The sequence below is a fragment of the Chionomys nivalis genome, chromosome 13 (genome assembly GCF_950005125.1).
Source record: "Chionomys nivalis chromosome 13, mChiNiv1.1, whole genome shotgun sequence".
NCBI lineage: Eukaryota > Metazoa > Chordata > Mammalia > Rodentia > Cricetidae > Chionomys > Chionomys nivalis.
Genome location: NC_080098.1, coordinates 54,509,495 through 55,086,210, shown reverse-complemented (window position 1 = coordinate 55,086,210; position 576,716 = coordinate 54,509,495). Strand labels below are relative to the sequence as shown.

Sequence of the window (576,716 nt, the reverse complement as noted above, 5' to 3'; positions counted from 1 at the left end):
GCGCCAGGAAGAAGCTCATTGGTGAACGCAGCCCAGGGGAAAGGTGACTACAGTGGCCTGAGGACCCTTGGAGGCGGAGCGCTGTAAAATGGCAGAGTCCAGTCAGATGAACTTTCTGGACTCTGGCTGTGGGAAGACGATATACATCTAAACTTCTGCATGCACCCCCATGGTTTTGTCATTGGCTTCCAGTCCAGCAAAGTCCCCTGACTTCTGACCCATCAAAGGCCAGCGATGGAAGTGGGGACAGCTGGAGAAACAAAGTCCTGAGTGGTTACTATGTTTTGATGGATGCCCTCCACTCATTAAGATTCGCCTTCTTGCTGCACTGATATTGCCTCTCACCCTTTGGCTGTTAATATAGTCCGAGCGCCCTCTCATTTCTTGACTCCTCTTCCATTTTTCACTTACTATGTCTGCCTTAGCCTCATAATATTGTCTTGAATGAATCTTCCAGGTTCTACAAGGCTAACCTCAAAAACAACGTGGTCACGAAAGCTTTCTTAACTCAATCAACATGCATGCAACATACACACATGAGAAGAAACTGAGTTCTCTTTTCTTTAAATTATGACGGTACTTTGTATATTTCACATTGTTTAGTTTTTGATTTCTGGAAGAGTTATTTTCACGTTTCCAAGTTAATAGATTATCTACAGCCAATTCAAAACTTACTAGGCGCAGCACAGTGTATCTCCCATATTCTGCCCTAAGATTGCATCTTCTCACTACTGTGAGCTATTCTTCCCACAAGGATTTAGAGATTCATCAGGTTAGCCCTGGTCCAGGGCACACACTATAAAAGCCAAGTCTCTAGGAGTTAATTCAGCGTTCGTTCTAATCTTGTTTCTGAAACCCCTCTTTCTCCCTAGTTTGTTTGAATGAAAAAGCAGGGATGTCTCCCTGCATTTTTGACCCTTACCTCCCCTTCCTGCTCTGCACGCTGCATGACTGTCCTGTTTAATAGGTCTTGTTGGGTTTGCGGTGCTGCCTCCCACAGCTCCCTCCGCTGCTCCACATTAACCTGCATTTCCTGGGTAATGGCGCAGTCACCGGCAGCATTAAAGCTCTCCAGTCTGTTCGCCTTGCTTCTTCCTGCTAACCACGCTCACAGTGGGACTTCACTGGAATTAGCCAAGGAGGCACTCAGAGGTGAGGCAGTTTCCACACAAGCAAAACTGAAGGGGTGACAGATCCATTTGGACAGTTCAGGTCCTCAATTTTATTGTCTAAAAAAAAAAAAAGTTACATGAGCCAAAATTGTATGTCAAAACCTGGGGGACTATAGGGGGGTTCTTTTATGTATATCTGAAGGCATTTAGAATCCAAGCACTCAATAAACCCTATTTAAAGGAATTATGTATCAAAGTTACAGAATAATACCGGCTCAGAAAGAATTACATACTGCCTTCATATTCCTATAATCCCAGATAAACACATTCCACTCTTTTGTACCTGAAGTAGAAATACTTGTAAGTATGTGCATGAAACTGCCATTATTATATCAATCACATAAGGTGGGCTATAGGTAGGAAGAGAGACAGATGGGCAATGTCTTGGCAAGCTAAATAAAAGAAATAAATTTTAAGTAATTGAGAAAGTGAAACATCCAGAATTTTAGATTCAAAACTTGAGTATCACAACTTATATATTTAAAACCTAGGTACATATGGAAGAGCTGTATGGTACAATGGCAGAGCTGGGTGTGTTTTAGATGTGGCCCAGTGCAGAAGCATTCAGAGACAGAAGCAGAAGAATCGTGCCGTTCAATGAGGGATAAGACTCCTTGCTCACAGCCAAACCAAGAGGACAGTGATAGCTGAGTAGATGTTTGGGAACCACTGTTCACCTCTTGCAGAGACGTTAAGAATGAAATGGCAATTGGCTCCTTTGAAGTGAAATTGAGTGGGTGATTAGACAAGTAGAGGAAACATAAGCTGCGTAGACCAACTTAGCAGTTTCTTACCAGGTGGTACATGCCCTTTCGTGTGATCTAGTCATTTAACGCCAACCGATTCACCCAAAGAAAAGAACTATATAAACATACAAATGTTTATACTTTAATGTTCATGATAGTTTTATTTTTCACAGTCTAAGATGAGGTAATCCAAATGTGTGTTGGAGAGAGACATGATCCAGCATCACCATACAGGAATCAGAATATAAATACACGAAGAAAGCAAAGAGAAACTGACTTTAGTGATGCCGTTCCATCATACATAAAAGTCCCAAAGCTTCCAACTCATCTATGGCCACACCAAAGAGAGACACAGAATGAGGTGCAGGAGGAGGGATTTCAAGGGACCAAGAGGAAACTCTGGGCACGCTTGGTCACTGTACGGAATTTGGTGTTTGTTTCATGTGTGTAGTTCATTATCTTCTTGGGTGTATCTCAATAAAACTGTGCTACATGGGACCAGGGATTTGGGAGCCAAAGCTTGAATATCATACTATAAAAACCAATACAATAACCAAAGACTTAACAAATACATCAGCGGAGTAGAAGGAAGCCAAGAAACAGTCACACAAAATTATCCATGGGTCTTTGACAATACAATGTGACAATAAGTGCTCTTGAAACAGTCTGACATCTACCTACAAAAATCAATTCAGCTAGCAATCAAACTATACACTTAAATCTTTATAGAAGCTAATTCAGTTTTGCAGATTATTGGAGACATGACTCAGTAAAGTACATTTACTGTTCTTCCAGAAGACCTGAGTTTGATTCCCAGGACTGTGGGAAAACGGAAAGTGTTCACATAAGGCAGATGCGATCATCTGTCCTGTTACAAAAGCACAGACTTTATTAAAATTAATAAAAAGGGAGGAATTGTGGAGGCTGAAAAATGCTGGCCCATTTCCACCTTGTCTGTCAGTCAGAGAGTTTGGAGATTTGGCAAGCATAGTTGCACATCCTAACTCAGGAAGTGATTGTTTGGTTGTTTTGAAATTAAGATAGCTCAGTCTAGTAAGTCCATGCCATCCTGACAGGTGATCATGATATGCAAACATACCTTTGCTCCTTCTTTAGTAACTATGAGGCCACCTAGGGAAGGGCCATCTTCAGAGTAAGTGACCTAGAGCACCTCAGCTACCTAGGCAACAGGATGCTAATGATTTGATGTCTCAGAGTGATAAATCCACTGATTGTGTGAGTTATCCTTTAGTGTCATGTTAATAAAGTCTTTTGTTATCTTCTCCCCCCCCCCCCCCCATTTATGTTGGGTATGAAAGCTGTGGAAAAATTCTAGAGCTGGTTTAAACTCCAAAGCCTTTCCCCAAGGTCATCAGTCTCAAAAATAGACACACGCCCATGTAAAGCAGGATTGGCTACCTTTCTGTACAACGGAGCACAAGGTAGTCAATAAACTTTTTACTTCCTTTCTCATGGTTTCTATTGGCATACCGTAATTATTTCCTTCTTAAGATTTGTGTGTGTGTGTGTGTGTGTGTGTGTGTTTATGAGTGTCTGCTTACATGTATCTATGTGCAACACATGTATTCCCGGTGCCAACAGAGGTCAGAAAACATCACTGAATCTCCTGGAACCTCAGTCACATCATGAAGATGCTGAGATCTGCTTCTGGTTCTCTGCAAAAGTAACAAGTGCACACAATGCCATCTCTGTAGCCGTGTATTTTTTTTATGTGGGCCAACTTTTACTTTACCACCTCCCTACTCAATATGTTTTGGAAGAAACCCATTTGTCTTCATGAATTTTTCATTCTGTCAGATTTCAGCTTTCTTTCCACTACTTATTTTAGGAAATATTTTTAATATTTTTCTCACTTCTGACCCATCTCCCATTCCTGTGCTTTGGGGTCATTTGATGTTAGGAGTTAGAGATAAATATGAGAAGGAATATCACATTGCCATATTCTTTCCTATGTAAGTGGAGCTGTGTCCTCTGTGGTAGATTATTTTCTGGAAAATGTGATCTTGAGTGAACATAAGAATAAATTGTAGAATTGGTGGCTATAAGATACAGCATTTAGAAATAAACTCACATGTCTGTAATCAGTTGATTGGTTTTTTTAACCACAATTTAGAGTGAGTACATCATTTTTAAATGCACTCTTTTCTATTGAAAACATTTTTCTTCATACAATATATTCTGATTACTCTTTTCCCTCTACCAACTCCTCCCAGAGCCTCCCCACCTTTCCACCCACCCAATTCCATGCCCCCCTCTCTCACTCATTTACTTTCTTTATGAAAAAAAGAGATAAACAAAACAAAACAATTTTAAAAAGTTGATTTATAAGAAGTTCTTGTTTCAAGAATTCTTCCCATTGGAAGACATAAACAAATGTCTATCCCCAATTTATATAACACTAGGGACAACCCAAAATATGACTACACCGAAGTCCATCTTGGAGAACCCATAAGTTTACAGAGGTTACTTATCAGCATGGATAAGGAGTTACCTACAGCAGTGTGGGTGACCTCAAAACAGCCACACCAGCAGAAATTTTGACCTCAGTGTGAATGGCAGCTCCCATTACTGCATAGCTGGAGTCCTCCCTGCAGTTACCCTCTCATGGTTCATATTCTCCAGCGCTCCCTGCCCACACCACAAGGCCACTATAATTAGAGCAGAATTATATATGAGCAGCTGAAAGGTGTGGGAGGACGTGGGCAGAATCTCGGGTGAGGTCCAGTAATGTCCCCGTCTCCTTCTATGAAGAAATGTCAATCAACAAGCCCCGTCCTGGGGAGGTCCCTTGCAGGTAGTCACAGCTTTTCAGATGAAGACAACATCCATAGGTGTCAAGACCATGCTCTGGAGAGAGGAAATTGTCTTTTGTAAATGTTGGGGGCGGGGGGTAGAGGCCTTGAGCAGACATTTCTATAGAGAAAAAGTAACGAGAAACAAGTGAAAAACCCTCACCGTCTCTAATCAAAAGCTAAAAAGTGCTGGGCGGTGGTGGTGGTCTCCTTTAATCCCAGCACTCAAGAGGCAGAGGCAGGCAAATCTCTGTGAGTTCAAGGCCAGCCTGGTGGTCTACAGAGTGAGTTCTAGGACAGCCAGGGCTACACAGAAAAACCCTGTATCCAGAAAAAAAAAAGACTAATCTAAACTAAAAAGCAAGTCCACAAAAAGGCAACATTTAATTTACTTTCTCTAATTGATTTTTCACATGATCCCTCCGAAATAGATACTGTGGTTTCAAAGCTAGCAGGAACCTCTTGGAGAGGTAAAGAGAGCAAAGAACTGCTTAACTGATCAAAATATTATTGTTTCCCTAAGTCCCTCCTGATTTACCATCCTTCTAGGAGCACTCTTGGGGGACATAATGCTCTTATGGCAGTGGGTGCTAGTCATAGCAATAAATGTCATTGAGGCAACATCCATAGGCATGCCCAGAGGCAAATGAGAGAGTCAGCTCCGGGCACCACTAAGACCTCTAGAAAAATTCATTCTCACGAGTCAGTTTCTCTACAAGTACTTCTGATATCACGATCTGTACTAGTCAGCATTCTCTTAGGAACAGAATTGGTAGACTGAATTTGTTAGATTGGCTTACAGGATGCCATCTGAGTTGTACAACCATGGCTGTTCACAGGGATTGATGTTTCAGCTGTCTCAATCTGATACTGAAGGTCTGAAGGATTCCTGGAGAGCTGCTGGTCTTCGGTCTACATTGGAATTCCAAAGAAGTTTATTCCAGCATATGAGAATGAACACCATGGTTGTAGCACAGATGAACTTGCTAGCAAGAGTGAGGGCAAGCAGGCAAAAGCAGTTTCCTTTTCCCGTGTTCTTTCATCTGGGCTCCCACCAGAAGATGCTACCCACATTAAAGGTGGGTCTTGCTGCTTCAAATAATCTGACCAAGAAAATCTCTCACTTACAAAAGTGTCCACAAGCTTATGCTTTAGTTGACTCCAAATGTAGTCAAGATGACAATGAAGATTAGCATCACATCTACTGTCTTTGTGTAAAATGCCACCTAACAGAAATCGTTGGTCTGTGAAGTTAGCGACCATGTGTGAAAATAGATGTTAATTCACAAAACACTAGTGAACACCAAGAACAGTCTGCTCAGTAAACTAAGTCAGTGACAAAGACTCATATAAAGGCCAGAAAATGACTCAGAGACACAGAAAGTGGGATGGGGGTGGCTGAAAGCTAAAGGAAAATGAAGATTGAGCTTGGGGAATAAAAAGTTCTGGGAATGGATGGTTACTCAGCGATGTGAACATACTACTTCAGAGCTGTGCGACTGGACATAATTACAATTGTGTTATGCATGTTTTACCACATGAAAGTGTGAATTCATGGAGATATAGTCATACCAAAGAATCTCATTTTCTTTTACATTGCATTGGTAAACTGGGGACTGGAAAATTTTTTCATGAATATTTATCTAAGATTCATCCAAGAATCCAATAAGCTCTCATGATAGACAGAAAATGAAGGCTTGACAATACTGCTCATGGGAGGGTCAATTCTACCTTGGGAAGTAGGTGTCAACTCAAGTCCAGCATCTCTAGGACCCCAAACATAAGCTCCAAACCATTTACAGAGCTCACAGTATCTGTGAGGCTCACTTACTTATACAGAAGGATTAACACCGACCACCTAGTTCCTTTAGCACTGCATCCTCAAGATTCATCCACGTGATGACACAATTTTAGAATGTCCTTCTTTTTAAGGGCCGAGTACTGTGCTGAGTGGCTTCTTCTATTCATGCGTCATTGATCACACACATTTATGTTTTTCCACGCTGTGAGTGCCCTGGAAGCACAGATACGTCCTTGGCACACCAATGTTAATGTCTTGAATAACTATTAAGAGAAGGGCTGCAGGTCATATGGTTGTTCTATTTTTCAGATTTTGAAACCCATTGATGCTGTTTTCATGAATACTTCCCATTAAAAACCAACGGTGCAAACATGTCCAGTTTATCTATAACCTAGCCCAAATTGACTACCTCTTGTCTTTTTTTTAATAGGAACCACCCTGCCATTTTGTGACAGGTGTATGGGGTTGTATCTCCTCATTAGTTTTATTTGCATTTCCTGATGGAGACGGACATTATGCTAAGTGAGATGAGCCAGCTACAGAAAGAAAAATAACACACAACTCTAGTTATATAGAGGTTTCTAAGATCATCAAAGCCACAGAATCAGGGAGTAGGATGGTGGGTGGCCACGACTGGGAAGAGAAGAAAGTGGGGTCAAAAATCATAAAGCTTCAGTCAAGCAAGATTAATACACATGATGCTACATAACGTCATGCAGGTAGCCAACAATACCACATTGTGTGTAAAGCAATGTTGACATAGATCCCTTATTAAGTGTTCTTGTAAGAAAATAAAATGGGGTTGGGGGATGGCTCAGTAAGTAAATCATTTGCATGGCAATCGTGACAACCAGAATTTGTATCCAATGAACCCAGAATCCATGTAAAAAGCCAAGCAAGCACAATAGCAACCTATCATTGAAACACTTCCTCTGAAGATAAAGAATAGTCATAGCCAGAATTGCAGAGTTCTGCCTTTAGGGAGAGACCTCTCCTCAATAAATACAGTAAAGAGCAACTGAGGAAGACACCAGAAGTCAACTTTGGGTCTCCATACATGTGTGCACATGTGCATGCACACACACGCACACACTATGTACCTACACACATGCAGACAGTTGTATACATACCATGCACATGCCATGAAACCCCCACGAAAAGATACTAGGTGAAATCACTAAAATAAAAATATAGGCATGATAAAAAAAAAAGGCCAATGGCAAGTGCAGTGTAAGAGAAGATTCTTAAAGAGCCAAGAAGGGCTTGGATAAGTGAATAATATGTGAGATAAGTTGACTGATGTGAGATGTCCTTTTGTATATGTGTTGCTTCTATTGATTGATGTATAAAGTTGTTTTGACCGATGGCTTAGCAGAGCAAAGCCAGGTGGGAGATATATAGAGAGAGTAGGCACAGTCAGAGAGATGCCCCAAAGGAGTAATATGCCAACACCGGTAAGCCACAGCCTAATGGCAATACACAGATTAATAGACATGGGTTAATTTAAGATGTAAGAGTTAGTTAATAAGAAGCCTGAGCTAATTTGGTCGAACAGTGTTGTAATTAATATAGTTTCTGTGTGATTATTCAGGTCTGGTTGGCCAGGAAACGAAACACAGCCTCCGTCTATGTTGAGTTATAGGGTGCAGGTCCACCTTCAGGACAGAGTGCTTCAGACAGTAATAGGATCCAGGCTATTGGGATTTGGAGTAACAGTGATGCTTAAGTTATGCAATGCCCCACAGGAAATCTGAATGGATCAAGGACTGCCATAACAAGAAACCCTGAGAGTTCAAATAAGAGTGTCCCAAGTTGTTCCATGGAAAGCATCCCTGAAGCAGCTGAAGCTAAAGTCAGTCGGCATCAACTGAGGCACAGCTAACAGTAAAAGCTGGGACCGCTCCAAAAAGCATTAAACAGAGACTCTCTATAGAAGTAGGAAAGAAAGGAATCAATGAGTAATAAGTATTTGAGCAAGAAATGAAATGCTACTACTTCAGAAAGACCAGCTGCATGGAAGCAAAGGATTTGAGGGAAAGGACAGTCTTTTTAAAAGCCATTGCTTTGACTTGAACTAATAGAATAAGCAATGCGTTCTGCTGATTTTGATAAAATAATGTCTCTCAAACAAAATAATCAAAATCAGAGTACAGCATACCTATAGTTAATCCCGGTGTCAAGGAGTGGACACCCAGCTAGTCCCAGGAACTCACTGGCCTGCTAGCCTAACTATGCTGGGAACTTCAGGTTCAATGAGAGACACTGTCTCAAAAATTACAGTGGAGAGTAACAGAGGAAAACACTCAGTATCCTCTTCTGCATGTTTCTGCGTGCTTCTGCATGCATGGACACATGCATTCAGCTATGTAGGCACTCACACACCACACACAAAAATCAACACCCCTTCCCCCCGTGTTCATTCCCTTGAGACACCATTATGTCCTAATGAGATGCACAGCCTCTCAGTGAGAACACTGAGGATCTGTTGTTTCCCACCGTGACCCCAGGGCTGCTGCTGTCCTGTATCACCCAAGAGAGTCAGACTTAAAACTCCAAAATTAGTTTCTACTGAAGACCTATCACCTTCACACAATCATAAATTCAAACGTCAACCAAATAAGCAAAACTCAAGTCAATCCAGTTGGTTGGGGCTGTCTGGACAATGAGATGCATAACCACCCTTAAACTGGTCAGAATAAAATCCCACTAAATATTTAGCCTCTCTAAATTTCTAAATTGTGTTATGTTTTCCAGATCATTTGCTTTAAAAAAGAAAAAGGAGAGCTCACTGTGAGACTCATACGTTGAAGGAAAGTTAAATAAATAATAAACGTTTTTGATACTCTGGAAAAAAAAGTAATAATGAAGATACAGATTTTATCACTGAAGGATTATGGGTATTGTGAAGAAAATGCTCCATCAATGGTGTTAGCCCTGTCTGACAAGACAAAGAGGGATAAGAAGACAAATTTGAGGGGCAAGAGCCAGGGGGAGGGGGACAGATTGATTCACTGTAAATAATGTCCCTGAAAGAATCACAGTCCTGAGTCACTTCAAGAGCAGAAGGGTGACAGGGTGCGCCCTCAACACAAAAGCATGACTCACACAGAGTCACTGTGTTGTCAGAATTACATTTTCCACATCAGCTGAGCTAATAGGCCAGAGTGATGGAAACATTACGACTCGGGCTTTGTAGGAGGTGTTCTACTCGCCCTTTCCAGTGGGAAAACAAAGGCAGTTCTTTGGAATTGGCCCACTACAAGAAACAAACCTGAGGGAAGGATACCTGTTCTGATTCTCCAGACTCTTCCTCATGGAAATATATTTTAAACTGCCCCCATTGGAAGTGGCAATACAGGGTTGTCATCTTTTAAACACCAATAATCATGAGCGAGCATATATGACATCATTACAAGTCATACAGCAGATTTTAAGTGGTGCATTCTTGTGGCTCCGGGTAGATAAATATGACTTCTTCCTATTTGTTTTTTGTTTATTATCTAGAGTGATGATGCCAGGAATTTTAAGTGTCCTGTCCCAGGCATGGAATAAGTAAAGATAGAATAAATAATTATCTGAAAAGGGAGAAAAGAAAGACTTGGAGTGAGGTTAAGGAGCGGATCGCCACTTTCTGTTTTTATTTTACTCCTGAGCAGAGTCACCCCACATCTATCCAGCCCATGGGGCATCCATCTGGAATGTTCTGTTTCTCCCTCAGTACTTTTAAGTCAGTGCCTGCAAAGACTTTCCCAAGAATTAATAGAAGAGAAATCCCTAGTAAGAGAGGAGAATGCAGATTATTTCCCAAGAAACAAGACGGTTTGTGGTGCCTTTAACTAACTGGTGCCAAAAGCAAATGCTCCACCATCCCCTGCCTCTCTCCTCTCCCATGGATCATAGGCTTCCCAAGGCACAACCTTGAATCCCAGAACACAGTCCTATAAATGTGGAAAATGGGAAGACTTCATACAGCTCTTCTCCCTCCCTCTCTCCTTTTCTATTCTTTCCTCCAGCCCTGAGACTTGTATGAGGCACTTCCAGGCAGGATTTCCTCACAAGAGATGGGTCGAGGCAGAGGAGGGACAACAGCATCATTGTTCTTAGACAAAGACACAGAGAAAGACAAGACAGAAGGGTAAGTCACCCAGAGGACAGAACGCAGAACCTCATCTGTAATGCAGGGCCTGGCATCCCAGATGTTACCAAAGCGCCATCCCTCCCTGCAAGAAAAATTGGATTAGTCACCATCCTGTCTCCTAATGGACACACTCTGTGCTCTTTAGAGCTTCATTTACTGGGTTAATAGTGCTTTGCCTGAGTTCCTTTGCTATGGAAAAAAAAAAAAAAACCTGTAAGAAGAAATATTCTGGGTGCAGCCCACAGCCGCTGACACGAGTAATATCGTATTCATCACAGACAGACCTCGTATCTCATTACTACTGAAGAGCTGCCTGGAGGCATCCGAGCCTGGCCAGGCCAGGCCTCTCATGTGGAACGGTTCAGGTATATTGTGAAATGATTTAATGCGATAATAATGTCCACTTTGCGAGATAGATTATGTTTTTTATAGTGGCTGATGGTTAATGAATGATACATTAGCAAACATCACTAAAACATTATGGGAGAATGCAGATGCTGACACGGGGTGCCTTCTCCTGCCACTTCTTGGATTTCTCCCCAAGTGGTCTTGTCACCACCCTCCCCCCACTTCCTTGCCTAAAGACGGAAGGCAGAACTTACAAGAATCAGAAAACTTAATTTATTTTTTTTTTTAAAGAAAGAATCCCAGCTGTGTGGCCCGGCCTCCCGCCTCTCCTCACCAGAAAGAGGCATGAATACTAAAAGACATTCAAACATGACCTGAAATATCTCTTCTTAAATCAAATGAGAATCAATGAAAGTACGAACCTGAACAAATACATTATATGTTGACCTAGTTTATTAGATGAAGCCGTTTACCCTGATTTGATTTATCTGGCAATACACAGCTCAGCTGTGAAATGAAATAAGCCGAGCCCATTCTCCTTATTTACTGTATCATTCTGGCCCTTGCTAGCATCGCCTGGTTAAGGGCTGTCAGCCTTCCCATTACAAATTTCTCGCTGCTACAGTTCCCCAGCTCCACTCCCTGCGGTTGCAAAGCATGGCTGACCCCATCCAGGAGGACAGCCTTGGACTAGATGGGTCTAATTCTGCGGTCGCCTTCGTGGTCTCCACTGCTGAGTCACTAGGCACCCTGCAGGTGCTACCACATTGGTGAAGCTTGTTCACACTTAGTAAAGAGGGTAAGAGACCGCTCTTTACATCCTTCTTCCCCCCTTAGCCTTCATTAAGTGGCCATTTCCATGTGGTCCTCTTCTGACTGCTGGTTATTGTGGAAAACAAATGCCTGCCTGGTTCCCAAGGCCCAACTACCATCATCGGATCTTCATGGACAGACAGGGAATGACGTCATAAAAGACGTGCATTTCACAGAGGATGTGCCTAGAGGAAAGAGGACAGAATATGATCCCCAGATCCAGTGAGGTCACTACAGGAACTCAGAGAAACAAAGGGGTCAGAAGAAGGTGGTTCCATTGATGTTTCATTTAAAAGGTAATGAATCAGTCCCACCAAGCTTACAACCTCACAAAACCTGACATGGGCGAGACCTTCTGGGTGAATTCCCACGTATCTCCAGACTCCAGTTAATGGCACACTGATATCCAGTGCAGAGTAGAAGGGCAGAGAGACTTAGGGAACCAGGGAGGGGCACAAGAGCACCCCCTGTACCCTTGAGAAGTCCCCACTGCTTCAGCCTGGACTCCATGATAGCCCTTGGACTCTATTCAACAGCTGACCCTGAAACCTCAGGGGACTTCCAGGTGACATGGCAGACTGGCTCCATGTCAGGCTGGCCCTGTGCTAAAAATGCTGCTAAAGTTAAAAAAAAAAAAAAACAAAAAAAAAAAAAAAACGAGATTTTAAAAGTTGTGACTATAGGGACCATAAGAATAAGAGGTGGGCTAGGTAAACCAGTTTGGGGACCCTAGCAACACTGGAAGGCTGGTAACTGACATGGCCACCTAGAAGAAACGACCATACTGAGAACATGCAAATGCCTTTGGGTGACATCTTACCCAGGGCTGATGGCACCGTTTAATTGAACTCACTTAGAGAAGTTCCATATGACAGGTACAGCAGGGGGCAGGTGTCACCATCTTAGAAATGGAAAGTCTTCACTATAGTTTGGGTCTAGAATGTTCCCCAAAGGCCCCATGCATTAAATGCTTGTCCTCTGGTCTGTAGCACTATTGTGAGGTAATGGATCCTTAGGGAGTTGTGGCCTAATGGAAGGTAGGTCATTGGGGTAGGGTATATCATTGATGAGGAACGTGAGACAAGTCCCTCCCACAGCCTCCTTTTTCCAGGTTGTCAGGATAGGAGCAACTTTGTTCCACCATGTACCCTATTCTATGCTGTCCTGTATCACCACAGGCCCAAACCAAAAAAGTCAGCCAACCATTGACTGAATACATGAAATAATTAAATTTTTATCCTTAATTTGATTTGTCCCAGATATTTTGTCATTTCAGTAGAAAGAAATAGTCTATGAACAAGCAATGGGACTCCCTTTCCCTACTGTGTTCTTATTGATGGGACAGTAGCAGATATTTTTCAGAATCGATGGAGAAATGCTAGCAATTTAATACATGTATTAAAAGAGTAAGGGAAAATGGGGTATTCATACAAGAAAAACTCAAAACTACAAGAAAGAAAAACTTAAGTACCGTTTACAGTAGGCTTGGCAGTGAACAATAGTCATAAGGGTCAGGGCATGATTCTATGTTCAAACCCATGGGAGGCCTGCCCCTTTCTGGATGGAGGAAGAGGAGGAGTGGGTGGATGGGAAGGGGGATAGATGGGAGTCAGGGGGAGAGAACAGAAAGAAAGAAGGGAGGGGAAACTGTGGTCAGTATGTAAAATAAAGGAAAATATTCATAAGAAAGAGAAAAACGAAATGCAAAGACCTCCTCACCCCTCCCCCCAGAAAAAAGGTCAGGGCATGTAGACACTAGCAGTTAGAATCGCGGTGGGATCCGAGGAAGGTGAAGCGAGAGATGGCGTAAGAAAGGGAAGTCCCTATGCTCAAAACCAGGGACAAGGGGGGTACAATTCTTGTTGGTATTTGAACTAATAATAATGGGAATGTATTTGAAAATGTGGGGGGGTAAGACAAAAAGAGAATGCTTATGTAATCTTATGTAATTAGTTGTGATTCCTCTCTCAGGAATAAAGGGTGTGGAAGGCAGGGAGGAAATGATTAAAGTCAGAATAAGGACACCCCTGCCACAACAGCTGGATCAAATGCTAAGTCTTTCCCTTTTCACGCTCTTTGGAACAATATACAACAACAACAACAACTATGTAGTTAAAAATAAATAAAATTACAGTTCATAAGCAGGCTTCAGCTTCCTCTGATGTGGGATTTCACATTCACATTCCAATGAATATCACTGATGAATTAAAAAAAAAAAACTGCCTTGGCCTGTTGATAGGGCAGAGTAGAACTAGTCAGGGAAAGCTAAGCTGAATGCTGGCAGAAAGAAGGTGGAGTCAGGGAAAAGCCATGTAGCCTTGCAGGAGACAGACGCTGGAACTTTACCTGGTAAACCACAGCCATGTGGTGATACACAGATTACTAGAAATGAGTTAAATTAATATGTAAGAGCAGACCAATAAGAAGCTAAAGCTGATGGGCCAGTGATTTAATTAATACAATTTCTGGGTGGTTATTTTGGTTCTGGCTGGCTGGGATGAACAAGCAGCCTCGTACTACAAATTGGCACTCCAACGTGATCAACTATATCCATGTAAAACCTGAGAAAGTTTGGAAAGATAATCTAGACACAGAAAAACTAAGTTTGACCACATTTTTTTCAGCTGGCAGCATACTGCAGCTCTTTTTAGAGAGGTTTTCCTGATTTAGTGGTAGCAGAAAAAAAAAGCCATGCGGTTTTAAAATGGCAGCTTTCTGGGCCATGTTGCCAGCACAAACTCTGGCTCTTTCAGGAAGCCAAGCATTTAAATGGGGTGCATGACAGCTTTACAGAAGCTCTGTAGTAGAGAGCTGGCCCGTGTCCTCAGTGTCTTTCCTCCTCCACTCTTCTTCCTAGAGGATGAACTTCAGCTTCGCTGCTGGAATTCAGGGAGGCTTCCTGGTAACATCTGAATAAGTCCAGTGGACTGGGGGAGGGAAGGAAGAACAGAGACAGAGAGGGAGAGAGACTAACGTTAAATACTATAGGACTGCCAGCCCACAGCACTCCATCCAACCCACATCTCCATTCGCGGAAGTAAAACGTTCAGAGAACAATACATTATCCTGAGTTTTCTGTGATGTGCAACTAAACCAAATCCCAGTGATCATGGTGCCTTTCCCGTCCCCTCCTGTGCAACCCACACTTAAAAGATTTCACTAGCTGGGTGGTGGTGGTGCACGCCTTTAATCCCAGCACTCAGGAGGCAGAGGTAGGTGGATCTCTGTGAGTTCAAGGTCAGCCTGGTCTACAAGAGTTAGTTTCAAGACAGGCTCCAAAGCTACAGAGAAACCCTGACTCAGAAAACAAACAAAAAACAAACAAACAATTTCTTTGTATTTCATCTTTTCAACTTTCTGGATTAATAACATGACTAAATCCCCATTATGCCTCTTCAAGTAGATTGAACACAACTTTGCAATGTATTAACACTAATGTTTAAATTTCAATAGCAGTGTATTCTCTTCTGAATTTTAAGTTGTAGTAATAAAGTTGATTGTAAAATAGCATGAGAATAACTCTAAGTCCATTTCACCATGCTGTAATCAGTGCTCAAGAGCCCTCGGTAATAAAAGGCCAATAAAAATTGGGACTTAGAGACACTTTCCTTAGAAGGGATATTAGAGGAAACACATCTTTTAATAAAATAATAACAATGATGATGATGGTGGTGGTGATTAAGGAATGTGGTACAACACTACCTACTCTTTAGCCAGGACCCTGGAAGCCTTCTCCTTCACAGAGGAAGCTTTGGTTTAGCTAAGAGAGCTGGATATCCACATAAGATGTTGTTCCCACACAAGAAGGTAGCCTCACAAGGTTCTCACAGAAAGCTATCCCTTACCTCAGCAGTGGTATGAAAAGAGTCACCTTCATTCCTTCTTCAAACCCTAGAGATGTCAGCAGATCTTCCCTTCCCCCAGTGATTCAGGAAAGAGTCTCTTTCTTGCCTTTTCCAAGCAGTAGCCTCCCAGGCTATCCTTGGTTCCTTGCCATCTTTCACCATTTTCAAACCCAGCAATGGAGCATCTTCCTCTTGTGAGGTCGCTTCCATCATACCTAAGGAAGACAAGATGACTTTCTCTTGCCACTATCCTGAACTTGAGCATGTCTGCATCTCTCTTGCCATGTGAGTGGACAGTTAGAGGCTCCAGAAACAAAGTGTCTTTGGGAACCATGGTTCAGTTTGCCATTCCCTCCACAGCACCTGACCCACGAATAAAGATGACTGGAATTCAATAGAATCTACTGCTAAGAACCAAAGCCAATGCCACATGAGACAGGACAGGAAATCATCTTAACCCAGCTCACGCTTCTGACACACAATGTTGGCTGTTGTGAGCAGGGGTGACTTGTAACACAGCCGACTGAAACAAGTGTGCTTGGGTCTGGGTTATTTATTCCATTCTCTACATACAGGTTAGGCTTGTGAGAGAAGCATTTGTCTTTGTGTTGGCTGTCAGACCAAGACTCTCAGAGAACTGCTCCGGCTTCTTCCATCAGAGCTGCTTAAAGAAAAGACACCCAGGGAAGACATTAGAGCTACTACCTTTGAGTAGAATTGGCTTTGAGTAGGTAAAAATACTCCAGAATAGCTTCCCCCTTTTCTCTCTAGACTTTCCACCCCCTGCTTTTCTCCAGATGTCTCCTCAAAACCTGGAGGAAAGATTTGCTTCTTCTCCTCTTTCCAGCCTCCACTTTATGGACAGGAAGGACTTGACCATATACCCACCTGCCCACCAGTCACCCCCACAGTGGTTCTTGCCACCCGTAACCCCACTGATTGTCTTGATGGTCTTTGCCCTTCCTCTTTCACCACGGGAACAAGATGTGCTCTCTGATTTCATTGTTTGGGAGACTGATGCTGATCCCCAAACATACTGTGTTAATAAACGCTCCTAGACAATTGAAAGCACTCAAGGGTCCATTTAAAACTACAAAGGGCTTTCCAGATGAAATGTCGCTTGTTTACTGGGGCTTGACTGGAGACATTTCATTTCCTGGAATGCACACTTCAATTCTTCATGACACAGGCCACTCATTTTGTTAGAAAGACACAAGTCCCTGGGAGTGGAGGAAGAAGGGACATCAGCATGGGAGGATGTCATAGCAGCCTAACTCAAGACATTGTAGGAATCCCAGTGCCCATCACTCTCTGTGCTGGAGCCCAAAACAACCCTCTAGGCCCCTTCAGACTCTCAGGTGATGTTGATTAAGGTCAACTCCTACCAAAGCATTTGCATTCTATTAGGTAGTTTTGGAAAACTCTCTCAAAATGGTGGATATAATAGGACTTGTGGAGGGGCCGAGAATTTGAGCATGGGCATGTGAAAGTACTCTTTGTGGAATGAAGAAGTGGGGATACCCCCACCCCCAACTCAGCACTGCAGACTTATGCAAGATCATGTTGCACATCGTTGGCCCTAAACCCATGTCTTGTTTCAACGCGAAATATTAAAACCAGAGCAAAAAATCATCTTGGTTGGTGACTTTTAGTAACGTCCATCATTATCAAAGGGATCCAGAGTGGGGGACAAGTAACTTCTTGTCGTCTATCTCCTTTAGACTTGCCTCGATTTTTCCTGAAGCAAAATTTTTATTTGCTTGTTTGTGGGGCTTGGAGATTGTTTTTTGGGGGGGGGCAGTGTTATTTATTATTATTTGAGGTGTTTGTTGTTTTTTATTTTAATCAGGGTCTGATTGTGTTGTCCTGGCTGGCCTGGAATGCTCTATATAGACCAGGTTGGCCTCGAACTCAGAGATCTGGATGCTCTTTCTCTCAGTGCTAAAAGTCAGTCACAGAAGAGCTCTACAGGTGGACAACATTAGGATAGCCCTTCATCTTCCTTTCTCTAGGGTTAAGGTATTCATAGGATGTAGGGTTTGTAGTTGCAAAATGGAAAGCTCCTTGAAACTGGGACTAGTTTTGTCCAGCCCTGCAAGGCTAGCATGATGGGTAGAAAATGGAAAATGACTAGCAAGCGTGGAACTACAGCTGTGAGACACACACAGAACAAGACCAGAGAGCACGAAGAAACCAAAGCTGATATGAAAAGAATCAGTAGCAATCGTTAATGATACAAGAGATAAAGTGTCCTAGGCAGAACTTACAAACACTTGCTGAATGAAACTTGAGGCCCAGACCATGGAAGCAGTGGCGACGATTTCAGTAACTCTGTGTTGTTCCTCCAGGATAATGGGCAGCCATTGCAAGATTTAATAAGGAGAAGAAAGCTCACATACCATCAGGTTTGCCACAGGCCTCACTGCCAAATTGTCTGTCTGTTGTGAGAGCGCCAGCTCTACCCTGCACTGGCTCCTGACCAAAATCCCTTTCAGACACGGAGGACCGAGCCACTCCTTCTGCCATCCACACACTGAAATCTGCATGGAAATCAGCCAGTCTTCAGTAACTAGTGGTGGGCACATGTAAGCGATCCCCACACACTTCCACGGCTATTTGAGAGTGCCCTGGAATCTAGTCACACACCCCAGCCATGAGAAAAGGGCTGGCATCTCCCGGAGCCATGTTTACTCAGCTTTCTAGAACTCTCTGATTCTTTTTGTCTTCATCCTTTCGAGGTGTGTCAAACTGATGGAGACATGAGTTCCTAAGCTGTCATTTCTTAAACTGGGAGGCCAGAATCACAGTGTCATCTGGCAACGAATCAGAAAAGCCAGCTTTCTGGTCCTACCCAGACCTATTGAATTAGAACCTCTCGAATGGGGGCTGGGCACTCATGGGATTCTGCCACACAGGGCCCTGGAGCCACGCGAGGGTCTTTCCCCACCTCATCAGACCATGAAAAGTAGCCTGGTGTGGGGGCACAGATCTGTTAAGTCAGAGAAAGGTGGAAGTAAAAAGATCAAGAGTTTGAGGTCAGTCTTGGCTGTTGTAAGAATTTGAGGCCAATCTTGGCTATCTAAGACCCTGTCCGAGAGGGCAATGATGAGAGAAACAAAAACAAAAACAAACAACAACAACAAGAAAAAACCTGACCTCTCAAGTTTAAGAATATTCCAAATCCAGACTCCTCTTTGCCTCTTTGACCCTTTCTGCTTGCGTGTGGGCAGACTTGCTCATTGGTCTCACTCCAAGTCAGATAACCACCCAACTTACCAGCCTTCTCAAGTGACCGAGATTCTGTGTTTAATCTGTTAACAGTAGCCTGTATTCCCCTTGTCCCTTGAACCCGCATTCTCCCTGCCTCTCCCATTCAATGTCAAGTTAGTGATTGCCTCCCCAATGTATCCGCAGATTGCTAAAATGCATCCTGGCCAGTCACGTCATCTCTAGGCAGGAATTGGCCCCAGGGTATCTTCTTCTTCCTTCCCTTCCTCCCTCTTTCCTTTCTTCCTCACTCCTTCCTTTTATCCCTTTTCCTTGGTCCCTTCTGTCTTCCCCGTTCTCCTCTCTTCCTTCCTTCCCTCCCATCTTCCCTCCTCACTTTCCACTTTTTTTTCTACCCCTTCTCGATCCTGTCTTCACCTCTTCCTTTCTTTCTTCTTACTCCGCACCACCTCCCCCACCCTGTCTCGGCTGCCTCCCAACTGGACTGTCCTGAGCAGCTTCCATCCTCGGGCACAGCCCATTCTATGAACTTCCGGAGGAACCCTTGCCATAAATAGAGCTGTACCAATGATTGTGACCAGCCAGGGCCCTCAGCTGTCATTCAGAGCCACTGTGGAGTGTGTTAAGATGCATGCTTCCAGACAAACAGTGGGGGTCCTAACTCCTCCTGCGGACAGTCTTTTAAATATCTGTGGACAATTATCACCACCTTCTCTGGCTTCTTTTCACCAAGCTGTAAATCAAAACCATCGCTCTTCTCTTGGTGTTTTATATGTACATAGCCCCTGTCCTGCTCTTCAGCAACTTGGTTTCTTCATTGTCTCTTTTTAAATGTCTGGCTTAAATCATTGCCAGGACTGAGCATCTACATTGCTCAGCCTCAGTACACCTCCGGTTGTCTCCACACAGCATATTACTTGGGGAAGGGGGCTTTTTCCCCACTAGGGCCAATCATTGTTTGGAGATGCACCAAATTCTTGCCTTAAGATCACCACCATCACCATAGTTTTTAAAGGAACCTTGGAAAATAAACATATACAGTGGTTTTACCCCAAATACTCAGATTTTCAGACTGCGGGAGCCCTCTGAAGGAGGCTGGGGTTTGTGAAACTCTCTGGTTATTCTTTTGATGGACCATCTCTAAGGTACCACTGACCTTGTTTTTTGTTTTGTTTTGTTTTAAGAGAGAGAGAGAAAGAGAGATAAAGGAAGGAAGGAAGGAAGGAAGGAAGGAAGGAAGGAAGGAAGGAAGGAAGGAAAATCTTTGGCACTGAACTGTGAAAATGTTTGTCTCAATTAACCAATTAATTAATTAATCATGCAGACTTTCTTTAACATATAAGGAGGAAATGATTAGACTATTTCCTTTTTGTTCCATATTCCCAGAATTAGAGAGTGTTCCACACCCCATAGTATTTTAATGCATAATTTTAAGTACGAATATAAACAGGTCAACAATAATTATACATTTTACTTCATTCAAGTAGAGTATCATGGGAAAATATCTTTTCAAAGGCTTGAAACTCTTTCGCTAGACGAAAGAGAAAAAGCTACTCTGTGGTTGTTTCCTACAGCTGATCCTTGGAATTTTCACTGGAAATCAGTTTTTTAAATTGTTTTTGTTGAGCTATATATTTTTCTTCACTCCTGTCCCCCCTCCCCTCCCCTTCTACCCTCTCCCAAGGACCCCATGCTCCCGATTTACTCAGGAGGTCTTGTCTTTTTCTAATTTCCATGTAGTTTAGATCCATGTATGTCTCTCTTAGTGTCCTCACTATTGTCTAGGTTCTCTGAAATTGTGAATTGTAGGCTGGTTTTTCTCTGCTTTTTGTCTAAAAGTCACTTAAGAGTGAGTACATATGATATTTGCCTTTCTGAATCTGGGATACCTCATTCAATATGATGTTTTCTAGATCCATTCATTTGCTTGCAAATTTCAAGGTGTCATTATTTTTTTCTGCTGTCTAGTACTCCATTGTGAAAATGTACCACATTTTCCTTATCCATTTTTCAGTCAAGGGGAATTTATGTTGTTTCCAGGTTCTGGCTATGACAAATAAAGCTGATATGGACATAGTTGAGCACATGTCCTTGTGGTGTGATTGAGCATTCTTTGGGTATATACCCAAAAGTGGTCTTGACCTCCTGAAACTGAGAAGCGTCTGTAAAGCAAAGGACACAGTCAACAAGACAAAACAGTAGCCTACAGAATGGGAAGAGATCTTTACCAACTCCACATCGGGCAGAGGGCTGATTTCCAAAATATACAAAGAACGCAAGAAATTGGTCATCAAAAGAACAAATAATCCAATAAAAAATGGGGGTGGGTACAGACCTAAACTTTCAACAGATGAATCTAAAATGCTGAAAGACACTTAAGGAAATGCTCAACATCCTTAGCCATCAGAGAAATGCAAAACAAAACAGCTCTGAGATTCCATCCTACACCTGTAGGAATGGCCAAGATCAAGAACACTGATGACAACTTATGCTGGAGAGGTTGTGGGGTAAAGAGAACACTTCTGCATTGTTGGTGGGAGTGCAAACCAGTACAGCTACTTTGGATATTAGTATGGCAATTTCTGAGAAAATTTGGAAATCATTTTTAAAAATATATCCATAACATAGAGGCCCATTTCCCACCTCTTTTCTTACCCAAAACAACCATATATCCTAAAGGAGGCATAAAAGAATACTAAAATGTGGAAGGCCAGGTGGTGGTGGCATGCACCTTTAATCCCAGTACTCGGGAGGCAGAGGCAGGTGGATCACTCTGAGTTCAAGGCCAGCCTGGTCTACAGAAAAAGTTCCAGGACTGGCTCCATAGCTACTGGTAAACCCTGTCTCAAAACAAAGGGGAAAAAAAGGTCATAAAAGGTGGAAAAGAATGACAGTTCTGTGATTTGGGGCTTCAGAATGAGAGACATCAAGAGTGAGCAACAGAGTATCTTAATCCCTACTCAATAGGACCAGGGACCCCATCGAGCTCTGGCTGCATTCAAGTAACAGAAGACATCTGAGACATCCCCTGGTTCTCCACCAGAATAAGCAGGAGTTGGTCAACAGAAAAAAACACCACTCTGGACCTTACAGAGTGGCGGGATTCAGCATCCCGGAGACCCGCCAACATTCAGTGACATACATCAGGGTGATATTGAAGGAATGATGCCTGCTCTATGGATCCCTCTTTAAATCACTTCTCCAAAAGCAGGTACTGTTACAAATCTGATGGCATGGTAAGAGCAAAACTTATTTTACAACGTAAGTTTTCTAAGAAAATTCCACTCCATATTTAATCAAGAGTTCCACATTGTTTAAACCTCAAGGTTCATCAGCTAATGGCTGAAAATGTTGACATAGTAGTAACTGATCATGAGCTATTTGTGCACATCATTTGGGGATAATGGGGTTCGGGGGCTGGGCTTCAGTCTCACCCTAAACAATTGACCAGCCTTTCAGAAGATGCCTGCCATGAATTCATCTATATATCGCTCCCCAAACCACAAACTCAGAGAGAGCTGTCAACAAAACAAGCCACTTGCCTTTCCATTCATTGGTTTTAGTAGCAATGGGGAAGGATGCTGCTAAACCACTTTCAGACTCAAAATACAGCCTATCCACCCTTTTCCCATTCCCATTTATCCTTTTGCAAATTATTCTTTTCTTTTAAGAAAAAAAAAGGGGGGCTCTTATTGATAATCAGTTTTCCGTGAAGGTGCATGTTCAGAGCGCCTGACGCTTGTAAGTAGTGCGTTTCCAATCTGATCAGGCTTGTTTTGTCTGGCAAATGAATTATGTAAACCTTATCCACCAGAAACTGTTTCAAGTCAATTAATTGTTGTAATTACTTAAGATTTCTTTTTAATGAATATGGCTCTCCAGGGATTCGGTGATATCCTGTCATCTGTAGGACCTGATAAATGAAATGTGATTTGTGGCTCGCTGCAAACTGAACCCTCGTACATGGGCAATGTCTGCAGCCTGTGTGCTCGTTAAAAGGAAGCGATGCCCTTGATGGAAGCAGGGACATTCATTACGGATGGTTCCCAGTTAGCTTGGCAGTGGAGGCACAAATGGGCTGCACGCACCCTTCCCACTCTCCTTCTCCCTTCGGTCCCTCTGGAAAGGAATTAACCAAGCCCGTGACCTCAGCGAAGCCACACATCGTATCACTCTCGGTCTCATCGTTCGGTCTCTCATCTCCACTAGATTCAATAAATTGAGGTCCCAGGCAGCTATTTGGGATGGTACTGGAAGGTAATACAAAAAAATGAAGGATTCGTTTTTCAATCTTTCTCCTCTTGCTCTCCCTCTCCTTCTTCCCGACTTGCATCCCACCCTCTCCCCCTCACCATTTTAAGGGGTCATCTCTCTAGGAGTTGACAAAACCTTGCTGCTTTCATAGACGCCTCATTTCCAGATGTTTAGTAAACTACATCGCATTTGTACATGAAGAAATCTGAAATAACACTGCAGTGTTCTGTAAAACAACATCCCAGTCTTCTGAAATATAAACATATCTACCCTAGCAGACCTAGCTCTGTATAAAGCAAATTTCTTGACAAATCATTCTTCTTCTGTGATATTATTTTTACCCAGTAGATCAGACAGCCCAGGTCAACAAAATAGTGTGTTTTATGTGGGACACTTCCACATCATGGACAGTATAATCATGAAAAGGCTTCTAGTCACCGTTTTCAGGGAATTAAAAGAAACATTAACAGATCCACAAAAATATAACAGAATCTTCCTTATCGATGCAAATATCTAAGTCACTGCAATAAATGATTTGACCTTTGAAATCTATCACTTTTGTCGAAATTTTTTACTAGATCATGAGAAAGTGGTTATGATGCATACCTATGAGACTTACCAACTAGAATTATTCTGCAAAATAGCCCACTGGGACTAAAGTAGTGCTTGTTGAATGAAAAAAATTAAAATTCTATCTCCTTATCCATTTCTCTACAAATTCAGTGCCTCTGAACTCAGTTTGCTGCATCATAGATAAGAAAAAACACTGATTTTCAAAACTGTAAGACTTTTCATACTATAATTTTCATCATCCTAATGTCCTAAGTCTAGAAAAATTTAGGAATATACAAAGTTTTGAAATTCAGAAATATATTAAGGGACTTATTCAGTAGGTAAATATTTTTCGGTGGCTGATAAATACCTAAGCCTTTGGGGACGACAGACATGGCACAGTGATCAAGAGGACTCCCTGATCTTCCAGAGGATATGAGTTTGGCTCCCAGCAGCCACGTCAGGCAGCTCACAATTAATTACCTTTACCTCCAGCTCTGGGAGATTCAACACCTCAGGCTTCCAAGGGCACCTGTACTCATGGGCACATAGCCACATGCGAACACATACTTAAAAATAATAAAAATAAATCTTCGAAAAAGACAGAGAGAGAGGCGATTGGTTAGACCTTTTGGTCACATGGTCTACCATCATGTTGCTAGGTCATTGGATGGCCATTTACCATATGCTAAGCACTGTTCTCCTCAGTCCTTGCCCGACAGAGTCACTGAGTACTCCCTTTGAATAGATTGAGCAGTGAAATAGACCAGAGGGCCTGAAATACTCAGCTTTGGTTTATTCTCTCTGTAACAGGAGCTCCCAGATGCCAGAATCTGATCTCTGCTAATTCACATGCGACACACTGATGTACCACCTGTGCTGTTACTTCCTACATGTACCAGAAGAGTTCCACTGGGTTCTGGTCCTGAGGCCGACACCACATAGCTAGGTGGCATCTTGCAGATGATAGAAATGGTTTAACTCCTCTTCCCTTAGCTGCAAAATCAAACAGTACTTTTGATGATGGTGACCTTGGTAGTGGTGGTGGTACATTCCCCTTGGAATTGGTGTTGAATAAAAAGCATAACTGATTTACTGTCTCTTAAGCACTTTGTACTTGGAAGCAGTAAGCGGTCGGTAAGTTGTTCCTGCTGGGTTACCATCATCTTCATCATTGCAGTCACTCAGCATCTTAGTTAGGGTTTTCATTGATGTGGAGAAAAACCATGACCATGGTAATTCTACAGTTTCACAGGTTTAGTCCATTCTTATGGTGGGGAGCATGGTGGCATGCAGACAGATGCGGTGCTGGATCTAAGAGTCCTACGTCTTGCAGGCAACAGGAAACCAACTGACTGTCACACCGAGGGAAGTTTGAGCAAAACAGACCACAAAGCTCACCCACATAGTGACACACTTCCTCCAACAAGGCCACACCTCCTAATAGTGCCACTCCCTTTGGGGGCCATTTTCTTCCAAACTGCCATAGTTCAATATCATTGTTTGAATTTCCTGATGACAAAATGGCACAGAGAAATGAAAGACTATGCCCAAGGATAAGTGGCTGGAAATATAACCAAATTTTGAAACATGTTTCTTTACCCAAACTAAAAAGGACTTCTTAAACAATCCGCTGTGTGGACTTCCCCAGCACAGCCAGGGCAGACCAGGCCCACTCACCATCTTCTTCCTCCATCACCACCAGGAACCAGATGCATACACTGGAGTGTGGGTGCTGAGCATACACCAGAGGCACCAGATGCATACACTGGAGTGTGGGGTGCTGAGCATACACCAGAGGCACCAGATGCATACACTGGAGTGTGGGGTGCTGAGCGTACACCAGAGGCACCAGATGCATACACTGGAGTGTGGGGTGCTGAGCGTACACCAGAGGCACCAGATGCATACACTGGAGTGTGGGGTGCTGAGCGTACACCAGAGGCACCAGATGCATACACTGGAGTGTGGGGTGCTGAGCGTACACCAGAGGCACCAGATGCATACACTGGAGTGTGGGGTGCTGAGCGTACACCACAGGCACTGGATTCAATACTAGTGGAGTTAGAACAAGTCTTTTACTACAAGTATTCGCAGAAGGGCATAGAAGTGTTGAGCAATAAGCCCTAATAATTAATAAAATATCTGTTACTGTAGATAAGTCACTTTTTTAATGGTGAAATTGGTACTCACACTGATTAAATAACTTGTCTAAAGCCAAGTAGAACATAATTAAACAAAGCTTTCTGTTTTCCCCAAATCTTGTCACCTAAAACCTCTTCAAAAGCACAATGGGATTCCTCATTCCAACTATCTTCTCTCTCATGAAAAGCCCTTGTGACTGACAGCACCTATCTGTTGTACATGAAAGCCCAGTTCCCTGTCTTTTCATTTCACTGTAAGTAGTCCTTTTATATTTTTTAATGATTTATTTAGTTTACATGTATGAGTTTTTGCCTGCGTGTATGTATGAGCACCCGTGTCTGGTGCCTGCGAAGGTCAGGTGAGCATCAGAGGCCCTGGGACTAGAGTTAAGGGTGACTGTGAACCTCATTGTGGGTGCTGGAAACAACATGCAGGCTCTTGCAAGAACAGCCAGAGTTCTCAACTGCTAAACTGTCTCTCCAGTCTCTCGAGTGCTTCTTTCCTGGGATGTCTAGTCTCTGTCTGTCTCTGTTCCTCTCTGTCTCACTCAGTGTCTCTCTCTGTCTCTCTCATTTTTAGACACATTTAAAACTGTCTTTTCAAACTCAGAGTATTCTTGTTGCAATTTTCATTCAAATTTTATGAAGTGTAACATAAAACTATTCTACTTCCATATTTTATACTCAGTTTCTCCATTCAAGTAGATTGGCTTTCTTCTAATTTATCAACTTTTATCTTTTTAAAAAAAAATTATTCCATTTAGATAGATACTGAAGATTTCTGGCTAAATTTTTTTCTATAAGTTATTAGATCCATTAGTTAAAAGATACATTTCCACTAAATTTTCCTACCAGCAATTGCTAATAGAAAGTTTGATTTGCTCTTTTCTAATGCTATTTTAATCAATAAGACAAATCTTCAGTTGTTCATCCAAATATGCCCTTTCCCCTTTCTTTTACATAGGATGCTCAGACTTGTACATAGGATGCTCAGACTTGTGCATAGGATGCTCAGACTTGCCAGCCGACTTTGCCACTGCCTACAGCCAAGAGATTCTGATGAGATATGTGTAGACCTCAGCCACCTACACAACAGTCTGGGTTTCTGTACTAGAACACAGACTTGAGAAAATTTCTCTTTAACCACAAAGTAAGTAAGCAGGCCAGAGTTACGGTTAGCAAATTATGGTTGGGAGCCAAATCTGGCCTGAGACTTGGTTTTGTATGGTCCATGATATAAGAATGATTTTATATTTTTAAATTGATATTTTTATTTTAAAAAGGATGAATGAATGGAAGAAACAAAGGAGGGACAAGAAAGAGGAAAACATGAGAAATGCCAAAGGTAGAATATTTACTGTCTGACCCATTACAGAAAATGTTTACCCAGCTGTGTTCTAGAGGGAAATGGATGACAGAGGGAATCTGAAGCTAAGTCACCACACAGAGCAGAGAGTTCTAGAATTCCTCACTACTGATCTCTGAATTGTCCTAGAAAATAAAATAAATTTCTTCTGTTTTAATCTGTTGTATTCAAGGTCTCATCAATGAAAGCGCCATTAATCACAAACTCAAATAACATTTTAGTTTTTCATTTGCTCTCTTGCAATTTCTGTGTAGAAATCTGTGTTATATGTAGGCAATAGCAACCTTTTCTGCCTCTCAGAAACAAAACAAAAAAAAAACCACCTCTCTCAGCCTTCTCAAGTCTTATGTACTATCTGTACTATCTGGATCTTTCTGAACATTGCATATTACTAGGAAACATCCTTTAGTTCTTGGTTCTAATGATGACTCAACTCCTCTTTATCTTGTGAACTTTAGATTGTAGATTGTTTCATTTTTCAAGTTTTGACATCAGTGATTTCATTTTTAGGAAAAAATTTAAAAAATCTATTCACATTTAAAAATCGTGCAACATAGAAAAAGCAGTACTGTGAGAGATTTGTACACTGCAAAGATCTGTCACTGGTATTAGTTTAATAAATGCTGATTGGCCAGTAGCCAGGCAGGAAGTATAGGCAGGGCAACCAGACTAGGAGAATTCTGGGAAGAGGAAAGGTAGAGATGCAGTCACCAGCCAGATGCAAAGGAAGCAAGATAAGAATGCCTCACTGAGAAAAGGTACCAAGTCATATGGTTAAACACAGACAAGAACTATGGGTTGATTTAAGTTATAAGAGCTAGTTAATAATAAGCCTGTGCTAGTAGACCAAACAGTTTATAATTAATATAAGCCTATGTGTGTTTGTTTGCGACTGACCAGCTGTGGACCAGGTGGGACAGAAACTTCTGTCTACAAAACAATGATTTGAAACTCTGAGAGATGTCTGTGGAGGTCACTGAGGACGTGAGGAGTGTGAGTCATTTATTTATTATTTATTTATTGTGGAGTCACCTAAGAAGGGAGTCGTAGTTAAGGGATTTCTCAGATCATATTGGTCTGTGAACATGTCTGTGAGGAACTGTCTTGATTGTTACTTGATGTAGAGGGCCAAGCCTACTGTGGGCTGCACCATTCCCTAGGCGGGTGGTCCTGGGTCATATAAGAAAGCCATATCATATAAATAATTTTGTAAAATTGGTTTTGATTTCTTCCATGATTATATTCAAATATCTACTTCTTGAGTTATGTATGATAGTTCATGTTTTCTTTGTTTATTTTGTTTTAGTGTTTAGATTGTTCAGATAAATTTATGTACATTCTATTTAAAGTATTTGACTTCCATAATATTTGATGAAATAATTCTTTCTTAAACTATTTCTTTATCTTCCTTTATTTCATTTTTCCTGTTGTTCAAATCTTCTAGAATTTTTAACTTTTTAAATTTTTGTTTTTGGTTAAATATAGTTATATCATTTCACCTCTTCTTTTCCCTATAATCCCTCCTGTAGCCCCCTCAAAGTTATGGATTTTGTTCCTACACACACACACACACACACACACACACATGCTGCCACCTGAGTCTGTTTAGTGTTATTTACATGTATATGTTTCTAGGGCTGACCACTTGGTATTAGAATACCATTTAAGGGGCTCATCCCTGGGGAAGACTAAATCCCCCTCCCTCAGTTGTCCTCAATTGCTCCTGGCTCTTCATCTAAGAGTGGAGCCCCATCAGATTCCATCCATACATTTTGAGATGTCAACTGGTATTGAAATTATTCAAAAAGCATACTTTTGAATTTATTATTATTATTCCATTTGTTTTCTAGACAATGTATTTTGTATATTCCTATATAATATACAATTATAATTAAAGTGCTAGGTTAGAGATGTGCCACCACACCTGGCTCTACTTGGCTATCTTATTGAGCATCTTAATTCCTGTTGTTTATACTTCTATGTAATCAAAATTTTTATGCTACTGATTTGCTTCTGGGCATTATTAGTCACATTCCCTAGAGGGTTTGAGATAGAGTGGTCTTCTTTATTTTAAAATAATGTTTTATAGTTTTGGTTTCCCTGAAAGCAAATCTTAGACAAGTGCCCGTGTGTAGAATATCATCCAAGATGTGTGTAAATGAGCCTCCTGCCTCCTAATCCCAAGTGCTTCAATTACAGATGTATACCAGCATGCCCAATGACTTCCATAACATTTTAACATAGAGATTCGAAGCTGTAAATTTCTGATATTTATGCCAGCTGTTGATAAATTTTCTGATGTCTCTGTGATTTGACTTTTGCAATACTTAGAAGTCTGTTGACTCATTTTCAAATATTTAGTATTTTTATTAAGACCTTTTTGTTTTTGTTTTTTTGAGCCAGGGTTTCTCTGTGTCTTGGAACTTGTTCTATAGACAAGGCTGGCCTTGAACTCACAGAAATCCACCTTTCTCTGACTCCTGATTGCTTAAATTAAAGGCATGTGCCACCACTGCCTTTAAAATAAAAATAAAAATTTTGCTTTATTTTAAACAAAATTCATCATAATCAGAGAACATTCTAGAAAATTTGTAATATCAATCTTTGAAAGTTTCTTAACATTCATACAATACAACTTAGGTTAACCTTCATGTTACAGTATCAACCATACCAGGTTCACTGAGAATAATGTACATATTGAGTTGTTGAGTATGTTAGTCTATGAGCATAATATAGTTCAAAATGACCAGTAAGGGTTCTCCATGACTTGTTAATATTTTTGTTGGATTATATATAAATTGCATGCTGAGAGAGGCCTACATCAGTCTCAAGCTTCTGTGGAAACAACAGGTTCTTTCCTTTTCATCATTATGGAAAGGGTTTATCCCTCACACCACTGTTTTTCTTGAAACTGTATCTGATGTGAATTCCATCCTTTTCATATGGTTACTGTTTGCATGGTACTTTTCCTTTTGTTCTGTGTCTTTATGTTGGAAGCACATTTCTCCAGTAATGCATAGCTAGGTCTAACTGTCCACTCTGACCATCGTTGCCTTTCACTGGTATTTAGTCCTCCAATATTAACCACATTATGTGCCTCTATATGCTCTCAATTGGCAGGTTTTACTCTTGGTTTGTTACTTGCCCTCTTTTGATTTTAGTTCCCTGGTCTTCTTTCCTTGCCTTATTTTAGATTGTCAAGTATCTTTTCAATTTTTTTTTTAATTTACCAGATTTTTAGCTCTACTGCTCTGCATAGTTTAAGTGTGTTGAATCCTGGTTATAATCCAGGTTATAATATGCACCTTCATTGCCATTATTTTGCAATCCTCGCTGTTCTCCTTCCTATCTTCTGTACCATAGTTTACATGTGCATTACATCTAGATACTACACATTTCACCCAGAGGAAAATTATGTAATTACTACAAACAGACCTATGTAGTTTCAAAGAAAATTTTAAAAATTATTTCATATTTACCTGTGTATTTACCATCTTTAATGCCTTTCATTCCTTCCCCAAAATAGACATTTCCATCTGGTCTGACTTACTTTCCATCAAAAGATTTTCATTAGTGTCGCTAGTGAATTGCTGCTGTTGACAAAATCTCTTGATTGTTTTTATTTTGAAAATGTTTTTCTTTGCCCTTGTTTATATGGAACAAATTTAATAAATATAGAATTTGATGCTGACAGTTGTTCGTTTTTTCAAAACTCTAAAGAAGTTGCTCCATTCCCTTTTGGTCTCCCTGGTTTCTTCTGAGAAATCAGTGACTATACTAAATCTGTTTCTCTTGCCTACAAAGTGTCTTTCCCTGCTATTTTATAGATTTTCTTGTTCCATCATGTCTACTTCAAACTGCTTTTCTTCTCATTCCTCTCTTTTTTTATGAGAATCAGATTATAACTATCTTCCAGGCATTGGTGCTCACCATAGCTTCATATAGTTTTACCAAAGTTTCTCTCAAAATCGCTGTATCTTTTGTCACTCGCTCCTCTATCAAATCTAGGACACTGTCAAAAGCATGCAGCAAAGTTTAAATTTTTATGTATTGTATCTTTACATATACAATTCCTTTGAATGTTTTTTAATGGCTCATGCTTCTCTGGTGAGATTTCGTTTATAATCATTCATTTGAAATCTCTTTTCCTTTGTATGAACAATAATTACAGTGTCTGTATTGAAAACATTGTTTGATTGAACAATCTGGGTCATTCTGAGACCACTTTTATTGGCTTCTTGCTTGCTTGAGTATGAATCACGTTTTCCCACTTCTGCATGGGTGTGGCAGCTTGAGACTGTATCCTAAAGATTAGAACTGCTATATTGTCAAATCTATAGATTCTGTTTATCCCTAAAATGTAGTTGTTAAGCAAGTAACCAGTTGTCTAAAGCCTCTTCACTGTGGTTGGGTTGCTTGACGTCCCCCTCCACATGAGCTGTTTAGGGTTATTCAGGATGGTTCCTTGTGTAGATTTTTGAGTTTCTCCTCTTCCTTAGTGCTATCCATCCTGGGACTTAACCATCTCAGTTTCCAGCTGCGAAAGAATGGTTTCTGAACTCAAAAAGATGATGAGTTCCTAAGTTTTAGCAACTTCATACATGTAATGAGCGGGTTTTTCTCCTAAGCTAAACTATTATAAATATGAAATTGGTTCCATCTTTTGGTTTAGCTTTTAATGGTTTTATAGCATTTCTTGAGGATATTGTCCAACTCATCAGTTATGATGGTGAGCATTTCACAAACTTAAGAACGTAAGTGATATCAAAATACATTATCCAAGGAAAGCTTCACCGCCTTACATGAATATTGCCCAAAGCAACCAAATAGGCCTCTCAATATAGCACATCCTGCTTTTAAATGATACAGCTGTTATCTAAAATTAAATGAAATTTAATTTCTATGATTGTCAAACTCTTTCTACTTTGAGCCCTATATAAAATAAAAGAATTTCAACACTTTTGCTTGAAACAAAAGTGCATCTTCCTGTGGGCATCTTACAAACTGCCAGGGGCTGCTGGCAGTCTGAAAGGCACAGGGGAAAGCTCAGCTGTCTGTTTGGACCTCAAATGGACCTTTCGTATTTCTTCCTCATGAAAATCTCCTTTGCATTATCTGTAGTTCTTTGGTCTCTTTTGGCCTTCATCTCAGACAAATGTTCCAGCCTTAGTTCTGAGAGAACTTCCCAGACATTGATAATAAGAACTGAAATTTTTTTCATAGACCTAATCCAACTTGGAGGCACTGACGCTGAGTTCAAACCTTCCCAGCATGTGTGACAGGAAGCGATCACTTTGTCTTGGTGACCCCTACCGTGACCTCTCCCTCTGACACTGTTAAGCTTCTTTCTTCTTATTTAACTATGGGTACACCACCCTGGCAGGTGCCCTCCAACAACCAGTTCTAATAATTCAAGTTCTCCGTCTCAATTACACTCTGGGTTCCCTGATTATACCCATACTTTTTTTTTTTTGAGCAATTCATTTTCTCTAGCTACTCTCTCATTCTGAATGGATGCTTAGTGCTCTTCCCTGACATCTTAGGTAATTCATAATGAATAAATGATATATAGGCAGGTGATAGACAAATAGAGACATAGATATAAAGAGATAGGTAATATATATATACATAGGTAGAAAATAAATGCATAACTGGTAGCTAAATATAGAGATACATAAGTAAATACAGAGATACAGAGAGATACATAAATGATAGTGAGAGGTGACAGATATAGATAGATAGATAGATAGATAGATAGATAGATAGATAGATAGATAGACAGACAAACACACATATACATAGAAAGAGAGAGACAAAGAGATACAGAAATTAGATGATAGAGACACAGAAACGGATAAAGGGAGACTTGGAGATAACATATGATAGTGCGAGAGATGATAAATGACCATGTACAGTGCATGTTTTACCTGCTCATCTTCATGTATGTATGCGCAGTGTTTCTACAGCCCACTGAGTAGGACATTGACTTGGTGTACAACATTGAAACAGGTTAACAAGAGAGTTCTGTGTCTATACAGAAAGAACGGTTGCATCTAAAGATTACCCTACATATCACCACCAAGACAGGCATTAAATTCACATTTCTCTCTCCAGCCTCTGGACCAAGACTTGTTGGCATTCAACTGTGTCTTCAAACCATGTTCCTTCTAAATGTTCCAAATACCCAGTGCCTGTTTCCCGCCTTGCCTGCCTTCCACAGGCTTTGATCCATAGCTCCAATACTACAAATGCTTCCTTCTGAATACTTCCAATGCCTCCTCTTTCAAAACCTTTTCTGTTGTCCCTTTCTTCTTTCAAAAAGTATATATATTAAGTAATGAAGTCAGCCTCCATGCTCGGCCTCTCCCTCAGACACTGCTAAACCCTTCTCATTTGGGCACTCTGCCCCTTTGACATCCAGCATCCTCATCCTCTTACTCTTTTATGATCTGTTGTTGCTTGGATGTTACTCTTCATACATACTAAAATCTCACACACTAACCGGTTGTGTAGGCCATTCTGGCAAAAACTCTTATGAGCAATGCATAGCAGAGAGAAGGTGTGGAAATGAGATCCCCCTTTTAGCCAGTCATTTCTTGGTAAGAGTCCTCATTGTCAATCAACAGCGAGGCTGTGTGGCTAGCCACATCTACGAAACTTGGTAGGCGGCCGCGCTTCGCCACAATGGCTGCCGGCTGCCCTGAGAGAGGTAGGTGACTGTTCCCCACCCCAGCTCCAGCACTCCCTCAAGCTGTTCGTGAGGAATAAAAGTCATCAGAATTGGGAGGAAAATAAAAACCATTTCCCAAAAGTGCAGGGGCCTGTGAAAACGAGCCGGCACTAATCATCAGGAGTGTAAACTTTTTATTTCCCAGTTAATAAGCACCACCTGTGTTTCTCAAAATCTCTGATGATGCCTGCTTTTGCGTCTCATGTGGAATAGCAAATGATGTCGGAAGGGACTCTACTGGGGACATGTGGATTATTAACGCTCTCTAAAAATGCCCCCACACGACTGATGGCACCCCCATTGCCCCCTGTCTATCTCCCACTCGACACTTCCTTCTTTAATTTTTTTATTGAAATGATATAATATAAAAAATCATCGGCTGCCTATAAATCAACTGTCTGTGACATGTTTGGGGGAAAAGGAAAACATCAAGATTGCCAATAACAGTCACTCAGTCTCATAAAACTTGTAATCAACTTCCAAGCCAAGGCGTAAAGTGTAATATATTGCTGCAAACCTATAACAATAATAAACTATTTGAATTGCACCTCCACACTTGCAGTCGTTAATATCAAATACACATGGAAAAATTTTGACAGTCATTCATTTTAATGGGCATCTGTTTGCTTTCAGGTGGTGTCATCTGGCGTTACGGGATAGAGCCTCGTCAGGAGGGTACAGGGACAAAGAAGGAGAGGTGGGGAAGAGAAAAGAGAGCGGGAGAGAGGCCGGAAGTGAGAGGGGACAGGGAGAGACAGACAGGTTAAGCTCGGAAACTACAGTGAGGAGTCAATCGAAGGAAAATTCTAAACGCAGTTTATTTATTTATTTTTGTCAGCTCGGATTTATTTATTTTTGTCAGCTCAGACAAGTCTTTAAGAGGCAAATTCTTAATCTGATTGTTATTATAGAAATCACCTCAAAGCAGTGGTTTAAACACTAATAACAATTTGTGCCTGGGTCTGGAAAATATCCCTCATGTTTAGGGTTGTACTGGAAAGATCTCTCTCTTCTACCTCTCTCTCCTCTCCTCTCCTCTCCTCTCCTCTCCTCTCCTCTCCTCTCCTCTCCTCTGCCTCTCCTCTCCTCCTCCTCCTCCCCCTCTTCTTCTTCTTCTTCTTCTTCTTCTTCTTCTTCTTCTTCTTCTTCTTCTTCTTCTTCTTCTTCTTCTTCTTCTTCTCTCTCTGTCTCTCTCTCTCTCTCCTCTCTTTCTTCTCTCTCTCCTGCCCCTCTCTCTTCCCTGTTATTCCCACATGGTGAGTGAAATCTCAAACTCAGAGGAGTCACTCTGTTCAAGAGCAGGAGGGACTGAATTACCTTTTATGACCTCACCTCACACATCACACTTCCTCTGTGGTCCTCAGTCACGCATAGTGAGAGGACAAACAGTCTCAGCCTCCTACTGATCTTGCTAAGACTGATTCTGATGGAGCACAGACAAGCATGTGGGAGATATCCTTAAAACATACAGCATGAGACTTCCAGGGCCCTCTCACATATCATAATACAGTAAATAGAATTCTTGGTTGTTGGTGCAGAAAAATGCCGCAAAGCTGATCACACGGGGTTTCCAAAAACTTTAGTGATAGTGCTGAAGTCAGTGATGGCAGAGTCAGGCAAAGTGAAGCTAATTAGAAAAGGTTTCTTACTACCTTTAGCGGCAGAAGACAATGGAAAAGGTCTCAGAAGTTTCGCTACTCAAAACATAGTTTGTAAACCCGCATCACCCACCAGGGAAGCCGTCCATGGGTCATTGATATAAGGCTGGGTAGAAGCTGACCTATAGAACATTCCACGAAGAGGTGGAGGAAATAGAAGCTGTCCAAGTTAATTAGAAAGTTGGTTTGGTTTTGTCTCAAAGTCACATGAACAAATTAAACATGGAATCATCCAGTTTAGCCCAAGTCAGACTACCTCAAAGCAGAAATTTGAAGACCAAACCACCAAGAAACACAAATCGTGCTCACTGCACTTTGTTTCCTGAAAGTAGAATTGGCTAACAACTTCAACCCTCTCAAATCCGCTACACTTGACCAAGAGGTCTAATTATTTTATAGCACCTTATTATGCTTCACTATAAAACCCCAAATGCCACCTTGAGTCCTCCTTGCTTATACGAAACTGTATCTACCTGAAGAAGGCAGTGCTTGTCCCCGCTGGCATTGTTGACTGGACTTATTCTGCATGCTTTTGTCTTTAACAGGAAAATCATGTCAGTAGACTTTGTGCCGGGTTTTTTTTGTTTGTTTTGTTTTGTTTTTGTTTTTGTTTTTTTCCTTTTTCAAGGCAGTGTCATTAGTTGAGAGTTCAGGCTGCAAACCCTCACAACACGTTCATCCATGACAAACCATGAAGACTGGAAAAGAAACACATTGCTGCCCACCCGGAAAAGGAGCCTCTGTAAGAGCACAAGGGAGCCCCCACCTTGAGCAGTCAGTTTCAAACACAGGAGCAGATATGATCAAAACAGACCCCACTCAAGCCGATGCTATCAACTCTCACATGCAACTGTTTCCTAACTACACCAAACATTTCTTAGAAAGAAAGGCTTTTAGTAACCATGTTTTGCTGGGGGATGGGGGTGTCACACATGCAAAAACCCTTTTAGAGTGTTCATGTCCCTTCCACGGGTCGGAAAGAAGCTTTCTAAATCCAGGTGTCCGGTGGACCTTGAGCGAGATGAAGCTTTTCATATGGGAAGAAAAACAAACCAATGTTTAGTACCCCAAAAACACAAAGCTGATTCCAACCTGGTGGTGTGTTTACACAGGAGGGACCATTAAAGATCTCCTTGGAGGCAGGTGGAGTAGATTTCATTTCTGCTCTTACAGGTTACGGTAATAGCTGCACCACAAGAAACGGCATTTCCCCTTTCACATCAAGTTATGCTAAGTGAGGACATTAGATGAGTGACTTCACATGAGCTCGGAAATTATAGAAATGGATTATTTAGCAAAACCCACTGCTGAGTTAAGCTACCTGAGTTTTAATTCACAAGAGTTGAATGCAGACACGGGGCACTTTGGTACAAGGTGACCTGTTACTGCTTTGGCTCAGAAATGCATGCTCACTCAAAAAACAAAAATCCTTAATGAGAGCAACATCTCTACATAGTAGTAACTTGCAAAGATATATTGGGGCAAATGAAGTAGTTCTTTCCGTTTTGAGACAATAAGTCATAATTTAAAAAAATTATTAAAGAATCTAAAACTTAGTATTCAAACCATTAACCAGCTCCTAGACAGACCCTCAGCTGCTTATCCATCTGAAATGTAACCTTGCCACACTGTGTGCCCTGTCCCTTCCAGTGCCCACAGAGCCAACTAGGAGAAACCAGGACCTTGAAGGGGAGGTCATCCATCCCTCAGGCCAAAGTTATTTCTCTCACATGACTTTGCAGAAGATTATTGATATCAAAGGCAAGGAGTGTTTCCTTGCCTAAGCCTTCATGAACTAGGTAAAGAAAATCTTGAAGCAATTCTGATTTCACACAAACACACATGTTGGCTCAGAGGAAAATATTAATATGTTCAAAGTCGCTGTTGCCACTTAATACGGGAAACAAAGGAAGGATGAAGATGTGACCAGGGATGTTCCAGCATTGCCAGCATGTGCATCCCGAGTCCAGGGCTCAGTATTCTGTCTCCAGGTGCAGAACTCCCTCGGAGTGCATGAGAGTTGGTCATGCAGGTTCGTTTCCAGTACCTGCCACAGTTTGAAGCCGCCACAGTTCTGGCCTGGAGGAGAAGTTCTCGTTCCTTGCAGCAAGATAATGTTTTAAAAAGCTGACTTTTAAACCTCTTGCTGAATTTTTTAATGGATTAAATTCATCATGTCACCAGCTGCTGTGCCGCTAATAGAGCCATAAAACACTGTATTAAAGGATTACCCATGCAAAATTTCCTCCGGTGCTAATGTGAATTTTAATACTTTTAACATTTAGTTGAGATGGGAATGTCCAAGAACAGCTTGTTCAATAGGTTGTTCTATAAAATTAAGTTCGTCGTCTCATCAGAAATGCCAGGACTCCATTAAGCTAAAATTTTACAGAGAGGCTAAGATGATTCACTGTGCAGTGTGTGAAAGGAGGGAGCCAACATCTGCCCCTGCACTGATGCTGTTTAAAAAGCAAAGAAAGATAGAACAGAAGAGAAAATGCAAAACTGCCGTGAAGCTCGTAAGTTCACAGAAACTGGGTTCCACAGAGAAAAATGCTAACTTTGAATACGTAAGAAGCCAGTTGCCACCGCAAGGAAACTCCTTGATCATTGAAAACTCCTAAACATACGTCCCCATGAATGCCATGTGTCAGAGAAGAAAGGCTTTAAGAGCTGATCACACACAATCATGTAGATATTGCACTTGGCATAACACAAGTGTGAGCCAGGAAAAAAGATGGAAGATGCAGCTGGCTGGTCCTGGGTACAACCGTCATAGGAAGGAAGGCTGGAGATGGTGAAGTTCACCCTCTCTGCCCTATAGGGGGCGATGCTGAGACTCTGAGACCCTCCAGCCTACCCAAGGTCGCACAACTAATGGAAACAGATCTGAGAATAGAACTCAGGTCTCCTGACACCAGACAAGGGATCAGGTGCCTACCTTACCCATCTATAAATACATACTCATTGATTTTGTCCGTATGAAACAGCTTCCATATTAAACAACAACAAAGAATCGATAGGCACACGGTGAAAAGATGAGGGTCCTCCCATGAGAGGTCTACAAATAGAATAACAAATCTATATGTATCGAGCATTGTTTCTGAAAGAGTTCTGGACCAAACCATCCTCCGAATATTCAACTTGAGGTTTTTATACTCTGGGTTTCGTGTCCTCTTCAGCTCCTAAGCCCTTCATATCCTGATTGTGGTTCTTACCTGTGCATGTAAAATGTGACAGCATTTCGCTGTGTCCCAAAGAAACTGAGCCGTAAATGAGGTTGTAAATTCGATGCAGACTTTCCTTGAATGCTGTTCAGTAATCGTTCTAAATGCAATCATTGCAGGAGGCTCCGAATTCTCATCACAATTAGAGTGGACATTAGAATGTGTCCTGCGCCTTATTTGAAAACACTAGCCAGGGACGATCAGTTTTAATGGAAATTCTCCAAGGCTCTTTACCAAGGCTGAATTTTGTCTGCAGCTCCATATTTTGTACTCTGTATGTATTACTGCTCTGAGAGCCTGTCATTTCTTATCAGAATGAGAAAGGCTAAAGAGATAATATTTCAATAACATACTGGCCTGATCATAAAATAACTCAATGGAAATGTGTAAGTGCCTCGGGCAGCCCGGCAGGGTACCCAGAAGTCAGACAATTTCTATTCTAGGTTCTTTTTTTTTTTTTTTATGGTTACATTTTCTGTTATATCAGACATCCCCTCAAGTCTTAGTTACGCCTTATTCAAAAGGGAGAGCCACTGTATAAAGACCTACAAAACTTATTATGATACATTACAGTAAAGAAATAAAAGTAGCTACCGCAGTAGCATATTGATAAGGACAAGCTTGCCACATTAATTGACCTTTTTCTCATCTCGCCTACCGGGGCTGAGGCCTGAGTTCCTCAGTTGCTAGGCAACTGGGGTCACCATTTTCAGGTCTTAAATGCACAACCTCATCAGTAAAAAGATTCGGGCTTCAGAGAGAAAGCAGATCCCTGGCAGCAGAAAGATGCATGGTGCAACACAGAATAAGGTTTGCTTTGTTTTTTTTTTTTGTTTGTTTGTTTGTTTTGTTTTGCTTTGTTTAATCACACTAAAAGCTCAGACAGAGAAACTTTGACTTTTGCAAAAGATTTTGATTCCAATGATTAGACTCTATGGATGAAATATCCAGCCAGGCTTTTCTTTGATAAATACCCCGACATAGGTCTCAGGATCGGGGCTGTGGATGCACCTGTGATCAAACCCTCATGCCCAACATGCTTGTTAAAAGCACAGAGGGATCTAGGGAAACGGTTTTGGAAGCTGATTTGAAGGTGAGGGTTTGGGGGCTTTTTTTTTATTTTTTATTTTTTTTTTAGCATTCTGCTCACAAACAGTACTGCATTCTGCCATGCTTAGTGACAGTGCTGCCAGCAGCTCACCAGCCCCTAAAGGTCAGCTGCAAGAGAATTCATTCACTCCCCTTCCCCCACCACCAAGTCAACACTTCCTTTAAACTTTAATAAAGGGCATCGGAAGGAACCTATTTCTCAACCGAAATAAATGGAGCATCCCTATGTAATTGCATCAGACTCTATTACATAGGTATGTATTTAGCTTCCATTGCATAATCCTAAGAGCATGTCAATTGTGGCAACTTTTTAACACAAAAATTGGCAGATTCAATTAACTGTCAGGTGTAAGGGAGAGGTTTTATATTTCTCATTTCTTAGTCTTGGTATCTTAACCTTCACAAAGAACCACTCTTTCTATTGCACTTCGTATCAGCACTCAGAAACTACAAGACTATTTGAGGAAGGGACTATCATTTTTAACCTCTAGGGTTTTATTTGAGTTGCTGATTTGGAGGGGAGAGGGCACAGTGTGTGTGTGTGTGTGTGTGTGTGTGTGTGTGTGTGTGTTGATTCTGAAGTACAGATGAATATGGTGTGTGTGCATTAACTCTAAACTACAGATTAATGTGGTGTGTATTGATTCTGAAGTACAGATGAATATAGTGTGTGCATGTGTGCATGTGTGTGTGTTGACTCTGAACTACAGATAAATATGGGGTGTGTCTTGATTCTAAAATACAGATAAATATGGTGTGGGTGTGTATGCACATGCATGCATGTGTGCATGTGTGTGTGCATTGATTCTAAACTACAAATGAATGATTTGAAATCCAAACTTTAACGAGATAAATAGAAGGTTCCCTGGCTTCCTTCCCTCTGAGCACTGTGTAAGTTCTTATAGATCGTCGGCTGATGACAGCCTGGCTACTCCACAGACGTCCCAGTGCATATAAATAGCAATGAGACCGCCAGTGGCCAAGCCATGTGCCTGGAGACTGTGGCTGTCAGATAACTCTAATGATTTCTTCAGCCCTTCAGGGTGAAAAATTTACTTCATACTTTTTTTTGTCTAATATTGGCCATTTTCCTTTCCCTGAAGATAACTGTCATTTTTAGCTATGTCTGCCACCTTTTCCAAGTTGCTGGTCTGAAAAGAACATACAAATGAGGCAGCTGGACAGATGCAGGCCTTGGCGCGCCAAGCTGACAAAGGCTGCATTCAAGCCTGAGAGAGCAAGCAGGGTAGAACCTGCAGCCAAGAATCCACCTCCGAGTCACATGTGTGTGCCTGTCACTTGCAGATTTAGTTTTGCACATATGGGGCATGACTTCCTGAGACTCAAAGGTTACAGAGGGCAGAAATGGGAAAACCCAGGTTCCCCCAGAACAGCCTCTTGGTTTCAAGCAGACATTCTGGGCAAGTGGGTACCATTCCAAGAACTGAGCAAAAAAATTAGGGGTGTGGGGGCTGGTCTCCACAGAGATGGAACCAAAGCTCAGAGGGGCTCTAATACAATGAAATGGAGTCACTGTAACTGTTGAATCGAATATTTTTTAATTAAACCTGTGCTTCTTGTGTCTTTCCACTGAGCTTCCTAGCAATTCTCTTTCTTAGTAGACTGTATTCTATGAAATTAATCCAGAATGAATTGAGATTTGGTTTTAAACTTTATTTCAACTGGACCTTGAGAAGAATTGTCTCAATCTGAGATCAGCGTTCCTAACTCACAGAAATTTCTGGTTAAAGGTATATAGATCAGACCTCTACATGTAGATCTTTACAGTCTGGGTCGTAGGAGCACACTGAGGATCGAAGAAAGCCGTTCAACTCCAAATCTGTTCGCCTTCAATGCTGCAGCGTTTGCCCTAGATTCTTCCTCTAACTCCATCTTTCAGAAGCCAGCCAGGCATGCTAGACTGCACGTGGGTTCACCCCAGGCCGATTTTCTGAAAACAGCAGCTGAGGCTCCAAGAGGGGGACAAATTGAGTCAAGCGGGATGTTGGGCAGAAATGAAAAGAGCGCCCACCACACAGGTTTGTGACCTCTGTACCTCAGCTGCCCCCATGAAGTAACATCTCCCAAATCCCCTCAGGGAGGGGTCCTGAATTCTTCCAGAAGCTGCCTTACTGTGACCTAGCTGATCTAAAATGCTTCCAAGAGCAGCTGGGATTTGTCCTTCCTTGGGCTTTATTTCAGAGCTTTTCTCTGCCTTCTGTCTCTTTGCTCTGCACCTCAGAAATGATGGCTTCTGCTTGGGTTTGTTTCATGAAGGGTATCAGGAGGAGGCTGGAAAGCAAGGAGAAACCAAGCATTCATCTCGCTATACTGTAGGGGGCATCTCCTGCTACACCGGCCCCTGCCCATGGTTCTGGGAGCCTTACAGTCGCCCTGTGGCTTTAGACACGTAGAATGGGCTAGTTTCTGAGGTCTAGCAATGCCATCTTCCCACATCATTTTGGTTCTTGCTAAACTCGGTGTCTCATGCCCTCTCTCCTAAGCTCTTCTGCCACCCACATATTCAAGCCTCTAAAGCCCAAATGGTCATTGTTCTTTCACTGTCTGGCCGATATTCTTAAGGGTGACAGATCTAGTTGTCTGGGCAGCTAAGCCTGGGAAATGTATTTCTGTAGTAGATCATATCTGAATCACCTATGACAGTCAGCTAGCTGCCCACTGGACTGGAGGGTCTACAGACAACCCAAATCACGTCTTGTTCATCACCGAGTTCACAACACCTTGTGAATTGTGATTGATTGGAAGTGACTATTATTTCTATATTTGTGACAGGAAAGGGATTATTTTACTTGAATATTTTAGCTTTAAAAAGGTATCATGCTCACTGTGAGAAGTAAGGCTAAGGGCATGGGAATTGTTGTCTCTCTGGCTTTTTGACTAATTTTTTTCAGCAATGCAATGAAGTCCAAGAAACTTAATTTTCCAATTAGACTCACCTTCAGCAACAAAAAGAAGAAAGAAAGAAAAAAAGAAAAATACTTTCAATAGAATTCCTTGCTGACACCTAAATTTAGCTGGTCAACGTTTACCTGAGCAAAGTGTAGTTACTTGTAGGCGGTAAATTATCACATCATAAAACTGTCTAGTGGGATTCTAGCTGTTTGAGGTGTTAAATTCCCATGTCACCTTCAAAGAAAACGACTTTTGACTTTCACTTCTTAGAAGGCAGGTACTAACACAGGCAGGACTAGCCTGAGGCAAAACTGAACGTTGGGGAGGTGGTGAGTTATCTGCCTCTCCCTTTACCACAGGTCCCCTTTCACCTCTCTCTGGAACTCTGTTGTTCTGATGTTTGCCATGTCCCAGCACCCGGCCTGTACTTAACATCGTTCATCTACACTGAGCAGCATGCGGCCGTGGGGTTTAGAAACATGTCCCTCTCTGAATTTGTACATTTTCATGGGAATCAGTGACATCAGATGCTTCTCAAATGTTAGCAATCATTAGAATCACTTGAAAGACTATCAGAACTCAGACATCTGGGTATGACCCCAAATTCCCTCTAGGGAGCTCTGGGTGGAGCCTCCCTACTTGTACCTTTTTAACAAGTTCTGAGATGATGATGGTGATGGTGATGATGATGGTGATGATGATGGTGATGATGATGGTGATGATGATGGTGATGGTGATGGTGGTAATGGTGAGGATGATGACTATGACATATAGGGGCCATCCTGTGGAAGAACTGAATGAGCAGTTTATATACCCACTAGGTTTCCTGAGGCAGATGCAGATGGTTCCAGAAGCCTCACTGTGGTAACCTCCAAAATGGAATCTTCAGCTAAAACTGTCTCTGTTGTCGGGCTCCCTCATCTTTCAGGGCAGCTCCATCTTCAGAGCCAGAGCTGAGACAGACAATGCACATGACAATGACAGGCTGTCGGACTTGGGACTCTGAATAAAACTTCAGTGCAGACACAAAGCTTATACATCCCTTTCAGTTACAAAATAAAGTCTTTGCTCATAGGCTGCCTTGCAAAGGAGTCGTGGCTTGACCGCCTGTCTGTGCAGACCATTGTGCGGGTTCCTTGAGTCTGACTGGTCAACTTGACCATGGGTGTCACGCTTGCCATTTTACCCCCAACTTCAACTTATTCTTCTCACTAGGCAAAAATCTACCCCTCCAAAAAAAATGAGGAAAAGGAATTAGATCCAATCTTCTAAACTTGCCTGGTTGACGAATACATGTTACAGTCTCTACTTGCCACAAGAAAATGATGTGTGGCTTAGCAGTTAGCTCGATTTGTTTAACAAACAGTTCAGAGTGCTGGACATCAGGGCTAGGAAGACGAAGAGGCATGAGTGTTCATGATCAATGGGAACCATGGCCAAGTAGCAGCTCTGTCTGCAAATAAAATGTCACATGTGGCCCCAAGCTTCAAGAAGGAGTATATATACTCTATCTGATTAACATGATTCCCATCATACCATGATTCCCTGGTGGCTCTATGAAGGATTAAGTGTGCCCAGAAGCTTTATTTCATATATGTGTGTGTGTGTGTGTGTGTGTGTGTGTGTATGAATATGTATGTATGTGTGTGTAAAACACATCAATCCTCTTCCTCCTCGACATTTTCTACCCTGTCCCAGACTAAGACCAAGAGTTACACTTTGCAAGACAAGGAGTTAGGAGTGGGCCCCAGAGTCCCTGGCGAATGTCTTGGTAAGAACCTGGAAGAACCACACATACTGCCTACATTCATAGGACACATGGGGAGTGTTCTTAACAGGGGCAATGCTAAGAGCCAGGTTGCAGGGTACGGAAACGTGACTTTAGGCTCACGGAACTGTAACACGTTAGCTGCAGGGTACAAAAACGTGGCTTTAGGCTCACGGAACTATGATAACACTGTTCAGGTGTGCTGCCGACTGCCTGGACGACTGAACAAGCTGCTTAGAGATCTCTGACAATTCCTTTACCTGTACTATATGCACAGTGATGCCAGACTCCCAGAAGGCTTACAAAAAGTAGACAGGGTAGGCATAAGGAGAACTTGGTGCTGAGACAGCACATGGTAGGCCTGTAAGTGTTCCACCCTCTGCTCTCACCTCCCAGAGCTGGAAGGTGAAGACAGATATTTAGAAAGGAACTTTCCCAGAAGGGTGTTCAGGATGAATGCTATACCCAACAGTTAAAATCAAGGTCAGTGGAAGCACCTGTTGTTCACAGCCGCTACCTCACGGGGTCAAATGGAAACTGGTACCAGGAATCCTACAGGTACTTGCTGATTTCTGTCTGCCTCCTCTTAACTCTAACTGAGGAAATTTCCAGGAAAGCCTCATGCATTGGATTTTCCAAGGGAACAAAGCTGCGGTCCCCTAATCTGGTGCTGCTTTGGTAAATTACCCTTCCTGGACAGCAGCCCCAAGTGCACCTACATTCTCCTGTGTTTATGAGCATTGGGGCATCCTCATTCCCAGCCACAAGATCATGCACCACCAAATTCCTATTGTTCCTGTGTAATGAACAGAAGTGTACCAGAGTAGAACATCTAGTAACAAAAACGTAAAAATGCTTTTTTTTTTTTAAGAATTCTGTCAGAAAGATCAGGGAAAGCCATGTCGGTCAAACTCGGTATGCATGTGAAGGGCTCTTTTGAACTTTTTACCTTTTGATCTGCAACTCACAAGATCTCATTAAAAGTATACTATTTAGCTTAAACTTCCAACGCTTACCATTTCCCCCAGGGCCCTGGGGCCCAGGACAGTGCAAAGCAGTTCACATGAGCTTACGCCATGACAACATGTCATAAAGTATCTGCCTGGAGATTGCTGCTAAGGCATGCCATGGAAGGGGGGAGCTCTCTGCACATACACTTCAGACAGCACTACAAGGTGAGGTCAGACCGTGTCTGCCAATAAAGTGCATCCTAATTGCTCAGGAATGCTCAGCCTGACACACGGGGCAATCAATCTCAGTAGACGAGCCAGAGACACCTGGCTCCCAGAGCTGAATGCCTGAGGTTGATTGCCTAGTTCTCCGTCCTCGAGCAATCTTTGGAGGAAAAGACAGAACTGAAGTTATGAGAGCAACCCCTGATTTTCAGCTGAGCTTCCCTTGGAGAACTGAAAGTGGCCAGTGCTGTAGAAATAAATCAAACAGTTGCAAATGCGGGTCTAACGCATGGGTGCAATCATCGCCCCCATTTTTATTGCACTTCATAGAGCGTCCTGCACACGACTTTGTATGTCACTCTATGAAGAACAGGATGCAAAACCTTCAGGGCACAGGCCTGCTCTACTTTGATTAAGAAACAGCAAGTTGAGGCAAAAAATTGAATACCTTATAATGCTAGTGCACTTTTAAGAGTGGAGTCTTTCCCAAGTCCCACTGCTGTGCCTTTGTATATGCGTCACCCCTGTTTACTTCCATGATGGTTTTGACTGGGAGAGACATCCAAAAGGTAAGAAGTGAGTAGGACTCAATATGATAAAATGTTTGGGGGCAGGGCTCAGAATAACCTGTGAGTTAATAAAGTAGAAAATCCAGATGTCATATTTCCTCTCTGTGGTCCTGTTGACTTGCAACCCCACACAGCGTTAGACATCATCTCCCAACTTGAAGTAGGAAGGTGCAGGGAGAAGGTAAGGTACCAGTCATGGTGCTCCAGAGGGGCAAAACTAAAAGGATGGACTAATGGATAGGTGATGATAGATGGGAGGGAGGTATAGATAGATAGATAGATAGATAGATAGATAGATAGATAGATAGATAGATAGATAGATAGATGCTAGATAGATAGATCGATGACAGATAGATGATAGATAAATTGATAGACGATAGATAGATAGATAGATAAATAGATAGATAGATAGATAGATAGATAGATAGATAGATAGATAGATAGATAGATAGATCGATGACAGATAGATGATAGATAAATTGATAGACGATAGATAGATAGATAGATAGATAGATAGATAGATAGATAGATAGATAGATAGATAGATAGATGATAGATAGATAGATGATAGATAGATCGAATAACAAGGTCTCTAAGTTCAGCATGTTGTCCAATAACACCAGCCCTCACAGTAACAGGAGTTGTCTCTGGGTAAAGGAAGAAAAAAAAGAAAGAAAGAAAACTTCACAGTAAATTAAGTACAATTAGCAGAGCAAACATCAGCTCTCTCAGCCCAGGAATGAAGCAATCAGTCAGCCTTCATTCTCAGCACCCATTATGATGGGAAACATTTCTCAAACCAGTGATCTTTGGAGCTAACGTCATGATGAGCACCTTCCTAAATTAGGGCATCCTCATTAAGAAGTACCATAACCATATTCAACTGCAGCTTCTGCTAAGAAGTGGGGGTGATAAAGCTTCCCGAGAGGCAGCAGCTTTTTGATTCTTTTGATCCCCACAATAAAGACAGCTAAGTCTGTTCCAACACTTTGACAAGCTACACTCCTTTTTAATGTTCCTCTAAGCAAAAAGCATTTTTTTTTTTTGGATGATGGCCATAAAGAGCTAGAAGGGGTCTCTGGAGCTGCTCTTCCATTTAATAAATGAGAAACCAGAAGTCAGACTATGGCAGATAATCGCTCATGCCACAGAGCTAGTGAGTCACATAACTGGCTTAGCATACAACACATAGTCAGAGATAGACCCCTGTGGGACAAGGACCTGCCAACTCATCCCTGGTTTTGCCAACTCCAGAGTTACTGACAGGGACTCAGAGTCCAGGGAACCAACCTTACTGAATCCTTGCTCAGACCTCTGTTAGGTCTCAAACCCAGGACAAAGGACTAACAGTGGTCCCTATTATCATATCAAAGTGGATGCTGGCTTCCAGGTTCTCCCAACATCCCTCAGTCCCTACCCATTACAGGGTCATGACAGCAGGTGAAATATGGAGTCGGTTTTTTTTTTTCAGTGATCACAATCCAGGTGGCATCATTAATGCTCCCATCTGTCTTCTTTGGAGACTTAAGGGTTGCCACTCAGAGCTGATATTGATGTCTATAATGGCAAGCTTTCTCATTAAACATTTTAAATGCCATATTCAGCAGATCTCTGAAGTGTTTGAAGACCATTATGTAACAAGTATACCTAATTTTAAACAAACCTTATTTGTTTTTAGTTACTTGCTTTAGGCTTAACCTTGAAAACACATTAACAAAGTTAGCAATGAAAAAGAGGCTAGACATATATCTTCAAGTTAGTTGTTAACCTGAATAGACATTAGGAATTTATAAACCTTATTTATTAGACATACTTTATTTATCAAATATATGTTGTTACCCACTTAAATTTTCTAGAAGCCTGGTGTTGAACACAGCTGTCAAAGACATAAGTAGTTACATGTAAGTCTCTAAATCAACTTTTGTTAATTTAAATAAACCTCTATAACCTTAGGAATTTATCATACAAAAATCCATACCAATCCAAAATCATTTAGAGACCTGCTGTTGTTTCCTTAGTCTGAAAGGGAAACACAATGACAAACAGAGAGTGCAGTAGAACTAAGAAGTTCTGTAATTGTTATTTTAGTTGCTTTATACCACGTGATCATCTTACTCAATATGGTAGTGAAGTCACATGGCATGGACTCTTTAACTCTAGTAAATATGGCTGCCAGCTACATGTTTGCCTCCATCCTAATGAGGTCATCATCTAAGATGGAAGCAACACTATCTTAAAACATCTATTTCCCAGTAGATCCACTTTTGAAACAAGAATTGAGTCCAAGTTACACACACAATAGGAATTGAATCACATATAATATGCTATAGCAAATTAAGGTTACCTAACTTTTAGATTAAGCTAACTTTTGAGACAGATTTTACAGATTTTTTTTAACCACACCCAATGAACTTACATCTGGCTCCCAGAGTTTCTGAAGGCTGGAAACCTGAGATAAGTGTGTCCTCCAGATTGGTTTCTCCTGAGAAAGAATCAGTTTCGTTCTTCTTCCACTTCTGGGGAGATGGTGGCATTCTTCAGCATGCCTCCTTGACTTCTAGGCATAGCACCCTGATCCCTGACATGCTCACAGGTGTTTTCCCACAGGTGTTCAATTAAGGCTTACCCTAATGACCTCATTTGAACTAATTGCATTTGCAGTATGACCCCCCCTAATCCCCCCTATACGAGATGATACTCTGAAGTTCTGGTGATGAAGACTTCATTGACTAAATAGGTAAGTACTATTCATCCCTTAAACATAATAGGGAAAACTACATATATCTTTGAACCCACTTGTGAGTCCAGTTTATAGACCACACATGAGACATTTAAGGACTATTATGCCCCCTCACTCTGGCACCATTGATAACACCTATTCTGTTTTGATGAGAAATACAAGCTGTCCCTGATTTATGATGGCTTGATTTATAATTTTTCCAATTATAAATCAATTGTGTGATACCAAAGTAAGAGGCAGTCATCAGAAACTGCTCGTGGAGTTTTTAACTTGAATCTTTTCTTGAGCAGATGATAGGGGCCTCACCCTTTCCATCAGTGCTTGGCGGCAGCAGTGTGCAGACCACTGTCATTCCCATGAGCACAAAGGGAAACAGTGCACAGTCTACAGGATCCTGGCGTCTAAGGCAGAATGCTCAGTAGGTTAAGCGGAATTAACTTAACATGTCTTAAATTCATAGTGGATAATCCTATTATAAGTTAAGGGACAGGGACATTTCAGAAGGACCCTCTTCTGCCTTTTGCTCTTTTCTCTGAATGTGTCCTTCCTGTTCTTGATGGTTCACCAAATAATGGCTGTTAGGCTTTGTTCTCAGCTACCATGCTTAGGACTGATCTCTGGGGAGGCTTTGGGGTCCCTTTAGTAAGCTATTCCGCAAGCAGCTTGCCAACCTTCCTAGCTAGAAGTGTCGCTAAGGTGTTGAAGTCTCTAGCCCCTCCCATCAGGGCGCTTGTCCTCTCTCCCTGTCCACATTAGTGTCTGGTCTTCTCTGTCTACATCAACTCAGTGAGGAGCCTTGGTCACCAGTGTGGTAAAGAAAAGCTCAGGGGCCAGGTGTGGTGGTCCAGAATCCCAGCCATAGGAAGGCATACTCAGCAGTGCTGTAAAAGCAAGCTCTTGAGCTAGGGCTGTAAGAAGGACCTGTCATAACACACATGATGGCCATGCCATGGTCCACATGGAAAATCACCTCTGGACTTGAGAAAGGCAAAGATAACTGCAACAATTGATGCCCTGACAGCTAATGTGGTCTCCTAAACCAAGCACATGCTGAATGAGCAGAGCATTGCTTTAAGTTCTTACATGGAAACCAGAATTTCAAAAAATAAAATGAACCAGGACCCGACAGAGATGAAAATGTTTCTGGTGTCTTACTAGATGTCCTGTCGGAAGTCTAAAGCTGGACATGACATCATTTTTAAACACCGTTCTTGATGGTTTCAGAATACAGCTCAAACTCATTGGTAGGAATCAATGGCAAAGACGTGTGGATTCGCAAAAGCTATAAAGCACTTGGTCGGAAAGAATATATTTTAACTTTAAATATTATATTTTAATTTCTGAAATGGATAATGGTATCTGTGAATGTTACTTACAGTAATAAAATATACCTCTTCAAGGAGGAGAGAATTTGTATTTAAAGAAATATTGAAAAGACTCGAGTTAGAACAGGCCTGGCCACTCAGTTGTGCTGATCCATTCGGAACCACCAGATGGCACAGCACTGCCTATTTTTACACCATTTCATTTGAGGAAAAATAAAGGTCATTTGACCTCAGTTTATTGTCCATTTTATTCACCAAAACAAATTTAGCAGTGTGAGAACAAGAATATACAAGAATGCCTTTCTTGTTTTTAATAAGCTCTCACTATCCTTTTAATATTAGCATTTCTTCTACCCTGTCGTTAAGTTTTGACAAGACAGCAATGAGCAGAAATAGTGAGAAAAACAGTCCATTTGGTTATTCCTGATATGAAGAAGAGGTGACTGATGAGATAATTTTACCTTACATAATTATCAAATAAGGATTACCTCTATTTAATATTCTACTCCTGTATTTTGTTTGCATAGAATACATGACTAAAAATTCATACAAATGATTGCCACAATGAATTTGACAGAATCCAAAAAAACTTATATATGACATAATTGGAATTTAGAAGGTTGAAGAAATTTTTTTAGTAGGTTTTATCTTACTATTTTACCTATGACTTTACAGACAAAAAAAATCAAAATCAACCCAATTTTAACATATTTGACAGAAATTCTCCACTTACCCTCTGGTAGACTGTGCTGACACAGTAGAAACTAGATTTTGATTTTATCCTTCTGGGAAGGATGACCTCTTTGTTTCTTTTTTGGATTAGTGGGGTGCATCAAACCCATTTTGGATATGCCCCAGTTGACTAAGTACCAGAAATCCATAATGCTGCTCTCTTCGCACGGAACCTTCAACATCTGTTGGCCAAATGAGTGCTCAAACGGCAGGCTTGCTCCCTCTACCTCTAAAGCCACAAGCAAAATTAAATGAACCCCCACCCAAATTCTGCCACCTCGCCGTGCCATCTTGAGCCAGTTGTTTAAATCCTTTCTCCCTTCTTTTTATCAAATGAAACAGAGTGGAATTTCTCTAAGATTCAGCTAGACTCTCTTTTGTGTTTGAACTTAATGCCATGAGGCAGAGTGACTTATTTCAAGGTGACTGACAGCACAGGAGATGCTAGGGGAAAGGTCATGATATGACGATCAATTCCAGTGAGCTGACAGCTTGGGCTTCTGTCCATCTTCCCTGTTAGAAGAGTCAAGAGCTCTAAGCACACAGAAAGGCCTCTCAATTTCACTTTGCTTCAGAATAAAAAAGCTCTGGCTGTTTTTCAACCACCTACCTGCCGGTTCCTTCTCTCCCTTACAGAGAATCTTCAATGGCATAGAGTATAACGGATTCCAACTCCTAGAACTCATAACTTAAGCTTCCAGTGATAGAAAAAACAAACAACAAAGAAAGGGACTTGTTGAACAGAGACAGTCAACAGGGGTGGTGGGAGGAAAATAAGAGAATAATGAGGAGACCGAATCTCACAGCTCATTATACAAGGATAATATTGTGAAAGAATAAAAATAAAGTAATAAAAATAAAAGAAAGAATGAGAACTGTGGCTTTAGACATAGTCTCAGGCTGGTGAGATGTCTCAATAGATAAAACGCTTACCACCAAACCTGATGATCTGAAATCAATCTTGAATGTCACAGAGTGAAAGGAGAAACCTGACTCCTACACATGCATATACAAAAGAAATTAATAAATAGATATTTTAAAGAAGTACAATCCTGACTCACATAACAACATCCTAGTCAACAAGGGCCTGGCGATGATTAACATCGCTGTTCTTCTGTAAGAACTTAAGAAATGCTGAGCTGTTTGCAGAGTGACAAAATCACCCCCTGACACATTTCTCAGAGTGCATCTTCATCCATAATTGATGCTGGACTCTGTGTGGTATGCCTGTTTAAGTTGGTCCTGAACATTCTAGACTCCATTTCTCACGGCCTGTGAGAGTGGAGGGGGAGCCTGAGCTACCTCTCTGTTTTGGAAGTTTTGTCTCTCTGATGCTGAAGCTGCAATACAGAAACTTCTGAATTCCTCCAATTTAGGAACAACTCTGTCCATAATGTGCTGTCTGCAGAGTTCTCAATGAGTGAACAGTTTTCCTATTTTTGTTACCTTTACCTTTTCTTAACAAGCTAATTGCTGCACTGCTTTGCAAACAGACTGAAGAAGCACACTTAATGTGCTCAGGTAATAGAGGAAGTTGTCTTTTTAATGGACAGAGGCTTTTGCCTCTTTGTTTACACTTTTAACTGTCTTGTGAAAAGGGCATCCATGAGGGATGGGTCCTTAATTAAGACTTTAAAATGAGGGCAATAGATATATTTTATTGATTATAATATCTTCTTTATTAGAAGGACAACAGACTACTAGATAACTGGTCATGAAATATTCATTAGAAAGAATAGATGATGGAAATAGTCTCATGGTTGGTAGGAATCATTTTTTTCTCAGGAATTCTCTCCTGAAGGAAGTCACGTGGCCCCAGTCACATCGTTCCTAAGGAAACAATAGCTGCTCTCCTACTAAGCACTCATCCAGCGACAAGTCACAAGTCCTCTCCTCACCAACACTTGAGCTTCATAAGGAAAGTCGCGTTTGACTAGAGGCAGTAGAATGCCCAAGGTGTCTCTGGTAGGTCCACCTCTGCCTTCAGAACCAGACTCACCCACAGCAGAGCGTCTAAGCAGGCAGGTCAGCTTTGCACAGGAAGAATCTGTGCCCATCGAACAACACAAGGCAACAAGATGTCTCTCTGCTGCGGGCACCTGTCTTGTAACTACCCAGAGCCTTCTAGAACTTCGGATTGACCTTTGCACTTCTTACTAATTTTATGTATGTCTCGTGCACTTTAGCTTGCTCCCCAAAATTAGCAAGGACACAGTTTTAGATAAATTCAGCAGAAAGAGCAGAAAACAAACCGAAAACGCTACTGTAACTATTGAAAATAGCTTCATGCAGCACTTCCTTGGAGAATTCTCAGCCTGATCTCATTTTGCTGGAAAGGTCCCTGAAAGACAGGAAAACAATCTCACTCATATATGCACAATCAGTAGAAGTGTGCTTGTGTGTGTGCATGTGTGTGTGGGGGTCTGTATGTGTGTGTACATCTGCATGTATGCATGCGTGCATGTGTGTGTGTGTGTGTGTGATGTTCAGTTATTTCCAGTAGGTTGTACCTCATAACTACCACCCAATAGTACATCACATTAGTGACCAAACCTGGGCTACGTGGATCTGTGAAGGACAAGCCAATCAACTCCATAGGCTGTGGGTAGGAGATTCTCTACTGTGACCCCTTTATCGTACCATTTTCTCAGTGTCAAAGTCAGGGGAGCACACAGGCAGTGACCCCAGAAACCCAGTGCCAAGGCTAGAGGACAAAGCACCCACCTGCAAGGAATTATGTCAGAAAATCCCCAAAGCGGTCCCTCACAGAAAGAAGAAACTAGATAGGTCATTTCTTTTCTATCAGCCTTCGGGGCAATGGAAGCTGTGGAATCTATATCCTCCCAAAAAGTTTCAAATCATGGGAAAGCTCCCAGATTCTTAAATTATTCATATTAACAACCATAAGGGAAATAATAAGCCTTCAGGAGATGCAGAAGGGCTTCAATTTGGGGGCTATTGCCAGCCCCTGTATCCTTTTAACTCCATTCATGCCACATGACTGAAAGTCTTGTAATACTGCCTTTGATTTACTGAAGGGAAAAAGGCTGATGCTACTGAAAAGACCCATTACTCCTGTGCCTCCTCATGTAGTTCAATGTTAAGTACTCTACAAAGGGAATCCTTAGTGGAATGCAATTCTGTAATTCAATCGAGAGATCTCGGTAATGTCCCAGTCTGCAAGAACATAGCTTAAGGGTTTCGGTTTAGTAGGGAATCTTGCAAACCAGAGATGGAATTACATCCTGCCTTTTCCAGTTTGATGGATGAGTGAATGCTTTGGCAATGGGGTATTAAGCAATTACGGAGATTTTTAAAAGAAATTGAAAGAATTATAAAATTCAGTTTATCTCAGCGAAGGGAAAGGGAAAGGAAGAGAGGGAAAGAGGAGAGGGAAAAAAGAGGGAGGGGGGAGTCTTTTGAGCAGTGAAGATATTGAAGTCAGGCAGTAGGAAGAAATATCAGACTAACTAAAGATATATAGATAGATATAGAATTTAAGGCTCTAAATTCAGAAACAGCACTAGTTTGAAGTCCTGCTCTCCCTGCTTCCGAATTCCTAACTCTGATATTCACTACCTCTATGAAGTGGACAAAAAGTGCCTGACACTGCCAAAAACTGGACTGATGGAAAAGTCAAAAGAGACGAACATTCCTCACAAGCTCACTAATATCAGTACTCACGTGGAAGAAGACAAACACACAGAAACGTGACAGGAGGCGTGTCCCTCAGAACTGATGACAGCCTGGGGACAGCAGGCTGAATTGGGGTTTCTGGATCGTATCTTCAAATCTTATTTGCTGAGCTTGGTTGTCATTTGAATTGCATGTGAGTTTGCAATGAGAACATATTACCAAGTCTTTTCTGAAAGGATACCGTCTTCCCATTGTCAGATATTACACAACTCATTAACAATGTTCCAAGAAAATGGAGCCCCTGTGTGTGTGTGTGTCTGTGTGTGTGTGCACGTCTGTGTCTGCGTATGTGAGTGTTTATCTGTGTGTGTCTGTATATGTAAGTGTGTGTATCTGTGAACGTGAGTATGTATGTGTGTCTGCATTTATACCTGTGTGTGTGTGTCTGTATATGTGAGTTTAAGTGTCCGTAGCTCTAGGTATCTGTGTATGTGTGTGTATCTGTGTGTGTGTGTGTCTGTGCCTCTCTGTGTTTTTATTTGAACCTGAACTATGATGATGTAGACACCCACTAGTAAAATATGAAGAATAGGGGGGAAACTAGCAGAGGTAAAATTCTAGATCAGAGTGCCCAGAACATTGGAAAACCCTCCCCATGAGTCCTGAGCAAACTGGGTGATTCCAGACACACATCCTCCATCACCATGATTGAGCATCAGTGCCACCCACAGCTTTCCCTACTCATCTTCCAGGATTTTCCAGTCCTGCAGATCTTCCTGGTTCACTCAGATTGCTGGTTGTGTTTTGTATAAGCTCAGGAAAAGTAATTTACCTCTGCCCTAAGAAACAGCCTTTATTCAGTTTAAATGGGTGTCGAGGGCAGATGCATTCTGTGCTTGCTTCATGCGCTCAAGGCTGTCTGTCCTTGTACCCTCTGTCTCACTTAAACCAGGAAGAGAAGCAAGAATCTTGGCTCTGGGCTTCTCTGATACTAGCTGCAAACGAGTCACAAGAGGTGTGTGTTTTCCCACACTGAAGTACTTCTGAGCCGCCGTTATTTCCACAGAAAGGTCATGGCTCAAATACTTCAGTTACAATGTACGTACAGCACCAATTACAGCTGAAAGAAGCCTTCAGTATTAAATACTTCATTGGATGCTTACAAAAATCCATCCTTTGCCCCTGTTAAACAAGCAACATCATCCTTACCTTGTAATATCATCAAACTGAGGTTCAGAGAAGTTACGGCATATTCCTTCCCATGATGCCTTTCTGCTTCTCCTCAAGCACCTGCCTCATCCTTCCAGGTCAGAGCTGCCGTCCAGTGTCACGCTTCAGCCACACCTGTATCAAACAATGCAGGGCTCTAGATGCTGCAGAGGTGACAAGAACAAAAGGCAAGTTGATAAGCTTGTCTCAAAGCTGCTTCCATACCTGGGAACTGCAATCCAATTTAATACATAAACTGCAATTTAGGTAGGAGTATATTCTTATGACAGATATTTGAAGCTCTGCTACCCTAGGGCAGGGAGGCTTCAGCCAATCACAGGCTGCTAACTGTGAGGCCTTAATCCTTATAAGGCAAATGCAGATGACAACCTACCAGACCGGTTCTGAATGTCACTTCCTTCTATCTGGAATGCTGCCCAGTTCCAGAACCTTCTTCTTACTCGAAAGAAACTTCTGTTAAATTTATGTCAACATTTCTTCTAGTGTAGATTAAATATATACATGAAAAATAAGATTTACTGAAAAAACAGCTATAGCATTCCAATAATTGTTACAAAATGACAATAATAACTGGTGGGAAACTGTATAATCAATAAAAGCTACAGGACCTGAGAGTTTAAACTGAATAAAAGAGATTTTTTTTCTTAATTTCATCTAACATTTCCTCCACAAATATCTGTTGAGAACATGCTGTGTCAGACACTTCTCCGAAACCCGGGTGCCTTTGGAGACATGAACTGGGGAGGCGCTAATGAATGAACCCCGATATCTTGTTAGGGCCTAGGAGTGATAGACTGGCAAATGATGTCGGGGCTGGAGTCTGGAATGGGGTGCTAAACCATGCATGTGCAATTGGCTTTCTTATGATCCAGCCCTCCCTGCCTTGTCCAGTAATCTGTGTCTTAACTGAATCCCATGTAAATGTTCATAGGACCCTGTATGTGCCCTTCAAGTAAAGAAGTATGTTGGCCTCTCCGCTTTTACCTGGGTCATCTGTTGTAGCACAAAATCTAATTAGTTTTAATAATAAGAACCCTGAGTCAGATATAAGGCAAATGCGAAAGCTCAGAGAAGCCAAGCAGCCCAACCACTAGTTCTTACCTCCACTAAATCCTCGGACCAAATGGATGCTCCTGTCTCTAGAAATCCTCATACTGAATGCCCTGAGATCCTGTCTCCACCTCCCTAGTGCCGGGATTAAAGGTGTGAGCCTCCACAACCCAGCTCTGTGTCTCTTTGGATAGCTTCAATCTTGCACAGCCCAGGGTAGCCTTGAACTCTTGATCTTTTTGCTACATCCTCCCAAATCCTGGGATTAGAGGTGTGTGCCACCACTGCCTGGTCTCTATGGTTAACTAGTGGCTAGCTCCACACTCTGATCTCCAGGCAAGCTTTATTTGTCAGAAACAAACAAAATATTATACACCACAATCTGTCAGACTTTGAGCTATAGTGTTTTGACGTCTGACCTTTTGAGCCACTGAGAACAGTCTCCTCTGAGCAGCCCTGACTCATCTGTCTTCTCAGTCTGTCTACTCCAGGGGGTGTTTATTTTTCTGTCCCGCTGGGGCAGTTTTCCCTACATCCTAACCAAAGCCAGAGAAGGTGACCTATCCAAGAATGTGACCCTGCAGAGACAGTGAACCTAGTTGAAGTGGACAAGGCTGAGAAGGTGGCCCTCACTGAGGTAACTATAGTTGAGAAGGTGACCACAAAGACAGGGTTTGTTCTAAATCATATTTATTCCATTAAAATATGACTTTATGTACATGTTGCTACGTTTAGTGACAGATTTGCTACAGCCTTAGTTCTAGGCTGTGCCATTTTGCTTTCTTTGTCCCTTTCTACTCTGTCAGTAAAACTTGAACCTTTTTCCTTTCTTGGACCAAACACAAAACCTGAAATTAGTGATTCTTGTTCCAGTGGATCTTGACAATCAAATCAGGAATGTTGTATTATGGCAGGGGAAGCTGGCGAAAACCTTGCCATACGTGAAACAAATCTTCGACTTCTGATGCCCATGGCTGAGGGCTATATCTGCATGATCAGAGCCAACTTGTCCTTGTCCCCCCCTGCCCGACCCCTACCCCCAGAAATTGTCCACAGAGACCCGCCTAATATGTTCACACACACAGGCTAGGACAACCAGGACCTGAAAGAGCTCTGCCCAGAGCTCTGGGTAACACAACCAACTCTACATGATTAGGAAGATCTTAGCACACCTCGCCTCCCTGCCCCCCAGAACTAATCTATATGCTAATTTGCACTTCATAATGCCGCCCCACAATATGGTAATTGCTGTAATGTTTTCCAGGGAGAGAGGAGGGGGTAAAAAAGAAATTGAGCTGTGGCTCAATCATTGAAGCCTGCGTATTGGTAAGGCTTCACACAAGAGCGAGCCCATGTCCAAGGTGCACCATGTTGAGAACACAGTGAACTTCAGACAGAACAGGAAATGTTGTCCGAGGCGATGCTGTTTCGCAATGGCCCTCGGTAGCATGGTGTAGGTCTATAGGCTACGCATGCAGTATGTTAAACAGAATAAGGCCACCTCCCCCCACCTGCCAGGGCAGCTGATGTCTGTTTACAAGAGTCTCTGCAGCAGCTGATCTAGTGGGATGGCCATGCCTCCAGGGCTTCTGCCTCCCCAAGCATGAGGGTCCTTTCTTGTTGGCCTGTTTTCCTATGTGCGATCTCCAGTGTTATTAAGATATCAAACACAGGAATGACAACAAGAGCCCTAATTAAACAACAGCCTCACTGTGCGCCCTCAAAGGAACAGGCTGAACCCAAATAAGACGAGTGTGGGACTGGAAAGGGGGGAAAAAAGACAATGGGGGCTTTGAAGCCATGGGGGTTTCAAACAGCAGATTTGCTATGTGTATTTAAAAGGCCAGATGACACCAAGGGCTCCTAAAACTATGCAGAGAAGATCCGGACTCACTGAGTCGAAAGGAGAGAGTCCTGTGGCCAGAACCCACTTGTAATTGAGCTTGAGGATCACTCACGGCAATCAGGGAAGTAATATGCTTCTGAATAATTATGAATAATTAGGCACATTTATGAATAATTACACTGTTAATAACTATCTAACTCATTCCATTTTGAAATTGTAATTCAGTCACTGCAGAGTGGGGAGCCATTCCCTAGTCCTGCTCTGTGCATATTCATGGCCTAATCCTGGATAGCACTGGACTTGCCTGGGGGACAAAGGGACATCCTGGTCCATGAGGACCAGGCTTCTTATCCCCTTGGCTGATGTGAGAGGACTCCAGACAAGCGAGAGAAGCAGAGAGAGAAGGAAATATTTTCTTAAAAGGCCAGAGCTTCGCCGTCTAGTGAGTCTTTTATCAATATGCAAATTTCTTAAAAGTGACGTGAGAAATTCGCTGCTGTTTTCAGTACAATGGTTGAAAAGAAGTCATTGTCTGCAGCTCAGTATAAAGGATGCCCGGATATTTCATCTGAGCAATCTTATGACTGAATCCTCAGCTCCTCACAATCAGAAGCCATGGTTTGAAAACACAGACTTTAAAATGTGTCCCAGGAATTTAAACAAAAATGTGTCTCTTCTTACTGCCCTCTCTCTCTCTCTCTCTCTCTCTCTCTCTCTCTCACACACACACACACACACACACACACCTCGCTTTTTCTCTCCCTTCCCACTCAACCCTTTAGTGCTTCTCGCTTTCTCTTCAAAGCCTAGCAGTGTTCATAACAAAGGTAAACTAATGTTTTCCTGATTCCAAACATAATATGTTTGAAAAATATCAGAAAGAAAATTTAAAAGATAAGTTTAAAATCAATAACATCAATACTGGACATAACCAGCATTAACCAGATGTTCTAAAATGTTAATTTGCAGTTCAGATTTTAGACAAGTTAGAATTTGTATCCTTTTATTTTAATCGTAGTATTATGGAAGAAGTGTTTTCCATTTTAATAAAAAAAAAGCAGCAAAACCCCTCATGTTTCAAAACTGAGAAAATGAAGTTATGGACCACATTTGAGTTTTTAGTCCTCATATAGACACAATCTAGCTACTTTTTATTTCATATCAACGTTCTCCATCATTTAAAAATAAATAATTTTGAAGCTGAACACAGTGGCACAGACTCTAATCTCCTCAGGCAAGAGAGTCACTTGAACCAGGAATTTGAGCCCAACCTGGGCAGTATAACAAGACTCCATCTCATAAGAACTACATGTGGAAAGGGGCTAGGGAGATGGCGCAGGAGGCAATGCCTACTTGTACAGACATGAGTAGGCAATGTGCCTACTTGCATGAGCAAGGGGACCTGAGTTTGGTCCTCAGTACTCATGCAGAAGCCAGGCATGCTGCTCACCTGTAACTCCATTTCTGGTGGGGTGGACACAGGAGGATTGCAGGGGCCTTGTGGACTAGCCAACCTGGCCCAAACTGCAAGCTCTAGGCAGGGGTTCTCAACCTTCCTAATGCTGTGACAGCTCCTCATGTTACAAGAACACCCAACCATAAAATTACTTTTATTACTACTTCATAGCTGTAAGTTTGCTCCTGTTTGGAATCATAATGTAAATATCTGTGTTTTAGGTGAGCCCTGTGAAACGGCCTTTCGACGACACCAAAGGGGTCATGACCCACAGGTTGAGAACCGCTGCTCTAGGGACAGTAAGAGACCCTGACTCAAAAAAATAAGATGAGAAACAACAGGAAGGCACCCAGCATCAACCTCTAGTCTCTATACACATTCACAGATACATACACCACACACACACACACACACACACTACAAACAGCATACACACAAATCATTTGCTAATATCCTAAATGTTTATGGCTGTAGTGTTTAAATGAGAATGACTCCCATAGGATCATCTGTTTGAGTACCTGGGCCCCAGTTGGTGGAACTGTTTGGGAAGGATTAGATGTCATGGCCTTGCCACTGGAGGTCAGCTCTGAGGTTTCAAAAAACTAGCGCCCGTTCCAGTGTGTCTTTTTCTGGCTCCTACTTGCAGATCAAGGTGCAAATTCTCAGACATTCCTGCCGCCATGCCTTTGTTCTACCATCATGGACTTTAAACCACTGAAGCTGTAAGAGCTAAATCAAGTGCTTTATTTTATGAGTTGTCTTGGTCATGGAGTTTTTTCACAGCAATAGAAAAGTAACTGAAGCAATGGCTTCCCCACATCACATCAAAACATACATAATAAGCAGCACCCAGATCCTGGGCACCTTGCATTTCTGATTTTTGCTATTCCATGATATTATTCTGTGAGGAGTCTTCCTTTCTTTATTCTCTCACCACATTGCCTTCACATTCCTTCCTCTTCCCCTTAAGAAAAGACTGACTTGGGCAGTAGGGCCTGTTAAACTAGGGGAACAACCTAGCTAGCCTAGTGCCCAGGAAGCTTAGCATATATAGCCTTCTTAGTGAATATGTTACGGTTTAACTACAAACAACATTTTCTATGCAGAATCAGACATTATAGGAGTCCATCTTGAATCTAGTTGGGGTGGGGGCACTAGTATAGAAATATATTGTCATGGATCTTTTTCTAAGACTTTGCCACAGAGAAATGATATTTTAATGAGCTTCTGAGACAGCCACTTCTGAATGATCCCTAATGGGTCATGTGTATCAGGACTGTGGAGATCTCTGAAACATACATCTTCTGGAACCCACTATTCAGTATTTCGTTATAGTCAATCACGACAGAAAGTTAAGACAAGAAGAGAAGAAGGCAGCAGACTCCACAGCCCTCTGTTGGCCAGGCCACTGACCGTAGATTTCACTGAAAAACAGTGTGACCTCTGAAGAGATGAGAGACATGATCACGGGGATGCTGAGAACAATGAGTTGTGGTACAATATATCAGAACAATGTGAGAGGCAGTGAGGCAGAAGATGAAGAGAGAAATGGGGTAGATAGATGGGTTGGTCGCTATGGTGACACAGAAATCTATGCAGCAATCAATAACTGATAAAAATGTAAAAGATGACGGTCCAGTCAGGAAATAAAATAGATCAACATGAAAACTGTATATGGTAGCACAGGGACCCTTACCATTCTGCCCTTCTCTTCCTCTTCCTTTTCTTCTCCTTTCTTTCTTCTTCTTTCAGTTGTTATTTATTTATTTATTGTTATTATATTCCAATCAAGGTTTCCCCTCCCTCCCCTCTTCCTATTTACTCCCCCCACACACACCCTATCCTCTCCCCACTGTTTCTCTTGAGAGCTGAAAGCAGGGGTTATCTCTGACTGTTGTCTGCTTTGAGGACCTATTCCTTCTACCCAATTGCCTCATCCAGCCTTCATAGAGAAGGAGGTACATAGTCTCAGGGCAACTTTGTATACCGTGGCTGACTGATATCCATGCAGAGGCCTGCCTGTATCTAAAGAGAAACATTCCACCATTCTTATTAAGATTATAATGACTCTGTTTCCTGCCCGTCCACCCATCCTTCCTTGTTTCCCAGAAAATAACATAGCAGGTAAAGGGAAAAACTTGAAGAATTTAAAATTGGTTTTGGGGGATCCAATGGAGAAGACACAGAACACAGAGGACTAGGAGCGACACAGCACAGGGCAGAGCTGCGACACTGGAGAGACTGGAGTGTAACGGAGCTGGCAAGCAGCTTATTGAGTTAAAGCTTCAGCTCAGAGCCCACGTGTATTTACCTAACAGTTTCAAGCATCCAAAGTGAAGAAAGCCCCAGAGTAAATCCTACAAAAAAGTCCTGAGTGGGACTACCTCAGGAATGGGATCTGAGTTACAAGCGCCTGCCAGGATTTCACACATCCCTTTCCGGCTATAAAAAATGACATTTTTAGAAGCTCAGTGCTGAATGGCTGTGACTGACTGAATTCCTTAGTATTTTCTTCTCCTTTTTGATTCTTCCCCATGCTGACTGGAACTCTGCATAGCTCCTGCTCATGTGCATGCTACCTGGTGTCAACCAAGAAGCAGAGAGAAAGAGAGGAAGGAAGGGACCCACAGACATCAAGGAAGCACCCCCAGGAACATTTGTGTGGCCTCCTTCCCCTAACTAGGTTTGACCTCAAAAAGTTTCCACCCCTCCCGCACAGTGTCATTAGAATGTGCATCCATCTTGTTACTGACTTGTTGATTAGGGCCGAGCTTGAGGTCTAAACATCTCTCAATGATTGGATCCCTCTACCTGGGATCACACCTTCAATGTACGAGCTCTTTTTTGCATGCAGGGCATATGGGGACCACCTCATAGCTACACCATAATGGTTAACATTTGAGTCTATAGGCTGGGTAAAGCACATTGCCCTCCCCAAGGTGACAGTCCTAACTTTATCCATAGAAGACTTGAATAGAGCACAAGACACAGAAATTATTCTTTTTATCTGCCAATATTTATCAAGGGATGTGGAACTCCCACTTCCCCAAGATCAGATTGTGGTATAAATCCTTTGGCTTCATACCCTGGAGAAGCACTCTCCTGGCTCTCAGGTCTTTTGACTCAAGACCAGAGACACACTGTTGGCTCTTCATATCACCTGTTAGTCTGCTGAAGTTGCTAAAGCTTTTCAGCTTATAGAATCACATGAGCTAACCATGGCTGGGAGTGGGATGGGTGTGTTTGTTGTTGTGTTTCCAATACCCTGGCTCACCATTTAGACATATATTCTTAAGATTTTTTTTCATTTTTCTGTAATCAAGATTTTTATATGAAATACTGGATTGTAGATGCACCACAGAGGCATAAAATCATCCTTTTGCACAAAATGCTGGATCATAGAGCTTCTACATAGGGGGCATCAGGCATTCCCCTCCATACAGGGTGATGGCACTCCCTTCCATATAGCATGGAAGCACTGACTTCCAAATAAAGTGAATGACAGCATTCCCATCGACATAGGGTGACAGCTGACCTAGTGATGACCCTGATGGAAAGTAGCACTTGAAGGGCCACACATGCAATTCATTTCCTCCTCAGAGGCACTCTAATATCCTTCTCTGATTCCTTTTTATGTCTGAACAGGAAATTCAGAGAGGAAGAAACCTGCTCAGATCACTGAAGGCATGCATAGGATTTGAACTCTGATGCATCCTCTCCCAAGACCTTTCATGAAAGAAAGACTATGTGGTGGTATGAAATGGTCCCCATTGGTACATATCAAAATGCTTAGTCAGCAGGGAGTGGACCTGTTTGAAAGGATTAGAAGGATTAAGGAGTAACCTTGTGGGAAGAGTGTACAAGGTTTCAAAAGTCCATGCCAGGCCCACTCTCCCTGTCTGCTGCCTATGGATCAGGATGTAAAGTCATCAGATACAGCTCTAGCATCATACCTGTATGTATGGTACCATACCCATGCCATGATAATAATGGACTAAGCCTTTAAAACTTTAAGGAAGTCTCCAGCTGAAGACTTTCTTTTAGAAGTGCTTCCTTGGTTATGAATCTCTCTTCACAGCAATAGAACACTAACTAAGACAGGGTATGAGCTTCCACAGACATGTCCAAGTGTGCATAGAACTATGAAAAATAAAGGAGAAATATTATACAGGTGGACAAAGTAGATAGTAGCCTATTCTATAATACAAAATTTTGAATACTAAATCTTTATTGAAAACTTTTCAAAGACAAAAGAACTAAAAGAAAATCAAGTAATAATTCAAATAACACTTAAAGTGGGTGTTTTATGATCTATAAAAATTCTCTATTGAAAAACTATAGCTTTTTCAACTGATATGGGATGAGCAATTTTACTTTCTGTTATAAAATTATAGGAGAGGTGAGCACTGTAATGTAAAGTCTAAATTTCATTTTGCAGTTACTTTTATCTTTCTATTTCCAGAGACATGGGGAAAAATGAATTAAATGTGATAGAATCAGTAAAAGCTTGAGTAATGTCAAATAAAATGCATTATGTGTGGTCGGTGTTTTCATTCATAACGTCTTAGAGATTTTGGTCTGTACCAAAATGATTCTTCTGTCATCGAGTTATTTGACTATTGATTCGTCTTCAAAACTGTTTCGACATGAGTGCCTCTGTAAAAAGGGAGCCTGCTCCCCTGCCTCCTGCCATGGGGACTCTGAGGGTCATGTCTTTGCCTTTTTGCATGATTTATGTTGATCTGAACCTGAAGAATCAATAAATAGTTTCTGAGGCAGAGTTATCCACAGCCCCAAAAGAAAGCCGCCTTTTCAGTTTCTACTCAATCTACAAAATGTATTAGCCTTTGGAATGGCAGGGTCAGGAATGGCTCGTTGATGACAACCAGGAACTTTGTTCAAGTTTGTTTTCAGGGTGCAAAGAAGAATCCCCCAAGTGGCAAGAAGGAGGAGCTTCATTTAGTTCCAAGTTCAACATTGTAAGGGCCCACTTTGAAGGGGCTCTTTCAGATGCTGCTAATGTTGGTGTTAGCTATTTAAGATCTTAAAACTGTAATTTCTCTCTCTCACACACACATGCATGTGCATGTACACACTCACAGATACACACATAGACACAAATACACAGATACACACACACATCACACACTTGATTTCTTGGAATAAAGTTTGTTTCCAGAAACATTATTGCCTCCTCAGAGACCATGTCAGTTGGCACTTCCACTTCAAGGTTGGGAAGGATTTGTAATACGTAGCCTCAGCTGTGCCCAACACACAAGAACCAGAAGGAAAATGTTGGTTTCAGCACAGCAAATATGGAAGAAATGAGAAAGAAAGGAGAGTCTATAGCAGTTCATCCTCTCCACTCCAATAGGGTAGGACTGTCAACAAGGGGGAAAGACTATTATTTCATTCATTGTGCTTTATCTAAGTAAAATAAATGGAAGAATGTAAAGGCGGGGTTAAGGCTTCTCTGCTTTGTACCTTCTCCTGTCCCTGTACATGCTAAGCATGTTCCGCTGATGCTGAAGAGGACACGGAGGCAGGTCATTCCATCGTAATATCAGACATGAACCTCTCTCATTCTGTATGGCACAAGCCCTAGTGAGGGAGAAGAAAGTTAATGACAGAGTGTGTGGCTGAGCACTTTGTCAAGGGGAAATGGAACTTAGGCTGTATGACTCTGATCTCCTGGACTGGTACTAGCGAGTAATAAGCAGAGACAAGGAGACTGTAGACAAATGACTGCAGATTGGTCAGGTCGAAGTTAACCCTGCCGACATGCGGGGTTTGCATTGAGTTGCAAGGCAAGGCCTTTCTTGCATTCTCTGTCACAAGTCTCCAGCTTACAGAGCAAGAGCAGACAGGAGGGCTAGATTTTCTCAAAGGGTGTGCCGTGGTGAGTTCTGCTTCTAAGATAACAGTGCCTCAAGACTCAGCCAGCTTCCAGAGCTACTTGTGGCACAAATCTTCAGAGAGAAATAGCTCTGTGCCTGAAAAGAATAACAATTAGCAGTCCAACCATGGCACTGAACTAACCTGGGACATTACTGAATATATCTAATTACATAAGAATAATTTCATTAGCACCAGCTTTCATTTGAATATGCTGCAAGTGGTCAAAAATTTTTATCTCCTTCCTGGGACTCATCTCTAATGAGATCTCATGACTGAGGTTTACGATGTTTGATAACCGGTAGCTATGAAATCTCAAGCCTAATAAAGACAGTAAGCAACTGGGCAGGCTTCGTGGGGTCTTAATAATCATTAATTACAAATTGCTTTTATAAGCAAGTGCTGCCATTTGCCATGAGAGCACCATCGGACTTCCCAGACAGGATCTAAGATGCCTTCACAGATGTCAGGGCTCATTCTGTTCCCAACTCGTTTCAATCACCCATTCTTTCCAGGGTGGAGATATGTGTGGGATTTGGGAATGCCTAACACACCCCAACTGGCTCTCTCTCACTTCTATTCAGCCACAGTGATCTTTTTCCTGTTCTGGAGGGCTTTCAGTATGATTGTATTAGCTGCTTGTTGCTGCTGTGATGAAACAATATGTCCGAAAGAGAAGTGTGGAAAGAATGGTTTATTCTGGCTTATGGTTCCAAGGGAGAGTCCATATATGGCATCAAGAAACTGAGACAACACACTTTTATCCACACGTGGGAAACAGAAAGTGTGAACCAGAAGTGGGGTAAGGCTATAAACCCTCAAAACCAACACCCAGCAGCACATTTCCTCTAGAAAGCCATTTGTATCCTGAATGTTCCATAACCTCCCAAACAGTGACACCAACCACATAACAAGTTTTCAAATACCTGAGACTGAGAGGGACATGCTGGTCAGACAACTAAAATAATCAAAGATCAGAAGTTAGCTTGCTCCCTTCTCTCTCTTTTATTCCCTCCTTCCTTCCTCCTCACCCCTACCCACTCCCTCAACCCTTACTCCCCCCCAACACACACATAAATTCTCTACTCTTTATATAATTAGAATCTTAATAATAAGGAATCTTACCAAAATGCACATTCTCATTTTTGATAAATCCATTCTCTGGATACCAGGCTAAAGTATCACTTAGCAATAATTACATCATCCTTTGGCACATTCAAGATCAGCCAAGTAATACATGTCAATAGAGTGTAGACCTCACTGTCTCACTGGTATGAAAATAAGTTCCTATAAAAAAGCCTCACCTTGCACAGAGCCTTCCTCGGGTCGAATTAACCAGAACTGCAGTGATGTAACTACAGAGAAGACAAGTCAAAGGCTAGGAGCTCTTACTGCTCCTGCAGAGAACCCGAGTCTGGTTCCCAGCACTCACATCTGGTAGCCCACAACGTCTTGGAACTCCAGCTTCAGAACATGTGACCCCCCTCTGCTCTGTCTGTTACTATAAAATTTCATGAAGCCATCACTACATTGGAATGTGGTATTTGGGGTAAATGATTCTGTATTCCTGGGTCGTGGTCACTCATCTGTCTCCAAAAAACTAACTCTCTTACGTTCTTTGAGGTACGATTTATGTTTTGTGTTGACACTGACCTAGAGAGCTGGTATTAATGCCAAATTTCATGAGTCTTGTGTATCTTGACCCAACTTGTCTTCTTCAAGCCCCTTCTCTGGACACTGCCCCTTTGTGATAAGTGATTATTCTTTACAACTTGAAATCACCACTGAGTCCTCTAATTGCTTAAGCTATCCCCAGACCCAGTATCGAAATATCACTGCCCTGGAGTCAGCAGGAAGAAGGCTGTTGTGACAAATGAAATAAGACCATCAACGAAAACCACAGATGCCTAACGCTTTAGAGAAAGATGGAAGGATAGCTAGGCTTCGAAAATGTCTGGAAGCTGAGATGACAAAGGCAGCCTCGTACCAACCCCACTCCAGCCCCGTGCCACAAAGAGCAGAGAGCATGCTGTCTAGATTGAGTGAGAAGGATATCCCATAAAGAAACCCAGAAAGGGAGGGGGAACTAGATTTGATGTTTCCTGCATCACCTGCGCTGTGATCTTGCCGCCAGTAAGATAATCTCCCCCATAGAGCAGAAGAGCTCCAGGTGAAAGGTTCCCTTCGTTTATAATGTCAGACTCTGGGTCTGCCAGGTAAAAAGCAAATGGTAATCTTATCATTAGAATGCCTGACCCCTTGACCATGCCGTATCTCACAGGAAATGGTAGGAACAGCTCGCGTGTCAGCATGGAACACTTAAAGGTCAGCACACAGAAATGTCCCAGAGCTCACAACTGAATTGCTGACACCTTTTATTATTGCCACTTAAATAAATGATTCAAGGGGCAAGGGAAGGGAGTACCGGCTTAATGTCGAGATTTACATTTAGGATTCTTGGGGCAGTTGTTTCTCAACTATTTCCAAAAAAATAAACTTGCTGAGTTTTGGTGTCAGGGAGCAAACATGGCCATAGAAAGTCTCGTAGCTCACTGTATCTCAGCTTACAGAGTACTCAGTGTTCCACGAAAATGCACCATCATTTTTAATATGATTATGTAAGAATTTCTCCTCCTAGTTTGCTCTTTATTCTGCATAAAAAATATTTTCTGCATTTTTTTCCTCCTCTTGATTTGGCAGGAGAACAAACATCAAGGAAGCTGTTCATCACAACACTTGACCATTGCTATCTGGAAAGTAAGATAGATGATCAGAACTGCAAGGTCATTCTGCCTATTTCTTTATAATCAAAGCATACAAAAGCACTGGGGAGGTAGCTGAGCGAGTAAAGTGCTTCCCAGAAACTACATAAAACCAGGCAAGGTTGTGCATGTTCGCAACCCCAGCATTGTGGGGAGGAGGAAAGCCAGTTAGATTCCTGGAGCTTATTAGTTAGCCGAGTTAGTCAAGCAGTGAGTCCTGGTTCAGTGTGTCTCAAGAAATAATGTGGAGAGTAACTGAGGCGGGCACGCACACTTCTAGCCTCCTTGTGTGCACATGCACTCTTACACACACGTATACTTCATACACACATACAAAAACACTAAAAACCGTTCATTGCAGCTGCTCTGAGTCACCCCAGTTCCTGAAAGTAGCTCCAATATACTCACTGACTCAGTACACTAGAATCCTTTCTTTGTACCTTTGTTGCTCTGTTTGTGGCAAGTAGACATGGTTTTGCTTCTCAGGAAGAGTCCCAGAGCAGATTTCAGCACAGGAACCCCTAAAAAGCCTTCAAGATCCAAAGTCCTCCCTGCAGCTCTAATCCAGGACAGTTGGCTACCTTTCAAACTGTTTACTGGTCAGAAAAACTGTCAAGCCACCCCACAACCTCTTGTTTCATTGAAGACATGCCCCTTTTCAAGCTACCTTATCACAGCCTTGCTTCAGGACCCTTCCTCTGGCCACACTGTTGGAGCCTCAGGCTATGAGATGAAAAAAAAATCATTAGAATGCCAAGGGAAAAAAAATGAGGCTTCTCACTCAGAGGTTGATTTTTTTAAGCTTCAAAGGGCCATAAAACTGGGCTCAAGGCAAGGAAATGTATGCAGAAGGGAAATCTACAAAGAGTCTTAAATATGAAGTTATTAAAAATTGATTTTTAAGGATGCCAATTTTATGTTCTGATTTTATCCTGAAACACCAACTTTCAACAAAGGCAAACACCAGTGCACACTTTCTCCCTGCTGATTCTGAGAACGCAACCAACCTCCAAGAAAACTTTTGTTAGGATGCACTGAATGCTTGTATCCTCCCTCCCCAACTTTATATGTGAGCCTCCCAACTGGCAGTGGGATGGTGTGAGGGGGGTGGGGCTGGGAGATTATAAGCCATGGAGGTGTCAATACCAACTGAAAGAGGCCATAGACCCTGTCTCCCTCCTTCTACTACATGAGAACACAGCAGAAAAGCTCTATCTATGGACCAGAAAGCTGGTACCTGGGTCTTAGACTTCCAGCCTCCGGAACTCTGAAAACTAAATTTATAGCCAGCCTGATAGTGAAGGCCTGCAGGTCCATGAGAGGTTGAGGTAAGATGGTTGCAAATCAAAAGCCTTCTTGGGCAGCATAATGAAGCCTGTCTCATGAGGGATTCCCCTTCGTATGCTGTGAATATGTTTTATTACCATTAATTAATAAACAAGCCGCTTTGGCCTATGGCAGGACAGAATATAGATAGGTGGAGAAACTAAACTGAATGCAGAGAGAAAGAAGGCAAAGTTAGGGAGACACCATGTAGCTGTTGAAAGAAAAAAATAAAAATGTCAGAACCTTACCAGTAAGCCACAGCCTCATGGAGATACACAGATTAATAGAAATGGGCTAACTTAAGATATAGGAGCTAGCTAGAAATATGCCTGAGCAATTGGTCAGTGTTGTAATTAATATAGTTTTTGTGTGATTGTTTGGGTCTGGGTGGCCGGGAAATGAGAAAGCATTCTCTGCTTACAGTCTCGGGTTTGTTTTTGTCATTTTAATGGGAAACAAAGTCTGGAGCTGTAGCTCATTGGCAGTACACTGAGCGTGCCTAGTATGAACTAGGATCCAATATTCCCACTGTAAAAATTAGTTAATTTTGTTGCTTATAAGACTTTCAACCTACTTCATTTTGTGATAGTAACCCAATGTATTATCTCCTAAGATAGTAATGGTCATTTTATAAATGACTCTGCAGAATCTTCAGAGTTTTCCTGAAGGCATGGGTGACCCATGACAGTAGGGGACTGGCCCATCCTCTTGGAAACTGTTGCCCAGCAACAGCATCTAGCAACCACGCTCCTCCTTGCCTGTCACACTCTATCCTGCGGTCTCATGGGGATAGTATTTTGCTGTTGTCAGTTGTGTGGGGAGGTTGTTTTTAGTTTGGTTTGGTTTGGTTTGGTTTGGTTTGGTTTGGTTTGGTTTGGTTTGGTTTGGTTTGGTTTGGTTTTTCGAGACAGAGTTTCACTATGTAGCTCTCGGTGTCCTGGAACTCACTTTGTAGATCAGGCTGTCCTTGAACTGGCAGAGATCCGCCTGCCTCTGCCTCCCAAGAGCTGGGATTAAAGGCGTGCGCCACAATGCCTGGCTTGTGGGTAGAGTGTTTAATCTTCATTTTCAGTGCTTTCAAAACTAATTGGGCTGCTACCACCTCTGTGGTTGCCATGATCACTGAGAACCCTCCACTCTAGCAGCATGTATTTTAACAACACCATCCTATCCCTTCTCAAGTTCTTTCTCCTCCTCCTACTTCTTCCACCTCTTTCTTTCTGTCTATCATTCTCTCCAGACTCTTCTGCCACGTACACAGCACTATGAGATCCATTTGTTCAGAAATATTCTGTTTGTAATTAGCCGTTAGGGAAGACTGACTAACATTCTTCCAAATAACTCCCATCCTACCCTGTCAGTGGATACCAATAGCCTTTGAATGAGATGATTCTTCCACTAACCTACTCAAGATTTTTGGCTGGCCAACTTTGTAGCTGTCCCTCAAATGCCAAGAAATAAGAGATCTAGTTATTCAATGGCACTTGAAGGGCTGGACTCTGATATCAGTGACAATAGTCATGTGGAATGACATGGTCAGGCTGTCATTGGAGCCTGTGTTCCTCTCACCTTACATCCCCATCACTTGGGAGCGGATGATACAAAAAGTTAGGACTTCATTGGGCTGGCCATCCGACTTAGATCCCCTGTCTTTATCTCTCAAGTACTTGGTCTACAGGTGGATCTGTTTCTTTTTAAATATCACAAGGGGTTCCTAAAGAAGTGAGACAGCTGACTATTCCGTCTCTGAGCTCAGGAGTTCCTGCCATCACTAAAAGAGCAATAGCCACAAATAGAAATCACCTGCTTCTGAACATGCCCATACTGAGCAAGGCAGACCCCACTGCCAAAGGAGAAGAAAACAGTGCAGGGAAAATAGGAGTCTCTCACCACTTGTCTGCAAGATGTTAGAATTACTTATTCAAATAATTTCTTCCACAGATTGTGTGTGTGTAATGCATGCATGTGCATGTGTCCATACGTATGTGGGTATACAGCTGAGGGCACCTGTGCCTGTGTACTCACATGCATAAAGATGCCAGAGGCTGATTTATGTTTTTCTTGACATGTGTCCATTCACTTCATTTACTGGAGCAGAGTCTGTGCCGAACCTGAAGTTGACATTTTTAGCCGTCCGACTTAGATCCCCTGTCTTTATCTCTCAAGTACTTGGTCTACAGGTGAACTACCAACCCTCTTTTTTTTTTTATATGTGTGCTGTGAATCCAAATTCCAGTCCTCATGCCTGCAGAATATGATAGTATTAATTATCAGCTTGAGAAAATCTAGAGCCACCTGGAAGCTGGGCTCTGAAAATGCCTGTGGAGGATATCTGGGGTACAGTAATTGAGGTAGGAAGGCCTGTCCGCTGTGGGCGGCACTATTCCCTGGCTAGATCCTGGACTATATAGGTGGAGAAAAGGAGCTGAGCAACAGCATGCATTTGTTTCTGCTTCTTGACTGTAGATATGATGAGAATTGCCTCCAGATCCTGCCAGTGTGACCTACCTGCCAAAATGGACTGTAACCTTGAATTGTTAAATAATTAACTAATTAACTCCAAGTCTCCCATCATGCATTGGTGTTGAATTAATGAAAGAAATCAAAGCACATTTGTCCCCTTGGTATCAATTTAATCAAGAGTGATTGAAGTCTCCACATCCTCCCTCTGTCTTCCATACTCCTGTGTCTTGCTGTATGGATTTGAATTTATGCTTGTCTGAAGGCTGTCTTACAAATCTGTCCCTGTATCCATCTGTGACTGTGTGTGACTGTCCCTAACAAAGGCCTTTGTTCTATATTTAATGAACAGCACAGAAAGAATCACATGGGGAATGATAAAGGGTACTTTACTGAACTCTAACAGCGTTTAATAAGGGGTTAAGTCACAGATGCCAACTGACCCCAATTAACCCAGATAACAAACAGTATTATAAACATCATCATTTATTGATCAATGTTCAATATGTTCAGCATTATCCATAAATAAGTAGTCATAAGTCTTAAGTGACCTGAAGGAGTTGCATACAGTGTCCTTTGCTGGATATTCATTTTATAAGATTGCATTCAGGGCTGGAGAGATGGCTCAGAAGTTAAGAGTACAGACTGCTCTTCTAGAGGGCCTGTGTTCAATTCTCAGCAGCCACATGGTGGTTCACGGCCATTTATAATGAAATCTGGTGTCCTCTTCTGGCATGTGAGCAAGCATGCAGACAGAACACTGCATACATAATAAGTAAATCTTTTTTTAAAAGGGAATATTTAAAAAATTGCTTTCAGCCTCTGTTTTTGTTGCTGTCAGCAAATGATACACACGCATTACTCTGGGTCAGGACACGGATTCCCAGAGCTCCACCTAATGCTTGACTCCCTCTGCATCTGCTCGCATCAGCTGCTGGATGTAGCCTCTCTGGCAATTATGCTAGGCTCTGATCTATGAGTACAGCAGAGTATCATTGGGAATCATTTCATTGACTCTTTCTCCAGTCATATTTGATGCTATCCTAAGTTTCTGGGCTGTCCAGACTCTGGTTCCTGGCCCTCCAGACAGTGTCAGGCATGGGCTTCCTTCTGGGACATGGGGCTCAAGTTTAACCAGTCATTGCTTGGCCTCTCCCACAAATTTTGTGCCGCCTTTACCTCAGTACATCTTCCAGGTAAGACAAATTGTAAGCCGAAGGTTTAGTGGCTGTCTTGGTGTCCCAATCCCTCCACTGGAAGCCTTGCGGGGTTACATTAGATGGCTGGTTCAGGTTCCATATCCCCATTACTCAAGTCTTTACTAGGGTCACCCTCATGGATTTCTGAGAGTTTCCATTGTACTAGGTTTCTACCTCACACCTGAAACGTTCCCCAAGTCCAGTCATCTCTCCTCATATTCTCTCCATCCACCCCCTCCCACAAATCACTTCTGTTCCCATCCCCCAGTCCACCTACAAAATATATTCTATTTCCTCTTTCCAGGGATATCCATATTCCACCACTGTCCTCTTGAGCCCTCCTTGTGCTTAGCCTTTCTGGGTCTGTGGAGTGTAGCATGATCATCCTTTACTTTACAGCTAATGTCCACTTATAAGTGAATAAAAGACAAATGTAATCAATCTTAAGTTTTAAGTGACCTCAAATTATATTACTAACTCTAGGTAGGGAGTCTAGCAAAGTTGCAGCTCCTTAGAAAATAAAAATATTTTCATGATATTACATGTCACAAACTGTGAGTCAAAATGAAAAATTTATCTTTTAAGTTGCTTTTGATAGACTATGGTATCACAGCAACAATTAAAGAAACTAAAGGGTACAACAAGCCCTATAATCCACAGAGCAATTCTCGAGCCCCTCTTTTAAGTATTTAAACACATGCTAGGCGTAAAGGTATGTGCTTGAAACCCCAGCATTCAGAAGACTACAGCAAGAAGATAGGGGTCTCAAGATCTCCATAGGAGGAAACTAAAGATAGATCCTAGGTTGTGAAAGAGAGGTTCAGAAAGACAGGGTTGTTGAGCCGAAAGGCAAAAGATCAAGGTGTTGAGATAGACAGAATGCCCCCACTGACTCTCATACCTGATACACTGGTGTGGAAGCTTGGGAGAGCTGCTGATCCTCTGATCCAATCCCAGCACTAGGGAGGCAGAGGCAGGAGAATCACATTGTCAGAGAGTTGTTCATACTACCACACAACGGTGCCAATAAAGCCACCTTGAATTAAGGAATGGAGTCAGCAATTGACTGATCAGGATTAGCCATAGAGATGCTGGAGGTCTAGGAGGTCTAATAGAGAGGGACAGGAAGAGAGAAGGGGGGGGTTCCAGGGGGATTTCCAGGGGTGGTGCATCAGGAAAACATGGAGAGAGGGTCCTTCAATCGACTCTCAGCTTCTGCTTGGGTTTACCAGATTCTTATCTCAATTTTGAACTCCCGAGTTTTTATTATACTAGAACAATTTTGGTAGGCATTACAGGGTCATCATTAACTGAAAAAGATCCTTGATTCCACAGTAAGATCTGTCAACATCATCAAAGGTATTTGAATTGACAACAAGCCACTGCTAGCGACTCCTTGTAAGAAAGTAGAGGTAGCAGCCAAAAGGCGGAAGACGCCCACTCACTGGAAAAGGGACGGCCTGCACATTAACCTGTCTAGTAAAGCAGTGACGTGGCTTCACAATGTGAGACTTTTCCTTTTCTAATTTCTGATATAATGGAGATACTACCACCCTCATGTGTGTGTCAGAGAGAGAGAAAGAGAGAGAGAGAGAGAGACAGAGAGAGAGAGAGAGAGAGTTCATATGTATATGGAGGTCACAGAGGATTAGTAGCAAATACTTCAATTGTTCTCCATCTTACAGGTGGAGTCAGGGTCCCTCACTGAATCTAGAGCCCATCTGTTGGGCTAGACTGGCTGGCTGCTTCAACCCTGGGACTATTGACACCAGTTTGTTTGCTGCTTGCTTGGGTTCTACTTTTATGGTCATTGCATGAGAGTTTTTTTCTCTTTGTATTTTTTAACCATTCACTAGTTTCATACGTTTATGTAATTAATGTTACCTGCTTGTTTAAAAAAAAAGAGAAAAAGAAAACATGGGTTCTAGGGATCAAACTCAGCCGCTCTTCGTGCTTGCTCGGCTTTTACCAACTGAGCTGTCCCTTAGCCCCACTACTGTCGTCCTCTTTTAAACAGCAAAGTAATTCGATAATGTAAAATGAGCAGAAAATAAATGTCATTTGTTTGCGGGACCAGATAAGCTTTTTTATTAGCACTCCCTTTCCTATCTCTGTGGTGAATGTCATCAAAAGCTCAGGGATAAACTCTCATGAATATTTCCCCTCTGAAGACAGAGGAGGAAAGTGAGATTCCCATTACAGCAAGCCCACCATCTGAAGCTCCATCACTCAGGACTTAGGCACTAACCTCAGCATAGATGACAAAAAAAAAAAAAAAAATGCAGTCAGAGCTCAGAGTTGCTGGGTAAAGAACTTCTGTAGGATTTCATCATCTCTCAATACTGTTTGCGGCTGTCCACATAATGAGTGTGTCTCCATAATTTTCTAGCATTGTTAAAGCACAAGAGTTTATATCATTAAGGTCATTAAACTATGCTATTTGCTGTAGGCTAGCAAAGAGTTTGCTAATCAGTTAAGCTTTTCTTCCCAGTCCTGCAAAGATGTAGGCCTCCTGCTCCGTTTCACAATGTCTTCATCCCTACCTCTTAAAAGCCGGACACCCTTGGCTTCAAATACTTTTAATTGGTGCAGTTTTTCTATATAGACATAATAATACCGTTCGTCTTTGAAAGGGGAAAATACTTTCATCGGAATGAAAAACTGACCCCCAAACACTAGTTTGGCTGTTGTTTTTACACCACCAATTATTTAAAAGGCAACGTTTGACATTTGATCTTCATCCTCTTTGCCATCTGCCCTCTGCCTGAGAGAGAGTGCGGCCCCATAAACACAGTTCACAGGAGCAAATACATTTAGCTCTGTCGGATTCCATTGGTTTCCGGAGTGTTTCAGACATGGAACATAAAAAAAGAGTGACAGTTTCAGAAGCCACTAAAATTTTATACTTGGCTTTGTCACCAGGATTAACACATTTCAGCAAATTCCATAAGAAAGTCCGGTCTCTCTACGTATGCCCATCACAGCCATGAAGGCTCCCCCACATGTCAGCAAGTGTATTGTAAAACCCATAAACAGCAAGTGTATTGTAAAACCTTTTATGACCATTATAAAAATATTTTGACTATTTTACTCAACCACCTCAGTAAGACACCTAATATGAGTTGAGGGAGAGAAACAAAATCCCTTTTTCAACAAGCCTTTCAGAATTAGAGGAAGGCTGAAGAAAAAGAAAGCCAATTTTCTATTAAAATAACATGAGTGTTCAAGCAGAGTGTCCTCTTGCTAATATTTATCTCCAGTGGCAATAATCCAGCATCCAGGTCCAGACTTGCATCACAAAGAGTCCAAGCATTGTACTGTGGTAGAATCTAAGTGATCCAAGTAAGTTGAACTCAGAAAGGCAAATGTTACATGTTTTCTTTCATATGTAGATCCAGGATTTCATACAGGTTCCTAAAATTATACATGTCTGTAGGACATGTCAGTAGGTTGAAGATGGTGGGGGGAGCTCTGACCTGTGATACACAGCTGGCACCAAGAGCCGGTTCATGACATTCGAGAAAGGCAGGTATTGTCTCTACTAGCCATCCAGGAAGCCCAACTACATCCCCTGTGACAACCGGCACAAAAGGCCAGGACTTAATCACCTACCTTTTCTTTTTGCTGCTTCTAACTTTGACTCAGCCTGAGAAAGCCAAATACGTACTTCTCTCCACTGTCTAGAAAGCCCACTCCTCCCTGGCGAGCCCTGCTTCCCCAGCCCACAGCCACCACCTACCTCACTCTAAGCCAGTGGTTCTCAACCTGTGGGTTGTGACCCCTTGAGGATCAGCTCAATTTCACAGGGGTCACCTAAGACCATCGGAAAACACAGATATTTATATTACAATTCACAGGAGTAGCAAAATTAGAGGTATGAAAAAGCAACAAAAATAATTATATGGTTGGTGGCCACCACAGCATGAGAAGCTGTATTAAAAGAGTTCCAGCATTAGGAAGCCAACTGTTCTAAGTCATTTCCAGATGACAATCCCTGTGCTTTAAACAAACAGACTTTTTTTTTCCATTTGGTCCTCCTCTCCACAAGACAAAGATATTCTGTCCCAATAAGTCCAGGCATTTCTCTAAGGACAGTTCTACCCAATAACTAGACCCAAACTTTCTGAGAAATACTCTGGTATCCACCATAGTAAGTCAGCTTAGCCAGGTTGGTGGCACACGCCTTTAATCCCATCACCCAGGAGGCAGAGGCAGACAGAACTCAGTGAGTTCAAGGCCAACCTTGTCTCCAGAGAGAGTTCCAGAACAGCTAGAGTTACACAAAGTAACTATCTCAAAAAAGGAAGAGGAGGCAAATGACTTGGTAACATAGCTTAAAGAAAATGTGGATGACCCTACCAAGACTCTATTTATCTAAAATATAAAACAAAATAAAAGCTTCCCAACCACTTTATGAAAAGATGGTTGAACAAAGGAGCTATCCATCCAGGCTCAGCTCTGCCCCCACCTCGGTCTAGCCATGCTGGTACTATCATCTACTGCCCCAAATACAAGATGAAGCTTCTTCCCTACCAGCATGCCTTTTCCATATTTATAAAAGCCGCTGTTTTTACCTTTCTCATGTGCTGTATGTAAGGAACCCAAAAATTGTACATTGGAGGAGGATTATGTTGTATTTGTTCAGATATTTATACTTACGGAGCCTAAACTCTGAACCTTTAGAGTTTCTGCCTTTAACCTGGAGGGCCTGCTCTAAGCCTTCAGTAAATATTTACCCAACATTCAAAGCTCGGGTGAAATGACACCTCTTCAATCTTCTCCTCACCCCCATTTTCTCCTCACCTCCCCAAGCAACATTATTTGATGCTTCCCTATTTCCAAGACTGAATCTATACGTCTAAAAGCAAACTTGTCATGAGACAGGCATCGCGCTTGCTTCCAGGCCTCTCTCCAGAGGGACTGAAACTCCTGAGGTCTATTTCACATCATGCCTCTAGTCCTGGGCTCCTTGATACACTCAGTCACATAAGGGAGTAACCATTTTGTTTTCCTCTAGTGAGGCTTTGATTCTAATTTTAAAGCCTTGGTGTTCTTGATGAAACAGCCTTGCTATTTCACATGTTCACATGTTTAATGGAATACTCCCCTTTCTCTGGAGTCTGTTTATCCATCCTTCCTGCTTGCCCCACCATGTCCTCTAAGTCACCATGACCTCATTCTAAGCCTAGCCACACGTTTAGTTCCAGAACCGGGCATTCCAGAGAGCTGCAATGAAAAACACAAATGCCGCCCGACTTCAGGATAACCAGCCAGGGATGCTGGGTGTAAGGCACACTCTTCATCTGCCTTGGACAGGCTGCGGAGCTCTCTGGGACAAGCCATGGTGGCTTACAGCTTCTCCCTCAATGCCTGCTGCCACCCTGCATTTAGCTATAATGGCTGCCCTTAAAGCAAGGAGCCAAAAGAACAGTTAGGCACCGGGTTGGGCAGTGAAGCAAGAGGATTAAGGGTGGGAGTGTAAAGGTCACGGAACAGGACCCACTTAGCATTGTATCAGGCCATGGGGCAGCAATGTGGAGAACCCTAATGGCTCTGAAAAATGGCCCAAAGTTTCATGCTGAAGGTGGTGCTACCTTTGTACTTTCTCCCAAGCTCTTTGTTTGGAGCAGCTGTCAAGGGGATTTGCTGAGCAACGCAGGAAGAGGGAGATTTCTAGACTGGGGCAATCAAAGGTGACTGAAGATTGGGTTTTGTAACAGGACCAGATGCTCGGGTGGTGCTTTATTGCATGGAATGAGTCGGAGCTGCCCAGACAATGCAGGGAGCAAAGAGAAAGCAAGTCAGTGTGAGGTGTACATGGTACCCAACACTATGATGTATCGGGGATGTAGATCCATCACCTGGAGATTGTGGTCCTCACAGTGTCAGCTCAGGAGAGATAACGTTATAGCAACCAGAGTTGCTCACTCCAAACAATGAGAACACACAAGTCACCCAGCTAAGCTTCAATTTCAGAAAAACCATGGCATTTCTTAGCATTTTTAAGCCATGCCATACTGGGACACAGCTAATGCTTAAAAACTATGTGTTGCTTGTTGGAATCTGAAACTCAGTTGGGCATCCTGTATTTATCTAGCAACCGTGCAGTAACCGTGTGCTCTTGATTTTCCCCTTTCTCTGTTTCCTCTGCCTTGGCTGCCTACTAACCTCACATGGGAAAGTTCTGAAATGCTGATGCTTAGAGCACATGCCAGGCCAGTGACACAGGGTCCCTGCGCTGGAACTCAGGTTACTTGATCCCTAGTGATGAGAACTACTGTCACACTGTGGGGCTGCAGCCAGGAAGTGGAACCGTAAGAAGACCAGATCATAGCAGGGTTTCCCGAGCTTCATTCATTAGGCTACGGTGTGTGTTTCTCCTGTAGTCAGTCTTACTGTGAAAAACTGAACCACACCCCTCTGGGTAAGTAAGCATTGGCTGAGCCTTGTGATGGCACTGGAGGAACAGGCATGGAAGAGATACAGCTTTGGCCTCAAGAATATCATCCTCGGGTGTGCTGTCATTCATCTTTCCGGGTAGATTCCCCTCCCTCAGAGGAAGAGCTAGATGAGCCAGGATAGAAGGGAACCTGTAGAATGATGTCCCAGTGGGTGAGGACAGCTGAACTACGAGAGAGGTGACACAGTGCAATGGGACTATGAAGGGGGATGAGGGGGAGCGAGTGAGGAAAGGGGAAAAAGGCGGAGGAGAAAAATGTCTCTGCCTCAAACACAAAAATCAATCCAGAGAGTCAATGGCAGAAGGCAGCTAAGACTCTCAGTCAGAAAGAACTCCTGCATCAACCCAAGAGGGTAGACAAAGCACAGGAACTCGCTAGGACCCAAAGGCAAAAAGTGGGAGGAGCTACACAAGAGCTATCAGAAGATACGGTAACCAACGAAAGTCTCTAACGGCAAAGACCTTAGGGAATTTTGAGAAGCGGAACAAGGAGACTAGGAAGATGGTCCCCACACTACAGTGCCTGTCACACGAGCCTGAAGGCCTGCGTTCTGACTCCTAGAGCCCAGAGAAAAAGGCAAGTGTGGTGGCATGTAACTGGAGTGCTGAGAAGGTAGAAAGGGGATTCCAGATGTTCTCTGGCCAGCCAGTCTAGCCAATTGATGAGTTCAAGGTTCAGTGAGAGACATCGTATTGAAAACATGAATGGCCGGGCGGTGGTGGCGCACGCCTTTAATCCCAGCACTTGGGAGGCAGAGGCAGGCGGATCTCTGTGAGTTCGAGACCAGCCTGGTCTACAGAGCTAGTTCCAGGACAAGCTCCAACACCACAGAGAAACCCTGTCTCGAAAAACCAAAAAAAAAAAAAAAAAAAGAAAACATGAATGGAGAGTACGAGAGGAAGATGCCCAATGTCCACGTCTGCACTCAACATGCGTGCACATGCAGTTCCTCTGTTTTATATAAATACACAGCATCACGTATATATTTGACGTGAAATATATGAAACTATGCAGAACTATCCAGAGTAATAAACGTGGCAGATGAGAGGAGGGAGAAAAAGTTGGGGTAGGACAGAGATGTTCAACATGTAAAATGTTATATCACTTGAAAATGTTCTTATATAATACAATTCCATGCACATGAATACATACATGCCTTTTGTATCTGTGTTCAAATGGGTACCCACCCTTACACAGAGTTCCTGACCTGTTGCAGTATGTTCGGCTCAAGCTACATTAAGATGCATTTAAGACAATCTTGGGATTTTGCGTAGCAGCCACTCCCTCCTACGATCTCAAAGGTTCTGATACAGTCGCGACCGCTCCGATGTCCTCTTGTGTTCCAGTGGAAACCTGGACGGAGTTCTCATTTCCATGATCCATTTTGCTAAGTTTAAATGTCATCATCAAGGTTAACATTTTCAGTTCAACAATCCAAACTAAAATTAACCTGGTTTTGATTCACCTTTTTTAACCCCAAATGATGGAGATAAAAATGTTCCCAGGAACCACATTCCCCAGTTTCCCTGTCACAGTGTAAAGGGTAACACTGGAGCCCAGAGAGCAGTCTTGCTTATGGGGTGTCTTGAGCTAGTTGGTGGCTAAGCCAGCACCAGGCTTGTGGCTCCTTATTCCCTTTCCAAAGCTCTTTCTACAGTGAGTGTCTCAGCTTTGGTGTAAATAAATTGAATGAGGCATTTCCTAGGAACAGAGAGAAGAAGAAGACAGCTAAGTGGGTATTGGATTCCTGAAGAAGGTAGAGAGGCGCACAGAGAAAATGAGTAGAGACCCAATTCACAAATCTTGCCTGGGGCTAGACCTTTATACATTTAATATAGTACGATAGTGATAATAGATCCACTCAGTCCTTCTTTCCTTTCCAGGGACCAAATTTGCCTGCTCTTTTCAGTGGTCAGATAGAAATGATATGCAGGATGATGACATTCCATATACATTTTGCCCTTGACGTCCCAGGGCGCATGTTCCTTGAGGGTTAGAATTCTTTAGCTGACTTCGCGTCTACTTCTCTTCCTCACACCAATGACTTGTACCCAAGAGTGTATATCTATTATAATTGCTACCTAAAGAGAATAAGAATTACAGATAAGTAATTTTCTTTTTCTAATCTAACCCCCTGGAGGCATTTTAGCAGCTAATACGGACGATGACAGGCATTCCTGTTATAATTTATACAATTTCATTTTTCTTAATCATGGATTTTGCATCTCTTACGTCACCGCTTAAAATGGAAGCCGAATGTGTGTGTGTGTCTGTCTGATTTTACATGTTTAGTCCCCCTCATAAAGTATTGAAAATGCCCACACAATCATAAGAAATATAGGAAGCATCTTCTCCGAAATGACCTTCTAACTGTAGACGAATCTTCTTGAAGCAGTTTACAGAACATGTGTTTAAACTCTTGAGTGGGATACCCCATCTCAAGTACTTAAGGAAATATGTAGTTCAAATGTGGACCTTTGTAGTTACTTGTCTTCACCGAGAAAGTCCTCATTAGAGAGGCACAGTGTAAACCATCTGTATGCTACAAAACAGGAGAAAAATCCAGCAAATGCCTAAGAGGGGTTGTAATTATGTTTTTTGTTATTGTTATTGCTCTCCAACCTAGCACAGTTCCTGAAACACGAAAACATGTCAGTAAATATTGTTGATTTGCATTAAATTCACTGGTAGATAGTGAAGTGGTACAGGTATTTGCATTAAATTCACTGGTAGATAGTGAAGTGGTACGATATTCTGCTTGCACACTTAATCTCCCCCATCTAACTCCTTCAAATGCACAACTGGGAAGAGGGAAGGGAGGGGAAACTTCAACTGGGATGCAAAAACAAAATAAATAAACAACAGCAACAAGCTCCAGGGCCAGCTTTATCTTCTCCTAGTCTTCACATGAACTCTGACGAATGGTATTCATTCTAGAGCAGTGTGTGCAACGTTTTTGAAAAGCTGCAGTTTCCTTATTAAAAAAAAAAAAAAAGTTTAACATCCAACAACCTGCAATCTGATACATCCCAGAGAAGGAAAAAGAACTCCGTACATCCAGTCACCACAATTCAAAAACAAATTCAGTCTGTCCTCAATTTGTCCCTTTCTGGAGGGAACTTCAGAAACTCAACAGTTTGTTCAGTAAGCACTTTGCTGAATCTTCTGGGTCTTAGTCTGTACTTAGAATTGCATTTTTTTTTCACACTTGAAGAATGGATTGCCATTTAGCCTTCTCTCTAGTCACTGAAAGTTGGGGGTGGAGCTTAGAGAGGATGGGGTTGCCCAATGGTAACCCATCTCTTGAGTTCAAAACCTAGCCCGCTTGCCCTACCCCCCAAAATAAAAGACTTTAGCAAGAGTCAGTTCAGTTCTCAATCCTTTCTGTTTTCTTTCCTGATTAACCTAAAGAGGCATTGTGTCTACAGGTGTCCATTTGTGAAGCACAGACAAGTATGTATCATACTACACACACATTGCAGGATTTACCTGTGGATCTATCAAGGCTGCATGAAATATACTTTAAATGGCTCATGATAAAAATGAAATTACAGGTATGCATAACAAATCCATTATTCTATTCTTTTACATGCCTGGGGTTTGCTATCAGGATCTGATATAAGCAAGGCAAGCACTACACCACTGGGTCCAACCCCTAGATCCTACTTTCCAATTTATGTCAATAGCAACCATTGCTCTTAAATTTGCAAATAGCTAGCATACCTTAAAGTGGTTGCCTTACTTCAGGTATTTCCCTAGCTTTCCGTGAAGACTGTTTGCGTGTCGTCTTGACGTGCATGTGAACCCACAACAGGTCAGGCACCAACTCCCACACTGTATCGTCACTGCTGGGGTTAATGTCAAAGACTCTGCATTTGTGTTGGAATGCTTAGGGTAATGCCTTGTATGTAGTAGTCACTCAGTGAACAAACTAACTGGATTAAGAAGGCAGTTAAAATAAGACTCTAGGGACAGCGAGCAACTGTAGGAGAATAGAAGTAGACTTAAGAATTGTGGTAAAAGGAAAACAATGAGCTTATTGCCTTTCTACCCAGTTTGATCTTTCCCCTATACATTTCTAGAACATGGGGGAAAAGAGAAGGAAGGAGGGTGTGAGAAAGAGCAAGACAAACAAGATTTTTTTTTCCAAACTTTATAGCCTCTTCCTAATAATGGGTTAGTGTTCAAAGCATTTCAACAACACAGTCACTTTGACCCCACTCCCACCCCAGGTCACAGCAAATTGAAACTGGGAAGAGACTTTGCTTGTGCATCAGCCTCTGTGGCTGTTGATGGACAGCTTGCTTCATCCCAGTGACACTGTCTGGGAAAATGATTCCTGCACGTTGGGGTGGCCCAGGGATGATGCAAGTCCTCGGTGACAGAAAACAAGAGAGATGGTTGGAACCCACCTGGAAGGGTCCAGAGATGTTGACCAGGATGGCAGCATGTGCCTGCATGTGTATTTATCTGTTCCTTCTTTTGCTTGCTTGCTCTTTAAAGAGCTGAGGGCCTAGCCTAGTGTGCATGTCCGGTGCAGACTGTGCTCCCAAGCTGAAGGGGCTCCACCCCCAGCCTCCTACACCCTGGATCCACTTTCAAAATCAAAATTATTTTGGATATACCCCGCCCCGCAGAAAATCATAGGATATAAAACATTGCACATTATAGGAAAAAAAAACAAATTCTAAGATTACCTGTCCCTCGTTATCTCTGTAAGGAAGTAACAGTTTGTCCTTAACATCGACTTCTGGTGCTTACCCTGAGTCAAGCTACCCTCTGTCAACATGCATAGTGCAGTCATTGACTCCATAATCTCTCCAAATTTTATCAAGGCATGTTTTCTCTCCATTTCTCAATGTGCTCTTTTGACTAGCAATATGTAAAAAAATGATTACGTTAAATTTTTACCAGATATACATTAACACATTTTTTTCTGCGAGGCAAAACTGATAAATCACACTCCATCCAGTCCAGCTGCGACCGCCTCCGACTTCCTGAGCTGGGGAGGGGAGTGTCAGTGTCTCTCCTGAGCTCCTCACCCCCATTTCCCTAGCCTTTCACTTAAGGCCACAGGACACACTGGAAGAAGCTTGTCCTTAGGATTTAATTGGACCTTTGTTTAAGTACTAGTCTTGCTATCTAGTAGGAAGCATAGCCCTTCATTTTTCTACAGCTCAGCTCCTCCATCTAGACAAAGGGAAAAGCAACACCCATGTGCAGGGGGCGGGGTAGCCAAGGCAGAACGTTGGGAGTCAGATAAAGCAGAATGCACCACATGGGGGCGGGGAACACGAATAAAGGAATCCCAGGCTAGCTCAGGATAGAGTATACTAACTTTTTTTGCTTTGTTGTTATTGTTGTTCTTGTTTTGTTTTAATTAAAAGGGAAACTCAAGAATCACAATGAGGAAACAGGAATGGGGTCCAACATCCAGGTGTGGCAAGCTGGAAGTGGCCAAGTGGGCACTCCCGCGGGCTTTTTGGAACCCAAAGCCACGCCCACCTGGTCCAGCCTCTCAAAGGCCATTGGCTAAAGGAGGTTCCCCATCAGGGAAGAGCCTGGGAGAAAGAGGGGTTTGGGGGCAGGGGAGTGAATAGCAACAGCAAAAACTGAAGAACCTTTGATTTTCTTGCATATTGTTCCAAACCTTCCGTCCTTCCATTTCATACACTGAGGGGTCCCTCCCTGGCCAGGCCCCTGCCTCCTCTCTTTAGCTTTGTTTTCATTTGGTGTTTTGCCTGGAGTAGCCACTCCCTACCCCTAACCTTCTGAAATGCTGTCCGTTCTTCAAGACTCCAGCTCAGTGCCCTTTCTCACACAGCCGCTGCCTCCTGAGGTTAAGCTCTCATTCTGGGAAGCCTTAGACCTCTGTTTTTACCCTTTTTCTAAAACTTCGCATTGGGCTTATGTTCTTTCTAAGTCACATCCTCGCAGGGCTGTCACACTTCAAGTACTTACAACTGTATTTTTGAGTGACTGAATCAATAAACAGGCTATGGGTATTTGTAAAAAAAAATTTCCTGAGGCTAAGCAGTGGTGGCACACGCCTTTAATCCCAGCACTCGGGAGGCAGAGACTGGCGAATCCTTGTGAGTTCAAGGCCAGCCTGGTCTACAAGAGATAGTTCCAGGACAGCTAAGACTGTTACACAGGAAAACTCTGTCTTGAAAAACCAAAACAACAACAATAACAATGATAATAAAATTTTCTGTCAGTGACCAATTAGCAGAGGAGAAGTTTAGGCTCTCGGAAAGAAACCAGAAGCTCTGTTTTCCATTTTACCTATGTGCATAGGAGAACCTACATGTATTTACCAGCAAACTCAGGAAGAATTGTAATGGCTGCCTTCACTATTCCAAACACTTACTTCATAGTTGCTCATTTTCTGGGGAGAAAAGCAAATTAATTTAATTATGTCACTTTCTAGCATTTGACAGCTCTGGGACTTCACGTATGAGAAATCAAAGAAACCAGTGATTTCATTAACTCAGTGGTGGAAAACGTGTCAAAATATCACCTGACTTTGTACACGCTAGTGAATTGACTGCATTTTTCCTCTTAATGTGTTTGGGGTCCTACAGACGGCATATTAAATATAACTAGTGTACCTAGTTTCCCAGTGGTCTCTAGGAATCCTTGAAGTTCTGTTTCAAAGTCATAAAAAAAAAACTGTACTACTTTAAAAATACTCAGTGTCAATTTTTCAAAGTTACGAATGAAAAACAACACTTCTTGACATCGCGCCAAGACTATGAGTGTCTGCAGTGGTCAAAAAGTGGTGGCCAGGGTTAGGGGAGGAAGTGGGATGGGGAATTAGTATTGAATGGGTACCGAGTTTCAGCTTAGGGAGATAGGAAAGACCTGGAGATGGATGATGGAGACAGCTGCACAGATGACGTACTCACTGTCACTAAAACTAGCTGAAAGAAGAGAAGTCATTGAAGAAAATCAAACTTTACATATCTGAACCCCGTTCAAGTTATCAACAATTATAAAAATGTTACACAGATTATGCATTCCTTAAAAGATGAGTGTGTGGTATGTTTCTGTGCACTGTTTCTGGTCACCTGTGATTTGTGTCTAATTCTGTTAAAACAGTGACCTTATCTGCATGTTTTCCTCCTTTGCTCAAACATTTTACTAAACTGTTAACCTGAAGCCAGAGACTCTTAGCCACATGGCTCGGTACCTTTTTTAGCAGGGCAATTCCATCTTCCTTCTTCAGTGTCTGGAAAGGACTGCAGAGGAATAGGCTTCCTCCTTCCTAGAATTCTCCTGTTCTCATTGCCCCGCTTCTACTTCCTGTCTGCTTGTCCTGCCTATACTTCCTGCCTGGTTACTGGCCAATCAGCATTTATTTAAAACATAATTGACAGAACATAGACAATTGTCCAGCACCATAAAACTTGATAGCAAATAGCTCTGAATTATTAAAGTCAGAATGAATTTGCAGACTATTTACTCGTTAGAAACATAAGTTAAGTCACAAGAAGTAAGATCTCAATATCACCAGGCCTTCCTGCAAAGATGGTGCCAAATTATTCAGAAGGAGCCATGACAGAGTAGCAGGTGGGAGTGTGGGGAAAGGAGTTATGAAACTGTGCTCCCTATGATCTCGGCAATGGGCACACAAATCTATACATATGTTGAAATCCGTAGAAATGCTTACGAAATTAGAGTCAATAAAAAGAGCTGGAGAGAAGACTTGGCAGGTAAAGATACTTGCCACCAAGCCCGATAGCCTATTTTTCTTTGATTCACAGAACCTGCCAAGTTGAAGGAAAGAAGGGACCCCTACCAAGTTGAAGGAACAAACAAACTGCTGTCAACTGTCAACGTGTTCTTTGACCCCTACACATGTACTGCAGCTGGCACACACACACAGACACACACACAGACACACACACACTAAATGTTATAAAAAAATACTTTAATGTTTTAAAAGAATCAACAACACTGTCTTTGAACAGCACAGATCTCCGTGTCTTCTTTGCCTATTTCCATCCTCACTCATCCTCCTTCTCGGAATCCACAGCCTATAAGGCCCTCAGCCTGCTATAGTGACACTTGTCTTTCCAGAGCAGGAAAGAGAGCAGCTAACAGTCACCATTGCAGGACAAACACTCCTTGGTATCTTTAAGCAGCTGAGAGCGAATATGCCTTAAATGTGTGATATGCTGTTCCAATCTCGATCTCCCCTACTTCTGCTATTGATCGTTCCCTGGCTTTAGAAGTGTGTACCCAATAAATATTAACCACCAGACACATGCTAGCAGCTCCCTGATACAGAATATGCCTCTTGTCATCTCTCCCTAGGAAATAATCAGACCTACACTTAATATACTTGTAACAATAGCGAAGTGCCTCCGGGATATGATGTGAGAAACAGGAGTCAGAAATCATCTTTGCTGTATTTATTATGCTGTCAGTTATTGTCATGTGATAAAGGCCAGAGAATCTAATCCCTTTCCCTACTGGGATTGGTGTAGCTTGTCTTTTTTTAAAAGAAAAAAATGTAGATTGTAGATTTGAACAGTGCATAGCTGAGCTCTGATGTGGTCTTTTTGTTATTCATATGCAACCTGAGTTTTACCCGGAGAGAAATGAATTTGACCTAAATCAGCTTGCCTTACCTAATATCATTTATTTGGGCTTTCTATCTGCAACAAAATTTGAATACAGCAGATCTGGGTAGATAGTTCAGTTGATAATATGCTTATCGTGCAAGCATGAGGACCTGAGTTCAACCCCCAGCGCCCACATAAAAATGAGAACAAGATAGCATGCACTTGTAATCCCACAGTGACGAGGTAGAGACAGATCATTCCTTGGACTCACTGGTCGGCCAACTGAGCCAAATCAGTGAGTTCCAAGACAGGGAAAGACCCTGTCTCCAAAACTTCCTGATTCACAACTCTCGGGGAGTCTGAGCTCATGATGTCCTCGGGAATATACGGTCTTTGAAGGCTCCAGAAAGAATCCTTCCTTGTCCCTTCAAGTCTGTGGTGGTGACAATGACTCTCCAGGCCTTTTTGGTTTCCAGCTGGGTCCCTGCAAGCTCCACTTCTGCTGTAGTGGCCCTCTCCCTGTAGATCACACACTATTGTATGAAGACACTAGACATACTGCATGAAGATCCCACCCTACTCCTGTATGGCCTCTTCTTAGCTAATTATATCTTTAAGGGTCCCATTTTCAAACAAGGGTACAGTACTAGGTACAAAGGGTTGGGACTTCCAAGTGCCTGTATAGAGACCATAGTTGAAGTCATAACATTAAGTCAGTTGATAATTCTTATTCTTATTTTTACATGACTCTCGTTTTTAGATAGTAATCAAATTTCATGTGTGGTATTTGTGTCTGGTGTGGCCCTGTATCGATGATAAATTAAAGTGGTCGCACTGTTCACCTGATAGCCACAGTGTCCTTCATCTGACCAATACTCTCCCTCGAAGCTCTCTCATGGTCTCTTGATCCTCTTTCTCTGGTCCTTCTTTGACTACTACTGCCTCTCTTTATTCACCCTGGTCTTCACTACAACATGGCTACAAATTTCTGTTTTCCTCTGCATTAATTTATTTTAAACCAATCCCAAATGCCTTTGATGGATGAAGAACTGTGACTGATCTGAATAGCCTATCCTTCTTTGACAAACTATTTCCTGTTTGTAGTGATTTGAATAAGAAGGCCCCCCAAAGGTTCCTATGTTTGAAAACTTGGTCCCTAGTTAGTAAAATTGATTAGGGAGGATTAAAAGATGTGACCTTGTTGGAGGAAGTGTGTCACTTGGGTGGGTCATTAAGGTTACAAAAGCCCACACCATTTCTAATTAACTCTCTGCCTCATACTTACGGATCAATATGCAAGCTCTCAGCTATTGCTCCAGTGCCATATCTGCCAGTCTGCTCCCATGCTCCATGCCATGCCATGATGGTTGCAGATGCACCCTCTGAAACTAAGATCCCCAAATAAACCCTATTTTGTACAAGTTGCTTTGGTCACAGTGTCTCATCTCAGCAATAGAAAAGGAACTGAGACACTATTCTCATCCACTTAACCTGAGTCTCTGGCTCAATCCATCTGCCTGTGCTCTGGTAAGGCCTGCGTTGGATATGACTAGAGTGTATTCATGTGCTATGAGTCTTTTCCTCTATGTGGAATGCTGAGACATGTTCGAACCTTTATGAGGTAGGGCTTAACACAGAGTAATGAGGGCACTTGGGACACTGGGGGCACTGAGGACACTGGCATTAAAAACTACAAGAGCAAGTTGTTATGAAAGAACAGGTCAGGGGCTAGAAAGATGACTCAATAGTTAAGAAGGCCTGCTGCTCTTCCAGAGGATCTGGGTTTAGTGTCCAACACCCAGTCATGTGGCTCACCACCACCTATAACTCCAGATCCAAGGGATCCAACACTCTCTTCTAATCTCCAAGGGTATACACACATGTGACTTACATTTATTCACACACACACACACACACACAAATAAATCTTCTAAATAGATACTTAGTGTGGGAAGTCCTTCTGTATATGTGTTGCTTTTATTGGTTAATGAATAAAGAAGCTGCTTTGGCTTGTGATAGTGCAGAATAGAGCTAGGCGAGAAAACTAAACTGAATGCTGGGAGAAAGAAGGCAGAATCAATGGGAAGCCATGTAGCCACCACAGGAGACAGATGCACTGGAATCTTATCAGTAAGCCACAGCCATGTGGCAATACACAGATTAATAGAAATGGGTTAATTTAAGATAAAAGAGTTAGCCAGAAATATGCTTAAGCTATTGGCCAAACAGTATTGCAATTAATATAGATTTCTGTGTGATTATTTTGGGAGTCTGGGCAGCCAGGAAATGAACAGCAGCCTCCCCAAAGAGATATTTACTTTGGAAAATAAGATTTTAAAAAAAGCTAGGTCTGACTCCTCAAATCTTTCTCAAGCTTCTTTTCACAGCCTCACTCACAGGTGCTTTGGCAATGATGATACCTTAAAGCTTTGGCCAGAAAATCAAAGCAAATAAATGAAATTGCCTTACTTGGACTTTTAGCCTCCAAAATCCAGGGTAAATAAATGCTTTTTCTCTATCATTCATCCATCTTTTGCTATAGTAAATAGAAAGCTGACACATGAAAGCTTGATTGTGGACCTACTATGAGTGATACACCTGCATCATGTCCAGTTTCAGTGGTTTATTTCCCTCTTACTGTGAGCTACTGACTCAAGACTCCAGAGAAGGGGCTGGTGAGATGGTTCAGTGGCTGAGGACTTACTGCTCTTGTGGAGAGCTCAGGGTCTGTTCCTACCACTGACATGGCAGTTCACAACTGCCTGTAACTGCAGTGTAGGTTATCTGACACCTTCTTCTATCCCCTGTGAGCACTGGCACGCATGTGGTGCACATATATTCATGCAGGCTCAAACATATACACATAAGTCAAAAAGATATAAATCTTTTTCTAAAGATTCTATAGGAGTGGAGAAAGCCACTGAAGACAGTGGTCAAAGCATTGGAAATTCAGCATTGATCTACCCACTATTCCTACACACTTTTCCTAGTCTTATGCAGCTACCATGTTAGAGCACTAAACCATTTGTTTAATCACTATGCTTTTCCCTGACTACAAGTAATAAAATGCTGCACCCTCTAAAATAATTTCCTAGCTACTTGCTAAGATTCATCTCTGACATTTCATTAAATATGATCATTTAACTGTACAAGTACAAATGCATTTTTAATTTAGCTTACTGCAGATATTACAGATGTGGGAAAATGAATTCCTGTTGCTGTAGGAAATACATATCATTCACATATGCATGCCACAAAAGAACAAATTATTAAAAATTACTGAAACTTCTATGAAGATTTATATTTAACTTTTGCATTCCCAATCTCTGTGTCACTGTGAAAACATAGCAGCCAGTCTGTCGCCCATGAGTCTGTGAAGAACGTGTGGGTGGTTCCAGAGGGACCTTGATCAATAGCACTTACTCCCCTCTGCCATGGACATGCTGTGGTATTAAAGGCAATGCGAATTGATTTTCAACTGTGGAGTTATGAAGGTAGTATTCTTACCACTAAGCAATTGGTTGTCAGTCTTCTCTATGAAAGAAGAAAGCAATGGACAATGTACCTCTGGTCCTATGTACTATAAATCCAACTGTGGCTTGGGCTGCAGCTTTAATAGAGAAGTGTTAGAATGTAAGCCCACATTCTTAGTGTCTATTGCCATTGGATTTAGAACAACTGAGGAAAGAATGGATTCATTTTTTTTTTGCCATAAGCTATGAAATCAAGAACTTACACGCTGAAAACCAGCAATTATTACCTCCTGTGGTGTCAGGTACTTACACCAAATGTACTTTAGCTGCCTTAAAGAAGCAAACATGTCTACAAAATTCTTTGCAGTGTACTTTAGAGAAGCAAAATATTGAAGGCCTGGAATACTTAGGAGAAAAATCTCTTCTGGGAAAATGAGAGCCTCAACACGTCCATGTATTCAAAATCTAAAAAAAAAAAAAATCAATCAAAATAGGTGATAGTAGTGAAATCAAAATTAAAAGTGAAGGAGGAGAAGCAAGCTTTCTTCTAGCCCATTCTCGTACATGTTTTAGGTCCATGTTTAGAGTTAGATTCAGTGGGAATGATTCCACCCAACTTATCTATGCAGTTTCTAAGTCATGTAATAAGTTTAAGATTTTCAGTGTAGAAGGGACCTTTGAGATAGTCTGGACTAGGTCTGATGTAGATCCTTTCTGTCTCCTAATAGACAAAACGACTTTCTCTTTCCTTTACTAAGATAGGAAAGGGGATGTCTCCAGGGACAGTTGGTAAAATAGAACTGGTGAAAAGTGGGTGCCCCCAAATTCCCAAATACTTCTGAGTGGTACCAGAGATTCTCCTTTTTCTTAGTTCATTGTGTTTTGCCATAATGAAATGCCCAAGAATGGGTAAAATATAAATAAAAGAAATTAATTTGGCTCATAGTTCTGATGGTTGAGATTTCCTGATTGCACCAGGTGTTCAAAATATATGCCAGAAGGTTCACATGGTCTCAGAGAAGAAATAGGAGTCAGATGTTCATAACCAGCCTCATGTTCATAACAAATAACTCTCTCAAGAACTAATTTCCCGAGACCTGCATTGATCCCCTATCGAGAGCAGCCATGATTCAGTCACCTGATCACCGCCCACTAGAGCTCATGTCTTAATGCTTCTCTCTCCTCCACATCACTACACTGAGCACCAATTCTGCCTGTGAGCCTTTGGGGGACAAACCGCATCTAAACCCCAGCATCGCTGCTACTTGATGAAGCACTTAGGCCAGCCAGGAAGAGCTTTAATTTGTGTGCTGCAGGCTTGTAGGACGCTGCCACTTACAAATGTTATGATGTTAGTCCTGTTACAAGCGATGGCACCGAGTGAGGCGTCGGCGTGCCTGGGAGGAAGGCAGCTGATCAGCGGCAGTGAGGGGGAACGCGCCGTCCCAAAGCCATTGGCTTGAAATGAGATTATCTTTACAAAGATTTTTCTTTTAACCACAGCAGCAAACATGTCGTTTTTCAAAAGCAGAACCCATAATCCGCTAAATCAAATAGGTTTTGAATGCAATGTGTCAAAACATTGAGATTCCATTCTATGTCTTCAAGACCGAGGAAAGAGCTAGACTAAGGCGAGTGCTGAATAGCTCTTCTACTATAATAGTTTGGTTTTGAATACTTCTGGTACACAAGTATGCATCCCGACACGTAGGACACAGAGATTTACTCACTGGTCTGTGGCCTCCCAGATCCCATACCTGTCTCTAAGCTTGATGATTAGCATAGCCACCTCTCCAGAGTTCCAAAATAATTGTCTCTTCTCTCCCTCTCTACCAGAGGTTCTCAACCTGTGGGTAATGACCTGTTTGGGGGTCAAACGACCCTTTCATAGGGGTTGCCTAAGGCCACCAGAAAACATGATTATTTACATTACAATTCACAACGGTAGCAAAATTACAGTTATGAAGTAGCAACAAAAATAATTTCATGGTTGGGGATCACAATAACATGAGGATTTGTGTATTAAAGGATCACTGTAGATGAATTTTTCTTTGGGCCACCAGCTCACAAAATATGACACAGAGATTTATTATTAATTTTGAAAGTTCTGTCTATAGCTTAGGCTTGTTCCACTACCTCCTATAACTTACATTAGCCATTTATATTTATCTATACTTTGCTTGTGGCTTTTTACCTCTCTTCCATTCGGCACCTTCTGTTTCCTTTCTATGCCCTCTGATGTCTCTTCCATACCTAGATTCATCCCCACTTCTTTTCTCTCTACCTAGAAGTCCTGCCTAACCTCTTTCTGCCTAGCTAATGGCCATTCAACTCTCTATTAAACCAATCAGAAGATGTCTTGGCAAAGACACATCTTTACAGTACAAAAATATTATTCCACAACATTACCCCATTTTTGTCTAAACAAAAAAGAAAGGCTTTAACTCTAACAGAGTAAAACTATATACACTAAGATTAGTTATCATGTATTGTCTAAACATAAAAGAAAGAAATGAACTATATACAATAAGAACAATTATCAAGTAAGAATTGCATTCATAATGTTCAGTCCATTTGCATTTGGCAAATTCTTGAAAAAAAATTCTTCATTATCTACCCTCTCTTGATGAGTCCAGAGTTTTACACCTAATCTACTTTCTATTATGACTAAGGAAAGCTGTAGCTATAACTATCTAGTCTTCAATTTCATCAAAGACTGGAGAAGGATATAATATTACCTGAGTAAACAGGAATTACAAAACAAGCAACTTCTAAAACTCTAAGAAATTACAAACAAATGGCTGCCTGGACAGTCACCCCAAGGTTCCTCTGCATACTTATAATTTATTGTATTAAGTCAGGATCTCTCTATCTATCCTCTCACCAGCTACTTGTTATGTAGCCCAGGCAGGCCTTGAACCCTTGATCTTTCTGTCTTAACATTAGGAATTCTAACATTACAAGTGAGGGTTGTACAATGCTGTGATAAACACTAGGGTCAAAAAGAACTTGGAGAGAAAAGAGTTTATTCCACCTTACATTTCTACAACACACTTCATCACCAAGGGAAGTCAGGGCAAGAGCCTGGAGGCAGAACATTATGCAAAGGCCCTAGAAGAGTTCCACTTACCCATTGTTTAAACTAAGCTCCTCATTGCTTGCTTTGTCTGTTTTCTTATAGCACCCAGGAAAACCAGACCAAAGATGGCATCGCTTACAGTAAGCTAGGCCCTCCCACATCAATCATCGATCAAGGAAACGCAGCACAGCCTTGTCCACAGGCCAGTTTGGTGAGTACATTTTCTCAGTTGAGGTTCCCTTCTCCCAAATGACTCTAGTTTGTGTCAAGTTGACAGGAAACTAGCCATCACAGATATGGACCACTAAGCCTGGCACAGTTCTCACGTTAATTTTTTTAAAGTACTATATTTAAAGAAAATATTTCAATTATTTTCTATAATCTGAACTCATTTGGTCTCTCCTCCAAAATATACCTTGTTTTTATTTATGTGTGGATTGAGTTCCTTTGCCTTAAATTGCATCTTTCAGTGAGGTAGGACCAATCACATTTTTATGACATTTGGGGTACTACATGGCCTACACAGAGTACCCAGTGGTACTGAAGACATTGTTGACTAGGACAATGATGAGGACCACAGGCTCACAGTAGCTAATGACAAACCCTTCCTCTTCTATAATGTCTGCATCAGAGAGTAGCCGTTTCCTACGACTTTCACATGTCTTTCCTTTCTTGTAATAAATATCGAGTTTCACTGAAAGGCTTTTATCTATGCTTTGTGATGATTTGACAGCATGAAAGAAAATAAGTTTTCCATAGCTGAAGAACTCTTGCTGTATCACAAGGGAACATGTCAAGCAGGATAAAAGAGAAATTGCAGAAGAAAAAAATAGATCATAGTAAGCCTCAGACAACCTCCTCTGAGTCGAAGAACTATTAAATGTAGAAGAAATATAAATCCAAGAAAGTTAAATGGGGCCAAAAGATGTTGGAAACTTGAACGTGTCCAAAGAGATGCTGACGGCAAAGATGTCATCGGATAACAACGTTGATCCTGAAAAGGCAGGTCTAGGCCACCTCCTCCCATCAGCTGACCTGGGGCTGATTACCCATGGCAGATAGCTACAAATAATTGCTCTAGTCATTCCAGTGAGCCCCTTATCTTGTCCTAGCAAAGAAGCAATACATTAGCCGGCTTCAGAGGCCAGGCACCCCAAACCTGACATCTCTAAGAAAGACACCTCTATTCTGACGGAAGCGTTCCTTGAAGTGACTCACTGGCAAAGAGTTCTATAATGGCTTCAAAGCAGGCTATAGACAAGAGTCTCATTAAATGATTTGGGAATTCATCTTTTCAGTTGAGCTGAGATAAGGACCAGTGGGCAGAGGCTGATAACAGCAGAAAAAGGGGAAAGCATGTCACCCAGAATCGTGTTAAGGATTCAGCTCTTGCAGAAAGTAGAGGATAATTATGGCTTTGTGTCGTCAGAACTTTTCATGTCAACAAGAAGCACGGTCTATCTAAATAAGAAACTGTCAGGTCCTGTTAAAATCATAAGAGTTCGGGCCTGCTTTCCAACCTGCACCTTCTCTCCAGATATACCAAGTTATTTTAGAAGGTTAAGCAAAAAGGTGTTTTATTTGGATGCTTACATGTGTGTTTGTTTTAAAGCAACTTTTTAATATTGGAGGAAATTGTCTACAACTTCCCTTAGCGTATGCACATTTTGTCTTCCTGCTCAGATAATATTGACGAAACCCAACCAAGCTGTTCTGAACTTGTACAAGAAATTATCTAAACAGTACATTCAGCGACAAAGAATTTTTACAGGGAGGAAAAGAATAATGGGAAAATCTCTCTAATGTGTGAGACTAGTAATGAAGCAGACGGAGCTAAATTCAAGCCAACCCTTTCACATAGTAACACTGGGCGTCTATCCACCAACATGCAGTCTTTTTCCTGCATAGAATTAAGCAGTTCTTATCAGAGGTACTTGCTTTGTGTCTATTTCTCCATGTAAAGCTAAGATGCTGGTTGGCTAAAATAGTTCCTCCTTTTACTCTTTTAAGTCTTACCTAGTAACTATCACTTAGCTGGTACTGAAGAAATGTTGTAAATGAATTTTTCTCAAAACTCTGAATTATGTAATAGTCATTTTAACTAAAGATACTTCTCTTAATTAATTTTTATTTTTTATACCTACATACCTAAGGTCACTTAAAAATTCTCAGGTAGAAGGAGGTCACGTTGGGAAATTTTTAGGAACCCTGTTGTAAAAAAACTATGCCCACTCACACAGAGCCTGTGCCTTTTTCTCTATGGCACATAGAGATTCTATATGCTTTTGTAGAGAGAAGGACAGTGAGTGAGGAAGGAACAGGATCTCTGTCTTTCTTCTGATCATCTCTGGCTAGAACAAAAGATGCTCTGACCTGTTCTTTGAGTTTGGCCCTTCTCCCTCTTACAGAACCAATCTCTGCTTCCAAAACGTCTGCAGCTCTCTATCAAGATTGACCATTGTTACCAACTTGACTGGATTGAGAAACATCTAGGAAACTGGTCAAGCACATGTCAAGGTGTGCCTGTGTTTCCAGAAATGATGGGCATGTAAGTCAACAACTGAGAAAGCAAGAACTTCTCTGAATGGTACCATCCCAGGGAACATAGAGTAGAAGGAGGAACTGTGTGTGCATGTGCCCTTTACTGTTGATGCTTGTGGACACCAGACTATAGCTCTCAGCCTTTGAATATGGTTACATCAGAAACTCTCCAGAAAGCTCTAGGCCTTCACCTTCTCACTGGAGCCATGGTCTTGGTTCCTCTTGTTCTGAAGTTTCCAAATTTGGGTTTCTACAGCTTCCATCCTGCACACTTCTATTGTGGGAATGTCCAGCCTCCAATCATGAGAACCAAGCCACTAAATCCCCCCTTCTAATTAGAAATGTAAAGGTAAGGATGAAACTCAATTAGAAGAATGCTTTCCTATCATGTACAAGGCCCTGAGTGTGACCCAAGTACCACACAAAGGGTATGGTGGTTCCCACCTGTAGTCTCAGCTCATAGGGTGTTGAGGCAGGAAGATTAGAAGTTCAGGCTCATCCTTGGATATATAATTAAAAATTCTGTCTCAAAAAAATATATAAATGTGTTCTCTTGGTTCTGTACCTGTACAGAACACTGACTAGTACTTGCCCCATTGTTCCTAGTCATGACTAACAATGGTGATCAAGGTTAACATGGTTAACCTTTCTTGATTTGGTCCCAGTTCCATTGACAAGCTCCATCTCTTAATGTATCCACCCCCACCCATATACATTGTACTCTATTTACTAATCTCTCAAAAAGAAAAAAAACTTGCTATTGAGCCCTCTCATATGATGTATGTAGGCCTCAGTTACATGAGGCCTCATTTTGTGTGGTTTTAGGTTCCCAAGGTCAGTATTCGTGCACATTTCCACTCTATCCAGCCGAGGGCCTGAGTCATCCCTCTGTTCAGTTTATCCAAGATGCACCAGTTACCTACATGCTCCTCTCTGAGAAGTCATGTCTGATACCAGATCAACTCATGGAATCACAGAGCTTGTTTTCAAGTAACCCTGTTTCACCTAATAACAATCCTAGAGGACAAAAGTATTGACTCTGGCAATTCAGATACTCCAAGCAAATCGGGAAAACGCTTCCTTTAGACAAAAAGATGGAAGTTTGTGGTTTAAGAGGAGATGACAAAAACCCATGCTGAGGTTTCTGAGGTACATGGGAGATTCTGAAAGGCTGGGAACACATTTCCACAAATTTTATTACAGGATGTTGTCATAATTGTCCTATTTTGAAATTAGTTATTACTGATATTCTTACTAGCTTAATTCACATATTAAGCTTTCTCATAGGTATTTTATAAAGAAAAATGATGTTATGTTTATAATATACACATTACATATCATATGTGAAGATTACATAATGTTTATTATATATTAACATGCATATGTACATAAAATATACACTCATATACCATTATGGTTCAATGCTAACCACAGTTTCATGCTCCACAGGGGCATCTTGCAATGTGTCTCCCATGAGTAAGAAGCATCCACTCCATCCATTGCCTGTACATATATTCCTTCACTCCATCATCAACTCTCAGGCAACTCATTGTTCTTGACTGGCCAACTATTTCCAACACATCTCTCAGGTTGCAACTTGCAATAAACCTCACATAAAACCTTACTCAGGGACCAGAGTTGGGGCTCAACAGACTTGACTTACACACTGACTCTTGGGAAGCATCAATTTTCACCCAGAATCCCCTAACTGCCAGAAAGAGTAAGTTATCTATACTTTTGAGCTTCCATTGTCATAGACATGGTGCTTAAGCCCAGTGCTCCCTGTCTACACTTCACCCTCACTGCCTTTCCCATCACCTGGCTATTTCAGCAGACTCTCCTTTGAAAGCACTGTGGAGAACCAATGGCCCAGAGAAAGCATCTAGGGAGATCCGGAAGGATCTTGGCATTCCAGGAGGATGTTATTCCCCAGCTGGCACCAGAAGGATGCCCAGAAACCATGCAGGACCCAGCATAGTAGGGCATTTCTGTGCAGGGTCCAAAGTGACCAGGAAGACGGGGATGTCTAAGTTCCCACCAGATTCATGAGCATCTCTTTTTGGTGTGTCTTGGGAGAAAGAAGTGGGAGGAAGAGAGAGAATTTGAAATTTTTTAATTGACCCAATTTGTCCAAAAGGGACCATTTTTAAAGAAAAAGAGACCATTATCTTTAGATGTCAGATGTAAGTCTTTCAGAAATCAATGGAAATGGAATTTCTAGAGTAGTGCATGTCCTAGTTAAAAGCAATAAAGACAACTTAAATTTTTTTGCACACCTTCATTAGAATGTATTAAATTGGCCTGATTTTATCAATGAGACAAATTGCTAACTCAATATCTCTGCCAAAATTATTATGTATGAAAATGATAGATATTTGAGGAATCAGTAAATAAAAACCATAAGAAATATTTAACATTCTTAGCTCAGGTTATGGTGGCACATGCCTATAGTCTAACCATTCAGGAGACTGAGGTGTAAGGATTGAAAGTTTAAGACCAGCTAGGCCACATAGTAAGACCCTTTCTCATAGAAGAATTTAAACAAAAAGGACTTGGGAGACAGCTCTGTCTTTAAAGTGTTTGCTGTACAAGCATGAGAAGAACTGCAGATCAATTTAGGGCACTGGTGTAAAAGTGGAGCTGCTGGGTGGTAGGACTGGAGAGAAAGGAAATGTGCAAGCTGACAGATCTCTGGCGCTCACTGGTCAGCTAGCCTCGCTGAATCTGTGACCTTCGGGTTCAGTGAGAGAGCCTGTCTCAAAAAAACAAGGCAGGGAGTGATGGAGAAAGACACTCAACATCAAACTCTACCCTCCACAAACACACATACAAACACACCACACATACAGAGAGAGAGAGACAGAGAGATAGAGTCATAAAGATGGGGAAAGAGAAGAGACAGAAAGAGATGGACAGAGACAGAGAGACAGAAAGACAGGGAGGGACAGAGAGACAGAGAAACAAAGGTTTAAACAAAAAAGAAAACACAAAAAAGAAACACTTAGAATCCCTCAAATGGCAGCTAAATCCCTTCCATTGGGATCAATCCATTTGTTATATTTAGAACAAATCCCCAAAGGATAATATTTATGGAGTAGAAGCGTCTTCATAGTGTAAGTGAAGAGCATTACATAAGGTCATATTACCAACAGTGACTTTAAATCCCACTATGCACAATTATCAAGCCTGTGAATAGTTCACTTCTCCAAGTATTTATAACAAGAATTTCTATCTTTAAGTCATTGGAGTTTAAAACAATCTTTAATACAAGATTAAAATTTCTATGAATAAGGAATATCATCTATAAATACACAACGTAATTTCCTTTCAAAGTTCTTGTTAGCCAAACTGTGGTGGGGCATGCCTTTAATCCCAGCACTCAGAAGGCAGAAGCAGGAAGATCTCTGTGAGTTCGAAGCCAGCCTGGTCTACAGAGCTAGTTCCAGGAGAGTCAGAGCTGTTACACAGAGAAACCCTGTCCCAAACAACAACACCTCCCCCCCAAAAAAAGTCATTGTTATGGTTATATGGGTAAAATATTCCTCCAAAAGACTGGTATATTGAAGACATGATGTCTTGCAGGCAGTGCCCAGGCAGGGGCTTTGAGGAAGTGATATATCATGAGAGCTCTTATTTTATAAATTGATTACATTGATGGATTCAAATTTGAATTGACTACTGAAAGGTAGGAGGTCCTGAGAAGCTTGTCATTAGGAGCGTGCATTTGAAGGTTACATCTTAGTACTGGCCTCTTCCTGTCACTTTTCTGCCTCCTGACCACCATGGGATAAACAGTCCTCTCTTCACATGTTCCTGAAGCTGTGATGGGCTGTCTCTCCTTCAGCCCACAGTAATGGAGCCAACACAGCATAAACAGAAACCGTGAGCAAAAGCAAACCCTCTCTTTCAAGCTGTTTATGCCAGGTATTTGGACACAATGGAGAAAACGGAGACAAATGTGCTAGGATTTTATGGTCCAAACGTTTGTTCTCTTATTCATTAGCTACACGTTAGCTATGGCAAGCTATCAGAGAGAAACAGCATGCAAGGGTTTATTTTGGCTCATGGTTTCAGACAGTCTGGTTCTCAGACACTTTTACTATTGATTTGGGACCCATGGCAAAGCAAAACATCACAGTGGGAGCACGTAGCAGCTCTGTGCTACTTTCTTCCCAAGGACCAGGAAGCCAAGACAGAAATAAGAAAGGACTAGGGTCTTAATATTCTTTTCAGGGGTACATGTCTCATGACCTGACTTCCTATCACCAGACTCCATCTCCATGAAGAGTCCACCATCTCTCAACCCCTGAGCACAATCCCTAACACAGGGCTTTTGAGAGATATTCCAAATTCAAACGACAGCAACATCTCTGTGACCCTGGGCATGGAATTTAGCCATTTGAGTTCAGTGTTTCCTCAGTTGTAAGGTGAGAGAAATAGTTCTCACCTCAAAAGAAATACCTCAAGCATAGCACACACGCTATGATGCTGAAGTCCCCCTTCTGTTTCCACATAGAAGGGAATGGAAGTGGGTTGCTGTCTGTGGACACAATGGCTGTTCCATTCCAACTGCACTGCATTTCCTGGGCTGTTGAAATGCTGTTTCTGCCCAAAGAGCCGTCCTTCACTCCCTTCTGCTTTCATCTCTTCAGCTGTAAAAGGAGCAATAGTGGGCTGTTTCTTCCCCTATGGCTGCTCTACAGTGAAGCACAAAGTCCTAGACCACTCCTAGCTGTGACCCTGAAACTAGAACTACACAGTCCTTCCCCAATACTGCTGGATGCAAGAATGACTGTGTGCAATAGCGCCCTACTCCTTAAACAACAGGAAATGGGACCAGGGGAAGAACACAAACATTCCACGGCAGGTGCTGTATTTTGAATGCTGATGTTCTCGTTGATTAAGCCTCGGCTAAGAGAAAAGTGCTTTTATTTGACCATGGTTCACTGTGAAAAACATCCCTTCCCTACACTTCACATTGAATTAAGATGATGATAATTTAAAAAATAAATGGTTACACAGATAATGTGAACCAAGCCTGAACCATCATAAATATTTGTCACTATTCTTCAGGATGGCAGGCACTGCCTGTTGGCTAGGATGCTGTCAGCCAGTGTTAACAGCAAAAAAGAACAAGAAAACTTCTTTATGAGGTTAAATCAAGAAATCATTTTTCTTTAAAGAAAATGAATCATCAGACACGAGACTATGGACTGTAGCTGATTTGGGTTCCTGTCTCCATTACTTCTCAGATTCTCTAACATATGCCCTGCTCCAGCACAGACATAGCATCCTGCCATCTAACGCACATTTTTAAAATTAAAACAGAAGAGCCATTCTGAGAAATTAAATAGAAGCCTAGCTGTCTGGAGTTAAAGTGACAGCGTTTGCTCTTTCAGAGGCAGATTTTCTCAGACGATAGATGGATAGAAAGTTGGAGATTAGCTAATCAAGTCAGCATCTCAGATGGGTTACTTTCAACCTAGACCAGGGAGGGGGCTTCACTAGTTACTTTTCTTGTTGCTATGTCAAAATAACATGATAGAAGCAGCTTAGGAAAAACAAAAAAGAGTATTGGACTCATGGCTCCACAGAGATTTCAGTCCATCATAGTGAGGCAGGCATGACAGCAGGAGCAATTCCATCTGTGGCGGCAGAGGTGCTGAGGGGGTAGGCTCATCACATCATGGTGAGCCATGAAGGGAGACCCATGTCCGGGATCCACCACTAATGGTCTGCTTCTGCCAAACAAGCTTCACCTGCGAGAGTCTCCAGAGCCTTCACAGGCACAGGTGAGGGGCCAGTCAGAAGATGATCTCATAGGGAACGTTTTAGAGTCAAACCCTAAACGATGGGGTCTTTTGCGCTCTATACTCCACGTACTGAGTTAAAATACCTAGCGTGTCAGAAGGAGGCTATATTCACGGAAGGGTCTTTAAGGGGGAAACTAAGCTAACTCGAGGGACTCGTGTGGACCTTAATCAGAACTGATAGCATCTGTGTAAGAGTTAGGATACAGACACACACAGATGGAAGAGCATGCGAGGGCACGGGGAGGAGATGGCCACCTGTAAGCCCAGGGGAAACTAACACAGCTGGCTCCCTCATCTCGGACTCTCAGCCTCCAGAGTTCTGAATAAATCACAATGCCAATTAAGCCTCCGTCCCTGAATGTGGCACTTTGCTACGCCACCCAAGCTGGCTATCAGAGGGCTAGCATGAGATCAAAGAGACCTCTCTGCAAACCACATAACTAGGGAAAACATAGACTCTGTTAGACTCCATTAGCGAGCCGAGCCAGCAGGACCCTTCTTGGAACAGACTTTAAACACCAAAAGGTTTTTCTGGTCCCTCCGTGACCTGCGACAGACATGGCTTACAGTAGAGATCAAATAAGAGGCAGTAAAATTTCCTATCAAACATTAGTTTCCTGAGTCTTAGCTATTGCCTTCAAATTCCTCACCTACCAAGTGCCCACAGATGCCAGAACTCTGCACCCAGCAACTGACTGGAAATTCTAAATTCACTCAAGACTCTTCTGATAGTCCAAATAGCTGAGGGTCAGGCAAGGGGAAAAGAACTCAGAGGCACTTTCTATTAATCAGTCCTGGTTCTGAGCTCATGGTGCCTAACAAGATGGAGACGGGAAAGCATATAGCAGAGGAAAGGGGGACTGGCAAATCATTAGCCTGACGCTCTCTGTTTGCTAAACACAGATGAGAGATTCATTATTTCAGCCTCCCTCTCCTTAGCAGTATGGGTTTGATTCTCCTCTTGCCTACAGGTAATTCTCCATCAAAATGAAGTCCGTCAGCGAGTCCTCGATTTTATAAACTATACAGGCAGGGGAAGAGATGAGGTCAGGCAACTGTGGGTAGGGAGGAGGTTCTCCTTTCCAGGGCTACAACACTAAGCCCAAGTTGTTGGGGCTTTTTATTTTTTTTAACCTGGATGTGGCTGTATTCGCGGTCCCATAGCGACATCAGCTGGCCAGATCCCCAATAGCAGCCTCTGGGAAGGAAATGACTCAGATGCACTGAAATACCTGCTACAAAATGCACAGGTGTTTCCGTGTCTGTGACAAGTACATGGCAGATGCACAGGTCTTTGTCTTTAGGGGCTACCTCAGTCCTCAAAAATCAGTGATGTTGCTTATGCTTAATTGCTAACCAACCTTTTTCTCCAGGACACTTGTATACCCAGATCTGTCTCCTGGAGTTAAGTCAGGTGGGGGGGGCTCTCCCACATAGCCAGAGGATGCAACTGTGAGAAAGACAGCAAAGCCTGGGGGTTCAGTCTGTGCACAAGAGGTGCAGAAAAAACTAATAAAGTCAAAAATGTCTAATCTCTACTTTAAGGTTCAGGACTATTTGATCTCCAGATCCACAAGCCTCTCCCCTCCCAAAAGGGCCCTAGAGATTCCTTTACAAATGCGGTCAGTTTTGCTTCTGATGTCATACGCTTAGTCTTATAGCTTTCCTTGAAGAGGGTCCCTCAGATTGTACCAGCTTTAGATTTAAAAAAAAAAAAAAAAAAAAAAAAAAAAAAAAAAAAAACTGGGCTCCATACCTGCGGCACGGTGTGGGCTGATGGAGCTATTAGATGGATTTTTTTCCTCAATACTGCACTGGGCACTGTGGAATACATGGAGGGAACAAGTTTCCAGAAATGCCCTGTTCCAAAGGAGCCGCAGCAGCATGCCAAACAACTAGGATTTCATGAATGGCCAAACCGAACAGTTAAGATTATAGACATAGAGGCCGGGCAGTGGTAGCGCATGCCTTTAATCTCAGCACTCGGGAGGCAGAGGCAGGCGGATCTCTGGGAGTTCGAGGCCAGCCTGGTCTACAAGAGCTAGTTCCGGGACAGGCACCAAAGCTACAAAGAAACCCTGTCTTGAAAAACCAAAAAAAAAAAAAAAAAAAAAAAAAGATTATAGACACAGTAACCTGAAACCCAAGTTGCAAAGATAACAGAGGTCATTAAAGAACTGGAAAGCCAGGCATGGTGGTGCATACCTACAATCCCAGCATTCGGGGGTGGCATAGGAAGATCGGGATTTCATGGTCATCTTCATGAAAAATGAAGTTAAGAGGCCAGCCTGAGCTATGAGAAATTGCGTTAAAAATATAAAGTAAAATACACCTATGAAATTACAAGTAATAAGAAAAAAGAAGTATCTAATCAAGGGAAGAATGTGAGTGGAGGCCACAGAATTCTGGGGAAGAGACAATGAACCAGGACAGAGCAACTTTGGGGGAACCAGGCTGCATATTAGGAAGTCGTGAACGCCACTGGGCTAAAAGAGATGTAGATCCAACTATTGAGAACCGGAGAAGCCTCTTGAGAATTTAATCTTGAGTCAGCAATCTCAAATACAAATGATCTCCATGATGACCTGTTACATTGGACACAGTCCCTACCTTTTCTTAATAACCAGCCAGTAGCATCATCAGCATCGCAGTGCTGTGGGAGCCTGATCCGGCGAGGAGAGCTGGACCGTGCTGTGGTCATGCTCTTCAGCCTTAGCAATAGCTCCAGGTATCTAGTGACCAGGGCTACAGTATCAGATCATTAACTCCTCCTACCGAGCAGCAGAGTCGCTCTGCACAGTGACCAGCGGCCCTCAGGAAGGGCCTACAGGTCCTGTCTGCAGACGCTGTGAAGCGCCATTCTAGCTATTTCGAGATGCCCACTCGCCTTATACTGCCTTCCCAACTGCTTTTGGAAAAGCACACGTTTCCCTTCTTTAAATACCTGTGACATGCTAGATTTTTATGAGATTGATTTTTACTGAGGGGTGTGTGTGTGTGTGTGTGTGTGTGTGTTTATGAGCATGAGTGCAGATGTTCATGTAGTCCAGAAGAATGCCAGATCACCTAGAGCTGTTGTGAGCTACCCAGCATGGACACTGGGAACTAAACTTGGGTCCTCTGTAAAAGCAATACATCCTCGCCGGGCGGTGGTGGCGCACGCCTTTAATCCCAGCACTCGGGAGGCAGAGGCAGGCGGATCTCTGTGAGTTCGAGACCAGCCTGGTCTACAAGAGCTAGTTCCAGGACAGGCTCCAAAACCACAGAGAAACCCTGTCTCGAAAAACCAAAAAAAAAAAAAAAAAAAAAAAAAAAAAAAAAAGCAATACATCCTCTTAACCACTGAACCTTCTCTCTGTCCCCAGCCTCTAATATCTATAACACTATGCCCTGCAGGTAAGTAGCTATTAAGGCCTTACATGTCACTATATCAAGATTTTGAAATATTCCCTAAACAATGGAACTGCCTCCTTTAATGGTCCACTGAACGCCTGGGATTCTCAGGGTATACCACAGTTCCCTGTGGATGAATCTAATGCCACATGCAAGTGTCTAAAGTTGAAAGATGCAGCAACTAGTTTTCTAGAACTCTAGTGTGCTGGTTAGTTCTTATCAGCTTGAAAAAGACTATAGTCACCAGGGAAAGGGGAGCCTCAAATCAGATTGGCTTACAGACATTGTCTTAGTTACTATTCTGTTGCTATGAAGAGACACCACAGCCAAGGCAACTCTTGCAAAATAAAGCATTTAATTGGGAGTTTGTTTACATTTGAGAGAGTTAGTCCCCCATGACCATCATAAAGGGAAGCAGACAGACCTAGTGCTAGAGCAGTACCAGAGAGAGAGAGAGAGAGAGACGAGAGACAGAGAGAGAGAAAGAGAGAGAGAGAGAGAGAGAGAGAGAGAGAGAGAGAGACTAGGTAGGCAGCCCTGGTGTGGGGACTTGAAACCTTAAAGCCCACCCCTAGAAACAGACTTCCTACAACAAAGGAAGTCTCCTGCCTACTCCAACAACACACGCCCTAATCCTTCCAAACTCTTCATCCGCTGGGGACTAAGACTGAAAATAAATGAAGCAACGGGTACATTCGCATTCAAAAAACCACGGGCATGTCTGTGAGACATTCTCTTGATTATTAATGCAGGAAGACCAAGCCCACGATTGGCAAAGCCATTCCTGGGAGGGTGGCCATGGGCTGTATAGAAAGAGGGCTGAGCAAACTCTGGGGAGCAAGCCAGTAAGCAGCATTCCTCCGTGGTCTCTGCTTTAGTCCCTGCCTCCAGGTTCCTGCCTGGAGTTCCTGTCCTGACTTCCCTCAGGGATATTCTATTACCTAAACCCTTTCCACTCCAAGATGGTTTTGGCCAGTGTTTCATCGCAGCACCAGTGAAGCAAGCTAGCTCACCTACTGCACAGCCATTGCACACACACAGGTGCATGCTGCTGTGTGGGTTGATGGTCGAGAATAGCTCAAACATAATGAGAACCTGGAAATCTCCGTGCTGTAGCTCTGATAGAAGTGGGCCCATCGATCGTCGGGATCAAGATCACAAAGATATTGAGCAAATGGGGCCAAGAGGAGAGTACAAGCATCCAATGCCGGCAGAGAAGACCAAATGCTCCAAGGGGAGAAGAACTGAAGACATTGCCTTAGGTGCCAGTACTAACACTAACCAAGACTGTGGATGAAACCACAGCATCATCAGAACACCCCTCAGGCCCACAGTGCAGTGATGAAGGCCTTAGTAGATCCATCGCCGGTACTCAGCACACAGTGAGAGAGACAGTGTGGGCTGATCCACCCCGTTCAATCTTGACCTGCCTGACTCTGTTCTCAGTGCTTTGTACATGCAGCTTCACACCCACAGATTCCAGCAACCTCAGACTTAATATATTCAGAAGAAAATGACTGGCTCTGTGCTGAACAAGCCCTTGTCTTGTCATAATTTCTAAGAACAAGATAAAGCAAGCTACGCACGAAGCATTTGTCTGGTACTGGGTGTTCCAAGTCATCTGGAGCTGATTTAAACAGCATGGAAGGGTACACAGAGGTTGTGTGCAAACACTAAACCCTGAGGGGTTTGTGTGTCTGGATTTTAGTTTCTAGGCAGGCGAGATGACTGGAACCGATCCCCCTTGGATAACAGGAGACAAATGTATTAACTTCTTTAGTCCTCGTGACTGTACTATTAGGAAATTAATACCATTTCAGAACTATCCCACTGTACAGGGGGAAAAACTAAGCACACACAGGGGAAGTAACTTGCTTTTGGCTCCACTGCTTATAATCATCAGGAAGAATGTGAAGCAAAATAAGTTAGATGCCAAAAAGTATTTTCTAACAAGCAAATGAATAAAAACGTAATACATAATATATATAATATATATATGTATTTCACTTTATGTCACACTTTTATCCATTGTGTGTTTATATATGTATCTTTTGTTTTCACTACATATATGCATATATGTGTGTGTATATGTATATATACCCATATGTATATACACACAAAGGAACACTACTCAGCAATAAAAAGTAACAAAGTAATGATATGTAGGAGGAGAACATAGGTGAATCTCAAAGAAATTACAGGGAGGGAAAGAAAAAAGATGTGGATTTCATATTATTCTATTTAGATCAGATTCAAGGAAACCTTGATGCACAGTGGCAGAAAGCAGATCACTGATAGCCCGCGGAGGAAAGTGGAGGGTGGGGTAGAGGGTAGAGAAGAAGAGCCTAGGAGTGATGGGTATGTTCATTATCTTGATTGTGGTGATGGCTTCATGGACATATTCATATGTCAAAACACATCAGATTGCACCCTTTAAATGCATGAAATATAGTGGGAGTCATTGGGCTTCAACAAAATATTAGAAAGGTTTTAAAGGCTCCTTAGCATGTGATGGTGTTTTTGAAAGTTTCAGCAGCAGAACCAACTAATAGATGGGGTTTGAAGTCCAAGCAGTGGTTGGTTCCTCTTGGAATACGCAGCTGGACAGATTGCCAAAGGAATGCAAGTATTGCCTCCCATCCAGGCGCTGCTGCCTAGGTGGGGTGGCCTGTTTGTGGAAGAACATTGAGTTGAATGCTTACAATGAATTCGCTTTTCCATGTGCATGCTATCCAGCAATAAACAGATCTTAAAAGCTGGAGAGACGGCTCCGTGGTTGAGAGCACTTGCTGTTCTTACAGAGGACCAAGGTTTGGTTCTCAGCACTTACGTGGTGGCTCACAACCATCTGTAACTCCAGGCCCAGGGAATCCAACATCCTTTTTTGGCCTCCTTGGGTACCAGATACAAACAGGATAGACAGACAGACAGACATGCAGACAGAGCACCTATAACTATAAAATAAAAATAAAGGGAATTTTTTTAAAAAGAAATGGAGATACCTAGTTTTTTTTAAAAAAAAAAAAAACACCACTTGTAAAATTTAGTTATTTTTAAAAGAAAAACCTATTTCCATTGATTGATTAATTTGTGCATGCATGTGCACATGCGTGTGTGTGTGTGTGTGTGGTGTTTTATAGCCAAGTTAGGGGTTGGAGATACGTGCACAGAAGCCTGTTCAATAACTTTCCACCTAATTCTATAGACAGGGTATCTTACTGGAGTAGCTGACAGCTAGTAGGCCCCAGTAAGAGTCCTGCTCTGTCCCCTACCACCCTGGGACTAAAGCCTGGCAGCTGTTTACAAGGGTGCTGGGGATTTGAACTCAGGTGCTCACATTGAACAGCGAGTGTCCTTACCTGCTAAGCCACTTCCCTTTGTGACTGATTATGTTAATGAATCAATGTGCAGTCAATGATTTGATGATTGGAATGGATTGAGTTTCCCTGACTGGCAAGAACAGTTCTGGATAAAATGAATGGAAAGTCTATCTTTTACAAGAGCGTCCCCTTATCCCACAAAGACAAAAAAACACTCTAAATCTCAAATGTCTTTGATTTTTATTTGTTGTGTAATCTGTTTCCTACTCTCCATGAACAGACCCATACACGAAAAACCAATTACAATGTCTCTAATGGTAAGCTCAGAGAGCTCTGGGATAAAGGACTGCTATGGCTTGTATCTGAGATGCCTAAAACTCATGTGTTGAAGGCTTGGTCATCAGTGTAGCAGTGTTCAAGGATGGAGCTTCTGGGAGATGTTAATCTTAAATGCCTGCTTAGTAGAGTTTGGGATCACCTACAATACACACCTCTTTTTAAAGAGAGAGAGAGGACATGAAGTGGGAGATGTGTTGGATAAGGCAACAGAGACAGAGGAGAAAGAGCAGGAGCAAAATGGTTAAGATTCACTGTATTCGTGTAAACTTTTCTCAAAGAATAAAAGGAAATGAGAAAAAAAAGACACAAGAACTAGACATTGGTTTGTTGTCGAGCAGCTGTTTATCATAAACTGCAGTAGAGGGAGTAACTAAGCTAAAATAATGTAGATGTATTAGTTACTTATCTATTGCTGTAATAAAACACCCTGACCAAAGCAACTTATGTAAGTAAGCATTTAATTAGGCTTATGGTTCCAGAGGGTTAGAGTGCATGAAGTTGGAGCAAAAAGAACCTCACATCGTGAACTGAAGCAGGAGGCAGAGAGTGCTCTGGGAACAGCACAAGTCTTTTTGAAACCTCAATCGCACCCCACCCACACACCCAGTGACATACTTTTTCCAACAAGACTGTGCCTCCTAATCCTCTCCAAATAGCCACCAGCTGGGGACCAATTATTCAAATACCTAAGACTTATAGGGAACACCTCACTCACACCATCATAGTAGGTAGTACAAAGAAGCTAGATCTTACTAAGTTTTAAAAAACTATGTTTTATTCCCAAGCTTATCTAATATCTGACAATGTATACATTGAGGAATACTTTCCAGACTTGCCTGTTTCTAATTAGATGGACATCTAATAGAATTTTTCACCAACAAAAGACTTTTTAAAAAATACCCAAACACTAACCAGTGGGAAAAAGTGAAAAGCTGCTCAGCTACAAACCAGAGCCTCAGAATGGAGACAAGGACCACAGTGAATCACACACTGGCCTAGAAACTGAGCCCTAATCAAGGAAGTAGCAACATGGCCTGTATTTCATCATTATATTCTCACAATCAGTGTGCCCTTACCATTTCTGTCTAATTTAAATTTGTATTACATTTAGACATTTATTGTGCATGTGTGTGTGAAGACAAATCTGAGGAAAACTTTCAAGAGTTGATTGTTTCCTTCCACCAAGTGGGTCCTAGGAATCAAACTCCCTCAAGTCATCAGGCTTGGTGGCAAGTGTCTTTACTACTGAGCTATCTCACTAGCCCTCTTCCTAATTTTTAAAATATCACTATAATATAATTAACATGCCAAACCTCACTATTTAAATTGTACATTAAGTTAATCACCACCAACCAAATGAATACACACATCCTCATTGCATGGGTCTTCCTCTGCTGCGGCAGATGTACATTCTGCCTGCCTGAGAAGGCCATTGAAATGTTATCATCCTTCCCATGATGGTTCAGGTATTGGATCAGTCAGGTGCTGCGATAATTAGCCTCATCAGCTATATGAGATTTAGAATCACCATGGAAACAAACTTTTGGGCCCATTTGTGAGGGAGTTTCCAGGTTGGGTGAGTTGAGTTAGGAAGATCTACCATAAATATGGGCAACACTACTCCATTGAGTCGGGAAGACCTACTGCAAATATGGGTAACACTATTCCATGGTCCAGGGTCCTTGCCTGAATAAAAAATAAAAGCTGTGCATCTGCATTCAATGCTTCCTACTTCCTGACTGTGGGTGCAATATGACAAGCCTTGTGTTCCTGCCGCCATGCCTTCCACAGCAAACCAGAAGAGCCAAGTTAAACCCTTCCTTCCTGAAGTTCCTTTTGCTGGGCATTTGGTCACAATGATGAGAAAACAAATACAAATCTCTATCTTCAAAGCAGACAGCTGTTTTCAAGGGCATGAGCAACACTACTACAAAAGATGTTTCTTGTCTATGCTTTGCCTCATGACTTCATCCGAGCTGACCCAGGGCTTGTCTCCAGAGGAGACCGCAAGGGGGATACTTGAAGGACTGAGTTTGTGTTGTTTGCTACCATTTTTAAACACAGATTTCCCTGGCAATAGAATTTTAGGTTCCAACAGAGGCTGGACAGAAAGCTATTGCAAACTTTTCCTCTAAAATCAAGCAAAGGTGGCTAAGGATGCTTCAGAGGTAGAGCCTCAAAGTGAATACGTTTCTTTTAAAGAGTCTTTCACCCATTTGAACAGACAGATCCATAGTACCCTGACCCCAGACCCATTTCGCCATTGCATATGAGAAGAGAGAAGTCCAGACCGCTTGTCACTCTCACTGCAGGTCATCCAACCACAAGACACAGCATTCACGGAAGAGTTTAAAAGGAATGACCCTCAGAGGGCCCCATCTATACCTGGACCTCATTTAAATAATGGATCCCTGGACATTGAGGAGGAGTCTGAAATCAAAATAGGATGCAGCTTCTGGGCATATGCATTCTGCATCTCAGCCCCAGAGGCATTGTTATGGACACACAGTATATACTGAAGCAGATTCCATCCTGCAAAAGTGACTGTAGCAACTATTTTAGCCCTGCATGCCCTTCTAGGGCCTTCTATCTCCCCTCTCCTTGATTCTGAGCGGTCTTGATAAATAGGATATGATAGAAATGTCACTGTGTGACTTTCCAGTCTGGGCCATTTTAGAAGTACATTTTTCAAAGTGTCACTAGACTGTGTAAAGGCTGCAACTCTCTTCTCATGCATTAAGCTTTAAGATTCCTCCAATAATCCCCACCAGAAAAAAAGAAGAAATGTAAAACATAACCATAAGCATTACTTGAAATGAAGCAGAAATGAAAGGAAAGACCACGTTGAAGCCAGATGTGAATACCCATCATTTGTTTAGAACTGCAATCAGATTGGCGATGACAAGTGATCCGTACCTTCATTAGTTCACTAGTTCTACCTTCATTAGCTCAGACATCAAGGATATAACCGAGCTCACTGATAGAATATTATGTAATAAATAGAAAGATGCTTTCACATAATGCTTTCGACAAGAAATAAGAGAGCAATTCTATTGTTGAGAAAACAGTAACAACTATACAAAAGGTAAACAATATATTTGAGTCAACTGTTGATAAAAAGAGAAATTGCCCAGTAGGCAAGGGACATTTAAATAAATAATGGCTAGGTCTGGCTCTCTAGGTGATGGAGAAGCATATACTCAACCAAACAATGATAAATGGCCAAGACAAGATAAAAATGCATTCCTCTGTCACATACAAGCATCTAGAATGGATGCTACAACCTGTAATCACCAATGAGTAGGGGCGCTTTTCTTGCTTTCCTGCTCTGATCCTTTCTAGCTTTCTCCTCATGCTCCACGGTGGTTGGTCTAGTCTACATTTTAGTTAGAAGACAGTGGTTGGTCTAGTCTACATTTTAGTTAGAAGATGGTGGTTGGTCTAGTCTACATTTTAGTTGGAAGAAAAAGAAGTCAGAAAAAGTGGCGTCACTTTCCTTATATAACACTTGAGCCTAAGTCCTGTTAACTGCAGCTTAGCTCCCTAAACAATATGCCCTTTGTTTTTCCAGCTCATGAGTCCATGTAAGAAACAGTGGTTCTATAACTAAGGAGGAAAGGGGAGAGAATGAGAAAGTGGCAAAGCTGGAAACTCCACGTGGGCGGGACCCTCCAAGGGTAGACTCCATGGAGCGTTGGCGACTGGCTCTGAGCATCACGGGAGCTGAGTAGTATTGTCATCCTTTGGCCCAGTTGTGTTTTCTACAAGAATGCTATCAAATATATTTTCCTGGTGAGAGAGACCGCTTCCAAGGGAAGTGCCTTTTCTTTTTGGCCTTCAACTCATTGCAGAGGCAACGAGAAACGACATTCATCGTCTAGCCATGAAGACAAGAGGACTTGCTGTAATGATGCAGCAGGAAAACGGAAATAGTCCAAGCTCTGAAGTTCATGGTTAGAATAGCTGTGAGTTGCTATGGACAGCCTACCAATACGCTTCTTACTATGTAGTAAGAAACTCCCTTGCTGAGACCAGTGTACTTGGGTTTCTGATATAATCAATCAAATACACTCTTGTATGATTGAGCAAACTTTCATAATCCCACTTCCATGCCACATGGACCACTGCAAAATCATTTCCCTACTGCCACTGATTCTGCTCTCCTGTCTCTTCCTCATAACACGTGGCTGCCAGGGTGTTATTTTACGATAAATATCCAACTATTCACAGACCTGCTTATAGCTTTTGTGGGCTCTTTTGTGCATTGGGAATAAAATCTGAAAGTCCTATCATGGTATGGGATGTCATGGACTTTGCAAATCACTCTGAACTCATCTTTCATCGCCTTCCTCTCTGTGAACAAGAGGACAGTTCAGTAAGAAAGAAATCAAAGCCTCCTGTAATTTCTATTAAGAAAGTGGACCTTTAGATCCATTGGCAAATGGATATATACATTTACACACACAGTGAACTATTGCTCAACCACAAAGAAGAGTAAGATCCTATCATTTGCACCAAGATGACTGAACCTGAAGAATACTGCACTAGGGCTGAAGGGACAGCTCAGTGGTTAGGAGCATGGGCTGCCCTGTCAGAGGACCTGGGTTTGATTCCCAACACCCATTTAGCAGCTCACGATCATCTCTAACTTCAGTCCGGGGGATCTAATGCTGTCATCTGGCCTCTGTGGGCAACAGGCTTACATTCAGTGCATGGACATACATGTGGGCAAAACACCTACACACATAAAGTTAAAATAAATTAATCAGTTAAATAAATAAGAACAGCACAGTGCTTGATCACCACATTTATTGCAATATTTCATGCACAGAAAACCAAATCCTGAATGATGTCACTGATGGGCAAAATCTAAAAAAGTTGAACTCACAAAAGTAAAAGGTAAGAATGGGGATCTCTAGGTGCTGAGGAGGGGCAAGGACTACAGTTTGGAGAATAATCATCAAAATATAATTCAAGGTAGGGTTCGGTGAGATATTTTTTGCTTTTCAGTACTTTCAGTATTTGGAATTGAACCTAGGACCTCACACATGCTAGGCGAGAGTTCTATTACTGAGCTACAATACCACTCTGAGGCAAGAAAATTGTAAATTCAAGACTGGTCTGGATGTCATAACAAGTCCCAGACAACCATTCTAACCACACACACGCACACACACCAAGCAAAATAGACAAATAATTTCCAGTGTTAACTTCAGCACAGGAGAGTGAGTGTAGTTGATAATAGCCTAGTATAATTTTGTAAATATCCAACAGAGAAGAGCTTGAAGGCTGTAGACACTGGAATTGATGAAAGTACAAGGAAACAGAATGGTGTATCACTCTGATTTGATCGCTATACATTATAGATGTGTTCTGGAATCGTCATGCTGTATTCTGTACACAGATACAAGCACGTATTAGTTAAAAAGGAAAAGGCAATGATCAATCATTCAAATGGGGAAACTGTCACATTTCTTATGAAATTGAACCATGGAGTATTCTAATACTGTCCAATCCAGAAGTTTCTAAATCAGATTTTAGCTGACCTTCTGTCTGGTCTGTCTGCTTTCTATTTCTTCCTTTATACTCTAGGAATCACAGTTAAGTCTGAGGAAGGTTTTTCCTTCTTGTACCTGATACTTTGGGTACCTGATACCTCTGTGTGCAGGCCTTTTGATAAAGAAAAACTGTTCAGTATTTTATTTTCAAAACTAAAGTATTTAAGAGCCGCAACAGACTAATTACTCATCGGACTTTATTGTGATATTCTCTCTACTTCTCCCTATGCATATACATTTAAGAAAATTTCCATTGTAAGTATTTTTAAGTTATTTATTTTTATTTTTATGTGTACTGCATGCATGCATGCATGTCTGTGTGAGGAAGCCAGATTCCCTGGAACTGAAGTTATAGACAGTTGTGAGCTGCTATGTAGGTGTTGGGAATTGAACCCGGGTCCTCTGGAAGAGCAGTCAGTGCTCTTAACCCCTGAGCTATCTCTCCAGCTTCAACCATAGTCAATAATTTCAAAGAATTTTACATTAACATTTAATGTACAAAAGAGATCACTTTTCAGAGTTTAAAATTTGCCAAGCACCCCTCCAGTATTTTGCTTCCTCTCTGAGAGCCACCACTTCTAAGAAATCTTTGGTGGATGATTTGCAGGTGAGCACGTGAGTTTTGAGGCAGTCACAGCTATCTTCAAGAAAATGATGTTTATCTGGATCCCAAATAGACCCCCTTGTAACTACAAGAGAGAACGAGACCACCGTTAATTCCATAAAAGTATTTTTAGCCTCTTAATCTCATCTGGTGCCTTTTCCAATCATTGCAAGTAAGTTTCTGGTTGTCTGTATCACACCGACATATGCTGCAGATTCTGCTAGACGGGTGCTGAGGGCTATGTTTCCATCCTCTGGGTCTTCAAGACGTGAGCAAACTGTTTAAGCAAAATTAAGATACCTACAGGCAAAACCTGACAAAGCGTTGCACACCGAGCTCCATAATAGATTGAGAATTTTTTAATATCATGACACTCTCCATCTTCACCTACCTGTCAGCTCCACATCACTTGTTATTAATTTAGCACCAGAGGCCGGGCAAGAGCTGCAAGCTAGCAAGCACACACAAATCAGCAGCGGAGGTGGCAAAGCCTCCTCAGAGATTCTTGTTCACAAACTTTATGGGAATTTGAAAAATGCCCCTCACTTTGCAGGATGCTTGATGGGAAGTTAAATAAAGATTGGAAACACAAGTTTCAGTTGCCGTGTTTCAAAGCCGAGCCAGCTTTAAGACACGAGCAGGCAGGTCGTCTGTGGAATTCTGAGCATCCACGCAGGTGCACAGACCTGTCTTTTGGACTCCTATCAGTGTTACTCCTCTTTAATTAAAAGTCCCATTCCCAGCACTAGCTGGTTCTAGGACACAGACATTCAGGTGCTACCGAGCTGGACAAGTGTGACGTGTGGCAAAGAAATGAATCTACTGTGCTGAAACCGGTTTCCACAGGGCTAAGGACCACTTTGGGCCCTGCTATTGCTAAAACACAGATTGTGTCCCCCCAAAAATGTTCATGTATTAAAGAGTGGTACTGCTTGGAGGCAGGATAATTTTTAAGGGTGGAGTCTAAATCAGGTCTGTTGGCACACACCTGTAATCTCAGCATTTAAGGGAGGAGTGGTTTGGTTTTCTCTACCTACCTTGGTGTTGTTAGAAGGTATCAAACTCAGGTCACCAGCCTCCTGAGGCAAGCCTTTTATCCACCAAGTCATCTCACAGGCCCCATGACCTAGAGAATCTTTCATCTTCTAAGAGACTACTTTCTGGGTAACAACCCAAAAATCAGTTTCTTCACCCTTCTCTAAGTGCCAGTCTCCTCTTCTGTAACTATAGATAATAATAATAGTATTGGCTTCCAAGACTGTTCTGAGAATTGATATGTTGATACCATTAGAGTTTGGGATAGAATTCAACAGACAGCAATGATCAATAAATGCTTGGTAACCCTGTGATAACAATGGTGAGGAAGAAGAGGAAGAATGAGAGGATTATAATTGTGATAAGATGATGCAAGGCCATTTCCTGAGTTCAAAGAAGTAGTTTGGGCGATCCCTGAATGAGCAACTTGAGGATTGGTGGAAGGAATGAGCTTTCTTTCGGTAAACTGGTTGCCAACTCCTGGCTTGTAGTTTCCTGAGACACTTTTGTTTGCTCTGCTCTACTCCCCAGGGTAGAGCAGAAAAAAGATTTTGCATTTTGGGTTTCTAAAGTTTGCTCCCAGGCAAGACTAAATCGTATCTGCACGGTTCACCTCTTAATCCACTCAGCATCATCCTGTGTCTTTGCATGTATATCTGTTCATTCAACACATGTCTCATCCAGGGCCCACTCGGCTCCAAACTGGATGCCAGATGTGATGACGGAATGATGAAAAAGATGTTGTCTGTGTCCTTGGAAGTTTATACTCCAGAATCAGAGAGATCACAGACATGTGATCTCAACATCCTTAAGTAAAGGGGTGTACCCCCATGTGTGTAAAGATGTGCTGGTCACGTGGTAATTTGTGACAAGATCTGCTGGCTGACACTTGGAATCACAGCACTTAGGAGGCAGGAGGATTGCCATAAGTGGGAGGTTTGGAATGAGATCTTTTCTCAGCAGAATCTATGGCTGTGGTGGGGAGTGGAAGTTAATGGCAGGGAGGTGGCAGGGAAGTAGAATGGGCTTCCAGTGTCACAGAGCAGCCAGTGAACATATCCTTGACATGTGAGGTCTGCAAGAGAGACTAACACAAACTGCCTGCAGAAAGGTGGTGTTTGTGACATCAAGTCAGTTATATGCTAAGTGTGCTACTGAAATAAGTGCATGCATGCCCCCTCCTTCTAACACGCACTGACTTGGAACTTAGCTGCACTAGAGTGACCTCATGAATTGCTTTTCCTCATTCTGTAGGAGAGGCCCGAAGTTCATTCATGTAACAAGTAAAAAAAAAAAATGATAGTGATGCATTTTAATTTTCCTTTCTCCTTATAAATGTGTAGTTTTAAGTGTATAATGTATCACTTTCATAAAATTTTCTACTTTGAAAAAAAGAAGTTGTGTCAGTCAGCTTTCCATTGCTATACCTGAGATAACCGACTTATAATAAAGAGGGCTGCTTTGGACTCATCATTTTTACCATGGGTTCGATCCTAAGCACTCAGTTTAGGAAAGATGGGTGTGTCTTGTGACGGAGCATGGCCATAGGCTGCCATGACAACACAGAAACCCGAACTCAGCTCTAAGAGAGCAATGACAGAAGCTAATCCTGGTGGACAGAACTACAGATACAGAGGTCCAGAGGCCTGAGAGCACCTAAAGCTTCCAGAAGCCGCAAAAAGACAGGCAGGACTGAGGCAGACCGTGCCAGTCAGGAGATCAAATGAAAAGAAGTAACTGTATAAGCAAGCCGAGTCGCCAGGCAAAGGTCTCTCAGCTAAATTCTAAGAGCTTTGGAAGTTCAGACATCTTTTCCTGCACGAGAAACAGAAAAGTAGGTTGGAGGTTTGGACCTCCTAGATGGAGGGCAGATAGAAAGGGAGTGTGCTGGCTCCAGGGACCCTGAGAAAGCCCAGAAGAATTTGATTTATCCTGTGATGGAAGGTATGCTAACACATCAGCAACAGGTGACAGAGAGGTGTCGATAATGATAGGTATAAACGGAATGGATTTGTTAGCATTCTATTACTATAACAAAAACCTGAGATGGCCTCCTTCTAAAGGGAGGAGGTTGATTGGGCTCACAGTTTTGAAGATTCCAATATGTGGCTTCTTGACCCTGTTTCTTTGGGCCAAAAGGCAGCTCATTGTGTTGGGACTGCATGGCAGAAGAGGCTTGGCTACCTTGCAGGGGGGAAAGATAGACAGACAGACAGACAGACAGACAGACAGACAGACGATAGGTAGGTAGGTCGGTAGATTGGTAGATAGATGGGTAGGCTGGTAGCGAGATAGGTGATATGTAGATATGTAGGTAGAGCGGTAGAGAGGCAGATGATAGGTAAGTAGGTAGGTAGATAGATAGGTGATAGGTAGGTAGATAGGTATATGATAGGTAGATATGTAGGTAGACGTGTGATGGTACATATCAATAGCCCAGCTCTCAAGAGTTTGATGCAAAAAGTCTGCAAATTTGAGGTCAGCCTGCACTGCATAGTGAGACCTATGTCGGGGAGATAAACTGAGTGTGAGGGGGGTTCTTACAATTTTCAAAGGCATTATCCTAAGTTTCCAATGTTCTATAACCCATAGGCCCTAGCTTTTAAAGGCTCTACCACCCCCAGTAGCAGCAGCACCAAGTTGATTAGTTGTTTAAAACCAGAGACACCTAAGGGCTAGTCCAGATCTAGCTATGGAGGTCAATAGTGACCAGGAAGTTGTATGGGCCCAGACACAAATCTAGATTTCCTCAAGACACCGAAACTTGATGGATGGCTGCTTATTCCTGCATCCCCGATGTCTAGAACAGTGCCTGGTACATAGAGATGGTTCCATGAAGAAGAGGAGTAGACACAAGACACGGCAGAAATAGCAGCATGCACAGCACCTGTGTCACCCTCCTGCTATCTGTCCCACATTTGATGTCATTCAGACCCGAACTCTGAAGCCCAGCACAGTCCAAGACAGAAAATAATCTCCTAAGATGGAGTGTTGTCCGATAGGCATCGCTAAGAGCAGTCGGAGAAGGAAACAGTTTCTGGCACACACAGCTCATTTTAACAGACGCCGGGATGACATGCGGAGAGCTGTCATGTCTGCTCCAAAGAGCAAACCATCCAGTTCATGTTCCCCTTGCCAAATTAATTTCATCTGACATCTCTTTTGTATCCTAAGGTATCATGGATTTCAAACTTGACAATGACAAGAGCACTTAGAGCAGTGTTCTGTTTGGCAAATTCAGTCTCTCAGATGATCTTTATTATGAGTAAGGCTATCCTGATAACCCCAAATCAAATAGACAGAGCAGCTAAAAATACACTTATTGATTCTTTTAAATAAAATATAAGCTTGCTTGCTTGCTTGCTTTATTGTGCTTAATACTGAGCAAGGTAGCTTGTGCATCAATTCTCCATTGCAGCAGAGGAAGAAGACGATAGGAAACCAGGGCTCTGTGGCTGTGAGAACCAGGAAACCATATGAAAGTTCAAGATCTTTTGTAGCGGGTCCCAAGTCTGACTGTGTGTTAGAATCGGCTGACCCCTCCTTTTTTTTTTTCTTTTTTCCTGTAGTGATAAAGCCTGGTCCCTCACTACATAAAATAAGGTCAACTCCCCAGCCTGACATGGCATCTGCGGCTTGTCAAACCTCCAGGTGCTTTATGAACAGATCTATTATCTATGTGAGATTGAGCAAATAATTTATTAATGTCATCTTATATAACATTAGTATAGTCAATATTCCATGTCATGGTCCTGTAATTGGAATCTATAGTGTATACACACACACACACACACACACACCTTTTTTGATTGTGTTAGGCACTTCGCTGTCATGATGGATAAACTAATATATGACTATCAACCTTTTTTATTTTACTAGTTCATTGGAGCTAGGAATGAAAATAAATCAGACCCAAGTGAAAAAGGTACACACATTGCAATTAGTTGTTTTCTTCCTTATGACTCTACATATATAGTATGTTTTCCTACTGTTTTTTTTTTTCTTTGAATTTTTTGGGTGAAGGAATCAGATTATCTGGTTGTTTTCCATGACTTAGAATTTGTTGTTTGTATCTACACAGAATCATTCAATATATCTCCCCTTTTGTATTATTTCCTGAAATTTTATTAGATCAAAAGGCTGGGTCAACACAACTGGATGATGTGCAGAGACTCTGGAGTGCTTGTTCCCAAACGGGATGTCTTTATCAAGCCCTCTCCTCAAGGTTCAGGGATCTATGCTGACAAGGAGGAGAAAAGATCAGAAGAGCCAGACATGGAGCTGACTGCGCGGAAATAGTGTCTTCCGGACACTGCAGGACTAAGGCACAGAAGAGCCCACAGAGACTGTGGCAGCAAACACATTCAAGCCGGAGGGGGTCCTGGCACTGGGGGGGGGCAGTGGACACAGTCTCCCTTACACACACACCCCAAGAAGCCATCTGCAGCTGACACCTGCTGGCAAGAGGAAAACCAGCTTTCTCCAACAGAATGTCACTGGATACATCAATCGCACCCCATGCCCAGGAATAGGTGGCCAACACGAAATAAACTATATGGGTTTCTTTTTGTTGTTGGTTTATTTTTCGGAAGGTTTAAGGGGGGGGGTGTTTGGGCTTCTTTTTTCTTTTTTGTCTTACTGATTTTTTCATTATTGGTTTTGATTTTTGTTTTTTTTTGGGGGGGGTGTTATTTTGGTTTTGCTTTAATTTGTTTAAAGAGAGAAAGTACATAAAACTGGGAGGATAGGGAGATGGAAAGAAAATGAGAGGTGTTGGGGGAAGGAGAGAAAATGTAATCAAAATATATTGTATGAAAAATTTTTAATTAATTAATTAAGTCCTGGTCAAATTTAGATTCAGTCAGCAAGATTACTAAACAGGTACTAAACAATGCTAAGACAACTCTCAGGGGCACGTTGTCTTAGGGCTCTCTGAGGCACACAGCTAGCAGAATGAATACATACTGAACCAGAGAAATGTCTCCGAAAGTAAAGGAGTTCACACCAAGTCTTACACCCTGAATTCCATTCTCGGGTCCCACATGGTAGAAGGGAAGAACTGGTTCTTGAACGTTGTTCTCTGACCTCCACACGTGTACCATGGCATCCATAATTCTACACACAAACAGATAGATAAATGTAATAAAAAGCATAACATCAAAAGCAAATATATATATATATATATATATATATATATATTACTGGGGGTATTTATTAAATTGGCATAAACAATACTGCTATCTACAAGTCAGAGACATTGAGATTCCAATAGCTGTTTTGTTTAGTACATGTGTCTGGACGCCTCAGCAGTCCCAGTACGGTGCTCGACAGCCTGGTGGCTTCCCAGAAAGCCACTGGCTTTTAGTCCACATAGGAAAGCTGAAGGAAATTGATTTCCAGTGTTAGCAAAGCAAGGCAACAGCAGCAACAAAGATGTGGTCACCGGAGGGGGTTGGCAGCGAGCAGGGAAAGTAGCACTCTTTCCTCCCTTAGATCTTCTGTCTGGGCTACCTGGAGGTAGTGCAACCCATTCTGTGGGAGAGTCTGCCCCCTCAAGCGATGCTTCTGTAAAGTCCTTTCACAGACTGTTTAGTTAATTGATAACCAGATTTAACCATTGCACTAATCAGTATTGGGTGGGTATCCGTGTATATGCACATAGCGGGTGTGCTCATGCCCATAGATGGACATGCAGAGGCCAGAGGGAGAGACCAGGTGTCTTCTCATCTCGTGCATTTCCTGCCAATATCTAGAAATGGCCAGTCTCCAAAGAGCCCCCCATAACTTCTTGTGGGAAATGTCAGTTGAAACCAAAATTTGGTGGGTTGGGGGTACTCTTTGCCACTACGTTGTGTTTGTTTTGAAACTTTGTTTGTTGTGAATAAACCGAGCAAGCTAAGAAAAACTTCTTATTTTTCTTAAGACAGAAGCATCCTAAGTTCATCTGGATATTTTGATTTAAATTCAGGACAAACGAGTTTGATTTAACCTGACCTATCTGATGCCTGCAATGCCCAAATCCCAACTTCCAATAGTGCTCTATGGCTATTCCTTTGTTTTATCCCACAGCGTATACGTGCAACCCCGTCAGAATAATGCCAACTGCTCTAAAACGGCCAAGAAGCTGGAGACACAACGTCAGCAACAAAAAGGCAGAAGCGTTTTCCATTGAATGTGTTTGCTTTGAGTATCCACGATTAGAAACTTACTGATAATCATATATCAAGTCATTAAAAGAACACCACACTCAGGGATGGAGACGTGGCTCCATGGTTAAGACCCCACCTTGCCCTTCCAGAGAACCTGAGTTCAATTTCCAGCAACAGTATCAGTGGGCTCAGAAACACCTAGAACTCCCTCTCCAGGAGATCTGACGCCCTCTTCTGACCTCTATGGGCACTGCACTCATGTGCACACAACCGCAGACAAGTAATTAAAAATAAAATCTTTTTCAGAGAAAGAATTCCACAGCCTGTGGACATCTCATCAGTCTGATGTACCATGTGTCTTGAATTGCTTTTCTGGAGATTTCTTTCTCAGTTTGGTAAATTTATAATGACATAAAAATGTACTTGCTTCCACAGACAAATTAAAAGAAAGGGTATAGCCACGCAGCCTAGTCCTAGTTCTTGTCTATATTTTATAAATGTTTGGGTATATAATTTGGTTTTAAAATAAATACAGAAATGTGCTTTCATTTGCGGCACACCAAACATCATTAGATGGAGAGTACACCATAAATTCTTTCTTGCCTTGCTTTTTCCACTGATGTATCCTGGAAACCATTATTACCACTATACTGGGGCACTCCTAATTCCTGTTCAGCGGTTCATGCACCCCCAAGGTACCAATGATAAGATGACCTCAGCTAGTCCCTTATTTGGGAATATTTGAGTGTTCACAGGCTTGTTTGCCTAGAGAGGATAGCACTTAATAGTCTCCCATATTCATCCTTTAAATAAAAAAAAAGATTACTAGACAATTCTAGCACAGTTTCCTCACAGGGGCTATATAGTTTTGCTTCCACCTGAAGTACCTGAGAATAACTGCATCATCAGGGCAGCCTACCCGTGCATGCTATCACCTTTGGATTGCCACCCATCTGCTAGGTGACGGAGGGTTGCTTGTGTTGTATCTGGTAACTCTAGATTCAGTCGTTTAGTACCTTTTTATAGCTTTAAGTATAAGTTTTGTGAAATTGCTGTCCATATGTGTACTTGTTTTCCACAGATTTGGTCTGATCTTTTTTCTTTTTTAAGCATCCATTCACACATTACAGATTCCAGACTTTTGCCGGATGGTGGTGGCACATGTCTTTAATCCCAGCACTCGGGAGGCAGAGGCAGAAAAACCAAAAAAAAGAAAAAAGATTCCAGATTTTTATACTAGTATAGATTACCATAGTACCAAGTTTTTCTCCTGATTCCCCCTCTTTTTTTTTTTTTTTTTGTCTTTTGAGACAGGGTTTCTCTATGTGTAGCTCCGGCTGTCCTCGAACTCGCTCTGTAGACCATCTGGCCTCGAACTCAGAGATCCACCTGCCTCTGCCTCCCAAGTGCTGGGATTAAAGGTGTGTGCCAACACCACCCAGCTCTGACCCTTATTTCATGCATGACTTTTTATAGCTACTTAAAACTTCCTTATTTCTGTAAGCTTCTTTATCTGCGGTATGTACGTACAGTGTGTATGTAAGTGTATCGGAGTGCAGAGGTGCAGGCACCACTGGGCACATGTTCTTAAACAAGAACAAACTTGATTATCAGTCATTGCCTTCCACTTTGTCCCAAGCAGGGTCTCCTGTGCACTGCTGCTCACACCAGGCTAGCTAGCCTGCCTGCTTCCAAGGACTCCTTCTTTGTCTTGCATCTGGAAGGAGGTGGGCTGGGATTGCATATTCTGGGAAACCATATCCTGGTTTCTTTGGGTTCTGAAGATACACATTTTGGCCCTCAAGCCTATGCTGCAAACATTTTATCCACTAAGCCACGTCTCCACCCCAGCCTCTATTTTGACACAGTCAGATATAGTAGCCATCTTTATGACTGTGCTTGGATCTGAATTCATGACTCAGAGTTTCCCATGCTATAGATAAAGCCCCTCAAAGTCTTGCCTGGTGCTTGTGAGCTTTCACTTTTTGTACAGGTGAGCTTTTCATACATACACTCGGAGTTTATCAGTGTGAAGCTAGTAAACACTGTTTTGTAAACGTCCACCTCAGGGGCAGAAGAGATGACTCAGCAATAAGAGAACCAACTGCTCTTGCAGAGGACATGAGTTCAATTCCCAGCACCCTTGTCATGCAGCTTACAACTGCCTATAACTTCAGTTCCGGGGGAATCTCAGTCTTTAGCTTCCCAGACACACACACACACACATACATACACTTACACTTACAAATTAAAATAATTTTAAGTCCATTTCAGGCTGGCAAGTAGTGGCACTTACTGTCAAAACTGATAACCTGAGTTTGATGCCCAGAACCCATGTGATGAAAAAAGATAATAGGCTCTTCAGGTTGTCTTCTGACCTCCATACCTGTACTGTGTTACAGGAGTGAACCCCACATATTAATAAATAAATACATAAAAATGCATATGTCTAAAAAGTCCATCTCAAGACTTGGGATATAGCTCAGTGGTAGAGCACATGCCTAGTATAGCCTGGGATTGCTCCTGAGTACCCCACACAAAAAGAAAAAAGAAAAGGCCCTTGTACCTGAATGAAGATTGACATCTATATGGCAGTACTGTTCTTTTATTTAATTCCAATTTTGAAACATTGTGCATTTATACCATTAGTGACATAACCAGTTAGCATGGGTTAAATTTGAGCATGACTTTTGAGATTTTACATTTAGTGTAAGTAGGACCTTCTCTTCTTTACTTCTTACTATTGGTTTGTGAATATTGTTTTTCTGTTTGCTACTTTTATAAATTTTCTTATTGTTTGTGATTTCCCCCTTGATTGACTTTTCAAAATATGAAACTACACAGTCTGTTAACAGGACCAGTTTGGCTTCTTGCTTCAAAACACATGCTTCTAGTGATTATCTACTCCAGTGTAACACAGTGTAACTAAGTGGGAAGCTTGGGACTTAACCAAGGATGCTTCCATTTTTTCCCATTTATCTTAGTTAAGGTTTCTATTGCTATTGAGAGACACCATGACCATGGCTACTCTTATAAAGGAAAATATTTAATTAGGGCTAGTTTGCAGTTCAGACATTTAGTCCATTATCGTGGGAGGCATGAAGGCACACAGGCAGACGTGATGCTGCAGAAGGAATCAGAGAATTTTACACCTGGACCGGCAAGCAGTAGGGAAAGAGAAACACTGGCCCTGGTTTGAGCATCTGAAACCCAAAGCCCATCCCCAGTGATACATTTCCACCAATAATACTACACCTACTCCAACAAGGTCACACCTCCTAATAGTGCCTCTCCCTATGAGCCTATGGGGCCATCTTCATTCAAACCTTGCTTGATCACTAGCCCTCGTCTATATTTTTAACTGAGACTGGTCTATAGTTTTCTTATTTGGAGAACTCTGTGATGGGTTTGGGAATCGATGTTTTATATTTTTAAAACAAATAGCCTAAACTTTTCTTCTGTGTTCTACAATAGTATTACAAACATTGCAATGATTCTGTCAAACTATCAGGACTCCATGCATCTCTTGGGGAAGGTTTCCTCCATGCCGTGCAAAGCAATGCACCTGTCTCAGAACGTAGCTGGGGCCCCGCCCTTTATTAAGACCCGCCCCTTTGCGCAGGCGCACTTGCTGTCCATTCCAGCCAATCGTGGGACACAAGCATGGGGGCCGGACTTCCTGCTCTATCAGTGCCCTAGCAGTTTGGGTTCCGCCCCCGCCAGGAGCTGGGCCAGAAGATGGCGGCGGCCGCGGAGCTAAAGCTGCTGGAGAAATCTCTGGGACTGAGGCCGGGGAATAAGTACAGCGCTCAGGGCGAGCGACAGGTGAGGCGGGGCACCGGTGGGAGAGTGGCGAGTTGACCCGGCGCCTACCGGGACTCGAGAATAGAATCGGCCGGGGCTCGCGAGTGGACGCTGCGCCCCACGTGTGTGCTGGACGGGCCGCAGGGCTCGGTCTGGACGTCCAGATCAGTGTCATCATCCCCCGCCCGGGAGCAGAAAGCCGGTTCGGGAGGCGTGGGCAGAGCCGTGGGTTGAGATCACTCCAGGCGGACCGTAGCCGAGAATGCTCCTTTTATTCAGCGACCACCTTACGTTCAGTCACGGGGATGGGGCGGGGATGCGGCCGGGAACTCGCCCTGCAGGCGAACAGGACAGAGTGATTCCTGGAAGCCTCTTGGCGGAGAGAACAAGGAAGGGGCCTTGCTCATTCTGGGGACACATTGGCTTAGATATGCAGGGTGCAGAGAATTGAAGTTACCCGTTGTGGGTCTGTGAGGCTCCTGGTGAGATGTAAGGATTCCGATTTTTTTAGGGTTTTGGGAATGAGTTGTTAATAACATAATTTGCCCTGGAAAGACTGAACTAGAGGAAGAATGGTAGTGGGAAATACAATTTTAATGTGTATTTTGGGGAGTGGTTTCAGATAACTTGTTCTTGTTTGGGCCCTAATGTTTTTGCATTAGGTACAGGTTAAATTTTTGTCCAAAACGTAGAAGTATTGTGGTGTTTACACTAACTTAAAGTGACACTGGAAAGGTTAAGTCTTTGATAGGCTGCAAAAGCCAGGGGTGATGAGGTTCTCTGTCTTCACCCGTTTCGTTTGCATCAGCCACTACTCCCACGTTTGACTTGGGAAATTTGCCAAGACATGAATATTGCTTTCGAAGATTACTTAGTATGAGGGACAGTCACCAGCAATTAAGAGCCCAACAGAACAAGCATTGAGAAGGAATACTGTGAGGAATGGCCCAGTGGAAGTGGGAGATTGTTTGTTTGGGTTTCCAGGCAGGGTTTCTTTGTGTAGCCCTGGCTGCCCTGGACCTCACTCTAGGCCAAGCTGGCCTTGAACACAAAGAGACCCACCTGCCTCTGCCTCTGGGAGTGTTGCTGTTGAGGTGTGCACCACCACGCCCAGGTCCTAGTTAATACTTCCACCAGGTTTTTTTTTGTTTTGTTTTTTTGGTTTTTCGAGACAGAGTTTCTCTGTGGTTTTGGAGCCTGTCCTGGAACTAGCTCTGTAGACCAGGCTGGTCTCGAACTCACAGAGATCCGCCTGCCTCTGCCTCCCAAGTGCTGGGATTAAAGGCGTGCGCCACCACCGCCCAGCTTCCACCAGGTTTTTAATTTTCCAGATAATCCAAGGTCCTCTTCTGGTCTTCAAGGCACGCTGGTGCACAGACAGATGAGGCAAACAAAACACCCATATACATAAAATAAAAAATTTAAGCTTAAAAGAAAACCAAACAAACAAGCAGTCCTCATTCTTGTGGACTTTATAGCCTATAAAGGGGGAAAGAAACCTGTTTCCTTTGTCTTGTAAGGGTTCCAAAGTTGGTTGTAGGTGACATACTGAGTTTTCAGAGGATGGTGTGTTGGGTCATGGGAAGGTTACATTTCCTACAGTCTCCCCCAAGTAAGTGGTTCCATGAAGAGGTGATGAGCATCACTCCCCAGAAGGAAACTTCTGATTGCTGGCACAAGTAGCTCACGCTGGCTACTCCCTTTTGTGGTTTTAGAACTGCTACAAGGCACAAGCCAGGGTTGCTGAGGCCCTGGTACAGAGAGTCTCCTCAAACATCTATAGGCTTTGCTTAAGTAAGAAACTTTTATGGGGCAGGGGCTGTGGCTCGGAACAGGGAGGGCCCTGGGTTCTATCCCCAACAGCACAAAAATAAATATATAGATTTATTTTACTAAACCAATAAGGTTCTAAATTTCAAGAAGCTGTATAATCTAATCGCCTAAACAGGTATTATTTGATTTATAGATAAGGGCAATCTCTTTTCTTGTTTTTTTTGTTTCGGGGGCAGGGTCTTCCTATGTAGCCCAGGCTGGCCTGAAACTTGTAATCCTCTTGCCTCAGCCTCCCAGGTTGCTGGGATTACAGGCATGGGCCACTGCCTGTGATCAAGTGTGGGGAATTGTGAGTGAAATTAATAAAGTATTGTGGTTTCTGTTTTCTCATGTTGTATGCTCCTGGTTCTGAATTTTGGTAACATTTAGCCAGTATTACTACCAGTTACATCACCCAGCATGCCATTAAATTATAAATCCTATGACTGCTGGTATCCTAACTTTCAGTTATACATAATTTAGTATTCTAGAGCGTTTCTAAAAATTGGGGATTTTAGTGCTTACCTCCAGTTTTCAGTCATGATAGTCTTTATTTATTTATTTAATTTTTTAAGGTTCCAGTTCTGCAAACAAACAACGGTCCCAGTCTAATGGGATTGGCTACCATCGCGACCCATCTAGTCAAGCTAGCCAATAAAGAACACTTGCTGGGGAGCACCCCAGAAGAGAAGGCAATCGTTCAGCAGTGGTTAGAGTACAGGGTCACCCGAGTGGATGGACACTCCAGCAAAGAAGACACCCACACTCTGCTGAAGGTATCTTAACTGTGTCTGTAGGCTGTACTGCAGGAGCCTCAAAGCGGGAGACGTTCCCCTCAGGGTCGTTACTTGGTGGCCTTCTATCCCATTCCCCTTTACACTGAGTGAAATAACTGAGTCCTATGAGGCATCTACACAGAGACCTAGCGGAACAGTGGTTACCAGTGCCTAGAGGAAAGGGAGAGGGGGAGCCATTTAATGGCGGTGCTTTAGTTTTGCATGATAGAAAAGCTCTGGAGATTGGTCTGAGATTAGTTTGAAACTAAACATGCTTATCTATACAGGCTCAGCCTTCCAGCTGCATTCTTAACCATTCTTGAAATGGTTAGGTGGTAAACTTTTATGTTATGAATATAATCCTAATTAAAGTATTAATATATAACAAAGTTTTTGAAATATATACTATTTATATGTATTTATAGGTATGTATATATGTACATATCAAAAACCAATAACAGTTTTCTAGAGATAATCATCTGAGAAATTTTTTATGTTGGGAAAAATTTAACAATAGCATGATTTTTAAATTTTATGTTTATAGTTTGTGTGCACATGAAGGTTGCATGTGCACATGCAGGCAGAGGTCTGGAGCTAACCTCGGGTATCTCCTACTTTCTCCACCTTGTTTGGTTGAGACAGGTTCTCACACTAAACCCAGAGCTCACGGTGGCTAGAGAAAGTTGGCCAGCAAGCTCTGGGGATCCCGCTGTCTCTGCTTCGTCAACACCAGGGTTACAGGCAGGTACTCACCTGCTACTGAGGCATCTCCCTAGCCAGAGTGAGCATGGTTTAGACATGATAAGAACAAAGCACTACACTCTGACATGCTCATAGGTGGCATTTAGAATGTTGCTTCTATTGTTTTGGTTTTCTTTTAGATGATTGGCATCTAATTTGTGATTTCTGTTGTCAATATTTGTCTGTTTCAAAAGCGTCTCCTCACACTGCTCTTTCCCCAGTCAGCCTGCCCCATTCTCCCAAGAGCTGACCACAGCCAACTTAAAGATTACATCCATGAAATTAAGTCCATCCGGGCAGCAGTGGTACACGCCTTTAATCCCAGCACTCAGGAGGCAGGGACAGGTGGATCTCTGTGAGTTCGAGACCACCCTGGTCTACAAGAGCTAGTTCCAGGACAGGCCCCGAAGCTACAGAGAAACCCTGTCTCAAAAACCAAAAAAAAGAAAAAAAAATTAGGTCTGAGTCCTTTTCTTTGGCTAGCCTTCTGAATGTTAAAATTGTATGTCGCAGCAGCTCATTATTACTCTTTTTAAATTAAAGCATTGTTTTTCTTTTTTTAGGATCTTAATTCCTACCTTGAAGACAAAGTCTACCTTGCGGGATTTAACTTTACCTTGGCAGATATCCTTCTGTACTATGGGCTCCATCGCTTTATAGTGAGTATTTAAGGGGTGGTTAGTTTTTATCTGTAATATTCAGAATCACTTTTTTTAAATGTTGTGAGTTTTAGTCAGATTTACATTTTCAACTTATCAAAACAAAGGTTATTTTTAAATAAGGCACTGTGGGCAAAACTCGCCACATAGCCCATTTGTGGAGCTGTGTTCTCTCTTCTGCGCTTGACTCCTGTGTTTTCAGCTTCTGCTCCATCCTTCTGTGGCTATGCCTCTGGCTCTGTCATCATCATGCCCCCGCCGCCCCCATGCCCTGTCTTCTATGCGCCTTCCTACCAAAGCTCGTGAATCAAGTATCTTGGTTGCTAATCCTAAGTTGATGACTCTTGTTTACTTATTGCCATCAAGTCTCACCCCCCTCTGCTTGACTTCAGCCGTATCTTGGCACCTTCAGCTTCTTTGCTGTGCTGTTTACCGCCATGTTAAATATCTTCATTTTTCGTGCACAGAGTACTCTGTTTTAGAAATTACATAAGTATAGGTTGCTAACTCTGATGGCAGGTAGGCTTATGTCGTGACCAGCTCTCCTTCCTTCCAAGTGTCTATAGGTGTTTCTCCCTCTGGCTTCCTTGCTGTAGAGCCTTTCTTCACAGGCTTTCTCCTTGTTCGTTGAATTCTTTCTTCTTCAGCTTCCCTGCTTATAACACCCCAAGCACCCTTCTCCCGTTCCTTTCCTCAGAAGGGCATTCCACAGCCTCACACCTCAGCTCCTCTACCTTGCCAGTCCTTTCTGGGTCAGATCCCAGACTTTTCTTTTTTCTCTCATTCTTTCACATTTATCCTCTAAGTACTTGGTTACTTTCTACATTTCAAATCATGTGTCGTCATCCAAACTTACTGACAACTACAGACGCCCCGTTTTCTTCCACTGTTCTTTACTCTGTTTAAGCGTCAGCTCATTGCTCCTTGCAGTGTTCCAGTGGGCACTATTAACTGAGACACGGCGAGGTCCGTCAGGAATCAAGTAATTGACAGACCAAGTCCCAAACCCAGGCACTTTGTCTCGAGTTCATGCCTTCTTAGATCTTTTTCTCTGCCTTAAAAAAAAAACAACTCTCAGCTCCCCAACACCCTTCTTCCATTGTGGGGGGAAAAACTTCAAAACATTTTCTATGTTCTCCACTTTGTGTATCTAGTCAGGGCCTGGTGTCTCTACTTGCTGGGTCCTCTCACCCCATCTCTTCTTTCCTGGGATCTGGAGTGACTTTTGCCTGTGTATCGGTCAGTTTTATTATCTCTAGTTCATATAAAGAAGATACAAATAAGGTGGGCTGGGATGAGCCTGGTGGCCACTAGGCCAGTCTTTCCTAAGACCAGGCTTTTTCCTCCTCAGTAGTTCAGTAAATCCCAGCAAGTACAGTTTCTCAGCGTGGAAGGGCTTTCTTCTGGCTCTTGTCACTCTTCTGGCTTTGACCCTGTCTCTCTGGCTAAGCTGTAACCCACCTGAGTCTGCTGGCTACTGGGTCTTCCCTGCACATACGTTTGCATTGCCCTCTCCTTTTCATCCTGGTCTTTGGTACCTTCCTCTCCAGTTATTTCTATTTCCTCAGACATCTGTCTCCTCCAACTCTGCCTCCTTGCTTAGGGCTGTCTCGGGCTCCTGAAACATACTGAAGTGTTCCTCTCTGTTTCTGTTTGACCCTCGTGGAGGACTTCCTAAAGCTTGACTTTGTTTTGCTTGTACTATAATTGCTATTGGTAATTTTTGTCACAAACTGCTTACGTCATAAATGTAGAGATTTGTCTCACATCATTCCTGGCACATACAGTCAGGCTTCCATAATACCCAGTAAACTTGAACAATGTATGCTGTCCAAGGGAAAGGATGCATAAATACTTGTGTAGATATATTTGCAATGACCAAGGCAGATCTTTCCTATGGGTCTTAGTGTATAGAGAAGCCCTTTGTAAACCCTAAACCACCGCAGTAAGAAGTGATACAGTTAGATTCTGCCCTCTGCAGTAGCAGGTTCCACATGACCAGACTGAGCCAACCACAGAGCAGAAATACAGAAAAAAATGACGTCTGCACTGAACACGCACAGACTCCCTTGTCTTTACCTCACCACTACATTGTAACATCTGCTTATCCCAGCACTTACTGTTGTATTCAATAGCACCAGCTCCTACAGAAACTAATGAATTGTTTATTGTTAGTTCACCACTTAAGCCATACTTCTCAGTTTGGATTGGCCTAACTTTATTAACAATTATTCCCCAAGTTGGGAATGGCGACACACACCTATAATCCTAGCACTTGGAAGACTGAGGCAGGAAGGTTGCCCCAAGTTCAAGGCTAACCAGAAGTACATAGTGAGATACAGGACAAAGGAGGCTTTCTCAAGTGGGTGCATTATGTTCTGTAACACTGTAATGGCCTAGTTGATAAGCTTAGCTCCCTGCTATCCACTTAAAATTATCAGGAGCCTCCTGTGTTGCCCACTACGCTGTATTTCAGAGAGACATAAAAAGAACATAAGCCATTCTTTTTCTTTTTTCTTTTTCTTTTTTCTTTTTCTTTTTTTTTTTTTTTGCTCATTCGTTTGTTTGTTTGTTTTTGTTTTTTGAGACAGGGTTTCTCTGTAGTTTTAGAGCCTGTCCTGGCTCTTTTAATCCCAGTACTTAGGAGGCAGAGGCGGGCGAATCCCTGTGAGTTCGAGACCAGCCTGGTCTACAAGAGCTAGTTCTACTACAGACACCAAAGCTACATAGAGGAACCCTGTCTTGAAAAACAAACAAACAACAAAAAAAAAGGAGGTAACACAGGGAAAAGACACATGACAGATATGACAGAATGTGATTGTCCTTGGCTAGCCAAAGAAATTGATGTTGTTATGTAGTTTCTGACAGGTAGAATGGCCATATAATTTCTCATCAAGAAGGAGTGTGGCAGCTGTGACAGGATGCTTTTCGCTACTCTGCTGGTGCAGGGAAATATAGTAGTGGGTGAATAGTCCCGGAACTTAGATGGAATGGGACTCATTTATACAAAGCCAGGAATGTTTACATTGGTGTCTTATTTCTTTTCCCCCCTGACTCTCAGCACAGTGGCTTTTACAGATGCAAGCTTATGAGATTAACAGTATTTGGTATTATGTACCATATGTGTTCCTGTTTACATCATTCATCTCCAGTGAAATGTAGTGTTTAGTTACGTCCTTCAGTGCGTTTAGAGTGATTTATTTACATGTGAAGAAAGCATCACTGGAGCTGAAACGTATCAGTCACTGCACCTCTCTTTATTAAGCTCTAGCTTCCATGTGTCTTAGTGGCGTCTTGAACTTAGAATGATGACGTGGCACAACTTAACCTCATTTCAAAAAAAAAGCCTCCAAGGTAAAAAGGATTTGCTGCCAAGGTATCTAAGCATCTCTCCTGGTGGCAGACACAGTCTTTCAGCTTGGGGGCCCCTGACTTGACATGAGCAAAACCGTAACTGCCTTACTTACCCGGGTGTCAAGACAATTACACTTCAGTGGAGTTGTCTGCTTTACACATTTAGCACATATTTTGTGTTATTTGATATTTAATACTGGGAGAAATGTGCGGTGACTATCAGCAAGCTAGTGATTGTCTGCAGAGCTCTAAGGTCTGGTCCTTTAGCGTGGAGCTGTCATGAAGAAGGAAGATTCCTCCTGTCTAATCCACACAAATAGTAAAGTGTGTGAAACTCATGCAGACTAAGTGCGGGTTCTCATTCTCCTCTGCTGGGCTCATGCAGATCATGGGCAGGAACCTGTGCAACATTGCTCTGCCATCACAGCAAACAAAATCATAATTTTATACTGCAAAATGCTGCAGTTATTTAACTGTGAGTCAGGCCTTTGGTTTTCAGGAGGCTTCCAACTGTGTTCCTCAGTTCTGAATATTAAAATCAGAGTTATCCTAATCTTTAGCCTTTTAAACCAGCTGACATTTCCTGTTCTGGAATGTGTGTCTTCTCTCACTGTAGTGACTGTTGAGATTAGCAGTACTATGGTTATCATTCTCAAAGCAACATTGAATAGAATAATTCCTAAATCTCTTTGTTGACCATTGTTTTGGGCTTGTCAGGTCAAAGTGTGTGCCCTTTCCCAGTGCGAGAGCAGGCAAGGTATTCGCAGGAAGAAGGACCTTCTTAAGAATAGGCCTCATAAGCTAGAACTCTGGTGATAGGGTGACACCATGGTGTTAAGTGGCATTTGTTAGTTGGATCTGAGTATACACAGGTGTGAGAAAAGTGACTGCTAGGTATTAAGTTTGGCTTGGCCACCTGCTTTTCCAGCTTTGCTGGGTTAACAGTACACTGATACCTGCCCAATCCTGCATTCCTTCACTTGTGTTTTATGTTGTTGAATCCTTACTCTGTAATCAGCACAGTCCATGAAACAAAACCTTTAACAGTCAAGGAACCTCTGGGTCATCAAATCACACACACACACACACACCGATTGTTTTTGTTGACTGAGGTTTCTGGGACCAGGTTTAACTTAACACATCTTGGCATATTATATTATGCTTTATTAACAGTGCCCGAGTTGTGACTGTTGATTCCAGCTCTAGTACCAACTGCTTTCTTCTGATTCCACTAAGTGACAGTCCCTTATAATCAGACTGTGCCTCAGGATTGTTAGAATCCTCTGTGACGCCATGGCTGGCCCATAAGAGTGTTCTGAGCAGAGATGCATTTGTTCTGAGCACCAGTGGAATATGGGTTCTTGGGGAAAGAAAGGAGAAGGGCAAGAAGTCAGTCTGAAGCAGTCCTGAGAACATAGACTGTCGGAGACAGCCTGGTGCCAGCGGAAGGATAAAGCCTGCACTAAGGCCAGGCTGCAAAGAGTTGGTTTGAATGTTTCCCACATTTCTTAGTGGAAAATAAGTAAACCAGAATGTTATCTGTTTGGCTTTAAGGTTCAAAGTAATTACTAAGTTCCAACATAAACAAAAATGAGTACGTAGGAGAAAGAGCCGCCGGCACCACCAGAGACACACTGTTGTCTAGACCAGTGAGAAGCAGGAAGCAGCTTTTGCATTGTGTTCCCCATGTTAAAAAAAAAAAGTAACTAGGTGGTAGTGATAGAAAGCTGTGCTGTAAATGAAATAGCCCAGGGATGGCATCAGAACCATTTTGTAAACCTGCTTAGTTTGTTGACAGTAAGTTTATGTGAAAAATGTTTTTTAAAAAGCAGCAGAGGTAACATGCCAAGTTTGGTCATCATTTTCTCAGACTCAAACAGAAGGACATTAACAGTGTTCTCTGATCCATTTAGGAAGCCTGTGTATTGCTATTAAAAGCCGGGCAGTGGTGGTGCATGCCCTTTAATCGGGAAGGCAGAAGCAGGTAGATTTCTGTGAATTCAAGGCCAGCCTGGTCTACAGAGTTCCAGGATGGCCAGAGAAACCCTGTCTCGAAAAACCAAAAAGAAGGAGGAGGAGAAGCTATTAGAATAAAATGGTTTTATCCTTAGGTTAGATTATAGTCCTTATTAAAGTGTAGAGTTAGTAAGGGGGAGCATATTTATTTTGATTTATGTCATCAATTGGTATTGTTTTAAATAATGGGCCTAGTAGCAACAAATACTAGTTCTGTATGTTAGCAAATGTTTCACAGTATAGAATATGAAATATGCACCTGGTTCAAAATCTCAGTGCACAAGCTAAAGAGAAATCAGATAATTGTTACTACGTTCGTGTTTAGAAATGTATTATTCTGTATTTTATTGCATCTTGAAAAATAACACGCCATGAGATGGTTAAGTACAGTTTTGGTTTAATGAAATAGAATAAAATTCTAAGAAGTTTATTGTTTATTCTTTCATTTTGCAATCAGTACTGGGAATGGAGCCTAGGCCTGCTAGACAGGCGTGCATTCTGCCACCGAGCTACACCCCTGTCCCTAAACTATTTTAAAACCTTGCTTTTGAGAACTTAGGCAACTCAAAGTATTTTGAGTATAAACTAAGGCCCGCAAGTGTACCTGCTATTTCTATGTTGATGTAGCACATGCTTCTGTTATTTCAGATGTAAAAATCAGGAACATGTGGTACCATAAATCCTCTTGTAATAAAATTAGCCTTCACAGTGAGGTTGTTTGGTAATAGTCATTGCACACTAGTTTGTCCTTCGTCTCCTAGGTCCTGTGACTTGACAGGCACACCCACGTACAGCCTTGGGACATCATATCACTAAAAGTGCCTCCAGACATACAGACCTCTGCCTGGTGTGGGCCTGTGGGGCCAAATTGTTTCTGTGTTTATTTTCTTTGTGTTATAGAGACTTACAAGTTCTTTATAAATGTAGAATTAACCACAGGAGAAGGGGCTGTACCACCCACACATGGGATCATGGCTGCCAGTATTCGTCCTATTTGTCTTCCTCTTACTGAGCAACTTAATTCCAGAATTTGTCTTAGAGAAAAATCTTGACAGCACCTCTGTCTTTGCATCCAGATATTTAAGAGCCTGGAATCCCTGCTGCATCTAGTAGAGCATAGGTCTCTACTGCCCACAGGCTGAGGTGTGTTTAATCAGCTCCTTTCTAAGTCGTGAGCCACTAGATAGCCTTTTCTTGTATTAAACTGTAAGCACTTAAAGTCAAGCAGGCCACTGTCTTCAAGTGGAGTTTTCCCTCTGAAGTTGAAAAGGAAGATAGCGTCTCTGTGTGTATGTGCATGTCTGTGTGTAAAATATGTATATGTATATATACATAAATAATGTGTGTATCCATACTCTTTTCTTTTTATTAAATGATGTTCTTGTTAAATATGTTAGACATCAAAAACTCCTTGTTTTTAAGGCTTGCTTAGAAATCAGATAAAGAAAGAACCTTAGCTTTTTGAAAGCTCTTATATATATATATATATATATATATTGGCTTTTTGAGACAGGGTTCTCTGTGTAACTGCCCTAGCTGTCCTGGAACTAGCTCTGTATCTGCCTCTACCTCCCAAATGCTGGCATTAAAGACGTGTACCACTACCACCACGTGACTTATTTTCTTTTTTCTAATAAAGTGATGAAAAATCCTTTGGGCCTCTAAATTCTATATTAATGTCAATTTTCGTATTTGTGGAAAGCTTGATATTTTCCTAGAAAGCACAACTTGTTTTGAACTGAGCATTAAAATATTAAATGTATTGACTATCAAAATTGCCTGCAGCTTTCACTTCTGTGTAAACACGTTGGCTTTGAAAACGGGGGGATTAGGTGTCAGTCACCTCCCATTGTTGACAGCTCTGCTTGTGTATAGTGAATATTATCTGTTGTTTTCAATCTCCACTTAGGTTGACCTGACGGTTCAGGAAAAGGAGAGCTATCTGAATGTGTCCCGCTGGTTCTGTCACATCCAGCACTACCCCGACATCAGGCAGCAGCTGCCCAGTGTTGTCTTCATCAAGAACAGACTGTATGCTAACTCCCACTAGAAGCCCCTGCTGTGCAGCAGCAAGACTGGACGTGTAATGGGAAATGTATTTTTGACCATGGTACTAACGTAATTAACATGACGTCGTTTCTTTGTTAATGTTGGTAGAAGTTTTAAATAACCTCGTCTGAATGTTTTATTTGTCCCTTAGTTGAAGCTTTGCAATTTTTTAAATGTAAAAATTCAACTGTTATTCAAACAAATCACGATTGGATTACAAATTATCTCGTATTTATAGGTTAAATTTACTAATAAAATTTGGAGATCAGTGGCTCAATCTTAAAAAAAAAAAAGTCACCCTGTCAGTGTTTCACATCTGGCTCTTTCATGTTTTTAAAATTCATTTTCTTCTTAGATATTTATAGTAGTTTATTAAAACTTATGATAAATTATGCTAAGGATTCAGAAAGGGAAGATGGATATTTATTCTCAAAATATTTATGTGAGCTAGTAAATGTGAGTTTAAAAATCAGCTCTGCTTGTTTCTTTCTTTCCGGTAGTCAGCATTTACTGAGGTGACACTAACTTCTGAGCCCCCACCAGGAGGTTAGTTGAAGGCATTCCTTTGAACTAATGACTTCTTCCTCTTGTCAGGCATCTCAAAAGACAATGTGACTTAAGAAACTGGGCCTCAACTATCTCATCAGAGTCTGCCACTGGGACACTGTGAAGATCAGGGACCCTGGGACACTGTTAATCACAGCTCTCTTCATGTAACTCTCACCAGAGTGGTAGTCGTGGGTTATTGAGAGTTAAAGAGCCTGTCTGTCCAAATAAGAGAAACAGAGTTGGGCATTTCATGACCTTGCATGTTCATAACCCAGCCGTGGTCATTAAGGATCACAGATTCAAGGGCAGCCTAGACTACACAGGGAAACGTTGACTTAAAGAAAACGATGAAGGGCTAGGGTGTAACTTAGTGGTGAGTGCTTGCGGAGCACCCCAAGTTCTGTGTTCCGTCCCCAGAGACAGAAGGGAGGGCGAACCTAGGTAGTACTATCCAAAGTTCTAGAGAAAGAGTAAGAAATTTGAAAATATTCAGCACCGATTGAATCTTACTATTGCTGCTAAGCATGAGATTCTGGGCAAAGCAAAAGCCCTGCTTCTAAACATTGCTACAGTGGAAATCAGTCTTTCAACACTTGTGCTTTTGGGGACATCTTAGCTCCAAACCATCAGTGTTCAGTAAAATAAATGTACTTACAATGTCAAAGAGCAAATGAAAGGGTTGCACACTGTAGCAATCGTATTGCAAGGCTAGAGCTCAGTAGAGAAGTGCCATCAGTCCGAATCAGACCGCTCTTGCCCTGTAGTAGCGATGAGACACTGGTTAAGTCCATGCAGCTGATGAAATTCCTCTTCTGGAGTAGAGGTAAGAGTCACTGATCTTGTCTCACTTCAACGGTAATCATAAAAACTGGAAGTCAGTCTCTTCCCACTCCATCCCTGAGACGCCAGCCAGCTCAGCATGTGACTGCATCTGAGATAGGACAGAAGGTGGCAGTGCTTCATCTAATTGTGGAAAAAATAGTCACGTTACTGCCTGTAAAAGCCAGTCTTTGTTTCCTTCAAGGTGTTGTAAAATGTTCCTTATTGTTTGTGCTTGTGCTTCTGAGATGTCCATGAGATACACCTGAAATGTGACCACTCCAGTGTGTTCTGCTCCTTCTGAAAAGTGCGTTTCTCTTTTCCACCAGTTCTGTCTGTAATGCCCAAAGACCTGCTGTGCCGACCATTCAGTGATTGCCCTAGTGTTTTTTAGCACTTGCAATAGATAGGCTTCAAGACTTGGGGGTAACATACAACACATTCTTGCTCTTAGGGAATCTACACCCCGACAGCCTGTGAACAGGCTCCTGAGGGAGAGCACACAAAAATTCTTTTGGGAGCTGCCTGACCCCACCATTCTCTGGAAGTAAATATTAAGTATTGAATATAACTGTCTACTGTGTTCTGGGCCCTGTACTGGAAACTTAATGTTAACTCGTGCTGACTTACAAATCAAGGAGGACAGACTCTGCCACATGAGAAGCAACACTTCAGACCATAGTGGAATAAATGAGAATTACATTACCTTTCAGGATTGGTGACAGCCTGTCCATATTGTTCATTGATGCGTACATGTCTATATTCTACATACAAATTTCAGAAACAGGTAAAGAACTCCAAGTAGGAAAGCATTGCTTTTCAGTCACAAGTTCTTGGGTTAATTCATTAACTAGGATAAATACTAGTTTAAGATAAGAAAGTAATATCAAAAAAGGTCATTTGTTCATAGACAAAGTTACATAAAATTCGTGTATTTTAAGCAAACTTCCCAGCTGAACACTCCTCCAGTTAATGGATTTATCTGCAGACAGAAAAATGGCATAAGGAACCCCAGCTGATAACTGGAGCTATAGATAGTACCAAATTCTACATATGCTATGCTTTTTCCTATATATGCATGTGTTTGATGACAATTATAAATTAGGTACTGTAAGAGACAAATGATAGAGTAACTTTGGACAATTAGGACAATACATTTCTGCCACAGCGGTTAGTCTGACAGCCAGGATAGTTACTAAGCTACTAATGGGTGGGTAAAATATACAATGTGAAAGGTAATTGGCATTAGGGCTGAATTTCATAAAGCTACTCCAAAATCATCACAATATAACATGAAATGTCTATTTCTTGGAATTTCCACTTTAATATTTTTGGTCTACACCTGGTAATGGGTAACTAAAACCAACGTGAAATCTTTCATGGGATGGAACTGCGGTACATGGGAATTTTCCAGTTAGACACTGGTGTCACCTCTTTCTACCTATAATTAGGAGACAGAAACAGACACGGAAGGTTTCCTACAAGGACAAGGCAAGAAGGCGACAGCAGTAGAAAGGATCGCCCACTGCTTGCACATCGTGTCACCGCCCCTTAGAAGCATATCTAATTTAGGAAATCCTTGCTGGAAGTCTGTCCAGAATTGCCTCAAGATATGATGATAAAAATTTAAACAGACCTACAATTAGGAAAGTATTGAACTGCCCTGTAGTGAGCTACACATACATCACTCCAACAGATAAAATACACAAGAGCTGACAAGTAGTCAAATTAGAATCACTGTGAACTGTCCCCTTTTCAGGTATATTTTTTTCTTAACATTTGACATCATTCCTTTAATAATAAAAAAAAGACAAATGTTACATGAACTTTAATATTAATCTAGCTTTGGCAGAGCTGTGGTGATTTAATGGATTAGAGCATTTAGCTTTTTTACTCCAGAGAGCAATATTTCTTCTTTCTCTCCATAATTAGATAATCTGCTGCTACCCATTACCAAGGGCACTAAATTTCAAATTCTCTGTACACCTGAACAGGCTGCTACATATCTGGCCGTCTTAATTTTAGTCTTGATTTATGGAAGCTGAATTACCCAACCCTTCCTGGACCTCTGGGTGAATTTCATTGCGAAAGCAGTGGAGAGAAAAGTTAGCATCATATATCTCTCTTGCCGGGCAGACTTTTCGACACACAAGGGGCTCCACATCCCGCTGTTCCACGTCTTGTATGGTGGATTTATAACACTGTGAAGCTCAGCTCTAGGGTTACACACAAGCATATCGCAGATGAGGTGGGGAATTTGATTTTGCAATAATGATTACTTGTTGCGGAGCCCGGATTCCTGTAGGCTCTGCCTCTATTCCCCAAACTGTGAAACTAATTCTGCTGCTTCTCAACCGAGTCAGACTCATCTCTCATAGAGCAGAGGGAGGCCAGAAGAAGGCAGGTGGAAAGTCAGAATCCAAGACCTGGCCCTTTTTTCTGTTATGTCTCAAGTGTCTCTACTTCCATGATTATTCTGATTTTTAAGATTATTGCTTCCTTGTGAGGGAACAGAAGCCCTGAACCTTTTCCAGCTCGGTGAGTTAATTTGATAGTTCCTTCATGCTGTCGCTTCCACTTCCACAAGGCCAGGTCCCTTAGGGCTTGCCGGTTGGATTATAGATCCCGCAGATTTGGCCTGCCGTGCCTGCTGAGTGTCATCTGTCCCTCCAATCTTGCCATGAATAAAATTTATTCTCCCTCACATCATCTGCTTGAGAAATCTGTGCCTGGCAGGCCTGTCTGTCCATGTTAAGTTTGAACTACAGTAGCCATACAACTAATTTGACAAGGCATGACTTTAAAAAAGAAGGCCCCAAGCTTGCTTTGACCAAGACGAGAAACTTCCAACCCCCAGATTACCAATTCCAAAGTGCAGTCTCGGAATTGGACCGTTCCTGTGGTAAAAGCTATCAATCTGCACAGCCCATGTCTCCTGCTCTTCTTATGTCATAAAGGTCCTTAGAGACTTTAACTTGCCGACTGGCCTCTCCTGTCCTGTTTTCTGCATATGAGCCCCATCTGTTGAATTTAAAGAACTCAGTATAGCAGAGTCCCTTATGCATAGAGGATAAACTCTTACCATAAAAGAGACATTCTGATGCCTCAAGTTGATGCCTGGAACCTTAGGTAGTACATATGTTAGCTTTCCATTCCAGATAGTAAAATCCCTAGGATCACGAGCTGAGAAGATAGATTTACTGTGCTTGATGGTTCTGGGAATTCTAGTCCATGGTCTGCTGGGCGCTTTTCTCCTGTTGCTTTAGCACCTGAGGTGAGGCAGCATATCAAGGCCGAAAGTATGTGAGGAAGTGCTCACCTCATGGCCTGAGTGGCGGGAGGTAAGGGGGAGGAGAACTTCCTTCAAGGATATGCCACCAATGACCTAATGATCCTCCCTAAGTCCCCATATTTTAAAGGTTCCAACACCTCCCAGTAGCACCGAGCTGAGGTCTGAGCCCTTGTTGACACACAGGCATTTGAAGAACATTTGAAAATCCAAACTATAGCAATATCATATAAATATATATGTGTATATATATATACCTTTTATTAAAATCCAAATTATAAGTTAGACCCATTAGTTAATTTTCTGTTGCTGTGATAAAATACCATCATGACCTAGACTTTATTTAAGTTTATGGTATCAGAGGGCTAGAGTCTTCGTGGTGGGAAAGGCATGGCATGAAAACAGGAACAGGAAGCTGGCTGATCACATTTTATCTGCATGCAGGAAGCAGAAAGAGAGCAGGAAGTGGGGTGAGTGTGTAAGTACACACACACAGACACACGCACACCTCTTGCCAACACTTGTCCAAATCAGTGACATACTTCTCCAACAAGGCTACATCTCCTAAAGATGGCATAACCTTCCCAAATGACATCACCAACTGGGAACAAGTGTTCAAATACATGAGCCTATGGGAGCACCTAAATCATCACAGGCATAGGTAAGAAATGAATAACTAAAAATAATTATGAGTGTGTTGTAATTAATTTAAAGCATGAGTTATTTGTCTGTGGGACTTTCAATTTAACACCTTCACTGCAGCTGACTTCGTAATTGACAGTGGGACAGCCACAGACAAAGCAAACACTCTTCAACCCTTGTTACCAAATGCCTGTGGAGTGAGTAACACTTGGTACTCAGCAGTGATTCTCTGATTTTGGATGTACAGAAACCATTTGAGGCTTTTTCAAGTGGATTTTTAGACTCACTCAGATTACAAGATCTAGAGTTGGAGTGCCTGAGAATGTGTGTATCTAAGTGACGACTGTCCTATATAGGCAGAGTTTTTCATTGGGTCTGCCAGCTCCCCAAATAACTACACAGAGATTTATTATTAGTTATAAATGCTTGGCCAATAGATTAGGCTTGTTACTAACTAGTCTTTCAACTTAACCCATATTTCTTATCTGCATTCTACCACGTAGCAGTATCTTTTCTCAGCATGGAATATTCATCTCCTATTTCCTCTGCATCTGGCTTTTGACTCTGCCCTTCTTCTTCCCAGTGTTCTCTCAGTCTGACTCTCCCACCTGACTTTTTCTGCCTAGCTATTGGCCAGTTGACTCTTTATTAAACCAATGAGAGCAAAACATCTTCACAGTGTACAAAAGGATTATTCCACAACGGTCCTGTAAGAACCTCTGTTATACCTATTCCAGCCCAGAGAATTGTCAGCCTTCAAGGTATCCCCCCCCCCGCCATCCCAGAGCTCAAGTCTTCCTCTTTTGGTGTGGCTGAGTCGAGTTTTATTTTTCCCAGCCTTATAGGGATGATTTGGTGGCTTTGTTCCAATGGCACAGCTGTCACAAGAGTTTCCTCACAACTCACGGAGCATCCTCTAAATGCCGTGTCACCAAAAGTTTCTCTCCGGGGAACTAGCAGCATTCAGGTCAGGAAGGTTCAGTATGTGGTCTATGGGATTGCTGCCACCAATGAGCCCGGTGACGCTCGTTCACAGCATGGTGCCTCACACCATGCTGATGTTCACACCGGGCATGCCATATGTGTTTCCTAAGCCAGGAAGTTAATGCATACAAATTTATAGGCTTTTACCCCCAAGACCAAAGATCCTCTCTTCTCGTGTGTACACACATGCACACAGAAATCTAACTAAATGAAGTGTAATTTTGAGGTTTTCAAAAATATGTATAGAAAGCTCCATTAATCCAGATATAAAAAAGACAGTAAAATCCCTTCAGAAGAATGATATAGAATTTCTCTGTTGCGGTTTGGATTTGAAATGTGCCCCCAACACACACACACGTGTGTGTGTATTGAACAATTGGTCCCCAGATGGTGCCACTATTTTGGGAGGTGGTGGAGACTTTAGCAAGTGGGGTCTGGGTGAGGCATGGGGTCACAGAGGTGCACCTGTGAAGAAAGGACATGTCGCCCCGCTCCCTTCCTTTCTTGCTTCAATCTACTGTCTGTCATGATGTGAGCTGCCCTACTGTGTTCTTGAATTAAAAATTTCTGCATAGTGGAAGGTACAGAGGCATATGCTGACCTTGCCCATCCCAGAGATGAGCAAGCATATTCTGGGCAGTTGGGGCAACCAAACTTGTTTATAGAAGTAAAAACAGGGTTTGTTATCTTACATGAACAACAGGCCCCAGTATTCCAGGAAGTATCTACCCTGGGGCAAGTGGGGCCTACAGGTTAGAGACATTTTTGTTTTATAGAACTCATAAGCACAGTAATTTAAACTTAAAACATAACTTTATCCTTCACAGTGCATTATGTAGCATGTTTCTAGAGAGAAGGCAGGAACTGCTGTGGCCGTTCTGACCTTTAGTCTCCTCATCTGAAAATGGAGATGTTCATAAATCAGCCCTCCTTATATTCTGCATTCACAGATCAATCACAGAGAGAAAGTGTTTTTTAAATATATTGTTTATGCATGTATCATATAATTAAGCCTATAATGACAGCATCTGTACTGAGTATTGCCTTTTATCCTATCCTTGTTATTATTCCAGAAATAATAGAGTATTGATGAGAACAGGAAATAGAAACTGGTCAAATAGGGCAGGGATCCCAAAGCAATACTTCTAAAAATGTCCTTGCTGGAGGGTAAGAATGCCGGAGGGGAGCTCTGGTTCCTGGCTCTGTTACCTCTGACCCTTTTCTAGAAGCTGTACGTGAGGGCCCAAATGAAACTGAAACAGCTGGATCACTCAGTTGGGCCAGCTCTACTGACCATCCCATTCCCATTTCATGCTGCATTCCTATTTCTACTATAAATCCTTTCAAACCACCAGACTAACAGCTCAATGTTATCCTATTTCTTGGGACACCTCCTTTTACATAGGAGCTCCCTATCTCCTTCCCTCTCTGCTTTCCTCCCCCTTTCTTTCCTCTGAACCTACAATAAAATTCTCTCGGAAACTCACCTTCCATGGTCCATGGATTTTTCTTTGAATTTGAGAAAGAAGAACCTGGAGGCTACTCTCATTCAAACTAACTGGAAGTCAAAAAGTTTTAAAAGTCAGAGGAAAGAATAAAACTATTTTCTTTTCACATAGAGGAGGGACACTCCTTCAGGCCCATTTAAAGTGAGTTCTGTGCTGAGTCCTTGCTCCATCAGAATAATAAACTGAAAGTCAGTTTCTGCCAGCAAAGCTCCTTTTTCACCACAAAGAAACGCATTCAACTTACACAAAAAGCATATTATAGTGAGTCTTCACAGGTCTTCACCAATCCACAGTCTTAAAGGAAAATGATATTTACAGAGCAGGGAAACACGATTGAATAAGGAAACTTCTTGAAAGCGGAGAGTGTAATGGTAAAACTGCAGTACAGTTCCCAGAGGGACAGCAGTGGGCCACTGTGGGTGGTTTAGGGCAGCAGCAGGTGGGAGACCGCAGCGGGTCATCCAGTCCCAAAGGAGCTGTGGCGAGCGAGAGAGAGACAGAGACGGATAGGCACGCCATGCAGAGTGAGGCTGGATTTTTTTAGTGGATTATGGAAGGGAAGGGGAAAGAGGAGAAGGAGGAAGAAGGGGGATGAGGAGAGAGGCAGAGAGAGAGAGACGGGGAGGGGGGGTGAAGCTACCTTTCAGGAAAGGTAGAAAAGAGAGCTCACAGACTAGAAGTGGAAGGAAGATTTACTTGCCTAAGTGGAAGGGGAGAGGAGTGGGCGGGGCTTGTCTCTTATAGGGACAGGACAGACTATTACACTCCCCCCTCTCTCTCTCTCTCTCTCTCTCTCTCTCTCTCTCTCTCTCTATGTTTTTAAAATAAAAAGGTGGGAGGTTAGGTACAACAGATTAAAGGAATTGGGATGGCGGATTCTCAAGACTGCTTCTTGCTTATTTGTAGGTGTTGTCTTGTGGGGAGGGGGGCAACCTGAGAAAGCTGGGTGCTGGTCAAATCCTGGGGTAGCTGGTCTCTTTGTTCCTGTCTGGTGTTAGTGGTATGGAAATGTCTGGTGTCTCTTATACCTATTTAAAGTATTGGCAGAACAGAGGACAAAGTTAAGTTCCGTGAACAAAAATTTTTAGGACCAGGGAATTGAGAGAGGTGTATCTGGCCTTAAATAGGTGGATCCTTTAATTAGGCTCCCTGGAAGTCACAAGAATTTTTTGGGTTTATTAAAACATAAGTTTTAAATAGCAGCATATTTATATCGGAATGACTGTGACAGATATATTTTTTTAAAGATTTATTTATTAGTGATGTATACAGTGTCCTGTCTGCATGTATCCCGGCCCTCCAGAAGAGGGCACCAGATCTCATTACAGATGGTGGTGAGTCATCATGTGGTTGCTGGAAATTGAATTTAGGACCTCTGGAAGAGCAGCCAGTGCTCTTAACCTCTGAGCCATTTCTCCAGCCCCATGACAGATATTTTTTTACATAATGAAAAGTATCTTTAAGGCTATGAAAGGCAGCATGATAGAGACTATCTTATTGAAATTTGTTTGGTGAGGCTGTCCTTTTAAATGACAAAACCTCCCAGTTATCAAACTGCATCAGGGAAAATAAGTGCCCTTAAAAACTATGCCTTCTACATATTGATTTGAAAGCTGGGAGGCGAAGTTTTGTATTCGTCCTTGCTTTCGGGTTTATTATTCTGCTAATAATCCCCAAATTCCTGCTTCACCTAGTCACCCTCTCCACGTTCCCATACGTCTCACTTCAGGCCTGACAACGATCACTTGCCTCTTCTGGGAATGCATTCCCCCATCCTGTTGTTTATGTTGCTTTCCATTCCTCCTAACGCACTGCCTTAGATCCTTTAGGATGAGCGTTGTTCAGAAGAGAGGAGCAAAAAAAGGGGAGGGAGAGTCATAGCTGAGTCCTTAGAAGCCCTGAATGAACAGGAGGTAAATGCCACTGGGCAGTTATGTATTGCTCATTGTAAAACATGAATATTTGTTGAGAAAATGAACACTACCTAATTTATCAAATATCAGTAGTTAGATGTGTGGCAACTGGATGCTTTTCTCTTCATTTCTAGCCATTCAAGCAGTCAATTCTTTTTAGAGTTACACATATTTTTAGTCTCTTATAACAAATGATTGGAATTTTGTAACTAGGAAAGACACAGCAGGTATTTCTTTCTTCACATGATCACAAGTGAATCTGGTAGGTAACTTGTGAAAATGAGGCATGGTGGCAGAAGGCTGTAGTCCCAGGTAGCAGGAGGATCCTCAGCTCAGCCTAACCCAGGATGCATAATGAGTTCAATTTAGGAAGACCATTACGAAAAATAAAACAAACAACAAAAAAGTCACTTAGCCTCTATGTTGCTTCATTTGTTAAAAATTATGGTCTGTCTCCTCAGGTCGCTAAGATGATCCCACTGTGACAATGCATGTCAAAATGCTTTATAAAACAGTAGCGGCCACTAACAATGTAGTAAATAAGCATATACTACTACGGTTACTCTGCACTCCACCCCTGCCCTAACCAGTGAGTTCTTGCGGGCCTAGGAAGGAATAACAGAGATAGCTGTACTTTTCAGATTTTTCAGATCAATTTTTTGTATTCCGAATATTTTCTATTCAGATTAACTTTCAGATTATTTTTCTGTATTCAGATCACGATCCTAACGCATCATTGCAGCCTCCGCTACACTCTGAGCGCCTTTCCGGAACCCAACGATTCCGACGCCCCTTAATGACGTAACGCCCCTCGGCCCCGCCCCCTCCCGCGCGTGCCAGCTTCTACCGCCCAAAATAGCCTCCTGGTTTGCGCCTGCGCAGCGGCGCCCGCGGGTGGGCGGAGCCGGTCGGTATGAGTGGCGGAGGGACCGAGACTCCCGTGGCGTGCGAGGCCGCCAAGGGCGGCGGCGGCGGCGGCGGCAAGAAGCGGGACTCGCTGGGGACTCCGGGTGTGGCGCACCTCATTATTAAGGGTACGGAGTGGAGGGCGTGCTCTTCCTTGCGGGGTAGGGGAGCGTGCTGAGGCCCGCCCCTCCGGTGCTCCCTGGCTCGCCCGCCGCCCTCAGCCGCCTGGCCTGACCCTGTCTCCGCCCCACGGCCACTTCCCAGCCCTCAAGACCCACCTTAATGCCTCCTGCGAAGGGCGCCCAAGTTGGGAATGGGAACTAGTTTGGGCCCCACACAGTCACGTAGTAGAGTGACCCCTCTGTACCCTCTGCGTCCGGCTCGTGTCAGGGAGAAAGGACAACTCCTGGGAAAACGTCCTGAAACAACGCACCGGTCTGACCTGTCTCCTCGGAGCCTTAGAAGGCTTCGATTTAAATTATTACAGTAACTCAACTAGGTTTAATTCCTAAACTTTAGAAGTCCCTGTCTCCTGAGGAAAGACCTCTTCGGTTGCATTTTCCACTGCTCCCATTAACTCTTCTGCTAGCCCTGTGCATCTCACCAGCTTCAGCTACAGACCTGCACTGCCGGGGGGGGGGGGGGGGGGATGTCTTATCATTGGTGTGGGTGTCCATTTTAATCCCACCGGATCTGTAGACAGCGCCACACCGCTGACTGTGACTCTTTTTCAGGTTGTCTCTGAACTTTAATTTGGAGTCAAGGTCAAGTAGTACTGAACGCGTACTAAGTAAGAATTATTTCTGTGTGCAATCCTAGTGAAGAATTTATTCGTTTTATGACTATTTTTGGCCTACTGTCACTCCACAAATGTTTTTCATCTTACAGAACTTTGTACGCTTTAAACTATACACTCATACCACATCTCTGACAAAAGTCTGTAAATTTGCTCCCGCGCGTCTGTGAACTTGGGCAGCTCCGCTCTGACTATTGGAAACAATGCTACTGGAGACGCGAATATACAAACATCTTTTCTGAGGCCCCCTTGTTCGGTACTTGGGGATATATCTCCAAAAGTGGGATTCCTGGGTCATATGATGATTCTTTACACTTTTTGAGGAGTTGGCATTTTTATATTTGCTACATCATTTTCTGTTCTCCCAACCTTACCACTTGTTATTTTGTCTGTGGCAGTAATCATTCTAATGACTACCCTTGTGGTTTCGCTTTGCATTTCCTATAATGTTTGCTGATAAATGTGCTTATTCTTGTGCACTTACTACCTGTTTTTAGGAAAATGACTTTAATTCCTTTACTGAGTTAAAGTTCTTAAAATGTTCTTGGAAGGCAGATGTGCCGGCCATTATACCATCGACGCTGTTCTGTATGTGTATCCTGAGTGCCCTTGAGCAGGAGTTCACAGATATTTTCTCCCGTTTCTCAGGTTGTCTTTCATTCTGTTGATTGTGTCTTTTGAGAGCAGAAATTTTAAATTTTGAAGTAGTACTGTACTGGAGACCAACCCAAGCTTCCCACATGCTATATACAAAAGCCATACTCCTAGAGGCTACATCACCGATCTCCTTTTCTGTATTCTTAGTTTGACACTGATTCTTACTTCCACATTCAGGACCCAAACACATAGCCCTCCCTTAAGGAATGCTGAGAGAATTGCATATCTGTTTCTTCTCATCCTGCAGCTTTATGGATCATCTGTCAAAACACTTCTCTGTATCTTTGTGAGGAGATATTTATCTAGCTTTCACGTTAGGTTATGAACATGCAGAGATCAAAAGATTATATATTTTAGTAACTTTTTTTGTATGACAAACAGTAAAAGAATATAGTCTGGCTAGAGTTGATTTCTATGGAAATCTGTATTTTACACATACATGATTAAACTAGAAGAATGTATATTTTAATATTTAGGATGCTTACAAACAAAATTATTATAATGGACTTGTTTTGTTATAGTGGCAGCAGGTAGCATTATAACCAACTAGTGACTGTGGTAATGTGTATTTCATGATATGTCCCCCTACCCATAGTTTTCCACAGTTGAGGTTTTAGAAGCGACCGTGAATTTATTTCTGTGTAGAACTCGATTATCTCTGCAGAGTTAAGGTGTGCTCCTGCTATACCAGACTGCAGAAGCAGATGTCTCCAAGCCAGCAAACCTTAACTGCTTCTCAGTCATGCGGAGAGAGACCGGAACTCATGTGTGCTATGAGACTAGCACAGACAGCTTGCTCTGTGAGACACTCACTGGGGAAGAGGTGATTTGGGGACTTCGTGGTGCGTGGTATGCTCTAAGTAGATGTCTCAGGTGCTGTAGGAACACAGCATGCAGGATGTCTCTGAAGCCTGGGAGCAAGCTGGTTAGTGTGAAGGGCAGCATGAAGAATGAGGGCCCGGCAGTTGTAGAAGAAAATTGGCATTATGTGAGATGGGTAGTTGGGATATAGGGTTCCAGGCCGTAGCAACTGTAGGAGCCGCATCAGGATGCCCGAGGCAGCAGGGTGTGTTTAGAAAACTGCAGGTGGTTCAGAATGGAGAACCTTACATGGACTTTGTGGAGCCAAACTCACTGTATGTATCCTGTTGGCCAGTTGTGCTTCAAAGACTCTTGTGTTCTTGAGCTGCAAATAGATGCTCTCTCTTGAGAGGGTATTCTCTGAACAAAGTCTATAAGCTCCTACATTCTCTTGATCTCACGCAGGCAATTAAAACTCTTAGTAGACCAGTGACTCCGAGATCCTAATAAAGAACTCTAATCGCTTCTTGGCCTTTGGCTAAGATCAAGTGAAGAACTCTACGTACTCTGTTGCGTATCATGTTTCTTAGACTTTCTTTTTTTTTTTTTTTTTTTTTGGTTTTTCGAGACAGGGTTTCTCTGTAGCTTTGGAACCTGTCCTGGAACTCCCTTTGTAGACCAGGCTGGCCTCGAACTCACAGAGATTCACCTGCCTCTGCCTCCCGAGTGCTGGGATTAAAGGCGTGCACCACCACCGCCCGGCCATTCTTAGACTTTCTAACTACAGAACTTCCTTCTTTGAAGAAAACTTCAAATAGCTACTTACAGAAACTGTGTGGGTAATAACCTACTGAGATATTGAAACAAAAAATTGTGCTTCTGTTTATATTTTTCTACTTAGATACATCCTAATAAAACTTATAAAACATACAATTGAAATCTGATTCACTTATAAAAATATAGGGAAGCTATTACCAGCTCATGAATGTAGAACATACATATTTTTATTTGGGCATTTAATTTCTCTGGGCATTTTGAAGTGCATGTCTTAAACTAGTTGTTGGTAAGAAGAATGAGTAGACCAGCTTACCCAAACAGTTAAAAGTCAGAACTTTTCTTTCATAGCTATGGCTTTTTCTTATCTAGTGTAAGGTAACGATACTTAAAACCACCCCTTACCACCCACCTTCACAGATAAATCACTAACAGGCCTGCTGGCTGTACTAAGGACATAGCTCCACGGTAGAGCACTCGCAGGAAATGTGCAAAGCCCCAAGTTCAATCCCCAGTACTTAAAAAGCCTCACTTTGCTCTTGGGTAGTCTGTGGGGCCTCTGGCAGTGGGACCAGGATTTATCCCTAGTGCTTGAACTGGCATCCAGGAGCACATTCTGTTTGGAGGGATACCTTGCTCAGTCTAGATATGGGGGGAAGTCTTTGGTCTTGCCTGGAAGTGAAGTGTCAGACTTTGTTGACTCCCCAAGGGAAGCCTTTTCCTTTCTGAAGAGTGAGTGGGGGCTGGTGGTGGGGGAAGATTGGGACTGGAGGAGGGAGAGGGAGTGGAACCAGGGATAGCTATATAAAATGAGAAAAGATTGTATCTAAAAAAAATCTTAAGAAGACCTACCATGCACCTCGCTCTAACTTTCATCATCCTCTTCTCCCTGATGTCAGCCTCTATCTTATATTTGGTGTGTTTCAGGGGAAGAATCATTTTGCATATCTTTAAAGCTTATGTAAATGGATTTAGTTCTTCTGAAGCTTACTTTTGTTAAATATTATATTTGTGAGATTTATCCATGTAATTAGGTGCCAGTCTGGTATATACATTTTTATTCCCTGTTCACAATATTCCATTGTGTGACTATTCAGAGTGTTTTCCTTTTAATTATTCTTATGGTAGTACACATGGCTCTGTAAACATGTATAGCTGTCATGTTCATGTTCATTGGTATAAGTTTTTTTTTCTAGGTGATATATCTCAGCATGGAATTGCTAAGGACATATGTTTTTAGATCTGTTAACTATTGTTAGATGGCTCCCAAAAGTAGTTCTACCAGTTAACACACTGGAAGTGGATGGGATTCCCTCCTGATTCATGGTCTGAACTGGATTTTAACCTGTCTTCACCTGTTGTAGACAAAGGGAAGAGGAAAATAGGCCAGGGGCTGCACAGGCCAATGTGAATTAACTCTCCATTCTGTCTTACCTTTCTAGATCTTGGAGAGATTCATTCAAGGCTTCTGGATCACAGACCAGTTACCCAAGGGGAAATTCGATATTTCGTAAAAGAATTTGAAGTAAGTATCTAACTTACTTTGTTGAAAAGCATTACACTATTGTTAATGGCCTGCTACACCGAAAGGTAATTTCTGAGGTTTAAAACCTGACTTTATTTTATTTTATGTCTTATTAAAATATATGTAGTAAAAATTCTGAAAAGATAAAAGTACTTGTTAAATACAATAACAGACAACAGAAGATGGGGGCCACATTCTGGTACCTACTCTAGACTATTTAATGTTTGTCAATTGTGAGTCTTTTCCCTATGAAACTAGATAATGTGAAAAAAAAAGAACTCTTAGGGATTGATGGGTCTGAATTTCCAGATGCATTTGTTGCATTTTTTTCCTTGATTGGAACAGAAACCGACAAACTGAAACATGAGAACTCTGCTTGCCTCTTCCTTTCTGTTCATACCCACATCAGTGACCAAACCTTCTACACGTGACTTCATCTAGGAATTCCCATTGCTTCTGACTGCTATGCCTGTCTAAGATTCAGTCAGATACAGTTTTGCTCTGTCTCTCCAAGCAATCCAACAACATTGCACTTTTTAACATCCTTTGCCAGCTGCAGGATGACATCCGAACATCCTTCTGTGACCTGCCCCTCCTGTAGCCCCACCACCTGCCTCTCTTCACTTTGCATGGGAAAACGTGCAGTCATGTTTCGTGTTATTCTACATCTGCCCAAGCATTGAGAAGTAATCTCACAGGCTACAGTTAGATCGTGATTCTATGTAAGTTGAAGTTCTATCTTCAGATGAGAATGTCTGAACCTGTCAAAAACAAAATCTCCCAAGAAACCCATAAAAGCGCATCAAGTCTATGTGCTCAGCCCTCCAGATAGAGCTGTAGCACCAGCCAAACATTTTTTGGCCCAGTAGGTCCTGTAACTCAAAGCTGCCTACAAGGTTTTGAAGTTTAAAGACGTGTAGAGGTGATTGTATCTCAGGCCTGTCTGTTACCTGTTTCTCATCACTTTGACCAAACACCTAACAGAAACAACGGAGAGAGGAAAGTTTATTTGGCTTACAGTTTAAGGAAATGCTTCTCAGCCTGGAGGGGGAGGCCTTAGAACAGGTTGAGAAGGTGGGATTCTCCATGCCCAGGAGGAGCAAGAAGCACAGACAGGACAGGAAGCAGGCAAAGTCCGGCTGTAAGCCTCCAGGGGCAGCCTCAGTGAAGAACTTCCTCAGTGACAGCCTACCTTCTGTAGGTTCACAACTTAAAACATTCTGCCAGCCCAGGACTAAGAGTTGAGACACATGAGCGTGTAGGAGACATTTAATACTCAAACAATAATCCCGGGAATAGTTAGCAGTTTTCGACTTATTTATTTTATGTGGAAAAGAACAATGTAGGACACAGAAAACCACTCAAAGGGTGTTATTACTTGTCATGTAAAAACCATTACCAATCCCTACAAACTTGTTATGATACCTCGGTATTACATGACGATGTTTAAAAATATTAACTATTCCATATGGGATGAGGATATAATTATTCTTAAGCCCTGACTGAACTCACTGTGTAGACCAGGCTGGCCTTGAACCCCCAGAAATCTGCATGCCCCTGCCTCCTGAGTGCAAGAATTAAAGGCAGGCACCACCATGCCTGGCCTTAGTTATCCTTTTTTAAAATGTGATACTGTTTGTTTAACTTCAAAAACGTTCTAAGCCTACAAAAACAACAATGTTACAAACCATCTGTGAGGCCAGAATGGGCTTGAATGTTCATTGCTGCAGTGGTTGTTCACCTTGCTGACAATGACAAATTCTACAGTTTGTTTAAAAAGTTTAAAATCTACCACACTTAACTGAAAGAAAAATCCAAACACTTCCTATGCCGACTCACCAACTCCTTCTTCCCTTTCTCCATAATTAATGTCAGCTGAATATTTTGTCACTGTATACAACAAGACATCCTGAAGCTAAAAGGATGCCCACTGCAGCAGCAGCACATCCAGCCTCACAGTACATTCCATGGGCTACGGCAGAAGGCATCTTCACCACAACCTCCACCACAGCCTCCACTACAAGCAAGGAGAATCAGCAGTTTGCTTGGTATCTTGTTCTCTTTACAAACTAAGATATGTGCAGCTCAGGATTTCTATCCTATAACCACGTAGTTAATGCACCTTACAGAAATGCCAGGAACATCTTCAAATGCCTTGTTGCACCAACTACAGTGCAGACAGAGGGGAACCCTAAGTGCCTTTTCATTTTAAGAATATTTGGATGGGCTGGAGAGATGGCTCAGCAGTTAAGAACACTTGCTGTTCTTGGAGAGGACTTGATTCCAGTTCCTAGCACCCATGTCAGCTCCAAAGGATCCTCCTCGGGCACTGTATTGATATGCACAGACACAAACACACACATAATTTAAAACAGAATATAAGAGGAAAATACAAATGTTTGGAGATGTGTATAACTTGGATAGTTTTAGGATGCTCTGGACACTTGTGTAATCCACTGACACTCTGAAAGACAATATGATCATGATAATTTTGTAATAAAACCTAACAAGGGTAATAGACATACCTCAAATAGTTGGTTCTCTACTCTAAGTAGACAAAGAAATGCTTGTTGTTATGTGTGTTTAAAATGCACCTTTTCTCTCCTCTTAATCTTCCTCATCTACCTTTTCCTGGGCAACCTTAGCAGGATCCTTAGCACCATCAAACTTCCCTTTGATTTAGAGTTAGCATCACCCTTCCATCTGTCTTCAGCTTTGTGACCTTGGTGGTGTGTGGTGTATATGTATATGCCCCTTGTGCATGCCTGGTGCTGCAGAGGTCAGAAGAGGGTGCTAAGTCCCCTAGAACTGGAGTTAGGGGTGGTCGTGAACAGCCATATGGATGCTGAGTCAAGAAACTGAGTTTTCTTTGCAGTAGCAATGAGGGCTCTTAACAGCTGAGCCATCACCAACCTCTAGGTTCAGTTGTTAATACTCTAGATAAATAGGGATTATCTAGACCAATTCTCCCCACCTTTCTCCATCCCCCTTTCCCACTGTCTCTTCTTCTGTTTTCCCCCATCTTCTCCCCTCTCCTGTTTTTGTTGTTGTTTTTGTTTTGTTTTGTTTTTTGAAGACTCTCTGTACAACCCACTACATAGGCCACTCTGGCCTGGAACTCATAGAGATCCTCTTGCCTCTGCTCATGAATGCTGAGTTTAAAAGCATATGCCACCCCAACCAGATTGTATCGGTATTCTCTTAAAAACATGTTGGACCTGGTAAGAGGGCTCTACAGGTCAAGTCACCTGCTGCCAAACCTAAGAACTTGAGTTCAATCCCCAGAACCCACATGGTAAAAGAGAAAAGTGCTTCCTGTAAGTTGTTCTCTGACTTCTGCATGTTTGTATGCACACACATGAACACACACACACACACATACACATGAGAAAAGAAAACGTAAAATATTTTGAAAAAGAAAAATTCTAGTAAGTTTTCCACATTGGCCATGATAGATGTGACCATATAGACAGGGCTAAACAAAATATGTCGAGCATTTGTGTAAGTCACATGTCAGGAAATAAAATGTGTATGATAAATAAAACAGACACAGACACACGGTGACCCACCCTCCAGGAAATAAGTCCTGTTTTGAGGAACTTCTCACACAGTGTTCTTTAAAGGACCCAGGAATGGAGTCTTGGCCTTGTTTGGTCTGCTCTTTTTGTCAAACACTCCATCTGTTCCTTTCCCACGATGGCCTCCCATGTTGTTCTTCCAAGGGCTCAGTATAGCACAGACGCTCTGGAGTGCCAGGATCAGGATCTGCTCCTCTCTGTGTCTGCTGTTCCGCATTAGAAGGAAAAGGCTGGGGCTGGGGGCCACTTAGCTGTTGAAAGCTCTAACTGCTCGCAGAGGACCCAGGTTCAGGTTCCAGCACCCACAGGGTGACCCACAGATGTCTCTAACTCTAGTTCTAGGGGACCTAGTACTCTACCAGACACACATGTGATACACATACTAACATATAGGCAAACACTTATACATATGAAGTAAAAATAAATCTAAAAAAAAAAATAAGGCTGCAAACAGTCCAGAGACTTGAGAGTCCAACACCACTTATAGCATGTACACACAGACGGTAATCAGCATGCTGAGAAGCAGCTGTCGTCTCCCAGGGTCCCATCTCTCATGAACCTCATTGCATCTTCTCTTGTAAAATTTTCTCTGCAAAAGAGGGAATAAGTGCCACATGGTGGCAGCATCTCTCAAAATTCCTCAAGTACTGGTGGACTTTGACAAGCTGTTTTCTTCTGTGTGTGAGATCAGTGACAGCCTTTCTCCTGACTTTATAGCCCCCCGAATTCCAGTGAACACGGTGGCCAGAGCTTGGGAAGGCGAGCAGCCTGTGTTAGGGTGCACCTCCACTCCAGCCCTGCAGTGAGGGGCGGCGTGGCAGTTTCCTGGGGAGAGGCTTTGCCCTCTAAGTCACTGTGTTGCTAGCTGTCGATGAGACATCATGGCCTTTCTCATAGAGAAGAGAGAGATGTTAGAGAAAAAGTTTCAGGAGGGGCTTGCAGGGCAGAAAATCCTATGCATATTACTAGAAAGGGCTTGGCATACCCTCTGCCTTCAGTGCGTTAGTAAACAATCACATTAGTAGCAATGTGTTTAGTTACTAGGAACAGATACGTGGAAAACAGGCCTCAGCAAGGGCTTATTTTTCTTGCCTAGTCCTGAGACAGATTTGGAAACTCCAGGACTGGCATGGTGGCTCTATGATGTCAGCTTCTTCCAGCCTCTGTCTCCTTGGCACATTGCCCTTACACTTAAAAGTGGCTTTGGATCCTGAGTCATTGTGTCTGCACGTTGTGTGGTAAAACAGGACAGGCAGGAAGCAGCAGTCAGCCTCTGTCAGGGACATGTAACTACCTCAGATACAGTTGGAGTGTTGTTGGCATGGCAGACAGTGATGCACACGTTTCTTCAGCCCAGTGAAACTGAGTGAGAAACAATCCTTACAGCCAGGAAGCGTGCAGCCGCAGACTCAAGAGTGTTTACAAGAAGGAATTCCTGGAGGTCCAGAGCTGTCCTGCTGCAGTTACAGACAGGCAGAGGGCTCGACAGGAGAGTGCCACAGAAGGGTGACACTGGAGCACAGAAAGAAAAATAGATGTTAAAGGCGGGCAAAGAATTGGAAAATAAAGAGGCCGTCAAAGTGCGACAGAAATGCTGTAATACAGGAATTGAAAGGAATCATGTTGATGGGTTTTGATATGGGATAGTGGCCACGGTGGTATGCTCTGTAATCCCAAAATTTGGAAGAAAGACAGGGTGATTGTTATGAGTTCAAGGCCGCATGGGATGAATAAATAAATTTATTCAAAAATGAATAAATAAACTCAAATGTGAGATAAACTGGTCAAGAAAAATCTCCTTAAAGACAGCACCAACTAGATTTTCATAATGTCCCAGTCTTCAGCCATGCGGGGCCCACTAGTGTTGTGAGTGAAAGGAGTTAATTTACAGTTGTTGGCCTTGTTCCTCTAGGGCCATCAAGTTACATCTCTGGTATAAACACTGTAGTTACTATTGCTAGGCACTGTCATAAGCATGTTACATCAGCACTTGTTATTAATCAACTCAAGGAATTAAGGAATTAATGTATATAGTTTTATGGAAGGTTACATGTCATTTTATTGGTGCTAGGCATTGTTCCAAGAGTTTTTACCCTGGAAATAAGATGCAACTTTGAGAGCACACGTTACTCTAGCTTTTTCCTTTTGTGATTGCTGTTGATAGTGGTCCACATCAAATACATCAGTTTAAAAGTAAGCGCATATTAGATATGAGGGCTCAGTGAAGAGACTATTTACAAGACCTGTGTAAAAGGCAAGCCACTTCCACAGGCCTCGTCATTATTTAGGCATATCCTTGTCATTAGTGGGCTGAGAGGTGCGACTACCAATTCCCTTGATAGAGCTAGGGCTGTACTTCAGTTGGTAGACTGCTTGCCTAGCATGGACTTGGTCCCCAGGACAGCAAAATCCTGTATAATTCAGCACTCAGGAGGCTGCGGCAGAAGGATCGTATGTTTAAGGCCATTCTCAGCTACGAAATAAATTCAAGGCTGTCTTGGACTCCATGACGCCGTTTCTCACAGCAGCAGCAGTAATAACAGTGCCGGCTGTGGTGGTTGCTGCTCATAATTCCAGCCCTTCGGGATGGAGGCAGAAGGACCAGGAGTTTAAAATCAGCAACAGCTTCATAGTGAGTTTGTGACCAGCCTGGATTCTGCGAGTCCCTGTCTCAAGAAACAAAAAAGCAAAGGAGAGAGGAAGGGAGGGAAGGAAAGCTAACCCAGAAAAAAATAGAAAAATAAATAACAACAATTAATTTGCTCCAGAGAGTGATTAACCATCATTTATTTGACCGTATCTCAGGGGGATCCTATTACCCTCAAATTTCCCATGGACTGGGAAGAGCCTGTCCCCTGCCTGGAGCTACAGGTCTCTGCTCTCTTCCCTTACCTTTGTTTCTGCATTGAGAGACTAGTCCTCTGACTGATGATAAAGGAGTTAATTTATATAAGAACTGAAGTATTTCCCCTAAACTTGATTCTTCCCAGTTTCAATACCAGCTGGAAACAGCAGCATTAATAGCATAGTTTTTAACTGCCAGTTTATTCTTCCTCCAATCTTGTCTGTGAGAACATGGAGCAAAACTCAAAACTTGGTCAGCCATGAGAACCAAATTGCCAACTTTAAAATATTGTTTCTTGGGATGGAAAAGTCACTCAGGGGTTAACAGCACCTATTGCTCTTCCACAGGACCTGAATTCAGTTCCCACATTGGGTGGCTCACAAGCTTATCCATAATTCCAGCTCCAGCGGATCCAATGCATTCGTTCTTCTGTCCTCTACAGCTAGGTACACGTGTGTGTATATTTGCAGATATACATACATTTTAAAAACACATAGTTTCCAGCTCAGGGTTGTTTGCTTTTGAAAAGCTGTGGAAATGGTGCACATTCAGTACTAACCATCTTAGGAATATTTTGAATTGAATCTTTTCTGTCCAGTGATCTGAGGTCCAGTTCTTTCTTGCCTGTGGGTAGCAGAGGAAGCAATAGCTTGTGATCGGCTGGAAGATTGTTTGAGGAGACAACCTACACTGCAGTGCGTTGTGTTGCTAAGATGTTTGATGAGTTAGAGGGATTATATACACTTTTACTTAGATTTTCAGTCTTCTGCGGATTTAACAGGAGTTAACCCCAACATAATTTGAAAGTGTCTGAGTCATTCAGAAAGTACCACAAAGGGGAACAAGTAGACATACAGAAAGGTATATATTACATGTGTGCTTCTGAGTCTTGGTAAAGATTTTATTTTTAATTATGAGTTTATATGTGTTTGAACAAATGAGTACAGTTCCTGCAGAGGTCGGAAGAGAGCATCCAGTGCCCTGGAGCTGGAATTACAGGGGTTTGAGCTACCCAATATGAGCCCTAGCAATTGAATTTGGATTCTCTCGGAAGAACAGCAAGTAGTCTTAACCACTGAGATGCTTCTCTAGCCCTTCACTGGGTCTTACTCACGAGTGATAAAAGAAACATCTCTGTATCCTATTCTGTTTTAAAATGAATTTAAAACATATGTGTATATGTGTGTGTGTGTGTGTGTGTGTGTGTGAGAGAGAGAGAGAGAGAGAGAGAGAGAGAGAGAGAGAGAGAGAAACACACTGTCTAGACATATCTGTGCATCCAGGTATATGTATTCTTATACTTAAACCAATGGTTAGATACATTAAATATCTAACATGAAAGTATAAAAAAGGGTACATATAATTTTGAAGCCATGTAAATATTTTGTATATTTTAAAATACTGTCAAAAATCAGTCCCTAAAGCCAGGTTACATATAAAGAAGCTCCTGTGTAGTTCTGAGTGGTGACAGTGTTACTTGGACATTCTTACAGGTAACCCTGAGCACAGTGATTTGGCAGCTGTAGAGATGCATGTCTGTAGTCCCCACACTCAGGAAGCAGAAGCCGGAAGATTACGAGGTCCAGGCCAACCTGGGCTACATAGTAAGGTCTTATCTTAGACAAACAGTGATTTGACTGTACATTTATAGAATAATACACCTTCGGAACAAAAAAAATCCTTTTAAAAACATCTTAGTCTTTAGTAATCTTGTTGGTGTTTTAATTTAAGTCAAAGAAAAGGGAACTGAGTATGTTAGTATTTTAGAAACTGGAAAGAAACAGAATATATGAAAGTAATTTGAATTTGGTCAGTATGATCTCAAGATGTAACTTTTCTTTATATAAAAATTGGGTAATTTCCTAGGCCAGTCAGTCATGGTAGCTCATAGCTGTAAACCCAGCACTTGAGAGGCAGAAACAAGAGAATCCAGAGTTCAGGTCCAACCTGTAATACATACTGAGTTCCAGGCTAGCTTAGGCTACAGAGGTTAAACCCTGTCTCAAAAAGCAAACTTGTCTCCTCTGTGTTAGACATGGTAGCCTACCCCATGGCTGTGAGCAGCCTTCCCCCTCCCAATTTTGTCTCTTAATGCCAGCAGTCTTAGAGAGAAGCACCAGTTGAATGAGGACATGAGGTCGTATCAAAGCAAAGAGCCTGATCAGGAAAGCCAAAGCTCACTGAAGCCACCACAGCTGGCTGAACAAAGCTAGAGTGCTACACTACTCAAGTTTGGAAAGCCCGGGTTCCAACTGAGTGTGCAATGACTGAGAAGCTGTGGGTTAAACCTTTGGGATGTGTGTAAACAAAGTCTCCTTCTGATTGTCCTTAAATGCCAGGGAAATGACTTACCACTGTTGCTGCTCTCAATACCCCTGAGATAGTGTCCCTCTGAGCCCAGGCTGGCCTAGAACTGCAGCTGAGGATGTCTTTGAACAGAATCCTCCTGCCTCTGCCTCCCAAATGCTGTGATCACAGGCATGTGCTGCCATGCCCAGTCCAACTTAATTACTTTTTAAATTGACAAATAAGGGAAGGAAGTTGTGTTTTGGTTTTTTGTTTTGCTTTGCTTTGCTTTTCTTATATGACTTGCCCAGAATACTCAAATTGCTGACAAAAAGCAGTCTTCACTTTCAGTATCCCTGTTAGTAAATGAAGATGTCATGCCACCTCCATCCTGTTGCAAGAGTGGACATCCGCCTTTGAAAACTGCATGCAAACAATCAGACAACCCCTGAATCTGATTGCGCATGTACTTCTAACTGCTGACTTACAGGAAAGGGAACAGACAGCAGAAAATGCTAAATTACACCATGGAGAGTCATTCATTAGAACAGTCTGTGGGAAACTGCAGAACAGATGACTCGCTGTTTCTAGTGAATGCCAAGGAAAATGTGATAGAGGAGAAGGCTGTAGACTGAAAACATATTAACCATCTGCAGCATGTGACTCTTATTTATATTTTGGTTCGAGTAAGCTTGGGTGAAAAGAGCATTTATAGAACAAGGGACTGTGAAAACACCACTATTTAGTGATATTAAAGAGTTGCTGCCTTTGTGTGTGTGAGACTTTTATTGTAGCCTTTATTTTAACTTTTAAGATTATCTTTATTTGTGTGCACCTACATTTATGTATGTGCACCATGTGCATGATAGGTACCCACAGAGATCAGAAGAGGATGTTGCATCTTCTGGAACTGGAATTAGAGATGGTTGTGAACCTCCTTTGATTGCTGAAAACTGAACCTCAATCCTCTGGAAGAGCAGTCAGTGCCCTTAGCCATCTCTCTAGCTCTGTATCTTTTATTCTAAGGAAAGGCATATGTTGAAATGTTTACAGTAAAATGGTATACTATCTAGAGTATGCTTCCCAGTGCCCTGGGGGAGATGTGGTGCATGGAGCTTTAGAGAGGAAATGAGTCAGTCTGAGTTGAGCATTGCTAGGGCTTGGCGATAGTGGGGGGCATTATGTCCTTCTCTCTCAACTTTTGTATGAGTTGTAAGTTATTCGTCATAGAACAATGTGTAAAATATAAAAAACTAGCCACAGCTGCTGCATAAGCTCGCTCAGAACCCAACAAAAGCCTCAGCAATGAAACTAATTTGTTATTTTCTTACAATCAAGCTTAGCAACCTTTTTAGTTAACGTTTTGTTTATATTAATTTTAGATCTACAGAACATTTTCAGAGATACTACAGTGTTCTCATGTATCCCTAGCCCATTTTCTCATTCCAGTGTCTTATTTTACCACATTCATAAAAACTGAGAAACAACACTGGCAAATTGCTATTAAGAAAATCTAGAGTGTACTATCCCTTCATCTTCTTTACTTTGTGACAGTTGCTCAGTCATCCATTTTCTTCCCTGACCACCATGGGTCTAAAGTACTGCCCAGGGTTCTGTAGCATGCCTCCCCACCTGCGATTGTCCCATTTTTTTTTTTTCAATAGACTGGGCTTATGGGCTTGGGCAAAGAAAAGTAGCCTTGCATGACATCACATCCCGCTGCTGCCATTAGAAGGCTTTCACTGCACATGAACCTGCCTTGCTTGGCCGAGGGAGCTCTTGCAGCTTCCTCCACTGTGGAGTGAAGTGCTTCGTTTCCCTGTGCTGTTCTTTGGAAGCACATCACTCAGTCTAGCCCACACTCAAGTCAGGTGGGGAAGGTGGTTAAACTTTCCCCAGTGGGATGCTGAGACCACCCCAGGTTCAGTGATTGATTGAAACTCCCAGGACCTGGCATGAGGCTGTGCTGTCACATCAGAAGCAAGGGAGATGCCTGGGAAATGATTTGAGAGAAACCAGACAGAAGCTTCCAAAAGTCCTCACTCCAGGAGTGCTCCAGGAGAGTACAACTCCTCTGCAGCAGCTATAGCAACACTTAGAAATTATAAATGATCCAAAGCCGCCGAGTGGAGAAGCCCAGTGTTGTCTGGCTGGTTGCACAGACACCTGCTGAGCACGGGCCAAGATGACACATACCCGAGGAAGCAGATACCGGCATTAACCACATTCTCAGTACAAGCACTTTAGGCTCACTGGAGCCCGCTTCCACATCCCAGTGCAGAGACCTGTTCCTAGGCAGGTTGCCAGCCTTGAAGGCCGGCACAGGCCGTCTAAGAACAGCCAGCCTTCACTGCTCATTTTTCTACGTGGTAAAATGTCTGTATATCATTATTTTGACTGCCGCTGCTATTTTGAAGAGAAAAATAAAATATGTAGCACATCATAACAGAAGTGATATGACAATAAGAATGATGAAATGAATATTTAAGTCAGAGCAGGGCTCTTTCTACTGAAATGCGTGGCCATGTAGCTCTTTGGTTGATTCTCTAACATCCCCCTCCACACCCCGTTTCTGAACACTGCTATGAAAACATTACCCCTACTGTAGCTTTCGGAGCCTTTTATAATAAAAATGCCTCCAGGTTTTCACCTCTTCTGTCAGAGAATTAAAAGGCGGCATGTGTGTTCCATAGTAATAATGTACTAGTTACGCAAGCTCATCCGGGGTGGAAGTGCAGGAGTGACTGCTGAGACCTGCAGTATACTACTCATTTACCTTTTCTTAATAGGAAAAACGTGGCCTTCGCGAATTGCGAGTTCTTGAGAACTTGAAGAATATGATCGAGGAAACAAATGAGCGCATGCTTCCCAAATGCAGAGAGACAATGAAGGATGGTCTGGAGGAGACCCTGCAGAAACGTAAGTCCAGCTGCTCCTGCAGCCTTGATCTCAGATGCCCCCATGCCCAAGCATATTCTCCTGAGTGTTGTTGCAGAGGGGAGGAGAGTGTTCTTGACTGGGCCTCACCAGAGGGCAGCCCAGCCACAGACAGTGGTTGCCCAGTGTGGTCATGATGTCGTTGCCATTAGTATCCAAAGGAAGATGTGTGTACAATCATTTCACAAGATGAGCTCTTTAGGACAAGAGAAAATTCATGCTTTTTATCTTAAAAAAATTTAAATTTTCTCTCCAAGAAAATATATGATGACCAGGAAATGAGTTTCCTTTTCAAATGGACTTTGAGAACTTTTGGTTGTTTGCCAGAAAAAACAAAAACAAAATCTCCTACATAAATGTTTGTATTTTATCAGTTTCTGCATTAAACAGAGAAGAGGTAACAGAAGAATAATTGTTAGTGTTTTTTAATATTAGACTTTATCATAAAAGAAACTTGTAGCGGGTGTCTGATGTTAAAATTAGGCTTGCAGAATAACATCAAGGCATTTCCTTAGATGTCTACACTAAGAACTTGCAGCTTGTCCACGGAGAGAGAATGACTGAAGCACAAGATGGAGCCAGCCTGTGAGGGAGGGGGACGAAGCCAACCTAACTGTGAGGGAGGGAACAAAGCCAGCCTGTGAGGGAGACAGTAAAGAGCCCTCAGTTAGCAGTACAGTCTCATGAGGGTCATGTGTACTATGAAGTTGAAAATATCCCAAGATCACATTTGATTTCTTCATGTAAAACAGCAGAAAAAAACTTTAAAAAAAATTGACATTAGGCTTTTTCACACTGTTTGTTCTCTGTTCACACTGCTGCACCGCTAACCGACAAACAAGCATTCTAGGTAGTTTGCTGCAAGAGCGGTGGGGGAGTTCCTCTGCACATGTGTACATGGAGGCCAGGGGTCAGCTCGGGGTCATTCCACCTTGCTTCTTAAGAGAGAATCTCTCACTAGGACCTGGGGCTCTCTGAGTAAGCTAGACTAGCTGACTAGTCTAGTGTCTGCCTCCCCAGTGCTGAGAATACAGGTGTGCCCCACTGTGCCTGGCTTTTCTATGTGGACACTGAGGATCAACCAGTTCTTCATCTTGTGTGTGCTTTACCAGCTGAGCCCTCCCCCTCCCATGGTTACTGTCAGTTGGAATGCTCAGACAGGAATTGAGAAGAACTCTGACACGGGAACTCTAAAGCTGTTGAATAAGACACAGTGAGAAACGATGGGCAGTTGTGTGACTGGTTTTCTCTTTAGACTGAAGTTATTCTGCTCTCGGTCCTTCCTAATGATGTCAGAAAGTTTTACCAGTAATTTAGAATCTGAACCAAAAGTAGGTTTCCTTGACTGGAAGCATCACATCCTAGTGATAAGGGATCTGGCCTCTGAAGTATTCTGGGGCATAATGTTAGTGTGAGAAACTTGACTGTGGCCATGAAGCTCTTCTCCGCTAGCCACGGGTGAAGCTCTTCTCCGCTAGCCACGGGAGAAGCTCTTCTCCACTAGCCACAGGTGAAGCTCTTCTCCGCTGGCCACGGGTGAAGCTCTTCTCCGCTGGCCATGGGAGAAGCTCTTCTCCGCTGGCCACCGGAGAAGCTGTGGTAGAAGGACTCTAGCATTGGGGTTTTCTTAGGCCGAGTTTGCTAAGTCTCGTGGCTCTAATGGAAATAATGTTGTACCTGCAAACTGGATAGTTTTAAAAATTAACCTGGGTCCAGCTGTCATCCCCCTAGCAGAGTTATTTTGTAAAGCTTGATGTTTTAACCCCGTGCTACCATGCTTCTTTTCACTTTTGTAAAATCATTAAAACAAGCTTCCATGTGGAATATTTTCTCATCTAAATAGAGCATCAAGAGTGGTAGGTGTGTACTTCTGTGCCTGTCCTTAGAACCATCTTCATCTCCTGGAACTCATGGTTGAAACCCTACAGATGCAGACCTTGCTCACTTGGGCAGAGTGTCCTAGGGCTGGGTAAGCTCTGTCTGTGCTCATCAGAAACCACAAAAAGGCATAAGAAGGCACCTCCTAAGGGAAGAACATCTAGCCATCCTGTTCTGAAGACACAAGTGTCTGTGTCCTGCTTATCAATTATTTAATAAGCTTCTGAATTTCAGCAGGTTTTCAAGTAAGGACAGGAAGCCTACAGATTCCCTACTCATATAGCCAGACGTGGCCACACTATGGGAATGTTCCCTCACCCATCTCCTCTTCTGAAGCATGATGACTTTATATTATTTAAAAGCAAAAGGTATTATTAATAAGACAAAAAGAAAACCAGGCATGGTGGCTTATACCTGTAACCTTAGCATTTGGGAGCTTGAGACAGGAGAGTTGCTAGAAATTTGAAGCAAGCTTGTGGCACATAGTGAGCCTAATCTAAAAGTCAGACCCTGTTTAAAAAAAGAGAGAGAGACAGAGAGAAAGAAAGGGTGGGAGAGTAAGATAAAAAATTCATTTTCTTTGGTTTTGAGGCCTGAGCCCAGGGTCTCACGTGCTGTGGATGTACTTACTGCTGCTTGTACAACCAGCAAGAAAGCTTTAAATGAAAGGAAGAATGTAATATATTATAGTAAGTAGTTGCATAAATAACATTGCTTCTTAACTGTGGTGAACTTGATTCCAGCTGTCTCCATGTATAGCAGAATGGAGAGTGGCTTGATGAGTGACAGCTGGATGATTAAAGAGAAGAAATTGGGGTTACAGATGAGGGGGACATTTGATAGGAATGGGCTGCATAATTTTCAAGTTAAAGTTTTAAAAATTCATTTACATTTTAACAGATCAAAAAATGAGATTAAAACCAAAGGTAATAACTGAAGACAAATGCTTTTGCAGGACAGGCAGACGTTACTGGAAGCTTGTGCTAGGGAGAGTAATGATGTGAAGCCTTTAGAAGGTGCACCCACGTTCTTCTCCCTGTTTGTGTTGTCTTAGCTATTTGCCTCTCCGGGAAAGATGACAACTGTTCTTGCGTACACTACCCAGTCCCTGTTTGTTTTGATTTTATTTGGTTTTGGTTTAGAGACAGGGCTCTCCCATATAGCCCAAATTGTCCTCAAAACTGTGGCAATCCTCCTGTCCCAGCCTCCTGAGAGCTGGGTTTACCCTTGTGTGCACCATGCCAGGACCCTTTCTTTTTCTGCCTTATTTATTGCATCTGATGCTGCTGCCGAGCTCACGCATTTCTTTAGCTTTGCAGTCTCATTTTCTGTTTCATTGCTTTTTATCATCACATTTGTCTCTTACTAAAACAATGTTCTTTAGGTAGCAAGGCAAACCATAGGGGTGCTGTTGCTTTCCCTGCTGGTTTTAAGAAGAGGCATCTTGCCTTGCTTGTCTCATATTCTGCTCTTTTCTCACTTTCAGTTATATTCCTACAAATTAAAGCAATCTTAAAGTTCTAAAATTTTCTTGAACTTGTTTTCTCAAACTAAATTTTTATAGGTGAGTTGGTTAGGGTGTATTTTGGAGTCTCAGTATTTACTAGAACTTGCTATGTAGCCCAAGCTAGCCTCAGATTCTTTATCCTCTTGCCTACCCTCCTGAGTGCTGGGATTATAGGTTTGGGTCACCACTCCCATCACTAAAATACTAATACTCTTGGGCTTCACTCATTGGAATCTTCACCAGCCTTTGGTTTTGTTTTGCTTTTGAGACAGGATTTGGGTATGTAGCCCAGGGTAGTTTGCACTCATGGTAATCCTTCCTCCTCAACCTCCTGACTTCTGTTGTTACAGGTTATGTCAACTATCCTAATATAATAAAAAAGTGTTTATTATCATTTCTACTTCATTGTTGAAGAAACTAAAATATATAGTGGTTTAATGTTCGTGGCTTCTCCCATGATCACAGGAAGAGCTGCTGTGCAAAACAAGCTCTTCGGACACCAATACTCAAATTTAGCTTCAGGATGCCACTTTGTAAAACATTTCTTCAGGATTTCATACAGCCCAGACTGGCCTTGAACTCCCTGTATAGCTAAGGATGCCCTTGAACTTGTGATCCTCCTGCCTTCACCTCCTGCATGGTAGGACGACCAGCCTGTACGTCATGAGTGCTGCGGATGGGCGGGTGGATCCAGGGCTGTATGTGCTACACTAGCGCTCTGCCAGCTGAGTTCCACCTCCAGGCTTTCGGGATGTGCATCTTCTACTGGGTCATCACTCTCGGGCTTCTTCCTCCAACACAGTTCTCTCCCTCAGTCTACTTCAGCAGTTCTTATTTACAGCCAACTTTAATTTTTTAAAAATATTTGTTTAGTGTGTGTGTATGTGTGTGTGTGTGCATGTGTACCACCAACTTGTATGTGTGTGCACTATGTGTGTGTAGGAGCTTTCAGAGCCAGAAGAGGGCATTGGAACTGGAGTTAAAGGTGATTGTGAGTCATTCTGTTGGTGCTGGGAACCGACCCCAGGTGGTCTATAAGAACAGCAAGTGCACTTAACTGTGGTGCCATCTCCGAGCCCTGTGGCTGACACCACTGGGGTGCCTCTGTGTCTTCTCGGTCATAATCACAGTTTCAGGTGTCTTTTGTATTCCACTCTGTGATGGCATGCTCAGCACGGACCACTCACCTGCATGCCAAACTCCTGTATCCTAGTCTAAGGGCTCAAACAGGCACTTCTGTGTAACGTAACTGGGGCCAGACTTCTCTTCCCAGCTGCATTCTGCTTTCAGAGTTGGCATCACCACTCACCTAGCTAAAAGCCTTGTCCACACCTCCCTCTTACTCCTCCTTTCTCTCTTGCCTGCCTCCTCTTTCCCTTCCACTACCTATCTCTCTAGTCTCTTCACTATTCCCCTCCTTCCTCTGTCCCTTCTTCCTTCCTGCTCTGCCCTTACCTCATGTTTATCATTGCCGATCTCATAGCTTTAAATGTTCTCTGTATGCTAATCAATGTCCTACTTGTTTTCAGCCTGGTCTACAGCCCTCTTCCCTCCCTTGAGAATCCAGAGTCTGTGCTCAGATGTCTGTGAGCATCTCAGTGCAGCCCGTCCACAGCAACCTTCAGACTGGCTCAGCTTTGGGAGTATAAAAGAACATCCTGCCCACCACTCTGGCTGCTCCCACCGTGGTGTAAGCCACTGCCATCCCTCTCATGGGTCCTTCAAGTAGCTTCATGACTCATCTTTGCTTCTCTTTCCTCCCTGTAGGCTGCTCTCCACATAGGATATGTCAGGTTTGGTCATTACTGTGTCAAAATCTTCTCACCTTCTGTAGAATAAAAGTGAAATTCTCTAATAGTCTGGAGGCTTCTGCATTGATCCCCTACTCTTACTTCATACCCTGCCATTTTCTTTTTCTCTTGCTGTGCTCTGGCCATACTGACCTCCTCACTCTTTCTAATATGCCAAGCACACTCCCACCACAGGGCCTTGCACTTCCTGCTCCCCCTAGAACATTCCCTCAGGTTTCCTGCAAGTCTCTGCTCAGACATCAACTGTAAGAGCTTTCTTGGCCTCCCTAACATCACCCATACCCCTCCTTTTGGCATTGCTACACTCTCTGCCTTGCATTTTAATCTATACATCTGCTACCACCTGACATGCTAAATACTTATCTGTGTATTGCCCCATCTTCTGTACTAAAACAGAAATCCATGTGCTCAGGGACTTCCGCCATTGTCTATCACCCAATCAGTGTTTAGCACCTTCTTGCTGATCTCTAATTACCCATTTGAAAACAGTGGCTGAGAGCACAGCTGTCATCTGTTCTAATGCTAGTCTGAGATATTGCTGCTGTGTGGTGTTGAAGCTCACACATAGACATAACGATAACATTTGTTTCCCTCTTATATGAGACAGATTAAGACATTGCTAGCTAAGTGCAGCATAGTAATTCTGTAAGGGTATTAATCTCCTTCAGTAACCTTTTGTAAATTGAAAGCATTTACCCTGTGTAGCAAGTTTGCCAGCCCTGTAGCACAGCATGCAGGAGGCAGGCTAAAGCAAGAGCATCAGGAATTCAAGGTCATCCCTGGCTATATAGTGAGAATGAGGGCGACCTTGGCTACTTGAGACCCTATCTCAGGTGGGGCCACTTGGAAAGTTACTGTTATTTTTCACAAGTCAGTACAGCTTCCTGGCACAGCTAGCCAAAGAGAGTGCTTCCTACTGAAGGGTGTAGCTAGAAACTGATATGAAATGAGGAGAAGCCCCTATGAAATGGGTCTTCTCATGTTCTCACTGACCATGAAGGAAGGGAATGTTTAGAGTAGTCAGGTGGTTGTTTTATTTAGATTTTAGAAAGACAGATTGCATAAGTTTAGAAAAGCCTTTTCTGAGCTTGAGATGGCTCAGTGGGGAAAGACACTTGCTGGCAACCTGAGTTCAATCCCTAGAACCCACATAGTAGTCTCAGAGAAACAGCTACAGAGTTGTCCTTTGGCCTGTCGGGGCTCACATGCCTGCACATATGTACAAAATGAAATTTAAAAAAACAAAGGCCTTTTCTGTTTTGTCTCTAAGTGGCTGGAATGTGAATAACTTCACAGGGAATCAAGTTCTGAACCCAAATGTTCTTTCCAAATATGGAGACAGTTCTGTAGAGGAACAGAGTTGTAGGCTTGTCATGCATCTGAAGGAAGTTTTTAAAGTCTGTGGCAATCCACAGGTAATTGTAGTCTTCACTGCCTCATCAAGGAAACTTCCTACAATAGAGATAGAGACTACCACAGAAAATCACAGCCAATCAAATTGCAGATCTGTAGAGCCTAGTCCCATTGGATACATCTATACAACACTTCTGAACCGAAAGGTCAGGAAACATTGAAGAAAAAGGGGCAGAAAGACTGTAAGAGCCAGGGGATCAGGGAGTTTGCTATGAGACTATGTCTTCTAGTAATGTCAAAAGCTGCACCAGTAATGTCTCATCAGCATGACTGCCTATACATGAACTGAACATGGACACACCAGTAGACATGCCAAAGTTAATGGGGAACAGCCCACAAGGCTTCAACTGTACACAAAGAACAAAGGCAGCTAAGGGACACTGAGAGTGGGAGAAACAGCCTTTCCAGAGAAGAGCACACCAGTTGATTATTCAATACTAAATGGTCAGCCCTGAAAACATACATATAACTAACATTATACATATACAGATTGTGTAGATTATATTTAGGAATATATATGTATGTATGTATCTATCTATATATGGCTATAGATAGATGCCTGTAAAAACAATGGACAAAGAGGCTATGGATTTGGAAGAGAACAAAGGGTGTGTGTGGGAGATTTGGAGGGAGGAAAGGGGAGGGGAGAATGATGTAAGTATAGTCTGGGGGAGGGGCCGTGACAGGGGACAGCAAAAGTGGCATGGTCCACAACTTTTCTTTTAAATTGCACTCAGAGTGTTCCAGAAATACAAAGAATACAGAAAATCAGATTTTTAAGTTCCGTTCATAGAGCCAGGAAGGAAAAAAGACAAACAGGAAATGATAGTACCATACTTAGGAACGATGATATCATACTCACTGCCACAGAAAGAAGGCGGATCTAATCAGCGCCTCTCATTTTGTTTTCATATTTTTTGTTAAGAAAAAAAAACCTGGGAAGCTAATCCTCAGTCCTAAGATGTCACCCGTGATCTAGCAAAGTTTGTTACTAGTCACTGGTGATGCAGCTTCTGAACATGAGGGGAGGTGGAGGTCACAGACTTCTGAAGGAGTCACAGCCCTGCCCTGGCGTGGGCGTGTGTCCTGATCTGATCGGGCCTGGGCACGGGAAGGAAGGCAGACAGTAGGTGGCTTCCAGCTGCAGCAGCTGTAAGAAGGCGACCCTGTAGGGCTGTGCTTCTGCTGAAGGTATTTCACAACTAAAAACACTTTGATTATTGGAAAGGGAGGGCAGCACAGAGAGTAAGGTGCTCAGCCTGCCATCCCTGCTGCTGTGCGAAGAACTGCTCTTTTGTTCTTGTTTGTCCTTCAGAGCCAGGGCCTTTCCTGGCTCTGGAACTCACTCTGTAGACCAGACTGTCCTACAGGTCTCTCATTAAACCTGGGTCTTGGCGTTTTGGCTCGACTGTCTCTGCCCTCAGTACTTGATTCTTATTAATAAAATGTAATATCAGGCATGTTTACTGTGCTTTCTGGTGAATGAACATATCTATCCTCATTTGTAAAATGACACAAGAGACTTGCAGGAAAATTGAGAAGAAAATGTTAAGAATATTTTCCTAACATGAGCTCTCTGCCGACACAAATTCCCAATCAAGCCAAATCAAAACAAGCCAAATTAAGAAATATCCAGGTTTAATGGGAGTTTCTGCGCTCTTGGGTGGCCTCGAGGGGCCGCAAATGCAACCACTGGTAGGAAGAAAAAGAGACCATGTGTTTTGGGAGTTCACTTAAATACTCTTGGGAGTGGTCCTGACCTCCCGCCCCCCCACCCCACCCCCAAAGCGGTTAGGACCTGGCCTGCTGGGATTTGGAGTCCAGAGTGCTAACTCTCAGGGTCAGGGGGCTAGGATAGATGCAAGGGGCTGGGGCCTAAGCTCCCAACTTAACAGAAAAATGTTCCAGGACAGTAGCAGTGAAGAAGCCCTGTGGTGGGAGTATGCTTGGCATATTGAAGAAGAGTGAAGAGGTTGGTGTGGCCAGAACAAATATTTGGTTGCAAAGGCAGGACTTGTAAGATGAGGAGCTGGGGGCAGGGTGTACAGCAAGAGCAGAGCCTGGCATGTTAGCAGGCTCTGCAGTGTGTGTGGAATCAGTGGACAAGCAAAAAGACACACAACCAGTCACGACTGCCCAAGGATTCGAGGAACTCGGGGATTCCTATCAGTCTGGGAGTGGTTTTGTAATATTGTATGACCAGAGTCTTTCCTGAGACCCGCCACATGAGGTGTGGTTTCCACTTGTGCCATCACAACAGCACTCTGAAAATTTTAGATTTGAGAGCATTTTGAATTTATGGGTGCTCACTGTTTATTAGAATTTTGGTTCTTAATGAATGGAAATGATCCTATGTATTTTCAAGCTGAGGAGAGGTGGATGTTGTAGCAGCATCCGGGGTGAGCTACAAGACAGGAAATGCGGGAAGAGGGAGCGGAAAGCTCTGGAGGATGTGCAGCTGTCAAGCCTTGCTTGTGAGAGAACAGCCCCATAAATCAGAACAAAAGGAGGAGCAGAGGGACTCAGACTGTAAAGGCTTAAATTGCCATTGAAACCCCACTGTCTGTTTTATTTCAGTGCAAGCAGCCAACGACTCCATCTGCAGACTCCAACAGAGAGAACAGGAACGAGAAAAGGTAAAAATAGGTAACTTGAGCAAAGAGCATATAATTCTTGACATCTGTTATTTTATTAGCATTTATTTTCAGTCCAAGAGTTCTCTAAGTTCATTTTCTGACATTTCTGATATGCTGACATTTTAAAAAACAACTTAAGGATGGGGCTGGAGAGATGGCTCAGCACTGGCTGCTCTTCCACCAGACTGGCTCACAATTATAGGTAACTCTGGTCCCTGGGGGCCCAGTGCCCTCTTCTGGCCTTCTCGGGCACTGCATTCACATGATGCACAAATACATGTCCACATAAAACAACTCATACGCTAACAACTATACAGGGGGAAAAGATGTAAAGATGGCTAAAACACTAAGATGTGTTGGAAACATGGTGGTGCCATCATCATCTTCTTTTTAAATGTTTATTTGTGTATGTTGAAGGGTATGCAGGCACTTCTCTGGGCATTTGTGCTTCTGGAGGCCAGAGATGGACATCTGGTATCTTCTTCAATTCCTTGTGCCCAGAAAGGGTCTCGTTGATCTTGGGCTCATCAGCTGAATGACAGAATAGTGCTGAGTGAAGTGGAGGCAAGGACTGGAGTGGATATGCCGGGGGGTGGACATATCCTCTAGAAACAGTTAATCCTGTTCTTTACCAGCTGCCACCAGGAGATAAACACTTATTTGTTATGATTAAGGCAATTTATAGACTCAGGGACCCAAAATCCAGGAGTCATAAACCACAAATACTAATAGAAAGTAGGCCAAAGGCTGTGCTATAGTCAAGTTACTGGAGCCTTGTGTGACCTTAGCGAAAGGAATGCTTAGGAAGTCATGGCCGTCCACGCCCAACCTGACTGGCAAGTAAGAATCCAGTTGCTGGTGGGTAGAGGACGGCTGTTAGAGGGTAAGGAAGATGACATAAGGAAAGACAAAAGATGGAAGAAACTAGTGTCCAGCCAAGGTGGACATCCAGGTGACAGCTCTGGGGAGAGTGGAGGGTCCTGAGTCCTGTGCTGCACACTTTGTTACTGGGGCACAGGGGCATTTTTGTTTTTGAGAAACAAAATATCTGGGAGAATTCCGGCTGCACATTTTGTTTGTTTTGAGACAGAATCTAATATATATTACCCAAGCTGGTCCTATGCTTGCTGTGTAGCAAAGGATAGCCTTAAACTCCTGATCTTCCTGCCTGTAGTTCCCACGTTCTGTGGTTTAGACTTCTGCACTGTGCCTGGCTTTAAAAATTAATATTTTTGAATATACTGAAATGCTGTTTCACCAAGAATTAGTATAGAGTCAGTGGGCCTTGCATTTATAAGGAGCTACTCTGATTATTCCCCTCAGATAGTTTAGTAAGTTAGCACTCTTGAAGTAATGAAAGAGGTGCATTTTCACAGACTAGCAGCAAGTGAAAAGTCCTTACATTCTTACTGAGATTTTAATCTAAGTCCTAATTTTTTTCAGTATTATACTTACCTAATTATCAGAGCATTGGAAGTGTATGGCTGCAGGTCCTTAAAGTTGCTTGTTTCATTTTTACTGCCACCCCACTTCCTCATGAAAGTCTGACAAAGCCGAGGTTTTAGTAGATATGTGTACACTCACACACACACACACACACACACACATACACGCACATGCACACTTTTGTCATAAGGGTGAAGCTTAGCTCCTTGGACAGCGAGTGTGTACAGATGAAAAATGACCTCTTTTTGCACTTTCCTGCCTGATGTTAGTTGTTGCCTTGGGTTATCCTGTTGGCCACGTTTTATGTATTTGAAAGGCTCTAAAACAAAGAAAGATGGGAGTAGTAATGGAATAAAATAGGCTGTTGCCATTAATCAGTAATTCTTTTATGTTAAGACAATTTGTGGAATTCTGTGGGAAGTAAATTGATAAGCATCGTTTGTCCAGATCACATTTCCCACAATTGATATCTAAAAGTACATTCAAAAGAACAATATATGCGCATTCTGCAGTTGTCTAGCATGTCTTAAGAACTACCCTAATACAGAGTTGTATTCCGGGCACTGACAGAATAGTGAAATAAATACAGTTGGCTCATGAAATCCACTTGCTCTCACCAGCAGGCCATGGAGAGGTGAGGTGGCCGGGAATGGCTGTCAGAGCGTAAACTTGGTCCGTGTACACACATCCACTTTGGCAGCCCTGGCTAGCCACCCCAGTGAGCTTCTGTTTCATCTCGACCACAGACATTTACTAACTTTAGCTAGCTTCCTTTACGATATTGTCAAGAGAGCAGTGACATTACATGATGCCTCGTTCTTGATTAAATTTGAAAATAACCATTGTTCTTGATAGAATTAGAAAATACAAAGTAACATGAGTACATATTGCTCCATGTAAAATAGCTTTAATAGTTTTTATAGTGATACTTCTTTCTGAAGTCATTTCCTCTGTGCCCATGTAAAGCTTGTGTAAATGCAACATCATGTGTATTACTGACAGATATTCCAAACCTTCCTGATGCAGGATCTCACCAGAACCCCTCAGGCTGGCCTCTGAGTACTAGGATTATAGATAGGTCTTACCTGCCATGTTGGCTTCCAAAAGACCTTCCCAACCTCAGTTGACCTGTTAAGAATTTTCCCTTAGTAGAGTTCCTCAGCCTTGGTGCTGCTGGCACTGTAGACCACAAGCATGATGGGGTCTCCATGGCGCTTTCCTTGGCATTGGCCTTTGCCCTCTAGTTGCCATAGCATCTCTCTTTCATCCTGTGTCCCCATGCCAAACAACTCTTAAAGATGACAAGAACTACTGACTTAAACTAATACATGCAAAAATGTTTCTCCTGTGTGACCAGGCTTTATTCATAGACTTGGTTTTAGATATACATTAGTTTCAGGATCATTTTCTACTTAAATGTCTCTAATGTGGTACTGTCATAAGCCAATTTATTATTACTCTTACTTCCAAGTAGATAAAGATGATATCATTATAGCTATTCACTTTGGCTGCACAGATGTAGCCCACTGACTAATTTTCCAAGCCATGAAACTCAGTACTTGTTAACACTAATTCATCATCTACTCCATGCCTGGCATCCAGCATTCTACTTTCTGTCTTTATGAGTTATATCATAATAAAAGTGTACTCAGGTGGTCCTTGAACTCACTATATAGTTGAGTGTGGTCTCAAACTTGATGTGTAGCAGAGGATGACCTTGAACTTTTTACCTTCTGCTTCTACCTCCTGAGTGTTAGAATTTCAGGTACCTGTCTCCAGTCCAGGTTTGTTTGGTTTTTGTTTGTTTGTTTTGGGGTTTTTTTTTTGTTGTTGTTATTTGGTTTGGATTTTGGTGATGCTGGAGATTAAACCCATGATCTTATGCATGCCAGACAAGCACTCTAACCAACTGAACTATATCCCTAGCTCAAGATGACTTATTTCTTGAGTTGGTTTTCAAGGCTTGTTCACATAATAGTATGCTGCCGAAGTTTTGTCCTTTTAAAGGATGGATGGTTATACAATTATGCATATATAACTATATGTGTATATCCACACACTACATTTGTGTGCATACATGTACACACACTCACACTACACTTGAAGAATCTGTATCTTTCTGTGAACACCTGGGTAAACCCTTGGCTGCCCTAATAATACTGCCATTGACATGGGTAGGTTTACAGTATTATTCATGCCCTTCCCTTTACTTCTTTAAGGCAAATATTCCAAAGTGGAATTCTGAATTATATGGCAATTCTATATCTCTTTTTTGAGACGCAAATCTAATATTAATGTTTAGCTATAATTACCACAAATCTTAAGTTTTTATATTTAAGCACAGTATTTTACGACTTTGGTTGCCTTTAAAAACCTATATTCCATGTTCTTGTCTTTTTTGAAGTATATCATGTTTTAGGTCTATCTTCTATAAAATTGAGTATTATTTAAAATGCAAAAGTTTAGGTGACTGTAGTATTTACCGTAGCAGAAGATGGAGAGGTAAATACTGTGCCATGTTCTATTCCAGATTCCCTGGGGTCCTGTGTTGGAGTGTTCACTCCTCTCTGCCCCTGTGCTATAGTGTTTCCTCCTACCCCATTGACGAACCCCTCCCTCTTCTGGCGCTGTCTCAGACACCAGTGTCTGGTTGGAATGTGTGAAATGTTGGATGCTTATGCCCAGTGTCTTCTGAAAATGGCAGTATTTTTAGCTACACCTTACAGGTTTTTTTTTCTCTAGCTTGCAAGTGTGCACTTACAGAATTGTCAGCACATGAGCATATAGCTAATGTATTTAAAGCAGGAGATTAGGCAGGAGCTAAGTGGAGTGACTTCAGGAACTCCTTGGTAGGAAAGCCACAAAAGATCTTCATTTGGGTTGGGAACTGTCAGTTTTCAACTTAATGGTCACCTGGGCCTTGAGTTCAAGGAATGATCTGACGGATAGCAGAATGCTAGTTGGGTATGTGTATGTCTTTAGTCACAGTATTCTGCACTACAGAACAGAGGTCCTTGGGGCTGGGGAAGTGGTTCAGGATTGAAGAGGCATACCACTTTTGGACTGGGGAGGGTACTCAGTGGTAAGGAGCCCCCCGCCTCCAGAGGACCTGAGTTTAAGTTTCAGCACTCACTTCAGGCAGCTCGGACCTGCTTGTCACTTCAGCTCCAGGAATCCAGCACCTCTTTCTGTCTCCAGGGGACCCACACACACGTAACATCTACTCAGACACACACATACATATAAATATAAATAAATAAAAAATCAAAAAGACAGAACACATATTGCTCTTACAGAGGAGCAGAGTTCAGTTCCCATCATGACACAGTGCCGCTCACAACCTCCTCTACCTCCAGCTCCACTGACTGCACATGCACACACCTTCTTTCCTTTACGACTAGAAATGCTCATCTTTGATCTTTATGCTGGCCTTCCTAAGAATCTTTTCGAGCAGCCATCTGGTCAACAGTGACTACGTCAGGTGCGATGAATTGAACACAAAGGTGGGAGGACTGTGGTTGTGCCCGAGACACCTGTGTTGTCTGAGTTATTACAAAACCCTATGGCTTAAAATTGAAAACTATGGTATTAAAATTAAGAAACACACTTTTAGCTGGCTGGGGGATAAACATTGGTGTGGTATGCTTTTTAGAAGCTTATTGTGACTTATATAATAATATTTATCTTTTATTAAGTTCCTCAGGCACTAAGCTAGGAACTTGGCAGACATTGCCTCCAGTATTCATAAACTTTATTTATGAACACAAAGTATAATTTTCTTCAGTTCTTTAGGCCAAAGAAACTTTTACCTTGCGCAGTGTCTTGATGTTGGTGGTGGGGGATCCTGAATTTTAAATGAAGCTGTCGTGCCTCCTCCCAGGTCTGTATTTCTCTCTGTTGAGCTGCACTGACTTGGATGTTGTCTGGCAGGAGGGCAGCCCAGGCAGCTTCCTTATGGAACACATCAAAAGGCCAGCTAAGCCAGTGATTGCTTTTCAGTTACAAAGAAAGGAGAAAACTGACATCTGAGCATGTGTGTTACTATTCCCTGTATTTATTAAAAAGAAGAATTCAGACTGACAAGGGGGCACACAATAAATAAATCAAGTTGAACAGGTTTCATTTTCATGAAGTGTGTTTATGTTATCTCTTCTTAGTATTTTTTAGACTGTCACGGTTTTTGTAGTTTTGTTTTCTTTTTACAAAAATTTCTTCAAGCTAATGTCATAAACTCCTCCTATTTTGTTCAGTTTTTAGAGAATTCCAACCTGTAAGATTAACAGCTTAAAACAATAAAGTATTAAAATGGTTGTTTAAATTATTTCTCAAATCTCTTGGAGTAGCACCCTCATGTGGCCCTCCCTTTCCACTCTCTACTGCCTGTTCGCATCCTAATGCACCGTGCAGCGTATTTTTAGGGGAACATGGAACTAAAACCACATCTTCAGACTCATTTAATTCCCACTTAAAGACTTCAGGTTCTTGACAACATTGGACAACTTGGCAGAAAACCTATAGCCAGAGCTTTTTTACAGAGGTTAGCAGCCTCTGTAAAACCGCCTTTCCCGAGACCTGGTATGCAGCCCTTGGTAGGAAAGGCATGGGTCTCCGTGACCGTGACTCAGCAGCCCAGCTATTAGATAAGGGACAGTGGAGGGACAAGGGTCTTTCCTTAAGCCTTCGTTCATTTGTCTGAAAATGAGATAGTATGGTTTACAAGAGGCAATTTTAGAAGTGGGTAAGTTTTGCCAAGCGACTAGTTCTGGGGTTCATTTCATAGGCACTGAGAATGTACTGGCCTTTGTAGAGGCCCCAGAAAGTATAAACTGTCAGAAACAGTCACCATTCTTCTAGTAATGGTGCTGTCATTCAAGGTCAAAGTCTGTTCTCTGACACCTTTTTTTCAATTTTTAAAATTTTAAAGTAAAATATAGTTACATCATTTCCTCCAATCCTTCCTAGGCACCCCCTCATTCCCTGTTAAATTCATGGCTTCTTTTTCCGATATATACATGTAAATAAATAAATGCAACCTGCTGGATCTATTGAGTGTTAATAGTTTCAGGGTTGACTGCTTGGTATTGAACAACCAATTAGGGAGCTCATCCTTGGAAAGTCTAATTCTCCTACTCTCAGCTTTTGTTGCCTATAGTTCTTTGTCTGGGGCCGAGGCATCATGAGTTTTTTCCCCTTCCATGTTAGCATGTCAACTGGTATTATCTTGTTTGGGTCTTGTTTAGATAGTCATATTATTGAGATTTCATGTGTGTAGTTTCCTTGTTGTTTCTAGGAGATATAGTTCCACAGCAGACTTTCTGGTCCTCTGACTCTTAACAATTTTCCCACCTCCTCTTCTAAGATGTTCTCTGAGTCTTAAGGTAGAGGTAGTACTGTAGATGTATTAATTGGGGTTGGGTACCCTGTGGTCAGTTGTTCTCTGCATTTTGACCAGTGGTATTCTGTAATAGTTCTCATCTGCTGCAAAGAGAGCTTCTTTGGTCAGGAGTAAGAGCTACACTTGCCTGAGGGCATAAGGATAAGTTAGACTGCTGTTGGTTACAGCCAAGATGTGAGTGCTGCTATTGCACCTTAAGGTTGTCTTCCACGTTAATCATTGATGTGATCCATAGGCATCAGATGCTTTCCTCTTTGGACAGCTTACATAGTACATCAGGGAGACTCAAGTCTCCCAAGTCCTATCTGACATATGTAGCATCTTCAGCAATTCAGATTTACCTTCAAGCTCTGGGAAGCAACTATGGACAACAGCAGTAGCCTGTATTATTTGGGGAATCTCTTGGACCCTTTGGAATTGGTATTCAGGAATCTAGAAGGACTTCATGTTCTGTATAGATTCTGGTGGTTTGTTTCATAGACGGAGTCCAAATCCCTTTTTTTTCTTTTTACAATATTATATCTGTATTTTATGATACTCAAAAGAAAGCAAACCTTTGTAGTTACAGAAATGAACACCATCCTGAAAACAACTTAGATATTTGACATGAGGTGGTGATCACTTTAAAACTAGACTGAACCTTGAGATGTCTTGAAATCTCCTACAGTGACTGCTAACATGTGATTCTTTTTAATGTATCAGAAAATGTAAGACAGAAAATTTAACTTCTTGCAGTGATACTTCAATATGTATTTTTTTAGACTTGATTAAAACTATATGTAGTTGCTAGGCATCGTGGCGCACACCTTTAATCCCAGCACTTGGAGACAGGTAGGTGAGTCTCTGAGTTTGAGGCCAGCCTGGTTTACAAAATGAGCTCTGGGACAACCAGAGATGTTACACAAAAAAAACCCTGTCTCAAAAAACCAAAAACCAAACCAAAACAAACAAACAAAAAAAACTATCTATAGTTAATGAGAACCTTGAAAGAAATAAAAGGGTGAAGATGACTTGAATTTTTGTCATTTATGATGCTAGAAGCCCTGGAGACAGCTGGTGGTGGAGCACCAGCCCAGGGATCTCTAGGCTCTGGGTTCAGATCCCTGGCACCATAAAGACACTGAGCGTTTTAGAAATTCTAGAAATGTGAGTGTCCATGTTCACTTATAATAAGGAAAGTTTCAAATACTTCTAATATCATACATTTATTTATTTATTCATTCGTTCATTCATTTACTTATAAGGCAAGGTCACTCTGTACCCCAGGCTGGTCTTGAACTAAAAGTGACCCTCCAGCCTTAGCCTCCCAAGTGTTGGGATTACAGAGCTCATGCATCTGTTCTTAATGCGTACTGAAACAGTCATGCACTTTTAGCACTGTGACTATCTGCTGCTTGTTACAATAGCTGTCAGGTGACAGCATTCAGTTGTGTCATCTGCATATGTGCAAAAGATGCTATGTGGCTTTCATGCTCTCTTTTCTCAGGTGATTCATGACCACTTGACAGCTAGTGAGAAGCAGCGTCTGCTCCAGTGGGAGGAGTTCCTGAAAGAACAGCCACAGCGCCGAGCTGAAGTGGACGATGAGCACAGAAGAGCCATGGAAAGGCTCAGGGAGCAGTATGCCGCAATGGAGAAGGACCTAGCAAAGTTTTCTACATTTTAAGAATCTGATCTACAGGGACAGATGAATGAGAAGGCACTGGCTTCCCCCAAATCTTTCTACCAACCACAGAGCCTCTTCTGCAAGCTTAGAAAAATACGCAGTGGCACTCCTAGGTCTGAAGAGAGAAACTTCTGGAGCCGGATAAATGTCCACTGGAAGAAGAGTGATTACGTGCCTGAATGTGATCATCTGAAGAAGAGTGAAAACGGAACTGATGCGTAACGAGTCAGATTTGGTCTTTTCGGTGATTAGCTCAGATTGCTGTGTGCACAGTTCTCCAAGAGTCCACTTCATTGTCACCAAGGGTAAAGGGTTTATTATTGTGGATTAAATGGCAGGTGTGACAGCTACCTGTCACAGCATCCTTGGGGAAGGGTCAGAACAGCTCCTCTTGTGACAGAGATGCCATGGTGGGCTTTGAACAACTTACTTGGAGACACCAGATTTTGCAGAACAACACAATACTGTGTGTTTTGCTGGGTGACAAAACACATGCCTTATAGCATTTAATATTTTCATCTTCTAAATTATGCTTAGGAGAAAAATCCCACCAAAATGTATTTTGACATTTAGCCTCTCCAAGGATCATCATCCTGCCCATAGTACCCCCCTCCCATTTTGTGTCCATTTTGCTTTGTGTGGGCTCTTTAAGGAACAGCATCTGTGCATGCTTCAGCTGCTCAGTAGATAGTCAGCAGAGTCCGCATGGAGTCCCTCCAGAACCATGTAAGACTGACTCTGGGCAGACCAGAAATGTCCATCCACGCAGCAGATGATCTGTGTTAGAGGTGAATCCCCTTTGTATTAATGTCCATCCTCTAGCAGGTGTGTCCCAATGGAACACCACTGTCCATCACCACTGTGATCATTACACACTTGCCCTTAATCTAATCCAAGAACCATGTTGAGTTTCATTTGCTATAAATTAAACAGACATGCATGCAGCCAGTGGATTTGAGGTGCGAGTGAGTCTTTCTAGTAGTTTCTGTTGCTCTTCAGTCAAGAAAGGTAAGAAAGAAAATACCTCACTCTCATGATACCAGTGTTTTCACTGCAGAAAATTGACAATGCTTGCCTGTGTGAATGTATGGCCGACTGTGAAAGCTTCATTCTTGGCTCATGCTGAAATGTGATTAAAGCTAATAGAAGAGATGAAATAAGTATTTGAGACTTCTTTCAGTAACACTGAACTTCTGCCAACTTTCTCTGTCTGCTACTGTAGGCCTGACAGGCTCATCAATCATCCTCTGGTCCCTGGGCTGAAAGAGCACTTGCTGACACAGAAGCATGCTAGAATTTTCTTAATTCTCTTTTGGTGGATGGAAAAACATTTCCAAAAATAGCCAACATGTGAAAATGGAAGGGAGGGGCCACAAGTAAAAAACCCCTTTGTATCATAGGCACTCTTTGGAATGTCGTTAGTGACCGCCACAGCATTAATAGCTGCTATCAAATCAGAATTCTGTGTGCGGGTGGGCGTGTGTACTGTGCTCACTCGACACATAACACAGCAAAGGTTTCTGGTGCTTTCCGTGCATCACAGACTAATAAGTACTTTATCTCCTCAATTTGTATACAGCACACATCTTTGTAAGGAGAGCAGACCAAGACGGTGTCTAAGCTTTCTTGTTCCTGCACTCAGTTTCCTCCAGCACTGTTAAGGGTCAGTTGCTTTGCCTTCCTGTTGTCGTGTTCAGTGGTGAACACTTCTCCTCTTCTTCCTCTCCAAGTCAACTTTGTTACATATTTTTATTTAAATAATTCAGTTGCATAATTTACATTTGTGCTATGTTGAACAGAGACACTGTGGTTATGTGTGGCTCACAGGATTCTAACAGTCAAACGAAATAATGTGTTATAATTTTAAACCGTTAGGAAATGGTGATTTGAGTGTAAGTGTTGTAATTAATTTCACCTTGACATGTGACATTTTCTTTTTTGTTCCTAACTGATAGATTTTAAATTTTGTTTTTATTATTGATTCCTCCTATAGTTGATGTCTAATCAGAGAATAGATACATATGCAATTGAATTGTTGAGATTTGTTAGGGTTTGCATTAGTGAAGATACGGTCTGTTTCACAACTGTTCATAGTGCGTGGAAAACGTGCACTTGCAGCCAGGTATCTTAGGCCAGGCCTGTTACGTACAGGACTTCTGTCCCTTTCCTTCTGTGTGACCCTTTAGATTCTGCAGGATGTTAGAATTTCCTTTCCTGTTGGGTTTACTATTTTATCCCTAAAACTAACTATTAATTTTTGTTTTATGTGTTTTGGGGCTTTGTTGCTAAGTACATTCAGCCCCAACTAGATGTGGTTCAAAAACTAACTGGAGTTTTTTTTTTCCTGGTTTTCTTAACTATAAAGTGTAATCCATTTATACTTCTTAAAACTACTAATATATTAGGATTTACTTATATTATTTTAAACTTTTAGCATTTATCTATTGGGGGAGGACAAACCACCACATATGTAGATGTCAAAGGATAACCTATGGGAGTCAGTTCTCCCTTCTGCTGTATGGATTCTGACAACCAAACTCAGCCTTACATTTTATTTTCGTGTTTTGTCCCATCTTTCCTGCTTTTTCACAGCCCTCCATTTTCTTGCCTTGTTTTGGATAGATTGTTTTCCCATGGACTTCTCTTTAGCTTCGAAGTTGAATGCTCAGTTTTTATCTTTCATGCTCACCTGCATTAGTACTCGAAACCTAAATTTCCTGTTCTTCCCCCATTCAACATGAAAGCTCTTAGAGTGTCTGATTTCCTCCTCAACTTAGAAACCTAGAATCTTAGTTCCATCTTGTTTGACTGCCCTCTCAGTTCTGCGCACTGTCTGCCCAGACTTACCCACAGCTTATGTGGAAAGCTGTCAGGGTGCAGTTGCAGGGTGGCAATTATTTTCTTCCTCCTCGTCTTTTCTTGTTACTTCTGAAATGACACCTGTCCATGTGATCAGCACACCTTGGTCCTCCCTGGGTGACTTTCAAGATTCTCCTCTTTCCTAGCACCACCAGTTACTCCCTCACAACACTGCAAGCCCCAGACCATATCCCCTTTACCCCTGTGTATAAAACAAGTTGTAAGTTCTCACCTGTCCTGTACAGGAGCGAGATCTGCTGCCTCTCAATGTCGGCTGATTGGTGCCTGGGGAACCGAGGCATAGAGGAAAGAGTTGAGCCTGCAATACCCACTGTGACCTGCAGCTGCCCTTTTCAGCCCTGGCATGAAGATTTGATCTTTTTGTAGCAAAAGGAAAGAGAAAGAAAAAGACTGAAGTGTGTGTAGGAAGAGACAGAGACCCCAGAACATGTGTTCCTGTTTTGCTCTTTCTAACCCAGTGAGCATAGGGGAAAAGGTCACGTGAGGGTATAGCAAGAAGCAACACTGGCTGTCTGATAGCCAGGAAGAGAGACCTCATCGCAAGTGACTCGATCTTTGATATCATGGCTGCTAGGTCTGAGAAGGGTAGTTTCCTTTGGTTGAGCAAACCACCCTATGACAACCAAAGTAGACTGTAGACTGCCACCATCCATGCCTTTTATTCTTGTCACTCATGTAGGCACGGCTGCTTGAAACCCAGATCCTTCTAGCCAGAAGGGAAGGGACACCTCCAGGACAGCTCTCGTACCAGAGCTCAGTTACCCTGTAGAATTGTGTTGTCTCCCAGATCAGCTCCAGTCGTTTTCATTAACTTCCCATGAACTCAGCTTTGAATAAAGAATTAGATCATTTCTTGTAGAATTTTTTCAGGGTATTCTATAGCCAGAGATCTCTGTGTATGGAAACGGCTAAGGAAGTATGTGACAATTTTGCCACATTAAAATTTCCTACAAAAAGAATATGTTTGTTTCTTTTGATATTTGTGCCAAAGAGTTTCTATTATTTTGCTTCTTATTCATGAACAGATTTGATTGTATCTATTTCTACTGTATTTTTTTGCTATTCATAAGTTAATGAAAGTCAAAATGAGTACAATAGTCTTATTCTAAGTCTCCATAATGGGTTGGTGAAATGGCCCTGCAGCAGGATGCCAGGGCTGCTGACCTGAGTTCAGTCCCCAGGAACATGGTAGAGGGAGAGAACCAACCCCTGCAAGTTGTCCTCTGACCTGCACGCACACACATGTACACGCATGCATACAAAATGAGTAATATGGTTTTTAGTGCAATTTCTTAAACCTGCGTGACTTACCTGAATACATAACCTTAGATGCCTTCAGTTTTTAGGGCTTTATTGTGGTTCGTGAAAAGGCCCAGGCTACTACCATAGGTATGGAGTTCTATATCTAAATTTAACTGGAAACTACTTCAAATATTAGTTCATCCAGAATATATGAACCTTTGTTTGTTTTATTTGCTTGTTTGATTTGAGGGTTTTGTTTTGTTTTTTGAAATGAGGGCTCCTAGAACTCATTGTGCAGCCAAGGGTAGCCTTGAACCTTGTCTTCACCTCCCAGATGCCAAGGTTATACAGATATATACCACCATGCTCCGTTTATGTAGCACCCAGGGCTTCATTCATGCTAGGGAAGCATTGTACTAACTGAACTCCAGCCTCAGTCCCTGAAGCTGTCCTTTCCTAACATGTATGTTTTAGTAGTTTAATCTGTATCCGTTTTGTTCTAGCTGCATTCTGTTTCTGTGATGAAACACTTCAAAAAACAGCTCAGGGAGAAGGGTTTATTTCAGCTCACAGTGCCAGGTGACAGCTCAGGGACAAGGGTTTATTTCAGCTCACAGTGCCAGGTGACAGCCCATCATTTGGAGGAGTCAGAGCAGGCTCTCAAGGACTAGTCACATCACGTCCGCAAGAGCAGAGAGAGAGGAATGTAGCCACACTGCCTGCTTGATTTCCTCATTCATGTAAGTCAGGGCCCAGCTACAAAACCTCACAGACACACTCGGGCAGACCTGGTCCAGACTATTCCACCGTGAACCGCTCCATCAATTCTGGTTGTGGCAAGATAACATTTAAAACTAAGCATACCTTACAGAGGTTTTATAGCTGTCTCATGCATGTTGGCAGTTGATTGACGATGTAGCTCAAGGTCTGGTGGGGACGAGGGTGGGAGAGTTACCACCCTCTGGCTGTCCTTCCTAGGGCTCATGCTACAGACAGTGCTTCTCCAGGACTGCTCCCATGATAGGAAAGCGAAACTCGGCTGCTTACACTTGTGCTCCTTAAACAGGAGGGAAAAGCTTAGGTTTTCAGATGTGATACTTTTCGTGGGGCAGTAAGTCCATAGGAACACTGCATGCTAACATTCTGTCCTTACCAAAACTCAAGGTTCAGGCACTCTATGAAATAGTCAAAACCAGCTCACGGTAAGGAAATAGCAATTGATTTGTATTACGGCTTAGATGACTTCTCAGTGCCTTATGTAATTTGATCTCATTGTATCCTCATAACCAGGAAGTACTCACTTGATCTTTTAAAGGCTCTGAGCTAAGAACAAATACTATATCAGGTAGACTTTAAAATCTGTTTTATGGGTAGATCCCAATTTTTCTTAATAATTTACATAGCTTAATGCAGTATTGTGAAGTTTGTTTTTCTAGAACATTCTACAGTATTAAAGATGTTTACTATTATTCGACCATTCACTGGGTCGTGAGGCTGGAGTTCAGCATAGGATGTCACAGAAGGTGAAAGATATGTTAGTAAGCCCAGTTCGGTCATCCTACAGTGTCTGTGCATACATCAGAACCCCGCTGGCGGTGTGTATAGCCTTGGTTACGAGACAGTTGTTAAAGGCCTGTACATGATTCAGTCACCAAGCGCAGACAGTCCCTCGATCAGATGGCACACGTTCGCTGACAGGAGGAGAGTGTGAGGGATTCCTCACTGGAATGCACGGTCCTATGGCCACCAGGTCCCTCTTCGGCCAACAAGAATAATGTTGTCCATTCCATTTTTAAATTAGAAGGGACAGGGGCTCGAGAGATGGCTCAGTGGGTCAAGGAGCTTGTCACCACACCTGACCACCTAAGATCAATGCCTGGGACCCACGTGATGGAAGGAGAGAACTCAGCTGTCACCAGTTGTCCTCTGACCTCCACATGTGCTCTGTGGCACACGCACACGTGCGCCAAGTAAATAAACAAAGATATAAAAAAAATGAAGAGAGCGTGGATATGCGCTTTGCATCACTCCTTGCTGCCATCCTCTCCCGTTTAAATTTAACAAAAGAACATTCAGTGAGATCAGGCACGCGTAGTTGTCAACCATCAGAGCAAATGTTATCACTATGTAGGACTGAAATTTCACCATAAAGGAAGTCAGTGTGTTTGGCCAGCTAGACTGGGCTTCAGTTTGCTCCACATGGATCCCATTCTTGGTGAACTTGCTCACACTGCTAACATTAACTTCGCTTTTGTTTTCGTTGCGATGCTGGATAATCTAACCTAAGACCTCACACATGCTAGGCAAGTTCTTTACCACTGAACTATATTCCCAGCTCTCAACATAAAATTCTTGAGAAAATTGTCTACAAATAGTAAGATTTAATTATTTTTCCTTAAAGTGGAATTTGTAGAGAATTTGAAAAGAAAAATCATGAAATTCATCATTTAAAAATTTGATGTCATCAGAAGTACCTGTGCAGTCTTTTCAGAGGTGTGTACTAAAGAAATGGATCATGTAGTTACAGTGAAATCATTGTTATAAAATTTAGAAATTCTTCATGCAAAAAGATTTTGTTTAAAAAGTTTTCTGGGGCTGGTGAGATGGCTCAGTGGTTAAGAGCACTGACTGCTCCTCCTGAAGACCCAGGTTCAATTCCCAGCACCCACATGGCAGCTCGCAGCTGTCTATAGCTACAGTTCAAGAGAATCTGACATCATTATACCAATGCACATGAAATAAAGTTAAATAAAGTTTTAGAAAAATTTTTTTAAATAAATAAGTTTTCTGTTACATAATTATTTTTTGAAATTATAATTTAATTATATCATTTCTCCCTTCCCTTCCTTCCATGTATCAATTCTTGCTCTCTTTCGAATTCATGCTGCCTTTTTTTTAATTATTGGGGTGTATGTATGTACGTCTGTATGTGTGTGTGTATTTTTAAATATATAGATACAATCTGCACCGTCTGCATTACATTACTTGTGTGTATGTTTTCAGAACTGACCATTTGGTGTTGGAAAGCCAGTTGGTGTGCTCTTTCCTGGGAAGACTTTCTCCCGTTCTCACCATTCCTTTGTTGCCTAGAGTTTTCTGTGTAGGCTTGGGGCTTTGTGTTCATGTCATCCCTACAACCCCTCTTGATATGTCTATTGGCGTTGTTTATGTTTAGTTTTATTTTGGGCAAAGTCTACTGTGTCACAAACTGTCCTGGAACTTGCTACATAGCTAAGGATGATCTTGAATGTCTGATCCTTCACTCTACCCTTCAAACACCAGAACTGTGGGTGTGAATAACATGCTCAGCCTCTTAAGAAGTTTCAACACCAGAGAATCTGTCTTCCACTAGAATCTGAAATTTATACACTAAGACCAGCAGGTGTCACTGTGATAAAAGATTTATTTCTCTCCTATTAACAAAAGTGTGTAACAAATAATTCATATTCATATAGGTGAATAAAGAGAAAAGTATAGGAACTGATGTGTAATGTAGACGGTTAGGAGTGTTTTTTAAAGTATATTTTTCCCTAATTATTTTCATATCTTTTATTATGTAGTTGATGTCAGTTTTGTTAGAGAAAATGTAAAGGTTAAAAAAAAAACTGTCAATTTTCTCGACTTTATATTAAATTTAATAAAGTTCACATTCTGCAAGGTTCTGGTTTGTGTAACCAAAACTGAATCAAGAACATTATCCATAATGACTTTCACAGACTCTGAGAAACTTTTAATGCTTTCTTTCAAATTAAGGAAGAATTACAATGTCTAAAGCATCATTGAGAGACATAAAAATATAATTGGCGGAATATAAAAATAGGAATTAGAAATCTAGTTGCTAGTGTTTTATTACTCTAATATGGAAGCCAAGGTAGAATTTGATTCATGGTATTCACTGGAGCATGTCAGGATTAAGTTAAAAAAAAATCTAGGCAATAGCTGAATTCTGTCATTAAGGAATTTGCAATTGAATTGAATGCATATCATAATAAAATAGAAAATAAAAAGTACTTAGCATTCCAATGACCAGGATCAAACATGTCGTACATGATTAAAATAAGCAAACACTGTAGGGACTATGCTTGTGAACTGTGATTAGGAAATCATTTGCACTGAAGGTGAGACTTGAATACATGAGGATCTGGGTAATGAAAAGATGGCCGTGAAATTCAATAAGCACTTATGGATTGCCTGTATTCTAGGTATTTTCTTACTCCTAGAGAAAGGTGACTAAATAATGGTTTCTGGAGAGAGAGAGAGAGAGAGAGAGAGAGAGAGAGAGAGAGAGAGAGTCTGGAAATATCCCTGGAAAAGTCAATGTACAAACTTCCTTGATGTTGGTAAGTGGTAGATCAGAAGGGAAAGGGGAAAAACCCTCATGTAGAGTCAGAAGCCTTTTTGCTGCGCATCCACCACTAAATTTGCACATGGACTTTAGCAGCCCCCTCGGCATCATTTCCATCCCCAGTAATCTGTGCTTATCCTGATAGTATGTAATGTGGCTCGGAAGTGTCTCAGGAAGGTGACTCTGTGGACTCAGATGCATGACTGATGGAGGGAACCGCTTGCCTGTGGGCAGATTATTTTAAGATGTGACTGGAATAGCGAGCGATTCCTGATCTAGACAGATGCAGCCTCGGGAGCAGTGTGCACGTACCCGGTGTGCTAATAACGGACAGCTGTGTTTGCTACATGTGCTTGTTGTTGTGTGTGTATCCAGATCTGACCTCACGGACGGCCTGGTTCACTTTTGCTGTCCTCAGACGTGGCGCTGCAGGTGGGAACAGCCCCAGGCCCACTTCAGCAGCAGTCTGGGAGTCTGGTTTGGTTCCTCATTCTCCCACATCTAACCATGTGTTAGCTAAGTTGGCCCTGGCTTCCTAACCTCCACTTTACCCACTCCCCTCCCCCAGTGCTTAGGTATCCCCTCCTAACCAGATTCCTTGCTCCTTGCGTGTTTCCCTCTCTCCATTCTTACACAACAGCATATATCTTGTCAAGGGTACCATTGACTTTCTGAAAACACTCCGGTGGCTTATCCCACAGCGTGCAAACCAAACTCTGAAGTCCCAGCTGTCTCCTTTCTCCTCTCACCTCAAGCCCTCAGTTTCATCAGCCATTCTGGCTTTTCTGGCCTCCCAGGTGCTAGCAACAGTCCCCCTCCCAGCCTTGTTGGCTCTCTCTACAGATGCTCCCTCCCCACAGAGACCTTCTCAGGCCCCAGTCCTCCTGGTTTTATTTAATGTTTTGGTAAATAAAATACAAGCTGTATGAGAAGCTTGTTTGTCTGATCCACTCTGTATTCTCAATGCCTGGGCTATAGTACTTATTGGGTTTCTGGGTGGATGCGTGTGTGCGTGTCAGGTATGTGGGGGCATGTGTGAATGGCTCGGTGGGTTGGTGGATGACGGCTGAGTCTGTAGGGAGGTGAGTAGATGGGCGAGTAAAGAGATGGGTAGACCATGCTGTAACCCAGTGTTCCTCTCTCCTAGACAACTTCACCCCTGCTCCTTTTAAGAGTAATACAAAAGAAGTTAAGCACTTCTCAATATTCTGACTACGTTTTGTAATGGATTTTTAAAAGCATTGAAAGATAATACATTATAGCATTTAAAGATAAACTGGCGAGTGGCAGTTTTAGCCATAGATACTTAAAAGCAACCCTTTCCTTAGTGAGGCAGATAAACCACTTGCTAAACAACACTAACTGCTGCTGGAGGGAAAACAACTTCCGCATAGCAACTGTGTGTTGAAGCCGAATAGAACTATACTGATTCTGTTAAAAACTAGTCTCTAGGAAGAATTCAGTACTTCTCATTTCTTGACAAAACATAGCTCATGGCTCTTGTTGGGAGAATATTTGACTGACATATCATAACTGAGTTAAGACAAAGCTGTCGGGGAACCATGAGAGGTGATGAAGCAGAGTGAGAGTTCAAATCCCAGCTCTGCTCCTTGGTTGAGTGACCACAGACAAATCACTTAATCTCTCTGTGCCTCAGTTTCCTCATTTGTACACTTGAGTTGGCAAAAAGTATCAAGGACGGCCACAAATTTGAAGATGAGATGAGTTAACACGTTTAGGAGGAACTGACAACATAGGTGTGAGAGTTGTTTGCTCAGTAACGATTTTGTCATCACTGTCCTGGGTTCCCGGTGCCCATTTGGGAATTACCTTGCAATAACTATTGAAAGGTTGCTCAGTCACAGCCATCAGAAGTTGAAGCCTGTTGCAGTTCCCCTTGGAGCACTTAGTGGATTAGACTGATTTTCTGTGCTCTTAAAATACACATGAAAGCCAAAGAAAGGCGAGTTTTCTAACTCCTTCGATGGCACACCCACACAGCTGGCCCCACAAATGATGTCACTCTCCAGAAAGATCAGCTAATATATTCCATAGGATCAAAGGGATTTCTTAGGACAAAATGTGTTTTGCTTCTACTTCCCAGGCCAGCTTTTGATTCAGACCCAAATGAGAGAGACGTTTAGCCTTTCAAATAAGTCTCTGCTGAAGCCATTTTGATACCACTTCATTTACCAAATGTTTTTATGATCACATTTAGTAATTTTTTGTGGAATTTCTCATCCCTAAAACAAGTTGTGCTCATACCCTTTCAGAATAATGAGGTTGGTATGTGGTCAGGTTGTCTGGGGCTGTCTTATCTGCAAACCAGATCCCCAAGTCTGAGTCCAGCGTGGTGACTTACTCCTCGCTCCTGGCTTTGCTTTGTTCCAGTGTACTTGGTGTGTCTGGCCGAAACACACCACCTCCCCCGTTCAGAACAATGCTGCACACATCACTTCCTGAAATAATGGAATTGGAAGGCAACTATCTACTCACCAAACAGGCTGAAACAACAGTTCTTGATATTCTCCTCAAATACTTTAACTTCCCCAGGAATCCGGAAAAAATAATTCCATGGGGCAGTGTTATGAATGAAGGCATAGCATTCCAGTCTCCTGACCTGGATCCAGCGACCAGATCCCCAGTCACTGCCTACTTGGCATGATAGATAGGGGTTCTGGTTGTGCTGGTAGTTGAATTTGAGTGTCTGTAACATGAGGGTCTGGGGACCATCCAGAGATGACTTGTAGCTTATTGCATTGGGTTGGATTTATTCTATAACAGTGCTTTTTTTTTTCTAAAGAAAATTCAGGACTTCAGTTTCAAATGCTCTAGATTTAAAAAATAACAATAAAATGTTTTTCAACAGAGAATAGGCATCTCTTTCAGTCAGACAAGTTTTGTGGCAGCATGAGAGGTTTCTTCACCTCTTGGCTTCCTTTATCTCGAATTTGAACTAAAAAGTATCCCTGTTTTTCATTTGTTTGTTTTGGGCTTTTGTTCTTTTGTTTATTTCAAGACAGGGTTTCTCTGTGGCTTTGGAGCCTGTCCTGGAACTTACTCTGTAGACCAGGCTGGTCTCGAACTCAGAGATCTGCCTGCTTCTGCCTCCCAAGTCCTGGGACTGAAGGTGTGCACCACCTTGAGAACTGTCTTCTTTATGATCCTTCACAATCTCTGATGTGGGGTTAGTCCTATCAATTTGATGGCATTTGGAATCACCACGAGGTGTGGGAAATTTCTGGACCTATCTGTGAGGGTTTCTGGATTGAGTTCACTAAAGTGGAAACACACACCCTAAAGGTGTGCATCTGATAAAAAAGAAAACAAACTGAGTACCTACCTCCCTCCCTCCCTCCCTCCCTCCCTCCCTCCCTCCCTCCCTTCCTCACACTCTTGCTCCCTCTCTCTCTCTCTCTCTCTCTCTCTCTCTCTCTCTCTCTCTCTCTCTCTCTCTCTCTCCTCTCTCCCTCCCTCCCTCCCTCCCTCCCTCCCTCCCTCCCTCCCTCCCTCCTGACTATGGCTGTGCTGGTGTCCCCTCACGTTCAGAACACCATCATTTCCCTACTGCTGGTGACTGCACCCCAGAGCTGCGAGCCAAAATCAGGCCTTCTGTCCTTGGTCCCCTTAGGTATTTTGTCACAGCAATGGGAAAGTACTTAATACCGAATCCAAACCTCACCACAGTCATTTCGGTGTCATGGCAATGACGAGACGCTGATAGGGACACGTTGGCTTTTGGAGTTCATCAGAAGGAAAGCAGGCAGAGCAGATATTTCTCCAGGCATGCAGAAAGTTTCCTTCTTTGTGTCTTTAGAAAAGGATGGGGAAAGTCCAAAGACCATTCACCTCCATCCCGGTCTAGTAAGAGGAGTATCCAAACTGCCTAGGCTCCCACAAAGCCAGTACGTGCAGTAGGATCAAAAGCCCATTGCCATTGTTCTTGAGTTCTCAGTAGTCCTCATTGTCTGCTATGTTCAGCGAGTCCGGTTTTATCCCATGCTTTTTCTCACCCAGGCCAGCTGGCCTTGGAGAGTTCCCGATAGAACATCCCCATTGTCTCAGTGTGTGGGTGCCCCCTTCGCGGTCCTGAGATCCTTGCTTGTGCTCTCTCCTTCTGCTCCTGATTTGGACCTTGAGATTTCAGTCCGGTGCTCCAATGTGGGTCTTTGTATCGTCTGATGAAGGTTACTGTTCAGGAGGATACCTATATGTTTTTCTTTGGGTTCACCTTCTTATTTAGCTTCTCTAGGATCACGAATTCTAGGCTCAATGTCCTTTATTTATGGCTAGAAACCAAATATGAGTGAGTACATCCCATGTTCCTCTTTTTGGGTCTGGCTTACTTCACTCGGGATAGTGTTTTCTATTTCCATCCATTTGCATGCAAAATTCAAGAAGTCATTGTTTTTCACTGCTGAGTAGTACTCTAATATGTATATATTCCATACTTTCTTCATGAGTTCAATTCCTGGCAACCACATGGTGGCTCACAACCATCTGTAACGAGGTCTGCTGCCCTCTTCTGGTCTGCAAACACACACAGACAGAATATTGTATACATAATAAATAAATAAATATTTAAAAAAAAAAAAAAGAAAAGGATGGGGACAGTCACCTGCTTTTCAGTACAGCTCTAAAGCTAGTTGAGAACTTCCAGAACATTGCTGTTCAAGCTTCATCTGAACGTTTGATTTTGTGTTGACACATCCTCCACCCCAGCATACAATCCAAAGTATAATACTGTGTGTGTCACCAAAGAGGATCCTAAACAGGAGGAATAGAACCAAGACACTGGTATTGATGAGGGAGTCTGCGTTTTCTCCGAGGAAGCCCGTCTCATCTACTTGGTAGCACGTCCATAAAGCTCTCACGCCGGGAGCTCCATCAGCAACCTGGGCCTCTCCATTCTGATGCCCTGGAATCAACTACCCTGACATTTTCCTCTAGATAGAATATGTAGAGGTACACCATTTAAAATGGTGTCTCTTTTCGATCAGAAATCAATTGTGTGTAAGCCTGGAAGTAATTTTGTGGTTTATATAAGCATCATCCAAAGCCCCAGTGCCAATGAACGATTTTCCTTTATAAAGTAATGACAGCATGTATTTTATTATCATGGTGGAATGCTAACAGCAATTGATATGAAGAGTTCTTCCTTTAAGATATCTCTTCATTCAGCCTTAAGAACTTAAGAAAGGACCAAGTCTTCATTGTTTGGTGTATCAGTGGAATCACTTTTGGCTTTTATATCTTAGCTCACTCACTCCTAGGATTGGTATAACATAATCATTTGCCAATTCTATAAATTACATCTGCCTCTCTGGCTTATGTCACTTGCCCCAGAAGGGACCAGCTATGAATAATCAACACTCTTATCTCTGTTCTATTGGTTGGTTGGTTGGTTGGTTGGTTGGTTTTTAACTTATTTAATTTTTTTTTAACTTATTTAATTTTTGAGACAGGGTCTTGCTATGTGGTCTCAGATGGAACTCCCTCTAGAGACCAGGCTGGCCTTGAAATAAATGCTAGGATTGAAAACATATGCCTTCACACTTGATCAGAGCTCTTTAATAGGCTACCACGTGTATCCAAGAAAAAATGTGTTTTCTAATATAGCCAGTGTTTTCTTGGTAATGCAAAAATTCTAGATGTACTAGTATAGTTCTTAATGTAAATACCAAGAGTCTGTCCGCCTTCAACACAAGACACATCCTAGGCTATACACAGGCAGCAAGATAAATAAGAGTTTCTCTCCTCACTCTTAAATTTATATTCTTTCTGAGTAAATAGATTTACTATGTACCTGTTTATACACAGTGTTAAAATGGAATAGTTTTTTTTTTTTTTTTCTAAATTGAGAGCGAATTTCAGTTGCATTCAGGGGCCTTTCTCTCTAAGCCAGTCAGACTTTATCTAGAAATTACCATGTGCTTTTCTAAATAACATCCAATTACGAGATCCTTCATTTGAAGAAACCATGAGGAGCTAAAACAGAAATAGCAGGAAAGCAATCTAAAACTACACTATGAACTGTGGGATTTTGTGAGAGAAGAAATCTCTAAGTTAAAATAGGTCTTTGTTTCTTCCCAAAAGTCTTCATGGAAGAAGCAGCATCTACAACACTGTATCTGGGAAGAGATGGAAAGAGAAATATTCATAGAACTCCCGGGAATGTCATTGTCCTTGCCAGTAGCCCCATGTACACTCTTACATTAATCCTGCAGAGTGGACTCTAGATCCTTGTTTATGCATGAGGATACTAAGGACTGGAGACAGTAGTTTGCTCAAGTTTATATACTCTGCATATATTCTTGACTCCAAATTCCAGCTTCTCTGCTGACAAGACTGTCCACTTCCCCCCTTTTTAAAGAGTCTCATGTAGCCCAGGCTGGCCTTGAATTCACTATATAACCAAGGATGCCCTTGAACACTTAATTCTTCTGAGATCACAGGTCTGCATGACCATTCCTAACATTACGTGGTGCTGGAGGTTAAACCCAATATATTATGTGTGCTAGAGAAATACTATAACCCACACTTAATTTCTTTGTTTGATCATTTCTCTATATTGGGAGAAATAATAAGAGCTACCTCAAAGGTGATGAATACTTAATGAGATGAATAACTTAATACAGTTTGTGACATATAGTAGTCACTCAAATGTTTAAAATAGTGTATATAGTCAAGTCTAGGGGCAATAGATCTATAATCTAGCCACTTGGAAGACTGAGGCACATGAACTGCAAGTTCAAGGCTATCTTGGGCAACTTAATAAGGCCCTGTAAAATCATCTGGGGATATGGGTCAATGGTAGATCTCTTGTGTAGTATCCATAAGGTCCTGGGTTCAGTGCTCTCTGTGCTGTGATTACCATTAATGAATAAAGAAACTGCCTTGGCCTGTTGATAGGGCAGAACTTAGTTAGGCAGGGAAGATGGAACTGAATTCTGGGAGAAAGAAGGGTGGAGTCTAGAGATGTCCATGATCCGCCACCAGAGATAGACGTGCTGAAACTGTGCTGGTAGGCCACGACCTTGTGGTGATACACAGATTACTTGAAATGGGTTAAATTAAGATGTGTGTGTGCTTTTGTGTGTCCTCGTAAGTGAATGCCACATGTGTTCTGGAACTAGTGGAAACCAGAATAGGGTATCAGAACCCCTGGAGCTAGAGCTCCAGGTGATTGTGAGCCACCCCACATGGGTGCTGGGAACTGAACTCAGGTCTTCTGGAAGAAACACCAAGCACTCTTAACCATGGAGCCTTCTCTCCAGCCCCTGGGAATTCTTTAAGACAACAAGTAAAGCAGCTCATAGTTTTGTGCTTAATTTTAAAATTGGCTTCATCTTTTTTTGGTTTGTTTTTGTTGTTGTTTTTTTTTTGTTTGTTTGTTTTTGTTTTTCGAGACAGGGTTTCTCTGTGGTTTTGGAGCCTGTCCTGGAACTAGCTCTTGTAGACCAGGCTGGTCTCGAACTCACAGAGATCTGCCTGCCTCTGCCTCCCGAGTGCTGGGATTAAAGGCGTGCGCCACCACCGCCCAGCTGTTCAAATTGGCTTTATCTTTAAACCTTGTTGTAAATGACAACCTTGTACATTGTAACTGGCAAAGGATCCCCATTGTGAGGACACTTATGTCCCTCTCCTCTGCGCTCCCACTTCTTCCCAATCCCTTACCACCCAAGGCAAGGACTCTCCTCATTTCTGCTTAAAACCCCCACTCACCTTGCTTCACTCTGACACATCCTGGATTCTTGTAACAAGGCTCCGATTTAGTTTGAGTGGGGGTCCACACTGCCACAGAGACAACCACATGAATCACAGGACCCTGCTTTATTCTGTTTTTTTAAATGTTATTCATTTTGTTATTTGACAGATACCATATAGGTATACAATATCTTCTGATCACTCTCCACTGACACTTCCTCTTTTCTCCCTCCCATTCCTGTCACTCATATCCACCCTTACTCCTGTCCTTACCTCACACCATCGAACACATATACACACACTCACACACACAAACTCTGTCTCTACGTGTTAGGATATCAGCAGGCCACACAGGTTTACCAGCTCATATCTAGACAAAAAAAAAAAAAAAAAAACCCACTCTTTCCCAGTGTTCTAATTGCAAGACCCTTTTTGACAGGTAGCAGCTGCACAATCCTGAGGCCACTTGGTCAGGGTCCCAGGTCTGTGAGGGCTACACACAAGCACAGCATTTGCTCGTCACACAAACAAGATTCAAAAAGCTGGTCCCCCAAATACTTTACAGTGGTAGGAGGAAGGCTTGTTCCCTTAAACTTTGACTTATATACTTTAAGAGTTTCTAAGCCGGGCAATGGTGGCGCACGCCTTTAATCCCAGCACTTGGAAGGCAGAGGCAGGTGGATCTCTGTGAGTTCGAGACCAGCCTGGTCTACAAGAGCTAGTTCCAGGACAGGCTCCAAAACCACAGAGAAACCCTGTCTCGAAAATACAAAACAAAACAAAAAAAGAGTTTCTACAGGACTGGGAAGATTGCTTGAGGACCTGAATTCAGTTCCTAGGACCCACATAAAAAGTCAAGCTTAGGGGCTGTGTTTGTAATCCCAGCTCTGGGGAGGTCGAGATGAGAGGATTCCTAGAGCTTAGTGGCCAGCCATTCTAACTAGCAAGTTCCAGGCCAGTAGGAGACTGTGTCTCAAATACAAAGGTAGATGGTATCCGGGGAACATCAGTCACGGCTCTCCTCTGCCCCCATCCCACACCCACACGTTGCCACGGTTATCCCCTGCCCCCATCCCACACCCACACGTTGCCATGGTTATCCCCTGCCCCCATTCTCCTACCCACACATTTCTAATGTGATTTTTAATTCTGATTACATTTCATTGTAATTAGCTATAATTTTTCTCTTTTTTGACTTCTAAACCCCTTACCTCTGTGTTCAATCCCAACTCTGAGCCTCTCTAGCAGACTTATTCTGTTAGAACATGGCACTGGATGTGAAGAAAATCCCAAGTACTTGTGAGAAAACTCCAAGAAAACAAGACAAGAGTTTTGTGACCTCATTTTCTTCAAAGCATGGAATTGTTCTTGGAATGTGTTTTCATCTCTCCTCAGATGCAGCTGACAGGAGTGAGTTTACTTTAGATTAATCATTCTTGCTTGCTGTTGGTGTTCAATTAAACGTTTAAACTATCCTTTATGTACCTCTGTGGAAATATGTGCTTTGCCACCCCTGTGCATCTTGTCCTTGTGGTTGTACACAGCTTGAACTCATGAGAACTTTACTCATGTGACCTTTCCTAACCCTCAGAGTATATGTCTGGTGCTCTGAATAATGTTGGCTGTTGCATTTCGGTTTGCCCCATTTATTGGCTCCATTCTCCCAGGTTCCACCACCTCTAGAGCTGTGACACATTCCACTTCCAGACTATCCAGTAATCTTTCTGTAATGGAGGAAATGCCCTGTGCTTGTGTGTGCAGTATAGAGAGACCAGAGGCTGCACCAGCTGCTGATCCATGAAATGCTGCTGGCATACCTGGGGACCAAAGTGTCTTATTAAGTGAAAACAGCAAGGCCACATCAGCCTCCATGTTCTTTATGTCATAAGCCTGAGTCTGTTTGTTTTCCCCTTTGACTATCGCTGTGACTGAAGCGCCTGTCTGCTAGAGTAGTGGGGAGACAAAGGCCAACAAACCCTGAAGTCCTGTAACTCACTGTGTATCCCAGGCTGACCTCAAACTCACAATAGTCTTGCTTTGGCCTCCTGAGTGCTGGGATTACAGGAGTGAGTCACCACACTGGCTTCCCCAGATCCCTCCTCTTGAGCATCTAGTAAGCATTCCTGAGTAACAGCGATTATCTTCTTTCCGGAGCTGAGCGTTGGCTCTGTTTCTTAAAGACCATTGAAAGCAATTCCAGAATGTCGCTTTGCCACCCTTCACTCAGTTGCAGGAAAAGTGACAGAGCTTTGCCATTCTCTAAGGAGCTCGTAGCTCAGACTCCCTCTCTTGGGGTTGTGCTAATAGCTTGACACCTCCACAAGCACCCTCGTGGGCAGCATTCGTGAGGCCTTTTCCTCCCTCTAAGTGGCATAACATACCCTTCTTAGATAATAACATTTCAAGCATCTAATTTTTGCCCAGCCAAGAGCAACATGGGAACTAGGAAATTCCATCAGCGAGCCAAACAACTTCTTGGCGGCGGCAGTCACAGCTCTTTATCTGTTTCCTCAGTTCTTAATGTGGGTTTAGTAAGTTCTTCTCTGAATGGGTGGGTTAGTACAAGAACAGCCCGGTTCTGTGTCTCAGAAGTGACGATGCTTAACAGCAAAGCAGAAATTTCTCCTTAAGGTGCCAGACACCCTGGCAGTTATCTCACTAAGAAGATATGTTATGAAAATACACAGTATATTCAATTATGTCTTGGGCTTATGAAGCAAGTAATATAAAAACTGCGAACCCAGGTAGGGAGTGTACATCAGTGATGAGCGCTTGCTCTACCACTTAAGGTCCTGGGTTCGAACCCCAGCACAGGAAAAATAAAACCCTTCAGACTCGTCCCACTGGTTTGAGGACCTGATGAAAGAAGTGGTGCGGTGTGTATAAAAAGTCTGTGGGTTCAAAGAAAAGAACATGCCTATTTCCCAGAAATGTGTATTCCTGTTGCATTCATTCGTTGCAACAGACATCATCCCTTCCCGGCCGTTTCTTTTCATCTTGTTCTTTGTCTCCCCACTGCTCTGGCACGCAGGGGCTATAGTTACTGCCTGCTCTGACTGTTACTGTGGTCAGGTGCATTATGTTAAGCAGCCCACACTCCTCAATTGTGGCTTAATGGTGACAGGGATGCATCAGCTTCCAGTTTCCATCGGCTTTCCCCGCGGTCATCTTACAATGATCCAATTGTTCCCCACTTGATCCCCTACTTCAGTCTCACTGTTCAAGTTGTAGCTACTCAGGGCTCTTAGAACCTCACCTGTCCTAACTCCATATTTATAACATACCCGAGACCCCAGTTCATGGATAGCTACTTCACCCACAAAACCAAACTGCCATGGAGGAGAGAACTTGGTACCCTAGGGTATATAGAAAAGTCTTTAAGATCCCTGTATATGGCCCTGGATAAGTTGCTCCACCTTCCTGGAGTTCAGTGACTTCCCTGTAAACTGCCAGGAAAGGGGACATGATTTTTTTTTTTTTTTTTGGTTTTTTGATGTTATTTTTTTTCTTTTTGAGATTGGGTCTCAAGTATCCCAGGTCAGCTTCAAACGTGCTTTGCTGCTGAGAACTTTGAATTCCTGATCTTGCTCTCAAGTACTGGGATGACAGGCAAAAGTGTCACCACGATGGACTTGCTGTACCTCCCTCCTCTTGTCTCTCCCCCTCCCTCTCCCTCTCTTTCCCCTTCACTATATAGCCCAGCCTGCCCTTGGACTATGTGCCCAAAATATCCTTCAAATTGCAATCTTCTTGCTTCCAATCTCCGTAGTACTGGCAATAGGTGTGTTCCAGGACACCGGGCTGATCCCCAGCTGTTTTAAGGAGTGTTTGTTGAAGCTGAATTAAATGAAAGCACAGGTGGTAAGTGGTACAGTGCAGCTGTGCTGTTGGTATAGCTGGCGAGGAGGGGACCATTTACCATCCAGGTGCTTTCCCAAGCCTGGAAGAGACTGTTGCCAATGCATGTGCTGGGTTAAAACCTGTTCCCTAGAGGACACAGGGATATCGCCATCAGCTATGACTCTCACTACAGGATCAGTGGGAGACATCCAAGTCACCCCAGACAGCACTATCTAGTCCTGGGCTGTTTAGTAATGTTCTCTCAATTGCTCTTCTTGATTCAAGCTATCTGGTTGGGAAGATGACCTGGAACTGTAGTAGGCACCCTCTCCCTGCAATACCCCCAGAATCCTGAAGGTGGTGTGGCGTTTCCAACAGTTTGAGTCTCACGGGGACCCTTGGTTCCTGCTATATGGTTGAGGAGTGGCTTTTGACCCACCCAGGACGGCTATCCTGATACGTGATATAGGTACAACGTAGCAAGGCTGTTGAGGCGTTAGGCCAGGGCTAGGGTGCAGCATCATGCAATGTCTGCAGGGGGCATGCATGGCGCAGCTATCTCCATGTAGGTGTGTCTGCCTCTGAGCCACAGTGGCGGTGGGGAGAGGTTCCACTCGGCAGCTCTTCTTTCAGGAGCACACTGGCAATTTGCCCTTCCATGAAGACACAGTCTGGAGGTTCCCTGATGGCTCGGGGAGACAAGAAACATCTTAGTTGACTGGGGATTTCCTAGAATATGGAGTCAGACATTTGCAATGAACAAAACAGTACCCCCGGCACCAAAAATACTTTCCAAGCTATGTCAGCCAAACATAAACATTACCCCCGATCCCCACTGATAAAAACGCTCACTTCCCTGCTTCTTCCATAGGAAGGCTGTGGAGTGAGATAAAGCGGGGTAGCACTACCAAGGACAAACATCTCGGCATCCAATAAACTTGAGAATGTTTCTCTTTTTGTTTGCAAGGCTGGTCGCTATTTCCTGCATGCCTTGTGTTTATTGACGTGCTGTCTCCTTCTGTGTCCAGTAGCCATTTCCACACCGCTGTGATGGACCTTGCACCTCTGCCAAGTGGAGTCCGAGCGAGAGATAACAGCCAGCTACAACAATGGCCTTCCTCAGTCCCTTGCCCAGAAAACCCCTGGCACCGTGGCCTGAGAATCCCTTATCGGCGGTGCCCTGGAAGGCTCCGAGGTTCTGGAAGCAGAGTGGTGACTTGCCAGACAGTGATAACAGGCGGGTGCCACCAAGAGCCAGACGGCTGACGGCCACTGGACATCAAGGCCCCACCTGGCAGACAGGCAAAAGGAAGAGGAGATAGAGTAGCCAGTTCACACAAGGGTTTCCTGGTCACTGGGGACACACTGTCAACACAGTTGGATGCCCCTGTGCTAGCCAGAAGGACTAAGTTTATTTTTGGATCCTGTATGGAAGTTAAGTTAAGGCAGGCAGTTTATCTTGAGGAGAGAATGTGTTTTCGGTTGCTCTTAGAAAAGGCACATGAGCCAGGTTTAATGGTGCAGGCCATTAATCTAAGCACTCAGAAGGCAGGGGCAGAACCCATCTCTATGGATAAAAGGCTAGCCTAGTCTACATAGTGAGCTCCAGGCCAGCCAAGGCTACACAGATGAGATCCTATAGAGAGAGAGAGAGAGAGAGAGAGAGAGAGAGAGAGAACATGATCATATAAAAGTGCAAAGTTTTTTATATTTTTCATTCTTAAAATAAACTTTATTATTAAAAATAGTTTTCAAATAAGTAAAAAGATTGCACACAAAAATTAACCAGACCCAAAGTCTATGCTACTTACTAGACTTCATACAGTTAGAGCTGACATTCAGAACTGAACTGAACTGAAGCTGTGCAGCTTCACGTTGAATTTTACACTTTGAGTATGGAACCCATGATCGTTTTAAAGTAATTTTTGTTCGTGTTCAAGAATGTCAAACATGCATTAATCAGATCCACCCCACCCCTCCCCTCAGCTCCTTCCTATCTGCTCCCTTCCCCCTTCCAGCTTCATGGGCTTTCTTTTAAACACAGAGACCACTTAGGGCTGCCTGTGTGTGCAGGGGTGTAGGACATGGGTGTGTGCTGGAGCACAGGTGACCTCCCAGCGAGTGCATCCCTAAAGACAACTTCTTCTTCTTCTTCCATGGATCCTCAGTTAGGGGTGGGGCTTCAGGAGCCCCTCTCCCCTCTCTGTTAGGAGTATGGCCGGCTTGGTCTTATGCAGGTCTTGTGGTTACAATCCCAGCCATTGTACTTTCCATGTGTGCCATGGCTCTATCAGGTCCAGAAAATACTGTTTTGCTACAGACTATGAAGGATTCAGCTCTAAATGGGACATCTATATCAACCCCCTCCCCAGGGTTCAGGGATCGTTAGGAAAGAGGAAGCAGAAAGAGAAAGAAGTAGTGATATCTGCTTTTCTTTTCTTTTCTTTTTTTGTGACAGTGTCTTGTGTTGCCCAGACTTTCCTCAAACTCGCTCTGTAGCTGAGGCTGCCCTAGGACTCCTAATCTTTCTGGATCCAACTCCTAAGTGCCGTCATATCCAGGAAAGGCAAAGCTTTGACAGTCATATGTCATCCTTGGAATGACGGACACATCCTTGATTCTCACAGGATGGATTTGATAATTCAAAGTAATTTGACTTGTCTGTTTTGAGCTGCCTAAAGAGAATTTCAACTAACATTGACTATTGACAAATTCCACAGTTTTGTGGGGATGTGGATCTAGAATGTCCTCCAAAAAGCCATGTCCTTGGTCCCAAGAGTGGTGCTGTTGGGAGATAACAAAACCTTTAAGAGGTGGGGGCTGCTGGAAGGAGTTTAGCTGTTTGGGGGGTATTAACTTGAAGGTGACTGTGGGAACTTGATCTCTCTCTCTCTCTCTCTCTCTCTCTCTCTCTCTCTCTCTCCCTCTGTTGTGTGTTCCCACCAACACACAGCAGCCCCACTAGAGTCCTTAAAAGCAACAGGTCCACCTGATCATAGACAGAAACTTCTGATGGAGGAGGGTCTTCTATCTCTCTGTTGCTTTCATTGGTTAATTAATAAAGAAACTGTTTGGCCTTTGATAGGACAGCAACTTAGATATGCGGAGTAGACAGAACTGAATTCTGGGAGGAAGAAGTCAGTGAGCCAGATGCCATGCCTCTCCTCTCCAGGCAGACGCTATAGCTCTCCTCTCCAAGATGGACGCAGGTTAAGATCCTTCCCGGTAAGACACCACCTCGTGGTGCTACACAGATTATTAAAAATGGGTTAATCAAGATATGAGAATTAGCCAATAAGAGGCTAAAACTAATGGGCCAGGCAGTGTTTAAAAGAATACAGTTTCCATGTAATTATTTCAGGTAAAGCTAGCTGGGAGCCAGGCGGCGGGAAGCAGCCTGCCGCTCCTTCTACAAACCTCCAGAATTGGGAGTCAAAGCAAACTTCTGCTCCTCATAAGTGGATGGTCCAGGCATCGATTCTCAGGCATCATAACACAGGCAGTATATTATTACAGAGCTGGAACCAGGACAAATGGACTACACTGGTTTGCAGAGGCATCTTCAACTCAATACATAGGTAAGCATCCTGGTACATACTGTTATCACCAGACACTGATGGAAATGCCCCTCATTGTCTCAGAGCTTCGCTGAGGCTGTGGTCCAGGAATGAGCTCACCACTAGCTCCTCATTGCTGTACAGAGTGCTTTACTGTTCAGTGCCCCTGAGTCCAGAACAGCGGGATCAGCACTCTTCACCAGGGTCACTGAGCACAGTGAGGTGGGCGTAAGGAGACCGGGCTCTGTTCCATCACTTGCTGAAGTCACACAGCTTGTCCTTAGCAGTGACTCAGAGAAACCTCCTAGCCTGATGAGTTGTTCCGATCATGACCCACACCTCATTTTTGCACACTGTTTTATTCAACATAAAAGTGCCTGGGTGACAGGAAGAAACTTAATTACATTATATAAACACAGTGTGTTCTACCCTGGACTGACACCTCATCACCTTCAGGCAGTTACTGTGAGACAGCTTAATGTCTAGGAGTCTTCATTAGACATCCATCATGATGCCACAGCAGCTACCTGACCCCAGGCAATGTGTTCTCCCCTATGATTTTACATCACTCCTTGTGCTTAATATGTGGGTAGGTTGATTTTTGTATGTTAGTCACTTAAGTCCCCTGAAGAGAAAAAAATCTCATCAAAACATGGCTTCACCTCTGAAGAGCCAACTGTGCTGGGTTGTGTATGTTGGTTCTCAGCAAGTTTTTGCAAATTAAGATCAGTCTCCGTTGCTCAGGCTGGCAAGGGGCTGCATGATTTGACAGTAGTCCTTTTGTCATTGGTCTCTTGGTCAAACCACAATTGTGATTTAGCATCTGAACTCTTAAACCAGGCTCTTGCACTGAGCAGTTTATTAACCTTCATGTAGACAACCCACAAAACCCCAAACAAGTCTTGAACTTGATTTATTTTTTACGAAGGGCTCGTCAACTACAAAGGCTAGCATATAATCATAAATTTTAATTTTATAGATACCTCTCCTTTGGGCTGGACTTCTGGAGGGAGGAAGTGATATCATTCAGAAACCCAAGGGCTTCAGGTAGCTCCTGGCAAGAGAACACACTCTATGCCCCAGAGCACAGGAATAGGCAGGGCAGTCCTTCTATGAACACCTTTGAGGGCACTCTGTGTTTCTGCTCTAGCTCACCACCCAGCTTCCTTTGGCCTGAAATTTCTCTGGTATTTAAATAGAGTATTATGTACGTATGTAGTATGCATGCATCATGCATGCATGTGGTGGGACAAGTGCTATGGTGTACATGTGGATGGAGGTCAGAATATAACTCGCAGGAGTCAGATCTGTCTCTTCATCATATACACGCCAGGGATTGAAGTCGGGTCACTAGGCTTGGCAGCAAGCACCTTTACCCTCTGAGCCATCTCGCCAGCCCTGTTTCTGGTCATGAGACTCTTTGATAGGATTCTAGGTTTTGTTCTTATTTCTGTGTCCATGCAGCTAATATGCCTCTATGACTGTCCTGTTCTTATGGCCTCCGTAGAGTAACATGGGCCACTGTGGAGAATAAATCCTGTACACCATAAAGCCGTGCAGTTTCTGTGAATCTGTGAGATGAAGCTGGTTTCTGCCAGTGTATAACGCATCATGCTATACTTAGTGAAGTCTTCTTTTCCAAAATTTAGTTAGTGTAGAAAAAAATGAAATTCAAGATGCACGTTATTTTTACATTACTTTCCCTAAAATGGGATGACGTAGTGGGTGCCCATATCACTGACGCTGCATGTCCTTTAGTTCCATAGAGAGATAAAACCATCTGCAGCACGGAAATACTCAAAAGAGAAGCGTGTCTGTGCTGAACGCCTGCAGTACTGATTCTCATCACAGGCTCTTAACCAATACAGTGCAGTGAGTGTTTTCATAGCGTCTACGTTGCATTAGACTGCACGTCCTCTGGAGATTATTTGAAGCATACAAGGAGATGTGTGTGGACGGCATGCAGATTCTTTGCTATTTCATGCAGGGACTCAAGTGTCCATGGAATGTGAGTGTCTCGCATATGGTTTCATAACAAAAGGATATAATGGAGAAGCAGCCAGGGGGAAGGTCTCCTAAGGTGAGGACTGGGCGTGAGCTTTCAGCCCTCCTCTCCTGGGATCTGCTATCTCTCCCACCCAGGACATCGGTGTGTTCACCGGCCAGGAAGTCCCTCATATCCAGAGATTTCTTTTTCACTACAGTTTTCATTATGCTGATATGGTTGATTAAATTATTGGCCACACAATTGAACTCAATCTACATCCCCCCAACTCTCCATCCATGGACCCCTCTCCTGAGCACCAGCCCCATTTCAACCTTCCATTCTTTCTGGTGCCCAGTCTCACCTGCATGCTATAAAGAGATGTCCCAGGACCACCTCATTAACAGAACAAAGACACCCTCATCCTTCAAGAAGTGCTACAGCGGGTTTGTAAAGTTCTGTGCCAGGCCCTGGGAGCAAAGCATTAAGAAATCTACAGCAGAGCATGACCGGAAATTTAGAATGGGTGTTAGGTTCTCATTCATGGCTCTTTGCCCTTTATTGGCTGACTTGATGAACGGTACAGCCCCTGTAGGACATCCTGCTGTCATCTGAAACTAGCAAGACCGGTCCATCTTCCCAGTCAGCTGGTCCTAAGTTCTCCACAGTAGTTGTCCACTGCCCCTCTGGGCACTGCCGCTTCACATTTGAAAGCCATCCGTGTCCCATTCCCATCTGACCATCTTACTCTAGCCTTTGTGAATCTAAGCCCCCAATAACAAGTGCTAAAAATCCAAAAGCAAACAAAGCAGTTAGAATCTGAAATTCGATGTCCTTCTTAGCCTTCCTCACAGAGATTCTGTTTTATTCTGTGTATTCAAAATTTTCCATACTAAAGCTGGGCATGGTGGCTCACACCTGTGATCCCAATACTAAGGGGCTTGGGAAGTAGAATTGCAATGAGTTACAGGCCAGCCTAGGCTACATAGTAAGTTCCCAGCCAGTCTAGATTGAAATAGAAGACCCTGGCTCAAATAATAAGAAAATTAATGAATGGATGAATATAGAAATAAAAGAATGTGTAGGTGAGATTATATAAATTCTCCACAGTTTGTATGGTGATTCTTTCTAATAAATACATCATAATGAGAATATCAGAAGTCAGAAATGCATCTAATATGCGTGACCTACCAACAATCCTGTTTAAATGTCACAGTGTACTGTACAGTGTCTGTCTGTCCTTCTGGTTGCTGGCTGGGAGCTGAGGCTCATTGCCAATGCCCTGAATTGTGGGAGAGCAACAATCACACCCCTTTTGATAGGTTTGGGTAAGAGAGAGATCCACATTGAAAATTTGAAATGTAGTCTCCACTGAATGCTTATCGTAAAGCCAAAAGATAAGTCAGGCCATTTTTAGTCAGGTACCATCTGTAGTTGAATCACAAACCTGACGTCAGTCACCCTCAGCCAGCTGGCATCCAAGTTCACCAGTACCGTTTTCAGCGAACCCAGTTCCCTCGGTCCTGAAGCAAACGGTAACCGAGTTATCTTGCAAAGCAGGTTTTTGGATGTCAGTCTGAGAGATATGGTGGTTAGGGTGAAAGTGCCAGGAGATTTGGTGGACACTGGTGACTGTGTGTCTCTGAGAAGTCCATCACTGTGTGTCTGTGAGAAGTCCATTTAATCTGCCTATTTCTCAAAGAGAAACTTCCTGGCCTCCTTCTCCAGGGCATACAACCATTCAGGGCCATTCAAATGGCCCTTTATTAATTTTTCCAATAGTTCTCCTCTAGGCCAGGCACTTGTTGCTCTTTCAGGGGACCCAGGCTGGGTTCCCAGAGCTCACATGGCAGCTCACAACCTTTCGTAATTACAGTTCCAGAGGATGCCCTCTTCTGGCCTCGGTGGGCACTGCATGCATACAGTACATAGACAAATGCAGGCAGAACACCCATACTCATAAAATTAAGTCAATCTAAAATTAAAGATGATTTTATGTTTTCAAGATAAAATTGAACTTACTATAATTGTATTAAATATAAAACTACCTCTGGTGACTTGTGCTTTTCTCTTTCAAAAACAAGTTTTGGGCAGGTTTTAATCTTCATTTTAAGCTGGGGTGGGGCGGGGAGCGTTGAAGCTAAAGATTTAAAACCAAGCTGTTGTTTCTTGCTCTACCTACTTGAAAGTGGATCCGAATCAGATTAGGCTCCACGTATTTAAAAAAAATCAGAGTTCTTCCCCTTTATCTGTATTAAGAATGGTGTCTTGGGGACAGAGAACTGGCTCAGCAGTTAAGAGTGGACTTCTGTGGTGTTCGGGTATAGGGATAGCTATGGGCTTGCGTGACACAATGGGCGGAGCTCGGGTGGAATCAATTCTGAGTCTGTCCTGAAAACAAGGACGAAGAGTAGCCATGAATGTGGGAAACTGGGTGCTGGGCTGCGTAGCTATCACAGTTCTATGTCCATTTCAGTGGCGGATGCAATGCTTTTAACCAAATGACCAGTAAAAGAGGCCCCAGCTACAGCTGTCAGCCAACAGCGGCATCAGGAGGGCTTCCAGCAATGACGGAAGCAGTTTCGGGGGATCCCCAACCTTCCTTTGTCCACTTACCTGACTTCCACTGCAGCAATGAGGGACAGCAGAGGGGATGTGACTGAGAACTGTGGTCCCATCCCCCGAATTTTGGCAGGCTTTTTGTTTAACCTCCTGGGCTAATAGACTCCTGATTGGTCCTTACTCTTTGCCTCATTCACATCTGAGGCAGCCAATCAGGGTCTTTCCATCATCAAGCTGAGACTCATGGGACTGTTTCGGGTTTTGTTGTTGTTGCTGCTGTTTTGTTATGTCCTGTTTTGTTTGTCTCAGTGACCTGCCATTCCTGCTCTCTAAGACCCACTGCTTCTGTCACTCTGATCGTGAGTCTGCCTTTTGCAGACCTGTTCTTAGGAAGACAGCACTTGGGGACCCTGAGGCCCTAACACAGGTTCTCTCACTTAGCATCCCACAGCCACTGCAAGCTAAAGCTTTTCAGTTTTCTGTTCAAGCTGCCACTCCCTTCTCCAGTGTGGTGACCTTCCCTTTTCCTTTCCTTCACAGAGTCGTTCTGATACGTACACAATCAGGGTCTGCCCACTTCATTCGTGGAGGAGGGGGCAAGCGTTTCTCAGACAATGTGGGCAGAACAAGTGTATGCATATCTGTGTGCATCCTTCCTAAGGCAATAGTTTGCTATCTACACATCTGTATTCATGTTCGTATTTTTTTCTTTTTCCTCTTTTTCTTTTTTTGTTTTTCAAAAGACAGGTTCTTAACACATAGCTGAGGTTCGTCTCACGCTCAAACTCATGACCCTCCTCCGTCACCTCCCGAGTGCTAGGATTGCAGGTGTCCGTGTCACACCAGCCACATTAGCACCATATCTGTTTCTATATTTTATCCTGTGTTATGTGACTTTTCCAGGGGTGGGATGATCAGATGTTTACTTGCCTCAGATAAGGCTCTAATGATAGAGCAGGGAACAGACTGCGCTGGCGCCTGGCGCCTGACCTCTTAACCAATGAGTTTATTGGGGTTGTTTACAGGCGTGGAAGTATATCGGGGGCCGTTGTATCACCCCAACATGGGGGACAACTTGTAAAACCACACCCCTGCAGCTCCCTGCACAACTCTCAGGCAACGTAGGGCCACTGAGTCTCAACTCGAGCTTTCTTTTGCTGTGTCTATAACCTTGGGGAGAATCCTTGTGGTTCCTGTAAGTCTCGAGAGCCTCCTGAGCCTTGTAATGTTAGTTTTCTGAGTCTGGTGAGCCCCCCCCCCCTTCCAGGAAGGGAAATTTCAATTCAGAGGACAAAGCTATACAACACACACCACCTGTTTCTGTTTAAATGGGATAAAACTGACAAAACTTGGAAGGGGTTGTGTAGCTTGAATGTTATGCATTATGATATGATTATCATAGTCGAGCCAATTAGCATACAGCTCACCTCCTATAGGAACTATGTGTGATGAGAATATTTAAGATTTAAGGTTTACTCTGAACCAATTTCAAATATGCAAAATTGTTAACTAGGTAGGGCTCTGCAGCATACCCACACCCACTCACAAACCCCCCCCCCCACACACACACACAAACATGCTCAATTCACTAGAATGGCTTACACCCCATAGAATGAGCCAGGGTAGTCCATCTGTGGCTGTCTTCATGCTGAAAAGACTGAGAACCTAGTAGCTGCTTAGTCCTGAAACAGATGCTCATCAGGCCCATTCCGAGGGCTTGGAAGCTCTCTCTAACACCTCTGGTATCAGGCAACATTATAAGGCAAAAGAAGCTGGAACCCAATGTTTAGTGGGCGATGGTGATAGCAACAGCAGGAAGATTACACACAGTCATCGCCAGCGAGAAGCAAAAGCAGGCATGAGACACTAATGCTGGACCTCTGCATCTGGGCTGCCTCCATTAATCCCTCCTGGAAATATCTTCCTAACTTACCAAGAAGTGTGTCCCTTAGTTGATTAAAGATCATGGAAAGTTGACAAGCAAGATTAACCCTCACAGTAAGTGATTTTCAAATTCCTTTGAGAAAAAGTTGTGAACAATATTTGCCTAAGGGAGCAATATTTGTTTCCTACATTATCTTCTAGAAATTTTGTAGTTTGAGGCTGCACATTAGAGAAGTTAGATTCAAAGTTCATTTTTCCTTATGTGACTATTCAGCTTTACAAATACCATTGACTGAAAATGTTCCCTCTTCATCTCAATTAAACTCTCTTTGTGACTTTGTAAAAAACTGGCCTTCCCTGGGGGCTTGTAAGATGGCTCAGTGGTTTAGCATACTGGCTGCTCTTCTGGAGGTCAATTTCCAGCATCTACAGCAGGTTAGGTTCCAGGGGAACATCTAGCCTCCAAGGACACGGTGTGGTGCACAGACTTACATACAACCAAAAGAGCCATACACATAAAAATTATTTTCTAAATTGGCCTTAGTATTGTGGGTCTGTTCCTGGGTCCTCTATCCCACTACACCCCACCCCATCCCATTCCATCCATCCCTCCCATCCCACCCCACCCCATCCCACCCTATCCCACCCCATCCCACCCTACCCCACCCAACCCCACCCCATCCCATCCCTTCCCATCCCATTCCACCCCATCCCATCCCACCCTATCCCACCCCATCCCATTCCACAGTGAGTCTTATGCCATCACCATTTTGTTGTGACTGTAGTTTCCCAGTGAATCATAAAATGAAATCAAATAGTAGTAAGCTTCTAACTTTCCCCTTTTTCAAGTTATTTTGGGACCTGTGCAGTGGTTCAGACACCAAGTATGACAACCTTGGCTTGATCCCTAGAACCCACACAGTAGAAAGGGAGAGCCAACAAACAAAGGTGTCCTCTGACCTCCACTCTTATGCCATGCCGTGTACACACACACACACACACACACACACACACACACACAAATAAATAAATATAACGATATTAAATTTTAGAAAAAACAAAATGAAACCAATTATTTTGGCTCTTCTATAGAACTGGTTGGATTGTATTAATGGTACTGCTTAACATGCATGAAGCCTTGGGTTTAATTCCAAGTACTGAATAGCATTGGCATCACTGTTTTTTTTTTCAAAGCAAAATGTAAAAAACCTCCCAAGATGTCTTTCTGCAAGTTAAGCTAGGGAGGATGGTTTGCTAGACTAGTCTCAAAGACTGGCATGTTTCTTTTATTTGAACTTTCTCAGTTGCTTATTCAAAAACAAAACTGTAAATGGAAGTAGATGAATGAAATTTAAATTTAAGACTATTCAAAAACAACTAGGTCAATACAAACACTACTACTCAGTGTAGAGCAGTGGTTCTCAACCTGTGGGTTGCCACCCCTTTGGGTCAAATGACCTTTTCACAGGGGTCATCTAAAACCACAGGAAAATACAGTTACATTACAATTCATCACAGTAGCAAAAACTATAATTATGAAGTAGCAACGGAAATAATTTTGTGATGGGGAGTGGGTCACAACATGAGGAACTGTACTAAAGGGTCGCAGCATTAGGAAGGTTGAGAAAAGCTTGTTGTTAAAAATGTAAAAATACAAGGAAGTAAAAATCGTGTTAGGCTAGGGATGCGGCTCAATTAGAGCGCATGCCCAGCGTGCCCAGCCCTGTTTTCCATCTCCAGCAGAGTAAACTGGCTGCAGAGCCACCTGTCTGTAAAGCCAGCAGGTGGGAGATAGAAGCCTGAGGAGCTGAGGTTCAAGGTCTTCCTCAGTTACACAGTGAGTCTGAAGCTGGCCTGGCCTGTGTGTGATTCTGCCTCAAAAAATTACTAAACAAAACAAAAACAACTTCCACTCAAAATCTTGGCCAACTTGTATACCATAAAGAAAGAATGTTGGGGTAAGGGAGGTGTTGGAACTCCTTCTTGCTGGTTCTTAAATGTTAGAGACTGCCTGCTAGATGCAGGGAGCGAGGGACTGGCAGGGGTCTGGACTTCTGGACCCTTCGATTCGTGTAGCTGCTAAGTTAGTACTGGATTGGAGTTTGTTCCCCACCAAAGTCTCCTCAGTCTCTCACCTAGGGAATAAATTTGCAGCGTTGCTCACCCGAGGTGAAGGCACCACCTTGGAGCTACACCTAGCTTGGAGGTACACCTAGCTTGGAGCTACACCTAGCTTGGAGCTACACCTAGCTTGGAGGTACACCTAGCTTGGAGCTACACCTAGCTTGGAGCTACACCTAGCTCGGAGCAGCATTGGGGTGCCTCGTACTCCTCAGGATTCTTGGATTTCTGATACAGGCTGTCTTTTTATTTATTTATTTATTATTTATTTATTGCCTCAAGTGTCGCTTAACTCATGCTTTTCCTTCAGAACACAAAAAGGACCCTACTCCAGGCAGGCCATCAAGGCTCCAAGGGCCAATCCTCTTTCTTGCTTTGTGAACTTACCATAGGTTATGAATGGCACATTAGAACTGCTTTCCCATTTTTCTTTCCTGTGTCTATTTGTGGGAAACGATTTCTTATTTGTCACTAAACAAATAAGGTCTACAAGGTACATGCCACCTCAGGAGTCCTTAATAAGGTGCTGCAGAATGACTAAAGCAATTGCGTGTGAATGAGTACTTTAACCCTAGGTGCATTTGAAATGTTCTCATGCCTTAAATAATTAGTACTCTTACCCTCTCATAGAAATGCAATCACGGCTCTTCCTGCCCTCAGCCTCAGTGAGTCAATTGCCTTAAGCACTGGGTGTTGGGGTAAGGTATTGTCCCATAGGCTGCATGTCATGGATGTGAATTTTTACTTCAATGTTCTTTTGATATCTCAGTTTATGATGATCTCAGGACTGGTTAGTATTTGCTCTTACAGGTCACCAGAGAAGCTAGCCACGGTACTTCTGCAGGATTCCTGGTCCTCAGGTTGTAGGGCAGCCATATCTTGAATTCTCTCTTGTTAACGGTTGCTATCCCCTGCTGGAGGATACACATCAGACACCTGGACATTAGAGTTTCATTTTCCAGGACTCCATCCGCTTTTATGCTATTTTTTCTGTGCTTTATTTTTTCCTTGCTCCCCTGACCAAGAGGCTACGATTTCTTTTTTGGGTAAGCGTCTTTCTGCTTTATGGAAGCATTCTTCACAGGACTAGAACTGCTTTCAATGTGCCACTCCGGGAAACAGAACCTGGTGATAGATTGAAACTATTTTATAGTCTCTGCTAGGTTGCAGGGAGCTTGATCCTAGAGCCTCCTGAATTGGGTACCTACTTGTTAGAGGCAAATTTTTAAAGTTGTGAAATTGATCATCATTTCCCATTTTTAATGCTCAGCCCAGTGGCTTTGAGCATATTCACACTGTTGTACGACTATCACCTCCCGGACCCAGAACTGAGCTTATATAGGACTTCTTGGGGGAGCAGAGCTTTCCAGGGTGGATTAGGATTGGTAGACTTTTGTGGTCTGATTTCAGGGCAAACTCAGGGATTGGTGAGATTCTGCAGCCCATCTGATTCTGGGAGAAACTCAGGGATTGGTGGGATTTCAAGCCCTGGTCCTGGGTTAGTCGGGGGTAAGGTGTTTTTTTCCTTGACCCCTATCACTCTGTAGATAGAAAACCTATAACCAGTACTTTTAACCATAAAGTTATTTCTACAGCCCTGTAATTTACCCAGTTTTAAGTAGGAGAATTTGTTGGCTTTCAGTTCATCTTCATTCAGTACAAACATCACCATTATTTAATCCCAGGACATTTCCTCACCCTCAGAAAAACTTCAGATACATTGATTCACTTGTTAGTTTTTCTTTTGGAGACAGGGCCACATATAGGTTGACCTGGAATCACCTAGTAGCTGAGAATAACCTTGAATGCCTGGCCTTCCTCCCTCCACCTCCTGAATGCTGGGACTTTAGGTGTGCGCCACCACCCCTGATTTACCATGGTACAGGGGATCAAACACAGGACTTCGTGTAAGCTGGGCAAGCACTCTACCAACTGAGATGCATTCCCCGGCCCCATTGGTTTACATTGGTTAACTGCTCATTAACTTTCTGCCTCTGTAGATCTGCCTATTTGGAACTTTTTATATTAATAAAATGACTGTAATGCTGGGCTTCTTTTCCTTAATAGAATGATACAATATTTTCAAAGTTCATCTATCTTGTGTATGTATTCATACATATATGTATGTGTGTACATATATATGTGTGTGTGCATATATATAGAGAGAGGGGGGACATTATATATTATACTATATATAATCAGTTCATTAACTGCTGAACATTTGTCTTCAGCATGCAGTTACTATCGATAATGCTTCTATACACACTTAGGCTTCTGGGTGAAAGCCTTCCCTTCTCTTCCCATCTCTGTTTTACTTCTTACATTTAAGAAGGTGGCTTTTATATGTTTTTCTTCTCCAATTGACCTCATCGGGATGCCCATTCCATGCCATATAGAGGTAAAAACACACATCATTTGGGGCTCCTGTCTCAGAGCAGCTTTTGCTTTCACTGTGGTTGAGAATTCTTGCCACGGGCTTTCCTTGTAGCTGGTATTAGCGGATTCCAGGAGTTCTCTTCTCTTCCTAGCTATTGAGTGTCATTATTAGTAAGGGGTAGTAGTTTGCTAAGTGCTCTTTCTGGGTCTGTAGAGGGGAACATGTAGGCATCGTCTTTCCTATGATACTGTTTTCAGGTGACTTTTGTTACGGACATAAACCCTCCTTTTTAGGCGTATAATGCAGTCTATATCTCTGGATTGGGGGTACAAATCTTTTTGTAGGATTTTACACTCATACTTCTGGGAAATATATATTTTCACCATCAGTTTGGTCCTAGTATCATTCTGGCCTCACAGACATCCAGGAAGTGTCTCAAATCTGTTTTTCAGAAACATTGCAAGAGATTAGTGTTGGTTTCCTAGGTAAGAACTTATATTTCTTCTTGGTGGGTAGTTTATCAACTATTATTGTTATTATTACCTTGATCTCCTTGCCTGATACAAACATACTCAGACTTCATACTGCTAAAGTGAATTTTCTAGTTTCTGCCTTTCTAGCCTTTGCTCATTTTATCTAGACATGTGATTATCCGCGGAATTTTCTCTTTACATATCTAAGATATGGAGTGACATGCTCTCTTGTTTCAGGATTAATAATATGAATCCTTACTATTTTTTATTTTGATCAGTCTACCTAAAAACCTTCTTAGTTGTTTTGTTTTTGTTTTCTCTATTGTTTTTCTACTTTCATTATTTTCTACTTTCATTGTTATAATTTTTTTCCTTCTGATGGCCAGGGATTAGTGTGCTCCTTTTTGCTATCACGTTTATCAATCTGGGATTTTTGAATTGTTTGTTTGTTTGAAGAAGTAGCTCATGTTGGCCTCAAATTCAATGTATAGTCAAGCCTTGAACTCCTAACCCTCCTGCTTCTACTGCCAAGCACTGGGATTATAGGTCTGCTTACCACGCCTGGTTTGTGAGGTGCTGGGGACTGAACTCAGGGCCGACTGACTTCCTCCACAGCCTGTGATAGTTCTTGTTTAAATGCAGGCATTTACAGCTATAAGCTTCCCTCTAAACACGCTTTTCCCTCTAAAATAGCACATAAGCTGCACCTCATCAAACGAAGTTTTAATTTATCTTAAAGAATTGCCCCCATTTACCTTATTTCTTTAATACATAAATTATTTTAGGATTATGCCCCTTGACTTTTGTATGGTGTGAATTTACCAAATTCTTTTGTTGCTGACCTCTTATTTCATTGTCTTGTGGTGGAAAAACACACTTTGATGATTCCAGAAAGTTTCATCTCTTGAGAGCAGTTTTATGGGAGAGTGCTATTTCTCTGGATAAGTTTGTCTGCACTTGGTAAGAATGGATATTCTGTTGTTCCTGGGTGGGGCGTTCTACACCATCTGGGAGAGCTGGCTAACTGAGTCATTCAGATTGCCTGTATGGTAACTGACCTTCTGTTGTTTGCTTTAGCCATTATTTAAGCTGCGCTAGGATTGAGGTGTGGCTCCGTAGGGAAACACTTTTCTAACTTGTGAGAGGCTGTGGGTTCAGCTCTCGACACCACAAATCAATGAGTTAATTAATGTGAAAGTGGACTATTGAAGTCTCCAGCTACTCATGTTGGGGTGTCTAGTGATTCCTCCACTTCTGTAAACTTCTGCTTCAGGCCTTGAGTACCTGATGCTAGGTACATGTAATGTATGTCCAAAATATTATAGTTTTGACACCTTGATCCTTTTATCTCTATTAAATTTCTTTGTCTCTTGTAATAATTTTTTAATTAAGGCCTGATCTTTCTGAAAGTAGCTTATCTGATACAGTTTCCTTTTATTTATTATTTATATCATTTATTTCTCCATCCTTTTGAATCTAAACATTATCTTTTTGTTTGCATATGTTTTGTCAACTCTATATTCCACTGAAGAATTTCACATATTATATCTAATATAATTTCTAGTATGGCAGGATTTAGATATGTCTATTTCTATTTGATTTCTGTATTGTATTATATATGTGTGTACATATATATTGTGTGTTCTTTGCTTCTTTTTCCTCCTTCTTTATGCTCTTCTTTTGTGTTAATTTCTAGTTTTCATTTTTATCTTTATATCTACCTATTTTAGCTATTTCCTTATCTATTTCCCTAAAGATTGCCATTGTCTTAATTTATTACGCTATTGTTCAAATCTATTCCAATTGAATCACAATAGTATATAAAAAACATTTCTCTTATTCCACTCTGTTCTTGATCTCCTATTATAGGCTATTTTTCATATTCATTACATCTTTATTTATCATATTCCCCTCAATACAAATATATATTTAATATATGTATCATATATATATGAGTTCTCAGTGTGGTTACAAAAGGATAATAGTTACAAAAATATCTTTATACTGACTTTTACTTATATAACAGCCATATTGCTTTCTTGGCTGGCCTTCTGTTCTTTGTTTTGTTGGATTTGAGCTACTGTAAGGTATCTTTTTATTTAATTCTAGAAGACTCTCAATTTCCAAATTATTTCTTAAATTTTTAGTACATTTATTTATTTATTCGGGGGAAGTAAGCATGAAGGTCAGAGGACAACTTGCGGGAGTCAGTTCATTCCCCTCTACCTAGGGATCAAACTCGGATCATACAGCCTGGTGGCGAACATCCTTACCTTCTCTGTCATCTTGGCAACTCCAGAATTATTTTTTGTTGACTAGTTCCACCAGTAGCCTGTCTCTCATTTTCTGGAGAGTATGTCAGTCTCTCCTTCATTTCTAATGATAGATTTTTCTGGGTATAGAATTCTTTTTTTGACAGGTGTTTTTCTTTTAGCATTTTGAATAAGGCATTCTGTTGCCTTCTGCTCTCCCTGGCTCCTGATGAGAGACCTGCATTTGCTATTACTGAGAATTACTTGTCCACAAGAAAAGCAACTACTTTCTTGGTGCTTTTAAGTTTCTCCCTTAAGCTTCAGTGTGCAACAGCTTGATTATGATGTGTTCATATAAGAATCTCTCTGAGTTTATCCTACATAGTGCTTTTTAAATGTCATATATGCTCTTGTACACTGTAAAGATTTGTCACTTGAATTGGTGTAATAAAACATTGATTGACCAGTAGCCAGAGAGGAAGTATAGACGGGGTGACCAAACTAAGGATGATGGGAAGGAAAGGGGAGGTGTGAGGAGGGGCCAGTCAGACACAGAGGGAGCAGGAGATGAACATGTCGTGCTAATAAAGGTACTTCCATGTGGCAGAGCATAATAAGGAATATGGGTTAACTTAAAATGTAAGAGCTAGTTAGTAATAAGTCTGAGTTATCTATAGGCTGAGCATTTACAATTAATATAAGCCTCAGAGTGGTTATTTGGGAGCAGGCAGTTGGGATGAGAAACTTCAGTTTACACATATTTAAATGTTTTACATTAAATTTGTGAACTTTTCATCCATTATCTTTTCACTTATTCTTTGTTCTTTTCCTTCTGAAACTCACATTTGCACATAGTTGTGATTGACAGCTCAAGTCTCCGGGAGTCTGATCATATTACTTCATCTTTCACCGTCTGTCCTCAGACTAGAAACTCAATTGACATATTTTAAGGTTCACAGATTCATTCTTTTATTTTTTTCTCACATGCCTAAATCTCCCGTGGAATACCTCATTTTTTGAAAAATTTGGTTAATGAATTTTTAAATTTCAGAATGTCTGTTTAGCTATTTAAATATTTCTATTTCTTCATTGATATTTTCTATTTTGTTTAATATCATTTTCATTTTTTGTGTGTGTGTGTTTTCGAGACAGGGTTTCTCTGTGTAGTCTTGCTATCTGGAAACTCACTCTGTCAGGCTGGCCTCGAACTCACAGAGATCCATCCACCTGCCTCTTTCTCCCAGGTGCTGGGATTAAAAGTGTGTGCCACCACCACCTTATTCCTATGTTTTTATTTAGTTCTTAGGTGTGATTTTTTTTTTCCCAAAACATTTTTTTCTCTGTGACAAGGTTTACTTACCATGTAAACCAGGCTGGCTTTGAACTCACAGAAATCCACCTGCCTCTACATTCTGGATACTGAAATCAAAGGCATGCACTCCTCTGCCCGGCTTCTCCAGTTTTTAACTATTGACACTTTAGTGTATAAATATTGTATACAGTTAGAATAGAAATTCTGAAGCTATGGAGTTTCACATGGGACTTTACACTTTAACTGTTGGATATATTCTTGTGCACACCTTATCTCCCAGCGAAAGATGAAAACATTATACGACAGAAGTAGAACTAGAAACGCAGCCTTTCCTCCCTTAGGTGGCGTCCTGCTGTGTATCGGGCACGGTGGGAATGGTAGTTAATACAGTGCATACTTTTGTCACTTGGTGACTGTTTTGTCCTTCTCCTGTCAAGCCTGTGGTTTTGTTCTGCATAGCCACTCTAGTCCCTCCCCATTTGTTTCCTTTGTCAATGAAGGGTTAGAAAGATTTCCTTAGGGACTTAGGACCGCTAAGTCTCTCAGTCTTTGTAGTCTCTACCGATTGTCTGTACATGCTTTCAGCACTCCGCCAGGCAGGTGACAGTGCTGTTCTTCTGACTTAGCAGAACTGCTCATAGCGAGCCCCAAGGGCCACTTGGTGTTTTTCTAAGCATGTACCCAGAATCTCCCTGGACATTTTCAAATCTCTGTGGATATCTCGTCCTCCAGGTTTCTCTCTTTAAGTTCTTTTGGTCTTACCGTCTCTCCACCTGTTTCCACTCCTCAGGCATCCTCGGTATAAAACAGCAGACACTGGCTAATTCGTTAATGGTTCAGGAAGTCTTTGGTACTTGGTAACTGGGTCAGGTTAAACACAGACAAGCTCCCTGAGTCTGGCTTCCCAAGGAATGCCATGGAGGTCACATAGCAACTGTTCTCTAGGAATGGGCCTTAGAGGAAGCTCAGTCTGTCTGTCCTCCAATGGTTCCCTGTGATTCTTTCACTGGGATAGTGAGGCATTTCGTTTTCAAGATGACCACGGATAACAGTAAAGAGAAATGGTACACAGCAAATTAAAACACCTCAAACACCTCAAGGCCTGCTGTTTTAATTCAAATCCAAGCATTTTTCTTCAAATAAATGTTCCCTAGACTGTTGCAAATCTCTGGTTGATTCCCAGAGTTCTGAAAATGTTGCCTTACTCAGATTGTTTTTCTGGAAAAGAGTTCCAGAAGATTGGGAATTACTGCACTGTTCCCCCATGTCACCCTCTGAATGTGCACTCAGTTTGTATCTTCACAGTTAAACTCCAGTCCCCGTCAGGGTCAGGGAGGTGCTGCATGACTTTACCCTTGGTGACCTCCTCATCTTATCATCTACTACTCTTGCTTCCCTCACTGCATAGCCACTCTGCCCTTCCCATTCCTTAAATACATCTCAGTCACGTTCACCATCACCATCCGGAGAGGTAATACCTTCCATATGCCTCCATGTCCCTTCATCCATTACCCTACATGAATGGTTATTGTTTGAACTTGACGCCAAAGTCTCTCTCTTTTAGAGTGACCATAAACTAAGCATGAGTGAGGGGTAGAAAAAAAAGATTTAGATGTGTTGATCAGGTAACATGCTTCTTCCAACAAGGGTGAACCTCACCATAACCTCCCCAAACAGGGATAATAATCAAGGACCAGTTGTTCAGATACATGAATCTACAGGGGACATGTCTCATTCAGAGTGCCAGAATGGTGTTAGATAATTTTGTGGCGCCATGAGGAGGCTACAGAAAGTTCAAAGTTAATGGGGAGTTCAGTAGGCAGATAGAAAGCAAGAACTTGGGGCCACATTTTGCATTTATTGGCATATCGTAGCCATTTGTTGTTGAGTGAATTGAAAGCTAAGTTCATTTTGCAAACAACTAAAAGAGACTCATTCCAGTTCTTAATGATTAAAACTTTATGATTGATAAATCAAAACTTCTCAAATCTCTATTTTCACTGCTAAAATGAAGTTAATAAGCTTTGAAAATAGTGAGTAAAGGTGTTTGTTCCCCAATTCTGCCCACCTGAATTTAATCCCCGGGACCCACTAGGTGGAAAGAGGGACTGATGCCCAAAGGTTGTCTACACACACACACACACATACACACACACGCACTCACGTGCACACACACACACACACTAAATTAATGTAATTTAAAAATAAATTCTCATAAAAAGCTTTGAAGAATGAATATATTTTGCAGTTGCTTTGTATAGCTGGTTGTAGTCTGTATTAACTGTGTCCAATGTATATTCTCAATATTTTTCATTCCTAACCTCATATCTTAAGACCTTAGAATCCTGTTGGATGCTTTATCTAAACCCAAAGATCATTTTCCTTCCCTTTATACTTAAAACATTAATCACAGGAAATTCTAAAGAATCTCCGTCCTGTTAGTAAGGAAACAGTAAGACCTGAGAAGAATGTGAACTATAACAAGCTACAAAGGGAGTCTGCAGCAGCTTGGTGGTGTGTCGAGCCCTTCTTTCCAGAGTTGTTAGGGTCAAAGCCTTGGTCCCCTTGGCCCCACTGGTCCTGCTGTCTCCGTCCACCCTGTTGGTCCTCACAGCCTTAACAGGCTAGGCTCAGCCACCTGTCTCACATGTTCCAAGATTTAGTGAAAATCAGAGAATGATGTGGTAACATTTGGAAATTCCCCAAGTCCATTTTCTGGGCCTTGACATGAGGTTGGTTTAGGTTTGAGCAGAGGACAAGAGGTATATACATAGGTAAGCAGTCCTGGTCAAGGTGCAGTCCTGGCCATCCCTGTCTCAGCTCCAGTCTCTCCTGCAAGGTGGACTGAGAAATTATCAGAACCATGTGAAATCTCTGCAAAGACACAAGGTCTCCTTGATGACACAATGTTTCAGCATTTTTGTCCCAGCAGGAGACTCCTGAGAGAATCGCAATTCATTGGGTCCATTGTCTCAACAGTCTGATAGCCAAAGTGAGGCTTGTTGCTCTCTTTAGAATATCTTTGCTCCTGCCTAGGATAGTTCCCCCTTCAGGGTATGAAGATCATCTTTTTGCTATTGTTTACCCTAGTGCTAAACTGCCCTCACAGAGTTACCAAACCAAATCTGAATTAATATTAAGAAACATCCCCACCTTTCCTGGACACTTTCTTCCCCTGTGGCACCACTGGCAAAACTGAAGTCTGAAATGGTGCTCCATCCCGTACCAGTGGCGTGGGTAAGTACACTGAGGTGTGGCCCAGTGACTCACTCTGCAACTCACTCCGCTCTCTCCAGGAACTGAGCCACGTCCACAGGCACAAGAGCTCCAATGCCAGATGTCAAAAGTCAATGTTTTCTTAGGAGAGGAAGCGTGTCACTGGGTGTCACTGACTAACACTGGCAAGTCATCTAAAGTCGCTCCTTTCCTCTCCAGCTTGTAGTGGGGATTGCTTACTAGATCCTCGGGGTTGCCGTGAGAAAATAACAGATGCGGCCAGCACCAGTGCTTTCTGTGCCGTGATACCTCTAACACTAGCCTTGGGAGCACAGCAGTTAATACCTTCCTGTCTGAGCAGAGCTTTTGACCTCACGAGCACTGTGGGTGGGTGGGTTCCACTCAGGTGTATTCTTTGGAAAGTAGGGAGCAGCTTGCCCATGTGAAAAGGTACCAAACCCAGGAACTCCATGGTAGTGATGACCTTGGAAATGCTTTAAATAGGGACCAGAAGCCCCACCCACATAGCTTTTATCATTTTTTTTTAAAAGAGTGCAAAAGGGTCCTTGTCCTGTCCTTGTAGCTAAGTACAAGATGGCTTACCCACTCACCTCTTACTGGCTATAAACCACACAGGCTGAGAGACAATCGCAAAAGTACCTGATTGACTGACAGTCGCATGGCGCTGAAGGGCCGAAGGATACTGGGTCCTCTCGAGTTGGTTTGCTTACATGAGAGGAAACATGTCTATCCCATGTCCACAGCATTATCCTTGACCAATTCACTAAATCATTTACAGCTGTTAACAAACCAGACTTTTAACTCAAGAGGAAACCAGTCCCTAGAAGTCACTGTCTAAAGACTGTCTTTCTGCCCCGAGGACTGTTGAGATGTGACAGACAAAAGGAAGCTGATATTTCAAGTGCGCAGCATGGTGTTGACATGTCCATCACCTGACATAGTCACATCCAGAGGGGAGATGATAGAAATACTTCATATTAGCTTAGTAAGTTTTAAATATCAACATATTATTATTAACTATTATTAACTCACAGAACATTCAATTCTCAGAAGTTACTCATCATTAAAGTGTATACCCTTTTACCAACGCTCCTGTTTTATCCACTATAAGCCCTTGGTAACTTCCTTGTTTCTCCAAGTTTAATTCTATGTTAGAGTTACATAAAGGTGGCATCAGTATCTATGGGTCACAAATTACAGAATTTCCTTTTTTAAGTCTGAGTAATATTCCACTGTTAAAACGGGCCACTTTGACCAATTTCCACACTTCTTTCAAGAGAAAACTGTTTCTTAATGTAAGTAAAGGTATATAATGATGATGACGATTTAATTAGGTGCAATAGAAGAGTTTTAGAGGTTGTATAAAATATATTTAGACATTTACTGACCTGTTAATTAAATCAGTAGGGAGTATTTAAGACTGCACTCAGAGAATACAAGGACCAAAAAGAAATATCTCTGCCTTCTGAAAACTTATAAGGTAGGGAATTTTCAGTTTGGATTGCCCAGCTCGTGTGTGTGTGTGCGCACATGTGTATGCACGCAGGATAGAAGTTGATGATTGATGTTTTCCTTAACCACTCTCTATCTTGCTTTGGGCTAGGCTCTCTCACTTTACCTGGAGCTTGAAGGTTCAGTGAGACTGCCCAAAGTGCTCTAGGGATCCTTTTGTCTTTACCTCTCCAGAACTAGGATTAAAGATACATGTCACCATACCTGGTTTATTATTTTTTTTATGGATGGTAGAGATTGAATTGGAGTCCATCATGCTGGCATGGTAAGTACTTTGCTAACTTATCTCTCCAGCCCTTACTTGGACAGTTTTTGTTTTGTTTTGTTTGCATTTAAGGCTTTTAATAGACATTGCCAAGTCAATTATTCCTTTTTCATTCAATGTTTATATTCATAGAACAAAATAACTTAATGATTATCTGATATTCTTTCATGGTATGAACAGTTTTTTTAGGACATAGTGTGGTAGTTTGAATGAAAATGGCCCCCCATAGAGAGCAGCACTGTTAGGAGGTGTGGCTTTGTTGGAGTAGGTATGGTCTTGTGGAAGGAAGTGTGCCACTCTGGGGGTTGCCTCTGAAATGCAAGCGAGCCACACCAATGTTTTATTTTATAAGAGTTGCCACTGTCATCATGTCTGTTCACAGCAGTGGAAACCCTAACTAAGGCACACGGTGAACTGTGTGGCTTCTCACTGCGGTTTGGATCTGGAATGCCCTTGAAGGCTCATGTATTAAAGGCCTATCCCCAAAGTGGTGCTTTGGGAAGTGGTGGCAACTTTAAGAGGTAAGTCCTAATGTGAAGCCTCAGGTCATCAGGGATGTGTTCTTGAGGGGGGCGGCGGGACTCCTGTCTCCTCCACCTTGTCATGTTTGGGCCATGAGATGAAGTGTCCTTACTTCTGTGAGGTGCCTTGTCACCACAGGCCTCAAAACAGCAGGGTCAACTAGCGATGGACTGAAACCTCCCAGCCTGTGAGCTAAAATAAACCTTTCCATTTTGAAAGTCTATTGTCTTAGGCATCTGTTATAACCTTGAAAAACTGACATGCTCCACTTGGCTTTCCCTTTCAGTGGCTTCAGATTTTGAGCTCCCAAATTGGCCATAAGTCTAGCAAATTCATGTGGTGTTTTACTGGGCTCATAGTAAAAGAGGGAAAGGTGGTGCCGTTGCTTTTCTTTCCACTAAACAAATGAATTCTATAAACTTTTATGAGTCTGAATACATAATGAAGATTTTTATATGTTAAAATCCACACCGCAGTTTTTCCCATATCCCTTTCCTATCATCATAATATCCAAGTTCTGAGACATGCGGCTGAAGAATTATCAAGAGAGCTGATTAGAAGGGAAGGTTGGTTTATCATGCTAGTGTGAGGGGAGACCAGTACAGCCTGCCAGCATGCAGGAGAAGTGGTCTAGCCTGCCAACATGCAGGAGAGGCTGGTCATCTACAAATCAGGTGTGGGAGACTGAGGCCCCAGCTGTGGGAAGAGGAATGGAAAGACGCAAAAAGCTCCCAGAATGCTGAGGAGGATGCTCGTTTGGACACAGCGCCAAATGGCCAAGTCACTGAGTTAACGATTCCAAGCCAGGCAGTCTGGTTTCAAGCCTCCTCCTGCCTCCCTTATTTCTCGCTCTCTTCCCATCTCCCAAGTTACTTTTTTTGATGCAGAGCATCAAACCCAGGGCCAACAGCAGCTATACTCAACTGGACCACTGAGCTCCACCCAGCTTCCACATCACTCTTTTAGAGTGACCTCCGATCTAGAAACTTTAGGATCCAGTTAGAGCCACCCCTCCCCCACCTCTTCTTCAGCCTCAAGTCCTGGGCCAACATTGATACAACCTGATAGTTGCCTGACTCTCACTCTTGTCTATCAAGCGTGTGCTGCTCTCGTGTCTTCCATGTTTGGCTTTGCATGCTTTGTGTCTCCCTGTGTCCTTTAAGTGCGCATTAGCACAGAGCCGTGCAAGAACAATAGAGCTCGTGTAACTGGAGTTCTAGCGTACGCAAGGCTCAACCAATGGAGCTCGTGTAACTGGAGTTCTAGCGTACGCAAGGCTCAACCAATGGAGCTCGTGTAACTGGAGTTCTAGCGTACGCAAGGCTCAACCAATGGAGCTCGTGTAACTGGAGTTCTAGCGTACGCAAGGCTCAATCGCCTGCCCCAGTCTGTCGCTTTAAAAGATGAATGTAGGTGAAAAACAGTGAGAAGAAATTTAATCAATTTGGCCACCCTGGGAATAACAAATTCCGGTGCCTTCTAGGTCCACTCTCAGGGACTGACATAAGGTTTAGGTGTAATAGCGGGAGCACTAGGAGAGGAGCAAGAGCAAAATGAAGTCTGCTGGCTAAGGTATAGTTTGGTCGATCATGGTCCCAGCTCTGGCTCTAAGGAAGACACATACAGGCCTTACTTTGAGACCGTTGCTTCAAAGTGACCAACCCACTTCCTGCCGTGTGGTCACTTCTGCTCCAGAGTGCACCCTCACCCTTATAGATAACTGCCATCCTCTGGGGGAGCCCCTGTCCTGCCGCCTGTTGCTTTTATTTTTCCCTATCTCTGTGCCTTCAGTCTTGAAAAGAGCACGAGGGGATTAACCCCAGCACTTCCTGACGCTAGCTTGGCAAGCACACTACTAATTGAGCTGCGTTCTCAGCCCTGTGTGCTCATTGATTTGTCTCCGAGACAAGGTGCCACCACGTAGCCATGGCTGGCCTTGAATTTACCCAAGTGCACGTGCCATTATGCCTGGCAAGTTAAAGCATTTCACTGAAGAGCAAAGGACTTTTTGAAGAAGTCAGCCCACTTGTAGAGGAAAATGATTCTGTGTTCTGTTGAAAAGGAGAATGATTGGAGAGATGACTTTGGAACGTGGCCAACAGTTCAAACGCTAGTTAAAATATAGATGACCAGAATGAGGAGAATTTTCTGAGAACACAGTGGTGGAAAGCATTCTTCCATTGTTCTGTGTAGTGAAATAGATTCCTCAAGAGCTCTTGCAGATAATGTGTTCTTTTCAGGGCAGCCACTGATGCCAGATTCCACTAATGTGGAACCTCTTTTGACAGATGGCATCTGATGCCGGCTTGCTGAAATGAGCTCTCATCTCTCATGATAACCCTTCATTCTCAAGCACTTTCTTCACTCAGTTGAAGTTATATTTGAAGATTTGTATGGCTCAGGAATACAGGTTAGCCCCCAGTAACCATGGGAACGATCCCAGGAGTCCCATGACTATTAAACCCTAAGAATCGCTCAAGTACCTGAAACAGTTGGCATAGTCTTAACTTATGACATACACAGACTTTTCTACATAATTCATCATCTCTGATTATTTAGGATAATTAATGTTTGGTTAAAAGCATCACCTCAGCTCTCCAACACTCCTTTATACAAAGAGTCTGAAATGTTTATTCGGGGGTTTAACCTCATCCCTCTGGCATCCATTTTAAAATGTTGAGTGGAAAACTCCATTCCAAGCCCCCTTTCTTGGGAGTAGCTGCAGTCCAGACTCCACCTCCAAAAAAGCCCGCCAAATGGTGATCCCACTCCAGGGAGGGTCATTCCCACAGGCTATTTGACTACACCCCAGAGAATGAACATGTGGTCTCCTGATGTAGGATTCCTCTCTGTATGCTGTGATTACCATTAATGAATAAAGAAACTGCTTTGGACCTGTAGCAGGGCAGAACTTAGCTAGGCAGGGTAAGCTAAACTGAATGCTAGGAGGAAGGTGGAAACAGGGAGAAGCCATATAGCCCCACCGGAGACATATGCTGGGAACTTTACCCAGCCTCATGGTGATACACAGATTACTAGAAATGGGTTAAATTAAGATGTAAGTGTTAGCCAATAAAAAGCTAGAGCTAATGGGCCAAGCAGTGTTTTAAATAATACAGTTTCTGCGTAATTATTTCTGGTCTGACCTGCTGGGCAGACAGAAACCAAACAAGCGGCATTCTAACAACAATGTCCTGGTTTTCCGTGGTTGTTCTGGTTCTCCTTTTCCCCTCTCCGTGTTTTCTGGGGTGGGGGAGGCACCCGGGAATGTTGGTATCCATTAAACCTGAGCATCTTCTAATTCAGTCTGATTTGGTCTGATTGGGATTATTACGTCAGCAGAGAGGTTTGTTGATTAAGGACAAATACATAACACTTAATATTATATAAATGCTATGTAAATAGTTGTTATTTCTGTACTGTTTAGGAAATAGGAAAATGATTTTATAGGAAAATGATTATAAATTTTGTAGAAAAACAAAATGTTTGATGGAGAATCCCATGGAAAATTACCCAGCTCTATTCTAGGAACCAAAGGCCAACTAACTTATTTAACCCTTGTTAAAACTGCCTGTTTGTGTGGAACCCCCTCTGGTTAACTGCTCATCTTAGCATCTAGTAAAATGAAGTGCTTTAAATTGCTTACTCTGTGAAGCCTACCCCACAGTTGCTGATTGATGGAGATGCTTGGATGTGGTCTCTGTCCTTAAAAATCCTATGTTCTCTTGGGGAATTTCCTTTCTGGTACAGTCTATTTGGTGTTTTGTATGCTTCTTTTTTTACTTTTTTTTTATTAATTTATTTATTTATTAAAGATTTCTGTCTCTTCCCTGCCACCGCCTCCCATATCCCTCCCCCTCCCCCAATCAACTCCCTCTCTCTCATCAGCCCTAAGAGCAGTCAGGGTTCCCTGCCCTGTGGGGAGTCCAAGGACCTCCCACCTCCTTCCAGGTCTATTAAGGTGAACATCCAAACAGCCTAGGCTCCCACAAAGCCAGTACATGCAGTAGGATCAAAACCCACTGCCATTGTTCTTGAGTTCTCAGCAGTCCTCATTGTCTGCTATGTTCAGTGAGTCCGGTTTTATCCCATGCTTTTTCAGACCCAGTCCAGCTGGCCTTGGTGAGTTCCCGAAAGAACATCCCCATTGTCTCAGTATGTGGGTGCACCCCTCATGGCCCTGAGTTCCTTGCTCGTGCTCTCTCTCCTTCTGCTCCTGGTTTGGACCTTGGGGTTGTAGTCTGGTGCTCCAATGTGGGACTCTGTCTCTGTCTCCTTTCATCGCCTGATGAAGGTTAATATCCAGGAGGATGTCTATATGTTTTTCTTTGGGTTCACCTTCTTATTTAGCTTCTCTAGGATCACGAATTATAGGCTCAATGTCCTTTATTTATGGCTAGAAACCAAATATGAGTGAGTACATCCCATGTTCCTCTTTTTGGGTCTGGCTTACCTCACTCAGGATAGTGTTTTCTATTTCTGTCCATTTGCATGCAAAATTCAAGAAGTCATTGTTTTTTACTGCTGAGTAGTACTCTAATATGTATATATTCCATAATTTCTTCATCCATTCTTCCATTGAAGGGCACCTCGGTTGTTTCCAGGTTCTGGCTATTACAAACAATGCTGCTATGAACATAGTTGAGCATATACTTTTGTTGTATGATAGGGCATCTCTTGGGTATATTCCCAAGAGTGGTATTGCTGGGTCCAGGGGTAGGCTGATCCCGAATTTCCCGAGAAACCGCCACACTGATTTCCAAAGTGGTTGCATAAGTTTGCATTCCCACCAGCAATGGATGAGTGTACCCCTTTCTCCACAACCTCTCCAGCAAAGGCTATCATTGGTGTTTTTGATTTTAGCCATTCTGACAGGTGTAAGATGGTATCTTAAAGTTGTCTTGATTTGCATTTCCCTGATCGCTAAGGAAGTTTGTATGCTTCTTATATCTTCTTTAGGTTACAGAATTTTTCTTCTATGGTTTTGTTGAAAATATTTTCTGTGCTTTGAACTAGGTTTCTTCTCCATCTTCTATTTCTATTCTTTGTAGATTTGGTCTTTTCCTAGTGTCCCAGATTTCCTGGATATTTTATGCCTGTATTTTTTTATTTTTTTATTTTTTTTATTTTTATTTTTATTTTTTGGTTTTTCGAGACAGGGTTTCTCTGTGGTTTTGGAGCCTGTCCTGGCACTAGCTCTTGTAGACCAGGCTGGTCTCGAACTCACAGAGATCCGCCTGCCTCTGCCTCCCAAGTGCTGGGATTAAAGGCGTGCGCCACCATCGCCCGGCTATGCCTGTATTTTTTTAAAAGATATAATGTTTTCTTTGACTGAGATATCCATTCTTCTTCAATTGAATCCATTGATTTTTCAATGCCTGAGATTTTCTCTTCTATCTCTTACTGATGAGGCTTGCCTCTAAGGTTCCTTTTGAGTTCCTATATTTTTTTTATTGCCAGATTTCCTTTAGTTTGGGTTTTCTTTATTGATTGTATTTCTACTTTCAAGTCTTGGATGGTTATTAATTTCCTTCTATTCTTTGTTTATGTTTTCATAGATTTCTTTAAGAGATTTATTTGCCTCCTCTTTAAAGACCTCTATCATACTCATAAAATCTGTTTTAAGGCCTTTTACTTATGCTTCAAATATGGTGGCATATTCAGGGCCTGCTGTGGTAGAGTTGCTGGGCTCTAGTAAAGACACATGGTCTTGGCTGCTATTGTGTTTTTATGCTGGTATCTAGGCATCTCAGTCTGGGATGTGTGTAGTTCTAGGTGCTGATATCTGGCTTTGTCTTCATTGGATGGGACTTTCTTCCTTGGATTCTGTGACCCTCTCTGGTAGTAGATGTGTTTTGTCTGGCAGAGAATTCTGGGATCCTTCCAGGTGTGGCCAATGGAGTTCTGCATAGAATATGTTTCTAGGTATCGGAAACTGACCCTCAGGAATGGGGATGGGCAGAAGGGGGAGGAGCTGAGGGTTTCCACAGGAGGGAGGAAAGCCAGCAGGATCTGCTTAGTCTCCTAGAAATGGGGGTAGAGAATTAGGAGAGGCCACAGTAGGTTGTCTGCTACAGAGCTGGGGATGAAGACTGGGGATTGGATTTGGAAGAGAGGAGCCCGAGTGAAGATCTGAAGCTACCCTGCCTGTTTTGTTGACCTACTTGCTTCTTTGGCAGGCTTGACTGGCAAATTCCCAAGGGATGCCAGTTGGAGTTGGGGGCTGGGCCAACAGGATGAGTAGGGGGAAGGAGGGTTAGAGGAGAGGATCTGCAAGACCTGATCTGCTGGAGATGGTGGCAGGAAAGGGTGGGGGGGGAGGCCACCATAGGAGGTCTACTGCAATGGCTGGGGGGGGGGTAGATTTGGGATTGGATTTGGAGGAGAGGAGGGAGAAGTGAAGATCTTCCAAGAGCCTACCTGCTTCCCTGGCTGAGGCTAGCCTGTGGGTTTCAGGATTTGAGAGCTGGGAAATAGGATCAGTGAGAAGAAAAGATGTCAGAGAAGATAAGTCTAAATATAAATAATTATTTGAAAAAAGATTATGCTATGGTATACTTAAGAGGAATTTTTTTTATCATTTATAGAAATTGAATGTAAAAGAAATAATTCAGTTGTTTTTCTCTTGGAAAAAAAGGCCCACAATTCTTTATTATTCTGAAATCCAGAAAACTTTCAAGTAGAGCTCTTCTCATTTGCTTTCAGCAAGCTTTTTTGATTGTCTAAAGGACCTAAGCAACTGTGAGTGTAGCCTTATTCCTTCTTAACATGTGTGTACTGGTACCATGCTATACAGTACATTAAACAGAAGCTCTGTTCATTATTAAAAGTTTCTTATACATCTTGACTATGGAACTTTCATATTAAGAATGACTTACTTGAATCTGCATATTAAATTCATGAATAAAACAAATACTCTCAACAGGGACTCCTTTTGGAAATTTAGTCAAGGGAAATGCAAGCATCTCAGATCTAGTAACTTTTTAGAGGGTATAAATCAATAGGATGAACGGTCACAGAAGGAGACTTTAAAAGGCTTTTAAGAATGGAAGCCACGTTCACAGCCCATGGGGAATATACTCACTTTAGTTTGATGCAAATTATATTAGCTTAATGTTGAGCAGAATGCTAACCAGATAGCCACTCAGAGGGAGAGAGAGAAGACTGATTTCAGGCCTGATAATCCCTACTTCTTCTTAAGAAACACACTCTGTTGTTCCACCTTCTCTGTGACAGCTAATGGGTATGAAGAGTCAACACCCACAACCCATTAAATAGGGTGACGAGACACACCAAGTGGTCCTGTCATTGCTGGTTATATTATGGTAGTCTTATAATAATATTATATTGAGAGTCTTCTTCACTTTAGGGGACCCTGTAGCAGAAGGGCCTTACTGCTTAGATTAAGGGTTCAGACATGATTGTTGGCCCTCAATGGTAATATTTAAGTCCCACTTTTTTGGCTGCTGAACATATAAGTTGTAAATCTACTGAACGAATGTTGGATAGGGAAGAAAGAAACTAGTAGCTAAAGAATTAAAAATAGTTTTTCTGTTAATCTTTGATTAGGCTAGACTAAGCCCTGAGAATAAGAAGAGAGTGTACTGTTGTGGAATATTTGAATACTATGTGAAGATATATTGCTGTGACTGGTTTAATAAAGAGCTTAATGGCCAATCGCTAGGCAGGAGGTATAGGTGGAATGTCTGGGCAGTAGGAGATGAATCTAGATGCTTGCGAGATGCCAGGAGACACAGAAGAGGCAGGATGAGTGGTATGCGACAGAACATAGATTAATAGAAATGAGTTATAATAGCTAGTTAAAAGCAAGCCTAAGCTAAGACCAAGCTTTCATAACTAACAAGAAGTCTCCATGTCATTATTTGGGAACTGGCTGGTGGGACAGAAAAAGAATTGTTATATATGGCGTCCAACATGGGGGCACATATTTCCATATGGGACCTGAGAAAGCTTTTGTTTTTTAAAGTTTCAAATACACAAACACAGAGTCAAATGCAGCTTCCTAGTCCCACAGTCTCTTAAGCAGGTCATGGCATTCAGAGATGTGACTCCGAGCCACTGCCTGCAGGCTTGAATCAGGCAACACCATGTGTAGAGCCAGTCACATGGGGGGTGGGGTTTAAGGCTCGGTTCACATGGTAAGAGAAGGCTGCAGGCACACAGTGAAGTAGTCTAGATCGAAAAAACATTTTAATAGACACAGTAAAGAAATGGATATAGACAGTCACAGAAAGAAATAAATAGTTTTAAATAATATAGTAAAGTATTTAAAGAAAGAGCAAACTCATATAAGATGAATACATCACTCAAGGAGGAGAAATATACAGGGCATCTGGATTCTGTATGATGCTTTGTTGATTTTGAATTTTTTAAATGCTAATGAACAAAAATTGATAACTGCTGAGAAACACTGAACTACGGAAACTGCTAAATTAAACTTACCTATATATTTTAAGAAAGTCTTAACTTCAGAATGGAAGTCAGAAAACATGTTGCATTTGAGGAGAGGTTATTCTTTTGCTTCCACAGGAAATAAAAAGTTATGGTTCTTTTCAAAATGAATGAAGATCGGATTTGATTGGGGGAGACCTCCTAAAAAATCTTGGTTACAAACATGAAGAAAAGAAAAAATGAAAGACTACAAGACAGGTTATATATATATATGCTGATTTTTCTCCATGGGAACATCTCTGAAACTGCATGAGACATGATGAATCTTGTTGACTATAAAGTCCTCATTACTTATTATCACTTGATATCCTTTCATATGGCATGGATAGAGGTTTGGGTAGACAGTCCTAACAGACTTATAAAGTTAACAGACAACTTTATCTGTTCAAATGTAGAATAAAAAAATCATCTTTAGCTGACCTGTGCACACCGCACATTCTATATTTGTGTTAATACAGATATTTATGTTGCCTTTAAAAGTTTGTGTGTTTTCCAAAAAAAAAAAAAAAAAAAAAAAAACCAGATAGCAATGAAAACAAGACAAGTAACCCAGGTGATCCAGCCCCTAAGAATGACTCTGCTGTAATTTCCTCAAAATTCTGTATCCAGAACAACTTCAAAGCTGCTAGCTGAGATGATCAAACCTCATGGACTATGCAGCCAATATTTCAGATAAGCTCTATACTTTTCCTTCATACAGAGACTGAACAAAAAATAATACAGCTAGCTCTCCCAGCACTTGACTATTATCCCAATTTTCTCAGGGTCCTCTAAAGATGCCATTGCCCCAGATAACAGGAAGCAGCCTAGAGAACAGGACACCCACATTCCCAGTAGGTGGAATGGATGGTTTTGGTCAATCAGTGGATTATGGATGTTTATCATCATTTATGAGGGTTGGATACAAATTGTTATTGGCTGCGACCAATAAAAAAGCTTAACAAAGCATATTAGATTCAGGGATCTCTTTCTGGAGGGAAAAGCGGGAGATATAGTATAGAAATGATGGGATAAAAGGGTAGATTGTTGAGTCTACTTTTGAACAACCACTAGTCTCAAATATTTTACTTTGGTATAGATTTTATATTTTGATACAAAGTTACATTTATTTTTATTATGCCGTATTATACCTGTGGAGCTTATTTAAAAATGTAAAGTTTTAGTTCTTGGAAGCTATTTGGGATAATAAAAAAGGATAGGTTAGTAGTTAGTCATCTATAACAATCAAACATATAGTCATGTTTGACACCAGGTGCTTTTTCAGTCTCCAGAACCATTTGTGGGCTTCTGTGCTGTATCATCCCATGGCAGGAGAACACGCACAACAGAAAGCAAGGGAGGGCAGCTCACTGCTATAGCATGTAGTAGGACATTTTCTATCCCAAATAACTGACTCAGAGGCTAAATATGAATTATAAATGATAAACTGATAGCTCAGGCTTGTTACTAGCTAAATCTTACACTTATATTAACCCATATTTCTATTTCTGCTTTGCCCTGTGACTCATGGCTTGTTACCTCATTTTTCACATGTCCTGCTTGCTCTACAGCTATTGATGTCTCTCCTGACTCTGCCCTTCTGCCTCCCAGAGTCCTCTTGTCTCATTGTTCCAGCTATACTTCCTGCCTGGCTACTGACCCGTCAGCTTTTTACTAACTAATGAGAGTAATAAATATTCCCAGTGTGCGGAAGGATTATTCCACAGCAATAGCAAGGTCACTGTCATGCTTCGTGATACAGTCCTGGGAGGGTGACATCAATCCATGTCCTCGTGACCTAGTCACCTCTTATCAGGCCTAAGTTCCCAACTCTATGGATGAGGTTTCCAACAGCAGGGTTTGGGGGTGCGTGGATATTCCACTCTAGCTGACCGAGACTGCAGTTCTACAAGTAGCAGAGGTTGTAAAGGATGCTGGCGTGTGTGTCCTTTCACAGAAAAGAATGGGAGCATAGAGAAGCATGCTCGGCTTGCCCCAAACAACAGGATCAGCTGCAGAAGGAGCAGGCAGGAAATACTCTTCAGGACAACTTCAGTACATGGTGGTGTGTCTGAGCAGTCACACATGAATAGCATTATAGCAGAGAAAGCTGCAGAAGGAGTGACCGATCATAGAACATATACTTTACATCCTTGTCTCCAGAGCCCCAAGTTGGGAAAACCCCAATCAGAAGGGGACCTAAAATTCATAATTTTACGCAGGGGTTGCTGTTGGCCTTGGCTCTACGGGAAGCTAATAGCTCTTGTCGTAGCTCTAATGTTCCTGGAGTAGTAGTTGCCAAACCAAAAGAGAAAACAGCAAACATAATAACTTTTTACGAATATATTTCCTTTCAAATACCCAAGAAATTTGTCAACTTAGTCGGAGCTGTGCTCCATCAAGTATAAGCCATCGTCTGGGCTGTCAAACCCGTAACATTGGTGGGTGGCGAGATGACGTCATCGCTGCTCTCCAGCTTGTGGTAATTTCCACTCCCAGCTTAGCACAGAGGCTGAGATGACGGCTGGAAATGGGATTTAGGCGTTCGGATGAAAGTCACACTTTTCTTTTCCATTGCAATCACAACATTCCTCTCTTGAGTGGGATAACAATTGTGCTGTCACCAGCATTATGTCATGTTATCTCCCTTGACATAGCATCGTGTAAGCATGTGAGCACAGCTGTGCAAATAAAACATATTTGCTGGCAGCCTGGTGAAATCCTGCAGGCACATACTAATTGGCTTGCCTTTTTAAGAGTAACATCAAGGATGTAATATGAGAGCGGTTGCTGCTGCAAATGAGCCAGGAGAGAGGTCGGGAACTCTGAACCAGGCCTGGGCTCTTGTCATGATTCCTATGCCTGTCTGAGCACCCATCGTAAGTCTCCGCAGGAATACCCTGGACAGCCAGGGAAAGCCTCCATTGCTGTGCTAGTCTACCCTTGGTCCCTGAGATCTGGCTGAGCTGGGGAAACAGGTGTATTGCCAGCTGATAACCAAGGGAGGGAGCACCGCCCATGTTTCAGAGTCTGAAGGAAACATTTATTGTAGCTGTTGTCAGAATCGGAAAACCTTGAGTACCTTTTGCAGTAGCCCAGAGCCCATCAAATAAGTACAACGAAGACACAATTGATGAAGTACTGCTATGTACCAGGGTGTGGGGGTTTAAATAAGCGTCTCTTATAGGTTCATATATTTGAACACTTGGTCCCCAGCTGGTGGCCCTGTTTGTGGGGGTTATGGACTGGGTATGACAGGGAACTTTGCTAGAGGAAGTACATCCCTGGGGGCTGGACTTTGAGAGAGTATAGCCTCACTCCGCTTCAGTTTTATTTCTGTTTCCCCGATGTGCTACAAAGTGGAAAATCAGTCAGCTTCCTGCTCCAGCCACCTGCTGCCACACCCTCCCCTGCCATTACGTCCCTGCCCTTTGGAGCTGGAAGCCAAAGCAAACTCTCCTCTGTATGCTGCTCTTGATCATCATTTTATCACACCAACAGAAAAGCCACTGAAACACGGGGCAAACCAAAGAAGTATCCTGGTGTTAGAAATACACTCCAATGCTACCAGGGTGGATAGGAAGGGATTAGAGATGCCTGAAAAGGGGGTTGAAGAAAAGGTGCTTCCTTTAGCCTACAACAGAAATGCCTACTTGGTAGTCACTTCACCCACGACTTCTCTACAAACAGTGTGTCTGAGAAGCCGGGGATGCTCACCTCCAGAGTCATGGGCAGTGATAACTGCAGAAGATTCTCCTCCATAGACATTTCTGCGGCCAGAGCTCTCTTAGCTTTCTTTCTCGTTCATCCTTCTCATTATCTTATCAAGCAAGTTCAGAAAGAGCCGAGGGTTTGGCTCAGTTGGTGGGGTGCATGCCCACAGGCAGGAAGCCCTGGATTAAACCCAGCATTGTATAAATTGGGCGTGAATGTACCTATTTGTAATCCCAGAATTTAAGGATTTCAAGCTGAAGGTCATCCTCATTAGGTAGTTTGTGGCCAGCCTGGGATACACGAGATGGAAGAGGAGGAGGTGGTACACGACACTTCCTTCACAGAGCTGTGTATAAGTTGTGGTATCGCCAATTGTAGTGGTGTCTTAGGGTTTCTTTCTTTCTTTTTCTTTCTTTCATTCTATTTTTGTTGTTGTTTGTAGTAAGAACGGAGCAGGCTGCGTCCCATTATTTTGCTTTTTTCGAGACAAGATTTCTCTGTGTAACTGTCCTAGCTGTCCTAAAGTATTGTCCTACAAGTATAGCTCTTGTAGACCAGGCTGGTCTCAAACTCACAGAGATCCACCTGCCTCTGCCTCCCGAGTGCTGGGATTAAAGGCGTGCGCCACCACTGCCCGGCTAGTTTGGGTTTCTATTGCTGTGAAGACACCATTACTAAAAGGCAAGTTGGAGAGGAAAGGGTTTTATTGGTTTATACTCCCATATTGCTGTTCATTATTGAAGGAAGTCAGGACAGGAACTCAAATGGCAGGATCCTGGAGGCAGGGGCTAATGCAGAAGCTGACACAGAAGCAAAGGGGTACTGCTTACTGGCTTGCTTCCCAAGGCTTTCTTGGTCCATCTTCTTATAGAACCCAAGACCAGAAGCCCAGGGATAGCACCATCCATCATAGGCTGAACCCTCCCGCTTTGATCACTAATTGAGAAAATGCCTTACAGCTGGATCTCATGGATGCATTTCCTTAACTGAGGCTCCTTCCTCTGATGACTCTAGCTTGTGTCAAGTTGACACACAAAACCAGCCAGTACAGGTAGTTTGAGAGAAAATGGCCCTTGAAGGGAGTGGCACTATTAGGAGGTGTGACTTTGTTGGAATAGGTGTGGCCTTGTTGGAGGAAGGGTGCTGGTGGATTTTTCTTTGGGCCGCCAGCTCACAAAAAAAAAAAAAAAAAAAAAGTGGAGGCTAGCTCTTATAACTTTAATTAACCCACTTTGATTAACTTATGTGCTGTCACATGACTTGTGGCTTTTACCTCTCTTCCTGCATGTCTTGTTTCCTCTGTAGTCAGCTAGCGATATCCCCCCACTCTCAGCCACTTCTTACCAGATTTCTCTCTGTCCAGAAGTCCTGCCTATACCTCCTGCCTAGCAGTAGTAAGAGGTCACTTGTTTGTTTGTTGGCTCCCTGGCAGCTCAGTCCCAAAATAACCACACAGAAACTGTAATCTGTGTATCACCATGAGGCTGTGGCTTACCAGGTAAAGTTCTGACATCTGTATTTGGTGGTGCTACATGGCTTCTCCTTGACCCCACCTTCTTTCTCCCAGCATTCAGTTTATTTTTCCCTGCCTAGCTAAGTTCTGCCTTGCTATAAGTCCAAAGCAGCTTCTTTATTAATCAGTGGTAATCACAGCATACAGAGGGAAATCCTGCATCACCTGGCTATTGGCTATTTAGCTTTTTATTAAACCAGTCATGGTGACATATCTTTACACCGTGTAACTAAATATCTCACAAAACAAGTGTGCCATTGTGGGGGAGGGCTTTGAGTCGCCTTTGTTCAAGCTATGATCACTGTAGGAAACATTTCACTTCGTGTTGCCTGTGGGTCAAAATGTAGACCCTTGAGCTCCTTCTCCAGCACCATGTTCTTCCTACATGCCACCATGCTTCCCATCGCAATGATCATGGACTAAGTTCTGAAAGTCACCCAACTAAATGTTTTCCTTTATAAGAGTTTCTGTGGGCGGGTGATGGTGGCGCATGCCTTTAATCCCAGCACTCGGGAGGCAGAGGCAGGTGGATCTCTGTAAGTTCGAGACCAGCCTGGTCTACAGAGCTAGTTCCAGGACAGGCTCCAAAGCCACAGAGAAACCCTGTCTCGAAAAAACCAAAAAAAAAAAAAAAAAAAAAAAAGAGTTTCTGTGATCATGGTGTCTCTTCACAGCAATAGAAAACCCTAACTAAGACACCGATCATTCATTCTGGAAATCCATGTCTCCAAAATGGCAACATATTCTGGGGTCTGTATTACCAAGAGAAATAGTGGTGGTTTTCTTTGATAAGGTCTTCATAATAAAGTATCACAATCTAAGGAGCATAAACATCAGGAATATATATATATATATATATATATATATATATATATATCACATATGTATGTATATATATATCACACACTCATAGCAGAGATGTGGAAACTGGAAGCTCAGCCAGGATTGGTTCCTCCTGAAGCCTTTCCCCTTGGCTCACAGAAGTACCTTCTCTCTTGTCCTCTTGTGTGACCTCCCTGTGTGTCTATGTCTCATAGCTCCTTCACATAAGGACTATAAATGGCCTCACTTTAGCTTAATTGCCTCTTTCATGGGCCCTGTTTAGAATTGCGGCTAGTGATAGACAGCCTGGTGAACAGCCAAGGGCTCTGAGCCTAGACCCACTCAGTCTGCCCGGGCAGAATTAGAGTGGTGTGACTAGGAAGGACCACTCAAGACTCTTGGGGATGGTTCCATGTAGATCTGGCTTCAGAGTCCTAAGGTAAAATTTTATCACTAACCCTCTTTGCGTTTAAAAACCACCTCTTTGTGTCTTACGTGAGGGACAAGCTCGGAGCAGTAGAAACGTTTTTCCTCCCCAGCAAAAGTGGATTTCTTCCTTCCCTTCTGCCAACAGAAGTTTCCAGAGTGTAAGGCATAAAAAAAAAAAAAATCCATTTGAGGGCCTCATTAGCATGCCTATGGACAAAAAAACCCTGCCAGCAAGCCTTTGGCAGAGCTAGCCTCTAAGTCAGAAATTCCATTTGTGAGCCTCAGTGACACAGATGTGAGTGACCACCTCTGCTGACATGTGGCTCTCTCTGCTGGGTCCCCAGAAGCTTCCTGGCTGTAGCCAGTGACCAGCCTGCCTCTGGCTGCCATGCCAGTCTTCCTGGTAAGGGGAAGCCAGTGTGTGTCAGGTTTTGGCTGGACAACAGGAATCATGCCACTGTGTTTATAAAAAGCACAGAGGCTTTTTAACCTAGTAGAAAAGTCTTCATTACATCATTGAGGTGCGTCCACCATTACATATACTTGGTGTATTTTATATTATGTCTGACTTTCATGGATGAAGCTATGGAATCTTCTATGTTTAGTTAAACACCAAACAAGAAGGCCCAACTGAGTAAATACCAGACACTCAAGACCTAGAATGTTGACTCAAAGGTATATAATTTCACAGCTCTCCAGTTATTTGTAAATCTAAGAACTAAGACTTTAAAGTAATTGCACTAGTTCGAGACAATCGATTCCTTACGGGGTCTATCATGGTTAACAATGACTGTCAACCTTGCCAGGTTCTAAATTCACCTAGGATAACGCCTGTGAGGGATTATTTAGACTATGGTAATTGGAATGGAAGACCCTCTGTAACCAGGCAGCACCTTTCCATAGGTGTGGTCTGAAGGCTGCTTGTTCGTTTCCTGACTGCCCAGACCCAAAATAATTACACAGAAACTATATTATTTAAAACACTGCTTGGCCAATAGCTTAAGTGTACTGCTAGCTAGCTCTTGTATCTTAAATTCACCCATCTCCATTAATTTATATTTTACCATGAGGCTAGTGGTTTACCAGTAAAGTTCCAAGGCGTCTGTCTCCTTTGGTGGCAGCTACATGGCGTCTGACTCTGCCTACTCTCTCTCTACATCTATCTGCTTGGAATTCCTGCCTTGCCCTATTCTGCCCTGCAACAGGCCCACAGCAGCTTCTTTATTAACCCATGGTATTCACAACATACAGAGGGGAATCCCACATCACCTAGGATCTCAGAAGGAGTAAAAGGGGGAAGGTGAACTGAGCAATGGTGACCATAGTTCCCTGCTTCCTAAGTGTGGGTGCAGTGTGATAGCAGTCCCAATCTGGTGCTGCCAGGTCTTCCTTGTCCTGGTGGACTGTACCCAGGAACCACCAGCCAAAGCAAACCCCTTCTTTCTTAAGTTGTCTTTGTTAGGGTATTTTATTATCACAGCAAAAGGGGAAGAAATGCAGCGTATTTAGTGTTTTTGCAAATATATTTTCTAAAAGAAGATAAAAGGTAAAAAAAATGTGGGGGTTTCAGCAACAGGACAATTACGGAGACAGCACATTAACCAACTGAGAAATTCTTCAGGATGAGATCTTGTTTCCATGGAAATATAATTGTACTAATAACTAAAGGGAGAAGAGAATGTGCATTTATATAGGATTTTAAAGTTTAGCATTTGTTTCCATTTTCCCTAATAGCTGGCTCTGTTAATAAACAACTTAGAATTTCATTACCAGACATTTTGGCTCAAACACAAGAAAACTGAATATGTTCCCTTAGTGAAATAGGTACAGCGAACATATCTATCCATCTATCTGTCTGTCTGTCTGTCTGTCTGTCTGTCTGTTGGTTTGTCTGTCCGTCCATCCGTCTACCTATCTATTGATACAGATAGGACTTCATTGGGAATTAAGAGAAATAAACTGCTACTTTATTGCACATTTTTTGTTTTACACAAAGGTTTGTTCTTCAGAGGTATATGCCAAGTTAGTCCAACCTGGTAGAGTGTGTGACGCAACATTTAGAAGTGCTTATTTCTAAAACAAAATATGACAGAACCGAGGCAGCCCTTAGTGCAAAAAGAGACTACTAACTTTTGCTTGAAATAGTTTATTTATTGATTATTTGTTTGTTTGTTTGTTTGTTTGTTTGAGACAGGGTATCTTTGTGTAGCCTTGACTGTCCTGGAACTTGTCTGTAGACCAGGCTGGTCTAAAACTCACAGAGATCCTCCTGCCTCTGCCTGCCAAGTGTTGGGATTAAAGGTGTGCACCTCCACTATCTGGTGTGAACTAACTTATTTTAAAGATTTATTTTTCTTGTTCTTTTACATTTATGTATGTGTGTTTTGCCACATGTGTGTGGGTACCCAAGGAGCCCAGCACAGGGCATTGGACCCTCTGCAGCTGCAATTATAGGTGGCTATGAGCTGCCTGGTAATAGAATCTATAAACTGAACTCAGGTCCTCTGCAAGAGTAGCAGGTGCTCTTAACCTCTGAGCCATCTCTCTAGAGCTGAATTTCCTAATATAATAATAATAATAATAATAATAATAATAATAATAATAAGTCAACAAGTATTTATCCCTACTGCTTGTACTGGCTTTTGGAACCCATTCTCTTTGGAAGGATTCCTTGCTCAGCCTAGATATAGTGGGGAAGGCCTTGGACCTGCCTCAAAGGAATGTGCTAGCCTTTGTTGACTCCCCATGGAAAGCTTTATCCTCTCTGAGGAGTGGTTGGGGAGGGGGGAAGGTGGAAGGAAGGAGAAGAGGGGAGGGAGTGGGAACTGGGATTAGAATATAAAATGAGAAAAGTAGTTTTTTTAAAAAAAATTAAAAAAAAGAAAAGAGAAATGGGAGGACAGATCACAGAGTAAGAGAAACAGAAAAACAGAACGATAAAACCCTCAAGTATATTTTCTTTAATCGTATGGGCAATATTTAATTTGCAGTCCACAGTGGATTAAAGTGGAGTAATGGAGACTGAGAATTCTATTTCTTTTCCAAATCAGAATGTGCTGTTTGGAAGAGCCATTTGCTTCAAAGCCACAACAAAGGAAAAACAAACCAAACAAACAACAACAGGGCGCTGCATCATCATCCTGCCAGAGACGATGGTACGCTCAGTGAGCACACAGTCAGGAATGTAACTCAGATCAAACTTCTCTGTCCCCACCAAACCTAAACAAGTAACCTAAGAAATATAAAATTAGGAAAAACATCAATCTTCACAGAAAGATGCAGACATCGTCAGATCAGCAGTGAAACAGCCTTCTGGGAAGGGAAGGGGTAAAACCGTGGGCTCCACGGAGTCTGGACCTAGAGGACTGAGCTCTGGAGAAAACTTTGGTTCATGAAAGGAAGCTGGTGGCCTGAGCTAAGGTCCCCTCAAAATGTCTGTGCTGAAGCCAGCAAGCTGGTCTAAGGTGGCAGGGCCTTGGGGAGGTCATTGGCGTGGGTTTCTCATGAACTGTAGTGGCATCTTTACAAAAGAAGTTCTGGAAAGCTGCCCCGCCCCTACTGTCAGGGTGCCAGGGAAAGGTGATCTCTATGAACTGGGAAGTGGGTCGTCTCCAGACACTGACACTTTGATTTGGGACTTTCAGCTTCCAGAACTGTGAGCAATACATCTATGGTTGATAAGCCACTCAGTGTGTGATATTTTGTCACAGCAACCAACATAGATAAGACACTCAGGAAGTGATGTGAACAGTGGATGAACTGCTAGGATCCCCTGCTGTGGGGTCAGGGCAGTGGACAGAGATCCATGATTATAATTAGTGAAAAATGGTGGCTAGCATGATTTGCCTAGTAAAATTGGGCTGGAGACTTTGGAGCAGGAACCACTGCCTCAAAGATGAAGCTGCCAGCAATGGGAACAGCATCCCTGGATGGTAAGGATGATGGCTCATCTTGGCTATCACTTGACACACCTGAGAAGTGGGAACCTTAGTTGAAAATAAATGGCCTCTGTCACATTGGCCTATGGGTATGTCTGCTGAACAGTTTTGGATTGCTAACTGATGTAGAAAGGCATAACCAACTATGGGAGGTGCCATCACTAGGCAGGTATTCATGATTCTGTAAGAAAGCAGGCTGAAGGCTAAGTGGTGGTGGTGCACGCCTTTAATCCCAGCACTCAAAAGGCAGAGGCAGGCAGAGTTCAAGGACTGCCTGGTCTACAGAGCAAGTTCCAGGACAGCCGGAGCTACTCAAAGAAACCCTATCTTGAAAAACAAAACAAAAATTTGGTTGAGAAAACCAGGAGAAGCAAGCCAATAAGCAGCATTCCACCTTGGTCTCTGCTTCAGTTCCTGCCTCCAGGTTCCCTGCCACAGCTTCCATTGATAATAGATTGACTGTCACCAATGAGCAAATGGACCCTTTCCTCCCTCTAGCTTGATCTGTGATTTATCACAGTAAGAGGGAAGCAGACTAAAGCCGTGGCCTAACAAAATGATAACCTAGGAGACTAGGCTGATGTTGTAAGGAGGCCTCTTGTTTGTTTCCCTGGCCACCTGGCAGATCAGACCCGAAATAACCACACGGAAACTGTATTAATTAATTCACTGCTTGACCAATTACTTAAGCATATTGCTAGCTAACTCTTACATCTAGAATTAACCCATCTCCATCATTTTATATTTTACCACAAGGCTCGTGGCCTCCCGGCAAGGTTTCAACCTATCTATCTCTGGCATCTCCATGGCTTCTTTTCACTTTGCCTTCCTCCTCCCAGCATTCAGTTTAGTCTTCTCCATGTAGCTAAGTTCTGCCCTATCACAGGCTAAGGCAGTTTCTTTATTCACCAATGGTATTCACAGCATACAGAGGGGAATCCCACATCAGGCTGAGGAGCAGGCATGGCCACAAGCCTGGTGGTAAACAGAGGAGCATCTCTGTAGCCACAGGAGAAATCACGGGGACAGAGTCCCCTCATCAACATAGTAGTTGCTCAGATGGTCTCTGCTGTACTCAGACTGATCACCCACTGGGTCAGCACCAATCAGTAAGGAAAAAAACACCCAAAACTATGCTATCCACAAAAAATGTCTCTATCACAAAATCTGAGGTAGGGTTCTTGGATTTTTTTGGTAAATCAATGAATTACAGACATCATTTTAAACCTCAATAGCATTCAAGGAGTAGCTCCCCATGAAATACAATGAATTGTGAGGTGACTGCAGAGGAGAGAACTGAAAAGTAGTCAGACTGTAAAAGGAAATCAATGGGGTACTGAAGAAGTAGAACCAGAAAGATGACATCAAGTTTTCAAGAAGCTTTAGACTTTAGTGGGAAAGAACAGAGTCAGCCCTGCCAAGAATCATTTCAGTAATGGAGAAGACAGACTGGAAGTGGCACACACACACACACACATATGCACACACACACACACACACATTCATGCACAAACATACCATATTACAAAAAGAATCAAAGAATATGGAAATTCCTGTAGTCATGCAATGGCAAGCCAATGCATGTATAGCTGATATTTTTAATTGTTTTATTTGTTTATTCTGTGTGCATGCAGGAGTATGTGTATATGTGCCAGTGTCAGAGGACAACTTGAAGGAATCTCTCTCTCTCTCTGCCATATAAGTATGAGGATCAACCTCAGGTTCTCAGGTTCATTGGCAATCCATTGAGCTATTTCTCAGACTATCTGATATATTTTTAAAACCATCAGAACTAATGGAACAGGTATTATTTTAAAACATATACTTAATTATGTATTTCTCTGCATGTGGGTATGCATGTGGTGGCCAGCAGACAACATCCTGAGGCTGGCTCTAAGTCAGGTAGTCAGGCTTGGCAGCATGTGCCTTTACTCTCTGAGTCATCTTCTTACCCTGGAAAGCTATATTTAAAGAACTAAAATTCCCAGGAACCAGGGAGATGGCTCAGCAGTTAAGAGCACAAGCTGCTCTTCCAGAGAGCCCAGGTTCTGTTCCCACCACACAATGGCAACTCATAGCCAACTGTAACTCCAGTTCCCGGGAATCTTACGCCCTCTACTGGCATCCACAGGCACTGTATGCACATGGTATACAGACTTACATGCAGACAAAACTGAGATTATACCTGGGATAATCTCTGAGTTCAAAGCCAGTGTAAGTTCCAGGATAGTCAGGGCCTAATAGAGAAACCCTGTTTCAAAAAACCAAAATTTCCTAGAAATCTAGATCTCCCGATTAAGATAGACCAACATGTATTAAGCAAAATAAAGAGAATGACAGACAGCACATACCTTGGCTAAAGTTCAGAAACATGTATAAATATAAGCATATAAACAAATAACATCATTCACACACTGAAGGAACTTCCACCCAGGGAAACAGGCTGGTTTTGGAGCAACAGGTGTGTCTACCCTACTTTTTACGAGATAGTGCAAAAGGCAATGAATGATTTTGAGGGGTAAATTTGTGAGCCCAAATTCCTCACAGTCTGGCTGCTCTTCACTTGTCAAGAGCAGAGAGATTCAGAGAGATATAGTTCAGAGAGATCCAGGGCCTGTGAATGTACATCTATGTATTCTTCATGAAAGGACTCAAACAGTGCTCCATAGTCCAGCAGAATCCTGTCACCTGGGGGCTTCTGAGAAATCCCAGGGACCGTGTAATCATGAACTCGGTTGATCAAGGGACAGGCACTGATCCCATACAAGACAGGCCCTCTCACCAGTGAGTCACCAATGGGGAACAGGCTCATGGGCCCCTACCCCTGACTGCTGAACTCTTGGCTCCTGAGAGACTTTGGGTCTCTCAGGAGGTGCCGTTGTCATTAGTTGTGTACACACTGGTGACATTGCCAGGCTCCAATGGATAGATCCAATCCCAAGGCCACACAGACAACTGCAGTCAAACCCGGAGAGACACAAAGAAAACACAAACCCGTGAATGTGGGGAGGAAGTTAGTAGGGGGAGGGGAAGGGGGCAGAATGGGAGGGAGGAAGATGAAAGGTGGTGGGAGTGAGAGCAATTAGGATGCATTATATACTTGTACGAAATTTTCAAAGAACAAGTATAATTAATTAAACAGTAAAACACTTACACACACACACAATCCCAGGAACAATCTCGGACCCACTACATCAGAATCTCACATTTATCAGGCTTTCCGTGTGATTTATACACACATTAAAATCCGAGACCTGAGGCTGAGGAGATGGCTCTCAGTGGGTGGGAACACTTGTTGTGTGAGCATGAGGTCTGGAGTTTGAATCTTCAGCACACACATGAAAAGCTGTTACAGTGCCAGGCACCTGGAACTGTGGTGTTGGGGCTGTGGCAAAGACAGGAGATTGCTGGGGCTCACTGACTGCTAGCCTAGAGCAAAAGTAGCAAGCTCCAGGTTCAGGGGAAAGCGGTAGAGGAGGGTACTTAAAGTCGTCCTCCTCGGCCTTTGGGGGCAAATAGCTATGCATCCAAAGGCACGAGAGCCGGATGGGGAAGGCAATAGTAAACCCAGGATTTGATCAAAATGTAAACCGAGGGCTCTAACAAACACCCAAAATGAATATGTAGAATCAGTTCTTCTCCCTTTCCCCACCTCTGTGTGTGTGTGTGTGTGTGTGTGTGTGTGTGTGTGTATGTGTGTGTGTTGTACATATCATGGCATTTGTGTGGAAGTCAGAGAACAACTTAGGAGAATTAGTTTTTACCTTCCACCATGTGGGGTCTAGAGATGGAATTTAGGTTGCCAGGCTATCTCATTCAGTCAGGCTGACTTCTGTACTCAGCTGTGAGGCAAGTGTGGCAAGTGCAGCCTAGACCTTACCTGCTAATATCTGGGCCTTATGTACTGGTACACAGTGTGTGATAGGCTGGGCACTGGAACACAGTGGGTGATAGGCTGGGCACTGGAACTGATACACAGTGAATGGGAGGCTGGGAACTGGTACACAGTGAATGGGAGGCTGGGTACTGGTACACAGTGGATGGGAGGCTGGGTACTGGTGCACAGTGGATGAGAGGCTGGGTACTGGTATACAGTGGATGAGAGGCTTGGTACTGGTACACAGTGGATGGGAGGCTGGGTACTGGTGCACAGTGGATGGGAGGCTGGGTACTGGTACACAGTGGGTGATAGGCTGGGTACTGATACACAGTGAATGGGAGGCTGGGTACTGGTACACAGTGAATGGGAGGCTGGGTACTGGTACACAGTGGGTGGGAGGCTGGGTACTGGTGCACAGTGGATGGAAGCTGGGTACTTTGTCCCTTACTGCTTATCTGCAAGTAGTCAGTCTGCTCCGTGTCACTTGTTGCCTGTGAGTGTGCTGTCCCCAGTCTCAAGCATGTTAGTAACCAGCACACTGCTTTGCAGAAATGTAAACCAATGCCTTGGAAATAAATGCTGTCAAAAACCTAAACTAGAGAGGTGGAAAGAATGGGTAATAGGACATTAAATGAACCAATTTAAAGATGTTCAATAGAGGCCTTAATGTGGGGATGCTTTACTCTTTAAGTTGGTAGATGTTGATAATATTCTTTAACCTTTTAAAGGTCAAAAATATCCAAATTATGAATTATCTATATGGAAAACTATTTGAGAGGGGGAAATTATATAATAAGAAAGCTAAATTTAAAAGTAAATGAATCAGAGCATAATCTTTATAAAACTAAATGCAAACCAGAGGGGGAAAAAGCAGGCTGATTTTAGACAGTGAAAAGGGCTGCATTGCTAATCATCAATTCAAGAAATATAGGAAGTATAAAAAAGAAATCAAAATTCTTCTGAGCTCCCATTATACTCAAATAAGTAGATTTTTCTAATGATCATCTTTCCAGGAAGTCTGCTTAGTATTTATGAATAGGACCATGCCACACAGATGTCGTAAACACACCCATTGAATTAGGTGCCTACTTGTATTTGTTCCTGTTATTTGTTGATTCAGCTTTCTCTACCCCACCTTCTGTAGCCCAGGATATCCTCAAATTCTCTATGTAACCAAGGCTGCCCTTGAACTCATGACCCTTCTGCCTAAGCCTTCCAAAGACTGGGATTACAGGCATGCACCACCATGCTCAATGATACAGCTACTTAAATTTAAAATATCTAATGACAAATAGCAGCAAGGAAATCATCTTTAAAATTAAAATTGCAAAAGTGGTATGAAGATCTGTTTATTGCACAAAATTCAAATGTATATGTGGTGTGTTGGTGTGTACATATTCATGTGCGTGTGCACAAATGTGGAGGCCAGAGGGTGATGTTGGGCATCTTCCACTGCCACTCTCCACATTATTATTAGTAGTATCAATTGGAAATAAAGTCTCTTATTGAGTATGGACTTCCCCAGTTTGGCAAGACTAGTTAGCCAGTGAACTCCAGGGTTCTTCTAGTCCTTAATTCCCCAATGGGTGCTAGGATTGCTGATCTATGCCACTATGTCCTTTATACATGGGTGCTAAAGATTGGAACTGGGGCGTCAGTCTAGTGTGGCTAGTACTTTAGTAGCTGGGCCAAAACCATGTAGTTTTTTTTTTTTTTTTTTTTTTTTGTAGGTTTTAATTGTCCCCTACTGGTCTATGTGGTAATGCCTTGGTCCCTCTCCTGAAATACTATGGGGAGCTGGGCAAAACTTGAAGACATAGAGCATCATGGGAAGTCCATAGATCATTAAGGATGTGTCCAGAAAGGGGATGGTAGCACCCCCCCCCCCATTTTCTCCTTTGCTTCCCAGCCATGAGGTGAGTGGCATTGCTTTAGTGAATGCTCTTGCCATGACATCATAATGTGTTGTCACCTCAGGCCCAAAGCCAGAAGCCAATAGAGAGCCAAAACAAACCATACCTTTTGTAATTAAATTATATTAAGTACTTGTCATGGAAGGGAACTGACTAATTCGCATAGAATATGATGCCTTAGTGAATGCATCGGCAGATGATTCACTGAAAGTTATTAACAGGTGAAAGAGGTAATGGACTCTCACACTCTATGTTCATGGCTGAGTTCTCCAACCTCTAAGATATCAATCACATTATCTGGCTGACTTAGATTATATGGTTCAGTTTTATTAAGTCTCATGTCAAGCATTCACTCTGTTATCTCTCTGCCTCTGCTACTCCACTTGGCCATGTCACAAGCTGACGAAGTCCATCTCTCTGTATGCTTTGAGGATGAACCATACAATAAAACATACTTGGTATGTCACAATGGCCTCCAGTGGATGCTCAAAGCTACCAGCAATAATGTTAAACCACCCTGATCCGGTTCACTGCCCACTCATTTCTAGACCTCCATTTCAGACCTTCTCCGCCCTCCCAAACCTCAACTACATCCTCTGTCTTCAATTCCCACTCCAGATATTGTTTCCCATTAAAGCCAGAGAGTGGAAGACGCTGGAAGAGGACAGATGCAAGTTCCCCAAACCATCATCCACCCGCCTCTCTGGATCTATGCTTACCCATTGTGTCTGCGCACATCACAGGCAACATCCGTGCTCTGTGTTGCCTGGGCACATCCCCGTACACTCAACCAGTTTCAAGTCGTCACCCTTGGGATGCAAAATCAGGTGGGTTGACTTTTCTTTCATGGTGAGAAAACAAAACACTCTTAGTCGCCCTCCTCACTTCGTTTTCCTTAACAAGGTAAGTTCTTGAAAGTGCCACGTGCCCTCATTGTGCCCATTCCTCTGTCAGCTCTCAAAGAGCTCCCATCAGATTTTTATTGCGCCTCCTGAAATGACTATTCTCAAGGTCACCATCTATACATTGCCTAATCCAGAGAGTTTATTCTATTTCTCCTCTCGGAGGGTGGCTTGTCTGCTTGTTGGCTAAATTGGGACACATTTAAGAATGACTAGAGAGGCAAACTCTCAAACTATTTAAAGAGAGCCTTCCTTAGACTGAATAAACCTATTGGGGTTTTGCTTGTTTGTTGTCATTTTGTCTTTTTGGTTACAAGGTTTCACGTAGCCCAGGCTACCATTAAATTTGATATGTACTTAAGGGTGACCTTGAATTCTTGATCCTCTTGGCTGTACCTCTCTAGTGCTGGGGTAGCATGCATGCATGCATGTACATGCATGCGTGTGTGTGCGTGTGTATGTGTGTGTGTGTATGTGTTTTGTGACCATATCCAGCTAGTAGAGTTTATTTAAACAATGCAAATTAAGAATGATCCACAAACCAGGTAGCTAGTAGACCTTGGCAACAACATCTGACACATTTACAAAAACTGAAGTGAAGCATTGTTGGTGGAGGGTTCTGTCCAGCCTGGTCCCAAAATAATCACACAGGCTGTATTAATTAAAACACTGCTTGGCCAATAGCCTAAGTATATTGCTAGCTAGCTCTTATATCTTAAATTAACCCATTTCCTTTATTTTATATTTTACCATGAGGCTTGTGGCCTACTGACAAGGTTCTGGCTGGCAGCTTGCATCTTTCTCCTCTGGCAGCCACATGGCATCTCACTGACTCCACCTACTTTCTCCCAGCATTCAGTTTAGTTTTTCTGCCTAACTCTATTCTGCCCTATCACAGACCAAAGTAGCTTCTTTATTCATTAATCAATAAAAGCAGCACATATACCGAAGGACTTCCTACATCATCTAGAGATTTGCATTGGTATGGATCTTGGTTTATTGATACATATTTAAGATCAATTTTGTTATATGTATATTTCTGCTCTTGACTAAGGTATTGTGTTTATGCAGCTCATTTAAAAATGTAATGTATAATTACTAAACAGGCTAATAGATAATCATCTGTGCTGGTCAGGCTTATAGTCATGTTAGTTAAGTTTTCTAGATATACAAAGATATGTTTCAGGCCAGGCAGTGGTGGCGCATATCTGTAATCCCAGCACTCAGGAGGCAGAGGCAGACGGATCTTTGTGAGTTCGAGGCCAGCCTGTTCTACAAGAGCTAGTTCCAGGACAGGCTCCAAAGCTAGAAACCCTGTCTCAAAAAAAAAAAAAAAAAAAAAAAAAAAAAAAAAAAAAAAAAAAAAGATATATTTCAGTTAGATAATCTTCAAACCTTTCAAAGACCTAAGGAATATAGCATTTAAAATATTTTAAGAACTTAGGACTTTTCATGACATGAGACACATCTGCTCTTGGCAGCATCATTTGCTACAAGAGGATGGTAGACATCGAAGACACTTCTTATAGAGTTTGCTAGCCATTTGGGCATGAAGCTGCTCTTGCACGACTGCTTGACTGAACTTGCAGGGTCCACAGAAAAATGACTGCTAAAGCTGCCTAAAGAAGGTGAGACAGTTCTTGGGGTTCCTGCTTCATGAAAGAGTTTGCTAGACATTCTGCAGGCAGAAGAAAGTGACTGACAAACTGCCAATACAGGTGTAACTGTGTTTGAAATTTCCTGCTTCATGGAAAAGTCTGCCAGATACTATGGGCCTGTTGGTTCAAGATGGATGCCTAGAAGAATGTTACAGAAGAACTTTGGGTGACTGTCTGTGCAGCGAGATGTCTCTGTCAATTATAAAGTTTTGGAAGATGCTTACAATGTACTTTCTGATTACTTAGGTAATATTATATCCTTCTGGAGTCTTTGATGGAGTTGAAGAATAGATAGTTATAATTTTCCTTAGTTATGATAAAAGATAAAGTAGATAAAAATATTGTAACTATGAGTCTTGCTTGATACCTGTTTTGTCATATGTCATTTTACTATGTCAAAGTTAAAACCTTCCTTTTTATTTAGACAGAAAAGGGGAGATGATATAGGAAGTCCTTCTGTATATGTGGTGTTTTTATTGATTAATTAATAAAGAACCTACTGTGGCCTGTGATAGGGCAGAATAGAGCTAGGCAGGAAAACTAAACTGAATGCTGGGAGAAAGTAGGTGGAGTCAGTGAGATGCCATGAAGCCGCCCGAGGAGAAAGATGCGAGTTGCCAGCTGAAACCTTGCCAGTAGGCCACTCGCCTCATAGTAAAATATAAAACAATGGAAATGGGCTAATTTAAGGTATAAGAGCTAGCTAGCAATATACTTAAGCTATTGGCCAAGCAGTGTTTTAATTAATACAGTCTGTGTGATTATTTCGGGTCTGAGTGACCGGGAACGAATGAGCCGCCTCTGACAATAAGGCATAGTTTTCATTGGCTACAGCTTAGTTAATCAATCAGTCAATGGATTATAGCTCAATTAGATAAGTGGCTCCAGGGCCTCCAGCAACCAGCCAAAACATAGTCACTGTGGCTAACTTCTTTGTTAGTTTGGGCTGTTTGCCTGTCCTGTTTAGGAACCCAGTTCAAATCAATCGTCCTCTGCAAATTAGAATCAGAAAAACCAAGTCACTAGGCATGAACTGGGACTGTTCTTGGAAAAGCAAATCTTCTGGTAGATTTGAAGCAGCTGCTCACTGCTTTCTTGTTATTCTATTTGTGTCTCTATTTGGTTAACAGTGATCAGGCCTTCCTCTCCCTTCCTGGTTGCTCCTAGTCAGTCTTTCCCTCACGTCTCATCTGCTGGCTTTGAAACAGTAAGAGCCCCTCCCCTCTTCCCAGCAGCTCAACTCAGACTTCCACAGTGATCTCACTCATCTTACAACTTTAAATGCTACCTCCACCCTAATGCTTCTCAAATGAAGCGTTTATTATTATTTTTTATTATTATTATGTATGCTGGCCAACACCTCTTCTCTGGACTGAAATATCTGTGTGCCAACTCCAGGTATTAATGTGGGATATTTTTCTGCATATGTGTTGCTTTTATTGGTTAATAAAGAAGCGGTGTTGGCCTATGGCAGGGCAAAATACAGCCAGGCTGGAAGAGTTGTATATGTAGAAGAGAGTAGGCAGAGTCAACAAGACGCCATGTAGCTGCCGAAGGAGGACACGCCAGAACCATACTAGTGGACCACAGCCTCATGGCAATACACAGATTGATAGAAATAGGTTAATTTAAGATGTAAGAGTTACTTAATAAGAATCCTGAGCTAATAGGCCAAGCAGTGTTGTCATTAATATAGTTTCTGTGTGATTATTCGGGTCTATATGGCCAGGGATGAAGGGCAGTCTCTGCCTACAAGGTATCTGCACACATCTCCAGTTCCTGTGTTCAGTACTGAGTGACTCTGACATATTTCTACTGATGACAACTCAGTTCTCCTGGTTGCTGTAGCTAAATCCAACAACATGATCCTGACTCCTCTCTGTCCCACAGTTCTCAGTCCACATCTGCCCATTCATTAATCCTATTGGCAGCTACATCAAAACAGCTACGGGATTCAACTGCTTCTCACCACCTAGAACTGCTTCCACCCTGGTCTAAGTCACAGGCATCTCCTATGGCACAATTGAGACAGGTCCTTCACTGGCCCCTGGCATCTCCCCTAGTGATGCTATTGACCCAGAAATGAGATGGTGTCATCATTCTGCTGATAGTCCTCTAAGGACATCCCTTCTCGGTCATGGAAGCTAAGTTCACACTACAAACTGTCTCATCTTGTGCTTCTGACCCCTCACTACCCCTAGTAATACTTGCCCCTCAATTTTTTCTACTCAAGAGTTTTTGTAGATGCTGTTCTCTGAGCTAAAGTTTTCTTCCTCCAAATGATCTTATGTGCTATTCTTCATCTTCTATTAGAAGTTTAAACTCTGTCACCTTGAACCCCAAACTTTAATATCCCATCCCTATTTTCCCTTTGCATTTACCACAAATAAAATGTTTTTTCTCTCTCTGTTATTCCCTCCTCTCTCTCTCTCTCTCTCTCTCTCTCTCTCTCTCTCTCTCTCTCTCTCTCCTCTTCCCCTCCCTCCCTCCCTTTCTTCCTTCCTTCCTTCTCTCTTTTCTTTTCTTTTCTTTTCTTTTCTTTTCTTTTCTTTTCTTTTTTTCTAGGACTGTGTTTGAACCTAGGTCAGTCAATACTAATGTTGGGCAAGCACTTGACTTCTTTGCTGGTAAAATGGCTCAGTCGGTAAAAGCTCTTACACAAGCCCGACAATCTGAGTTTGATACCCAGAACCATGGTTGAAAAGAGAATCAATTTTCACAAACTGTCCAATGATCTCCAAATGCACACTGTGGCCCATGTGCCCCCCCCCCAGAGACAGAGAGACAGAGAGACACACAGAGAGAGACAGATGCAGTTTTATATTCATTGGAGGGGTATATAAATTTAGTATTCACCAAACATAGTTGAATCAGCACCTATTTCCAGGTGCTCCTCAGTCCAGTCATTACCTTCTCCAAGAGCACCAGAGGCAGCACCACTGAACCTCAGTGCTTCGAAGCCTTGGAAATTGGGCCAGGACATCCATATTGTTTTCAAGAGCTAAGTGATTCTGGGGCAACCACAATGGAGAGCCACTGTGTTAGTCAAACCATTTTCCTGGATTCTGAGTTTGGAATAGTCTTCTGAGATTCAGGCAGCCCATTCAGGCAGCCCGTTACAGCTGTCTGCTGAGCACAATGAGAGAAATAGATCTCTATGCCAAACCAGTACATTGCAGAGCCACGGAGATGGCTGTCAGCAATGACTAGCAGGGGAAGGTTGGCAGGAACCAGGGCAATGGTTGGTGGGCTTGTGCCTCTGTTTGCTGGCCCTGAGTGCAGGGTTTCTGTGGGAGGAGTACAGAGGAGCCTCCATGGAAGCATCCAGCAGTCAAAGGGCTGAGAGATGGTGGCTGCGAAGAAGAACCAGTATCAGTACAGACTCAGTGAGCCAGTGGGGAGTGGGAGCCAGGCTTCTGTGGACTTCGCCAGACAACATAGACCTCAGTCGCCACAATTCATTCAACAGAGAAGCTTTCTGTCTTCTCCCCGCTGTCCACAATGATCTCATATGGATTTCAAAAGCTTTTCTCTTCCATTAGAGTCCCGGATCTATTATGTTATAATGTGTTTGTCTGTACTTATTAACTATTCAGGAGGCTGTGTTGTTCAAGAGCTTATGTGGGTAATGAGTAAATATTAAGTTCCTTACACCATTTTAAAACACTGAAAACGGCACTACTTCCCTGAGTGATCCCAGACAGAGAAATTGCTTTGTTCTTTAGATTTTTTTTTCTTCTGGTGATCATAATGATCTCTTTGACCTCCTCTCCATATCCCATATTTGAGCAATCACAAAAGTTAATTTTTTTTAAAAAAAAGAACGTAATGTCATTTTTTAGAGGCACCTTCTAGAATGTTCTGAAAGTTAGATCAAGCGGATGTATTTACTTTCGGTCCCTGCTTAAAAGCAGCATTTCAAGCCCAATAATAACTCAGGATACACCTGTTACATTAGTGCAAGTTTCAGTTTCTGAGCTTTTTGTGGGGCCCTCCTTTCAGAGTGCTATTTTAGGGGTATGTGGCACTGGGAGGAGGTGGGACCTGAAAGTTGCAGTTTCTCCTGCTTGGTAGTGATTTCTCCTGCTTCAGTTTTCATGGGATACCCTGGGACACAGAAAGCTTTGTAATCAGGGGGCTTCACCAGCCACCGACGGACTACTACTGGAAGAGCCTGCAACCCCATAAAGGCTCAAAATACACAATCAAAAGATGGTGTGCCGAGACGTCTTTGTTCAGTAATGACCCCCATGTTCACGGCTGGTTTACTTGGGACACCTTCTCAAGGAAGTCAGCCTCTGAGAGTAGACAGCTAGGATTTTCCAGCTGTTCATTTCATAAACAGGTGTCAAATGCCTGCTGAGAACCAGACATCTTCTTCACAATCCTCACGCCACGGAGCTGCCACACTGAGCAAGGTCTGCTACACAAAGAAACGGTAGCAGCAGGAACCAGTGTTCTGTTAAGGAGCCTGGAAAGGATAATTTGGCACAGGTACACAGTGCAGGAGTTCCTTCCTTCTGGGACCAGACAAGTCCTTCTTGGAGATAGGTCGTGAGGTGCTGAATGCCAAGGACGAGTGTACAGCTCTGGGGATGAACGAGGTCTCCAAGAGAGTGAGTGTAGATAGAAGGCCTTTTGGAGACTAAGCCCCAGGAAAATAACGTGAAGAGGGAGCCTGAGGAGTAGTGGATGGGAAAGTGAATCAGAGAAGTTGAAGAGGATGGCAGATGTGTGAGTGTCACTCATTCAGGTGGAGTGAGTGTCGATTGTGTCAACCCCGCAGAGAAGCCCAGAGGGATGAAGAGAATGGAGTGTTCACAATCAGACTGGGATGCCTTCATGCTAATCTGCTTTCTGCCACTACAATAAATACCTGAGACATATACAGAGAAAAGTATTGAGACTCACAGGCTTGGAGGTTCTGGGCAATGATGAGCCATCACCTCAAGAGCCATAGAATGAGAGATGGGGGTCCTGAGATCTGTGAAGATACACCTCCAATGATCTTACCCCCTCCCTTCTCTGAAAGTGCCACCACCTTCCAACAGCACCACTTTGGACCTCCAACACATGAACCCACATAGGGGACATTCAAGACTCAAACCATAGCATCTTTATTCAGATATTAGATACAGTATACATCTTAGATTTCCTGTTATGAGGGATAGCACCTAGATGCTGCAGTCGCCAGGAATAAAGACAGGAAGGAGTGAAGAGAGATTCTGTTAGCTGGAAGGAACCACAGTCTTCAGGGACATAAAGCGAGTGTCCTGGAAGAATGGCAAAAACTAGAAGGGCAGATGGAGCCACACTCAGTAGAATCAATATCAGTATAATGAGAGATGGCGTTCTGTAGACAGGAGGGAGTGATTCAGTAAAGGAAGTCACTTGCCTTCCTTCTCAACTGCAAGACTCGTGTCAAACAACCAGCAGTCAATGCTTGAGAGGGTTCCCAGTGCTCCGCTTTATGCCATTGGTTCTCAACCTTCTAATTCTGTGACTCTTTAATACAGCTCCTTATGTTGTGGTGACCATAAATTATTTTTGTTGCTACTTCATAACTAATTTTTTGTAAATTGAGACTGATTTTTTTGTTTCCTGGCCACCCAGGCCTGACTAATCACACAGAAATTATATTAATTACAACAGTTTGGTCTATTAGCTCAGGCTTCTTATTAACTAACTCTTATATCTTAAATTAACCCATTTCTATTAATCTATGTATCACCATAAGGCTGTGGTCTACTGGTAAGATTCCGGCATCTTTCTCCTTTTGCAGCTACATGGCATCTGCCTGACTCTACCTTCCTTCTCCCTGCATTCAATTTAATTTTCCCCTCCTAGCTCTATTCTACCCTGTCATAGGTCAAACCAGCTGCTTTATTAACCAATGGTAAGAAAACATTCACAGCATACAGAGGGGAATCCCACATCAAATTTTGCTACTGCTATGAATCGTAATATAAATATCTGATATGCAGGAGACCTGGTATGCAACCTCCAAAGGGGTCACAACCCACAGATTGAGAACCACTGCTCTATGCAGATGAAAAAGGCGCTGATATTATAAACAGTGTGTATGGTGATCTTCTGTTGATATTTATCAGCAGCACAGCGAGAAGGGTTGAGAGGTATGAAGTATTGAGGGCATAAAGTTTCGAGCTCAACCTCCACAGCTTACTGGACAGAATCACTGGACAGAATCATTGGGTTTTTAGCCACTAGTAAGTTTCACAGGACAAGAGGCATGTTGGAGGTGCATCACAGGAAGCCTTGAACTGCAAACCGAGGGATTTCTATTTTAGGCTGTATGCCGAGGCCACTGGGCAGGGAGGGGGTGCTGGTCCAAGTTTGAGCATCAAACTACCATAGTTAAGACCATTTGAGCAAAGGAAGCTCTTTGGTCCCCTCCTGTCACAGGCAAGCTCAGGTCCGTTCAGGTCAGGAAAGTGGGAAGAAGTGCTTGTTTGAAACCTGCTGTCTTAGAATTCAAGGATACAAAGGAAGAGAAGGAGTGAGCAAGAGATGCTGCCTGAAGTCCCGAAAGAATAGTTTTGGAAATTCGGTGTTTGGCAAACCACAGTTAAACATTTGCAGGAGGCTCAACCTACGATGAGGAGCGCGGTTACAGATGCTGCCAGTTTCCCCTGTTGCTAACCCAGGAATAAAGGTTTTTGGTCTAGAGAGGTTGTGACTAATAAAAGCCAGGTGATTCTCAGAAATGCTGCTGAGAAGCCCCGATTTTAAAAATCATCATCTACATTTCTTACAATGTCAATTTCTTTTCCATTGGCATAGATCAGAGCGCTGGGAACACTCTCAAGTGTTCATGTTGGTGTTGCAATCTTCCTAATTTAACTTCAGTTTCTCAAGGTGGGGCCGGGAGCTCTGATTGCCACCTGCCATGAGATTAGCGTGTTGGCGTGAGTTATACCTCAGTCCAGGCAATGGCTCTCAGCCATGCTCAAGGCCGGTTTAGTCAGAGCAGCTGGCGGCATTCATTTTTGTAGCCACTGTGAGTTAGAACGCATATGGCAGGAAGAAGGGGCCGCTCTGACTGCCTTTCTTTTTCACCCTAAGTGAGGGCTGGGCTGAATAACAGGGAGGCGCTCTTAGGAAATGGTTTCATCACAGCCCCTAAGGCCAGGCCCTCAAATCACAGTTCAGTTCTGGCTAAGAACCTGACTCATGCGAGTGAAACCCCACCCACTTTTGCCCGTTTTCCTCCTTTCTGCTGACAGCAGCTCAAGGTGGTCCTGAAATCTCGGGGTCTTGGTGTGTGATTAGATCAACAGAGGCTGCCACTGCCCCGTGCCTTCACTGCTTGGCCTTTTCGTTCCCAACAGGGAAACGAAGGGAAAAGGCTGCTGAGGGACTTGGAAAGGTGCTCCGCGAGATGGACCGGAATTGGACTGGGATAGCGCTGGAGGTGCTGCACGAAGGACATCAGGATCTGAACGAGGTCTTCCCTGACGCTTTCAGCAGAACGCCGCTAGTTGCCCCGGGAGGTCGGGCAGGCCATGAGGCGTGCCCAGGCGAGCGGGGGCGTGGTCAAGGCGGGGCTCTGAGATGGGGGCGTGGTTATGCGGTCGTGGGAGGAGCCGGGGCGGGAGGTGGTGCCGCGGAGGGGACCCGCGGCCCGGGCGAGAGCTCGCCAGCCCCGCCGCGATGCCCCCGCGCCCAGGACGCCTCCTCCCGCCTCTGGCCGGGCTGCCGGCCCTGGCCGCGCTCCTTCTGCTGCTAGGCTCTCGTAAGGGCGCCCGGGCCCAGGAGGCGGCGGCGGACGGCGAAGCAGAGCAGGACCCGCACGCCAAGCACCTGTACACGGCCGACATGTTCACGCACGGGATCCAGAGCACCGCGCACTTCGTCATGTTCTTCGCGCCCTGGTAACTGCAGCTTCCGCAGACCGGCGGGGCCCGGACCGGGGGTCAGGGGAGGGCACGGGGCCGCGCGGGCCATCCGGGGGGCGTGGGCCGCTGCGCCCGGGCCTCGCCGCTGACGTGGCGCTAGCCGCCGGGCGGAGCGCGAGGAAGGGCGGACCCCGAGGGGAGACCCGGAAAGGCCTCTCGGCCCCGCCACGCTGCTGGAGCCCAGACCCCCCACCCCCTCACACATATACCTGCTTGCGCTCGCGCACACACGCACACACCCAAGTCCCCTGCCCAGCTCCCCAAACTTCCTGTGCTGGCCGGACGCGGTGGGAGCCCGGCGACCACGTGCCCTCGCCCGGAGGGTCCTCCCTGCTGGCCCTTCAATATAGTGTTGGGTTGAAAAATCCAAGGCCCTCCCAAAATGTGACTTCCCACTCTGTGTGTCGAGGGTGGAAAGAGATCACCTAGGTTGAGGAGTTGGGGTTCCCCGACCCCTGGGAGCCCGGAGTAGTGCGAGTTCTGGAGTCCCCGCTGCACGCTGGAGTGGACAAAGCTGTCTTCTGTCATCTCTTCGTCTTTGCTTATTTGGGGCCCCGGTCAGTTGGGAGGAACAGTGTGAGGTGGAACAGTTTATGTAAAAGCACTGCACCTTCATGCTTCCATTCTCTGGTTGGGGCTTCCTGGTGCACCCCGCTGCATTCTCTAGAGAACTGTACCTCAGGAATTGTTCTTGACATAGCAGTTCTTTCTTGGTGGGCCTAGATGCTCAGAGAAGGAAGTTCTCTCTGGTCCAGAGCAGATAGTGTTCAGAGCGCAGGCCGCTTGAGGTGGGGGGATGTGCTGACTCTGTTTATTGCTGAGCAAAGTACTTTTCCCCTCGCTTGCTCGGTAGGGGCCCCTTAAGGAAAGGGGGCTAAGCGGTTAAGAACAGTGTATCTGTGGAATGCGACTTATTCAGTGATTGTGCCTCCAAAGTGGTAGAAACTTTCTTTTTTAACCCTGTAGTGGGTTATTTTTGCATTTCAACTCATTTAGGGTTACATTAACTTCTAAGCGTCAGTCTGGCTCACAGCCATTATCTATTAAGAATCCGCGAATGGATACATTGTTTTCCGAGAACAGCTGACTTGAATCTGTAGCTTCCAATGAAAGAGAAAATACTGGTAGCCTGCAACAGCCAGTGGGTGTTAATAGTTACTCTGCATGAGTATTCTCAGAGTAGTGACTCCAATTAAGTAATCACAAGACTTAACTGGGGCCAATTTCAGTGGAATAAATCTGTGGGGTTTAGTTTTATAAGGATAATCGACGTGCAGATAGTTAGGTTCTCTGCAGTGCTGGTGGAGTTTTAATTTTGGAATATTTCCAATAAATAACCAGCTAGTCTTTGTCAGTCCATGTAATAGGTATTGCATAAGTTCTTTTTTTTTAGTTGTATTTAGGTAGACACTACTCCCCAATGTGAGTCTTTAGTTGTTTGCTTCTTGCTACTCTGCTAAAAATGTCAGAGATAAGTAGGTGCCCACCATGGCCTTTGAAAGCTAGATGTTTATTGTTTTGAAAGGAGGTTGAGACAGGACCTCTCTGTGTAGCTACATTGACCTTGAATTCATGATCTTTTTGTTTCAGCCTATGGAGTGCTAAGATGTCAAAATTAGACTTTTAGGAATGATTTGAAGCTCAAGAAAGAATACACTGGGTCTCGGCCCCACTTCTCAGGTTGCGTGCTTAGAATGTTAGATGCCTACATGTGATACTGGGGGCAAGGACACCGTGTAACGAAAACATTGACCCGTGTCTGTTTGTTCTAAGCTTGGTGGCCGCAGGATTGTCCTGCTGTTGATTTTTGTACCAGCATCAGAGCACGGTGCCTATAGTGCCAGTTTTTGGGTCACACTGAACCTGGGGACAGTAAGGTCAAGATTAAGGTTAGGTGCCTTTGCTGTGACTTGGCCCCAGGCCACCTTCTAAATGCAGCTGGCTAGCTCAGTAGTGCTGTAACCACAAGGACTCTGAACCAGAAATGACAGCTCGATAGGACCGTAGATTCATCACTGTTCCTGGGTGCAGAAGGGTGTGCCTGCTTGGTGACGACCGCAGATGGTCAGTTTAATTTGGGGTGCAGGGAACTAAATCTTTATCCTCGTTTTTAACCTTGTATCGTCATAAGAACCTTTTCAAGGATGCAGAGGATGGGTCCAATTGTAAGACGAGGAAATCAGATCCCTGTAATGTCAGAACTGCCCTTGACGGTCCTGTGGCCACCTGAAGGCAGTCACCCTCCGGTCACCCAGCAGCGTCTCGCAACTGGGCTCTGCTCCACCATGAGAACCAAGCTGGCTTTCTTTGATTAAGTCCCAGATGCAATGAGGAGCAAACAGGAATGTGGGCCAGCTGAGGAGCAAAAGTCCATGTGCACACTTAAGGAGTCCTTGGATCTTAACCCCCCCCCTTCTTCCTTACTCTCCTTTCTTCCCCAACCCACACCTTGCTGAACTAACTTTGCTGATTTCACAGAAGTTAAATCCTGCAGTACAGTTACCTTGTGTGTGGATTTTCACCCCATTCATTTTGCTGGAGTTGCCAAGCACTTTGCACACCAAGTATCTGGACAGGACTGTGCTGGCTTTCTTGGCACTTATACCAAATACATAAAAAGAATACTGACAATCTTCCAGAAAAAGGGAATAATGCTGGTTTTAGGGTTTTATTGCTTATATGTTTTATTTTTATTTCTGTGCATGTGTATATCTCTGTGGGTTTGTGTGCCATATGTGTGGGTCCCCCGATGAGCCCGAAGAGGGTGTCAGATTCCGTGGAACCAGAGCTACAGACAGTTGGGACCTGCCTGGTGTGGGTGCTGGGTCATCTGAAAGAGTAACAAGTGCTCTTAACTGCTGAGCTCTCTCCAGCCCTATTTTATTTGGACCTTTATAAAACAGGAATTTGTCTTAGCATCCCAAGAAAGTCCTGATGGGAAGACACATTAGCTTGAAGCCAACTTTTCAGGACTACCTTAAGATGTTTGTTTTGGAGGTTAGGTCTTCTGTCAAAAAAGAGGCTTATCACAGATTTTATTGAGGCATTATTGAGTCAATACCAATTATCAGTGCCTGTCTTTCTTGTGAGCATTTTTTTAAAGGAGCCTTTCAGAAGGCAACACAGCAAGTAGTGACATTATAAACACACATCACTTATTTATTCTATAAGAGAGAAAAAAACCAGCCCTGTGCCTTAATGCTGTGTGATTGCACTCATTCAGAACTCACATGTGGTACAGCATACAGATTAGAATGCAAGACGGCAGTCAGTACTGCCCTTTAGGTCCTGTGACGAAAGATGCTGATGTTATAGTGCAGTGCAAAGAGAGGCAAGTCAGGGCCTTGCTGGTATTAGAGATAGATGGTCTTAAGATGAGCGTATAACTAAACTCATGCAGTCAATACCAGATACTTGATTCTACCAATGATTGGAGGCCTGGGGATGTAGCTCAGAGGCACAGTGCTTGCCGAGCATGCACAAAGCCCTCGATGGATCTCCAGCACCGCATTAGGCTGAGCGTGGCTGTGCACACTTATAGTTCCAACGCTTGGAAGTTGAAGGTAAGAAAGGCAGAAGTTCAGAGTTATCCTCAGCTACATAGAACACTCAAAGGCAGCCTTGGTTACCCAAGACCTGTCTAAATAAATATAAAAAAAAATAAGTATATTAAGGCTTCTGACTGGAGAAGGTGCAGAGCTGATTAATCTTGAGATCTCCTTGAATTTGTGTACATTTGGTTATGTAGTAGAAGAGAGTTGTCTTTGTAAATAATGGAGCACTTTACAGAAGAAGGGCGATAAGCCACTTGGGAGAGCAGGGAAGACTTCCAGAAACGGAGAAAGAGAAGAGAGTGGATACAAAGTAGCCTGAGAGACAAGACTTCTTGGAGGAAATGATACACAAGCTAGATCTGAAGGCAAACAGAAATCATCCACGTGGAGTTTAGGGGAATTCTTGGTAGGGTGCATATGCCTTGAGTTCTAGGGGCACAGCAAGTTTCTAAGTTTCAGGAAACTCAAATACTGCAATTGTACCCATAGGCCGGCTGGGAGTCAAGGAGGTAGTATCTGGACATAGAGGTCAAAAAAGAATGTTAGGACAGGAGTCTGCAAAATTTTGATGAATGTGGAGAATGTTGTCATTGTGAGCTATCCATCTGCATTTTGAGAAAAGCAAGGGTGGGGAGTTGATGTTAGAAGGCTGAGGTAGTAACCTGGACACCCTGGGACCTGGTGCTCAAATGTGCTCTTCCTCTGACCTCACTGTAGGTGTGGACACTGCCAGCGACTGCAGCCAACTTGGAATGACCTGGGAGACAAGTACAACAGCATGGAGGATGCCAAGGTCTACGTGGCTAAAGTGGACTGCACGGCCAGCTCTGACGTGTGCTCCGCCCAGGGTGTGCGAGGATACCCCACGTAAGTAGGAAGAAGGAGGATGCGTGTATCTCTGTGCTGGGGTTTCCACATGTGTGTCTCTGTGACCGAGGAATGCCCAAGCTGAACCTGTGCTAACTTCCTTCATAGCTCTGACCCGCTGAGTGTAAGCAGGTGGTCCCTGCTATTAGGACAAGATTATATTGAGCACTGTTTATTGTAGACACCTTTTGCATTTTGCATGGGGAAAGCCTTAATCTTTGTTGGTTTTTCCCATTTCTGAGACAATGAACATTTGCAGGGCAATGGTGAGATCCAGTTGCCTGATCCAGCCCTGGGTGATGTTCCACTTAGTTTTACACAGCCCGTTCAGACTTCATCCCTTTTGATTTGAACCCTTACCACCACTGTAGTTCTTATTTTTCTTACTGATTTAAGGTCTCTACATTCTCTGCAGCTAGTATATGGTCTCTTTCTGTTGGGGGTGGTGGTGGTGTGTGACAAGCCAGAGCGCAATAAGCGTCTCGGCAGCCACTTGTTCCCTTATTGGGCGTGTGCATGGTGGGGTGAACAAATGGTGACTGGCTGCTGCACTCTGGATGAATGTCTTCCAGAAACCCGGGTGTTAGGCTGGCCAGTAGACTGTGGTGCTGTGGGGAGCATACAGAACCTTTAGGGGGCTGGTGGTTCACTACAATTGTATCCTTGAAGGGGATATTGTGTTCTCAGCCCTCTTTGTGTTTTCTTTTGTTTTTTGTTTGCTTGTTTCATGTCTGTTGTGAGGAGAAGGTCTGTTAGGTTCTATGTGAGTACAGACCAAAGGCAGCAAATTCAAGTTACATCATGGCCCCAATCATCTAAACCAGGGAGTCAAAATACACTATTTCTCTTTCTAAGCTGATGATCCCAGCTCATTGTTGGAAAGCAACAGAAAGTTGGCCGACAAACTGACTTAAAGAAAAGAGGATGTCTTAGTCCTCTTTTGTTGCTATAATTGCATTGTGGACTGGATAATTTACACAGGAGTAAAGCTGTATTGAGTCTCCAGGTCTGGAGGGTCAAGATTGATACGCTCCGTGCGACGAAGGCCTTCTTGCTCAGCAGAGTCCCAAGGTGGCACGAGGCATCATATAGCGTGAAAGAAAGCTTGCTTATTTGGGTCTCTTCATATAAAATCACTAATGGAGTCATGGCCTTGCAAATATGATCTTATCTAATCCGAATTGCTTCATAAAGATCCTACCTTGTCCCACTTCTTGGAACCTCACAATGGGAACTAATTTTCATGGATTTAGATGGGAACAATCAAATTAAAGCACATTGTGGGTGAGCCTTAGGGACTCCAGCCAAGAGGTCGTGGAATTGTTTCTACTGCATCTGCTTTGGGGTGACTGAACTTTTCATCCCTGTCTCTCTTTCCTCCTGAGGGAGGACATGGACTCATGACCAGGCACCGTGTCTGGTGGAGTCTTCCAGAGACAGCCATTGTGGTGCTAATGCAGGATCTCATAGATGGCAGCCTCCCCTTTCAGGCCCTGTGGCCTGTGGAGTAATGGGAGAGTAGTTTACCAAGGGGTTATGCCCTTCCTCCTGCAGGGGAACTCTTAATAACTTTGACTCTTAAGTATTCATTACAGTTGGGGTACCAAGTCAAGTCTATGTAATACATAACTTATTGACTAATCCATAGGATCTGGAGTTATGTATAAAGTCTGAAGTCTCTGATCGTTAGAGGCAACAAGGGAATGTGGAGGCCACAGTGGAATCCCAGGTCTGCCATCCATAGCTGTGCAGCACTGGCTATGTCACTTGACCTCTGAGTCTAAGGGTGACAACAGTGCCCTCTGCCTTGCTTTCCATAAGCACAGGGCTTCAGTGGAGTTCTACATTTGAGACTTAGCCTTTCCATAAAGGACTCTGGACTTTCTGGGTGTTAGCAATTGCTTACTGATAAGCACCACATTCAGACCTGTATCAAGTCAGATCTTAGAGAGAAAAAGGTCCTGGTGTGTGTACCCTGTAAACAGCATTCACTCACTGCTGTACAGTGCACAGATTTAAAGTGAACTGTGGGACTGGGTATGTAGCTCAGTTGATAAAGCTCAAGGCCATAGACTCCATCACTGATCTGAATTAATGAACAAGTGAATAAATGAATGAATGAATGAACTCTGTTTGGTTCCCTTAAACATTCTAGAGAAGCTGTTGATAAGTAGCAGGGGAAGTAAATACTCACCTGGTGAGAGTCTAGTACTTCTAGGGTGCTGGGACGATAAGAAATGGGTTGGCTGTGCCCCTTTCCTCTCTATATTGCCTGCCATACAAAACATGCCATGGGGAGGCTGAAACTGGAGTCACAGTGGGCGAGAAGGATGGGTGTTACTGACGGGGAAGCTGTCTTAACTTCGTTCCCTGTTGCTGTGATAGAATACGCCGACTAAAGCAGATGAGAGGAGAATGTTTATTATAGCTCTGAATGCCAGGTTACAGACTGTCTTTGTGGGGAAATCAATGTGGAAAGAAGTTGAAGCAGCTAGTGACATCCACAGTTGAATAGAGGGGAAGTCTCGTCACATCCACCGTGGGGAGAAGAGGAAGAATGAACACATGCATGATCGTGCTCAGCCAGTTACTCAGTAGTTCAAGATCCCTGGCTTAGGGAATGAGGCCGCCCATAGTGAGCATGTTTTACCATGTCAGTGTAATCAAGACAACCTCCTCCCCCAGACATGCCCACTGGTTAAACTCTGACAATCCCTCACCAAGACTCCCTTCCCTAATGATTGTAGATTGTTTCATATTGACAAAACCAACCACTGCAGAAGCTTAACGGGGTTCTGTACTGCAACATCAGGACTCCATGGGTGCCACTGACAAATTTAAAAACACCTTGCAAGCCAGGCGGTGGTGGCACACGCCTTTAATCCCAGCACTCGGGAGGCAGAGGAAGGCGGATCTCTGTGAGTTCGAGGCCAGCCTGGACTACAAGAGCTAGTTCCAGGACAGGAACCAAAAGCTACAGAGAAACCCTGTCTCGAAAATCCAAAAAAAATAAAAACCTTGCGTTCTGTATCCTGACTTATTTAGAAAATCAAGTGCTCCCAAGTAAGTCAGGTGTGTGTGTGTGTGGTTAAAGAAATTGGAAATAAGCTGAGACTGTAGTGGGTGGATGTGGTCTGAGAGGGATTCCCGTGTTGATCAGGGGCCTGCAGAAGTGCCCAAGGACATACTTTTGTTGGGTTTTGGTTTTTACAGGGTGCAGGGGGCAGAGTGCTACGTAGGTGGTTGCATTGAGGCAGGCCGGGTATACATACATGTGTGTTCTTTTGCTTCCTTTCTGATTATGACAATGTACTTTAGCCTGCTTAGACTTTGATTTTGTTGCTGGGTGGTTTTCTTTCAGATAGGTTTTCACTATGTTTCCAAGATGATCCAGAACTTAGTTTCTAGGCCTTGTGCATAAGCTTCACCTACCTCGGGCTCCAAAGTACTGAGATTTTTTTTTTTTGTTATGTTTTTGGTTTTTTTAAAATTAGTTTATTTATTTCTTTATTAAAGAGTTCTGCCTCCTCCCCGCTACTGCCTCCCATTTCCCTCCCCCTCCCCCATTCAAGTCCCCCTCCCTCGTCAGCCCTAAGAGCAAGCAGGGTTCCCTGCCCTGTGGGAAGTCCAAGGACCACCCACCTCCATCCAGGTCAAAGTACTGGGATGTTGAGTGTGTGCCGCTATGCCTAGCTTTCATATGTCCTTTATTGGAGGTACAGTACAGTGCCTAAATCTACTTATCAGACCTCAGCTTTTCCTTGTGTAGATGGTCCCAGACTTAAAGATAGTTTGACTTGCGATCCTTCACCTTCATGATGGGGCAGAAGCAGCCCCATACAGCCATTCCACCCACCGCTTTCAGCACAGTAAATTATAGGAGACATTAAACATTGTTCTGGTGTCGGGTGACTTTATCCACCTGATGCTCCTCTGTGTGCCTGAGCACTTGTTAGGCCGGGTGGGATGTTTTTTAAGTGGTCCAACTTACTGTTGTTTCAACTTAGGATGTGCTTGTGAAGATGTAACCCTACTGTAAGCTTAGGAGAATTGTCTCTGGGAGCCTGAGGATGCTGGACATCTGCTCAAATGTTCTCCATGAGGCCATTCTGTCCTTCTAGCTGCCAGATACAGCCAGTGGACTGTTCTTCCCTTCATTTCATGATGTTGGAGAGGGAGCCTAGGGTCTTGTGTGCGCTAAGTGAGCACTCCTCAGTTCTTCTCTAGACAGGGCTTTACTGTGTGTCCTAGGCTTGCCTCAGATTTGCTATCCTCCTGTCTCACCCTTTGGCAAACTCCACCATGTAGTTTGGTTTCCTTGTGTAGCCATGGAACTTCATTTAAAGGGAACTTACCTGTCTGTTAATGGGCTTGATGTTTGTGTCTGGGAAAACATGCTGACATTCTAACCCCACTGTGTTGGTACTGGAGGTAGATGCTATTAAGGGGGCTCCGGAGAGCTCTCTTGGCTTTCCTGACATATGAGGACACAAGGAGAAGGTGCCACTAGGGAACCAGAAAGCCACTGTAGACATTAAATGTATTACTCTATGAATTTGGACTTTAGTCTCCAGAACTATAGGAAATGAATTTTGTGCTTTATGGGCTGCCAGGCCAGTCTTGGTGTCACTGCCTGTGACGCTACACTACACGCCTGAGTTGTACACATCCTATCTTAAAAATCTGTTTCTGAACATCCAGGAGGTGTTAGAGGACTCCTAGCCCTTGCCTGCATTTCTCCTTCTTCTGACAGGAGCCACAAGTTTAATACAGTCTTGATAACTTCTGTGAAGCTTTTTCTAAGGCATGTTATGACGGGAGTGATCCAAGACCAGCATGTGTGACATTCATCCTCTGGTGATGTCTTATGCTCACCATCAGAGGAACTGTTCCCTCATCTCTGCAGATTCCGCAGAGGCCAGTGAATAGAAAAGATTCTTGTTCCGCGGGGATGCAGGGGAGGCAGGCAGAGCTCTGGGGCTGGAGTGAATGTGGGGGAAGTGAGCAGATAGACTGCAGCAGCTAGAGGGCCTGATGGTTGGATCCAACAGGGACTGGGCTTCCGTCTGCCACGGTGCTCTGCAAACACACCTACTTCAAAACTGTTTTGTCTGCCGCAAGCCTAAACGAGGCCCGCAGGCAGCGGGAGCAACAAGGAGGCTAGGAAGGATGCGGGGTGCTACCAGGGTGAAGCCTGGCGGAAGTACTGAGGGCAATTTTAACTCACAGCGTGCATCTGCAAGTTTTCACCCCAGTTGTATTTCCCTTGAAGAACATTGGAAATGTGTGAAAGTTTAGGAGCTTGGGACAACTCCTGTATCATCGGATTTGATTCCCTTTGAAGTCCTGCCCCTGGCAGATCCATTGCTATTTCACTGCATGGTTTGCTCTTAACCCAGAGCAGCTTTAAACTTGTACACTTCTGCTCTCCCTAATCTGTTGTTGTTCTTTCAGCCTGAAGTTTTTCAAGCCTGGCCAAGAAGCGGTGAAGTACCAGGGTCCTAGAGACTTCGAAACACTAGAAAACTGGATGCTGCAGACGCTGAATGAGGAGCCGCCTGTAAGTGTCTCCTCCTCCCTCCCTTTACAGCCCAGAGGCCAGGCGAGGTGAAAGCTTACAATTCTTTTTAAAGTTGTAAATAGATCTCTCCCTGTGCTGCTTCTGGTTGACTGAATGAGTCTAAATTTTCTCAGAGGAGCTCACAGCACCCGAGCATGTTCTCCTTAAGTACGAGATACTGAGTAAATGGGAATCGTTATTCTTAAATGGTGGAATTTCCACAGCAATGTTCACTGGACTGTGGGGAGCTTCCTGTTGTCAGGACAGCTGTAGATTTCTGACCCACTGTTGGGAACAGGCAGTTCACCATACTGATCCCTTGAACTAGTCTTGGTTTCCTTGGGCAAGAGCCTTGGGGATTAGATTCCTCCTAACAGTCTTTCATTTCTATCTAAAGTCGTCAAGTGACTCTTGTGTACTTCACTGTGTTTCTCAGTGTACAGCCCAGGCTGGCCTTGAACTAAGGTCCCCCTACTTCTCCACCTCCCCAGAGCTGGGATGATAGTTGTGTGCCACCATACTGAACGTCTCTGCTCTTGTTTCTGATTGCTCCTTTTGTAGCTCAATAACTTTATCTTTCATTTGTCTACTTTTTTCCTTTAAGTAGTTTGCCATGATTGTCTTGGAGTTCTATGAATTTTTTATATGAGTGCTAGATGTTTAGTAAGCTATAATAGGTGTTTTACTTCATGCTGGGTTGTTTAGATGGCAGCTGGGGCAAGCCAGCTCACAGCCCTTGGAGTCTGTTTCAAATGGCTTTGTCATGGAGGCCGTCCATAACATTTATCTGCCTTCATGTTTTCCGGAATTATTTTATTTAAGCTATAAATATCGTTAGTATATAGCAGCCTGCCGCATAGTGACTGTCCTTGGCAAATGGTGGTGTCGCCTCAGATTTATGGGCTTACTTTTCAGTTTTCTTTATGCCATTCAGGGCAAGGCAGGACTGCCAGGCTGGAGAGGAGCCTCTCACCATCTCCAGGTTCCTGTTCAGCTAAGCACCTGTCTCAGAACTGATAAATAACCTGAACACAGTTCTTCATAGGAAGATATTCAGACATGTACGAAAGTGCCATTTTCACTGTTTTGCCAGCCTGGTCTCCCTTCCTCCTGATCCCTCCTGCGTCCATCCAGGGCTGTCACTGGTAAAATATTCAGGACACAGACACACTTTTGCTGTGTAACATAGCCACTGTGTCACTTCACATGAGTGCAGTGTGCACCCATGCATCTGTACCAGGGGCTGCCTTTGACCACCTGGAGCCAGGCAAGGCCAGGCCCTGTTGAATCTCCAGTGCTTTCTCCTGTCTCCAGCTCCCAGAGCTCACTTGGGCTTGCTCTCACTGTCTGTCCATAGTGTGGCTCTTTTCCTTTGCTTCTTGATCCTCAACTTTCCAGGCTTGTACTGGCTTTACTAATAACGTAAAACCCTTAGTAAATGCTCAGGTGTCTTCCTTCTCTCTGTGTGTAGGCACCATCAGAACACTGTGTTATTTACTAGGGCTGATACGGAAACCTTCATTTTGCTCTAAATCATAACGACGCTACACAGTTCCTTTAAGGGTCCTGTATGTGGATGGTTACATGAGGGTAGGTGGACTTGATGGCTTGTGGTGCCGTGTTGGTGGGACTGGAAAAGGAGCCAGCGTTGCCTTGTTTCCCCTCTCTGACAACTGTCAGGGCATCAGGAGTTCTGAGTACAACTGCAGTGGGAACAGGTCACTGAGCGCGCTGTATAGTGTCGGAGCTGTGCTCTGACTGTGGCTGCCTGTGGTCCCAGCACTGGGTTGAGCTCCACCTCTCATTGGTGCTACTTTCAAGGGTGTGTGGCCCTGCAGATGTGTTCTTCACTTTGGATGTCCCAGCTCATCAGAAACTCACCTCCTCCCTTAGTGTTTCCATACCTCACATTTGAAAACGCCATTACTGTGTTCATATCAAGGAGCTGGCCTCATTTTAGGTAACCAGAAGCCACAAGCTTGTGGGTGAATTTGCATCTTTGTCGTGCTGAAAAGCTGCAGGGGCAGGTGGGGTTTTCATATAGATTGAAACAGCATTGTTTTCTCTATGAAAGTTCTTTTTTTTTCAGAGGGGTGGGTATGAATTAAGCAAGAATCTTTTTTTTAAACACTTGAACCACCACATTTATTCAGTCAACAAGATTCTTGAGTGGCAGTGTGAAATACAACACTACCTATATTTTTCTTTTTTTTTTTTTTATTGATTTTATTGAGCTATACATTTTTCTCTGCTCTCTTCCCTTTCTCACCCCTCCCCTTCTGCTCTCTCCCAAGGTCCCCATGCTCCCGGTTTATTCAGGAGATCTTGTCTTTTTTTACTTCCCATGTAGATTAGATCCATGTATGTCTTTCTTAGGGTCCTAATTGTTGTCTAGGTTCTCTGGGATTGTGAATTGTAGGCCGGCTTTTTGTTTGTTTGTTTGTTTTTTACTTTATGTCTAAAAGCTACTTTTATGAGTGAGTACATGTGATAATTGTCTTTTTGAGTCTGGGTTACCTCACTTAATATGATGTTTTCTAGATCCATCCATTTCCTGCAAATTTTAATATGTCATTATTTTTTTCTGCTGTGTACTACTCCATTGTGTAGATGTAGCACATTTTCCTTATCCATTCTTCGGTCGAGGGGCATTTAGGTTGTTTCCAGGTTCTGGCTATGACAAAAAATGTTGCTATGAACATAGTTGAGCACATGTGTCCTTTGGATATCAATATGGCGATTTCTCAGAAAATTAGGAAACAACCTTCCTCAAGACCCAGCAATACCATTTTTGGGTATATGCTCAATCGTACCACAAGGACATGTGCTCAACTATGTTCATAACAAGAAAATTTTAAAGAGGAGGTAATAGTCTCAAAAAAAACGTTTAAAATAAACTTTGCACAAAGAGGCCTACTAATGGAATGCCGTGTCCTGTACATGGTGGCAGGTGACAGAATGGATGTATGTGGAGGCCTGGTTCCAATTGGGACGTACAGGCTGGGAGGGTGGTGGGCTTTCATCCTCAGTGTAGGAGCGAGATGGCTGCATGGGATCTCCCCTTAAGCATGCTAAAACCAGTCACCTAAGCTTCATATTTAGTGTCTCTGAACAGTAGAGGCTCTCAATCAATCACCAGGAAGAATGACAGTGACAATATGCTTTCTTGTGGAAAAGTTTAAATATGCACATTTTTGAGGTGCTGTAAATTAGACCCAGGGCCTTGACTCAACCAGGTATTCTATCCTTGAGCCGTATTCTCAATCCCAGATAGGTAGTCTTTCTATAGAGTATTCTTTTTTTTTTTTAATTGCATTTGTTTATTTAATTTGTGTCTGTGAGCATGTGCTGGGGGTGGGAGTGGAAGATTGTATTTTGATTCATTCACATATGTAATGAAATGTCTTGGGGATGAGAGCCCCAAGTCTAGACCTGAAATTCATTAATGTTTCTAGTTTTGTTATATGTGCTTTTTCTATATGTCCCAAAGGTAATTTTTGTACAATGTTTTCAGTATGCCTACTTTTTGACTTCAGTCTGGGACATGAGGCCAGTGTGGGTTCCCCATTGTGGTGCCTGTTGTGGAATATTAGTTTAAGATGTGTTACATTTGTTTATGCTGTGGGCATTTGTTTAATGATGCAAAGGTGTATTGCATTCTTTGTGTTGCATTTGTTTAACTCTGTAAGCTGTGTTACTTTGCCTGCCTAAAACACCTGTTTGGGTTAATAAAGAGCTGAATGGCCAATAGCTAAACAGGAGAAGAAATAAGTGGGAATGGCAGGCAGAGAGAATAGGAGGAGAAATCTAGGCTCAAGCGAAGAAGAGGAGGTTGCCAGGGGCCAGCCACAGAGTAAGAAGGAAAGAAAGACATATAAAATAAAGAAAGGTAAAAAGCCCAGAGGGAAAGTGTAGTTAAAGAGAAATGGGATAATTTAAGTTAGAAAAGCTGGCTAGAAACAAGCCAAGCTAAGGCCAGGCATTCATAACCAAGAATAAGTCTCCATCTATTTATTTGGGAGCTGGGTGGCTGGCCCCAAAGAATGAAAAAACTACAGGTGCCTACTCAAAAGCTCAGATTTTAGAATATTTGTGGTTGACTTTAGGGATGTTGAATTTGTAATGTAGACAATGTCATGTTCATTAACTTGACACCAGCTAGAGATAATCTAGGAAGAGAATTTTAACTGAGAAAATACTTCTATAAGATTGGCCTGTAGACAGGTCTATAGGACATTTTCTTGATTAATGATTGATGTAGGAGGGCCTAGCGCACTAAGTACCATCTCTGGGCAGGTGTCCTGGGTTCTGTAAGAAAGCAGGTTGAGCAAGCCAGTAAGCAGCAACCAACTGTGGCCTCTGCACCTGCCCTGACCTCTCTCAGTGATCCACTATGATGTGGAATTATAAACCAAAGCTTTTCCTCCCCAAGTTAGTTTTGGGTCATGGTGGTTTTTTTTTTTTTTTTTTTTTTTTTTTTTTTTTTTATAGCGATAGAAAGCAACCTAGGACATAAACTTTTATTTAAATTAAAAATCGAATTCTTGAAAACTTTAACTTGACGAGATATGAAGCTACAAACGGTTATCATTACCAGAAGGTAAATATATTAAAATGCTGGTGCTGCCTAGGCAGCTCAGAGAGGTCTAGTGTATGTGGTCGAGGGGCAGAGAGTAAGCATTGGGTCTTCAGCCCTGCTCTTCATTTCTTCTTAGAAAAATAGTTTTACTATGTATATGCATATGAGTGTGTGGACGTGTGTGCAGATGAGTGCAGTTGCCTTGGAGATCAGAAGAGACTGTTGGAGACCCCGGAGCTGGCGTTATAGGTGGCTATGAGCTGCCAGGTGGGGGCTGGAAACCAAACTCTGGTTCTCTGCAAGAACGATGCAGCTCAGCTGCTGGGCCGTCTCTCCAGCCTCCTTTGTTCGTTTCTTACTGCTAGAGTTGTACAGTCGTTTATTCTTGTTGGGTGACTGACTGGATGCTGGTGGAGATGGTAAGCCATCTACTTAGCCCTGCCTTGCTCAGCCTCTGGAGCAGATAAATTCTCCACTGGCAGAACAGCTGCTTTCGTCTCTGGCATCTTGCTGTGCTGGGTTCTCTGGGCATCTGTATTAGTAAATAAATTTGCAGTGGCAGTTACAATGGGGTGCCTGCTGACTTTGATCTCATCTCCTTAATGTCCCTTCTCCTCTTCACTGTCATCTTCTCTAGGCTGCCTTTGGTGCAGAGGGCCCTGTGGGATTGTAGTCTGTAACCCATGTGTATTCTGTGTCTCTGGTGTACTTTGTTGTGCTGAACCCTGATTGTTGGTGTCCCCCGTCACTCCTCCCTGCTGGTGGATACTGTGTGTTCAGTGTACTCCCCACGCACACTAAGGTGGGAACCTTCGCATGTGACAGGGTGTTGTGGTCTCTCCAGACCTCTCACTGTTCTGGGAATGATCATCACTGTGTGGAACACCGCTACAAGGCAGATAGCGTCTATGAAGGTTATGGTCTGCTGTGTCTCTACTGCCTTGCACTGGAACTCAACCAAGACCTGTAACATTTGCTGCCCCCAGTCTCCTTTCTCCTTCAGCAACATCAAACTACGATTTCTCTCTGCCTTCCATACTGTGAAGGCATTCCTCAGCTCCTTCCTCATTGTGAAGGCACTCCTCAGCTCCTTCTTTATGGTAGTCTGCTATATGTTCCTGTTGGTGAAAACATACCTGTTTCTTACACTGGACCATTTTACTGTTCTCCAAACCTTCATTGGGATGGCTTCTGGTCTCCACTGGCATATGCTGTGTGGTGAGGTCGCCTGGGCCTCTGTTGCCTGTGGTGCCTGGCTTGGTGTCAGTGGCTCTGGGCATGGCTGTGGCTTCTGGATCTCAGCCTCATGGTCGTGGTTATGATGATGAAAAGACTTGGACCAGCAGAGGCTCCTCCCGGGTGTGATGGGAATGAGGCCGGAGTTGCTCAGGGCTCTCTCCAATTCACAAGTTTTAAGTTGTTTTTATTTTAGTATATTGTTGTGATTTCTATTTTATCATTATTATTAAATCTCCCATTTGCTTCATTTACAAATTAAACTGCCACAGGCATGCATGCTCAAGGAAAGTAGCAGATATGGGGCTTGGTTTTTTTCATTGTTTCAAGCGGGCTCTTGGGATGTCACCTACCTGCTGTGCTGGCAGAAAATCCTTTGCATTTCTGTCCCAAACCTGTCACATGAATTGCTTTCTTAAGGTTTAGCTCACAAGGCCATCCCTTCCATGTCTCTCCTTCCTGTGACTTGTCGGGTTCTTGGTTCCTATAACTGACTTTTTGTCACTCTTTGGTAGCATCTCTTTCTTGTTCTTCCTGCCCCCTGTGCAAACTGAAGGTCATCAGGACCTGCTCTTTTGTGATTTCCACCTCTAGCTGTTTTTCCACCTTTGTGTCTTTAGCGCCTACCTATTCAGAGCCGCTCATTGGAAATTTACCCAGAGCCTCAGTCCTATAGGGTGGGCTTGGTTAATGCACCCAGAGCACTTGGTGGAGGTGATTTCCTGTCTTTCTGGCCTTGTTCAGTACAGCTGTGAGATAGACAGACGGGTACTGTTCTGGACAGGGACAGGTCACCTCCCGCGTCAGCTGCATCCTCAAGGACAAACCCACAGATAATTGCTTTGCTTCTTCTTGTTAGACACCGGAGCCTGAAGCGGAACCTCCCAGAGCCCCTGAACTGAAGCAGGGGTTGTATGAACTCTCGGCCAACAACTTTGAGCTGCATGTTTCTCAAGGTAAGGATGGAACTGGTGACCGTGGGACTCTGTGCTGGCTTCTCTTGCCATTTGAAGGCTCATAGCAACATCGAGTTGCAACTCCTGTTGTCTCTTCAGCACCAGTGGACTGTTGCTTAATAAGCCTGCTCTTAAATAGCACCCCCTCCTCCTTTGTCCTTGTGGGCCTGCCTGCCAATGCTGTGAGCTCACCGGGTGCACACAACACCCTGAAGCTGTGAGCACACGGGGTGCACACAACACCCGGGGATAAGAAAGCCCTCATTATGGTGGTCATATGTTTACTGGCTGGAGGCTGAAACAAGCACATTTTTTGTTTAAACAATGTAATAGGACTGTTCAACTATGAATCAAATTAGGTGTTCTTTATACTCCCTTTTTGGAAGCAGTCTCCTAAATGTCTTCCTACATTCTCCACTGTGAATAAAGCACAAGCCTCCCTTTGTTAGTGCACGGCATGTTTCAGAAGTTGTCCCAAGCACATGTGGCTAGAAAGCAAACACAGCTTCCTTGCTGGCTCCATTATCAAGTGCTGCCATGGGGAGACACCCCCCGGAAGACTGGCTTGTGCACACTGTGGAAAAGAACGTAGGACTGTACCTGCCCTTGAAGCCTGCCTGCTGGGAGTCAGACCGCCCCCTCAACACCTGTATTACTAAAATAGTTTCATGGTGACTTTCCTTACCACTAGAATGAGGTCTGTAATCTGTGCTAGCTCTCCAGCCCCAGGACCTTGGGAGTTTCCCTACTGGGAAGTCAAACTAACTTGGGTTCTGTTAGAATGTGCATCCAAATGTCATAGACAGTCTCCCTAGTCCTGCCCCGCCCTGCCCAGAGCAAGTGTCTCCTGCAGGACACATCCTGAAGACCCCACATGGTATTATTGTTTCAGGGCTCACTAAGGCTCAAAAAGCAGTTATGGCTTCCTGCCCTTGCTGGCTTCCCATCAGAGCTGCTTGGCTTCTAGGGATTCAGTCTCCATCCTGCTGCCCAGGGTTCGTACTCCACTTGTCTGCAAAGATTAGCCTTGAAAATAAGTCCCTCATAATTTCAAATAAGTGATTCCGTGTTTCCTGAAATGCATTATTGTCATAGCAAGAAGACCTCAGCCACCAGTGCTCAGGTCACCATCACACTGCCTCCTGTCCACTGGGGGCTCTCTCCTGATTTGGGGGTGCTGTCAGCCTATGTAAAGCAGAACAGATAAAAGTCCCCAGTGTCCAGAAAATAATGTTGTGAGGACTTGGTTTTGAGGTTTTTTTTCTTGTGTGTGTGTAATGTAAGTACAAAAAGCAAAAGTAGGGCTTAATGAATTTTAAGACAGTTTTCCATGACCACTGTCCAGATCAAGAAACCGCAGCCCACTGTGCACCTCCAGGGCTCTCTGCCATGCTCTCTCCCATGGCACTTGTGTGGGTGGGCCCATGGCTCAGGTGTGTGTTACTAAACACCAGACTTTAGTCATCTGACTTGTCATGCTCAGCTTAATGGTTTTCTTCTTTTCCCCCAAGTTTGTTACATTTTATGGATCTTAAGAGCTTTCTTTTCCCCCTTCTTTTGGCTTTCTTTTACTTAGCCTCATTGAAGGCCGAGAGTATCTGTAAGGCTCTGCATGCTCTCCAGCATTTGTGTTTACTGAGCACATGGTTTGCGGGTCTGCAGAACTCCCCAATCTGGACTCTGCTGTGGATTCACACACTTCCTTGGTTTGTTTTTCCTTATATACTTTTGGGATGCTGGAAGGTTATATGGCTGTCTGTGACTATGCTGTCTGTTTCTGTGATTATGATTGGAGCGGCACCGATGGCCACTGTCTGGTCCCTCCCCCATCAGATGTGTCCGTGCTGGCCTCCTCACTTGTACTTAGGGTAGTAAAAGAGGCAGGGGAAATGTACAGTTCTTTCCCTTTTTGCCAGTTTTCCAGTGTAAGTTGGTTCTCTGTAACCCTTCAGAGAGGACAGATTTGATTGTGAGTTACTGTTTTGAGCTCAGATATAAACATACATGGTGGTGAGTCCCTTTTTACCAGAAGGACTTGAGATCTGTGGGCAAGAGGAACAGAGCTGTATTCTTCAGTTCAGCATCTGGTCTCTTGTGACGTAAACCCCAATGCTTCTTTCTCCTCCTCTCTGCCTTGGCCTTCCCTACAGGCGACCACTTTATCAAGTTCTTCGCTCCGTGGTGTGGTCACTGCAAAGCTCTGGCTCCAACCTGGGAGCAGCTGGCTCTGGGCCTTGAACATTCCGAAACTGTCAAGATTGGCAAGGTAAGTGCAAGCCCTTGTTAAACTGGAAACAGTCCGCTTTGGGCTGGATTAATTAGCAGAGTGGCCCATTATTCATTCCATGTGCAAAGTCGAAAACTTGATTTATTAATTGCAGTTAGTGTGCCACTTGACAATTCATTTCACCCTCACAGATGGCAGCCTGGTTTTGGAGTCTGCTGGCTTTTCCACAGCCTGGAGATAAATTATGGCCTTGGCCGATTTATTCTGAAGGGATGGCCAATTCTGAGTTGGCAGCCCTGGAGCTATGCAAAGATATGGGGCAGAGCCTTGTAGAATGTGCACTGGATGTCCGTGGAGCTCAGCCAATGGCTCTCCTAAAGGGTCCTGGGCTCCGCGCTCAAACAGGCTCGGGGCAGAGCTTCTCGTGGTGAGCCCTGCTTTGCACTGTTGTCCACAGCTCACACAGAGAAGCCAGAAGTAGTGTGTAACAACTCCCGTGTGTCCAGGTCTTCTGGGACTATCCAGAGCAGCTCCTGGACTACTGCTCCAGAGCAGCTCCTGGACTACTGCGTGCTTTTAATCTCATTGATTTTTCTGAAACTCACCAGACACTTTATGGAAAACCTTTAGAGAAAATCTCCCTTTTCCACTCTGCCACAGGGCTACGTATCTGGTTATGAGAGTCAGAAGCAGAACCTCAGAGTTGGTTAGGTAGACCTGGTAGGCTGGCCTTTGTTGAAATGTCTCTCCTCAGTGCCCCTTTGCAGAAGGGAAACAAGGCGAATCATGTGTACTCATGAAGATGAGAATTTGCTACTTAGCATGGCCCCTGGGGTGGGGCAATGCTGAGGAAATTGTAATTCTCATTGTGCAGTGTGTGGGTTTTCTCCTATGCCTGCCATGCTGTCAGTGCCCTGTTCTGTGCTGTGATTATTTCCGTCATTGAAGAGTGTGTGGACCTAAGTGCATCACCGTGCATTCCTGCCCCAGTCTTTGTATCCTTACTTCAGATTAGTTTGCGAATTTTTATGGGAGGTGATTTACCCAGACTCTTAACAGAAGCAGACATGAGCGGACTCAGGCTGCGAGGGGCCGTCATGGCTGGGCACTTGGAGCTACTTTAGACAGGACCCTGGAGAGTGCTTGTGCCCCTCACAGACCCAGCTTAAAGCTTCCTGGACTTCATTTTAACACCTTAACGGCTCTCACAGCAGCCTTACAGCTTAACATAGTTTAAACCCTTTATTGACATACTAAAAAACGGCTTAGTTCTGCTTGGCTAATTTTAATGCTGATACAAATTTTTAAAATGTTTGTTAAAAATATCAGGCAAGCAGAATCTTGATTTACATATAGTAATCTGAGCCAGGCCTGTTGGGACAGGTCTCTAACCCCAGCTATTCTGGAGTCTGAGGCAGAAGGGTCACAAATTCAAAGCCAACTGTAGCAACTTACTATATCTCAAAATAAAAATATTTTAACAAGGGCAGGGGATGTAGCTCAGCAGTAGAGTGCTTGCCTCATATACACAGGGACCTGCGTTCAGTTCCCACCAAAATAAATGGCTCCTGTAATTCTTACTGGGACAAGTTATATTGCTACACTTACCAGATGTTCTTATTAAATGTGAACTGCTTGCTCCCACTTCCGGGTGCACAGGGACCCATGCACGTCACTGAACTGTGTCCCGTCTTGATCTGAAACTGTATTGCTGCAAGGGACAGTAGGCTTCCATGGCATTGGGAACTGCCCGGTGAGCATCTCCCTCACAGCTGCCTGGCTCACGCCACGCCCTTCCCAGGTATCAGGCGAGGCTTCCTAAACCTGCCATTTTTATTGGAATTCAAATGAATCCTGTATCTTAAGACAGTCTTGTCAGCATGTGCCATTAGCGTGGGTGGTGATGTGCATGCCTTCTAGGCAAAGTCTTTCTAAAACTTGAAGCAGACTGCCACAGATGCTATGGAATCTGGATTAAAACTTTTTTTTGTAAAGTATAAATTGTCTGATGCCTATTCCCAGGCTCTGAAGACACTAACTGGGTGCTGTGTTTTGTTCACAGGTCGACTGCACACAGCACTATGGGCTCTGCTCAGAAAACCAGGTTCGAGGCTATCCCACTCTGCTGTGGTTCCGAGATGGCAAGAAGGTGCGTCTTCGCCTCCTGTGTGGATGGGATAACTGTTCCACTCGCCATTGCGGCTGAGGTGCTGAGTTTACAGGGTTAGGAAATGGCCGCTGTCACCGGCTGGAGGAATGTGCATAGTGGGGTGTGATGTGTGCTTCCTAACTGATAAGACCTAGTGAACAGGAAAACTGACATTTGTCAAACTGCTCTGAGGAATTTTTGGTAGCTTGGGTTTTTATTGGCTTAGACACCTGTGCAGGACGCCTGTGCTCTGGGATGAACAGACCTTCCAGGCTTTGGAACAGTATTATTGCTAGCTCTCAGGGGTGGGATTCTTTCCTCTGCCCCTTCCATGCCTTGCCCATGGTCAGCGTCTCAGAATTCTCAAGGAAATGGGATGGATGGATAGATGGCCAGCCTCTCCTTTAGACTCTGAGGATGTATAGCTTGTGCGTGTGTGCAGGGGTAGGAGGTGGGTGCTGTGGAATCTAATTTCCTGTCTGAATGGGAGCAGGCAGAGCCACAAGACGGTGCCCAACTGGACCAATGGGGTGGGCGGGCATGTGACTAAGAACGCTGACAGCATCACTGTGGCCCGTGTTGTGAACAGGTGGATCAGTACAAGGGAAAGCGGGACTTGGAGTCACTGAGAGACTATGTGGAGTCACAACTTCAGGGTCCGGAGGTGGCCCCAGAGACTGTAGAGCCCTCAGAGGCCCCAGAGCTGGCTGCTGAACCCACAGCTGACAAGGTGGGTGTCTGTCAGGATGGAGGGAGATGGTCCTGCCCACCTTCAGAGTCTTCTCGGTGCAGAATGATTTGTCTACTGTTACATGCTGTGCACGGCCAAGGTCAGCAGAGGCTTCCCTTGAAAAACCTGAGCTTTATGTGGGAAAATTCCTCCAGAGTTTGCCTTTTTGCCCTAGTTTCTTGGGGACAGTATATGTGAGGGTTTTCTGTGAAGCCTTTCCTGCAGCCCTGGCCCCGTTCTGTTTACTCCAGAACTGACTGCTGTCATTTTACTCTGACCCTGAAGCAGAGGCTCCTGGGAGATCTGCAGCAGGAAGGGCAGCACAGGGGCTTGGTCAGCGAATCACAAACTATTTCATGTGTGTTTGGGCAGCCTCTGCCCTTACTCATTTCAAGGCTCCTGGGCTTTAAGGTTTATTTTTATCACTTTAATTCAGTGTGTAGATGGGAGTGTGTACGTGCAGGTGCCTGCCAGAGGCATCTGACCTCTAGACAGGAACTACAGGCTGCTCTGAACTACTTAATATGGGTGCTAATAACCAAACTTGGGTCCTTTGCAAGAGCAGCTCTTAACCACTGAGCCATTTCTCCAACCCCAGAGGATCTTGGGTTTTAGACTTTTAGTTTTTTAGTTCTGCATTTATCAAGTTTCAGACACATTCTAGGTACTGCCATGGGGTGCCAGGGAAAACAAACAAAAACCCTTCCAACTGTTTCCCAGTCTCTGCAGGGCGCAGGTCTCTGGAGGATACGATGAGAGAATTATGTGAGCAGGTGGCAGGAGTCTGTGACAAGCCTGTGTGCAGGGAGCTGGCCTAGAGAGCCTACAGTTGCCAGAGGGGGGCGCTTGTGAGCCAGCTACCGTCAGGAAAGCCAGCTGTTGTGTTCAGAGCAGGGCCACAGGCAGGCACTGAGATGACCCAGTTCCAGGAGTACAGGGAGGGATAGGAGCTGGAGATGGAGCCCTAGCAAGTTTGGGCAGTCACCTTCAGGAAGATGAGCTGCAGCTGCTGGGGTAGGGAGATCTGTTGGCTCTGGGCTCTGAAACACGAGGAGACCCCAAAGTTAGGGGTAGGAGGAGGGAGGCTAAGGACCCCACCCAAGTGAGGATAGTTCCTGGGGAGTAGAAAGCAAGGGGACTCAGATTTCTGGACTTTCTACCCAGTGGTGACAGAGAGGGTGAGACTCACTGGGGCCGACGCTTGAAAACCCAGGCCGTGGAAACTGGAAAAATCTGTGGTGTCAGTTGCCCCTACCCCTTAGTGGGGCAGCAAGAGGCCCCCCTTAAGCTTAGGGACCCGTTCCTTAGCTGTGCTCTTACTAGTCACGGGTAGCCTGAAGTGTGACCACATACAAATAAATGTTAGAGGAGCATGTGTGTCACGATGGTCATCTCTAGCAGGGTAATTACACCCCACAAGGGCTTTCTTTATATACCGTGGCTATTTATAACCAAGTTTTCCATCACTAATCTGGCCTCTCACTTACTGTGGACATAAGGATGGTAGTGGCCCACTCAGCCTGGGAACCTCCAACAGTACACGGAGCTGTGAAGTCAGTGCTCCACAGTGGCACCCTCACTGGGCTGCTGAACATTAACTTTTAGAGAAATACACATGAGATCTGAAGAACTGTAAGACAGAAATGCTTTAAAATGCCTGTGTGACATTCCCCAGCCTGCATATCAGAATACATAGCCTATATAATTATAACCAGCTATCCCATCCATGCTCTCGGTTCCTGATGGCTAGAAGAAACAAATGCTTGAAGATAAGCAGGGTGAGAAAAATGCATTAGCAGTTAGCTCCTGCAGACCCATAGGCGTCCTGGGCTGCAGGCTTGGGAGCTATAGGCTTAAGCCTAGAATGGACTGGTCCTCACCGCAGAGCCCTAGAGGACAGGACCTGTCCTTGAAGCCCCTGGGCTGGTTATGGGTAGAACAGAGGCCTGGAGGGCTATCTCAGCCTACTGCCAGCAGCTCTGTGATAGTGTATCTGCCCTGCATATAACTTGCAGATGGCTCTGGCCAGATTCCATCTTTCTGCCCTGTTCTCTTTTATCAGTGTCTTTAAATTGACCTTCCTCCCTTGAAGGGCGCTGTGCTGGCACTCACCGAAAAGAACTTTGAAGACACCATCGCACAAGGAATAACCTTCATCAAGTTCTATGCTCCATGGTAAGTGGCCATCTTAGATATGATCTAGTGCATCCTGTCACATAGCATGTTTTTCAGCTGCGTGGGCAAGAGTCATTTACACAGAGCATCTTGCCAGGAATGACGCCACTGTACCCTGGTTAGCAACAGTTATTTTATAGAGAAAAACATTAATCTACTTTAAAGCTCAATCTACTTAGGCACAAACAGAAATGGAAGTGAATCGGGATGGACGTATAAAAAGTTCTGGAGAGCTCAGCTTTCTCTTAAAGCCATTCAGTACGTGACCTAGTTACCTGAACCTTCCTGCCATGTGATCCTCAGGGACCAGAATAAGAGTAGATGGAGAGCAAACTGAGACCTAGATAGCCCGGCATTGGAGGATGACAGTTTCCATGAATGGCTGGAACTCTGCATGTCCTTTGATGCCCTGGACCTCTTCTCCTTAGCTATAAAATTGCACCATCAATTTATCTTAAAGTACAACAGTCACTTAAAGAACCAGAGTCCGAGGAAGAGTGTTAGATGCGAGGTCACTATGTCACTCTTATCTGCTTGTCCACTCCGTGTACTCGGGAGCGCAAGGTTAATGAGGCTATGACGCATGACTTGGGCAGCTTTTGCCCTTGAATAGAAAGGCATCTTGGTATGGTGATTCATGCCTGAAATCCTAGCATGAGGGAAGCAAAGGCTGGAGCACTCTGAGTTCATGGCCAGCTTGGGCTACAGAAAAGAAACAACCAAAAAGAAATGCTCCTACATAATGCCATTAGAATTAGCCTTTATTTAAGACAAACCCTCAGGCTGTCCAGCTAGTGAAGAAAGAAGACCCTCCTTTGGGAGGACGGACAGAAAGAGTGACTATTAGCACAAAAGGCAAGATTTGGCCTAACTTTGCTGTGGCCTCTTAGAAGGGGCTGAAGTATCAAGGAATCTGCACCAAGGCAGTCCAATCGAAACTGTCCACCCTGTTGTTCTACTCACCATACTGTCGAAGTGGGCTCAGAGGTTACCAAATGCGGCATGACTTCCAGCTCCTTTTTAGGAAAGGAAGGGCCCCTGTGTACCCAGGGGGAGAAAGTGATGATATGGATTCTGAGGCTGTTGTGATGGTCATGCAGGAGAAACAGACTGACCTTGACCCAGATCTCAGCATAGATGCCCCTGTTCTTTTCTAGGTGTGGGCACTGTAAGAATTTGGCTCCTACCTGGGAGGAGCTCTCTAAAAAGGAATTCCCTGGCTTGGCAGATGTTACCATCGCAGAAGTAGACTGCACTGCTGAACGGAATATCTGCAGCAAGTACTCGGTGGGTACCTCTGGGGACTGTCAATTGGCAGCACGGAATGAGTTCACTCTGTCCAGGCCTCTCTAGAGAGTGGCTTGTATCTTGAGTTGTGCCATTTGAGAAATAAAGGACAGCCTTCTCTGCCAGAGAGAAAGCTCTGGGCCTTGCTGGTTCTAGTGTACAGTACTGAGGTGCCAAGTGCTGAGTGGTATGCTGCTGCCATCATGACCCCGCCTGCCCAGCACCTGCCTGGTGCCCTGCCCTAGCCACCCGAGGGCTTAGCATTCAGTTATAGACAAACATCCTGAAGGATAGAGCTAAAGAAATCTATAAACCTAAACCACCCTCGGAAAAGGCCATGACTGGAGGACCAGTCTGTTTACCTGATAAGTTTGTTCTGTGCTCATCATCTGATGGATGTTATGGGGTGTTTATATTTGTTCTTGTGTGGGGATGGGCATGGAACCAGCCTCATACATACCCCAATCATCCTGTACTACTGATATTAGTCACAGAATCTCCCAGCCTTACCTCTGTGTTCATATGTGTGAACTCCCAAGAGCTGGTGTCCGATGTCTTTCTTAGTCACTGTCCGCCTTATTTTTGAGATAGGATCTTTCACTGAACCTAGACCTGATTGGCTAGGCTTGCCAGTCTCAACTCCTGGACTCAGTCAGTTCCAACACCGAATTACAGATGGGTACCCCAGAACCTGAGTTTTATATGTGTGCTGGAGATCCAAATTCAAGTCCTCATACTTACATATGTGGGGTGGCACTTTACTGACTGAGCCATCTCTCCTGCCACCCAATTTTCAAGGAACAATTTGTGTGATTTAAAGTACTTTCCCCTCTCTTTTAAAGGTACGAGGCTATCCCACATTGCTGCTTTTCCGAGGAGGTGAAAAAGTGGGTGAGCACAGTGGAAGTAGAGACCTTGATTCTTTACACAGCTTTGTCCTGCGCCAGGCAAAGGATGAACTCTAGAACCCCTGGGAAGTCATGCATCCTGGCTTCCTCACCTTGTGCAGGAGCGACAGCAGACGGACCCCGCGTCCCACTGGGGTTAATCAGAAAGCTGTGTGTACTAAGCCTGTGCAGCGTCTCCATGTGTGCGGCTTCAGCCACCACACACTACGGATCTTGGTTGCATTTCTCTAATCATAGCTCATGGTCCCCAGGCAAATATTTTCAGTGGTAATCCGTCTTGTAACCTTCTCTTGACAAAATTAAATTGACTTCCCTTGCAACGAAAATATAGTTAAGGAAAACCAAATTGCTGACCCCTGTTGGCTCCTGAGGGATGTGGCAGAAATGCATCATTCATAAGCAGGTTTTTGAACTGCCTGAATTCTGGAAAGGTGGCCTGTGGCACGTTGATGTCCCTCTGATCTGAAGGTCATAATTGACTTTATAATATGGTGGTCCATAGTTTGGAGATTTCAAAACAAAAATCCACAGAATTTTAGAAATACCTTCATAGCTAAGGTTGGGCTCCTGGCTGTCAGTACTTCTCTCATTGAGAGAGGTAAGCCATGGGAGCCATGTGAATGGCACTTCTGATGTAGGTTCAAAGGATCCTCTTGTCTGCTTGGCATAGGTGGAAGGTGTAGCTGTCTTCTGCAGGAAGTAAGGGTGTGGGAGGGCCCACACGGTGGTCCCCACCATTCTATTTGCCTCCTGAGGCAAAAGCACCCGATGGGCTTTCTCAGGCCCAGGGAGACTCTGCAGCTTCAGTCTGGCCTTCCTAGCTACAGCTCTGATCCTCTTTCCAAGCTTGCTCTCTGATGTCCACCTTCACGGAGGCTGACCTTGTACTGTATGAGCAGGAGGATCCATCTGACCTCCAGACCAAAGACTGTCCAAGGCTGGATATCGCACTAGCTCCTTCTAATTCTTGTCATCCTGGATGGTAGACATTGCTGCTCTCACCTGTACAAAGATGCAGCTAGGCTCGTGCCAAGCCTCTGTCTTTCGCATTGAGTTGCTTGTCCTCAGGAGCACCTTGTGCCCAGACCCTGCACCCACCTTCCATGAGCAGGTGAACTCAGCACCTAGCACAGAATGAATTGTAAGGGGACTAGAAACAAGACCACATCTACTTCCTGATCAGCAAAGGCACCCTGCCGGCCCCTTCCAGACATTTATTATTAATCATGTGTGGTTCACAGCTGTCCTTGAGGCCCAGCTCACCGTGGCTTCAGCTTTGCATCATGTGTCTTGTATTAAAAGAAAACTCAAGTGGTACAATTGGTTTATACTTTCTAAATAAATTTTTTTTAAAGAAAAGGTCTGGTCTTTGCTTAAATGTTACAGCAAAATGGATATAAAATAGACAATAAATTATAGTTTCTATTTACAAAAAAAGCTGTAAGTACAGTTACAGATTATAAATGTGTTATTTAATCAGTTTAGTACGAAATTGCTTCCCAGTACATGATTGTGAAAAAGACATCTAAAAAATATCCTAAGATTTAATCTGATTCTTACTTTCTACAAGAGGAAACTGTGGTTTTGGTTCACAAATACCATGCTCACCTCGACAAACCAATTCTTAGAGGCAGGGTCTCTGCTGCAGACTAGTCCTGAGCCGTGGGTGCTACTGTAGGGAAAAGGCAGAGCAGTTGGAGAGCTGGTGTGTGGAGCCGGTGTTCCTGTGTCAATGTGCTTGTGGAGCCCGCTGAGAGCTGCAGTCACTTTCTGCTGGTCCATGGCTTAGAGGAAGGCTGCGGCAGATGCTTCACGCCCTACCACACAGTATGGCCCTTCTACTTTGGGTTCTAGTAAAGACTTCAGGGAAGAAGGGGTGCAGAAGTGCTTCAGTTTGTTTCGACCGAAATTAGTACATTTTCACACCGCCACCAATAACAACAAAAACCATGTGACCACAACAGCAGACAAAAGGATCCTCCCCAGAGCATGTTGGTGGCCAGGATGCAGGTCTAGGGTGAGCTGGCCTTGCTGGGAATGGAATCTGATAGTGCTCCCCCTTCCCCTGCATTCTGTTACCTGCAGAATCTCCCAGTGCTACTGAAGCAGCTGTTCTTTTCATCAGGTGTATTTCATATTCCTCCGAGGTTATTCTCTACTCACACTGCAAACAGATCTAAATGCTAAAACTAGTCTGGGTGGGGCTGGGGGCGGTGATCTGCAGGTACCAGGCCTGTACCAAAAGCACTACAACTTCCTACAGACAGCAACTGCTCAGGTATGACCTGGGGACGTTGTCAGCAAGGTCTTCCTAAGATCCCCCTTGGGCAAAAGCACCAGCGGGAGATGCTTCCAGTGCCATCGTCCCACTTCGCTGTGCTTCTTCGTGTGTGTTAAGGCAGATTTAGGCAGGAATCCAAGGCAGAGTCACTAGCAACGGGCTTTGCCTTAATGGCAACCGCAAGCTCTCACGACCATATTCCTGTATTTTTTCAAGATGACGTTGGAGTTATCGTCAAAGTAAAGAACTGAGATGGCATTGAGCTTAGTTGGTGCACAGCATGGCTTGGGCACGTACTCGGGATTCATAAGGTGAACCTGTTCCAAAATAGAAATGGGAGTGGGCACTGTTAGAAATGATAACCTGGTCTGGGCTTGAGCCCACTTACTGCCAAGTCTGGGCACTCACCAAGGTCTGTACAATGGCATGGTTGGTGGCATTCATATGCGCGTTGAGTGGGAAGGAACACTCTCCATCACAGTAGTTGGCAGCATAGCCTTTGGGTGCAATGATCCAATCCTTGAGATAAAACAAAAGGAAGTGAAAGATCACCAGGTACCCCTACATCATCTGCACTCTCAGTGATCCCCAAGAGAAGACACTGATCATGGTGCACACAGCGTGGGAACAGGCGGAGAAGTTTGGGAACTGCCCAAGTTCACATTCAAGTGATGCTAAGGTATGAACGTGGTTGGTCTGACCCTAGAGCCTCAGTCTTTCCATGGGTTCATGTAACTTAGCTGCTGCAAACCTGTTAGGTCTGGGATTGAGCTTGTGGCTGGCCTGATGGACAAACGCTGCCGTGGAGGAATCCTTTCGACACTATGAACATTTATTGCTCTCATTGGCTAATAAAAAGCTGACAAGCTGGTACCTGGGTAGGAAGTTAAGCAAGAAAGCCAAACTGAGAATGATGGGAAGGAGGGTGGAGTCGGGAGAGAAGCCAGCCAGTGGCCTAAGAAGCAAGGCATGCTGGAGGATGGGTAAAGCCATGAGATACATGGCAATACATAGATTAATAGAAATAGGTTAATTTAAATGTAAGAGTTAGGCAGTAACAAGCCTGAGTTATCAGCCGAGCATTTTTAATTAATATAAGCCTCTGAGTTGGTTATTTGAGAAGGGACGGTTGGAAAAGACTTTGTTTACTAAATGCTCCTTGACTTAGGATGGGGCCGGGCGGTGGTGGCGCATGCCTTTAATCCCAGCACTCGGGAGGCAGAGGCAAGCGGATCTCTGTGAGTTCGAGGCCAGCCTGGTCTACAAAGGGAGTTCCAGGACAGGCTCCAAAGCTACAGAGAAACCCTGTCTCGAAAAACCAAAAAACTTAGGATGGGGGTTACATTTCAATAAAACACCAGCTGGAAATGCCCATTATACACCTAAATTAGCGAGCATCCTGTCTTAGGCACAGTGCATTGTGGGGCTGACTGTGAGCTGCTGCCACCCGTCATGTCCAACGATGAGAAGATTCTAGCTCAGAAAGACTCAACCTCAAAACTCAGGGCACTATATCTAGAGAACACACTGCTCCTACATCGTCATATAGCTGAAAAATGGTCAGTTAAAACACTGTAGGTCAGGATCTGTCACGTCTACTTAGACCCAAAGGGTCATCCGCAGGATCCCAATACAGTCCTGTCAAAGTAACGCCACCTACATAGAGAATGACTCTTATCTCCCGTTTCTCAGCACACTTAGCTGGACTTGGTATGAGCCAATTTAGAGCTACTGGGGAAATTAATCATCAGATTCTTTTTTTTTGTAATCCTGTTTCTATGTAAAAGTTGCTTAAATGTCCAAATGCCCCTCAGTCTTTGAAAGAATGAGGAAAGAGAGAGAACCATAAAGGGGGGCACAAGGTTTTCCTGCCTTACTCCAGCAGCCTGAGTATTTGAGAGCTCCTGGGATTCCCGAATCAGCTCCTCCTGGAAGCTGATGGCAGCAGCCATGGGTGAGGTATGAACAAGGTACCCATGGAGGCCCATCCTTATTCTGAGGACTCACCTGCCAGCCCAGGTCCTGGAAGCTCACATGGACTCACCTGCCATCCCAGGTCCTGGAAGCTCACGTAAAGTTCGTGCTTTTTGCAGGCTGTTTTTAATTCACTGCTGTTGTAGTCTGTTGGATGAGATAAAAAAGAGGTACTCATTAATTCCATCACTTAAAAATATACATAAGGGCTTTCCTCTCATACATGCCAGGCACTGTGTGATGCTCAGGGCAACTGTGAGCCAGGCCCCTGTTGACACACATGGTCTCCCAACAGTCGGTTGTGTTCCCAGTTGTTTGTCTAAATTTAGAGCCACTGGGGGAATTAATCATTTGACTTTTTTTTTCTAATCTCGTTTCAAAATAAAAGTGGTTCAGATGTTTAAATAATACATTCCCCTTGTCTGTGAAAAAGTGTGATGAGAGTTAAAGAAAGTTGGCACAGCCAGGGGAGCTTTCGAACACACCGCACTTTGCCCGTCCTGGGGTCTGCTTTGGCACCCTGTTATTTCACGGCAACCTTTCAACAGCTGATGTGCATCACGTAGTCTGCCTTGTGCAGGTCTGCAGATGGATGTGTGGCGATCTCCACTGGATTTGAGAGAAGGCAGTCATTAACTGGTAACCGTCATTGTATTCCACGTGTGGACTATCCAGACGTGGCATGGAGCTTGGGTGACAGCTTCTGGCCCCCAAATGGGGAAACGGGTGACAGTGGGAGGCCACGCTCTCCTGTTCATTGGTTCCAGTCTCACTGCTGTTGTCGAGGCCTTTCTAGCTGCCCTAAACCATCCCAAAGCCAGAATTTCCCCAAAACAATCTGCTGAGCCGCCTGTGCAATCCAGGAGCCACTGGCCTGGCTTAGCCACCCTCACCAGGAGGCCTGGGACACCTTGATTCATTTCAGCCCATCAGCAGCTTTTCTGTGACATACACATCTCCTGCCTGGCGCCAGGGTATGGCTTCTGTCTTGGAGACTCAAAAGGGCACTCAGGGTGCCCAGCTCCAACTCAGAATACAGATGACATGGTCGAGAGTCATGCAGAGTCAATACTGCTGAAGTTTACAGAAGGGACGGTGAGGGGCTGGGCGAGGGAGAGAGCAGTTCTGTTGGAATGGGTTGGAGTTGGGAGATAACGTTGGAAAAATGAAGGACTCACAGTGCCAACAATGACATGAACCTTTTAGTGGAGGTATGAAGTGAGTCTGGGACGGTCTGAGTCGGGGGGGAGGGGGTTCCGAGCATTGGCTTTAAAAGACACATAGGGCCGGGCGGTGGTGGCGCACGCCTTTAATCCCAGCACTTGGGAGGCAGAGGCAGGCGGATCTCTGTGAGTTCGAGACCAGCCTGGTCTACAAGAGCTAGTTCCAGGATAGGCTCCAAAACCACAGAGAAACCCTGTCTCGAAAAACCAAAAAAAAAAAAAATAAATAAAAGACACATAGGTTGTTTGTTAGGTATAAGGGCAGAGAAAGGAAAGGAGGGAAAGAAGTTTGGGAGAAAGAGTTTTCCTCTAAACTGGCCAAGAAAAGATAGAGACTGGAGCACAGCACACCACCCCTGCACTTGTCCATCAGCTATACGAACCAGTGAGTTCCCTAACGGGTGTATTCAAACTAAAATTTCACTTTAACCCTAACCCCAAATCAGAAGTATGCAGAACTCAGAATTCTCTAAAGAAACAGTATCAACTGAGGCTAGTGGCCTGGAAAGAGAGATGTGGGTCAAGTATTTACTGATTCTAAATCTACTCATTTTCAGCTGGGTGTGGTGGTGCTTGCCTTTAATCCCAGCACTCCGGAGGCAGAGGAGGGGGATCTCTGTGAGTTCAAGGTCACTCTGGTCTACAGAGTGAGTTCCAGGAAAGCTAGGGCTGTTACATAGACAAACCCTGTCTTGAAAACAACAACAACAACAAAATTCATTCATTTCCACCCCGCCCCCCACCCTGCCTACCTGACCTTGCAGGAGGGCCCCCCTCCCTCACCTGTAGTTTTAAGTCCACGTGAGAAGCAAATTAAGGGGAATTTCTTTATTCAGGGCATGGAGGATTCTCATTCTAAACATAGACACACCTTTCCTGATGAAAATAACCCATCAATGAAAAAGAAAGAAGAGGAGAGGAGACACAACTTCAGGATTGCAGCTCAGAATAGCCCCTAGATAAGGTTGCTACAAAGGAAGCTTAAATAATAGAAAGGCAGGACATGCTAAAGCAAGAACATTATGGCAAAAGAACAGGGCAGATAGGAAAAGATAGGTGGGTGCAAAAAAAAAAAAGGAACAAGTAGACTATATAAAAATGATGAACACTGGAAATAGAATGGAAGACTTGAGTGAAGAATTACTATTCATTTCAAGAAACCTTCAAATATAAAAGTAAATGGTAGGAAAATATGACTATCTATAGGGAGCCTTGGAAGACAGAATACTAAACCCAACATACTTCTGTCTAGAACTCCTGACAGCAGCGATAGGGGCAAGTAATATTTGGAGACCCAAAGGCTCTGCGAATTTCCTAGAATTAAGAAAGATAAACACCTCCAAAGAAAAGGCATGTTGAATACTAAGAATAAATAAATTCCTATGATGTCAAAATCCAGTGAAATTAGAGTGTATTAAACAGCAAGCTTCTCAAAAGTCAACTCAGACTAAAGAAAGGTTACTAAGTAGATTGATGGTAAAATTAACAAAAATATGCATTCAAATATTAAATATTTTTAAGGATAACCCCACTAATATAAAATTTTATACCCAGCTATAAGACCTCCTCACTTTCCTTGGGACCTCGGATCTCTCTTTCCTGCCAGCTGGGTACATGGGTTCAGTCTTCTGAATATTCCAAGGCCCTAGGTCCTTGTACTTTTGCAACTGTCCTGGTCAACTGTATGATCCCTGACTTCGGTACTCATCTGGAATGGCCTTAATTTATCTAGTTCTGGCTTGTCCTTTCTCCAAACTTCCTCAAAATCTTTTAGATTAGTCTTAGAATCACTGGCCATATAAAAAGTGGAGATTTCTAAATAAATTTCCTTTAGAGATCAGGTGCAGAATAATAATAAATGTGCATGATTAGGCATGGTAGTACACACCTATAATCCCAGTATTTAGGAACCTGGGATATTTGAGGCAGGAGCACTCACCATGAGTTCAAAGCCAGCCTGGGCTTCAAAATGAGTTCTGGTTCAGCCAGGGCTACAAAGTGATGCCCTGTCTAATATATATATATATATTTTTGTTTCTATTTCCTAGCAGAGGGCATAGAAAGCCCTTGGAATTTGCTGAGAGGAGTGTCTTTGTTATGCTAACAAACCCCACCACCACACACCCACACCTATATCCTTCATTGTAGGCCCCTAGAAAACTTCAAGATGGGTGCTGCTCACCAGAAAACCCTAGCACATGATAAGGTTAGAGTTCTGAGCCTGCCTTACCTATGGAGATTGAGTATAATCATGTGACCAATGATTTGATTGTGCACAACAAAATCCCATTTCTATGGTTCATACATGGTATGTTGTTCAAAGATTTGTATGCCGGAAACTTGGTCCTCAGGATGAGGTATGAGGGTAGAACAAAAGTGGGCCTCACAGGAGGTAATGGTGTCATGAGGTACCACCTCACAAGGTGCTACACGCCTTTCTAGTGAATAGATCAGTTACCTTGACAGTAGATTCCTATAAAACAAGGACACCCCATTGATGTGGGAAGTCCTTCTGTATATGTGTTGCTTTTATTGGTTAATGAATAAAGAAGCTGCTTTGGCCTGTGATAGAGCAGAGCTAGACGAGAAAACTAAACTGAATGCTGGGAGAAAGAAGGTGGAGTCAGTGAGAAGCTATGGAACCACTAGAGGAGAAAGACATGAGCTGCTAGCTGGAACCTTGCTGGTAAGTCGCAAGCCTCGTGGTAAAATATAAAATAATAGAAATGGCATGAGCCTCATGGTAAAATAGGAAGTAATAGAAATGGGTTAATTTAAGATGTAAGAGTTAGCTAGCAATATGCTTAAGCTATTGGCCAAACAGTACTGTAAATAATATAGTTTCTGTGTGTTTATTGCTGGACCAGGCAGGACAGAAACCTCTGCCAATACCCCATGTTTACTGTCTTCTGTATGTATCATTTTCTGTCCTTAGATCCTATCTTCTATCTTGTGACACTTCATGAGGTCTTTATCACATGTACCTAGCCAAACCTTTCAGCTTCCAAACCATGAGCTAAAGTAAGCTTTTTCTCATAAAGTACCCAGTCTCAGAAACTTGGTTATAGCAACACAAAAACGGACTGAGCCACCACATAGAAATCCTGGACCATAAGGTGCGGCGACAATCCCAGATGAGAGTATATTCCGAGGCTGTGAGAGAGCCGTGCACCTGGAGAGGGGACAGAAACTCCAGGACCCCAGGCCCCTTGTTCTAGATCTCTGATTTGGCTATTCCTGAGTTTATAACAAAATGGTAACCATAAAGACAGCCTTCTGGAGAAAATGATTAAATATGAAGGAGTGGGCACAGAAGTGCCTCGACCTACAGGAAAACCAGACACAAACACGGGTGGTGTGGAGACCTCAGGAGAGTTAGTGTCTGGTAGGGCATGGTGTTCCTCCTGGGGACCTTACTCTAATGAGCTGGCTTATGTTAGAAGTGAGCTAAAGGTCACCCAGTTGGTTAGCGTGTGAGAACTGGGGTGAGAACACAGGGGCAACTCCTTCACCCCTGGATTCCTAACTTCCGCTCTGCAGCAGGCCTAACATCAGGTAACCCAAGAACTCTGTCCACTTCCCAGCTGTCCCAGCTGTCTGCGAACACGCCTGGACTGACTCCCTCTGTGCTCAGCACAGAGAACTTTCTGGAAAGAGAAGCTATTTCTTTTAGAGCCAGACATTGACGTTTTTGTTATTAAGGACTGGGGCCAGAGAGAGGAAAAGCAGGAATTCAATCCTCCTGTTTCCTTTCCTACAGATATTCTCAGGCCAAGCTTGTGTTTCCTTATAGTTCCATGGTGAGTGCTGGCAAAGAGTGTATAAATATTTGTGAAGGTCACTGACCTTTGGAATGCTTGTTTCTGTAGCTCAGGGTTCGCTGCCCTGGCTTCCACGTGGAATGATGCTGACCCAATTTTTGGTGTGTTTGTTTTTATAGATTGACAGGCAGCAAAAAAAAAAATCCTCTTACACATACCACCATTGATATCTGTTTAGAAGAGAGGTCTGAGGAAGACCAGGTTTTAAAAAAAAAATAAAATGAAGAGTATGCAGCTAAAATTTCATAAGAACATACCCACTTAAATGGGAGAAAAGAAGAGACAGCAGGTGTGTCCAGGTGTGGGCAGAGGAAGGCGAAGGTGCAGTGTCAGAGGCAAAAACAAAACAATGAAAACAGAAACTTCTCTAGCCCAAAGGCCAATGATAGGGCCCATGGACAGTGTCTGACTCACGGGAAGCCGATGCACCAATCTGAGGAATCACCAGCAGTACCACCTAAAGGCCACTAGTGCTCCATCCAGACTCCAGGTCAGAACCATCAGGAACAAGTGACACACTGTCCAGGCAGGTCTGAGCACACAGGAGCCACAGGTGCTGTCTGGGGAGGATCAGAGGCAGGGACGCCTTTGCTCCAAACAGAGCCCACATCTGTCTTTGGCCTCTAGGATGCCAGGCAACCCAGGGATATGCTGACATGAACACTTGGTACCAGCCTCAAGACACATCTTCAAGAAGGGCTGGCTGCTAGAAGCTTAACATGGCAAGCAAAGCCTGGCCCTCAGCCACCCCATATAGTTCTCAGCTCCAAGACAGGAGGGCAGGGCCTGTGAGATGGGTCAGCAGGTAAAGGCACTTGCTGCCAACCATGATGGCCTGACTTCCCAGTTTCTTCCCTTCCTTTCTTTTCCCTCCCTCCCTCCCTCATTCCCTTCTTCCTCTTTCTCCTCCTCCTTTCAAAGAGGACATACCCACTCCTCAAATGACAAGGACAAAAGCAAAACAGTAGCTCCTACAATGACACCTCTTTTCAGGGGCTTAGCTGTCCTTGTCTTATCTCTGGGCTTCTGCGCCCCATCTTATCCAATGGAATGTCTCTGGCCCCCACCCACTCCACCCGTGGAACAACGTGCCATTGAGGGGGGTGCAGGAGGTACCAGGTCCTTGTGTTTTATACTGGTACATCAGTACTAGAGCCACAGGAAGACCCCAGTCCGGTGCAGTTCAAGGATTTCAAGGCTGCACACATGCCAGTTCCTCAGTATATGACACCGATCTCCTCTCGGCTGCATGCCTTAAAACAGACATGATTCCCTTAAACACCAAGAGTTCATGAACTGGCTGCGACTTCCTTTCAGTCTGTCACTTCCTGGACTGAGGTGTCTCATGACTCCCTGGACCCTCCCTCCCATGGTTGGTCATCACTATAACTTACTGGGCATCTTACGCCTGCCTATTCTGCTTTATTAAGGTGGAGAATCAAAATGCTCAGGACCAGACCACAAGTGTTTCAGATTTTGGAATACTTGCATCGCCTTTCTTAAGCTGAGCTTCTTTGATACAACCCCCCCCCCCAAAAAAAAAAAGTGAAACTTTTTGAACATGGACAAGATGCTCAAATGGTGTTAGATGAAGTGTTTCAATTTTGGAATTTTCATATTAGGGATGCTTGGCCTGGACTGCCTTATCCAATTGCTGACCATCACAGGGGGAGACGTACCTAGGGAGGAGGCAGAAGGGGAGATCTAGGGAGGAGGCAGAAGGGGTCTTCCTGTCTATTGCTCCCCTGATAACTATTATCCTAAAGTGATTTAATAGCAAAAGCCAAGCATGATAAAAAGGTGGGCTTTGAAACGATTCCAACTTTTGAGTCACTAGCCCACATTTAGCACACTCCGAACAAACATCCTTCTTAGCTGAAACATCTAGAAGCCAAGGTCAGGCTCTAAAACTCTAACTTAAGCTCAAAAAGACAAAGTAAAACCCCCACCCTCCTTTGAAAAATCAAAACGTTGGCATTTTCAGGCCCAGGCCCTGGCTTCTTCTGAACCATGATGCTCATGGTAAATTGACTCCCTCAACTTCAGCATCCTCAGCCCATGGGAGCCAGAAATGAAGTACCAGGAACACCATAAGACGTGAGCCCCAATCTGTGACTCGGGGCCCCTGAACTCTACAGCAAAGATTGCGCCTCATAATGAAGTCATTGAAGATATGTTTTCTGAGACATTCATTCTGGTTACTTCTCTTGTGCTGGCAGGAGACTAAATGGATGCTGGTGGGGAATGTAAGGGGCTGGAGACACACACTGCCCACAAGGTCAACAGCACGTGGAGCTGTTGGACACTCACGCTTTCCCGAGAGGTCTTAGATGTACGCTCAGGTGGGTGGGAAAGAAACGGAAAGAGGATTTAGTCCCAGGTAGCAATAGAGCAACGACAGAACCGTGCCCCAGGATGCTCAGTCCTGAGGACTTGCTATGTCATAGGCAGAAACAACAAGAACAAAATCTCCCATCATCTGAGAGCAGTGATAGCAAAGACTGAACTATAGCTCAGTGGCAAAGCAGTTACCCAACATGCACAAGGTCCTGGTTTCCAAGCCCAGAGCCACCAAAGGAAAAACCCCCTCCCTTACAAAAAGAAAAAAGCGACAGTAAAATTCCAGTGATCATCTGATAAAACAAAGACCAGTTCAAAGTCACAGCATCAGACTCATCAGACGACTTGAAATGACATCAATGTTCCTCTCCTCCCCAGATGTGTCACGGAGGGCTCTGAAGAAGTAGCTGCCGCAGAACCAAGAATTGCCAAAGGACATCGTCCTTCCAGGCCTTCCATGCATTGACCTTGCAATGGACTGAGCAAATGGCACTGCAGTCCCCCTACAGGACAGAACAGCAGAGGCCAAGAGAAATATTACAGAAGAGGAGAGATCGGCAGCCGGCAGAGACTTGGGACTGCAGTGTAAGGACCCAGGGGCGCGGCTCAGAGCACACCAGACTGGCAAGACCTGGGGCTGGGAAACAATCGCCAGATTCATAAGGGTCCCTCCTGGGCTACACAGAGCAACTTGGCCCAGCACTGTCAAACAGGTGTAAAAACAATAAAGACACGTCCCGAGGCCATGTAAGCCCATGAGAACAGTGCAGCTCAGCCAACGTCCACCATTCCTGTGGAGAGGACAGCTGTAGGGAAGCGTAGGCACGTGGGCACCACGCAGGGAGACTTCCCTCTGACCCACTATCCAGTGCATGTCTCTGCAGGGTCCAGCCTGAAGTCAAGTACAAATGGGAAGAGAAGGTTGGGGTGGGCTTCAGGGGCCAGGAGGCGGCGGGCGGGCTCTTAGTCCCTTCCTTGTGGTGGGCAGGCCTGGCTGTCTCAGAAATCCACCGCTTGGTTGCTAAAACAGCTGCTTGTCATGTTTCAGCCTGATGACAGGTGGTTTGATGAATGAGGCTGGCATCTTTACTCAGGTGCAAGATGTCCCTGGCGGGCTTCTTCTAGACAGGGCTTCTTTGGGAAGAAGGGTCAGTGCCCTGGGAGTGTACCATGGAAGAAGTGGGCAGCCGAAGAATAGGAATCTCTCCCTTCAATCTCCTGAGAGGCGGTCAGGGCGGGGGGGGAGGGGCAAGTGAGTGGAGTCACACTGTAGATGGCCTCTTTTCTTGAAGACAAACTAGTTTGCCCCACAACCTCTGGCCCTTCAACAGCCTGGAAGAAAAGCCTAGAAAGACATTATGCCCATTCTCTAAGCACAGGCCAGATTTCTGAAACTCTTCTTCCTTGGTTTCCCCTGTGGTTTGTTGCTGTTGAGTTAGTTCCTTAGTTGGCTTTAGGGTTTTTATGTATTTACTTTGAGACAGTTTTATACTATATCCGAGAATTTTGGCCTCTGGCGCTCTGTAGGCAAGGATGACAGTGAACTTCTGATCCTTCTGCCTCCACCTCCCAAGTGCTAGGATTATGGACATGCACTGCCACACCCAGTTAGCACAGTATAGGGGGCAAATCCAGGGCTTTGTGCATGCTAGGCAGGTACTCTACCCACTGAACTGCATCTCCAGCCCTAGAAATCCATTCTTAGGTAGAAATCTCTCCCTCTGCACGCCCAGTTCCGTTAATAAAGAGCCAAGATCATAAAGCAGAGCTCTGAGGAGCTGAATTCGAGTCCCTTCTCAATTTCCTGGAGGTTCAGAGGAGACAGAGATGACAGGCCCCATCATCTCAGCGCTTTCTTGGGGGTTTTAAATACATGAGAACAGAGGGACTTGGCATGGGCGCCTTTGCCCTGAACTACTGAAGGAACACAGCAATCCAGGAGGACTGGGTTGGAAAGTGGAGTACGGAGGTGGAGGGCAACAGAAACCCTTGGACCATATTGCAAATTAGGCTACTAATTAATATCCTTAATTAATTTTAACTCATCAGATTGAAAGAAAAAGTTAAAAGGGACTTGGGGAAAAGGAACGGGATGACTTTGCTGAAGCCCAAATCACATTTTCCTAATTAAAAGCAACTGGCCTGTGTGCGAGGCGGGCAGGGTGAGTGTGGAGTCAATCATGGGAAATTATCATTTTCAAAAGCAATCAGCACCGCAAGGGTGCCTCCACAGTCTGAGGTCCTAGTAACCAAACTGGCCACAGTTCCCAGATGAACCCTAGCACTGGCTGACTTCATCATCAGGCCCCGGAGGAGAATGTAGACCATTAATTCAACTCAGCAGTCTGCCTCCCAGGGGAATAAAACAAAGCGGGCATTCCTTTTTATTTCTCCTTTCTTTGAAAGCCTCAACCCTGACTGCTTCTAGTGGTAAAGAAAGACAGGAACACCCACGCTGTGCAGTGCTCCCAAGAAACACCTTAGCGAGGAGAGGCAAAATGTCACAGCACGCTGGGTGGTGGCTACTAAAGGGTCACCTCCAAATCACTGGCATAAAAGAAGTACATCGCAGCCTAAAATCTAGGGGACACTTCCTACCAAGGAAAGGTGGGGTGCTTTGAGAAGCTGCATTCATTCTTCCTGGGTACCAAGAATGACAGCTACTGTGAGCTGCTGCAAAAATAAACACAGCTCTAGAAGTGTTTTACTTCTTTGGGATCCCAGCATGCGCTCTAAGCACCTACTTTGTACAAGTGGCTGTAAGTCATCTTTGAAGGTGATTATGTGCCGTGAGACTGCATTTCACCAAACCCTAACGCTGTGAGGTATCCCGTACCCTCACTGACGGAGGGCTGAACTGAAGCGCAGGCCCACTGGGCAGGTTTCTCCAAAGCCACAAGGTTGCAAGAAAGAGAAAATTCTGACAGAAAGTCTCACTGTCGATACTCAATGTCACACTTGTTTTCTGGGCAATTCAATAACCCAGGGAATCCAGGACTCAGGAGCCCTTTCTCTGAGCATGAACAATGTTGGGGTTCGAATTCAGTACCATTTGACTGCTATGCACTTACTTCTAGGAGATTCCATTTCCCATGCCTCCCAGTGCTAGAGAAGTCTTCTGAGAGTTGGAATTAACCCTCAAACACTGGGGACCGTTTCCTCTCTCTTGCCCTTTGGATTTGCTGGTCCAGAATAGAACTGAGAACCTGCTGCAGGCTTGGCCAATCAGAGTTCTTCCCAGGCAGCAAGGTGATCAGGGTAGGGCACATGGTACAAGCCAGCCCAATGAGCACCAAGGCCTGCCTTCCTGCTGAACCCAGCAAGGGAGAGAACTCTTTATCTGAAGATGAGGTTGCCAAGGTCACCCTGAAACTCTTGAGAAACCTTACCATACACTGACCATCTTTCTGAGGATTCTACCAACAAGAAATAGAACTTTCTAGTACCATCAGTTTCCAACAATCCAACCAAACTGAAACAAGAAACCCTGAATTTCCCAGTCAAGTGAGCCAATAAAACCCATGTTAGAAGCTCTCAGTGGACTATTGCTCCCAGCCAAGAGTTCTGGTGACATCGGCAGAGCATGAATGGTTTGGAGTGTTGGTTTTTGTTGTTGATTTTGTTTTGTTTTGTTTTGTTTTGTTTTGTGTGCGTTGGTATTTTGCCATGGGTGTCAGGTCCCCTGGAACTGAAGTTACAGACAGTTGTGTGCTGGGAACTGAACCCTGATCAAATAAGCAGTCAGTGATCTTAACCTCTAAGCCATCTCTCCAGCCTTATAGATCATGAATGTATAACACTTCTTCATGGAAATTGAGCACTCCAAGTTCGAAAAGCACAGGCTGATGGGTGGTACTCAAACCAAAGCGCACTAAAGATACTGTATAAAATTAACATAAGTTATAAGTACATAAGGTGAATAGGGGATATAAATTAACTTTGTCATCAGACATAGGTCTTATCCCCAAGAAATCTCATTATGTATATAACGCAAGCGTCTCCAAAACTGAAGAAAAGAAACATCTGAAACCTCTCTGGCCTCAAGTAGAAGACCTGGGTTTGGTTCCCAGCATGTACACGGTGGCTCACAACCATCTCTAACTAGTTCCAGGGGACCTGGCACATCACCTGTCCTTCATGGGCACCAGACACACATGTGACACACACACACTGGCAACACATTTATGAATTAAATAAAACAAATCTAAAAATTAAAGTAATTGGGGTGTTCCCATGATTTTTGTGGGAAGGGAAAAAAAAGAGTTACAGACATCCCATCAACAGAAAGATGCCTATCGGAACCAGGAGGCAATGTGGATGCCTGCAACTCCAGTCTTCGGGTAATAGCGCTCTGTGCTGAGGGGCCTAGGATCCCATACAGGTATCTGTGGCTGGGACATTACCACTGTTGCCACTGTATTTGCTGAGCAGAAGCCGTCCAATACCTGGAGCCACAGGTACTTTTGTCCTAATGGGCACCAAGCCTCTGTCCACACTCACCTGAAGCACTGGAGCCCCGGGACACGTCCTGTGACTGGGTGGAACGGTTGCGACTCTGCTGCCGACGCCGACCGGAGACTGACCGGGTGGTGCGCACGTGGACCTCGCTCACCTTGAAGAAGGCCACCATGAAGGGCTGCTTGTCGTAAGGGCCGTCTCTGCCCACCAGGCCCGCCGCGCGGGGGTTGACGTGGAGTCCTTTAATGCAAACCAAAGCCCACCCCTCTTTACTCCACAGAACCTTAGTCTCAAAGCTACACAATGAGGCGGCTCTTCCTAGGCTTCCGTGGGCAGAGTGGGAAACGTGGGCAAGGCCCCACAGAGTCTCCCACCCTAGCTGGCTCCGTTTAGATGGGAAGACTCAAAATGGGTCTCCCAGAGTACAGAATCAACTAACGGAGTGTGTGCTCTTGCTTCTGATCCTTTCATTCGTCAGTATTCATACTTCCTTTCTGGCCATATTTCTCCCCATCAATGGAACGACTGTGAGGGAGATGAACAACTGAAGCAGGGAGCCAGTCAGGAGGGGAAGTTTCCTCACGGGACAGTCAAGATTCTAATGACTTTCCAGGCTCTCCTTCCCCCTCTTGTTCCTTCCAGTTCTATCTTTTGGTGCTGAGTAGAACCCAGGGACTCACACATGCTAGACAAGTGCTCTCTCGCTGAGCTGTATGCACCAAGTTTTTGGGTGCAATTCTCCCACCTGACTCAACCTGGCTATCCTTCTCATTGTTTTCTGTGGCTGTGGTGGGGGGGGGGACATGGGGAAGGGGGACAGTAGGGGACAGGGCCTGAGCCTGCTTCTAAGTCCTTGCTAGAAGAAAGGTCTTGCTTTTTGATATGGTGGTGAGGAAAGAGAAAAGCAGGTCATCCCGGCTGGGCTCCAAACAATGGTTCCACCACAGCTGCTCCAGAGGAAATGAGTGAAAGTGGCTGCGGGCAGATGCCGGCAGCATGCAAGTCACAACTCACCATCCTGAGTCACCACACTCAGCTGGAGTCCCATGTTGTGCTGTGGAGTCACCACCCACAGATTGCTAGTTGCTGTGATGTCAAATTCCAGCCAGCCTTCTTCTGAGGCCCACACTGCACGGGTGTCCAACAAAAATAGGTCAGAGTCCCTGGAAGACAGACAAACGGCACAGCGCGTCACCTGCTGTCCTGTGGCGCATTCCCACTGTGTCTTGTCATTAAAGGAGGCTGAAGTCAGATCATGCCCATTTATGTGACCGGCCACAGCTCCGCCCTAAATGACACCATATAGAACACAGGTACAACTTAATTAGGAAAGACCCAGGACTTGAGCTATCAGGGCCTCCTTAAATTCACCAAGACCAAATCTTTCTGGGAATTAGGGTAAATTGCAAATGTTATTCCATTTATCTGAATATTTAGTTTCTTTTTATTATGGCATTGTTTTATTCATGATGCTATTTAAGAGCTTAATTATGGCTAGTGAACTCTAAAAAGCAGAAGGTGGAGAACAATAGGCATAAGAGTAGATTAAATCAGGATCCAAACAATATATAAAAATTATATAAAGATTAAGTCTCGCATCAAATCTCTGCAAATATCATCAGGCTATGTGTATAAGATATATGTAAGTCAAAATGCATTTTTCATTTCGACTTAGCAACCATTCCCAAAATATTTCGTTATATATATAAAAATTATCCCCAGTTACCAGAAACCCTTCTAGTCCCATGCAATTTACACAAAGGATGCTCAACCTTCACTGCTTTAAAATAAGCATCAAATTCTAATCATGTGCGTTTATAGAGTATTCTCTTCTAGCTTGCTTTACTTAGCTGTTACAATAATCATCACTGCTGGAGTACCGATATCTCCCTCCTCAGCTGGGAAACTGAGTCTCAGACATGAGGTTACGGTCAGGATCATGAAAGCAAACAAGCATGAGAATTTAGCTCAGCGTCGATTCAAAAAGTTTTTCATAACAGTTATGAAAAAAAGTTTTTCATAACAACAGTTATGAAAAAAGTTTTTCATAACGACAGATTATCTTTTGAGATTATTTCCCAAGACATCCTGTGATAAATGAATAAAGCTGACTTCTCAACCATTGGCATTTTTTGAGGCCAGTGCACCGTCTGAGTTCAGAATCTTAGGTTTCTTAGATGGGAAATAGGCTTCTCCCTTCCAAGGCAGCTTGGAGTTAGAAAGGAGCGCTATTGTCATTGTTCCCACGTGGAAACAGTAGGTAGAGCTACAGAGAGTTTACTCAGCTGCTTAGCAGTCGGCAGGGGCACACGCAAGTCTGTCCTCTTTAATGTTGTCCCCATCGCGGTGGATGGGTCACCCTCCCTGTGGACAGACGCCCCCCACCCCCGGGATGGGGGCAGGGAGACGAGGGGCGTTCAGGGAAAACAGCAAGAGGGGACTGCGAGTCCAACGCTTTGAAGTGGAGATGCAGAGAGACAGAAGACCCACGCTGCAAGGTCAGAGATGACCCTCATCCAGAAATAACACAGACGGTATGAACAGCTCTGCGGGAAAACCAGCCCCAGTCCCCAAGAAAGCGGAGGCTGTAGTAGGCATGTTAGGGGCAGACTTTGGCCGGCATTCCCCAGAACCCGAGATCCAGAGAGAAGTTGAAGGTAGGAGGCGGAGTGTGCGCCTGCGTACTGAGTCCCTGGCGAGGGTCAGTTGTTAGGTGCAGAGCTCCAGCTATGCGACAACAGGCACAAGATATCTAAGGATGCAGGCAAGGGTACTGTGGATATGGCCAGACTGGCGGGCAAGGCTGGCACACAGACCTGGGAAGGGCTTATGGTTTTCTTTCTAAAGTGTGGGGTTTGTAAGAAAGGATGGCGAGCGGAACACGGAGGTGCACACCTGTGATCCCAGCACTGAAAATCGCTGTCTAAAATGGAGATGGAAAACAGAGAAAAGAGAGAAGGGAATAAAGGAAAGAGGAAAGCTGAAGATGGATCTGGGAGCAAGTAAAATTTGAAACAACAATGGAAAAACAGCTGGTGAGAAAGATTATTATTAAAATGTAGGAAAAATTAAGTTTATATGGTTTTACTGACTAGTCTTATGTCAACTTGACACAAGCTGGAGTCATCTGAGAGAAGGGAGCCTCGACTAAGAAAATACCTCCACAAGGTCGGGATGTAGGCAAGCCTGTAGGGCTTCTTCCTATTAGTGATCTGTGAGTAGTCCAGCCCATTGTGGGCTGGTGGTCCTGGGTTCTGTAAGAAAGCAGACTGAGAAAGCAATGGGAAGCAAGCCAGTAAGCAGCACCCCTCCATAACCTCTGCACCAGCTCCTGCTTTCAGGTTCCTGTTTGAGTTCCCGTCCTGACTTTCTTCAATGAGGAACTGTGATATGGAAGTGGAAGCCAAACAAACCCTTTCCTCCCCAAGTTGCTTTGGTCGTGGGGTTCATCGCAGTAGTAGAAACTCTAAGACAATGGTTTATGATCATCAGTGGACACTGGGGATCGAGTTTCTGTTTTAACTACTGCAGTTACCTCAGGCACCCAGATTGCATGGTTGTGTCTGCGGTGCCCGTTGATCACTATAGTGATGATCATGGCAGTTCTTGATGCTTATGAGACTGGCTAAACAAATACAGTCCAACAGCTACTGGTCCAAGGTGATGGGGGGAGGGGTGCAGCTTGACTTTAGGATGCCTAGGTCCTCTGCAAGGGACATCAGGATGCTAATTCCCTTTCTTACATCTGTGACAAAAATGCTTGATAGACGCACCTTAAAGAAGGAGGGATTACTTTTGGCTCATGGGTTCAGAGGATTTAATCTGTAATTGCTTGGACCCATGGACATAGGCAGAACAGCCTGACCACAGGAGCATGCTAAAGAAGAGAGCACTTTACTCCAAGGCTGTCTCTCTGAGACAGAGGGTGAAGAAGGGAAGTATGAAGGTATGGAGGGAGGGAGATAGGATGGAGGAAGGAAGGGAGGTAAGAAGGGAGGGAGGAGTAGAAACAAGGACAACATACCCTCTGGAATACACCCCACGCTAGCCTCTGGCTAGGCCTATCACCTCCCAAAATGCCACCACCAGCAGTTAGAGGCCAAGTGTGTGGCATACCAGCTCGTGCTGAACATTTCATATTCAAAGCATAACAAGAAATAACACACACTTAAGGTAACAGGACTAACTGGGATAAAATATACATATACACACAGGATACTGTGCTTCCACGGGACACTGTACTAGAGGCTGTGTTTGTGTGTGTATGCATGCATATGTGTGTGTGTGCATGCATGTGTGTGTGTGTGCATGATGTGTGTGTGACAGGGCTTCACACACTATATAGCTCTGGCTGGCCTGGATCTCACTATGCAGACTAGTTTGGCCTTCAACTCACAGATATCAGCCATCCTAATATAAGCAACAGCGAGCAAGACACACTGTCACAAAGAAGAATGCAAGAATTGATGCCTGAGGTTGCCCCTCTGACCTCTACACAGATACCCACACCCCACCGAAGTGCTAGGTTGCCCTCTGACCCCCCAAAAGATGCCCACACCCCAGCAAAGTTCTAGATTGCCCTTTGATTCCCCACACAGATGCCTGCACCCCACCAAAGTCCTAGGTTGCCCTGATCCCACAGATGCCCACACCCCACCAAAGCCCTACATTGCCCTCTGACCTCCACACAGATGCCCACACCACACCTCCTACCTCCCCACAGAAGAGGTGGAAGCTTTCATGAGAAGAGTTCAGGTAACCTTGACATGAAACCCATTGATTTGGACGGTTTGTCCGCAGGATCTGGCCACAGCTCACTGACAGAGATGGCCACATATGCAAGTGTCCTTGTCAAGAAGCTCGTCTGGAATATTCCACTAGAAGGAATTCCTTGCAGTAGTTCTTGGCTTGTGCACCAGGGGCTCATGCTTTATGGCCTCCATTCCCATCTATAAAAAGCAAAGTCTAGAAAAGTTCATGGTACAGGCTGAAAATACCGAACAAGGACTCAGAAAAAGTAGGGAATCCAAAAAAAAAAAAAAAAAAAAAAAAAAACACCAAAACCAAAACCAAAAACCAACCTAGTGCGTTTAAAGATCAGAGTTGGCTACATATAGGAACAGGGCAGCTACGGGGTTAGAATCGTGAGCCGGCCTCACACACCAGGGTCACGGTGCCTGAGAGGAGCATGCAGGCTCCCAGTATGGCTAGCTGTGGTGGCACCCCCAAGACCGTCCTGACTTTGCCCTGTTCCCCCCATTCAAGAGAACAGTGTGTTCAGTGAGAAGGCACCACTAACATCTACTAAGGGCTGAAGGTGCTCCCCAAAGTCATGGGTTGACTTCTCCATTGCAGCAGTACTGATGTGAGACTCTGGGGTCTGATTAAGTCACAAGGCCTCTTCCCTCATGAATGGACGGTATCCTTGTCACCAAGGAAGGTTCCAGATAGAGGTCAAGTTTCCCCCCTACTCTCTCCACTCTTTCCTTTCTAATTTCTGTCCTGGCGATGACATAAGAGATGGTCCTCACCAGCCGTGGCTCCCTAATCGGGGATTGCCCTTACTCCAGGGCTGTGAACTAAGAAGTATCTGTTCTTTGTAAAATATTCGTCTTGGGTATTTTGTTATACTGAAACAAAGTGGACCAAAAAACACCTATTTACACAAGTAGTGTAAGGAATGTTAGACAGGAATTAAATTCAAAGGCACAATCTCACAGCATCTAGGAACTCTCTGGCCCCCATCTATTCATCTTCTTCAGTGTCTTGTGGCCTTCTCAGTGTACTGACTCCTCAGTAAAGTGTGGCCTTCCTCAAGTAGACTGGGGGCTCTAGGTCAGTGTCAAAGTACTTGCCCAGCTCGTGTAAGGGTTCCTGCCTTAGCCCTGGGGTAAAAAAGAGTCCCTCAAACCGAACAAGATGCATCTGATTTTTCTTCATCACACTCTGGCAGAGCTAAAATGAGATAGCCTCTTCTAAGATACTCTGCACCCCCAAATGGAGACTCCCCATCTGACCACAGTCACCCCAAGTGGTTATTTGGACTCTTGCTGGCATAGCAGATTCAACTCAAATAGCAATGGCAAGGGAAAAGAAAACCCCAAAACTAAAGAAATCTTTAAGGCACCTTTTTGGCGACCTTGCTCTCGACCACCACTCAGATTCCATTTTGTTTGATAATCAAGGCGTCCACGCCCAAAGACAGAGCAATGTCACTCTTCTCTGTGTCTCTAGGACGTGAATTTCCACAGGCTGTCATCAACCTGGAAAACTGTTTACCACCAATCGGCAAAGCTAACTGAAGAGATCTACAAATTAAAATCAGCACTGGAATTCAAATCGAACAGCTAGCATTCCACTAAAAAACCTGGAAGGTTCTGGCTGGTAGGCACAACTGTCCCCACGGGGTTCCTCCCCTGACTCAGCTTCCAAGGTGCCCTCCAGCTTGGTAATATTCCCCTGGGTAAAACACCGTGGGCCTTTTCTTCATTCATCCCAGAGACGGGCAGGAGGTGCCCGAATAGCCATCCTCCTGACTGTACCCAAGGTCACGGTGCCCTGTCAGAAACAGCTGCATTTACCAGAACTCATTTTATTAGGAAAAAAAATGTTCTTGACAAAATAGAATTTATTTATTTAAAATAAGCAGATTCATAATGCATGTCTTTGCCATGTACGGGTCTGGATTTAGTGGAAAGTGAAGACACAAACAAAATTCCAATACTGGTAAACTCATTCTAACAAGGAGATTCTAGTTTTTGAGCAGATTAAAGAAAAAAACAATTGAAAAACATTTGACACTTGAGCTTTTCTTAATGTAAGGTACGTATTTAAATTTTTGCCGGGCGGTGGTGGCGCACACCTTTAATCCCAGCACTCGGGAGGCAGAGGCAGGCGGATCTCTGTGAGTTCGAGACCAGCCTGGTCTACAAGAGCTAGTTCCAGGACAGGCTCCAAAACCACAGAGAAACCCTATCTCGAAAAATCAAAAAAAAAAAAAAAAAAAAAAAAACCAAATAAATTTTTGCCACTACAAAGGCAAAAAGGAAACTATAAACTTGAAGATAAAGTGTTACAAACCAGGATGCACTGCTACACACACACACATACACACACTACATACATGCATGCAGGCATACACATGGGTTTGAGAGGCAAAGCTGAATAAATACATAAATCGATCGTTTCAGTTGACTTTGTAGCACTTGCTTGTGCTAAGTTTTCATCTTGGTGACAACCATATTCTAAGAAGATGCTGAAATGCCAACAGAGACCCTTTCATCTTCACCCGATACAAAGCGCTTTGCCATCAGAAAAGAAACACAGAAAATACTAACGGTGTTGCCCCTGTGACTGTCCCAAGAGCTCTTATGTATGTTAGCTCCTCATCAACACCCTAATAGAGACACCTGACCAGCACTGCACAACAGATTTGGCAAAAGCTGAAGTAGCTTAGTCACCATGGGCACATAGCCAATAGCACCTGCTCTTACCCATCTTCCCTGTCATCTCCAGAGAAGACTGCATCAGACTGCAGAGCTTCGGGCTCAGTAGGCCCAGGTGGGTCTCAAGCAGGCATGCATACATTGACAGGCTTGAAAGCAATGCAGGCACTACTGGACTTGGGGAACACTCCACGAGGCAAGGCCCAGAGCATAGCCCCTGTTCATTCCGTATTCACATCTCCCTTTGCCTGCTCCTAGACCTAAGTTTGAAGGCCACCTACTCTTTCTCCTTTCAGAAACAGTGCACATCAGGCGGAAGCTGGGCCATGAGCTCGGTTGTATTATGGACTGGCTATCAAGTTAGACTGCTAAGAAGACTCACAGAGAGATCATGTCTAAAGTTTCAGTATTTGAGAAGAGGAGGTGGGAAGGGAGTTGTGTATATCCAGGGCTTCTCAACATGTCTTCTACAGCTACTTAAACAAACCATTGATTCCATGGCCTAGAGTCTATTCCAGCCTGCCTTTGTGGCAAACACAAAGAGAATGAAGAATCCTTATACCTTCTGAGGAAGAATACATCTTAATCTTACCTATTTTAATTCTCTGATCCTATATTTCTATATCTTTGTCCTATGTAGGGTAACAAAACAGTTAAAATACCGCTAATTTGGTGGAGGGGGAGAAGTTTCATAAAATAATCCTAACCACTAATTCAGTCTGCCTCTCCACATGTATGGAGATGCATGCAATCAAAAGCAATCAGCTCCTAGTAATGAATAATACATAAGGCGCAGTGCACAGAAACCTAAACCCATTTTTCTACCTCATTCAAGCTGACCAAGTATGTAGGCAGCTTCCAAAGACTGCTGATCTCTCCAACTGCACACACCCCGACTGCTCTCCAACAAGAAACACCTCTGCATTCATCTGAGCATAAGTGGTATTTTTATAATTTTAATTCTACATTGTGTTTTACGAACAGCTCATAGGATCTGGAGGGGGGCTGGGGACATTCTCGAGCTTGAGCTTTGGTTTTATATTTCCTCAGGTAGAGAGCATTCTGAGTAGAAGGGACACATACTTAACCGGAGAAGCTAGCTGCTCACATCGCCCAAGCTGTAGGTGCCCCCTTTCCATTGCCCCTTTTCAGGTGGGAAAGAACAAATATTGAAAGGGTTATTGATTGCCTGAGGCCCACACTTAGTTGTGAAAGCCAGGTAGGAAAGGGAACATGGTGTGGCTGGGCACTGTGATAAATGCTTCTTCTCTCTCCAAACAGCAAGAGCAACTTCCCATCCTGATTCTTCCAAGGTTGCCCTTCTTTTCAGAAGAGAAACTGTCTCTGGGATCTGAAAAGGTTGAGTTCTATCTTCGCTGAAAACCCAACAGCATTTCGTAACAGCACCGTCTGTTCACGAGTAGAGCTGTACTAAAGAAATGTTTATCCTGGATCCTGGATCTGGGCCAGCTCCTGAACTCCGGTCTTCTTGTAGATCTACGTTTGGTTCATAACACACGTATCAATATCTGTGGGGGATCCGTTTAGAGACTTTTGAACTAAAATGCTAGTAAGATGTTGGTCTCCTAAGATGATGTAGACTTCTGGTTTTGATGTGTCAAGCTAACCCCACCACCCCCAAAAAGGAAGACATAGGCAAAAATTCAAGCCTTTTGAAATCATCAGAGAGAAGGAAGCCGGGCAGCACACGTGGGGTCGCATTCAAGATCCCGGAGTGGGGCAGGGTGCCGAGGCAAGGTGTTTGCTGTCTTTTTCATTTCAGAACACTTGTGAATTCCTACAACCAATAAACCAAAGCAGAAAGCAGGAGCTTAACACACTATCACCAGCTAAGGATAAAAATGCGAGTTCAAACATGGATGGTGATGAAGATTATGATGGTTTGAAGGGAGAGAGGACATGAAGGAGGAAGGTCGCAAAGGAAAAAGCCTTCTAGAAGTGAACATGTCAACGTGATCTCAGAGGTTTGGATTCAGTTTTCTTCCTCAAGTGTTGGCTGCCATGAACACCAATATTTTCATTTGAGATATTTGCCAAATATGAAGCTGTGTATACACGGATGGGAAGCTGAGAAAACAGCAGAGAGAAGCTGTTTGGAAGCTTCAGAGCAAAGAGGGATTTTTGGCAGTTTCACAATGCTGGGAGTTTAAAAAAAATGAGAGTTCAGAGCCCACCAAGGATGAGGGCCTCTGGTAAGGATCCTACTCTCAGCTGAAACCCCCGGGAGCTAAACTGCAAGAGGAGGGGAACCAGAAACAGATGAGCCCTAGGGAACCCAAAGCCCAGCTTCCTCCGGGACAAAAGGGCAAAATGATTGGCTTGCACTGCCTTGGACTTCCAGAAGAATGATGAATTCAGTCTGCAAGAAAGCAACAGTGTCTATAACTGTTTTTATTAGATTATACACAAAATTGAATAAACAAAAAAGTTGTCAGGCATGTCAGGAAATAAAATCAAATGGAAAAAAAACCAATCAAGGGACTAAAAAGATGATGGCAATAGACCCAGAGGTGATCCAGACACTAGATCCAGATGCAGTTTCTGAATCCAAGCTATATAACAGCAACAAATCACCAATTGAACTTATTCCAGGGTCTGAAACTGCCTTAATATTTGAAAACCACTTAATGTATGCACACTATAAAGGAGAAAAAACACATACTCCTATCAAATCAGAATATATATATGTGTGTGTATATATATACATACACACACACATACACAAAATGTTACATCAATCCTGAACGTTAAAACAAACAACAACTTTTAGGAAATTGAGAGGATAATTTCTTTAGTCTACTTAGTTTGAGCATCTATAGAAACATTCATAACAATCATTCTTAATAGTATGATAGCAAATCTCTCACTCACCCCCCACCAAGGTTAGTGAATAAGTAGATGTCAGAATTGCATTAGACTTCCTAGCCAGCAAAATTAAAAGAAAAAAAAGCAGCAGCAAAAAAATGAATTATAAAGAAATGAACAGATATTTACAGTTGATAGAGTTATACTCATAGACATTTCAAAAGTATGAACAGAAAAATGATATCAACAGAAAACTCCAAGTTTCTGGATACAAGATCAATACACAAAAATAATCAATAGCAGTTCTACATGGGAGCACAAACCACATACACTACATCATATTACACTACAATTTACAATAGCATGTAAACGTTCCATGCCAGAACTGAAGAAATGACTCCATGGTTTGCTGTGAAACCATGGGGACCAGAGTTAGGTCCATGAGAAAACACACTGAGCATGGTCACACATACCTCTGCAACCCCAGATCTGTGTAGGGTAAAGATAGGATAACTGGAGCTTGCCTGATGTTAGCTTTGCCAGAAATTGTGAGCTCTGGGTTCTGGGAGAGACCCCGCCTCAAAGGAATAAGGTGGAGAAAGAGAAGGACACCTGACACCTTTCTCTGGCCACTACTCAACCCTCTCCATCCACACATTCACATAGCACACATGTATGCACTCTCCCTCCCCTCTTTCCCCTCTCTATCATACACACATCTTAATGCTATTTGTACCAGAAAAAAAATGTATTTTAAGTTCACTAATTCTTACTTTAAATGTCTTCCCAAGAAACCAGTTTGACAGTACATGCTAAAGAAAGGGGATCATACCCAAAGAGAATAATAAGCAATCCCTGCCAAACAATACGATTGTGAGACAGGGAGAACATGGAAGGCCAGAACCAGCGGAGGTGAGGTGACTAACTCATGCATTGACCGGCTAGCCACACCTGGGAAAGGAAATTCTTTCTCAGAATTTCTGACTGGCTCTCACAAGAATCTCTTGGACTTCCAGGAATGAAAAATTTACTGAATAACTGTAGACAAAAAAGTGGCATAAAGGCCTCAAAATTGCCTAATTTACCAAAATATCTACTATAGTTTGAACATAATATACCTTTCACGGGGTCAAGTGTGAAGAGCTGATCCCCAGCTGATGCTGGTGTTTTGGGAGATTGTGGAACCTTTAAGAGATGAGGCATGGTTGCAGAAGTAGGTCTCTGGGATGGTCTTATGGGGCCCTGGTGTGCCCCTCAATACCATAGTCTCTCTCTGCTTCCTCATGTATGAAAATGTAACAGTCTGTGCCCCAATTTCTTCCACAGATAAAGCCACCATGCCTCCCTTGTCATGAACCTGTGGACTAAAAGAAAATCCCATCTTCCCCAAGCTGCTCTTTCTTGGCTAAATTTGGTCACCATGAAAAGAAAAGTAGCTAACGCAGATGTGATAGAAGTCCCGGTGTGTGAGTGTGTGTGTGAGTGTGTGTGTGGTTGTGTGTGTGAGTGTGGGTGTGTGAACCAACGTGCTACCATCCTGCTACTTTGCGTGGGTATGGGTGGGCAAGGGGAACTCAGAGTGACCTGTAAGTGCACTCCAAGTGTGAAGACAGGTACTGTGCACATCACACAGAAAGATTGTATCGAAGAGGCAAACGGACAGGATGATCTGTGGGAAAGTGCAGATGGTGGCACACAAATTTATCCCATTCTTCTCCTTATCTCACTTCCTCTACAAAACATGTGGATGGGTAGAGATGGGTCAAGAGAACAACTGAAGAACGGAAAGGCCTTCTGTATGAAGGCCTGAATTCTAACAGACATGCTCTACCACCAATGGGAACAGACCAGAGCATCCTTGTGACACCTGCATTTGAGCTCCAAAGATGGAGGTACGGGGCATGCTGACCTCTTCTGGGCACTTCTTGCTTATCCGAGCTTAGGAAAAAACCCCATGTCATCAGCTGACTTTTAGGAAACACAACAAACCATATTTTCATCATTAGTTAGCCTCGGCAAAACTCAAATATACCATGCTTTCTTCTCTTAAAGGCGACTTTTCCTCTCCTATTTGATGGAGCAGGGAACCCTAGCGAAAGGGTATGAAGGGAGGACCTTTTCCAAACTGCTAGCTCTATAGAAAGAGCAAATTTATGTCAGTATTACTGTAAGGATGTATTCACTTGCAGTAGCAAAATCTTGCTCTTGCTTTAAATATATTTTCTATTAATTCTTTGAGAATTTCATACATGAATATTTTGGTGATTTGAATAATTATGGCCCTTATAGGCTCATATATTTGAATGCTTAATCCCCAGTTTGGTGAACTCTTTGAGACAAATTAGAAGGATGAGAAGGTGTGGAGCATTGGAGGAAGTATGTCACTGCGGGGTGGATTTTGAGGTTTCTGTCTGCTGCCTGTGGATCAGGAGGCAGCTCTCAGCCCCATGCCTGCCTCCTACTATGCTTCCACCATGGCGGAAATGGATTAAACCTCTGAACCTATAAGCAAAGCCCCAATTAAATGCTTTCTCTTCTAAGAATTGCCTTGGTCATGGTGTCTCTTCACAGCTAGAGAACAGTAACTAACACACATTTCATAAACTCATCTTAAAACAAACAATCACAAAACCCCTGACTAACTTTTAAATTTTATTGTCATTTTGCACACAGGCACAGCATGTACCTGTGTGTGCATGCTGCATGTGTGCACCATGACATGCGTGTGCATGCTGCATGCGTGCACCATGACATGCGTGTGCATGCTGCATGTGTGCACCATGACATGTGTGTGCGTGCTGCATGTGTGCACTATGACATGTGTATGGTGATGAGAAGACAACTTTGTGGAGTTGCTTCTCTGTGTACCTTCATGTGAATGCTGGGGACTGAACCCAGGTCACCAGGCGTGAATGTCAAGCACCTTTACCTACTGAACCATCCTGCTAGCCCACCACGGAGCAAATTTTAAAAAAAAGTAATAGACATAGGGTATCCCGATGCCTGGGACTTGGTATAAATAAATTGCTCTCACTGTAACCTAAGGGTTGTTTCGGGTCTTTCCTTGACTTATATACACTTTATCTCAATACCCGTTCTCAAGCTTTGGGTCAATTACCCTGTTTCTGGAGTAAGCATCCTGTCCTTAAGAAGTCACTTGCTAGTGGTGTTGTAAACTTACCTGATCCAGTTACTTACAGAAACACATTTCTACAGCCAGTACTTGCCTTCTCGGGGGCTCTTGTCACCTCCCAATCAGCTCTTTATGTCAGAAGATGCAAGACGGCATTTCTTCTGCCTTTAGCTGAAATTCTGAGTTAGCATTTAAAAACCCAACTCCCCTCCCTCCAGGAGGCCAACTAACTACTTTGTAGCACAAACATTTGTTACATTAAGTGAATACAGCAAACGCGACAAATTGCACTTCAGAGCAGATTAGATAAAAAAGTTTCCTTTCTGTTCAGAAAAGCCTGTTCAGCCAAGACACCCCAAGATGGTACAGATGGGGAGGTCAAACCAGCAGAAGGAGCCCTGCAGCTAAGTCTGGAGGCCTCTGGAAGAACATTTGGAAGTAGCAGGAGGCCTGGGCTCCTGGCCCACAGATAAGAACACCTCCCCCACCCAACCTGGAGGCCTCCAACAGCCTGAAAGTCTCCCAGCTTTCCTCGTCTTCTCCTAGGCACACAGATTAAACACACCCAGCTGCCAATCGCTCCTGTCCTAGGAGACAAACCAACCCGAGAGTCATCCAAGGTTGGGACCGTTCTAGTTTCTGCTTTCCAGATGCACTGCTAGCCCAAGGAAGGATGTCACCATCATCCTGAGCACGTGGCAGCTGCTCCTTTTTGGCCAGAGTTCAGGATACATCTCACAAAGCTCCTGCTAGCACTCTCTTTGGAATAAAGAGAGCCCAACAAGTACCTTCAGGCTATTCTCACTAGAGAAGTGAAATGGAATATCCAGTTGGGCAGATTGAAAAGCCAATGGCTAAGACAGTCAAAGAGCCACTGAATGCCAGTTCTCTCCAGTGCATCAAAAGATGAGTACCTAGCAAGGAGAGACTTTGTTTTCCCAAACAAGATGGCTCTTGTGAAGCTACCAAATTTATGTATTTATGAGGGAAAAGCAAATGCCAAAATCTTCCTTGTTCTGAAATTCTGGTCCATTGTCTTTATACCCCAGTGCCTTACTCTTTGTTTGACTGTCCCAGCTAAAACATGACATACAGCTTTAGTGTATCTACCCAGCACCATGATGTGTTCCCAGTGCCTGGCATCTGCTGGTCCTTCTATTGTTAGGTCTCAAACCTGGAACGAAGGACTAACTGAGACGCCTATTAACATATCAAAGGGGACGCTGGCTACCAGGTTCTTCCAGTATTCTTCAGTCCCTAACAGTCTTCCTTGGCTGACTGGTAAAGAACAGGGTACTGTTCCTGTTCCTTACCCTGAATTCTCCAGATCAGGGACTAGGCTGGTTTCACTTCCTCCAGCTCCTCTGGCCCCTATATAACTCAGCCATGTTGGCTACACCAGTCTCTTGGCCCAGGATGCCACTCATGGTCTGTGGGTCCTCTCTCGCCTCCCCACCCCCAACTCCTTAGCCTGGCTCAGTCTAACCATGTTCACCCTGGACTTTTCCAGATGCTGCTGCCTCTGGCTTTGCCCTCCCTAACCTTCACCTCAACCCATACCTAGGAGCAGTCATGTCTTCCTTTTGTTTCTTTTTCAGTCATCCAGTACTGAAACCCAGGAACGGCATAAATGAATCCCAGTCCCAGGAACACGTCCATTCTGAACCAAGCTGCTGATCTGACTCTCCTAAGCTATGTATGGAGCATTTGTTTCTCCTGGCTTTCGCCGTCCACCAAATCTGACTCCAAATTCTAGAGTCCAGTATTTAAGCTACTGTCTCCCTCCACCTGCTACTCCTCAGCTACTTTGTTAAGTATGTCTCCCAGCGCTTAGGGGCTTCTAAGTCTCCCTGCCAAGGCACCCACCTGGGGACTCTCAGCTCTGGACCACTACACCCATCTGGCTATCTATGGGGAGCATCTTTATTAGATGCTCACCCATCCCTTTCCCCCAAAGCCTCAGTCTCTCACCTCCTCCTAGGAGCTACAGCCCCCACTGCAGTTCAGCCTGAGGCCATCTGAGACCTTTTCTATTATTCTTTTTTAAAGATATAAGGATGGGGGAGCAAGCCCAGTTCCATGAGGGACAGCAGTCCCACAAGGGATAGTGGCAGTAACTTGAGGCCTTGGCGGGTCACCTTCACAGGTGGAAGACTTCATGCAGAGAGAGTTTGGGCATAGAGTTTATTTAGTGAGTTATGGGTGGGGAAGGGGATAAGGGGGAAGAAGAGAGAAGCTGAGAGGGGGGGCAAGCATGGGGAGAGATAGAGGAGGAGAAGGGCAGAGAGAGCAGAAGTCATCTCTTCAAGAAAGAGACAAAAGAGAGACAGAAGAGACAGAGCCCAGGCTGGAGGAGGTGGGAGATCCCAGCGGAAGGGGAGGGAGTTAGGAGTGGGTGGGGCTTGTCTCTTAAAGGGACAGGGCACCCAGGTGACAAGCCAGCAAATTATAACATTTTCCTTGTCTCCTCCCCTAGGAGCCTCCTGCAGGCCCACAGCTTCTGCTCTCTGCTCCCTCCTAAAGTTTCCTTTCCCCACTCATAGCTGCCAGCTGTCTTCCCCCTTAAGCCCTCTTAGGTCTCTCTCCTCCCTCAGGTGGAGTTCTGAGAGCCTGTTCTCTGTCTCTCAGCTCCCTCCTGCACTCTTTCTCAACCCCCCTTGGGAGCTTATAGAGATTCTCTCCAGCAGAGCTCCCAGGGAACAGACCTGAGAGGGCCTGAGCACCAGACACGGGTGTGCCTCCAAAGCTACAGCAGCCCTTCCCAGGGCTAGCTCCCCCGCCCCCACCACAGATCTGTATATCCAGAAGAAACCAGGGTCAGTCTGGAATCTCTGGAACCTACTGGAAAGTCGACAGTCTTTCAAGGCAAATTAGATTTGGTTTCAGAAGCCAAAGGAGATTGTGGGTGCGCTAAAATCCCAGGACTCAGGAGGCAGAGGCCGGAAGACTGCCAGTTTGAGGGCAGCCTGAGCAACGCCGCAACCCTGCTTCAGAAAAAGGCCAAACTGAAGTGTCTTTGGGTCTGTAAGTGTGGGGTCTCCTCCCTTCGTGCTTATCTTTGCATTGACTTTCCAGTTGCTCTAGGCATTATCTGTGACTTAAGCTGTACCCCGTATCACGTGACTCTCCACTTCCTGTATTCTGTTCTCACCAGTGCTGTGCTAGACAAATCCCCATCTGCTCAACACACTTCAGACTCATTGGTTTCCTTTCTGGGACTACAGATTTGAATTAAAGCCTTACTACCGCATCCTCTGCCTGTCCATGCTCTGTCAGTTGCTGGCCAAGTTGTTCTTCATTGCTAGGCAACACCATGAATATACTTTATTGCAGATTTTTTTCCCCTATAAAGCAGTCACTTGAACTCATTTTTAGCAAAGCATAGTAACATAGACATACTGAAAAAGTAATCTATCATTCCCTGTGTCTAAATGGTAGTGTTTGAATGTGCTTATTCAAAGTAAACATGTATATATACTATATACACAAATACATATTTGCAGTCACCTGATTTGCAATCACTTGTAAGCATTATTCTATAATTTTAATGTGTGCATTAATTTTAGCCACCCACACATCATCAAAACTGAGGATCAAACAATAACAGGAAATAGTTTATCCCAATAAATCAATTAGCTGGTCATCAGGGATGCTTACTAAGTATTACTGACTTGCTTGGGGGAAAGACCCCTATTTAAAAAAATCTACTTAGGGGCTGGAGAGGTGGCTCAGAGGTTAAGAGCACTGGCTGTTCTTCCAGAGGTCCTGAGTTCAATTCCCAGCAACCACATGGTGACTCACAACCATCTGTAATGAGATCTGGTGCCCTCTACTGGCCCTATATATAAGGATATATGTAGGCAGAATACTGTATACATAAGTAAATAAATCTTTATAAAAAAAAAAAACCTACTTAGCAACAAAACACCCTGCCAGGTAAACAATACCCTTCAGCACACCAGCCCTTCATGTTCAATAGCCCCCTGACCGCCAGACCACCTTCCAAAGACACCGGGGGTCACGCGAGGAGAGAGGGTGAGAAGCAGGGAGCAGCCCCACCTTTGGGCTTCCTTGAGCCTTCATACCTGTGCTGATGCTCCTGTAAGACTTGGTAAATGCTGATAAGAAAAGTTTGGTTTTTAAAACTCCCCACAACACAGTCCTTGTAGACGCGGAACTCTGCAGCCGTCACCGCCTCACCCTCGGGAATCTGGGATAAGTTGAACTTGAACTCTTTGTGGTGTCGCTGGCGTGGGGAGAACTCCTTGTCGCACTCCACTATAGGGTTAAACAAGAGAGAGTGATAACTGGTGTTACTTGACCTGATGCCACGGGCTCATCTCACGACCGCTCCCCAGTTTCACTTCACAGATTACCAGTGACCAGCGGTGGATTCACGAGACCAAGGGGCTGAAGGAACACTGGTTGAACTGCTGGGCAGGTTGAGATTGAAATCCTCCCTTCTGCCCGAGATGAAGCAAAACCTTTGTACCGCGTTCAGTTTGAATACAGGAGTTTCAAGAGTCAAAGGATTGGCATGAGGTCAAGTTACTGAAAGACTCTTGGTTGCGGGTTCCCTCATTGCACCAAAGAATACGGCTGTGCAGAAAGGCGTGCGAACGAATGAAATAATGAAGAAGAACTTGCCACCCACTACACCTGCCTGAGAGTTGTTGGTCCCCAAAACAATACGGGTTAACAGTCAATGCAAATGGTTGCCCACCAGAGCAAGATGCTGAGGTGGTGGATGTGTCACGCACTCTCCCTGCAGAACACGAAGAATCAAGAGGGAACTGAGATAAAGGCCCCCTTCCTGCCTGGGAGGTCTCCTCGTGCTGGACGGTGCCTGCAGCTAGGGGAGCAGAGTCTGAACCATCCTCCTCAGCGGTGGGCCCTGACTGCCCCGCTACCAATTATACCGAGAAGAAGTGCCCGCTGGTGGAGGAGTGGCATGGCTCTTATGACAGTAGCCAGTCGCTTCCTGATTGGAAATGCAGTCCATGCCACAGGAGGGCACTCACATCTGGTCCTGTAAACCTGGCCAAAAACCCAAGACTGGGGAGGTCATGGGTCCTAGTGGAAGGCTATTGCTCTTTCATAAATAAATATGATATGCCTGTCAAATTACCTTCTAAATATTCATCCTTATTCCCATAGGTCAGCTTTGGGAAGAGAGGCTTCAGTTTGTCATGGACAGTGGGAACTAGAGACTCGGGTCTGCTCCAAGGTTGGTGAATAAGTGACTACTGAGTGCCCAACGTAAGTGGGACATCAGTGTCTGTCACCACATCCAAGGCTTGGGGAGCACTGAAGAGAAGGCAGAGCCCAAGGGTGGGGGGACTGGTTTAGAACGCTGTCTCCTGGGCACAGCATGTGGCTGCACACATGAACTCAGAGCACTGTGACAGCCTGCCGATGGCCCTTGGACGACTTGGCCTGGTCATGGAAGGTGTAGAGACTTATAAACTGCCACCACCCCCCCCCCGACACACACACACACAACACCCTGACGATCTACAGGCTATTGGCAGTTGCTGGAGGAAGGGGGGACATTATCTTCTATGGTGTAGCCATTGGTGAGGTACCTCTGCTCCTATAAACAACCTGCTACTATGTTTGACGGTTCACTGGGTGTCAAGAGACAGGAAAGCAGAGCTGCTGGAAAGGTGGAGGGGGAGCATAAGGGGAACATGAAGATAGTGAGGGGTTATGATCAGAGTATTGGAGAGGTCATCAGGAAATCCATCATTACGGATAATTAATACATGCCAATGACTTCCTGGCCCTTCTAGCCTTTTCCTCCCTGTTGCTTTTCCCTCCCCAGTTTTGTTCTTGTGTCACCATCCATAGATGACATGAAAAGAGGCGCCCTGAGCTAAACTTGGGAGCTGGGCCATGCGTGGAGGACAGGCAGTGCATCTCCCGTCTTGCCGCTACAGAGGTCTCCACAATTTGCTTGCTGTTCTATGACAATATTTGTAGAACATTAATTTGCTATTTGACAACTCCATGCATGTAAATAATATATTCTTACTCCCACCCCACCCTCTCATCTCATTCCACCTATGTCAACACGTCTAAATCCCTTTTCATGTCTTTTTGTCTAGGGATCTACTGAGTTTAACCGGGGCCATCTGTCTAGAACTATCCACTGGAGGCGAGTGTCAGTAGACTTTTCTTGAGGAGCCTAGGGTAAAGTCTCATCGAAGATGATCAGACAGCAGAAGAGGGTGTGAGATTCTCTGAAACTATGGTACAGTCATCTACACAGGCAAAACACTCCAACATTTAAAAATAATTTTAAAAGATTTAAGTAAATAAAAATCTATTGGTTAAAACACTCCAACATTTAAAAATAATTTTAAAAGATTTAAGTAAATAAAAATCTATTGGTGGGAAGATTTGAAAATGACACCGACCAGATCTACAAGAGACTCCGAGGAGTGACAGATGGTTGTGAGCCACCATATGAATGCTGGAAATTGACCCAGAGGCCTTAACAGCTTCATCTCCCCTTTTCAGTCCTTTAGGAAAAAGCGCTGGCTTCAGGAAGAGTCAAATGAGGTCTCAGCAGAGAGGAGATGATGCTGTGTCCCCAGTGTGATGGCAGCTTTGCTAGTCAGTGACTGAGGATGAAAAGCAAGATTGTTGAAGAGTTCACACAAGGACGGCCACACAGAAGGCGGATCACCTTTCCTTAAAGCTGATCTGCCTCCTAAATTTGATACATTATCATTGTCGGTTAAAGAGGAATCAAATCTGATTTCTCAAAGAGATTTTCTTGAAAAAGAAAAGTCACACATCCTTTCTATAGGACCTTTTAGATACTAATTTAATATAGCTAAATGGAAATGAGTTTCTTAAAGATTCCTTAGAGAGCACGCACAAAAATTCTCCAAAGAATCCCTTCCATCTCTTACTATGAATAGAAAAGAATTACATACATAAAATGGAATACAAGAAAGTAAGACATTTCCATTGCAAGAAGTAGCGGGACCGACTGTGTGCAATGAATGGGAAGTGTGGCAATCAGTCCTTGCTGAGGACACCACGTCCGACAAGCCACCTCCAGCTGCATTTGTCACCTGCTCTTGCCTGCGCACTCTGGCACTGGTGAAGCTGAAGCTATGTCTACGATGCTGCAGGCCCTGAGCTTCCTCACATGCCTGTAGGGGGAAGACAGCTGCCGTGTAAGAGGTCTCATAGCCTGACACCTCCCTGTTAGGAGGAAGTCCAGACCAGGGCAGAAGGACATGGAAGTGTGAGAGGGGAAGAGAGGAGTAGAAATAATGGAGAGAGGGAAAAAAGGACAACTGTCCAACCATATCACGTTAATTTATTTTTAGTTTTGAGGTTTCTTAAAAGATGTATTTGTTTAGAGAGAGATGGGGGGGGAGTGTGTGTGTGAAAACATGTGCAAAATGTGTATGCAGTACCAGAGGTAGCCAGAAGAGGGTACCCTATCTCCTGGGACTGAAGTTAAAGGTGGCTGTGAGCCATCTAATGTGGGTGCTAGGTATTGAAGCTGGGTCCTCTACAAGAGCAGCAATGCCTTTAAGTGCTGACCCATCTCTTTAGCTAAAGCTTTTTGTTTTGGGGTTTTTGTTGTTTTGTCTTCGAGACAGGGGTTCTCTGTGTAGCTTTGGAGCCTGTCCTGGCACTAGCTCTGTAGACTAGGTTAGGCTTGAACACACAGAGATCTGCCTGCCTCTGCCTCCCGAATGCTGGAATTAAAGGTGTGTACCACCGCCACCTGGCAGGTTTTTGGTTTTTGAAACAAGGTCTCATGCAGCTCAAGACAATCTCAAACCTGCCATGTAGACTAGGCTGGCCTTGAATGACTGATCCATCTGCCTCCACCAGGGCTGGGGTTATAGGCATAAAACCATGTCCGGTTGAGGAAGCCATCTTAGACATCTAATTCATTGGGGCTTTGGAACAGTCCAAGCATAGCCACCAGCTGACATGAGAAACCTCGAGGAAGAGCCATCTTGAGGAACTCAGCGACTTCAAAGGACTGAAAAGTCACACTGCACTGCTGCTTCTAGCCACTACATTCCTGGAGATTTGTTTGACAGACCACTGATATAAGAAAAGGAAAATGGATAAAAGAGGCTAAGAAAGGAAGGAGGAAAAGACATAGGATCATGCTAGGAAGGGAGCAATTGCATGTAATTCTTACAGCGGAAGACTGCCCAACACTGGGAGACAATGTGAGGGGCTGAGGAAGAATCCTGATAGAGGCAGGTGGGGTTCATCTTTAATCAGGAGGAAGAGACTAGAGGACCCCAAATTTAAGAACAGCATGGAGAGAGAGGACTCAGTTGACAAGTGCTTGCCAGGCAAGCTGGGGGACTTGAGTCTGGTCCCCAGGACCCACACATTAGGTGAGGAGGTCTGCATCTATGCAATCCTGGCACGAGTGGAAATGGGATAGATTCCTGAGGCCTGCAGGCCAGCCTGTTCAGCCAAATAAGTGAGTGCCAGGGACAGTGAGAGACCCTGCCTCAAAAGAATAAGGTGGAAAACAGCAGAGGGGAACACCCAAGGCTGATCTCTGGTCTCCATATACATCCACACACGTGCAAACGCGCCCACACGTGCAGACATTCACACACAGTGTGAGCTACATGCTTAGCTCACAAAAGAAGAGGGGAAAAAGGGTAAAGAATCTGGCAAGTTCTCAAAGACACAAAAAGATGCTAGACACGAGAAAGTATTGCTTTGTTACAGTGTGAATTACAACCCCCTGCCTTCCAGGGACATTTTCCCTTCTAAGACAAGGTGGAACATTCTTTTATCCTCTTTGGAGGAGAGTCAGTCTCTACAGCCCTGAGAGGCACTGGGTGAAAGATGTCTACCTTCCTCTCTTCCTCCCAGGATGCAGAGCCATCATCACTGAGGTTGCTTTCTCACACCACAGGGTGAGGGCTGTTGGCTCACAGCGGCATACGACATAAATACACTTAGGTTAGATGCCTCCAGGTGAACCCGAAGACCATATAATGGTACAGTTTGAATGTCCCATGTCCTCTTGGGCTCACTTGTTTTAAGACACAGTCTCCAGCTGACAGCACTGTTTTAGAAGGATGCACAGCCTTTAGGAGGTGGAGCCTCACTGGAGGAAGTGGGTCCCCGGGATTGGATTTTAGAAAGTTTCTTAGCCTGGTCCTACTTCTGGTCTAATTCCTGCTTCCTGACTGTGGATGTGAAGTCACTAGTAGCTTCAGGTTCTGGCTGCTACCGAGCCATCACACATTCCTGCTGCCGCGATGTCTCTGCCACCATGGACTGTATCCTGTCTTAATCCTTGAGCCAAAATAAACCCTTTAAGTTGCAATGTGAAATCTCAGCTTCCCCTTTTTTTTTCCTTATGTGACAGTACGGTCGAGCATCAGTTGAGTGGGGATAGCATTTCCTGAGATCAGGTGAGACCACTCTTCAGTATAGCCACAGACATCGGGTAATGGACACAATAAATGCTGTGACATTCACAGGCGGTTATTTGAGAATCCAGCCCTCTGCATTCAGAACAGGCCCTTGCTGAGTCCCTAGATAGTGCCAATTAATACTTCCTGCAATTTAGCTTTGTCTTTCAGGACAGAATACTGTACCCAGAAGGGGGCTTGTGGAGTCACATTCTCCTCCTCTCCAGTAAAATGCTGCTGCTTTCTCCCGGGGAAGCACTTCCAAGAATTTTTACTTCAAGGACCAGTTAAAGCCTTTTTTTAGGCAGTAATGACCTTGTGCGAGGTCACCTACTCTCTCTCTTTGTCCTTTGTAAGGTCGGTGAAAACAAAACAAGGCACTGTGCTCTTCTTCATTTGTTTAAACCCTCAAACAGAAAGAACGCGACTGAAAACCGGAATTCCACCCTTTAAACGGAACGCATTTGGTTCCCAGAACTCACTTTAATCTCTGTTTGCCTCAGATTCTACCTGCTTAGATTTCAGACTGACCCCGGATCATCATTACCCTAAGGACAGAAATGACAGATTTAATGACGGTGCAGCTCGGGGAGACAGGCACGGAAGCAGGGCAAGAAACACCACCTTAAGCCTAGAACTTGACCAGCGCCACTGCACTCCTGCCTGGTCCATCCCCACCTCTGCCCCATAGAGCCTCATGCATGAACGGTGTACCTATCATGCCTTGCCTCTTAAAAGATGAACACTTCTATTACATGTATGTGAATCACTGTGATTCATAGGGTTTCGTGTTTTTTTTTCATAGGGTTTTGTGTTTTTCTTTTTCCCTTGATGTTTTTCTTTTCCACTTAGAGGCTGGGTGGAAACTGAGCAGGCACTTAGGAACACAGGACAGGCATGTTCCCAGGGAGAGGGCAGATGGTTCCTGCAGATGTCCAGCTGCTTGTCAGCTGAGAAACAGGGCTGCAGATCCCCAGGTGGCCACAGCTATTCTGCAGGTCCAGTTGAGTGTCCCATCTCCCTTCTTCACCCTTACTTTGGGTGGATCTATTAAAAACATGGAGATTACTTACAAGAGCTGGCACAGATGTGGAGAAAGTGGACTCTTGTGTGTCACAGATGGTACAGCTGCTGTACAGAAAGTATGATAATTCAGTATGCTCATTGTGGACTTTCCACAGGACTAGTCACTGTCTCGTGGGATATGTCACAGCCATGCCATAGAAGTGGTGTTCCTAACAGTCCAAAGCCAAAAAAGCAAGGCAAGTGTCCATTGATGAACAAAACACGGTGTGAACCCACAATAAAATATTCTTTAGCTTTCCAAGGGAAGAATGTTCTCACAGACACCACAGTATAGATGAAATCTTAAGGCATTGTGCTACGTGAAATAAGCCAGACACAAATGGATACATAGTGTATAGTTACATTTATATGATAGCTTAGTTCAAAGAGAGAGAAAGTAGAAGGCTGTTACCAGGAGTGAAGAGAAGGGAAATTGGAACGTAGTGGTCAGTGAGTAGAATTGTAGTTTGGAAGATGAAAATGTTCTGGAGATGACTACAGAGCAATAGGAATGTACTTGATACCACAGAACTGCATGCCCAAAGGCTGTGGAATATTCCTTTACACTGTGTAAATATATGGGTCCGTGACTGGTTTAATAAAGAAGCTGGTTGGCCAATAGCTGGACAGGATAACGTTAGGTTGGAGAACCAGACTAAGGACAGTGGGAAGAAGGGCAGAGTGAGAGGAGTCACCAGCTGGATGAAAAGGAAACAGGACATACAGGAGAGGGAAAAGTCATGAGCCTCAGGCAGCACATAGATGAATAGAAATGGGTTAATTTAAGTTGTAAGAGCTAGTTAGTAATAAGCCTGAGCTATCAACAGAGCATTTATAATTAATAGTAAGTCTCCTGTGGTTATTTGACAGTAACTGCTGAGACACAAAAAAACTCTGTCCACAAAAGGCTTTTAGATTGTGGGGCTCAGAAAATGGCTTATTCCTTAAGAGTGCTTGCTACTCTTGCAGAGGACCTGGGTTTGATTCCTGGCTCTCTCAAGGTGGTTCACAAGTACCTGTAATTCCAGTTCTAGGGGAACTGATGCCATCTTCTGGCCTCTGCAGATATCAAGCATGTATATGGTACATACATACATACATACATACATATATATATATATATATATATACACATACATACATACATATATGCGCTCAAACACTTAAACACACAAAAAATAAAATTGGACACATCTTTAAAAATGACAAATTTAGGCTACTCATATGTTTAACCACAATAAAAATAGCCTACTAAAAATAAACACTATGTCTATCACATGATCAGACCCAGCTAAATTAAAACATTCTTTACTCTCTCTTAGGATAACCAATCAGTCAAGTTTTCTGAGACATTTCAAAAATGATTTTTCTATATTTGGCTTAATGGAATTGGGCTCTCAGTTGAGTTCTTTCTTTCCAATTCATTGTTTTGCCTTTGATTCATTTTTAAAAGCTAGTTAGTCAGACATATGAAAAATTCCATTAACCCAATTTAAAAAAAATAGAGCTAGAAACATGAATGACAACATGAGAACCACGCTCTTTGAAACAGTGTGGATGAGTCTCCTTTTCAGTGCAGCATTAGAAGCTAGGTCAGGGATATACGAAGGACAGTGGAGTTAGAGACGTGCTCCACACTGCTGGATCTAATGCATAGCTCAGGCTGGCCTCAAGCTCAGGCTAGGGATCCCCTGCCTCCACCCCGAGTGCTGGGGTCCACCACACCCAGCTTTGTTTGGAACTTCTGCGGTGTGTTCATGAGAGGCCTGGATACCCTCTCGCATAGAGTATGCTCTTGGATTTTTCCAGGGACGATCGCTCTCTTCCTAAGAACTGATCTATGTCTCAGAGGTCTAGCGGCTTATCTACAGACCATCTCATTCTGATCATATTTTTAGGGAAGGTTTGTGTGTGTGCCTGATTGTGTATGTGTGTAGGTACCTGTGTGCATGCGTGTGAAGGCCAGAGGACAATCTTGGGTGTCACACCTCAGGAGCTGACTATCTTGGGATTTTTGTTTTGTTTGCTTGTTTTTAGTTAGGGTCTTTCAACAAGACCTGGTGCTCACTGATAAGCCCACTGTCTTAAAAAAAGAAAAGAAAGAATTTCAGAACTGTTATTCATTCCCAATTTCCCCTTCTTCACTGAACCTAATTAAATGTTATTTTTCTTCTCACTGTTGCTTAATTGGATTATTAAAAGGTAGTTCAAAATGGATATTTTTCCAAAAGGCATCTATGTCTGAATTATATCTACTTAAGTTGTCTGTCTAGAGAGGGGCTGGGAAGAAGTCCCAGTTGGTATTGTGCTTGCTATGCTCCTCAACTCCACACATTAGGCCCTGTGCTAGATGCGTCTCTCACCCCCTTGTTACTATTCACAGTCTTGGTCTGGTCTCTGCTAGGCACGGGAACACGTATCCACAAATCTCAGAGCCAGGGCAATGGAGGCAGGTGCATTTCTGGGGCTCACTGACCAGCCAGCCTACCGGCATTAGAAAGATCCAGGCCAGCGGCAGGCCAATCTCATAAAACAAAAAACGACTCCCAAGGTTGTACTCCAGCCCCCACAGATCTACCCGGCCCCACACCCTCACCACCACCTTGCTGTCCCCCACGTATGCACCTACACATGTACATACATGTAAAAATGGTTTAGAAAAATATAGAGATAATGCCCATTTCAAATGAAAAACTCAGAGAGAAAAGGAAATGAAAAAGAAGGGAAAGAAGAGAAAAATTCGTTTAATGTACAATCACACACAGTACTCCATCACTAACTGGATTGGGTTCCTGGGAACCGAACATGGGGCCTCATGCATACAAGGTAAGAATTCTACTGACTGAGTCATATACCAAGTCATTTATTACTAAAAAGAAAAAAAAAACCCAACCATTTTCACGCCCAAATGTAGGTATTAATGTCATTTAGGTCCAGAACATTCTCGGTAGCTTCATATTTGTGTCTCACTAGGGAAATAGCAGATCTCAGCTGGCATCTGGGAGCACATTTGGCATTTACCAAATGCAGATCAGGAAGTCTCGGGACACCACTGATACCAAGTGACTGCATTTTTTTGCCCACTTACAAGGACTAGATAAAGCAACCAGGCCACATTTAGTACAATTCAATATGCACAGTATGCACTTTTGTATTCCACAAGTGATAAAAAAAAAAAAAATTCACCTAAGAAGAAAAGCAGATTCTCTCCCAGCCTCCCCTCCCCCACTTCCACAGCAGGGCAAGGCTGGGCAGACAGCATGTCCTCTGTGAGGGAGGGAGGGAGGCGGTTAAGCCTGGACTCTGGCAGCTTTGGAGCTCAGGGAGCAAGCTCAGGCCTTGCAGAGTGCTTCTCTCCCTGGGGTTACCCAGCAGCTCATGCACCAGTGGATCCCCATTTTCCATCACTTCTCAAAACATCTATCAGCGTCATACCTCTGCTTCATTTTCTGTATCGTCTCCTTCGAAAACGACAGCTAGACACATGGCAGACTGACATTTCTCATCTCTTAGTTCCTTATTTTTAAAAAATCTTGTCGGTAAGTGAATTATTTCTTTAGGTCTATTTACAAACTCATCAATACTCCCTTGTGTTGTTTAATATAATACATTATTTTTCATTTCTAATAACTCCGGTTGTCAATATTGTTGGGTTTGTCCAGTCCTTTTCAATTGCCCTGTGATGCTATCTTCTCTTTCCATTGCAGTTCCCATGGTTTCAGTCTAACCCAGGTTTAGTCTCCAAATTCCCCAGGACAGCTGACCAGCTTCTCCTCTCTGATGCTCTCAACTTTGGTAGTGTGCCTCCTTGTGTGTTTGGGGGTTTGGGGTTTTCAAGTTTTGGGTTAGAAATTTTCTGTGAATATTAAAATTGATGTTTTTGTTGTTCCTCACAAAATGTAGTTTTCCATTAGGAACCACCTTATTGCCCAGGAGTCCCAGAATGCTGTGTGACCCTCAGCAATAGCTCCAGGCTTTGTCTTGAGCCTAAGCTGGTCTCAGGCTTCGCAGCAGTGCCAGACTTTGCTCTTGTGGAAACCTGGGCTTTCTGGGAACCAAGCCTGGTCCTCATGCCAGTGAGGACCTGAGCCCTTGCTTTTCTTTATCTTGGATCTGACAGCATGTCAACAGGGGGCCCACAGATTGCCCTGAAAACTTCCACATTTTGAAGTCTTATCTTTTATGTTTGGAAAACAACCTTTGGGATGCATCCCTCTCAAATCTCAAGGATGTTGCAAAAACAGCTTAATGTCTGAAGTGTTTACAAAGCAGTACCACAGGCTTATCTTGTCTGTCCTTTAAACAGTCCCTGAAGGTAGGCAAAGCAAATACTAGCTACCACTGCCATAAAATCAACAGGAATCTAAGGTCAAAGGCCACTAATATTTACTATTTCAACTGTTCTCTTTATGCTCATCCCTCCAGTGTCTCTCAATGCTCCCCACTGTCCCCCATCCCTCCCCACTGTCCCCCATCCCTCCCCACTGTCTCTCCATCCCTCCCCACTGTCTCCCATCCCTCCCCACTGTCTCTCCATCCCTCCCCACTGTCTCCCATCCCTCCCCACTGTCTCCCATCCCTCCCCACTGTCTCTCCATCCCTCCCCACTGTCTCCCATCCCTCCCCACTGTCTCCCATCCCTCCCCACTGTCTCCCATCCCTCCCCACTGTCTCCCATCCCTCCCCACTGTCTCCCATCCCTCCCCACTGTCCCCCATCCCTCCCCACTGTCTCTCCATCCCTCCCCACTGTCTCCCATCCCTCCCCACTGTCTCTCCATCCCTCCCCACTGTCTCCCATCCCTCCCCACTGTCTCCCATCCCTCCCCACTGTCTCCCATCCCTCCCCACTGTCTCCCATCCCTCCCCACTGTCTCTCCATCCCTCCCCACTGTCTCTCCATCCCTCCCCACTGTCTCTCCATCCCTCCCCACTGTCTCTCCATCCATCCCCACTGTCTCTCCATCCCTCCCCACTGTCTCTCATCTCTCATTCCTCCCCACTGTCCCCCATCCCTCCCCACTGTCTCTCATCCCTCCCCAATATCTCCCTCCATTCTGCTGTCCTTCCTAAAAGAGTATGTTTTATTCCTAGGTACCTTTATTCCCCCAGGCCCCTCCATACCAGCTCAGCCCCAAAAGGTCCCATCACCCCCCAGTAGAGCTAGAAGCCGACAACCAAGCCCTAGCAAAAGACTTCTTTTAGAACTTTTAAGTTTTATACATATTTTTAAATCTAAACCACACACTGAGTGGCTTGCAGACCATAAGAATTTATTCCCCGCAGTTACAGAGAGATGTCAGAGGGCCAGGATCAAATCAACATATCCAGGGATTGCTGAGGGCCTGGTTCCCACATGGTATCTTCTTACAATGTCCCTGCATGGTTCTCAAGGCAAGGCAGCACTCTGGGGCTCTGTGGTTTTGATGGACTGGAACCAGGGATTCAGGTATGCTAACTAACCATGTACATCACTAATCTATACTCTCAGTCCCATGCAACCTTCTTAAAAAAATATTCTTATTTTTAATTATGTGTGCACGTGTGTGTCAGGGGGAAGGCTTGCGTACACGTGTGAGTCTAGAAGAGGGGGTTAGATCTCCTGGAGCTGGAGTTATAGGCAGTTGTGAGCCACCTGGTGTGGGTGCTATGAATTGAACACAAGTCCTCTGGAAGAGCAGCAAACAGTCCTACTGCTGAGCCATCTCTCCAGACCCATGGAACTATATATATAAATATAAATACTAATCCCATTTGTGAGGGCGCTGGCCTGAGGAGCCAATTACCTCCAAAGGCCCCACCTTCTCATGCCATCAGTACTTATCAGGTCTCGACAAATGCATCCGGCAGGGAGAGGGGCCACCAGCATCCAGGCTATTAAAGTAATACAGTGCTCTTTTCAATCTTCCTGCAAGGGACCGGAGAGATGGTCCTGTGGCTAAAAGCTTGTGCTGCTCCTTCAGAGAACCCAAGGTTTAGATCTCAGCACTCACGTCGGGCAGTCCATAACTATCCATAATTCCAGCTTCAGGGGAGCTGATGGCATCTTCTGGCCTCACTGGGCACTGCACTCACAAGTGCATAGCACACACAGACATACACATGCACAAAACTAAACATAATAACAATCAATACTTAAGTCTCCCTTTAAGACTGAATCCCAGGAAGCCTTCTGCTATAATTTCAATCTTAAGTTCACCCCAAAAGTCTAAGTGTTAAAGACTTGACCTTGGCAAAGTATTGTTAAAAGACAGTGGAATCAATACAAGATAGACCAATGGGAGGTCTTAAGTCACTGGGTGTCTGGCCTTGAAGAGGAGAACAGAATCTGTATAAGTTTCTTTTCTCACCACTATGACAAAAGGAAGGGAGAAAGATATTTATTATGGCTCATTATCTCGAAGGCATGTGTCCATCATGGAGGGGAGGATGTGATGGCACATAGCAACTCAGAGCATGGTGGCCAAGGAGCAAAGAAAAGGAGCCAGGAAGGGCCAGGGAGAAAACACTTCCATGATCAGCGCCCAGTGGCCTACTTCCTCCAGCGAGGACCAAGCATCCAAACACGACCTGCTGGGAAATATTTCATATTCGCGCCATCACGGGATCCCGTGTGTCTTTTGTCTCTAACACCCATGGGATGAGCTACTGTATTCTGCTGTGTATTTCTCTCATGAAAAGCTGCCTTAGCACAAGTCTAAAAGCCAACAAAGCCAACAGAAAGGTTCCAAAGCCATGGCCAAATGAACCTTTCTCCTCTTTGCAGGTGTATTGCCTTGGGTGTGTCTTAGGATGATAGACAGCTGCCCTCTTTGCATCTACCGACCCCCAGTGGTGGTGGTGCCCTCAGCAACGTCTCTTGGAAATCTGCAGTATCGTATCCCTACCCTTGTACCAACAGCATCACCTCCTGCACCATAAGATCATAGAACAAGCCCCGCGCACGTTTACCTCCAAGCCTCCATGAGAGGGCTTAGGGCTGAGAACTCATGAGGGACAAACAAATGCCCAAGCCAGGGCTGAGCACTCTGTCCTGGGCCCTGGAACACCCTCAGGGGGCATGTGGAGTGAGAATGGAAGTCAGGCTTCTGAGCTCTGCCCTAGTGAGCTCTTCCCCTGAGATCCAGGAGAGATTCTCTAGAACAAAGTCACCTGGCTGGAACAGCATGGCAGGTCTGCTCAGGGTTGCTGGTTTTACAGCAGCAAGGCTATCGGCCCAAGCAACTAACACTCATTCCGCTTCAGGATTCAAACTCCAGGCATGCTAAGTCTCAAAAAGCAAAAGGAGGAAATTAATCTGACAAAGCTATTTCAGTAATAGGCTAAGGTCACTGTGCATAGGAGGGAACCAATTTCAATATTACACCCTTTGTGCGCTTCATGCACAGAAAGAGACCCCTTACTCACTCATTTTTTTCTCTTCCATTATTTTTTTTTAATCGTAAAATTTACTTGATGTAAGACAAACCATTTTGAGGTAAGTGATTTTTTTTTTTTTTTTTTTTTTTTTTTGGTTTTTTGAGACAGGGTTTCTCTGTGGCTTTGGAGCCTGTCCTGGAACTAGCTCTTGTAGACCAGGCTGGTCTCGAACTCACAGAGATTCACCTGCCTCTGCCTCCCAAGTGCTGGGATTAAAGGTGTGCGCCACCACCGCCCGGCTGAGGTAAGTGATTTTTTAGTACACCAACATATACTACAATCTTTAGCCGATACCAGAAAATTCCATGCCCCCCCCCCAAATAGAAGTGACTAATGGGAGCTCCCCAGTCATTGCTTATCTCAACATAAGGTCAACTGCACAACACTTGGAATTTGGTGCACACTGTCAATGTGCAGAGCCTGGTTCCCAGCACACAGCAGGCTCACGGCAAGCCTCTGTTGAGCAGGACAGAAATGAGGCTAACCTGGAGGAGTCACAGACGAGAGTAAGGGGGAGACCCAGATCGATGCTGCAGACCGATAGTCAAAACATGAATATGATACCCCAGATCAACATCGTGGGAAGGATGACGAGGGAGGCTGAAGACCGAGCAAAGACAAGAGAGGGCACATCTTGCCAGAACAAACTCTGGCAAAGCTAAGAAGCAAGGAACCCTCATCAGATGATGTCTGTGCGCTCTTTTGAAAATGAGTAGCCTGGTGTGCGGGGCACATGGGGAGGCTGACGACAGGGAATCAAAGGGACTTCCTTCTAACTTAACCAGTTTCAGTCCCTCCAGGTGGTCATAGAAATCTAGCAATGAAGACAGTGTTATGTTATTTTATCATGTATTGGTCTACAATATCAAAATATCGATTTTAATGGATTTGTCTGTATTCACTCTCTGGTGACTAGCCTGTCCTGATGAGGTACAGGAAGTAACAAGATTATTTTATTGCAATACATTCTTTTTTTTTCTTTTTTTTTTTTTAAAAAAAAACTATCTTTTTCCATTTTACATACCAATCCCAGTTCCCAATCCCTCCCCTCTTCCCATTCCCTCCATCTATGGTCCCCCTACTTCCCCATCCACTCCTCTGAGAGGGTAAGGTACTTTCTTTGGGGAAGGTCCAAGGCCCTCCCTACTATATCTAGGCTGAGCAAGGCATCCATCCAAGGAGAATGGACTCCAAAAAACCAATACAAGCAATAGGGATAAATCCTGGTACCACTGCCAGTGGCCCTGCAGTCTGCCCCAGCCACATAACTGTCACCCACATTCAGAAGGACTAGTTTGGACCTTTGCTGGTTCCTTCCCTGTCTGGCTGGAGTTGGTAAGCTCCCATTAGCTCAGGTAGACTGTTTCTGTGAGTGAACCCATCACGGTCTTGAATACATTCTACAGACTCTGGCACTAGAAGATACAGCCATCCCTTTTATTAAGAGCCTTGTTTCTCAGGCTCTCCCACACCAGGGACTATGTTAATTATGCTAACATCTGTTTATCTGACCGACACATCTTACTGCTTCCAGGAAAGATTCTAGGAGAGGAAAACTAAAAACCTCCAAAATGGAAAGTCATCTCCTGAATAATTGAGAGTTAACTATGCTGGCTTGGGCAACTGTCTCTCAAACTGGGTGGTAGAAAAAAAAAAAGCAGCAACAACAACAAATGTGCCTCCCCCCAACACTAAATCCTGACTTTCTCCATAGTGGGCTTAACCATGACAATCGAGCTATTTGGTCCAACAAACCATTCAAGTCTTAAAAGTAAAAAAAAAAAAGTAACTAACAGGCCCAGTCCCCTCCTTCAGTTCCCAGGGTCACCAAGGTTTATATTCCTATCAAATTACACCGCATCAGATTATTATATTCTTATAATCCAAGGCACAGCACCTGGTGTGCCAAACACGGGCATGTGGGTTCAGTCCTTTCTCATGGTCCTTTCCAACCCTCCCCGGATGTGGTTGGCACAGGGCAGTCTAGGCTCTGAGGCCAGCACACATCCCTAGCCAGAGCCACCTGCACTCAGTCCTCCTCGGTCATCTCCGAGGAGGTCATCTCCAGTGGCAAGTGAAAAAGAAAACACGGGTGTGTCCCGAAGGTAAGGCAGGTGAGGACACGAAATTCTCTTTTGTGTTCCTCTGGCTCAAGTGCCTCCAGCAACTCCTGGCCTGTAGCATGCAGTGGCGTGCATTTGTCCAGTGAAGACACAGAAGCCCTGAAGCCAGCAGAACTGTACTTCAGGTACTGGCTGGCCTGGCAAGAGCAAGATCACACACTGGAAGATTTCCTACTCAAACCAAAGGCCAAGACTTGGCACCAGATGCCGAGGGTCTTAACAGGGGTGTGTGTTGATGCCTTGGGGGTTCTAAACCCAAGAATAAAAAGACTCCACCCTGGGGGTGCAAATAGCTCCCTAATATAGCAGGACAGTCTGCGCACAAACAGAACGGGGCCTCTCCTTTCCTTTAATAGACAAAACTTGGATCCCAGGTCCCTGCAAAAACATAACAAAATGCTTCTCCCAACACTGCTCAGAGAGAATGGCTTGCCTTTTCTGGGGCAACAAGACCTCTCTATCCCTCCTGAGCCACAGAGAAGCGGCTTCCTTCTGTCCAGCCCTGCTGGATTTGAAGTGTACTTGCAAAGGTCACATGCCCTATACTGCCAAGGGCACAAACTCAGCAGGGCCAAGCACGTGAATAGACCACTCCACGCAAACAAGACAGAACATACCCCTAGAAAGCGAAGAGGGTGAGAAAAAGCAGGTCGGTTGCCTCTTCCACGTAGCTGTCTACATGAGAAACAAAACTTCTCAGCTGGCCAGGTACCTCTCACCTGAACAGTGTTATCTTAAAGTTGTTCTATTCGCAAGGACCCCAGGGATGCCAACCTACCAAGGCATTTGGGGGCACTTTTCCTCAGACAGAGCAACAACAAAGACTAGCATAAAGCCAGGAAGACAAATTAATCTGGGAACCTTTCAAGTGTGACAGATTTGTGGCATGCACTTATTTACATTTTTCGTGTGGTTTTGATTTACTAATTAACACGTGGGGCCAGGAAAACACATTTTGGGTTGAGTTGGAGGCACGGTCTCTCACAGGGCCTCGTCTGTCTCCGCTTCCTGGGGCCTTTGGTAAAATATGACTTTTGGATCTGCTGTTCTTCAGTAATTTCCATGTCTAACACAGCCTTGTCATGTCGCTGCAGGATTGAGCTTAGGAAAAACCAGGCTGGAGAAGAAAATCTGTATCCAAGCATGTATCTGTGGGGAGGGGAGGAGAAGAATGGGAACGACCAAGTGATCGGCCAAAGATTTCCCCGTTCCTGTCTCCCTCCTCTAATTCAAAACATTAAACTTTCTTATTGCGGCCGCACCAGACGGCACATTCTTCGCTCTGATGATTCACTTAGCTTTCCTGAGAACACAATGGACAGAGGATCTCCGTGTGAAGTGACTGATTTGCCTCCGGACCAGGTCCAAGCTAAACTGCTCACTTCACATTCTGTTTTCCCAGAAGCACAGCAGGTCCTCGCGGTAGGAGAGGGTCCACAGGGTGGGTGGCTCCCTACCTCCCTCCGGCCAAGTCACAAGGTCTCCGGTCACAGGCCCATGAGATCAGCAAGCAGGCATTTCCGCAGGTTTGGGGCAGACGCAAAGCAAAGCAAATGGTCAAGATGGGTAGAGAGGGCAGGGAGCATCTCTGATTTGGCTTTTGACCCGGGGGGATTTCTCGAGCGAGACCAACAGTCCAGCCTCGCCAGAACACTGAGATCATAAAGAGCCAAGGGTTATAGAGTGGAAAGAAAACAGGTGGGGGCGGGTGGGACGGGGTAGCTCAGTGACAGAGCCCTTGCCTTGCCTGTGGAAGGCTCCGAGTTCCATCCGTAGCACTGGAAAGAAAAGGACGAGAGGTGATGGGGGGAGGCGAGAGGAAAGGGGAGCTCCTGGGGGATGTCGAGAACGCCCTAGGGAAGGAGGTAGGCAGCAGCCCCACAGTAACGGCATGCACGCACACTGATTAAAGCCCAGTGTCAGAGCATATCCTCGCCCTAAGTTCTTACTTGATACAAACGATGTGGTCCTTGTACACTTGGTACGATGAGGTGTCACATCTTGATGCTCCCACAGCCTACATTTAGCCCTGCCTTATCTTATTCCCGTCTGGTAACAGCACTAAGCGGGCAATAGGCGGGCAGGAATAAGAATAAGCGCAGGCAGCTATGCAAACCATCTTAACTATCTGCTTTTCCCACCGATTCTTCCACCAAAGCCGTGCAGCAGCAATCAGTAACTGTTGGTCTCTTTTCAGAACCTTCAGCATCACCACCTACAGGTAAGCCTCCCAGCCATTCAGGAAAATGCCAGTCAAGACTCCTCACTGGGCTGGAGAAATGCTTAGCAGTTAAGAGGGCTTGCTGTTCTTGTAGAGGACTGGAGTTTGATTTCCAGCACCCACGCCAGCCCACTCACAACTGACTGTAACTCCAACTCCAGGAGATAGACACCCTCTTCTGGCCTTCAAGGGCATCCACATAAATGTGCACATATACACACACAAACATAGATACACATAAATAAAAATAAAATGAATCTTAACTTTTTTTTTTTTTTTTTTTTTTTAAAGAAACATCACAGTGGCAGCTACAACCTAGAACATTTTCTGTGGAAAAAGCAAACCAGGGATCTGGGAGAATCTTGGAGGCAACTCTCGGGGCACAAGAGAATGCTGAACAGGCTGGCTGCAATATATAATTTCAGACTTAGAGACCTTAAGCTGGACCATTGCCAGGAAGGGAGACTGGCTGCAGGGTTGCTGGAACACACACACAGTGCAGGCCCGCTGTAGGGCTGGAGTGGTCCTGTGGTTAACGGAATGAATGAAGGGCCTGAGGGACTCGTTGCCATGGCTTAAGATTCCATCAAATCAACAAGGCCACAGAGCCTGGCACTGGGACTTCTGAAACTTCGCCTGTTAAAAGTCACAGCACAATCTGGGTCATCTGGGCCATTTTGCTTCACTTTGCACTGCTGTTCCCAGCAGAGCAGGAACAGCTCAGAGGGGGGCCTACAAGGCTGGAGAGAGTACTGCAGAGATAAGGAGTGTGGGTGGGGGGGAAGGATGGAGCAGGCTGCGGGGAGCAGGAAGGTGTTTCCATACAAGCTCCCAGGATGAAAATAAAATCCACAGAAACAGACCAAGTCCACCACAGGCTGGGGTCTGGGACAAGATGTAACATTTGGTACTAGGCTCATGCACAAGATAGGACTAGGGACGAGTTTCCAAGACCTGACCCAACCATCAAAGCATTGCACACAAAGAGAAAGGAAGAGAAAGTGCCACCTATTTCCAAAGTCCAGGATAATACGCGGCCAGTCCCCTGTCCCTAAGCAGTCCTTTACACCGACCCTCACTACCAGCAGCTGTCCTCACTTCCTCCTCAGGGACAATCTGAGTCCTGCCGCATACACTTTTCTCACGTGACCTATGTCGTATACATCTTGCTTCAGCGGGACTGCACTGAATGCCCATTACCCACAGAGGGCTTGAGTGATGTGTGCACAGACAGAGTCCTCCTGATAACCACACACGCGGTAGCCACGTTACTGTGCGGACTTCATGACGAGGAACACCAACTCTCAAAGACAGGAGCCACATGGCTCATGAAGGCCTAGGAACTGACCCCTAAAACCATGTAGGAATTACCATCCTCTAGAGCCCGTGGGCAGCCACCAGGACACCTAAGAGTTCAGAGGACAGTGTCAGCTTACGACTCAGAGATCTCACCACATTGCAAAGACCCGAGAGGCAAGGTTTAGCCATCCTACCCAGATCAGAAAGCATCCTGCCAATGGGAACAGGGAAGTCAGAACACAGCGCCCTATAAACTCACAGTTTGGGGCTCAAACTGCCACATCTAGATGGAAGTAAGACACAGTGTGCACCCCAAGGCATGAACCCTGCTCTGCTTAGGAAGTGTCCATCAACTCAGATATGGGCTTCATGCCTGTTATCTCATCACCAAGGAATCAGCTTTTCTGCTAATTCATGGCTAGCCTGGGCTACAGAGGAATCTCCTGTCTCATACAGAACAGAACACAACAAAAAAGGAGCCTGAGATTTCCCTGGAAGGAAGCTACCAATGGGAGAAACAGCTTGGAGTGAGCTAGAGTCAGTCCCTTCTGTGTCTGAGGAGAAGTCAAAGATGAAGAAACAATTCCAGGGTTAGAGGCCTGGCTTGCAGTTCCCTTTCCAGGCCAGCTGTGCCTGATGCCTCAGGGCATGGACAGACAGGTCCAGAGGACTGGCTCCACTTGGTGCCCCGTGGGACTATGCACAGAGAAACCTAAGGTTCCCAGACCCTAAAGCAAGCAGAGAACTAGATAAGTCAGGGTCTGGAAGAGCTACCAGCAGGAGAGCAAAAGGCAGCATGCGCCATGAGCAAGCCAAGAGAAGTCCTTCCCTAAGACCTGTGACATGTCAACCAAAGCTGTGGTCCTGCTGCTTCCAGTGGCTTTCCTACCCATCACAGCCTCGCAGGGACAGATCTATTGTCTCCGGATGAGAGCTTCCTTCAGAACTAATGCCATCAGAGAGAGCAGGAAAGGGTTCACAGTAGTCCGCCCCTATCCTTGGATGTTCCAGAACATCCCTTCAGACATCAAAATCTACACATACCCAAGGCTTATATAAAATGGTACCAGGGCTAGAAATATAGCTGGGTGGTTGAGGGGTTGCCTTGTCTTCACGAAGCTCTGGGCTCAATTCCAGGACCATAATAAATTAATAAATGCCAGAAATCATCTCTAGGTTAATTTATTTACACTTGTTCAACAGAGAAGCAGTTTTTGTTTTCCATTTTCCTTAGGTTTTGTTGTTGTTTATTCATTGGCTTATAAGACAAGGTTTCAGGGAACCCAGACTGCTCTCAAACTCAGCATGCAGCCAAGGCTTGCCTTGAACACCTGATCCTCTTGCTTCCACCTCTTGAGTTTGGGGTTGAAAGGTATACACCACATCACCCAGTTGGTTCCATATTTGCTTGACTCTGTCAATGCAAACTCCACAGATATTGAGGTTTACTGTAGCTATAGAACTACACATTGCTTTTGTATATATAGTTCTATAATACAATTTGTGTGCACACACACTAAAATGAACACACAAAAGAATTACAACAAAGTTACATTTATGTGGAGTGATTACTGTAGATGAGTCTTTTGTCATTTCTATTCCCTAAGTGATTCTCAACAAATAGGTTCTGTTTGTAATAAAATACATGTATTATTTCAAAATAAAAAGTTAGACCAGCACCATTTAAATGGGCTATTGATGGCCCTGATTTCACTGCCTCTTACTTTTCTTCCTTAATTGGTTGAGTACTCTCAGATGACCAGGGACATAGCTGTAATGCCTCTTTCCAGCTGATGGGGAGATTACTCACTGGACAAAAACTGCTACAGAAAACAAGACCTCAGGCTTATGTTTCTGGTTGAAAATTCACAGGATCGTCTCGACTTCAGTTGGAAGATGAAAACCAGCATTTGGGATGGAAAGACTTCTTTCCCTGACTTGCTAAGGCCTTGGGAAAATGTGATGGGGACGGGAAGCTAAAGACAGTAGCAAAGGGCAGGATACCCGCTTCCTGACTTCCACGGGGTGACCTGAAGCCTCTGAGGCCACAAGCCTAAATTAATAGCCATCCCCCTATCAATGGAGACTAAACCCAGGACCTCGCATATGATAGGTAAGGAATCTACTACAGAGACATCCAATCTGCCCCTTTATCATTCATTCATTTCATTCATTTTGAGCAGGGTCAGTTGGCTGAGCCTGACCTTGAACTCACTGTCCTCTTGGTCCTCTTGCCTTAGCCTCCTAATCAGTTGTGATTACAGGCACGCTCCTGCATTCTTGCCTACTGTAGAGAAGGGTGATAGAGCGGGCCTCCAAGGTTCCATGGGGTTCCATGCTCCGAATGAGGCCCTTTGGCGGGAGCCCATAGTCTGGCTGTTTGTGACAGAGACATTAGAAGCCCCTCCCCATTGGGAGCTTGTTTGTGATTAAACGCCTTCTACTCAAAGAAAGGGAAATTCTGCAAGTTGTGTATGCTGACAATGTAGAACTCCACAAAGATGCCAGCCACACCCTACAGCTGCCAGCAGGCTCAGGTGGGGAGGAACGTTCCAGATCTGAATGAGAAGGGCTGAAATGTTTCATAGGTTGTGATACCAAGTTAAATACCACGATTCCACAGGGGAGTAGCAAAGATAATAAAACTATTTTTATCTCAAGTCAGCAAAGAAAGACAGAATGTATGGCGCAGGGAATTGGGTGTAGGAGGGCACAACCCTACTGCTCATGGGGTTGCTTTGAATTTAGGGATAGCCATGGTTAGACACAGAGAGGGAGACCTTGTCTCAATGAAACAAATGTCCCGTGGGTCTAAAACAAGCACATTATAGTGACTTTTTCATGTGTTATGTGAAAAATGGAATGCTTGAAGAATGTTCTTTTATACTCCCAGCACGGTGAGATTAGGAGATCTGGAATGCTTCCCGGGCTCTAATTTGTACATTTTTGCCTTGTTTTTGATCTACTGAAATTCTTTGTAAATTATGAGAAAAATCGACGGAACAAAACTGTCTCAGCCATGGATTTGGGCTATTTTATGCTTTGTAAATATCTTCAAGGAAGCAGTCCAGTTATAACATGTGGGCATGGAGTTCATTCACCTGTCAGACCCAAAGCACAACTGTCCCACACAGATGGGAGTGGTCAGGCTGGAGGACACTGTCCGGTTCATTTCCTCATCCCCGTCCTTCACTTTGCAACATGAAGTGGTTGAACAAGGTGGTCCCCAAGGCCCATCCCAGCACCCCATTTCCACAAGGGCAGGAGGTGATTTGGGCGACTCATACAATCTGCTTAGATGAAGGTTAAAGGAAAATGCACACACATGCAGGACTTTCACTCCAGACAAAAGCTACTTTATGAATACATAATCCCATGACTCACTGACTCACTGAGAATTCCGTTAAAAAAGTAAGCAGTCAGTGGGGCTGAGCCCTAGAAGACCTAGAGACGAGAACATGCGCCTGATTCAACTCAAATCATACAAGAACCAAGTGAGCTCATCCGCACATATAAGAACATGTCACACTTGTGATGCTCAAAAGCAAGGCATGGGCTACAGAGATGGCCAAGCCAGTACCAGGCTCCTGAGCTCAATATCCAGAATTCACATAAAACAACAACAAAAAAACACACACAAAACAAACAAAACAAAAAAACCAAAAACTGGAATATGGTGGCACACGCTTGTCAACCCAGTGCTGGGGAGATGAAGGCTGGCAGACCCCTGGGGCTTACTTGCCAGCTAGTCTAGCCTACTTTGAGAGTTCTAGGCTAGTGAGAAACTCCATCTCACACACACACACACACACAAAGTGGGCAGCACCTCTACATGCATGAACACATATGTATTCTCTAGTACATGCTCCCACACATTCTAACACGCATACGGATGAAGGTGCACACACAAAGACAAGACATTGTGTTTTTCGATGAAATCAGAAAGTTGGTTTCTCGACAGTCAAAATATGATGAGGAATTGGGGCTGTTTGCTGCTATTTCTGATTCATCTCTCGTTTAAAGTCATGTTTAGAATAATTGATACTACTGAAACTACAGGACTTGAGTGTTAGGAGGAATTAAAGTTAGACCTAATAAAAAGATCAAGCATCCATAGGGCCACATTGGAAATACTAGGGTGACAAGTTTTGTTTATATAACATTCTACAGTATTTCCCCCTAATGATGCAGTGTTATTTCCTTTAATCTATGATAGCTTTCCATCCCACTAATTCACTGCTTGGAACAATCAACTTATAAAGACAAAAACTAAAACACTGTTTGGAGGTTCCTGAGCAAGACCAATTGGCCATGTGGCAAGGCAACACATCACAAGAACAGGAACGGCTTACTTGATGGCAGAGATGAACAAGATCAGAGGGACTGGACTTCCAGCCCCGTTGAGGGCACTGTCCACAGTGACATGAAGTCTTCCCACTGATACCACCTCGTAAAGTTTTCACCTCTGTCAACAGTGCCAGCCCGTGGGTCAAGACTAACCCATGAGCCTTATGGAGACACTTGTTATCTAAGCTGCAGAGTAGCTCACATCCTGATGCACTGGTACACCTTGAGGTGAACTAATGCTCATAATTCAGTCCATCTGCAAACCATTAATCATCAAGTAAAAGCCAGTATAGACAAAAGACAATTAGGGCTAGTTGTTTAATTGGGAAGTTTTCCATCTGGGGAGAGGTTTTCCCTCAGTTCCTGCTTTCATCTTGTTTGATCCCCCGGTGACTCAATGGCTACATGCCCTGAGACTTCCTGGCAGTGGTGATTCTGCATTAGGGCAGAATCCAAGGTCACTCCAGTAGCTAATACATGGGTTTTTGTGACTCTGGTTCGATGTCGGCTCCTCCACTCAAATAGTGTGAACAAGAACCACTTGACAGCTGAACAGCTGGTGTGTCATTTGAATTGGGGAGATCTGTCCTAACTGCTCTTGAATGGAGTGTGACTATTCTCAAAGGCTCCCTCAAAATTCTCCATCTGACTCTTCACTGACTCCGCCATCTGACTATCCACTGACTCCACCATCCAGAGGGCAGACTCCGCAGGGGGTTGGCTGAGACAGTCTAATACAGAAGTGGAACCCATGCTTGAGTGTCAGAGTCGGACCCTAATTTAAACCACACCAACGCACAGGAGATTGGCAAGGTGCCCCTGCCAACTCTCTGGTTTCCGGTCTGTGCTAGTATTTCTACAGCTCTGCTGTGTTCCATTTCCTCTAGTTCTATTTTTGGACACAGGGATTGTGTTGGGAAGGCCACAAAGTGGAGACAAAGGAAAACTTTAATAGCAAACACAATCACCCTTGCTCAACGCTCGCTGCAAATTATAATGGGAACCAATTAGGCCACTTCTTCCCTCCATTTTTAATAGTTTGGGGCTGGCAGATACAGCTCAGTGGTAAAGTGCTTGCCTGAAAGGCTACAATTCCTAGTAACAGTACACTATACTGTACCACACACACACACACACACACACACACACCAATCCAAACTGTGATCTTCCTCATGACGCCTAGGATCATTTTAACCTTTACAATATTTTCCTTAAAGCCATTTCAGTCAAGACTATGGATGAGCAAGGCCACCAGTGGCAGAGACAGTATGTACGATCAACAGAACACTTGCTCTGTGCCCAGAAGAGTTATCAGCTCCATACACAGACCCTTCCTCATAGCTCCAACGCCATCCCAACTGGTGACAAACTTCCCCGAGGTCCTGAAACCTATCGGTGACAGTGCCTGTCTATTTGATTTGAGCCCACAGACTTTATTCTAAGTTTATGCTGTTGAACGCTCTGTCACTCTCCATGCATTCAAAATTATTTTCGTGTCCATTGGCCCATGATTGCATTAGTGCTGTAGCCCTTGGTGGAGGTTAAGAACTCATGGCTTCCAGGAGGTAATGACTCTCACTGTTCAATGCTAGAAACGAGGACTGACTCCTTGGTCAAGTCCATGAGTTCTTGCGGTAACTGTGAGAGAGGGACCCTGTCAAGGGAAGAATAATTGAGCTGCTGACTCATGAGTCTGCTATCACACAATGATTATTTTGAAAGATATATAGATAAGCTCGTTATATAACTGGCTAACAAGGACACACCTGAGTCACCAGCAAGGAAATAATGATGGCCAGGAGGTCAAATGGCATGCTTGTTTGGGGGACTGAGAGGCATCTAGTCTATGGGCCCCCTGCCTCTTGGACCACATCTCCTTGCAATGGACCTGATAGAGACTGCAACACAGGAAGGGAAAGAATGCAGTAGAGAGAATCCATGTCAGTAATTCAGAGATGGAGCCGAAGGCTAAAAATAAAGAGAACATGCACATTTTATGTAGAAGGAAGACAACCCTGAAATAAAAATAAGAGCATCAGAAGCTAGGGGATAAACCCATTGCGTGACCTGGATCTCATCTAGGCAAGCGTTTCTATAGGACTGGTAGATGTGGGGTGGAAGATCCTGGTTTGATCTTTCACGTTGTTGGTATTCTTGCAGTAAGATCTAGTCTTCCTTTGTTAGTTCAAGCTGGACCCGAGAGGAAGGTGTGGGAAGTCTTGCTAGTGAGCAATAAAGACTGGCAAGGAGAAGGGAATAAATACAATCCTAAGACTGAAGGAAAACTCATAGTTTTGTGGCTCTGGCTGCATTGAGCAAATTTCTTGAGCATCCCCTCCCCCGTGATTCCTTAGCGTAGGAAATGGCATCATGCCCTGATCACGGCATACGGTGTGGCACAAGAGGGTGCTCGGGTTACGATTAAAATTACCGATCGGTAAATTTTGAGGGACTCACAGTGAGCATGAGCCTAAACTAATGGAAGGCTCCCCTGAGCGGCCCAGAGTTTCATCCAGCTGTGCTGTGCATCCAGCTGAGCAGGCACCCTCAAGGGCCCATCTCTCCAAGGCTATTCCCCAGCGGCTCAGATGTTGGGAGGTGGCGGAACCCGTAGCAGATGGTGTGCGGTGAAAGGAAGTTTAGTCACTTGGGAACGTATCCCTGAAAGGCATTCTTGGACCCTGGCCTTTTTCCTTCCCTTTGGGGGTGTCCATTCTCTGTCCCCACACTACGACATTCTGCCTACCACGGGTAGAAATGCAACAGAGTCAGCTGCTCATGGACTAACATCTCCAACTTCTCCTCTTTTCAAGTCGCTCTTCTTCGGTACTTTTGCCACGGCAACTGAAAGCTAGGATCAGAGAGGTAGTAGAGCCATTCCAGGTGTGACGGGGCTTACGTGCCTCTGACGAAGAGAAGACTAGTCGCTGAGAAAGATGGGTGGCTTCTAGAAGGTAAGTCCTTTGACTGACAGCCATCCAAGAAATGGGAACCTCAGTCCTACAACCACAGCAAATTAAATAATTGCACCTCCAAAGATTGGACCAGCTGCAGTTTCCGAGGGTTGCCACAAGGGGGCGGCACCACTCAAGAACAGTGGGTTTTAATCCGGAACCTCTGGTGGCCTTCTAGAGAAAACAGAGTAGAAGAAAAGGTGGGAGGAGCGAAGAAGGGCCTCTTCTACACGTGACTATTTCCTATTCAGATCAGGGGGATTCCCAAAATAATCTGAAGGGGAATAAATGGGGAATTTCTGCCCTCAAATGTGGACATTTGAACTTACAATTATGTTTACTTTATGGCAATGGAAAAGCAACAGGAAGCCCAAGTGACGCCATGCTTTCAAAATGAATGTCTATCTGCCCTGGACTGGTGACATTACCAGTCTTCTCTGGAACTGCCAAGCAGTGATATGAGTGGCAGGTCCACCGTCACGACACTACTCCGTTGAGGGTGTGGCTGAGCTAGGATGCTCCCTAACCAAGGTGCATTCCATGCACTTTCAACTTCTGGTGGGTTTACTGGGACATAACCCCATCTGAAACCCAGGCCATTCTACAAAATATTGGAAGCATTTTACAAAAATCCAGTTATGCATCATGCTAAAACTTAAATGAGAACACCAGAGAAGAGGTAAGAACATGGAACCCGGGACAAGAATGACAAATTGTGTGTCTTTAAGACCCTTAACCCAATCTGAGGATGCTGTTCTCCCCTCCCAGCAATTGATGAAAACAAAAATCTACAATCAGTTATACACTTCACATAGAAAAATTACCCAAGAAAAGCTGGGACCTAAGAGTAGACCCAGCTGGACAAGGTATTAAAACCATCGATGAAGTTTTTTTTACTGTACTTTGATACCCAGTAATGAAACTAACAATACCTGAAAATACACCAGAAACATTTATATTTCCTTAGTTTTTTGAGCTTTCAATATTTTAAATATAATTCAACATTTTTCTTCCCTGGGCTCTTCATATAACAACGCTTTGAGTGGAGGTGGCTCAGAGGTTAAGAGCACTGGTTGCTCTTCCAGAGGACCCTGGTTCAATTCTTAGCACCCACATGGTGGCACACAACTTTCTACAAAGCCAGTTTCAGAGGATATGACACCCTCTTCTGGTCTCTAAAGGCACTAAAGAGATGTGGTACATAGCCATACATGCAGGCAAAGCACCCATACACATAAAGAGAGGAGGAAAAAAGGAAGGAAGGAGGAGGAGGGAGAAGGGAGGAGAAGGGAGAAGGGGAAGGAGAAGAAGAAAAGGAGAAGGAGGAGGAGGGGGAGGAAGAGAAGGAGGGGGAGGAAGAGAAGGAGGGGGAGGAAGAGAAGGAGGGGGAGGAAGAGGAAGAGGAGGAGGAGGAGGAAGAGAAGGGGGAGGAGGAGGAAGAGGAGAAAAAGGAGGAGGAGGAAGAAGAGGAGGAGGAGGAAAAGGAGGAGGAGGAAGAAGAGGAGGAGGAAGAGGAGGAGGAGGAGGAGGAGGAGGAGGAGGAGGAGAAGGAGAAGGAGAAGAAGAAGAAGAAGAAGAAGAAGAAGAAGAAGAAGAAGAAGAAGAAGAAGAAGAAGAAGAAGAAGAAGAAGAAGTAGTTGTTGAGGGTTTATAAAATAACTGTTTAATGCTTGCTGTACAATCATGAGGACCTGAGCTTGATTCCCAGAACCCACATAAAAAGCCATGTGTGGTAGAACAATGCTCAGAATCCAGCACTGGGGAAGCAGGGGCAGGGAGATCTCTGCGTTTCCCTGGACATCCAGTTGTCAAGCCCTGAGTCCAAGGGTGAGACTGTGTCTCAGGAAAAAAAAAGTGGGCAGCTGTCTTAAGGACAAGGCATGAGACTGACCTCTGACCTCCACAGATACTTACAAATGCACACACACGTAAGAATAGCTTTGGCACTTACTGTCTATCCTTGTTTGAACAAATATACCACAGGGTTAATACTGCTAGCGTGTTTAATAGTGTGTTGGAGAGATGCAGCTTAGGGTTAAACTCAGCGGCTCCTGCACGCTAGGCAAACAGTCTGATTCTGAGCTACATCCCCAGCCTAATTCTGTTTATCTTGTGACTTAAGCAAACTTTAACTTTCATCTCTTCTAATGTACTTGTATATTTACTCCTTACTATGGGTCTCTGATTACTTTATAGCTAGAATTCATAACCACTTTCATTTTCTTCCAGTTTGTAATAGATTAATTTTGTGACTTTCTGGTGCCTAAAGGCTATTGTATTTCAAAATGTATCTGAAGTCTCAGCCAGCATTCATACACACCAAAATGGAGAGGGTTCCTTAAGTAAACCCAGAGAAACGTTCCCTAAGACAGAGTCTAAAATAGTTACGTGAGAGAATATTCTGTCAGTCTCGAGAGCAGATGGATTCGCTTATTCTTCCCTCCCTAAAGTCTCTCCTGCTTTCTTAATCCAGTTATAACACAACCTTATCAAAGCATATAACATGGACAAGCGTTGCTCTAAGTCGGCACCAACCCAAAACAACCATATCACTGCTAAACCTGGAAACTCCGTTCTGGTTTGACCCCCTCCACCCTGTTACTTCCATTTCAACACTTGCCCATATAGATGCCAGACTCTGAGGGAGACACTGCCCTGTGCTCTCACAACTATCACAATCATTTTTACAGATATGTTTTTTCATTTTGCTAAGAATCCCAGAACAGGGAGGTGGCTCCATGGGTAAATATGCTTGCTTCTAAGACCGATGACCTGAGTTCCATCCCCAGGGCCCTGGCTCCCCACACTGCCCTGCCTCCCCCCACACACATAAAAGAATGTAATTTAAAAATTTTTGATGGGAAAACATTTGGTTTAACACAAACACACACATGCACACACGTACACACACACACACTTTCCATCAGCACGGTCTTTCACTACCTAAAGAGAACATTAGGTGAATCCAAGGTAAGACACCTGTAGGATGAACTGTTGCCACAGCAGCGGTAGCATCACTGGAAAAGCCTAGCCAAGGGAAGAGAGCCCATGTGACCTTCAGGAAGGGGTGGGGGTGGCCGAGGGACGGTGGTGAGGCCACCACCTGGAATCAACTGGGTCAAATCAGTCAAATCAGACCGTGTTACAGTCAAGGGAAACAACAGTGAGGACAAGCCCTGGCTCAGACCTCATTTCAGGACAATGTGCATCCCTAATACCGCCTCCTCCATCAAGTCGGTCCAGCTAGCTGGGGAGGCAGTAATGGCAAACTTCAACCACTTCTCTCTGGGGAGCATCCATTTGCCCTGCTAGGGTGCTTGTTCCCATGATGCCCAGTGGACGAGAGACATAGTGATGAGTTACCATGGCAACGGGGTACTCCTGTAAGTCAGACCTTCTTCTTGAAGATTCTGTGCCATTTTCTTCTCTGCCACTGATTTCTCGCCCCTGTCATTGTGCCTGACAACAGCATTGCTGCTCCCTAGCCTGATGCTTCAAATCCAGCCCTCGTGGGGCTCATCTGACTTTTGCCCTTAGATACCAACTTCCCACGTTGATGCCAAGTGGATGGAGCTGGTCATGCCATGCATCTAGGTGAGTGCCCTCAGCTTCTAGGTCCAGAAGTGAGTGTGAAGAACAAACCTATTCTCTCAGACAGAACTTTGAAAGACCAGGGATGGTGTAACAGCCGTGTTTACTACTGACCTTCAACACTATTCAGCATGAGCTTCGGAATTTCTTATCCAGCTGTTTAGGCTCTAAGTGTGAGCTGCCCTGAGGTGTCTATGCACTTATAATGTCCACATGGCATTTTCCAACGTGTAAGCAGTGGGGGGTATTGCTCAAAGGGACTCCGTGTCCAACTTGGGTGTCAGGGACAGGTGAGTCAGAGACAGGGTCATTCCCAGTATTCTGACTCAACACTGTCGCTTCCCCTATTCTTTCACAGTGTACAAATGTCTAGTCTTAGGGCTGGAGAGACGGCTCAGCGGTTAGGAGAACTGACTGCTCTTCCAGAGGACCCAGGTTCAATCCTCAGCATCCACATGGCAGCTAACAACGGTCTGTAACTCCAGTTGCAGGGGACCCAACACCTTAACACAGACATATATGCAGACAAAACACCAATGCACATAAAAATAAAAAAATAATTACTTTTAAAAAGACTAAAAAAAAAAAAAAAAAAAACAGCCAAAGATCGCCTGTTCTCAAATCACCAGGTATCGGTGCTTACTGCAGAAGCCAGTGTGAATGTCGCCTCTCTCACACTCTGAGAGCTTCCCCTCCTCTTCAGAACAAACGTTTTTAAGGCTCTGTAAACACTTGCAACTAGATATAAAGAATACAATGTGAAGTGTAACGAAGCCCCTGGAAAACAATCTCCGCGATACTTTATCTACTTCAGTCCTTAAATCCAGCGCCTGGGACCAAGTCAGCGTCTCAGGATGAGGTTCATGCAAGTCAGGCTTAGTGGTACACATCTGTAATCGCAGCACTCAGGAGGCTGAGGCAGGGGGATTATGAGTTAAGGTCAGTTAGGACACACAGTGAGACCTCATGAAACAAAGACAGAGATAGGATGGAAGGGGAAGAAAAGAAGGAGAAAAGAAAAAGAATTCTCTGCATGTAGCATGTCCACCTGAGGAGCAAGGACAGGAAAGGGCAAAGCTCCTGGAATTGGCTACCCATCAGCCTCTGCGACAGCAGGAGCCTTCCTGGCCTCAGCGTGTTCTTGGTAAACGTGGGATGCGGAACTGACTCGCTGGATTTTTAAGGCTTTCTGTGAGCCTTTGTAGCTATTACACTTTGGGGCTCACACAATATGAGGGCCACCATTTTGCTATTTATAAATACCAAGAGCTTGGCCCGAAGGAAATGTATAATTCTTATTTTTTAGCAAGCAAAATAAATATATTTGAGTATAATGGCATTAAAATTTTCCTTATTGGTATATACAATTAGCCAATGAAGACCCAACTTCAGGGAGTTAGAGAGAATACAGAAATATATTTATTTATTTATTAATATTTTATTTACTTTTGAGACAGGGTTTCTTGTGTAGATCTGGCTGTTCTGGAACTCACGCTGTAGACTAGGTTGGCCTCAAACTCACAGAGATCCTCCTGCCTCTGCCTCTGGAGTGCTGGGGTTAAAGGCGTGAGCCACCACCACCACCACCCATAATTATTCTTAAAATCATTTCAAACTTTTGAGACAATAATCTCTAACTCTGTATGCAGTAGGCGGTCAGACAACTTTTTCTGTGACAGATGCCTAACATGAAAGGTGCAAAATATTGGTGCAAAATATTGTGGGGGAAAAAAAAATACTATTTCCATGATCCACTCCAGTCCTCCAGGTTCTGTTGTCTCATAGACGCCTATGAGCCCTAGAAGGCTTCCAGAACATTCAACCCTCCAGTTCAGCACAGCATGAGTTCAAGCACAGCCACACGCTGGGCTGTCAACTGGAATCAGAAAACAGCATTTGCAGTCATAACCATACCTGTCTGCCTCTCGGAGGGCAGAGCTTTCTACTGAGCAACAGCGTGCAGAATGTGGTCAGTCTGTCAGGACAGCCCCCTGACTATTTCTGACACTAATCAGGAGACGAGCCACGAGTCTACACTTAATTCCTAAACCTCATCTCATCCCTTTCTATCCCTCCATAGCCACACACGGGGAAAAAAATCCTGTTGTCCATGCTACGCATTCTTTTTCCAATTCTTTGGGGCTGTTCTTCCATTTCTGTTTAGAACAGCTAATCTTCCACGAACCTGGACTGAGTGCAAGAGGCCCATTTTGCACATCCCAATCCCACAAATGTAAATAAGGTCTGGATACCATTAACCCTTCAATGACAGCTTTTCCCAGCCACAAATCCAAGGAAGGCTTGGGAAACATATGATATCTGTTCCTCACTCATTCCAATGAGTTTATTACAGGTTTCAGAAAGCTACCACAAATTTCCATTTATTTAAACTCAAACCAAACATTTTGAAAGGATGAAATGTTTAAGCAATCACTTAAAATTTTTATCAACATGGACATAAAAAGGCTATACTCCTGAGCCATATGCCAATTGGAATAAGAGGAACCGAAGCTCCACACTGAAAAACATTAGTTCTCGATGTTCCTGATGTTCACCAAATTCAAGGACCTTTAAAGTACAGATGTGTAATAGGAAATGGACCAAAAAGAGCCAGTTTGAACTTTCAAAGCAAATACAATGATCTAGAAATCTGTTTAGTGCCAACTGTTGGAAAGGAAGAGAGAAAGGAGTTATGAAAGTCATCCAGGCCCTTATTAGGTATGAACGCTTAAAAATGACAATTCAGAACTTGTAACAGTGCTGTTGAGAGGCTAACCATAGCAGAGATATTAGGGATGGTTTCCCAAAGAGTTTCTGAGCAGATTCTGGTGAGGGGCATCTGTTTGGTTCACAGGCAGATTGCAAAGATCCTTTCCCATCCATCAGTGAATTTTCAATATTCTAAGAGTTTGCCTTTGACCAAGAAAGCCTGGAATCATCCACAGACACTGAGGGGCCACTGATCAAACCTGCCTACCATAGGAGTCTTTGAGATGAATTTGAAGTATCAGACATGGGGCAGGGGCCGACTTCTCTCTCTCCTCAACTGTCTACACACTAAGCATACAGCAAACTCAGCATACAGCTGAAGCTCCTGCAGAGTCAGTGAAAAGTCAAATTGCTGGGCCCCATAGCCCACACTTGGAGCTTAGCAGCAATCTGGTGTAGGCTCCCAGAGCCACAATTAGCAAGTCCTCCAGGGACAGTGATGTTGATAAATTGCAGACCGCACTTTGAGAACCAATGGCCTGTGTGGATCAAAAGGTCGGAGATGGAATACGAGGTTAAGCATCCTGCAACTCTAACGATTAGGTGGCTACTCTTTAGGATACTAGCCCACTGGTTTCTATCTCTATTCTATTACAGTGCTACTACTTTGTTGAGAGTCTCATACATGCTTACAATGTATTTTGCTCATATCCATCCCCACTCCTGCCCCTAACTCCTCCTGGATCTACCCACCCCCAGACCGCCAGCTGCATCTTAATTTTATGTCTTTTTTTTTTCAGATAACCTACTAAATCCAACTTCTATTGCCCATACACGCACAGGTATGGGACCATCCACTGAAGCATGTTGATTTACCAGAGGCAACACCATTAATAAAAACCCTAGTAGCCATCAGCTGTCAATAGCTCCTCAGCTGGGGGGGATCATGAGCCCCTCCTTTCTACATGCTCTAGTGTTGACTGACTTGATCTCATGTCTTGCATAGGCAACCACAGCAGTCCTGTTGTGTCCAGATGTCCAGAAGATACTGTTATATCCTAATCACCCTTGACTTCTAGTTCTTATGATCTTTTTTATCATAATCTCTTCTGTGATGATCCCCAAGTCTTGCAGGGAAAGGATATGAGATAAACATCCCATTTATGGGTGAGCACTCCACACACATTTAGCCTCTATACTTCGACTGGTTGCAAGTTTTGGTATCAACTGCCATGTACGGCATAAAGAAGCCTCTCTGATGAGAACAGAGAACTTCACTAGCCTATAAATAGAGAGATATGAATTTAGATGGCAGTTTGATACTATGACCATTTGGTAAAATAATAGTATAAGCTCTCCCTGAGCTTCCCAGCCGTGAGTTTTTGTTGTTGTTATTTTTACCCGATTATTTACTCTATCATGTGTGCGGAGCCTTAAATCCATTCAGAAAGTGGCTGGTTACTTCCATAACATTTGTGACACCATCGCACCTGCTAGCATATCTTGCCATGCAGGTCATTACTGTAACTCACAAATTTACAAGATAGTGATGATTCCTCCTAGCAGCCTACATAAGTACCTTCTGATACTATGAAAGCTAGCCAGCAAGGAGGAAAGTTCTTGGTCAATACCAGCTTGATTTTTCCATGTTCTATGACGCAGTTGTGTGGTGTCTTCAGCAAGAGGATCTTCTCATAAAGTTCTGATATGTAAATCAAGAACAGTGGCCATAGCCTGTATTGTACAACTCAAGGGGGGGGGGTTCCCACACCTTGAACTGGGCTTTTTGTTCATCAGTCTATAGTTTCCAGGTGGAGTATTATCCCATGTTAACTCCAACTAAACGTGTGTATTTAAGTTTTATATGTGTGTGTAGCTTATAAGGTAGCTGGTTTCCATATGATTTTTCAAACACCCTCTCCCAAATGTCTTTTCTGTCCTACCTGTCAATTTTTTTTCCAATTTATTACATTAATCCTTTTTAGTGTGTTTTGAGAAGAGCATGGTGTGTAAAGATCAGAGAGTATTTTTGAGAGCCAGTTCTTTCACATGGGTTCTGTGGATTGAACTCAGGTCGTCAAGCTGGACAGCATACGCCTTTACCCACTGAGCTATCTGGCTTGTTCGCGCATTTCTATTTTTAAGAGTTAAAAAAAAAAAAAAACCCGACAAACCGAATCAAGAGAAAGAGGAGGGTTGGTGAGTATTGAGATGGGGTGGCTGGTAGGTAGTAGAGTCCTCTTGTCAGGAGGACAACATTGGAGGCAACTGGCACCTCAGTATTATGACTTACCCTTGACAGAAGGGTTAATAAACCCACTTTCACCCCAGTTAGATGAACTGTATTATTTCTGGCCTCCTCACTATTCTACATGAACTAACATCTTTATAACATGGAACTTTAGTTCTAAACTTTGTTTTCTTTAAAAAAAATTAACAATCAAATTTCAGCTTATAGAAGATAAACTAATTTTAGGCTTAAGTGGAAAGCATTAATTTTAGTGGCATAAAAAACACTGAATGTCAGCCAAGCCAAGAAGGGAAAGAACTAAAGAAAGACAACAGCAGTAGAAGTCTCCGGAGCTTACCTAAGTCATTTAGTTCCCTAGTTGTCTAGGCAAATAGGTGGAATGTGGTCCTGAGAGTCACAGAAAACATCACAAGCCGAGAGAGTGCATTCTGACCACAGAAGCCTAAGTTTTTTAAGTCAAAGATCCCTGTAAGGGAATGAAAGAAGCCACAATCCACATAGTCACAGGACAAGAATCTTAAAGGGTCACAAAACTGTTCGTATGAGGCAATTAGCTGTCTCGAAGCCCTGGGAACAGGACATGAGAGTTTAATGTATAGCTTTCCTACTCACCCTGAGACCTGGTCACCAACAAAGAAAACAGCCGTACCAAGTTGGGTGGGACTACAATACATGGCATCCTCCTTTGAGGACCCGGACCACTGAAGCAAGAGGTCCAGGTGCTGGAACCCCCAAGGCAGCACTCACCCTCGGAGGGTGTCACCAACTGGCCAACTTATTGTGTTGTTGACTATGCTCTTGTGGAAATGCTTGGTGCTAATCTCCTGAGCCACATGGCTGACCCGTGTCTCAAAATGCAGCAATGTTTGTGTGTGAAAGGGTACATTCTTTCCAAGGGGACCCTTCACACTTGAGCAGTAATGAGACTGAATGTGACCGGAGTCGTGTGTCAGTGCAGCCAGAGATAAGCAGACTCGAATGCACCTTCTGTGCTGACCTCGCTCAGCCTCACGGGGACACTTGACACACTGTATTTTTCGGATTTTAACGGCCTTCTGATTTCTGTGCTAGCATAATTTATGGTCTCGCTGACCCTCAACATGCTCTTTGTGGGGTTTTAGTTTGCCTGACATGGTCCCACAAAGGCCCTTAGAAAACAGCAAAGCCCTTGAACCAGATACTGAGGCTGGTTTCTGCCGGCATCACATAACTTGCGCTCACTGATTCCTGCTCATTTCTGCAACGTGAGTGCTCCCTCTCCAAAACTGCAACAGGGCTAGCCGTGGTTTACCCTCCTCCGCATCCCATGCAGCCACACAATTAATATTCCACCCTCAGCCACTCGAACATGAGAGCAGGGCGAGCTTGCTTCTTTAGATAAACACAACAGGGTAACAGGAATGGCGACCTTCCAGGGTCTCAAGTTAAATGGATACACTGTGAGCAAGCCCATCATTGTGTGTATACCGGATAGACACGGATCACTTAACACACCTGTGTGTCAGTGGGTGGCTCTGTAATCCAAAAGATAGCATTTAGGAACTCCACATTGTATAAAGCATTGGCAACGAACTCAGCAATCCCTCTAGGCTCGGCTAAAAGGTTGGCGGATGAATGGTAAACTTTTACATGGGAAGGACCCTAGGCAAGATTGCTGATCCTTCTCGCTGCTGTTTCTTAGACTAGCTAATAGGCAAGGGAAGTTTTCACCTGCTCAAAGAGAGCACATTCATAGGGTTAAACCTGGAACAATACCAGTGCTTAGAATTTAATAATAATTAGCATTCCGTGAAAGATTTTTCTTACTCGCCCTGGCATAGCTAGGCAATGAGTTTACAGGCACCATATTGAAGTGGAGGAAAGGTAGAGAGTTTACAGAACATGTATTTCTGTGTATACACATACACACTCTAAAGAAATGGAAATTAGTACTTAGAAATTTATTTTGGCCATGAAATCAGAAATAAAGTCAGGAAATATGACAATCATCCTTGCTCAGAAACAGGTTGTGTCCTTGGACTAAAGGACTGAACAACTTTCAGACTACGTGTAGAACAGAAGTGATGGAAGGGAGAGGGCATTTCTGCTTGCGTTTCTTGAACTCTAGATTATGACTAATACATAGAAAGCACTAGGTATGCTGGGCTATAGCTCAGAAGAAGAGTGTGTGTGCCGTCCTGGGTTCAATTCCCAGCATCACACACACACACACACACACACACACACACACACACACACACACACACACACCTGAGGACATGAGATGCTCATTGAACAAATGGATTTTCTAACTGTAGAGGAGAAGAAGGCCCCTTCCAGTATTAATCATTGTCTCTGTTCTAAACTCTAAATTCCATTAAAGTCCAGGCTTAAGATGAAATTAGTCACTTAAATAAAGGACTTTGGTAATAGGTTCTGGTAGTCAACAGAGATCCCTGCAAATTCTCGACAGTCACTAAAGTCAAATAATAAAGGGGTGAGGGATGGGGAAAAAGGGAATGTTGAGACCAGGTGTCATGGCAAAACACAGATATTGGTTGTTATGGGTCAAACTGTCCCCTACAGGCTTGTGTGTTTGAACACTTAGGCTCAACTTGGTGGCTGTTTTAGGAAGTTGTAAACTTTTTAAGACAGGAGGCACAGCTGATGAAGTTGGGTCCCCAGGACCAGACCTTTGGACATTAGAGTGTGGCCCCATTTCCATCTGAGCTCTCTGCGCCCAGATCTATCAGAATGTAAGCAAGCCACTCCCCAGGCCTGGCCACAAACTGAACTACCCCAGCCACCTTGCGGTGATGGACCACGCTCTCCAGAGCGTGAGCCACAGTGAAGCTCTGCTCCTCTAAACTGCTAAAGGAAAAAGTTAACTAACGTGGTGACAGAGGTCCGTCCTTCCTTCCTTCCTTCCTTCCTTCCTTCCTTCCTTCCTTCCTTCCTTCCTTCCTTCCTTCCTTCCTTCCTCCCTCCCTCCCTCCCTCCCTCCCTCCCTCCCTCCTTCCCCCTCCCCCCCTGCCTGCCTGCCTTTCTATCTAAATGGCAAGAATAAGAAACCTCCATTACATTGACCCAGAGGCAAGCCTGTGGGGACATTTTCTTGATTAATGATTGATGGGGGAGGGCCAGACCCCTGTAGCTGGTGACACTCCTGGGTGGGCAGTCTTGAGTTGTGTAAGAAAGCAGGCTGAGCAACCATGAGGAACAAGCCAGTGAATTGCATTCTTCCATGGTCTCCGCTTCAATTTCTGTCTCCAGGTTCACGCCCTGACTTCCATCTGTGACAGAGTGTGACCTGGGAGCTGCAAGATGAAATAGACGCCTTTTCCCTCAAGTTGCTTTTGGTCATGGTGTTTACTGGCATCAATAGGAAGCTAAGACAAGAATAAAGGTACTTTATGTTCTGTTTTAATGTCCCACACTTTTGTCTTAGGTAATTCTTAGGAGATCAAAATTCCTTAGTACAGTGTTTGGGCTCTCTACTCCCTGAATGCTCCACCCACTTCTGACAATGGATACAAAAAGGGATACCACATGCTACCTAAGCTCATAATTTTCAATGCAGAAAAAAAAATGTGATTACATTGATTCTTTATAGGTTGCAATTGATGGCTGTATTTTATCCAGTTTAAGATGCCACATTCAATGAATCACCGCATTCATTTATGGGACTACTAAGAAAGGTCAAAGCTTGGCAAATCAGACTTTGAGAGCATGCAACTATGATGCTTCACCTGAATCTTGATCTAGCTTCAAAAAATTAGCGGTCATGACCTAGCTTAAGTCTAATCCTTGGCCTTGAGTACACGGAAGAACACAGCATCCTCTCACAGCCATCAGACAGCTATTTTGTTCTAGCACATATGAGGAGAGAGACTGAGGGATCAGAAAGTTGTAACAGTGAGTAGGCTTCCCAGTGGAGGCCAGCCTCCAGTCCCCTCTCCAGAGTAATCACTCTTATTTATAGCTTGTATATCCCTTCAGAGCAAGCCTATGCATGCACACACGCAAATATTCATGCTTATGTAATCTCCCCTTAATAGACATGACAGGCTCTTTAAAAACATGCATCTTGAAGTTAAGGGAATATATTGGTTTTCCGAAATTACAAAGGGCTGGTGCTGAAAGGAAATCACACCTGGACTGAGAAGCAAATGGAAGAAAGGCCTAGGAGGATTGCCACATGGAGCCTTGAAGAGGAGGGGGAGGGGGAAACTCCTCATAGGTCTAGCTAATTTCATAAACGAAAGCTTGAGGAGGAGGAGGAGTATATGGAAGGAGAGCAGACTTTGCCATTAGATTTGAGCTTACTTTGCACACTAGGAAGAAAACGATAAAAAAAAATCAAAGGACACCAAACACCAGATGGAAGGGCAAAGACCTCAAGATATAAGTTCATTATCAGTCCATAGAGCCAATGATAGTGTTAGCTAGGACTATGGTATGACTGTATTCAAACCATCTGGCAAATTCCAGTTAGGACCTCCCAAACTCTTTCTCAAGAATAAGAAGGCATTTGAGAATCCGTCTGACCCCACCCTCTCCCAGCCTAGTCTCCTCCTCCTCCCCCTGGACCATTGTCCGAACCATCTGTATCTGAGCTAACAAAGATCTCTCAGCCCTGTGCTGTGTGTACTGCTCCCTCTTCCTAGGCTAGCGGTTCTCAAACTGTGGGTGGCAACCCCATCACATAGGGTCACACATCAGATATCCTGCATGCCAGATATTTATATTACGATCCATAACAGTAGCAAAATTACAGTTGTGAAGTAGTGACAGAATATGAGGAACTGGATTAAAGGGTCACAGCATTAAGACATTAGGAGGGATGAGAACCACTGGCCTAGGCTGTTATTCCTTTTCTCCTCACACGGTCATCCCTCCCACATGCCAATGTACTCACCTGTGCAGGAGAGACCTACTACAGCCAGCCCACAGGTCTGGTCGTTTCCTATCCAGCTTCTATGTCCCTGCCTAGCATCCATCCCAGGCTGGATTGATTACGTCGCTATCCTATTTATATGTTAACTTTGTCCATCATTATAGTGACTGACTGGGTCTCACCTAACTTCTGAATGATCCCAGGTACCTAGCAGTGTACCTAAAGCGCCACACTTAGGCCTGACCCTACCTCCCTGCAGCAAGTGCGCTCTAGGCCAGAACTCCAGATGGTCCCCAGACGGCCTCGGTCTTGCCATCCGGAACTAAGACTAAGAAAGTCTCTGGGATGAAGACAGCATGACAGTCAGACAGTCAGACACTGAACAGCCAGAAGAATATATCATCATCAGGTGATGACCAAAGACGTCCCAGTCCATCCAAGGGCACTGCCACCACCTTCTCCATTCAACAGCCTGTTCACGGGGGTCACATCAACAGTGGCAGTATCCTTCTCTCTGGGTCAGATGCTTGCCTTGTTTCTCTGTTACCAATGGGTTATGGTATAAGCTGATAAACTGGTCTAACTCTCTGTCACCAACCCAGGAAAACTGTGCCGGCATAATGACTCTGAGTGACTTATCAAAACCCCGTAAACCAACATCACAACCATGTCCAACAGATCCCCGGGGGTGGGGGCATTGATACTTGGGGCCACCCAGAGTCTCCAAGTAAAGGTCCAGTATATGACATTGTACCTGTCTTGTTCTCCACTGCATATCCAGGGTTGACAACACAGAGGGATTTGAGGCTTCCTCTACTTGATTCAGTAATATGATCACTCACACTTTTGAATCTGAATTATTAACCAAAGGAGCTTTTTCTTTCATGACTAATGGAAAGGGATGAAGAGAATGCAGGCAGTAAATGGACTGGCTCACATCAGGGCCACACCCACACATACCACACACACACAGCTCTGGGAGAGCCCACCAAACACTTTCACTTCCCCGTGTATCCAGAAGTCAACGAGGCATTTACCCTCTGAGCTTCAGACTAGTGAAGGACACACCGTGTCACCCTAACAGAAGGCCTTCTACACATTTGGGGACAAATCTATCTCTCTAATCAACATCAAACCGATCACACCGATCACCTTTGGTAATGAACCGCTGCCACTCCCACAATACTTGATCTCCAACAGACATGCAATTGCTTCTGTCAAGAAAGAGCTCAGAAGCCCACAAAGTCCTGATGGGTACCCATGCCTAGGCTCTCTTCAGAACCCAGAGAGGCACAGAAGACGTGTGTATCCACACTACTTCCTCCCACCCAGCACAGTCTGGCACACATCGCCTCCACCCAGAGTTGAAAATCTCCTCCAACGCTACTCAGCCCTATTATCTAGACAGACCTCTCAGTTCCTGCACTGTGTCAACGAGGGGCCCTGAGGTCACCGAGGACAGCGGGGCTGGCAGGGAAGCACGACTTGGCAGCACGCAATTGTCCTGGGCCACACCGCGTGATCACTTCGGATCTGAGAGCACTGAGAAGACGGACAGGACTTCCTCTGCCCTGCTCACCTGGGTTTGCTCCTGAGGATTGCCGCACAGTCGGCCCTGTCGCGCCCACCCAAGCAACCACGCGTCACTCCTCACAGGTGCTCCTCTATCGAGTTTCTCACTGCGTCACTGCTCAGCGATGAAGGGTTGGGTTGAAGTCCAATGCTATCAGGCGATGCCAAAAATAAGAGGGCTGGTCTTCGAGAAAACAATAAACAGAGCCATTTGGAAGTTTTGCAAGAAAGTTTTAAGAGGGTATGGTTTAAGTTAATAAATACTCTGTTAAAAAGCTAATGCTTAGCAGCCGAAGGGATATCATTCATGTGCACAGGAGGAATCATCCAACTAGAAATATTTTGCCTCATCTTCTTTGACTTGATTACTGCATTCCAGAAATGTGATACATTTCTTCTCCCAAAGTAAGGGGCCAGATGAGAACAGTCTCGATTCTGAAAAGCTCACAGACAACACGGACCTGAGGCCAATGCTTACCCTTTTCCACAAAACTGAAGTAGATCTGGGGACTGACCAGCTCAGCTGACGGCCAGGGTCAAGGACTTGTAGCCCTCTCTCACTTACTCTGTTTTATGGGCACCCTGGAATGACCACTCTTGTTCTCAGTTAAAGAATCATTGAAACTAGAAAATGCGGCTGAATGTGATTTGCTTATATTAAAGAATATTTCTTGAGCAATGTGGTTAGTGGGTTTGGAGAATAAAGACACTCCGATGAGCATTCCCGCCATGCTCCTACACATGAACATAAAATGGTATGATAAAAATAGGATGTAATTCCTAAAAGTAAATACACAAATCTAACCTCTAGAGCAGGGTTCTCAACCTATGAGTTGCGACCCCTCAGCAAACACAGGTGTTAGTCAGAGCAGCAGCAAAATTACAACTATGAACCAACAATTGAAATAATTGTGTGGTCGGGGGTCATCACAACATGAGGACCTGCATTAAAGGGGCGGAGCATTATGAAGGTTGAGAACCACTGCTCTAGAGGAAGGAAAACCATGCCTGTAAATATTAAGAAAAGCTAGTACATGATAAAGACAAAAATGATCCTGCCACCTAACAGGGTTTAGACCTGGCTTCCAGGCCTCTGTGGGTAATGGAGGAAAATAGTTTGAATTTTAGAGAACATACAAGCCATGGAGACAGACACTAGTCCATAGGGGAACAGGAAATCAAATGAGACATTTCACGGACTTTATTGACTATGTATGAAATTTTGTACTGGAAATATTTAGCTCTACAAGGCAATTTTCCAAATGTATATTTCAACGTTCCTTAAAAATTCAAGAAGCACTCGTATTTATTCTCTTCGTGTCTGTTACCGGTGAGGAAGTAAGGAAGAGGAGGGTTGTCCCATTTTATAGTTGAGCGTCTAAGATGAAATGTCCCAGTAAATCTGATTATGACTGAAAGGGAGTTTAAGGAGGGATGACGCTACCTACCAAGTGGGGGCTTTCAAATGAAACATATAGACTTTCGTACGTATGCTCTCAAGTACTCTTTCCTTTATTGCAATAAAATCCATATATTGGCTAGAAGAAGATATACTGATACAATTGATAACAGAAAATTGGTGATCATAAAAACATATACAACATTCACTATGCATTAGGCACTAGCCAGCTTTTTGTTACTATGATAAAAATAACTGAGATAATTAACTTAGAAAAAGAAAAGGAATTTGGGGATTGAGGGTTTGAGCAGGGGCAGTTTCTATTGAGCCATTACTTTGAACAGGTAGCATGAATAGGGGCAAGGAGACAGAACAAGGAATAGGAGACATCAGGCCCCCACTATCCCAAAGGGCATACCCCTAATGACCTAAAACCTCCCACAAGACCCTGCCTCTTAAAGTACCCATTACTCCCCAATAGCACTGGCCTGGCAGAAATGCCTTTAAATGTACCCCAAAGGCTTGTGTGTTAAAGTCCAAACTACAGCAGACCAGGAGTTTCAGTGATTCACGACTGTTTATCAACACCAGGCCCTTCAGTATTGTCCGTTAATCAATAAGCAATCGGTTCCTTAAGCGAGTACAAGATGTCCATGTAAGAGGACAAACTCAAAAGCTAACAAGGCTGAGAAGAACCAAAGAGCTTTCCAGGATAAACATTCTAAGATGACATGATTTTTAAATATTACAGATTCTTAAAAGACCAAACCAAACTAGCCAAACAAACAAATAACAAAAAACCAGCGTGCACATAACAGAAGTCAGCAGAGATTTGTGGCACTTTATGACTGAAGAGCACAGAGGCTTGTTTATTAAGCTACCCTGATCAAGATTATCTGGTCATTTCTTTATATTACCATTGGCCTTTTAAAGTAACAGTCCTATATTTATAGGATGTCAGCATTGGAGGAGACCTTAAGATTTATCTTGGGATAGCCCTAATATATAATAATATTATATATATATATATATGTATATATATATATGTACACACATATACATACACACACACACACAAGACAAGAAGACTCTGAGGCACAGAGAGGGCAGGCCACTTGCACAATCATGATCATCGAAAACCAAGCAGTCCTATTTTCAGAGGAAAAAAAAAGTCAACATTAAAATGTCTTCAATAATTTCAACAGGCCTTCCCCGATGAATAATCCAAGTTATTAGCGGTTCTCTGACCCCTACTTTATACACAATTACTGATTTAGCATCTGACTCCATCCCCTGCTTTGGTTGGCTGAGGCAGGGTGATTATTGACAATCCGCAACATAAATAATCCTTGAAATGCATAATTGAGAAGTGAGTGCGGTAATTTTAGCAAGGGAGCTTGGCCCTTGGGCCTCAAATGAGGTTATTCTGTTGAGCGAGCCACCCTCCGCTCTCTGCCTGCTTTGGAGTCCTTGCCAGATTTTGCCATCCAAAACCTTGGAATCCGCGGTAGCCCAAGTTTTCCTGAGCTGTGTTGGAAAGTTCGAGTAAGCTTGTTACTCTTCGGCTACTGACCAATTAAAATCAGTACACGATGTGGTGAGGGAGAGTGAGTGAATGAGGTCAAGAGGTAATAATTAAGAATGAGGTAATGAGATGATTCAATCCCCGCTGCCTGCCAAAAGGGCCCACTGGTGACCACGTTCCCAGTTTCCCTGTGTTTCCCAGGCATCTAGCCACAGAGTCTGTGGAATAAAGTCACCTCTAACCCTAGCACAGATTCCTCTGGTTCCTACATGGGTTACAATAAAGTCTGAACATAAGAGAATTCATTTGCAGCATTTTCCTTATGCTATAACATGGTTCAGAAACCCAAAGAGCGTTTTAAAGTATGTCCCACTAACAGGTGGATGATCTGTCTGTCCTGTATCATCCATGCGCACAGCAGTGCCCAGAGGGTGACTGTGGATCACCTAAGAAGCACCCTTGAGATGAGTGGGAGAATGTTACTGGCTTGAGGAATAGGAACGATAAATGGGTAGGAACCTATAAGCTTGGGTCCTAGGGTATTTTGCTCATTTATGACGATAATATAGAAAGTTTGTGGAGACAACTATTCCCGCTACACCAGAAAGAGCACTGCACAGAAGTGTGGCCATTCGACACAAACTAGAAGAGGCTCTGGGATTCTCATGGACTTGACCTAAGGAAAGTGACCCAGGTTATCCAGGAGATCCCTGCAGGTCCAGAATCTTCTGGTCTTGTAACTGCTTCTATTCCACGATGCATGCATGACACGGATATGGCTACTTAACCTACAGGTATACATGGCCTATGACCCCTCACATGTTAGGACAACAAATGTAATGAACCCTACAGTAACACATTCTTAGGTTAAAATATAAGATGATTTTTGCCATTAGTAAATTCAAGCCTTGCACTTCTCCGTATTCACACAAACAAACAAGTCAACGAGTTAAGTCTACAACTCAAGTGATCAAGAATTTCATATTCACGTTAACGTGGGGAGGGAGGAGCAAATAATAGAAGCAGAAGATCCATAACACAATTACATGCAGAAGCTACCCACACACACACAGAAAGATGACCAATGGTCACCTCCACTCAGGTGCTAGCATCTGTATTTCTCATCACATTGTGATGGGACTAATCCTCTCAGAGAAGGTCACTTAGTTAGAAAGGAAGAAAAAAAGAAAGGAAGGAAGGAAAGAAGAAAGGAAGGAAGGAAGGAAGGAAGGAAGGAAGGAAGGAAGGAAGGAAGGAAGGAAGGAAGGAAAGAAGGAAAGAAGGAAAGAAGGAAAGAAGGAAAGAAGAGAAATACATACAAAATAACACAGAATCTAAAATATCTTTTTATGTTGATGACTCTAACATTTTGTTGCTGTATTTAATAAAGTTGAAGCCTAAGAGAGGAATCAAGCCATCTCCAGGCACATGGAACTTACTACTCATACAATCTGCAATCCAAGAAAGAGATTTACAGACCCATGGAGAAAAATAAATCAAAGGTACACTCGTGAATAACATCCAATAAGAACAGCTTCGTGACGACACATCCCCATTTGCAGGGTGATGGCTTATGCTCCTTCTCACCACCCACTCCTGGTTCCTCATCGACAACTCAATTTCACATTGACAGAATTTATAAAGCCTCAGTTTGTCAAGGGCGGTTGCTACCCCTAACTTCTTACTCAATGAATTCTTAGGTGCCTGTTAAGATTAAAACACATCACCTACTAGACCATCCACTCCTTGGCATTAGATGCCAAGACAAAGTTGGAATGATTGTAACACTCAGTTGCTTGAGATTTCTAACAGCCCACGTTCTGCATGGGAGATGGAAGATGGGGTGCTGCCCACACTAGATTTATTTTGGAGACTGGGAACTTAGGGACACATTAAATAGAGCATACGTTTAAAAATAAGCACCACCTGGAATTTCCAGTATGTCACCTCACAAAGAGTGTGACGATGTATATTTGTTGTGGTTACTGCAAGATTTCCTGTTGCTTTAGGAAAAGCTCCTCAGCTTTGGACTGGCTCTCCTACAAGGACGTTTACCATGAAGAGGTAGGACTAATAAAGTGGCTTGCCCTCAGAATTTTTTATCTAAGTTGACAAAAACAATAAACTCCAACTCCCACGACAAAAAAAAAAGAAAAAAAATTAAAACAAACAAAACAACCCTTAGGTTCTTTTTCTGAGCTGAAGAACCAATCGCCCAGACAGATTTTGGTATCTCTGAGTATGACCACTATTTCCCAAATTATTTCACTAATTTAAAATGTGAAGATGCCGTTCTATGTGAATCTGGCAACTTTCTCTGTTTTTAAAGCCTGCGTTAGTTTGCTTACAGATCAGATCTTGTGTGAGATAGAGCTAAAACTCCATGTGTTGACTTGACTAGCAGCACAGGGTTTGGTTACACTAAAACAATGAGGAAAAATATCACATTATTTGCTAAGTGTTGCTTTTTCTGACAAAATAACTTCACCACACGGAAGTCTAGATTTCCTAAGATTCAGGACACTGGAAACATACAGATAATTTTCCTCTACCTAGAATGTTCGCTTTTTTTTAATCTGGTAAGAATCTGGGTAGGATTGGTTCAATCTCAAAATTTTTAAGATCTGTGTCTGAGAGTCATTCTTGACACCTCACTGTCTACCATTACCCTCTGGTTCTGATTCAGCGCAAAGTAACTGAAATTGAATTTCTTCCTATATTTTTCCCGTGCCTCCTGCCCTCCGTCCATGCCCCCACTGCCTTCACCCAGGCCTTCATCTCTTTGCTAGATTACAGAATGGCTTCCCATGGCCAGTTTCTGTTTCACCCAATTGCCTCACAGAGACAGAGGGCACAGGCTGGTAACACTACTCCTGATCAGATAGCTTCAATGTGTTGTCATCAATAAGAAGGTTGCCTCTAACTGGCCTTGCGTATCCTGGACCTGGCCTGCTTGTCTGGCCACATCCCTCTGGGGTAGAGATCTCTGTATGACAGAGCTGATTTTCATTCTGTGGCTAAATCTTTTTCATCTACTCAGACTGTAGCAGCCCCTCACCCTGCCAAACATATCCTCTAGCTGAGTGGTTCTCAGCCTTCCTAACGGTGCAATCCTTTAATACAGGTCCTCGTGTTGCGATGATCCCCAAACATAAAATTATTTTCATGGCTACTTCATAACTGTAATTTTGCGACTGCTGTGAATCATAATTTTAAAAATGTCTGGTATTCATGCTATCTGATAGGAAACCCCTAGGAAAGGGTAGTTGGACCTCTAAAGGGGTCGTGACCCACAGGTTCAAAATTGCTGCTCTAAATTATCTGCCTAAATCAACTTTTATTAAGACTTGCCTCTGACTCTGATTTCCCTCTTGGTGATCTCTGCAGCTATGCTATATGCATCTTTCAAAATCGTAGGCTAGGTATAAAGTAAAACTACCCATCTAAGTGTTTCTCCTCATGGAAGGTACAGACATGGAGAATTTCAAGTTCACTGCACACAGAAGGTGCTTTATTCACTGACAAAGAGATGGTTCAGTAGGTCTTTTTTAAGACAGCAACTATTGTTCTATTTTGCAGCTTAATAAAGAGTGCAAAACCAAACAAAAAAACCACAAAGGTTTTCAGAAGGGATCCTTATAATCTCCTAGGCAGTATGGGGATTCCAAGGTGCAGAAAACTTTCTCTATAGTAGGGAAGGTCTTGCCTGAGCTAAATACTGCAGCTGGTTCTCTTCACACAATGAAGGCTTTAAAAACAACAACAAAAACAAACAACAACAACAACAAAAAAAACAGCACAATGATATCAGCCCACGTCCAAATCCTTGCCCCACCCCTAGACCTTGGGTAAGTGTGATGGCTGCAGCAACTCTGCATCTTATTTCCCCATCTTCTCTTGGCAGTGACATGATCTAAGACTGTTGTAACTATGGCAGAATGACTGGAAATTATCAAATAATGCATTATTTTCCAAGGCTACTCTTCTCTTTGTCCTACGACTATCTTCTGTGTAGACTATGACATCATCTATGACTATCTTCTGTGTAGACTATGACATCATCTATGACTATCTTCTGTGTAGACTGATATATGAAGTAGGCCAATATCACAAAGAAATCACCAAAGCATAATAAGAGAACCAGAGGCCAACACTTTGACTTTTGAAAGTCAGGACTCCCCGACCCAGGAAGCAGATTTGATATAGCATACGCTGGACCAAATGTATCTCCCTCCACTCTTTCTCTGACACCAGACAGAGCAGGACAATATGAGTATGGGGCCCAGAAGATGAGTCACATCCTCAGAGCTGAGATGACACACAGTATGTTTTCAATCCTGTCTGAGAGCCTTGGGGACATCTACAGTGCACACAACACTCAGAGGGCAGAAGGGTGGGAGTGGCTGTTTGCTCAGAAAGTCATGGAGAATAGGGTGGAGGGGATTACTGACATTTAAAACATGTGATCAAGAGTGAAACTGTCAGATAGCTACACCAAGAAGACCTCGAAAGTAGCATATGTTGGCCTGGACTGGGTACCTGAAAGTACCCGGGATCTGGCTATGGTTTGGAGGTGGTTTCTCCTCCAAAGGGTAATGTGTTGGTAAATGGGCCTTCAGCATGGCAATGGGGCAATGCTGGGACATAGCCCTGAACAATGCCTTTGACATCACACAGGGGGTGACAGAAGCTGGTGGTTTGTGTCCCATTCAGTTCTGTTTGTACTACAAAGGTCCCAAGAACCCCAAAGTGACTGTCAAATGACAACTGTCCACTTGTCCTTCCTGCCCCACGCTAGATAAATTCTCACAAAGTGGAAGGGGTAGGAAGAGAGGGACATGGGTCTCAGATACCATCTAGTCCCACAGCCCTGGCCCGTCACGGGTGGACTGTGTGAAAAGCAGCCAGGTTCTACAGACTCCCTGTGGGTTGTTCAGGCTCAAAGACACCCCAAGAACCTCCTTTATCTTGAAAAGACAGGAGCATCATTTGTAAAAAGGTTAGTCAGGAAGAGTCCCCTAAGGTCTCCCACAAGATGAATGATGAAGATTAACCCCATGGACGCTGGTCAGAATGTTTTGAACTGCCTGCTTAGGAACAAACTGCCCATCGCCAGGAGATCTGGGGCACCTGCGAGCCTGTCCACCTGCCTGTTTCTCAACATCAACCACAGTTTCAGTTCACAGATCCACGAGAACCACAGGCTCATGGGACTCATTCTTCTTTCCACTGTCTTCCCAGCTATACTTTTTCTTTAATAAGCAGTCAGATCATAGAGTTTTATCTTTCACAACACTAAGACATTTCCTCTCCACAAGCCTCCTGAGAGTCATCTCCCAGCTGGGGTTCACAATTGGCTATGTGTTTACAGTGACCCCCTGGAGACCTGAATGTGGGTGGTTTCTTCATAGTTGACTCAGTTCCAAGTTCAGTGTCAAAATGAACTCTTTCCTGTGCTACATCATGGATCTTAAATGTCACTCAAAGGCCTTTGTGGCCTCCATGTGGTAGCACTGGTTGGTGAATCCTCTAAAAGAAAGGGCCCAATAGGAAGTCAACTCGGTGGAACATGCCCGCAAAGATAATTAAGGGACCCCAGCCCTGTCCCTGTCTTCACTTCCACGTCTGGGCTATGAAGTGAGTAGTTTTGTTCCCCCATGTGGCCCCCACCACAATGGATGGTGTTGCCACAGACCCAACACAACAAGGCAATCAATATGGACTAGACATCCTAAACTGCGAGCCAAGGCTTTATCTTGGGTGTCCATGAGGGCACCAGAGTGCGGATCTGAGCAGAGAGAGTTCTTTCCATGTTAGCCACCGAGGGTGGTTCTCCTTTGGTTGGGCTGTGGCCTGAGTTTGCACTCTATTGCTAGCTGCTACCAAACCTCTGACCAGAAAGGGTCTGACACTTAACTGATTAAGTCCCTGAAAAGATACACTTTACTCCAGTGACTCAAAAAATAAATTCCAGAGCTATGCAGACTGTACATATAAGATAAAATATGAAATGAAACTTAAAAATAAATTAAAATTTAAAAAAATACTAAAAAGAAAAAAAAAAAGACTGTCCATATAGAGGCTGAACCATCAATCACCTGTTGGTGGGATCTATAACAGGGCACATCTACTGTATGTGGTCTAAAGTTATATACTTAAAACTATGTCAGTCCGGGCACCTATTACATCAAAAATGGCTTGATTTTTAACTTCTTTTTTGAGACGGTGCCTCATGGTATTGCTTAGGCTAATCTGGAACTCGGAATCCTCCTGCCTCAGCCTTCTTCGTACTGAAATTGTAGGTTTATAGTCATAAGCATATAACACATACAATAAAAATTTTTTTAAATCTAAAAGCAGAGTTCAGTGGTGTACATTTGTACTCCTAGTACTGGAAGACTGAGGTAGGAGGGGTGTGAGCTAAGGGCAGCCTGGGATCATGTGGTGGGTTTCTGTCTCAACAACAAACAAACAGTAACAGGAATCTACCAGCCAGCAATCCAGAAGGTGGCTCAATCTTGCCAGATATAAATATGAATTCACTTATCAGCAACAAGGAAGGCTAGCTTTAGAAAAGATCTATCAAGGGCAAGCCATTTTGTGGGCTTCTGAGTAAAATATAAAAAATAAGACAACTTACTGCTATAATGAAATAAGCATTCCATAAGAATTAAGAAATACAAATCCCAGAAGTCTTATACCAATACCCAGGATTTAGCAAATGGAGGGCTAATTCCAGTTTAATTCAGGCACACACTAGCCCCTCAGTGTGACCTAGACCTCTCTAGACAGGGCTGCTAAAGCTGAGGCGTGGCCAAGTGGCGAATGACTCAGAAGGCCGGGCACCTGGGTTTGCTAGCCGGAAGGCTGCAAACAGACAGAGAGGGAGCCCTGCTCGGAGAGAGGAGCAGAACGGATTCCTTGCAGAGCTTTTTCCCAGTCTGCAACAATTCATCTGTCAAAAGAGCGCATGAATGGGAAAAATCCAGCACCGGAGCCAAGGACTGTGTTGCAACTGTCTAAGATTTTTGAGAGAGGGCCAAACCCGCCTTTATAGATTGTTTTCACTCTCGTGGCTTTGCAGCCCTTCATCCCTAAATACTTGATAGCTGCTCGAGAGGTGTAACGTCGGCTCGGACACTGACTCACTTCTGTGCTCCTCCGTTCACGTTTGCTGCCCAGATGGTTCGCTTGTACAACTGGCCAAGGGACGCGCAAACACATGTCCCCTCTTTAAGAGTTGACAGACGTTATTCAAGGAAGTCTTTCTCCACTTTGGTCCCTCTCTCCCTCCCCGATTGGACTTTTTCTTCTACCCTGCTCTCCCCCACCCCCCACCCCATGAGCAGAGACTGCATTTAAAAACTAGTCATTTAGCTTCACGGGGCAGCTCTGGAGAACATGATCCTAGGCGGGCCCAGGATGTTAAAAGCATTAACGAGATTTAAGGATTATCTGTGGCTCTTAATTCCTCCTCCTGTTCATACCTCTGAAGGTAGGGGACCCTGACAGCTAGCTGCTGGCAAAGGCTGAAGGTGAAGGAATGCCAGACCGAGGGTCCCCATACGAAACTGCTTCCTTTAAACCCAGCTCCAACCCCCTGCTCAGCTACCTGATGCCTGAGTGAGCTCGTCATTCATTCTGAGCACAGCTTTCAGAGACCACTGCTGTTTACACTGCCTCGTGAACCTGCACGAAGGGGCTGCTCATCGCTAGGGGCCGTCCTGTTCTAGGGTGATGGGTGAGGTCCACAGTTTTGGTACACGTGCACTTCTAGCTCTTCAAACAGCAACCCACCCAGTTGACGGCTGATAGTAACAGGTGCTAGCGGTGGGTATCTCACGACTTGGAACCCGAGGGCTTCTGCGAAGCGCTCTGCCAAGGATGGGAGTTCAATGATTTCTGGAAGGATTTTATTGAAAAATAAGAGAAAAGAAAAACACACCAAAGAAAGGAAAAACAGCTGTTTGGAAGTAAACTATAAAACATCTGTAGCACACAACCAGAATCTCTAAGTGTGACCATGAACTTTTACAGGGACTTCATACTTTAGAAACAAGACCCCCACCCACACAAGATATCTCAGGCAATAAACTGCCCCAGGTGTTCCTCGCAGGGTACAAGAGAGGTGAGTTCAGGGGTCCTCCCTGGGGACAGCACTGACCTTTCTGGAATCCCACTGAGCACGCTGTCCCCACTACAGCTGGCCGCAGGGAGGAACAGAGAAGAGAAGAGAATAGTGATCTTTTCTAATCATCCATGGAGAACCCAAGACCTCTGCTGGGAATGCTTTGACTTCTGCCTTGAGCATTTTTTTTTTTTTTTTAGAGTATTCAGGGCAGACAGTTAATCAAAGAGCAGAGACACATTCTGCTGTTTCTTTAGCTCCCCGCACTACTACACTAGAACTCAGAGTTGGTAGTTTTTTTGTTTTGTTTTCATTTTCAATAAAGGTTTAAGGGTCTAAGTAGCTCAATGTATTTTTCAGTAACTAAGTTACCAGAAACTTGTAGCGTGCCTGTATTTACTCTCTTTAGGAGGCTCCAAGTTGCTAAAAGGGTCCTCAGAAGGACATATTTCTTCACTGTTCTCTTGATCTCTGTGTGTGGAGATTTGCTTAACAGCTGTTTTATGTACAAGTGTTTTTTCAGCCGTGTCCTCCCCCTCCATAAATAGACTTTTTTTTGAAAGGCGAAAGACACAACCGAAAGTTAAGTTCTCCACACAGTCCTGCCAGCAGCAGACACGGTAGGTCATGGGAAGACAGTTAAGGGAAATCATCCTGCCCCACGGCCTCCATTTATTCCTTTAATCACTTACAATGGAATTGGAGTTGAAAGCAGAAGAAAGCCCGTTGAGTGTGAAGACAGCACAGACTTCCCTGCAGCCCAGTCCAGCAGAAAAAGCCAAATGTTGTAACAACTGATTTTACTAAGTGCCTGGGAATGCCACACACCCAAAAGCTCTTTTCTCCTTCACCACAACGGCTAGTAGCAAGGATGCTGGGTGTGGTACAGGAAGAAAAAGCCAGCAAATGAGCCATCGCTATCCGTGAACAAACGAACTTCATTCATCTCAGCAATGGTACTTGTTGATGGCGCCCCTTCTGAAGCAGACACCGTACCCTCTTTCCTTCCAACAGCACGCATGGAGATACCACGCGGGCCTGTCCCTATGTCATAGCTGCTGAGAGGCCCGCCACAGAAAACCCAGCTGCCACAGCACTGTGCCCCTAAAGGTCCAGGGCCTCTTCGAACTACCTAGAACAGGTGTTTGGCATGGTGGTAAGAGGTCAGTTTTCTCCAGAACTGACCTACATTTCTCATCGCCATGACAACTTTCCTCCGTTTATAAGCACAGTCGAACATTCCTAGTTTGAAATACTGCAAAAATCCAAAGCCGTGAGAGCTGACATGATATCACAAGCAGAAAATTCCATACTGGGCAACGTTGTCTCGTACACAGAACTATTTAAAATACTGCATACGTCACTAACAGGCTATGTATATTAGGTGTATACAAAACATAATTGAATTTTGTGTTTAGACTTGGGTCTCATCCCCAAGATAGCTCATTAGGTCTATGTAAATACTCCGAAACTGGAAAAAATCCAGAAGTTGAAGCACATCTGGTCCCATGCATTTGGATAAGGGATATTCCATATGTGTTATGCTTACTAGGAAGGGAGGGTCCTAGGGGCTCCCCTTTCCTGGAGCGAAGAGTGCACTTCAGCATGTGACTTCCACAGAACACTCTGGAGTCCCAGAAAAAAAGACAGCCCCTCCACCCCGAAAGCAGGAAGTAGTCAAGCTGTCTTGGGACAATAGCCCCCCTTCCCTTGATGCTCCTAAAACTCTGGGTTAGCATCCAACTGAGAAGTGAAATGACTTCCAGCATGGATCAAGAGCAACTTACTGCATCTTCTTGACTTGTGTGTCAAACGCTGCCTGATATCAGACACTGCCATTTAAAGTCTGAAGGATTTTACAAGATGAAGTGAATATCACCAGATGCATAATTTTTAAAAATAAAAGACACCCTGGAAACAAAATACCTAAATTTAAGACACAAATTTGAAAACTTTACTACAGCAAAGAAAAACCTCATTTTCCAATCTCATGTGTGTTAACAAGATGAACATTTCCCCTTCAGATAACATGAGCTCTCTCTCTCTCTCTCTCTCTCTCTCTCATGCATGTGCACACGCGCACCCCCACACACACACACACACACATCACACAGACCGGCTGAACCCTAGAGACAGCAGATGTAGATTTAAAAAAAAAAAAAAAAAAAAAAAAAAAAAAAAAACAAAAAAACAGAAACTAGCACCAAAGAAATAGAGGAGAAGGACTTAGGTTTTAAGCAAAGGAGATCCAAGAAGATACATCAGAAACTTGATTTTTTTTTTTAAATATCACCCATCACAAAACGGCTGGGGAAGAAGGGCATGTTTTATAGTTTATGTGAGACATACAGTAAGCAGACTAGAAGTACCACCTCCCATGTCTGGGTAACATACAAGATAATGTAACCAAGTTGCAGAGGAATCACATCTGCTTTATAATAAAGACCCTGCATTTAAAAGAATTAGAAAGGTGATAGAAACTACTGTCTACGGAAAGAAAAACAATAGGCAAAGAGACATCACATGAAATGTGAAGGCTTTTCAGACCAGTAACATGGGACCTTAGAAAGGATCCAAGAAGTTGGGTGGTGGTGGCACACACCTTTAATCCCAGCAGCACTCAAGGAGGCAGAGGCAGGTGGAGCTCTGTGAGTTTGAGGCCAACCTGGTCTACAGAGTGAGTTCCAGGACAGCCAGAGATACACAGAGAAACCCTGTCTCAAAAGGAGGAGGGGGAGGAGGAGGAGGAGGGGGAGGAGGGGGGGGAGGAGAAGGAGGAGGGGGAGGAGGAGGAGGAGGGGAGGAGGAGGAGGAGGAGGGGGAGGAGGAGGAGGAGGAGGAGGAGGAGGAGGAGGAGGAGGAGGAGGAGGAGGAGGAGGAGGAGGAGGAGGAGGAGGAGAAGGAAGGATCCAAGAGAAACCTCCCTTGCCACAGAAAGCAAGGAGACCTGCTGGGTGGAGCACATTATACAACCACAGGGTGGCCTTCCCACCTTCCACTCTCGGTTGCCCTGTTTCTCCTGCAGAGTCAGCTGTGCCCTCATAACCAGATCCCTCCCAGGGACCATCTGACCATTGCTCTCCCTCTGAGTGCTCACATCTGCCTTTTCCTCCCTCCCCAGCCAGAGTTCAGACCAGACGCCTGCTCTCCATGTCCTCACTTCCTCCTAATTCCCATCCCACCTGTCTTGGGTCACCTCTGCTGCTGGGATGAGACACCATGGCTAGAAAGCAACGTGGGGAGGAAAGGGTTTATTTGGCTTACGCTTCCACAACAGGAACTCAAACCAGGGCAGGGACCTGGAGGCAGGAGCTATGCAGAGGCCCTGGAGAGGTGCTTCTTGCTTACTGGCTTACTTCTCATGGTTTGCTCAGCCTGCTCTCTTATAGAACTCAGGACCACTAGCCCAGGGACTGAGCCACCCACAATGGACTGGGCCCTCCCTCTTAATTTCTTATAAATTAAGAAAATGCCCTATAGACTTGCCTACAGAAGTATTTTCTCAACTGAGGCTCCCTTCGCTCAAGCTTTGCCAAGCTGACACGAAACTGTACAGACACTCCCCCATTCCAATTTGCCCTGTTCTCTTTCACCAGTGGCTTTCAACAACCACCTGAGAGCCCCCAGGATGCCAAGTTCAATAATCAAGTTCTCATAATTTGAAGTTCGCATATAGGTTGCACACCCTTAATCCGACATCCCAGATGCTCCATCATCAAGAATCTTTTAAGCTATGACAAGGGAAATGCCTGATTGCATGTGATAGTTTGTTGAAAGAGCAGCGGGCTGCGTTCCTGCCACCCAGCTCCTGGTCGCCTGGCTAGCTTATGCCCCGAAATAACAACACACAAACTGTATTCTTTTAAACACTGGTTGGCCCATTAGCTTTAGCCCTTACTGGCTAATTCTCATATCCCAATCAACCCATCTCTAATAATCTGTGTAGCACTAGTCTTACTGGGAAAGATTCAGCATGTCTGACCTGGCGGCTTGCTTCATCGCGTCTGCCCCAGAGAGGAGAAGAAATGGCATCTGAGCTCACTTCCTCTTCCTCCCACCATTCTGTTCTGTTTACTCCACCCACCTATGTTCTAACCTATGAGGCCAAGCAGTTTCTTTATTAATTAACCAATGACCTTCCTCCATCAATAGTTCACAGTCCTGACTCTTCCCCACTTCTTCTACCCATCTGTCCTGTCATAACATCCACGCCCACTGCTTCAGTTACTCTCCACACACGGATAGCTCCGAGCTACCCACGCTGCTCTGCTCTTCACAACACCACAACTCTATCAACCAATGCCCGGATGCCCGAGTGACAACTCTACCTCCGTGTCTCAAAGATGCCTCCAGCTCAGCATGAGCATGGATAACATAATCTTTCTCTCCAGTGCACAGGCTGCTGGGGTCCCCAGCCTCTGGGAAGAACATACCCTCCCCAAGAGAGACTCCATGCTTCTCTCTTTGAAGTCCCTTCACATTTGGTTTGCTACTTGCTCACTTCCCTCTTAAATCTCTTAGAGTCCTATACTCTTCCTCCCTGCTTTCGACATGAGCATCATTACCCCATCCAGCTACAAAAATAGCTACTCAGGGATCCCCACTCACTCCCTCTACCCAGACTGTGTCTTTTTCAATGACTCTTCTCCCTCCCATCAGCTTTCTAGTCTTGTGAGACAAGGTCTGGCCATGTAGGGTAGTAGGCCTTGAACTCTTGACTTCTACCTCAGCCTCAAGGATTACAGGTGTGAGCAGCCTCAAGGCTCCCTGCAAATGTAACATTTGCTCAAGTGGACCTCCTACCACTCCAAACACGGTCACTAAAGAGAGTCCCATGACTTCCCATGACATTTGTGCTTTTTATGCTAGGAATTGGACCTAGTGCCTCAGGCATGCTGGGCCAAGCACTCTGCCACTGAGCTGGAGTCCCATCGCTCTTTATCCACTCAAATCCTGAATGTATCCTATCCAGTTCTGTACTTACCACACCGCTTTCCTCGTCTACAAGTCCCCACGCACAGGTCTTCAGACCACATCCTTCCACTCTAGAGAACCTGCTCAGGTCTCCCTGTGTTAGCCCATAGCTCTTGTTCCTTCAGACCACCTCACACAGTTTGTCTTTACATTCAATGCAGTAACTATATGATCAATAGCCTTGTGGCTTTGTTGAGCTGTATCCCTGTACCTAGCTCCTGACATGTGACCGGCACTGTGTCATTCTACTTCCTGCCACTGTGACAAAATACCTAGGAAAGTCTGCTCGAATGAAGAAAGGTCTGTTCAAATCATGGTTTCTGAGATACAGAAACCTTGGAAATGTGGGGCCTCGTGGCTGTGTGCTGAATTACGGATGCCCAGTTAGTACTCAGAAGAACTTGGCATAGATGTGGAGTGCAAAGAGCCTTGACTAGCTACATCCATGCATTCCATGAGAGAGGACAAGAAGTAGTTATGGACACAGTTCTAATGAGAGTTTCGGGGCCGATAAAAGATGGCAACACAAAGTGTTGTCCGGTTTGAGCATTAGCAAGTTCCCAAGAGATACCTGTGAAAAATCAAGTTTTTGTTGTTCACAGTAGATGAACAGGCATGGAGTCCTTACTAAGTTAGAAGCTGTTTGGAGGCATAGTAGAATGTTGATTCAAGAACTGCGAGTTCCGGCAGTGGTAGCACATGTCTTTAATCCCAGCACTCTGGAGGCAAAGGCAGGCAGATCTCTGTGAGTTCGAGGCCAGCCTGGTCTACAAAGCTAGATCCAAGACAGCCAGAGTTTTTATCCAGAGAAACCTTGTCTCAGAGGGAAAAAAAAGAATTGAGGAAAATTAAGAGGTTTGGAAGGTCTCCTTTACAAAAAAAAAAAAAAAAAAAAAAGGATTAGAAGTGCCACCATGACACATGAACAATGTAGAAGAACCAAAACACATCAGCAAATGTGGAACCAAGTTGGCCTCAGAAACATAAGTATGAGAATACCGTGGTTCCTTAGACTAAACCATGACAAATTAACATACCATTGAATGAAAAAAATATAGAAATAAATATCTGGGCATGTGCTATCTAAAATCTCCTGAATGCAAACATATACTCAGCCAAACATGGCCTGTGAAGTAAGGTAGAAAGAACCAGAGCCACACATTGGTTTTCTTAAGGCAACCTGTGGTTCCAGGGAAGAAAGATCATATGCACTGAAACAGAATCACCCAACACTGCAAGACACAGCCAGTCTGAGGGGATGTCAGCAAAACACTGTTTCTCCTAATCCCTTCTTGACCTCTGATGGCATCCCTTGGCTACTTAGGTTCCACCTCCTTTCCACTTCAATTTCTCTCCTCTCTCATGAGAGTGTGGTTCAGATGAACTGAATGGCGCCTTTGAGAACACTCGCGATGCCGTAAAGCGCTATGGGAGAGCATGGCACTCTTATCTGCAGGCTCAACCCCAGGCTTGCTGCTCGGAAGTCAGAGTCTCAGACGAAACCTGCTCAGATGAGGAGTAAAGGCAATAGTTTGAGAAGACACCATGGTCACATGGTCCGTGGCAAACCCATTTCAAGAAGTATCAGGATTCTTGGGCACCCATATCTGGTGGACGGTCACCGGCAGTTCCAAACACCAAGCAGCTAAGATATGATTCCCCAGATGGTCACAGAGAAGGAAGCAGGCAGGTCAACTCTTCTGAGTAAAGGTCTATGGATGCCTTATCACAGGATGGCACCTGCTCTTCTCTGTTACCAAGACAACAGTGTTGGAGTCACACCTCTCCATCAATGTCCTCCAAATGCCCTTGGTTTTCAGCTGAACTCAGTTCATCAGGGGAGGGTACATTATCCTTTGAGTGTATTCCATCTGGACATTCGCTGTGAAACGGCAGCCTGTAGAATACAGGCACGCCTGCTTGCCACAGTTCTTTTCACAACAACCAAATTCCAGAACCTGCCTAAGTGTAACAGGTAAATATTAAAAAGTGGCTGACTTAGTTAAGGTTCTATTGCTGTGAAGAGACCATGATCACAGCAACTCTTAGAAAGGAAAATAGTTAACTGGGACTGGCTTGCAGTTCAGAGGTTTGGTTCATCATCATCATGGTGGGAAACAGGGCAGCAGTGGACGTGGTGCTGGAGAGAAAGTCTACATCTTGACCTGCAGACAGCAGAAGGAGATTGTAACACTAGACCTAGCTTGATATAAAGACCTCAAAGTCCACCTCTACAGTGACACGCTTCCTCTCACAAGTCCACACCCCCTAATAGTGCCGCTCCTTATGGGCCAAGCATTCAAACACATGAGTCTATGGGGGTCATACCTACTAAAGCACCCCAGTGGTTAATACCAATAATGGGACCAGCAAGGAGAACATAAATACATCACTTGCAGGAGAATGGATGGAGCTGGACATTGTGCTAAACAAAATAAGCCAGACAGAGAAAGACAAAAATAATGACTTTTCTCTCACACGTGGAAGGGCGTGTGCACTCACACATGGCTGGCAGGAGAGGGACAATCCAGAAGAGAGGATAAATACAATGGGAAAAGGGACAGACGACGGTAATGGGAAGGAGGGTAGTCCAAGTGCATGACATTCTTGAACAAAATGTCACTGGGAACCACATTGCTTTGTACAATGTGTACACATGAAGAAAGTTAAAAAAATAAAATGGTAAATATGGAAAGGGAAAGAAAGGTAAGAGAGCCGTTGCTATTTCTGCCCTAGCTTAGGGCCCCAGGGATGCTGTCCCATGATCCCTAGGCACTACACCCAGCATGAAAACATAGCAGCTATCTGTGGAATACGGAAGTGAAAGAATAGATGACTGAACAAAAACACCAAGCCCTTGAAACACTGGAACATTCCATATTGCAAACTTAATTTTCTAAGTAGGCCCTTTGGCAATTCTAGTAAGAATCATTAGAGACGGGGGTTCCTTCTGTAGATCTCATGCTAGACTCACGACAGTGACAAGGGGTAAACGTGCTCTTAGGATCAAGAGGGTGCACACAGGACATTATTCTTTGGGGACAACACGGTGGATTTATGCCAATTTAAACACTTCTAAAGTACAGCCTGAACTTGAACTCCATAAGAACTTCTGTCATTGGTGGGGGCGGGGGCTGGAGGAATGGCATCAGAAAACCCGAATTCAGCAAGCACACGCATGCACGCGCGCACGCGCACACACACACACACACACACCACCTGCACCAAACGCACCACACACACATATACCACAGGCACCACACACCACACACAGCTACTGTATGCAATGCGGTTGCCTTATTTATCTACCCAGGAAGAAAGTAGGCCACCCATGCCACCAGGATAGCAGCCTCAACAGTCAGCAATAAATACAGACAAGAGACATCAAAAGTCAGAAAGAATTCCAGAATGACCCACCTCATCCTCCATCACTCTACAAGGAGGACACGAAGGCCAAGAGTTGCTAAACAGTTCACAGAATTAGGCTCGTGGAGCTGGGACTTCTGTGGGCTCGGGTGTGAGTCCAGAATGTTTCCTAAGATACCACTTGGCCTGGGCTTTGCGCAAGCCTTCAACCTGCTGCTTAAGCTTTCACACGAATGTTGTGAAACCATTTCAAGAAATTCTTGGACGTGTTATGCTCGCATTCTTTCGAGTTGTCCGAGCATCCGGCAGAGAACAACAGCGGAGTTCTGGGCGGCCCACAAAGCCACTGATTTTTCGAGTCTCATTAGAACCACTCATGACTATCAGGACATCGGCACAACGGCTCCTAAATGGTAACCTTGGCAGCAGCCTCCCCTCCGTCTGCACGCAGGTTACTATTAAAGCACACTGATGCTGAGAACAGGTTTTGCTCACGGGGCTTGAAGGAGACAAAGAAACAGGAACACAAGAAGCACAAGCCTGGGGCTTCTACTCTGTGTCCACCACAGCACAAATGAAGAGTCTTCAATGTTGGAGTCTATGTCTGCTCCCAGTATCTGGGAGGGCATTTCTTGTGATGGGAGATTTCAGATTTCCCTTCTGTATAACATAGATATGCTATAAATTCACCCATCAGTCTGTTCAAACCATTTTGAACATGGGATCCCAAATCTTTTATAAATCTACATAGTGGTGCACTTGGGAGGCAAAGGCAGGTGGATCTCTAAGTTCAAGGCCAGCCTGCTCTACATAGTGAGTTCCAGAACAGACAGGGTTATGTAGAAAGACCCTGTCTCAAAACAAACAAAAACAAAACAAAACAACATCTTTTATGAACTTGTGTATATGTTATATGTTGTCTCTGTGTGTGTCATGTGTGTGTATGTCATATGTGTGTATGTGAGTGGGCATGTGTATGCATATGTATGAATGTGTGTGTGTGTGATATAATATTGGAAAAAAGCACGGAAAAAGTAGAGAGAGGTTGAAACAGTCCCATGAGCGTCAGCATTCTGCTTGTCTTGCAGTCTAAGCAGTGAGAATATTGGGGCCATCACATACTGACTCATCTATATCATGAGGAGTTGAGATGCAGATGATGACACTCAGCCTAGTGCACTGGGGATGTAGCTCAGTGGCAGAACATTCACCTAAATCATATAAGGTCCTAGGTTCAAACCCCAGCATTACAAAAACCCAACCTAGCAATCTGGAGAAAGGATTTTATATATAAATACCCCTGCATACAAATTCAAATGTATCTGACTTCCGTTGAGGCAAGGCTATAAACTCATCTTCATCTCTCCACCTCAGATTCACACTATTGAAGTCTGGATGGTCTTGCTCTTCCTGTTGCATAACTGTAGAAACCCTGGAAGGGTACAGTGGTGATGCTGGAGACTGGCTGTCCCGGCACACATTTCTGAAAGCATAAATCTTAATTCCTGTCCCTTCCGTAATAACTTATGTGGACTGTCTAGAAAACGTTTTACTCTTCCTCAGAGTCTTAAATTGTACAGAAAGTCATAAGTAGCCTTACCTTGGCTCTCCATAATAGCTGAGAAACTTCCAGTAAACTTGATGACCAGACTGCTATATCTATAAAGGATTAGTTTAAGCAGCTAGGTGCACACTGAGCCACAGTAAGTACCAGAGGGACCTGCAACCATAAAGCTATTCCATTGCTACTTCATAACTGTAACGTTGTTACTGTTATGAATCCTAATATAAATATCTGATATGCAGGATATCTGCCATGACCCCCAAAGGGGGCGCAACCAACAGGTTGAGAACCACCGCCCTAGAACAACACCAGACATCACCCAGAAGTGGCTTCCTTAAAAGAATTGCTACTACAACCCCAGACATTCTGGAATCCAGTGCCCTAGCCCTGGCCCCAGGACCACACATCATCTTAGGCACAACCCAGGGAAACAAAAATCTGCTGGTAGACCAGATATACCCTACTGGGCTCAAAAGATCACCACTCGCCAGCAAATATCCACCCCCACACACTTGCCTTGCTCCCACCTCTAAGGTGATTCCAGCCTGAGGGTGTCCACAAGCACAGCCAAGTGGGGAAATGAGAACCCTGCCAAGAGCTGAGGCTGCTGCAGCTGGGCCTGAGTGATGCAAAGCACAGCGGGAGGGCGGAGCAATCCTGAAGAACTAGCCTGCTGCCCTTGTGGGCAGCGAGAAGGTCCAGCCTTGCTCTGAATCATCCCCATCCTGGAGGATAAAATCCAGGGCGAGCCCAGGCCCTCAAGTTATTCAGATCGCCACGAAAACAGCAAACACACTCGCTGCCTTGCTGGAGAGTCAACTAAGACCAAATGCCGAAATGTTCATCCATCTAATTCGATGGCACTCTGTCCTGGTGACCCTGACAAAGGTCTCCCCATCCCCACACCCTCTGGACAGAGTCCCCCCGACACTGCTTTAGTGGCAGCCTGGCTGCTCTCTCTCCAGCATTCCTTGACCAGGTGAGCTGGAACTAGCACCTCTGCTGAGCCAACAGGCAGTTGTGCTGGGGAAGGCAAACAGGCAAATCCATTGAGTTTACAGACCAACCCACCTAGTCAAATCAGTGAGCTGCTCCAGGTTCAGGGAGAGACAATATCTCAGGAAATAAGGTAGAGAGCAATAGAGGAAAACATGCAAGGACATTGACTTCTGGCCTACACACATAGAGACACACAGACACACACACAGACACACACACACACATAGACACACACACAGACACACACACACACATAGACACACACACACACGCACACACACACACACACACAAAACTAAAGCATATTTATTTTGGCTCATGGTTTGAAAGGATACAATCCAGCAAGGCTGGAGAAGGCATACAGACCAGCAGCTCCATAGGTGTTGTAGGATAATCTTTTTGTACACTGTGAAAATGTGTCTTTGCCAAGGCCTTCTGATTGATTTAGTAAAGAGCTAAATGGTCAATAGCTAGGCAAGAAGAGGTTAGGCAGGACTTCCAGGAAGAGAGAGAGAAAGAAGAGGATATGAATCTTGGCATAAGAAAGATGCCAGAGGACATGGAGAGGAAACAGGAGGTACAGGACGGAAGAGAGATAAAAATCCACACGGCAAAACATAGATTAATCTAAATGGGTTAGTTTCAGTTATGAGTGGGTCAAGCCTAAGCTATAGGCTGAGCTTTCAAAATTAGTAAGTCTCTGTCATTTTTTTGTGAGCTGGCAGTACAGAGAAAGGCTCTACACATGAGAGTGGGAATGTGCAGCCTGAGACACCTCACCTCCTCATATCCCAGCAGAACTGAGAGTAGAGAAAGGTACAGAGGCAAGGCAGAGCTGGGCTATCACCCTCAAGGCCTGCCTCCCGCAGCCCACATCCTCCAGTGAGGCTCCACCTCCTAAAGGTTCTACGACCTCCAAGACAGCACTGCTAGCTGAGGGTCAAGTGTTCAAGCACAGGAGCCTGATGGGCACATTCCACATACAGATACCATGACAGAATGGGCTGTGGCTTTCAAATAGTCCAGCGGCACCCAGAGGCGCTAACAGATAAACTCGAGAGGTCAAGTTCCAGGGACTCCAGGTTCACGGAAAGGACTCAAGTATTTTCTTGAGTCCATCATGTGCCTGTTTCCTTGCAAACGATTTACACTGTGCATAAATCAGAATAAAACTGAGGTTGCCTCTGCATTAGCATCAACCTCGTTCACCTACTTGCATTTGGGTACCATTTCTGTGTGGTATACCAGTCTGGCTTTCCTACCTGCCTACCCCAATCCTATCTGTGAAGGATGCTCTCCATGGCAAGACCCACTTTCCCATTATCCCATGGACTCTGCTCAGCCACCTTCTCTAGGAAAATGCAGTGTGGTGAGTGAACACGATTAATTCCAGATGTTCTCTGGTCTCCTGTTCCCTCCTAATTCCCCTTGGAATATGGGAACTCTACTGGATTTGCCTGAAACACTGCAATCAAGCACAAACCTGGTTTTCCTGGGCTGTGTCCACATGTGTGCAGAGAGGCAGGGCAGTGGGAGGACCATGCCAGGACTTTACAATCACGCTGGGGAGCACTCACGCCCCGAAACTACAGAGATGGCAGCAGCTGGTCAAAATCCGATGGTACCCGTATGTGTTTCTCTTCAGCTATTTCCCCGACTACATCATAGGGACCTATAGTGAGAAATCTCCTCTGGGAATCTGAAGATAAAATTGCCCTTGGAAAATTCAATTCTGGAAATCAACCCATAATGAATCCAATTAAGACAAGTTAAGCCACCATAAAGAGGCAGATTAGCTCCCAGGCCGGCAAGGCATGGGAGTAATCAGATCAAGTGTTTCACAAAAGATCGGAAGAAAGAACATAAGAATGTGGTAATCAGCTGGGAAAGGGGGTGTTCCTGTCACCTGTCACCACCGGACCTTAGAAAATAGGATCCGAAGCCAGGCGTGGTGGCTTATGCTTATAATCCCAGCACTTGGGAGGCTGAGGAGAGCATATTGTGAGCTCCAGACCATGGCAAGTTATACAAAGAGAGGCAGTCTCATTAGGAAGGGAGGGACAACAGAAAGCAGGGTCCAGAGGTCAGGGCAGACACAGTTCCTACCCAAGCACCGTCCAGAATTCGGGGAGACAGTCTCAGGAATTTAGAACAAAAGTCACAGTTTGGAGGACCTCATGCACTCTTGCAATCTGGTTCCTGCTTTGTGCAACTATCTCCCAGTTACAATAGGATTCTGTGATGTCAGTCCTCGGGGAGAGGACACATTGGCCAAAGGACATAAGTGTTTGGTCCCACTGGGAGTCATCATCGTCACTATATGCTAATAAGCCAGTACAAAGTTTGGAATGTGGCTTGCTTCAGCTCCACCTAGAGAGGGAAAGGGCCCACAATTAACTAGAGCTGTCTGCTGCCTTCTGCCATTGTGATTCCACTATTAGTCAAGAAGCTTATGGCCAATGTCAGGCATTGACCTTTATGACCACAGTACAAGTTCGCACATTCACCCAAGAGAAAACTACCCCAGACACATGCAAGGCTACCTGAGGAGGGGGGAAAGGAAGTGATCCTATTCCCTGAGTACTGAAGAGGACAGAAATCTCATCTCTGTTATCTACAGACCATCCCATTGGGCTAGGACTTAGATGAGCCTGGTGTCACAAAGCAAATGTGGAAGCTCTCTGTTAAACAGAGAACAGAGCGCGTGGCATTCTCAGGGGTGATCTCGGCAGGAGACAAGTTGGCATACCCAAGTACACAAACCAAGTAGCATGTTCCTGGATCACATGAGGAAAAGACACTATGGAGATTCGGTTTGAGATGGCTACTGTTTGCTCTGCTAAACCTGGCCCCCCGGTGATATCCTCTCCCACGGTGAACCAGTCTGCAGCAAAACTGTCTGCTGACAGCGCGATGCTAGAGGACCCAGCAGACTTCAGCATGGGATGCCCGAGCCCAGTGTCCTGATCCACCACACACTCACCATGACACCTTGGAAAACGTTCTAAAACTCCTTTGCCTCAGTTTCCTCATCTGAGAAAGAATAGGAGAGTGGTGTCTTTATGGCAGCCTCGAGAAGCTGGAATCATCACAAAGTACTATGGATGGAAGGGATGCTCGCTTGCACATCAAAGCCAACTCTCTACAGAAGACAACCCGGAGCAAAGGCCAGCAGAACCGGCAACTCTAACTTACCGGCTGTCTCCAGGACATGGAAGAACAATCCCACACAATCGGGCCTCAAGCCCAGGGAGCTGGATAGGCCTGGATGACATCTGGAATCGACCAGCAGTAATTGGTGTATATTGAGCATTTACTATCTGTTGGGTACACATCTATTTCCCTGCAAAGGTTTAACTTGCTTGACCAGTAGAATTTTAAGCAGAATTAAATCCAAGACAGACAATTAAGTGCCATAAAAATCAGAACAGAATGAGAGGTCAGTGTCATTCATATTATACAAAGGCACATCATGCCCTGTTATACTCAGCCTCATTCCTCCAACGAGCCAAAGAACCGTCAGTCATCTCAAGGAATATCAGCTGGGTCCCAGGAATGCTCAAAGTCAACATTGCAATGCTGGCAGACAACACTGAAACTCCTGATGCCCAAGGCTCGCTTCCAGAGATGGATTCACTTAGCCGGGGAGGCCAGAACACTGGGATTTAAGCTCCCCCACGGATTCTAGACAAGAGTTAACAGCACAGCTATAATGGATTTTAAATTATTTCCACCAAGACAGGGTTTTCCGAGCTCCCCTCATAACAGGGGTCATCTGGGGTAACTTGACTGCCATGTATCCCAGGCCCCGTTTCCTGGAATTTCTGAATGATCCACTCTGGAGTGGGGTTCATAGTTTGTATGTCTGAAAGTACCTTGGGTGTTAGGCATAATCGACAAGGTTCAGAAACCAGGGGGTATTATTAGGAGAGAGAGTGGGTAATACTACAAAATCTGCAGGAAGCTGAAAGTAATGATGCAAAGTATTATGTTTACATCCACAACCCAAAGTCTCTCCCCTTGGGATCCTACTGCAACGCTAGCCTATGTCCTGGACCTAGATGACAGATGAAAGAAACAAGAAAAATAAGCAATTCTGAGAACTCTCCATCCTTACTCAGGGGACCACAAGGCCCAGAGAGGAGAAGCAATTGTTGCCTGTGGTTTTGGTCACTCCCCCTAACCCCTGATATTATTTGAACAAACAACAACCAGGACCCAGTGTTCAGCCTTGATGTCAGCTGCACTCACACCATCGAATAAGGACTTAGATACTGACTCAATTCACAAGGTATATTCAGCTGCTTCAAAACAGGATGTGGCTGATTTTCCTATTTTAAATAAGTTTTATGCTGTGTTGTTTAGACTAGTCCACAGTATTAAACAACAATAATGCAGAAAGCTTGCAAGCTTATTATGTTAACTCTAAAAATAGATGTGCAACCCCATGCCAAAACTCAAGAAACATGGGGGGGGGTGCAATGTAAAACGAATTCTGACTCTCTCTAAAGATACTAAGATAGCAGTATGTTAAAAAAAAAAAAAAAAAAAAAAGCAGACAACCACAAGGTTTATTGCAGGATGCAGCAATGATTTGATATTGGAAAACCTGCGTTTTTTTTTTTTTTTATGGTTTTCAAGTGATTTCAATAATGTCAATGAAGACACTGAAGACACAAAACTGCAAATAATTACTGCGGGCCTGGTCCGCCACTCCCCCGGGGGCACTGCTATGACAAACAAATCATGTGATCGAGGGGGACTTGATTGGGGGAGGGGGAGGGAAATGGGAGGCGGTGGCAGGGAGGAGGCAGAAATCTTAATAAATAGAAAGAAAGAAAGAAAGAAAGAAAGAAAGAAAGAAAGAAAGAAAGAAAGAAAGATGCAACACCAAAAAAAAAAAAAATGACAACTCACAACTGACATCAATAACTCTTTTTCCAAACCTTTCTTTTTCCCGGACAATTCTAACACTCCTGCGGAAACCACCAACCATATTTTTCCATGCTGTGGAAATCTACTGGTTAGTTTTCACAACTTTTAAATTTATAAAAACTAGAAAACTCAAAACACACTGCCCCACAAAAGGTTAGGCATTCTAGTACACCTGTGTTGAGCTTGACCCCCAGCTTAGTCCATCTGAAGGAAAAGCCAGCGGCGCTGAGCCAACACTGCTGCAAACAGAGGGTCACCTGGAAATCTCTTAAAGATGGCCAGCTCCTACACCCAAGACATGGAAATTGAAGGGGTGCAAACTGTAGGACGCTTTTTTAAAGCCCTCCACAGTGGTTCTAATGTCCAGTGAAATCCAGGAACCACTGACTTAGACAACTTTCAGGATGCCTGTTGGGTAAGCTTGCTGACCAGCGTGGACCCCTGGATCCTTCCCCGCTTGTTAGCCCATATCCTTTGCTCTGGGGTTCTATTTTTCATTCAGAAGTTACCTGGGACTTTTGAATAGTTCGGTCTGGAGTTTGTTTGACAGCACTGACACATCGCAGATGTGACAACTTTTGGGTCGGGTGGGTGAGAAGAAGCATGGGTAGGAATGGTCCTGCCGTGCCCCAGCACCGTTTTGTCTGTTCAGGGAAGCTGTTATACACTATTGCCAACAGCAAGATACTTTTTTGGACACCAGGGAAACACAGCAATGGGCTTCCATTTCTGACTTCCTGGGTTTATAATTTACAATACGGTAGAAAAGGACACGAATAAGCACAACATTTGACAGACCACGGCAGAAGTAAAAATAAAGGGTAGAGGGAGTTCAGGGGAGGGAAGACTCTTCCCACACCTCCTACTACTAATGTAGGATGTAACAGGCACTCCCATTGAGGGAGCAAAATAACTAAGGCAGACCCGTGGGTCCCCAGACAGGTGACCTGATGAAGTGGCGGGTGATGTCAGATAGGCTGAGGTCACTCATTGCCAGAGAAACCACTACAGTCAACCAGAAGAGGACAAAATGGAATGTGGCACACATGTGTTGCGGAAGCAGAGGCCACCTCCAGGCTGGGGACCTGCCTATGTTCAGGCGTTAATGTAACAGAACCCAGGGCACCCAGGGCACCCAGGGCACCCAGGGCACCCAGGGCACCCAGGGCACCCAGGGCACCCAGGGCACCCAGGGCACCCAGGGCACCCAGGCCTGGCTAGGCAAGGAGTGAAACTTAAGTGACACCTGGTCATTTCAACTCTGGTTCCCAGTCCAGTGTGTGGCACCCTGGTAGGCACACCAGCCTAACAAGCTAGAAGCTGTACAAACCAAAAGAAAAAGAAAAAAAAATGCAAGCAAGATTCCCAGGGAATGGGCAAGTGGGTCACCCTGTTGCCCCATTGCGGGCACCGACAGCTGCATACAGAAGAAAACAATTTACCAGAAAAGAAGAGCCAAACAGAAAAGGTCAGAGGAGCAAGCACCAGGTTTGGGAAACTGATGGATTGCCAGAGGCTCCCTGCAGACAAGTCTAGGAGATAAAGAATTAGGGAGGCAGCCATGGTAATGGCACCTTTACCAGCTTTGCCTCCAGGGGACGGAGAGGTCCTCACAGTGAGTGAGAGAACAGACTTGCCTCCTGTCTCCAACCAGGGATGGGCAAAGGACCCATTTTGGCAAGCACAGTACTGCTGTGATACAAGGGGCCCACGGCACCTACTCCAGCAGAGCCCATGGTTTCATCTGAGCCTCCATCAACCTGGAGGAAGGCAAGCATTCAATTCTAGCCCCCTCTAGCCTCCTGCCCCACCTAAGAGGAGGAAAGAAGATGAGTTTTGTGAGGATCCCAGCATCTAAAGACTAAAGACTAAAACCTAACATGAACTTCAGGATGTCTCCCCTCCCCCAACACCTGCCTGCCACATCACCAAAGGGCTATTTACCAGGGCTTCTTGGAGCAGCAAACGTTACCGACATTGATGGACAGGAATCCAGCTCAACAGACGTTACCAGGCGTACTAAAAGGCAAGACGTAAAGTCTGAAGAGACAGAGCAAGCATCAAGACAGATTCTGGTGGAGCCTTTAAAGAGGCCACAATGATCACATCCGGAAATTGAAATAACTCCAGCTAAGTGCCAGGGGCAAGAGATTTGCCAGCTAGTTCCTGAATAAGGATTGTCTTTGGCCTGAATGAGCTGACTGTATTAAGTTTTCACCTAGCATAATAAATACAGAAAAAGACAGCTTTGTATCTCGGAGGAAAAACAGCTGAGAACTGAGTTTCCTCGGCATCCACCCCCACACCTACTGGACCCAAACCTCCAGGGTGGGGCTTCAAATCTACACTTTGCAAAGTACCAGGTTCTCTGGTGATCAAGCAGTTTGGGAAAAGCTGCTCTGTGCCAAAGGAAGCTAGAAAAAAAAAAAAACCCAGAGACACACTCTCTGCCTCCTCGAGCAGAACAAACGACCTGCTTGAAATGTTTTCGCCACTCTCTACAATCAGCACCAAAGCGCTGACGTATCTTCAAAATATTATGATGTTCCATACCTGTTGGCTCATGTACTGAAGTATTTAATTATCTGACTGTTTCTGCCATGACTGGAAAGTCTCCTCCAAAACTCATGTTAACATTTAATCACCAATCGAAAAGTATTAAGAAGAAGGACCATTAAAAGGCAATTAGATCACAGGGTCTTTGCCTAAGGGAATGAGTTGGGTTGATGCTTGCACACCACACACACACACACACACGCACGCACACATGCACGCACGGACACACCATACTCCATATTCTCTTCATCTTTGGCCATTTTACGATGTAGCAAGATGTCTGGTACCAGCACCATGACCTTGAACTTCCCAGTCTCTAGACCTGTGAGCCACAAGTCCCCATTGTTTATAAAATTATCCAGTCTATAGTATCCAGAGAATAGATGAAGATGATAATTAATTTTTCTTTAACTTTTTTTTTTTTTTGAGCCATAGTCTTGTGTAGCCCAGGCTGACCTCGAAGTACCTATATAGCTAAGGACAATTTTGAAATCCTGGTCCTCCTGCCTCCCCATATTACATAAATTCTCATATTACAGATACACACTACCATACCCAGCCTTCTCGGATTTTTAAAAAAAAACCTCATGAAATAGAGTGATAAGCTGACCTAAAAGATAGAGGTGAGAGCTAGAATGTCCTTACCTACAGCCATGAAGTTGTGGAGGACATACCTTCAAATTACACATTAAATTTATTGTACCATTAAGATAATCCTCCATAATATCAGCCTATGATTACATACCTTCTAATTAGTTATTTCTGTAAATACATTTTATTTAACTTATCATTAAGGATTGATTGAAAAAGAAACTCAGAAAACCTACAGATCCAAGTTTCAAAAGTCTCCACAGGGTCTTCCTACAATTTACAAAAACACAGAAAGATCCTCCCACTCAGAAGTCGTGAGAACCAGAAAAACACCAAGTATGCTGTAACAGGCAGAATAACACAACCCTTCCTCCTCCCACGAAGATGCCCTCCTGGTAATCCCTGGAACCTGTAAATAGATTACCCACACCTTCACACTGGCCCAGTTAAGGGAAGGACGAGGTAGAGAGCCACCTCGATTACACAGCAAACCCTGTTAACACAAGGGCTCTTACAAGAGGGAGAGAAGATAAAGGAGTCTGTGGAGGGAATGTAAAAGCCAAGAAAGAATGGAAAGAGTTGGGGAGGTTAGAAAATGCTTACTGCCAGATCGTTTTCCCAGTAATGGGGATCGAACTGTGGGCTTCTTGCACACAAAGCAAGTGCTCTATCCATTAGTTCCGGCCCCAGTCCTACACTGCAAGACTAGAACATAAAGAAAGGAACCCGAACCATCAACCAAGGGACGCGGGTGACTTGTACAAGCTGGGAAAAAAAATACATGAGATGTGGATTCTTTCCCAGAGCTTTCAGAAGGAAGAGAACCTGCTGCGGCTCTGATCCTAACACAGAAATACCGGTGAACTCTCATCTGAACTGAAGAATACACTTGAGTATCTTTCCATGAAGTCTCTGGTAATTTGTTCCAACTGCTATGCACCAATGTGTGTTAAAAGCCAGTCAGGCTGCTGGTGGTGGCGCACGCCTTTAATCCCAGCACTCGGGAGGCAGAGGCAGACAGAGCTCTAGGAGTTTGAGGCCAACCTAGTTCCACAGAACAGGCTCCAAAGCTACAGCGAAACCCTGTCTCAAAAACAAAACAAAACAAAAACAAGTCAACAAGGAACCCAAGAGTCAGGGTGGTTCCTTGGCACATGCTGTGGACACACACATGGGAAGAGACGCTGCTGGCTGGTGTTTGCTCTACAGCCCTCTGCGACTCTGTTAGTCCAGGTGACCTAACTGAATGGAGCCAGGAGTGGCCAGGTTCTGTGTCTGTTATTCTCTTAGATGGTGGGGGTGACTATGGGTGTTAAGACTGTATTGTTACACTGCCCTCCCTACATTCCTGAGGTTAGGAGGTAAGATGCCTGAAGCCGACACCCATTCTCAGCCCCTCCAGAGGCCCAGGATAAATGACAGATGCACTAGGTTAAAGAGCACAACCCTGACTCCATAAGGAAGGGGACGGAGGGTATTGCTCAGTGATGGAAGTGTTGATGAACATGCACAGGCATGCTTCCGTCCCCAGCCTTGCAATAACCGTCATGATATCCTCATCATCATCTTGAGGCGACAGCCAATGATGAGAACGGTCAGAGTTCCCTCCCTGAGAAACGTGAATTTTCTAACAATGACCCCACAACCTTGAGTTCGTTAGCATCCTTGAGGGTGGCCAACTATTTTAACCAATGGCAGGTGGAGCTGGGATAAAGTAATGACTGGGAATTTTTAAGCCTGCTAGTCTCAAGGGTGTCGGAGCGGTGCGCGTATTTATGGAGAATGGTGTGATGTTTCAATACATTATACGAGGTAAATGAACACATCAGGCTAAGTAGGGTTTTCTTCTCCTATCATGTCTGTATGTTTGGGCCCTTCACTGAAAATGATACCATAAGGGGGGACAGGGAGGAAGACAACAAGGAATGAGATAAAAACTTAGATTTATCACAGATGTGGGTGGCCATGGAGTCCACTAGCTACCTGCATTTGGTAAGGACTTCGTAAATGTCTACCAAATAAATGAAGGTATGAACGGAAGCCTCCAGCCATCAGATGCCAAGACCACAGGCTGTCCATGCACAAAGTCAACCAGTACAGTCTTTGTAGGTTACCAGGACATAACCATAAACGTTGCAAACAGCATAGCACCCGCTACGTTTTAGCTTCAGCGCGAGGAAGGAAGCAGGAGACAAAGGACTTCTAACTGGGAACTGACGTGGCATATAGGCTGTTTGGTCCATGGTTTTCTCATGCTCTTACTCAAAATTGTACATTATTTTTAAATGAGCGCAAGTAGAAGAAGGAAAGCTTCCCTCATCACCACCAGGAAAGGCAGCTGCAGTCTTGTGTATGGGAAAAAAGGGTTTAAAATGAAGGCGGAGGATGTAATTTGAGCCTCCTTTTCCCCCCAAAGCCTTTCCACACTCATCCTTCTGACCCCTCCATCTGCCTCAGCTGGACACACAGAACTGGCCCCGCTCACACCCAGCTTTCTCTGGAAGACATAGAAGACACATGGACGCAGCCTGTTGAGCCTCGCCTGTGCCTCCAAAGGCCCGGAGAACACTCTCCTGCTGCGAGCTCCCTGGCAGGGCATGGCTGTTTTTTCACCATTTCTGAAGACGGGCCTGCACTCAACAGCTGTGTTTGTTTACAGGCCTAGAAATGAGCACAGGACCCGCTGGCTTGATCCAGCAGTGTTTCTCTTTTGGCATTTCCCCCTCCAGACTACACAATATATTGGTCTATGTGGCCCAGTTATAACTTGCCATCAATGGGAGCCAAAAGGCTGCCATGTCCAGGAATCTGGTTTTATTTACTTCAAATGCTACAGACAGACTTTTTTTCCTTTCAGCAGGGCCAAAGGCCACACCTACAGACCTACTGTCACCATCAGCACCGGACCTCTGCTTACTATTGATGGCGTACCCACTTCTCACACACGGGGACAGTGCAGTAAGTCAGTCACCTCATGCTGTTCACCGGGGTGAACACGGATGTCAGTGACTGCGGACCAAACCTTTCTATCCCACACATGATTCCGGGAGGCAGATAGCTTTGTGTGTGAAACCAGTCATCCTCTATCTTTTAAAGTGACATAAGGAAGGGGTAAAAGGCAAGGACGTGAAAGAAAATGGGGCTGCCTCCTGGAATCTCTTGTATTTGGAAAAACACTTGTGTTTTCTTTTGGTTTGAGTGTCTGATTCACCCAAGGATGCCTTCTCCCAAGTGCTTTAAAATAAAAATAAGAGGATTATTATTTATTGTAAAAATAAAAAAAGCTTAACTTTGGGTTATTCTTTTCTAAGGAATACTAAGTCCTGTTCTTGAGAAGTCAAGGCATAGCTTATACTTTTGAGAACTCTTTTGCGTTATCCCTCCCCTGGAGCTGACCACAAACAAGAGACTGAACACACACACACAGAACAACTTTCTCCAGGTTCACAACTCACTTCAGAGATATACTTTGTACTGAAATACACACACACACACACACACACACACACACACTTCTATAAACCTATAAACTGTGCATCCCAGGCTCACAGAATTCTTGGTGTCTCTGCTGAGCCGAGGGCAGGAATGGGCGAAGTCTTAGCAGTTTAGGGGTCAGGCAGAGCAAGGAGCCTAAACTGCAGGACCACATTGAATAGGCTGTGTAGGCTTCCAGGATGCCCTAAGTTCAAAGAGCACTCCAACTGCACATACTTCTGTGCCTCACCTGGCTTCTTCACCAAGCCAACTATCAAGATGCAGCCAGCATCCTATTGCCTAGGATGAAAGGTGACTCCATGGATGTACAACCCATGCTTTGACAGGGCAAGTTACAGGTTGAGCATGCCTTATCCAATATGTTCGGGACCAGAAAGATTTCCAAGACTGCATTTTCCCTAGCTTTGCCACACTTGCAGATCTGCACTGAAACGAGCTGTGAATATGGCCCAGGTCCAAACATGAAACTTACTTATGCTTCCGGTACACTTGACGCACACGGCTGAAGGTACAGTTACAGTGTTCGCAGCATGCCTTTGTTTTGACCCCTGCCTTCCACAGCAGGCCAGGTATGGAATTTTCCACTTGTGTATCCATGTCGATGTTCAAAACATTTTGGATTTTGGAAGAATTTGGATTTCTGATTTTCAGATTAGGGATGCTCAACCTGTAGGGCCCCTGGAAAAACACTTAAAAGCTGCGGACAGACACTGGGATAGGCACACAGTCACATCTCCTCCTGAACCAGGATCTGAGCGCAGATGCCGCCACGCCCAGAGCCAGAAAGGGAATCAGGAAGCCATGAAATACGGCTGAGGTTTACAGTTCTACAGAATTTATTAACTGTTTTACCAGATTAGCATGTAGAACACAATGATGTCGTTCATTTTTCTTTTGCATTTCTTATCGTCCCCAGTAGGAGGGCAACACCTACTGCAGAAAAGCTCAACTCCACCACACTGCATCTTAGCAACATAGCAGGTGTTGAGAAAATTCATCACTGAGGCAAAGGTCTACCCAGGAAGGCACCGGCTGGGCCTGAATGTTTCCTTGGGAAAATAGCATTGACACATGGAGTCTCATCTTAAGGAAAGAGCAACCTCTTCCTTGTGAGCCATGCAAGCAACACACAGGCCACACCCTCAAGAAAGTTACAAATGAAAAGCAGACAAGTAAGAACTGAAGGATAAGTGGGGAGGGTACAAGCAACGCTGAGGAGATTTGGAGAAACAGGAAGCTGGGGTCTACTCTGAAGATGTCAAGAATGAAGTAGCTCCCATTTTGAGGCTGGAGGCATGAGCCAGAGTGAAAACACACCCAAGACAGTGAGGGACAGCCGCACATGGGCAGGGTGCTCGCCTTACTGCTTCAGGGTCTCGCCAAGAACTGGTGACTTCGTGAAATAGCAAGGATGACCAGGCTTGTATCTGGAGCCCCTAGCTATGCTGCGAGATTTCTGTAATGTCACGTGATGACACCAAGGCTATGACAAGACATCACACACCCTTCTCAACTTTAAAGAGATGCACTTAGAACACTACGCTAAGATAACAAACTGTGTTCTCTCCATCCACTGCCAATGACATTATGGTGGAACACTTGCCTGGAAACTTACTATCATGACCCGCCAAGAGCATGTTTTGATTGTCAAACAGGTTGCACATGATGCAAATCCATGACGTCAGAAGTGATTTCACAAACGTTTGGGTAACAGTAATCTGACTCATAAACGCCAACATAGCCTAATAAAACAGCTGTGCATATAAGTAACCCCGAGATGGGCCTGGAAAAGGGTCACATAGGGAAGGCTTAAATGAGAGGATAAAGTCTGAGCCTTGAAGAGGCTACTGTCTCATGCCATAGCTTTATGTTCTATGTAAGGCAAGGGCAAATCCACCTTTCAAACATGACGTGCCACTGCTGTTCAGGATGGGCAGGGAGGGGGACAATCCTAAGAAAACTAATGCACAGTGGCTTATAGTTTACCAAGTTAATAGGCAACATTCTACCAAGTGCAGCACTGGGCAGAGGAAATGCCATTGGGAGGCCCCACAAGACAGCAGTACTTATTTCAGCGTCTGTGTGCATGTGCATGTATGTCCATGGGTGCATATGTATGTCCATGTATTCTTATGTGAGTGCATGTCTTCCCTAATTGTCCCCTAACTTTCTGTTTGAGACACAAGGTCTCTCACAAACATGGAACTTTTTAGTTGGCTAGAATGTTTGGCCAACAAGGCCAAGAGATTCTCCTGTCTGCCTGCCTCCCCAGCACTGGGATTCCAGATGTTCACTGCCATGCCCACCTTCATAAGATGAAAGTTGGAAATCAGAACCCAGGTCTTCATGTTTGTATGGGCTTTACAGGAATCTCCCCAGCCTGTCCAGAGAACTTTTTGAAACATGCAAGGTTTTGACTTTGATTTTCATTTTGTCTACCAGACCCTCCTTTTTACCTGTGAGATCACAGAGTCCAAGACAGTGAAACAACTTGCCCAAAGTCACCCAGCACCAACGTCAGGGTAGAAGTGTCTTTCCCACTGACATCTCTTCTCACCCATGTGCAGACTGACACAGATACCAAGAATTGGGACAAAAATGTTACGATTCCACATTTTGTTTCAATATCATGAATTTATTATATCACACATTTTAAAGGTTTCATTTTTTTTTTTAAAAAAAAAAAAGCTAACTGAAAGCTGAAAGCAGTGGTGCATATCTGCAATCCCACACTCCAGAAGCAGCTGAAACAGGAATGCTGCAAGTCTAAGGCCAGCCTGGACTACACAGTGAGTAACGGGCCAGCCAAGGCCACTTATAAAGACTATCTCAAAAAAAAAAAAAAAAAAGCAAGGAAATATTTGGTCTTTAAATTTTACTTATTTTTTAAAGCCATCACAAAGGATATTTTATTTTACTCATTTTTTTACTTATTTGTTTTGCATTTTAGGTTTTAGATTTTTTTTTTTTGAATCATTTTATTATGAAGCCCTTAATTGCCTAAAACTTTCAGTGTAGTATAGGTTGAGCTCAAATTTGAAAGCCTCCTGTCTCAGCTCTTCTAAATGCTGGCATTACAGATACACACAGCTTACCTGTACAGGTTATGTGTACCATGTAAGTCCTTGAAATCTGACTGGGGTCAGGGATGGGGGCACATCGCTCTAGTGGCAACTACAAGACATTTCCTGGAGCCCAGAAGTCAGGTCCAGCCTGGGCAACATAGCAAGACCTTGTCCCTAAAATAAAATGCTGGACTGAGGATGTAGGTCAAAAATACAGTTCTTGCCTTGCAATCCCCAGCACTATAATAAACAATAATAAGATAGAATAAACAATCTGTTTAGTCCTGCGTGTGCTCATTGCTTAAAATCCAAAGCAGACGCCGGGCGAGAGTTCGGAGTTAGAAGTTCTCGAACAGTATGTGCTTGCTTCACTGATGAGGCAACTGGGATCACAGAAATGTCACGTGACTCCAAGAGCACCACTTTGTTAATGACAAAACCAGGACTAACCAGCATACTCGGGATTTCAATATGTTCTGCGCGGCGGGTGAGTGGGAAGGCGTGAGTTCTGACTGCCCAAATATCGGGGTGCTTTCTACCCACACATCCACAGGTCTCCTCTACTCACGGGCATCCGGGGAGGCAGAATTCTGTCTTCCCAGGGACACTGAGCTCCTGATCTAATTAGATGCAATCACAACTGTCAGGCACAATGACATGGAGTGTGGTCCTTACATGACTTAAAACTGCAAGGATTATCTCCTGGGTGATTGAACTTCAAGTCCCCAGATGGGCACCCGAGAAGACAACCAAGACAAGCTTTCTCTGTTCCACTTAACCATTTGGAAGAGCATTCTGAGGGTGCTACCCCAGCACTGTAGCAGACATGACAGATACAGACACGAGTAAGAAGGCCCTTGGCCTAGGAGCGCTCAGGCTGTGGGAACAGCCTGTGCAGAACATGGACACTCCAGTTCTGCTCTGGCCATGTAGTCTGGCCATGTATGAGGGACTACAAGCTGCCTTAGCTGTGTGAGGGGAAGACAAAAAGGAGAAGACCCTCATTCACCCCAGATACACATGAGCACAAAGAGGGGTGGTGATGGTGTTTCTAGTCATGTCCAAAACAGACAGGACGGCGGAGTACTGAGGGCTAGCCTGTCGCTAGACATGTTCTCTAGGGCTCATGCTTGGCTAAGAGACCCCTGTAACTAGCCTCTTGGTAAGCTTTACCCTTCAGCCACCACCACCACAGCTGTGTGACAGAAGAAAGAAAACATCCAAGACGCCACAAGGTCCTGCAGGGAAGAGAGCAGAGCGGTTCCATTCATCCTGCTTTCAACAGTCTTGGATGCAAGTCCTAATTGTCAGTGTATGACTTTCTAAAACATGGACCTAGTAAGTAAGGTCCTGCAAGGACCTAACAGAAGCCTGAACAAATGTCTTTGGTTTTATTGTTGTTTTGTGTTTGTTTGTTTTGATTAGTTCTTCAAGACAGAGTTTCACTGTGTAGCCCTTGCTGTCGTCAAACTCAGAGATATGCCTGCCTCTATCTCATGAGTGTCGAGATTAAAGGTGTACACCACCACACCTGGCTGAACGTCTTTGTCTTTAAGAAAGTGCCTGATGTTAAATATTGAGCCCTAACACACTGAATCTATTCCTGGCACTGTTGTTTTAACCTTGAGGGAGGACCTTTATTGCTTTACACAATTCTGCCCACAGAACTGGCACGTTGCTTATCAAAGCGTGGTGGCTACTCCACCTGAACTCACAATCTCAGTGACTTCACAAGGACACTAGATCACTGGGGCTTGGGTGTCACTCAGTGGGGGGACGTCCTGGGCTCCATCACAGCACCAATAAAAAGGTAGGGTGGAGAAATAACGAATGACCTTATTCTGGATCTTGTGCAGGCTATTACAGGCTGAGCTGTAGCTCAGTCAAGAATAACACACATCTATCTACCCAGTTCTCTTTCCAGGCAATGGTGCCCTTCTTCACCAGCAGGAGTACAAGTTGCCATGATTCATTATCCTAAAACTTTGAACTAGAAAGCGAGTGGCAGCTAGCGAGGGCATCACATGGAAAACCTGTGCAAGTCATCAGAGGCAGGATTAGCAAGCGAACTTTTGACGTTGGCGGGATTAAGGAGGTGACCAGCACTTATGACTAAGGGCCATGAAGAGAAGAGAGAGGAATGCTAGATGCAATATCCACCCTGCTCAGCAGTACAGGGATATCTGGGAGCCTACAAACATCAGACACTCCTGCTGTGGTACACTGTGTAACACAGAAAACACTGACAGATTACTAGGCTGGGGGCAGAGACACAGGAGGAGAGAGTTGAGAATGAAGCAGGCCATGTACCTGAAGTTAGCCTTGTTTCAGCATAAGGACTCTCCTTATCAAAGGACCAAATGAAGGCTGGCACTCACAGGCACCCTAGGTACTGGATGACTAGTGTCCTTCCCGGATTAATGTCTTTTCCAGAACCCTGGAATGTGGTGTGATTTGAAAACAGGTTCTTTATTGATATAATCCAAGTTAAGGTGAGGCCATACTAGAATAGAGTGGACCCTTCTTAGTCCAATATAATAAAGATCCTTTTATGAAGACACAGAAATGGGTCCGGGGGAGGCGGGGACAAGAGAGGTGGAGACAGAGGGATACTCCTACAAAGCCACAAATGTCAAAGATTGACAGTCACCTGGGAGGTGAGGAGATGCTCTGTATTCAGCATCTCTAACTAGAATCCCATGTAGCAGAGTTGCTGAGGCTCCACGGAGCATGCTCACTCATATGACCTGCTTGGTAAACACATTTCAACTTGAAACCACTAATTTTTTTTTTACTTCCTCTTGTATGCTATCCCTTCCACCTCAGAAAGCCCCTGGATATTCCTGTACTTCAGAACAGAATGGATTTCACAGCCGCCATTCCTCCCTTTTCTCTTCATGACCCTGACTCACTTCAGAGAGACAGGGATCACCAGGGACTAGTGGATCAATTAAATAGCAGGTGTCTGACTGAAATCCAGACTAGTTTTAATAACTGTTGCTTAAAATACTCTATATGCTTTTTAAAATCTGAAACTGCTTTGGACTCAAACCAAGAAATGTTTTAAGATCAGTAGTACTTTTACCATAAGTAATGGGAAATGGTGCTGATTCTTGCACCATCGGTGCCAACTCTTGGTTGACCCAGTGTCGTGGGCTCTTGAGATAGATGGAGCAGCTGTTCACTATACCCACTAGATAATACTCCGGCAATTCTTTGGCCCTACTGAAGGTGCCAACTAGGAAAAAAGAAAGTATAAAGTGGAACTGATGTGGGATGTCCTTCTGTATGCTGTGAATACATGTTGCTTTTATTGGTTGATGAATGAAGCTTCTTTGGCCTATGGCAGGGCAGAATATAGCTAGGCAGGAAAGTTAAACTGAATACAGGGAGAAAAGAGGCAGGATTGAGAGAGACACCAGAAGCCACTGGAGGAGAAAGATGTCAGAGCATCTATGGTAAGCCATGGGCCACACGGTGATACAATAGAATGGGTTAATTTAAATGTAAGAGCTATCAAATAACAAGCCTGAGCCAACAGCCAAGCAATTATAACTAATAATAAGTCTCTAAATGATTATTTGGAAACAGCTGCAGGACTGGCGGGTGGGACAGAAAAGCCTCCAGCTACGTTTGGTATCCAACCAAAATGGGGCAAGAATTTCAAATAAGATTGAAAAACCTTTTATAAAAATGTTCTAGAACACATAAACGAAACCAAAAACAGCTTCTTAGTTGTGTCTCTCATGCAAATTGCAGTACCAAGACACCACAATATTTGGGCTTGAGCAGAGCATGGCAGATTCCCGCTGTGGTACACAGAGGTATCTCCAAGCCACGCAGCACAGTGCCTGATGGATTTAACTTCTACTCATACAGACAAAAAAGAACTGTGGGCCAGCTGAATACTACCTAATGGCAGCATTGCCATTGCGGGGAGGGTAAGCCTGACCTCTGCCATGTTGGGAAGCCAAACAGGGTGGAGTCAACAGCCAAAGCCACTGCTTTGGTCCTAGCCCTGCCCACTTAGCAATTTAAAGCAGTGATCAAAAAGATTCCAGATACATAATAAAGACAGATTCAGAGAAAAGAAACTTCTAAATGGGTCACAGTGTGTTTTAAAAAATGTATGTAGGCTTGGGAAAAAGAAAATAGGTATAGGCAATTACAGAAAGAAATAGCTTTAAAAAATTAAAAAGTCTTTACATTAAAGTAATATATTACATTAAAGTACTATAAGAGAAAAAAGTCACATACGGATGGAAAGTACACAGGGAGTCTGGATCCTGTATAATATTGTGTTGAGTTTGAATTTTTTGGTTGCAAAAAGCAAAGGACAGCTGATGAGGGACATGAGATTGAAAGAGATACTGATGAAATATACCAATAAATATTTTTAAAATGCCTTACCTTTAAAACATAAGTCAAAAAAAATTGCAAAATAAAACTTAAAAGATGCATTGCTTTGGAGAAGCAGTTTTTCTTTTGTTTCCACAGAAGAGGAGAAGCTGAAGACTCCTTCCAGGCTGATATGCTAATATGGTTTGATCGCGCAAGATCCACTTGAAGGTCTCCAGTGGGAACAATGGCCCAGGCAATCCAACGTTCACAATGGCTTCAAAGCTACTGGCTGAGATAGACTAACCAAACAGAATACCCCAGTCAGGACCTGACCATAATTCTAAATTTTCTCAGGATTCCCCATAAGATTACCAGCATATCCAATCAGCAGGGAGTAGTATAGAAAACTACACCCAAATCCCCAAAATATTATTTTTAAATGCTTTTATTTAAAGGGGGCTGGTTATAAATGGTTAATGGTAAAGGTCAATCTCTTTCTAATGAAAAGGGGATATGATATAGAAATGATGAAAAAAGGTAGATTATTGAATCTAGTTTAATCAAAAAAAAAACCAACTGTTAGTCTCAAAGTACTTTACATTGCTGTGAATTTTTGTTTATTGATATGAATTTAAGGTCAATTTTGTTATACTATATGTATATTTCTATTTTTATTTAAGGTATATTTATACAGTTCATTTAAAAATGCAATGTATAGTTAAAAATTACAATTTAATAGTCATCCATAATAGTCAAACTTATGGTCATGTTAGGTTTTCTAGATATGCAGAGATATATTTCAGATGAATAAGTAATCTTCAAACACCTCAAAGACCGACAGAATATGGCATTTAAAATGTTTTAAGAATAGACTTGTTTCAAAACTGAGACAAGTCTGTTCCTGTACCCAGAGGTTTTTCTGTCCCACCCACCAGTTCCTGTAGTTATTTCCAAATAATCATTCAGATGCTTAATATTAATTATAATTGTTTGACCAATGGCTCGGATGTATTACTAGCTAGCTCTTACATTTAAATTAACCCATTTCTATTCATCTGTGTGTCACTACATGGCCTGTAGCTTACTGTAGATGCTCTAATATCTTTCTCCTCCAGTGGCTGCTAGCGTCTCTCTTGAATCTGCCTTCTTTCCCCCTGTATTCAGTTTGACTTTCCTGCCCTGCCATGGGCCAAAGCAGCTTCATTCATCAACTAATAAAAGCAACCCATATTTGCAGTATACAGAAGGATGGTGGGAAGAACATGTGTTGCATTCCATGTAGTTAACGCTATGTCCTCCGAGTCTACATTCAAATCACTACCATAGCCCTGAAGGGTATGCAGAGCCATATCTACCATTTACCCTTGTTCACCTGCATCTTCCTCTACTCCACAGTGCCAACTCAAACATAGTGCTCATCCATGCATCCTACAAACTCTTTCTTGAAGCTATAGATTCCTTATATTAAATATCTCAATTATTCTCTTAAAAAAAAAAATTAGGCTGACCGGCAAGGTAGCTCCACAGGTAAAGGGGCCTGATATCAAGTCTGATAACCTGAGATCAATCCCCAGAACCCATATGGTAGAAAGAATGAATCAACTCCTGCAAGTTGTCCTCTAACCTCCACATGCACTTTGACACACAAGCATACAAACAGACACATACACACATACAATATAAATAAAATGTAATTTAAAAGCATATTGAATTACATAATGAAAACACCCATATTTTACAATTCTATTAAAAAGTTGTTTATTAGAATTAGTTGTGGTTTGAACGTGGCTTGACCCAGTAAAACTCATATTGAGCCTCAATTGCCCACTGTAATCGCGCTCAAATCGGGGGGGGGGGGGGCTTTAAAAGATCTTTGAAGGACCCATACCACACCAGGGCAGCACAATAGAGCCAGCATTGTTAGCACAGGTGTGGGAGAGCCAGCCCCAAAATTGTGACCATGGGAGAGCTGGCCCTATTGCCCATCTGTCTTGTGATGACATGGGTGGGGGAGAAATACCCCCTTTCACTGCCACCCATCTATACTGGAGGCAGGAGGGAGAATTGGCCCTGTGGTCATGAGTGGGAAAGCCATTCTTGATCCCACACTCAGGAGAGCAGGCCCTGAACCTCGCCAGGGCAGCACAATAGCGTGAACCCTGTTAGCAGAGTCGCGAGTGAGCCAGCCCCAAAATTGTGACCGTGGGATTGCTGTCCCCATTTTCCACCTGGTGGACCAACCCTACAGCTGCCAAGGCCCAGACCCTGGGTTATGACTTGGTCTGTCCTAACGTCCGCTCCATCTATCATCTGCTGGAGCACATGAAGGGACCTGACCTGCAGATCCAAAGCTGAGGGATCTCCACAACCCAGGGCAGCAGCAGGATGTCCAGGAAGAGTCCTAGTTGGGGTGCAGCATCAATTGTATAGTGAAGACCAGGGGCCTCCAACCAGACCAATGACTCTTTGCAATGAGAGATGCATGGGCCAAGGAGAATACGCCATGACCTGTTGGGTCGCACTGAAGCTTTCCTAATTCGATTTTTTATGTTTGTCCCTACCTTTATTTTTTTCATTTTATTTTCTTCCTTTTTTTTTCTTAAATTTTGTTTTGTTTGGGGAGAGAGTAGGGTAAGAGGACAGATGCAAAGGGACAGGGAATGAGTGAGATCAAGATACATGGTGTAAAAGATATAAATTTTTTTAAAAAAAAATTTTATGGTTTATTTATGTGCATTGGTGTGAAGGTGTCAGATGCCCTGAAACTGGATCTTCAGACAGTTGTGAGCTGCCATGTGGGTGCTGGGAATTGAACCCAGGTCCTTTGGAAGAGCAGTCAGTGCTCTTAACCACTGAGCCATCTCTCTAGCCCTAGAATAAATTTTTTTAAAAAATCGTTGGAGGCATCAAGAATCCATCCCCATGAAGATGAAGATTCTTCTTCCAAGTCGGGGTTGGTCTCTTAAGATTGGGTTAGGCATATAAAGCAAACATTTGCTGATAGCAAATCATTAAGAAATTTATTTTAAAATAATTCTTTAGTATGCGCATAACCTTTATCATTTACTGAAGACAAAAGCAAGTTGCACACAAATGAGATGGAAGCTTTATTTTTACATAAAGAACTAAACCTTGAGCAGGGAGGCAGGGGAGGAGAAGGGGAAAGTCTACTAAAACATACTTTGTTTGAAAATGCCAGAACAATGTCTAATACTCTGCATGTTATTCTAAAATTTTAAAAATGTAAGCAAACAAAGAACTCTTGGCTGAATGTTTGATACTGCAGGACGTAGAGCTTTTTTTGTTTGTCAAGACATATCAATATTTTGATTTCATAATTATATTTTGATTGTATGTGAGAATGCCACTTAACATAAACACATAGTACAAAATGGCAAAAATATGTTTAGGGCCATTTCATAAACTGTTGGAGATTCTTTTTAATCCCCAGCCAAAATTAATTTCACATTTTTTTTTAAAAAACGTGGAACTCAAGTCAGCAACTCAGCAATTTTTTTAAATCACATCCTAATACAACATAACTCAAAGATGAACTAATTGGATACTTACATGCTGAGGACTGACGGGAGAAAAATATATTAAGTCTTTGTTTCATATCATTAAATCCTTATGTTTCTGTAAGACCAAAAATATATGTATGTACAACATGTACGCACAGGAAAGGTACTTAATTCACAACAAACAGTAGTCAAAAATATGAGCGAATATGTTTCCAGCAGCTTCCCTGATATTGCGAGGGCCCGTGCAGTATACCATTGTGTGTGTGCAGTGTGTTCAGAACCAAGGCTACAGAGAAGTCATACAAGGCGATGTGGCTGGATACCACTAGGAGCTCAGCTTCATTACACGTTCAGTTTAAAATTAAACTTTTGGCGGCTGCACCTTCAGAAACCTTTAATCCTTGTCAAAAATTTTGTGACTCCCCTGTTGAGTTACTCGATCTCATACGGGGTCACAGCCCTCTGTCTCAGAACTTGAGCAAAGACCAAGAAGCCTTAGTAGGGTGAAGAGTTACTCCACTAAGCAGAAAGCATGAAATATCACACAGAATCTTACAACGTCTTTGCCACGTGCTAAACTGTAGGACCTGGGAGTGTCTAAGCTGCTGTCAGATAAGACTACGACCCTAAGACCTGAGGTGAGGTGAAGTGATGCGTGCGTCACTCAAAGTGGTGCTTCCATCACAACTGAGCCTCCGCTTCACTGCGCTGCTACCGGTTGCTCGGGGACCCCCATGAGCCTTCCTGAAAAGCAGTCTCACTTGCGTAAACAAGGACATCTTACACTGTAGATTTATAAAGGCAGAAAGAAAACGTGCATCTTCCAATGAAGTCTGGGTACCTTCTGGCTTCCAGCGCATAAAGCCACTGAAGTAACTGCTGGACAGAAGCCATGTCTAATTCTATGACCACTAAAGTTCTTCGCAAGCTACAATTGCTCCACAGAGATCTGTAAACATGATTTAATAATGTATCTATGCAATCTGGAGTACCAGATCCTTCTAGTCTTCCCAAGGATGTAGCGACAAAGAACGTACACATCAACCTGAATATAAACTCTGGAATATCTGCCATTCTGCTCACATCTTTTAAAATAAGAGATAAGGAATACTTAAGTTGCTAAAGGTTCATTTCTTGAGAGTTTTTTGTTTTTGTTTTTTTGTTTTTGGAAGTTTCCAATTAAAATGCTCGCCGTGTCTCCTAAATTTTAGTTAGGGAGCCCCGTGAGGCTGATCTGAGCTCTGTGTCTTGGCCAGAGGAATGGACTTTGCAATTCTCAAGCCAATTTCTTCTTTGATGAATTTGGCGGTGTGATTGGCTGAGCCTGCAGGTAGTCCAGCTAGCACTCTTGGTGAGCCCCATTTTTATGGTGTTGGCTTCCAGCTAAGCATCAGCAGGAAGGAGGCAATACCAGCTGGTCAAGTCTGTCTTTCAGCTACATCAAAGGCCAGGAGCCTACTGTGGCTGAGAAGAGAGTAATCCAGCAACAGTCATCGCTTTGGATGGCAGCCAGGAAGAAGTAGGTTGCAAACGTCAGGGCTCCTCTAGACAAGGTTCAGCAGCATCCCATGTGGCTCTTCCACCCTCTCAGCTAAGGCACAAGAAGAGAAGCAAGGTGGAGGGAGCCCAATCCAGGACAGCTGAGAACTGGGGCGGGGGCGGAGCTATGGAAGGAGGTTACCTGACACTCCACCTCCAAGTATTTGATGACCATGGAAACCAGACTTGAAAAGAAACAGCCAAGTTACTTTTTTAAAAATTGCCATTTTTAATCTTTCAAATAAAGAATGTTCGCTTTGTATTTCTAAAATGGGGGAATGAAAAGTCAAAGAGGCTTTTGATTTAAAAAATAAAGAATTCATGTTCCAGAACCCACTGGAAAAAAAAAAAAACCTCAAATATACCTAGTCAAGGCCACTATATTTTACAGTTCATTAAATTTTTTAAAAGGCAGGTAAATCACAAATGAACTGTCCAAGAAAAATAAGAAAGTTATTGTTATAAAAGCCACCGTAGGAATCCCAAGCTGAATCATTGCGCTGTACAACTTTAGAAATTCAAGAAAGCAAAAAGCCCTCTCAACTTTCAGTTTCGGAACCCCTCTGCTTCCTCATCCTGCCCTTATCACTTCCGAACTGATATACGTCCAAATATATTTCTGGACTGGCTCTTGCTGCAGGGGTCCCGTGCCTCAGCCTAGCAGCCCCTCCCCCCCTCTAAACCACATGCTTGCAGGAGAACATGGCCTCGGGATCTTAGTATCATTGGGATCCATCCAGGCGGCAGCACACAGCAGATCCTCCATGTTTAACTGGAACAAGGAATATTAAATATTTAAACTGATAGCAATGGTTTGGATCTGGAATGTTCTCAAAAGCTATGTGTCAAGAGGCTTGGGAAGAAATGAAACACATACATACAAGGAACACTAAAGTGACTGGGCACTGCATTTATGTGTTAAGTATGTGTGTGTGTGTGTGTGTACACGTTTAAATGTATATAATAATATACTTTTCAACATATATATGTGTAACAAAAGAAAAAAGTCATGAAGTTGAGAGGGGGACACAGGAGGAGTTGGAGGGAGGAGAGGGTGGAAATTGTTTCTAGTTATATCTTACACTGTACCAACATGTACAACATGGTATAACATGTAAAACTGGGACCACGAAAAGCTAAATATCAGGGCACGAGGAAGTTCGGCAGGCAGGTAATGGACATGATTTATGAAGACGATATAAAGAAGTATTTGTAAGCCAAACTGTCATGAACTTTTCATTTTGGTGGTGGATGAATGCACAAAAATATATTTGAAGCCAACCTTGGTAATGCATGCCTGCAAGCCCAGCATTTCTGCAGGACAACAGCAGGCAAGAGCTCTGGGAGTTTGGGGCCAGCCTGGACTACATAGTGAATTCCAGGTTAGCCAAGGAGACGCTATCTCAAAAGAGAGATATGCAGTAGTCAACGTGCAGATCCAATGGGAAGCTCCACAGCGGCTCCAACCCCGTACAGACGTCCGTGGAAACGTATAGACTTTGAGCCTGCTTCATTTGAGAGGATGGATTTTTCTTTTATTTCATTTTTTTGAAAGTTTATAAAATTTCACAAAAATTTTAAATGGCAACAACTAAAAGGAGTGAGGTCTAGTGGAAGAGTCTCTAGTGGGGTGTGCCCTTATTAATGCATATTGGGACCCCGGCTCCTTCCTCTCTCTTTGCAGCTTCCAGGAAGCCATGAGAGGAACACATTGCATCATTATACCCCAAAGCAAAAGCCAACTGACTAGCACTGAAGCCCCTGCAACTGGGAGCCAAGTTAATCCTGTCCCCTTTTTTATTTAGCATCATCATGATCATTATTATTGGCTATTTTTAAACAGGGTTTCTTTGTATAGTCCTGACTCTCACTCTGCATACCAGGCTGGTTTTGAACTCATGGAAATCCTCTGCCTCTGCCTTCCAAGTGCTAGGATTAAAGGCATACATATGGCATCATCACCCAGCTTCTTCTTTTTTATTTTATGAATGCCGGGAGTGTTGCAAATGATTGTATTCTATGTTTTTTTTTTTTTCCACCCCCTCTGGGAAATGCAGAAAGACTATTTATTGCAGAGCCAGAGCAATGAGTAAAGAAACTTACACAAACATTCAGCAGTTGTAGAAACAAGAATAAATAGGAAAGGAAGAGAGGAAATAGTTAAAATGGGTATGCTAATTGTAGTTTTTATTTTTATAATCAAATATCTAGAAGCAGTAGTTTACGAGAGGATTATTAAGGCTCATTTTGAGGGGGTGAGTTATGGCGCATGGCAGGTGGAAATGGATGCAGGAGCCTGAGGCAGCTGGTCACATGCATCTGCATCCAGGGAGGAGCCGAGACGCTGACGTCCAGCTCACCCGCTTTCCTGGTTTTACTCAGTCTGGGACCCTAGTTCATGAAGTGGTGCTACCCGTCAGGCTTGACCTTCCTCTCCCAGATATTTCAGAGACATAACTCTGGAAACACCCTCACAGACACATAAAAGATTGGGCCTCAGTAATGCCCTGGGCATGCCTTAATTTAGTTGACAAAAATCAGCTATCCTGTAGGCAGGTGCACATCAGATGTCTTTAAACCCTGAACAACTATGTCATCCAGCAAGGGTCCTAGTCTTCATTAGGAAAAACCAAAGCTGGTTAGAAAAATATCTCCTGACTTTTCCAGACAGTGGCAGCTGAGCTTCCAGTTCCCAGAAGCCCAAGAATCACATCTCTGCAGATCACTTACCCCATCTACACAGGAAGTTTTCCCAGCTTGATCCCGTGCAGATAACCACAGCTACTGTGAGTTCCCAATACAGGGTAGGCATGATCATATCTCATTGTATATATGGATGAAAGTGTAAAAATAAAGAAGTTCCCATCTATCTCCACTGATAAAACTTGTTATTCTGTTCCTTGTATTCTAGAAATGGTCAGATTATGTTTGTCATTAATAAAGGCGTTTTGAACCCTACTATTTAGGAAAAATGCAGTGGATCCTCAGTGCCTCAGTGGCTGCCTATCACAGATGAAGCTCACAGTAGATCACAGATGAAGCTCACAGTAGACCACAGAGCAGCAATAAAAGCTCTATATACTCATAGTGAAAAGGAGTATGCACACGGTATGTCAACGTGACAGTACAAACTGGTTCAGGATGAGTATTTATACTCTGGAAACCCCATGTCCCTTCTCCCTCACCCCCGTGTGTGTGTGGGGGGGCTGAACCCAGAGCCAAAGCATGCTAGAAAGTTCCTTGCTACTGAACTACACACCAAGATGGGAAATACGAAAACTGTAAGAGTGCAAGAGGGAAAGTGAATATCACATAAATCTACTTCCCCACACAAAATCATTTCCAATATTGCAACTGTATGTGGGGAGACTGAGGCAGGGGGTTAGGAGTTTGAGGTCAGTCTGGCCATATACCAAGACCTTCTCTTTAAAGAGACAAATAAACAAAACATTGTGTAAAATTATCTCCAGAGTATGCGTATAGGTGTATTATCAAATACTAGTGAATTTTGTATTTAAACTTGGGCATATTCCCAAAATTCTCAAATCCAAACCACTTCTGGTCCCAAGTGTCTTGGATACTCAATTGTATTTAGAAGTTTCACTTTGGGCGGGGGAATGGGGGTGGGAGGGACCCAGGCTCATCTTTACTAAGATTGCTGATTGGCTAAAAGGACATTCAAGAACAGAGATTCCAGGACTGTTTTAAATTCCTCCTCAACTGATTCCAGGATGGAGGCATCTTCAAAACACAGCCACACTCTCATAGTAAAAGAGACATTGTGACATCCAAGAAAGCCATAGGGCTGTAGAATTGTGGGAATGTGGAATTCCAAAACTCCAGGTCACTGGAATGGTTCTCGGTACTGTTGGCTACTCAGACATTAGCCGTGAATCTTGGGGGTTCCACTTGAGTTAGAGCAATAATAGCGAACATCTCCACCCCAGGCTGAAGCCCACTGTGGCTCTGACCTAACTGACAGGGTCTTCATGGTACCCACAACTAAAGCAGACCCCAAATTCTGGTCTATTTTGCCATATACTGACAGGTCTCTTGAACTTATAAGCAGCTTTCATTTCTGTTCACATTCATTTCTGTTCACATTCCAAAAATTACAAAGTTATTAAGTGTCTTCCAGAAGAACTTTAAGACAAACAGGAACCACTTGAGGATTTCCGATTTTCTGTTGGCTGTTTCCCCATCCTCAGCAAAAGATGATTATGCATTAAATAATGCGATGGGCAAGGGGCATGAAGACTTGGTTTTATGTGGCCCCTTATTACAAACAAGTCTAATAAAACTTTATAACTATTGAATGCTTAAAATGTACAATGCACTGTGATAACCTCCTTATAGTAGCATCTTTCTCTTTCCTTTTAGGACCTGAAGGGGTGGAGGCAGGATCTCATGATGCAGTCAGAGGTAATCTTGAACTCAGTATCCATGTGCCTCACTCTTGTGAGTGCCAGGACAACAGGCATGCACCACCATTCCTGACTACATGCAATATTTCAATCAGTCTCGACAGTCACCTTAACAACTCACCTTGCACTCAGTTTCCATTTCGTGGTACATAAATAGAAACCCAAAGAAGGCAACTTGCCTTAACCTTAAAGAGTTAAGCTCATTCTTGCTGTTATTTAATTTTTATTTCATAATCATAAACTGAATTTGGCAACCAAGCCAGACTTCCAAGTAAGGAATCAAAAGGACCGCAGCAAGAATGAGAACAGGATGGTAAGCACCTGGGGCCGAGCAACACTCTCCAAAGCAATGGAAGGAGGGGCCTGGTTAGTCAGGCACAAAAGACAAAGATGAATTGCAGAGGGCAGTGGGGAACCAAAAAAATTACAACGTCAGTGATGAATGGATTAGAATGTCACAACAAGATCAGCTGTGTGTTAACAAAAGAATTAACCTTAAGAGTGAATCAAATATACAAAAGGAGATAAAATGGAAGTCAAATACATTAGCACTTTCCAGTCAGTAATCCTGAACTTGCTGATTCTTAGCACAACGGGACCCCACCCACTAGACAGATTCCCTCACATTCCCATTCTCCTCCACCTTTCCAATGATCACATGCTCAGCCACCATGGAGCATTGGTGCAGATGAAAACATGGGACTGTTCATGCTCCTCTCTTCAGCATTTGACATGCAGAAAACATCAAGATCCAGATACTACAGAATGACGTTCTCAGCCTCAAACTTTGTACCATTAAGCACCACTGTGGTATACGAAGTCACCACCAGAGCACACACATCCCAGGATGTTTCTGTGAAAACAGAAGCCCTGGCAACCAAATCTCATACTCAAGTCTTCGGAATACCAAAGTTTCTGCTGTCTTTCAAACTTGGCAACGAGATCAGAGGAGAAGTTATCAAAGAGCTCACAACCAATGCTGATGTTGAAAACATGGTGGCATTGACCGTGGACAACAGGCAGTCTTGGGAGGCAAGGTGCATCTTCAAAGCCCAGCTGAACAGGCTAACTCAAGCACCTTCAATACCCGCAGCCCTTCCAGAAAGGTCTATCAGCTTAAAATATTCTAATGAACCAATGCCAAGAGAATAAACTATACATATAACACACTATTTTTCATTGCTGTATTCACAAAAAGTGATACAATTTTCTCCTCTCCCAGTTTGGTAAGAGAGAAGCCCAACAGGTTTGTTGGGCTGAAGTCAGGATGCCAGACATCTCTGCACTCCGTCCTCTACAGGTGCTGGGTGGAGGATCTGTTTCCACACTCATTTATCCTACAGGGACAATTGAGCCCCTTGTGGCTACAGGACTGTGACCCTCCCTTCTTTGATGGCTGTCAGTGCAAGGCTATTCCCAGCTTCTTTAGGTCATAGTGCTCCACAGCCTGAATCCTCTTCCTCCATCTTCCGAAATGGAAACGAAGAGGCCCCTCTTGCCTTTTCTTCTAACCTGAACTATCTTCCTCCTCTGTTTGTAAGGACCCCTGTGGAGGACAGTTCAGGAAAAAAAAAATCCCTGTTTTGAGGTCAGCTGTACAGTAATCATAATTTGCTTCGCCATATAAAGTAATAAAGTCATGGATAAAACACCAAGAGTGAAGAGCAAGAGGCCAAAATCCTGCTTACAGCAAACACCCACCTCAGCTGTTGTTAGGTTGGGACAGGAAGAGTCCTGCTAAGAGGCACAAATATGGAAGGCTTGGTTCCCAGCACAGCAGTGTCCAGAGCCAAGGTTTGGGGAAGTGATGGGATCATGAGAGATTTGAGTTTAGTAATGGATGAGCCCTTTGTGGGGGGTCACATGACTGCATCATTGGAAGGAGGTGGGAAGCAGGAAGCAAGGCCTATTTGGAGGAAGTCGGTTACTAGAGGTGAGCCCTGGAAAGCTGTATCTTGTCACCAGCCCCTTTCTGTTCCTCTTCCTTCTGCTTCCACGGGGTCATGAAGTGAGTAGTCTCTGCCACTTGCTTCAGCTGACATCCGTGACATTGTGCCTTACCTCAGAGCCAAAGAAATGAGCCCAGGTGACCACTGAATACAATATCTATGATTGACCATGAGCCAAAATAAATGTCACCCGTGTTGGTTTTCTCAGGTATCTGTCAGAGCAATAAAAAGTCTAACGTAAGTATCTAGATTTCTCTACACCATCTCCTACCTACGTGACTGGCCTTATTTTCGGACGCCAAAGGGATAAAGTTTGGGGAACTGCATCCTGTAAACAAAACCTTCTTGGGAGTAAGTGTGGGTGTGATGGATTGGAGAGGAATCCTCTGGGTGGTCATGTGTCACATCACCGGCTTCAGCTGGCACTGGTGAACCCCAGCCTTGGAGATGACATCACCAGCCTTCCACCATACCTGGGCAGGTGTGGGCTGGCCAACAGAACTGAGGTGAGCCAGACAGAAAGGCAGGTTGGGGCCCCTGAAAGAGTCCCAGATCCCCAAAGTCTCCTTGTGGACCAATTAGATTCACCACGGGAATAGTCTCTGCACCTTGACCACAGATGCCAATTCTAAGCAACCAGCTCCCAAATGGGCGTTTTTAATCGTCAGGAGAAATGAAGGGAGGAGTTCCAGGAAGACTGGCCAATTTAAATCAGAACTCACCAGATTTGAGGCACTGGAACGAGAATTTTTTTCCCACAAGTTACAATCTCCTGGGTGTTAGTCACAAATGCTTCACCTAGTTTCAACTACTCGGTGAAAACCTAAATGTAGCTATAGGAAAGTAAAAACACACACTATTTTAAAATTTCAAAAAAGATACAATCAAATGTCGCAAGTAAAGTTAAACTGGGGATGGAGCAGGAGATCAATCTAGATAACTCCAAAAAAAATGTCCTAACTGCTGTCCCCATTTCCTGGCCTTCCTCGTCCACAGGCACACAACTATTGTTCCAGTCTCGCTGAGGGGTCATGGTTTCTCGCTGCCAACAAAATAAAATCTCGGATCCTCAGGCTTGCTTCCACATCACCCGACTTGCCTCAGCTTGCTTTTGCCATCTCTCCCCCACCACCTTGCCACCACCAGCAAGAGAGTGCCCTGGGGACCAGTTCCCTGAGACTACTTGCCATTCTTAAATCACCATTGCCATGGTCCTTGGTGCCTTCCCCTTTGTCCTCCTCTACCAGCAGAAACCCATCTTTTCTTTCCATCCTCAGTCTGAATGTCTTCAGTGCTCCCCCCAATAACCACACCCTCTGGATGTTCTGGAACATTCCAGTCTTACCTCAATAAACATCAACATGTGCCTCTGAGGTCAAAGTCAGTTCAATTTAACTGTCTCTCTCTCCCAAACCAGTGAATTATCCCCCTGCATTCTGCATCTTCAACTCGATCCCTCCCTGCTATAGCTAAGGCCAACCCAATATGATTGGTACAATCAGATTAAAATTACCACATACACTACATAAGACACTCTATGAACTTGAGAAATACGCTCTTTGTGCTAGAACTGTAGTTCTGTTTGGCTAGAGAAACACTGGTACTACATCTTCTGGTGTAAAGACCATCTTCTGATGACAGAATCCATATACTGTTTTCCTCATCTGCTACTTAGCATCCTTTCTTAGTATGGGTACCACTTGACTTTATGATAGTTGATATATACATCTCAATATATCAAATTTAAAAAATCGTAAGCTGAAAATGCACCAAATATATGTCACCTCCCAACCCTTTCAGCTGAGCCTCGGGCACACTATGGAATAGGAAGTTGTCACCCCTCATGAAGTGGCAAGAAGCAGAGCCCTGGCATTGACAAACGCACACTGCCAACTTAGGTAATAATCCAAAATCAAAGTCCCAAGTATAACTTCTACTGAATATGAATGGCTTTGCACCATCATGAGGCAGGAAACTTTGAAGTCAAAGCAGCCTGGATCCTATGAGACCTTTTGTGTACCACACACAATAACTATAAAAGAAATTAATACCGTTCATACTAATAGTAAGATCTTATTAGACCTACCACTCCATAGATTAAAAATGATAAATTCTTATAAAAATTTATTTTTTAAAAAAGCCCATATCTAGCTACCTGAAGGCTCTAAAACAGTAGTTCTCAACTTTCCTAGTGCTACAAACCTTTAATATAGTTCCTCATGTTGTGGTGACCCCAACCATAAAATTTTATTGTTACTTCATAACTATAATTTTGCTACTATTATAAATCCTAATATAAATATCTGATATGCAGGAGATCTGGTATGTGACCCTCCCAAAGGGGTCATGACTCACAGGTTGAGAACCACTGCTCTAGAAGCTGACCAAAAGCTGGCATATTCCAGGGCTTGGTACTAGAAGTGAGATGGCTTTCCCAATTCTGTGACTTCCAGGTAAAGCCAGGCACAGTTGACCCTAGCTGGATCACCAGCAGGAGACCCACAACCCTGCCTGAAAGAATCACAGGATACAGATCACCTAGCAATGAAAGGGGCCCCAAAAGGGAGAAACAGGGAGCTAAATCCTCAATTCTGCATGACCCCTAAACCATCCATACCCAAGACAGCAAATGGCCTCAAGGAACTTTCTAGCACTATATATCTTCTGGGTTGCACAGGTGGATGTATATATCAAAATTCATCAACACCAAACAAAAAACATGCATTCCACGTCAGCACTGAACTGTACTGACACGCAAGGAGCAGTTCTGAAAAGCTGCTATACTGGTGTCTTCAAATTTAAAATTCATTTTTTTTTTTTAAAAAAAAGAGTAAATTGAACTGCCGGGCAGTGGAGATGCATGCCTTTAATCCCAGAACTTGGGAGGCAGAGGCAGGTGGATCTCAGTGAGTTCGAGGCCAGCCTCATCTACAGAGTGAATTCTAGGACAGCCAAGGCTACATAGAGAAACCCGGGCGGAGGGGGGGGGGCATGAATAAAAGCATGAGCGAACCTTTTGGAGCGGGTGTGGTGCAGTCATGGTAAAGGCAGGTAGGCAGGTTCTAAGTGTCAGACTAGAAAGCATTTCTATTTTTCGGTAGGCTTGAAACTTTTCACAATGAAAATAAATGCTGGGAAAAGTTAAAAGACACATCCTAACTTGGAATTTGGTCCCTCCACAAAAACTATGGGAGCCCCACATTTGCAGGAATCAACGTGAAGGAAGCCAGGAATTTATTACCGAGTTCTAAATGAAGAGCACTTAGGAAGGGTTTGGTAAAACACGGTTGCCGTCCAGTAGGAAAAAGCACGTCCTGGAGGTGACCTTAGAGAATCATGGAAAGAACTCCTTCATCCCCGTGAAATGTTGGGGTGACACACTTTATTTTTGTAATGTCAACAGGGCTATCCCAGCAGTCTGTGTGGTGAGTGGTATTAGGTGGTACCTTCAGGATAAGCTTCAACTCTGAGCTCAACTTTCTGTGAGTCAGACCCACAACTCCTAAAGCGCTGTGAAAGGTTAATACTGGATGAGAGGAGAGGACACGGGCATACCTGTTGATGAGCAAGGTTTTAAATTAGCGGGTGGAGCGTGGTGGAGTACTTGTCCATTTCTCCAGGCCTGGGTTAAAAGGGCAGAGGGATGATCAATCCTTTTGTCCTAGAAGGGACCACCCCACATCCTCCAACACTGAAGGGTGCCATGGTTAGATTGCATCCTACAGACACAAGATAAATGGTGCTAATAAGAGCCTGCCAGTTAGAAAAAGAAGCCACATATATGTCAAAGGTCAAGACAAATAAACCTTGAAAACGGTGAACGACACACCACCACCCATCAGCATTTATTTCAAAATGCAGATAAAAAATTTAAAATGAAAAACAAAACACAAAACTACTGACTTAGGGTGGGAGGGTGTGGGGAGAACAGACCATCTAGAAACTTCCCTCTGCGTGTCACACATTCTAAAAGCATGAGATGCCCAAGATAGGCTTGGAGTATAGCTCAGTGGCAGAGAGCATACTTGGCTTGCCCAGAGTCCTGGATTTCATGTCTGGCACCAAAAAGCATCCAAAGAGACAAGATTATCACCTGGTAGGACTTATAAACATGAGACTAAAATTGTTTTCATATTTCCACCCCATTTCCATCCAATCAAACATGGAGGGCATATCTGGATTTGCTTTGTCAACTCCATTTCTCTCCCTCTCCCTTTCTCCATCGTACAGCAAATACCTGTCCTAGAGATGAAAGCATTTACATCACACCAACTCTGGCAGAGGAAAAGGTTAGCTGTGATGGGAAAGGAAAAGAAAAGGGGTCCCCCTTCCAAGACCTACCTATCTCATTAGAGATAATCTAAGCACTGAAAAACGGGCTTAATTTTAAACACCTTATAGCAGCTTATGAGAAGAGACACATCGCACCTTGCCCGTGCTTACTCTCGTTGACATTCTGCCGACCTGTTTGGACATCCTGGCAAGTGCTGAATCAGTGTCTCTGGATTGGCCTCTCTAATTCTGCCTGATTCATTTCACCAATGGTCTGGAAATACACCGAGGCAATAATGAAGGTCTGTTTCAGGCACCCAACCAAGAGACCACCCTCCACCCCCACCTCCCACCACCCCTACCACCCCCATCCCAAGTAAGAGGCATCTCAGCCCTGCTCAAGGCTTTGATCTGTTTTCAGTTTTTAAATGTTCCCTGCTGCCTGGTGGGGAGCTAAGTGACTCTGCTTCAATAGACATTATGTCACCCCTCAACCCTTACATAAACAGAATGTCTAACACCTTCACAACACAAGCCAAGCAAGTCTCCAGCTGAAGCTGACAAGATAAGTATTTTGGACCAGCACCTGAGGGAGCCATGCCTGTTTGCATGTGAGCTTTCTGCCTGGCACAAGCAGGGCCTTGATTGAAATTGAGACTTGGTGGCAACTTCTGACTCCCCTAAATACTTAAAAGTCTCAAATGATATCAATCAGGAGGAAAATGCTATTTCATCTTCCTGGGGACCGTTATTTTTTTTTTTCAACCATGCAGAAAGTTCTTGAACATATACCCTGAAAAAGAGAGGCAACTTCCCTTTTTTATAGCAATTGCTGTGTACGGAACCTAACAAATACTTCCCCTCTCAGCACACAGTACTTCCCAACTTACGGTTTTGCCATTCAAAAGTTTGGCTTTATTGATGAAGAGAGAAAAAACAGCATAAACCATTGTATTGTTAGACAACCTTAGCTTCACAACAGTATTCTTAGAGACCTACTCAGTTACCACCACATACATGCCAAGTATGAAGAAAATACAGAGAAAAGGGCTGTGGATTTAGCCCAGGGGTAGAGCACTTGCCTGGTATGCCCAGACCCTGAGATTGATCTCCAGTAACCATAAAACACACAAAACTTAGAGGATAGTCAGCACAGGAGTCAGTCTTCAAGGAATTGAACCGATTCATACAACTGACGGGTGGCAGAGACAAGAACTCTGGGCTGCCAGCTCCGCGTCCAGGAATCTGAATTTGAACGTCTTTCAGGGTTCTCTGCACTAAGAAAGCCCTCTCTCTTTTGGTCCCAAATGTTCTCCCAAAGAATCTTGGCCTACAGATATGCAAACCTTAGAAATGCCTCCCGGTTAAGGTGGCATCTGAGCTGGGTTTAAAAAACCAGGTAGAATGGGAAGTGTGAAAGCAGACAGCTGGGCAATGTCAATGGCCAGTGCCACGGAGCAGCGTGAGGGACAGGAGAGTGTTCACAAAGACAGACCAGAGAGTGCAGGAGAAACAGATGGGGGCGGGGGAGCCAGCATTTTGGCTTCCTCTAGTGGACCATAAGGATCCAATGAAGGTGCTGGAGGGGGAACAGATCACATCTGTGCTACAGAGAAGCTGGGCTGGTGGGGACGCCAGGCTGGGTTAGCGACAGGGAGGCCAGGGCAGAAGTCAAGCCAAGGCTCATAAAGGCTTCATCTGGGGAACCTGGGAATCAATGGAAAGCAAATGAGCAGATGGGAGTGGGGAGGTTTCCGAACCAGAGACCGTGAGTCTGGCAGGGGGATGGATGTGAAAAGTGAAGGCAGATTAAACTCGAACCTGCAAACTGTGGTTCTCAACCCTTACGTGGCTCCCGTCGCCAAGAGCTTGCTATGATGCAGAATTGTACACGCCCGCCCTCCCGAGTCGCGGGCAGATGTAAGAAGCTGCGCGGTACGGTGTCTGTAATGACTCCTCGCTCTCCATTATGGGCCTGCCCTGAGATCTGAACAGAAGGGAGACGCTTGTAGACAGTTCGATGGCAACCTAACTAATAACCTTATAGGAATGGAATCTAATAGTTCAGAACTGAGGCTTGACGTTGAGCGCATTTGGCTTTCCTTTGTCACTTTTCTTGTAATTCATTTCTCAGGAATTTTGCAAATATACAGGGCCACAGTTCTTACCATCTGTTCAACGGAAATGATGCCATTCTTGTACCAAGGCCGCTTGAGAACGCTGAACTATTTGATTCTGACACAGAAGGGGCTTAGGTCGCTCCAAGAAGAGATGGGTCAGTGAAGGAGGAGGGTAAGGAATGTCTTCAGTGAATGCCTATCTGCATGCCAAGGCAAAGGAGGGAGACCTCTCTGCAGCTAATGTCACAACACACTGACTGCCACAGCCTCCACAGTGCGTCACCCAAGAATTCCAGCTATCAAAGGACCCAGGGGCCACTTCCCTTCATTCCTGCACCCAACTATGACCTTTCTGTACCCTCCCTTCCCTCCCTGGGCCCAGTGTGTGATTCTCCTGCCATGTATCAATCTTCGGAATCTGTTATGTTTGAGAAATGTCCAAATAGACAGCAGAGCAAAGGAGCACCAACAACATCAGGTCTTAGGGCGAAGGGACGAGGACTTGGGGAAACCATTAGTTGCCACTGATAAAGCAATTTTCGCAAATCAACTAAGACAGAAACCAGGATGCAGGGGATATGCAGCCTCCCTGAATGACAGGCAAGCGGAAGACATCAAATAATTTCCGAAACCAATTCCTGAACCAGCCATGGTGGTACACACCTGAAATCCCAACACAAGGGAAGGCTAAGGCAGAAGGATCAGGAGACCAAGACCATTACTAACTACAGAGCAAGACTCTGCCCTATCCCCCAGCCAAAAAAAAGCATGGGGCTGCAGAGATGCCTCAGTAGGCAAAGCGCTTGCTAGCCAAACATGAGGGCCTGAGTTCAGATCTTCAGCATCCACATGAAAAGCAAGTGTCCTTTCCTAGTGTCTTTACAAGGGCAGCACCAGGAGTGTGGAGAAGAGACAAGTGGCTCTCCAGAGCTCATTGACAACCAAGCTAACCGAAACAGCACATTCCAGACTCAGTGAAAGACCCTTACCAAACAAAGCTGAGGCTATCCCACAACCATAAAAAAAAAAATCTTCACTATGTCTAATGGCCATAAATTATTTTAATTCCAGAAATACTTAACCTTTGCACTCCAGTGAGGTTTTAGATTTGAATGCCTAAGAACCCCAGGTCTGGACTTTCCACAAATTTACCATGATCTGAGAAAGGACCAGAGAAAGTCTACCTCCAAAGAACAAACTGTCAGGTTCTCCTGTGTTGGGCAGTGTAACTATAGCTGTAGACTTTGCTGAGGAGGCTTAGTCAGTTTTTACTGCTAACTAATTCAAGACTATTTTTAATAAATTATTTAACAAATGACACATTTTCTAGATTATAACCATTTATTGGTTTTGGCTGATTTTCTAAAAATTCATATGGCCATAGCTTTCTGTGTGTTCTGTGTAAAAACAGGCCTGTTATAATTTGGGGTGCAACTTGGTGGTAAAGTCCTTGTCTGACATGTGCTGGGTCTTGGGTGTGGTTCTTGGCACCTCAAAATTTAAATTAAATAAAATAAAAATTGACCTCTGAAAAACAATATGATTGAGAACAATAGAGAAGACTCAGCATCAACTTCTGGTCTCCGCAGCATACATTCACACCCACCACACACACACACACACACACAATCGACTACAGACTGAATGCTGTTTAGACGCTTTGGTTAGCATGGCCTTAAATATCATTTTCTCCCAAGCTTTCCAAATTCTTGCCTTACTCTGCGCATATGAACAGCTAATCAAGTCGAAGTTTCTGCCTTTCTGAGATAATAGGAATAACAAGTAACATCAGCTACTCCATAAAGCAGAAGATCATAACAATACAATATTTATATTGTCACATACACACCACACATACAAATAGTATCTACTTATGCTCCCAGAACCCTTGGAGAAGGGGGAGCATGGGAAGAAAGTTGAGAGCTGACTGGAGACTGCTTTCTTAAAGGTTTTGGACTTAAGCCCTCTCTAAATTGCCCGAATTTAAAACAGAAACCCATAGAAGCATCTTTGTGCTGTTTTCCAGCAGGATCCAATCTTTTAAACTCGACTCTTTAGAAACAAGACGCTGACGGGGTCACTAACAACCCCAAAGTACCCCAGATGTCTGCTCTCAAATTTTAAAAAGAAATGTGCCTACTTTTATCATGATTTTCAAACATAAATAGAAAAAGTGAAATACCAGATGAAGGCCAACCATAGTTGCAAAGAGCCAACTTGACGCCCTGCAGGTCCAGAGCCCATACACACCCTACCCCATGGTTCTCTGATCCAAGAAAACCATTCACAAATATCTTCAATGCATTCCATGTATGTGAAAAGCTAACATCCTCTAGACAAAAGCCAGTGAAATGGCATGGATGAAGGATGGGGTTCTGAGTGTTACTTCCTGTGTGTTAGGATTGATCATTCTGTGCCCTTAAGTGAAAAATTATTTGTAGTAGGTCAAAATAAAATATTCTTTATGACTGTGGTGAAGATTTCACTGATACCCTCTATGTCAAAGTTAATTATATCTCAGGGAGCCAAATTAGGTAACAACCCTAGAACTAGGTGGGCTCTAGGCTAGTCTAGGATTTCTGAACTGTATTCCAGGACATTAAGAGTCATGGGGGAGCTAAGGAGATGGATCAGAGGAAAGGCTTGCTGGGCAAGCCCAAGGACCCGAGTTCGAATCCCCAGACACAATCTAAGCCAGATATGGTAGCACGTGTCTGTAATTCCATCAATCCCATGGTGAGATGGGGTAAAAATAGAGCCCTCTATAAAATAGGGCTCTTACATTTTAGTAAAAATAGAACCCATTTAGTCATGTAGCATAGCCTAAACAAGAGACCTGAGATTATCCTCTGGCCTCTATATGGCCCACACTCATATACATGAACATACACACACTACATACATATCACACACACACACACACACACACACGGGAAGGGGGGGAGTTTTCTTTTTAAGAAGAGCCATTAAGGTATGTAACAGCTTGGGACTAGGGGCTGGAGAGATGGCTCAGTGGTTAAGAGCATTGCCTGCTCTTCCAAAGGTCCTGAGTTCAATTCCCAGCAACCACATGGTGGCTCACAACCATCTGTAAAGAGGTCTGGCGCCCTCTTCTGGCCTTCGGGCATACACAGACAGAATATTGTGTACATAATAAATAAATAAATAAATATTTAAAAAAAAAAAACAGCTTGGGACTAAAATGTTCCCAATAGCCCATGTTTTAGAGGTATAGTCCTCAGCTTGGAGCTGTTGGAAGATGGTACAACCTTTACATGGCATAGCCTGGAGGGAAGGCTTCAGGTCAATGGGAGAAGACCGTTAGAGGAACTCGCAGGATGGACCTTCCTCATCCTCTCGTTTATGTCCTGGAAATGAGGTGGACCATTTTCCTCTTCCACGTAAGCTGATTGCCTCAAGTGTCTGTTATAGTAACAAAACTGACAAACGCACGGCTGTTGGAGTTGGAACCTGGACTGTCCTTCAAAGGCTGTGTTGAGAAGCAGTCCTCGGTACTGCAGTATTCAGCAGTGGGTTTTAAGGGACGGCTCTAACTTAGAGGACCAATCAAGCAAAAGGTTCACAATTGAATGGATTATTTGGAGGTGGTAGGAACTGGAAAGGATGAAGGCTAAGTGGAGGAAGGAGGGGTGAGGGTATACCTGTGCAGAGTCTGTCTGAATCCTAGACTCGTGCCTTCACTCAGCCTCCACACCACCTCTCTTCACCTTCCTTGCCACCAGAAGCTACGTGGCTTTGTTCTACCATAGGATCCTTGATGTCTTTCTGGACAGAGGCCCCCAAACAACTTTCAAATCACCATAGAAAAAAACCTCTGAAAGCATAACACACACACACACACCTCTTTAACTTGTTTATTTGAGGCATTTTGTTACAACAATGGAAACTGACCAGCACTGGGACCCACAAGAGAAACCAAGTGCTTCCATGAAGGACGATGTAACAAAAAGAGATGGCCACAAAGGAGCCGGAAAGCTCAGAAGCCTGATGGTTGCAGAATGGCACTGAACAGAGTAGCAACAATGGGAAGCCACTCCCACCTCCAGGAGGAGAGAAAGCCTATAGGTAACCTATGCAAGATGGAACAAGGCAACCTGCTGGAAGCTGAAGCCCCAGAAGGTGGGGGGAAGGAGGTAACGGAGCCTCCAGGGGTCCCTGTCCTCTACCGTAATAAGTAGGAAGGGCCAGGAATGGGCAAGGCAGTGAGTAGCCCAGGTTGGACACAGGGAGCTTTCGATGAAAGGAGGTTATGTAATAGAGCTGGCTCAAAGGCGATGATGCAGTAGCTGATTTGCTGTTGGCCTAGCCACAGCCTCAGTGCCCTGACAAGCACACGAATCTCAGGGAGCAGACTATAAAGAACTTCCATGATCTTTCTTTCGCAGAACATTTTGGAAAAGGAGTAGCCCATGAAATGCATTTTGGAAAAAGTTGATCTAGTCCAGTATTGAAAATTTAGAGGCAAGGAAAGAACCCTAAACATTTAGTTAAGTGGCTTGAATGAGACAGAAAAACGGGACACTGTCAAGACTAGAGTCTAGATGTAAGCCTCCGGGTCTTAATCAAGGGTCTTCTAATCTGTAAGAAAAAGGCTTTAAGTACTTTGGCGCCATCAAGAAACGGAATACTTAACCATACAGTCAGCAATGACTTGCAAAGCTCTCTGGAAGAGTGTATTATTTTATTATCTGCCCTTCTGCCCTGCTGGGTCAATGGCAACTGCATCAAAACTCTGGGGAAAGAGCACACATTAGAAAGGGAGAATAAATGCAATGAAGTCGCTAGAGCTCTTAATTGGGAAGAAAACGAGGGGGAGAGTTGGGCATGGTGGGACACACCTGTGATGCCAGGACTCTGGAGGCCGAGGCAGGAGGGTTGAGAGCACAAGGTCATCCTCAGCTACAAAGCAGGTTCAAACCAGCCTAGGCTACATGAAACATTGTCTCAAAAAAAAAATTAAACTAAAAAAGGGAGAGGCAAAAAAAAAAAGAGAGAAAAAACTAAAATCCACTAGATATCATCTACGTCCCTGCCACCACGTCACCACGTTAATTCCAATGGCACACGAGCCTGTGTAATGATAGGATCAAATAACTTTCATTAAGCAGATAATGTAACGCAGGGGGCAAGTGTGTAAGAGGAGGGGTCCACCAAGACTGGTGTTAGAGGTTCCCGTCAACGCAAACTGCATAAAAACGGAAGGGCCTATTCCATGGCCCTCTGGAAGAAACAGTTCTCAGTGGTGGTTGTTGTTTTCCTCAGCTGGAGGCACCACCACCTTCTTACAATCTTCTCACACACAGTCTTTAGCTCTGTCCTTCAGCATTCTCTCTCTTTCTGTTCAACGAAGTATCTATCCGATCAGCCAGAACATAACCTAAACAACACGCTAGGGAAACACAGGTGAATTTCTTGAACCTAACTACATAGCCATGGCCTCAACCTCTTCCCTATTGTGGGAGGTCCTAACAATAGGTGGTAAGTAAATGGGAAACAAGGGGTGGGAATTTGGCCATAATTCAATGAGAAAATACCCCCACCTCTGTTGAATATTCATAAAATAATACTCAAAGTCTTGACACATCTCAGACAAACTACTGTGAGCTCAATGCTACTCTAGTGCCCGTGGTCCTTGTTCAGGCTACCACATTTTCACACTTACCTACCAGTAATCTGTAGAGCCCTTAATAGAAAACAGTTAAAGGCACAACAGCCTACTTTATATATTATTTACAAAGCCCTTTGGGATTATGGAGTCTAATCAGTCTAAATTCACTACTGCCTAAGTAGTTTCTCCAAAGATAGGCTGGGATCTTGCCTCTAGGTCCAGCAAGATTTTTGGAGGGGGCTGGGGGGTAGGTAAGAGAGAATTTTCTCAGTTCCAAATTCACACTATTTTAATACAAATTTTCATAAAGAAAGGAAAAAGTATTTGCCTCCTCCCCTAACTACCCCCAATTTCAATAATTTACAAGCATAAAATTCCAATAATTCTTGCTCATTCTTCAGGACTCTTTATTTGCCTCCTTCAGTCCTGCCGAGCATGGATCAAACAGAGCACAAACCGGGGAGCAATTTAATCACTCGTGTCTCTCTCTGCCTGAGGGATTGTCTAGGTACTATGGTGACAGACACCTCCGTGAAAGTATGCAGACGGGGGGAAAAATAGCTCCTAGACTTTAAGAAAGGAAAGAAAGATTTCTGATAGATTCATCGTCAACACGCGAAAACACCGTAAGATCCAGGTTGTCATACGCAATCAAACATTTTTATACAATGCCAGGGTGGCACTGTGGACAGAGTGGCAGTCAGCAAAGTTATTTTATTATTCCTCCTCCAAACTCGGCCTATTTTGAATTTGTATATATCTATGGAGTGTTCTTGCCCATGAAATGAACAGCTTTTCCACATAGGACAATGAGCTACTTAGGATGGTGGATACACATTATATATTTGCCCAGGCTCACAGAACATACACCACAGGAGTGAACCCAAATGTAAGCTGACAGGGCTGGCTAACAGTGGTGTGTCCTCCATAAGAGATTTCTGGAACTTTCTGCTCAGTTTTGTTGTGAAACTAAAACTTCTCTCTCTCTCTCTCTCTCTCTCTCTCTCTATATATATATATATATATATATATATATATATATATATATATATATATATACATACATATTTATTATTTCTTTTTAGCATACCGCCTCTGCTATTAGCATATACTGACCCCGGAAAGCACAAATAAAATCTGGAAGAAAAATTAAGCCAAGTAAAAACTTGTCATTTTGCAGTTGAAAGAGTCAGCCTTTGGACAATTTAAATGCAATTCAGACTTTTTTTTTAAGGGAGGAAAAAATAACTGGCCTTGGAGGGTAAGCAATGTCAATTTGTAAAAATATCCCCTGGCCACATCCACACAGACAGTTTGCCCCAATGATACAGCTAAGCTCCTCCTCTTCCAAGAGACAAGTTGGAATATTTTCCCCCAGTCCATGTTGACGAACAGGAAACCAACAAGACTGTAAACACAGGAACAACAATCAACAGGCACAGATGTTTCAGGCTGGAAGTCGCGTTCTGGACAGGGCGAAAGGGTAAGTGGAGAGAGAGAGATAATCGGGACCCTGGCAGAGAGCAAAGGTCAACGCAGAGTGGATCCTCAAGGGACGCTCTCCCGCCCAGACAGCGCTCCCAGTGATGAGAAAACAATCTGAACATCAAGTCGGCACGGGGAGCACAGACAGTTCAGGTCTAGGGCAGTCCCAAGCTATCTAGCAGGACTCGTCGTCATCATGGGTGTATGCCCATGAACTTGAAAGCCAGGAAGACGCTCCCTCTCAGAACCAACAACGGCTCTCTCTGCAAAAATGTTTGGAGGAGATTCTTCGGCCCAGTCATCTGGGATTGTGTTTGAGATAATAAGACTGTGGGGAGCCATCAAGGAATTACCTGATGTAATTTAGATACCATCTCCATTCTGGGCCTGGTCAGGGAATAATGGACCTGGGAAGGGCAGGAAGAGGGATCTCCTGGTGCCTATCAACAGAACAATGCAGCCAAGACAGCATGGTTTTCAACTCAGTTTCTGAAAGAAAACAATTCTGTGTGGGGCCGGCAGTCCTGCAGCATACCAAACAAGCCATATTTATAGACATACTTAGTATTTTCTTTTCAAAAAGCAGAGCTCTAAGAGAAAATGTTACTGGCCATGAAAGAGTCCAGCCAAAAATCCAGAAGCTGTGTACCTCCCTCACCTCTTAGCTGGAAGGGTGCTTCAGGATACCCTTGCCGTGTCTCCATCATTTAAGCCATGTGCCCCCCAGCCCTACTGCTCCGATCACTAAGAACAGCTTCTGCCGGGATTCCTCTTAACACTGACATCTAGCAACAAGACAGAGGAAATCGGTGCTGAGCAAATCTAACAAATATAAGTACCGGCACAGGAGGCCAGGGGCATGTGAGAACTGTACACGCTCGGTCAGTAATTTACCAATAACCCCAAACTAGGTTCATCAATAAACCCAGAACCAGTCATCTGCCACAAGGCATGCTTCCTCAGAAAAACCACATTGTGAATGTTTTTCCAAGCCATATTATAGATCCTAACTTTATTCACAGGTGCCAGAAGACTACGGATTTATATTAAAAAAAAAAAAACTATAGAGAACATCTTTAAAACACGTGTAACTACTTTAAAAAGTGATCAGTTGTGCATTATTGTGTAGGTGGAGTGGCAAATGTTTGTTATCCCAACAATCAGGAAGCAGAGACAGGAGGATCGTGAGTTTGAGGCCGGAATGGGCTGCGCAGTGACACCTTTTCTCAAACAAATAGCAATGAACAAACAACCCACCCACAACCCATTGTTAATTTCTCATGTTAGTAATAAAGACAGGCAGGTAGAATTTAGGCTCTGAGGATTTCTGCCCTACTCAGACAGACACTTGCGAGTCTGACGGCACTGGTTACTTAGTAACTAAATCTCACTAACATGGTAGTTTTCCTCCTCCTCAACACAACTACCACTCTTTTCCCACATTGCAGGTGCGACGGCATTTGGATTTCACGTGGACAAGAGATGGGCTACAGACGAGTATGGGCTGGAGGCTGAGGCTTTCAGAACAGAACAATGTGTCTGAATGTGGCTAACTCCGCTGTCCCGGTGGCAAGAGAGAAACAGGGTCAACAGAACACTGGTGTTTTAATAGTGACACAAAGACACCAGCCCCAGCCACTCTCCTTGTCAGCTCCTGTGGCCAGGGACACTGGGCTGGATTGCCGGCACGTGGTTGGGCTGTAGTGCAGCCTCTGGAGGGTGGGACAGTTAATGTGTAACAGCTGTTTACATGCTCGGGCCCTTGTAAACTGACTACTAGTGTCTTACTCCTGCATTGATTTCCACCGCTTTAAACGAGCTATTCAGGACAGCTTCTAATCAGAAACAACTTTACCTCCTTAAAATATTGCCTACTTTCTTTCCATTGCTGGGAGCCAGCATCAGTGAAAGGAATGAAACTCAGAAAGAGAGACAGCAGGGAAAGCAGCTCAGAATGGATATTAGAAAACAAAACCACAATAACTTTATATCAAGTTATAAAGTCCGCTCTCCCTAGAAAAGTGCCACTTCTGATGGGAATGAGAAGCAGAGCAGGCGGCTGATTCATGACTAGCCTAAAGGTGACTCCCTCTCTTATCCTTCCCTAATTCGGCTTCTCTAGTAAGCCCAGAGTGAGACAAGCATCCTTAGAGCCTGGTCCACTATTCTCTATGGCAAGTCTTCACATCCTCCAGTCATATCCGTGCAGCATACTGCTTTGAGCCTGGGTGTAGCTCAGTGCAGAGGGTGATCTTAGCATGTGTTGGGCCTTGGGTTCGATTCCCAACCCTGGAAAATAAAATCCAGAATCCAGCAGCTGGATTCTGAAGACACCCAGATGCAACCATGACTTATGAAGAAAATGCTGAACGTCGGTCGCTCCCCCCCACTTAAGGCAAAGATTACCAGAGCCAGGGAAAGCCTTCTCCGAGCTCATCAGCGGCAGGTTCTCAAGCAGAGGAACTAAGCATGATTCAGCACATTTGACAAAGGATTTATACCCATTCTTAGGACAACCAGAGGAAGCGCCATCTGAGGGCTACACAATGGTATCTGCTTGCCCTTTGATCTCAGCCGAAGAACACTGTGTCCAGCTTCTTTGCTGAAATGCCACCGAATTTAGCATTTAAAACTCTATTTACTACTTCCTTAGACCACACTCTTTCACACTCTCCCAACTACTTCTCCTGAGGATAGCTTACAGGCAAATAAAGAAAAAGAAAAAAATGTATTTTCTGTTACAAAAAGGAGAAGAAAAATCTTGCTAAGTGTAGGCAACCCAGATGAAAAACTGCAGTGCTGATCCTGTTTATGCAAGAAAGACAGTAGAGTGTCTCTGGTTACAAATACAAGTAGGGAGTATTCCATTTTTCTTCTAATTTATGTTTCCCAAGAGTATCTCTGTTGAGAAGATTGCCAGTATTTTCAGTACAATAAGTTTCTTGTTTCTTATACTAACGCTAGCTGATTCCCCTTTCCAAGCGAGATGGGAGCCTTTTATTTCATCTAATCCCAGCGTCTGGAGATCAACACCTTATTAATTCAAGATAAGCCTGAAGCACAGGTGTTTACAAGGCATCAGTTCTGCTCTCACGCATGTAAGGATATTACAGGTCAATACACATGTGGGCAGCTGGTTTTTTAAAGGCCTATTAATAAAGCATGTCATTTATAAAATGCCTCAACGAATGTCCTAAATATCTCCAAGCATTTTACTAAGCACAAATCAACCTGGGCAGTGGTGGTACACATGCCCTTAATCCCAGCACTCAGAAGGCAGAGGCAGGCAGATCTCTGTGAGTTCGAGGCCAGCCCGATCTACAGAGTGAGTTCCAGGACAGCTAGGGCCACACAGCGAAACCCTGTCTCAAAAAACAACAAACAAAACACAGATAAATAATATCTTTCCTAAAGAATCAGGGCTTGCAGATCAGTGGGAATTTAAAATATAGGATACTATGTATATTTTCCTTAATTCAATCTTTTTGAAGCACTGCCTGTGTGCTCAGCATGGGGTTAGACTTCCCTGCTGGATCCATGATGTCAGTCTCTAAAGGCTGACATCCTACAGCGTCCATACACAATGAGTAAGCAATTTTAACAGCAGAGAGAGAAATTCCATGTGCTCAGCAGGAGGAAGGAAAGGCCAGGGTGCCCTGATGATAAAGGAGAGGGTAGAGTGTATAGTAAGAAGGTGTTTGTAGGAGGTGGGATTTTAACCTAAGACCCAAAGGATATTTCAGGATATCTCTCCAAGGTCACCAAATGGGCAGGCCTGCTTAGCAGACTGCCAAGACGTTTTAAGCGGTAGAAAACAAATAGCGAACGACATCTGTGGCCCTAGTTTGCTGTAAAACCACCAGCTCACCCAGGCTCTGGGATGCCTCACGGCATTCACAGCAGACAGCCCTTCGCTTCCGAGCCTGTTCCCAAGATGGGATTCTGAACAGTCAACAGAACAATGAGCTGGTCGAATGACCAGCGTTCAGGCTGGGAGAGATTCATCCTGTTGATTCATACTTCCTGATGTCAGGCTGGCTGACAAAGCTAGGGTGGTTCAAATGTACTCCATGAGCAAATTATTCCCCTAGTCCCAGGAAAGAGGCATGCTTACAGAGATGGGTAACTTTCCCTTACACTTTTAGCGAGGAACCTTCTCAGCCCAGTGGATAGAGCACAAACACAGTGATGTAAGATGGATCTTTCTGTAGGTTCTCTAATAGATGAGTCACGGATTACGTCACCCAACATGACATGGACACCAACTGGGAAATCTGCAGAATTCTAACATCCTTAGAGAATCCACTCTGCTCAGCTTCAGAAGCCTTTTCTCCAGATAAACGTCCCTTTGTATGTTCCCAGCCAGGGTCAGCAGATGTTACCACAATCTGGCCTCTGGTGAAATCTGTCTTTCCCACTGCCACCTGGATTAAGATGAATACAACTGTTTTTACTGGCAGGTGGCAATGCTTGCTGCTTGAATTCTACCTATCAAGAAGTCGTCTCTTTCCTCCCCCCGCCAGTGGGGTCTAGAACTGGATCTACAGGAAGGATAACTGCAGAGAGCCCCGTGATGGGATATTAACAGACTTGGACCAAGAGTGGTATCTTCCAGTTCTGTGTCAGTCTGTCCGGGAATTCACTTGTCCTACTGGTGAGCTCCCTTGGAGCTTTCAGTCTTTAAAAATCACTCGTGACAAATAAAGTCACGTGATCCTGCGGGCCAGTAATTCCGATACTAGAGAGGTTTAGGCAGGAGCGTTTCCAACTCCAATCCAGCTTGGGCTACACAGCACAGGCTCTTAAAAAGGAAGACTAGGATGGAAGAGAGGGAAAGGGAAGGAAAGGAGAGGGAGGAATGACGGGGGGGGGGAGGAGGAGAAAGAGTTAAAAACATACCGAGGGAGATATAATGCTAAACTATATAGCCATAACAAAATGAGTTGACAACTACCTTCAAACAGGGTGACTCAGAAGCTGTGTGCAATTTAGATCACAAAAGGTCAGAAAAGCAAGGAAAGAGGGGAATTTGGAAGGCACCACACACACACACAACAACACAAATCTGTGTCAACCCAGATCTTGACATTTCCATTACCACCAAAAATAACGATTGCTGAACCCCATGAAAAACATAAAGGTTTCTGAACCCTTGAATCATTGGGGCAGCACTTAAAAAAACAGTTTCTGAATTCTGCCCGACCCTCCACATGCTGACTGAGGTGAAACGCAGTGCCACCTGCACCCTTAAGGTCCGCAGGTTTCTCTCATGTGCCACGGCATTCAGAAGCCTTGCTTCTTGTCTCTTCCAGAGATGGTATGATTTCCCTCAGACATCTGGTAACCCGCTTTTAAAAAAAAAAAAAATCTAAGAACTTTTAAAAAGATAAAAGATGCCGCAGCTCACCCACAAGATTCTGCCAATGTCTGGGTCTGGGTAGAACCAACACCCAGTACATTATAGGCCTAAAGTGGCAGTAAGGCTAAGGCCTATGGTACAAACCTCCTGCTTCCACAGAACTGGGATAAGATGCTCTGAGGGGAGTGAACAGTACCAGCTTTCCTTCACTTGACTTTAGGATTCCCCCAAGTGGCAATAAAACATGTCTAAAGCAGTCGGGAAACTTAGAGGAAGGAGGTGCTGAAGGAGAGAGCAGGAGTGGGAATTATGAATCAAGGAACCAGATCCGTTAGAATAAGAACAACACTGGTTCTCTGCCACCCTAGCCAACCCCATCATCAACTTGTATTGACTGGTGTAAGAGAAAGTTTCCTTAGAGTGCTTTCTGGTGGTGGCTCAGCCTTGAACTTGATTACAATACTGTGAGAATTACTGTCCAAACAGATCCCCCTCCCCCACCCTGTAGTCGAAGCAGCCAGGTTGGCAGCCCTGAGCCTCCACTCCCCATGAGATTGTTCCATGAACCCCCCCAGAAGGGTTTCAGCAGTACTTGGATGCTGGCAGTCCTGCCTCCAGACTTCCTGCTCCACTTGCTCGCTACTCTTGGTTCGTTTTTCTTCTACACATCGGTTCCACCTAGGCATAGCTAAGAATCCTAAGAACACTTGTAAAGAACTCAGATACTTAACCCTGGGCCATCCCTGTAACTACTGTCTTGAAAAGGATGGATGTCTCCCACAGCCCTTGCAATCCTTTTATAGCAAGCACAGCTAACCCATTCTGGGGCCTGAGTACAGGCCTGGGTCTCCCCCGTACTGAAAGCCCACAGAGACCCAAGAACCGCTGTACCCACTCTGGGAGGGTCTACTTCCCAAGTCTACCCACTTGGTGACATGCCTCCTACATTCCTGGTTTATACTAAGTTTATGAAAGAAAAAAAAAGTCTAGCGAGACTCGGAAGCACTGACTCGGCAGCACTGACAGTCTTCCTTACCCCCTTTTCTGTTTACAGATGAGAGAAAACTTCGGGGTGGGGGGGGGGACGTGACTCTGTCCGAGTTTGCCGCAGAACATTTGTGGCAGAGCCCAATTTAGCCGCCCTCGACTTTCCATTCTGTTGCCTGGCAACGGAGTTCGGTAGAGCTCAGCGGCCAACCCTGGCCCCTACCCTGCACCCCAGCAGCTTGGGCAGCATTGATGAAAGGGTCAGCCTTTTGGGACAATGGCCAAGGGCATGAGAGCGCAGGCACTGGGTGGATTACCCCAGTTGAGCTGGAATCTCGCCCCACACTGACGCAAGCCCCGCCTGGCTGGGATTGGGACACCTTCCACCGTGTTGTGGGACCTTCCTCAGCCTCCAAAGCCTTCCTTCCTCAACACCTGTGAGTTTCTCATTAAGCACTTGCATCAGGTTCTCAAAGTTCTCAACCGCTGTCGGATGCCCTGATAGTCAAAGTGGGTAAACTGACACCCCAAGTGTCTAGGGGGCAAAGGAGGACAGTTCAGAGGTGGGGGCAAAAAAAGCAGAGAGCCTTATCTTACTAACGATGGCCACACTCGGACTAGAACTGATTAGAAGTGGCCCGAGCTTGGTAAGAGTAAGAATACAGAGAAAGTGTCCCGAGCTCCCCCAAGACGACACCCTCCGCGGGCACCGCGGGACGCCCCAGGCGCCCCCCCCCGCCCCCGCTGCAGTAGAGCGCACTCCTTCCCTCCGCTGCGCAGGTGACAGGAGCGCCAGCTGTCCCGCATCCCGGCCACGCGCACTCCTCCACCGCTTCCCACCACTTGACCCCGGGAGACAGGAAAGGAGGGATCTGCTCTCGGCGTGACACTACCCCAAATCCTTACCCAGGTTCACAAAGCTCATGACCATGTCCGCGTCGTTGAGGAAAGCGCTGTCCTGCGCGCTGGTCAGTGGAGACGCACCGCCGCCCGGTCCCGGTCCCAAGAGGCTCTTGCGGTTCAGGGAGTGTGCAGCGCCAGGGGACGGCTGTTTGCGCTGGAACGAGCTGGCCCCTCCGTGGGGTCTAGGTTCCTGTCTGTCTCCCTCCAACACCCCATCCTCTTCGTCATCGGCGGACAGGGCGTTATAGAGATCCAGCATGAAGAGCGGAGCGGACTTCAGCCGCCCTGGAGGGGGCTCCTCGCGGATCTGTTGCTGCTGCTGCGGGAGCACGGGGGACTGAGGCTGCTGGAGACCGTGCAGGGGGCGCGGCCTGTGCGGGAGCCCCAACACCGACAGGATCTCCTTTTGCATCTCCCGCTTCTCGTGGGTCTTGAGCCGCCGATAGAGGAAGCCCGAAGAGGATTGCGGCGGCGGCTGCTCTGCACGCACCGGGCTCCCGCCGGCTCCCAGCAGCTGCCCCCCGGCGGCGGCCGCGGCTAGCGGCAGAGGTTGCCGCAGTGGCGGGGGTCCACAGCTGCACAGCAGCCCCCACCACCAGCACAGCCACTGCGCCCTTCGCCCCAGCCCGGGCATTGCCGCCCGGCCCGGCTGCCCGGGCAAGCCACTCGAGACGTCGAGCGGCGGAGCGAGGCCGGAGCGCGGCGGCTGTGGCCCTTGGCGTGGGCAGCCCCCGCCACCTCTCGGCGGGCTCTCTTCCAGTTCCTGGCACTCAGTCCTTATCTCTCATGGTCATCCGCGGCGCCCCCAGAAGCCCAGGCGGAGGAGAAACGAAGGGGCGATGGCCAGGATCTCCACCCTCCCACGGGTCTCTGGAGGCGCACGGGTTGAGCCAGGTGTGTCCTAGGCAGGACTGCGCTGCAGCCGACACCCCTGGACGGGTCACGGCGCGGTCACTCGCAGTCCGCACACGTGCGCTGCCCTGTGCCCTTGCAGGAGGCTGGCCGAGGGGGACCGGAGGCAACAGCTCAGGAACTGGGGGCGATGCCGGGCACCATCCCTGCGCACGTCCCTCCTGGCTTGTAGGACGATCGTGAAGTTTACCCCGCCGCGGGTCCCGGGCTGTGGCGACCCCGCGTCCTAAAAAGCCAGTCTTCTCCGTGCAGCTTTAACTTCCCTCTGGCCCAAAACTCGGCGCCCCTCCGCCCTCGGGCACCGTCGCTCCCCCTCGGAATCTCCACACGCCTCCCCAAGTAGAAGCGGCCAAGATCTCGCTTTCCTCTCCGCGATCTCTCGGATACCCGGAGGAACTCACTCTCGGAGGCGAAGGGAGAGAAGAGGGCCAGGGCGCGGACCAGAGGCTGCGGCGTCGGCTGGGGAATTCGCAGTCTCCCGCCTCAGAGCGCTGCGCTCCCGGCAGCCGCCAACGTGGGCTTTCTGCTGCGCGTCTCGCTCAGGTACCGCACTCAAGCCCAGGAACGCCCCGCCCTTCTCGGTAATGGACAGGCTACCATCCAATGGAGAGACGATTCTTGCGTACATTTACATAGGCCCACCCCCTTCTTTCACCCTCCCTTCTCACGAGGCCTCGCCTCCGCTGCGCGTAGGTTTCTAGCACGGAGAATTCTTGGAGGCATCGGGAGTTGTTTGGGCGGGTAAGAAAGGTAAAGAGGTCATTACTAGGAAGAAATGTCTGATCACGACCCCGATCTAAATCTTTCTCTGCTACTACCTCGTCAAAGGTCAAGTTGTGTTAAATGTAAGTAAACACGGTTATTTAATCCATGCAGTTACCGAGGGAGAAAATAATGTAAGTTTTCTCCTTCCCTCCATGGTTTCTCTTATTGATGGAATGTAGGCGTTTAGCGGACACGTGGCTCTCAAAGGCAGCTGCTGTAAGTTAAAACACACCCTGCGAGGAAGCTGCTCACACTTTCGCTGTGGAGACGGCCTAGGACAAGCCAGATTAGCGTCCTGAGGGTTTTCAATCAGATATTTCAATGTGTCTCTTCATGTGGGCTCCGTTTGCCTTCTTAAACCAAAACCGACATGAAAAAGGCCCCAATCTGCTAGTGTTACTAAGAAAGCCTTCCCTATGTCCTTGCTAGTCTCTCAATGCAGCTTGTCGGTTAGCTTTAAATTTTAACATACTGAGATAAAATATAAGTTACACATTCTGGGTAAAACGTAAAGAGGGTGGTAAAGATAGTCTCAATGAGAGCAGAAGCCTGGAAAGTAGAGAAAATGGCCAGGATAATAAACAGGGCCCCGGGACCAGGTTGCTTCAATCCTTGAACAAATTGGGACCACTTCCAATATCACCTTCTACCAATAAAGACGAAAATTCATGGCCTTCTACACTAGTCAGATGCCTGCTCATCTGTGGATGTTTATAATCAAACCCACCTTAAACATTAGATTCTTTCACCTGTGGAGAATGTAAGGCTTAGGAAACGTCACTGACTTTCAGTTTTAGTTTTCATGGTCTGAAACATTGGAGGTCATCAGTACTTGGTTTAGGATGCCAGGACACTGAGAAGTGAAAATCCTGCACCATTTCTTCTATCTAGGACATCATACTGTGGTGTTGCCCAAGAGGCCAGGAGCTCCAATCAGAAGATCTGAAGTCCAGCCAGTACACGAAGGAATCCAGCTGAGGGCCTCCTCTTTGCACAATCTCAGCCCTACCTCCTTTGTAAGGGGTCTGGCAAGGCATATGTGCAATGAAAGAAGCTCGGGTTATAAGAACAGAGGAGACAGCACTGAGATCTGTGAAAATAGAGAAACAAATGAACAAATAAACCTTGAGGTCACTCCATAGGGCCGTGCCATTTAAAACACAAAAGTGGGGTTGTGTTTTATGTATGGTTCTATGAAGATAAGCCTAGCGCAGAACCTACATGTGGGGGTAGACTACTGACCACCCTTTTAAGGAACCCACATAGTGTGAGTCTAAAATAACAGCAATCAACCACACTCCTCAACAGCATCCCTAATTCAGGCCTGTCATGGGCTCCCCTCCCCTACCAAAAGGGACTCTGTTCTCATAGAATAGTGCTAAAATAAGGGGGTGTCCTGCGGCTGCCTTTAGGTGGTGAGTATGTGAATCTGACGAAGCCTGAAAAAAAGGTGTGGTGTGGGAGGTCATAAGGACAGTAATGTCCAGCTGAGGGTCACAAAGGTTGTGTCCTTACAGGTCATGTCTGTTGTGCGGAGGCAGGCAAGCACTTGGGGCCATTTAGGTTCAGAGTGATGAGTGAAGAGATACTATCCTCAGATTTCAATGACTGCAAAATGGGAACACAGCTTCTCTGTGTCAGCTGGAACTCGGGGTGCAGAGGGAGCCTTAATTGGTGACCCTCCCACTCCCTGCTTCCCTGACCACATCCCATCCGGGACTCCATACGGCCCAGAGGTCTTAAATCAAGGGACTGGACAAAGCACACGTGCGATTCAAGTGCAAGCAAAATGAAGTTGAGGGAACTTGAGCAGGTCCGGCTTCTGAATTCACTGGAACCTGCGAACACTTGGAGAAAAGCAGAGGTCACTTCGCCCCCTGCAGGACACCAAAATATCACTGCCCGCTTCCTCCATAAACCCAGACAAGCTCTCTCTGAGCATCCCTCAAGCATATGGGAGGAAAGAGGAGGAATTCGTCAAGAAGCCAAATGTGAGCGCCAACCCATAGCAAACATCTGGCCGCTTGGCTGACATTTCATGCAGATGGTCTCAGTCTCTGGAAATAGGTTGTCTGTCCCACCCTTGCCCCACTTCGTGAAGACGTGAAGATGGCCTCACCATAGAGCACAAATTTGTTCCACACGTCCAGTGATACTAGGGACAGGGTGGGAATCCTGCTGGGGCACGGATGGCTCACAGAAAATTCTTTAAAATGAAGATTTTTCAAAACTGTTCCTTGGGATTTGTAGAGAGTTGTATGTTTACAGCACCCTTGGGTAAATAATTTCTGATTTGAAAAGGTACTCCTTATTAATTTACCATGCCAAATATTCTTCTTTTGAAACAATACTACTTATTTATTTCATACATTACATAGTCTGTGTTTCCCTTCGGATTACCTCATTAACAAAACACTACAAGTAGCTGGGTGGTAGGGACTCTCCCCTTTAATCTAACACTCAGGAGGCAGAGGCAGGTAGTTCGAGGCCAGCCTGGTCTATAGGGCTGCAGGGCGAGTCCCAGGACAGCCAGGGCTACACAGAGAAACCCTGTCTCGACCAAAAAACAAAAAACAATACACGAGTGCAGTCTTTGATTTTATATTACATCACCATCCTTAAAGCCGTGAGTTGTTGCCTTCGGAACACAACATGAAAGTCCCATATGTGGCTGTGGTGTTTAAAAGCCTGCGCCCTGCCCTCCTCAAGTCTCCGGGATGCTGCACTCGAAGTACTAAACTTCCATCATTATAATTAGCTCAAGGTTGGAGGAGTTTAACATTAATTCCAAAATATAATAAACTCACTCACATTTTAAAAATACCAGTTTGGGACTGAGTGAAAGGGAACTATGTTAAGTAAATGTTTGCTGAGTACGAGAAACGAACGTTTGAGTGTTAAATAAATATTGCTTCTGAAAGCTACACCTGTAAGGCAAACTTCAAAATACATGTCTCATCCAAAAGTCTGTGGTCACATGCGCATTCCCTCACACTCTCCCCTCACTGTCTATTCAAAAATGCTGGGCACTCACACTTCAAAATGTCATTCAGACCATCATATTTTCCTACTCGGAGGACATCTGGTGGCAAAGCGAAAAACTAATATATAAATCTGTTTCCAGAGACTTTCTTTCCACACTGTAACCCAAATAGCAAATCTGTTATTTGTTGAGTTTCACTTTTCACACGTTCTCAAGATTAAAGAGCACACACTATCTATATAAACGGAACAATGAAGTATTACAGAATCCCGGTGACTCTTTCAGTCATGTCTCCTTATTCACTTTTTCATTGACCAACTGGCGTGTGTAAATTAAGTCATATTTTTTTTAAAAGCTGAGCCAAACAATGCCACCTTTCCTTGCTTAGTTTCACTGTTCCCGAGGAACCTTGTTCTGAGAAAGCAGTGGATGTGTGTTTGGCTATAGCAGAGAGTTCCCTGACCCATCAACCTCTAGGTCTCTTGGCATCCTATGACCCGGTATTCCAGGCGTGTCTCTGTATCTACTAGCGGGCTACAGGAAAATATGACATTTTGTGCTATCAATCCTCTTAGCCATACTGGTGACATGTCAGGGCCCGAGAAAACACCACAGTAAGTAAACTCAGGTTACATGAAAGTCATGTAGAGATGGCATATAGCTGTAATCCCAGCCCTGAGGATGCTAAGGCAGGGTGAACTTGAGTTCCAAACCAGGCTGGGCCACACAGTGAGGCCTTGCTTCAAAACAAACAAAAAGCAAAATCAAAATTGAAAAAAAATAAAAAAAACTACCAACAACAAAAAACTAAAAGTCAATGTCACTGACTTTCAGCTCTGAAAGAAGGGCAAGACTACACACCAGCCTCAGTCACTCAGCCATTTAACAAATGTTTGTATGTCTGCTATGTGGTGGGCAGTGTGCTAAATTGGAGAGACCAAACTTTAGTCAGAGACCTGTGCCCACCTACAGCCTCAACTAGGAAATGGACCAAATAAGAAACTACGTTGGGATCAGCCATCTACCACAAATTTTCTGGGAATTTTCCCCTGGGAGTCACACCTATGAAAACAGTGTTTCACAGTGTGCTACAAAGGGGACTTTAAAGATAGAATTATAGTTGTTAAACAGGTGACCTAAAGGTAAGATTGGTCCTGGATTTTCCAAGGGGCCCAATGGAACTGCAAAGTTCTTAAAAAGAAGATACCAATAGAAAGGCACATCCAGAGAGAGAGACTTACTAGTCTCACTGACTTTGAAGGTGAAGTGGCAACAAGTTAGGGAAAACAAGGGGCACAGCTAACAGGTATTAAGTAAACAGCCTTAAGTCCTAATCATGTCAACAACCCAGAGGAACTTATTCTCCAAATTTAGGTCAGAGCCTACAGATAAGAGCCCAGGGCAGTGACTTCTTAGGACCTTTGCACAGAGAAAGGATCCACATGAACCATACTGCACACCCTCAGAACTGTGACGAGGAAGTGTGGTTGTTCTAAGGCACTGAAAGGTGTGCTCTTTCAGCAATAGGACAAGAACAAACACGTGTGTCTATTTGGATGATAAGTCATATGGAGAACATGTAGACAGGGAAAGGCCTGGAAGTACACAGACACTACAGGTTATGAAAGCAACATGTGCAGGAATTCTGTGGCGGGGATATGCCTGGAAAGTTTGAAAAAGGCAGAGGAAGAAAGCCCGGGAGGCTACAGCAGGAGACATTAGCAGGAACAGCAACAGGAAATTCTGTCAGCAAGTAGATATACCAAGATGGTATGGGACCATGGACACCCTGGGAAGGACACCGGTTTTCAAACACTAAGAAAGAAAAGAAAGAAAAATAATCAACATAAAAGAAATTGAGATGGCTCAACACAGGCACATCTTGCCAACATACAGATGAGAAGGAACGCAGCCTGTCACTGCATTTATGTAAAAGTCAAAGACGGGCTGACTGAATCTAGATGTCAGCTGAGTAGCTCCCTTTCAGAAGAATCCTAAGAGGAATGATGGCATGGAACCCAGCGGGAACTTCCCAGCCGATGGTCCATTTTCTCACCTGGGTGGAAACCATACGTGTGAGGTCAGTTTTCTAGATTCATGGAGTACTTTGCACAAAGTTTATACACTTTCCTATATAAAATCAGTACAGTTTTGGTTTGAAATAAAGCAATAGCATCAAATAAGTGTGAGCTGCAAAGGTCATCAAGTGGCTTTGGGCGAAGGAGAAACTAGATCTGATTGACATGTCAGCAGAGTCTCTTAGGTCGCTGGGCTGAGAAGAGCGTACAATGTTCTTGGGGCAGAACCACGAAGACCAGCCATGAAGCCCTTGCTCATAATCAGGACAAGAGAGGATGGCAGCTCACAGCATCCATCGAAGGGAAGCAGAAGATGCAGGGCAGGGGAAGATGGGTCTGAACAGGCTCTGAAGACCGAGCCCAGTGCCAAGGAGATGTGCTAACTGCACACACATACAAGTTACTCCAACCTCTACTCCTTGCCAGAAGCCTGGGATGGTAGATAAATTTTCTGAGGGCCAAAGTCAAGGACCCTAAAGGTTACTGTCATGCTAAGGACTGTGGAAAGAGTATAATTATGTTTTTCATCTGCCCCTTGAATACAGAATGTGCCCCAAATAAACAGAAGCTTGTTGTGCAAGTACAGCTTCAAGACAAGACCCCTAAAAGCCTTCCAGTGAGCTCTGTACCACCGTTTCTCCACCCCTGAATCTCTCCCTAGACACGAGAAGGCCAATAAGAAGTAACTCTACAAAAAAAACTCCTGCAAGCCACACATGATGGTGTCCAGCACATGGGAGCCAGTGATGGGAAAGGTCAGTCTGGATCACTTAACAAGGACTCATCTCAAAGTTAAATAACAAATGAAATATCTCCAGTGGTATCCTGGATAGGACAGTATAGCCGGGAAAAGAAAGAGCAAGAGATCGTAGCAGAAAGGGGCTAGAATTAAAGGGTATAGTTCATAATACTGCATTCATGGTGGTTCGTGGAAGATGAGAAATGTTACAATAGTGTAAGATGGTACCTTACAATCACAGGAGACACCAGGCATGGTCTATACAGGAACTCCCCACTGTGTGTGAAAACTTTCTGGAAGGTCAGGACTAGAATAGGAGCAGGAGAGTGGATTCAGTCACTAAGAGCACTTGCTGCTCTTCCAGAGGACCCGAGTTCTGTTCCCAGCCCCCACATCAGATGACTGCCCCAGCTCCAGGGCTCTGATGCCTCGGGCTTCCAAGGGCACCTTCACATAACCACATGCGGAGATACATATCTAAAAATGATTTCAGAATAAAACTATTTTTTTAAAATGCTGAGTTTGTTTTTGCTTTGTGTGGTTCAAGGGCTCTGTTTATTTGTTTTGATGATCTTTTCTTTTGAGACAAGACCACACTCTGCAGTTCATGCTGGCTTGGCACTGACTGTGTAGTCAGGCTGGTCTCAAACTCTCAGCTCTCCTTCTGCCTCAGACTTCTGGGTGCTGGGATTAACTATGAAACCCAGATAAAAGCTGTCTTAAAGCCTAAGTGTTCCTGTGGCTTTAGTGTGAGGACGTGGCAGGTGATGTCCTTCACTGAAGGAAACGATATGAACCTTTATTCTGATTTGATTAGTCACAGGACGTCCGCGCCACTAAGATTTTACGTCATTTACTTCACATTTACTAAGGTTATTTCCACTTTCACCTGCGCATGAGGCACGAGAGAGATCCACACTTCCATCTGACCAGTGGTTCTCAACCTTTCTAATGCTGTGACCCTTTAATACAGTTCCACATGTTGTGGTGACCGGCAAAATTTATTTTCGCTGCTACTTCATAACTGTAATTTTGCTACTGTTATGAATCATAATGTAAATATCTGGTATGTGGGGTATTTGATATGCAACCCCAAGGGAGTCACGACCCACAAGTTGAGAACCATTAGCTTCTAACCCCTTTACCTTCCTATTTTTGTTTGCTTATTTAATTTTCTTGCAAGTGATAATATAAATGTAACAAAAGTATAATTTTTGAGTTCATCATCAAGCAGAGTTTCTAAAACTCAGGAGGGAAATGGCAATTTCTGGTTTACCAGTATCCTACTCCCTTTGGCTTTTCTTCCTCCGCCTGGGAATCTTTTATTATGATTAGGGATGATCTTCCTCCAGTCATTCTTTAAGGACAGGTCTGCTTGCAGTAAGTTGTGGGTTTTCCTTTTGAAATTACAGTTGACTCTCCTATCTGTAGGCTTTGCCTACATTCAGTCCAATGGCATATACCGATAGTCCTAGCTGAAACAGAGGATCACAAATAAAGCTCCCTTAGCTATATTGGCAGACTTAGGGGAGGTACAGACAAAGTAGAGCCTGGAGTTTGTAACTCAATAAGTAGAATGCTATCTAAGAATACACAAAGCCCTGCATTTGGTCCTTAGAACCACATAAACTCCATGATGGTGTTGGCTTGTGACCCCAGTACCAGGAGATAGAGGCAAGAATATTAGTTCAAGGTCATTCTTAGCTAAATAGAGAGTTCAAGGCCAGTCTGTCAGACTCTGTCAGAATGAAGGAAGGAGAAATAGAGGAGGAGGGAGGGAGGGGAGGAAAGGCAAAGGAAAAAGAAGTAACATTAGCCTTTTCTTCCTTTCGGGACTAGACAATGAAATGGTTCATCTTTTGTGATTCCTCACAGGTGCCCAGGGTTCTGCTGATTCCCAGTCCCAATTTTCTCCATGTTATCAGAACGAATGGATTCTCCTGGTAGCTCTAAAGACCTGGCCCTCCTGATGCATCTGCTATCATCTATACTGTTCAGCCTAATCAGCAAGTTTAAATTTTTTTCTGCAACATGTCAGTATAAAATATAAGGCCTCTGCTTTGATGTGAAGATTTGCAGCTCTCCATTTGTGTTCGGATGTGTGGTTGACAATGCAAGTGACAGCTTTCATTTGGGTGATGTGGGAACTTTCTACATCTGCTTGATTTCTGTGCTGTCGCCAATTTGTCTTTAAATAAAAGGAAACCCACAACTCTTTGGGTCGTTTCCAGGTTTACACCAAAACTGAAAGATACAGAAGTTTCCCACCTGCCCTCCATACTTCCCCCTTGGGCCCCACCCCCACCAGAGTGATACAGTTGTTACAACTGATAAACTTCTTTGACACATTATTATTACAGAAAACCTATAGCTACCTCACTTGGTGGTGTACTTCCAGATGCGCTATGACACCCACCCACCACCAGGGACTCACCTGGAACAGGTCTCCCCTAAAATGACTGTGCTTTCCCTCATCCTCTGCATTCCCAGAAATGGAGGGGGGGGGTTTCATTTTATTTTGCTTTGTTTTGTTTGTTTTTACTGTTGTTACGGTTTTGCCTTCTCCAGAAGCATACAGAGTTGGAATCACAAACTCTCCAGGTTTTCAGTCGGGGTTCCTTCACTCAGGGTGATGTACATCAGTTTGCTCCATGCCTCGTTTTCATTGTTGTTTTGTATTAGTTTTTGTTCTTAGCCCTGAGTGATAAATTTTCCACTATTTTGTTGACCCACACTTTGTCTCTCCCAAGAGTTTTCAATTTGTGGGTTGTGACCCCTTTTGGAGTCAAATGACCCTTTCCCAGGGGTCACCTAAGACCATTGGAAAACACAGATATTTACATTATAATTCACAACAGTAGCAAAATTATGGTTATGAAGTACCAACAAAAATAATTTTATGGTTGGGGGCTCACCACAACATGAGGAACTGTATTAAAGGGTCACAACATTAGGAAGATTGAGAACCACTGGTCTAACCATTCACCTCCTGAGGCAGAGAAAGGGTGAAGCTACACCTGGGAAGGTGGAGGAGCCTGGATAGGAGTAGGGTTTTCATGCCCACTTGAAGAGGGCTGGCACGAGGTCTTCAGAAAAAAAGAGGCTTCCTGGAGCCAGCTTCCCAACCCCCAGAAGCGCGACTGTCTCCAGTGACTTAGCTTTACTTGTCTGATTTTTCAGATAAGCGTCTGGGTGTTGACACCCTTTCCTCCAACTGACAAGCGCATGCCAATTTCCCCCTTTTACTTGAATAAATCTATTAAGCATGCTGGAGCTTCTCCAGTAAGAGTCTGATGGTGTAGTCCATCAAGGAATGCAAGCCACTATGCTGAAGGGGGTTGTTTTGATCTGATGGCAATGCATAACAACACACAGGAAGCACCCAGAGTTACAAGTTGCTTGAATGGGAATGACCTTCAAAAGCTCATGTATTTGCATGCTCAGTTCCTATTTGGTGGACTGTTTAGGAAGGATCAGGAGGTGTGAGCTGCTTGGAAAAGACGTGTCTCTAGGGTTGGTTTTTCAAAATCTCATGCCAGGCCCAGTCTAGCTCTCTGCCTGCCCTCCTGCCCAGCTGCTTCCACACCCCCAGCTATGATGATCATGGACTAACTCTCAGAAACTACAAGCAAGCCCCCAATTAAATACTTTATTCTCTAACTCCTCTTGGTCATGATGTCTCTTCACAGCAGCAGAGCAGCAACTAAGACACTAGGTTATCAGGGAGTTCCAGAAATAATTAGGTTTGCTACAGCCTGTGGGAATGGGGAGGGGGGTTACAGTAGCCTGCCAGTTCCTCAGGCTGAAACCACAAGTTGATCTCCGTCTCTGTGTGCTTCATGGATGGCTGCTATGAATGATGTTCCTGCAGACCTGGGTGTGAGTCTCCAGGGATGGTCCCAGGCTTGGAATCCACAGGCTTGTTCTCCTTAATTGTCACCCAGCCTGTCTGTACAACAGTTAGATCCTCCCAGACCATGGTACCCTCTGGCCCTGGGTGTGTGTATTTCTCCAGACAGGTAGAGGAAAGAAGTCCCTTCAGGTTGATGTCCTGCTCCTTGAAATGATCCCTCAAAGCCTGCATAAATTTCAGATCTCCGAGGTGGAGCCCCTTCTGTCTAAAATACTTGATGATCTCTCTCCCAAGCCCCACTGAACACCATACGGCTTAGTAACAATAAAGGTATACCCATTGCTGGCCATGTTCCCCAACGGCCACTTGAGCTTAAACCTGTTTGGCTTCTTATATGGCATTATTTGCCCAAGCTTTATATGGAGGCTCGTAAAACTGACTCTCCTAACACGTGGACTGAGAAGGACAGGACAGGTAACAGCCGAATAGCCGTCACCGCCTCGGTCACTCCCAACATCCATCCTGATCTTCACAGGGAAGAAACCCAGTCCTCCCCGCTTTCAGCAAGTCAGGCTATAGGCTCTGCTGTTTCCCAGCACTTCACACAGTGCCTGGCACACACTAAGGTGCTCGATAAATATTTGTTCGACGATGGAATTTTCTTGGGTAAGTCCTTGGGCGGGAAAAGAAAACATATAGGGACGCCTCCTCCACCGTCCTCTACTCTCTGTGAGACGATCACGTTAGAACATGGATGAGCAAGTATGTTTCTGACCCTTAAAATAAGTTATGGACTGTGATGGCAAATATTAAATCATTTGGTAAACACTACAAGAATGTCAGGGCTTTAATCCCATTACCCTCTCTCTATGAGGACATCAGAACAGGATGATAGAAGCTAATTTTAACAGTCGCTTCTACTACCTAAATGTGTACAAATCACACTTCTAAAAATGAGACTTTCCTACAGAAATAAAACTAAAATTTGCCAATACACCTCAGAGTAAAATGTTATTTAAGGACTAGTAAAACATTTATTTTCCCAGTGTCTGAATAGGACACTTGTTCTCATAATTTTCCTTCACGTCCCTCACCAGAACTGAATCTCCTGGCATGGGAAGCAGATTCCTTCACATGCCCTCTGGATGCACACTCACACCTGCCTCCAATCCCACCTCCCCAGCACAGGCAGGAGAAAGAACCTCCTGGCAATGCCAGCAGGACATGGCTGCTGTTGCCAGGCACACTCTGCTCAATGAAGAATGGGCTCTGCCCATGCCCTTCACTGGGAACTGAGGGGAAAGAAAAAGCTGTTTGTGTTCCGCTAATAAAATGAAGATGTTATCACTCATGTGTGTGTGTGTGTGTGTGTGTGTGTGTGTGTACTCACCCAGGGCTAAGCATGTTGTTACTGCAACTACTTTATTCTGTGTCATTTTCTCTTACCTTTGAGCAGAGGGGTTCAGTAAACAGCTTTCGCAAGGCCTTTGCACGGCAGACATATTTCCCTTAGCAAAATCCCAAGGTCTCAAAGGGACGCTTCCCAGAGAGGCTCCCACGCCTGTCAGGTTGCTACAGGTCCCAGGGGGAGGAAGCTGGCAGAGTGGCCAAGGAACCAAGTTTTGGGCCTGAGCCAGGAAAATCATTGCCTCTCAACCCAGAGCTGAGGCAAGCTGGTGGACACACACCATCTCAGAACATCACTAGGCACGCAGGTCACTATCAAACACTCTAAAGAAGGCTTTGGTTTGGGCTGATCAAAAGCCAATAAACACCTTCTGTGAGTGTATGCATGGTCTACTGTAGATTGGAAGGCAGAGTGGTTAATACATCATGAAAGGTGCTACAGGGGACATTTATAGGAGAAGCAATGTCTGGGTGAACCCAAAGGAATCTGGGAAGGCTTCACTGGCTGAGAGAGGGAGATTTAAGACTTAGAGCATGGCTGGAGGCTGTTTCTTCTAAGAAGGACCATGTTAAGTGACTGGTGCTACATTTACTATGGAGAACCCAGCAGGCTTTCTCTCTGCTTAAGGAAGCAGCTTTCAGTATAATGGGGTAGGCTATAACTGAACAAAATGAATAAATCTGTAACTAATAATTTTAGCACTAAATACATGAGGTAGCCTTTAATAAAACTTTTCCCCAGCCTGGTCCCAAACAATAGATCAGAGACAAACTATGAATTATAAATGCTCAGCCGATAGCTCAGGCTTGTTAGTAGCTAACGCTTACATTTAAACCAACCCGTTTCTATTAATCTATGTATTGCCATGTGGCTCATGGCTTACCTGTCCTACAGCATGTCTTGCTTCCTGTGCCACTAACTGGCATCTCTCCTGACTTCACTCTCCTTCTTCCTATCATTCTCAGTTTGGCTTTCCCGCCTGACTTCCTGCCCAGTGACTAGCCTGTCAACTTTTACTAACCAATGAGATGAAAGTAATGCATATTCACAGTGTAGAGAGGGATTGTTCCACACCACTAGCCACTGCAAGAAACCCAAGGAAAAGAATTTCAAACTGAGGAAACAGAAAGGTGCAGAGGCCCAGGGAGAACCGCCATGCAGAACCTGGCATTCTTCAGAGCTGCTGGAGGTGACTAGTGACACAGAGTCCGTGTGGGTAGGAGGTATGGTCTGAGCTTGGAAGGACGATCCGGAGATGCATTACACATGGGTCTGAGAAACTGAAGTCTTCAGAGACTAAAGGGAAGGTGCTGATAAGCCTTACTAGGTAGAGTATAGCCTAACGCGTAATTTTGAGTGGTTTAATGGGCTGTTGTGTGCAGTATAAAAGCCAGATGCATTGATCCAGGTGGGAGAGGGTGAAGATAGGAGGGGGTGGAATGAAAGGGAAAGGCACTGTGGAGGTGGGGGATTCTACAGGGAAGCAAGCTAGGGTGAAGGGCAAAACCAGAAATGTTGCTATAAACATTTAGACGGAGGTCCCTCTGAGATACCCTAAGGTCCTCAAGTGAACAGGAGAAGCATTTGCTAGATTAGAGGCATTTGTGGGATAAATTAATTTCCTGAGTCCTGGTGTTGGAGGTCCACAATCAGAAATACTTGGAAGGCTGAGGCAGAGGGATTACAAGTCTTAGATCCCATCTCAAACCAAAAACAGGTCAATGAGATGACTGAGTGGGTAAAGACACAAACCTGGCAACCTGAGTTTGATCCCTAGAACCCATGTAAGGATAGAAGGAGGGAACCAAACTTTACGAAGTTATTTGCTGACCTGCACACGTGCTATGTGACATGCACACCCATACAAATATCTGTGTATGTGTGTTACACAAACATACTAAAACTTAAGAAGGAAAGAAAAACCAATCTCATTTTTCCCCCTTTGGATTTTCGAGACAGGGTTTCTCCGTAGCTTTTGGTTCCTGTCCTGAAACTAGCTCTTGTAGACCAGGCTGGCCTCGAACTCATAGAGATCTGCCTACCTCTGCCTTCCGAGTGCTGGGATTAAAGGCGTGCACCACCACCGGCCGGCTAACCAATCTCATTTTTTTTGGGGGGGGGGATTTTTCAAGACAGGGTTTCTCCATAGCTTTTTGGTTCCTGTCCTGGAACTAGCTCTTGTAGACCAGGCAGGCCTCGAACTCACAGAAATTTGCCTGCCTCTGCCTCCCGGGTGCTGGGATTAAAGGCGTGCGCCACTACCGCCTGGCACCAATCTCATTTTTAAAAACAAAATTTATCTACAGAAAGTGGTGCCATTATCCCCTTTGTCAGATATTTTCCTGTCATTTCAGTTACCTGTCGTCAACCACAATAGGACAGTATTAAATTGGAAGCTTCATTATTAGATAATTTCTGAGTTTTAAACTCTGTGTCATTCTTCACAGTGTAATAATATTCCACAAAGCAAATCCCCTAGAATATTACTGCTTCTCAACAAGATCTTCTCAATTCTGACAGAAGAAAAAGCCTGGGATCCCAGCATCAGGAGAAAGAAGCAGCTATAACTGTTAAAAAAAAATTCACTGTCATGATGAAACTGTATTTCTCTTGATTCTTTGTCTGTTTTTTAAATATGATATTCAGAGAAAGAAAAGAAAGCCTTTGTGGTGCTTTGGAAGAAAACGGTTCCCAAAGGGAGTGGCAATATTAGGAGGTGTGGCCTTGTTGGAGGAAGTGTGAAACTATAGAGGCGGATTTTGAGGTCTCATACAGGCTCAAGATTACTGCCCAGTGATTGAGATCACTTCCTGTTGCCTGCACAAGATGGAGAACTCTCGGTTACTTCTCCGGCACCACCCCTGACTGAATGCCACCGTGCTGCACCTTGTTGGCAGAGGAAGTCTCAAAACAGCCTGGTATAGACTCTGTTGTGTGGTTTTCATTGGTAACTCTAAGGAAGATTTATAATGAAAAGGAGCAAACTGAGCAGAGTAAATTACAAAATGTAAAATGTAAGGAGAAAGGGAACACCTGGAAATGGAATGAAGCTAAATGCTGAATTTGTGAAGATAAATAGATTAAGAAATGGAATAAAGGGAATGATGACCTCAGGGCAAGATCCCACCTTGCTAGATTTTCAATTTGTGAAAACAAATTAAAGAAAACCTTAGAGCCGGGTGTGGTGGTGCACAACTTTAATCCTAGCTTTTGAGTCCAGGTTTTTGAGTTTGAGGCCAATCTGGTCTGAGGAGCAAATTCCAGAATTGTCAAGCTTAGGCAGTAAACAGAACCATCGACAACAGAAAGGTGGTGAAGATGAAACTGGACAAGGGGCCATCCATGTTCCAGCCCAGCAAGCAGCAGAACTTGGCAGCTTCAGTCATAGTTCTGGCTTTAGAGTCAAGAATAGGAGAAAAGGGGTTATGGAATTTGCCTCTGAGACTAAGGAAAGCCACTGAGGACAGGTATGTGTCAGGGATGTCTCTGAATGGAGTCAGAGGCCATTGCGTGAAGTTGTGGAGTCCAAGCTTGGATTGCCTTGGAGACACCAAGATGTTGGAGATGCCAGAGCCATAGCATACCTGCTGAGGAGAGCTGCTAACGGGAACGGAACCAGCGCAAGAGAAAAAGTGTGTTTCAGTCAACAAAACTGAAAGGAGTTGGAGGTCTAAAACTCTCTTTGACATCAGACATAGAGTTGCAGATTTTGGAGTTTGCCCAACTGGTTTTCAGTCTCGCTTTGGTCCAGTATTTCCTCACTGTGCTCTTTCCCCTACATTTTGGAATGGTAATGTGTATCCTGTGTCATTAGATGTTGGAAGTCTGTGGTCTGCTTTTGATTTTGATTTTACAGGAGACTACAGCTAAGAAATTACATGAATCTCAGAAGAGACCTTGAACTTTAGACTCTGAAAGAAGTTTGAGACTGTTATGGGCTATGAGACTATAGGGACTTTTGAAGTTGGACTGAATGCATTTTTGCCTTATGATATGGTTACAAAACCTTTGGGGGCAAGGGAATGAAATGTAGTGGTTTAAAAGAAAATGCCCCCCCCAAGGGGAGTGGCACTATTAGGAGGTGTGACCTTGTGGGAGTGGGTATGGTCTTGTTGGAGGAAGTGTGTCACTATGGAAATTGGTTTTGAGGTATTTTATATGCTCGAAGTACCACCCATTGTCTGAGAGCTGCTAGCACAAGGTGTAGGGTTCTCAGCTCTTTCTCCAGTGCCATGTCTGCCTACACGCTGACATGTTGCCCCATGACGATAATGAACTAAACCAATGACTCTGTAAGACACCCAATGATGTTTTCCTTTCTAAGAGTTGCTGTAGTCATGGTGTCTCTTCACAGCAGTAGAGACCATAGCTAAGAGAGCCTGGGAATCCATGAGCAGGATTAACTTACATGTAAACACGCGACACTTGGGCCACCTACTGATGTATGGCATGATATGATAACCATTTATTCATAGAACTTTTAAAAATCTCTACTTTTCGTACTTTGTTCTTCATCTTTTAAGAGCTCTAACATTTAAATGGATATTAGGTTTGGGATGGTATAATGGAAGAACTGATTCATCAGTGATGCAATATTTTACCTTGGTTCAGGTTTGCAAAAGATTACACATACTCTGTGTGCTGTTTGGGTGTGTAGTTTAGGTATGTTCTACACCTGAGAAATCCAGGGGTGGGCTCGCCTTCAGGAACTTTAAAGCACTGGAATTATTAGAGTCTTTTTCTTTCTAATATATTTCTTTGACTACTCTAATTCTGCATGTGTTGAATACATATATACTTGTGGGTTTTGTGTGTATATATCCCACTGTGGTAGAAAAAAGTAGCCAGAAACTAAATTTCCAATGTCGACCTTCTCTTTCTTTGCCTGAATCTCTACTTCTGATTCCAGTGAAAGGACCAGAGATGCAAGATTCACTGAGCCACTGAAGCACTGAGGCCCCATAAGCCCAGGCTGTTCTTGCCAAATCACATTTGCAAGCTGTACTGTGATGGAAAGCCTAAATGTCTCCCACAGCACAGCTGAAGTATCATCTAACCAACGAACAATTTCCCTGACATGCTCTGAAACCTAGACAACCCCTAAAACAGCACAGCTGAACATACAGGGGAAGGAAAAGGTCCGGGGAGCAGTCTGGAGTCACCATCGTCCTCACTGGTCTCTCAGGGACATTGCACTCTAAGAGCTGTCCAGCTGCAAACAACGGCAATGTCATACGTCCTCACTTGGCTCCAACTGCCGCCTTCTTGTCATTTACTATGACTTTAGGTCAGGCTGGAAAGAGTTAAAAAAGCAACCTCTTGGGAAGAAATGTTCCCTCCTACTACAGGAAGACTATGGACACACTTGCTTCTCCTGTCCCGTGTTACAGTAATGGACTGGCTCTCCTATCCCAGAAGCAGAGTAGAGTAAACTCATAGTCTTCCATGTGTGTGATGGCCATGTCTTATGACTGACTATCCACATCGTTTTTTTTGGGGGGGGGGGTGTCGTGTTTTGGTTTTGTTGCTGTTTTGGGTTTAGTTTCATTTGGGTTTTGATAAGTCAAAAGTGTGTGCTGCTGTAGAATAAACCTCTTGTATACTGTAAAGATTTGATACACAAATTGGTTTAATAAAATGCTGATTGACCAGTAGCCAGACAGGAAGTACAGGTGGGATGACCAAACTAAGGATGATGGGAAAGAGAAGGGCGGAGTCAGAAGTCACCAGTCAGACACAGAAGGAGCAGAAGATGAACATGCTATGCTGATAAATGTACTGCCACGTGGCAGAGCATAAATAAGGAATACAAATTAAATGTAAGAGCTAGTTAGTAATAAGCCTGAGCATTTACAAATAATATTAAGTCTCTAGGTGGTAATTTGTGAAGCAGTCACTGGGTATTTGTGAACAGGCAGGCAGGAGAAAAATGTCCGATTTCAGTGTTCCTATGTGACATTTTCTCACATATATGACATCACCATTACTGATCTCTCCAACTGTGATACATGACATTCATCCTCCGCCAACTGCCTTAGTTTGAGATTGTCCACCTGTTGAGGCCTACCCTTGACAAATGTATACTCTGTGTCAGTCTGCTCTAGCTGCCATAATGTATACAAATGTATACACTGTGTCAGTCTGCTCAGCTGCTGGAATGTATACTCTGTGTCAGTCTGCTCCAGCCGCCTTAACAAAACTAACAAAACGCCATAGACTGAGTGGCTTATAAACTTCAGAACTCAACGCTCACAGTTCCTGAGGCTGAGAAATCCCAGATCAAGGAACCTGTGTCTGGGTCTGGTGAGGGACTTCTGGTGCATAGATGTTCTGGCTGTGGTCCTCATGTGGTAGACAGGAAGAGAAAGCTTCTTCAATAAGGGCACTGATACTAGTCCCGAGGGTGGCATCCTTGAGATCTAATCATTTTCCAAGTTGCTTCATCTCTTAACATGTCACCTTAGGATTAGGATTCCAACATTTGATGGGGACACATTCAGAACACAACACCAACCATCTCGCAAGTTCCTGCTCCATCTTGTCCCTTTCCCATGAAGAGTATTCTGCACACACCTGTCTCCACTTTAACTTCTTCAAACTGGCTTCTACCTTCCCCTGTGTGCGCCACCATTAGCCTTAGTCCATCAAAGCCAGGAGCTTTGCAGATTTCTCACAGCAACTAACACACACGACTTGGTCTCTGTTCTTATAACACTCTTGCCTCACAGCTTGAATGAAGTCCTCTGCTGATTTTATCCTGTCTCGTTCGTCTCTGGTTCTTTGTTTCTATTCTTTCTGGATCATCCATTCTTTCACCAGCAGCCACAACAGACGTAAAATCTAAATTGTATCCCTGCTCAAAAACATTTCAACAGTCTCCAACCTTCCCAGCCTCAAAATCATGCTATGCCCTTGTCATTTGCTGTGTGGTTTTGTTATCCTTCCGCTCCTCCCACCTCCTTAAGGCCTCAGTATCCTCCCTCAGAGACTTTGCTTTTACTTTGTTCTTCCCTTCTGGAATAATCTTTCCTCCCTCACCAAAACTCTTTACCTCCCGCAAGCTCTGCCTTGATGCTTCTCTGTGTCACTTCCCCCCAAAAACTTCATTTGACTCTAAGTAACTTTCCAGTAACAGATGCTCACAGCACCCTCTACAGGTTTTCTGGTAGTATTTAGCACAGTTTAATTAACTGATCTCATGTGTTTATCAGTCCTCCACCTATGGACTCAACCATATTCAGGGGGAAAAAAAACACCTGAATCTGTAGTGAACACACAGAGACTTTTTTTCTTATCATTATTCCCTAGGCAACACAATGTAGGTTGTATTAGGTATTATAAGTCATGAGACATGGTTTCAATATACAAGAAAGTATGTGTAGGTTCTCTGAAAGTACTGTGCTGTTTTACAGAAGGGTTTTGTGTATGAAGGGATTTTACTATCCAAAAAAGGTCCTGATACCGACTCCCTATGGGTACCAATGGGACACTGAATTTATCATTTGCATGAGACTAAAATGCTCTGTTTTTCAAGCAACTTCATAATTATTGAGAAGTTAGGGATCATGTTTATTCACCCCAGAACCCAACCTCCTTCATGATTTCCAGGAGATACTGAGCAGATCTGTCAGATAAAAAAAGTGACAGAGGCAGTGTGTCTCAATGCAGAGTATTTGCCTCATAGGCTAAGACCTTGGAGTCCATCCCACTGTCACAGGATGGGGAGGTGGGGAAATAAAATTCATTTGCTGAATATAGTGAATTATTATTGTGGAAGACAGGTTGTACAGTTTGAAAAAATTCTCAGCATATTCTAACATATTTTTTGCAAACTTTTTTTCAAAGAAAATTTTAGAAAAATATTTTCTCCTTTAGAGCGAGAACAATTATATCTAAATAATACTAAGAGAATTACTGAGAGGATTGATTAGGAATAGAAGAAATAATACACAGACCGTACACTGTAGTATGCTACACAAATCTAGTTACGAACATCATATATGGTACCTGGTTTAATTCATTAGCATATTTCTTTAAAACAAACAGGCCAATTGACCGTTATTGCAAACACACAGAGTGGACACTTTCACCTGAGTGCACACATCCCACTAAGAACAGATCCCAAAGGAATCTGCTTTGGAAAGGGGGTGTTTATTTATGTACTGACTGGATTCTCTTATTGAGACCCTCTCCTTGGGATGCAAAGCCACCTGCGTCTTAACCTTTGTTGATAAACACAGATGCAGAGCCAGAGCCATCAAATGTTGAATGAGCACATCTCCCAGACCAAAGGATTCCTTTGTTAAAGCCACACTAAAGAGGCAGCCAGCTCCAAGCTCACAGCTGTTTCTAACTCCAGCTCTGGGATCTGACACCCTCACTGGTGCACATTTAAAAAATAAAGAAATGCCAGCTCCAAAGTGTAGTGCATTTGCTGAAAGAGCCAGGAAGTCTTGAAACTGTCTGCTTCTTAAAAATACACAGGCCTCTTCTGTAGAAGAGATGATGTAGGAAACTGATAAAACTCTAAACGAAAGAGGTTTTTCGCTCATCCTCTGATAACCCAAGTATCACCTATTGACCTCTAAAAATGGTGGTTGGTGCTCCTGGAAGACACACATTAATGTACCTAAGGCTAGATATTCCTTCTAAATGAGTACTCATTTGGATGTGATTTTCCAAAACCAGTTTGCTAATTTAGAAAGAAAATATTCCAGCATTTTACACTTAGTGAACCACACCAAAAGTGCTTCCATCAAGCTGGCAACATTGGTCAACTGACCGACACCATGGTTTTTTTTCTGCCAAGCCCTTTTCAGTTTAGAGAGCCCATGCATGCAGGCTCTCCAGCGTCACCATGCATCATCCTGATAGCTCCCACATGCTTCGTAACTGTCAAAGATGTGATAAACCTGTCAGAGTCTGCAGAGGGAGCTGCAAAAGCTATGAGACATTCCAAGTCTATCGTGCCAGGGACAGCACGAGGGTTGCAATTGCTTAGTATTGTAGCATGTAGAAACCCCACCCTGATATCAGTCTGTAAATGTATGCTATAGAAATTTCCTCCATGAAGTAAATAACTGTTAACCCTTTCTGTTAAACCTTTCTAGTCTTATGAAATTTCATATATATATATATATACATATATACACACACATATACATATTCAAAATTCAATAAATGTTCACAAGCTGAACACTCATAAACAGTACCCAAGTCAAAAAACAAAGAGAGTTCCTCAAGAATCCTTTTAGTAACCCCTAACAAGTGCTAGAAACCTATCCCATGAATGACCAGTGTCTTGACTTTTAACAGTCTAAATCCTCCTGCTTTTGAGCTTCATATAAAAGTAGACAAGCCAGCAATGGTAGTTCATGCCTATAAGCTCAGTTTTGCATTCAAGAGGCTGAAATAAGATTGCCATGAGTTCAAGACCAGCCTAGGCTACAGAATGAATGAGTCTCAGTGTAGTCTGGACTAGATTCAAACCTTGTCTCAAAAAAAATATATATATACAGACGGACAGACAGATAGGTGATAGAGTCAGTCAGTCATACAGCACACTAATTTGTGTCTGGTTATTTTTCTCAACTCCATGTTTTATATATCTTATTAATATGTCTACAGTCAAATACACTGCAATTTTTATTCAATAATCCAACAAATATTTACTGAGTTCATAGGTACCAGGAACAAATGAATCCTTTTCACAGATAATGTTTTAGTGTCCATCTGTTTACATAAGCTCAACAAATAAAATTTTAGTTTATTAACATGTCTTTCAACATTAATTGCTTTTCCAAAATAAGCATCAGCAATTTAAAAGATAATCTAAAAATCATTACAAACATAAGGACAGAGGAAGCATTTTTTTCCTTTAAATAAACACAATTTCCATTTACTCCAAAATCCTCATTGTTTGCTTGACAGTCTCAGTGTTAATGCTCCTGACATTTAGTGATTGAAATAATATTTTTAGGATTTGAGGATCCACATTCTTTGGAGCAGTTATTTCTTTGAACCAATTTGTTCTCAGTAGCAGGGCGGTGCAAAGGAAATACTGGATCTAGATGCAAAGCCCAGTTTTGCCGTACATCCACCATGTGACCTTAGACAAGTTCCTTGACCTTTCTATGTTGCTTTCTTCATCTACAAATAAGATGATGAACCTCGGAGCTTCCTGGGGTTTGTCCCTCAAAAACTGAAGGGGCTGGAGAGATGGCACAGTGGTTAGGAGAAGTGGCAACACTTCAGTTCCCAGCACCCATAGCTGGTGGTTCACAACTGCCTGTAATTCCAGCTTCAGGGCATCTTCTGGCCCCCATAGTCACCCAATTACACACACACACACACACATAAAAATAAATCTTTTGGGTTTTTTTTTCACTGCAGTTTAGTTTTTTTCAGGCAAGAATGTGTTAAAATAAAAGAACAACACAAAGTAATACTGTGCGACAATAGTCTGTACCCTGTCACTTGTAGTTTAAATAAACGTTGATTGGCCAGTAGCCAAGCAGGAAGTAGGGGTGAGGCAACCAGGCAAGAAGTAGAGGTGGGGCAACAAGAACAGGAGAATTCTGGGAAGAGGAAAGCTCAGTCTGCAGTCGTCACCCAGCTGCAGAGGAAGCAAGAGGAGAATCCCTCACTGACCAAGGTAACAAGCCACATGGCTAACACAGACAAGAATTATGGGCTCATATAAATTATAAGAGCTAATAAGAAGCCTGAGCTAATAGGCCAACCAGTTTGTAATTAATGTAGACCTCTGTGTGTTTCTTTGGAACTGAACAACTGTGAGACCCAGCAGGACAAAAAGCTCTGTCAACAAAGCGAAGCATGAGCCTCCTCAGTTTGAACTAAGGATGTACAGCTGCTGCCCTGGAAACCAGTTCCTAGACCAGCCACAGGAGACACTCCTCTAGCGGAGTATCTTCCCCTTTTAAACAACATCTAAAGGGCGTTCCTGAGGGTTTCACACTTGTGCCTTAGGGAGGTAGCTCCTGAACACATCCAAAGGCTACAATACAAAAACATTTTCCCTGAGGACGAAACTCTGCACTTGGAAGAGTGCCAGTCAGCTTTCTATTCCAGTGACAAGATACCTAAGAAATCAACAGCTAAAGATGGAAGGTCTGAGAGACTGTCGTCCACAATTGTCTCACCGTGTTGCTCTGAACCTGTGGGAACACAGCAGAGCACAACAGGAGCACATGCAGGAGGAGGCTGCTCCACTTGTGGAGGCCAGGAAGCAAGAGACAAGGACACTTGAATCGCAGTATCCCTTTCAAGAGTGTACCCCCAATGTCCTAACCTCCTCCCACCAAGTTCTGCCTCTTTAAGAAATGCTCTGTAGTGCCATGGCCTGGAAACCAGGCCTTTAGAACATGGCCGACCTTAAAAAGCTAAATTGCCCAAACTGGTGCCATATCCTGAAGTCAGGATAGAAGAACCATGTCTGGTCTCAGAGGCTGCAAACCCCAGCTGTCTCCCCAGAGACAAGTCGAGAGGAAGTGTTGTGTAAACAATTTGGTGAATTAATGGGTCTCCCCACTCCCCCTCTCTTTCTCTCTGAAACAGGGTCTCTTGTAGCCCAAGCTGGCCTTTCACTCACTAAGTAGCCAAGGGTGGCCTTGGATCCCTATGCCTGCAGCCTCTGTCTCCCAAGTGCTAGGGTTATAGATGCGCAGTGCCACCTACAAATTTTAACTTCAATCATTAAACTTAAAATCTACTCTCCCGGGAGTGGAGAGATGGCTCTGTGACTAAGAGCATTCACTGTGCTGTCAGAGGCCTCTGGTTCAGTTCCCAGCACCCACACAGCAGCGCACAACGGACTCCATTGTCAGGGTGTCTGATGCCCTCTTCCGACATCCACAGGCGCAGCACACGTATGCTGCACAGACATACGTGCAGGCAAAACACCCGTACGTATAAAAAAACTACACTTTGTACACATAAACAATTTTTTCTCTGTATCCTCCTCCCACGTGCTCCTGAATGGGAAAACCGAAGTATTTCTCAAATTTAAGCAACAGATAACAAAATGAGAGAGAGGCAACAATACAGCACAGTGGTAGAGTGCTTATTGAGCATGCCGAAGGCCTGGGTTTGACTCCCGCCCCAGCATTTTGATACCTAAGTAAATAACAGAAGATGAAGGTAGAAGTCCAAAGGAGGTTTATAATGTTGATAAATACAAGAAAAGATGCCCTGCTGAAGCTCAGGCCTGCTTTCCATTCGGTAAGGTCTAAACTCGGACTCATTTTAGGAACATCAACTGGGGAAAGCCAAAACAGACAGAGCCGGTGGGCAGGGCTTCTGCCGTTCTCACAGGCGAAGGTGCAAACATTTAAATCAACCCCGATCCTATTTTGAGTTTATTGGAGTGAGAAATATATCAACACGGATTTTTTTTAAGTGTGCAAAGGCAGTCACGACTTAGGTAAAACAAACATTCAAGAAGGAACGCTCCCCAGTCTGAGCCTGCAGTGGGATCTGAGGAAGGTGTTGACGCAACCCAGAGGTTTCGTTTCGTCTTCCAACTGACAGCCCAACTCGTGTGTATGCAGGGAAGACCCGGAAAGGTGCGCAACAAGACACATTGCGTAATGGCCCACAAGGGAAAACAAGTGCTTTCTGGGGTCGCGGTCTTTCAACTCCCAATTCTTGCTTCAGTGGCTCTGTTGAGTCACAGCCGGGCTCCGTGTTGGCACACACCAAAAACAACATGACTAACTGCTAAAGGTGACAGGGTTTTGGCCAGCATTTTATGGCCACACAGCCGTACCTTTCTGTCGAGTGGAAATGTAACATTTAGCTTGTGAGAGAAATCTTTCTCGGGCAGGTTCAGATCCGAAGTCCTCTGAGGTTTGCCCAGTGTGTCCTTTCGGCTCTGCTGCCAGTCAGAGGGGGCAAACTGCTGAAGCACAAAGACACCCAGAGTGCAAAGAGCGTGCCTATCTCGGAGGGGCTCCGGACATCCTAGGCTGGACACGGCCTCCAAAGGAGAGAATGAAGCACTCTAGCGGAGCGATGTAAATGAGCCCCACATCTGATTTCCATTAGAAGACATAAACCCTTTTCAGAATCTTTTCCTCGTCTGCCCCCTCCTTCCCCCCAAATGGCACTACGGAGCACTTCACTTTTTCCAATCATACAGTGATATTTGGAAAGTTCCATTTGCTTCCATTAAGAAAAATACAGAGAAGGGAAAAAATACATAATAGGCATCTATCATTTTGTACGTGAGGCTTGCTTGGTTATGGGATTTTCCCTTTCTCCCCCACAAAAACAGAAAACAGAAAAATGTACTGTCTGTTATATGAGTAATTTGGGTATCATACTGGTCAGCCTGCTTTTCCCTAAACGAGTGACCCATGACGGATGCTCTCCTTTGTCCCGGCTCAACAAGGGGTTAGTCTTGCCTTCGTCTTTCTTCATCCACTGTCGTCCTTTATTCATTTTGTCTTATAGCTAACAAGTATCGATTAACTCTTTACTATCCTATAAGCACTGCAGAGACAAAAGCAAGTACCATCAGACATTGTCTCTGTCTCAGTAGAAAAATCTAGGAAGACTAACCACAGGAATCAAAGACTCACAAAGTAAGTTTGACAGTTATTGTAGCTTCTGCAGTATAAACAAAGCACATGGGCTCATCCTCCTCCGCCAAATTATTTCATTTAACAACATGGCCTCCAATTCTATCCGTGTTGCTATAAATGACAGGATTTAATTTTTTCCCTTTTTCTTTCTTTCTTTTTTGCTTGTTTTTAATTTTTGAGGGGATGGCAAACCCATTCTCATAACATAGCCCAGGCTGTCTCCAGATTTCTGAATGTTGGGATTATAGCATGTACCACCATATCAAGTTTTATTTCATTCTTTAATATATATATATATATATGCAAGAATATGTTTGCCAACATGTATGTCTGTGCATTGTGTGTGTGCCGGTACCTTTAGAAGCCAGATGAGGGTGTCAGATCCCTGGAACTGGAGTTACAGATGGTTGTGAGCTGCCATGTAGGTGCTGGGAATCAAACCTGGGTTCTCTGGAAGAGCAGTCAGGGCTCTTAACTGCTGAGCCATCAGTATAGCCCCTTTTATTCTTTTAATGGATAAATGATATTCTAATAAATGTACACATTTTTATCTATTATCTGTCAGCAAATGCCTTAATTGGCTAATCTGGCTGTCATAAAGAAATCTTGCACTAGACATGCATAATGGAAGCCCAGTAACTAGGAAGCGGAGGCAGGAGGATTAAGAGGATGAGGCTAAACAAAAGGAAAACCATATTACTTATTCTGATCTAATCATAATCCGTTATATGTGAGACAATACAATAATACAGCATGCATGTTAAAATATTGCTTTCTTAAATTTCTAACAAAACAACTGGTATTAAAGAACTCTGTTGAGACAGGATTGGACCTAATCAAGGTCAGAAACGCCATTGTTAAGAAGTATTCAACCAAATACCTAAAAACAAAGGCAGAGCTAATGACAGGAAGTAGCACTGCTCTTCCTAGAGTCTGCTCTTTTCTGAAGCAAAGACCCCGTGCAGGAGAGTGTGTTGCATATTTGAAGATCCAAGGTCTAGGCTGTCCAAGAGCAAAGCAGAAACTAGAAGGCAGAGAGAAGACTGGGGAACCGGGAAAGCCAGAGATCACACGAGGCCTAAGTTAGTCATTAAGTTAGTCGTTCTTCAAGAGAAATCAAGAAGCCATTAAAGGTGTTGTCAATAGTGGGTGATTATTACAATTTGGTTTTACGTCTGTTGTATGAACTAATGATTGAGTAAAAAAAAATCAATAAATAGCGAACACACTCAAAGGTGCCTCCAAATGAGTTATTGCCCACGTTTCTGATTACTGCATGAAAACCCCTAGCATATGTATTGAGAATAAACTTGGCCCACGCCAGATTATTAACAAAGACAATGATTCTTGTATTTATGGCTACAGAAAACTGACCAAACCCAGGAAACATTCTTCGTTAATCATGTTGGTTTGAGCCAATTTTGACCCATCTGTTTTTTTAAAACACTGGGAGGGGGGGTGCTCTAGACTAGACCAAGGCCCTTAGTGAGCCAAGGAGCCCAAAGAATCCTGGGTGTCTGTAGATGGAACACCCCTGCAGAAAAATGCAAAGGCAACAAACAAATCCCAAAGGCCAGAGGCCAGAGTGTTCACAGTATGCTAACTGGAGACCATCTCTCTGAAGGTTGTGTGTGTTCTACTTTTTCTTGGACAGAAAGGATTAAGCCCTTCTAGAGTTATAGGACATTTCATTCTCCCATGGAATTCCTTGAGAACCTCTGCTATCAACCCTATGTAGGTCCCAGCATCCATATCCCTGTCCATACCTTGAAATTTTGGCTCCTTGTATCTCTCTGTCTTCCTTGTCCAGTTCTTTCTAGCTAAAGCCTCCTGAGTCACACCCACAACATATCCTGTCATTGGAGGATGTAAATAAAATTCTTGGAAGGATAAAGTTCTTTTCAAGAGTTTCACTCTCCCCACCCCCCCAAGGGCCAGTGAGATTGCTCAGCAGGTAAAAATACTTGCTACCAAGCCTGACAATCTGAGTTAAAACCCTGAAACCCACAAAGTAGAAAAAAGAACCAACACAGGTTGTCCTCTGACCACTGCACATATGCCAGGGCATGTGCCCTCCGCCCTGCCACACATAAAATAAATAATAAATGTAAAAGCTTTTTTAAGAATGAAAAGGACAATGGTAGACAAGGCCCTCCTTCCTAAGTCCAAACACAAAAAGAGTCCCTACAGAAATGCCCAGTTCAGCTGTGAACATTCACAAAAACATCAAACCAAACATGTGCATGCGCACCTAGGCACCAGCATGCCACTGACTGCATGTGGACGCCAGAGGACATATTTCAGGAGCCCATTTTCACTCTCCACCTCATTTTGAGGCAAGGTCTCTCTTGTTTCTGTAGCTGTGCTTCATACTGGCCTGCGAGCTTTTGGCCAATTATCCTGCCTTAGCCTCCAATCTTGCTCTGCAGGTGCTGAGGTTGCAGGTGCCCATCACTGCATATGACTTTCTACGTAGCCTCTGGTGACAGAACTCAGACTGTCAGACTAGCATCTACTGAGCTATCTCTCAGACCCCTCCTGGATCCAATCAGCTATAGATGATTTTCCTGATAGAAGTTGAACACTCCATAAATAGTTGTCATACTGTATTTTGTAGAAAATAATGACAAGGAAAAAGTCTACATATGTTAGGAAAGATGCAATTTTTTTCTCCAATATTTTGTATCTTTTTGAAAACATTGAATCTGTGATGTAGAACCTGCAGGTATACTGTTGGGGGCAGGGAGTGCTGACTGTATCTGAAAATTCCATGTTACAACTGCATTATTGCAAGACAAAATTATATATATATATATATATATATATATATATATATATATATATATATATATACATACAAATTCTTTGGCCCTAAAGTTCATCATTTTCTTCAGATTTTAAAAGAAATGGCAAGGTCTCTGTAAAACCCAGAGAAAATAAAGGTCATCTACAATGTACCTACTCTATAATACCCTGTTACTACAAGGCGCTATCTCCCACAAACACATGCTCAGCAGTGCTTGGTCCAAATATGCAGGTACCCAGGCCTCTGATTGCACTTTTGTTACAGCACTTGTATGCCTGATTGTGCGAATACCAGCATCACACCTCCCCAGAACCCTATGAGCTCCCAGATGAAAGGCATCTTGGTGAAGGTTTTCCTCCTCACCCTCTCAGCAAAGCTTAGTACTCAAGAGGGACTCAAAAGTGAATTCCGTGAGCTGGTGAGCCAGCTCAGCTGAGATGCAGCTACACTCTCTGAGGTCAGCCTGTCTGGGCTCCATGCTCAGAACCATCCCATGTGGATGTAATCAGGCAGACCAGTGGAGAAGAACAGGGCTGGGTCTGGACTCTCTGGGTGATGATGTGCGGTTGTACAGATAGGGGAGCGTCTCCTAGCCTTCCATGCTTCAGCGTCCCCACCACAAAATGAAGGGTGGTAGACCTGTGGTAAAAGCCAAAGGAGATGGCACAGAGAACGTAGGCCAGAGCCTGGCATATAATCATCCTGAACTGAGTGTGTATCATGTCTCTCCTCGTCTGCATAATAGGAACAAGCAAATTTGTAAGGTCATTGTGAGAATAGAGAGAGATGACCAAGGCTGGGGCACTTTATTGAGATACAGCAAGAGAATGTCAAGACAGTATACGGCAACAGAGGATCCAAGCCTGTTTCCCAGCTTCAGAATTCACTAGCTGGATGCTATGGTTTGGAACTTGGGATACCTCCAAAAGGGCCATGCATTTAATGCTTGGTCCCCAAAGCAGAAGAACTGGGAGGTGGAAAAGCCTCTAAGATGTGGGCCCTACTCTCCACGGACTGGATGTAGGCAGAGAATGCTCGTTTATTTCCTGGCCGTCCGAATGTGAATAATCACACAGAAACTAGATTAACTACAACCCTGTTTGGCCAATAACTTATAAATATTTCTAGCTAACTCTTACATCTTAAATTAATCCATTTCTATTAATCTGTGAATCACTACAAGACTGTGGCCTACCAGTAAGGTTCTGGCTGGTGGCTGGTGTCTTTCTCCTTCAGCAGCTGCATGGTGTCTCTTTGACTCTGCCTACTTTCTCTCTATATCTCTCTTTGGATTTCCCACCTGGCTTTGCTTTACTAAGCTATTGGCTGAAACAGCTTCTTTAATAACCAATGGTAATAAAACATATTCATAGCATACAGAGGGGAATCCCTCATCAATGGAACCCATACCCGGCACTACTGTCCAGGCCTGTGACTGCCCATACCTGGCAACTGTTATTAGGGCCAAGGACCTGGCCAGGCCAGGCCATAAGTCCCAGGGAAAAGCTAACACTACTAGTCTGTTAAATGGGTATACCATTAAAATGATTCCCCATGCTATCTTGCTGTACCTGTAGATGTCAGTTATCACAGAGACCCACTGTCACCATGCAGAGAATAGAAGACCCCAGAGCTCAACCTTAAATAGGGACATCTATACCATACCCCCACCCCCCCGAAGCTCAGGATCCTTGAGGAAGAGGGAGCAGAAAGACGAATCCAGAGGTGGCAGATTGGTCTAGAGGTAGTGGATGACTTCAAGGAGACAGTACTTTCTAGATACAACAGGGCAGTTGTATATGTGAACAGAGACCACAACAGCATACACAAGACCTGTGCAAAATCCCGGCAAGGCAAAATCCCAGAGGGGAGGGAAACAGGAAAGGAAGGAATGAAGGAAGGAAGGAAGGAAGGAAGGAAGGAAGGAAGGAAGGAAGGAAGGAAGGAAGGAAGGAAGGAAGGAAGGAAGGAAGGAATATAGTAGGAGCCTAGAGGGAGGAAGTTAGCTTATTGGGTGTAGAGGGAGAAAGTTAGCTTACTGGGTGTATGCCATGTCATCAAAGGAGATGGAGACTGCATCCTATCTCTCATTTTCCCTCCTGGCTGACACATAGTCTGTCATATGCCCTCTCTATATGTATGGAGATACCACAGGCCCAAAGCAACAGGACTAATTAACCATGGACTGAACCCTATGAAGCCAAGAGTCAAAGCAGACCTTTCATCCTAAATACTTGGTTGTTTCAGGTTCGTTTTTTTGTTTCTTCCCTCCGGTCTTAGAAAGCCGGCTCACACAATGGGGCACTTAAACTATTCACCTCATCCAGCCTCCCTTTATTCGTTCAAAATAGAGACATGACTACCCCCAAAAAACATGTCTCTGGAGTGCAGCAACATCCTGAATGTGAGTTAGGAGCTTTGTCAAATCCAGGGTGCTTTAAGGAAAATGACTGCACAGCCCTAGCTGCTATTGACGAACACCTAAACCAATCCATCTGCAGTGTCGGCTTGACAGCGCCCGTCATTGGTCTTGTCTCCTCTCTTCCCAATTCTTCTGGGTCTCCTTCCCCATCTTTGTCTTCTGCTTCTATTAAGTTGCTCCTGGTTCTGGCATTGTTCCTTCAATGAGGTGGACCTTGGGTTTGGCTAACCTGGGTCCCTTCCTATATACACCCTTTGCTAGCCCCATACTGCTTGCTAGCCTAAGATCTCTCAAAAATGACCTTATTTTGTGAGAAATCTGATATTACTTGGTGGTCATAGACAGTTTTTAATGTTTCTCACCTTTTAAACTGACCACTGCAGAACACACACATGTGCACAGGCATGCACGCACACTCACACAGCCTACCCATGAGATTACCACGCTGGGTGTCCGTGACAGTCACAACAACAAAACAGAAAAGAGCTGTGGTGGGCTTAGCGTTAATGGCAAGGTTGGGATGACAACTGCCCTCACTCCAGTGGACAGCTTCAAGCCCCCTAGCAGTCACCTCTGACTCCTCTCTTGGCTCAGACACTGGCAATCCAGGGCAGTGACTCACCCTCCCAGAGGAAAGGGTGAGGCTGCTGAATGTAAACAGAAAGCCAGCAGCACCTGAGTCTGGGAACTCCCGGAGTGTGCTGTCTCGGGGAGGAGCTCTGGGCTCCCTAAAGGTAGTGTGGAAATGACAGGGTTTGAAAGAGATCATTGTGGGCCGCCTCTTGGGACCTCATCAGCTGCAGCGTCAAAGCCCGTGAAACTGTCCTGTCGCTCCACAGATAGCCCCTTCCAGGGAGATTTTCTCTCATTTCCACAGCAGCCATTTAGAAGCGAGATTTCTCTCCTAGCCCACACCATCTGCTTCCTCTTCCCCCAGCATGCCTTCCTCCACCCTCTAGACCTGCAAACTGGTAGATAGATGTCTCTCTCACCATTAACTACAGCCCAGTTCCAGGAACAACATGAAGGACAGCCACTATGAAAAGCTCCAAGTCCCTGTCTAATAGTGGCCTCAGAGGGCCACCTTAGCCTTGGTCCTCTAAGAACCAGAGCAGTAAACCCATCCCCTTCCATACACACCCCAATGTGAGTCTGGTAGTCTTATCTCTAACCTGGTGTGCTGTTCACAGCAGCAGGGGCACTAGTCCAAGATAAGATAACTAAACAGACGTCCTGGACTGAAGGACTAGAAGTCAGAGATGGTCAGTTAGTAGGGAAAGGAGGAAAAGGAGAATGAGAAGGAAAGACCAGAGGCAAGGGGGGAAAAAAGTAGGTGACAGGGACAGAAGGAAGGGAGAGGGAGGGGGAAGAAGTAAGAGGAGAGAAAGGATGGGGAGATGTCAGAATGAAGAAGAAAGAAAGGGCCGGGCGGTGGTGGCGCACGCCTTTAATCCCAGCACTCGGGAGACAGAGGCAGGCGGATCTCTGTGAGTTCGAGACCAGCCTGGTCTACAAGAGCTAGTTCCAGGACAGGCTCCAAAACCACAGAGAAACCCTGTCTCGAAAAATCAAAAAAAAAGAAAGAAAGAAAGAAAGAAAGAAAGAAAGAAAGAAAGAAAGAAAGAAAGAAAGAAAGAAAGAAAGAAAAAGAAGAAAGGTAAGAGGAGGGGAGGAGTAGGGAAGGGAAGGAGGGGAGATGAGGCAACAATCCAGGCTAAGGCTCCCTGGCTCATGACTGCCGTGCCTCCTCTTTGGCCCATAGCTTCTGCTGAATTCCACAAGACCAATCTATATCTGTGAATGAATTCCCACTCTTTGTTTAAACAAGTTCCAGTTGATTTCTGATGGTGTACCTACAGTAGGCTTTGGCTCATGCCTTTCTGTGTATTTCCCCTCTCTTGGCTACTGTCCTTATACTCTGTCCTTCTTACTACACTCTTCTTCAGGGAATGCGATTCCAGAATAGAACCTAGGACACAGGCTTATTTTAATCAGTATAACTCAGTCACAGCTGAAGGTTCATGGTGGACCTATCAGCCATCAAAACCAATGTAATTTAAGGAGAGGTCTAAAGAGATCTTCTGGATCTCTTTCCTGATCAATGCCCTCCCTTCTTGAGCCTTAAGGAGGAAGCATATTGATAGCTTTGCATTAAAAACACAAAAGCGGTAACACCATGAAAGAGTAACTGGGAAGCTGGAAAAGAAACTTGTCATGGAAAGTGCCATTAAACTGTCTCAGCAAAGTGTTACTTAAGTCTACCTTCCTCAGACTGTTCAACCGGAAGAAATGTTTAACTCTGCTCCTGAGAGGCTGTTCTACCACGCATGCTCTCAACCGCTGCAATATCAACCTGCTTCGCTGTGTTCTGAGAGAATCGAGATAATATAGGAAAGGAGTCTTTGACTGGAAAATGGGAGCTTCAAGATATTAGTTTTCTTTGCCACTAATTGTTTGTGGAACCTCAGGCAAATGATGCGCCTTCAAGCCCAATCGTTCTCTTACAGACGGGTTCACATCCAGCACTAGCATTCTGTGAGTTTTTCTGTAGGCCCTGAGCCTGAGTGCCAACATTTATCAAATCCCATGAGGGTAGTTCACAATTCATATATATATATATATATATGAATTACACCAGTTTCTCAGTTAGAAATGAAACAGTAGCAAAAATAAAAACATTTACTTTCAATTAAAACTCTTACCATGAGGTAAGAAACTCATTTGCAGCACTGAATGGCAGGGAGGGGAAATTGAGAGGACACGTGAGGAATCTTCCGACTTAGCCCTGTTTATAAAAGCCAATTTATAAAATTCATTCCTGAGTTGTAATAACCAAGAAATCCATGGCTTGGTGCCCACACCCCCCCCCACTGGCCACACCCAGCTGGGAAATATCCTTCCCTTGAACTGTGTGGTGTGGCTGGCTCTAACAATGGAAGGAGTGGCTGGCCCATTGCTCTGTGGAAGAGTCTCAGGGTGTGATATTGAATTCAAGCTCTGAGTTAGCTGGAGGAGGCATGACCTCTTTAGAGTTAGGATTTGCTATTGGTATTATTTTCAAGGCATTTTTTTCATTGTTAGGGATTGTTTTATTTATTTCTGTTGTGGCTCGGTTACTGCTAAGAAAATAAAACCTGCTCCAGCCCTGAAACTCAGAGCTGAGACTCCAGGTTTTCTTGATGGAAAGAATAACAAAAACCAAACCAGTATAATTGGCTTGTACCACAAGAGCCCAGAGAAGATTGTAGGGGGAATGTGTGTGTGTGTGTGTATATGTATCTATGTGTGTATGTATGTATATGTGTGTGTTTGTGTATATATCTGTGTATATGTGTGTATGTTTGTGTGTGTGTGTGTGTGTGTGTCTTGGACTCCACCACACAAGACTCAGGCTAGGATCAGACCAGGCATATAGATTTGCTTTTACCAGAAATTTCCAAAGATTCAAGTGTAGAGCAGGTTTTAGTACACAGTCTTCAAGAAGCCTCTTCCCCAGCTTTAATATTATTGAGCTGAAAGTCAAATATGAACTCAAAAGAACAAAGCGGGAAAAGTCCCCAGGTCATTATTTGGTTGCTTGCTTACTAAGGATGCATCATCTGGCAGGATCAGTTTATCAGGCCAAGCTTAAGACTGATGTCTAGCCATGCTTGAAAAATATAATGTAAAGATGAAGTAGAGTGTACATTTCCTAAATGTCTTTAGTTCTTTTTTAAAGATTTTATTTTTGGACAAAATAATTTATAATTCTTTTAACTTTGGGGTTCAAATTTAAGACTTAGAAGAAGCAGGAACATTAGTCAGTCTGCTAATCCTTGTTGCTACCTGGCATATCTAATCAAAGTTACATAAATAAGTAATTTGAAATATAACTAAATGTCCCACTAAGGGTGCAGGATTCATTGCTACATGGTTCTAGTCACACACAAGTTCAGAACCAAGTATATGAGCATAGGTTCTTGTGCTGGCCAGATGTCAGCTTGACACAAGCTAAAGTCATCTGAGAAAAGGGAGCCTCAATTGAGAAAATGCCTTCATAAGATTGGGCTATCCTCAAGCCTGCAAGGCTATTTTCTTAATGATTGGTGGAAGAGGGCCCAGCCCATTATGGGTGGTGCTACCCCAGGGTTGGTGATCCTGGGTTCTATAAGAAAACAGGTTGAGCAAGCCAGTAAGCAGCACTCCTCCATGGTCTCTGCATCTGCTCCCACCTCCAGGTTCCTGTTTGAGTTTCTGTCTTGACTTCCCTCAATGATGAACAGTGATATGGAAGTATAAGCCAAATAAACCCTTCCCTCCTTGTACTGGCTGGTTTTGTGTCAACTTGACACAAGCTAGAGTCATCAGAGAGGAAGAACTCTGAGTTGAGGAAATGCCGCCATGAGATCCAGCTATAAGGCATTTTCTCCATTAGTGATCAATGGGGGACGGCCCAGCCCATGGTACCATCTCTGGTCTGGTGGTCCCAGCTTTTTAAAGAAATCAGGCTGAGCAAGCCAGGGGAAGAAATCCAGTAAGCAGCGTCCCTCGATGGTTTCTACATCAGCTTTTGCCTCTAGGATCCTACCCTGTTTGAGTCCCTGTCATGACTTCCTTCAGTGATGAACAGCAATGTGGAAGTATAAGCCTAATCAATCTTTTTCTTCCCAACTTTCTTTTGGTCATAGTATTTCATCACAGCACTCGAAACCCTAAGATACTCCTCAACTTGCTTTAGTTGTGTGAAGTCAAACTTTCTTGGACTGCCAGCTCCCAAATAATGACATGGAGACTTCTTATCAAGTATAAAATTTGGCCTTAGCTTAGGTTTGTTCCCAACTATCTCTTATAACTTTAATTAACCCGCTTATATTAATCTACATTTTGTCACATGGTTCATTACCCTTCCTCAATACAGTGTATGTCCAACTTCCTCCACATCCCACTGCTGAATTCCCCACCTCTCGGATTCTTCCCGAGTTTTTCTCTCTTCCCAGAAGTCCTGCCTATTCTCTCCTGACTAGCTGTTGGCTACTCAGTTCTTTATTAAACCAATCAGAAGGTGTCTTAGTAAAGATATATCTTCACAATATACAAAAAGATAACCCACAGCAGTCATGGTGTTTCATCACAGCAATAGTAACCTTAACTCTAAAGAAAGGAGCTGGTGAGGGGTTTCTGGCAGGTTCTTCCTCACCACCTGAGTGTGCACAGTGAAGCTTTTGACAGCTGTGGCTTTTCACAAGCTTTTTCTGTGGACTTCTTCACAGTTTACATTCTTATACATCAAGAAGTTTATTTTTTGGGGAAAAAGGGAAGTGCAGGGCATCAAATCCAAGCTCCTTGCTTGTTTGTTTGAAAGAGGTTAAGGGGTAGTGTACCAACTGCTCAAACCCACAATCCCAGCTCTTTGGTGGTGGGGGAAGGAAAACTAGGAGTCCAAGGACTTGAGCTAGACTCCAGGACCCAAGTTACAACAACATAACAACAACAAAAGCCCAAGCAGAGCAGTAATTCCAGCACTGGGGAGGCAGAAACAGGGGGATCCCTAAGCTTGCCAGGCAGCCAGTCTAGATGAATTAGTGAGCTCCAGGTTCAGTAGAGACCCTGTCTCAAAACATAAATTGGAAGGGTAGGCAAGATGTCCCAGTGGGTAAGGGCACTTGTTGTCTAACCTAATGACCTGAGTTCAATACTCAGAACCCACATCACGGACGGAGAAAAACGACTCCTTCAAGTTGTGTCTGATCACCATACGCATGCTAAGACAGCCATGCACCCACACAAATATACACACAAGAAAAGAAAAAATAATTAAGACAGAGCACAATTGAGAATGTCACTCAACACTGACATCTTACCTCCTCTCCATATACATTCACGCATACACAAATAGCCTTCCCCCAAAAACAAAGTGAGAGGTCCTTGATTCTCAATCTGATATTTATAAAGAGATTAATTTTTATAACTATTTAATCAACATACAAGAAAACTGACTTTTGGGCTGATGAGATCTCATGTAAGGACAGTTGCCACCAAACAGGGCAATCTGAGTTCGATCCTTATAACCCACATGGTAGAAAAGTTCTGACTTCTTCAAGTTGTCCTATGGCCTCCACACACATGCCATAGTGCATGCAAACACACACACACACACACACACACACACACACACTTGAAAAATAAACCTAACATCTAACATTTAGAGGTATAAATTTCTATGAGTCAGAACACTAACTTACCAAGATTCAGAACCAGACAATCCCAGGAGAATCATGATCTCCCAGCCAGTTGGGACTACTCAGTAAGATCTTTCTAAAATGACAGCAGCAAAGATTTAGGACCATCCATTATCCCCAACATTCTGGAATGTCCTCCATGACAGCCAATGCCTCCCCTACTTTCAACTGTGGGCAACCACTGATCCGCTCCACTGACTTAATGTTTTCCAGAATATCATAAGAAAGCACTAGTACAAGATGTAGTTTTGAGATTGACTTCTTTTACTTAATGCATTTGAAAGTGGCACATGTCACATGAATCAGTAACTTGTTCCCTTTGCCTGTAGAATGGTATGCTTGTCTACGGTTGTACCACCTTCTGTTGATGCATCCCCCACTTGAAAAGATATCTGGGTGTTTTCCATTGTGGGATGATTATTAGTTGATGTGCTACAAATATCCACACATAAATTTTATGTGAATGAAAGTTTCTTGGTCTCTTGGGTAAAAACTTTTTTTTTTTTTTGCCAGACTGTAAGGTTTATTGGTTACGCTCCTTATTTATGCATGGTGGGTTTTAAGAAAGAGGTGATGCTACCAACATAATTCTGCAAGACAGTAAAGTATCACACTTCCTTAAGAATAAAGCACTTTCATGCGCCACAGCTTGCATGTGGGCACCAGAAGACAATTTGTAGAAACCTGTTCACTTCTACCATATGGGTCCAGGGTCTTGAACTCATCAGGATATTGGGAAAGCTCCTTTACCCCCGATCCATCTAACTCAGTTCTGGTGACATACCTTTCTGCATGAATTACCTTTTTAGACACTTTGTCCATTTTTCTATTAGGTTTTTAAGAACTTACCCCAAGGAACTCTTGGCAATTGATTGACATTCTGTTGTAAAGAAATGTGTTTGACTTTTACTTTATGAAGTTTTCTACTATACAAAGAGTTTATGGGTTTTCTTTAATGAATCCTGATCTTAGGATTATTTTTTACAAAGCTCCTTCCTACTGAAAAATTATAAAACAAGCTGTCGCCATATGATGCCCGATTTCCTTATGATGGCTTTATTGGGTGTCAACACTGGTTTGTCTGGAAATACTTAAGATAAAAATAAGCACCTCAATTTACTGAGACTATAGAGAGAAATTGAAATTGGCATGTGAAAATCCTAGACATGAATGAACTGAGTTTTACACTTATTTATTTATTGCATGTGTGTGGTTGCGCATGTGCCTCACATTCTTGTGGTCAGAATACAGTCCTCCAAGAATTGGCTCTCCACCGCCACGTGGGTTCCAGAGACAGGCCAGCAGATCTGTCAGCAAAAGTCCTCTTCCTCACTCCCTGCACCATCTCACCATTTAATAAACTTTTCCCAAATTGTCTTATTCAATCACTTTTGTTTATTGTTCAAACAGGGTCTCTCTGTGTGTGTGTGTGTGTGTGTGTGTGTGTGTCTGTCTGTCTGTCTGTCTGTCTGTCTGTGTGTATTTTACTGGTTGATTTGGAACCCATCATGTAGTGCTACCAACTTGTGGCAATTCTTCTTCTGTCTCAGATCACAGGTGGGAGCCATCATGTCTGACTAACAGCTATTATTTTTAACATAGACTTCTTTTGTTTATTTGGTTGATGGCTTGTTTTTTGCAGTGCAGAGCATTCAACCAAGGTCTCTCATAGGCTAGGGAAGAGTGTTAACACTCAATTACACCCACAGCCCAAGTTTAGGTATCTTCAGTCATTTGATTTTTTATCATATTCTAGCTTTATAATCTTTTGAGACTTTACTTTTTTCAGTTTTAATTTAAACATAATGTAAAAAGAAAAAACAAAAAAACCCAGAAGACTTGTTCGGGTGTTAGGAATATAGTATACTGATAGGGGCTTACCTAGAAAGGATGAAGGCCTAAGTTCAATTCCCAGCCCTGGGTCTGGAGGGGGCAGACGCCTCTCAGTAAAATGTAGATGGCATTTCCTTCCTAACCTAGATATTTATAATGTAAATTCAAACAGCATGGCTTGATTTTGGCCAATGAAACTGGATCCTGATATCACACGCACAACCAGGTGGTGGAAATGACAAGAGAGAGTTCGCCTCAAAAGCATGGAAGGAGATAATCTATTTCTTTAAAGCTGTCCTCTGATTTCCACATGTACATTGCATGCACACCCATGCCACAGTCACACTCACACCCCCATCCACAACTACCTACATATATGCAATATGCAATAAATAAAAAACCATTTGGCTGCATAGTGAGACCTTGTCTTCGATAAAATAACTATCGCACATTTTGTATATATAAACTCCGCAGCAGTGGTTCCCAACCTCCCTAATGCTGCAACCCTTTAATACAGTTCCTCATGTTGTGATGACCTCCAACCATACACTTATTTTTGCTGCTACTTCATAACTGTAACTTTGTTATTGTTATGAATCATAATGCAAATATCTGTCTTTGGCCACCCCTGTGAGAGGATTGTTCCACCTCCTAAGGGGAAAGAGGTCAGAGATGATGAGAAAACAAAGAAATATACTAAGAACTGGTGATATATTTTTGGACATCAAATTTTGTTCCAATTTTATTTAACCAAGGCTTTAAAAATACTAAATTAGTCATGGAGCTCTCCTTAGGCAGAAGGAGGCCCATACTTTTATTTGGCACGCTGTTTTCTGGCAATAATATTTGACAATAAAATATTATGGGACACTTACACAGGTTGGACATGCCTAATCCCCAAATCCAAAGATACTAAGCCACTAGTAAAGTCTATGAAAATACTCTAAAATCTGAAAGGCTTTGAAATTTAAACATTTCTGACCCCGAGCACTTCTGGAAAAGGACACTCAGTACATATCCACATAACCCACGGGTGCCTGGACCATCAAGGTAGCTTCAGGCTTCAGCTCTCCTCAAGTAATCTTTGAATCTGGCATATCAAAGTGTTACCAAGGATCACTATCAGGTGGCAAAGATGCTGCTGGTAGTTTTGTGTGAGATGAAGGGATAATATGATCATAGACCACACCAGAGGTGAATGGATGACTCCGAGGAAACGGGGTTTTTCAGACACACGTGAAGCACACAGGAGCTCACAGAGACTGGACAGCATGCCCGAGACCTGCACAGGTTTAAGGCAGACACAGAGAAGGGAATCCCACCCCATAACCAAGAAGCTGTTTGCAGCTGAGAGAAGAAAAGCAGGGTTTTGCTTCGGAGCGACACTGGGTGTATCATCCCCTCTACGGGTAGGTTGCGTGCTCGTGAGCAGCAGACCAACACAACACAGACTATGTTTTTCCCTTTTTGTATGTATGTATACTTTTTGTGGTGCTTTTTTGTTTGCTTTTGTTTTTAAGAGCAAGAAAGATTATAAAGTTGGGGGTGTATATGGGAGGAGTTAGGGAAGGAGAAAAATATGACCAAAATATGTTGTATGAAAAGTTTTAAATAAATAAATAGAAGATTTTGGGCTGGAAAGATGGTTCAGTATTTGAGAGTACTGTTTTTCTAGACAGCCTGAGTTCAGTTCCTAGCACCCATAATAGGCAGCTCACAACTGTCTATAAATCCAGGTTCAGGGAATCCAATGCCCTCTTCTGACCTCCAAGGACGCCAGCACACAGCAGCATACACTCAGAAAAATACACACACACACACACACACACACACACACACACTCTCTCTCTCTCTCTCTCTAAAAATAAATCTTTAAAAAAGTAGATTTGCCAATATGGAATAACAGCAGCATCCTTTGGGTGGACCCTGAGCCCCACAGTTCCCCACAGTTGTCAGACATTCCCAGCACATCATGTGTGCTGACTTCACCCTTTTCATGGCCCTACATCTCTATGAGCTTTTAGTTGCTCTGATTAGAATGAGCTTCCTTTGCTGGAGATGTGGCTGGTTGGTCTTTCTACTTGTTTGTTTCTAACTCCGGCAGCTCACAGAATCTGCTATTTGATTGGCACTTAAGGCACACTGATTTTTAAGTGAGTGTTGAATGAATTATTGTCACAGTCTGTTTTATGTTGCTGTAACAGAACACCACACAGGTATGGTGCAGCTCATTTCCTGGAAGGCTGAGAAGTCCGATACTGAGACACCAGCTTCTGCTGTAAGCATCCCAAGGCCAGAGAGGGCAACCACAGGTCAGCCTCAAGTCTTCCTTTCTCAGGAAGTCACCTATGTCACCACAGGGCTCCACCCTCATGGCCTCATCTGACCTTAACCGACCCCCAAAGTTGCTACTTTCAAAAGCCATCAACATCCTAATAGGAGAATTTATTTCTAAAGCTTAAACTTTTGGAGGAAGCACAATCCAAGCCCAGCCATGAAACATTGATTTTTTTCATTACAGCAGTCAACGTGAAGAGACTGTCCTTCTTTGGCTCAGCTTTGGTCTCTATTCTGAGTTGCAAGCCTACTTTGTGTCTCTAGCAGTTTCCATGGAGACTGCCTACAAGTCAGCCTGTGGGTGGTTTGAAAAAGAATGGCTCCATAGGCTCGTATATTTAAATGCTTAGTCACCAGGGAGTGGTGCTATATGAAAGGATTAGAAGGATTAGAAAGTATAGCCTTGTTGGAGTAGGTGTGGACTTTTTGGAGGAAGTGTGTCACTGAAGGTGGGCTTCATGCCAGGACCAGACTCTCTTCCTCTCCCTCTCTCCCTCTGCCTAAGAATCAGGACACATGTAGCTTTCAGCTACTGCTCCAGTGCCCTGTGTGTCATCATGTTCCTTCCCTGCCATGATGATAATGGACTAAGCCTCTGAAACTGTGAGCAAGACCCCAATTAAATGCTTTCCTTTTAAGAGTTGCCTTGGTCATGGTGTCTCTTCACAGCAATAGAATAGTGACGAAGACAATGTCCATCTCACTGGCCCCCAAGCATCTTAGCTCAGCAAACTTGCACCTCAAGTTTCTGCACAAGCTCATGGTTGTGCCAGAACCTTACAATTCCTCTAAGGCACCAAACAGCCAACATCTCTCTCTAATAAGAGTCTCATATTGTTAACTCCACCACCACTTGCTTCTGAGCCAGGCAAGCATACAGAATTGCTTAGCAATCTGGGACACGATTTAGCTTGGGTTATATCCCTCTCCTGACAATGCACCTAGCAATCGAGGATCCCCTACATTGACCAAGCTGCCCATATATTATACTCTGAACAATGGAGTAAGTTTCTCTTCTGCTATAACCATCAACAATTTTTATGCAAAAGTATTCTCGAATGCGTTCAGACACAAAAGTGAGGGAAACGATCTAGCTTAGACTGGTTTGGGATGCATACACAATTCAGCAAACTGTGTCCTCTGAGTTAACTTTGAAGGGAAATTCTCTGTATACCATCTTATGTATATCATAATGATTTTTATCAGATGCATTATGGGAAAGGACATGTGCAATAGAAAAAAACATACATAATCCATGCCTGTCAAGCAAAACGGAAAACAATCTATACCACGCCCCTAGCAAACAAATTCCTCCTCCTCCTAGATCTCTAAAAGGAAGGCCCCATACAATAATGTAGGACCCTTGGGCACTCTGAACACAAGAGCTCTCTGTTCTCTCTCCAGCAGTAAATCTGACCTGTACTCTCGCTTTTCTCATAAATAAAATGACCTTGCTCCTTAGCAATCCGGGTGTGCTTTGCAATGCTTTGAATAAGAAGTCAAGTCTTTAAGCCAGCAAGGGACAGGCCCTGCGTGTTCTGTTCCACTCTCGTCTCCTGCCTGACTGTACTTCTTCCAACCAGAATCTTGCATTGTTTCTCAAACTTAAAACAATACTGTGTTTGATGACTTCACAACTCTTACCACAAACAGTTTAGAATATGAAATGTATAGTTTGGCAACTTGTACTAGATACCCCAGTGTAGAGAGGTTTCTGCTTTTCCTTTGTGTATGATGTATGATGTGATATGTGCCCCGCCATATAAAGCTATATGTCAACGTTACTGAAAACTTCAAATGTGTCACTTCTAGAACAGCTGTCGAGAAGAGTGGGACCACCAGAAACTGAGTTTCCCGCCTGCTGTTCCAGCTTCACATCCAAGCCTACTGAGCACACGAGTTGGCTCTAGGGGTAAGGAGCCCACCCACACTTCCACAGCATACTGAACACTGTGATTCCCAAAGTGAAATGTCACCAACGGGAAATCTGAGCAAGGGAAAGCAAACAAACAAACTCAAAATCTTATTAAAAGAGCAGTGGCAAACAAGTTGAATTAGCTTCGAAAGTTGAACTAGCCTGGACATTTGATCTTACATGTGGGCTGATGTATGGAAGACACCCGAATCCCTAGAACTAGAGTGTGAACAGTGTACTGCTTAATCTGCAAAAGGGGAGGCTCCTAGAAATTAAAGTACAGAATGCAGAAGCCGGGGCTGATTCAAACTCAAATGTGGAATCCTTACCAAAGACAGAAAAGTGTGAAGAAAGCAGCAAAACGGGGTCACCTATCTGAAGACAAAAACAGAAAGGGAAGCAACCACTTAAATAGATGGAGCTGGCAGCTGTCCGGAGCTCGAGTGAATGAGAATTAATGTTCCATACTGATCTCCCTTAATCTCCTCCTAGAGTCTGTCCCCAAAATACCCGCTGTGTTACCACGTTGGTCCCTTGAGTCCTCAGTCCAGGACTCTTGTCCTTACGCCCAGCCAGACAAAAATTCTGAGGCTGTGTTGTAAAGAAGGCAGGCAAAACGCTAGAGGTTGAAAGAAAATCCATAAAGAGGGAGGTACTTTGCAAAGTAAAGAAAACCCTTCTAACAGCAACGACCATATCAACACTGGCGTTAGAATGCGTTGTGGAGAACATATACAACAATCCCATTTATAACAAGAAAGGAAAAAAAATCAACAATGAAAGCCAGAAGGCATCCTGGCTTTCTCATTTCCACCCCTGCCTTGTGTCCTGGTAGGAAGTAGAGAAAGGACCATTGAGAGCCACACCCTTCAGAGCTATTGCACCCCAGACATGTACCAAGCTGCGCTAGACAGCCAAAAAAAAGGAATATTAGGAGATGGACGGGAGGAAAGCCAAACTTCCCCACCATGGGCTGCGTCAATGACAGACTTGGAAAACAAACCTATTTCCGGGAGATACCCTAGCAAAACAAGCAGACACCTTCAGAGGCACGTAGTCAGTAGTAGTGACAATGACATCCCTCTACCACATTCGTTTACCATATGCCATTTTTATAGCATGAACCACTGACTAAACCAGGTCACGCGTTAGGACGCTGCCCTATCCCTGCTGTCCCTGAAGTCTCTCTTACTCGGTGGGTGTGCCCCTCGGCCTCTCTCCCCGTCTATTTTCTGACTGATCTATTACATAATGTCCTCTAGCGCCCTTCCTCAGAAACTGTTAGTCAGTGAAGTACCGGCCCTGTGCTCGCTCTGCCTCTAAGGCGCTCTACAAACTGCCCACGTCCACTAGTTCCATCCTGCCTTCTCTTCTGTACGTACTCTGAAATCCTCCTTGTCATACTCCATCCTGCTGAACTGCTGGGGTGGAATAGCTGAGACCAGCTACTTAGTAAAGGAAAAGAGGTTTATTTTGTCTTGCCCTTCTGAAGCCAAAGTCAGGCTACCAATCACATCTGCTTGGGGGTGGGTGTCATTCCACATGTAACAAAGAAACGGGTATCATGAAGCCATCCCAACGGAGGTCCCAGGCCTTAAGCCATCCTGCTTACACCAACCAACTTAGTTCCTCAAAACCTAGCCCACTTCCAAGGAATATTGTCAGTGCTTTTCTGAAAACAAAGCCATCATGGTCCTGGTTTTCACCTTTAGCTGTGCCTCTAGGAGGTTCTGCCCGTCAGCATCGCCATAGCCAGCCTCTACCACGTGACCCTTTGGAGGGTGTACTGAATCCCACCACCGCATGCCTCAAGAAGGGCGCTGCTCCTTCTCAAGTAGTTCTTTAGTCTCCTGCCTTGATGGAGCTCTTTTTGGCTCTGGTAACACGCGAGTCCCGGCCTCTGGGGTTCCGCTATGCTTTCCTTCTTTTTAGGGTACAGACCCTACCTCAGGTCCCAGTGGGAAGACCAAGGCAACTTACCTCTAGAGTTCTGGGCCTCCTGTCTGCTTCCTTCATGCTTGCCTACCAGCCTCCTAACGAAGCCTTCATCTGCCTCATCCACTAGGCAAACAAGTACGGTCTTGCACACCCTAGGCAGGCCACAAATGTTTTCTTAAATACTTGTGATGGAACTGGCCTTCTCTTTAAGGTCAGGTTTATATGCTTTAGACGTTGGGACCCCTCAAACTAGTTATACGGAATCACAGAATATTAGCATGAGAGAGCGCTGGGGAATAAGCCCCTCAACTCTCTTCGTCATGTAGATGGAGGCCTGAACAAATTAGTAACTTGCCCAAGCAAGCCTTATATTGTGCAATGTTCAGGCCTAATATTACAATTCTGGTCTCAGAAGATCTCCTGAGAAAACTTAGATTTCTTAGCAAAACCTGCGAAGTGAGAAGATTCCAGGCTCAGTGTTCAGAGGCGGAGACTGCCTAGAACCCCTACATAGCATCTACATGGCATGTGTGTAAATACAAAGCTATCATCCTCGGAAAGCAGGAAATATTCCGTGAAGATTCCACATAGCAGGCTGCCTGGGCCCAGGAAGAGCATCCTCTTCCTAATGTAATGTCCTCTGTGCTTTCAGCTAACCATATCCCTGTGTGTGTGTATACATATGTATATGCAATGTATGTATACACATACATAATTGTTGTTTTATTAGCTGTTTTTGGTGTTTTGGAGACAGGATCTTGCTACATGGTCCAGGCTGGTCTAGAACTCCTGCCTCACTCTCCCTAGTGAGGATTTACAAACAAGCCCAACCACACCTGGCTCCAATTTTCATTCCTCCTCTGTTCCCCTCTCTCTGCTCCTACTGAAGTAAAAGTCTTCATTTTTAACTTTAATTTCTGCTTTTATGTTTTGTTTTGTTTTCGAGACAGGGTCTTACTATGTAGACTTGGTCGGCCTGGAATTTACTATATAGACTAGGCTGGCCTCGAACTCATAGAGCTCCTCCCCTTGCCTCTGCTTCCTGAGCTTTGTTTTCATTTTGTTTGTTTGCTTTTTCCTTGCTTGCTTGCTGGGGTAGAACTCCCTAAGAAGATGGAGCTGACCTTGAACTCCTACGCCCGCCCCTGAGTAGAGGGATTACAGAATTACACCCTAGAAGACTTAGTTTTAGTCTACCTCTCCCTAGCTGGCTACCCCAGCCCCGACCGCAGCTGCCTGCGCCGTAGTTTTCCCTTTCGTGTGGATGACTGATGGTGCTCACGTTGCTAAGATTATGAGGTTTATGGACAGGAATTTCAGTCTAGAAGATATACACTCCTACCCCAGCTTCCAAAGAAAGTAAAAAAAAAAAAAAAAAAAAAAAAAAAAAAAAAAAAAAAAAGGGAGTACACCAAAAAAAAAAAATAGATAAAGGATTTTAACCTCTAACCTTCCATTTCTCCCCTGCCCTTCCTTTTTATTCTTGTCAAATTTACTGTCTGTTAACGTAATGAGAAAAAGAAAAAAAAAAGTTGCCTCTCACAACGTCCCCGAGGTTGGACATCACCCTCTGTGCCATTCCTGGTTGGCCATAGCCCCCTGTGCCTTTCCTCACTACTTTGTCCTTCTTGCTTCATTCAAGCATCTAGGAGCCATGGGTTCCATTTCTGGCAGCCGGAGTCTGCTGCTAGGAGGCCCTCTACTCTGCAGGACAGACTGGGGTTCTTCTTTCTATGTTATTTAGGAAGTAATCCTTAGAGCACAAATCACCTCCATAATGCTGACACTTTCTTCTTTGTGTAGCCGACCAGCTCGCATGCTCATCCATCCTCCTCACAGTGCATCACCCTGTGCGCCGTCAGAACTCCAGCCAAGCCCGAGCTGAGAGAGGCAGGCTGCAGGCCTCCATCATATTTTATGTTTTCATTTCTTCCATTGGCTGGTGCCCAAGCGCTGTTTAATTCTGGTTAGCGCCGATTCCTTTTGTTTCTGGGACTGTATCTAATACGGACTGACATTAGTCCAATTCTTTATCAGAGGAGGAACGAGAGTTCAGAGGAAGAACAGCCCTGTCCATGGAATCAAGAGCGAACAGTCCTGGATTTATTTGTCTGAACACAGAGGGATTGGGCCCCTTTGCCATCAGGCGGAAGTGAGAAGTCACAAAGGATTACGGAAGACAGGAGAAACGGAAGATGGCCTAAGGTATGTGGATGTGTGGCACAGTTTGCTTTCTGTTGCTGGAATAAACACTGCAAAGTGACTTATGGGAGGAAAGGCGTATTCTAGTTTCTACTTCCAGGGCACAGTCCTTTACTAAGGGAGTCAGAAGCCGAGGAAGGAATCATGGGAGATGGCTGCTTACTGCCTTGCTCCTTAGCTTCTACTCAGCTAGCAGCTTTCTTACATAGCCCAGAACTCCCTGACTGGTCCCGCCAACAGTGGACTGGGTCACATGAGTCAGCAATCAAGAAAACGCCCCCACCGACATGGCTGATCTGATTAAGGCAATCCCCTAATTGAGACTCCCTCGGGTAACTGGGCTGTGTGTCAGTGACAGCTCAAGCTAACCAGAAGAATAGGATCAGATTCCTAAGTGGATTCTTGTCTCACAGAGAACATTTTGTAGGTGTGAAATTCTAAATGACTTTGGTGCAAAGTAAGGGATACTGTCCATTTTCTTTTCTTTCTTTCTCTTTTTTTTTCTCTGTGTAGCCTTGACTGTCCTGGAACTTGATCTGTAGACCAGACTGGCCTCGAACTCAGAAATTCATCTGCCTCTGCCTCCCAAGTGCTGGAATTAAAGGCGTGCACCACATTACCTTGTTAAAGACAGGTTTTTGTTGTTGTTATTTGTTTGTTTGTTGTTTTGTTTTGTTTGGTTGGTTTTGTTTTCAAGACTTGGGTCTCTCTATGCAGCCCTGACTGTCCAGGAACTCTCTCTGTAAACCACTATCTGTTTTCTTTGCTCAGAAAAACAAAACTGTTCCTATGAGTCCAGAGAAACACAAGTATTAAGTTGGAGCTAGAACGGGGAGTGCCGTCTCAAGTACTTAATCCCAGCACTTAGGAAGCTGAGGCAGGAGGATTGCCATGAGTTTAAAGCACTTCTGCTACACAGTGAGTTCTAGGGCAGTTTGGGATAGAGTAAGATCTTATCTCCAAAATCGTGGATAAAGATAGATAAACTGATTGATCAATTTTAAGGAAACCAAGTGATTTAAAATTTTATGATGAGTCATCAATTTTCCTCATCTGGAGGCTTAAATTAGCTCATCTTAAAAAAAATATCTTCATGGCAAAATCTAGAGTAGCATTCCATCAAATATTACAGTATCTTACTCTGCTTTTTTGATATACAAAATTACCCACTGCAACATCATATGTTCTACCCAGAGTTCTCTACACAAAAAGGGAAGGCAACTGTACTTTGCTTGATCTTATGCTTCAAACATCATTTTGACTCTGAGACATCATAAGAAAATTTACTGTTTACACTTCTTGGACATTGGAAAGGAAAGTCACTATTTCCAAAGCTTTGGCCCCTTGCCTTCATGACAAAACACGCGTGACAGTTGGTATAATAAACTGATGTCTCCTACTTGATCCATCCTATGCTGGAGAAGGTGCAAACCAATGGCTTTCTCTGGCCCTCATCTTACCATTGTTTACCACTGTGTCTATGGAGAAACACATCCTAAGCCTCAAAACAGCTGCTAGGGAGAGGGAGGGCAGTGGAGAAATTGACCAGTGAACCCTGGTTTACAGTTAGATAGGGGTTCAGAAGCCCTGATGGCATTACACAGCTCATGGTCCATAGATAACAGTCGCCTAGAGGATGTCTCCAAAAGAAAGAGCAATACATGATCTTACCAGGAGGAAAGGATAAAAATCTGAGGGAACACATTTAAAACATTGTGTGTGTGTGTGTGTATACACAGAAATATGAATGGAGACATTGCATAGACTCTTCATTAGCATATATAATCTTCATGTTTTTTTGTATAACAGTGCAAGGAAATAAAGAAACAGGATAACCCCTGTGGTGTTTTACCTATGGCAGCCTCCCCATTGGTTAACGGGACTATGAAAAACCAAAAGGAGCAGAACTGGAAAGCACCCATGTCCTTGAACATCAGAATCTTTGTATTACTATTTGCATAATCATAGAAAGTGACTCCTCTAGCCTGGTGTGGAGGTGCACACCTTTCATCCTTGCACTTGGAATGCAGAGGCAGATGGATTTATGAGTTCATGGCCATCCTTGTCTATGTGGTAAATTTCAGGGCAACTGAGGCTTCATTAAGAGACCAACAGAAAGTAACTAACCACTGCATTTTTCTTAGCTGACATCAACCTAAACCATTTAGCACTTGGGTGTTAATGCTGGAGAGTGGACTCACTCTCCTGCCTTTCTGTTAGGGTGCTTGCCAATAGCAGACTAGCTGGTCTAGGTAAACGCTGGTCTATGGACCCCGGCTTTTAATGATTCTAATAGAAGACAATTTTCTTCAACTTTACCGAGGCATGAAGTTGATATACATTCATTGGAACCTGAATTTGGAATTTGTCTCTTTTCTGAGGCTGGTAACATGCAGGCTGTGTTTGCCCCTATTCATCCTTGGGGATGAGGGACAAACACAGCCTTGAGAGCATATGAAGAAGCAGTCAGTTCTGTGCACTGTGCTGTGTGGATGCTGAGCTCTCGGTCCAAAAGATGCGATGGACTGAATGCATCACCAAGTCAGGATGTTTTATTTCCAATGATGGGAGTGTCTGTAATATAAAACATTCTCCACATCCTGCCTTGCATGAACACAGTTGCTCTATCACTGCAACTGAGCTGCAAATAACAGCTTCTAATCTGACAGTAGTGGCAGATGCAGTGCTGTGTATGCATCAAATCCCTCTTTCTTTTTTTTTCTTTTTCTTTTCCAGACCCACATTTTCCAGCCTGCTAGCCGTTAGGGAAGCATGCCCAGGTGCCATGAATGTGAATCTGGTAGAGGTCATATAAGCCACTCCTAGGCCTGCCCCAGTGATCCATCCCATCCTGACCCTCAGGATGGTCTACCATGGTGTCCTTTCTCTTGGCAATATTTTGACTTACAATACAATACAATATATACAATATATCATATTAGTATCACACACACACACACACACACACACACACACACACACACACCATGGTTCCAGTACTCAGAAAACCAAGACAAGAGCATCAGGACTTATATACCAGTCTTAGTTACCTTGCAAGACTCTGTGTCATAAGAAAAAAAAAAAAGAATCAGTAGAGTCCAGAGACAGAACAGTGGTAATACTCAGACCAGTACAACATAAAAAAATTGTTTGTGGCATAAAGTCACTGAAATATGCAGTTTGCTCATTACTCTTAGCTTGCCTGTCCCAATAAGTCTTGTGCCCCATAATGACAATGTAGTCAATGACAAGCTCATACAATGATGGCCTTGAAGGTAATAACGGAGAGAAATGTTTCCACCATCTAGAGTCACCGCAGTCATTGCCACATAGCTCAGCGTTCATCTCGTCTGCAGTTGATGCTGTGTGTTAAAGCAAAACACATACGCATAAGCCTGGTACCTGGCAGCCCCAAGCGACTGCATTACGATTGTGCAAACCATTGGCTTTACTTTTATCATTCTTTTAGTTCACACCCCTACTTAAAAAACACTGACTGGAAACTCACCAGCCATCTGACGCTGATAACAGCCTTGCCCAGGTTGCAGTTAGTGTTTCTTGGCTGCATCAAGAAGCTGCAAGGGGCCATGCTTCTTCCATGCAGGTTTGTGGAAGAGATCTAAGAAGCTCACACAGTGACAAAGTCATCTCCGCCAACCAAAAATCCCTTTCTCAGAATATTTCCTCCTCATCAAGCAATGCGAGGCTGGACCTTTTCTGATCCTTGCATTTGCCTGTAGGGAACAGCCTTGCTTAAAGAGAGCACTGCATTTGAAGGATGTGTCATGTGGATCATATTTAGAGAACAACACACAGCATAAAGGATCTTATCAACTGTTCCCAGCATCTCCCCCAAATGTCTAGAAGCTTCTTTCATTCAGGCGTCCTAGGGCTGGCTAAGTATTTCTCATGGCCTTCAATCCCCACACCACCTTGCCATTCTCTCCCTCTGTACCCACATCTTGATTCCCCAGCCCTTGCTTTTCTTTCTAGGGATATCAGGCCTTTACATAACTCCCACCATCTCGTAAATGTGCTCCTTCCACTCCCTCTTTCTTACTTATTCTGTCCCAGCTGTCTCTAGCTGGCCTAGCCATCAAAGGCTGTTCAGCTTGAAGATACCAAGCAAGAGTTTAACCCTCACAATTGTAGGAGATACATAATCAGTTTATGTGGCTATTTCAGCATCTGGGGCTATGAATGCAGTCAGCAGGCTGGCAGTCAGAAAGGGAAGAGGAATGTGAAGCTGGGGAAAGCAAGACAGATGCCACTTGCATAGCTTGGGAGTCAGGAGGAGGAAGTGGGACCCCAGGTGGGTACTCACGCTCCTTGGGTCAGCATGCTACAGGGGAAGTTCGCAGCTTGCACCACTGACCTAAACACTGGCCAGATGTCAGGAACTGAAGGAGGGAGCCTGGCACAAGCTGAGGCAGCTGCAGACTGAGTATAGAAGAGGTCAGAGGAGGTGGAGGTGTAACGTTGGTTCTCCCCTTCCACCTTAATATAGGTTCCAGAGACCCAACTCTGACTACCAGACTTAAGCAATACCTTCACTACTGAAGTCAAGTCTCTAGCCCAATGTTTCCTACGGTGTGTGTGTGTGTGTGTGTGTGTGTGTGTGTGTGTGTGTGTTGCTACTGCTGTTGTTGACAGAAGCCAAGACCATGAATTGGTTAGGCAAGCATTCTACCAATGAACAACCAGGAACTCTTCCCTTGGCTTTCTCAAGTCTCCCGGCTTACCATGGGGGCAACATTAACAAATGATATGTGATTTGTTTGTGTCTCTGTCTCCTCAGTGGAATCCAAGGGCCTGGAAATGAAGGAATGTATTTTATTTATTTATCTTTCTATCCTAAGCTCAGTGTCTGGACGCATAGTAGGGCTACGGTGAAAGAGGAAGCAGAGCCCGTTGGCACGCATGCTTTCCAAGATTTATTATCACGATGTCTTAACAGGATCGTATTTAGAAACATGAGCAGAAATAGGCAATAACATTCCCTTTATTTTTTCGGAACTAACGGTATCCAAGCCTTTCTTGGACGCTAGGCATTATTTCTAAACACTATACAGGGCTGGTCAAGAATTGCGTAAGATGGGTATCATAACCCCCTAAGGAGGATGCATTGCTCATAAGCAGTCTGCCCACAGCTAGTCCACATCACAACTGGATTCCCAATCTTCTGATCCTGGGCTGTTGCTGCATTTTCTGCAGCAGATTGGGGACCTAAGGTGGCTGGAAGGTGACTGGAAGGTGACTGGAAGGTGGCTGGAAGGTGACTGGAAGGTGACTGGAAGGTGACTGGAAGGTGACTGGAAGGTGACTCAGAGGGGATTTCAAATAGAAGTGAAGAAGGTGGCGCCATCCGCTGGTACTTTAAAAGACCTCCAGTGCTTATAAACAATCCCGCCTTGGGGCCGCACCCTCCTCCCACGCGGCCATAGGCCTTTGCTGCTGAGTCTAGCTGCCCAGATCCCTTCCAGGGCTGCTTGCCCTGGGGCTGCCAAGCCAACCGACACCGTTGTGTCCTGCACACAGCATCTTCCTTCCTCCAAGGACTCCTAGGCTGACTCCTGACCGCTGTTGTTACGCCCCCTCCTCCGACCCCCAGTGAAGTGAGGCAGGGAGGGGTCCTAAACTGTGACCAAGGCAAGACTCCAGGGACTCCTCAGCCTAGCCAGATTTTCCGCCTGCACTCTTCCATTGTGATCTTTCGGTATCTGGTAGGGACCAGCTCGTGAGCGGGCGGCCATGAGAGAGGTGTTCTTTGGACTCAGAGAAGCTTGGGTGTGAGCCCTTTCACTGTCCTTACTACATGAGAGGGCAAGCCACTTAACAGCTCTGGACCAAGTATTCCCTCACCCCTAAAAGGAAGACAGCATGCACTCCATGGTTGATAAATTAAATGGAGACAAAGCCCACAGCACTTGGAAAAACTCTCAGCCTGGGTAGAACTTTCAGCTCCCAACCAATATGACAAGACCACTGCACTTCACCCCCAGAACCCAGAACAGTGAAGTTAACAGCAGACTGCTTCATTCCGAGACTCCATGGAGGTGAAGCATTCTTTATCATTCCCAGCTTCTAGGTTTCCCAAAGCTCTTCATAAGAGGGATAAGTGGGCAAGTCTCTATAGACATTGGAGACCCAGTTCCTAACTTTAAGGAACTCCCAACTTTTTTCTTCAAAGGCAGCGTTTGGGTGGAGTCGATAAGGGGTTAACGGCAGCCTTCCTAATTCGCCTTGGTGCAGTAGCGGCTTCAGGCAGTAAATTCTCCTCTGACCTATAGCTGACCCCAGCACACAATCATGTTATTCATATTCTTATAAACAGAGGGGACGGTATGTATAATTTCCTAGATTTCTGGGAGATGGATCATAACTAAATTCCCAACTTTTCCTTTGGAGAAATGGTCCATTTGTTTCTGGTTAGCTTCAAAGCAAAAACTCATTTTTTCCTTGTATGTGTCAGTAACCTGAGTGAAATTTGTCACTTATTTTTTATGAAATATTCTTTGCCATTGCCTTCATCGCTTGAAAAAAAAGAAAGTGAGAGAGAAAACCACCCATAACAACTCAGTCCTTACACAGTTCATGAAGCGCAGTGGCAGAACAGTGGTGTCATTTCCGGTCACGGAAACTCACAGGAGTCCCCCAGAATGGCCTACAGCTCACCCATCTGACAATCTATTTTCAAGAGCCCACTATGGGAGCAAGACCATGAGTGACATCTTGTTCCAATTTAAGCAAGGTTGAGCTGTGGGCCAGCTCCTTCAAATCATAACCAGCACAGAAATTACCTCCTACCAAAAAACCACAAGGTTTGGAGTCTTTAAGAATGAGGCCCACTAAAGCTGGAACTCCGGAGGCAAAGCATTTTTCTGAAGCCATCCCATCATGAACAGCGATTTCATTTTCTTTAAATGGAGGGTGACTTGTTTGTCCTGGGACGAAGTTGAAGGGTGGTTGGAGAGGATGAAGAACTGCTTTATTTTGCCTTGCAAAGAACTAATAACTCCCTTACCATTTAACCTTGAGCCAGGGTTATTTAGAAATCACACCACCTATTTTTACCTTTCTATATGCGTACTTAACAGAGAGCGTTTCATTAGCAAGTCACCAAAGGACGTTAGTTGACACACCGTCACAAGTGACTCAGGGTAAACAGGCTGGCTCTCGAAGAGTGAGGGCTTCCCAGGGGACCTCCTCCCCGCAGGCTGCAGCTCCTAACTGGGGCATGCCTTTGTTCGCTCGCCTAAAACTAACAGTATATTGGGGGCACTTTAGGGAAATTCTTGGCCTGAGTTGGAACCCCAGATCTCATCATTGGGAACAGTCACTTTGAACCCTGTTTGATCTTAGGTTCAAGTGACCCAGGAACAAGGAGTGGTCCTGAGATGATTCCAATACAACAGGAACACCCAGGATGGCCAAGGAGCCGTCAGGATCCCAGAGGGGAGTTTGTGCGTCCCTGAGGGGTGGGTGACATCAGGGTAGAGGAAGGAGGGTGTTGAGAGCCGTGGTCAATGGTGGCCATTTTGGTTAGGGTTACCTACTGTGACTCTCGCGATGGAGGTAGGGAGTGTTGGTGGTAGGGACCCCTGGCTCTATCACTTCTCTGAGATGGTCATTAATGTCCCAGGTTGACTTGTGTCCCCTCTCTTCATATGTGGAAGTCTTGACCTCCGATGTGACATATTCTTAATATAGCCTCAAGGAGGCCATCACGTTAAAGCAAAGTCATTAGAGTTGGCCTTAATTCAATTGTAAGAAGAGGCAGGTACGACACTAACACACCCAGAAGGACATCCATGCAAGGACACAAGGAGAGGACACCATCTGCACACCACGGAAAGGCCTCAGCAGAAATGAGCCATTCCATCCCTTGACTGCAGACCTCTGACATACAGAACTCCCTGCGAGGTGATAAGCAAACACGCTATACAACCCAGCCTATGGTTCCAGCAAACAAACCGACTCACTGCCAGGATTTGCTCCTGGATCTGCAGCCCAGCTTCAGGTATGCTCAGAATTCACTCGTATTAGGCAAATAGAGAAAGGTCTGGGGGATTTGAAAATTGGGAAAAGGAATAATGTTTGAGACTCGTCACTAACTAGTTCTGATGTTTTTCCCTCTCCCTGATGGACCTCCTCAGCCTTCAGTTCATCTCTCCCTTGGCCCTTTAAATCTCCAGTCACGTGATCTCACCTTCCCAGCACCCCCTGAACATGCCTACAGGTCACTAATAGCCTGTCTGAGCCACTTGTAAATAAACACCTTCCTGGGTTGCTTTCTCTCTCTCTGTGGCATTTGACAATTGTGCATTTTGACCTTCCTATCCCAACACATACCCACATACACACACACACACACAATATACACATACACACATATATACACACATACATATAAACACATACACATACCCCACCACCAAACACACACACACATACATACACACAATATATATATATACATACACACATATAAACACATACACACACACACCACCAAACACACACACATACACACACATACTACTTTTTGTCTTGTTTTGTTTTAAGCAGAAGAAATACATTCTGTGAAATCTTTATACTACAAAAGCATATGGAGATAAAAATGAGACCCACTTAAGCCAACAAGATGGCTCAGCAGGTGACAGTGCTTGCTGCCAAGTCTGATGGCATGAGTACGATTCCCAGGACCCCCATATGACCCCTTTGGATGTCAGTATGGCAGTTTCTCAGAAAATTAGGAAACAACCTTCCTCAAGACCCAATAATACCACTTTTGGGCATACATCCAAAGGATGCTCAATCGGGCCACAAGGACATGTGCTCAACTATGTTCATAGCAGCATTGTTTGTCATAGCCAGAACCTGGAAACAAACTAAACGCCCCTCAATCAAAGAATGGATAAGAAAATGTGGTACATATACACAATGGAGTACTACACAGCAGAAAAAAATAAGGACAGCTTGAATTTTGCAGGAAAATGGATGGAGCTAGAAAACATCAGTTTGAGTGAGGTAACCCAGACACAGAAAGACAATTATCACATGTACTCACTCATAGGTGGTTTTTAAACATAAGGCAAAGAAAGCCAGCCTACAAACCACAATCCCAGAGAACTTAGACAACAATGCAGACACTAAGAGAAACTTACATAGATCTAATCTACATGGGAAGTAGAAAGTAGAAAAAGACAAGATCTCCTGAGTAAATTGGGAGCATGGGGACCTTGGGGGAGGTTTAAAGAGGGGAGGAGAGAGGCAGGGAGGGGAGAAGAGAAAAATGTAGAGCCCAATAAATATCAATTTAAAAAAAAAGTTGTTTTGGTTTGCAATTCTCAGATGGCTAAGGATGTTGAGCATTTTAGATTCCTCTGTCGAGAGTTCCCTTTTAGGTCTGCACCCCATTTTTTAATTGGTTTATTTATTCTTTTGATGACCAATTTCTTGAGTTCTTTGTATATTTTGGAGATTGGACCTCTGTCTGATGTGGGGTTGGTGAAGATATTTTCCCATTCTGTAGGCTGCTGTTTGTCTTGTTGATCATGTCCTTTGCTTTACAGAAGCTTCTTACTTTCAAAAGGTCCCATTTATTAATTGTTTCTCTCGGTGTCTGTGCTATTGGTTATATTTAGAAAGTGGTCTCCTGTGCCAATGCGTTCAAATGTACTTCCCACTTTCTCTTTTATGAGGTTCAGTGTGGTTGGTTTTATGTTGAGGTCTTGAATTTTGTACATGGTGGTAGATACGGATCTTTTTCATTCTTATACATGCTAAAATTCAGTTATGCCAGCACCATTTGTTAATATGCTTTCTTTTTTCCATTTGATATATTTTTTTTTTTTGCTTCTTTGTCAAAAATTGGGTGTTCATGTGTGGATTGATATCTGGGTCTTCGATTAAGTTCCATTGGTTCTCCTGTGTGCTTTTATGCCAGGACAAGGCTGTTTTCAGTACTGTAGCTCTGTAGTAGAGTCTGAAGTCAGGGATTGTGATGCCTCCAGAAGTTCCTTTATTGTACAGGATTGTTTTGGCTATCCTGAGTTTTTTGCTTTTCCATATGAAGTTGAGTACTATTCTTTTGAGGTCTGTGAATAATTTTTCTGGGATTTTGATGGGCATTGCATTGAATCTGTAGATTGTTTTTGGTAACATTGACATTTTTACTATGTTAATTCTAGCTACTCAATAAAATGGGAGATCTTTCCACTTTCTGGTGTCTTCTTCAATTTCTTTCTTCAAAGATTTAAAGTTCTTGTCATACAGTCTTCCAATTGTTTGGTTAAAGCTACTCCAAGATATTTTATGTTATTTGTGGTTATTATGAAGGGTGATGTTTCTCTGATTTCTTTCTCTGCCCATTTATCATCTGTGTACAGGAGGGCTACTGATTTTTTTTTTTGAGTTAATCTTGTATCCTGCTATATTACTGAAGGTGTTTATGAGTTGTAGAAGTTCTTTGGTAGAATTTTTGGGGTCGCTTATTGAAACTCACACATATATTTTTAATATAGTTACATTTTAAAAAAGGAAACTTTTTCAGCCTCTTTGAAATAGTGACTGACACAAACCCTGTAGTAACTTTGTCTTCCTCCTTATCCTCAGGACATTTGGTATCTCTTCCTGTCTGACCATGTGGCCTCTTCTTCCTGCATGCATCCCAATCACAATGCTATCTACAATGATGTGATGCAACCAAAATCCCCCCATTATGGCTGCCCAAATGACAGCACCATGTTTTTGGACCTAACTGTGAGAAACTTTTTTATAAAATACCCAGCCTTGGGTATTTTATTATAGCAACAAAAAAATGGACTAAGACAACCATCATGATGTAGAATGCTATCTTGACTAAGATAACCATCTAGCCACAGATAGGGCGTTTGTGGTACCCTCATTAATTTGATGCAGTCACTGAGACACTGGAAATGTGACCCATCCTCTGCACTTTATAAGAAACAAAGAACTATGACTTTCTCCAAGACTGACCTCAACTGGAATTTTCTTCTATCCATGAGAGTGTTTTGTTTATAAATACACAGTCCCAAGGCCCGCAAGAACAACATTCTAAAGCAATGCTTTGGTCTGATTATCACATATAATAAGCATTTGGTCCCTTTAAGTTTTTATTAGTTTTGGAAAGATTTTATGCTATGAAAGCCAAGACCTCTTTCCTCTCTCATGTAACACAACTCGTATGGTCAATGGAAACCTTATATTACAGCACCTCCAGAGAAACCAAAAGGTACATTATGAGTGATAACACCTCCACACACACACACCTCGAAACTAGTCCAGGTCAGAAATATCAAGACTTTTAATACAAGTTCTATACATATCAGAACTGATCCTGAGAAGGCACTTGGTATCTACTTCGAGCCCCTCTACAGGAGACCTCTGTTCCTCCCACCTCTCTATTTAGAAGCATAGGATAAAACCTAGAGACAACCTCAAGCTTTGGAAACAATAGGCACATATAGCCCCTTCCTGGAGAAGTTTCTGGAGTCTTTCTGGGTATGAATTAGGAGTTTGACCAATCTAAAGCCCAGATCCTATTTTTCTGGATTAGTTATTTGTGGAGAAAGTGGACATGTTTCTGCTGCCTGTCCTGGAATTCCCTACAAAGGAACTGTGAGCTTGCCTTCAACTCCACGCTTTCTTGAATATAAGTCCTCATTCCTTTGGCTTCTGGGAGGGGTGAGGTAGTAGAGATATGGAAGTAACTTTGGTAACAGGTACCTGAGACAGACCTAGAGATGCCCTGTGTCTCCAATGTGTGGGATGAGCCCTCACAGCAAAACACCATGTGACAAAATACTGGTGACCCTTCCTCAAGATCATGTACATGATCCTAAGCCCAATAAAGAAATCAGTTCATTGCCAAGTTGGAAATAGAACTTTCTGTTCGATTGTAGGCAGGTTACTATCACCCGCGTACCATACATAATCCATGCATTGGGGGTATGTACTCATGAGGACCTGTCTGTACCTGAGGTCATAGATGAGTAAGGTCATAGGTGAGCTCTTAAAGACAGTTGGGAAGCAGAGCCTTCACTTTGCTTCCAGCCCATGCTCTGATTGTGGAGCTCATGAGAGGAAAATCTAGAAACCAACTTCAGCAAAGCCATGTCAGAAAAAAAGAATTAAAATACCAAACAAGTCTAACACAGGGAAAATGGAGACAGTCTGGGAAATTGGCCAGTGAATAAGATAACTGCAAAAAATGGCCTTCCATGCAGAAATATATCTATTGTAATGAAGGATCCTGGCCTAAACTCTCTTATTTGTCTACAGTTATTAAATTGCACTGCTTATGAAGCAGATGGGCTTGGTCCTATCTTGTATCTTGTTGACTAAGGTTTCTGTCCCACCCTGTCCTGCAGCCATTAAGTCCCAAAGAATCACACAGAGGTCTACATTAGTTATAAACTGATTGGCCTATTAGCTCAGACTTCTTATTAACTCTTACATCTTATATTAGCCCATCACTCTTGTCTGTGTTAACCACATGGCCTCTGTATGTTTATTTGGGATTAAGCTGCTGTGGAACCTGGTGGGACAGAAAACTTGTCGGCAGTATCTCACTTTGCATTTCTTATTTCCAAAATTAAAATTGAATGCCTACACAAACAAATATAATTGTTTTGTAAAAAATATAAGCCAGGTGAGGAGCTGTGAGATGCAGAGCTTTCGAGGGCCCTGACCTTCAGTAGCCTTGAGCAGAAGGGCTGAGGAATGAGGAAGGGATGGACAATACAATCTAGCATGCCACAGAAACACAGAGAAGTCCTGTCCCAGAAAAACAAAGCAAAGCAAAGCAAAACAAAAAAACAAACTCTGTTTGAAAGAATTGCTCTGAGTTTAAAGAGGTGAGATTCATTTCATTTCATGCACTAGCTCTCTGAAAATGTTAGCAGTGTGTACGAAAACTATGTCACTAGGGCTAGGAGATGGCTCAGTCAGTATAGTGCTTGAAGCACAGCCTGAGGGCCTGAATCTGATCCCCAAACTCACATACAAAAGGCTGGAGATGGCCACGCATGCCTGAAATCTCAGCCATGGGGAAGTAGAGGTGAGTGGACGCTGGAGCTCACGGGCCAGCCAGCCCAGCCTAGTCATCAAAATCCAGGCCAATGAAGAGTTCTAGTCTCAACAACAAGATGGATGACACTCAAGAAACCAACACCCCAAAGCATGGGATAAAACCGGACTCGCTGAACATAGCAGACAATGAGGACTACTGAGAACTCAAGAACAATGGCAAGGGGTTTTTGATCCCACAGCACATACTGGCTTTGTGGGAGCCTAGGCAGTTTGGATGCTCACCTTACTAGACCGGGATGGAGGTGGGTGGTCCTTGGACTTCCCACAGGGCAGGGAATCCTGATTGCTCTTTGGACTGACGAGGGAGGGGGACTTGATTGGGGGGGGGGGAACGGGAGGTGGTAGTGGGGAGGAGGCAGAAATCTTAAATAAATAAATAAGTTTAAAAAAAATAAAATAAAATCAATCCGGAGCTTCAAAAAAAAGCAAAAAAGAAAAGAAAAAAAAGAAACCAACACCCAAGGATGACCTCTGACCTCTGCATGCACATATGTGTACACAAACCTGTATACACATGTACATGTAAATACACATACATATATAAAAAGATACATTAGTAAATATGTCTCTGTTTATTGACTAATTATTTGATAGTGATGAAGAAGGCACAGAGCACTGGAGACAGTGGGTAAAACAAGATGTAGTGGTTGGAACTGGTTTCTCCATGACCAAGCCTTTGGCAATGGTTGTCTACAAAGACAGGCAACATGGCTATGGCAGTGGGGAAACCCAGCAACAGCTCCCACGTAGACCATCTGTCCTGTTTCCTAAAACCTTGCGCTTTGGAGAGTTTTTGGTGCCCCAACCCCGTCATGTGCCATAGCTCCTCTTGGTGGGCATTCAAGATTCCCTGCTACTGAGAAACTGACTTTGTTTCTGTTGCTAAACAGTTGTTGAGATGGCAGAATTGGAACAGTACTTACCTAGGATGTAAACCACAGGCCATGAGAAAATGCCTAGGATGCACTGCGAAGCCAAAGCTTGCATTTATTGGCAGATGACGGGCATCTTGGAAGATGGTATGGCATCCTAAAATACTTTTGGAAACCTAGAAAGTAACCTGAAGTCCGTGTGAATGTTTCCAGTAGAATTCAGAGCTCAGGATGAAACTAGCTCAGAGTCTGCCATTGTCCTAGATGAAGCTGTCAGAGTTACTCTAACAAAAGGCATCATCTCAAATGCAGACATTTCAAAAAGTTCTGCAAACCATCACCGATAATTTGCAAGGCAGAATCAGAGCACAAAGGCAAGCCTCAATTTTGGCTCTCCCTTCCTTGGATATATTAACTGTTTATTTCGACAGAACCATGAACAAGATTTTCGTCGGGACTTAAAATAGTGAGGCTGGTGTCTAAATTGGGGTGTACAGGGCCAAGGTTTGAAGCAATCTCTTGGATCAAAGAGTCCTCTGCTCCCTTCCACTCTCTGTTCAAGGGGGTGGGGAGGGATGGAAAATGCCCTTAATGCCAGCACTCAGGAAGCAGTGGAAGGCAGATCTCTGAGTTCAAGGCCAATCCGACCTTAGAGAGCCGGTTCCCGGCCAACCAGGACTACACTGTAAACAGTGAACCCCTGCCTCAAAAAACCATAAATAAAGCCAGGTGGTGGTGGTGCACGCCTTTAATTCCAGCACTCAGGAGGCAGAGACAAGTGGAACTCTGTGAGTTCTATGTCAGCCTGGCCTACAGAGTGAGTTCCAGGACAGGCTCCAAAGTTACAGAGAAACCCTGTCTCTAATAAACAAACAAACAAATTAATAGGCGTTATGTAATGCCATAGGAGATGCTGAGGGATTCTTAGCACCTAGCCCAGCTTAGCCTGGCATTCTCAACCCTCTTAAGTCGGTCTCCTGAGGGCTGGGATTGCAGGTAGGCACCGGCATGCACAGGTGACAGGAGCTTGTTGGCCTGCTTTTATCAAGAGTAAACTTCCATGGCAAAATGTCATTCACTTTTCCGGGGATCCTTGTGTTAAGCGGACAGATAATTAAGAACAGGGAAGAAAGAAGACAGAGCTGCCCTCATCGCTTCACCAACACCACTTGGGGAGTCCTGGTTGCTTGTGAGAGCTGTCCTCACTAACACTGACTAAGGAGGCAGCCTGAAGGTATGCACAAGGGAAGGTCTAAGCTCGCTCTCTGCCCCACTTCCTCCCACACCTTGCGAAGCATCTATATATGCTTAAAATATACTCAACCACTTTTCTGAAAGACCCAAATCTAATTCACCACTACTGATGTACTTGGTGTACAAAGGTGGAAGCGAACAAGAGCCTCACCATGAAGCCCTCAGCAGAGGAAGGCAATCATGGGAACTAGCTCAGAGTGCTCACCAATGTGAAGCGTGTCGGGATACCCTCACAGAGAAAGATGGGACTTCCTTCTTGGCTAACCATGTGGATGACTTGGTGGCCTCTCCACAGTCAGATTTCTTTCACATGCTGTGGAAGGAATCCCCACTTACACGGGACATCTAATTGGAAACAATTTTATTCCAAAGAACAAAACTCCAGTCATCAAGGGAATGAGAAAGAAGGGAGACCGAGAGAGATGAAAAGAGAAAGGAGGGAGGGAGGGAGGGAGGGAGGGAGGGAGGGAGGGAGGGAGGGAGGGAGGGCAGAAGAGATTAACTAAGATAACTGAAAGTGGTGTTAGCTTTGAGTGCAGGCCATTGGAAACACTCACCAATGTCACCAGGACAGTGTCTGTTCCTCAGACAGCCTGTATACCACTGCCTAGTCTGTTGCAGCTTTATTTTCAGAGTTCCTCCCTGGGGCAAATCTATACAGGAGCTTTAGGCTCTGTGTGCTATAGGCTTTAAGCAGTGTTTCATTTTATTTGGCATGACTATATTGCAATTAGTCCCTGATCAGGGGCCAGGACTATCCTGGCTGCCTAGACCTGAGCCGTATACCTCCTACGCCAAAGGAGTGAAAGCCACGTGAAGCAGAAAGATGAATGAGCTTTAGTGTGAGGCCCCAGAGGGCTCCCGGGTGTGGTTATCGGAGAAGAGTGAATGGACACAGGGCGGAAAAACATCCACCACTTCCAGAGGCTTAGGGATGTCCTGACTCATGTACACACCCAATGCAGCCTCTCCGCCCCCTGGCTTTGCAGAGTAGTCGTCAAAGCTGACCAGGATGGTGGTGTCGCACTCAGTTGGGTGACTCAAGGACTCTCATGAGGCCGACAAGTACATGACGAGAATGTCCCAAGTCGGGGAGTTGTCGTATGGGTGTTGTATAGGCCAGAGGTTGCTACGATAAACTTGGATTGTCGAGCGTGTCTAGAAAGTTCTTTTCCATTCATGATGCTCTATGGTCTGTGTGTTCCAGATATTCAATCTTATAAAGCTTGAGTTTTCAAAGTTGCTCCGGAAGACTGGAGACTGGGGGGGGCGCGGGGGGAGCAAAGTGAAGACAGTGATTCCTTGTGGCTGTGCCCTCAAACCCTTTGCCAAGAATTACTCAAAACTCCAAAATAATTGGAAAATAAGATAACTATGACGTATCTTTTCAGAAAATCTATTTTTCCTCAATAGAAAGTAATCTAAAACATTGCTTATATAGTAAACAGATATGACTGAGTAGAATGAAAAGTTGACATTAATTTAAGATAAGCCATTATCTTCAAAGAATTGTCAAACTCACCACGGAGTCCCAAACTAAAATAACCCACATAATGGAGAGAAGGAAGAAACCCAAAGCGTTTTTGCCCAGTCAGAGATGGGAAAGCATGGTTCTCATTTATGAACTTGATCGTATAACCAGAAAACTCAGGGTACCGGCAAGACATTTTTAGCATCCAAGGAACCAGCCATCAAGAACGGTTAAGTAATGGCTCTGTGTGGGAATCCCTACAGACCATGGGGAAATAATTTGAAATCCAAGGTGAACAGCCTTCTGTTTTGAGGAGGACTTGTAACTGTGGAATTGGGAGAAGACTGTCCATCTTTCCTTCTGCTAGACATTCATCAACATAACCAGGCAGTGCAGCACGTCATCCTGGTGGGCTCGGTAGAATCACGTCTTTGGCAAGTTGATCAGGGCTGTGTCATAACAAGCTCTAAAACTGGACACGTGACGGCAGCAGCGGCACCAAAACCCATGCTGGGAGTCTGCTGGAGAGTTTGGGTGGCAAAGGCCACCTCCACCTACTCATCCCTGAGCCCTGGAATGCTTCTTCAAGCCTGACTCACTGAGATTTTTATGAAGGCGGGTAGAGAGTTGAGGCGGGTCTACCCATAAGGCTGTGTGCAAGGTAGGCGGCAAGGAGAAGCTCTCTTACTGGAGTAGAAGCTAAGTGGGAAATAAAGAGGCTGCCCAACTAGCCGTGCTCTGGTGTGTGTCTCCACCCTCTCTCCCTCTTGTGGTAAACTGCTTCATTCCAACAGGTGGTCCCTGTGTGCACTGAATGGTGTCCCTCACCCACCCCCCCACCCGGTGCAAGGGTTCCATCAAAGCTCTTCCCACAGCTAGGCTCATCATAGGGGCCAGTAGGCAGGGAAGCCAATCAGAAACATTGCCCTGTTTGGTTCAGCTAAGAAACTAGAAAATCTTTCCTTTCAGAAGGGAAGTCAGAAAGATGTGTGCCCATTGCTATCAGCTGCTGTAGTTCTGGTCCTACGGAGGAAAATTTGAGAGAAAGAAAGAGAAAGGAGGAGAGGAGAGAGGAGGGGAGAGGGAGGGATAGAGGGAATACCCCCCTCAGTTCTGGGCATCCTTGTTCTTTCTACATGCAAGAGAATGGGCCCCCAGATCTGGTCCAGCCCTGACCAGATCTCCCTCAGGTGTGTGTAGTTCTCAGAACTACTGAAAGGTACAAAGAATGCAACAGCGGAGGTGGCAGAGGAACTATCTGGAACCGCCCACCCAGACTACACCCCTGCCTGCCTTTCCTAGAACTGACAGTCCTTCAGTACTTGTTCCCAGAGGTCCCAGTTTCAACTGATGCGTGAGACCCAGAGTGGGCACTTTTGGTGTCATTTAGCCACAGGACAGCATAGGAGGATGTCTAGGGGAGACTCCATTCACCCTGGAAGCTTTCCGGGGCCAAGAGGCTGGCTCACCTTCCTTCAGGTTTCTGCTTATCTTCGCTGTCTACCTGGGAGGGATAAATTGATTTTGCTTAATCATATGATTGTTCGGCCTTCCAACACCCAAGAGTTTGCTTGCTTAGGAGAATATATTAGTTACTCTTTTCTCATTACTGTGATTAAAAAAAAAAAAAAAAAACCCTGGGGCAGGGGTATACAACTTAAGACAAGGCATGGTAGTGAGACTGTAATTCTACCAGAAGTAAAGCAGCCAGTGCTAAGGAAATCCTGTCTCAAGAAACAAACAAAAGGAGGCTTGCTGGCTTATATCTATAGCCACAGCTCTAGTGGAGTGGAGGTAGGAGGATTAGCAGTTTAAGGCTACCCTAACATAGCAAGATCTGAGACCAGTCTGGGCTACACGAAACCTTATTTCAGAAAACTAGGCAGGGGCACATTATGGCAGAAGGAGATTATTTTTGTCCCTGGTTTGAAGATAGAGTCCTTCGTGGTGGAGAAGACATAGTGGCAGAAGCATACAGCCTGGAAAGCCACACGTCTTCACATCCTGGTAGATCAGGAAACAGAGTGGGCAGGTAGTGAGAACAAGTTATCAAACCTCAAAGCCTAGGGCACTGGAGAGATGGCTCAGAGGTTAAAAGCACTGGCTGCTCTTGCAGAGGAGGACCCAGGTTCAAATCCCAGCACCCATCCTGTGGTTTATAGCCACCTCTAACTCCTGTTCCAGGGGATCTGATGCCTTCTTCTGACCTCCACAGAAACCAGGCACACATGTGAACAGACACACATGCAGGCAAGACAGTCATACAATAAAAATAAAGATAAAAAATTATATATACACACACATATATATATGTACATATGTGTCTGTATATAAAAGACCTATCCCCTAATGACCCACTTTCTCCAGGGAAGTGCTACCTCCTAAAGTTCCCACAACTTCCCAAAGTAGTAGCACCAGCTGCAAATCAAGTGTTCAAATACCTGAGTCTGTGGGGTGCTTTTACATTCAAATCATAATTTCCTATCCCTGCCCCCTATACACTCATAATACAAAATATATCCCCGTCCAATTTCAAAAGTCCTCATAGTCTTAATTATTTCCATGCTGTTCAAAAATGTCAAAATCTACCCTAAGACTTAACTGTGAAAAATCAAAATACAAATTTGGTATTTCTAATATATAATGGCACAAAGAAAACATTCCTATTCTGAAAGAGAGAAAATGGAGCAAGTCCAACACCCAGCAGGGCAAACACAAATCATGAAAGTTCCTGTCCAATATCTGGGACTTGTAGTGCCATCATCTGGGTTCCATTTTTCTTTTCCATTCTGTTACCTGCTAAGCATATGGTCTTTCTCTTGGATTCTAACCTGCAGAATTCCTTGGAAAATGCCCCGTTTCTGGCATCTCCTCTATCCTGAGGTCTCCACCAGAACCTAGACTTTACCTACTCTGTAGCTCCACGCAAGTGGTCTCACCTTTCTACACACTGCCTGCTCCTTAGCAGTTTTCTGGAACCTAGGCGCTAGCTTCCATGGCCTGAACACCCTTGCATCCTGCGTACCTAAGCCCAGTTGTGTTGCCAGCTTGAGATGTAGACCGGATTATAGCTGCAGAGGCCGCTTGCTTTCCTGTCCAAACCTTAAAAATGACATACCTGGAAGCCATTTTCTAGAAGGGAACTCTGATGCTGTGTCATTTTAGCCACTCTCATTTTCAATGAATTTACATCGTTGTGCCCTGGAGCTCCAGATGAGTAGAATCTCGCCTTCCAGAGACATTTTCTATTGTCCCAGTGTAAATGTACATGATTCTCTTTAATAGCATCAATTTGTTTGACAATTTCAGCTGCCCAAATTCATCTCTTTCAAGCTCCCTCTGCCCTTGCTCTCACTCTAAGTATAAACCCAATAAGTAACCACCACACCACAGCCTATACATTCTGCTCTCACAAAAGTCCCTTGACCAAGAAATTGAGTCCAATGCTTTCTAAATTCAGCCTTATTCAAGTTTTTAGCACATGGAAAAAACACAGTCAGATTCCTTGCCAACATATAAAATGCATGACCTATAGCCCAGCTTCCAGTAGAGTCCTTGTCCTCATCTGAAACTTCATGAGCATAGTCTTGACTGTGTATTTCTTAACCACTGAGCCATCACCTCAATGCCCTACTGTCTTCTGAGCTCACACCAGAATGACCCATTCAGTTCCACATATATCATTCTAGAGTATCAACGGCCCAAAGCTGATGTGGGAGTCCCCTCTGTGTGCTGTGATTACCAGTAATGAATAAGGAAACCACCTTGGCCTGTTGATAGGGCAGAACTTAGGTAGGTGGGGAGGACTGGACTGAATGCTGGTAGAAGGAAGGTGGAGAGAGAGAGATGCCATGGATCTGCCACTGGAGACATGCTAAAGCATTGCTGGTAGGTCACAACCTCATGCTGATACACAGATTAATGGAGATGGGTTAAATCAATATGTAAGAGTTAGCCAATAAGAAGTTAGAGCTAATGGGCCAAGCAGGGATTTAATTAGTACAGTTTCTATGTGGTTATTTTGGTTCTGGGAGGCTGGGACAAACAAGTGGTTCCTTGCAACACACAGCTCCAGACTCTTCCACATTCCTCCTGCAAACCAGTTCCAAAGACTTAAGAACTACATGGTCAGGCCTCTCACAAGAGTGACTCCACTTATTGGTGCCAGTTTTCTGGACAGTTATTTTCTTATCACTGTGTTAAAATACCAGAAAGAAGCAGCTTAAGGGAGAAAAGGCTTACTTTTGGACCACAGTTTGAGAAAGCAGTCCATGCTGGTAGGAAAGGTGCGGTAGCTCAATGGCAGTTGGAGTGTTCAACTGGAACTCCTCATTTCTCTACCTCTCCGTGGAATAAGAAGCAGAGACCAGATGAAAAGAAAAGCCAGACTATGAAGCCTCAAGACCTGCCTCCATGAGCCACTCACTCTTTACCAAGACTCTGCCTCCTAAAGGATCCACAACCTTCGAAGTCAGTGCCACCAGCTGGACACCCACGTGAAAATACATGTGTCTATGGAATACAATTTACATTCAAATCATAACAGGAAATAAATACACCCCTCCTGTTCCTAAGGCAGTTGGGGTTGGATTGTGAGTCTTTCGATCAACATACTTTCACACACATGAACTTAGTCACTCATACCCAGAAAGAGAGAACAAGAGCAATGTTTCAGACGGAGACTGGATATGAAGGAAGTAGGGCCTGGAGTAAAAGCAGTAGGAGCCTACTCTGAGAACCAATGAGAACAGACAGGGGGCTTCCCTCCCTCCCAACTCTGCAGATTTTGTCTTAGTCACTGGTCTATTACTGTGAAAAGACAATATGACCAAAGCAACTCTTACTTTAAAAATAAAAAGCATTTAATAAGAGGTATGGTTATTGTTTCAGAGGCTTAGTCTGTTATCACCATGGCAGCAGGCATGGCAGGCATGGTTCTAGAGAAGTAGTTGAGTGTTACATCATGATCACTAGAGGGGTGTGCTTGACCTGGTGTGGGACTTCGAATCCTCAAATCCAACCCCAAGTGACACACTCCAACAAGGTCACACCGCCTAATCCTTCTCAAGTAGTGCCACTTCCTGATGACTATGTATTCAAATATATGCGTCTATTGGGACCATTCTTTGTCAAACCACCACAAAAGGAGAGGGACTTCTTAAAAGTGGGAAGATTGACAGTTTTGATTTAGAAGCTTCAGAGCCAGAGCTTACACCCTGAGCTTTGAGATTTGTAAATATCCAGCATCTAGACTAGACTCTGAGCCAACTAGATTAGAGGTCATTCTACACAAGTAGACCCCACAAGTTAAAAGAAATTTTGGAGCTAATAAAAATGTGTGCTTATAGTAATAACATATCAATAAAAATGATAACAGAAACTGGGAGCAGTAGTGCACAGCTGTAATCTCAGCACTTGGGAGGCAGAGGTTGAAAGGATCCTGGATTCCAGACTAATCTTTGCTACATAGCAAGACTCTAACTCCAAAAACATGATCATCACTAGCGGTCACTTTATACCTCAGGGTAACTTTTACATCTAAGGGATCAAGCAGATTTAATCTTTCATCACATGCAATTATTATCTAGATAAATATTGACATTCCCAAGAAAGCCCTGATAAGAATCACTTCAGACATTTAAGCCAAGATTCTAACAAGCAACTGTTTTCCTGAAAGTGTTCCAGAAATACCAAAGCTTGGATTTTCTTCCACAGGAAAGACATCTAAGAAAAGCTGTCCTAGACTGAAGGGTGTCCCTCTGAAACTCAAACTCTAAAGTCTTACTTCCCAGCATTATACTCAAGGTGGGGACTTTGAGACATAATTGGGGCTAAATGAGGTCATGAGGGTGGAGCCCCAGGATGGGACTAGAGCCCTAATAGGAGAAGGAAGAGATTCAAGATCTCGCTCCAAGTGCACATATGAAAGAAAGGCCATGTGAGGACAGAGCAAGAAGATGGTTGTGACACAGAGAACTCTCAGCGGCATGCAATCACCAATCATCTGCCCCTTCCGATCGTTTGACTGAGGACTGTCACCCTCCAGCACTGTAGGAAATAAACTCTTGGGGTATAAGCCCCATTCCAATCCTGTCTATGGTGCTTTGAGGTGAAAGCCCTTGGTGGCAAATCAAGAGGCAGGGTCACAGTAACTGCCGTAAGATGTCCCAGAGTTTCTGGGTCCTGGAAGAGATTCTAATATTCTAACATACTGTCAAGTAAGGCCCAATCACACTCCGTGACATTTGAAAGAGCCATGGGAGCAGCCTTGGGTCTGCACGTGATGACTTGTGAAGACCTTCGTTGAACACCGAGCTTCATTCCAGTCTTGCTCTGTGCCTGCTCATTAGAACTCTTGATCTAGAGAATATGTAGAAGAAGGTTATAAAATCCATTCTTAAAGAAAAAGAAAAACCAACAAAACCTGAGCCAGAAGTTCCTGGCCCTCAAAGTTCTCGGTCAGTGGGTGTACACCGTTAACTTTCTGTAGCTTTGAATCACATGTAAAGAATGTCTTGAGTAATTGTCTTTGGGGGATCCCCTTGCTTGTTAATTGGTATAGGAAGGTCCATTATGGGTGGCACCATTTCCCAAGCAGGGAGGCCTGCACTATACACAGCAAGCAGGCAGCATGGGAGCAGTCTCTGTTCTTGACTGGGAATATGACTTCCTACCTTGAATTCCCCCCCTCCCCGAGAATGGACTGTACCCTGGAATTACAGTCAAACAAGCCCTTTGCTTCCCTAAGTTACCTCAAGTCAGCTGATTCTGCCACAGCAACAGGAATGAAGCTAAGACACTGAGTTATATAAGAACTGTCAAAAATATGTCCTTTCCTTTCTTCCTTCCTGCTTTCCTTCTTTGTTTCTTTCTGTAGCAGGGATTTAACCAGGGCTTTCTGACGGCAGGGAAAGCACTGCCACTGATCTATATTCCCAGATGGCTTTGCTGTGTGTGTGTGTATTTGCATGTGCGTGCGTGTGTGTGTGTGTGTGTGTGTGTGTGTGTCTATGGAGAACAGAGGTTGGCACCAGTCATCCCCATTAATTGTTCTCCAACGTATTTCGTGTGTCTATGTGTTCATGTACATGTGGGCATGCATGTACGTGGCAGGGGTATCAAGAGGGTGACGTTGAGTGCCTTCCACCTTGTTGCTGAGCTATGGTCTCTCACTGCGCCTGAAGCTCACCAATGTTTAGAAGACCAGCAAGGCCCAAAGATCCCACTCTCACAACCTCTCCTGCCTGGGATTATAGCTGTGAACCACAATATTCAGCTTTATGTGGGTACAAAAGACCAGAACCCAACTCCTCAAGCTTAAGCACTTCACTGATCATACATCTTTCCAGTTCCTAATTGGTACTTTTTACTAAGTTGCCCAAGCCGCTTGAACTCACTGTGTAGGCCAGGTAGATCTTGTGCTTGAGATCCTCCTGCCTCGGTGTCCCAGGTTGTTATTGCTATTGCTACAGGCCTACGCCTTCTTAATATTCTAAAACATAGCTGTTTTCCTGCTATAGAGAGTGAGGGAGGTTTTACTAAAGCCTGAACTACTAAAAAACCTAAATAAATCACATTAATTGAAGATAATCTGTTTTTAAGACCTGAAACAACTTTGAGCGTCTTGATATTCTGCTCTTAGAAGCTGCCTTTTTCAGGTTAGTCTCCTGCCCTTGTGGGCTCTTATTATAAAGTACCAAGGTTATTCTGAAAATTAGTTCGAAAGACAAGTAGTGAAAGCGCAGCCAACCGTGAAAGACACTCATTAAAGGAGCCCCCACTTGCTTCCATGAATTTTTATGGTTAAATGCATTGAGCAAGCCATTCACATCAAAGGCTCAGACACACCGTTAGTTAATTCTGAAAAAATTACAACCACATAAAATTATCATAAATGGCTGGCAATGGTGTGTGCCACACCTCCAACCATAAGAACTAGTTTCTCAAGGTCCCCATAGTCTAGTTTAAATTTAAGAAACTCTAAGGCAAAAAATAAGGTAGAAATGGAGAAAGTATAAGATAACATGTACACCTTTCTAACACATTATGAAATATAAGCATAAAAACAACACATGGGACAAACAGGTCACTGATAATAGCTACTGTGTTGAAAATCACATAGCATAAGATTTTTTTTGTCCATTTGTTGTGTTTCTTGAGGTAAAATCCTACTACTTAGCCCAGGATGACCCCAAGCTCACTATGAAGCCGAGGCTGGTACCAACCTCATCATCTTCCAGCCTCCACCTCTTAGGGGCTGTGATTGATTGCAAGTGTGTGCCACCACGATCTGTGACATTTGTGATACAGCACTGCCAACTGCATGGATGGTGTGCAGCAACTCTCTAGAACATACCGTGACTGAAGCGCAGCGTTCACAGAATGACACCTCTCAATCTCCTCCCTTTTCTCAAATCCACAGAAGCCACCATTCCACTTTTTGCTTGAATTTGACTACTTTGAATCCCTCATGAAAAAAAATCATGTGTATTTACCCTTCTGTGGCAGGCCTGATCTCATAATTCCTCCCAGGTATAAAAATGCTATAGCATGTGACATGTTTATCTTCTTTTTAGGCCGAATAATCTACGCAACATCTTCTTTATCCAGGCATTGATTGATGGGCACTTAGGCTATCTCTGCCTCTTGGTGACTATATTAATATTTTGATGAACATGTGGATATAGATAAGTCTTCGATTCTTTTGAACCAATACCCAGAAGTGAAATTTCTGGATCATGTGGCAGTCCCACTCACAATTTATCAAGGATATTTTATGCATATAAATATACAGTGATGGTTTTCAGGTTGTTTGGGGATTTTTAAAGAAAGAGTTTTTTGTAACCCAGGTTGGCCTCCACCTTGCTAAGCAGGTGAAGATGACCTTGATCCTCTGCCTACATTTTGCATGTGGAATTACAGCCACCAGCATGCCTAGTTTTATGTGGTCCTGGGGACCAAACCCAGGTCAGGGCTTAGTGCAAACTTGGTAAGCACTCAACTACTGAGCTTCACGTCCAGTCTCACAGTAATGATTTTCTACTACTAAGTTATTGTATTTTCATTCTCTAATAACTAGGAACCTGTCACAACCCTTTTGGTGTTAATGAAATCTTTCATTTTGTGTTTTTTGTAATACTCAAGTTTGTACCTAGAGCCTCCTGTGTGTCAGGAAGCACTCCGCCACTCAGCCACATCCCCATCTCTGTTGCATTTGTTTGCTTATTTGCTTGTTGGTTGGTTGGTTTGAGATTGGACATCTTACTGAGTTTCCCAGACTGACCTTGAACTCACTCTGAAACCCAAGCAGACTTGGGACTCTCATTCTCTGCTCTTCAGCATCTCAGTTACAGACATGGACCATCAGGCCTGGTTATTCTTTATTACAGTTAATGAATGTGTGGAAATTCTTTCATTTTCTGTTACAACATGGAAGCGTTCATTCTTGAGGGAGTCTAAGGACACAGGGCAAGTGTGATATTTGTGTAACTCAGAATAAATCCTTCTGTGGCTGGGTAAGCAGGCATTTCCAAATACTCAGAGTGGCATACCCCTTTCCCCATTGTTCCAAGGTAATTCAAGACCGGCCAGCTTTTCTGATTAGTGTCTGTGTTCTCTCTCTCTCTAGAAGCAGAAAAGTGTGTTTTAAATACCAAATTAAATTTGCAATATCTTCCCTCGTTCTTTTAAGCTTTGTTAGAGAAAACAAAATCAACCTTTGCACCTTCTATTTTTCTCACTTTTTCTCCTCATCCATTACCAAGCTCCAAGGTCACCTCTTTCTAACACATGAGCTTAAAAAATAAAAAGTTATTACTATTGAAAAGAGCATATGCAGGAGTTGCATGACATGACTCAGGTGAGGAAGGAATTGCTACTTTTCACGTGTGGATTTGTGTGTGTGTGTGTGTGCATGCACGTGAGTGTGTGCATGTGCACACATGTGTGTAGTGGTTTGAATGAGCAATATCCGCAATAAGTTCTGGTATTTGAACACTTGGTTCCTGCTTGGTTGATATAAGATGCCCTTCTACATGCTGTGAATATGTCTTATTACCATTGGTTAATAAAGAAGCTGATTTGGCCATAGCCAGGCAGAATATAACTAGGCAAGAAATCCAAGCAGAGAGACAGGAGGAAAGAAGGCAGAGTCAGGGAGACACCAGCAGCCGCTGGGGAAGCAGGATGTAAGGTAGCAAGTCATGAGCCTCGTGGTAAAATACTAAATAATAGAAATGGGTTAATTTAAGTTGTAAGAGGTAGTTAATAATAAGCCTGAGCTAATAGGCCAAACAGTTTGTAACTAATATTAAGTATCAGAGGGATTACTTGGGAACGCTTTAGCACTGTTTGGGGAGTTATGGAATCGTTAGGAGTTAGGACCTTTCTGAAGGAAGTACATCGCTGGGGCAGGCTTTGAGAGTTCTAGCTCCGCTCCTTTGGACCATGGTATTTTATCACAACAAAATCTACAGTGGATATGTGTGTTTGCAGGCCAGAGACGCTGTCTTCAATTGTTATCCACTTTATTTTCTGAGACAGGTTCTTTCCCTGAACCTGAACTCTGCCGTTCAGCTAAGCTGGCTGACCCGTATGCTCCAGGGATCTGTCTGTCTCTCCCTACCCAGTTTTCGGGATTGTAGCCACTGCTGGTGCTTGACACGCAACTCTACACGCTGCAGATCTGCACTCGGTTCTCCATGTGTGTGCAGCAAGCACTTCACCAGTTGAACCATCTCCCAAGTACAAACAGCAATTTATTAGTACTGTTTGCTGATGTTGCTTTAAAACCAAGTACTTTGAGACCCTGTCTCAAAAATAAACAATAAGAACCCGAGTGTTAAACAAGTAGTAGAAATCTACTAGCATGCAAAACCTATTTAGTCTACAAAACCTGCAGAGGTTACCACTGACCAGATGTTAATTCTGACATCTTGAAAATTCATGAAGAATCTAAGGATTGAAAACGCACCAAGGTGGACATCCCAAGGATGATCATAATGACATCCTACACCCAACAAGCTCTTCTTTCACTAGGACATTTACATTCCTCCCATAGAGAGGTGGGTTCCACATTTCTGACCTTATTGGGTTGGCTAGGAACTGTGATGCTGTGTGATTTTGGAGACAAGGACATTAAAGGTGACCTAGCTTCCTTAGTTCTCTCAAGACATTTGTCTTTGCAGTTATGACCCACCACACCGAGCATCTGCCTGCTGAGGTCATTATCCTAGGAGGGACCTTGAACCATCCCCCGCTGAGACAAAAAGGAGAGTCCCTGGGACATCATGGAAACAGATGTCAGGCCAGCCCCAGTCCTGGTCACTGCCTGGTCATAAACACGTGGAAGCAGAGTAATAACCACTAACCAACTCTTTCCTGAGTTCTTGATCCATAGAACCATGAAAGACAAGCCACAAAGCCTGGCGTTGATTTGGTACATGGTAATGAATAACCAAAAAAATTAAAAAGAAAAAGAACCCCACTCATTTTGTCTTTTGTTTGAAAATAACATCTCTTCTGATTTCTCTTTCATTTTCTTTCTTAAAATTGAGTATTGAGTGGATTTGATGTTTTTCAGGTAATATTTGGCTAGGTGTGGCAATACACATCTGTAATCCCAGCACTTGGGAGGCTGAGGTAGGAGGACTGTGAATTCCAGATTAACATGAACAGGGTAAGAACTTATCTCTAAAAAGGGGAGAAGGAGGAGGAAAAGAAGAAGAGGAGAAGGACGAGGAGGGCAGAGAAGGTAAAATGGCTCACTGGGTAAAGTCCCTTACTGCCAAGGCTGGCAACCAGAGTTTAGTCACTAAGACCCACACGGTGGGCAGAAAGAATCAACCCCACAAGTTGTTCTCTGATCTACACACGTGCATGCACACACACACAGCAAGGACAAGGGTGTAATAGAATAATATTGATGCAATAAATAGCTGGAACTAAGTTTCAAGCATTATTTAATGGAACTACAAGTGAAAAGAAGCTTACAAACTAAATCCAAATGAGCACAGGCCCTGAAGGCATTTGCCTGCATCTGGTTATCGGTAGCTATTCAGTGCATTCAGAGGATGCTGATACCAAATGCCATAAAAAGGGAAATAAAAGCAAGCAATACAGTCTCCTGGAAATGTAGACTGTCGTAACAGAGCCCCTCAAAACCAATCCACTGTCAGCTAGAACATTCCTGCTGAATGAACATTGCAAATGGTTGGACATCATTTCTAGGGTAGTTAAACTAGCCGAGTCTTCTGCTTTCTATCAAAAACCATTCACACTAGAATGTTACTGTACAGTTCAGAAAAAAAGTCACATATATACACCTGTCTTAGTTAGGGGTTCTATTGTTGTGAAGAAACACCGTGACCACAGCAACTCTTATAAAGGAAAATATTTAATTGGGGTGGCTTACAGTTTCAGAGGTTTAGTCCATTATCATGGTGGGACATGGTGGCCTGCAGGCAGACATGGTGCTGGAGAAGGAGCTCAGAGTTCTACATCTTGATCTGCGGGCAACAGGAAGTGAACTGGATGGCACAGTGAGCATAGTTTGGGCAAAGGAGACCTCAAAGCCCATTCCCACAGTGACACACTTCCTCCAACAAGGCCACACCTACTCTAACAAAGCCACACCTCCTAATAGCTTATGGGGGCCAATTACATTCAAGCTACCACAACACCTAACAACAACAACAAACAATGGTTGAAGCGTGTGGGGAAAGGGCTCAGTAGGTCAGAATACTTGCTGTGCAAGCATGACGACCTGAGTTCAAATCCAAAGACACACATAAAAATCTAGGCAAGGCTCCATGTGTCTGTAACTTCAGTGTTGGGGAGTAGAGGCAGGTAAAACCTTAGCTCGCTAAAATAGTGAGCTGCTAGCTCAGCTACTAGTTCAACAAGAATCAATCAAGAATCTCTCTCTCTCTCTCTCTCTCTCTCTCTCTCTCTCTCTCTCTCTCTCTCTCATTTACCTGAGGGATGGGTTCAAACATCTGGAGGTGTAAGCACAGCTTACAGAATTGGTTCTCTCCTCCCACCCTTATCCACTGAGCCATATCCTTGGCCCTGAGACCCTGTCTTAAAGGTGAACAGCAGCAGAGAAACTCAGGATGGACTCCTCTGGCTTGCATCAGTGTGTGACTACACACCCACATGCGAACACCACACACACATACACACACCACACACACACACCACACACACATACACACACACATACACACACCACACACACATACACACACCACTCCCCCAAATAATTAACTTTTAAAAAGGATTGAAAGACAATTCAGTTTCACAGCGCTTTTTTAACAGTGAAGAAAAGATTCATAAAATTCTTTTTCTTTTTGAGATGGAGTTTTTCTGTGGCTTTGGAGCCTGTCCTGGAACTAGCTCTTGTAGGACCAGGCTGGCCTCGAACTCACAGAGATCCGCCTACCTCTCTGCCTCCCAAGTTCTGGGATGAAAGATGTGCACCACCACTGCCCGGCTCATAAAATTCTTAAATAAGGTTCACTGTACTAATCAATGAATGTTTGCTTTTGCTTTTAGGGCTTTGGTTTGGTTTGGTTCAGGATTTTGGAAGCAGTCATGTTCTATAACCCAGACTGATCTTGAACTTTTGAACCTCCTGCCTCAGCCTCCCCAGCACTGGTTTCACCAGCATGTGCCACCACTCCCAGCCTATCCTCATCAATTTAACACCACTTCTCTATGAGGGTTTGTCATCTCCTAAAGACGACGACTTAGAACGCCTTTAGTTGGTGGCATAAGCCTTTGTCCTTAGAGAGTAAGCTGCAAACACAGTAAAGTTCATAGGAGCTAAAACCTGATTCCAGAGCCAGGGACATCCCTGGCGGATAAATGCTGCTGCTGCTGCTGTTTATGTTATTGTCCGTGTGGTGCCTACCAAGCTTGAGCAGCTGGTACATTTTTCTCACTTGTTAAAAATGTTTTGTCTCCTTATCTACAAAGCCACATTCTGCTGTGTTCTTTTCTTTTCCTCAAACTGGGATCATACTTGTCCTGAGGACTTACCACAGTACATACCACACTTTGGCTGTGACATAGACAAGGCTTGTGTGCAACAAGAGAACAACATCACCCACTGTTTCTCTGTCAACACAGGAAGGGGGGAGTGATTTGATGCATAGCAATGGAAAAGGAACGTTTGACAAATCAGGGCTGTTGGCCTCGGAGGCAGGAGAGATACCTGTTTGGCAATAGGTCCTGGTGTAACCTGTGTACGCCAGTGAGAACCTAACCATTCCATTTGCAAGTGTCTGAGGTTTGGCAAGAAGCATGGGGACTTAGGCGGACATGCGTGACCAAGGCACTAATCCAGTTGGATCTGAGCATCTGTGCGCCTTTCTAAAGAAAGGTGAACTATTGAGAGGACTGTCCCTCCTGGGTTTGTGTCCTTACGATAAATCACCATGAATGTGCCCCGAGATGGTGTCAACACCTTGCATACTTTCTAGATGGCACCCTGTTTCCTCCAATTATTTGCTACTGCATAAAATTAACTGTCCAAAACACAATGCCCTGGAAGAATGACTGATCTCAGCTTCACAGGCTGGGGACTCGAGCTGAACTCAGCCGGGGATTCTTCCATTTGTGCAGTTGATGGACGGTAGATGCGTTCATCTGGAGTCTGGCTATCTCACAGGTCTGGTGCCTCCAAGGACAGTCTGAAGACTGGCTAGGCAAGACCCCTCTCCCTTCTGACATAGTCTCAGGGCCTTTTCAAGTGAACTCTTGAAAGGGGTAGGTGAATTACTTGCATAGAAGCCCAGTCCTCTAGTAGACTAGGATGGACACTATGATTGTCTCAATGCCTGGGTCCGGAACTGTCAACGCATCTCTCTTACCCTACTCTGTTGTGAGAGCCATCACAGACCTGTCCAGGCTCTAGAAGAGGAAGTCAACTCCCCTTCTTAGTAGAACAAGAGACAAAGATGCAGCCATCACAATGGCAGCCATGACAATGTCCTCTTACAACTGGATCAACACAGACTAGATCCCAAGGGAAGCTCAGCACAGAGAATGTGCACTCAGAGCACATGAGTGGACTTCACCATCGGTTGGGCCTAGAGAGGATCATTCACTGACACTTCAAAACAAAGATCATTCTAGAAGATACATGCTCCACGTACCTCTCGGCAAGACACCCTTGGTCATCTGCCAGCCCACCATGTGCGGCCTGTTTCATTCTCCCCTCAGTGATCCAAATCTTTCCCAGGTGAAACAAATTAAGAACTCTGAGCGTCTTTCACTCCCTCGGAGGAGGCTTGACCCATCAAACAGGCCTTGAATGGCTTCTAAGAAAGATGGACGACAGTTCAATTAAGTAATGAAAAGCAGAGGAGAGAAGGAGGAAGAGGAGACAGAAGGAAAAGGAAAGGGGAGAAATTGAGTGTTTTAGGAAGTGCAAATGCTGGGTCGGCTTCAGCCCGCAGCTTCAAAGTAAGAATGTTCCGCTGAGCCACGGCGCGCACATGAAAGTTGAGGAGATATAGATAACACGATAATGCTCTCTGGGCAAGCCCGTCTTCCCCACACAGATGCAAACAGGCAGGAGCAGAGCCGTCTTTGGAACTGGATTGTAAACACTGGGCCCTACCGACATGCTAATTTGCAGATTATTTTATTACTGTGTACTTTTGAAGGCTAAATTGGGAACATCTGTCTTGAGCAGAACTCGCTAGGAAAAGGCTAGATGTGAGCAAGAGACGACAGTGCCCATGTCTGCTGTCCCCTGACTATCTGAAACATCTTCTGTGGGCATTTCGTAAACTGGAATTAAGAATATAGCTTGAGTATGTGATTCCCTCTTTACAAAACATAAGTGAAGTACATAGATTTTTGATTTTTGTTCTTTTTTTTTTTTTTTTTTTTTTTTTTTTGTCGGAAAAGTCCCATGTAACCAGAAAAAAAACCAGGACTCACTGTACTTGAGCTGAAATGACTCATGCTCCGTGACCTCCGCCGTTAGGAGCTCAGTTTGCGCTGGAATCATTGCCCTGAGTCCCAGCTGGCCTGTCTTTTTCCCAGCAGGGCTCCACAAGACTACACTCGGACGGCGGCGCTGTCCCTTTGGCTTTCTCCATATCTTTTATTTCTTTTTCTTTTCTAGGCCTTGAGTTCACAGTGGAGTTAAGGATGACCCTCAACTTCCAATCTTCCTCCCTCTGCCTTCCAAGTCCCAAATGCTGAGATTGCAGGTGTGGAACACAAAACCTATTTTATGCAGAGCTGGGGGCGATAAGAGAGCTTCATTTGTTCTAGGTAAGCATTCTACCCGCTGAGCCTTATCCTAATCTGTTAGGCTTTCTTTCTTTCTTTCTTTCTTTCTTTCTTTCTTTCTTTCTTCCTTCCTTCCTTCCTTCCTTCCTTCCTTCCTTTCTCCCTCCCTCCCTCCCTCTCTTTCTTTCTTTTTCTTTCTTTCTTTAACTTTCTCTTTAGTTATTCTGTGTCTTTCACGTCAGGCATCTTGATCCCATTCATACCCCTGCCCCTTCACATCCGTCCTCCATCCCTGCATCCTTTCCTCCATATCTCTTTATTTGCAAGTGTTTGTTGCAGAGTCATCGGTCTGGTTCAATGCCTCTGCTCTCTACTACACTATCAATGCTGGGCCCTCAGTGGACTCTTCTTGGCTCTCCTGTTGTTATCCTGTGTTGTAGAGATCCCACAGCTTTGGGTCTGTGGGTCAGGTCCCTTCACATCCTCCTGCAGATCGTAGAAGGGTGGATGATGGTGGAGCTGGCCCTGGTGATGTAAGCTTGGAAGAGCCGACACTGAGGGTGTGAAGGCAGGGGAACTGGCCCTGCCCCTGCCCCTGGCTCTTGGCTACAAGGGGTGAATTAGCCCCGGCAGTGCTTTTAGGCTTCCTAACAGCCCCAGGGAGTGTCTCCATAATCAAGACCGCTACCTACAGCTCTCTAGACTTTCTGTTCAGGGTCAGCTGGTTAGTCTGTCTTACCATCCTCTAGTTGTCTCTCTTCACCTGACTACCACCAACCTGAGCATTCCCTCGTCTTCTAACGCCACAGCCTTCCATTCCTCAGTCTCTGAGGATTTCCTCACTTGACCTATGGAAAGTATTTCCTTAACTGGGATGGAGAGAGGGCTCAGTGGTTAAAAATTACTTGCTGTTCTTACAGAGGATAGGAGTTCAGTGCCCAGCACACAAATCAGGTGACTCACAACTGCCTATAATTAGGAGATCTAATTCCTCTTCAGGCACACACACAGCCTCAAGACTAGCTTTTTCAGGCCGTACTCTCTACCCCTTGCTTACTGAGTCCCTCAAGTGAGTATGATGGTTTTCCTTGCACAGCACAGAATTCAGACATGGGGAAGCTGCTGGACAAGAAGGCAGCCACTGAGGATAACCAGCACAGACAATTCCTTACCCACGATAATTATACTGTGGTCACCGATCTGGATTCATTGGCTTGAAGACTCTCCTGGTTTTCTTGCTTGCTTGTTATTTTTATCAGCATCTGAGATTTTTTTTTCTTAAAATAGGGCCTTTAAGGAACTACTCTCAATCTAAAATAACCATTGGACTCAGGCCAAAGGGCCTCTGCTTTGAGCCCAGTGTTTTTAAGGGCCTTTTCTCACTTTCTGTACAGATTCAATCTCAGAGCAGGAAGAGCCCCTAGAACCATGGGACATGCTCTCTCTTCCACAGTACAAGTACCCAGAATCTTAGACTCCCCGTTCACATAACCTCATGCTCACTTCGAGTGCCTGCACCCCCTCTTATCTGGGGTCACTCCTCAAAACAGTGACTGTATTTCTAGTGCATATAGCTTAGACCTGGGATGGGGTCAAGAGGCCACTCTCTGCAGGATGCTGAGGCCTGAGCTTGGATTCATAGGCCCTGCCTGTGTGTCTGAATCTTCCCAGTGACAGATGGAGCCAGGTGCACAATCACCGAGCGCTCTGGAGAAGAACAATGTTACCTCACACTGCCTCCCAGTCCAGCAGCTGCAGCCCCTAGCTCTGGCCTGTCAGAGGTGCCTTGGTCCTTGTTCCAGGATTTTGTTATCCACAATTTTAGTTACCTGAAGTCAACGAGGGTATACCAGATAGATTTATGTCAACTTGAAATGAGCTAGAGTCACGTGAGAAGAGGGAACCTCAGTTAAGAAAATGTCTCCATAAGATCAGGTGTGGGCCAGCCTGTAGGGCATGTTCTTAATCAGTGATTGACAGGGAAAGGGTCCACCCCATTGTGGTTGGTGCCATCCCTGGGCTGGTGATCCTGAGCTGTATAAGAAAGTTGACTGAGCAAGCCAGTAAGCAGCACTCCTCCGTGGCCTCTGCATCCGCTCCTGCCTCCAGGTTCCTGCCCTGTGTGAGTTCCTGCCCTCGCTGCTTTTGATGGTGTCTGCTATGTGGCCCTGTAAGTGAAATGAACCCTCTGCTACCCAGGTTTCCTTTGGTCTTGGTGTTTCATCACGGCAGTCGTGACCCTAACTAAGACACGGGCTGAGAAAATGTCACACTGGGAAAATCAGAAGTAGAGAATTTTCAAGTGTCAAGCTACACATAAGCACAGTGAGACCCCGATAGCAGCTCTGATAACCAAGCTGGCTACGGAGTGACTGATGGCAGGTGTCTGGTACAGGACATAGACGCTGGGCAAAGGGGTGACTCCCATCCTGGGTGGGACAGGGCAGACAGCATCAGATTTCATCATGATTCTCCGAGTCGCTTCCCAGGAATCAGTGGAAAATGTCAATAACAGCCTCACACGGCGTCCCGATGCTCACACCGCTCACGTGCCAACATCTCATCATGGAGGCACTCGTAAGAACAAGGATGAAGACAGTCTCATTAGTTGTTCTGATACAGACACCACAGCCATGCAACTTTTGCTTCGGCCTATTGTTATCAAGGCTTTGTTCCAGTATAGCTGTAATCAAGCTCCTACCGTGCCTAAAAATTAAACTTTTTTTTTTTTTTGGTCTTTTGAGACAGGGTTTCTCTGTGGCTTTGGAGCTTGTCCTGGAAGTGTCCTGGAACTAGCTCTTGTAGATCAGGCTGGCCTCAAACTCACAGAAATCCATCTGCCTCTGCTTCCCAAGTGCTGGGATTAAAGTCATGTGCCACCCACCACCCAGTTCTAAAAAATAAACTTGTTAAACTTTACATAGGTATATGTGCATAGGAAAAATAGGATGGATAGATAGATGGATAGGTGGATAGATAGATAGATAGATAGATAGATAGATAGATAGATAGACAGATAGACAGACAGCAAGCATTCACTGGGTATCTTAAACATATTTTAGACAAATAAAGAGAAATTAAAAATTCTTAGAAAATAGGAACTGCCATTTTCCAGCTCCTCCCCAACTTTTCTTTCCTCAGTAGGTAAAATGTCTGTCTACTTCTGAGGTAGTTTTATAAGATGAAGTTCTGTGGGAGAGGAAGCCCTTGTCTAAAGCCAGGGTAGGGTGTTCCAATGCAAACAGAGTCACCTTCTCAGTCTTATCGAGGGCACACCTAAGTAGCCCTTCCCTCACCTGTAGGAGACAGCCCCTATCTTCTCCGTCAGATCCACACAGACCTGCAGTAGAGTGAGCACTAAGGGGTATCGGGAAGGAGGGAGAGATTTCCTAACTCATTAGTAACTCATTCACCATGCCACCAAACTCCATGGTCCCAGGGACCTGGGTCCCCCAGGTCATCTGCCCTCTGTGCCACTGACCCTAGTTCATCTGGAAGAAGTAACAGGTGTCCCTTCCCCTGCGTTGCATGTATTGGGCTATGAGATGGGTTCAGGTCCCAGGGACTGTGTCAGGTCTTTGTAACTGAACCACTCTTTGCCCCTCTGCAAGCTGACACTGGAAGAAACTCTGGCAGGAGTGCTGGACCACGGCCTTCCCTGCACTCCTCCTGGAGCAAGGAGTCATGCGTTGTCACTCAAGGAAAATGGTTGGCTGTGCAGCTCCACGACAGACACACTTCAGACTGTCTAGATCTTTAGTGGAGGAATCTCAATTAGTCCTCACAGCAGCCATGTTGCTGTTAGTCAGGATTCACAGACAGAAAGAACCAATGGGCCATATACACAACCACTCTTTGACAGCTACAGAGGCCTAGTTCCCTGAAGAAGGCTAGATCTCTTGAAGACATGCAAATCTAAAATCTTTGGATGCTCAAGACCCTTTATCAGGCTGTGTGTTATTCACATGGAACCGACGCTCAGTCTCCCACACACTTGAAATCATTTCTTATTTTTAATACTATCTCATGTAGCTATTCTACTATATTTTTATTTGCATTGCGATCAGGAGCACGGAGTAAGTCCTCTCCTGTTTGGGGGACCAAAGGACTGGTATCACTCACATCTTTTAAAGAAAACAAATCTGGCTTCTGAGCTCTTAGAGAGACATACATAGATCTAATCTACACGGGAAGTACAAAAAGACAGGATCTCCTGAGTAAATTGTGAGCATGGGGACTTTGGGACAGGGTTGAAGGGAAGGGGAGAGACAGAGAGGGGAGCAGAGAAAAATGTAGAGCTCAATAAAAATAAATTAAAAAAAAACCCAACTTTATGAAGATGCTAAAGGTCCTTAAAGAGGAAATGAAAACTACCTTAAAGAAGTCGAGGAAAAGACAACCAAAAAAAAAAAAAATTAGAGGAAATCAACAAATACCTTAAAGAACCCCAAGAAAGCCAAGAAAAAGCAAATAGGTGAAGGAAACTATTCACGACATGAAAATCAAAATAGAAGCAATAAAGAAAACACAAATGGAAAATCAGGGTAAGCAAACAGGAACTGTAGACGCAAGCATCATGAAACGAATACAAAAGATGGAAGAGAGAACCTCTGGTGTTTGAAGACACAAGAGAAGAAATAGATTCATCAGTCAAAAAAAAAATTGTTAAATCCAATAAATTCCTAACACAAAACATCCAGGAGGAAATCCGGGACTCCATGAACAGACCAACCTAAGAATGATGGGAGCAGACAGAGAAGAATCTCAGTACAGAAACCCAGAAAAAAAATGTTTTAAAAAAGAAGAGAGAGAGAGAGAGAGAGAGAGAGAGAGAGAAAGAGAGAGAGAGAGAGAGAGAGAGAGAGAGAGAGAGAGAAAGAGAGAGAGAACAAACGTGAGTGATCCAAGTAGAGGGACTCATCCAAAATCCCACAAAAAGACCTCAAGAGAAACACTCAACTTTCTACACCTGCCAAGCCTAGAGCACCTCCATGGACATCTCCAAGTCACACTGCCCAGGAAAACCACAACCCTGTCCAAGCATCATATCTGGGAGCAAGTCCAGAACCAAGTCAGCACGAGCTGGAGAGCTAGCTCGGTGAGGACAAGATGGAGGACCTGGCTTGGAATCCCCCAAACCACATAAAGTCAGACACAGTAGCACACATCTGTAATCCCAGTCCAGCTGTGAGGAGACAGGAAGTGGAGAATCCCCACGAGTCTATCGGCCGCTAGTGTGTGCAGCCACACACAAGAAAAAGGAGATCCTGGTCTCAAACAGGAGAAGGCAAGGACCAACACTCAAGGCTGCTTTCTGACTTCCGCTGTGGCAAGGGGATGGCCTGAACACACACATGTACACACAAGGGTGCGCGCACACACACACACACACACCACGAAATCAACCCACTTTCTGACCACTCCTTCACAACGAAGACAGATTTACTCAGGATACTAGATCTAAATGATTTTCATTTCAATTCACAAACATACATTCTGCCAATTCTGAGTGCTTACTCTGGGCAGAACACGCTTTATATATCATGTGGGTTTTGGTTGTTTTGTTTTTTTTTCCTCGAGGTGTTTAGGTTAATTTTAGAAACACAGGGAAAGAGGCCCACGGAAACGAAAGCTACCTATGTGTGTTCCCCTGGCAAGCGGGACACGAAGTGAGAATCTGAGTGTCAGGGGTGAGCTTGGGTATTATCCAGCTTTCCGCGGCCCCGTCCAGAAAGCACAGCTGCAGAAGAATGACGTGTGAATGCAAGACCTACTGGAGACATCCCATGACTGCTAACACATGCCGCACGGAGCACAAAGCCTGGCCTTCGCACATGCCACAGACCCGAGGATCCAGCCTTAACCAGACTGGCATCTAATACAGTCGGAAAGGTTTGTCCTGCAGGGTCCTTTTCCTTCTGCTGTGCACTGGACATATAGGCCAGGGAACTGGAAAACTGAACCCATTTCCCAGCCACACACAGGGCTGCACGGGGGGATTCCAGCACTAGGAAACCTTACAGAAGAGGACAGCAAGTTCAAGGCCAGACCTGGCCTCAAACACATATCAAAAAATAAAAGAAAGAAAGGAGAAAGGAAGGGAGGGAGGGAGGGAAGGAAGGGAGGGAAGGATGAAGGGGGAAATGGGAGAAAGATTGGAACAGAAAGGGAAGCAGGTAGGAAGGAGATGAGGACAAAGGAATATGGAAGAAGAGGGGAATTTATGTGACTTACAAAAAGTCATAAATTTATAAGCTAATTAAAACTCTAATTTAAAAAGCAGTTTGAACCCAAGTATGATTCACGGATGGACAGTGCTTTCCCGCAGAAGATGTGCACTGTTAAATGAAATTTCAGTGCCATAGCCTCCCTATGAGGGTTAGTCAGGGAGGCCCCTGAAGCCACCAAAACAGGCTAACTGTCGCTGCTCTTGCTTACCCACCAGAACTAGATGGTAAGATCCTACTGGAAAATAAAAACCCTTTAGTTGCAGGACAGACAAATCAAGCTGGAACTGGCCTGAAAATTTCCTTCTACTAAGCAGCTTTCACGGTGCCCAAGGGGGCTCGCAGCCCGCTGCAGGAAAAAATAAGTGGTCAGCCTGAAGATTCAATGCTAGTCTGCCAGGCAAGAAGTACCCATGGGTACCATAGCAGAATGGAAGGTGAGGGCGCGATAACCAACCAACTTCTGACTAGGTTTGGACTAGGCTACAGGAGGGAATCCTGCCTGGTACTGTAAACCTGGCCCAAAGCTCACGGCTGGGGAGGTCAAGCTGGCCAAGGGGCTGAGAATGAGTGGCCATTGAGTGTTCAGCCCTAAATGAGACATCCATGTTAACCACTCTCCCCCTAAGACTCAGGAAAATCAAAGAAGAAGATGTGGAAGGAAGGAAGGAAGGAAGGAAGGAAGGAAGGAAGGAAGGAAGGAAGGAAGGAAGGAAGGAAGGAAGGAAGTGAGAGTTTCATTTAATAACCTGTATCCTTTGGAGGGAAGCACTATCTATTCATGCAGGATGCCTGTGTTCAAACTGATCTTTAAATTAGCCTGCAAACTTTAGGGTATCTTGTGTGAGTCAAATCAATTCGCCCCTTCTCCCCTCACTTTATCCTCCCCTTCTACCTACCTTCCTTCCTTCCCTCGTTCCCAGATTCCTTCTTTTCTTCCTTCCTTCCCTCCTTCCTACCCTCCTTCCTTCCTTCATTCATTCCCTCCTTCCTACCTTCCTTCCCTCCCTCTTCCTTTCTTCCCTCCTAGCCCCTCTTTCCCTTCTTGTAAGAGCCAGAGGATGAGGACCTCGTAGTCCTAAACTCACTGCACTTGTGGCTCCCTGCACAAGCGCAGACCATGAAGATCACTCCACAGGCAGCATGATTAGATACTGTGTGTTATAAAGGGAGAAGGTAACTTCCCAGAAGAGTAAGAGAGGGGAGCCGAGGCAGATATGATCAAAACATAGTATATGAGTGCATGACATTGAAAAGAATAAATATTACAGATATATGTGTATTGTAATATTATATTATATATTTTATATTATATGAATATCAATATAATTTGTTTCTATTAATATAGTTATATTATATTTTAAAAGAAGTTGTGAGTAGGCCACCCAGGATTGAGCACCACAAGGCTCACGGAAATGTCTATCTTTTCACTCTTGGCCCTTAGTCTATTTTAGTGGTTGAACTGTGCTCCTCCAACACACAGCCAAGTCCTAATCCCTAGCACAGCACCTATGACTGTACCTTTACTGGATATACCATTTGTAGATATAATCAAATCAAGATGAGGTCATACTGAAGTAGCGTTATCTGAAGCCCAGTGTGACCAGTGCACCTTGCACGAAGAGGCACGTGAAAGGGCCTGCAGCCTCACTGTCAGAGACTAGCATGATAAGCTCATAAGACACAGCAAGGAATGCCCACCACACCAGAAGCTATAGAAGCCAGGATCCTTCTCTGGGGCCTTCAGTGACAGAAATCACGGTCCTGCAGAGAGCTAGCTTTCTCTCATGTCCATGGCCAAGCCTAGGCAGTCAGGGAACACCTCTGGGGAGAGCTGCTGGTCTGCCACTCACCTGGCTGAGCCCCGTCCCCAGCTGCTGCCATCACACGGATGACTGCTTCCATCCAGCTCGATCAAACCTGCAGCCAACCATTATACCTCTAATGAAACTGCCCACAGACCAAGCTAGAAATACCTGCAACCCCCCACGTCATCCAGTGTTCTCAAATCTTCAACAACGGATACAATAGAGAGAGAAGCTCTTCCTGTTCCGGTTTACCTCACCCTCACAGACATAAGATGCACCCTTGGCAGAAGCAACTATTGTTAACAATTTGCATGTTTCTTCCAGTCACCATTCATGCAAACACACACACACACACACACACACGCACGCACGCACACATGTGCACACACGCACGCGCGCACACACACACACACACGCACGCACACACGCTCGTACGCCACATAAGCATGTTCATTTTTCCAGAATGAATTTCTGCATCTGTTTCATTTTATAATCTGCCCTGTAAGGACTTCACAATAAACTCACGGGTTGCGTGGTAAGTGTCACAAATCAGGCTCGTGTCAGATTGCTGGCCTCAGGCTACACTTCCACCCCCCCCCCACCCCCCCCCACCCCACCCCCCCGCTAGTGAGTGACCTTGAATAACCTGCCTCGCTCAGAGCTCAGGTGTGTCCTCTGAGGACAATAAAAGTATTTACTTACGGGGCTGCTGGGGGGACGAGGTTTGGGTAAAGTGCTGCAGACAAACACTGACCCAGTACTAGACAGCAGAGAGGGCGTCCTGTGTGGGCCTGCTGAGTATTCCTGAGGGATGATCCCTGTCACCAGCAGTGGGAGCACTTAACCAAGTGATAGATATGATTTCTGTTTGCTCAGCGCTGCTAACTTAGGCCTCCCAAAGACAAAAATAGATCTGAGGGTGGCTCAATACTGGGTGGTTGAAACGTCTTTCTCTGTGTCCTTTGGCAGCCTCTGATGACATCAAAAGTAGGTATCGATTTGTCTTCAGCACGTTCTACCCACTCCCTTCTCTGGATCTACTAACCACGATCTTTGCCAGTTCCGTTTCTGCTTTTTCTTTTTCTTTTTTAGCACAATCACTTTTCTTTATTCTTTGACAATTTTATACATATGAACAGCGTGCGTGTTGATCAATGCACCCCAGCTTCCTCCTCCAAGTCCCCTCAGACACAGCCCACTACATCCCCACTTCGTGTCCTCTTCATTTTTCTTTTTTAATTCACTGCATCCAATTAGGGCTGCCTGTTGGAATGTTAGCCGATCTTGTTGGCTTGGTCTTACGCATAGCTGTGGTGAGTTCGTTCATGGCCATGTCATGTCCAGAAGGGCATTTCACAGCACCCCTCCCCATCCTCTGGCTCATACACCCTTTCCACTCCCTCTTCCATGATGTCCCCTGAACCTGGAGGTGGGGTGGGGCTCATACATACAGATGTCCCATTAGAGCAGAGCGCTCGACAGTCACTTATTCTTAGCCTTGTGACCAGCTATGAGTCTCTGTATTAACTGCTGCCCACTGCGGAGAGATACATGTCTGGGCATTGCTAACGTGTGGGTATGAGCATAAGGATTCAGAGGGCAGTTTGACATATCCATTTAACACGACAGTCGCAGGTTCTCCCTAAGGCTCCTTACCTCTCTAGCCATGGGACTTTTGGCCCGATTTAGAGAACCAGGCATGAATTTCCTCCTGCAGCACACATCTCAAATCCAATCAGAAGATGCTTGGTTGCTCCCACAACCTTCATGCTACCAATATACCCATGGGCACATCTTGCCTTACAGGTTCGTGCTGTAGCACGCAGGATTAATGGCTTTTCTCTCCTGGCAGCCTGAATAGTACCTTTGAGCATGGTGGTAACTACCCAGGCAGTGAGACTTAGCAGGTCAGGACCAGCTTGCGTTCTCTATATCTTTGCTAACCAAGACGTGTTTTATTTCCAGCAATAGGGTCTAACATCTAGACAGGTGACCAGGGGCAGCAGCAATAACCCGTGTTGTTACAGGGACTTCTAGCTACCTAACTTGTTCTTCTTCATCTGCCTTTGTTTTCTCTGTGCCATGGTAACTGAGAATTTATGGCTGCTCACACTAACACATATTTTCATTTGCAGAATTGCTTCATTATCTTTAATTTGTTATGCAAAAAAGTATCCAAAGGCCTGACAGCCTTTTCAAATGACATCTTGACCATAGGAAAAGATTTTTCCACTCCAACCTTATGAAAAACAGTCTGCATTGTCTGCGTTCAGTAGGACCAGGAGAGATGGACTCAAGGTAGAATTAAAAGGGAGACTGTTCATAACACATAACTTAAAACACTTGAGCCGAACTTTTATCTGGAAAAATTAATGTAAATGTGTTCTCGGTCTAATATTGAACAGAATTTTTGTTACTATTTCAAAACTCCAGTAACTTTCAAGTCAAGCACAAAAGCAAGCAGGTTTTTGTGGAGGGGAATGCAGCTTCTGATCCACTTCTTTGATGTGTGAGAACGCCTCAATTTAGCACCAGCCATTTTCACAAACACACGCTTGCTTCATGGGTTCGCCCACACGTCTGACTTACTCCTTTGCTATTGCAATCTCTCCCTTTTGAAGAAACTCTCTTGATGTTCTGTGAACTTTCTCTTCCTCATTCCTGCCCTGGTGCTGGCTTCTGGAACCTTCTCAGTTGAGCACTTCCATCAGCTTCCTGAGATGTCCATTTGCTTTGGCGTGGTGTCTCACAGTGTTAGCAACAACAGAGCCAGGACGGACGTTTGAGTGTAGGAAGAGGGTCATGCGCAGTTGGGTTTTGGTTAATACTTTTTATTTTATTTAAATTTTTAAGTCAGGGTTTCTCTACATAGCCCTGGCTGCCCTGGAACTCACTATGTAGACTAGGCTGGCCTCCAACTCCCGGAGATCCAAAGGCATAGTGAAGGCCTGCATCACCACATCTGGCTCTTAATAAATAAATACTTCAACTAGGTGTGTGATTTTTGATTTTTTTGTACAGCTAACTCTAAAACTTCAGGATCTCAGATCGTGAGCATGGGAACAAAAGGAACCTCTTGAAACCACCGTTCTACGTTGCTCACATCAAGGGTATGGGCCAAGCACGATTCAAGGCCCGAGTGAAGGAGCATCTCTAGCTGTGTTTCCATGGCTTCTTCATGTTTCTTTGTCCAGACAAGAACAGCAGACACTGACAGCTCCGCCCTCACATATGCATGTACACTGCCCACTTCACCAGCCTTCTCCCTGATGGTTGGGTTTGGGTGGGGGGAGATATTCATAAGCATGAACGTTATTTCCCCAAACAGGGCAAACCAAAGTCAATGTCTGTGAGTGTGAGTTTAGTGGGTTTTCTTAAGTTAGCAAGAAGACGAACAAATGTTCTTGTTCTCTCACCTGAGAGACAGGAGTGGGGTGGAGTGGGATGGAACTGTGAAGTCTCAGTCCTCCCCCCTTGCTCCTTCCCTTTCTCCTTCCCTCCCTCCCTCTCTCTTCCTGCCAGGTGCCTGTGCCTCCATTGCCTGGCTGTCATGAGTCAGATACTGGATACCTAGCTGGATTCCTAAGTGTGTCGTGTGAACAGCTGTGCCAGCACCCCAGATCACACTGGCCACTAGAGCAACAGGGAAAAGATGGGGTGGTTAGGGCCCAAGCCCTCAAGGACGTTACAACACCGTAATAAGGAACGCTATAGCAAACTGAACGGAGGGTTGGTCACCAGCATGAAGGGGACAGGCCATCCAGATGGGGGAGTACAGGACTCAAGGCACCCTGTGGAACTTCCTTTGGGGTCTCCAACATGGGCAGGGCTCTCACTTGCCTTCTGCTTGACCAAGCTCTAATTGGAACCACTGCTTTATGGGGTTTACATAATGAATATTATTATGATGACTTGAAGAAAACATCCTGGGTGGTGTTTTTCTATTTTTATCGAAACCTGGGGTCTAGAGCAGGGGTCAGCAAGCTGCAGCTTAGGCTGGCCAAGCCTGGCCCATCACCCATCTTGGTAAATAAAATTTTATTGGATTGCCTAGGGCTGGTCTGCACTACAATAGCAGAGATGAGTAATTGCAACAGGAACCATATGGCCCACAAAGCCTAAAGTATTTACTTTTGGCCTTTTGCAAAAAGGAGGTTGCCAACCCCTGATTTAGAGGAAAGACATCTGAACTCAGACAAGCCCAAATGTTTGTGCTTCCATGGAGGTAGTATTATGAGTTAAAAGCAAGACAAGCCCAGTGGCCAAAATCTTCCGCCAATGTTTAGTCATCTGTTAAAATAAAAATATCAATCCATACTCCTTACCTACTCCAAGACTGTTGCAGGGAGGGGCTCCACTCTCCCTGTTCGTCCTGCGTTCTTTCTCAGAGAGAACTGTGCTGTGGGGCCAAGAAGTTCATTTTCAGGATCCTTTCCAAAGTCTGGTACCCAGATTTCCATCTCCTCTTCCTCTTTCTCCTCCTCCTTCTCTTTTCTTCTATTTCATCTCCCTCTCCTTCTCCTCCTCTTCCTCCTCCTAGTCCATCTCCTTCCCCTATTTCTACCTCCATCCTCCTCTTCTTGCTTCTCTTCCTCCATCTGCTCCTATTCTTCCCCCTCCACCTCCTCCATTCTAGGGATGAACTAGGGGACCTCACACAAGCTAGCAGGCACCTCGACTTCTAGCCTCTTTTGTTCTTTTTCATTTTCCTTTTTTGTTGCTGTTGTTGTTGTTGTTTGGTTTTGTATTTTGTTTTTTGAGACAAGGTTTTTCTGTGTAACAGTCATGGCTGTTCTGGAACTCACTCTGTAGACCAGACTGGCTCCAGACTCACAGAGATCCACCTACCTCTGCCTCCCCCAGTGTTGGGATTAAAGGTGTGTGCCACCACGGCCCCGTCAAGTTCTTTCTCGTAAAGAAGGCTCCAAAGAAATGGGATCTGCCCCTCATCCGAATGAACACATCTAAGGTAATGCCTGCCCTGCCCAGGATGACTCTGTGTCTTTTAGACTCCCAAGTTACAGGACAGTGAACTCTCCATCTGTAGTCTGCTGCAAGCCCCATTCTAATTACCAGAGACTCTAATTGGGAAGGGTCATCCTCTGACTCCCACAGCCAGCTGACTATGCTAGTTAAATGTTTGTTTTTGTTTGTTTTGAGACAGGATCTCACTGTGTAGCCTTGACTGTCTTATAGGTGTGCACTACTATGCCAGGCCCTAAATAGTTTTGTTGTTGTTGTTGATAATGTTCTTTTTTTTTAACGTGACAATTTGACACAACACTTAGATACTTGGTCTGAAAATATTTCAGATATCACTGTGAGAATGTTTTTAGATGAGAGTAATACTGAAATCAGCAGATTTTGAGTAAAGCAGATTCTCCTCTCTGGTGTGGGTGGGCTCATCCAGTCAGCTGGAGGCTTAGACACATCAAGAAGACTGACCTCCACTGAGCAAGAAAGTAATCTGTCAGAAGCTGGCCCTTGGCTTTCTTCCGAAAAATCAGCTCTTTCTCAGCTTTCCAGCCTACTGGTCTACCCCACCCACTGTGGCTGTGGCAGAACACTACTACATGGGTCAGTTCTCTGATTTCTCTCCATCCTTCTGCATACACATGGACATTCCTCTCTCTCTCTCTCTCTCTCTCTCTCTCTCTCTCTCACACACACACACACACACACACACACACACACACACACACACACTGGTTCTGTTTTTCTGAGCTCTGTTCCTTGTGTGCACACAAATTCAAACTGAAGAAGATGAGAGAGGTCTCAGGTTATAATTTCCAGTCTGGTATCATGGGGCCAGGTTCTTTGAGGTTTAATGACCAGCTGTCTTGCAGCTATTAGCACAGTTAATGTCTCATCATTTGGGCCCCTTGGGCTTGTCAGCTGTCATTTAGCGCGGGATGATAGACCCAGCTGTTCGTCCTTTGATCTTAAACAGGTATCACAGTAGCTTCTTCAACAGAAGTCTAAAATCCTTCCACAAGCGACAGCAGCCCATACTCGTCAGCAATACTTGCAGCTCAAACAGGAACAAACTGGCCAGATGAACCAAGGCAAGACTATAATCCTAGTACTCAGTAGACTGGGACAGGAGGATGGCAAGTTTATTTTAGACAGGAAGCTCTTGGGAGGACAATCGCCTAAAACAACCTAGGGGACAGAAATGAGCTTTTTAGGGTCACTGAGTAGATAGCAAAGACAGACCATGTTGGAGGAGATTCAGAGACTCGGGGATACTGATGTAGGAGGAGGGAGGGAGACAGTGCTTTTAGGTAAGGCAAGAGTGTGATACAGACCACGTGTGCCTTTGATGTCCTGGCGAGAGCATGTGCCTTACTCTGTCTGAGAAGGGCAGTGCTCTGGTTTGAATGGTCTTCACAATTCATGTGTTGGGAATCAACCCCTTCTTATGGTTTGGGCATGAAATGTCCCCAAAACAACTCACAGGGTGAAGGCTTGGCCCCTGAAGTACTATCCAAAGGTGGGGTTCCTGAGCTAACTAATGGACCAATCCATTAATAGAATCATAATCTGAAGATCGTAGTAGGTGAAGCTCAGCTGAAGGAAGTAGGCCACTGGGTCTATGCCCTTGAGAGGTGTTTCTTATCTCCGGACCTTCCCCAGTTCTCTTCTCCATCCTGAGCAGTGTTCCTCCAGCATGCCATGTGCCACAGGGTTTTTACCTTGCCACAGTCCTAAAAACAAACAGAGCTAACCGACATCATGGACTAAAACCATGAGCCAAAATGAATCACTCTTCCTTTGGTATGCTCTCCTTAGGTTTTGGTCACAACAGTAATACTTAAAAAAAAAACTGATGTGGTCCTCAAAGTCATACACGGTAGTGACATTTGGAAGGGATTGGAGTGCTACCGCAAGTGATTGAGTAAGAGGCTTAATTCTCACTATAACGGGTCTGCCATTGAAGCCAGTCTGGCCATATCTCTCATATACCTCAGAACACTGCAGAGAGTCCCCATTGGTAAGACGGCCTTTACCAGATGTGTCCCTAAAGTTTCCAGTTACTGTAAGAAATACAATTCTTTTCCTTGAAATTATCCAGCCTTTTGTGCTTGGGCATAGTAACAGAGCATGAACAAAGGTAGGAAACCATAGGAAGGTTTACAAAAGTAAAGAGACAGGGTCGTGCTTCAATGTAGAAGGAGCGTGGAGGAGCCTGATTCCTGTGGAGAGCAACAGATAAGATGGGGGAAAAGGAGACAGAGTGGGCAGTTTCTCCTGTAGCTGAAGGCTTATGTGGGCTCTAACTAGGTAATGGTAGGGCGGAGGAAAGAGATGGAGAACACTGAAGTTGACAGGACAGGATCACGGCTGAGGTACAGAAAGAAGGGAAGGAGAGAAGGGTGTGCTGTGGCAGAAAAGGAATTACAGTTTGCTGAGATGTGAAAAACAGAGGATGGCTTGTTGGGAAGAAGAGTTAAAAATAAAAGTTTGGCTTTAAACATATTTACTTCAAGATGTTCACTAGATATTCACGGTAATAAGATTTAGGAAATGGGACAGCCAAATATAGCACCTGCCATACGGAGCACCTTTATCTAAAGCAAATAGGAGATCAATTCTCTCCCATACAGTTGTCTCTCTTGTCTTAATCAAACATAACTATGAAAATACACAGATTTCCTTGGTCTCTGTGGCCTTTCTATCTTGAGGACACCTATAGCGCCTGTAGTACAGGATGGTACAGGAATGAGGCTGGAGATTTAAAAACATACACACAGAGATAGAGACACGGGTCACCCTTGAAACAAGAATGCCCACTTTATTGTGCTCCAGGGCAGCTTATACAGGGATCCTTAACTGATAGCCATGCCCCAGCTCTTTGGGGATTTCCAGCTGTAAAACCCACCAGAATTCACTCCCCTGCCATCAGGAACTCATGAGGTTCTCGTGCTCAGAGCAGCTGCAGGCACAGGTAAACAAGTGTTTACTCCGTTCACTCCAGCAGGCAAAGGGTCTGAGGCAGGCAAAGAAAGTCAAGGGGCCCGGGGTCTGTAGCCATGTCACATGAAATTTTACTAAATACGTGTTTTGTGCTTTTCTTGTTTTCTGTGCGGGTTTTCATGGTTGTTTGTGGTTTCTTTTGATTTGTTTTTTTATATCTCCTCCCATGTATCCCTGTCTGACCCACAACTATATGTAGAGCAAGCTGGCTTGCATGGGTACTCCTGCCTCTGAAGTGCTGGGATTGCCTGCACCGCCATGCCTGGTTGCTCTCCCCCTGTTAACCTGTCTTTTGCTATAGACAAGTCACTGTAGACCTCCCTTCTCCCCTGCAAAGAGAGTGATGTCCAGTGCAGAGTACAGGGGAAAGGCTGGAAAGGGTTAGAGTCCTCAGAATAGAAGCAGGACTTAAAGCAGAGACCCTGGGAAGTGATAAAAATAAGAGAGATGAAAACATGAGTCTTGGGCAGCCCAGAGCTGGAACTCAGAAGAGGGCCTGGTCTCAGAGACCAAGACAGCCTGGGAAGCAGAAGAGAAAACCAGAAGAGTGGTCTCCAAAGTCAACAACACTCAATCACAGGTGAGTCATCTGTGATGAGGGGACACAGACAAGACACTCTTCTGCAGCCTGAGGAGTTCCCCTAAGGGAAACTCAAATTAGGCAAATACAGGATTTGTAGCTTCGATGCAGAAAGAAACTTCTTGAATAGCCAGTATGAGGCAGAATTGTGGTTTTATTGACATTATTTTAATATGGACTTTAAGCACCAGGGTTAGGAGCAAAAGAGAAGCTCAGAAATAAGACACTCCTAAAGGTTCCCAGGGAGGGTCACAATTAAGTGTCTCAGCATTGGCCATATATGCCATTTTTGTGGCTCTCAAGTTCATTTCAAAAGATTGCTAGTGCTGTAATTTAAAAAAAAAAAAAGAAAGAAAGAAAAAACACCTCAAAGAGAAGTCACAACATGTAACAAGGCTCACATAGGAGGTTTGCTGGAAGAGGGGACAGAATGGGCAGAGAAAGGAGCAGAGGGGAGGCAGGGGGGCAGAGACTGGTCCCTGAAGACAAGAGTGGCAGAAGAGAGACAGAGAGAGAGAGACAGAGAGAGAGACAGAGAGAGAGAGGAGGTGGGCAGGTCCACCTTTTAAAGGGGAACATAATGAATGTGACAGGGGGTGCTCTTAGTGGCTGCAGCTGAGGACGTAGCCTATCAGGACCCCAGCGGCAGGCCAGTGCAGATGCCTGAATACCAACAGCTGGGAGACTTGTTTTTCCTCTCCCCCACCCCTCTTTTGAGAAGTGAGGTTCTAAAGTGGCGACAAAGATGCCTTGGATGGATTTTTAATCCGCTAAAGTAAAACCAAGACTGCACAAGGCATTTAGTACGTGGCCTTCCCTCCAATCAGTGTTTCTAGTGAGATGCTTAGAAAGCTGCAAGTTTAAATCTTGGAAGCCGAAGGTATAAGCTTTGCTAATTGTGCTGGAATTCTTGCTTTTCATGTGGCATTGACTTCAGCTGGTTTCTTGGGGAAGGGGTTCCTCCTCTTCTGTCCCCATAATTATTGCCTTTCTCTCCTGCCTCAAGATCAAGATGAAACAGAGCTGGCAGTCAGAGTTAGCAGTCAAAGCTAGCAATACAAGGAGGCCAAAAAATGTATATTCATATGTATGTGTATATACACACACACATATATGTGTACATATGTGTGTGTTGATAACAGAATCTAGATAAGAAAAGAGAAAGGGAGAAAAACATCTAGAAACTTGTGTAGAGTTCCGTCACAAAGGGGAGAATGGAGCGCTGACAAGAGAGAACAGGGCTGCAAGGGTGGATCTTGGTGACGCTGTTTCGTGCTGCAGTGAATGCTCTGACTGAGGGGAGTGAGTGACTAGAGAGGGGAAACTTAAAGCAAACAGAGGGACAGGTTATGAACCGTGAGTAAATGAAGTGGGCACCCAGCATGTACGAAGAGGTGACGGGCTGGGGAGAGGGCTCAGGGGTTAAGAGCACATGCTCCTATACAGGACTAGAGTTTGGTTCCCAGCACACACAGCGTGTGACTCACAACTGCCTGTAACTCAGGCTCCAGGAGAACAGAGGACATCTGCATTCCTGTGAACACGTCCCACACATTCACTCACACTCTGTCATATAGTTAAAGATAAGAAAATAAATTCTCTAGCCGAAGTTGTGGTGCACGCCTTTAACCCCAGCCGTCTGGAGAAAGAAGCAGGTTGTTCTCGAAGTTAGCATGGTCTACTGAGTGAGCTCCAGGACAGCCAAGGCTACACAGAGAAACCCTGTCTGGAGAAAAAAAGAAAGAAGGGAGAGAGGGAGAGAGGGAGGGAAGGAGGGAGGGAGGGAGGGAGGGAGGGAGGGAGGGAGGGAGGGAGGGAGGGAGGGCAGGCAGAAGAGATTAACTAAGATAACTGAAAGTGGTGTTAGTTTCTGTAGGCTCATTTCAGCTCTGTTGTGAATGTGGGGACGGGGAAAGAGCTGGGGAGAGGAGGTCAGGCAGTTGTTTTGGCATCCAACAGTGGGGCTAAGTATGAAGAGAGTTGGTGACCAATTAGGAGATGGTACCTCAGCGTAGGCTAGAGACACTTGGCACCAGATCCAGGGCGGAGGAATGTGATGCTGGGTTTATGAAGTACATCTGTGGTCTTGTTTCTGGGCATTCCACTGGAGTAGTGTGCCTCTCTGAACACTACTACAGTTCAAATGTAACATGTCCTCTGGAGGCTCATGTGTTTGAACACTTGGTCTCCTGCTGCTGGCTCCATTTGGAGAGTTCATGGGGTAAAACTGGAGAAAGTGAGTCTCTGGGGACATCACCTCTCCCGGTCCTGTCAGCTCTCCTCTTTCTGTTCAAATTCCAGTGAGCTGAGGAGGTCCAGCCATGTGTTCCTGCCACAATAGAATTACCTGGATAAACCCTCTCCCTAAGTTATTTCCCAGCAGGTGTGTGTCACATTGAGGAGAACCGTAACCGCTACAAACACCAATGTGCAGACTGTGGCTGGGAGCACCAGGACAACCTCAGAAGGGGGTGTTACCAGGAAAACCAATCAAGGCCTCAGAGAGCTGGAACTTTTAGCCCCACCTCCAATAGAAGAGAGAGGGGGTAAAGATGGAGTTGCTCACCGTTTACCAATGATTTAAACAACTATGCCTTCTCAGGAAGGCCTCAGTAAGAACCCAAAAGTCAGGGCTCAGTGAGAGTCCAGGTTGCTGAACACACCCAAGTTTGGAGACAGTAGCATATTGCAATTCATCAAGACTTCTAAGCTCTGAGCCTTCCAGACCTTACCCTATGGGCTCTTTCTGTAACTATTATCATCCTCCAAAATATCCCTTGTAACACACAAGAACACGTAAACCAAGTCTTCATGTGAGTTCCAAGAGCCATTCTAGCAAATTGTCAAAGCTGAGTGTGTTACTGGTATAGTGGTCAGGGTCTGTGGCAGGGGCTCCCAGGTTCTTGGTTCCTACCTACGGAACTGAAATACAGGCTCACACCAAACTGCCAAAAGAAGCAAGCTAACTTTATCTGCATCAAAACAGTTGTGCAGGCTTGCGCTGGATAGTTTTATGTCAATTTGACACCAGCTAAAGTCATCTGAGAGGAGGGATCCTTAAAAAGGAAGATGCTTCCATAAGATTGGGCTGTAGGCCAGCAGCATTTTCTTAATTAGTGATTGACGGAGGAGGGCCCACCCCATTGTGGGTGGTGCCATCCCTGTGCTGGGGGTCCTAGGTCCTATAAGAATGCAAGAAGAGCCAGATGGTGGTGGTGCATACCTTTAATCCCAGCACTTGGGAGGCAGAGGCAAGAGGATCTCTGTGAGCTGGAGATCAGTCTTGTCTACAAGAGCAAGTTCAAGGACAGCCAGGGCTATACATAAAAACCATATCTCAAAAAAAAAAAAAAGAAAGAAGGAAGGAAAGGAGGAGGAGGAGGAAGAGGAAGAGAGAGAAAGAGAGAGAGAGACAGAGAGAGAGAGAGAGAGAGAGAGAGAGAGAGAGAGAGAGAGAGAGAGAGCTGAGCAAGCCAGGCAGGAGGAAACCAGATAGTAACACCTGTCCATGGCTTTGGCATCAGCACCTGTCTTAAAAACAGAACAATACCTAGGGTTCTGAGATCAGGGAATGTCCAAAAGAAGGGATCTCAATCTGGCCTGCTCTAGCCTCTGATGAGAGGGCCCAGAGAGGCAGCTAGAGAGAGGAAAAGGAACAGACACTGACCAGTCAAAGGGTACAGGTAGCCAGAGGTCGGCTCAGGTTAGAAGTACAAAAGCTGACGTAACCCCACTCTTAGTAGCCTGGAACAGGTCTCATCATCAGAGCACTACCCTGAAGGCTGACAGCTCTGAGCCTAAAGTCAGCAAATGGATCCCATCCTGAAGCCATCTGTCCACGCCTCACTAATGGAGGACCTGAACGACCAAGCTCCAGGTGTGTGCATGCTGCCCACAGTCGCATCCCTCAAACAAGGTGACTGCCGGTAACTCAAAAGGCTTTGAAAATCCAGAGCAGGTCCTCTGCTGCACCAGTCACAGTGGGAGCCGCCTCCCATGCTGCCAACACAGTCACAAGGCACCTAAAGTGCCTGGAGCGTCCAGGAGGGTTAAAGAATCCGCTCAGGCCACCAACTGCAAGGTTCAGTGTGCCCAGCAGAGGTCCCAGTGCACAAAGAAAGTAAGCAAGCCCTGTGACATGTTCTGTCATCAGACACTTGTCCCACACAGGCTCAGCCACAGCACAAACCATGAGATCACAAGTTCACCAGACCTCCCCACTCCAAGGATAACTGAGTCTCCTGTCTGTGAAGCCCTAGAAAGAACGTGTTCCAACAACGCATCATTTTCCTTTCGCCATGAGATTCCTTCCCCAACTCATACTTAGATGCATTTTTACAGTAACTACATATTTATTTTTCTTTTTCTTTTTATTGCTCCCCTGCCTACATTGTATTTTTTCCCATTTACGGACAATATTCATTTTCCTTAGTTTCTTCTTTTCTTTCTTGTCCTCTGTGTTCATGTACGCCTTTAATAGTATTTTTGACTTTGTTGGATTTTTAAATATTTATGGTTTTATTACCCTTCTTATATTTATCTAATTTTATTTTTGAACTTTTTCACTATTGGGAAACATTTGGCTTTGTTTTTCCTTTTTATTGTTTTTGCTAAGAATTTTTAAAAATTAAAATATGTCATCATTTCCCTCATCCCTATTCTCCTTGAAATCCTCCCATGTCCCTCCCCTTCTTCCCTCTCAAATTGATGATCTCTTTTTCATCTTAGTTTAAAATATTTTACACACACACACACACAATATATCACAACCGTTAATATATAATTATATAAAAATACATTAATATAGAAATAATTAGAAATAAATTTGTTTAGTGGGGCTGTATGCATATGATTTCAAGGCTGACCACTCAGTATTGGATAAATAATTGAGGGCTCAACTCTGGTCAATAGGTATGATCAAATCTTTACGTTAGACTGTAGCCGTGTGTGTGCTATCTGAAGCTGGAAGTCACTGCATTTATGTTGACTAAAACTGAAATCTCAAATATACCAAAACAGTGATTGCTTTCCCAGAAATCTTACAATGTTTTCAAGTCTTTCATACAAACTCAAAAAGAAAAGCCACATATTTTCATATTCACAGGACTGTGTTTAGCCCACATGTCAAAATGCATAAGCCTGCCTGCCTGACGTGAGCGTACCCTACCTTCCTCTGGAAGGCTAGTGGGATCTGAAGCAACGGGGCCGTAAGTCAGTTTCACCTTGAAGACACATGTTGAACTCATTCAAGTGAGTGTTTAAATCCACTAGAAATGCAGGATGTTCTGGCACAAATTTTGTCTTAATTCTATAAATAATAACATATTTCAAACTTAGAAGGGAAAAAAACCCCTTCCATCCATTTGGCTTTGACATGTCTATCTACTTCCAAAAAGTCTCTTCTTTTGAGGAATTCCTGAGATCACCAACAATTCATGGAAGTCAGTCTGGACAATATTCGGGCTGTTTCCAACTTTTAATGCTTCTTTACATACATTGCTTGTGTTCTATGCGAATAAACCTCACAAAATGTGAGTTTTGAGTAGCAATTGTGTCGTTTTTCTATTAAGTTTCAAAGTCCCTCTACTTGCTGTCACCAGGCACCATCTCTGCACCAGATACGCTGACGAAGGACAAAGAAAATTGCTCAGATTCTCCCTCCTCCCACTCTTCAACTGGACTGTGGCAGCTCAGTCCTGTGTTACAATGTGGTCTTTACTCTGTTTCCATCAGTTGCTAGATAAAGGGTCTGTGGTGATATTTAAGATATACATCAGTCTGACTACAGGGCAAATCAAGATCAGGCCCCCTCTCCTCTATCACTTAGGGTCTTAGCTGGAGTGAAACCTGGCTCTAGGGAAATCCCCAGGAATCCACAACGCTGACTCCAGCTAAGACCCTAAGCAATAGAGGACCCTATATTCTTAATCTTATAAAATTGTGTCTTCTGGGATATGTGACCCTTCCAAACTGAAATCCTTACTATGTAGGGATTACAGCCAATTCCTACTAGAGGAAGTCCAAAGTCTCCTCCAGCATGCTAGATGTGGTGGTGCGTGCCTTTAATTCCAGCATTCATGAAACAGAAGTAGGCTGACCTCTGTGAGTTCTGGGCCAGCCTGGTCTACAGAGGGAGCTCTAGGACAGCCAGGACTGTGTTAGATCCGGGCTCAAAAAAACAAAAAACAAAGACTCCCCTCCCCCGCCCACCACAGATAAAGTAATAAGAGTTTTGTGGTGCATTTTAGGGATTATGCCCCTCACAGAAGGCTGTGTGTCATTCTTCTGCTTCCTCGCCCACCCCCCACCACAGATTCCTGGCATAATAGCTCTTACAGGGATTTATGACCAGAGAGTAGGCATGTGGAGAGAGCATCAAGATTAACGCATGAGGATTGGTGAGACGTTTTCGTGGTTAAGAATACTGGCTACTCTCCCAGAAGTCCTGAGTGCAATTCCCAGCAACCCCATGGTAGCTCACAACAATCTATAATGAGATCTGGTGCCCTCTTCTGACATACAGGCATACATGCAGACAGAACACTGTATACATAATAAATAAATAAATCTTAAAAAAGAAAAGATTGTCTTGCTGACTATGTCCTTTGCTTTACAGAAGCTTTTCAGTTTCAGGAGGTCCCATTTATTAATTCTCTCTGTGTCTGTGCTATTGCATTATATTTAGGAAGTGCTATCCTGTGCCAATGTATTCAAGTATATTTCCCACTTTCTCTTCTATGGGATCAGTGTGGCTGGCTTTATATTGAGGTCTTTGATCCACTTGGACTTGAGTTTTGTGCATGGTGATAGATATAGATCTATTTTCATTCTTCTACATGTTGATATCCAGTTATGCCAGCACCATTTGTTAAATATGCTTTTTTTCCATTTTATATTTTTTGCTTCTTTGTCAAAAATGAGGTATTCGTAGGTGTGTGGATTAATATCTGGGTCTTCGATTTGGTTCCATTGGTCCTCCTATTTGTTTTTATGCCAATACCAGGCTGTTTTCAGTACTGCAGCTCTGTAGTAGAGTTTGAAGTCAGGAATTGTGATGCCTCTAGAAGTTCCTTTATTGTATAGGATTATTTTAGCTATCCTGGGTTTTTTGCTTTTCCATATAAAGTTGAGTACTGTTCTTTTGAGGTCTTTGAAGAATTTTGCTGGGGATTGCATTGAATCTGCAGAGTACTTTTGGTAAGATTGCCATTTTTACTATGTTAATTCTAGCTACCCAAGCACATGGGAGATCTTTCCATTTTCTGGTGTCTTCTTCAATTTCTTTCTTCAAAGATTTAAAATTCTTGTCCTACAGGTCTTCCACTTGTTTGGTTAGAGTTACTCCGAGATATTTTATGCTATTTGTGGCTATTGTGAAGGGTGATGTTTCTCTGATTTCTTTCTCTGTCCATTTATCATCTGTGTACAGGAGCGCTACTGATTTTTTTGAGTTAATCTTGTATCCTGCTACATTACTGAAAGTATTTATGAGTTATAGAAATTCCTTAGTAGAATCTTTGGGGTCACTTATGTAAATTATTATATCATCAGCAAATAATGAGAGTTTGACTTCTTTTCTGATTTGTATTTCCTTCATCTCCTTTTGTTGTCTTATTGCTCTAGCTAGGACCTCAAGAACTATATTGAATAGATATGGAGAGAATGGACAACCTTGTTTTGTTCCTGATTTCAGTAGAATCGCTGTGAGTTTCTCTCCATTTAGTTTGATGTTGGCTGTTGGCTTGCTGTATATTGCCTTTATTATGTTTAGGTATGTTCCTTGTATCCCTGCTCTCTTCAAGACCTTTATCATGAAGGGATGTTGTATTTTGTCAAAAGCTTTTTCAGCATCTAATGAGATGATCATGTGGCTTCATGCATTGCTGGTGGGAGTGTAAGCTGGTACAGCCCCTTTGGATATCAATATGGTGATTTCCCAGAAAATTAGGAAACAACCTTCCTCAAGACCCAGCAATACCACTTTTGGGTATATACCCAAAGAATGCTCAATTGTACCACAAGGACATGTGCTCAACTATGTTCATAGCAGCCTTGTTTGTCATAGCCAGAACCTGGAAACAACCTAAATGCCCCATGACTGAAGAATGGATAAGGGAAATGTGGTACAATTACACAATGGAGTACTACACAGCAGAAAAATAACTTCTTGAAATTTGCAGGCAAATAGATGGATCTAGAAAACATCATATTGAGTGAGGTAACCCAGACCCAGAAGGACAAATATCATATGTACCTATGATTTGCAATATGTTAAACTATTATTTATAATTGCTGAGTGTCACCCACCAAGTGGCCTTGAGCACACAGAACATCTAATGGTGCCAATTCAACTTCTGCACTTGGAGTCTGCACACCACCATACAGCTGAGTCATAGGCTGGAGAGATGGCCCCACAGTCAGGAGCAATGGCTGCTCCTCCAGAACACCCAGCTTTGACTCCCAGCATCCACATGGGAGCTCACAACTGTCTATAACTCTAGTTCCAGGGTATCTGATATTCTCATCTGACCTCAGTAGGCACTGCATACACTTGGTACCTAGACATACATGCAGGCAAAATACCCAGAATACCAGAAATGACACAGAAACTATTGAAGCCCATACAGTTGCAGAGATAGTACAAACGTATACACATTTATTTTACATATAGACATGATATCATAGTTCATTCTTGAGAACCATTCGACTGCATTATATTTTTCTGTAAATCTCATGGTGTTTTAATAAGTGTAAGGTTGTGTTGACCCACGTTCATACCAACTCCAAACTGCACGTGGCTCAGGAGGACTAGGCATCCATGGTCTCCAGAATGGGAGAAAATCTGGGCATCCACATCTAACATGAGACTAATATCAAGAATCTATAAATAAGAAACTTGAACACGAGTCAGTTTCCACCACCACAGCAGCCTGCCTCTGTCGCCAAAGCAGTGATGGCATCACCTGTTGCCAGGTGCCTTCCCACGGCCAGCTACGCGACATGTGCACCCTTTAAACGTGCTCACCAGAGCACAGCTCACTCTCTTGTCTCTTGTTTCTCTTGCCTCTTACTCCTCTCTTGCCTCTTCTTGTCCCCTCTCCAACACGTCTTTCACCCTTTTGCTCTCCCCCCCATAACCTCTTGCACTAACTCATGGCGCGTTTGCTTAGTGGCATACTTTGGCAGGGCCTGCTGAAAGGTATCCACTTTGCCTTTCTTTTTATTTATCCTTTCAACACACACACACACACACACACACACACACACACACACACTCAGAGCCGGCCAACAAATGGGCACTAACTGAACATTAATAAAGACTAACGGTTCTCATTCTCCAAAGGAAAAATCACAGCAAATATAGAGAAAAATGTTTAACACCCTTAGCACTGGGGAAATAAAAATTAAATATGTTAACATCTGTCTCACCCCAATTAGAATAGCTATCACGACATCAAATGCAGGCGAGGTGCTTACCCGTTGCTGATGGGAATGTGAGCCAGTGCAGCTACTGTGGAAGTCAGTATGGAGGCTCCCTGGAAATGGAAAATGAGAGCTACGACACGACCCAGCTATGCTGCTCCCTGCATACCTGGCAGAATCGAAGTCACCACGCCACAGAGATATTTGCACACCTACTCTCACTGAATTATTCACCACAGCCAAGATAGGCAGCCAGCAGAGACAAAGAAATGTCGCACACACACAGTGGTGTTTTATCCAGCTGTAAAAGATAATGAGGTTATGCCCTTTGCAGAAAAAAAGTTGGAACTGGAGATTATTGTGGTAAATGAAATAAACAAGAATCAGAAAGATAAATGTTTTCTTTTCACATGCAGAATTAAAATTTTTTAAGATTAACACATGCTATGAAGGCAGAACTGGGCCTACGGGAGGGAGCAGTCTAAAGGGCTGAAGTGGAGCTTCCGGCGGGGCCAGCTGCTGTTGTGCTGTGACTGAAGACTGTGGTCATCACTTCTCCACCCACACGAAGCACTGGCGGCCGACCAGCCACTGCTTGCGAGCACATACTGACTGTGTCTAGGCTTCTGGGAAGAGAGCCTCACCATGACCTTCCTTCCCTCGAGGTTTCTCAAAATCCCCATCCTCAACTGTAAGGAGCAGGTCACTTACCTCCTGGAAAGCCTGTGCTGAGACAGGAGAGCCCAGGTCTGTCTCGGTGTGCCCAGGATGATGGCGTCAGGGCGACTGAGAAGATAGCCAAAAAGCTGGTTCTGCCACGTTGTTGTGCTTTCCCAGTCGTGGCAGAAAAACATACTACGTTAAAAATTTGCTCAAGGGCTACAGAGTCACTGATGTAGGCGGTGCCACTTCTAAGCCCACCCGAGTGCTTCTCCAGCACAGACCAGGGGGCCAATATCACAGCTGGACTCCCACTCTGCGTCTTGAAATCCCCTCTGCAACACCAAGGTGGCCCCACGGGCTTCTTGAACATTCACCGCCTCAACCCTGGCAGCGTTGCTGCAGGACAGTTCTAACTGCTGGAAAGTGTCTCCTTCGGTGGAAGCCTTAATCCACCCACCCAGTTACCCTTGTTGGCTTCTCTGTTGCTATCATAAGCTCTGATTGAGAAGCAATGTCTGGAGCAAACTTTCCTTCAGTTTACAGGTTACAGTTCATCAAGGGAAGCCAGGACAGGAACTCAAGGCAAGAACTGAAGCACGGACCACACGGGAATTCTAGTTCCGGGCTTGTTTTCTTCTGACTTGCTCAGTCACACAGCCAAGGCCCACCTGCCTGGGAATGATACCGCCCACAAAGGACTGGGCCCACCTGCAACCATTAGCAATCAAGAAAACGCTCCACAGACACGCCGACAGGACATTCTGAGGAAGGCAGCCCTTCCCATGAGAGTCCCACTTCCCAGGTGTGTCAAGCTGACAACCAGACTGGCCATTACAATTGCCATGCACAAACTCTGTGTAAATCAATACAGTGTATAATTCGGGGTGAGAGAGTTTGAAAATGGAGTTGGGAGTGGGGGGGGGGGGCAGGCAACATGGATGCAGCCCTTCCCAACAGTCCTAGGAGTACAAGATACAAAACAGGTCCCAGGCCTTTTGTCGGGAATTAGTTCTGTGCTGGCTGCTCCTCTAGCACCAGAGGCCGTCAGACAGGTGTTGCCAGGAGTCACTGCATCCATTAAGACAACGAACTTGATGCCTCTGCCTTCACTTTGTCTTCCCACCCCCATTCTTCCTGCTCCCCTTGGGACACACAAGCACACCAAACAGGAGAGTAAAGTTCAACTTCTGGCCCCCTGATGTGATGGGCCACCCTCTTCTGTCTTTGTTGGAGAAAAGGACTAGGGGTGGGGTGGGGGCAGGAGGAAGGCACTGCTCAGTAGATCCACCCCAGGACTCTGCAGTCATCAACTCCAGGGCAGTGACAAGCCCACGGCAGGTGGCTCTGAGCACTGCTGGTGTCAAGAAGGTAAAGGCTATAAACACATCCAGACCAGAAACCAGAACTGCCCCGCAGACCCCCAAAGCCAGGTGTAGTTGGGAAACCCACTAATCTACAAAGGTATCCCACAGTTTGGAGTTTCTTAACTGACAGCTAAGAACCTGAGTCTCCAACTGTGAAGGCTGGGGACTTGAACAAGGCAGGTGGAGGTCCAAGGGGAAGGAAGGGCTCCCAGATTGGGCATAGGTCACACTAAACCTATTTCCTGATGCTCCTGTTAGTCATAGATCTCTTCCTGCTCCCAAGATGATAAGCAGCATCCAAAAGCAGTCCTGGGATGCGGGGTTGTGGAGGTAAGGGTCATGGCACAAAGCTGAAGAAGCCTCTCGAAGTCATAGGCCAGGTGGGGCCCCACTGGGAAAAGACACCTGCAGCCAGCTCTTTCAAAAACTGCCAAGCCCTCCTGAGGCAGTTGGTTGGTGGTCTTGGGATAGGCTAAGAGAAGATGGTATAGGGGCAGAGGAAGATGAAGGCCTACTGGAGAAAGCAGATGGCCAGGGGTATACTGACCCCTACAGTGCTAACATCTGAGAGAGACAATAGGCCCGGAGGAGACATCTCCGACTTCCTACAGAAGACCCACCTGTAGGTGACCCACAAAGGATTAGGTCACTGTGCTGCAGTAAGAGACCCCAGGTGTCCATCACACCCACACAGCATGACTCTCTGGGGATCCCCAAGGCTATCTGGAAAACACTCCTGCATCCTCCTCTCTCTCCAGTCACAGACAGCATCCGTCTAGGCCACAGTCCAAGCAGGACAGGACTCAGGCTCCCTGAAGATGTTAGGCAAAGAGGAAGGTATGCATTTGACTTTGTTGGCAAACAGTTTTGGAAACTCTCATAGATGCAGTAGTTCCAGAGGTCTACGTGCTCAAGAATCATTGGCACATCATCTAGGACAAGTGGGAAATCACTCATAGCTCAAACGCGTGCACCAGGAGTCCCACGGGACAGGCAGATGTTCCTAAGCAAAAGAAGGGAGCAAGCTGGAGCTGTGCACACAGTGGGCACAGGAGAGAAGTACGCACAGATGCCACACAGTGTGGCAGCATAAGAGAGCTGGCTGCAGAGAAAACTGTCTGGAACAGTTGAAAAGCAAGACCAGTGTCTACTGGGGACAGACACAAGGGCATGATACACACAGGAATCAGCAAAGTGAACGTCCAGGGTGGAAGAAGGAAGTGCAGGGATGTGGGAATAAGCTTACTTCCCTACCTCCTTCTGCAGGTATGCAAGCAAATCATGGAATGTCAGTACAAGCTGTTCACAAAACTTTAAACATTACACAAATGAAAGCAATGGTTTTCCTCTCCCAATTCTTGCTACAAAACACAGTTTAAATTCTTGCCATACCCTGGGTGTTTTAAACTTATACATAGAATATTTTTAAATTTCAGTTTAATAAAGACAATATCTTAGTATATTGCCTAGGCTCAAGCAATCCTTTTGCCTCCGCCTCTGGGTACCGGGTACTTGATCCACCTGCCACCTTCTGGCTATAAAACCAATTCTTAGCAGCTTTTATCATTCTTTGAGAGAAATTCTTACTGTAATTGGAAGTCATACCGTGCCTCATTTTTCTTATCTAAAAAGAATGTACCCATGCCTATGGAGTCATGTTCCCTGTGTTCAAGCAATCCTCCTGCCTCAGCATCTTGTATGCTGGGACTAAAAGCATGTGCCATCAAATTGGTGTTTTAAGTCTCAGAAGTTGGCCACTAGGTACATAGTAAGCATTAACTATTCTTAGTTTATTTAACAAAGTCCAGGGCGAAAAAAACAAGTATTGTGAGAGATGGGAAATGTTGGTGGGAAAGGCAGGCTTGAACAAACACGTAAGCTGGAGGTAGAGGCAGGACCACGAATCTGATGTTAGCCTGTGCTACACAGTGAGACTGTCTTCAAAACAACAAAAAATGCTGGGATTCCATGGGTGCTAAAGCGCTTGCCTAGTGTATGTGTGAATAAGACCTTGGGTTTGATCACAGCACGTACAAGAGGGGGAGGGGCGGCTATAAGAACGACTAACAGCAGCAATTCATAAACCAATATTTAGTGCAAGCTGCTGCGTCTGAAGCTGCTTCTGTCAGATTTAAAATAATACATCAACAGTACAGGAACGACTAGCCTTGCTCTCGAGGTACTCATCGTGCAGCGGTCAGAAGCACCAAGAGTATGAAAACTGCCCCAAGCACCTTCTGTTCTCGTTACAGCTACTCCACATCCTCATCAGCTCATTATACACTTAAAAATTTGTAAGGAAAGCTACAGAGAAACCCTGTCTCGAAAAACCAAAAAAAAAAAAAAAAAAAAAAAAAAATTTGTAAGGAACTTGGCCCACCTCTTGGCTCTTTCCTTTCTCCATCCTGCCCTGCTTGTCCCCGTTTCTTGCACACCATTCCTTTCCATTGATTTGTTCTATAAAATATCTAAATACACCATCCAGTCTTACTCTTCAGTTTCTCCTAATCAGTAGAAATAGAAATAATTTAAAACAAAACTGTAGATTGAGCATACAATATTAAACTGCTAGTAATCTGTACGGTTTTGATTTACAAAAGCAGTGTTTCTGTATGATTCAGTATTACTGGAACTCCTAGGTCCTTGGTTTGTGTGGTGTATATGTATATGTGTGTGTGTGCACGTGCGCACGCGTGCACATATGTGTACCTTCACATCTATGAGCATGCATGTAAAGGCCAGAGGCCAACCTCCAGGCAGCACCCACCTTGTTTTCTGTTCAGTCTCTCAGTAAATGGAGCTCATCAATATAAGCTAGGCTGGCAGGTCAGCAACCCCAGGGATCCACCTATACCTATCTCTACCTTCCTGGAGCTGGGATTATAAACCACGGGTTCTGGGGATGAACTCAACATGGCAAGGACTTGACTAAGCTATCTCCCACCCTTAGGTTCTGAGGTTGAGTCTTAGGGAAGTGTGCTGTATACCTCAGTCGTAGGACACACACTTAGCACATACAGGGCTCTAAGTTCAAAGTCAGTGCCTTGAAGGAAAGGGTGCTCTGAAACCTGAATTCCATTAATTTAGTCCAACAAAACTACACATTAGAAAGTGACCAGGTATCTCTAACTTATAAAGAACAGTGTGCCCAGCAGTGCCCAGCTGTAATCCCAGCACTTGGTGGGCTGAGGCGGAAGGACTGCTCTTCTTCAGTTTAAGGACAGCTTGGGATACACATCAAAAGCATAGATTAGAAAAACAAAAAGCAGAACTGAGCCCATCTGTCATGTTTGAAACCTAGAGTCAATCTGCTCAAAATTCAATCAATCAATCATTGTCAATTACAATTCAAGTAATAATTTGCTTGTTTGGAAATGAAATCTTTACCTGGGTTTCAAAAGTGCAGGCTACAGCTAATTTAAGTGAGATACTTAACACTTTATGCACTGGACTCAGCTGATTGTTCTAGACTAAACAGAACATAGTATTCAACAAAAAGGAATATACTACCAACATACACAACAGGATCAATACCAAAAATGTGAAGTCACCAAGCACGGTGATACGTGCCTATAATCCCAGCATTTGGAGGACTGACACAGAAATTCAAATTCAGAGCCAACCTGGGCTCAAAGATAAAAATAAACACAAAACACCCTGTGTCAAAGGCAAAGCTCACGCTGAGGCATTCAACTGCCAAGAGCTGTAGCCAAGAGGAACCCAATCGATGGTAACAAAAAGCGGAGCTCTGGCTGCACTACATTAGGGATAGAGGAACTACGGGCAGGTAGAAAACGTCTGGAGGCAGCGGACCATTCTACACCTGGTGGTGCAGACAGACACCAGTCACATAGGATGAAATGATGCATCTAAAACAAGCATTTTAGTGAATGCATACCATACATCAAACAAGATACAAAATGATAGCAGCTTTTAATTATCAAACAAAATATGAATATATATTGTCAACAAGCCCAAGTTCCTTAGACTAACCTCCCAATCTTGTTATCTACCTCAATTTCTTCTACATCCTTCCCTACATATAATTAGGAATCTGGAATGACTTCTAATAAACCTTTAAAATACAATCATATACATATACATCCATAAGAAACACATAGTATTATTTGCACATGGATCTAATGCTGACTTAAATATACCTACTACTTAAAATTCCCCCCTTAGCATTACATTTAAAAGACCTATCTATCCATGTGAACACAGATCAAGGTTATTCCTTTTACTGCTAATACAATACTTTAACCTATGACTGATTACACCATGGTTTACTTAGCCAGGCCATCCCCATTCAGAAAGATAATTAGATTGCTCTCACCGATTACAACTCTCCAGTGTAGTGATAAACAGTAGTCACTGCTGGGTAGACTCTAGCCTCAGTTTAACTTCCTACAAGGAGAATGTTCTCATGTATAATTTGCCTATTTGAAGTACTGACTAGTTAAAAAAAGAAAACTGTTAACTAATTACAAAAACAATGAAACAAATAATAAGAATCTATTAAAATATTAAGGAAAATGCAAACATGTACGGTACAATTTGATTCATGGTTTGAAGCATTTATTAAAATACTGAGTATATGATCATAACAGCCATTTTCTTCTATGCAAAGATTATAATTAAAACACCAGCATATGTATTCCAAAAGCAGTCACATTCTGTTTATATTTTTTGCTTTCTTCTTTTATGACTATGATGTCTTTCTCCATCCCTGAAATAAATAGGCATAAAATTATGAGACATATTATTTATATTAGAGCTTTATAGTAATTCAACAAAGTTATTTTTACCAGACATAAACTATGATAAGCTAAGACATGCATTTACAACTAAATCTTTTTTTGGAGACAATCTCACTATATAGCCCCAGCTAGCCTAGAACTTACTATGTAGACCAGGTTGGCCTTGAACTCAAAGATCCACCTGTCTTTGCCTCAAGTACTGAGATTAAAGACATACATCACCACTCCCAGCTGACAATACCCTTTACTTAATAGTAAAAAGAGAAAATTAAAAGACTAAAATTAAGATCAAGATTAAAATTAAGATCTTGATTAAGATCAAGGTTAAAATACAGGTAAGCAAAATGGGGAGGCTCTAATTAGGGAGAGGAAGAGAGATAAATACAAAAGAAATAAGAGTGCAAAATAATAATAAAGATGTCTGAAAAAAGTTATAAGGAATCATACTGCTAACTAACAAAAACAAAACCTAAGTCTGTTTACAAATATACGATTTATATGAAGTTTTCTCACCTGGGCTGACAATGCTCCCTCCAAGAGCCAAAGACCCCTAACAAAACCCCAAACCAGGTATGACAAGATTCTTTTGAGTTGCTGGTGGGAACTGTTCAAGAAACTCCCAAAGAAGTAAAGGTTATTGCTGCTGTTCTTGGCTGTCCCTCAGAGGTGGAAGGTAAGTTCCTATTGCTGAAGACACCATGCACTTCAGACACAGAGTCCAGAGACCCCCGAGCTGGAACTGACATGAATAAATTCCTTCTCCTTGAGGACTAGCTTTCAGAGTACCAGAAATCACCATGCAAACTTCCAAAGGAGGGAAGCAACCAACAGTCCCACCCAGCTATGATGTTTATGAACCACAGCAACAAGCATGGCACAATAGCCCTATCGGTGCTAACCAGTGGCACAAATACCTTGTTGGTAACCAAAAGTTCTCTAGTAGGACTTAAGGCCTGCTCAACAAGAGGGGAGTCATGCCTGGTACTGGAAACCTAACTAACTACCCAGGGCTAGTGAAGTTATGGATCTTGGAAGAGAGCCATCAACTACCACTTCATTAAACCAGCATAACCCCTAACTTTACTCATAATATTTGTCCTTATACCCACAGTTAAATGTAATCATCACCCCTCATGAAGGAAATTTCTCTTTACAACAGACACAAGACCATTACAGAAAATCACAACTAACCAAAATGTGGAGTTGCGGAGCCTAGTACCAATGGACAGATACATCTACAAAACACCTCCACACCTAAGGCTCAGGGGATACTGCAGAAGATGGGGCAGGGAGATGGTAAGAGCCAGAGGATCAGGGAATGACTGTGTCTCCTAGTAATTTCAGAAATTAAACTCATAAAGTCTCACTAACATACCTACCTACAGGACCAGAGCAAAGACAACAGCAGACAAGCCAAAGAGGACTGGGGAAAGCCCATAAAGCCTCTAGCCTACACCAAGAGGACTGGGGAAAGCCCATGAAGCCTCTAGCCTACACAAAGAGCTATAGGCAACTAAGGAGTTCTCAGAGCAGGAGAAACAGTGTTCTGAAAAAGCAACCATTTGGTTATCCAATCAACACCAAATGGTCAGCTCTGAAGCCACACACACAAGTAACATACAGACTGAGCAGGCTATATTTAGGAATTCATATGCATATGCATTATGCATGTAAGGACAATTAATGAAAAAAGGTCATGAATTTGAAAGAGCAAGGAGGGGTATATAGAAGTTTGGAGGGAGGAATGACAAGGAGGAGGATATGATATCTCAAAAGTAAAAGAAAAGGGGAAAAAAGGTAAGCAAAATAAAGTTATACTTGGAGATTTGCTTTAAAATAACTCTGAATATATGTTAATGTTAGATGACCAGAGAATCCATTTCAAATAGAATATTAAAGGTACAGAAAAAAAAATTAAATTATCTGACTTCTTTATTCTGGCTGCTGTCTCAACCTTCTCTAACTCATTCCATCTTAGGAATGAATGTAGAAATCACTAGGAGGAAGTATTTCCTGCACGTACACTGGTTATCCTCTCTAACAAGACTACTTCATATTCACATTGCAGACTTCCAGTGTAAGTTTATAGGGATTGATTAGAGATGTCAACTCTGTAAAGAGCCAAAGTACAGTGTCTACTAGATGGACAAGAGTTCATCTGTGGGAGTGAGAGGGGTAACGAAGCAAGCGTTTCATCATTGTATACCACAGCTAGCTTTAGACCTACAGAATGACAGTAAGATTAGCAAAGCTGTCGGACCAATATGAAAGGCTTTACTTGGGCTAGAGAGCTTGCTTGAATGTTGACTACTCTTGCAGAGAACCAGGGTTTAGTTCCCATCATCCAGGCAGCTTACAAGTGCTCGTAGCTACAGGTCCAGGGCATTCAATGCCTTCTTCTGGCCTCCATGGGCCCCTGCACACACTGGGTGTCATAAGCTCATGCAAGCACACATACACACATAAACATAAGTAACTTTTATTATTTTTTTTTTCTAAACACAGTTTCTCTGTGTAACAGTCCTGACTGCCCTGGAACTCACTTTGTAGAGCAGGCTGGCCTCAAAATCACCTGCCTCTGCCTCCTGAATGCTGGGATTAAAGGCATGTGCCAACACAGCCCGGCAAATAACTTTTTAAAAAAAGGATTCACTAATTCTTCTTTACCATTGGCCCTGCAGAGACACATCATGTGAAAACCCAGTGTTTGACAGCACTGTGCACAGCAAACCAAAGAGCCAGGCATGGTGGTGCACACCTTTAATCCCAGCACTTGGGAGGGGAGGCAGAGGTAGGTATATCTCTGTGAATTTAAGACCAGCTTGTCTACATAGTGAGTTTCACGACAACCAGAGCGACCCTGTGAGACTCTGTCTCAGAAAAACAAAAAACAAACAGATACAACAAACCTAAATAGGACACAGACCCTGCCTTCCAGGAGCTACCCTTCTCCTGGGGAAGGAACTAAGTTCAACAAACAATATTGTGCTAGGTAAGACTGTCCTTTTTGCTTGAGCAAAAGAGGGCTCAGGAAAAGATAAGACTTTACCAAGCAAGCCTTTAAAAAGAAAAAAAAAAAAAAAAAAAAAATAGGACACAGTGCAAAATGGCATAGCTATGAATGAGAACTCAAGTCAGGCTACCCAGGGCAGATTTTGCACTCCATGGGGTAATGGAAAGTACAAGAAACAAGCAGAAACTGATCCTAAATGCGGAAAGCCATTCAAAGGAGTGGGGATTTTGCTGCTGCTCTGTTTTAAGAGAATTCACTTGGGCAGCACATTAGAAATGGAGTCACAGAGTTTAAGTTCAGACAGCAACCCAAAAGACGACCATTATTCTCTAGTCTGTTCAGATAGCAACGGGAACAGGAGGGAGGCACACAGCAGAATGGACAGGAATTTGGGCCTGGTTTCCGGCTTAGGTAAGATTGAGAGGGTTGTCCCTCCAACCAGGACAGGAATACTGGGGAAGAAGGACAGAACACAAAACAGTTTAGTCAGAGCCCTGGTGAATGTGACATCCAGAGGGATGCCCAGTACACAGGTAGCATACAAGATTAGATAGTTTAAATATATTATTTAACATTAATTCATATCTCCTAGTTATCAAAATTATACTACCAAGAGTAAAATTCACTAATTAAAATTAGGATGGGTCTGATCCTAACAATATTTCAGCTAGAGAATTAGCAAGAAGAATGAGAAACAGGAGAGGACAATATGAACAGAAGAAAGGTCTAAGCAATATCATAACACTGCCTTATCTAGACATTATTTTCACATCAGGTTAAGAAGTTATTTTTTAAAAAAAGAGGTGGGGGGGGGCACCAAGCAAGTCACCTGGTGGTACAAGTCTATAATCCAGGCTACTAGGCAAGCAGAGGCAAGAGGATCAAAGGTTCAAGGTCAGCCTGGGTTCTATAGTGAGTTCAAGGCCAGACTGGGTAACAAAGTTAGTTTCTGTCTCAAAATTAAATATATAGAAAAGAACTGAAGTTACAGCTCAGGAGTAGGCACTTGGTCCACCATGCATGAGCCTCGAGGACAATGTTTTACCCCGCACACAGAACTAGGAGTACAACACTACAGGGGCAGTCTATGAAGTCAGCTACAGTGGGTCTGAAGAATTCCACTGATTCCTCCCCCACCTTAGCTTATTCCTACAATGTATTTTCCTGCATTCTACAACAAAGTCAACAATGCTGGGTAACTCAGGGGTAGACAGACTCACCTCTCTTTTCTTCTTCTTGACTCGGAATTCTTATCCTTATTTCTTTTTCGTTTGTGTGGGCTCCTACTCCGAGCCCTTCTATGTCGTGAATTTTCCGCATCCAAATAGCTTCCACCAGACTGTCGTGAGTCTACAGAAGCTGATCGCCTTTCTTCGTTCCTGCAGCAGAGAAAGGAATATCCATCAGTTCCTTCCACCAGTGGTCTCATTGCACACACAGACCACCAACCTAATGTATAATATTCTGTATCATACCAATGGTAGCGAGAGTGTAAAGAAACAAGCTTAATCTTATACTCCACAAAGGTAGCAGTCAAAGAAACAACCCCTATAATATTACTTATTTATTTCCCTAATATGATTGCTCATCCCTATACCTGACAATATTACAACTCTGAGAACAGTAATTCTGAGCAATAAACAAGCACCAATGAATCACAGCATATTACCAAGAATTTTGGAAATGCTACGGTTTAATAGTACATATAAGTGATAGTTAAAAAGATACTACTTTAAGCCAGACATAGTGTGCATGCCCACAATAAACAGCACATGAGAGACACACTACTATACAGCAAGTGCTTGGCCCTGGATTCAACATAAACAGAAAATTAAATAAGCAAACGCCGCATCAGTAAAGACAATGGCATACTTTTCAGCACCATCTTCTGCTCGTTCCTGTTCTTGCCAGTGGTTGCTGAGCTCTTCCATGTGTACCTTTATCACATCCCGAATTACCTTGAAGGAGTAAAAACCAAATGTCAGACAGGGAAGTTGCTCTAAAACTTAAGATCATAAAACCTGAAAAATGGGGCTGGAGAAATGGTTCAAGGTTAAAAGACTCTGTTGCTCTTCCAGAAGAACAAGTTTGGTTCCAGCATCTAGGTGAGGTGGCTTAAAATCACCTATAACTCAAAATGTGGGGATCTGATGTCCTCTCTGGCCTCCTTGGGCACCTGCACTCATGTTCATATAACCACACACATACATGTACTAAAAATAAAATCTTTTAGAAAAATCTCTGTCATCACTTAAAACTAAGGGCTATGATATAATGGACTATGAGAGGCACGTACTTAGGAACTATAAATCGGCACTGGTCACACTGGTGAATAGATGGTAGATGGCAGTATCATTTCAATATTAAATGTGAAGCTGGAGTTATGGTATGACTATGAAAGTAAACAGCCTTATTCTCTGGAAACACATACATACCATTTTGGGATGAAGAATCATAATGTATGAAGTTTACTCTTGAATAACTTAAAGAAAAATGGACAGATACAAAACAGTAAAGGATGTACAGAAAGGAAAAATGGTTGGGTGGCTATGCCTGTAATCCCAATATCAAAGGAATTCTAGAACAGCCTGGGCTACACGGTGAAGCACTGTCGAGAAAGGGCACGCAGATAGAAAGAAGTTTAGAATGAAATGCATGTGACATGAAGGCAGAAGGAGGGGCAGAGACAACAGAAGACAATGCGGAGTTTATGGATAAAAGCAAAGAATAATGGCACATGTACCCTAAGACATCAGAACGAACCCATCACATTACAATTAAATTTTTAAAAAATTAAAAAAGAATGAACGAATAAAAAGGAAGAGGGAGGATGGAAATGGTGAGTACACAAGGCACAACACCCAAAATGTAAAGTTGTGCAGCATTCTTATTGCTGTTCCTAGTTTCGTAACTTCTGCATGAATATATCTATCTGCACATGACTTTAAAACCTTACAATTAAACCAAGATGAAAGACAGAGTGTGAAATATCACAATTACTTCACAGATGTTCTCGAAAAGAGTCAAGTCCCTAAGCTTTGAGAATCACTTCAAAGCTTCTTCTCTATCTAACCCACACTATCAATCAATCACAGGACTCGTCCCAGGGAAGACAGATAAACCAAAAACAGAGCTGAGACCTCTCCTGTCTGACAAGGAAATGTTTCAAAGTATAGGAAATAGGGGCAATTACCAAAGAAAGACACTATAGAGCCAGGCATAGTAGACCATGTCTTTAAACCCAGAACTCAGAAGACAGAAGCAGGCAGATCTCTCTCTGGGAGTTCAAGGATAGCCTGGTCTATATAGTGAGTTCTAGGACAGCCAGGATTACACAGAGAAACCCTGTCTCAAAAACAAACAAACAGAAAGCCACTACAGTTCAGACTTGACTGCAGTTTTCCCCTCCCTCAGAGAAACTTTCAATAGCTCCAAAAGCTAAACACAGAATAATGCCAATACTCAGCAGGACTTGGGAGTCCTCCATGACTTCAGGACACCACACAGTAGATGCCTTAGTGAGCACACTAGGCAGTTTCCACAGGACTCTAAGCTCCAGTTATTCCCAAAAGACCCTCAACATTTTTAATCTGTACTTACCAATGCCCATTGCTTTCCATCTGGAAAATCCTTACCTCTACTTCTTACCTACTATATATTCTCCCACGGACACCCCAAGGCAGCCCAGTCTGAGCCAGGAGATGTGCATGAGCCACACACACCCACAGTCACAGTCCAGCCCTAGTACCTATCTCTAGAGCAACCCCCTTAGACTATTTTTTTTACCCCGAGATAGGGTTTCTCTGTGTAATAGCCCTAGCTGTCCTGGAACTAGCTCTTATAGACCAGGGTGGCCTTGAACTCACAGAGATGCACCTGCCTCTGCCTCCCAAGTGCTGGGATTAAAGGTGTGCGCCACCACCGCCCTGCTTAGACTACTTTTTGATAGCTCTGCGTGAGCTCATGAAAGCCTACAGTGTGGTCTGAATGAAAATGGCTCCCACAGAATTATTGGATGTATGGCCTTGTTGGAGGAAGTATGTCACTGGGGGTGGGCTTTGAGGTCTCAGAAGCTCAAGACAGGCTCAGTGTCTCTCTCTCTTCCTGCTGCCTGCTGATCCAGATGTAGAACTCAGCAACTTCTCCAGCACCATGTCTGCCATGATGATAATGGACTAAACCTATGAACAATAACACCCCCAATTAAATGTTTTCCTTTATAAGACTTGCTGTGGTCATGGTGCCTCTACACAGCAACAGAAACCCTAACTTAGATACCCACCTAGAATCCACCTAGCACAGGCCTACCACACAGGAAAAGGCCAGGAGTTTCCTTGCTTCCCTTTTCCCTCAGAGCTATGGCCTCTATGACCTCACACCAGTCTAACCTTTTAAAAAGAAGCACTGCTCCCTCAGACTTTAGCACTCAGAGTCTGTGACATGTTTCACTCACAGCACTGAAAGCTCAGATGACATCTTGTTTCCATCACCTTTGCACATCTTACAGCAGTGTGCTGTGCATGGTAACTATAATATGTAACTTTTGCTGAAACTTGTCAAAATTCAGGTTCTAGTCCAGAGCAAACTAAACTACATAAGGCATGAAATGGGAGCTAGGAAAGGGTAAAATGCAAACAAAGCCAGAGGAAGGGGTAAACTGTCAAGTGTACAGGCAGGAGGGAGACAATTAAGAGAACATAAACTCCCTACACTGTGCTGTTCCCTTGAGTATGCTTAAATATTTCCATAAGAAAAGGTCAATCAAAAAAAAAAAAAAAAAAAAAAAAAAAAGGTCAATCATAAAATGGTAAAGAATACCAATAGTAACATGATTCCAAGGATATGAGACCAGAGGGGACCGAGTGAAGAAATCAAATATTTGAGAGCCTATAGCACCATACAGCTCCAGACTTCTCCTGAAATAGGCAAGTCTAAAATATATTCTAATTATGAAAACCACTGTAAGAAAAGCAAGGTTAGGTGTGTGGCAAAGTGTTATTTAAAGAAATCAGTGACAGCTCAGAAGCAGCGGCAGCCAGTACACTGTGGACGTGGATGAGTGGCCCTTACAGCCATCGAGACTCTGAGTAGCAGAAAAGAAGAGCTCTGCATATAAGGCAGCACCATGTGTCAGGGCACAGAAGGAAGAATATGCACCAGACAGCTTCAGAGACACGTTGGACGAAAGCAAAAATACAGACAAAATGAGGTAAGACTGTAAAACCTTTGACATCAGGGACGAAATCATATAGAACAATTAGAGTTGAATATGGGAACTGGGTCTGGGTAATTTATGTACCAAAAATTCACCAATTTTTCCCAATTAAATGACACCTAAAAATAAGTCTAGATATTTTATCATAAAGAGACTGATTTACAATAAAAAGCACAACATTTCTCACCAGGCACGGCTGCTCATGAAAGTAAGCCCAGCACTCAGGAGTACAGAAAGAAAGACTGCTAAGAGTTAAGTTCACCCTGAGCTACTCTGTGAGTTCCAGGACAGCCTGAGCTCTGGGTTACAGACAGTGAGGGAACCTGTCTCTGTGAATGAATGAGCCAATGACTGAATTAATAAAATTTTTTAAAAATTCAGGCTAAATATTCAGTAAAATACTGTAAAAGCATGTTAAAATATCTGCAAAACAGGCTGGGGAAACAAGTGAACAGCTGAGAGCACTGGTTTGTCTTGCAGAGGACCTGCACTCAGTTCCCAGTACCCACACGGCAGCTCACAGACACTCCTAACTGCACTCTCAGCGATCTAACACCCTCTTCTGGCCTCTGCACACACGTGATACACTGACACAGCAGCTCACAGACACTCCTAACTGCACTCTGAACGATCTAACACACTCTTCTGGCCTCTGCACACATGTGATACACTGACACAGATGCAAGCAAAGCATACATGAAATAAAAATAAATCTTGAAAAATATTTATGCAAAAAGTAACAGTTATTTACTGAGGAATTTCTTTTTCTTTTTTTTTTTTCCAGTTTCGTTTTGGTTTTTTTAAGATAGGGTTTCTCTGTATAGCTAGCCTTAGCTATCATGGAACTCACTCTGTGGAGTTGGCCTCGAACTCAGAGATCCGCCTGTTTCTGCCTTGCCAGTGCTGAGATTACAGATAAGTGCCACCACTGCCTGGCTGAGGAATTTGTATTATCTTTATTAATCCTCATGATAACCCTGCTAAGGTTGTACTATTATAAAAAGGAAGAGGAGTCTCTCCCAGAATCTAAGAAAGCTCAGTGGGGGCTGGAAAGGATGCTAAGAGCATTGGCTGCTCTTCAAAAAGGACCCAGGTTCAATTCTCAGCACCCATATGGTGGCTCACAAGCATCTATAACTCCAGTTTCAGATCCAACACCCTCTTCTGGATGATATGGGCACCTAAACATACATAATGCACACATATATACTAAGCATATGCATAAATAAAATTTTAAAATAAAAAAAGCTCAAATAACTCAATGCAAGTCAATGACAAACAGCAGAGTAGAAACTCAAGCCAAGGAACATGGTGGTGCATGCCTTTAATTCCAGCATTCAGGAAGTATAGGCAAGAGGATCTGTGAGTTCAAGACCAACCTGGCAAGTTCCAGGACAGAGAGGACTACATAGAGAGCCAATCTCAACATGCTCCCCACCCTCTCAAGCCAAGGGCAGGTAAGAGCCCAAATTTATACTCTCATGACAACACAGTGGCACTTTCTCAAGAAGAAATGTCTTTAAAAAGGCTACACAACCTCCACAGATGATGTTAGTACCAGGAAAGCCTCTGCCTGGCAGAAAGGTGGGCCTGCAAACACTGGGCAAGGACAAACCTGTTTGGCACTCTCAGGACACTTTAGAAAAAACTCCAAAGGCATAAACCAGACCAGAAAACCATGGGGAACTTTTACTCTCCGCACAAACACCACAGAATGACGTGGCACTCACCTCAGTGTAGGACTTCTTGGTTATGTGGACATTCTTGGCTCTATAGGACTGCCGTCTTCTTTTATAGTCTCTCACTTCTGCCAGGATTTCCAGGTAAGATTTTGGACTTTTTCGGCTATTATCTAATGAAAGAATAAACTTATTACATCCTTAGAAGCTTTTCAATTCATAATATGTAATACATATATTACATATTATAGTATGTGTATGTTTGTGGGTTTGTCCATGTGAGTGAGGGTGTTGGAACTGGAGTTACGGGCAACTGTGAGCACCCAATGTGGTACTGAGAACCAAACTTGAGTCCTCTGCAAGAGCCTTACAAGCTCTTAACCACTGATCTCTCTCTAGCCTCACTTTTAAATTAAGAACCTATTGTTAGGAATAATCCTATTCAGTATGTTTCAAGGTAACACATAAAAAGTTTCAAAAAAATATACTGCATTATGTACACAAACTATTTTTTAATCACACACACACACACACACACACGCACAAGGTTTTTCTGTGTAACCATCTTGCCTGTCCTGGAACTCACTCTATAGACCAGGCTGGCCTCAAACTCAGAGTTCCGCCTATCTCTGGCTCCCAAGTGCTGGAATTAAAGGCATGCTCCAACACCACAGCCAGGCTTCTTTTTTTTTTTTCTTAAAAAAAAAAAACCCACTAGGTAAACATAGAATTGTTCAACTCCACAGATTACAGACAAATAGCATTTTTATAGGTGGAGCTATTTAAAGTACAAGTCAAAGTAAAACTCCATCCGTAAGCAATACCATTAGTCAATAATGTCAATAAGAGATGATACAAAACCACCATACCCCACCTCAAGTGGCACAAAAATGAAATCACTTTACTAACACTCATGAGACAGAATGACAAGAAATGTAAAGAATGATGTTCATCTTTAACCTTGATTGACTTTAGCAGCCAAGTCTACAAACAGATCGCTGTCGTTTTCAATGACTTGAGAACCAGAGCGCTTTTTCTTTGTCTCCTCAATGACAAAATCATAAAGGGCAAGGCGATCTGCTTGGGTAAGGTCACACACAGATCGTTTGTGATTCAGAGGAACTTCAACAGGCACCGAAGAATACATTCCTAAGGTAAAATAAGACAAGAGCAAATGAAGCGTGTGGACTTACACTCTCTTTAAATACATGCTATAACAATGCAATACTAACACAGCCACTTTTTTTTACATAAAAAAGGATGTGGCAAATGCTAATGTTCATGATGTCTGCTATTCTCTCCAAACAAGGTTAAGCTAGGTCTATGGAACCAGGCAGTAATAACCACAGGAACCGACTCGCTCATTAGAAAGCCTGCTTTCCCGTCACGCTTGCCAGGCTGGTGCAGACTCAACTACAAGGAATTCTTGAAGGCTTCTCCTGTCTCAGCTTCCCAAGTAGCTCAGGCTATAGGCACAAGCCATAGGAACAGGCTAAGAAAGCTTTTGTATAATTTATTAAGTACAACCTCTATACAAAGTAGGAATCATTTCTGTGTATTTGCCTTTTTTTCCTCATAAAAGCTGAAAATATTTTTAGTAGGCAATGTACATTTTTCCTTCTGAAAACAAACTAGGGTCATATGTAAAAATAACTCAAATGAAGCGTTAAATAGTTCAATACTCAAGTTCATTACCTCTGTGCAATGACTAAAATAGGGAACCAAAAAATGTAAATTAAGTCAAGAGTGGTGGCACACACTGGTAATCTTAGCTCTCAGAATTGGGAAGATCACAGCCAGGCCTACACAACAAGAGTTCAACCTGGGTGGGCTACACAGTGAGACTATTTTTTTTTTTAAGTAGAAATCCTAAACTTCCTAAGACCAGGAGAAGACTATTTAAACTAGTTTTAATTTCCGAAATAGGAAGTATGCTGGCTTAACTAAATCAAATAGAAAAGGTAACAGCAGTGCACCCAATGGTTATGATCATTCTAAAATCTGCTCATGAATGAACAATAAATATATACAATACCTTGGTATGATGTATTAAAACATTGAAGAAAAAATTTGTTTTGAGATTCAAACATTCTCAAAGAAATAAAATGATTGTTAACTGTAAACAAAGCAGCTGAAAACAAATCTTCCCACTGCAAATAGAACATCACTACTAAAGGAATGTTTGCTAGGTCACCCTCATTAACTTCTTAGATAAGAGGCTAAAGAATTCAAATAAGAGCATACTAAGAACTAAGCATACAAAAGACCGAGAGAGAAAGAAACAGAAGAAGATCTGCCGTCACACTTCTCCACAAGCTCAGGAGAGCTCAGTGGCACCGAGGCTGTGGTTTAACAGATGAGATAACGACACCTGGACATTGTTACAAGGGGCTGGAAAGAGTGGGGAGGGACGACCCCCTCTTCAATCAGCCCGTCAATCTGATGCTGAGGCACTATCAAAAGACTTTATGTAGCCAGTGTTAACATGATATACTGTATAAAACAGGCTTTGGTGAGCCTAATTCCTTTGAATATCAGCTTTAAAAATTTGAGAGGAAAAATACAAAATGTAGAAAACAGTAAAATAATCAAGCTCAAAGTTCTTTTATTAATTAATCTTAAATTTATTATAGAAACTAATACTTAAACTTATTAAAATTCAATCAGAATTCTAAACCAAGACTTCTAAGAGTGACAACTATTGAGATAAAGTCAGAAGGTTCAGTGATACTTTTAAAAGGATATCATTTGCAAAAAGGATACTGCATATCTTTAAATAAGGAGTACATTCAGGTTCCTAATTCCTCTTTATACTCACCCCAATTACTGAAAAAGAAAAAGTACAGAAAAGGTTAAGCAACAAACTACATTTCAAATCTCTCATGACAGTTTATTTTTGATTTTAAAAAAAAGGATAAGCACACTTAAGCAAGCTTCATTTATAGAAGTATAATTTTCAAACTATAAGTTTCCATATGGTTTATGTGCTATAATTGCTATAAGTCTGTGTCCTCTTTCACATTTTTAAAGTTGTGGTAAAATATAAATGAAACACAATTCATCCTTCTTAGCAGTTGTACTTAACACAGTTGGGAGCACTGGACCAGACTTCACTATATCCATTTATCACCCCTTCCCATCTCCAGAACTCTCATCCATCCAAAACCAGACAGCAATTTACTCTAATGCACATTTTTCCTTGTTATCACTTGCCATCACAGGAAGACTTACCTGCAGCATACATATTTTAGCAAAAGGAACTGTCTCTGTGTGGCACTCACGACTGAACAGAGCACCCACACAGGGACAAACCCTAACATTAAATTAAAAAATAAATAAATAAAGCTCATGGGAGAAAACTAACTTGCTCAAATGGCCCTCCAAGGTTCTTCTATAGAACACTGATTACAAGTCATGGCCATGTCTCAAATATGTATGAGGAAACTTATAGCAACATAAACACTTAATACTGCAGAAAAAGATAAACCACTAAGTATAAAGTTACTATTTAGGATCAAAATTAATATCTTTGTTATAAAACCAGTCAAAAGAGCTACACAAGACAGCAAACAAACACCTAGGCCTAGGCTGTTCCCATCATGGGAGGTCAGCAGAGCTTAGGCCTGACCGGCACAATAGCACAATGAAAACACACATTCACTGCCAACAGACTTCCGCTCTCATGTACCCTAAAGTAGGGGTAAGACGAGGAAACGCATACTGCTTCACGTTCACATAAACAGATCAGTAAGGAGGCAGTGAAAGAGATTCCTGTCCTCAGGTCAAAGATGTGAAAATATCTAGGACATAAGTGGACCACAAAGATAATTCGGCTAAAAAAAGAAAAAATGCAGACCTCCTACATGGGATTTAAACACATTTTTAAAGCAGGGTTACAGATCACATTAAAATAGTTACTCAAAGCAATCCAATATTTTTGTTTGCTTGGTTGGTTGGTTTTGTTTTTTGGTTTTTGTTTATTTGTTTTTTGTTTTTTTTGATACAGGGTTTCTCTGTGTAGCTTTGGTGACTGTCCTGGAACTAGCTCTTGTAGACCAGGCTGCCTCGAACTCACAGAGATCCACCTGCCTCCGCCTCCTCAGTGCTGGGATTAAAGTCGTATGCCACCACCACACGGCCACAATCCAATTTTAAGATAGAATTCAAAGTCAAATAAGTTTCTCTACAAAGTGCAAAGCAATTTCCAGATATCCTAAATTCAATCCCCAGGACCACAAAAATAAAAAAATAAAATAAAAAAATAAAAAATAAAATTAAAAAAAACAAAATAACTGTTTCTGGGATGAAGTAAGCTCAACGTCTAAATTTTACTGTCTAGTTTATAAATTCATACTGTGACATTTTCTAAATCATTTGCTTATATAAAACTCATCCATGCCATACTAATACTTTCTGCACATTAGCTTTTTCTCCTACAGAATGTTTATCAGTTACTTTAGCACTTGCCAGGCCTATTCTCAAAAGACAACTGTTCTACTGCACAGAAGAACAAATCTCACAAGCTACTTCTGCAGGGGTGGGTGGCAGACTTTCTCCTTTAGACTGACAAACAAAGGGTGAGCAGCACTGACAGGAGCATGTGTGTGCAGTCCGATGTTCACAGTGATGTAACACATATGAACATCAAAAAGAACTCCAGTCCATGACTTTTACTACATGAAGATCATTTCTAACCCAAAATAAAAGAACTCAGTTGAGAGCCTGTGACACAGAAATAATTTCATTCTGGACGCAGCCTTGCTGCTACCCAAGAAAGATGAGTTTCTTCCCTCTGTGTTTCTTCACCTAGAGAAGGGAAAACACTTCAACACAGCACAGCTTGCTGGGAAAAAGAAATGGAACACGCAAAAGAGCTCAGGGATGAAGAACTTAAAAATAATAATAAATAAATAAAAGGATCGGCTGGATGTGTGGCACACACCAGATCTCCAGCATTCACAAGGGAGGCTGAGATAGGGTCATTGTTTTACTGAGGGAGCCTCAGCTAGACACCCTGTCTCAAAGAAACAAGGGGAGGGGTGCAGAGGGGGAGAACCTTACTAAAGAACAAAAACAGGCTTTTAGAACAAACACACAAGGATGTTATCAAACTGGCCTATCAGCCAGTTAGTTTCCTATCTGTAAAATATAGATCCTGGAGTCCATGATCCAAATACTCTTTCAACTCCAAAACAAATTCATTAATCTATCTAAACCAGCTAAGTGCTGTGGAATAAGGCTCTTGCATGCTATAACGATTTGTCACTTGTATTAGTTTAATAAAATGCTGACTGGACAGTAGCAGGAAGTATAGGCTGGGTGACCAGACTAAGAGAATTCTGGGAAGAGGAAAGACAGAGAGTCAGTTGTCATCCAGAAGCAGAGGAAGCAAGAGGAGAATGTCTTACTGAGAAAAGAAACCAAGCCACGTGGCTAAACATAGATAAGAATTATGGGTTAGGGCTGGAGAGATGGCTCAGTGGTTAAGAGCACTGACTGCTCTTCCAGAGGTCCTGAGTTCAATTCCCAGTAACCACATGGTGGCTCACAACCATCTGTAATGAGATCTGGCACCCTCCTTTGGTGTGCGGGCACACATGGAGGCAGAATGTTGTATACATAAAAAATAAGTAAATTAAAAAAAAAAAAAAAAGAGGGGCCGGGCGGTGGTGGCGCACGCCTTTAATCCCAGCACTCAGGAGGAAGAGGCAGGCAGATCTCTGGGAGTTCGAGGCCAGCCTGGTCTACAAGAGCTAGTTCCAGGACGGGCACCAAAGCTAGAGAAATCCTGTCTCGAAAAACCAAAAAAAAAGAATTATGGGTTAATTTAAGCTGTAAGAGCTAGCTAATAGTAAGCCTGAGCTAATTGACTAAACAGTTTATAATCAATGTAAGAACAGCTGCGGGACAGGGCAGAAACTTCTGGCTACAGTTAAGAGTCAATATCTTAAAAGTGAAGACTCTCAAAAAAAAAAAAAAAAAAAACTTCATTTTTTAAAAAAACTAATTCTACTAGTCTATTAATTAACAGAGCCAACAAACAGAAACAACAGATCATGAAAGACTTCAGTGATCACAAATCAGTAATCTGTAAACTGGAAAGCTGAGCTGAAGGCCAACAGGCACCAATGTGGGAGCTTTGAAAGGAAATAAAAGGCCGGGTGGTGGTGGCGCACGCCTTTAATCCCAGCACTCGGGAGGCAGAGGCAGGCGGATCTCTGAGTTCGAGACCAGCCTGGTCTACAAGAGCTAGTTCCAGGACAGGCTCCAAAACCACAGAGAAACCCTGTCTCAAAAAAACCAAAAAAAAAAAAAAAAAAAAAAAAGAAAGAAAGAAAGAAAGAAAGAAAGAAAGAAAGAAAGAAAGAAAGAAAGAAAGAAAGAAAGGAAATTAAAGAAATATGTTGAGGCTGCCAAGGTGGCTCAGTGGGTAAAGATGCCTGGCAGCAAGCCTGACCACATGAGTTCAACCTTCAGAAGCCACACTGTGGAAGGAGAGAATTCACTTCCTAAAGTTGTCCTTGGACCTCTACCCTTTATTATGGCACATGTGCCACCCTCACCCCCACTCTCCCCCGACAAATACACAAATCAAAAATGTGTTTCTAGCTACTGAGTAACTAACACAAGATACACAGGCCAAGGACAAAACAATCTTCCTTCTAAAGCCACAGGGCAACTCAGATAGTGACACATGGCTTCTTAGAACAGTTTTGGGGAAAGACTGAATTTCAACAAGGGAGAAAACCTACATAACGACTTGGAGGTGGGGGCAGGGGGGGACACGACAATGGGGAACAGGGGACAGGAAGGAGCAGTCCACCTCTCACAGAAAGACAACCTTGGCAAGAGGAGCCAGTTGTGCTCTGACTAAATGTCACACCCAGACTCAAAAGTCTAAACCCTTTAATACTTTCTTTCGTTCCTTCTGTTTGAATGAAGCTGTTCTTTTAGCTCATAGTTAACTTTTTTTATTCTAGTTTCTGTCGAATTCTAAGCAGAACCCTTTGAAAACAGTTCCAAAGCTGGGTACGAGACCCCACAAACCGTGTAAGACCAGAGCAGAACAACCACTGTGCTTGTGCCTTCCTGGTACAGACTCAGGAGTGAGACTACCCGTTTCTCAGTATGTGTATTTCAACATTTTCAAGCTCCCAGGGGCAGGGACTCGCACCCCAATAGAATAAAGCAAGAAGACACCCTTATCTAGTATACCTGTTCACTAAATAATCTGTCTTTTAACAACTTACCCACAAGGCAACCACACCTATCAGATAATGGCAAAACAGCACCCCTAGCTGAGATGGTGTTTGAGGGAGCCTCCAGTGTATCTGAATAGGAAATAGCTAATAATCGAGTTGAAACAATGTAAGCTATTCCACTGTTAAATATAAACCTGATCCTTTTTCAGTGTAACCATTCTACAAGGGTTTTCTTGAGAAGTAATATCATGCTTATATGAGGAAAAATACCTTGATTCACAAATTAGCTGGGCTACAACACTTACTTTGACTGTAACAATCGCCATCGTTCCCAGCTGCAGTTCTAGCTTGCTTAATTATCTGGAACTGTGAATCCTTATCTGAAAAAGAAAAATCCAAATCAAGGTCTATAATCTCAGTAAGAATTTTTTTTTCCAGTCCACTAGGTGATCAGTTTCCAATTAGTTCAGAAAACATAATCAGGCATTCAGGATTAGCACGTACAAATTTAAGCAACTAATAACTAATATCTCTGAGAGTCCAGACAACATTTGAAGTTAGATTTATCATAATCTTTAAGGTGTGGGAATAGTGTGCTTCCCTGGAAAATAACAGACTCTAGGTTCAGTCTCCAGTACCACAAGAAATAATGAAACTTAGGCAATCAACAGGGCAACAGTGTACCAAAAGTCACCTACATACCTTAGTTGAATCAGGACGTCTGTTTCTAGAGATCAATCAAGACTTTGTCCATATACTGCAAATAACTGGAACACATTTCCCATTTTCATCTTTCTTTGTCTTCAGTTCCCATTGTATGGGTCAGGATCCCACCCTCCCTTGTACCTTCAGTCATTGTTGTATAGTCATATTTTTGTTACAACCAAGAAGGGAGGCGTGTGCCCTACTATATAATTGTTTCTCTTTGTTGTTTTGAGACAGGGTTTCTCTGTCTAACAGTTCTGGCTGTCCTGGAACTCACTCTGCCAGACTAGGTTGGCCTCAAACTCACAGAGATCCGCCTGCCTCTGCCTCCCAAGTGCTGAAATTAGAGGTGTGTGCCACCATGCCTGGTTTACTACACAAAATTTTGCAGGATTTTCACCTCTGTTAACATATGCCCAATCCTATTTTTACATTACATGAATTATCTTCATTGTGTATTAATTACTCCTATTATCACTGATCACAAGCATGTCTATAATATCCATTCTTTTGCTAAAGAAAAATATAAAAATTAGACTATTTTTCAATTATAATCTAATATACTTACTCAAAGTAACTGAAGGAATCTTCAAATTCTCATAGAAAAAAGCAGGATTATACATTTCACCCTAACAATGAGAAAACAAAAAGAGAAACTTTAGCTAGTATTCTTGAAGACTGCACAGTTGTCTGCTTTAAGATTTGATAGAACTAATACCACTACTGAAGTTTCTAACAATTTGTGAAGTCAGGCAAAGTACTGTGTTCTAAAGGGATCACAATACACCCTCCTGACTTACTGATGAATGAATTACACGATATGATATAATAAATAAATGTTACCTCTTCCTCTTTGGCATAGCCCAGCTTCCTTAATCTGCAAGATTCCATGTGCTTTGCTAATGATGATTTAGGCATATGATGATTGGAATCATAAGGGCATATCGTAATTTCATCCTGCAAAAATCAAACAGAAGGAGGAAAACAGTATTTAAACAACAATCTAGTACTTTCTTTTCTGCAGATCTCCCTTACTTAAAAAAAAATTGTCTCAAAATTCTAAAGCCTCGGTCCTCTTTCCAGTCCTTCAGAGCTTAACTTTCTTATTTTTGTTGTTGTTGTTTATTTGTTTGTTTTCAAGACAGGGTTTCTCTGTGTAGCCTTGGCTGTCCTGGAAGTCTCTCTGTAAACCAGGCTGGCCTCAAACTCAGAGATCCGCTTGCTTCTGCCTGTCAAGTGCTGTGATTAAAGACATCTGCCACTATTATCCACCTGAGCTTAACTTTCTTAATGATCGATTCAATATCTCCCCAGACTCACAGCCATTAGTAAATGTTTATCTCTACACCTCTGTCATCACTACCTGACACCAGCCATTAGCACTCTTCCTGCTACTGAAGCTGAAGAACAGGTCATGGCTGTTGTATCTGAGCTCCTGGTAAACTTTGCCCTCTTGTTTATGTACACACATGTACATAGGAGCACATGTGTAAATGTGCATGTGGAGGCTGGAGATCAACCTTTTTCTCAACCACTCTCTACCTTATTTTTTGAGACAAGGTCTCTTACTAAATCTGAAGCTCACCTATTTGGCAAGACTGGCTAAACAGCAAGCCCCCAGTACTGAGGTTACTGGTTCTATGAATTCTCATGTTTCTGAAGCAAGCACATTATCAACTGAGCCATCTCCCCAGCCTTTGTTTTGTTTGTAAGGCAGGATCTTGCTATGTAGCCCAAGCTGGCTTTGAACTTAAGGCACTCTTCCTGCCTTAGTCTCCAGAGTACTGGGGATTACAGGCACTCATCACCACATCTAGCTTCTGATAAATGTTTATTTCTGCCCCTCTGGTTCTTGAAGTTGCTCCTTTTAAATGTTGGCATTTCATGTAATGCTAATCATTAACCTCTTGTCATTCGATAACATGCTTCCTAGCCAATATTCTGCCTTCAAGTCTCACTAGAGTTTAGTTTCCCAAATCTATGTCATGATATCATGTTTCTCTCTTAGGTACCTTATACTAGGATCAAGGTGGCTCAAAGGATGCAGTACTCACCAAGCAAGTCTGATGATCTGAGCGCAATCCCCGAAACCCATACAAAGTTGGGAAGAAAGAAACTGATTCCACAAAACTTCCCTGACCCACCCTGCATCACATACACACAATAATTTTCTTTAATAGTTTTAATAATTATTAAGTATATAAATTCAATATATTCATGGTTTGTGTGATGTTTGGTCTTAATTATAAAAGTGATAAAATCTAGACTCGCCTAGGGCCTCTGGGCCCATATCCATGTAGAAGCATCTTGATTAGGTTAATTGAGGTTGAAGACTGTGAGTGGAACTACTCCCTGGGCCAGGTTTCTAAGCTATATTCTTGGTTGCAGAAGCAATGACCAACTGCTTCAAGCTCCTGTAGCTTTGGCTTCCCTATAAGCACAGACTTTACCTTAAATTGTAAGCCTCCTTGGTTTTGCATCTGTTGCTGTGATAAAACACCCTGCAGAAGCAACTTAAAGAAGAGCTCATTTGGTTCACAGTTCCAGGTCACTGTCTATCCTGCAGAGAAGCCAAAGCTGAGCAAATGCACCCACAATTACAGATGAGACAAGAATGTATGAAACGCTAGTGTTTGGGTTATTTTTCCCTTGAATTAGTACAGAGCCCGGCCCATAAAATGGTACTCCCCTCTTCAGGGTGAATTTCCCCACCTTGATTAATCCAATTAATAAATCCCTCCCTGGGATGCCCAGAGGCCAACCTAATTTAGATCATTCCTTATTGAGACCCTGTCCCAGGTGATTCTGCATTGTGTGAAAACTAAACATGACACCATCCTTTTTTTAAAAATGATTTATTTTTATTTTATGCACATGGGTGTTTCGCCTGCATGCATATGTGTGAGGGTGTCAGATGATCTGGAACTCTAGTTACAGGCAGTTGTGAGCTGCCATATAGGTGCTGGGAACTGAACCCAGGTCCTCTAGAAGAGCGCCAATGTTCAAGCACTGAGCCATCTCTCCAGCCCCACACCTTCTCTTAACCTTGCTAATGTTGGATATTTTATCACAGCAACACGGAGGTAACTAAGCCCCCTAGCACCCAAAGCTGCGTTCTTCCCATTTCTGTGAAAGGAGCCACCTGCCCAGAAACTGCCTCTTCCCTTGTCACCACATCCAAGAATTGCCTAGTCCTGACGTTTTTACTCTTAAATGTCTTTGAAATCCTCTTCATTCTCTCTATCCCCAGCGCCATTTCTCCAATTCTAGATGCTCCAACCAGCTATCTAATAACAACTGCTATCTAACTGCTTTCTATCTCTGCTTCTGGGATGGCTGTTCTCTACCCCAGTCTCCACAATGCAGCTATTTTTGAAAACCTAGCTCTGCCATTTACTGACTATAAGATACTGGGCAACATAATCAACCTTTTCTTGACTCAGTTTCTTCATCTATAAAAGGGGAGCAATAGACCCTCATCTCAGAAAGATATCATGGATATTAAATAAACATAAATAGATGGGTTTATACACAGAACACATTTGAGTAAGGGCCTAGCACATGGTATGTACTAAATAATTTTACATGTATCAATTAAGTACACACACTCTTAGAAACCACAAGGCCTGCATTCAAACCCCAGCTGCCAGTTAGTATCACTGTATCCATTCTGACGGTTTTGCTTCCTCATCTGCAGAATGCTGGCAATCATTTTCGCCTCAGAGGGTCATGGAGGATGTTAAATGAAGTAATGTAGGTGCCGTATACAAGGCATTAGGTGAGGGTTAATATCCTGATGCTAAGCAAACGGTGACCTAGAAGGGGGAGGTGGGTCCTGCTCAAAGGCCTGGAGATTTCAAAAATTATCTAATACACAGCTCAAAAATATTCAGTTCTCCCCCAAACCCACTTTACAGCACCGTCACCAAGTTTTAATCCATGAGCTATAACTGGTTAATTCATAACTCCAAATATACTCGTAAATGAACAATGGAGAGTATTTTCCTTCTAATCGTCACTTCAATTTTAATAGCAAGTAGCTTATATGTGCATCTAACATATATTAAATATTTCCATTGGCGTACGACTTAAACCTTGTTATTTCAGCATAGTAAACGCATGGGAGTATAAGAAATCTCCGCGCAATGCAAATTCCCCTTCATCCTGGGCCGATCAAAACAAGTCAGGATAATTCTCTCAAATACACTTCTTAAGGGTCAGCGGCTAACTACCATTCCTTAGTGGCGTCCTTTCCAGAACCGGTACTATCCGAGTGGAAGGCGTCCGGATTTAAGGCAGAGAAAAGAGAACTCGACACCCACCTTCCGCCCCCGGCTTTCCTGACACTGACTCTTAACGCAATGCGGAATCCTTATGACAGATGACAGAGCAAATCGCCAAGTCCACAAGCAGCACTCCCGGAACGTGCATCCCACGAGCCCTGTCCGCCTCTGCACCGTAAAGGGATGGAGCGGTCGGAGAGATCTGGGCGCGTCTTCCCGTCGGCGAGAAGCCCACAGCCCCGAGAAGGCCGGGCCACCGCCTTCCTCACCTCGGCCGCCGTCTCGTCCCCAGGGTCCAGCTGGTCCAGGCTCCATCCCAGGGACGCCGTCACCTCCTCCAGAGTCTGACAGCAGCTCTCTACGAACTCGCTCAACTCCTCTTGCAGCCGCCGCCGCTCCTCCAAAGGTGGAGGCTCAACCTCCATGGTCGCCGCTCGCCTCCCGCAGGAAGTAGTCGAACTGCTGGCCGCGAGCGCGGGCTTCTGGGAGCTGTAGGCGGGGCCTAGGGATGACGCCAGTTTATAGGAAAGAGCCGCGGGAGCCGTAGTTTTGAAAGGTGTCTTCCGGGTTCTGGGCCAGATTTCGTTTGCTAATAGCTGGTTTGTGCTTGCATCCTGGCTTACCAGAGCATCATTCTCCACGCCTCTTCAGCGTTTTTGGGAAAAATGATATCGACAGAAATGCTTAAAGAAAAACAAAAAAGCCGGGCGGTGGTGGCGCACGCCTTTAATCCCAGCACTCGGGAGGCAGAGGCAGGCGGATCTCTGTGAGTTCGAGGCCAACCTGGTCTACAAGAGCTAGTTCCAGGACAAGCTCCAAAACCACAGAGAAACCCTGTCTCGAAAAAACAAAAAAAAAAAAAGAAAAAGAAAAACAAAAAAAAGTATCGATATAGCCTTCTCCAGCTCATTAGCATTTTGCCACTCTTAATTACTCTAAATGTCTTCACATCTTCTTGACTCTTCATCCCAGATGTTAGTATGCACGTCCTCAGAACGTTTTCCTACATAATTGCAATGCATGATCAAACACAAATTCGTAAAATCATGTAACGTGTAGTTTGTTATCTGCCGAATTCTTCTTACAGCAATTGTATTATGTTTCAACCAATTGACTATAATTAGTTATAATCTCTTAATTTAAGACAGCCTCCTCTCCTCTCTCTACAGTTCACCCTTCCCATTTCTGAGACAAGAGTGTCACTATGTAAGGTGGCTGTCTGGCCTGGAACTCAATTTGGATACCAGACCTAGATCTGCCTGCTTCTGCCTTCCGAGTGCTGAGGTTATAGACTTGCACCAACCAGTCTGGGGTAGTAATAGAGAAGAAAAGAGAAAGAGGACTGGAAATTTTCTTTGGGGCCTTTGGTGGGTGGTTACTAGCGGTAGCTAGGAAAACAGAATGATGGAATGTCAGATGACAGATGAATATTTCTCACACCCAATCATTTCTGAGCATGGATAGGACAGAGAAAGCGAGAATCTTAAAAAACAAACAAAAACAAAGGTACTTTAGTACTGTAGTATTCAGATGGTATTCATAGATACTGCTTTGAATATTTTTTAATTTTAAGAAGTGTATTTTTATGTGTATAGGTGTTTTGCCTGTATATATGTCTCTATACCACATGTATACCTAATGCCTTTGGAGGTCAGAAGAGGGTGTGAAATCTGCTGGAGTTAGGAGTTATAGATGGTTCTTGACCTATCATGTAGGTACTGAGAAATGAAACTTGGTTCTCTGGAAGGGCAGCAAATACTCTTAATCTCTGAGTCTTCTCTCCAACCCCTGTTTTGCAAATCCATTCCCTAATAACATCGCAAGAAATTTTATTTAATGGGGTTTAATATTTTCATAGTGACACAGTAATCATTTGTGTGGAGGTGGCCCTCCCTCTTGCTTCTTTTGTCATCCATATAATGTAACCTGAACATGCTTATCCAGCTATAGCTCTTTAGGGATAAAAATCAATGACTTTATTAAGTATTAGTCTTCGAGATTTAAAAGAAAATATGACTTTCCATCACCTACAATATGACGTCACTGTATGGTTGGTCTCAGGACATATTTGTGTTTGGTTTTTTATTTAAGCTTTTAACTTTTCTAACTTCCTGTACATGTGGGTGTGCTTCTGTCTGACCTGGTATGTCTTTCTTTCCATTTCAGCACGTTGACTTCAAAGTCTACTTATACCGTGCAGGTTAAGACTAGAGTAGCAATTATGTGATCATTTTCTAAAATGGAGTTTGATATAGGCAAGCTTGATTCAATAAAGCAAAATGTAAACATTTTTGTTTATAATTAAATTGTCAGAAGCAAGTTTTTGAGCCATCCTGGAGCTCACCATGTGATTGTGTCAGCGGGTGCTACTTACGGATGGCTGGGCTGTGTTTATCTAAGGAAAGGCCATTGTTAAGAAAGATACATGCTATACCTTCATAATAAAACACAAGAAAAAATGTTATCCCTCACAGAGGGATTTGTGCTCAGAAGTTCATCTCAGGTAACTCCAGATTTTGTCAGCTTGACAGGTGACACAACCACCCTAACATTCTGTCCATGTCTCCATTTTATTATTTATTTCACCATAGAATTGGGGAGCGTTTTAAATTTGGGTTTTAAAATGTAGTATTATTATTTCACTATCATTATAATTCTTAATAGCCAAGTTGCCGTAGATCTGACCAGTGGGAATCATCCCTCCCTCCTCCACGTCTGTGGCACAGCTCTGTTAGTGTTCCGCACTGTGCTTTAACCCAGGCAAATCTCTGCTTTTGTACGACTCAGCCTTT

At 43.8% G+C, this 576,716-nt stretch overlaps 5 protein-coding genes across 7 annotated transcripts; 3 read left to right on the top strand and 2 right to left on the bottom strand.

Moving 5' to 3' along the window:
• The first annotated feature begins 128,040 nt into the window (after positions 1-128,040).
• Positions 128,041-141,605, top strand: Eef1e1 (eukaryotic translation elongation factor 1 epsilon 1). Its single transcript, XM_057787591.1, has 4 exons — positions 128,041-128,187; positions 130,554-130,754; positions 132,059-132,154; positions 139,434-141,605. Exons 1-4 carry the CDS (start codon positions 128,101-128,103, stop codon positions 139,572-139,574), a joined length of 525 nt encoding a protein of 174 aa, XP_057643574.1. The 5' UTR covers positions 128,041-128,100; the 3' UTR covers positions 139,575-141,605.
• Positions 141,606-150,175: 8,570 nt separating this feature from the next.
• Bloc1s5 (biogenesis of lysosomal organelles complex 1 subunit 5) lies at positions 150,176-262,941 on the top strand. 2 transcript variants are annotated; one of them, XM_057787975.1, is made up of 6 exons: positions 150,176-150,311; positions 154,654-154,736; positions 166,235-166,364; positions 175,569-175,627; positions 253,485-253,693; positions 262,776-262,941. In XM_057787975.1, the coding sequence occupies exons 1-6, from the start codon at positions 150,191-150,193 to the stop codon at positions 262,798-262,800; spliced, it is 627 nt and encodes a 208-aa protein (XP_057643958.1). In that variant the 5' UTR covers positions 150,176-150,190; the 3' UTR covers positions 262,801-262,941. The 2 variants fall into 2 exon arrangements, with proteins under 2 accessions (XP_057643958.1, XP_057643959.1); XM_057787976.1 differs by lacking the exons at positions 253,485-253,693; positions 262,776-262,941 and adding an exon at positions 183,955-191,908.
• A 72-nt stretch (positions 262,942-263,013) lies between these two features.
• On the top strand, positions 263,014-289,644 carry Txndc5 (thioredoxin domain containing 5). The gene is made up of 10 exons (XM_057787973.1): positions 263,014-263,318; positions 267,614-267,763; positions 273,218-273,323; positions 279,998-280,094; positions 282,245-282,360; positions 284,384-284,470; positions 285,060-285,200; positions 287,293-287,375; positions 288,533-288,662; positions 289,505-289,644. The coding sequence occupies exons 1-10, from the start codon at positions 263,098-263,100 to the stop codon at positions 289,625-289,627; spliced, it is 1,254 nt and encodes a 417-aa protein (XP_057643956.1). The 5' UTR covers positions 263,014-263,097; the 3' UTR covers positions 289,628-289,644.
• A 1,278-nt stretch (positions 289,645-290,922) lies between these two features.
• Positions 290,923-439,492, bottom strand: Bmp6 (bone morphogenetic protein 6). Its single transcript, XM_057787972.1, has 7 exons — positions 438,055-439,492; positions 323,157-323,349; positions 306,682-306,830; positions 305,710-305,907; positions 293,896-293,972; positions 292,260-292,370; positions 290,923-292,168 (listed from the first exon to the last, which is right to left on the bottom strand). The coding sequence occupies exons 1-7, from the start codon at positions 438,683-438,685 to the stop codon at positions 292,019-292,021; spliced, it is 1,509 nt and encodes a 502-aa protein (XP_057643955.1). The 5' UTR covers positions 438,686-439,492; the 3' UTR covers positions 290,923-292,018.
• A 111,489-nt stretch (positions 439,493-550,981) lies between these two features.
• Positions 550,982-574,373, bottom strand: Snrnp48 (small nuclear ribonucleoprotein U11/U12 subunit 48). Of its 2 annotated transcripts, none has more exons than XM_057788066.1 (9): positions 573,964-574,373; positions 570,485-570,598; positions 570,210-570,270; positions 569,242-569,316; positions 562,695-562,883; positions 561,786-561,907; positions 556,713-556,798; positions 556,061-556,219; positions 550,982-551,796 (listed from the first exon to the last, which is right to left on the bottom strand). In XM_057788066.1, exons 1-9 carry the CDS (start codon positions 574,237-574,239, stop codon positions 551,748-551,750), a joined length of 1,131 nt encoding a protein of 376 aa, XP_057644049.1. In that variant the 5' UTR covers positions 574,240-574,373; the 3' UTR covers positions 550,982-551,747. The 2 variants fall into 2 exon arrangements, with proteins under 2 accessions (XP_057644049.1, XP_057644050.1); XM_057788067.1 differs by having other exon boundaries at positions 574,194-574,373.
• Positions 574,374-576,716: the final 2,343 nt, after the last annotated feature.

Excerpts from the sequence above, each read along its gene's own strand:
- Eef1e1 (XM_057787591.1), top strand. The coding sequence starts at position 128,101 with ATGGCGGCGGCCGCGGAGCTAAAGCTGCTGGAGAAATCTCTGGGACTG. Across the intron at positions 128,188-130,553 it reads GCGCTCAGGGCGAGCGACAG|GTTCCAGTTCTGCAAACAAA; the intron begins GTGAGGCGGGGC and ends TAATTTTTTAAG. Across the intron at positions 132,155-139,433 it reads ATGGGCTCCATCGCTTTATA|GTTGACCTGACGGTTCAGGA; the intron begins GTGAGTATTTAA and ends ATCTCCACTTAG.
- Bloc1s5 (XM_057787975.1), top strand. The coding sequence starts at position 150,191 with ATGAGTGGCGGAGGGACCGAGACTCCCGTGGCGTGCGAGGCCGCCAAG. Across the intron at positions 150,312-154,653 it reads GGCGCACCTCATTATTAAGG|ATCTTGGAGAGATTCATTCA; the intron begins GTACGGAGTGGA and ends TTACCTTTCTAG. Across the intron at positions 253,694-262,775 it reads CCCTTGGGATGCAAAATCAG|GGAAACGAAGGGAAAAGGCT; the intron begins GTGGGTTGACTT and ends CGTTCCCAACAG.
- Txndc5 (XM_057787973.1), top strand. The coding sequence starts at position 263,098 with ATGCCCCCGCGCCCAGGACGCCTCCTCCCGCCTCTGGCCGGGCTGCCG. Across the intron at positions 263,319-267,613 it reads GTCATGTTCTTCGCGCCCTG|GTGTGGACACTGCCAGCGAC; the intron begins GTAACTGCAGCT and ends ACCTCACTGTAG. Across the intron at positions 288,663-289,504 it reads ATATCTGCAGCAAGTACTCG|GTACGAGGCTATCCCACATT; the intron begins GTGGGTACCTCT and ends TCTCTTTTAAAG.
- Bmp6 (XM_057787972.1), bottom strand. The coding sequence starts at position 438,685 with ATGCCCGGGCTGGGGCGAAGGGCGCAGTGGCTGTGCTGGTGGTGGGGG. Across the intron at positions 323,350-438,054 it reads CATGAGCTTTGTGAACCTGG|TGGAGTGCGACAAGGAGTTC; the intron begins GTAAGGATTTGG and ends TTAACCCTATAG. Across the intron at positions 292,371-293,895 it reads TCCAGGACCTGGGATGGCAG|GATTGGATCATTGCACCCAA; the intron begins GTGAGTCCATGT and ends TTTTATCTCAAG.
- Snrnp48 (XM_057788066.1), bottom strand. The coding sequence starts at position 574,239 with ATGGAGCCTGGACCAGCTGGACCCTGGGGACGAGACGGCGGCCGAGGT. Across the intron at positions 570,599-573,963 it reads AGGAAAGCCGGGGGCGGAAG|GATGAAATTACGATATGCCC; the intron begins GTGGGTGTCGAG and ends TGATTTTTGCAG. Across the intron at positions 561,908-562,694 it reads GGCTGCTAAAGTCAATCAAG|ATAATAGCCGAAAAAGTCCA; the intron begins GTTAAAGATGAA and ends TTCTTTCATTAG.